General features: G+C 41.6%; 7 protein-coding genes across 11 annotated transcripts; 5 read left to right on the top strand and 2 right to left on the bottom strand.

Annotated features, from left to right (window-relative positions):
• Positions 1 to 12,951: 12,951 nt before the first annotated feature.
• snx18a (sorting nexin 18a) lies at positions 12,952 to 198,658 on the top strand. 5 transcript variants are annotated; one of them, XM_060822849.1, is made up of 2 exons: positions 12,952 to 14,523; positions 198,462 to 198,658. In XM_060822849.1, exons 1-2 carry the CDS (start codon positions 12,969 to 12,971, stop codon positions 198,515 to 198,517), a joined length of 1,611 nt encoding a protein of 536 aa, XP_060678832.1. In that variant the 5' UTR covers positions 12,952 to 12,968; the 3' UTR covers positions 198,518 to 198,658. The 5 variants fall into 5 exon arrangements, with proteins under 5 accessions (XP_060678832.1, XP_060678841.1, XP_060678874.1 ...); XM_060822858.1 differs by lacking the exon at positions 198,462 to 198,658 and adding an exon at positions 181,541 to 181,769 and having other exon boundaries at positions 12,953 to 14,523; XM_060822891.1 differs by lacking the exon at positions 198,462 to 198,658 and adding an exon at positions 127,625 to 127,693 and having other exon boundaries at positions 12,953 to 14,523.
• cspg4ba (chondroitin sulfate proteoglycan 4ba) lies at positions 174,205 to 280,088 on the bottom strand. The gene is made up of 10 exons (XM_060822822.1): positions 279,933 to 280,088; positions 245,694 to 245,857; positions 242,063 to 245,608; positions 234,168 to 234,641; positions 233,726 to 233,902; positions 230,128 to 230,326; positions 215,526 to 215,657; positions 187,824 to 187,993; positions 181,186 to 181,363; positions 174,205 to 178,516 (listed from the first exon to the last, which is right to left on the bottom strand). The coding sequence occupies exons 1-10, from the start codon at positions 280,000 to 280,002 to the stop codon at positions 176,472 to 176,474; spliced, it is 7,155 nt and encodes a 2,384-aa protein (XP_060678805.1). The 5' UTR covers positions 280,003 to 280,088; the 3' UTR covers positions 174,205 to 176,471.
• A 52,281-nt stretch (positions 280,089 to 332,369) lies between these two features.
• On the bottom strand, positions 332,370 to 336,743 carry esm1 (endothelial cell-specific molecule 1). Its single transcript, XM_060830039.1, has 3 exons — positions 336,005 to 336,743; positions 334,298 to 334,453; positions 332,370 to 334,051 (listed from the first exon to the last, which is right to left on the bottom strand). Exons 1-3 carry the CDS (start codon positions 336,309 to 336,311, stop codon positions 333,948 to 333,950), a joined length of 567 nt encoding a protein of 188 aa, XP_060686022.1. The 5' UTR covers positions 336,312 to 336,743; the 3' UTR covers positions 332,370 to 333,947.
• Positions 336,744 to 401,898: 65,155 nt separating this feature from the next.
• LOC132818902 (granzyme K-like) lies at positions 401,899 to 419,550 on the top strand. Its single transcript, XM_060830042.1, has 5 exons — positions 401,899 to 401,963; positions 402,044 to 402,188; positions 412,443 to 412,590; positions 413,530 to 413,805; positions 419,159 to 419,550. Exons 1-5 carry the CDS (start codon positions 401,900 to 401,902, stop codon positions 419,357 to 419,359), a joined length of 834 nt encoding a protein of 277 aa, XP_060686025.1. The 5' UTR covers position 401,899; the 3' UTR covers positions 419,360 to 419,550.
• A 15,008-nt stretch (positions 419,551 to 434,558) lies between these two features.
• LOC132818912 (granzyme K-like) lies at positions 434,559 to 455,045 on the top strand. Its single transcript, XM_060830047.1, has 6 exons — positions 434,559 to 434,590; positions 434,692 to 434,836; positions 436,229 to 436,379; positions 438,986 to 439,258; positions 446,690 to 446,868; positions 455,022 to 455,045. The coding sequence occupies exons 2-6, from the start codon at positions 434,700 to 434,702 to the stop codon at positions 455,023 to 455,025; spliced, it is 744 nt and encodes a 247-aa protein (XP_060686030.1). The 5' UTR covers positions 434,559 to 434,590; positions 434,692 to 434,699; the 3' UTR covers positions 455,026 to 455,045.
• Positions 455,046 to 466,901: 11,856 nt separating this feature from the next.
• On the top strand, positions 466,902 to 492,692 carry LOC132834161 (granzyme K-like). Its single transcript, XM_060853226.1, has 5 exons — positions 466,902 to 466,970; positions 467,399 to 467,543; positions 477,885 to 478,038; positions 479,642 to 479,908; positions 492,510 to 492,692. Exons 1-5 carry the CDS (start codon positions 466,907 to 466,909, stop codon positions 492,690 to 492,692), a joined length of 813 nt encoding a protein of 270 aa, XP_060709209.1. The 5' UTR covers positions 466,902 to 466,906.
• Positions 492,693 to 515,169: 22,477 nt separating this feature from the next.
• LOC132834880 (granzyme K-like) lies at positions 515,170 to 526,160 on the top strand. Its single transcript, XM_060854395.1, has 5 exons — positions 515,170 to 515,244; positions 515,326 to 515,470; positions 520,365 to 520,515; positions 522,520 to 522,792; positions 525,854 to 526,160. The coding sequence occupies exons 1-5, from the start codon at positions 515,181 to 515,183 to the stop codon at positions 526,052 to 526,054; spliced, it is 834 nt and encodes a 277-aa protein (XP_060710378.1). The 5' UTR covers positions 515,170 to 515,180; the 3' UTR covers positions 526,055 to 526,160.
• The last annotated feature ends 43,207 nt before the right edge of the window (positions 526,161 to 569,367 follow it).

Below are 569,367 nucleotides of genomic sequence, written 5' to 3' on the forward strand. Positions count from 1 at the left end.
ATCCATCCAGTCCATACCTCTCAGAATCATATACACCTCAATCAGGTCTCCTCTCAGCCTTCTCTGCTTCAAAGAAAACCCACAGATTAGATTAAGTGCTCCATCCCAGGCAACATCCTGGTAATCCTCTTCTGTACACCCTCCAGTGTAATCACATCCTTTCTATGGTATAGTGACCAGAACTGCACAGTACTCCAGCTGTAGCCATACCAACAGCCCCAACATAAATTCCCTACTCTTAAAATCTATGCCATGACTGATAAAAGCAAGTGCCCTGTATGCCTTCTTAACTACTCTGTTAACAAGTTTTTCTGCCTTCGGGGATCTGTGGACAAACAACCGAAGGTCCTTCTTTTCCTCTGCGCTTGCTAATGTCCGGCAATTCATTGATAACTATGGTCTTGATATTTCTTTCAAAGTTCATCACCTCGCACTTATCAGGGTTGAATTCCACCTGCTACTGATTTGCCCACTTGATCAATTCTACTGTAACTTAAGACCTTCTTTCTGCATCCAGAAACTTTCTTACCATCCTTCCCAAATTCTCTTTGATATCATTTATATATATCATGAACAATAAGCAACTCAGCCAATAAGGGATCTCTCTGGTTTGATACTGGCCTCCATCAAAAAACAGGGTTCCACTATGACCAACAATTTCAAAGTGCATTGGAACGATGGCATCAAATTGTAAAGGCCATGAACACACCCTATTGTCAAGAATGTCCTAATGTTCAGGATAACCAAATTGTTTTGTTACTGTTTATTATTAGGAATGCTGAGTGAATTTTAGGTCCAATTTAACAAGTTACCCTGGATCCCGTGTGTTGTTACCTTCTTTATCAGTCTCCTAGGTGGCTTTAGTGAAATCCATATAAACCATACTAACTGCACGACCCTCACCTATACAACTGGTCACCTTAAAAAACATCTGTCAAATTTGTTAGACATGACCTCCCCCTGACAAAGCCTTGTAGACTATCCCAATCAAACCTTGCCTCTCCAAATGGAGATTAATTCACTCCTTCAGAATTTTCTCCATTAGTTTTCCTATCACTAATGTGAGATTCACTTGTTGGTAACTCCCTAGGTTATCTCTACCACCCTTCTTGAAAAGTGAAATTACATGTTACAATCTCTTTGAAATGTTAACGTTGTATACTTACAGATTCTTTCTCCTGTACGGATTGAGTTTGTTTTTGACTTGATAAGGTCCAGCCAACCTTGCTTTAAATGGTTTCCCAGAGACAAGTAACAACTTGTCTCCAGCAACAAAATTCTGAACTTTGGTCTTTTTAGTTTTCATTGCTTTGTGAGCACCTTCTAAATGCTTTTTAACAAATTCAAATATTTTGGTCAGTTTCCCTCTAAAATTAAAACATAGGCTGGCAGTGTAGTCACTGAGCTTTGGATTATTAAGTTTTTCTTTAATTGATAAGTGATCCTCTCGCCTCATGTCCATATATTAGTTCAAAAAGACAAAACCAGTGGGTGTACATATTTTAGAAGCATTCCTAATGAAAAACAGTAACAAAACAATTTGGTTATCCTGAACATTAGGACATTCTTGACAATAGGGTGTGTTCATGGCCTTTACAATTTGATGCCATCGTTCCAATGTACTTTGAAATTGTGGGTGATAAACAAAAGATATGTTATTTTATTCCCAAACTAATCATAATTTATGTGAATATTTGCACCATCAGATTTGATCCATGATCTGATTATATTTATTTGGGTGTTCATACCCTGTAAAGTACTGAACTAGCATTTTCACTATTATTTTTACAGTTTTTCTTCCTAAAGGCATTGACTCAGGAAAGTGTGTAGGAATATTCATAAATAATAAAAAATAATGATTCCCATTCTAGCTTTTTTGGTCGAGGTCAGGCACAATTTGTTAACAGCTTGCTAAAAAGTTCTTCAGAAGCTGTTTTTTTGGAATTGAAGGAACAAATTTAATCGTCTGGGGTTTCCTCACTACTTGAAGCCTATAGCATGTCTGACAAAATCAGACCACATTGTTAGGCAATCCTGGCCAATAAAAATGTTTTAATATTTTAGCTAGTGTTTTTCTAATATCTAACAGATTTGTGATTGGAATTCTTTGAGCCACTCTTAAAATGTTGTTACTGTTGTCCATTCCACATTTGCTGATTTTGAAGTGCAACCTGTTTGTGTCATCACTCACTTTGCCATCAAACCTTGCAGCACCAGCAAGTTCAGTTATACTACTGTCAGTGCCTTTATCCAAGTATTGATCCTTGCAGACCATACTAGCACAGGCTGTTAACTTGTAAATGTCCTATTCAGAAAATTTTAATCAACCTCTTCAGACATGTATGATATATACCTGGGACTTGAACCTGAATCTTTTGGTCTAGGTTCTACCATTGCAACAGAATATCCTGAAAATGTGCTGTTTATTTTTTTTAAATTAATCATCAATTCTTATTCCCCAGTCTGAATTTTATGCAATTGTAGCACTTTATCTTCTGCTTTAATAAAACCCAATTATATTGCTTCCCCTGGTTTTTCCTTATCCATTCTACAGTTACAGTCTCAAAAAAAAGGATCACCAAACAGAATTCCACTTTCATAAAACTATGATATGTGTTGAATCATATAATAATTTTTAAGTGCCCTGTTGTAACATAAAAACAGCAGAAATTTACAGGGAAAGGGTGGCAGAAGTTCGAAACCTTAATTTCGAACAGCAATTGTTTCTGCCAATTGTCAATTTTAAAACTGAAATTGGTATGTGTGTATTAGCTAATGGTGTCAAGGGATATAGGCAAAGTAGGATATGGAGTTAAGCAAGGTCAGCCATTGAATGGTGAAACAAACTGGAGAAGTAACTTGCTCTTGTGGTTTGAGCTAAGTGAGGCCCCGTTCGGTCATGGCTGACCATGGGTTGCATCCTCGTTGTTCTAACTTTCTGCTTTCCTGAAGCAACGTCACTTGTGACTGAAGAGACCAATGCTGGAGTGACTGTCCCGGTCACAGAGGTCACTTCTGCATGTGGTCATTGATCTGCTAGAACTGCTGCACTCCTTCCTTTGTGCCTACTTGTCTGCTGCACTGCTCATCAGCTTCTTTTCCCCTGTTTTGAGGTGTTGGTTCAGGGTGCTTCTCCATCTCATGCAGTCAGATGCAAGCCTTTCCCAGGACTCCGTAATAATATCAAGCACCTTCATGTCCCTCATGCAGACGTCCTTGCAGTGCAGCTAGGGTCGCTCAGTGGGTCTCTTCCCAAATGGAACTCTCCATAGAGGACACCCTTTGGGATGCAGCCATCCTCCATGCAGTGGATATGGCCTAGCCAGCACAGTTTCCACTGCCAGAACAGAGTGTACATGCTGAGAAAGTCAGTGCGAGATAGGACCGCTGTGCTGGACGGAGATTCCGCCACAGAGAAATAGGAAACCTTGCAGGATACCATGCACCTGGCAAGACGGGGTGCAGCAGATGCAGTAAATGATGTGTGTGGAGGTGCAGGTGAATTTGTCATGGATATGGAAGGATCCCTTGGGGCCTTGGAGGGAAGTGAGGGAAGAGGTGTGGGCACAAGTTTTGCATTTCTTATGGTTGCAGGGGAAGGTGCCGGGAGTGGAAGTTGGGTTGGTGGGAGGTGTGGACCTGATGAGGGAGTCGCGGAGGGAGTGGTCTTTTCGGAACGCTGATAGGGGAGGGGATGGAAATATATCCCTGGTGGTGGGGTCTGTTTGGAGGTGGCAGAAATGATGAAGGATGAAATGATGTATCTGGAGGTTGGTGGGGTGGTAGGTGAGGACCAGTGGGGTTCTGTCCTGATGGTGATTGGAAGGCGGGGTGGGCAGAGGAGCAGGAAGTGGAGGAGATGCGGTGGAGAGCATCGTCAACCACGTCTGAGGGGAAATTGGGGTCTTTGAAGAAGGAGGCCATCTGGGTTGTCCGGCCTCAAAGCCCTCCATTTCTTCCTTTCCTGCTGACCCAACCAGTAACCTTCCACTGACACCCTCCTTCGACTGACTGAACTGGTCCTCACTCTGAACAACTTCTCTTTACAATCCTCTCACTTCCTCCAAACCAAATGAGTAGCCATGGGCACCCGCATGGTCCCAGCTATGCCTGCCTCTTTGTAGGATATGTGGAACAGTCCATGTCCCACAGCTACACTGGCACCACTCCCCACCTTTTCCTCTGCTACATTGATGACTGTATCAGCGCTACCTCGTGCTCCCACGAGGAGGTTGAACAGTTCATCCACTTTACTAACACCTTCCACCCCGACCTCAAATTTACCTGAACCATCTCAGACTCCTCCCTCCCCTTCGTAGACCTCTCCATTTCTATCTTGGGTGACCGACTCAACACGGACATTTACTATAAACCGACCGACTCCCGCAGCTACCTAGATTACACCTCCTCCCACCTTGCCCCCTGTAAAAACGCCATCCCATATTCCCAATTCCTTCACCTCCACAGCATCTGCTTCCAGGAGGACCAATTCCAATATCAAACAACCCAGATGGCCTTCTTCTTCAAAGACTGCAATTTCCCCTCAGACGTGGTTGATGATGCTCTCCACCGCATCTCCTCCACTTCCTGCTCCTCCGCCCTTGAACCCTGCCCCTCCAATTGCCACCAGGACAGAACCCCACTGGTCCTCACCTACCACCCCACCAACCTCCAGATACATCGTATCATCCTTCGTCATTTCAGCCACCTCCAAACAGACCCCACCACCAAGGATATATTTCCCTCCCCTCCCCTATCAGCTTTCTGGAAAGACCACTCCCTCTGCGATTCCCTCGTCAGGTCCACACCCCCCACCAACCCAACGTCCACTCCTGGCACCTTCCCCTGCAACCGCAAGAAATGCAAAACTTGTGCCCACACCTCCCCCCTCACATCTCTCCAAGGCCCCAAGGGATCCTTCCATATCCATGACAAATTCACCTGCATCTCCACACACATCATTTACTGCAACCACTGCACCCGATGTAGCCTCCTCTACAGGCCGCCTATTTGTGGAACATTTCAGAGAACACTTCTAGGACACCCGCACCAACTAACCCAACCGCCCAGTGGCGGAACACTTTAACTCTCCCTCCCACTCCACCAAGGACATGCAGATCCTTGGCCTCCTCCACCGCCAGACTGTGGCAACACATTGCGTGGAGGAAGAGCGCCTCATCTTCCGCCTAGAAACCCTCCAACCACAAGGGACGAATGCAGATTTCTCCAGCTTCCTCATTTCCCCTCCCCCCACCTCATCTCAGTCCCAACCCTCGGACTCAGCATCGCCTTCTTGACCTGCAATCTTCTTCCCGACATCTCGGCCTCCACCCCCTCTCCGGCCTATCACCCTCACCTTACCCTCCTTCTACCTATTGCATTCCCAACACCCCTCCCCCAAGTCCCTCCTCCCTACCTTTTATCTTAGCCTGCTTGGCACACCTTCCTCATTCCTGAAGAAGGGCTTATGCCCGAAACGTCGATTCTCCTGCTCCTTGGATGCTGCCTGACCTGCTGCGCTTTTCCAGCAACACATTTTTCAGCTCTGATCTCCAGCATCTGCAGTCCTCACTTTCTCCATCAAGTGTATAAGTCCTGCTAAAATTTGCATTCCCAAAATGCAGCACCTCACATTGATCTAAATTAAACTCAATCTGCACTTCTCAGCCCACTGGCTCATCTGATCAAAATCCCATTGTAATCTGAAGTAATCTTTTACGCTGTCCACTACATCTCCAATTTCAGTGTTACCTGTAAACTTACTAACTATACCTCTAAAGCTCACATCCAACTCGTTTATAGAAATGACAAAAAGTAGTGGACCCAGCACCGATCCTTGTGGCATTCCAATGGTCACAGGCCTCCAATCTGAAAAACAATCCTCCACCACCACCCCCTGTCAACTACCTTTTAGCCAGTTCTATATCCAAATGGCTAGATCTCCCTGCAATCCATGTGAAGTCCATATAGATCACATCTACCTCGCTGCCCTCATCAGTCCTCTTTGTTACTTCTTCAAAAAACTCTATCAAGTTTAAAAATCACAGAACACCAGGTTATAGTCCAACAGGTTTATCACCTGACTATCACCTGATGAAGGAGCGTTGCTCCGAAAGCTAGTGTGCTTCCAATTAAACCTGTTGCACTATAACCTGGTGTTGTGTGATTTTTAAACTTTGTACACCCCAGTCCAACACCGGCATTTCCAAATCTATCAAGTTTGTGAGACATGATTTCCCACGCATAAAGCTATGTTGACTATCCCTAATCAGTCCTTGCCTTTCCAAATACATGTATATCCTGTCCCTCGGGATTCCCTCCAACAACTTGCTCCCCACCAACATCAGGCACACTGGTCTATAGTTCCCTGGCTTGTCCTTACCATCTTTCTTAAATAGTGGCACCACATTTGCCAACCTCCAGTCTTCTGGCACCTCACTAGTAAGAGGCCCAGCAATCACTTCCCTAGCTTCCCAGAGAGTTTTAGGGTATACCTGATCAGGCCCTGGGGATTTACCCACTTTTATGCATTTCAAGACATCCAGCACTTCCTTCTCTGTAATATAGACATTTTTCAATATGTCACCATCTTTTTCCCTATATTCTATATTTTCCATGTCCTTTTCCACAATAAACACTGATGCAAAATACTTGTTTAGTATCTCCTCCATCTCCTGCATCTCCACACAAAGGCCGCCTTGCTGATCTTTGAGGGACCCTATTCGCTCCGTAATGTATTTGTAAAACATTTTGTCCGTAATGTATTTGTAAAACCCTTTGGATTCTCCTTAACTCTATTTGCCAAAGCTATCTCATGTCTGCTTTTTGCCCTCCTGATTTCCCTCTTAAGTATACTCCTCCAGCCTTTATACTCTCATAAGGATTCACTTGATCTGTCTATACCTCACATATGCTTCCTTCTTTTTCTTTACCAAATCCTCAATTTACTTAGACATCCAGTATTTCCAACACCTATTAGCCTTTCCTTTCACCCTAACAGGAATATACTGTCTCTGCACTCTCATTATCTCATTTCTGAAGGCTTCCCATTTTGTAGCCATCCCTTACCTGTGAACATCTACTCCCAATCAGCTTTTGAAAGTCCTTGTCTAATACCATCAACGATAGACAACAGGTGCAGGAGTAGGCCATTCTGCCCTTCAAGCCAGCACCATCATTCATTATGATCATGGCTGATCATCCTCAATCAATATCCTGTTCCTGCCTTATCCTCATAACCCTTGATTCCACTATCCTTAAGAGCTCCATCCAACTCTTTCTTGAAAGTACCCAGAGACTTGGTCTCCATAGCTTTCTGGGGCAGAGCATTCCATACACCCACCACTCTTGGAGTGAAGAAGTCTCTCCTCAACTCTGTTCTAAGTGGCCTACCCCTTAATTTTAAACTGTGACCTCTGGTTCAGGACTCACCCATCAGCAGAAACGTGCTTCCTGCCTCCAGAGTGTCTAATCCTTTAATAATCTTGTACGTCTCAATCAGATCCCCTCTTAGTCTTCTAAACTCAAGGGTATACAAGCCCAGTTGCTCCAATCTTTCAGCATAAGATTGTCCCGCCATTCTGGGAATTGACCTCATGAACCTACGCTGCACTCCTCAATAGCCAGAATGTCTTTCCTCAAATTTGGAGACCAAAACTGTGCACAATATTCTGGGTGTGGTCTCACCAGGATCTCTTTGCTTCTATTCTCAATTCCTCTTGTTATGAAGGTCAGCATGCTATTAGCTTTCTTCACTGCCTGTTGTACCTGCATGCTTGCTTTAATTGACTGATGTACAAGAACACCCAGATCTCGTTGTGCTTCCCCTTTTCCTAACTTGACTCCATTTAGGTAGTAATCTGCCTTCCTGTTCTTGCCACCAAAGTGGATAACCACACATTTATCCACATTAAACTGCATCTGCCATGCATCCGTTCACTCACCTAGCCTGTCCAGGTCACCCTGTAATCTCCTAACATCCTCCTCACATTTCACCCTGCCACCCAGCTTTGTCTAGATTAGAGTGGTGCTGGAAAAGCACAGCAGTTCAGGCAGCATCTGAGGAGCAGTAAAATCGACATTTTGGGCAAAAGCCTTTCATCAGGAATTCCTGCACAACACCAGATCCAGAATTGCTTTCTCCCTGGTAGGCCCCAGCACAACATTCGCCTTTCTCCAATTTAGAACTTCGCTTTTAGATCTGATCTATCTTTTTCCATCACTATTTTAACCCTAATAGAATTATGGACGCTGGCCCCCAAAGTACTCCCCACTGACACCTCAGTCACCCACCCTGCCTTATTCCCAAGAGAGTCACTGATGTCCTGGAGGTTTTCTGACAGACCATCATCATTGTCCGGATGTTCCAACTTCCCAGTTTTAGAGCTGGTATCTTTTGTTGTTTTGTTTTGATGCTTGGTGTTTGGATAATTCTTAATCACCATGCACCCAATGAGAATAGCAGATTGTGGCAGGACAGCACTTTACTCACTGGGGGCTGCCCAGCTTGAGGCAGGCGATAGCTGTCCAGGGGGATCTGAAAATCCCTCCCACTGTCGGGAGCAACTCCTGGCGTCGCATTCTAAGCCAATCTACTGACGACTTAAAACCAGTATATGCTGCTCCCCACCATGTTGTGCCCATGTTGTGCAGTTGAAGCTGCAGTGCCCTCTCCAGGTGTGGTGGTGGTAGAATGCAAGCTTAGGCGGTGTGGTGTGGGGAACAAGCTGTTGCCCATGAAGCACATTCCTTCCTCTCCATGCCACTGGCTAATCCAAAGGAACAGCAAAGCCGTTACAGTTTGGTACCTGCGCTGTTGCAGGAGCTGCCAGAACAAGGTTGTAGATAATGACAAACTGCCTTTGGGGTCCCGGCTCTGGATTTTTTCCTTGAGGTTTACTTCAGAAGCCCTTCCCACGTGTGGGTCTAACTGCAAGGCTTGAAACAGAGATATGAAATATTGCCTATTAACCTGTGATGGAATCCTTATTAACTTTAGTGCACTACAGTACAGCGAGAAGCAGGAAATCAAAGTAAAACTATTCGCATCTCATGACTCATCGCTGCCGGGAATCTTGCTTTAGATAATGTGCATTCCATCTGGGCCGGTTGTTCTCAATTCTGCAATAAATTAATTCAAAATGATTGTAGACCAACTCTTAGAAAGAGGGTGAGAATTGGTTGTGACGACGTCTTGTGACTCAGTGATTGTGTACCTTCCCGGGTTCAAGTTCCACCTGCTCCAGAGGTGTGTAATAACATCTCTGAACAGGTTAATTAGAAAAATAGGTTAGATAAAAAAAATACAAAGTTCAGGTCAGCATTAACTGTGTGCAAGAAGTCAGCAGAGATCTTGGGCACTTTGTGAAGACAAGTATCAGGCTGCTTTCCAGCAGTGTTGAGAGTGGGGTCCTGGAAAAGCACAATAGGTCAGGCAGCATCCGAGGAGCAGGAGAATTGACGTTTCAGGCAAGTGCCCTTCATCAGGAATGAAACTTGTGGGCCGAGGGGGTGAAGAGATAAATAAGAGGGAGGTGCGGCTAGGGAGAGGGTAGCTGAGACTGCAATAGGTAGACGGAGACAGGTCAGAGAGGAGGATGGAGCAGATAGGTGGGAAGGAAAATGGACAGGTGGGACAGGTCATGAGGGCGGTGCCATTATGGAAGGTTGGAATGGGATAAGGTGGGAGGAGGGGAAATGAGAAAACTGGTGAAATACACATTGATGCCATGTGTTTGGAATGTCCCAAGGTGGAAGATGAGGCATTCTTCCTCCAGGTGTTGGTTGGTGAGGGTGTGGCGATGGAGGAAGCTTAGGACCTGCATGTCCTTGGAAGAGTGGGAATTGAAGTGTTCGGCAGTGGGGTTGTTTGGAGCGGGTGTCCCAGAGATGTTCTCTGAAACATTCTGCAAGTAGGTGTCCCGTCTTCCCATTGTAGAGGAGACTGCATCAGGAGCAATGGATACAGTAAATGATATGCGTGGAAGTGCATGTAGAATGCTGATGGATGTGAAAGACTACTGTGAGGCGAGGGGGGTGGGTGCATATTTTGCAATTCCTGCACTGGCAGGGAAAGGTGCCAGGAAGGGAGGGTGGGTTGGTGGGGGGCATGGACCTGACAAGTGAATCACAGAGGGAATGGTCTTTGTGGAAAGCAGATGGGGGTGGGGGGGGGGGGGTGGAAGGGTGGGGAAGGAAATACATCTCTGGTGGTTGGATCTGTTTATAGGTGGCAGAAATGACAGAGGATGATGCAATGTATGCGGAGGTTGGAGGAGTGGAAGGTGAGGACCAGGGGGTTCTGTCCTTCTTGGATGAGATACATTCAACACGGACATCTTCTACAAACCCACGAACTCCTACAGCTATCTGGACTACACCTCCTCCCACACTGCCTCCTGTCAAAACGCTATCCCTTATTCCCACAATTTCCCCTCCCATGTGGTCAATGATGCCCTCCAGCACATCATCTGTAAAGATAATTCCTTCCGCGACTCTCTTGTCAGGTCCACAACCTCCCATCAAACTAACCTTCCCTCCTGGCACCTTCCCCATCCACCACAGGAATTGCAAAACCTGCGCCCACACCTCCCCCCTCATCTCCATCCAAGGCCTCAAAGTAGCCTTCCACATCCATCAGCACTTTACCTGCACTTTCACACATATCATTTACTGTGTCCATTGCTCCCAATGTGCTCTCCTCTACGTTGGGGAGACAGGACACCTACTTGCAGAGCACTTCAGAGAACATCTCTGGGACATCTGCACCATCCAACCTTGCCACCCCATGGCCGAACACCTTAACTGCCCCTCTCATTCCATCAAGGACATGCAGGTCCTGAGCCTCTTCCATCACCACATCCTCACCACCTGGCACCTGGAGGAAAAACGCCTCATCTTCCATTTTGGGACCCTCCAACCACACGCATTAATATGGATTTCACCAATTTCCTCATTTCCCCTTATACCAGTTCCAAACTTCCAACTTGGCACCATTCCCATGACTTGTCCTATCTGTCCATCTTCCTTCCCACCCATCTGCTCCACCCTCCTCTCCAACCTATCACCATTACCCCACCTCAGTCTACCTATCTCACTCTGAGCTACCTTCTCCTCAGCCCCACCCCCTCCCATTTATCACTCCACCCCCTTGGCACACAGCTTCATTCCTGATGAAGGGCTCTTGACAGAAATGTCAATTCTCCTGCTCCTCCGATGCTGCCTGACTTCCTGTGCTTTTCCAGCACCCCACTCTCGACTCTGATCTTCAGCATCTGCAGACCTCAATTTCTCCTCGTTGCTTTCCAGCAGTGGTTGAAATGCAAGGTCGCAAAAAGTTCATATCTGCACCAATGGCTGGAGGGCTCATTTGGTCTCTTAATAACACCGGATGCCGGCTTTGGAAGATGGGTGGATACGAATTCCAATCTCTGAATGCATCACATGATCACTTCACACATTACTTTTCCTAATAAAAATCGCCTTGGATACCAAATCTTCACAGCATAGTGTGCAGGGAGTTTCTGAAAAGAAAGACTAAAGTATGCCTGATCTTTCTTTCACTCGTACAGTAAACAACATTAGTAATTGATTTCACAGAAAGCTGTCGATAAGAAATCCTATAACAGGCGTTAATACAATGCAGCTCCAGCTTCGATTGTGTTATCAGCTTTATGTTGTCATTAACGTTGTCTGTTTTCTGTTTCCATTCGGTGTTGTACTCCAGCCAGAAACTGAGCCGCTGAGAACACTTCATTAGGAGCCCGGGCAATAAATCTTTGCCATTGGCAAAATAAGATAACAACAGTTGTACTTTAATAAAAACAGTTTCACATTCTGACAGGGTTGTTTCTCAGATTACACACTGCTTGCACAGCAGTGATGGTGAAGTACCTTTACAAAAAAAACAATAAAATTATGCAGACATTAACAACTAAAATATAGTGAAATATTCAATGATATCTTTGTTCCTTTTCTATTAGTGATAACAGTTCAAACGCCTTTGCGATGATGCCGCGAGGAAACTTGTGGTCACAGATAAAATGAATCATAATTGAGTAGGAAGAAGCTTGTGAAATACGCAAACAGATTAACTCACAATTGGGGGCTAAAGAGGTATTAATTCCTGTGGCGTGAAGCGTGGAGTTAAGTTGCTGATGATGAGTGGGTTGGTCGTTATTACATTGTGCCTATGAGTATTAGTCTCCTATCCTGCCCCTGCTGTCGGAGCTCGCTTGCTCAGTTTGGTTACGTGTGTTTTTTTTGACTGGGACAGCCAGTCACTCAGGCAGAGCCGCTCCCGAGCCGACAGATTGAAGGAAGGCAGCTGGAAGTTACTCTTGGAAGGAGACAAAAAAAAGTATTTCTTCTTATTTCCCCCGTTAAGATTTTTGCAGATATCAAACGGGAATCAACTGTCTGTTCAACGCGCAGGATTAGTGTGAATCGAAGCAACTTGTTGGACAGAAAGAGCAAAATAGCGAAAAGAGAAAAATCAGAGACCGTCCGCTACCACTTCACTGGGGGAAGGACCGGAGTGAGGGGAGCCTGAGGGGAATCACGACCCAGAAGGAGAGGTGTCTGATGAGGGCTACTGGAGTAAAGTGAGGGGGTAAGACTTTGAGCAACAGAATCCAGAGGGAGGGTAGTGAGGGGAGGGAAGGGGATTAGGATCTGGGGGTAGGAAGGGTGAACTCAGGAAGGTTAGAGAGGGGAGGAGAGAGGACTGGATCCAGAGGGAGGGTAGTGAGGGCTTGGGAGGGGGGGGGGGGTGTCTGGAGGAAGGGCAGTGAGGGTCTAGAGGCTGTGTAGTAAAGGCAGGAGTGGGGTGGGGGAGTCCGGAGAGAGGGTATTGAGGGTTTGGAGGGAGGAGGGTCTGGAGGGAGTGTAGTGAGGGCAGGAGTGGGGAATCCGGAGGGAGGGAGCGCCGACCCCGGGCCGGGCCTGGGGAGGGGGGTGTGTAGGGGGAGATGGCGCTGCAGGCTCGGGCTCTCTATGACTTCCAGAGCGAGAACGTGGGTGAGATCTCGGTGCAGGAGGATGAGATGCTGACCGTTTACAGCGAGCAGGACATTGATGGCTGGCTGGAGGGGGTCAACAGCCGGGGGGAGAGGGGACTCTTCCCGGCCTCCTATGTGCAGATCCTGCGGGCGGCGAGCGGCGGGGCAGCGCCCGGAGAAGCCCCCACCTCCCGTTACGCTAATGTCCCGGCGGGGCCCGGCCTGGGAGCGGGGACGGGCAGCACCTTCTGCCCCCCGCCCCTCATCCAAGTGCCGCCGGCAGGAGGGGGAGGCCCCGGGCCGGGGTCCGGGCCTGGGCCTGGGCCTGGCCTGATGCAGCTGGCCGGCCTCCAACACCAGGCGTCGGGGAGCGGCGACGAAGACGATTGGGACGACGACTGGGACGACAACTCGACGGTGGCGGACGAGCCGCTGTCAGGCTCCGGTGGAGGAGGCGGCGGCGGCGGCCTGGGTTTCTCCCCGGAGCTGGACGGCCCAGGCCGGTATAAAGTGAGCACGGGGGCCCGGGCCGGAGGAGGAGGAGGCGGCGGTGGCGGATCGTCCGGCTCCTCCAAGAGCACGGCGACCGTCAGCCGCAACCTGAACCGCTTCTCGACCTTCGTCAAGTCCGGCGGCGAGGCGTTCATCCTGGGGGAGGCGGCGGGCTTCGTCAAGGACGGCGACCGGATCTGCGTGGTGAGCGGGCCGCACGGCCCCGAGTGGCAGGAGGACCCTTACCCGTTCAGCTGCTCCATCGACGAGCCGACCAAGCAGACCAAGTTCAAGGGCATCAAGAGCTACATCTCGTACCGCGTGGTGCCCAGCCACACCCAGAGCCCGGTCAACCGCCGCTACAAACACTTCGACTGGCTGTACGGCCGCCTGGTGGAGAAGTTCCCGGTGATCTCGGTGCCCCACATCCCGGAGAAGCAGGCCACCGGCCGCTTCGAGGAGGACTTCATCTCCAAGCGCAAGAAGGGCCTGATCCTGTGGATGAGCCACATGACGAGCCACCCGGTGCTGGCCCGCTGCGACGTCTTCCAGCACTTCCTCACCTGCAGCGACGAGAAGGCCTGGAAGCAGGGCAAGCGCAAGGCCGAGAAGGACGACATGGTGGGCGGCAACTTCTTCCTGACCCTCAGCACCCCGGCCAGCCCGCTGGACCTGCAGGAGGTCGAGAGCCGCGTCGACGGCTTCAAGAGCTTCACCAAGCGCATGGACGAGAGCGTCTTCCAGCTGAGCCACACCGCCAACGAGTTCGCCCGCAAGCAGGCGGTGGGCTTCAAGAAGGAGTACCAGAAGGTGGGCACCTCGTTCCGCCTGCTGAGCCAGGCCTTCGAGATGGACCAGCAGCCTTTCTCGGCGGGGCTCAACCGCGCCATCGCCTTCACCGGCGACGCCTACGATGCTATCGGAGAACTTTTCGCAGAACAGCCCAAACAAGACATAGACCCGATCGTGGACTTATTAGCACTTTACCAGGGGCACCTGACCAACTTCCCCGATATCATCCACGTCCAGAAAGGTACGTGTCCATCTTTTCCCACCATGTTCTTTGTAGAAAACGTTGCTCGCCAGCCGTTTGAAGTGTGGTTCATGTGTTCGACTTTATCGCCTTCAAATTTGAACTTGTCTTCCATTCCTCAACCCATCTGATCAAGGTCCCCATGTGCTCTGACTTAATTTTCTTCACTGTCCACTGCAAACTTGCAAACCATGCCAAATCACTTCATATAAATGAAAAAGCAATGGACCTAGCACAGGTCCTTGTGGCACACCTCTAGTCACAGGCCACCAGTCCAAAAACAAACCTCACCACCACCTTATGTCTTCTATCTTCAAGCCAAAATTTTGCATCCAGTTGGGTTGCTCTGAGTTCCATACAATTTAACCTTGTGAACAAGCCAACTATGCAGAATCCTGTTGAATGCTTTGCTGAAGTCCATGTAGACCATATCTATCCCTCTGCCATCTTGTCTTTTTTTTGTCACCTCAAATAACTCATCCAAGTTAGTGAAACACAATTTTCCACGCTCAGTCATGTTAACTATCACTAATCGGGCTTTCCAAATGCATACAAATCCTGTCTGTCAGAATCCCCTCCAACAACTTACCCACCACTGACGTCAGGCTCAATGGTTGACAATTCCCTAGCTTTTCCTTACCATTTTAAGTAGTGGCATCACATTAACCACTCTCCAGTCTTCTGGCACCTCACCTGTGTCCATTGATGACATAAGTATCATTGCTAGGGCCTCTGCATTCCCTTGCCTATCCTTCCACAGAATCCTAGGATGTACTTGATCAGGCCCCAGGCATTTATTCTACTTTTTTGTGTTTTAAGATCTCAATGGGTGGCAAGTGGCTCAGTAGTTAGCACTGCTGTCTCACAGCACCAGGGTCCCAGGTTCGATTCCAGCCTCAGGCAACTGTCTGTGTGGAGTTTGCACGTTCTCCCCATGTCTGTGTGGGTTCCTCCCACAGTCCAAAGATGTGCAAGTCAGGTGAATTGGCCATGCTAAATTGCCCATAGTGTTGGGTGCATTAGTCAGAGGGAAATGGGTCTGAGTGGGTTACTCTTCAGAGGATCAGTGTGGACTTGTTGGGCCGAAGGGTCTGTTTTCTCACTGTAGAGAATTTAATCTAATCCAAATACCACCTCTTTGATAATATGACATTACTGTTTATTTCCCCAAGTTCTCTAGCTTCCATGCCCTTATCCACAGTGCATACTGATGTAAAATATTTGTTTAGTATCTCACCCATTCCTGTGGTTCCACACTGCCTCATTGAGCTTTAAGGGACCCTATTCTCTCCCTAGTTTTTTTTTGTTTTTGCCCCTAATATAAACGTAGCATCTCTTTGGATTTTCCTTTAAATCTCTATTTGCCCAAGTTACCTCATGTCCTCTCTTTGTCTTCCTGATTTCCCTTCTGAGCATACTCCCACTGCCCTTTATATTCCCTGTTGGAATCATTCAATCCTAGCTGTGTGTACCTGACATAAGATTTCTTTTTCTTGACCAGAGCCTCAATTCTTGTAGTCGTCCAGCATTCTCCATACCTACTAGCCTTGCTCTTCCTATTAACACAGTGTATCGCATCTCTCGTTGTCTAACTTATATTTTTGAAGGCTTCTTACTTTCCAACGATCCCTTTACTTGCGCACAGCCTTCCCCAACAACGTTTTGGAAATTCCTGCCTAATAGCTTCAAAGTTGGCCTTTCTGCAATTTAAAGTTTAACTTGTAGATCAGGCCTATCCTTTTCCAGAGCTATTTTAAATCTAATAGCATGCAGTAATAATCAATCCCCACTACTCCCAAAGTGTAAATGCCTTGTTTATTACCAAAAAAAGGTCTGTTTTGTTTCTCTTTTACTATGATCTGGAATAACCATGCTTCTGTAGTTAATCATGGTGGACCACAAGTCCAAACTCCATCATATCATATGACAATAAAACAGGGCCAAGTAGATAATCCAAGTACAGAAACATTTGAGAAGCAGTAGATGGATAAGAATATGCAAATTGGGAAGGGAATATTCTAAGTTGGTTGACTTATTGTTTTCATAGAAATACATTTGAAGGAATAAGCTATTCAGTTCCTTTTGACTTTTGGGGAAAAGCATTTCAGATTTTTACTTACATTTTAATTTTCAAATTTAAAAAAAAAATTTACTGAGGCCAAATAATGAGTTGGTGAGGAAATCAATTAATGCAACAGGATGTTTTGGGGGAAAAAGGCTGCCAACACTGAAGGAAATGGTGAAGTATTTTATAAACTGATAAGTAAAAGAACAGTGCTAGACCAAGGGTTATTAGAGAGGAAAAGGAAAATCTTATGGATGAAGAAATGTCAGTGGTACTAAAATGAGTAATTTATACTGGTTTACAGAATTGTGATAACAGGAATGGAAGGGAACAGGAGGAAGCAGTGGCTCAATTAGATAGGAGAACTTATTCATAAGGAGGTAATATTGAAAGAAACTGTTTGAACTTGTTGGAATAGGCACACAGTACTGATTTGTGCAGTAAATCTGAACTGATAATGCTATATCCACAATCTACTTTTTTTTTTAAAAAACCTTCAAAAATATGTTAAGAAAAATCAAAGATTCCCAGTGCAACACCTGTATTTAAAAAATTGAGAAAGAACTGATTTAACTATAGAGCAGTCACTTTGTGTTGTGGATTAGCTTCTTGAAGCTATAACCTACTAGATGAAATCAAAAAGTACTTGAGGTTTTTGGTTAGTTAATTTGGATGAGTTAAATCAAATCCTGACTGATGCACGTGAATTCTTTAAGAAAATTGGTGCATAATTGAAATTCAGTCAATTTATACATAACTTAGAGGCTTAAAAAACTGCAGATACTGGAATCCAAAGTGGACAAGCAGGAGGCTGGAAGCACACAGCAAGCCAGGCAGCAATAGGAGGTGGAGAAGTCAATGTTTTGGTTGTAACGCTCCTTCCATCCTGAAGGGTTACACCCAAAATGCTGACATCTCCACCTCCTGATGCTGCCTGGCTTGCTGTGTGCTTCCAGCATCCGGCTTGTCTAATTTGTACGTAAGGGCATTTTAAAAATATAAACATCTTATGGAAATTCTTAAGGCTCCTGATAAGATTTTTAGGGCAGGGATTAGGACGGCTTGAATATATATTGTAGTTTATTAGATTTTTTGTTCCCTAACTTGTTTGGAAGAATGTAAGTAATGCTGCTGCCACTGGATCAATACTGTATAAGATTCATCTATCATTAAGATATCTAATCTCGTAGAATTTGTCAACAAAATTGACGTGATTAATAAGAGGCCAGTATGAAAGTTCAAAAAATTAGTAAGTTGAGCAAATTGATAAACTTTAATGCATGTGAGGAGCTCCTTTTTTTTGTTTCGGAGGAAGAAGCAGGAGAGGAAATGCACTTATAGAAAATGTTAACATCTGACAATTTCTCCACTCAATGTTAAGTTTTTGGCAATGGCTTTTCTATAATGATGATAAAGAAAACAGAATCCCCAGGATTATGATTTAAAGACGCAAGTGAAAATAGAAGTAATATTAAACCTATCCAAATCATTGTTTCGAGTGTAGTTTGAATACTATTGGAATTTAAATTTTGAATTTGAGACACAAACTGCCAGGATTTAGTGCAATTTAAATTGTTTGTTAGACTCTGCATATTTGGTGGAACAATATTACTTGAGTGTTCCTCGGCTGATAAATGGGAAACGAGGAACACAGCAACTTCATAGGAGAAAATATTGTTTTAACTGTGGAATGAAAGCTATCTTGAGACAAGATTCACAGATGCTTTGAAGACTCTTAGCATGGTCAAAAATAATATCCTACATACATGACAATGATCGCAAATAACAGTTAGAACCCATTGAGGTAGCATGCTGTAATTCAGCTCAGCTATTCCCTGGGTCATACTAAATAGTCTTTTTCCTTAAGATGCACATAGTCCCTCCAATCTACTTGACTTTAGATCAAAATTTACAGAAAGAACAGCCCAGGTTTTAGTAATGAACAAAAACTATATTCATTATAGTAATTAGACTATAGCTACACACAGTTGTAAATGATTGGCATATAATACTACTAATTAAAATTTTAATCCCTGTTTAAACTCTCCATCGCACACGTGCACATAGCAAAACTGAGAAAGTAGATTATTGTTGAAGCTCGGAAAGAGAATTCACTGGTCTCTGCTAATTTTGGACTCTTATTTGAACTGGCAAAGCCTTGTTGTTCATCTGTCTATCTGGAAGCTTCAACTAGTTTGTATGAAATACAGAGCGACTAATTCTGTCTGTTGTGCGTGCTTTGCTTTTCTGTAATGTGCTTCCAGTTCCAACCTGCTCATCAAGCTTGGAACAATCAACATCACTTGTAACCTGCTGATGGGCTTTGCCATGTCTGCGCGTTGAAGAAACTCAGCCACAAAAAAAACAGCTCTTACAAGGCTTTGAATTCCTTCCTGTGAAATAATGCAACCACCTTAGAATAGAATAACCTTTTTTTTAATTGTCACATGTACTCCCAGTGTAAAAGCTTTTCACTTTCCTTCTACAATGTCTACCTCTATGGTACCATCTTGGGTACAAGTACCTGAGTACAAATCTTGGATACAAAAGAAGAGTTTTAAAAAAAAGTGAAATCCTCTTTTATTTCCTTTTTTTTTAAAAAAAATCTTTCTTTTTCCCTTTTTTTTTCAGTCAATAGATTTTAAACCAACAATAAAAAGACAGTTCTTATTAGGAAGCATTTTGGAATGAGGAAGAATGCCAAGATTGGACAGTTGTAACAAAATACAGTTGAAGAATTAAAATTGCTGTTATGTCTATTCCCAACAGACCATAGCACATTACCACATCAGTAAGGGAGCTGTCTGCGAAGTTTTGGCCCTGTCTTGATTTCCCTTTGACAGCTATAGTGTCATTAAAGCTGCAGTACCAATCACATGTTTGGGAAAAAATTTATCTTGCCTAACAGGTTTTATGAACTTGGATCAATAAGTCCTGAAATTAATTGCATGCTTTGTGTTCATTCTTATACACAGATTAAAATGTGCTCTGGTCACTGGGTTGCATTTTAACATTCTAAATGTGACCATCTATTCTGCTTTTATGGGAAGGATGTGCAGTTCCTAGAGAGAGAATGTAGAGCTTAGGACAACACCACAGATGAGAGAGTTCACTTGACAGAAAGATTGGCTAAACTAGGATTGCTCTCCTTTCAAGCATGGAGGGTATTCAAAATAATGACAAAATGTAGAGAGAAACTGCTTCTTCTGGTTGATAATCTGAGATCATGTATTTAAAATGGTAGATGGATGAAATAAGAAAAACCTTCAATCGGAACTGTTAAGATACGTAATGTGCTATCTGAAAGTCTGGTGGAATCTAGTTTCATAAAAACCTTCCCAAGGCAATTGATCATGTACTGACAGATGAGTAATTAGTGGAGGTATGAGCTCTGAAGGGCTCTTGCCCAAAACATTGATTATTCTGCTCCTTGGATGCTGTGGTCAGGACCTGCTGTGTTTTTCCAGTACCACTCTGATTTCCAGCATATGTACTACCCACTTCTGCCTAATACAATTGGACAGTTCATTCTTCCTAATCAGCCATATAACCCTCTCTCGTGTGCATCTCAGGTAAGCTGGCAGCTGTGGGCTGAAGTAACGCAAATAAGTTTGTACCACTTGGGTGATGATTCATCCCCTCCATTATTGGAAGGGATGTGAATTTTGAAGGTAACAGAAATGGGCAGGATAGTGGGGATTAGATGCATAATGTTTATGATGAAAGTTGTGCGGTATTAAGAAGATTACAATCATTAATTTAAACAACTAGAGTAAAAGTGACAGGAGTTGATGGTTGCATTAATTTTTTTTGAGCAAGATTATTCTATCCCTCCCTCCCTATAGCACTACAGTCTGACATGCAGATGTCTGTCAAATGAGAGAGCCCTACTCTAATGCTAACATCTTGGTCCCATAGCTGGCAGTCCTTCCTGTGAAATGTAATGTGGGTGATTTTGAAGACTTTCTCAGGACTATGGCGCAGAATTCAACCTGACATGTTTAATTTCCTGACTGTTCATTGTAAATGTTTTGATGTTGGTCTCGTTTCCCAGAAGCCAAGCCCTTTGTTTTCCTGCTGCTTGGAGTAGTGTTAATATTGTGAACTGGGTGAAAGCCATAATCACCTTGTTGGAGTCTTAAGCATTGTGAAGGGTATTCTTTTGTTTTCACATATACCTTTTTTGATGGAGGAGAAGTTTTGTCAGTCATATTTACCAAATGGTAGTGTTAGTCATCTTTGGCTATGTGGTTCCCTAGGTGCAATTCAGAGAAACCACTCACTTGAGTAAAGTGTTCTGGTGTAGCTTATTTTTTTGTGTGGCGTAAGTAATTAAATGCACACCAGGCAAACCAAACTTCTGATTTTGTTTGGAGGAATAAAGTAGATTTTTGTACTGAGTATTCATACTTGATGTTATCTGATTTTTTTTTTAAGTATATACTATTTTGACCTTGTTGCTTTTTATGTATAGTTCCTATAATCAACCTGCTCAGGTGTTATTGCACACCTGTGGAGCAGGTGAGATTTGAATTCTGGTCTCCTGGCTCAGAAATCGTGAAACTACCGCCTCATCATTAAAACCCTATCTTCCAACACACTAAAATATTTTAGTGTAAGTAATATTCAACTGATTACTAACCAGCTGGTTTTGAAATGATTGTTATTTATAGAGTCATAGTCATAGAGATGTATAGCATGGAAATAGACCCTTCTGTCCAACCCATCCATGCTGACCAGATATCCCAACCCAATCTAGTCCTACCTGCCAGCACCTGGCTCATATCCCTCCAAACCCTTCCTATTCATATACCCATCCAAATGCCTCTTAAATGTTGCAATTGTACCAGTCTCCTCCACTTCTTCCTCCTTCAGTAATATCATTTTAGCTTTTGTTGGCATTGGAGCATTGTTAAAATTAACACTAATGTAAGATTTAAACATGTATTTCCAGAGACAGCCATTTTCATAAAAGTTGTCATATTTTCCCATTCTACCAATTCTTTTTAACTTGTTATTCATTAGAGTTTAAGTATTATGCCTGTTCCTGTCTGTTCAGAATACATTTTATGTTTTGAATTACCTCCTTTTTAAGTTAACCATATTGGAGTGAGATTACTGCTCATTAGTGAATGAACCAATATAATTAGGTTGTTGAAATCATGTGGTGCAGTGGTATGTCCTTATATCTGAGCCAGGAGGTCAGGGTTCAAGTCTTACCTGCTCCAGAGGTGCATTCACAGCATTTCAGTATAGGCAGATTAGAAAATAGGGTTGTTAATGTACTTTCATCAAAAGGCTGGTATGTCCTGACATCAAATGCTAAACAAATAAATATTGGAGGTAATTTTGGTGTTGAAGTTTCTAGATGCTCCTTTCTTTTGGGCACACTTCCACTCAGTGGGGCCAGTCCTAGTCTCCGAGGATATGCAGGAATTTCTGGCTCCTTTTGGCAAACCATCGTTTTACTGATGGTAAACCTCAAACTTGGTGATTAAAAGCATTTAGATTCCTGGTGTTGTGACTTCCAGAGGCATGTTTTTGTTTTTTGTGAACATAGTTAAAACATGTTACTTATAATATACTGTCTTTACTGTACACTGGTTTTTAACCTGCTTTCTTTGTTTTTCCTATTCTTTCTTTTACGTAATTACAATTCTTAAGATGCAGAAAAAGGTCATTTGGCCCATCGTACCATTGGCTCTTCAAACAAGCATCAATACCTAGTGCCAGTCTCTTGTTCTTTCCGCATATCTTTACTACTATCTTTGAAAGCCTCAGTTGAACTGCCTCCACACTTTACCAGTCAGTACGTTCTATATCCTAATTACTCACATGAAAAAATCTTTTCTCACCCTTTCTTCTTTTGAGTCCTTTAAATATATGACCCCTGTACTTTTTTTTTGCAAGTGGGAACAGCTTCTCCCTGTCTACTTTGTCCAGGCCGCTCATGATTTTGAAAACCACTATCAGATCTTCTGTCAGCCTTTTTCTTTATCCCAAAGAAAACAAATCAAATCCTCAGCTGAAATTCCTTTATTCCTGGAACTATTCTTGTATATCACTTCTGCATCAACTTTGCAGTCATCTTTGTATAATGTGGCACCCACCTCCCCACACACTGTTCCAGCTGAGGTCTAACAAGTGTACAGTTCAACAGCATCACCTTGTTCTTGTAGTCTATGCCCCACTAATAAAGCTTTATTTACTGCTCTCACCAGTTGCCGTGGCACCTTTTTTTTTTAAAATCAGCGCACATAAACACCTAGATTCTTCTGCTCCTCTCGAGCGACTGACAATTTTTATGAAAATTGTTTTACAATTTACATTTTACTGACTTTAAAAAATATAGTAACATTTTAATTTGGATAGTTTATCTGCCCTCTTTGATCTGAAATCACAATACTCTGCACACTGACCTGCATCTGTCATTTCACTTAAACTGTAAGAACAGCTGTTTTGAGACAGTCAACGATTATGACAATTTGTCTTCATTGATTTACCAGGTGATTTGAGTGAGACATGCAACTTTCTAATTGTGCTAATTTTCAACCCGCAGATCTTTGGGCACACTGGGCAGGATGTTACATGAAGTATTGAATACAGGATTGGTTTTGATTTCTTTAGTCTTTGCCACTCTTTCTCCTCATTTAAATCATTGTGCTTGATGGGCAAGTTTTCACTGTTTTGAAGAATTGGTCAGTAAGCTCATTTTTAATATCCAGCTTGCTTTCTGGAGAGCTTCAGATTGTCTTAGGAGTGTTTTCCTTTCTCTTCCTTAAAGTTGTTAAGACTTAAGTAAACTCGACCTGGTTAGAAAGATGCTTTCTGGATACCTTGACATAGTGTCCAGTTTATTGAAGTTCATTTGCAGGGTGTTTGCCTGTGCTTGTGGAGCTGGGTTAAGAAGGTCATTAGCATTTGCTTGCTCCTCTCATTGAATCAGGATGATGTGACAGAGGATGGCTGATGGGACTCCTTTTTCACTCTGTTTTATGTGGTACACACTAAGTTTCATTGCAGTCTAGGAGTGTGCTGGTAGTAACTGCTCTGTACAGTACAACTTTTGTCTTGCAATAATCTTGTCAAATGTAGCACTTTTAGTATTTTTTTGTAAAAAGCTGAGTTAGCGCATCTGCTCCAGTGATGGATCTTGATGGCAGCCTTTGCTGGAAAGGCAGCTGTCAAATTACAGGAAGGACTCAGGAAGGTTGAGTTTTATGAAATTTCTTTTGGCTAACCTGTTGTAGATTGAAATGAATTTTTTGACAGCATTCAAGGAGAGGCTGAGTCGTCTCTCTCCATGTAGAGAATCATTAAGCAGGGAAATGAACCCTTTTTAACTCTTCTTTGCTGACCAGACATCCTTATCTGGCCTAGTTCCATTTGCTAGGAATTGATCCATATTCCCCTCAAGTCTTCCAACTCCTGTCCCGATGCCCTTTCAATGTCTCCACCACTTCCCCTGGCAGCTTGTTCCATACACTCATGACCATCTTCATGAAAAATTGTCCCTCAGTTCTTTTTTTAATATTTTTTCCCCTCTGACCTTTTAAACTTCTGCCCTCTTACCCTAGGAAGAAGACCATGACTATTCACCCTATCCATGCCCCTCATGATTTTATTAACCTCTAAGAATGAGAGTTACTTGTGAATCTGGTGAGCAGTGATTCTGCAGTAATCTGGAAATGGTAGATCGTTTAACCGTGTAGTCAATTTAGTTTTAGCATGAATGCGTTTGAAGCCAGAGTTTTCCATTTAAGCAGTATTGTCCACACAATCTTGACAGATTGGTTATCAGACTTGATAATCTGTCAAATCACAATGACTGGAACCACCTGCAGCTGCAGCCTCCTTTTTGTTGGAGAGAGACATCGGCTTCCTCTTTGCTTTTTGAGGACTTTGAATACTGAACTGCAATTAGGTGTTGGGGAGATTCTAAACATTGCTGGCACAGAGAGCCCTATTGGGAGCAAGGAGCTTCCATTAGGGTTTGCTTGAGATTGTTGGAGCAGACAAATCTCTCCTGTGTCCAAGTAGCAAGCTGTGGAGAAAAGGCAACACGCAGGGGCAGTCAATATATTATTACTCTGAATATTATAACCCATTAGGAATATTTAATGCTGTAACAAAATGATCAAAGTGGGAAATTGCTTTTTATATTTCTCAACATTCAAGGCTTTCAAGTACATAATGTCCACTTTTTACAAATTAATTGTACAAACCCAAGTTGAAATCGCTGATTCAATGTCTGCGAGTTAGAGTCAAGCTGTTGGTATAATGTCTTCTAAATGCTCATGCTGTTTTTTCCATTTGTGATAACTAACTGAATTGCTGTACTAAAATAGTGTAAGTGTTGAGTGATGTACAATATGGTGTGCGTCCAATTATCTCAAATCTTGCATGAATGGTGTTTTTTCTCTTTAATCGTTAGCATGCAGAAGGAAGCTCTTTTTTTAAACAAAGCCAAAATGCCTTTTGTAAGTGAAGCATATTATAGTTCTCTAATAAACTTGTCACTAATAAATTGTTTATGATGGGGAGAGTGGTGGTGTAAGCACAGTTGAAGAAATATGTAATCTGTGTTGGTCTTTTGTTATGGCCAAGGAAGTGTTTGCACAGCTTTGGGAAATGTAAACTCCATTCTGTTTGCTGTCTTAAGAGCTTTACTTTGGAAATAAAAGTCAGTACACCAGATGGGATGACATTGCCATGGGATGAAAATGACTTCACAATTGAGAACAGATGGTAGCATGATGAGGGGGAGGGGAATCTCGCCATGAGTTGAATGTGCATCAGTGAATTATTTCATTGTGAACTTGAAATCTTGTATACTCTGGAATAAATGCAAACCGTCAATGACTAGCACGAATTTACTTCCCACTGTTGCATCTTACTGACTTGACTGGAGTAGTTTTTCAGATTTGACCCACTTGTGGAATAGAGAGCAAAATCTGTAATTTATTCTCTACATCTATTTCACTATATTTTTTTAAAAAACTAATAGATTTAATTTGCCTGTTTTGCATGCAATTTAGAATCCTTAAGTAAGTGGTTTAGGCAGAGCATTGCAGAATACTGACCAGCCACAGTAATGGAATATCTTGCTATTTCATGTGATTTCCTGGTATGTTTCTCATAGAAAACATATATTCCAAGAAATGGACTTTTGTTCCTGTCTGCCACATAGTGTTGTTTTCTAATGGGAGAGGAAAAATTATATTTGACTGTGGATTACCCAGTTGGCTACTGGAGGACCTTTTTTAAAATAGCATTTCTTTTTAAAATAAACACCTAGTGCTAGATTTTGATTATTTGAGAACCATTGCTGCGTCATGTCCAAGCACTAAGTCAGGAAAAGAGATTTTTCACACAACACACTGAACAGCTCAAATTAAATGTTTTATTGCTTTATTGTGGTTTTTAACTATTTTATAGATGAGGCTTGAACTTCTGGTGCTTTTGTAGACTGTTTACTATAATCATTTATCAAGGCCAGGTGCAAATATGAACACACCTAGTTCGCAGTACTAGACGACAGTTGAAATTAAGCCCTAATGGTTATAGAAATCCTCTCGCTAACAGTTCTGGATTTCTCTCTTTAACGAGATGTTGGCAATAGACTACAAAAATATTTTTTGTTTTGAAATGGATCTGTCCAGAAAATGGATTTTTTTGATTTTCCAAACCATGTTTACTTTAGTGTGTGAGGGAAAAGTTGATTATCTGCAGAGCAATGCACTCTGCAAAGCTGGTAGAGTGCTCCATATCCACATCCCAGTTGATGTTGAAGTGTCTAATGCATCTGCATTTAAATAACTGTCACTCGTAACTTGTTAGGTGTTCATGCCAGAAAATACCTAGGGAATTGGCGAGCACACACATTATCGAGAAAACTAAGCTGTCAACCTTGACTTCTGTATTTTAGGTATAATTCTTTTTCGAAAAAGAGGAGAAAGTATTGTTGCCTGTTATGTGCTTGGGTTTTAAATTTGAAATGATTTCAAAAAGTTGTCTTTCAAATTTTGCAGAGCAACATTGTTAAAACATGATGCTTTTCCTATCCCAGTTACATCAAGTCAGAAAATGAGACTGATCATTTACTGTCAAATCAGTGAATAGAGAACAAAAATGAGGTTTAGTTTGATTTTATATTTAGTTATGATCAACTGAATCAGGATTACAGAAACACTAGTTGAACTACCCACTAGACCCTTTATCTATTGTCTGCAGTTTCTCTCCTGCTATCAACAATCAGGACTTTATAGCTGAGTGAGTGTGTTACCACCTAACTGCTCAGTGTTTCTCATCTCCATTCTTCTCTTTTTTTGCCGAACAATCTAGACTGACTAATTTAAATGTTTTCTAAAATCTTTACCTGAAAAGACACCAGACTTGGCAAGAATGATCCTATGATAAAGAGGCTTGTGATGTTAAGAACAATTCGATGCCTGAAGATGGCTAATATCTAAAACTCTTCTAAACAGACAGTTTTTGAGGACTTAACTATTTTATATTCTTGGGTGGTTCTCTTTAGTACTTAAAAAGATGGGAGTAAAAAGACCAAAGCACTGCTGATGTTGGCAATCCAAAACAACAGAAACAGAAATTACTAGAAAATCTCAAGCCTGACATCATCTGTGGAGAGAAAGCAGAGTTCAAGTTACTGGGCCCAAAACCATTCTTTAGAATTGATTTGTAGTTAGAAAAAGACTAGTAAGGTACAGTTAGTTATTTAATACATAAAAAGAAAATCTGAGTTAAAATGTCCCTTAGTGAAGTTAGACAGGAGAAATTCCAGGGAATAAGGAAATGGCAAGCATTGGGCAAATGCATTGTCTATCTTTACAGCAGATGCAAATAACAACATGGATTACCCTCTATTTCTAAGAGCAGTAAGAATTCAAATTTCTATATAAACTGAGAATAATATTGGAGAAACTGAATGTTGTTACAAGCTAGTAGGTAGATCCCAAGGATTTGACTGCCTGTTTGGAAGAATGCTGAAAGAGGTAGCTGCAGATTTATTGAATACACTGGGCTTGTTTTCCCACATGCTTAGGATTCCAGCATGATGCAAGAGGATTGGGAATGAACAGATGTGACACCTGTTCAAAAAGGGAGGGATGGAGAGGAAATAGGATTGAATCTTGGCTTGACATCATTCATTGGAAAAATGATGCAATCTAATGTTAAGGGAGTACTAACCCCTCAATTCCAGGGTCATTGAATGGTCAGGCACAATTAGTATGACTTTATGAAGTCATAGTTGACTGATTTTTATTTATCTAAGACTTTTGAGGATGTAATTTGTAGAGTAAATGAAGGGGAACCAATAGATGTAATGTACCTGGATTTTGATAAGGAATCTGATAATCTGAATCCACATAAGATTAATACATCACGCAGAGGGTGGTACATGGAAGGAATGAGCTGCCAGAGGAAGTGGTGGAGGCTGGTACAATTGTAACATTTAAGAGACATTTGGATGGGTATATGAATAGGAAGGGTTTGGTGGGATATGGGCTGGGTGCTGGCAAGTGGGACTAGATTGGGTTGGGATATCTGGTTGGCATGGGCAAGTTGGACCGAAGGGTCTGTTTCCATGCTGTACATCTCAATGACATAAAGGCTGGTGAAATTGAATAGTTGGGGGGGGAAAAAAAGTTTTTGGATGGAAGACTAGTTAAAGGATAGGTACTGGAGAGTATGAATAAACTTGGCATTTTCTGGCTTAACTTTGGAGCATCAGAGTCAAAGATCCACAGTGTGGAAACCGACTCCTTGGTCTAACTCCTCCATGATGACCAGATTTGCTAACCTAATCTAGCCCCCATTTGCAGCACTTGGCCCATATCCCTCTTAAACCCTTTTCTATTTATGTACCCATCCAGATGCCTTTTAAAATGTTGTTATAATTATATCAGCCTCCACCACTTCTTCTGGTAGTTCATTCCATACATGCATCTCCTCTGTGTGGAAAAATTGCCCCTTAGATCACTTTTTTCAACTTTTTCCCCTCCTCACCCTAAACCTATGGCCTCTAGTTCTGGACTCCCCCATCCAAGGAAAAAGACCTTGTTTATTTACCCTATCCATGCCCCTCATGACTTTATGAACCTCAATACGGTCACCCCTCAGCCTCATTCCTGAAGATGGGCTCATGCCCGAAACGTCGGTGCTGCCTGACCTGCTGCACTTTTCCAGCAACACATTTTCATCTCTCAGCCTCAGCTTATTTAGCCTCTTCCCTATAGCTCAAACCCTCCAATCCTGGCAACATCCTTTTATAAATCTCTTTTCTGAACCCTTTCCAGTTTCACAATGTCCTTCCTATAGGAGGATTGCAAGAATTAATACTGGATCCTTCGGTATTTACAATCTATACTACTGGCTTGGATGATAGTGCAATAATCTCAACCTTATCTTCAATTTTGCTGCTGATATAAAGCTAGATGGGATTGAGAGCCATGAGACATAAAATGGGACCAGCCATAGACCATTTGGCACTTTGAGACTGATATGGCACTCATCAATATGATCATGGCTGATAATCCAACTCCATATTCTGTCCCACGTTTTCTCCACATACTCTTTGATTCCTTTAGCCCTAAGAACTATTGCTGTCTCACTCCTCACTTAAAATAGTGTTTTGATCTCTGTGAAAGATCTTTGAAACTTTCTGTGGCAGATACCTCCCTAGGTTCACCTCGCTGGGTGCAGAAATTTGTCGCCTTCTTAGTCTGAAACATCTACCCAATAGCATTAGCCTGTGATCCCCTGGTTCTAGCCACACTGATATCAAGAACATTCTTCCTTCATTTTATCTTGAATAGTCCTGTTGGAATTTAACAGGTTTCTATAAGATCTTCTCATTTTTCTAAATCCCAGTGAATAGAGTCCTAACCAATTCTTGGTCTTTTCATACATCAGTGCTGCCATCCCAGGAATCGGTCAGTAAATCTTTGCACTCACCCCCATAGCCTGAATATCATTCCTTTTGACAAAGGAGACCAAAATTGTGTACACCACTCAAGATGTGGTCACACCAAGGCCCTGTACAATTGTAACAAGACATCCCTGACTTGGCCTTCCTAACAAGTGGATTTGAGTGCAGCTTACTGTTTGCTTCTTCACTATCAGCTGTACGTGCAGGCTTGCTTTCGGGGACTGGTGTACAATGACATCTGGTCTCGTTACACCTCCGCTTTCCCAATCTATCACCATTAAGATAATCTGCTTTCCTGATTTATTTTTTGTAACCAATTTGGATAGCCTCACATTTATCCACCTTTTTTATAGTTCATCTGCCATTCATTTGTCCATTCGTTCAACTGCTCTGCTTTCCTTTATTGGTCAGAGTATTGAGTACAGGAGTTGGGAGGTCATGTTGCGGCTGTACAGGATATTGATTAGACCACTGTTGGAATCTTGCATGCAATTCTGGTCTCCTTCCTATCGGAAAGATGTTGTGAAACTTGAAAGGTTCAGAAAAGATTTACATGGATGTTGCCAGGGTTGGAGGACTTGAGCTATTGGGAGAGGCTCAACAGGCTGGGACTGTTTTCCCTGGAGGGTTGGAGGCTGAGGGATGACCTTATGAAAGTTTACAAAATTATGAGGGGCATGGATAGGGTAAATAGACAAAGTCTTTTCCCTGGGGCCGAGGAGTCCAGAACTAGAGGGCATAGGCTTAGGGTGAGAGGGGAAAGATATAAAAGAGACCTAAGAGGCAACTTTTTCACACAGAGGGTGGTACGTGTATTGAATGAGCTACCAGAGGAAGTGGTGAAGGCTGGTAGAATTGCAACATTTAAGAGGCATTTGGATGGGGATATAAATAGGAGGTGTTTGGAAGCATATGGGTCGGGTGCTGGCAGGTGGAACTAAATTGAGTTGGAATATCTTGTTGGCATGGACAGGTTGGACCGAAGGGTCTATTTCCATGCTGTACATCTCTATGACATACTGGAGCATGTCTGCATTTTGTTCACTGCTCATCATTTAATTCTTTGTGATCTGTTAACTTGGAGACATTACATTTAGTTCCCTTCTCAAAATTGTTATTGGGAAATGTGAATAGCTGGGGTTGAAGCATTGATCCCTATGGTCACCCATTCGTCATAGGCTGCCATTCGGAAGCAGGCAGGTTTACTCATGCTCTTTGTTTCCTGCCTGCCAACCAGTTCTTTGTCAGGACATGACTCCCAATCTTAAGTGCTTTAATTTTATCTACTAATCTCACATGGGACCTCTTTTGAAAGCCTTATGAAGATTAATTAAACCACATCCATTGGCTCCCACTTGTCAATTCTGCTAGTTACATCCTCAAATTTATCAAGTACGATTTTTCTGTTCCTAAATCCATGCTGCCTCTGTCCAATCCTCAGTGTTTTCCAAGTGCTCTGCTATTAAGCCTTTTATAATGGACTCTAGCATTTTCCCCACTACCAATGTCAGGCTGATCGGCCGAGGAATTCTTGTATGTCCTCTACCACGTTCATTTAAGGGTGAGTGAGGAATGCACCAGGCGTTTGTAAGGCAATGCATGAATTAGCTGAATGAGCAATACTGTGACATACTGAGAGTATGTAGCAAAGCATGAGATTATTCACTTTGATCATGAGAATTGAAAAGAGTACTTTCATTTAAAGTTTTTTTTTACAAGTTTTGGAGACTTGGCTGTATTTGTATAAAGAACATTGAAGTTAGGAAAGCAAATGATACTGTTGGTCTTCAGTGAAAAAGTGATTGGAACATGAATAATTAAGTCTTGTTTAATTGAGAGGGCTTTGGTGAATCACACCTGCAGTTTTTGTATCCATATCCCAGGAAGGGCATACTTGTAGATGGGATGGCACTTTACTCCCTGTCTGTGATGAGACTGAGCAAGTTGGACCTAATTCTCTGCAGTTAGGCTGAAATGAGAAGTGATTTGTGAAAGGGATTGTCAGGGTAGATATTGAGGTTTTCTCCCAAGCTGGGGAAACTGGAACATGGGTACTTTCTCAAGGTAAGAAGCTAATCATTTAGGACTGCGATAAAGAGAAACATTTTTCATCTGGAGATTTTGGGAATTCCCTCTCATATTGAGACATTTTTACTTCTTTGGAAAACCAAAAGGTGTGTGGAAGAGGCAGGAAAATGAAGTTGAAGCAGAAGATCAGCTATGATCATAGTTTCTAGTGGATCTGGCTGAAGTCACTTTTTCTTTTCCTCTTTTTTTTTATTTTAGAATTATGAACCATACCTTTTTTGACATGAAAATCTAATGAACTGAAGTGTCCTCCAGATTCTTTTTGACTCCTGCCAGTACCTACTGGCTTTAATATGTGAGCATTGATACTGTTCAATCAGAGCTCTGTTCCTTTCCCCAAATCTGCCTTTACCACTCTTTTGAGTTCTGTCAATTGTCACTTTTGCCTTTATCTCTTCCTTGTTGCCCAAAGATTATACCCCGTCAGTAGTATTTTGCTGGAATTCCCCAATCTCTGCATTATTATTCACTTTAAAGCATGTAGCTCACTTTTCTTTCAGTTTAGAATATGATAGTATTGATGTCACAGTAATAAAATGTAGACCATAAATTTTCAAATTCCATTACTTAGTTTTAACAATAAACGATACCAGTTGGGAGCAGAAGTAGGGCATTCAGCCCGTCTGCATCACTAGTCAATGAGATTCTAGCTGATCTGATCATCCTCAATTCCACTTTCCTCTTAACCCTTTATTTCTTTGATTTAAAATGGTCTGTCTCAGCCTTGAATATAGTTAATAACCAAACCACAACAGCTCTGTGGTGAATAATATTATAGATTCACTATCTTCTGAGAAAAGTTACTCCTCAGAGTCTTAAATGGTTGACCCTTAGTCTGAGATTTTCCCTCATGAAGGAAGATATACCTTGACTCCACCAGGGGCAATAAACTTTCGACATCTACCTGTCGTCCCCTTGAATCTTATGTTTCAATAAGGTTGCCTCTTACCCTTCGTAAGAGTCATCCATAGACTGAAAGCTTTCTTTACATTTGGAAACTTACTTCAAAATTGTCATAGTGATCATCTAACTTAGGTTGTGATAAAGCTTCATGAACCTTCATGAAACCATCAATTAAATAAGTCTGAACTGCAATTAATATGGGGGGGGGGGGAAATACTGAAACCAGTGTGATGCAGTGAAACCTTTATCTCCTGTTTTGATTTACACTTACATGATATATTTCATATGTTAGACGTGAGAGACATAGCCTGACTTAAAATTGAGGATGTATGACTTGGGAATACTCAAATCAGTTGCATTTCATAGAATCGCTTTTGGAAGAGGATAGGAGAGGGGTTTCTAAGAAATGAAACTGGAGAAGTGCCACTGCCTTCTAAGGAAGGCCAAAGACCAGTCACAAAGCAAATCAGCAAATTATCCAATCGCAAAGGCCTCCCAAGATCTTTGCCGTAATCACAGCTATACTTGATTCAACCACAAACCAACCATAGTCCCAGGTTTTAAAAACTTACTTCCAAATTCTCATGCTTTTAGCTTTTTGTTTGTAATGGATACTATCCTGTTTTAACTTTGTACTGTGCACTTTGTGTTAGTGTTTGTTGCATCGCACTTATTATTGGTGAAACCAGAGGAAAAAATGCTCTTTCTTTCACTCCTGAAAACCTTGTAATTTGCTCCTTTTCTGTTTCTGGTGAACTTGTTACTCACATTCCAATTGGAGTGAGGCACATAACTACTGGCATTTAAAAAACATTAACCTGTTAAACAACTGAGGAAGTTGAAAAGCTAGCATCGGATTCATTCTTACTTACCTGAATCTAATATAATGTAGCAGTCTTCCCACTGAACTAAAATTTTAATTTCCTAGACTGATCCTTCAAAAAATATAAATTTATGCTTGACCCCTTTTTGAGTACTTCAGTTTTTAAAAATTAATATGCAATACATTTGTAAAGCTGTCCAATTGTTGTTACAAGTTTTTAATGCCATGAAGGAAGGAAGTTTGCAGCCCTTTACTTGGACTGGAATCACAAACCTGGTTAAGAGTCCAGCAGAAAACTATCCTCCGAAGTGACCTAGTAAAATTTCTGTTACTTCAAACCGGCACCTACTCAGGGTAATAGGTCTGAATAATCCAGAGTTGCCCTGACTCTTAATGTCCACATCCTGCAAGAACAACTATTTGACTCCCACAACCCCCATGAGTGGACTCTCTTTTTTTATTATTATTAAAAATGTGTTTCTTTCTGTAATCCCTCTCCTTCCTGAATTAGTAACCTGTTGTGTAGCCTTGCATCCATGGATATGCCATCGTACACAAAATGCGCAAGCCTCAATGTCTCTCTCGTTCTGCTGTTTTCTGATCTTGAGAACAGCAACAGGAGTTTTAAATCATTTCCTCAAAGCTTTGCTCTTTTCCTGTACTTTTGGCCATTCTTATCCTTTTTAATTTTTCCACTGACCAGTGTCTTTGCTTCTGCATGTACATTGTAGTTTTATGGTAACTAAAAGAAGATAACCAATTTGTTGTCATCTACACCTAAATGATCAACAGTTAGCAAATTTGAGATACCTGCATTTCAGTTGCACCTGTATCACGTTTTATTTTCTTAGGTCATACTTTATCTAGAATTCTTTTTGCTTTTTAAGAAAAACACAAGACTGGTGATAGTATTGAGGCAAGGATTTGACCAAGAGAATATGCACACTTATTTAGTGCGATGATTATGGTGTTCGACTAAAACCTCGGTTATACGTTCAGATTCCATCAAGGCAAATTTTAATAAATTTGGTGCTGCTTGTGATTTTTTTTTAAGTCTTTTTAGTTCCAATACTCAAGTTGAACTAATACCTTTTTGAGGAGGAAACCTGGTATCCTTCTCTGGTCTGGCCTACAGAGCAGTTTAGGTGATGAAGCTGTATTTAGTAATTTTTGTTGTATTACCTGTTTGTTGAAGTAAAGATGTTATCAGTTTTACCAGATTGAATTTAAACTATAACACCTGCCCAAGTATGCATGGGAAAACTCATTTGTGGTGCAACAATAATCTTTTGTATATGTTTCGATTACATTTCTTTTGAGAGTAAAGTTATGTAAAACAAATTCACCGATTGGAAATATTTTATGACCACCAGTGGTCAACTTTGTGGAACTAAAATTAAAGAAAACAGACTTGGTGTTCCAATTTATCTAATTTTGAGAAGTGTTGGTTGGCTGGATCATGGTTTGCCTGAAGTGGTAGCAGGGCCTGTCATCAGCCAACTTTTTTTTTTCCCCTGAAAAACTCAGACCAGGGAAGTAGATTGCCTGAGATGTTGTCAGTGGGTAGTCAGCAGGAATTACTCTGGAATTGGGGGGGAAAAATGCGATATATAGGCATATTACTTTTTTCCCCTACAAAAGACTGGGTTCTATGTTAACATATGTAATCTCTAATCAAATTTGTTGCTCTGTGAGCCTGACTGATGCTCCTAAATTGGTTTCTGCAATGCTTTGCAGAATTACTTTAGTAAATGTACTCCAGCAGAATCACACGTTGGATACTGATGTTCTGAGGCTTTCATGTGTGGGGTGGTCAAGCATGATTTAGCTTGCAGTGGACAGCTGACAGGATGGGTAATCATTGCAATGTACAGGCTAAATACACAGCATCAGGCTAGCACTGAAAGTAGTATAACAATTTTGTGTTTCTGAAGATTATCCTTTTTTGGTTTGACTATAGCATTCCGTTGATGGAGAAAATCACCTGACTTTACTGCAAAGTAGACAAGAGAAGGCTGACTTGACTTCCAACTTAAATTCTTGAGGCAGCTTCCACTTGCAGAGTTTTCTGACATAGACATGACACCATTCAGGAGCAAAAATGATAGCTGTGACCTTTGCAGTATATAACAAGTGATTAATTGGTCGGAATTGCTATTATTTTTGAAGGGTAGTTTTAATATGCTGTATCTTTGCATAATGGTGAGCAAGAAAGCCAGCGTGCTGTTAACAAGGTTGGCAAGAAGACCCACCTTGGCTTGTAGGACTCCCAACACACGTTGACTAGTGAATGGAGTCTTTCTATAGATAGTAATTGAACTGAAGAACTGACTTTTCATCCAATATGCTGAGGAACTGGAGTTTCTTTTGATTTCTCCATTTCAGTAGTAAATTTTGAGTATGAACTGGAGTTTATTTGCTCTGTAAATAAGATAATTGATCCAGTTATGGATTCAAATATCACCAATGTGTCATCTGTGTAACAGAAGTATAAAGGGGCTCGACAGTTTAGTAGTTGTTTCATTCAAGGCATAGTGCTTACACAACAGTGGCACAGTCGGGCGATGTGCAGCACAGAAATGGACATTTTGGTCTAATGCTGATCAGATCCTCAACTAATCTAGCCCCATTTGCCAGCACTTCGTCCGTATCCCTGCTGTAATTGTACCAGTATCCATAGTTTCCACTGGCAGCTTCTGGACTTTCCCCATCCCAGGGAAAAGACCATGTCTATTTATCCTATCTATGCCCTTCATTATTGTAAGCCTCTGTAACGTCACCCCTTAGCCTCTACACCAGAGAACAGAGCATCAACCTATTCAGCCTCACCTTTATAACTCAAACCCTTCAACCCTGGCAACATGCTTGCAAATCTTTTCTGAACCCATTCAAGTTTCACAACCTCCTTCCTGATAGGAGGGAGACCAGAATTGTGTACACTATTCCAAAAGTGGCCTAACCAATGTCCTATGCAGCTCCCATCTCCTGTACTCTATGCTCTGACCAATAAAGGAAAGCATACCAAATGCTATCTTCAGTATCCTATCTGCCTGTAAATCCGCTTTTCAAGGAGCTGTGAACCTGCACTCCAAGGTCTTTGTTCAGCAACACTCCCTAGGACCTTACCATTAAGTGTATAAGTCCTGCTAAGATTTGCTTTCCCAAAATGCAGCACCTTGCATTTATCGGAATTAAACTCTATCTGCCACTTCTCAGCCCGTTGGTCCACTTGATCAAGATCCCATTGTCCTCCTGAGGTAACCACCTATGCTGTACTCGACACCTCCAATTTTGGTGTAATCTACAAATTTACTAACTGAACACCTATTTTCACATCCAAATCACTTATATAACTGACAAAAAGCAGTGGACCCAGCACTGATCCTTGTGGCACACCACTGGTCATAGGCCTCCAGTCTGAAAGGTAACCCTCCACTATCACCCACTGTCTTCTACCTTTTTGAGCCAGTTCTGTATCAAATGGCTCGTTCTCCCTATATTCTGAGATCTAACCTTACTAACCAGTCTGCCATGAAGATGCTTGGTTGAAGTCCATATGGATCACATTACACCCCTCTGTCCTCGTTAATCCTCTTCGTTGCTTTTTCACAAAACGCAATCAAGTTTGTGAGATGTGAATTCCCACACACAGCCATGCTGATTATCCCTAATCAGTGCTTGCCTTTTCACAGTGCATATAAATCTTGTCCCACAGGATTCCCTCCAACAACTTGTCCACCACTGATGTCAGGCACACTGGTCAATAGTTCCTTGGCTTGTCCTTACCATCTTTGGCTGATGTGGTGTCACTATTTAATCTCCAGACTTCCAGCACCTCACTTGTGACTATTGATTCAAATATCACAGCAAGGGGCCCAGCAATCACATTCCTAGCTTCCTACTCATGTCTTGAAAATACATAACATCCAGCTCCACCACCTCTAATATGGGCATTTTTTTTTCAAGCTGTTACTACTTCCCCACATTCTATATCTTGCATGCCCATCTCCACAGTAAACGCTGGTGCAAAATACTCATTTCTTTCCCCACCTCTTTTCTCTCTTTTTCCCCCCCCCCCCCCCCCCCCCCCCCCCCAAAAATCTCCTGTAGCTCCACATGTCAGCTGTCTTGCTGATCTTTGGGTTGGGGGGGAGAATCTCATTCTATCCCTAGTTACTTTTTTTGTCCTTTTTGGATTAAAGGGATTCTAAAAATTCTCCTTAACCCTATTTACCAAAGCTATCTTATGTTGCCTTTTTGCCCTCCTGATTTCCTTCTTAAGTATACTCCTATTTCTGATCAGCATGGACAAGTTGGACCAAAAAGGTCTGTTTCCATGCTGTACATCTGACTGACTGACTCTACTGCCTTTTTGTACTCCTAAGGATTCAATTGATCTCTGCTGTCTATACCTGACGTTTCCTTCTTTTTCTTAACTAAAATCTCAATTTCTCTAGTCATTCAACATTCCCTACAGCTACTTGCCTTGCCTTTCACCCTAATAGGAATATATTTCAGATTATGATAATGACAAGGTGCAAATAGGAAGGAAAACAAACCCAAGTTCTTCAGTCTCTCCTCAGTGACCATTCTTGAGCTCTAGTAAATTTTGTTTGGACTGTCTCCATAGCAATGATGTCTTTCCTGACTTGAGTTGCACATAGTACTTCAGTTGACACTTTGATCATTTGGATCCCTACTTTTGTATTCTATATCCTTTTTTTTTAAACCAAAGAAGGTGGCCTTTGTGTGGAGCCACAGAAAATGGAGGAGATACCAAATTAATATTTTGCATCCGTATTTAGTGTGGAAAAGGATATGGAAGATATAGACTGTAGGGAAATAGATGGTGACATCTTGCAAAATGTCCAAATTACAGAGGAGGAAGTGCTGGATGTCTTGAAACAGGTAAAGGTGGAGAAATCCCCAGGACCTGATCAGGTGTACCCGAGAACTCTATGGGAAGCTAGAGAAGTGATTGCTGGGCCTCTTGCTGAGCTATTTGTATCATCGATAGTCACAGGTGAGGTGCCGGAAGACTGGAGGCTGGCAAACGTGGTGCCACTGTTTTAAGAAGGGTGGTAAGGACAAGCCAGGGAACAATAGACAGTGAGCTTGATCTCGGTGGTGGGCAAGTTGTTGGAGGGAATCTTGAGGGACAGGATGTACATGTATTTGGAAAGGCAAGGACTGATTTGGGGTAGTCAACATGACTTTATGCATGGGAAATCTTGTCTCACAAACTTGAGTTCTTTGTTACTTCATCAAAGAAGATTGAGGACAGAGCAGTAGATGTGATCTATATGGACTTCAGTAAGGCGTTCGACAAGGTTCCCCATGGGAGACTGATTAGCAAGGTTAGATCTCATGGAATACAGGGAGAACTAGCCATTTGGATACAGAACTGGCTCAAAGGTAGAAGACAGAGGGTGATAGTGGAGGGTTACCTTTCAGACTGGAGGCCTATGGCCAGTGGTGTGCCACAAGGATCAGTGCTGGGTCCACTGCTTTTTGTCAGTTATATAAATGATTTGGATGCGAAAATAGGTGTTCAGTTAGTAAATTTGCAGATTACACCAAAATTGGAGGTGTCGAGTACAGCATAGGTGGCTACCTCAGGAGGACAATGGGATCTTGATCAAGTGGTCCAATGGACTGAGAAGTGGCAGATGGAGTTTAATTCCGATAAATGCGAGGTGCTGCATTTTGGGAAAGCAAATCTTAGCAGGACTTATACACTTAATGACAAGGTCCTAGGGAGTGTTGCTGAACAAAGACCTTGGAATGCAGGTCCTTGAAAGTGGAGTTGCAGGTAGATAGGATAGTGAAGAAGGCATTTGGTATGCTTTCCTTTATTGGCCATAGAACGGAGTACAGGAGTTGGGAGATCATGTTGCGGCTGTACAGGACATTAGTTAGGCCACTGTTGGAATATTACATGCAGTTCTGGTCTCCTTCCTATCGGAAAGATTGTGAAACTTGAAAGGGTTCAGAAAAGATTTAAAAGGATGTTGCCAGCGTTGGAGGATTTGAGCTATAGGGAGAGCCTGAACAAGGGCGGCACGGTGGCACAGTGGTCAGCACTGCTGCCTCACAGCGCCAGAGACCCGGGTTCAATTCCCGCCTCAGGCGACTGACTGTGTGGAGTTTGCACATTCTCCCCGTGGGTTTCCTCCGGGTGCTCCGGTTTTCCCCCACAGTCTAAAGATGTGCGGATCAGGTGAATTGGCCACGTTAAATTGCCCGTAGTGCTAGGTAAGGGGTATATGTAGGGGTATGTGGGTATGGGTGGGTTGCGCTTCGGCGGGTCAGTGTGGACTTGTTGGGTCGAAGGGCCTGTTTCCACACTAAGTAATCTAATCTTAAAAAGCTGTTTTCCCGGAGTGTCAGAGGCTGAGGGGTGACCTTAGAAAGGTTTACAAAATTTGAGGGGCATGGATAGGATAAATAGGCAAAGTCTTTTCCCTGGGGTTGGGGAGTCCAGAACTAGAGGGCATAGATTTAGGGTGAGAGGGGAAAGATATAAAAGAGACCTAAGGGGCAACTTTTTCATGCAGGGGGTGGTACATGTATGGAATGAGTTGCCAGAGGATGTGGTGGAGGCTATAGCAATGCAACATTTTGAGGCATTTGGATGGGTATATGAATAGGAAGGGTTTGGAGGGATATGGGCCAGGTGCTGGCAAGTGGGACCAGATTGGGTTGGGATATCTGTTCAGCATGGACAGGTTGGACTGAAGGGTCTGTTTTCATGCTGTACATCTCTGACTCTGACTCTTAAGTGCATTTGTATGCCTTATTTACAACATTATCTACCTGTACTGCTATCTTTTAGGGACCTGTTCACTTGCATGCCCAGGTCTCTCTCCTCTTCTACCCCCTCAATATATTCCCGTTTATTGTGTATTCCCTTTTACTGTTTTATCTCTCACTTATCAGAGTTGAAGTGCCACTTTCTTGCCCACTCTACAAACTCGTGTATCACTTTTTTTTGAGCTTGCATCTATTCTCTGCATTATCCAGTGCATAATCAGTTCTTGTCTGCAAATGTTCCAATTGTGTCTCCCATCTTTTTACGTATTAACAAACAGCAGTGGTCCCAATATTGAGTCCTGCAAAAAACCACTTGAAACTGCTTCCCATTTGCAAGGGTAGACATTGACTATTACCCTTTTTTCTTTTGCTTCCTGTTGTCCTGTATCCCATGGACTTACTTTTTCTTTGGTTCAGTCTGCAATGTCCAACCTTGTCAAGTGCCTTTCTAAAATCCTTGTAGACAGCATCTACAGCACTACTCTTATTGATCCTCCTTGTCATTTCCTCAAAGTTGATTGATTTCTTTCAGTCATGACCTTCCTTTTTTAAAGCCATGCTGACTATCCCTGATTCCATGCATTTCTAACTGTCGGTTTATCTGATCTCTCGTGATTGATTCTAACAATTTGTCCACCATTAACGTAAGGCTACTTGGCCTATAATATTGCTTGGCATTTCGTTTTTAAACAACAAAACCACATTTGCATTCCTCCAAGGGTGTGTCCTCCATTCACTTCCTGAAGTCAATGATCAGCTCCATTTTTGTTTTGCTGGCATTGATGGAGAGATTGCTGTCTTTACACCATACCAGTCAGCTCTCTATCTCTTTCCTGTACTTCTGTCTTGTTGCTTAGGATCTGGCCTGCAACGGCAGTATCATCAAACTTGTAAATGGAGTCAGAGCAGAATTTGACCACAGTCATTAGTAAGGGGCTGAGTACATTTTCTAACCATGTACTGGTGTTGAGGATTGTGAGACAGATGTTGTCGCTTAACCTTGCTGATTTTGTGATCTGCAGGTCAGAAAGTTGAGGATCTCCTTGCAGCGAGGGGAGAAAATTCCGAGGTCTTGGATTCTGGAGATTAGTTTGGCCGTAATTATGGTGTTGAAGATGGAGCAATAAGTCACAGTCTGATGTCGGTATCCTTGTAGTCCAAATGCTGCAGAATGAGTGTAGGGCCAGGGAGATGGTAGCTGCTGTGGACCTGTTGGAACAGTCAGTGAATTTATAAAGTATCAAGGCAATCTGGGAGGCTGGAGTTGATGTGTAACTTGACTGATTCTTGAGCCATAGAGGGATGCTGCTTGATTTTTCATTGACACTGGGATGATGGTAGCCTTGAAGGAGTTGGGAACTTAAGATTGTAGTGAGGCAAGGTTAAAGGTGTCTGCCAATTACTCCCACCAGCTGGTCCATGTAGGATCTGGGTACATGGCCAGGACTCCAACGGGGTGAGTAGCTGTCCATGAGTTCACCCTCAGGAAGGCCGATCTGTTGTCTGCAGCGGTGACTGTGGGTAAAGTTGCACCTGAGGCTGTCAGAGTTTGTGACATCATTTCACTGACTTTGATATGAATGTTGAACGCATTGGGGAGAAATGTATTGTTGGCCAGGATTCTACCTGACTTTGCCTTTTGTAGCCTGTAATATCATGTAACCTTTGCTACAAATGGCAGATGTTCTGTGGTTAGCCTGGCATCTCTGGCGTTCTAGACAGCTTTGTGAAGGCTGTTCCTGGATTTCCTGTATAGGTCAGGGTCACATGACTTGAACATCTCTGACATGGACTTCATTTGGGAGTAGATCTCCTGGTTCATCCATGATTTCTGGTTGAGGAGCACTCTGATTAACTTCTTTGACACACAGTCTTCTAGATGTTTATTGATGAAGGATCTTCTCCAATAATTTCCCTACCAGTACTGATAAGCTTTTCCATCCTATAAATTCCTGGATTATCCTTGTTGCCCTTTTTAAAGGAACAATATTGGCTATTCTGTAGTCCGCTGGAACCTCTGCTCTGACTAAGAGGATACAAAGATTTCCTATAAGGCCCCATCAGTTTTCTTCTCCCCTCTCTCCCTATTCTGAGATTCCCTCCAGTTCCTGAGAACTTGTCTACCTTTTCAAAACACTCCTACCTCTTTTTATTTTAATGTTGATGTGCCCTAGCATATCAATAAACCCCTTCTTTAGACTCTCCATCCACCATGTCCATCTACTTGGTGAATGCAAAGCATTTATTAAAGACCTCCCTCCACTTTCTCTGTCTCTACCCCCAAATTACTTCCTTTGTCCTTGAGTGGACCTACCTATTCCCTATCTACCCTCTTGCTGCTTTTATACCCATGCAAGGTGCTTTGGGATTTTTCTTAATCCCATCTGGAAGGCAGTTTCATGGCCCTGTTTTTTAACTCCTTGTTAAGTTCTTCACTTTTTAAAAAAATATTCTATTGAGGGCTCGCTCTGACTTTAGTTTCCTAAACCACCACTTTTTCTTTCTGACCAAGCTCACCGTTTGTTGTCATGCATGGTTTCTGAATCTTGCCCTCCTTATCCTTCACTTTCACAGGAACAGGCTGGTCCTGAACTCTTAAGTTCATGCCTTTAAAAGATTCCCACATAGCAGATGAGGACTTACACACAAACAGCTAACTACATGGTGGCTCAGTGGTTAGCACTGCCTCAGCGCCAGGGTCCTGAGTTCAATTTTGACCTCGCGTGACTGTGGAGTTTGCGCATTCTCTGTCTGTACGAGTTCCCACCTGAGTGCTCCAGTCTCAAGATGTGCAGGTTAGATGGAACTCTGTGTTCAGGGATGTATGCGTTAGGTGCATGAGCTATGGGAAATGTAAGGTCTCAGGGAAAAGGAGGGGGTTGGTTTGGGTGGGATGCTCTTTGGAGGATCAGTGTGGACTTGTTGGGCTGAATGGCCTGTTTTACACACTGTAGGGATTCTACGGGAAAAGAAAAACCTATTCGTAGAATCTCTACAGTGTGGAAACAGGCCCTTCAGCCCAACAAGTCCACACCAACCCACCCAGAGCCATTCCTCTACCCTATTATTGCACATCTATCCCTGACTAATGCACCTAATCTACATATTCCTGAACACAATGGGCAATTTAGCATTTCCAATTCACCTGTCTGCCACCTTTCCGATTGTGGGAGGAAACCGGAGCATCTGGAGGAAACCCATGCAGACACTGGGAAAATGTGCAAACTCCTCAGAGTTGCCAGAGGCTGGAGTTGAACCCAGGTTCTTGGTGCTGAGCCACTGTGATGCCCCAATATTTTGGTAGTTAGCCTTCCCCAATTTAGTACTTTCACTCGAAGACTATCTATCCTTATTCATAATTAACTTAAAACTGATGGAATTATGGTCACTTTTCCAAAATGGTCCCCATGGAACTTCAATCATGTGGCCAGGCTCCTTCCCCAGCTCTTGTTTTCAACATTTGTTATTGAATTTAAAAATTTGCATCTACCATGGTGGGATTTGAGCCCACCTGCACAGACCCTTTATCATGGGGTTTGCCGTACTAGTTCAGTGTTACCACTAGGCCACTGCCTCCCTGCTCGTTACATTGTCATTAATTTGCAAGATTGTGGTGCTGCCATTTAAATAATAGTGGGTGTTGCTGTAATCCTGAGATTAAGAGCAAAGTGCAAGATTGTTGCTTTTCTTGAAAACTGGACATAATGATTAGAGTGCAGCTCCTTAAATCTGGATCCTTTAACAGTTTGTTCAGATATCCAGTGTTACACAACAGCAGCCTTGACATATTTCCTGTGAATCAAAAAACTGCCTTGAATGTGAAACCAGTAGAAATCTGAGGTTGGAAGTGGCTGATTGGAACAGCATGACGTACTTAGACCAGTTCAGTACCTGCTCAAAAGTTTTCTTTTTTTGCTTTTCTCTGTCCAGGCTTTTATACCTGATTTTCTATACCACACAGATATTTTTGTATCTTTTAAAGATCTATTGCTGTATTATGGACTAAGCCAGACCACTCAAATCATTCTTAAGCAGGCAGCTCCGAACATGAACTTTGCAATTTGTTTCAGTAAGTATACAGTGAAAATTACCCAGATTGATTTTTTAATTTAGTTAGCTAGGTTGACTACTAGATTTTAAAGCGCAGCAGGTCAGGCAGCATCCAAAGAGCAGGAGAATTGATGTTTCGGGCATAAGCCCTTCTGAAGAAGGGTTTATTCCCGAAACGTTGATTCTCCTCCTTGGATGCTGCCTGACCTGCTGCGCTTTTCCAGCAACACATTTTTCAGCACTGATCTCTAGCATTTGCAGTCCTCTCTTTCTCCTACTAGATTTTAAAACAGATATATTTATTCACAAGATTACACATTGAAACACAACAGAAAGAGAACCCCTACAGAACTCAGTCTATCCAACTAGACTTAATTTATGCTGTTCAGAATATATACAACATTCCCAATAAGCAAACTCTAAGTCCAGTGTAAATGGACCACATGCTTATAGGTAGAAGTTAAGTGCAGAAGAGAGAGAGAGTTTCTACACAGCTCCCTGTTGAACTCCCCGCCAGTTTAAGACTCCACTAAAAACTGTCCAGCTAGAGAGCTGACCACTCCCCTTTCATTATACAGGTCACTTCTAAAACATGACCACTTTGGCCTGAAGTCTCATCTGTTTACATATAAACGAAAGGCCTCTCAAAATACTTGTTGTCTGTACCAAACTAGGATGATCGGAACCCGGCCTTGTTTATTGCCCTCTGAAAAAAAATAAAGGACAGTCTCCTTGAGCCAAGGAACAACTTTTAGGGGAAAAAAGGGACTAGCTTTGTGACAGCCAACCCTGTGAGCTTTAAGATGATGTAATCAGTTTGTTTCCATGTTTTTTAGGAAATGTGCCAAATATATAATTAATCTTTTCCCACTACACTCTTGGCCACGTACTATGGCCAAGTTGCCTCCGACAGGTTAATCCTGATGCTGCTTTATGTAAGCAGCCAGAAGTTATACAATAGTACCCTTGTGAAAACCTCAATTACAAATTTCCTTTCTGTTGAAAGGGCCTTGCCCTTCCTACAACATTGTGTTTAAGATGAGCTCAGCTGAACTAGACAAATCCTGTAATGTTCCTCTTCATGTAAACACCATAGATATTACATATAATCTTTGAACCTTTTGGCACTTGAACAGCTCAAAGCTTAAACCAGTTTTGTTTTTGATGGGCTACTGGATATGAACATGTCAATAAGGAGGAATAGTAGGCCACTCAGCCCTTCAAGCCTGCTCTGTCATTCAATACATTCCTGCAAACACTTTAATAATCTTTCATCCCCTTGGTAATCAAGAATCTTTTTCTTTCCCCTCTGCCCTTTAAAAATGTTTAAATATCCTACATCCACTGCCTTTTGAGGAAGGGTGTTTCAATGGCTTCCATACCATTTAAAATTTTTTTTTTATTTTTTACTATTTTCCTCTGTCTTTAAATACTAATTCTCTTTTCATATCCACCTGGTCATCATCTTCAGATTTATGTTTCAACTGAGTCACCTCAGACCCTTTGAAACTCGGATACAGGACTTGCCTGTCTTGTCTGTCTTCAGAAGACAACCCGCTCATTCCAAGTATTGATGAGTAAACTTTGTCTGAACTGCTTCCAGCATATTACTATCTTTTCGAAAGTAGTGATCAGTGCCACACAGTATTCCTGATGTGGTCTCACCAAAGCCCTATATAACTGAAGCATGACATCCCTACTTTTGCAGTCAATTACCTCAAATAAAATGTTACATTTTTATTAGTTTTCATAGTTTGCAGATACAGCAAGTAACTGAGTCCTATTAATAAGGGCTTCAATAAGAGATTAGTATCTAAAATTGAAGTGGATGAGATTGGGGCTAGTGTACTGGGAGAAAGTGTGGACTGCAGATGCTGGAGGTCAGATTAGAGCGTGTGGTGCTGGAAAAGCACAGCAGGCCAGGCAGCATCCGAGGAGCAGGACGCATTCCCGAAGAAGGGCTTGTGCCCGAAACATTGACTGTCCTGCTCCTCGGATGCTGTCTGACCTGTGCTTTTCCAGCACCGCACTCTCTTGGTAGTGTACTGGCACAAAGACTGGCTCTTGGTAGCAAACAGTAGGAATAAATATCTTTTTCTGCGTAGCATGTAGTGACTTGTGGGGTACTGTAGGGATCAGCGTTTGGACCCTGGCATTTCACAATGGTTTAGATGAGGGAATTAAATGTAATATTGCTATGTCTACAAATGACACAAAGCTGAGTTAGAGGGTAACCATACTAGTGGATGCAAAGATGCTTCAGGGTGATTTTGGGCAAATTAAGTGAGTGGACAGATGTGACAAGTGAAGTTAAATGTGAGGTAGCCTACTTTTTAGTAGCAAAAACAGGAAGACCGATTTACTATTTGGATTGGGAATGGGGATGTGCAACAAAACTAGTATGTTGTTCTTGTTGTTTCCTGAAGAAGGGCTTATACCCGAAACGTTGAACTTCCTGTTCCTTGGATGCTGCCTGACCTGCTGTGCTTTTCCAGCAACACTTTTTCAGCTCTGTTCTTCTTGGAAAAACAGTCACTGGAAGTAAATGGAGTCAACAGGCTTCATAGAAAATTTAAGAGGAGCATGGATGTCTTGCTGCAATTGTATTGGGCCTTTTGAGACCATACCTAGTGTAACATGTCCAATTCTTTTGGTCTCCTTTATCTGAGGAAGGATATTGTGGCTATGGAGGATTATATTTACGAGAGTCCACCAAAACGATGTGGATTTTCTAGAAAATCCTTAAATATCTAAATAGGGTAGACACAAAGGATGCTCCTGTATCAGGCAAGTCAAGAATGAAAGGTCAGTTTCAGGACAGACCAATTAGGATTGAGCTGTGAGAAACTTCTTCACCCAGAATATGGTGAGCCTGTGGAATTCTTTGCTGCCAAAAGTGATTTGAGGTCAAGACATCGGATATTTTCAAGAAGGAGTTAGATATAGATTTTCAGGATAAAAGGGTATAGGGAGAAAGTGGGAACAAGATACTGAGTTGGATCAACTTATGAAATGGTGAAGCACGTTTTGGAGGGCTAAATGGCCTACTTTTTTGTTTTGTTTTTTTCCTATGATGCATAGTACAGGTTCAGTTCATTGGCCATATTATTAATTCACTGGCTGCATAGAACGTGTCTATGTTTACTTTAACTTTCCAGAAATTACCTTCTGAGGTTCTTTAATTTGGTGCTGATCTCCTCACTGGCTGTGCAGAGCCCCTTTCCTTGTTCTACTTAAGTCATTTGGTGTCCACATGGGCCGTGACAACTGGATCCTCCCCTCCCACTGCAGATTCCTCTCCAGCCCTGAGCAGATGACCCTGGCACCAGATACAGTTGCCTTGACTTGCGTTCTTTGCAGAGACCTTCTTCTCTTCACTGCCCTTTCTACCATTGCATCCTTTTTTGGCTCCTTCGCTTGAATGACTTTCTGTATCAGTGCCCTTAGTCATTAGCTCATCTATTCTCAAGCCTCATGCTCTCCCCCAAACCAGCCATAAGGGTGTCAAACCTGTGGACAATTGCAGAGGCTCGTACTCATGTGCGCCTGTCCTCTGGCTGCTGCACCTGCGTCTGTTGCAGTTGCATCCTCCTGCCCCTTATCACAAACTATACCTGAACATCTTATCCGAAGAGGTGTGAATGCCTCCTGGTACAAAGAATCCAGGATCGTGCCCCTCCCTGATGTATCAGTGTCTGTAGTTAAGTCTCCAGCTGCAGCAGCTCAAATTTCAAATGCTTATTGTTAATATATTCACCTAAATCAGTGATATTCTTGAACTCCCACACACTGCTTTGACACACTGCCTGTGTTGCTATTCTTTTGAGGTTAACTTTTTTTTTAGTTCACTCTTGTGTTGCTTTTTACACACGCTAGCTTTGTCACCAATGTGTATTCTGTATTCCAGTTTGAGCATAAAATTTATTCAAGATATATTCAACAGATTCTCTTCACACTGCTGCCTCCATTCTCTGTAGTGAAGCAAGAATCATTTTCTCCAAGTCTGTTCTCTGCCTTGGCTGATGTTACTTTCTTCAGTCACTTTGAATATTTGAGCGCTTGGGATAGAAATGATTGAGTGAGTTCAGATGCCACTACATAGAGAATGAACTTCTGACTTCCTGTGATGTTACTCTTGTTCTTTTTCACAAGAAGTGACTGTTGGGCATTTGTCGCTGACTGACTGACTGACTGTGGGACACTCTCTTTCCAGGCTGCTTCACTAATCTAATTCACCCCACTGCTTCCTTGCCACCTTCTGTATACTCCTCTTCACCTTTTTTCTGCATTCTGCACCAGTAGCTGTTAATGCCATGAAAGTACACATTTTAAACCATCATCGGTGCTGAATTATACACCGTTTCCGTTCAGTTCAGTAAACCTTTCTTTCGTTAAGCCTGGTGGTTGTGGGTGCCAGTCAAGGATCTAACACACGGTCTTAGCTGGTACTTCAGTGAAATATTTAGCAAGTGATGCATTCCTAGCCAAGCTCTTCCAGGGCAACTGTAGTTGTCCAGATGTGTCCTGTGCACAAAAAGGAGCACAAATCCACCTGGACAATTACCACTCCACCTGTATACTTTCAATCATCAATTAAATGATGGAACCACTATTAATGACATCTACCAAGCAGCATTTGCTTAGCAATGAACAGCTACAGCCATGCAATTTGTGTTCTGCCTAGGCTATTCTGGCCTCATTACAGCCTTGTTTCAATTTAAATAAAATAGCTGAATTTCAGAGTTGGGAATGACTGCCCTAGATGTCAAGGTTGAATTGACTGAGTTTAGCATCAAGGAATCTGATCAAAACCGTCAGCAGTGGGTATTGGGGGAGAATTCTAAACTGAGAAAATGGGAAGTCATAAATAAGACTACTGAACAGTGAGTTCTGAGTTCTTGTGCATTAATCACAAAACATTCAGTGGGTAATAAGAAAAGTAATTGGGATATTGGCCTCCATTTCAAGAGAATGGAGTATGAAGCTACATGGCCCCAGTTTGGTCACCACTGGAATACTCTCAACAGTTTGGGTCTCCTGACTGTCTCCAATACCAGTTTCTTTAGATAAAGTTAGTTTGGCTGAGCCCAGGAATGGAGGGACTGTCTTATGAGGAGACGTGGTACAGGTGGGAATATAGAAAGAGAGGCAACCTTATTGAAATGGATCAGATTTTTCAGTGACTTAATAGGCTAGATGTGGAGAGGTTATAAACTCTGGGAAGAGTCTTGCACTGAGGGACATAAGTCTGCAAGCTCTTTCCTCCTAAGATTTGAATCAGATGAGGAACAATTTCTTCTGAGGGCTGCGGAATTCTTTACCACTGAGAGCTGTTGAGGCTGGGTCATTATATATGCTGAGACTTTTGTTTTTGTTTTTTAATCAGAAAGGGATTTGAGGGTTAGAGGGAAAAGGCAGAAGATTGGAGTTGAGGACTATCAGATCAACCATGAATGATGGAGCAGACTTGATGGGCTGAATGGCCTACTTCTGTTCCTGTCTTTATGGCCTATACATTGGGTAAAGCTATATCTCACTTTCAAAGGTTTGCAAAATGATGCTTGGAATTCTGAAATGTCAATGGAAAATGATAGAAATGCTCAGCAAAACTGGTGCTGCTTGTGAAGAGAGTGTGTCTGGCCTTTCTCACTTTTTTCTCTCCCCTCGAAAGAGGTTTCCAAATCTGCTTAATCTTTGTGGTATTTTCTGTTTTGTATGCCTACTTTCCAATAGTAGCTTTTCTTCTCCACTATGGCTTCATGTTACTTGTTTTGTTTGTTTAACATGGCAGTGTGGAATAAACCAGTTGTATTCCACTCTAACTGGCATTTTGAAGTGAGGCACCCAGAACAATTTGCCAAATCTTGAAAATCATAAGTCCAAAAAAATTATTTGCACTAATTTTCTGTAGTAATAATTTGAGATGTGAATGAGAAGCCACTTAAGTCTGTGCTGTTATGCAAAAATAAATATTTGCATAATATACTCTTATTAGAAGGTGGTGATTGAGTCAGGTGACATTTGTAAAACATGCAATAATTAAATGAAGTTATGAAATTCCTCACCAAGAGAAATTTGAGAATTACATCTATTGATTTTTATTTCCTTTTTTTGTAGGTTGTGGTAGAGACAGAATGATTTTACAATGTCATGATTTACTGTTGTTTGTTTGTAGTTTTTCATAGAGATTTCATATCTCAACTATTTAAAAGTTAACTTATGCTGGAGTTCACTGGCCTAATTTTTCTGGCACACTTATATACATTACATATGGCTGTAGATCAAGAAACAATAGACCTTTCAGCCCAATCACTGTACTGACAGCAGTTACAATTCACTTGATACTGCTTACCTTCCTCCTCTTATTTCCGTCTGTGTAATCTTTTGATTCCCTGCTATTTTGCATACTTATCTCCTTTTAAATTCAATATACCATGGGTCTCACTATTCAGTTTGGAGAATATCTTTCACGGAAGGTTATTACTGACCTGCTATTCAACTATGCAGAGTCTCACGGCAAGGTAATTTTTATATTGTATAAATCCTGGAGGGGAAGGAATCTTAGTCAGGAACATGTTGCTTTTCTTGTTTTGTCTGCACATGTGCAGCTTCTGGAAGTTGTCTGATTCTTGGCCTCAGGTTTGTCTAATGAAAATATGAAAAGAACATGTAACTTCGAACAAAAAAAACTTGCTGAAGGAGCGAAGGCAAGGTACTTCGGTCTCTGATTTGAAAGATTTGCATGGCTTTTCGTCTTTTCTTCCACTGCCACACAGTCCTGCAGACTTTCAGGTTATGATCTGGTATCTTTTTTTTTTTGTAGAGCTCCTGCAGGTCTCCTGGCAATACCAAATTTCATTTGTCTTTGTTCCTGCATTGGTCTGCCTACTATACAAAATAACCAAATGACATCTGTGTTCGCTGATCACTAAAAACCCAGTACTTGGTAGAATTGTTTAATGCTGTAACTTTCTCTGCTAAAACCCAGGGGTATAAAACAGCTGTTGTGGTTCTGTTCGCCGAGCTGGAAGTTTTTGCTGCAAACGTTTCGTTCCCTGGCTAGGGATCATCATCAGTGCTATTGGAGCCTCCTGTGAAGCCTCACAGGAGGCTCCAATAGCACTGATGTTCCCTAGCCAGGGAACGAAACGTTTGCAGCAAAAACTTCCAGCTCGGCGAACAGAACCACAACAACGGACACCCGAGCTACAAATCTTCAACCAGACTTTATAAAACAGCTGTTTGCAGTGGTTTTAGGGTGCTCTAATTGTACGTTCTTTAATTTTGTAACATTCTCTTTCTTTCATTGGCTAGTGGCGAATATCTCTGTTCACTCTGCTAATCACATAATTTAAAATAAATCCAATTGACCAATACCTGTATGATATCACCCTAATTGGAAATTTACTGTGTGAGGAAGTTGCTGTCTGTATATTTATGTTTTAAAAACAAACTGCCAACACTTGACATTGTTTCTGTTTCTGACCACAGAATGTATCTATCTCCACTGCTTGAGTCTTTTTCTTTTAACCTGCCTTTTTGTTCAAATATTTAAAATAGTGGATAAAATGAACATTTGATTGTTCATAAAAATTAGGAAAAGGGACATTGTCTTCAGGTTTTTCAAATTGAGATACAGCAATTAAATATATTTTGGCCCAATTTTTTGTTAACTTGTGGAATGTGGGTGTTGCTGGTTGGCCACCATGTAATTGGCTGCCCCTAGTTATCATTGAGAGGGTGATAATGAGCAGCAGTCCATTTGCTGTGGGTAGACCCATAATGGCATTAAGAAAGAATTTCTGGATTTTGAACTAGCAACAATGAAGGAATGACTATTTATTTCCAAGTTTGGATGGTGAGTAGCTTAGAATGGAACTTGCAGGTGGTGATGCTCCCATATCGTTGCTGTCCTTGCACTTCTATATGGTAGTGGTTGTGGGTTTGGAAGGTGCTGTCCAAGAATCTTTGGTGATTTACTGCAGTAGACAGTAGTAGCAGCAGCGTGTATTAGGGGTTGGTGGTAGAGGGAATGGATGCATGTGGATTGTTTTGTATTGCATTGACTCAAGCTTGCGTGTTGGTAGCTGTACAACTACAGGAAAGTGGGGTGTACACCGCTGGCAGTAATCTTTATTAATAGTTGCGTAATTGGCATACCATATGAGTGAGCTGTTCTTTAAGACTAAAATTACCATGTACCTTGTTGCCCATGATATGCTAATTGGGCACCAGTTCAGTTTACAAATTGTAGCAGTGGAATTGTACATTTGGCCCATTTGTTAAGAATGAGTTGTTGGTGGATTTTGATTAGCAAAACAACTATGCAAAATGCATCTTCATATTTTGCTTTTGTTGTAAAACTCCTAGGATTTTGGAGTGGTCTTCGAGAATTCCACATGTCGCAGTTGGGCTCAAAATGATACAAAAAATGTAATCCCTATTAACTTTAAGAGGACAATTGTACCATCCAAATGGAAAAGGAAAAAGGCAAATTCTTGTGGCTTTGAGTGCCCTACTCTTTCTTTTTAAAAAAAAAAGCTCTTGTATTAAAACATGATTTCAATTTTCATAGGAATAGAGGTCCATGACCTCCAGTAGTATGGGAACTGGATTTTTGTGCATTTGGGACCAAATTGTTTCAGTCTTAGAACTGACAAAGGAGCAGACGGTCCTGATGAGGGAACATATTTTATAATAGTGATCATAGTATTGAATTTTGAGGCGAGTGGATATTTGCAAACTCCCAGTTTCAACTTTAAGTCAGGCAAGCTTCAGTTGGATGAGAAATTCAATGCAAGAAAGTGGGCTGAACTGTCAATAAGTAAATCAACAAGCCACATTTTGTATTCATCAGTTCTTGTCCCTAAAAGGTAAAGATTCCATATGCTAGTTAAATAGTGATGGCCGGCAAGTGACATTTAGGAGACCCTGTCAAGCTAAAGGAAAGGCTTACTGAGTTGCTGTGCCTTTTGGCTGCCTATTCCTAGAATTCCCTCTCAATGTCTCTGCGCATTAAGTCTATTTCTTTCTTTTTTAGCACACTCCTAAATACTTGTCTCTTTGACAAAGCTTTTCGTCACCTGATGTAAAGTTTCCTTGTCTGAGTTTTTGTTTTGCAAAGTTCCTCAGAAGCACATTGTCAAACTGGTTATGTCACAATATGTTAAAGATGGAATACAAGTTATGAGGCAACTTCTCTGTGAAAGCAATAATGGTGTCTTTCAGTTCATTATGTAGCAAATATGTCAGAATGATTATCATTTTAACACCTTTTTAACCACGCTGCATTATTTTCAACACCACCTGCTTTTAACCTCAGTGGCTGTGATGGGTCGCACCTACTGATCTGTTACTCTGCTGATCTCAACTGCACTACCATGGTGCAGGTCAGACACTTTTCTCTCCAGAGACCATGCGGGAGGATGACTGACAGACTAAATGAATTTCTTTTGGATCTTTCCTGTCAACTATGTACACAAGTATCTGACAGCGCTTAGGACATTTGATCATAAATGACCAAATAATTGGTTGCCCATGAGAGGGATTTCTACACCTAGGAAATAAAAAGAGACTTTTTTTTTTGAAAAAATTGTGCTGATAGGCGCCTTAAATTTCAGATCTGCAGTCATTTTGGCTTTATTACTACCTCTGCAGCTTATGTTGTTACAATCAGCAGTCAGTGTTTATTGCTGTATACCCTTGAGCCCCAAACTCCACAAACAAATATTACATTTGAAATGCTGAAACTTGTGCTTTATTTGTCTCATAATAGATTGTGGGCCCTAATGAGAAGAGAACTGAAACTCTGCATTTTATGAAGGAAGACTGGTCTACTTAATTGTGTTCATATAATCTGGGATCTGGTAATGCTTGTAGAGAACTTCCTGGGATCTGAAATAATTGTTGCAGTGAGGAAGAGCGCAAAGCGTAGGGAGGGACAGGATGGAAAGAAAAGGTGTTAGCCTGCTTTATATAAATTTAGTGGCAGTTATTAATAGTTTAGCACAATTTAGCTAACAAAATGCCTACCCTTTATTCCCAGAATTTTGACCTATTTCAAGTTGACGAGAGGACATCTCTTACTATTGTGTTCCTCAAGTGAATTGAACTTTGACTGCAATTAGCCGGTGCCATCAGATTACAAAAAGTACTATGCTGCTAGGCTTGCTGAATTAGGATTTGAATCCTGAGCCTCAATAACAATGTACGTGTTCTCTTGTTTCTTCAGCAGTCACAAAGCTGGGTGAGTTCTCAGTAAATGGTTGTTATTCCAAATTACTGTTTTGTGAGGTAGAGGGGGACAGGGAGAAGAGCTTGTCATTTCCTTTTTCTTTTCTTTCTTATCAGACATGAGGCTTTCTCTTTGCTCTAAAGCATGCTACGGAAACATCGTTCATTGGTATAGTGTCAAGAGGTGTACAGCATGGAAACAGATCCTTTAGTCCAACTCATCCATGTGGTCCAGATATCCTAACCTATTATAGTCCCATTTGCCAGCACTTGGCCCATATCCCTCCAAACCCTAGTTATTCGTATACACGTCCAGATGCCTCTTAAACGTTGTAATTGTACCAGCCTGCACCGCTTCCTCTGGCAGCTCTTTCCATACACGCACCACCCTCTGCGTGAAAAAGCTGACCCTTTTTTTAAATGTTTCCCTGCCCCCACCCTAAACTTATGCTGTCTAGTTCTGGACTCTCCCACTCCCACCTAGACGAAAGACCTTGTCTATTTATCTTTTCAGTGCCCCTCATGATGTTATAAACCTCTAAGGTCACCCCTCAGCCTCTGACTCTCCACTGCAAACAGCCCCAACCTATTCAACTTCTCCCTATAGCTCAAACTCTCCAACCCTGGCAACATCTTGTAAATGTTTTCTGAACCCTTTTCGAGCTTCACAACATCCTTCCGATAGGTAGGAGACCAGAATTGCATGGAATATTCCAATAGTGGCCTAACCAATGTCCTGTACAACCACAATGACCTCCCAGCCCTTGTACTCAATGTACTGACCAATAAAGGAAAGCATACCAAATACTTTCTTCACTATCCTATCCACCTGTAGCTCTACTTTCAAGGAGCTATAAACCTGTACTCCAAGATCTTTGTTCAGCAACACTCCCCTGGACCTTACCATTAAATGTACAAGTCCTGCTCTGATTTGCCTTTCTAAAATGCAGCACCTCGCATTTATCTAAATTAAACTCCATCTGCCTCACCTTGACCCATTGGCCGATCTCATCAAGATCCCATTGTAATCTGAGGTAATCTTCTTCGTTGTCCACTCACCTCTAATTTTGGTATAATCTGCAAACTTACTATTTATACCTCTTGTGCTCACATCCACATCATTTATATAAATGATGAAAAGCAGCGGACCCATTGCCAATTCTTGTGGCACACCATAGGCCTCCAATCTGGAAGGCAAAGGGGCAACCCTCTGCTGCCACCTCCTGTCTTGTACCTTTTTTTTGAGCCAGTTCTGTATCCAAATGGCGTGCTGTGTTCCATGAGATCAAACCTTGCTAACCAATCCTCCATGAGGAACCTTGTTGAACGCCTTACTGGCGTCCATAGATCACATCCACCACTCTGCCCTCATCTGCCTGTTACTACTTTTAAAAAAAAAATTCAGTCAAGTTCGTGTGATTTTAATGTTCCAAGTCTGTCTCCATTGGCTTTGCCAAACTAAATACTTCACGGGTAATATTAACTCTTCCCATTGTCGTGCAATTAAAATGAGAGATTTGTTTTTTGACAGTAGTTTCAGTTCCCCTTGATTACAATGGTAATTCCAATGCATCTGGTTTCCTCCTGTGGGTTGCCTTCATCAATCTTGGATTGTCAAGTGAAATGAGAAAAGTTGTTCATAATATCACCATTGTGAAAATGGAAAAGTGTTTTGGTTGGAGTTGGCTTAACATGGGCAGCCATACCCTAACTGGTCTAAACAAACAAATGGAAATTCTTAGAAAGCAAATTTTCAGTCATGTGTAAAGTTGGTCAAAAATGAAAAGTACACTTGCATTGAGTATTTTTCATTTCTAAGTTGTAAGCAATTCAAGGAACCCTAGATACTATCATATTTTGGGTTGATGTCAAGCTTTGGTAAACTTTTTACATCGCCAAAGACCTTTTTTGAGATGCAGTCTTACAGTTTTTCTAAAAAGAAAAACTTTTTACTATCAGTAACTGAGCTGAAAATATTAAATAAGTACTTCTGCGTTGTGGTTGCAGCACTTTGGGGTTTTTTTGCCCTCCTTGGGAGTTTGCTATCTTCCTCAGCTGCTGATATACTGATACACCTTCATTAAAAGATCAGATTACAGTTTGCATTGTGTTGGTAAATGACATGTTGGGTATCAAGCTTTTTGCAGAGCTGGATTAAAATTAAACTTGTTTTGTTTCCGTTGGGCAACTCAAAATGCCAATCTTATGAATGATTCTTGTTTTTTTTTGGTCTGGTTTGTTCTTAGTACTAGATGTTCAGTTCTGTGAATCAGGGGACTCGGTGACAGCATGTTGTGGTCACTACTTGTGTTTACTGCAGCTAATAATGACTACTTTTGCTACAAATACTTATACATGCAACTCAAATTCAAATTTCTATACAAATCTAGGCTGGGTGTTACTTTGCCTTTAAAATATTTTACATTCAAACTTTTGCATAACTGGGCATATCGTGAGGTGGTGGATGTTCAAGGATTTGGGAGCATAATCATTCCTACACTTTTTTTTTGTATACATTGTAAATTTGAGAATTGATGACTTTCTCCACTCCTCCTCCTAAAGGTAACTGCTAATCTGGAAAATAAGTGTTGATTTAATTGGCTAACTTAACGTGAAGGTGATGTATTTGAAAATAAAAACATCAAAACTACTTTCCCATTTCTTGCAGTCTCTACATTGATTCCATGACTGGAATCGGTTAATGGTATGTTAGTTATAAATCAGCAACGCAGATGCAGAAGTGGGTCTTGTGGATGTGTCACTGCCTCAGGCCTAGGTGAAAACCCCACTGACGAACTATTTTTGTGAACCAGGGAGGTGGGACTAACTCTTTGAACAGAGGTGGAAACCAGTGTCTGTACTAAACAATGGATTTATAGCAAAGTCTGAGAGGATTTTTTTTTAGCAGGGATTTTTGTGCACCGTGGTAATGTCTGTTTCTGCAGCCACCTTGAACCCAGGCCTTGTTGCATCTGACCTGGAGATGTCATAACAGGTCCAAACAGATTTGCTTTATTTTTTTTTAGCCATTCTTGGAAAGTAGACCTAGAGCATCAGCGTGTTATTAAAGTCCCTCAAAGATAATATCCCTACATCTTGGACAGAAGGTGTAGTTCAAGTACCACCTACCATTCAAATATATCTGATATTGAGGGGTTCAGGCTGGACTGCATAATCTGTCTCTGCATCCAAATTTTAGTTTAAATATGTAACTTTTTTCTTTTGGGGATTTTCGTTTGTTACAGTTCTCTTTTAAGGGACTGACTTCTAATATTTTTTTAAAATTTGATTTGATTGGTTTAATCAAAAATAGTACAAAAGCAGACTGACAGAAGGGCATCACGGAGGCTGGAGTGCATTATCAGCCTCAGGATGCTTTTAATTTAAAATGTTACTTTTGATTTAACCTTAGTTACAGTGACCCTTTTTAAGGTCTAGTTATTAAGTTAATTGGTTAACTTGATGTAATGGACTCTCCAAAGCTGAGTGTGGGATGGGAAGACGGTGTTGTGCAGTAGCAGTGCCCTGACCTTTGAGCCAGAAGCCCCAGTTTCAATTCCCACCTACTCCAGAAGTGGCATAAACTAACTGAACAGGTTATTAAAATCCTCTAAAGAGGGATGGGTTCCACAACTGATGGGCATAGCAGGGGCAGATGAAGTGTACATCAGTCTCCCAAGAATAGGTTTGCTTTTGATATTGTTTTATTTCTAGTAATTTTTTTTAGGGTTTTATTTTAGTTACAATACCCCTTCAAGAAATTTGTTTTTAGTTAATTGCACCCAACACAGAAAAAGACCATTTTAGGCCAGTTGTCTGTGGTGGCTATCCAGTGAACATCTCACTTTGTGCCATGCTCTTGCTATCTCCCTGTAATCCTATTGTTCCTTTCCAAATAACCATCTAATTCCCTTTTTGAATACCTTGATAGTGCAATTACCCCACACTCGGGCAGTGCATTCTAGAACCTCGCCACTGATTTTATGTGGAAAATGTTTTCTTCGTGTTGCGTTTTACTGCTTTTACCTGTTGTGTTAAATCTCTGCTCTTTTTTTGTTTGTGATCTTTGACTATAATTATTACAATTTACTCTTCCCAGACCCCTTGTGATTTTGAATATTTCAATTTGTTCTCCTCTGAGAAGGTGGAGAGATCTATCTCAGAACACCAATTCTTCATACATGGAGCCGTTCTCCTCCAGATCCTCTTGCACATAATCCAGTGCGCTCTTAAACTTGGTCATAGAGTCCTAGAAATGTACAGCACAGAAAAACAGACTCTGCCATCCAATTTCATCCATGCCGACCAGATGACCTAACCTAATCTAGTCCCTATATGCTAGGACTTGGCACACATCCCTCTAAACCCTTCCTATTCGCGTACCTATCCAGATGCCTTTTAAATGTTGTAATTTGTACCAGCCTCCACCACTTCCTCTGGCAGCTCATTTCATACACTCGCCACCTTTTAGCATGAAAAGGTTGCTCCTTAGGCTGTTTTTAAATCCTTTCCCCCTTCATCCTAAACCTATGCCCTCTAGTTTTGAACACCCTCACCCCAGGGAAAAGACCTTGTCTATTTACACTATTCATGCTTCTCATGATTATATAAACCTTTTTGAGGTCACCCCTCCACCTCAGATGCTCCAGGGAAAACAGCCCCAGCCTATTCAGCCTCTCCCTATAGCTCAAATCCTCCAACCCTGGCAACATCTTTGAATCTTCTCTGAACCCTTTCAAGTTTCACAACCTCCTTTCTATTAACAGGGAGACCAAAACTCCATGCAGTATAGTTAAGTCGCTATTGACAATGTCCTGTACAGCCACAACATGGCCTCCCAACTCCTATACTCCATGCACTTCCTGAACTGTAGCACCTAGGATGGGATATAATAGTCTCCAGCTGAGGCTGATCTACTGATCATTCAAGTTCAACCCAAGCTCCTTGCTGTTGTACTGTTCACCCTTTTCTTAACAAAGATAAGAATACTGTTTGCTTTATTATCTGCGCTCTCAATTTGTTCTGCAACTTTTTAATGACTTATGTACATGTGCACCATGCATCTTCCTGAATTTACCTATGTCTTGAGTGGTCTATCCATGTTCTTCAGACCAAAATGTTTAGTTCAGAGGGTACCAGCGGATACAATCTGCCAACCATTTGTCAACTCCAACTTGTCTATGTCGTCATGAAGTTTTATATTATCCTCAGTTTATAATGCTGTCAAGTTTTGCATAATGTATAAATTAAGTTTTACCCTGCTGTTATGGACCAAACTAAACCCTTTCAAAATGCATCATGAAGACAGCCTCCGTCCTAAGATTTCCTTGTTTAAAGGCACTGCATTCCAGATGTGATTTTGGTCAAATGACTAGGCTTTAAGCAAAACACATGTTATTCTTAAGCTATACTTAAAGTATTTTGACAGAGCTACAGTTATACCAATTTTCTTCACGTGTGTTTTAAGTGTAGCATAATATATTATTTAACTACTACTCATCAACTGTTCCAATATCACAACATTCATGAACACCCTTGGCAAAGGCAAGTTCAGCAAAACAGATCTCCCTCTACAGATATCTACAGACCAGACAAAAGGAAAAACCTCAACGGCATGAATCCAGCAGCCAAGAGAACTAAAGCTTTTGTAGTAGCAAGGAGCTACATCCAACAGCTTGATCCCAAAACGCACAGCTTTAACTATTAAAAAGCAAAAACTAAAGTCCGGGTCTGTATAAACCAGGCTCCACTCTGTCATGCTTCTTCTGTCTACTTTTTTTTTCCAAAGAAAGTAGAAAAATTTGCTTTTTTTAAAAAATGGAGTAGATTCCTTGCCAGCAGGTTTTTACACCCCTTGTTTTCAAGCATTCCTACAGTGTGAAAGTGGGCCATTTCAGTTCACGTTAATCTTTTTGAAGTTCATCCCATCCAGACCCACACCGTACCCTGCGTGTCCCATGGCTGATTCACCTAGCCTGCAATCCGTCGATATGCAGGGGCAATTTGGCATGGCCAATCCACCTAACCTTCACATCTTGGGACTGTGGAAGGAAATTGGAGCACCCAGACGTAATCCGTGTAGATGGGGAGAATGTGCAAACTCCATGTAGATGGTTGCCTGAGGATAGAATTGAACAGGAGTCCTTGTGCTTTGAGGTAACAGTGCTATTCACTGAGCCACCATGCCTCATAAGAGAAACAGGACAGAAGAAATACCTCATACATCTTGTCTCACTGCACACCAAAGATTAGATTGTTATTCATGGGGAAAAAAAGCAAGCGTTCCAATACTGACCCTTGAGGAAACTTCAGTGCAAAACTTCCCTCCACCTGACACACATCCATTAACAATTTCAGCATGTTTTTTAAGACTCTGCTGATTTGCATCCGTGTTGGTACTCTTTGTTTGATTCCAATTTACCAGATCGGTTGATTTGCCTAAACAAGTGGAAGGAGGGATGGCTGGGGTAATGGCAGAAGGCAGACCTATGTAATGCAATATTCTATAAATAAACCAATTATCAAGAAAAGGATTTGTCTAGTTTCACGCATCACCATCTGGACTGGGATCTAATTAACAATACCATTGTATTCTCACTTAATCCTTTTTAGAAGCTGTTGTACAGAGAATTTGTGATAAATGATTTGGATTGAATCAGTTTTGTCAGTAGTTGCCAAAAGCGTATGTAACCGATGTGCAAATCCCTTTTGGAGGCAGCCTGGCTGACCACAACATACCCATTTTTGAGAAGTATTCGATGTGGGAATTCAGAATTTGAAGCTTTGAGGATTTCATTAATCACATGTAACTATAAGGTTTTATTTAAATTTGATTAATCTTTTGGTCATCATTCAATGTTCCTTCAAAAACATTTGCACTCCTTCTGAACTGCTATGACATGTTTATGACTGTGTTCATTTCTGTGCATAATTACCAGGATTTTGATTTGAATCAAATTTTTGAGATAGTCAGTGGTTGGACTATCTTAACCTTAGTTTTACTTTAAAGATAATATCTTATCTGTCCATCCTGTTTGCCTGAATCATTCTTGGGTCAAATCCCTATACAGGACATTACCCGATCAAAATTCCTTGGGTATTTCATCTTTTTTTTTCTGGTAAATTCAATTAGATTATTTGATTTGTTTTGAGAATTAGAGAAAAACTATTAAGTGACGATGACTTGTGTGCCAAAACAACATAAAAGCAGCAAGCAATTGACAGCTAAGTGCTTTCCTAACCAACCGATCAGACTTAAGTTCTGCAATCCTGCCACATTTTTGTTTTGAATGGTAATGGACAATTAAGCAACTCACTGGAAGCTTTACGTATACAGTGGAATCTTGATTATCCGAATACTGGGTTTTTTTTTAATCTAAAGGAGATCTTTAGGTCCCGACAGAAATACTACATCAAAGACTTGATTCCAACAGTGTCATTTTGTTTACAGTGATTTTAGACAGGCACCGTCTTTTTTCTCTTCTTCCCCCCCCCCCCCCCCCCCCCCCCCTTGATGATCTCTCTAACATTGTCATGTACAGGGCAGAGTTGGAACCTGTCAAAGTTACAAAAAGTGTGTGCATACATGTGCTATTTGGAGACTTGCCCCACAAAGGCGGCGGCAGCATCAGCAGTCTATTGTTGTCCAGTCCAGCTGCCCCAGAGAGAGGGCAGAGTCCGTGCTGCATGGGGGTGAGTGGGTGGGGTCAGTGCTGGACAGGAATGGGGGTGACTTTGGGGGTGGGGCCGGAGGGGCATGGGGAGGGTGGGGGGCGGTGTTGGATGGTTTGTGGGCGGGGCAGTGGAGGTGTTGGCTAAGGGCAGTGTTGGCCATGGGGGCTCGTGTGCTGCTGCAGTCCCCTGAGCAGGGAGCAGACTTTTTTAAAAACTCCAAGCCCCAGAGGAAAAACATTTTAATCGATTTTAACCAAACAATCAATTATCCGAATGAAATAGTGCCCGCCCACCTTGTTCAGATAATCGGGGTTCCCCTGTATCTCCATCCTCCGTAATGGGGGTGCCTAGCACGTTAAGTGGAATAGATACGGCTGAAATATTTACAATAATCTTCAGCCTGAAGTACCAAGTAGATCCACCATGGCCTCCCCTGGAGCTTCCCAGCATCAGGCATAAGTCTTCAGTCAATTTGATTCCCTTCGTGTGATATCGGGAAATTGTTGGAGACACGAGATACTGAGAAAGCTATAAGCCATGATAACATTCTGGCAGCAGTACTCCAGGACTTGCTACATTCCTAGCCAAGCTGTCCCAGTACAACTACAACATCTGCCTCTACCCGGCAATGTGGAAAATTGCCCAGGTTTATTCTGTATCGAAAAAGCATGACAAATCCCATCCTAATATTACTGTTCCATCAAGTTATTCTTGATCATTGCCTTTGCTGATTTACTGTTTGGATCAATATACCTAAATCTAGCAAGATTCATTCATTTTTAATGAGCATGCATGACACGCTAAAGTTTTGGAAGGAGTTTCCAATGCTTAGCATTGGAAAGATTGTCCTGCTACCAATACGCTGCCAACCCAATTCCATGATTTTTCGCCTGCTGGGAAACCAACTTTTGGCTACCTGTTGGATTAAGTGCCTCTGCTTTGGTTTGTTTCATCCTCTTGGCCCACAAGATTAGATTCCCTACAGTGTGGAAATAGGCCCTTCAGCCTAACATGTCCATACTGACCATCTGAAGAGTAACCCACCCTGCCTTTGACTAATGCACCTAATACTATGGACAATTTAGCATATCCAATTTACCTAACCTGCACATCTTTGGATTGTGAGAGGAAGCCAGAGAACCTGGAGGAAACCCAGGCAAACACGGAGAATGTGCAAACTCCACATACAGTCGCCCAAGGCCGAAATTGAACCAGGGACCCTGGTGCTGCGAGCAGCAATGTTGACCACTGAGCCACCGTGCCACCCAAGTTTTTTAATTTTGGATAATTTTTTTTTGTGTAAAGAGTACTTGACACATTTTCACAAGGCATGTTTTGATCTGATGTGCAGTTGGATATGACCATGGCTACCACTGTGCCACAAGTCCGCAAATGGAGAGGCACTGCTGTAAGTTGGAGATCCTAAATTCAAATTACAAGACATTCTTTAAACCTTTTGAGGCCACCCAGCAACTAGACTAAGTATCTTGTGTATGCACTTTATTTTCTTCCTCAATTGGTTTCAACATTGTCAAAGATAGTAGTGGGAAGTTGTGTGTGCAGTCAGGAGATAGGGAAAGCACTAAATGAATACTTTTCGTCCGTATTCCCACTAGGAGAAGACCATGTTGTCAAGGAGAATACGGAGATATAGGCTACTAGACTGGATGGGATAGAAGTTCATGAAGTGTTATCTATTTTCACACTTTCCAAAACTGCGAAGTCCCCTCGGCCGGATAGGATTTATCTCCGGGATTCTTTGGGAAGCCAGGGAGGAGATTGCTGAGCCTTTTGCCTTTGATCTTTTGTCATAATTTGTTTTCAGGAATAGTGCCAGATAGCAAATGTTCCCTTTTTCAACAACGAGTAGAGACAACCTTGGAAATTTATAGACCAGTGAGCCTTACTTCAATTTTAGGTAAATGTTGGAAAGTTTTGAGAGAAGATTTACTGTTTTGTAAAGTGTAGTGCCTCACAAACCTTGTTGAGTTCTTTGTGAAGGTGACCAAGCAGGTGGCTGAGGGGGATGTGGTGTATATGGATTTCAGTAAGGCATTTGATAAGGTTTCCTATGGTAGGCTATTGCACAAAATTTAGAGGCACGAGGCATGTGATTTAGTGGTTTAGATCAGAAATTGGCTGTCTGAGAGAAGACAGAGGGTGGTGTTGGTTGGGAAATATTCATCCTGGTGTTCCTGGTGGAATACTGCAATGATCTATTTTGGGCCCACTGTTTGTCATTTTTATAGATGACCTGGATGAGGGCATAGAAGGATGGGTTGGTAAATTTGCAGATGACACTAAGATCTGTAGAGTTGGGGATACTGACACAGGAAATTTATAGGTTATAGAGGGACATAAATAAGCTGCAGAGCTGGGCTGAACTGTGGCAAATGGAGTTTAATGCAGGAAAGTGTGAGGTGATTCACTTTTGGAAGGAGTAACAGGGATGTAGAGTACTGGGCTAATGGTAAGATTCTTGGTAGTGTAGATGAGAGGTGGATTTCTGTGTCCATGTACATCCCTGAAAGTTGCCACCCAAGTTGATAGGGTTGTTCAGATGACATATGGTATGTCGGTTTTTATTGGTAGAGGGTTTGAATTTTGGAGCCACAAGGTCGTCCTGCAATTGTACAAAACTCTGGTGTGGCTGCACTTGGAGCATTGTGTACAGTTCTGGTCACTGCATTACAGGAAGGATGTGAAAGCTTTGGAAATAGTTCAGAGGGGATTTATTAGGATGTTGCATGTTGTGGAGGGAATGTCTTACAAGGAAAGGCTGAGGGACTTGAGGCTGTTTTCAATAGAGGAGGTTGGGGGGGGTGACTTAATTGAGACATTGAAGATAATCAGAGGGTTAGATAGGGTGGACAGTGAGCCTTTTTCCTCAGATGGTGATGGCTCATATGAGGGGACATTAGTTTTAAATTGAGGGGTGATAGATATAAGACCGATGTCAGAGGTAGCATCTTTACTCGGGGTGTGGAACGCACTACCCGCAACAGTAGTAGACTCTCCAACTTTAAAGGCACTTAAATGCTCATTGGATAGGCATATGGCGAGAATGGAATAGTGTAGGTTAGATGGGCTTCACGTCGGTTTCACAGGTAGCGCAACATTAAGGGCCAGAGGGCCTGTACTGAACTGCAATGTTCTATATTTGAACCACAGAATGCAACCAGAGTAGGATACACTCAACCCTGTCTGGGCGATCCAAGTCTGGAAGCATAATATCTAAAGGTTTTATTTCTAATTTGGAATTTGTGTGGACAAATAACAAGCTTATCTATGTACTAATAGCTTCTTGAGATTCAATAATGCTAGTGTGTTTCTATATTGTGCAATGTTCTAATTTTTTACTTATGAAGCACAGACACGTTTTAGTTTTGCTGGGGAGAAAAAGGCATGTTGAAATGTTTTGTCTTGCTCTCATCAGGTTGATTTGCAATAATTATCAGTTGACTGCCAATCATCATTAATTAGTACATTCTCCATGACTGCTTTTACCAGTTTGCCCATTTGGTGTACTATTCTCATGCAGTATAAATGATGCTCTTCCCCTTAAATTTTCAAACCTCAAAACTTCAAACAAATCATTTTTTTTTTCAGAAATTCTTTAATTTTGTACAAAGTACCATACTTGGTTTAGTTGACTTGTATTAGTGCTGTTCCTGTTCAGTTGTTGAAATGTATGTAATAGATCACATTTTGTGGCCTCAATCTGAATTTCTACTAGAACTATTTTTGCAAGTGACACACATGATTCACTTTATAACCATTGGCAATTGTAAGTTTGCAAAAATAAGCCAGATGTTCACAATTGCTGTAACAGCAATATATTCTACAGCTGGGAGCACTGGTATATTGCAAAATACTGTCGTCTCTTCGGTGCCAGTAAAATTTTTTTAAAGTGATCAGATGGAAAGTGTCACAGTTGAGACTTTTTTTTTTAAATATGTCTTCACCCCCATCCAGGTACACAAGTCACAAACATAGTTTGGACCATAGCAGAAGAAATAAACCTGGTAGACCCTACGGCCTCTTGCACTTACTCCACCATTCCATATAATCGTGACTGATATTCTGCCTCAACTCCACTTTTAACTTCTAACAACTTTGGCCTGCATGTGACTCCAGATCCATGGCAATGTGATTGGGCAATTAAGGATGGACAATAAATGCTAGCTTGTGACACTCTCATCCTATGAATGAATAAAAAGGAAGGATTTGGGGACCGAATAGATATTTGTCTCCAGTAGAGTCTCTCGCAGCCAGCGATGTCTTTGAACTGTAGTAATATTAAAATATGGGGAAAAGATTAATGTTAACCTACATGTCACGTGGCTATTTGTGGGACCATGTCACCAGATAACTTGATGTGGTGGCTAAGGGATTGTTGTTTATGTTACCAGGACTGCTCTTTTTTGGATAGTGCCATGGAACTTCAATATCTGTCTTTCAGTGTAGTGTCTCATGTGAGAGACAGCATGCTCCAATAATCTATCGAATTCATTATACTGAAGTGGGGGTTTGAACCTATGACATTCTGAAGCACCAATACTACTATTGAGCCAAGCCTAGTGAGCAAGACTGTTGAATCATGAAGCACTTTAATTCCCTCATTCTGTTTACCCAAGCTTTATTTTCTGGTTAAAGGCAAGAAAGTTTGAGATTTTTGATTCAAAGCAGTGTTTCTTTTTTTTTGTGCAAGAGAAAATAAGGGCTTTGTAGAATAGGACTATGCGTCCCAGGCTTTATCCTAGGGTTTTCTGAACTTGGATACTATTGTATTTCCAAACTCTCTCAACATGATTGTGCTGAGCTGCGTATATCACTGAGCTGTGAGAGGGAGGGAAGCTATAGCCTGAACGGTCATCTGATGATTAAGAAAGTGAATGAAAGAAGCCATTTTTAAGGCTGAGAAGATTTTGATAAAACTATTCTTGTCCTCCAGATGGAGTGTGGCATTGTCGATGCATGCGATGTACCTTTATCTGTCCTCTTAGTTGTGAAAGATATCATGGTACTTGTAAAGAAGAGCAGAGGAGCTTTCCAAATGACATGGCTACCATTTAATACTCAAAACTAACACTATAAAAATTATCTGATTACTTGTTTCCTTGCTGTTTCAAAGCTGGTTTTGATGCATATGAAATCTATATTTGCTTTGTTTTAGACTTCTACTTTCCCTTTTTTGGTTTCTGTCTCATTTTCTACTTCTCCTTTTTTCTAAATTCTTGCTCAGCAGTTTTCCTTCCCCAACCCCCAGTCCAATTTTCTCTATCCATTTGATGTGATTTTTTAAAAAAAAATTTAAATCATGAGAATGGCTGGCTGGGCCAGCATGTTGACATTTTATTGCCTGTTTCCAGTTGCCCTTGAGAAAATGGTGGTGAGTTTGAATTGCTGCAGTCCATTTGATACCCACAATGTAGTTAGGGAGTAAATTCCAGGATTTTAACCCGGTGACACTGAAGGAACTGTGGTGTATGTCCAGATCAGATGATGGTCTTGGAGGGAAACGTGGTGATTTTCCTATGTATCTACTGCCCCTTGTCCTTCTATTTGGTAGTGGTCATAGGTTTGGAAGGTACTATCCAAGGAACCATGGTGAGTTTCTGCATTGTATCTTGATTGATGGCGCACATTTCCTCTGAGTGCTGGTGTTAGAGAGAGTGAATATTTTTGTGGATGTGGTTCCAATCAAACGGGCTGCTTCGTCCTGAATGGTGTAAAGTTGCTTGTGTTATTGGAGCTAGACTCATCCAGACAACTGGGGAATATTTTATCACACTCCTGGCTTGTCTTGTGGATGGTGAACAGGCCTTAGAGAGTCAGGAAGTGAGTCAATCGCTGCTGTATTTTGGCTAATTCAGTTCAGTTTGTGATCCGTGGTAATTCCCGAGATATTGATAGGAGGTTAACACTGACCAGAAACTGAAAATGGCAGGTATGTCAAGTTCCATGTTGGATTTTCAGATTCGAGCTTCCAGTATCATGTTGGCCGGGCCACAGACCACTTTTGTCATACTGAAAATCTAGTGAACAGTATCTTGGATGCCACCTGTGGCTAGGGCTGAGATTATCAACTGTGGCCATGGATGCTGTTCTCTAAATTGTTTGTGCAAAGTATAGTCTGGGACAACTGAATCTCCAATTTGTTTTGTTTCCTCTGGTAAGTTTTCCAGTCTGCACTTTATCTCTGGCTCCAAGTAGCTGGTTTAAACATGAAGCCAGTGGAAATAAAGAACTGGTGAAATCTACATTCCCTGTGGTTGGAGGGTCCCAAGGCAGAAGCTGAGATCATCTTCCTCCAGTCATCAAGTGGCTAGAGTTTGGCGGTGGAGGCGGCCCAGGACTTGCATGTCCATGGCAGAGTGAGCAGGGGAGTTGAAGTGGTCAACCACATGACAGTGGGGTTGTTTGATGTGTGTCTCAGATGTTCTCCGAAATGTTCCGCAAGTTGGCATCTTGCCTCCCCAAGATCACACCGAGAGCAACGGACACAATAGATGACGTGTAGCAGTACTGGAAAATCTGTCTGATGTGGAAGGATCCTTTGGGACCTTTTGGATGGAAGTGAGGGTGGAGGTGTCGGCACAGGTTTTGCACTACTTGCAGTGGCAAGGGATGGTGCCGGCAGTGGAGGGTGGGTTGGTAGGGGAGCATGGACCTAAACAAGGGAGTTATGGAGGGAATGGTCTCTGCAGAATGCAGATGGGGGTGGGGAGGGAAATAACTCCTGGTGGTAGCGTCTGATTTGTAGGTGGCAGAGATTGATGTGACATATGGAGGTAGGTGGGGTGGAAAGGAGAGCACCAGTGGGGCTCTGACCATCCTAATTCACATTCCCAGCTACCTCTTTGCCCACCAATCCCCTCCCCCTCCTATTTATCTGTCAGCCCCTTTGGGCCACCCCCCTCATTCCTGATGATGAGCTCATGATCTAAGTATCGACTCTCCTGCTCCTCGGATGCTGTATCACCGACTGCTTTTCGACCACACTTCGACATGATCATACTGTGCTTGGTTATACGTTGTATACATTTGTAATTTGGGCTTTACTTTGGCAGCACATTTGATCATGATTTTCAACAACTTGCATTCAGCAAATTGCTTTGCCACTACAGTAAAGGGTGACCCTAGGAGAATGCAACATTTATTAAGCCAAACTGTAAAGATGCTTGCATTTGTAGACTTATCATCTTGTATCTCTAAGGTTTTGCTGTAGTTTGGGAATTTTATAATCAATGTTTCCTGCATGATGTTGTCATTTCTCTGTGGGGCCTCCATCTGGGAGCAGATTTTCTTTTTGGACAAACAGCTTTTTTTTCTTTTGAAATGGAAACCAGCTTACGAAAACATTCTTTTCAGGTTTTCATTTTAATCGATGAATAACCCAAATTATTTAAAGCTCTGTATGAATTAGATATCCAGAGAGGTTTTCGTTGTAACGTTTGATAGTCTGCTGAATATCTTTTGATTATATGAGCAATATTTGCTGAATAAACCATAATCTCCTGTAATGTTTAATTGTAGTGATCTGAATTTGGTGAATAGCACTTGGGTATCATATACAATTTGATTTTTAAACCAAATCATTTGCGTTTGCATAAAAATCTGTTAATGTAATTGTTCTCAGCAGCTTAGTGCCATGGTTGATTCCTCAGTAAATATATTTTGCAGTTAAAGCCCTCACAGGGTCTAATCAAACTGGTTTCCTTGAAAGTAACTACTTTCTTAGAACAGCTGGTCTTTTCACATTTTAGTCAGTTGAAGATTCTAGAAAATCTGTTTTTCTATATTTGTATCTGCTAATTTTGTCTTTCTAGTTTCTTTTTTAAAAGAAACAAACAAAATAAAATGTCTTGTACTGGGCTTACTTCCATAATGTGTTGATGGATGTTTTGTTCAGGATTTCTGGAATTTTCAGCACCGCATTTGTGAAGTCTGTCCTTTTGCACTTGTCTAGGTGACTGACTGACTGCAGTTTGTTTCTAACAGGTGCTCTAACCAAAGTAAAGGAGAGTAAACGGCATGTGGAAGAAGGGAAGATGGAGGTGCAGCAGGCAGATGGAGTCCGTGAGCGCTGTGACACTATTTCTTTTGCTACACTGGCAGAGATTCACCACTTTCACACTATTCGTGTGTCAGACTTCAAGGCACAAATGCAGCATTTTCTTCAGCAGCAGATCCATTTTTACCAGAAGGTGACTCAGAAGTTAGAAGAAGCATTGCAGAAATATGATGCTGTTTAATTTGTCAGTTTGACAATTTTTTTTTTTGTGGCCTTTTCACATCTGATACAGATGGTCAGCAGACTGTCAAAACACTCTGGAGTCACCCATGGCATTTACAGATAATGTTGAGACCCAAACTTGATCTGGTTTCAGAATCAAAATCTGTTGAACAATCTTCGAAATGGAGTCAGTTACCTGGCAAATTACTCCAAGTTATGTGGGTGAGGGATTGGGAGGAAGGTCATTTATATATGTTATGTACTATATGCTTACACTACCATACTAATTTGTATGTGTGTACTATCTAACTTTGCTTTATTTAACAAAGTTATCTAGGGTATACCATTTGGGCCCCAAATCCTAAAGCAGGATGGTTGGGTTGACTGTGTTCTCTATACGGCCTATTCTAACTGATGAAACTATTAGACTTTAATCTCTTCTGTGATAAATGAAATGCAAAGACTAAAACCTGTTTACAGATTCCAGCTGGAGCAGCTATGTTACTCGTGCCTTTTGAGTTACTGTTTGTCTTCTGTAGTTTATAATAAATCTTATTAATGGGGGGGAATCTCATATGCTTCTCATGTTGAAGTTGCAGCAGCAAGTGGGGAAAAATGATTTGGACCGGTGGATTATATTTTTTTAAAAAAAAAAGTCCTCTGTGCCCCTGTGCTGGTAGCAATCGCACAAAATTCTAATGAAACTTACAATCTTCTCAGGAAAGTGGAAGATGCTATTTATTTCTGAACACAACCATTATGCAGGCAGGAACCATGTATAAGTTTGAGTGACTTATCGACATTAGGTGCAAATCTCTGGCTGACTTCCCAATGTAAGGACTGGAAGATTTATTTTAAAAATTCTGAAAGCTTAATGAAGGAATAGGATGACTTTTTCTTTCAAGTTCCCAGGAACTTGATTTTGTACGGATTTTAGGTTACGAGAATACCTGACATCTGACCTAGAACTGTTATTTGAGGAAACTTTTTAAACCATGAATTACAATCAGTGACTGGTAAATGTGGCAATCACTTGACTGAATTGTTTCCATCTTTCATGATGGAAATTAATTTCTAAGAAAAAGATAAAATTGGAAAAAGAAGTTTAAATTTGGACTTAATGTTGTCTGCTGAAATTGAGTGCATTTGACAAATCATTGGTCAGGTCACCCTGTCTTGCTTGCTGCTCTTTACTACCTTGTGGTGTGCTACAAGGCCTTGTCCTTCAAGAGTACTTAGCTACTGTATTCTGACGTTAACTGAAATGTGCTAGAAAGCTAAGTGTTGCTTGGTGAGGGTTGTATAGTTTATTGTGTGAGAACCGTTTGAATGCAGCAGCTGATAAAGAGCTATTCTGAGCAGTCCTGAGCAAACCAACCAAAGAAATGGTGGCTTTTTGAGATTTTCTTTCATCTGGAAGTGGAGATTTTTCATCTTGACATAGTACATTTTAAGTCGTACAACTTAAAATGTGTTTTGATTATGCAACTAAAATTGTAAACTTAATTTGGCAGTTCGCTGCACTGAAGTTGGTCTGGCATTACTGATCAATATACCATTATGGAAGTGCTATTGACTCAAGACAAAACAATTGAAGATATATTTTGCCAGTGGTTTAAAATGTCACTAATAGTCTTGTCAGTAAAAGTCACCTAACTAGCCATTAAAAGTGACTTTATGGGAGGTACTGTGTAGATCACAATGATACGAAGATGTTTACAGCTTTTCTATTTACCTGAAATTATAATTCCTCACTGTAGCAGTTTGTTAGCTATATAAAATAACATAAATGAATGCACATCCACAAGACTTGTACCAAAATGTCAGACTTTCTGTGAAAGTGCTCCTTATTGAAAACATCAGCTCAGAGTAAATAGTTATTTCATTTGAATGTTATTGTACGCGACATTTAGATTAAAAAGAAAAGACCATAACATTCAGTTGTTTTGTCTTTTTAATTCTTTTTGTAATTGTGTGGGTGTGACTTTTTTGTCTAAAAAGTGGCCAGTGCAATTTGTGTTCTATGCCTTAAGTTTTAGATATTAAGTGGAATGTGGATCTACTGTATGAAGGGCTTTTGCCCGAAATGTTGATTTTACAGCTCCCTGGATGCTGCCTGAACTGTGCCTTTCCAGCACCACTAATCCAGAATGTGATATACTGTATTTGCTTTCCAGAAAATGTGCCATCTTTGATAAGATGCCATGTTATGGAAAATAAAAGCTCATGGTATGGCATACTGGCATGGATGGAAGACTGGCTGGCTGATGGGAAGCTCAGATGTGAATGGATTTTTTCCAATTTAACAAATGATATGCCACAGTGATCAGTGCTGGGACCTCAACTGTTCATAATTTATGTAAATGATTTGGACAAATGGAGGTACGGTATACCTGCAGTTCCAGCCCACCTCAACATAGTACTTCGATTATGCAAATGTTTGACACCCAAAACTTGCTCAGTACACATGCAAATTGCACACGTGCACTCCCTTCAGTCCTGTCAGCAATTTTGCCTGTTCTGCTTATTTGGACACTAGCAGGTTTCTCACTGGGAGAGCATTTCAGTTCGCAAGTGTTGAAATTTTCACATCTGCAATGTCAGAGGTGTTAGGAGACACCGGCCTTTTAATCATATCTCCTCTGTATTCCTCACACCAAACAACATTGAACTGTAGCTGACATTAAACTATCCTGAGGTTGCCTAATGTCTGCGCGTGGGGGTGCAACATTTCTCCTTTTTAGGGGTTGATGAATACCTGCTTTTCCACCCACTTTTTCTCCGTCCTCCCCTGTCGTCGTCTTCTCTTCTCCCCACCCCCAAAAGCATTCTTATATCAAAAATAATTCATTAGTTTGCAGTTTCCATGAGCACCTTTTTAACCACCACTCTCAAACCTTTTGTATTGAGATTAAAGTGACCATGAGACTTGTAAGAAGTCTTTCTCCCAGCACTATCATCATGGTATGACTCCTTGCTTCCCCTCTGCCATTTGACTCATTGCTGCATTGATTATAATGAGGTCAGACGTGGGCCATCATAAAATCTGAGTTCCCTGACTCAGCCTGTTATTCTCGTCCAATCAGGGAGCCTGGTTGATGTGCTCACTCTCTGAGCTGGCTGGAGGGGAGGTGGCTCAGTGTCGAGGATTCTCCAGATGTAAATGAAGAGGAATTAGTAACAGGATATTGGCCTCTGGAGTCATTTTTATTGCCTTGTCTCATCTCCTATTCTTCTTGCCATGCCAGTGTCTTTCTGAATGCCTTTTAAACGGAGACCCAACCCAAGCTCCCTTCAATCACAAACTGGTTCTTTCCCACGTTTGCTGCTCATAAGCTCAGCTGTAAACCTGGAGCAGCACATGAGAGAAAGGGCCTCTGATAGGAGGAGCAGCTTACTTTCTTTCCCCCTCAGGTTGTGATCCTTCTTGTGTAAGGGAACATAATTATGAATTCTGCAAACACTGACCTGTATGTTTGTTGACCAGTGAAACAGCCTTTGTCACAAGCCAAAATATTCTGTTGGGGGATGTATATGGCTCACAGATCTATGTTGGGTCCCAGTCTATATCCTTCTGCAACTGCCCTGATCACTAGTTATGAAGCTGCTGAATACTTTGTGTTGCCTGCAAAATTGGAAATGGTACACCTTATGACTAATTCCAGGTGATCTTACATAGATAAGAAAAGCAATGGCTTTAATGTCTATCCCTCTAAGGTGGATTGTGTAAACTTCCTTATCAAAAAATATAATTTTTAGCACCTTCTGCCTCCAACTCCTAAACCAATTATCCTTTAATACTGTGTCATACAGCATGGAAACAGACTCTTTGGTCCATTCCGACCACAGTTGTAAACTAAACCCTTGCCTGCACCTGGCCCATCTGCCTCCAAACCTTTCCTATTCATGTACATATCTAAATGTCTTTTTTAAATGTTGTAATTGTACCCACATCCAACACTTTTTTTCTCTGGAAGTTAATTCCAGACATGAACCACCTTCCTTCTGTGTTGTTTCAAAAACTGCCCCAATGTCTCTTTTTTTTTAAATCTCGTCTGTGTCTGTCTGCCTCATTGAATATGATTTTGCTTTGAACAAATCCAACTATAGAACATTACAGCACAGTACAGGCCCTTCAACCCTCTTGTGCCAAACTGGGGTACCAATCTAAAGCCCATTTATCCAACACTATTCCATTCTCTATCCAATCATCAATTAAATGCCCTTAATGTTGGCGAGTCTACTACTATTGCAGGCAATGTTTTCCACGCCCCTACTACTGAGTAAAGAAAGTACCTCTGGCATTTATCCTATATCTATCATGTCACAATTTAAAACTGTGCTAGCCATCACCATCTGAGGAAAAAGACTCGCTGTCCAAACTATCTCTGATTATCTTGTGTCTGAATTAAGTTTCTTCCCAACCTCCTCCTCCTCTATTGAAAACCGCCTCCAGTCCCTCAGCCTTTCCTCGTAAGACCTTCCCTTCATACCAGGCAACATCCTAGTAAATTTACTCTGAAATCTTTCCAAAGCTTCCACATCCTCGCTATGTGGTGACCAAAACTGCACGCAATACTCCAAATGTGGCCACAAGAGTTTTGGCAGCTGCAACATGACCTCATGGCTCTGAAACTCCATCCCTCTATCAATAAAAGCTAACACACCATATGCTGCTTTAACAATCTTGTCAAACTGGGTGGCAGTGTTCAAGGATCGATGTACCTAGATGCAGAGATCCCTGTGCTCATCTACACACCAAGAATCTTACCATTAGCCAGTACTACTTTGAGAGATGATTCACTTTGAAAAGAGCAACATGAATGCACTTTTCTGCATTAAATGCCATTTGCCACCTCTCAGCCCAGCTCTGCAGCTTATCTATGTTTCTCTGTAACCTATAACATCCTTCGTCACTATCCATAACTCTATCGACCTTGGTGTCATCTGCAAATTTGTTACCTTGTTCTTCTAAGCCCTCATCCATGTCATTTATGAAAATGACTACAGATGGCCCAAAAACAGATCCTTGTGGTACCCCACTGGTAACTGAACTCCAGGATGAATATTTCCCATCAGCCACCACCCTCCGTCTTCCTTTAGTTAACCGATTTCTGATCCAAACCGCTAACTCGCCTTCAATCCAATACCTCTATTTTGTGCAATATCCTACCATGGGGAACCTTATCAAATGCCTTCCTGAAATACATATACACCATGTCAACTGCTTTACTCTTATTCAACTGTTTGGTCACCTCCTCAAAGAACTCAATAAGGTTTGTGTGGCACTGCCAACGCTTCACAAAACCGTGTTGACTATCCCCTAATCAAATTAAGATTTATAATTTAGAACAACAATTGCTCTACTCTGCTCTTCTGGCACTATTGCTATAGACAATGATGACTTAAAGCCAAAGGCTCAGCAATCTCCTCGCTGGCTTTCCAGAGAATCCTAGGATAAATCCCTTTCAGCCCAGGGGACTTAGCAATTCTGGGAAGTGTAAAAATAGATAACAACACATTCTCACTATGCACCTCAATCCCATCTAATCAAGTGGCCTGAATCTGTCTCCTCTTCAACCACATTGTGTCTTTTTCTAGTGTTGAATACTGACACAAGTATTCATTCAGCACTTTTCCTATCTCCTGTGACTCCACGCACACCTTCCTACTCCTATTCTTGATTGGCCCTAATCTTTAGTCTAGTCTTTGTTTGTTCTTTGTTTTATTCCTGATATACCGATAGAAAACCTTTTTTTGGAGTTTTCCTTGGTCCTGTTTGCCAACAACTTCTCATGCCCCCTCCTGGCTGCTCTTAGCTCTCTCTAGGTCTTTCCTGGCTAACTTGTAACTCTCAAATGCACTAACTGAGCCATCATTTAACCCAACATAAATGGCTGCCTTCCTCTTGATGAAAGATTCAACTTCTTTAGTAAACCATGGCTCCCACACTTGGCAACATTCTCCCTGCTTGACAGGTACATACTTATCAAGGACCCACAGCAGCTGTTCCTCGAATGAGCTCCACACTTCAACTGTGCCCATCCCCTGCAGTCTCCTTCCCCATCCTATGCATCCTAAATCTTGCTTAACTGCATCATAATCGCCTTTCCCCCCCAGCTATAATCTCTGCCCTGCAGTATATACCTATCCCTGTCCATCACTAAAGTTGGGCGGCACGGTGGCACAGTGGTTAGCACTGCTGCCTCACAGCGCCTGAAGACCCGGGTTCAATTCCCGACTCAGGCGACTGACTGTGTGGAGTTTGCACGTTCTCCCCGTGTCTGCGTGGGTTTCCTCCGGGTGCTCCGGTTTCCTCCCACAGTCCAAAGATGTGCGGGTCAGGTGAATTGGCCATGCTAAATTGCCCGTAGTGTTAGGTAAGGGGTAATGTAGGGGTATGGGTGGGTTTCGCTTCGGCGGGTCGGTGTGGACTTGTTGGGCCGAAGGGCCTGTTTCCACACTGTAAGTCTAATCTAAAATCTAATCTAAACATAACCGAATTGTGGTCACTATCACCAAAGTGCTCACTTACCTCCAAATCTAACATCTGGCTGGGTTCATTACCCAGTACCAAATCTAATGTGGCCTCACCCCTTGTTTGCCTGTCTACATACTGTATCCCGAAACCCTCTTGCACACATTGGGTCTGTTTTCGTCCAAAGTACTTTAACTATCGTATTCCCAGTCATTATTTGGAAAGTTAAATTCCCCCATGATAACTACCCTGTCACTCGCTCCTCTTGAGGATCATCTTTGCTATCCTAACTATTCTGCCTGATGCTTATTAACTTGTGCTTCTCCAAGAGTGAACTAATTTTGTCCTCGGCAATGGTCTTTAATAGTTTTCCTATCACTTGGCATTAGACAGACCTTTGGTGCACAGTTTTATCTGATTCAATTTAAAATTCACAAATCCTTCAGTCTTTTACCACACTCCAAGAAGAATTGAAAGATTTTCTCTCCATCTGAGATTTTTCTCAGAACCACAAGATGCAACATACTCTGACAGATATTAAGTCTGATGCCAATTGATTGTTGCTAATTCCTTTCTCTTTTACCAATCCAATGTCTCTGCCTCACCGGAGTGTGTGCTATACTTAGAATTGTGTAATCATCAAATTTTGAAATTGAGGCCAGTGAATCATGTCTAGGCCATTTGGCATATCCAGGGAGTCCAATGCATACCTGCCTAAATGGGAAAAACAACAATAGCAAGTAGTCAATTTCTTATTATTTCAGTAGGCCTCAAATTCTATATTTCCTCTGTCCCCTTTATAGCTTAAGCTGCCGAAAAACCAATTTTATGATGCTTTTGAAAATACTTTGGGAAGTCCGTGAACATCCCATTAACTGCATTGCCCTCAAGAATTTTCCTCGTTACACAATCATAACTGAAATACATTAGTTAAACACAAATTTGACAAATCCCAATTGATTTATTTACTCCACTTTTCTCCAAGGGCCATTTAATATTGTTTTAAATTGTTTTTGAAAACTTTGCCATCTCTGAGATACTGGCCTGGAGTTGCTGGATTGACCCAGTACCCTTTTTCCTCAAAAATATATTGTGTAGGGTTTTTTTTTCATCCAATGCCACAACCCCTCTCTAAAGAGGATTAGCAGATTCTGGCTTGTATTTCTTTGATTTCCTCTCTCCTCTTTTTAGAATTTTGGGATGCAGCACATTTGATCCTGCTGCCTTTTCATTTTTAAGGACAGCCAGCCTTTCTCCTCCATATCTTTGCTGCTATATGACCTGTAGAATGCACCTTTGTAATGTGATTAGTATCTCAAACATTTCTTAATTCTCACCAACTAGATTCTCTTCTTGGACCCTTCTAGTCATATCTTTGGTCTGTTTATGTTCTCCATAATTCTGTCACATCTACTTTTTTACTCTTTTTCTCCATTTCTGAATACCTTGTGTCAGGAAATATTTACTGTCAAAATCCTGGCTTTTATTGAGGCAGATGTTTAATATAGCTGACAGATGACATTTACATGTAGTAAATTTTATGCCTGCAGTTCACCAACCTTGTTTACAATAATTCATGTATATGCACTGCTAATTAATCTAGAGCTCTTTACATTTCCTTTGAGTCTGCCTTCTGAGTACTCCTTTCTTAGTCCAGTTCTACCTAATTCTTCATGTGCTATGTTTCAAATGCTCTGTCTTTATACTGAACTCTGCCAAATTAGTTGAGTCAGCCACCCTTTGTGAGAGACCAGATGAACATAGAAACTTCTCTTTTCAGTGTAATAGACATCCTGTTATATTTTTAAACAATACAATAGATATGTGGTCATTTTTTACTGAGTGTTTGCTATCTTGAGCTTTATTTTACCCAAGTTTAAATTCTTATGTAGCTATTTCAGGATTTCAATTCATTGTTTGTTTGGTTTTTTTTTTCTGGATTATTAGTTCTACGGTGTGATCACAACGGCATTGTATCCAATTTTACAGGCTATTTGTCTGTGGAGTCTGACATCACCAACCGTCCTCAGTGAATTTGTTGTTGCTCTACTTCCACCTTACTGTTGGTAGTATCACTGTCACTGCTAAATGCACATGGACGAGAGAAATGAACTTTTAAAAAGTAATTTATCACATTTTGTCTTGTTTTCTGATGTGATAAACTATTTGCAGTTGGGAAATAATTTGACTATTTAAACATATGGAACAAATGGTTTTATAGTCTCCGACACCAGTAGAAACCTGCAAATATGTTGTTAAACTCATAAGGAACTGTGTTCTGTTGCCATGCTAATGGTGTTTTAAATAGGAAACTAACTTCAAAAAAGATCCTAGCAAACTGCAAGATAACATCAGCTCTCCTGCTGATGTTTCCTGTACAGCTCACTTTCCAAGATGAAATGCAGACTGGTAACAATATAGCTACTGAACCCAACCCACAGCTCGTCAACCTACCTCAAAATAGAGCTTTTATGTTAAGCCAACCTGCTATTGGCCAGGCGTCAGATAAGTGTGTTCCTCCACTCCTGTTCTGCAAGCTCCGAATGGGTATCATGCATTGAGTCGGATCAGTTTGGATATAGATAGGTTGGACACTTGAGTAGAGAAATAACAGATGGAATTTGATCCTTTCAAATGTGAGGTGATACATTTTGGAGATTTAATGCAGGAGGGAAGTACATTGTATACAGTATATGGCAGAACTGTTAGAAACATTAATGTACTAAGGGATTTGGGTATACAGGTGCACAGTTCCCTAAAGTGGCAATGCAAGTGGATAAGGTGGTCATGAAGGCACATGACATACTTGCCTTTCTTTAAAAATAAAAACACTGTGCCCCAGTCAATGAAGGTAAGTCATGTTGCAAATATATAGAACTCTAGTTATGCCATATTTGGAATATTGTGTACAGTTCTGGATGCTATATTACCAGAAGGATGTCGAGGCTTTGGAAAGTTTATTGCCTCCAAACGGTTTCTATCAGAACAGATTGACAAACTTTGTGTGTTTTTCACTTGAGGTTGGAGGGTGCCCCAATAGAAATTTACAAATGGATAGTCATAATCTTTCTTCCAAGGTATAATTGTCAATTGCAAGGTGATACAGGTAAAAGGGGTAAGTTTTTCTTTTTAAACAGAGGGCAGGTAAGTGCCTGGAATATGTTGCCAAAGGTGGTAGGTACTATTCAGATGTTTAAAGAGGCATCTAGTCATGCATGATTAGGCTAGAAATAGTGGATTGCGGATTATGTATAGACATAAGGGTTTTGGTTTGGAAAGGCATCCCATCAGTGCAGACTTGGTGAGCTACCGGCCTGTTCCTGTTCTGGAGTGTTCTTAGTTCTTCTTTGTAGTTCATTTTAAATATGAATTGTTTTGTTCAGCAGCAGTTTTAGGGTGTCATGGGCCAAAGCGATATGGAGTTAAACCACGATCAGCCATGATCTCATTGAATGGTGGAACAAGCTGGAAGTACTCGATGGTTTGTGTTTTGATGTTGCCACATCAAATACCTACACCATGAAGTTCCATAAGCATTGTTTTATTTTTCAGTGATACCACATTCACTCTTGTAAAACTCTGCATTAAAGGTCAAGTCTCTTATTTCTCATTCTCATCACAGAAGACAGTCCAATGAACATTTTAACATATATAACACAGCAAACCTCTCATTCCTTAGTTGGGGGATCAAACATACATCAACACTCCTCTGTCATCAAGTTGCTGTATAATTACAGGAAAACATGTATTTACTTAACCCTTTCTTAAAAAAATAACATGGCGTTTGCTTGCTTAGTTGTTTCCTATACTTGTGTGTTAGTTTTGTGATTCTTATACCCTATGCCCAGTTCTCACTAAGTGTAAAAATTTGCATCTAAATGTCACCATTTTTGAAAGGAAAAATAGATTTTTTTTAAAGTGGATATCTTCATCTTTCTTCTACTTGCTGCCATCTTTCCTATTTTTTTACATCAGGGCTGTGAATGCCACTGGCTAGGTCAACATTGATTGTTCATCCCAAATTGCTATTAAGGAAATGTTGAGCTGCCTCTTGGAACTACTGCTGTTGTCAAGGTGAAGGGACAGAGGCAGTACTAGAAAGAGAGCCCCAAGATTTTTGATCAGTAACAAAGAAGGAACAACACAAGTATGTGACTTCGAGAGGAATTGCTAGGCGGTGGTGTATGCGTGCATCTTATGCTCTTGTCCATTTAGGGGGTAGAGGTTGCAGATTTTGACATTGTTGAAGAATCATAGTCAGTTGCTGCAATGACTCTTGCAGATAGTACACCCTGCTGTCATTACGCCAATGATTGTGAAGTGACTGAATATTGTGGATAGGGTTGCCAAGCAAGTGGACTGCTTTGTCAAGCTTTTTGAGTGTTGGAGAATGAACTGGTTCCAGCATCCTTGCTGAAATAATGTGTCAAACCCAAGGTAACGACATGCAGTAGAGATCCAATATATGCAAAGTAAGCATTTCTGAAATACCAGGCAGATTGTTTACAAAAGAACTCCAATATATTTTAATTTAGTCTTTCTGTGGGCTGTGGTTTCAAGTGGAGAATTGAAACCAACTTGGGAAAGATTCCATGTTAATTTAAAGTTTTACACAAGTGCAATATGTCCAGAAGATGAGGCTGGTAAGATGCTATGGATAGCAGACAAATTGGTGTGCTACGGAGTAAAGCAGATAAACCATTATCAGGATGAGCTACACAAATCCCTGCAAGATAGTAAAAAATATTTGCAGAGCAACCAGAAATAAAAGTTGCAGGCAGTTGAAGAAGCAGATTACAGGGGCAGTCCAAAGAAAGATATAAGCTTGTCATAGGCTACTTTTATTTCATAGAACTCTGGGCAAGCAGTACTGGGAATAAGAAAAATGGGAATGTCCTCAGTGAGACTGATCAATTTCAGGAATAATGTCAGCAACACATCATCAAACTCCTCAACCAATTCTGAATGCAGCAAGTAGCTCGGGACCAGATGCAGCCAGAAGAGCTGAATATTAAAGTTGAATATCCAATCAAGAAGTTGGAGATGAACATAATGGGGCAGCATGGTAGCTCATTGGTTAGAACTGCTCCTCACTGCTAGGGACCTAGGATCGATTCCATCCTCTGGCAACTCTGTGTGGAGTTTGCATGTTCTTCCCATGTCTGTGTGGGTTTCCTCCAGATGCTTTGGTTTTTTTCCTACAGTCCAAAGATGAGTAGGTGGATTGCTTTGGCAATGCTAATTTGCCTGTGTTGTCCAGGGATGTGGAGTTAGGTGTATTAGCCATGGGAAATGCAGGGTTATAGGGATAGGGTAAGAACGTGGGTCTGGGTGGGATGTTGTTTAGAAGGTTGTTGTGGACTTGATCGGCCACATGGCCTGCTTCCACGATTCTGTGAGAAGAGAATGGTAGGCCTATATGGCAGAACTGCTGAATCTCTGGGGGAGCAAGAGCAGTCAATGTCACAAAATAAATCATTGACCTGATATGAAGAAGTTGATTTGGCCACATGATTTACTAGTTTAAGATCTGCTTATGATGTCAAGAGTTTATAACATTTGAAACTGCTCAAAGCATTGAATGTCTAATTTGATGAGCCTCTGAGAAATTATCAGTGCAAAGGCTTTTACGCTTCATACATGAAATAGGTGAGGAATAGTTGGTTTTAAGACCGGCAAAGGGACATCAGTATTCAAAAAGCCAAGGGATGAGCAATTGTAGATATTGTTAGATGACACAAATTGCACAATGAAGGGCTGAGTGGATTTGAACTGTCATGTTGCTTAATTTGATGCATCAGGGACTTTACAAACAGGCAAAGGGTGTGATGGGTGTAATTGGAGACAAGACAGAATGATTCGGGTAAATAAATCAAAAAAAAGGACAAGTGAGATTATTTTCTCTACTTTTCAATGCCTTAAGAGAAAAGGTCATGACCAATGTCAGCTATCGTGGCATAAGACATCTTGGAGTCAGTATTGATGGTCAGAACATCTGGAATATCAGATATGCTGATGACCGTATACAAATGACCCAAGATGAGCAAGAATAATACACTGGCTGGCTGAAAAGTTCAGAAAATCAAGTCAGAAGTTGGGTTGAACATCGACTAAGATACACTATAAGCTTTCTTAGAAGGATCTTGTCAACAAGTGAGGACAAAGGAACAAACATGAATATCCTCCAAGACGTAGACATGCTGAAATAATCTTGTAGCAGTTGAGATGGATGGGACATGCTTTCAGAAAGCCTGACTCAAGGTTGCCCAAACAAGTTTTCTCTTCAGAGGTATGCCAATGGCATCTCTGACTTCTTTATTAAAATGTACAGCTTACAGCAACAAATGATGCGAAATATAGTGGCCATTTTTTTGGGCTGGAGGTGTTTTTTTTAATGCAGTGCAGAAACATACTTCCTTATATTCTGGATGTCTGCTTGCTTATGACCTGAATATTCCCACTCCCAAACAGTCCAGCTACCTAGCTGTTGGCAGGCAGGAGACCTTTGTCATCCATGACTGGTCACTAGTCCACACACCAATCATTTACTTGTTGCTGGCCTTTAGTTCTGGCTTGCCTATAAGGCTTTCTGTGCTGCTTGAACCAAAACCTCTGTAAGCAGTGGTTACATTGAGTAACAGGTGACTTGCTTTTTAAAAGAAAATGCAGCAAGCCTTCCACAGTCTTTGGCTTTTAAATGGATTATTTTCCTATTTTAGTTGACAGTCAAAAAATACAGAAAAATGAACAGATATGGTCTTTACATACCTCTGCCCTTAAAAAGAATGAAATACCATTTCAAAGGTGCATACAAAATATGAGAAAGTGAGGACTGCAGATGATAGGGAGACAGAGTCAAAACGTGGTGATGGAAAAGTACAGCAGGTCAGGCAGCATCTGAGGTGCTGGAGAGTCACTGTTTCAGTCCTTCATCAGGAATGTGGAGGGGGAAAGGAGACACAGATAAATAGGGAGTGGGTGGGGTAAGGCAGGTGGGAAGGAGGTAGGTGGATGCAGGTGGGCGGTTATTGTGATAGGTTAGTTGGGACAGTGGCGTGGATAGGTGGGAAGGAAGATGGACAAGTAGGCAAATCAAGAGGGTAGTGCTGAGTTGGAGGATTGTATCTGGGCTGAGGTGGGCTCGGGGGAGGGGAGATTTGGGAGCTAGTGAAGTCAATGTTGATGCCATGTTGTAGGATCCTGAGGCAGAAGATAATGCATCCTTCCTTCAATTGGTGGGTGGCTTGCATGTGGTGGTGGAGAAGGGCCAGGATTTGCATGTCCTTGGTGGAGTGGGAATGGGAGATAGGAAGGGGAGTTGATATGTTCAGCCATAGGGAGATGGGGTTGTTTGGTGCATGTGTCGTAGAGATGTTCCCTGAACATTCCAGGAGTTAGCATCCTGCCTCTCTGATGTAGAGGAGACCACACTGAGAGCAACGGACGCAGTCAATGAGGTAGGTGCTGTGCAGGAAAATCTCTGCCAGATATGAAATGGTCCTGAATGGAGGGTGGGGGTTGGGATGAGGAGTGTGGATACAGGTTTTCCACCTAGTACGGAGACGAGGGAAGGTGCCAGGAATGGAGGCTAGGTTGTGGGTGGCGTGGATCTAATGAGGGAGGCACGGAGGGAATGGTCTCTGTGGAATTCATATGGGGGTGGGAAGAAATTGTGGTTACGGGGTCTGACTGTAGGTGACAGAAATGGCGGATAATGCCCTGTATTCAGAGATGGAAGTAGCAAGTAAGGATTCGGGGGGGGGGGGGGGGGGGGCTTCTATCCTTGTTGCGGTTGAAGAGGTGGGGTTCAAGGATGGAGGCGCAGGAAGTGGAGGAGATGCACTGGAGGGCATTGTTGCTCACGTGGGAGGGAAAATTGCAGTCCTTGAAATAGGAGGCCATCTGGGATGTTCCTCCTGGGTGCAGATACGGCAGAGGCATTGGGAGTAAGAGATCACGTTTTTACAGGTTGGGAGGGTGGTGAAACACAAGATGTACATTTTACTCATTAGCCACACCTCCTCCCTTCACATACCTTTCAACTTCATACAACCTAAACATTATTTTAAACCTTTAACGTATTCCAAGATTTTACACTTGGGAAAATGCATCTACAATTAATTTTCTTTTTCAGCAAAGTGAGTAGACTTTATTTTAGTTGCAGCAAAAAAAGTCATCTGAATAGTCTCTCATTCTGAGATTTGAACGTTTCAATAAGGCCAGTGGATTGTGATCAGTATAAATTGATATGCCCTTGTTACCATGTCAGATATAGTCTTCAGAGTGCTGAAGAGCCAATAATAATCTTGCATTCTCTTTTTCTATAGTAGACTACCCTTTCTGATAAGGGTTTAGTTTCTTAGAGAAGTGCACATTGGCTTCTCCATGTCCAACTCCTCATCCTACGAAACAATAGCAACCCAAAACCAATAACTAAGTTGCCATTCTGAAAGATCTTGAAGAATCAGGGCAGCAATTTGGTTGGTTCATTTAAGAGGAGTGTTTTCATCATCTTAAAAGTGACCTGGCATTCAACTGACAGCAAAGAAATGAAAAATGGACTTGGGAGAGCTAGAAGGTCGCATGATAAAGCTTTAGCAGGTAGGATTAAGGAAATCCTTAAGGCATTCTACACTTGAGTAAGGAACACCAGGATGACCAGAGTTAGAGTCGATCAGGGATAGTGGAAGGAATTGTGCCTGGAATTGGAGGAGATAGGGGAGGACCTTAATGAATACATTGCTTCAGTATTCACTACTGAGAAGGTCCTTGATGTTTCTGAGGACAGCATGAAACAGACTGATGTGCTTGAACAGGTTGACTTTAAGAAGGAGATGTCCTGAAAATTTTTAAAATCATAAGGATAGATAAGTCCCCTGGGCCAGACGGGGTATACCCTGTGAGAGAAGAGCTTGCTGCACCTTTGGCAATGATCTTTGCACCCTCACTGTCCACTGGAGTAGTGCCAGATGATTGGAGGGTGGCAAATGTTATTCCCTTGTTCCAAAAAGGGAATAGGGATAATTACAGACCAGTCAGTCTCACATCTGTGGTGGGTAAACTATTGGAGAAGATTCTGAGAGTCAGGATTTATGATTACTTGAAAACATAGTCAATATGTCATGCCTCATAAACCTGAGTGAATTCTTTGAGGATGTGACTAAACACATTGAAGGTAGAGCAGTGGATGTGGTCAATTTTCACAAGGCATTTTATAAGGTTCCCCCTGGTAGGCTCATTCAGAAAGTAAGGAGGTATGGGATACAGAAAAATGTGGCTGACTGAATACATAATTGGCTGGCTCATAGAAGACAGAGAATGGTGGTAGATGGAAAGTATTCAGCTTGGAGCTTGGTGACTAGTGATGTTCTGCAGAGATCGGTTTCTGGGACCTCTGCTCTTTGTAATTTTCATAAATGACTTGGATGAGGAAGTGGGCAGGGGCAGAGTTAGTAAGTTTGCCAATGGCAAATAGGTTGGTGGAGTGATAGATAGATAGTGTGGAGGGCTGTTGTAGGCTGCAATGGGACATTGACAAGATGCAGAACTGAGCTGTTAAGGGGCGACTGGAGTCCAACCTGGAAAAGTATGAAGTGATTCACTTTGGAAGATTGAATCTGAATGCAGAATACAGGGTTTAAGGGAGGATTCTTGGAAGTGTGGAGGAACAGAGGGATCTTGGGGTCCATGTCCACAGATCCCTCAAAGTTGCCACTCAAGTTGATTGGGTTGTCAAGAAGGCATATGGTGTGTTGGCTTTCATTAGCAGGGGAATTGAGTTTATGCTGCAGTTCTATAGAGCCCTGGTTAGACTACACTTGGAATACCATGTTCAGTTCTGGCCACCTCATTATAGGAAAGATGTGGAAGCTTTAGATGGGATGCAGAGGTGATTTACCAGGATGCTGCCTGGACTGGAGGGCATGTCTTATGAAAAAAAGTTGAGGGAATGAGGGCTTTTCTCATTGGAGTGAAGAAGGACGAGAGGTGTCTTGATAGAGGTGTACAAGATGATGAGAGGCATAGCCAGAGATCTTTTTCCAGGGTGGGAATATTTATAACGAGGGGGCATAATGGTAAGGTGATTGGAGGACGGTTCAGGGGTATTTGTGTGGAATGCACAGCAGTGGTAGTAGAGTCAGGTACATTAAGGACATTTAAGTGACTCTTGGATAGGCACATGGATGATAATATGATGAAGGGTATGTCGGTTAGTTTGACCTTAGAGTAGGGTAAAAGATTGGCACAAAATCAAAGGCAGAAGGGCCTGTACTGTGCTGTACTGTTTTATTTTCTAATGCTAATGCTTGTTTCTTTTAATAGATATTATTTAAAGACACAACTGTCGTGCTGAAGTTAGACACAATTTTTCAATAAAACTCTCACTTTTCCAAAATTCTCAATTTTTTATTTCCCTTAGGAACAGGAATTCTATTAGGGACTTCACTTTTGCTGTCCTTGGCAACTCTTGGGCTTGATCTAAAATATGTCCTCGGAAGTTTCTCTGCTTTGCCAAATTTATTTATGGCTAAATGTATCACTAAGCCAGCCAACTGTAATTCCTTAGAAATGTCTTCTACTTGTCTCACGTGCTGTTCCTGTGTGTTATAAATACTGCAACATCCCCTAAGTATACTGCACAATAATGAATCTTAGCTACAACTTGATTCATAAAGCTGTGGAATGTAGTTTGGACATTCTTTAATCCAAATGGCATCAAATAATATTAGTATAGCCCATTTGGTGTAACATAAACAGGTAATTCTTGAGCCCCTGATGTCATTGGCTCTTGCCAGTATCTTTAGATATTAGAATGTAATGAGCCACCACAAACCTCATTCATACAGTCTTCCAATCATGGAATTAGGTATGAATCTGTCTTTGTGTCTGCATTTATCTTTCTATAATTACACAGAATCTAGTTGATCCATCAGTTTAAGAAATAAAACTATTGATGAACTCGAGCTGCTTTGACTAGATTCAACCAAAGATGTTGAATCTTTGTTTCCACTTGAATTTGTTCTTCTGGGTACAACTGATAAAAATGTCATTTCTTGGTCCCAACTCTCCTACATCCACCTCATGTGCTTTGTTAGCTACGCATGTGCTTCTTCAGTAGTCTTATAGGTTCTTCCTATTGTACCTTCTTGAAACACCCCAAGATCCTGCAGTTTCTCCAAGTTTGTGAGGTTCTTGGCATTTATGGAGTACTCATTTGTTTTATTCCTTTCTCCAAAGTGCATCACTTCACATTTATCAGAGTTAAATTTCATCTGCCACTGATCTGTCATTTGACCAATCTATTTCTATCCTCCTGTAACCTAACATCTTGCCTCTCACTGTCAACCACCTGGTCAAACTTTAGCTCATCCAGAAGTTACTTATCATTAATCATCATATTTATAGAGGGGAGCTAAGAAATGGCTGACTATTGCATTTTTGGTTTTGTGTAAACAAAGGAGAACATCATTAACACAACAGAAATATTGGGGAGCACAAGTGAAGGTGGCAGGACAGGTTAATAGGGTGGTTAGGAAGGCATACAGGGCACTTGCCTTCAACGGACATGACAATAAGCAAGAAGGTCATGTTGGAGCTGTGCAGCATTTTGGTTTGGCAACAGCTGAAGCACTATATGCAGTTCTGGTCACCACACTAGGAAGGATGAGATTGCACTGGAGGGGGTGCAGAGGAGATTCATGAGATGTTGCCTGGGATGGAGCATATCAGCTAGAAGAGAGACTGGATAAGCTTGGGTTGTTTTCTATGGAGCAGAGAAAGTTGAAAAGGGACCTGATAGAGATGTATCCGATTATGAGGGGCATGTACATGTTGAATCAAAGGCAGATGTTCCCCTTAGTCAAAGGGTCAACAACAAGGGGTCATAATTTTAAAATGAAAGGCAGGAGTTTTACAAAGGATTTGAGGAAAGCTTTTTTCACCCACAGTGAGGTGGGGATTTGGATTGCATTGCCTGGAAAGGTAGTTGAGGTGGCAAACCTCACAATCTTTCAAAAAACTTTGAAGTGTCGTAACATTCAAGCCACATGCAAGAACGTGGAACAAGTGTAGGTTGTAGTATATTTTTGTCAGTACAGGCTCTATGTACCGAAGGGGCTCTTCTGTTCCATATATATAAATTTCTTATACCGGAGAATGAAGTAATTCCACGTGTTAGTGTCAAACCAGTGGCCATGGTGAATGAGACTGCAGTGATTTAAGTGGAAGCCAAAACACCATTCTGAGCGGGCAAAAATCCAGACTTGATAGTGACATCCACATACTGACAATGGATTTTTGTGATTAAAGAATGTGTTGGTAGCATATGGTGCTCTTTTCATCTATGGATGTGTTCAGCTTCATCGCTGATTATCCATAGTAAAGCAGCCAAAATCACACATGTTAGTAAGTAGTTTCGACAACAAAAAAACAGTGAACTATGCTCCAGAAAGGCTTTCAAAGACTACACTTCTATTATCTCAATGAGTATCAGTCGCCACAGTCTGTATTTTTGCCCATTGTCCTATTGACAGTTATGCTAGGTCATGGCTGATGCCTGAGTGTTTTCGTTAACCTAAGTTGTCAGGCAAGTGAACCATGACTACAGTTCTGGAAGTACAAGCCCACCAAAAGAAATTGTTTCTGTTTCAAGTGAGAACCATAGCATTTTGTTCTCTTAAAATTCCTACTGCCACTTACCAGCCACCACTGAGCGTTTAAGCTCTCCTGTACAGACAAGGGAAAGCTATTTTATATTTGCCTGTTGGTATAAATTTATGCCAGCTGATAATATCATCTTTAATCATGATTTTAAAACAGCTGGATATGAGCAAATTGCAAAATAATGAGCATAAATCTGACACTTTAAAAAATATCTTAGGATTATATAAATGCATAAAATGGTACCATTGGTTCATAAGTTATCAAATGTACCTCCAGACTTGATTGATACAAGCTAATTTTAGGAGAATGGGCATCTGGCCAACAGGCAAAAACTGCTGTGGGAACCTTGAAAAGCAAAGAGAGATTGAAGTTGGGGCTATAGTTGAGGAGGAAATGAAAAATAAAATGCTGCAGGAAGCTATAAATCTGAAACAAAAATAGAAAATGATGGAAGTGCTCAGCATGTTAGGCAGCTGAAATATTAATAAGTCAGTTTGGTCTATGGGTATTGCCTGACCGAGAGGGAGGTAGGGAGGATGGATATCTTAGATGATCTGATAGGATATTACAAAGTTATAAGTGATAGAGCCTCAGGAAATGGAACCATTGAAACTGCCAGCCAACATGGTGATTTAAATAACCAGTGGTTGAGGGAACAAGGGAGTGAGACCAGGGAGTTGATGTCCACCGTGGGTGAGAAAGGACGAGAAAGTTTTTAAAAATGGTATGCTGGGCGATGTGGATCAGAGTTTGAGGACTGAGATGGAAAAGAGCTGCAAAGGTGACCTTGCAATTGCTTTTAATGTGATGATGGGAGACAAACCAGCATCAAGTAGGTTATTCATGCAAAAAAGGAGTCAAAGATAAGCTTTGTCCTTGATGGTGAACTTAAAGCAATGCTGTGAAATCACCAATTACCTTATGTTATCAAGCAAGAGTTTATTTTTAAATAATATTTTGAGATGTTTAAATATTAGTAAGAGTAATCTCCCCACTTCTACTCTGCCTTTTAAACTGAAATGTTTTTTACCCTGTGCATGCATTTATGGAAAAGTGTGTTCATAAAAGAAATGCTGATTAAATCTGAATCGTGATAGCAAATTGATTTGTTCACACTACATTTATGATAAAGAAAAGCCCCTTGTTGATTTCCTAATTTTGAATGTTTGCATTATCCACCCAGAATAGGAGATTAGTTGAGGAAACATTTCAAGGTGTTGACAAAACAATACTTAACCTCCAGCACACATCACATACACCACTAATGTAGTAAATACAGTGCTGCCAAATTGGAGGTAATAACGAGATACAATGAGAGTAATTTGAATAGTTTACAAAATATGTGACATTAAAAGTGTCTAATTTTAGGGGACACAAAAAACCTGAACTAATCTGAATCAGCAATCAAAATAATTGCCACAGAACTACAAGAGGTGATTTACAAAGGGTGTTTCCTGTGGTTGTTGGCCATAAAATGTTAATTTTAATTAATTTTATACCTGTATATGATGTAATATTGGGAGTTGTGATAATCACATTTCCTGTTGGGAATTCCAGTAATCACATTAAAAAGTGCAATTGGAGTAAACCAATAGATTAGCCTTTAGGTTAGCCCCTAGACTCCTGGCAATACAGTTTCTTGATCTTATAGCTCTGCTCAATGACACCAAGAAATCTGTTATTTTTACAATAATGATACAGATGAAGTGTTGAAGTAACCTAATTTAGATTATTAGTTACAGGAAAATAATCACATGAAAATTTAACAAAAACTAGCTTTCCAAAAAACTAATACCTACTCTTCCTCTTCCCCATTGACCCAGCTTTGCAAGGATCACCCTAGTGGAGGATTTGAGGCACACACCAGAAAGTGGCAGAGGCCTAGTTGCATTGTGTCTTCCTCCTTCTGGGAATTACTCGCTTGCATGAGGAGTAGCAGTTCTGCCCTCCTTTAACTATGCAAATATTTTCAGGGTGCTACTGCGACTGCTTCCCTAATCCTAATGCATTGCGTTAGTGCTGGAGCTGGAATGCACAGTGAGATCAGATGTCCTGACATTCAGAATGGCCCTAGAGGATGGACTTTAAAATAAAATCTCTTTATTGCTCCCTCTACCAAGAAGCCGACGAGGCTTCCTTATGGATAGGTGCCAAGTTTTTCTGAACGAGGCAGGCAGAGTTATGAAGAGCCACCAAAGTTGTACACAATTTAGGTGCCCTTTGAACTATTATGAGGACATGTGTTGGAGAACATCAATGGAAACAATCCCGATATAATCACTCTAATTGTGGCTCATGGATCTATCCATTATTAGTCTAAAGCCGAAGACCATTATTTCTGCTTTTCCTAATTCAGTTCAATTTTGTTATTTCTTTTTTTCCTGTCAACTACTAAGCTAAATTTATTCTCAGTTCAATCCCAAAGTTGAGAACGTTAAAGAATTTGGCTGAAAAATAGCTCAGAAGGTTAGCTTTTTAGTCAATGAAGATTTTTCTGACTAATTATGTCCAGCAATTTCTACACAAACATGAAAATCACATCATAGAGTCATAGAGATGTACAGCATGGAAACAGATCCTTCGGTCCAACCCGTCCATGCCAAGCAGATATCAATCTAGTCCCACCTGCCAGCACCTGGCCCATATCCCTCCAAACCCATCCTATTCATATATCCATCTTAATGCCTCTTAAATGTTGCAATTGTACCAGCCTCCACCACTTCCTCTGGCAGCTCATTCCATGCACGTACCACCCTCTGCGTGAAAAAGTTGCCCCTTAGGTCTCTTCTATATCTTTCTCCCCTCGCCCTCTAGTTCTGAACTCCCCAATCCCACGAAAAAGACTTTGTCTATTTATCTTATCCATGCCCCTCATAATTTTGTAAACCTCTATAAGGTTCCCCCCTCAGCCTCCGACGCTCCAGGGAAAACAGCCCCAGCCTGTTCAGCCTCTCCCTATAGCTCAAATCCTCCAACCTTGGCAACATCCTTGTAAATCTTTTCTGAACTCTTTCAAGTTTCACACCATCTTTCCGATAGGAAGGAAACCAGAATTGCACAAAATATTCCAACAGTGGCCTAACCAATGTCCTGTACAGCCGCAACATGACCTCCCAACTCCTGTACTCAATACTCTGACCAATAAAGGAAAACATACCAAACGCCGCCTTCACTATCCTATCTACCTGCGACGCCACTTTCAAGGACCTGTACTCCAAGGTCTCTTTCTTCAGCAACACTCCCTTGGACCTTACCATTAAGTGTATGAGTCCTGCTAAGATTTGCTTTCCCAAAATGCAGCACCTTGCATTTATCTGAATTAAAATCTACCTACCACTTCTCAGCCCATTGGCTCATCTGGTCCAGATCCTGTTGTAATCTGAGGTAACCCTCTTCGCTGTCCACTACACCTCCAATTTTGGTGTCATTTGCAAACTTACTAACTGTACCTCTTATGCTCGCATCCAAATCATTTATGTAAATGACAAAAAGTAGAGGGCCCAGCACCAATCCTTGTAGCATTCCACTGGTCACAGGCCTCCAGTCTGAAAAACAACCCTCCACCACCACCCTCTGTCTTCTACCTTTTGAGCCAGTTCTGTATCCAAATGGCTAGTTCTCCCTTTATTCCATGAGATCTAACTTTGCGAATCAGTCTCCCGTGGGGAACCTTGTCAAACGCCTTACTGAAGTCCATATAGATCACATCCACTGCTCTGCCCTCATCAATCCTCTTTGTTACTTCTTCAAAGAACTCAATCAAGTTTGTGAGACATGATTTCCCATGCATAAAGCCATGTTGACTATCCCTAATCAGTCCTCGCCTTTCCAAATACATGTACATCCTGTCCCTCAGGATTCCCTCCAACAACTTGCCCACCACCGAGGTCAGGCTCACCGGTCTATAGTTCCCTGGCTTGTCTTTACCGCCCTTCTTAAACAGTGGCACCACGTTTGCCAACTTCCAGTCTTCCGGCACCTCACCTGTGACTATCAATGATACAAATATCTCTGCAAGAGGCCCAGCAATCACTTCTCTAGCTTCCCTCAGAGTTCTAGGGTACACCTGATCAGGTCCTGGGGTTTTATCCACTTTTAACCATTTTGAGATATCCAGCACTTCCTCCTCTGTAATATGGACATTTTGCAAGCTGTCACAATGCTTCCCTACAGTCTATATTTTCCATATCCTTTTCCACAGTAAATGCTGATGCAAAATATTCATTTAGTATCTCCCCCATTTTCTGTAGCTCAACACAAAGACCGCCTTGCTGATCTTGGAGGGGTCCTATTCTCTCCCTAGTTACCCTTTTGTCCTTAGTATATTTGTAAAAACCTTTTGGATTCTCCTTAATTATATTTGCCAACGCTATCTCATGTCCCCTTTTTGCCCTCCTGATTTCCCTCTTAAGTATACTCCTATTTTTTCCATCACGGTTTTAAAACGAATAGAATTATGGTCGCTGGCCCCAAAATGCTCCCCCACTGACACCTCAGTCACCTGCCCTGCCTTATTTCCCAAGAGTAAGTCAAGTTTTGCACCTTCTCTGGTAGATACATCCACATACTGAATCAGAAAATTGTCTTGTACGCACTTAAGAAATTCCTCTCCATCTAAACCTTTAACACAATGGCAGTCCCAGTCGATGTTTGGAAAGTTAAAATCCCCTACCATAACTACCCTATTATTCTTACAGATAACTGAGAACTCCTTACAAGTTTGTTTCTCAATTTCCTCTGACTATTAAGGGGTCTATAATACAATCCCATTAAGGTGATCATCCCTTTCTTACTTCTCAGTTCCACCCAAATAACTTCCCTTGATGTATTTCTGGGAATTTCCTCCCTCTGCATAGCTGTCATGCTATCCCTTATCAAAAATGCCACTCCCCCTCCTCTCTTGCCTCCCTTTCTATCCTTCCTGTAGCCTTTGTATCTTGGAACATTAAGCTGCCAGTCCTGCCTATCCCTGAGGAGAAAGTGAGGGACTGCAGATGCTGGAGATCAGAGCTGAAAATGTGTAGCTGGAAAAGCGCAGCAGGTCAGGCAGCATCCAAGGAACAGAAGATTTCATGTTTTGGGCTGCCCATCCCTGAGCCATGTTTCTGTAATTGCTATGATATTCCAGTCCCGTCTTCCTAACCATGCCCTGAGTTCATTTGCCTTCCCTGCTAGACCCCTTGCATTGAAATAAATACAGTTTAATTTATTAGTCCTACCTTGTCCCTGACTGTTTGATTCACTTCTGTTCTCAACTGTACCAGTCTCAGATCGATCTCTTTCCTCACTATCTCCCTGGGTTCCACCCCCCAACTTTACTAGTTTAAATCCTCCCAAGCAGTTCTAGCAAATCTCCCTGCCAGTATATTAGTCCCCTTCCAATTTAGGTGCAATCCGTCTTTCTTGTACAGGTCACTTCCACCCCAAAAGAGATTCCAATGATCCAAAAATGTGATTCCTTCTCCCATACACCAGCTCCTGAGCCATGCATTCATCTACTCTATCCTCCTATTCCTGCCCTCACTAGTTCATAGCACTGGGAATAATCCAATATTATTACCCTTGAGGACCTCCTTTTTAAATTTCTGTCTAACTCTCTGTAATCTCCCTTCAGAATCTCAACCTTTTCCCTTCCTATGTCGTTGGTTCCAATGTGGACAATGACCTCCTGCTGGCCCCTCTCCCCCATGAGAACATTCTGCACCCTCTCTGAGACATCCTTGATCCTGGCACCAGGGAAACAACACACCATTCTGCTTTTTCTCTGCTGGCCACAGAAACAACTGTCTGTTCCTCGGACTACCGCATCCCCTAACACAATTGATCTCTTGGAAGCCGACGCACCCCTCATTGCATTAGAGCCAGTCTCATTACCAGAAACTTGGCTGTTCATGCTACGTTCCCCTGAGAATCCATCACCCCTTACATTTTCCAAAATAGCATATCTTTTTGAAATGGGTATATCCACAAAAGACTCCTGCCCAAGGTGCCGACCTCACTTACCTTTTCTGGAGTTGACCCATCTATGTGACTGTATCTGAGACTTCCCCCCCCCCCCCCTTCTTATAACTGCCATTCATCACATACTGTTGCTGTTGCAAATTCCTCATTGCTTCTATCTGTCTCTCCAACTGATCCACTCGATCTGATAAGATTCGCATCCAACAGCATGTATGGCAGATATAATCTGCAGTAACCCTTAAACTCTCTTTAAACTCCCACATCTGACAAGAAGTACAATCACTGCAATGGCCATTTTTGATCCTTCACAATCTACAGACCCAGAAAATAACACCATCTTATTCCTCTACAAAACACTGTACCAGGTTAAATTAAGAGCTATGGCTTATATTTTAAGTTTAATCAAGAGACTTATCTCCAAAAACATAAAATCAAGAAAGAACCCACTGTACTCACTAAGACAGCCTTTCTCTTGGACAGACTTAAAACAACAACTAACTTATCTGATTCTGTGCTGTGAACTTCGCCCAAACCGGTTCCTCCAAGATTAGTTGTGAAATTCACTGTTTGTTAATTTTCCCAGATGCACTCCGATGTCCAGCGATACATGAATTCAAAAACAGCAAAGGCAGTAACTGTGCAGGTTCTCTCTCTCTCTCTCTCTCTCTCTCTTTCTCTCTCTCTCTCCATTGTCCTCACCATGTGCTTCCTTTGCTCTTCTCCCTTTTAAAACTGCTGTTGTTTTGATTTTTTTTCCAAAGCATATAAAACAGTACTTGCTGCTCCTGGAATTCAAGGAAATTACCTCCAGCACCTAAAATACCTCAAAAAAAGGAGCAGCTGTTACAGCCAGAAATCTTTCCCATCTTCCATCTTGGATAACCCAGAATCTTCATCTATTCAAGATAAGATAGATCATGTTAATAATATTTCCACAGAGTGACATTCAGTCAGGAAGCAGGCATGGCAATAGATTCATTTACCAGGAAGCACAAAACCCTTCAGCTATTATCTAAAAGGACAATGGAATCATAGCAGCTTCATTCTCCTAAAAAATAAAATGCAAAATATACATGTCATTGCACATACAGAAAAATTAATGTGCTTAAATAGATCCATTTACTTTACAAAGATGTAACTTTCTCCTAAATCATTTTTGTCCATCATTTTGTTTTGCATGTTTTGTATGATGTAGAATAACTTTGCCAACAGTATCAAACGTTTTTTAAAACTATGTATTCACAGAGTGTTGAGATCACTGGCCAGATCAGCATTTATTCTCCATCACTAATTGGTGGTAGTTTTCCTATGTATCTGCTGCCCTTGTTCTTCTATGTTGTAGAGGTGTGGGTTTAGAAGGTACTATCAAAGGGGCCTGGGTGCATCGTCCTGCAGTGCATCCTGTGGATAATAAATATTGTTGTTTCTACATGCAACTCTACATATTACTTCAAAGGTTAGTAGAATAACATATTACAGAAAAGAGACACTGTGCACAAATGACTGGAAATGCAAACAGCGCTGGACATTTAAAAAAAAACTCAGAAATAAATGGAAAGATGAGTCAGATGAGGGTGGAGTGCACGAAATGGAAAGTGATGATGTTAAACTGTATTCACTAATTGCAACAGGAGATCATGATGTAATGAAATAATGGAATATAGAGCAAGGGTGGGACTGGCTCCAAGGGAGGGGAACTTTGTTTGTGGCACTATATAAACTTCAATAAAATCACCAGGATTGACTATGCAGTAAGCTGCTACTTCATGGTAGTTGTAATAAGTGACTGAGTAAATAGGTGGATGTTTCCTGGAGTTCAGAAGAATGAGAGGGGTATGATGCCATTAATGGTAATTTAACTGGACTCTTAAACAAAGGACTAAGCTAATGCTGTGGCGATAATGGTTCAACTCCTGCTACGGCATCTGGTGGAATTTAAATTCAATTAAATGATCGATCAAGAATTAAAGGCTATTCTCAGAATTGGTGATGATGAAACTAGCAGACTGCTGTTCAAACCACTCTGGTTCACTGATACATTTCAGGGCAGGAAATCTTCTGTTCCACAGATGCAGAGCAATGTCGGACACTGTGGTATGCAATCCACGAAAGAAAAATCAAAAAGAAATGAAACCAGATGGATTACCCACCATTGACCTATGCACCAGAAAAGAATGATGATCTTGCTGAAATAGACAAGATTTTAGAGAAGCTGAAGTGGGAAAGAGTATTCGGAAACTGTAGACATAATGTAATACGTTTTGAAAAGTTAGAGAAAAGGTCAAGAAACCACTAAACGTGAAAATATTCAAGTGGAAGATTAATGATTTTGGTGAGGTTAACAGACATAGGTCAACAGGCAACATAGATTGGCAAGTAAAAGAATAGTGGGAGATCTTCAAACTGAATATGCTTTGAGTATAGACAAAATGTGCTCACATGAAGGGGCTCAAGGAAAGGCAGTCAGTGTTAGAGTGTTTAGATAGAGAAAGATTGAAATTAAACTGGAAAAAGGAGGCCTATGATAAATGTTAGATTCATAATATAATAGAGAACCAAACTGAATATTTGAAGGACAAACAGAATTGAAAACTAAATAAGCAGGGGAATAAGAATAGATTAGCAGGTACCATAAAAAGGAATAAAACATCTTTTATGAAGATATAAATATGAAAAAGAGAGTCATGGCAAAGATGGAGCTGATTAGGAACAAAACAGGATTTTATTTTAGAGGCAGAGGACATGGCTGTGTAATAAATTAATATTTTGCATCTGTCTTCGCTAATGAAGAGGATGCTGCCAACACCAGGGTAAAAAAAGGTGGCAATAGATACATTGAATGGGCCAAAGGTAAAGACCACAAGACCATAACATGTGGGAGCAGAACAAGGCCATTCAGACTATTGGGTCTGCTCCACCATTCAATCATGGCTGACATGTTTCTCAACTTCATTCTCCTACCTTCTTCCCACAACTATTGATTCTCTTACTAGGGATGTCTCTGTCTTAAATACGTTCAATAACTTGACCTCCATAGCCTTCTGCAGCAATGTGTTCCACAGATTCACTAGCCTATGGCTGTAGAAATTCCTCCTCATCTCAATTCTAAAGGATAATCCCTTCAATCTGAGGCAATGCCTTCAGGTCCTGGTCTCTCTTATTAGCGGAAGCATTTTCTTCATCTCCACTTTATCCAGGCTTCTCATTATTTTGTAAGTTTCAATTGAGCTCCCCTCTCTCTTCTAAATTCTGTTGAATACATAACCCGAGTCCTTAATCTGTCCTCATATGGTAAGCCTTTCATTCCAGGATGATCCCTGTCACCTTCCTCTGCACTCCCTCCAAGGCCAGCAAATCTTTCCTTGGATATGGGGCCCAAAGCTGATCACAATATTCTAGATGTGGTCTGACATTTTATACAGCCCCAGTAGTATATCTCTGCTGTTGTATTCTAGACCTCTTGAAATGAATGCTAACACTGCATTTGCTGTCCTAACTGCCAAATGAACCTGCATGTTAACCTTAAGAGAATCCTGAACTCGGATTCCCAAGTCTCATTGTTCTTCAGATTTCTGAAACCTTTCCCCATTATACAAAATGCGGAAGAATGGGATTGTGGGAGACATAGCAGTTTGGATCAGTAATTGGCTTGCTGAAAGAAAACTGAGGGTTGTAGTTGATGGAACATGTTCATCTTGGTGTCCAGTTACTAGCGGCATACCGCAAGGGTCGGCATTGGGTCCACTGCTGTTCATCATTTTTATAAATGACTTGGATGAAGGCTTAGAAGGGTGAGTTAGTAAATTTGCGGATGACAGTAAGGTGGAGTTGTGGATAATGATGAAGGATGTAGTAGGTTGCAGAGAGACATAGATAGGATGCAGAGCTGGGCTGAGAGCTGGCAAATGGAGTTTAATGTGGACAAGGTGATACACTTTGGTCAGAGTAACCGGATTGCAAAGTACTGGGCTAATGGTAGGATTCTTGGGAGTGCAGATGAGCAGAGAGATCTCGGTGTCCATATATACAGATCCCTGAAAGTTGCCACCCAGGTTGACAGGGTTGTTAAGAAGGCATACAGTGTTTTTGCCTTTAGTAATAGAGGGATCGAGTTCCGGAACCAGGAGGTTATCCTGCAGCTGTACAAAGCTCTGGTACAGCCACACTTGGAGTATTGTGTACAGTTCTGATCACCGCACTATAAGAAGGATGTGGAAGCTTTGGAAAGGGTGCAGAGGAGATTTACTAGGATGTTGCCTGGTATGGAAGGAATGTCTTATGAGGAAAGGCTGAGGGACTTGAAGCTGTTCTCATTAGAGAGAAGGGGTTTGAGAGGTGACTTAATAGAGACATACAAGATAATCAGAGGGTTAGATAGAGTGAACAGGGAGAGCCTTTTTCCAAGTATGGGAACGGCAAACACGAGGGGACACAACTTTAAAGTGAGGGGAGCTTGGTATAAGACAGATGTCAGAGGTAGTTTCTTTATTCAGAGAGTAGTACGGGTATGGAATGCTTTGCCTGCAACAGTCGTAGATTCGCCAAGTTTAAGTGCATTTAAGTTGTCATTGAACAAGCAAATGGATGTGGATGGAATAGAGTAGGTGGGATGGGCTTCAGATTAGTATGACAGGGCGGCACAACATCGAGGGCCGAAGGGCCTGTACTGCGCTGTTATGTTCTATTTAGAAAATAGTCTGTGCTTCTGTCCTTCCTACCAAAGTGCATAATCTCACACTTTCCCATGTTTTATTCCATCTGCCATTTCTTCGCCCACTCTCCTAACCTATCCAAGTCCTCCTGCAGCTCCCCTGCTTCCTCAACACTACCTGTCGCTCCACCTATCTTTGTGTTTAAAAAGTGGTTAAAATGTAGGTAGCATTTAAAATCGAAAAGTCAGTGATTCAGGTGGATTCTGAGGGAAGTAGGAGTGGAAAAGATGGGGAGCTCTGACCTCAATCTTCTTTTGAAATAATAGGATTGTTGGAGAACTGAAAGATAGAAAATGTTGCAACCCTGCTGACAATTACCAGCCAATCAGCCTAAAGCTGGTGTTAGCACCACTTTTAGAGACAATAATCTGAAACAAAATAACTTGTCACTGCTAGTGAAAGTGTCAATACAAAATTAATTAATGACATTTACTCTTGTAGGCATTGCTGTTAAGAAGGCATTTAGAATCATTAGCTTTCTAAAGGATGACATAGATTTTGAAAGTAAAGAAGCAGTGCAGGGTGTTTATATATTAATGTTTGGGCCCCAGCTGAAATATTGGGTCCAATGTCCAAAGATCTCATTTTGCAGGATTTTAGTTTTGTGAAGAGATGATAGGGCTGAGTTGTTATCCATAGGCCACAGATGGACATCTTGAGTTTGATAAAGTAAATTAGGCAAAATAATTTATAATGGCAGAAGGGTTGTTAACCAGAGGACACAAATTTGTGGGAATTGGCAAAAAAACAGAAGTAAAATGAGGAGGGGCGTTTTATGTAGCAACCCCCAAAGGTCTGGTGGGAGCAAATTTAATTATAATTTCAAGAAGGAAATTGAGTGTATATTTGAGTGGGAAACATCTCAGGACTTTAGGAAGGGCCAGCAAAAATAGTTGAATAGTTCTTTAAAAGAGTCAGCCAATGTTAGGTGGGCCAAACTCTGTGCGAAGCTAGACAAATGAGTCCTTCGCTATGATATTTGTATCATGGAAAGCCACAGGTATGGTGCAGGAAGACTGGAGGTTGGCTAACGTGGTGCCACAATTTAAGAAAGATGGTAAGGAAAAGCCAGGAAACAATAGATCGGTGAGTGTGACATCCGTGGTAGTCAAGTTGTTGGACGGAATCCTGACAGACAGGATTTACATGTATTTGGAAAGGCAAGGACTAATTATGGATAGCCAACATGGCTTTGTGCATGGGAAATCGTGTCTCACTAACTTGATTGAGTTTTTTGAAAAAGTAAGAAGGAGGATTGATGAAGACAGAGTGGTGGACATGTTCTATATAAACTTAAGTAAGGCGGTCAGGCAAGGTTCCTCATGGTAGACTGGTTAGAAAGGTTGGATCACATGGAATAGAGGGAAAACAACTATTTTGATACAGAGCTGGCTCGAAGGTGGAACATGGGGGTTGGGTTATCAGACTGGAGGCCTGTGACCAGTGGTGTGCCACAAGGATCAGTGTTGGGTCCACTGTTTTTGTCATTTAAATAAATGATATGGATGTGAACATAGGAGTATGGTTAGTAAGTTTGCAGATGACACCAAAATTGGAGATGGATTGGACAGCGAAGAAGGTAATCTCAGAGGATAAGGGATCTTGATCAGATAGGCCAATAGCTGAGGAGTGACAAATGGAGGTTAATTTAGATAAATGAAAGGTGCCTTTTTTTGGAAAAGCAAATCAGGGCAGGACTCATAAACTTAATAGTAAGGTCCAGGGGAATATTGCTGAACAAAGAGACCTTGAGTGCAAGCTCATAGCTCCTTGCAAGTGGAGTTGCAGGTAGGCAGGATAGTGAAGAAGGTGTTTGGTATGCTTGCCTTTATTGGTCAGTACATTGAATATAGGAGTTGGGAGGTCATGTTGCGGCTTTGGCCACTTTTGGAATATTGTGTGCAATTTTGGTCTCCCTGATATAGGTAGAATGTTGTGAAACTTGAAAGGGTTCAGAAAAGATTTACAAGGATATTGCTAGGGTTGGAGGATATGAGCTATCCCTGGAGCATTGGAAGCCGAGGGGTGACCTTATAGAGGCTTATAAAATCATGAGGGGCATGGACAAATAGACAAGGTGGGGGTGGGGGACTCCAAAGCTGGAGGGCATAGTTTTTAGGTGAGAAGGGAAAGATTTAAAAGGGACCTAAGAGGCAACTCTTTCACACAGAGGGTGATGTGAGAATAGAAAGGTCTGCCAGAGGAAGTGGTGGAGGCTGGTACAATTACAACATTTAAAAAGGTCTGGATGGATATATGAATAGGAAGGGTTTAGAAGGATATGAGCCAAATTCTGGCAAATGGGTCTAGATTAATTTAGGATATTTAGTCAGCATGGATATGTTGGACTGACGAGTCTATATATCTCTATGACTCTAATTGCCTCCTTCTTTACTGTATGACTCTACGATTCTATAAGCTGGCAACTTCTATTCCAGTTTCTTTAACTTTATTCTCCAGAGTGAGCATGTCACCTTGACTTATATGTCATTCACATACTTTGCTGGGGAAAGTTTGATGACATTTTCATTGCAAAGTTATTTCCTGGTTCACTTTAATATTTCAATGGTTTGCATTTACAAAGAAAGATGTGCATTTAACTTCTTCAGTTATGTAAGGAAAGTAAATGGAATTGAAAAATAATTAATTCCCATGTTTGTGTGTGGTCCTGGAATGCTGTGCCATTGTTGAAAAATCTCAAATATTCATCATTACTGTCCAACTTTCTGAATTTTCATTAAGTTAAATATATCTAAGGATACAGTGTTGTTAGATGGGATAATCTTTTGTTGAAAATATCTCATTTGCTGTCACATCATTATTATGATTCATTTCAGATTAGATTCCCTTCAGGTGCACACCGACCCTCCGACAAGTAACCATTCCTCACCCTGTATTTACCCTTGACTTGGCAATTTAGCATGGCCAATTCACCTGACCTGCACATCTTGGGATTGTAGGAGCAAACTGGAGCACCCAGAGAAAACCCACATGCACACGTGGAGAATGTGGAAACTCCACACTCCACAGTTGCACGAGGTGGGAATCAAACCCAGGTCCCTGGTGCTGTGAGGCAGCAGTGCACCATCATGCCACCCCCAATTCAGGTTTACAGAATTTTTCTAAAAGGGGCATTGCCTTTGAGAAATACATTTTTTGGCAAATACAGAAGCAATTCACATTGATGACTGCACTTTCAAAATCCTAACTGCCTAACTTTTCACCTTGCCTTAACTAGGACATTTCATCAGTTACCAATCTGCTCAACCACACCCTCCCCTCCATGGTTCATCACCTAGTTCCCACTACAGCCATCACTTTTTTCCGCCTGGTACATTCCCCAGTATAGTGTTCATTGCCACTCGTCAAAGGGATGCTGATTTGAATTGATGTGACAAAAACAGATCAGGCTGGACATCACAAAGCCTTATTGAGTCTAGTTGTCTGCCAAAACTGTTTGTTGTTCCAAAATCATCCCAGAATGCAAGTAAAAAACCCAATTACTTTTATTCAGTGCGAGTCACTAATGCCATGCCTTCTCCAACCTCACCTTCAACAGATGTGAAATGCTCATGGGTTACTAGGATTGAGACAATCCAATTAGCTGTCTCTGATGCTTGTCATCCTTTCCCTAGCAACTGGGTCAAATGTCATCTGCAGCTCCTCCTGTAGCTGGGCTACTTTTGTTTACTTCCTCTCCTATTTCTCTTCAGATGTACTCTCTGAGCTCATCATCTCCTGCTCACTCAACCCTGTTCTCACCAAACTGCTGACCTCCACTTTTCTGTCCTGGCAATAAAATCAAAGAATGCTGGAAAAATTCAGCAGGTCTGGCAGCATCTGTGGACAGAGAAGTTGAGTTAATGTCTCAAGCCTGGAATAACTGTTTTATTTCAGGCTAAATTATTGATATGCATAATAGAAAGTAAGAGCCTAGTACTGAGCTCTGAGAACCATAATTGGATACAACCTTCCTGTCCAAAAAAGGACCAATTGAACATTCCTGCCACTGAACCAAATTTGGATCTGCCTTGCCCCTTTACCTTGGATTCTTAGGACTTTCACTTTTGTTTCCGCTCTGCCAAATGAGATTTTTCTAAAGACTTATTGAAGTCCATGTAGACTATATAAAACATGCTACTCTCATCAACTTTCCTGCTTCAAACACTTACCACCTCAATGAACTAAATCAAGTTAATCAGACATAGCCTTTCCTTGACAAATCTATGCTGACTGCCTTTGTTTATTTGGCTGTATGAAAATGGTGATTTATGTTGTCCATTAGAATTTTTTCCAGTGATTTTCACAGCTCTGAAATTAGGCTGACTGGCCTGTAATTAATCAGAATACCTTTTCCCCCCTTTGTCAGCAATATATAGTATTGACAGTGCTCCAACATCATATCCGGAGAGGAGTAGAAAATGAGCCTCTATTATTTCATCCCTTGCGTGTCTGAACTGTCTGGGCCTAATGATATATCCATTTTCAGTGATGCTAAACACCTTAATTTTTCTCCCTTACAATGTTCATGCAATATTTTAGTCTCCTCCTAAACTGCAATGTCTGCTTTGTTAAAAGGACAGATGCAAAAAGAATGTATTTCTTATCTCCTCAATAAGCTATTTCTTTGGTCTCCAAATAAATCTTCTTCTGTATTTAGAAAAAAATCCTTTGATCATCCTTGATTTTATTTTCCAATTTTTTTTATTTCCTAATTTTGCCTTCCTAAATTGCTTTTTTTAATTTCACTCTTATATTTTCCATATTCCTCTCAGCTTTCGACATTATTGAGATCAGTACTTGAGCATTGGTTTTCCATTTTTTGCCTGATCTTATTCTTTGAGCTCTTAAGTCATTCACTTATGGGCTGAGGACAGCACAGGCTAGGCCAACATTTATTGTCCATCCCTAAATGCCCAAAGGGCAGTTAAGAGTCAACCACATTGATGTGGGTCTAGAGTAACATGTAGGCCAGACCAGGTAAGGAAGGCAGATTTCCTTCCCTCAAGGGCATTAGTCAACCAGATGGGTTATTCTGACAATCAGCAATGATTCATGGTCACCCTTAGACCCTTAATTCTAGATTTTTAAAAATGAATTCATACTCCTCCATGGCAGGATTCCAAACTGGGTTCCTGGAACATTAGCTGGATTCACAGTCCAGGATAACATCACCAGGCCATTGCCTCTCTACCCCTCTTTGACACCTGTGAGAGGTGGGGATCTATATTTGTAAATCCCATCTTTTCATTGGGTCACAGCATATTTGATAGTAACCTTTATTATCTCCTTCAATCCCTCCACTCTACTGGTAGACTATCCTTTAAGCGAGTTAAAAATGGTGCTGTTTGTTGATTGTTTTCCTTTCTCAGTTCTATTCTAGAGCTATCCCACCCTCCACTCTCTCCTCTCATTTATCTCTCCACCCTGCAGGCACTCTGCCTCTATTCCTGATGAAGGGCTTTTGCCTGAAACGTCGATTTTCCTGCTCCTCGGATGCTGCCTGAACTGTGTGCTTTTCCAGCACCACTCTAATCTAGAACTACCTAAATAATGATCATGACCATTAAAGTGCTGTCTGGATGATGCTCTTTCTTCCTGCTCAGATTTATTTGCTGAGAGTAGATCCAGGAGAAACACTTAGCTTTGGCTTGCTGTCTGCTTGTGAAAACAATTCTCCTGAAAGTCTATTAGTTTTACACTGTTTTTAACCTCGTTAATAATAGCTAATTGAAATTTCCAGTTATTTTCTTTGTTCTTCTGTACTTTTAGGCAGTGTGTCCATATATTTACTCTTCAATACCCCCTAACTTTTGGAAGCAATTTATTACACACCTTTAGCAGTAGGATTTCTCCTTTATTCTCCTGCTCTTATTTGAGGATATAATTCCTCATCAAAATTTTGGTTGTTTCTTTAAACAGTATGATGCATCTCCAGCCTTTCGTTTTTACCACCCTCACTACCTATTCTGAAAAGCCTGCGATAAGAAATTGTGAGCTATCATGTTGTACTTCTAAACATCACTCCGTGCCCTCAGCTCTTCTGCCTTATTCATTGGGCTCCTTGTATTGAAGTATCCAATTAAACATTGACTGTCTCCCTTTGTTGTCTATTTTCTTTGTTTCTCAGCTGTTCATATTTCTTACTGATTTTCTGCCTTCTTTTTCCAGCTTTGTTTATTTTCCAACAGAATCTGTCCTCACATTCCCATCCACTCTCAACAGCACTAACAAACCTAGAAATTGGTTCCAGCCCCTTTGACTCATCCCATCAATGCCAGAACCAGTCCCAGTGTTTACTCTCCACTTGCTGAACACTCTGCAGCAATTCAGTAACATCCTTGAACTAGGCACAAGTGAGGCAAATGCTATCCTGTTTTAACAGCGAAGTACTTTTGCTATTACTCTTTTTCCCTCTCCCCCCCTGCCACCCACCCTCTCCTAATAGTAATACCTAGTTGGCATGGTGCTCAAGCCTAGCCTTTTCTGTGACTGCACTCATCAGAGGAGCCAATGCACTATCAGTATTTCATACAGAACACTGGAGATATTACTTAGATGAATTCCTGTACAAACTTCTTGGCCTCCTGATCTGTTTTGTCCATCTGGTCTATCTTCGTCTATTCTCTCTTTGGCTGCACACTCTTAATATTTGGGTTGCCTAGCTTTTGTGTTATTCCTGTAGTTCTCAGCCCTCTAGATACACTGCAATGCCACCAGCTATTACTCAAGCTTCAAAACCTGAAGGTCACATCCACTAGCCCTCAACACTTCCTGTATAACTGGTTTTCTGGGACACAAGAAGCTTCTTGGAGATCCCACATTATCACAGAATGGAAATTCAATGGGACTGAGTCTATGTCATGCCATTATATATTAATTTCTGAACTTAAAATACTGCCCTAACAGACAACAAAGGCTGAGAAAATGCTCGCTAATTATTTGGCTACCTGCTGTGTTGTAGCATTCCTCCCCCTAATTTTTTCCTAGTATTTGGATGCTCTGAATACACTGCTGTAACTGCTTTCTCACCTTCTGCTTTGGTCTATGCTTTGTAGTATACTCATACAATCAAGTATTGTCTAGTTTCTCAAATCCTCCAGCAAGTTCAAAAAGCATCACATTCTTGACAACTGAGAAAACATCTTTGCAAACCTTTGTGAAAAAAAACTCTGCATACAGCTTCTGTGCAATGAGATAACCATGAAATGTGTGAATGCCTTGCACTGACTACCACAATCCTTCCTTTTAATCACAGAGTCAGATGTACAATTCTAATGCTGCTTTATGTAGTTGATACCACAAGGGCAGGAACATGTGATATGACTGCAGCACACTTATTCAGACGGCAGTATGGGATAGGAAGAGGCATTCTTCCTTCCTGGGAGAGTGAACAACATCCATGCATATTCCAGCTCTATCCATGCTACTTGACACAGCATCACCAAAGCTATCATAGCAGCAAAACAAATGGTACAGTTATGTCCAGGAGTTCCTTCCAATTGCTGAAAATTATTGAAGTCAGAGAGATATAAAAGAAAAGCTCTGCAGATGCTGGAGATCTGAAATTATCACACAAGGTACTGTGGAAACTCAGCAGGTCTGGCAGCATCTGTGGAGTGAGAAAAACAGAGATTCCTCTTCCGAACTAGTGTTCTAAAAATAGCATCATATTCATCCCTGAGACCATATGACCAGAAAAAATAGGAACAGGAGTAGGCTGTTCAGACCCTTGAGCCAGCTCCACCATTCAATAGGATCATGGCTTATCCAACACTCTTTATGTCCATTTCCTGCCCTTTCTCCATAATCCTTGATTCTCCTATTGATTAAGAATCTAGCTATCTCACCCTTAAATATACACAAGGACTGTGCCCCACAGCTCTCTGTGACAAGACTCTCAATCCTCTGAGTGAAGAAATTCCTCCTTATCTCAGCCTTAAATTACAAAATTATTAAAGAAACATGGGTGACAGAGAGGCAGGACTGACAGCTCAATCTTCCAATGTTTTGAAGCTATAGGAAGCTTAGAAGGGGGTGCAAGAGAGGAGGGAGAGTGGCATTTTTGATTAGGTAAAACAATACAGCAATACCTAGAGAGAATATTCCTGAGAGATTCCCCAATTATGCTACATGGGTGGAACTAAGAAATAAGACGTGGGCGATCACTTTGATTGGATTGGACTACAGCCCCCCTGCAAGGCAAGTGAATGAGGTATTATTGGGGGAGCACTTTGGGACCATAACTCTATTAGTTTTAAAATAGTTATGGAAAGGGATATGCTTGGTCCACAAATTAAAGTTCGAAACGGGGGGGGGGGGGTAAAGCCAACTTTGATTGTATTAGACAAGAACTTTCAAAAGTTGATTGGGCGAAGCTGTTCATGGGCAAAGGGATGTCAGGCAAGTGGAAGACTTTCAAAAGTGAGATAATGAGAGTTCAGAGCCAGCTTATTCCAGTTAGAGTGAAGGGCAAGGCTATCAAGAGTAGGTAACATTGGATGACTAGAGATATTGAGGCTCTGGTCAAGGAAGAGAGGGAGGCAAATGACAGATGTAGACAGCTGGGATCAACTGAATGCCTTGAGGTGATTAGGGGGGTTTAGGAGTACACTTATGAGGAAAATCAGGAGGGTAAAAAGGGTCTTTTTGAGATAGCTTTGGCAGATAGAGTAAAGGAGAATCCAAAGAGATTCTGTAAGTATAGTAAAAGCAAACCCGTACTAGAGAGACAACAGGGCCCTTTAAAGATCAATGAGGCCATCTATGTGTGGAACCAAAGGAAATGGGTGAGGTCCTAAACTAATATTTTGCATCAGTATTTACTGTGGAGAAAGACTTGGAAGCTAATGAACTCTGGAAAATTAATAGTAGTTTTTGAAAAGAGTCCATATTACAGAAAAGTAGATGCTGGAGGTCTTAAAACACATGAAGGTAGATAAATCCACAGAACCTGATCAAGTGTATTCCCGGACATTATGGGAAGTTAGGGAAGAAATTGTGGAGCCCTAGCAGCGATATTTAGTTCATTGAGCAGAGAGGTGCCAAAAGACGGGAGATTGGGCAAGTTGTATGCCATTATTTAAGAGAGGCTGTAAGGAAAACCCAGGGAAATCCAAACCTGTGAGCCTGACATTAGTGACTGGTAGGTTGTTGGAGGGATTCTGAGAGATAGGATCTACCTGCATTTGGAAAGGCAAGGACTGATTAGGGATAGTCAGCTTGGCTTTATGCATAGGAAATCATGTTTCACTAACTTGACTGAGTTTCTTGTAGAGCTGACCAAAAGATAGATGAAGGCAGACCGGTACGTATTGTCTACATGAACCTTACATATCTTTGACGAGGTTCTCCTAGACTGGTTAGTAAGGTTAGATCACATGGGATCCAAGGAGACCAAGCCGATTGGATACAAAATTGGGTTGAGGGTAGCCATCAGAGGATGGAGATGAAGGGTTGTTGTTTAGACTGGAGGCCTGTGACCAGTGATGTGCCACAATATTCGGTGCTAGGTCAACTGATGTTCATCATTTATATAAATGATTTGGATGAGAATACGGTAGGGATGGTTAATAAGTTTGTGGTTTACACCAAACTCTTTGGTATAGTGGACAATGAAGAAGGTTATCTAACAGTACAATGGGATCTTGATGAACTGAGCCAGTAGGCTGAGGAATGTCTTCATTGTACAGAGCATTGAGCATAAGAGTTGGGATGTTATGTTACAGCTGTACAAAACTTTGGTAAGGCTGTATTTGGAGAACTGTGCGCAATTCTGACCACCCTGCTATAGCAAGTTATTAAATTAGAAAAGGTGCAAAGAAGATATATAAGAATGATACCAGGACTGGAGGTTTTAAGTTATACAGAGAAGTTTTAAGGTGAGAGGAGGGAGATTTTAAAAAGACATTAGAGTCAAATATTTTACATAGAGGGTGGTTTGTGTGTGGAACGAACTTCCTGAGGAAGTGGTGGATGTGGGTGCAGATACAATGTTTGAAAAAATTTAGTTAAGTACATGAATAGGAAAGGTTTGGAGGGATATAGGCCAACAGCAGGCAGGTGGGACTGGTTTAGTTTGGGATTACATTCAGCATGTTCTGGTTGGACTGAAGGGTCTGTATGAGTCTGTGATTCTATGGCTATGACTGGGATGTTTCTTCCCGAGAGCATAAAAGACCGAAGGGTGACCTCACAGAGATTTATAAAATCATGAGTGGCATAGATAAGGTGAATAGCCAAGGTCTTTACTGCAGGTTAGGGGAGTCCAAAAAGAGAGGGCATAGGTTTATGGTGAGTGGAGAAAGGGACCTTTAATAGGGACCTTTAACACACGAAATGTGGTGCATATAAGGAATTAACTGCTAGAGGAAGTGGTAGAGATGAGTATAGGTGTAACATTTAAAAAACATTTGGACAGGTCCATGGATAAGAACGGTTTGGATGGGTATAGGCTAAATGCAGGCAAATGGAAGAAGTTCAGTTTAGGAAATCTGGTCAGCATGGACAAGTTGGACCAAAGTGTTTGTTTCTCTGCTGTTTAACTATGATTTAAAATTGACTTTATTCTGAGACCATGCCCTCTGGTCTTAGATTCTCCCGTGAGAGAAAGTATTCTCTCGGCATTCACCTTGTCAAACCCCTTAAGAATTCTCTGTGTTTCAATTAGACCACCTCTCATTCTTCTCAACTCCAGTGAGTAGAGTTCCAAACTATTAGCCCTAAGTCATAAGACAATCCTTCCTTACCCTGCTAATCTTAACACACAATCCAGGTCTTTTTCAATATATAATTTCAGTTGCATCACACTGTAAACTTTTGCTATAAATTCCGTGTATTGATCTTATACTCCACAACCACCTGATGAAGGAGCAGTGTTCCGAAAGCTAGTGCTTCCAAATAAACCTGTTGGACTATAATGTGGTGTTGTGTGATTTGTAACTTTGTCCACTCCAGTCCAATGCCAGCACCTCCAAATCATTCCTTAAATAAAGTGACCAAAACTGTTCACAATACTCCTGATGTAATCTCATTGGCACTGAGTACTATTACAGTAGGACTTCCCACTTTTATATTTCATTCCCCTTGAAATAAGTATCATCGTCCCATTAACCTTCCTGATTACCTGCTGTCCCTGTGTGCTAGCTTTCTGGGTTTTTTGCAGAAGTACCTCCAAGTCCCTTTCTGTTGCAGCTTTCTGCAATTTTTCTCTGTTAAAATAATATTTTGTTCTTTTGTTCTCTCTTCCAAAATGAACTATGTTAACTCTGTTTCTCTCTCCACAGAAGCTGCCAAACTGATTGAGTTTCTTGGGCACTTTCTTAGAGAGAATGTTTGGATCATTCTGGTTCGAAGGCAGTAATCTGAGTATCTGTGGGAGAACCAGTGACTGCTCTGGACCTTTGGCATTTGAAATTCCTATGCTAGTGTTGATGGGCAATGCATGTGGTTTTCTGCTCAACCTTATATTGCTCTTTGATGAAGTGTGAAGTGGCAGTAACATAGCTGCTATTATCTGTGCTGCAATGTATTATAGGTATTTGAGTAGCATTGCATCTCCCCTTGAGTCCCCATCACTGAGTATCCATATTGTACATCCAGCAAGTAGCTGCCTAAGTGTTTTCATTGTCCTTTATCTGAGCTACCTAGATGCCAGTGAATGGTTCATACCAAATATATTTCAATTATTTTTCAATGTTGACTAATGTTTCTGCTTTTAGCCTGAGCAATAGTATGATGCAATGTTGCTTTGCCCTTCAGAGATGAAACACTATGTTGTGCTTGCTACAGTCCAGTTAATTGGTTATAGAGCCAAGGGCTCACATGTGATCGGGTTGTTACTTTTCCTGTATTGCTATAGATTCGTGTATTCAGTCATTGGAATGTGTGTCACTAGCAAGGTTTGGAGACTCTGGTGTTGGACTGGGGTGTACAAAGTTAAAAATCTCACAACATCAGGTTATAGTTCATCAGGTGGCTATGGAGCAGCACTCCGAAAGCTAGTGCTTCCAAATAAACCTGTTGGACTATAACCTGTTGTTGTGTGATTTTTAACTAGCAAGGTTAGCATTTATTGTGCATCCTTAAGAAGTACATGCCAAAATAATTAAATTGGCTGCAAAGTGTGCTGGAAAGTCCTGAGGTTTTGAAAGGTGCTAATAAACACAATATTTTTACAAACAAGACAACATTTGAGGTAAGAAACCAAAACGGTATTCCCCATGTACTTGTGTAAAAGTCAAATTTTTTTAGACTTTTTTTTATAGTAAAGATTATAGGGTTGACTATTACATGGATGCATCTTTTGAGAGGGCTTAAGTTCATGCTACAGTCCAAATTACCGTATCATTAACAGAAGACGAACTTCTGAATAAAAAAAAGAATTGTGATAATTACTGGATAAAGACAATGGAAACAAAAATGAATTATTAAGCTTCTATTTATTAAAAAAAACAAAATAGAAATATAGTACAGCTTTAAACTATCACATAATGCTCCACAATCATCAGGATGAATGATATCATTGTATGGATCCTCTTCATCTTCGCTGTCTGTAGGTAGAGGTAGCACATCATCTGTTTCTTCTTCTTCATCTGTATCATCCTACAGATAATTGTACCATCCAATGCTTTTGAAATTTCACATTTCTGAATGAATTATAAATAGTGTCAGCTTTTATTTCCTTCCATGAATCAACGATCCATGCTCGGTTTATAGTGCTTGTTTGATCATGAACTTAAGGAATCTGTGGCCTAATGTTGGCGTGAATTGTAAATCAAAACACATAATAGCACGAAAAAGACACTCATTTCCTCATCGTAACATTTATGTACAAGATAGTTCCTTGATCCACAAACATTGATCTGTTATCTGTGAAGAACTAGGGTTGACTTTTACACTAAGTATGTGGAAAATTCAAGACTTTTTGTCCAAAAATTGCGGTTCACTTTTACATGAGATCGACTTTTACACAAGTATACATGGTATTTGTTTTCTTTAGAACATTCTTACACAAATTTTAAACCAGCACCTTACATCAGTCATTGACACTGGCCCAGGAGAAATCACGTGGTCAAATCTTGATGATACTAGCTAGCCTGACAATGATTTCAGATCAGCTTTGTAAAATTGTATGTCTTATGAAGGAACTGATTAGACTTCATCTCCTCAATACTCGTCCTGACTTACAATGTGGCAATGATGAAGCCTGCATACTGCCTCCTTTTGTGCATGTTTTTTCTCCATCACGCATTTAGTTATTTCACTTCATTCTCATCATGTTCTTAACTGGTTTAAGATACTAACATCTATTGGTTGCAAAACACTTGTAAGTCTGCTAGGAATTACAGCTGCTTCAGTGTTATGTGATCAGATGTTATCAACAACATTCTTCACTAGATGGGATCTAAACTGGTCCAAGATGAACAAACTCTTTTTCTCTTGCGTAGCCTACCAGGTCGTAAATTCAAACTTTCTTTATTTATTTTCTAAATCCACCTTCATCCATCCAGCCTTGTGGATACATATAGATGACAATTCCTTTTGGAAATTTCTCCTTTTTACTTTAAAAAACAGCCATCGGCTTTAACTTGGTGCCATCAAAGAAAGAACTGAAGTAAATCTATTTTTCTCATGACCAGTGATTCTCACCAATACCATCTTTTTCTCCTTTTTGGTTCACAGTTCGATTCTCTGGCATGTTGAGAGTAATAAGTGTTTCATCCATGTTTCCAATGCATGGTAACTTGTAGCCTTCCTTCTGCCAATTTCTAATTACAAACTGGTGAATTGGTAATATCTTACCTTCTAGTTCAGCAGACACCTTTTTTGCAATCTTAGCTCTTTGATGGAAGTACTAAGTCAGGCCTTCTCGTGAAACTTGTACACCATCCAGTACTTGCCTTAAAATCCAAAATTCCATCCTTCTTTCATTCATTTCTTGCATGGTTTCGGATGGCTTCACGCGAACACATTTTCCATTTTGATGACTTTCAAGTAGCCACTCAGGAATGTTTTTCTCTAATTGTGGCCACTTGCTCGGTTTATATTAATTATAGTGCTCATTCGATCATGAACTTAAGAAATCTATGGCCTAGCGTTGTGTGAATTGTAAATCAAAACACATAATAGCACGAAAAAGACATTCATTTCCTCATTGTAACATTTTTGTACAAGATAGTTCCTTGACCCACGAATGTTGATCTGTTATCTGTGAAGAACTAAGGTCAACTTTTACACTCGCTATGTGGAAAATTTAAGACTTTTTGTCCAAAAATAGTGTTTCACTTTTATATGAGATCGACTTTTACTCAAGTATATATGGCATTTTTTTTCAGCCAGCACCTTATATGTATCAGCCATTGGCACTGGCCCAGGAGAAATCATGTGGTCAAATCTTGATGGTACTAGCTAGCCTGACAATGATTTCAGATCAACTTGTAAAATTGTATGTCTTATAAAGGAACCGATTATACTCCATCTTCTCAATACTCATCCTGACTTACAATGTGCTGATTCGTTACTTAACTTTTGCAGCTGCTCTTGCATGCTCTGAACAGCCTTCAAATGCCCCTGTTAAGGCCCTCAGGTTTCAATTACAGTCTGTTTTTATTTCATTGCAGTTACCTTAGCAGGACACTGCTTGGTGAATGAGCATTGAACTGTTTCCAGCTTCAGTTGGTTTGTGACTTCAGCTGCAGAGTCAAAAAGATCATTGACCATTTCATCTCTCTGTTAAATCTGCCCAATCAGCAATCACACAGTTCTGGCTCTCAAGTTGTGTGGTTAATAGCATCCTGTTTGGGGCTGAGTGCCTTAGTACAGTCAATCCCAGCACAGTATCTTGCCTGAGAACTGTCTTCTTGCTGAGGGTTTTCTTGCAAGTCCAAACTCAGCTTTTGGTTATGTTATCAGGTGACAGGGAGAGATGATGACAAAGTGGTATTATCACTAGACCATTAACTCAGGTAATGTCCTGGGGTCCCAAGTTCAAATCCTGCTATGCCAGTTGGTGGAATTTGAGTTCAGTCTGGGATTATGATCATAAAAACAACGACACATGTGGTTTACTAATATCCTTTAGAGATGGAAATCTGCCATCCTTAAGCCATGTGGCTAATGGCAATGTGGTCGACTCTCAACTGCCTTCTGGGCAATTAGGAATGTGTAATAAGTACTGGCTTGGCTATTGACCCTCAGCGGGCTCGTGGCAGGTCCTGGCCTGATGTGTCAGTGGCTGTCAACCTGGTCTCTCAGTAGTATGCCAGCTGGTCTCTGGGCGGCTCATGGCAGGTTTTGGCATGGTCTCTCAGTGGCTCAGTGGTTAGCACTGTTGTCTCGCAGCGCCAGGGACCCGGGTTCGATTCCAGCCTCAGGGTGATATTGGCGTGGAGTTTGCACATTCTTCTTGTGTCTGCGTGGGTTTCCTCCGGGTGTTCCGGTTTCCTCCCACAGTCCAAAGATTTGTGAATTGACCAAGCTAAATTGCCCATAGTGATAGGTACATTAGTAGGGAGTAGCTGAATGGGTTTGGGTGGGTTGCTCTTCAGAGGGTCGGTGTGGACTTGTTGGGCTGAAAGGGGGGGGAGGGTGGGCACTGTAGGGAATCTAATCTCTCGGTGGATGATGGTGGGTTCCAGCTTCTCTCAGTGGTGGCGGCTGTTGGCCTGGTCTGTGGCAGGTCCCAGCCTGGTCTCTTGGTGACTCATTGGCATGTTGTGGCCTGGTCTGTCGATGGCTCTCAGCCCAGTCTCTTGGTAGTATGCGAGCCGGTCTCTGGGTGGCTCATGGTAGGTGTTGGCCCGGTCTCTCGGTGGCTCTTTGGCAGGTCCTGGCCCGGTCTCTTGGTGGCTCGTGGTGGGGTTCCAGCCTCTCTCAGCGATGACGGCTCTTGGCCTGGTCTATGGCAGATCCCGGCCTGGTCTCTCAGTAGTGTGCCAGCTGGTCTCTCAGCAGTTTGCCAGCAGGTGTCTCAACAGCTCATAGTGGTTTCTCAGCTTGGTATACAAGTGGATTCTACCCGGGAATGTTCCTGAGGTACTGTGGAGATGAAGAGACAGGAAATTCAGCAACAACAGGAGCTGTGACAGCAGAGGCAGGAACAAACAGCAGAGTTCTCCCAGGGAGCGAGATAAGCAGAGGACTCTCAAAGGCAGAACTTTAACTTAATCTTTTATTTTCCTAGTTTAAACCACAAAAGACTTTAATATTAAATATTACCTTATTTCTTTATTTTTCTGCTATTTTATGAAGTAATGTTTAACTTTTCAACTTTCTTTTCTCTTAATATTTTGTACCTAAGTTTTTTGCACCTTGATACCTCAGAAAATGCCATGTGTGGTGATATTGTACACTTTTCACTGTACTCCCATATTTCTGTACTTGAGTACACATGACAATAAAATCTAAATCTAAAATCTAAATCTGATGTCCATATCCTATGAATGAATTAAAATAACCTCAGAGATCACATGCTAGAAATTCCCTTCTGTGCTGCAGCCGATGTCAATGTCTTGCAATAGTTAAGTTTTTAGGAATGTCTTAAAGGTGAAAATGTTAGCTCGGGAGGTGGAGCAAAAAAGAAAGAGATTTCCAGAGCATTGGACTGAGGCAACTGAAGGCACAGCCACCAATGGTGAATTGATTAAAAATGGGATGCACAAGAGGTCTGAATCAGAAGAAGGTAAACTCAATGACTGCAGATGCTGGAAACCAGATTCTGGATTAGTGGTGCTGCAAGGCCACAGCAGTTCAGGCAGCATCCGAGGAGCAGCAAAATGGATGTTTCGGGCAAAAGCCCTTCATCAGGAATAAAGGCAGTGAACCTGAAGCATGGAGAGATAAGCTAGAGGAGGGTAGGTATTTTAGAGATTTGTGGGGCTGGTGGAGATAGGAAAGGTGATGGCATTGAGGGATTTGAAAACAAGGTTGAGAATTTTAGACACAAGATGTTGCTTGACTGAAAATCAGCACAGATCTGTGAGCAAAATAGATAACAGGAGGACACAACTTGGTGTGAGTTAAAGGCATGAGTAACAGAGCATTAGACAATCTCAAATTTATAGTTAAAAATCACACAACACCAGGTTATGGTCCAACAGGTTTAATTGGAAGCACGCTAGCTTTCGGAGTGTTGCTCCTTCATCAGGTGAGAGTGGAGGGCTCAATCCTAACACACAGAATTCATAGCAAAAATTTACAGTGTGATGTAACTGAAATTATACATTGAAAAATTGATTGTCTGTTAAGTCTTTCATCTGTTTGAATACCATGATAGTTTCACTTCTTTCATGTGTAAATCACAAAACCTTTTTTTAAAAAGTTGCATTCTCAGGTTAGCTGTTAACAATGGGTGATAGCCAGATAATATGTTGAAGGTGTTGGCCCCCTGTATTCCCTGTCTATGCCATAATGTTTAGATTAATTCTAATCTAAAAAGTGAGATAACAGTTTTACATGAATGCATGCAGTTTTTGAGCAAAGTACAATGTAACCCTGCAAGTACAAATTCACCCCACAAAATATATGTGTGCATGTCGGTCTTTGTGTGTGTATGTCTGTCTGGGTTGGGGGTTGTGAGTGTGAGAAAGTGTATGTGTGTGTTTGTAGTGAATGTAAAGTGTCTTAAGTCTGTGAGGGGGTGCATGTGTGAGTGTGGGAGTGTGTGTGTCTGTAAGGGTGTGTGTGGGTGTCTGTGTGTGCGTCTGTGTATATATGTGTCCGTGTGTATGTGTGTATAGGAGTGCCTGTGTGTGTGTGTGTGTGTGTGTGCGCGTGTGTGTGCGTGTATAGTGCAATGGTGGTCACCCCAGTCCAACAACGGCATCTCCAAATCAAATTTATGGAGGTTAGAATGTGGTGGCTCAGCCAGGAATGCAAAGCCTTCACAGCTAATCAAATAGCGGCTGATATACTATTGTGCAGCCTACTAAGTTTTGCAAGATACAGTGAAATACATTTTGTAAGGGAAAGACTCTCAGGATAAGCAATGAAGGCATGCAGGTGAGGATGACCTGTTAGACATATTAGATCCCATTCCTATGCTAGTCCTTTACTAAAAGTATGCAATTGCACTGCAGTTATAGGAGAAACTGCTTAAATATAAAGATGTTAATCTAGAGAGATGTGTCTTTTTTGCAGAGGTCCCTGTAGTAGCTCCAACACAACTTCTAATAACAGGTTTGCATGAATGAACAAAAGCAACATCAGCTTAAACTTTAATTTCTGAGGAGGAAAAAACAAGCCAGCAGAGCTGTAACTGACAGAACTATTATGAATCAGCTGTTTCCTGTGTAATTTGAAAAGGAGCAGATGTCTGGAAAGCAAAATCAAGGTTCAGCCCTTTTGGACTAAATCAAGACATGATCATGTGATGACTGAAATAAAATGCTAGAAAATACAAAATCAGCATCTCATTCTGTTAAGAATACTTTTAGTAGCAATGTTAAGTGGATTATGAGTATGAAACTGCATTTGAGAAGATAATGTACATTCTGCCTTCCTGAATAATTCCACAATATTCCCTTATGAGTTTTCAAAGCAAAGTTGAGTAAAACGTGTTTGTTTTCACTAACTTTATTTTGAAACTTTCTTCCTCCCTGAAGGCTGGTCAATGAGAAGTAGCTTGTTTTAAGCTAGAGAGTTAAATGGTCTCGAGCCAGTTCTCCATGATATAGGTCAGTTTTCCATTACTCTGCATTCAGTCAGCTGGAGTTCAGCCCATAATGGAGACAGCTGATTGAAACAACTCCTCCCTCCACCCCTTGGGCCATGAATCAAATATCCCATAATAGAGACACCCTAGCCAGAAACCTGATTATATTGCTATTGGAAAGCTCGATGGGTAAGTGCACCATGCTGAGTGCTATGAGGCATCTATGTTCTATAATAGGCTTTTGTTGCATTGCTACATCCTGTCATCAAAACCTCTGAAGTGGTGAAGCTGCAAAATAAGTGAAGTAATGCTCTTATCATTCAAAGCAGAGTCATCATTAAACTAATAGTTGCAAAAATTTAAATTCTTTAGATACTAGTGCATCCAGACTCGGTGTAGTCAAAATCATGGCTGCTAACCTGGCTGTCATGCATTTTTCTGAAGAAATCAACAAAATAGCATCAGTACTGGTGAACTTTGCTATGTGTAGAAGTTATTTTAAACTACATCTTGCCAACAAATGGCTTCTCTGCATTAGTGGGTTGTTCCCATAGCAATAGATGTTGGAGTTGGTTTACTGGAATTTAAAAAGAGTAGTGGTCAGTGAAAAGGGAAATTGAAATCAGAAATAAAGTGAAGGGGTGCAGAGGAAGAAAGTTAGAGGAAGTGCATTAACAGGGGAAAATAGTTATTTCCATTTTTTAAGACAGCTGTAAGTAGTAAATGTTACTGCATCAATCTCTCTCTAACACTATAAGAAAAGAATTGTGTGGGATCATTGGTTCAAGTGAACTGTGTGAGAAAGATGTGAGATGACTATGCATCAGAAAAGTGTCAGTATCTAGTATCAAACACTAGTGCTTTCAAACCAGCTAGTGGGCATTGATGGTTTCTTTCATTGGCTGAGTGTTTAGCAAAAGAAGACCGTTCTACAGTCTAGGCTAATGTTATATCATTTGTGATGTGGGACCAACTCTTGAATTGTACAACTGAATGCAAATACACAAAGTTGAAGGATGAATGGAGGCAATGTTTTTGTGTCCCGCTCACTTAGCCTGAAGGCACTTGATTCTTTTCTCAAATGTTAAAATCACCTGAATGACAGAGACCAGGGTCTTTGCAAGATTGTTTGTTTTCCCATGTATTGGGATCTAGCTGGCAAGGTCTGGGGTTGGCTTTCACATTGTCTTTACATTAAAGTTTGGGATGTCCTAACGTGCAATGTCCCGTGCTTCTCACTCTCACATTTCCAAAAGGAAACTATTGTCATGAACCTTTCTGAAAGAAGTCTACATAGGAAGTGACTTCCTCTATCCAGTACAAGTGTGTAAGTGTGATGTGAAGGAGCCAATGTTGGACTGGGGTGTACAAAGTTAAAAATCACACAACACCAGGTTGTAGTCCAACAGGTTTATTTGGAATCACAAGCTTTCAGAGCGCTGCTCCTTCATCAGGTAGTTGTGGAGCAGGACTATACAACACAGAATTTATAGCAAAAGATTACAGTGTCATATGGTGATATATTGAACAAACCTAGATTGTTAAGTCTTTCATGTTTCAGGATGGGTTGCAGGCTTCAGTTCATTAATATGTAAATCCCAGAACTTATTTTAAGTCACCTTCTCACAATAACTTAAGGTTTTATAACAAAAGGTGACATCTCAGCTCAGATAATACATTAAAGGTGTGAGATCAGTGTCTGACTGTATCCCAATCTTGAGTCAGACTGGTTCTATTTCCAAAGTGGAATTTACAAAATATTAAATGGATTCATTGCCTGCATTGACTGCCTGTATATTGTGCATTTTTTGAGCAAAATAGAATGTAATCTGCAAATACAAATAGACTTATATGTGTGTGTGTGTGTGTGTGTGTGTATGCATGAGAAAGAGAGAGAGTGAGTGTGTGCATGTGAGTGTGAGAAAGTGTTGTTTGTGTGTGCGAAAGCTTGGTAAAATGTGTGTGGGGATGTAATGGAGTATAAGCCTGTGAAAGGATGTGTGTGTGGCTATGAGTGTGAGGGTATATTTGTGTGTGTATGAGAGAGCATGTGTATGAGAGAGGGTCTGGGTAAGTGAGTGAGTATGTAGGTGTGTGTGCACATGCGAGAGAGGGAGAGAGACAGTGTTTGGTGTAGTGAGGTCAACTGTAGTGTGACATGAACCCAAAGTCCCGGTTAAGGCCATACTCATTGGTACCAAACTTGGCTATTGACCTCTGGTCGGCGAATCTATGTTACTGCGAATCCCGAAGTCCGCCTTGAAGGATTGTCACCTGAAGATCCAAGGTCGAATGTCCCTGACTACTGAAGTGTTCCCTAACTGCGAGGGAACACTTCTGTCTGGAGATTGTTACATGATGTCCATTCATCCGTTGTTGTAGTGTCTGCTTGGTATCACCAATATATCATGCCTCAGGGCATCCTTTCTTGTAGCGTATGAGATAGATAACGTTGGCCAAGTTACATGAGTACCCCTACCGCATACACGGTGGGTGGTGTCCCCACAGGTAATAGTGGTATCTGTGTCAACACTCTGACACGCCTTGCCGTGGTTGCCATGACAGGGTTGTATGGTGTCGTGGTCGATGTTATCCTGAAGGCTGGGGAGTTGCTGAGAGCAGTCATCTGTTTAAGGTTTGGCGGTTGTTTAAATGCGAGAAGTCGAGGCATAGAGAGGGTCTTGGCGAGATGCTCGGCCTCATCGATAATGTGTTTCAGGCTGTGAAGAACACGATGTTGTTTTTCAGCTTATATACTTACACACTCACCCAAACCTTTTCTCTTACACATGTTCTCTCTCATACACAACAAAAGGTGACATCTCAGCTCAGATAATACATTAAAGGTGTGAGATCAGTGTCTGACTGTATCCCAATCTTGAGTCAGACTGGTTCTATTTCCAAAGTGGAATTTACAAAATATTAAATGGATTCATTGCCTGCATTGACTGCCTGTATATTGTGCATTTTTTGAGCAAAATAGAATGTAATCTGCAAATACAAATAGACTTATATGTGTGTGTGTGTGTGTGTGTGTGTGTGTGTGTATGCATGAGAAAGAGAGAGAGTGAGTGTGTGCATGTGAGTGTGAGAAAGTGTTGTTTGTGTGTGCGAAAGCTTGGTAAAATGTGTGTGGGGATGTAATGGAGTATAAGCCTGTGAAAGGATGTGTGTGTGGCTATGAGTGTGAGGGTATATTTGTGTGTGTATGAGAGAGCATGTGTATGAGAGAGGGTCTGGGTAAGTGAGTGAGTATGTAGGTGTGTGTGCACATGCGAGAGAGGGAGAGAGACAGTGTTTGGTGTAGTGAGGTCAACTGTAGTGTGACATGAACCCAAAGTCCCGGTTAAGGCCATACTCATTGGTACCAAACTTGGCTATTGACCTCTGGTCGGCGAATCTATGTTACTGCGAATCCCGAAGTCCGCCTTGAAGGATTGTCACCTGAAGATCCAAGGTCGAATGTCCCTGACTACTGAAGTGTTCCCTAACTGCGAGGGAACACTTCTGTCTGGAGATTGTTACATGATGTCCATTCATCCGTTGTTGTAGTGTCTGCTTGGTATCACCAATATATCATGCCTCAGGGCATCCTTTCTTGTAGCGTATGAGATAGATAACGTTGGCCAAGTTACATAAGTACCCCTACCGCATACACGGTGGGTGGTGTCCCCACAGGTAATAGTGGTATTCCTGATGAAGGGCTTATGCTCGAAACGTCGAATTCTCTATTCCTGAGATGCTGCCTAACCTGCTGTGCTTTGACCAGCAACACATTTGCAGCTCATACACATACACACATCCACCCCCCACAGTCACACCCACGTACACATCCTTTCACAGGCTTATACTCTATCACACCCACACACACAATTTACCAAGCTTTCTCACACTCAAACGTGCACTCTCTCACATGCACTCATACTCACATGCACACACTCACATGCACAGTCTCTCTCTGTCTTATGCTCGCACACACAAATATAAGTCTATGGGGTGAATTTGCATATGCAGAATTATATTTGCTCAAAAAATGCACAATCTGCAGGCAGTCAATACATATAATATTTTGTAAATTCCACTTTGGAAATTAAACCAGTCTGACTTAAGGTTGGGATACAGACAGACTCTGACCTCACGCATTGTCTGAGCTGAGATGTCACCTTTTGCTATAAACCTTAAGTTATCATGAGAAAGTGTCTTTAAAAAAGTTCTGGGATTTACATATTAATGAACCAAAAACTGCAACCCATTCTAAAAGACTTAACAATCTAGGTTTGTTCAATATATCACTGTATGACACTGTAACCTTTTGCTATAAATTCTGTGTCGTATGGTCCTGCTCCACAACCACCTGATGAAGGAGCAGCGCTCCCAAAGCTAGTGCTTCCAAATAAACCTGTTGGGCTATAACCTGGTATTGTGTGATTTTGAACTTTGTCCAACTGCATAAGGTTAGTTCATAGAAAACAGATCAGCTAAAGGCAAGTAATGTTGCAAAAAAGTGAATTTAGTTGAAAGTTGCAAGTTTTCTAACCATTTGCTTATTCATCCTAGAACCTGGTATTGTGTTCTCAATGAAGCTAATCACATTTCTAAAAACAGTTCAGAATTGATTTTCCATAGGGTGTTTCTAATCCATTGCCCTAAGATTTAGCTGAAATCCACATCTCACGCATCTGTTTTCAAGTGTTGTACCAATTAGAGAACATAGAACACTACAGCGCAGTACAGGCCCTTCGGCCCTCAATGTTGCGCTGACCTGTGAAAACCAGTCTGAAGCCCATCTAACCTACACTATTTCTTTATCATCCATATGTTTATCCAATGACCATTTAAATGCCCTTAAAGTTGGTGAGCCTACTATCCTGGACAATCTTCCACTGAAGTTCCATCAGTCGATCAGGAGCTCCCCTCCCCACCCCACCACTCCCAACTCTTTGATGGAAATTCCAGACGGGTTTCTTTAACCATACCGTGTGTGCTTAATTCCTGTGTGACAGTAATAGTCATGTTAAATAAAACTAATAAAGCAGCTGTAGAAGCAAAGTGCAGAATATCCACAGAAATTGATCGATTGCATAGCAGATTGCCTATGGTTCTGAAAAATATGATGGGGACAATAGGAAGGGGAGTCAGCTATTTACCCTCATTGCGTGTGTTTCATAATTTATTGAGATCCTGGATAATCTGCAACACATCTCCTGGTACCCATCTCTACCCTATAACTCCCAATACTTTTGGCTAAGAAAATCAAGTTCTGTTTTAAATTTAGCATATAATTTTTATTCACTCATGGACATGAGTATTGTTTGCTGGGCCAGCAATTATTGCCCATCCCTTGCTGTCTTCGAGAAGGTGGTAGTGAGCTGAGATTCTGAAAGAGGAATTCAGGGAACTAGGAGAGAAGTTAAAGAGGAGGATCTCAAAGGTAGTGATCTCGGGATTACTACAGTGCCACGTGCAAGCCAGCGTAGAAATGAAAAAATAGGCAGGATGAACACATGACTTGAAAGATGGTGTAGGAGGGAGGGGTTCAGATTTGTTGGACATTGGGACCGGTTCTGGGGAAAGTGGGACTATTACAAAATGGACGGTCTACATCTGAACCAGACCGGAACCAATGTCCTTCGGGGAGTTTTTGCTATTGCTGTTGGGGGAGGGGGTGTTTAAACTAATGTGGTAGGGGTCTGGGAACCAGAAGAGAAAACAAGTAGGCAGCGAGGTAGAGATTGGAAACTGTAAGAATTATGAAGATAACATTAATAAAGGGAAGAATAGGCAGAGAGCAGGTGAGTGCAAAAGAACTGGAGGCCTGAAGTGTATCTACTTTAATGCAAGGAGTATAGTGTGTAAGGCAGATGAACTTAGGGCTTGGATTGGTGCCTGGGAGTATGACATTATTGCCATCACAGAGACTTGGTTGAAGAAAGGGCATGATGATTGGCAACTAAGTGTTCCAGGATATAGACACTTCAGACAGGACAGGGAGGGAAGTAAAAGAGGGGGTAGAGTTGCACTGCTGGTCAGGGATGATATCACGGCTGTGCCAAAGGAGGACACTATGAGGTCTTGGGTAGTGAGGCATTATGGGTGGAGTTGAGAAATAAGAAGGGTGCAGTTACATTGTTGGGGCTGTATTACAGACCTCCCAACAGTGAGAGTGAGGTAGAAGAGCAAATAGGTAAACAGATTATGAATAGATGTAGAAGCAATAAGGTAGTGGTGATGGGAGATTTTAATTTTCCCAACATTGACTGGGATTTACTTAGCGTCTGAGGTCTGGATGGAGTAGAATTTGTACAAAGCATCCAGGAGAGTTTTCTAGACCAGTATGTCAATAGTCCGACAAGGGAAGGGGCCATATTGGACCTGGTACTGGGCACGCACCAGGACAAGTGGTAGAAGTTGTGTTGGGGGATTTCTTTGGGAACAGTGACCACAATTCTGTAAATTTTAGAATACTCGTAGATAAAGAAGAGAGTGGTCCTAAGGGAAAAGTACTAAACTGGGCCAAGGCCAATTGTATCAAAATTAGGCAGGAGCTGGGAAATGTGGATTGGACACAGCTATTTGAGATGTGGGACACTTTCAAAGATAGGTTAACGGTAGTGCAGGATAGGCATGTCCTGTTGAAGGCAAAGGATAGGAAGGGCAAGATTCGTGAACCGTGAATGACAGGAGAAATTATACAACTAGCCAAGAGGAAAAGGAAAGTGTAAATAAGGTCTAGGCAGTTAAGAACAGATATTCCTGGAGGAATATCGGAAGAGTAGGACAAGTCTTAAACAAAGAATCAAGTGGGCTAAAAGGGGTCCTGAAATAGCAAGCAGAATTAAGGAAAATCCCAAAGCATTTTATTCTTATATAAGAAGGAAGTGGGTAACTAGAGGAGGGATTGGTCCACTAAAATATAATGAAGGAAGGCTGTGTGCCGAATCTGAGAGAATGAGTGAGATTCTGAATGATTACTTTGCATCAGTGTTCACTGAGGAGAGGAACATGATGAATCTTGAGATTAGAGATAAAAGCTTGATTAGTCTGGATCACGTTGGCATAAGTAGGGAAGATGTGTTGGGTATGCTAGAGGTTATTAAAGTGGACAAATCCCCAGGACTGGATGGGATCTATCCCAGGTTGCTGAGAGAGGTGAGAGAGGAAATAGCTTGGGCCCTGACAGATATCTTTGCGGCATCCTTAAATACAGGTGAGGTGCTGGAGGACTGGAGGGTTGCTCATGTTGTTTCCTTGCACAAGAAGGGTAGTAGGGATATTCCGGGTAACTACAGACCAGTGAGCCTGAGGTTGGTAGTGGGGAAGTTGCTGGAGAGGGTACTGAGAGATAGGATCTATTTATATTTAGAAAAGAATGAGCTTATCAGTGATAGGCAACATGGTTTTGTGGGGGGGAGGTCATGCCGTACCAACTTAATAGATTTCTTCGAGGAAGTGGCCAAATTGTTAGATGAAAGAAGGGCTGTTGATGTCATATGCATGGACTTTAGTAAGGTATTTGATAAGGTTCCCCATTGTAGACTAATAGAGAAAGTGAAGTCACATGGTGTGCAGAATGTTCTAGCTAGATGGATAAAGAACTGGTTGAGCAACAGGAGACAGAGAACAGTAGTTGAAGGAAGTTTCTTGAAATGGAAAAAGGTGACCAGTGTTCCACAGGGGTCAGTATTGGGGCCACCGTTGTTTGTAATATACATAAATGGTCTAGAAGAGGGCACTGTTGGTATGATCAGCAAGTTTGCAGATGACACAAAGATTGGTGGAGCAGCAGAAAGCATAAGGGACTTTCAATCCAGACAAATGTGAGGTGATGCATTTAGGCAAGTCTAATTCTAGAGTGAATGGAAGAGCCTTGGGAAAAGTTGACGGGCAGAGAGACCTGGGAGTGCAGGTCCATTGCATCCTGAAGGTTGCTGCACAGGTAGATAGAGTGGTCAAGAAGCATATAGTATGCTTCATTGGATGGGGTATTGAGTATAAGAGCTGGCAGGTCATGTTAAAATTGTACAAGACATTGGTTCGGCCGCATTTAGAATACTGTGTACAGTTCTGGTCATCACATTACCAAAAGGTTTGGACGCTTTGGAGAGGGTGCAGAGAAGATTTATGGGGATGTTGCCTGGTATGGAAGGTGCTAGCTATGAAGAGAGGTTGAGTAGGTTAGAACTCAACCGTACATCTCTGGATGCTTTCTTACTTCTCTGGATGTTACTTACTTACTTCTCTGGATGTTATCCTAAGCCTTGCGTCATTATAGTCTCATACTAGTGACAAGTATGTATTTCATGGGTCCCAATTCAGAAAGATTAATTACTATGACTGCAGGATAATAGCACAATAAATGTTTCCAACCTAATCAAGACTGATGAAATATTAGCAGTTGTTTAGACCATTGTTTTCATTGTTCATTTAAAGGTCGTTCAGGTATGTCCATGGCAGTATAATACTTAACAATGTTGAATGCCGTTCCTTCAAAGTTAAGTTAATGTATAGTTGGACTATTAAGGAAGATAGATAGTATGAGCCAAAGTAGGATTTTGGAAGTGAACAATGTCTGGTTCAGATTGCAAAAACCTGCAGATGCTGGAAACCTTAAGTAAGAACAGGAAGTTTTGCAACTTAGAATGCCAGGTTGGATCTGTGGTGAGAGAGATGTAACATTAACATTTCACATTCATGTTCCTTTTTTTCAGACTAGAATAGATGAACACTCATCTGTAACATCTGGTTCTGATAAAATTTTATTTGGCTGAATTGTTAACTCTATATTTCTCTCTCCATAGATGCTGCCTGACCTATTACAAGTTTCCAGTGATTTCTGTTCTTATGTCTGACTTGGAATGTTTGATCTGGCACAGTGATTTGGAGAGTTTTTGCTGAATACAAAGGACCACAGGAAGATGGAAAATGAATGGAATGCATTATAATATTTCCTTTTCTTACAACAAATCTTTGTCTAACTTGTTTCTTTCTTCCCTGAAGAAGCTGACTGAGGCTGAGGTTTGATTCCAAAATTGTCAGCCATCACCTAATTCTGGATTAGTGGTGCTGGAAGAACACTGCACTTCAGGCACAGCGATTTCGCTGCTCCTCGGATGCTGCCTGAACTGCTGTGCTCTTCCAGCACCACTGATCCAGAATCTGGTTTCCAGCATCTGCAGTCATTGTTTTTACCTAGCCATCACCTCATACTTTAGTGACAAAATGAATGTAAGGAAAGAGCTTGGATGAAAAAAAAATGACAAAGCTACGCAGCGTTGGATACAGCACAAAGGAATGGAGGTTAGTGGAAGGCAGAAGCATATTGGAATTGATGAAGAGGAAAGCTTATAATTTTACTGACATAACATTAAAGAAAATTTTGCACTTCCAGAGAATGTGAAATTACGTGTGCAGGTTGCATAACAACAAACTTGATAGAAGACAGCTGGATAGTCAACTCTGCATATGCTGAGTGATAGAAGAGACACTTTGACAGAATAAAGCAGACTGAGAGATGGAATGAGTGATAGTGAAACCTGAGAACTGAAGTCTAGAGGCATTAACTGGGTATGCAGGTATGTGCTTGGTGGTTTCATTTATTGCTCTGTCTGGACTGAGGAACTAGTTTAAGCCAGTGCTGAGAAGATCAAATTACTGTATTATGTTTATAGTTGATCATAGTAAAGCATCTTGACATGTCTATGAATAACAGTTGAGTGATATTTTCAAACTTAAAATTCTAACTAGTTAAACCAAGTACAATATATATGGCAAGGCAGATGGTGTGTTGTAGCCATAGCATGTGCGAGATGAAACGTACTAGTATGGTCTAGGGCAACTGCACTTGCATTTAGTGTCCTCAGCTCGAAGAGATTTTGTTCAAAGTTCCTGGGCTAGAGTCTGAGTATTGGACGCAGCAATTTATCAGGGATGGGGAAAGTTATTTGGACACCTTGTTCCAGGATGTAGTCACACTCCTTTGATTAGGAACTTCAGGTTTGGTCATGGGCAGAGATAGAAAGTTGTGAATAGGGATGAGACAGATAGTTATATTTTGGCAAATGGAGGACAATGTTGGGAAATGTGAGGTTATCCACTTTGAGAAGAATATGAAAGCAAAAGATAATATGTGAAGAGAAAGAGTGCAGAGTACAATGGTACAGAACATAGGAAAAGGAAAAGGCCGTTCAACCCGTCATGTTATCACATCATTCAAAATCACAGCTGATTAAATACTTCAATACATTTTACCCCCACCTTCTGCATAGTCCTGTACATCACTAGTAATCAGAAATTTATTAATCTATACCTTAAACATACTTAAGGATGGAACCTCCATAGCCCTCTGTGGTAGGGAATTCCAAAGTTTCACAATCCTTGGGAAAAAAAACTTCTCATCTTGGTCCTAAATGACATCACTTTTATTTTTAAATTGTTGTTTCCTGGTTGCATACTTCCTCAAACAGGAGAAATATCCAATCTGCATCTACGCTTTACATCCCTTTAAGTATTTTGTATGTATCAATGAGATCACTATTCTTCAAAACTCTACAGAATACAAGCCCAATTTGCCCAGTCTCTTTTCAAAGTACAGTCCTGCCATCCTGGGATCCTGAATTTTTGTTGTACTCACTCTATGCCAATAATATATTTCCTTAGATGAGCAGTCTAAAACTGCTCACAGTACTCCAGATATGATCAAACCAAGCTCCAATAGGATCCCTACAGGGTGGGCCCAACAGATCCGCACTGACCCTCCAAAGAGTAACCCACCCAGACCTATCCTACCATATCCTCACTCTACATGCTCTACATTTACCCCTAACATCCTGCATCCTGAACACTATACATCCCTGAAAAACTATGGGCAATTTAGCATGGCCAATTCACCTAACCTGCACATCTTTAGATTGTGGGAGGAAACCGGAGCAAATCCACACAGACACGGGGAGAGTGTGCAAACTCCAGACAGACAGTCACTCGAGGATTGAACCGGGGTCGCAGGCACTGTGAGGCAGCAGTACAAGACTTCACTGTTCCTGTACTCAAATCTTCTCATAATAAAGGCAAGCATTCTCTTCGCTTCCTCCTAGCTTCCTATATGCACATATTAGCCTTTGTCAACTTATCAACAAAGATACTCAGGTCCCTTTGTACGTATCCACTATTTAACCTCTTACCATAATCTGCACATCTGTTTTTCCTACTAAAGTAGATAATCTACATGGGCATAGGACATTACCCTGAGGAAGTCCTGCAGAGATGTCCTGGAGCTGAGATGAATGATCCCATCCTTTATAAGCAATTCCAGCATTTCCCTACTATTGATGTGAGGCTAACGTGCCTGTAGTTCATTGTTTTCTCTATCCTTCCCTTTTTAAGTAGTGAGCTAGCATTTGCTGCTTTCCAATTCACTGGAATCATTTCAGTACCTACAGAAACTTGAAGATAATCACCAATTCATTGACCATCTCTATTGGTACCTCCTTCAAACTTTGGGTTGTAGACCGTCAGGTCCTGGGATTTATTAACATTCAGTCCCACTAATTTCTCAAGGTCAATTATCTCACTAATGTTAATTTTTCATTAACTCCTAATTCTCACTAGTCTCTTGGATCTTTAGTTTTGCAAGATTTCTGACATCTTTATTCAAAACAGACATAACATAATCATTTAACTTATCTGCCATTTCTCTAGTCCCCATTATAAATTCTGACTGCTTGTAATGGACCCACATACATTTTAGCCAAACGTTTTTTTAAGTACCAATTGAAGCTTTTACAATCAGTTAGGATGTTTTGTGGTAGATTGAATTCATGTTTTATTCTCCCTTATCAGTTTCTTGGATCTCCATTTTTGTAATCTATAAACCTCCCAATCCTCAGAATTACTGCTGTATCTGGTAACTTTATAGAAAAGATCAGAGTGTTCTTCATCATTATTTGTAAGAAGGTTAGCATGCAGGTACAGCATAATTTGGGCAGCTAATGGATGTTTGTCTTTATTGCAAGGGAGATGAAGTCTAAAAGTAGCAAAGTCTTGCTCCCATAATACAGGACAATGGTGAAGTTGACCAAGGAGCATTGCTATGAGGAAAATATATACTTTCTTAAATATTGGGGAATCTGTCACTGTTGTTAAAAATACTTGAAAATGAATTTTGAGTTTGCATCAATTGTAAAAAAGATGAATTGTAAAAGAATGATCTGGAATTTTCTTGGATAATAAGAAATACTATTCACTGGAACCCGGAGACTCAGCGTGGAAGTAGGAGAAACAAGAATGAGCTTAAGAAAGAAGCCACAAGACTGGCAGACGCAAAAGAGAAGTACAGGTACAGATACAGAGGAGACAGAAGCCAAAGAGCTGTGGGCTGCATATTTTAGTGCACGGATGTGGATATAAAGAGAAAGCAGACAGAGACAGAAAGAGGAACACAGGAATTCCTGAGAAAAGAAGAAATAACTCACTCTTAGAAACATGACAGATTTTCCTATTTAGCTGAAAAGGAGACAGGAGCTCTTGAAGATTTTATGCAAGTTAACTGATTAAAAAGGTCTGACATTTGGAAAGTTATCTGAACAGCTGAGAGAGACTGCTTGATGTTTTCCCAGAAGTGGACAAACCATGAGCTAGAGTGTTAACAATTGGTTGAAAAGGAACTATGGGCAGGTACACCTTCAGGATTATCACGACTTGAGGCAGTGGGAATTTTTGGAAATGTACCTTCCAATTGTAGCCGGGACTCTGGTGGTTAGCGGTGAGAGAGCAGTGCAGAGGAGTTTGATCCCAATGTTAGGGGAGAGATAGAGCCCTCATGAGGAAATAAAAATTAGATATCACAGCTGAGGCATCTAAGGTACACAACCCTTTATCCGAAATCCTTGGGGCCAGTTGTTTTTCGAAATTTGGAATTGTTCGAATTTTGTAATCAATGACATTTTCACAGTGAAAAGAAAATTACCTAACAGCAGGTGCACTTGTGAATTGTACAAGTGCTGAGACACAATCAATGCCTGCCAGTACTGGGCCGCACAGACACGTCATGTCTGAGTGACATGGTTTAAGTGGGTGTGGAGTTGGGTCACCTGTTTGCTCGCCAAAATAATGCTCCACACTTCACGAACATATTTTTGATTTGGGAAATTTTTGGATTTCGGACAAAGGATTATGTAGCTGTAGTATCATATTTCAAACAGGAGTGAATTACATCAAGAAAGATAGAGAGGGACAGAGAGAAGAGTTATCCATGAAGATTAATTGCTTCACTGGAGTAGAGCAAGTGTATCCTTCACCAGGAAATTGCAAATTATTTCAAAAGGATAGTCAGGAGAAATTACATAATTGCTGACAATTAGTTTAAGTTCAAATGTTGGGAAAGTCCTGAAATGTAAAACACAATGCTGCACTTGTCATTTTTAAGCACACAAAAGTGTATGGGATGGGGGTAATTTTGTGTGACATGGTTATCAGATTGGAAACAGGCTAGAGATGAATGTAATGCTCTGATTGGTGGAATGTAACAAATAGTTTTTCCAGGGTTGTGACTATGCTGGACCCTCAGCTTTTCATTAGATTAGAAGGTTGAGTGGTGATCAATAGAATCATACAGTACAGAAGATGTCCTTCAGCCCATCCGTCTATACTATCAAAAATACACTAAACCTCGTCCCACTTTTCAGCACTAAGCCCATGGCCTAATTGAAGGATTATCAAAGGATTCAATACAGAAGGTACAGGACAAAAGGAAAGAAATCTAATGTTAGATTTAGATCATTTGTGAATTTCTGTGTGATAAAACTAGCACTTATTTACATAGAAGGTGGTGAAAATCTAAAAATCTTGAAGGCTGAGTAAATTGATACTTACAAGATGGAGATTGATAATTCCTTTGATAGGTGGCTATGTCAAGAGATGTGGGGTAAAGGCAGATAAAGGAACTGCGGTACAAATAAAAATGAATGGCAGATCAGGCTGAAAGATTGTTTAAATGTTCCAATGAAAGGATGATCAAAGATATCAGTAATAATGGAAACATGAAAAGGAATAAGGAAGGACAGAAGCTGTGACCTCAGTTGGAATCCACTGTTGTCTTTGTTAAGAGTTCATCATTTTGTCAGTGTGTGTGAGAAACGAGATTGGGAGCAATCATATTAAACAGAAGGCTGCTGGAGCTTGGAAAGTTTTGTGACAGGGCGTAGTTGAAACAGAAATAATTGCATTGGAATTCGTCCTAGAGAGGATAGCAAAGCAGTATGTTGATTTTGAATTGCTGCAACCAAGAAACATCACACAAAATAATGGTAATGTCTCATTCTATGAAGTGCTGCTGTGCCATGATGGATTTCCATATGAGTGAGAAACAGGTATTTGCTGACTTTATGATGATTGGTTTTCTTAATGTTAGAGCAACAGTAGAATAATCAAATAAACTGATCTTCCCTTTAAGTTAAACAATGATTCTAGTTAAAGGTTTTAAATGCCATAGTCATAATCATAGTCGTAGAGTCATACAGCACATTTTTTCACTGGAGCGAAAAGAAGGCTGAGAGGTGACCTTATAAAGGCTTATCAGATCATGAGGGGCATGGATGGGGTGAATAGTCAAGGTTGTTTCCCCAGGGTGGGGGAGTTCAAAACTAGGGGACATATTTTTAAAGTGAGAGGAGAAAGATTTTAAAAAAGACATGGGGGTAACCTTTTTACACAGAGTGTGGTTTGTGTGTGGAATGAACTTCCAGAGGAAGTGATGGATGTGGGTACAGTTACAACATTTAAGAAACATTTGGATAAGTTCATGAATAAGAAATATTTGGAGGGATGTGGGCTAAGCGCAGGCAGGTGGGACTAGCTTAATTCGGGATTATGGCCAGCATGGTTGAACTGAATGGTCTGTTTTCATGTCACGCGTGTGGAACTTTGTAAGACACTCCAAATATGGAGGATGCTTGTATTTTACTATTTAAATAATGCAAATTGTTGAGAATTTGTTGCTAGTTGAAAAAATATTGTGAAGTTGGATATTAAAACAGTTCAGTATGGTGTGCAATGAGTCATTTGGCAAAAATGGTACAATTCAAAAGAATTAAAAGAAATCTCTCATGCCGAATATAATTCAAACCATCCATTATGGAAACTAACTATATTGTGCATAAATAGTTTAACGAGATCATTCCTACTAACAAGACAGAAACAGCTATTTATTGAAAGAAGGGAATGTTAAACAAATTCTCTACAATATCTGCAGGTTCCATGGCCTGGAAAGTCCTTCTGAATTTCTGATTAACAGCATTTACTCTAAAATGTAAAACTTCAGATTTTCAAGGCTTCTCCAACAGAAAAGTAATTTGATAATGCAACGCAATGGTTGAAAGTGTCAGACAATTTTTTTTTAATGCCCTTTCTTATGAGCCAGTTCTAAGCTCATGTACCCCACCTCTAACTTTGACTTATTAGCAAACAGTCTGTACTGTGTAATGAGTATAGTCCCAGAAAATCTTTCAAAGATTCTGGCAAAGTTTAACTTATTTGAAGACAGCTGATCAATTGATAGGCTTATGATTTGTCTTAATAACGATATTTGCCTCTTTATTCACTAAATTACTTTTTTCTTTGTTATAGTTAGTTCTGGTTAACTGTAGACAATGTTAATGTGAATTGAGCAGTAACCACACATACAGCCATAGGATAATGAAAGCACAGTGGGAGGCCATTCAGCTTTGCATCTTTGTGCCATTATACTGCAAGAGGAGTTCACCACCAGCCACCCTCCTGCTTTTTGTTCATAGCCCTGCAATTTTCTTTCTTTTCAGAAAATGATCAGATTCTCTTTTGAATCCTCAAATCAATTTGCCTCCAGTACACTCACAGGAACTGTATTCCATACTCAAACCATTTGCTGCGTAAAAGATTTTATTTTTATAGCGTTGTTTCTTTTGCCAATAACTTTAACGATAATGTCTGGTTTGTCCAGGCAGCTCATGATTTTGAACACCTCGACCAAATCTCCTGCATTCCTTCTCTTCCTCAAGGAGAACAGTCCTAGCTTCTCCATTCTGTCCATGTGACTCCAGTTCCTTATCCCTGGAACTATTCTCATGAATCTTCTCGATACTTCTCTAATACAATTACATCCTTCATAAAGTATGACTTCTAGAACTGGATGTAATTCTCTAGTTGAGGCTAAACTAAGGTTTTATAAATATTCAACATAACTTTTTTGCATTTATGAACACACAAGTGTACAAATTAGGAACAACAGTAGGCCATTTTCCCCCCTCAAATCTACATTGCCAGTTGATAAGCATATAATCTGATTGCACTCTTGCCTATTTCCTATACTCTTTCACTCCATTGGCAAACAAGATCTATGTAACTCAGTTTTAAAATTTTAAAAACTCAGCTTTTATTGGTCTATGGTAAGAGGATTCGACGATCATAAATCCCTGAGGAAAGCAAAACTGCCATCATCTCAGTCTCAATCAGGAGAGGCCTTACTTTTAAACCATTCCCCTTATTCTAGCCTCTCCCACAAGGAGAAACATCATCTCATTATCCACCCTGTCAAGTCCCCTCAGGATCTTACATGTTACAACAAGTTAATCTCTTATGATTCTAAACTACAATGAGTACAGGGCAGTTTGTCTGATCTTTCCTCATGTGGCAACTCCTTTATTGCAGGATTCAGTCAAGTCAATCTTCTCCAAACTGTTTCTAATCTTGTATTGTCCTCTCTAAGTAAGGAAATCAAAAGTACTCCTAAAGTGGTCTCATGATCCCCTGCTCAACTGGAGCAAAACTTCCCTACTTCTATATTTTATTTTCCTCACAATAACTAACAATATTCCATTTGCCTTCTACTTGCTTTCTCTGCATATAACCTTTTTGTGTTTCATATACCAAGACACCTAAATGCCTCTGTACCACAGAGTTCTGTGATTTAAATAATACTGTTTTTCAATTCTTCTTGGCAATGTGAACATCATTCAAAACTTTTGCCCACTCACTTAATTTACTTATATCCCCTTGCAGATTTATTATGTTTTCTCCACAGCTTATTCTTCCACCTGTCTTTGTGTCATCAGGATACATTTTGACCTTTCATCCAAGTAACTGACACAGATCATAAATAGTTGTGTCATTCCAATTGGTAAATCTTGCCAACCTGAAAATGACCCATTCATCAATAGTCTCTGCACCAAGTTAGCTAACCAATCCCCATCTGTGCTAAATGTTAACCCAAACACCATGTTTGAAAATTATTTCATGAGACATCACTGGCTAGACCTATACTTTTGCTTATTCCTACTTGACCAGAAGATCATTGAGAGTCAACTATATCACTGTTGGTCCAGAATCACATGTAGGCTATGTCAGACCAGGTAAGGACAGCAGATTTCCTCTCCTAAAGGACATTAGTGAACCAGATGAGCTTTTACAACAATCAAATTTGGTTAAATGGTCACCATTAGACAAGATTATCTTTATTGAATTGAAGTTTCACCATCTGTCATGGGAGGATTCAAATGCCTGCATCCCTGAGCAATATGTCTCAGGATTCCAAGCCTAGGGATATCGCCACAGCAGCACCTCCTTGTGCTCAGACAATCCAACAATCGTACTTAGCAGCCTTATGCCTTCATAATCCCAGAAGAGGAATACCCTCCTTCATTGCTGAGTATTTATTGGCCTCCTCCTAGTTGTCTTCACTGCCAGTCACGGCTGAGACCCCCTCCCTCACTTCCCTCCAAGGCCCCAAGGGATCCTTCCATATCCGCCACAAGTTCACCTGTACCTCCACACACATCATCTATTGCATCCGCTGCACCCGATGTGGCCTCCTCTATATTGGGGAGACGGGCTGCTTACTTGCGGAATGCTTCAGAGAACACCTCAGGGACGCCCGGACCAACCAACCCAACCACCCCGTGGCTCAACACTTTAACTCTCCCTCCCACTCCACCGAGGACATGCAGGTCCTTGGACTCCTCCACCGGCAAAACATAACAACACGACGGCTGGAGGAGGAGCGCCTTATCTTCCGCCTGGGAACCCTCCAACCACAAGGGATGAACTCAGATTTCTCCAGTTTCCTCATTTCCCCTCCCCCACCTTGTCTCAGTCGGTTCCCTCAACTCAGCACCGCCCTCCTAACCTGCAATCTCCTTACTGACCTCTCCGCCCCCACCCCACTCCGGCTTATCACCCTCACCTTGACCTCCTTCCACCTATCACATCTCCATCGCCCCTCCCCCAAGTCCCTCTTCCCTACCTTTTATCTTAGCCTGCTTGGCACACTCTCCTCATTCCTGATGAAGGGCTTATGCCCGAAACGTCGAATTTCCTATTCCTTGGATGCTGCCTGACCTGCTGTGCTTTAACCAGCAACACATTTTCAACTGTGATCTCCAGCATCTGCAGACCTCATTTTTTACCCCCTCTGCATCATTCAGTCTTTTACAGAGCTGAGCTCATTTCCTGCAGTGGCCATTGTTGGATTCTGTGCATGAATTAAAATAGGCTAGTATGCAGGTTTAGCAAGTAGTTAAATTAATCAAATGTTATAATTAATTGCAAAAGGAATTGAATATATCAGTAGGGATGCTATGCTTCAGTTATGTAGTGCACTACTGTGAGTCCAAATTCAGAATACAATGTACAGCATTGGTCTCCTTATTTAAAGAAGGATGTAAGTGCATTGGACACACTTCAGTAAAGGTTTTCTGGAATAGTACATGAAATGAGTGGACTGTCAAAAGAAGAAAGATTAGATAGGCTAGGTTTGTATCTGCTGAAGTTAGAAGAGTGAGAGGTGACTTGATTAAAACATATGAAATCCTGAAAGTTACATTTGCTCTCTTCTAATCCATTGAGACTAATTTAGAATCCAAGGTCTATCTCTGTAACCACATTTCCAAAATTTCAAGATGTAGGTTATCCGATCCAAGGGATGTGTCAGCTTTTAGTTTAATTAATTCTTCCAGAACTATATTTTAATTAATATAAATCCCTAAGGCCCTCTACTTTTATGGAATGTTTGTTATGTCTTCTCTAGTGAAGACAGATACAAAGCTTTAGAGTCATAGAGTTGTACAACACAGAAGCAGAACCTTCAGTCCAACTCGTCCATGCCAACCAGCTATCCTAAAGTAACCTAGTCCTTTTTGCCAGCATTTGGCTCATTTTGTTCTAAACTCTTCCTATTCATATACCCATCCAGGTGCCTTTTAAATGTTGTAATTGTACCAGCCTCCACCACTTCCTCTGACAGCTCATTCCATACACGCACCACCCTCTGTGTGAAAAAGTTGCCCCTTGGGTCCCTTTTATATCTTTCCCTTCTCATCCTAAGTCTATGCCCTCTAGTCCTGGACACCCCCATCCCTGGGAAAAGACTTTGTCTATTTACCTATCCATGCCCTTGTGATTTCATAAACCTCTATAAGGTCACCCCTCAGCCTCCGATGCTCCAGGGAAAATAGTGCCAGCCTATTCAGCCTTCCCCTATAACTCAAATCCTCTAAACCTGGCAACATTCTTACAAATATTTCTCATCCCTTCAAGTTTCACAACATCCTTTCTATTGCAGGGAGACCAGAATTGCACACAGTTTTCCAAAAGTAACCTAACCACTGTCCTGTATAGCCATAACATGACCTCCCAACTCATACTCAATGCAGTGACCAATAAAGGAAAGTATACCAAACATCTTCTTCACTATCTTATCTACCTGTGACTCAACATTCAAGGAATTATGAACGTGCACTCCAAAGTCTCTTTATTCAGCACCACTCCCCAGGACCATACCATTAAGTGTATAAGCCCTGCCCTGATTTGCCTTTCCAAAATGCAGCACCTCACATTTATCTAAATTAAACTCCATCTGCCAACCCTTGGCTCATCCTATTTTGATGTCATCTGCGAACTTACTAACCATATCTCCTATGTTCACATCCAAATCATTTATATAAATGATGAAAAGCAATGGACCCAGCACCAATCCTTGTGGCACATGGTTGGTCACAGGTCTCCAGACTGTAATGATGCTGCTTCTTTAACTAGGTTATGCTGTCCTTGGCTTTTTTTGTCAGATAGGTCATAAAAGACACAGACTCTGAAAAGTCTACGTTTGAAGGATTTTTGGACCAGCTTGATCATAGTTAACAGATACTACCTCAAGAAAAAGGCTTTCAAGTTTAAAAAAAATACTTGTGCAATGAAAGGGGAGTGGCCAGTTCACCCAGTCCAGCTTTTCTCTGGTTTGGTTTGTTTTAGCACAGTTTGAGACTGCTGGTCCAACAAACAGCGACATAGAAGAGGCTGTTCCACGCTGCCATCTTTTTCTCTCCTATAAGACCCTGTGTTTGATTTTACCTTTGTGCCAAGGGGTGTTTGTGGGGATTATTGCAAGTATTTGGAACAGCAACATTAAGTTGGGATGATCTGTTGGGTTTTTGGATAGGAAAAGTTATGCTGTTTGCTGTTCTCTTTCATTTGTGTTTCAATCAGTAATCTTGTAAATAAGTTCTGTTTTGTTTAAAACTAAGTGGTTTGACCAGCTGCATCCCTCCTGGAATATCCACATTACACCTGCTTAAAACAACTAGAAAAGTTAGGGTCTGGGCCACTTTCTTGAAATGTTTTGAAGGGTCTGATGTAGTCCATAACAAGTCTGAAAAGCAAACTACCACCACCACCCCATCTTCTATCTTTGAGCCAGTTCAGTATCTAAATGGCTAGTTCTCTCTGTATTCCATGTGCTCCAACCTTGCTAACCAGTCTACCATGAGGGACCTTGTCCGAACACCTTACTGAAGTTCATATAGATCGCTTCCACTACTCTGCCCTCATCAATCCTCTTTGTTACTTCTTCAAAAAACTCACTCAAGTTAGTGAGATGTGATTTCTCACACACAAAGCCATGTTGACAATCCCTAAGCAGTTCTTGCCTTTCCAAATACATTGTTGAATGTCTGTGCCATTTCTTAAATTACCTATTACGATTTCTTCTGTCCCTGTCTCTCAGGGATTGTGTTTACTCTTGGTAATTTCTTCTGATGTACAAAGCAATGGAAACTTTTGCAGTCTGCTTCTGGCTCTGTAACTAGTTTATCATCATATACTATTCTTTATTTTCAATTTCTTGGCCCTTTTGGCAACACTATAATTTATTACTGTATTGTAATCAAAAGCAACTTTTAACTTTGCCTGTAGCTATGGTTGAACAACATTTTCCTGTTGGGATTTTTATTTCACATGGGAATATATTATTGTTGTAAATTATGAATTAATTCTTTCCATGTTTGTCATTGTCTGTCTACCCTCATTTCTCTGAATCAAATCTCCCAATTTACGTTTCCAATCTACCTTTCTGATTTAAAATATAGCATCTTTAAATAATTTCATAACTTGACAGATGCTTTTGATGATTTTGACAGTTACCTTTGACAGCTCTGTTGATAGTTCTTATGAGTTTGACAGTTAGTAAGTTTATGCATTTTTTATACATACTCATGTCAACTTTGCACAAATGGCACCTTACATCTCCCAACTGGTATGTAAGTATCTAAATAAATCCACAATGTTCAGATCTGCTCCTATCATACGATGTGCATATTATGCTTTCCACACTAGGTTTACCAAAATCAGACATAACTGAAAGTATCTGCTAAGGCATTTGTTCAACTGGATCTATGAAATGCACATGTGTGAAACCCAGCCTACAACTTTCCCCGCCCTACAAAAAGTTGGAGGAGCCATCTTTGGGTTAGGGCTTCTGGTTTCCACCCTCTGTGCTGTTTATGCAACAACCTTCTCTGTCACTGCAAAGGTCCTGGTCTCACTATAAAATGCTATGGTATTATAACCTCCAGTGCTGGGGATTTTGAACTTGTACAGATTTCTTACTGGGCGAAAAGAAAAATGCATTATGAGAGAGACAAAGTTAATAAAGACATGGTCCTCACTCTGCTACATTCTGTAGTCATTATATATCTCTTATCCATTAATGCAAGGATTCTGTTAAAATTGATAACTAGACATGATAAAGGGGTGTGAAAAAATTATTTAGCCTGTCTTGTTTGAGTCCTCCCTGCTGACTCTCTAAGCAACTGACTCATATTGTTTCATTACCAACAACAGAAAATAGTAATGTTTAACTTTCCATCAACAAGTGAACTTTGCAAATTGTATTTTTCTTCTATTGGTGATTTGTAGAGACTGCACTAATAACAAGATGGTGTTGGCTGATTATCTGTAATTATATCAAAGGTGACTTGCAGAAAATAATTGACTTTCAAACTTTACTGCAGCTCTTTAAACAGTTGGGTCGATAAAAGCCATTGTGTCAGTGAACAAATCGTAGGCTCAATTCTGATGCAACAGGAAAAGCTTCTGTGGCTCAGAACGTAACCTTCTGCTGTTCATCTCACTATTTAATCAACCACACTCTTCGATGCCCTTCTCATACAATTGATGGCAGGACAGGTCAAAGTGCTCACCACAGCCAGGACCCTCCAGTGTTCATGCACTGATGCTACAGTTAAAGCCTGACGGCTTGCTGCTTCAGATGATGCTGGGCCCTCAAACTATGCTGCTTGACCACTTTAACTCAAAAAGGAGATCATGGGTGGCATGATGGCTCATGCACTGCTCATGGTTAGCACTGCTGCCTCACAGCGCGAGGGACCTGGATTCGATTACAGTTTTGGGTGACAGTCTGTTTGGGACTTGCATGTTCTCCCTGCATCTGCATGGGTTTCCTCCCACAGTCCACAGCTGGGCAAGTCAGGTGAATTGGCCATGCTAAACTGCCCATAGTATTGGGTACATTAATCAGAGGGAAGTGGGTTATTCTTTAAAGGGTTGATGTGGGACTAATGGCCTATTTCCACACTGTAGGGAATCTAATCTGATCATTAACTGTTCTTCCTTTACGCTTAACATATAAGGAACACTTGAGGACTCTGGCTTTGTACTTGATGGAATTTAGAAGGATGGGGGGTGTATTCTAAGTGAAACATACAGAGTACTGAACTGGACAGAGTGGATGTTGGGAAAATGTTTCCATTAGGGTAAAAAGTGGGGTCTGCAGTCCAGCAACACATTTTCAGCTCAAAATGTTTCCATTGGTAGGAGAAACCAGGACCCGAGGGCACAGCTTCAGAGTAAAGGGAAGACTCTTTTGAACAGAGATGGGGAGAAACCTCTTCAGCCAGAGAGTTCATGGAATTGTTTGCCACAGAAGGCTGTGGAGGCCAGGTCATTGAGTATGGTAAAAACAAAGACTAAAATCTGATTGAAGATTTGTAGCTCGGGTATCCGTTGTTGTGGTTCTGCTCGCCAAGCTGGAAGTTTTTGCTGCAAACGTGACTGCAGATGCTGGAAACCAGATTCTGGATCAGTGGTGCTGGAAGAGCACAGCAGTTCAGGCAGCATCCAACGAGCAGCGAAATCGACGTTTTGGGCAAAAGCCCTTCATCAGGAATAAAGGGTTTAAGACTGAGACAGACAGGTTTTTGATTGTCAAGGGGATAAAAGGTTACAGGGAGAAAGTGGAGAATGAGGTTAAGAAAGTTATCAGCCATAATTGAATGGCAAAGCAGACTCAATGGTCTGAATGGCCTAATTTCAGGTCCTATGTGTTATGGTCATTAACATCCATCCTACTCAGTCCTTGTCTTTGACTCATTACAAGGAAAATTAGGCCACAACCAGGCTGACAGGTCCAAGACTAGTGGGAGATAGGGTGACTGAAGGAGTGGATGGTGGGTTGGACATCAACCTCCTTATGCTCTAGGAGTAAACAAATTCTATAATTAGCCAGAAAAGGGCTTGTGTGGGAACAGGGAAACATCAATGGCAACGCCAAAAGCTTCATTGTGCTGTACTGCCCTCTAATTAGTGGCCATAGTAATGATATTGCTCATAAGGGTGGGGGGCATTCGGCTCATCTTGACCACCATACTAACTCCTTCTTAATCTGCACAGGCTTTTCTTCCTCTTGCACAACTAATTCCATCTCTTCTCTTAGATAGGACAAGCAGCACCTGGCAAACCTCTGACTTTGAAGAGGCTAGCAGCAGACACTGTCAGCTCTACCTCCAACTGTAAGGGAGGAAGCTGCTGTATCCTCAGAGGATGCACAAATCAGGCACCTACTCAGGTCCTGCCAGAGGATGGTCCCATAGACTCAGCCATTAATGACTCAGGTTTGCCCGAGATATGGGAGATTAGTTAATTGTACTTCGCATAGCCCAAGTGTAACTGCTAGATCCAGGGGAGAATTCTGTCAGCGAAGCACCATTAAAACATTAACCAGTATGGTTACACTTGACCTTCAGCATTAACCAAACACCTGAACTACTTGGATGTCAATTCCCAGACAATGATAGGACCAAGCATCTGACTGATTGTGGCCCACCACTAGACTGAAATCAAATGAGACCCTTGTTTGACTATGGCACTACCATCTGACTAACTGTACACTCCTTTTACCCCAGTAAGGACTGATTGCCTTTGACTTTCATTTGCTTGAAGCACATTGCAATGTGTTTGCCATGTGAGCTGCCAGGACCTACAGTGTATGTGATGTTGATTGTTCAGTGTTCTCCAGTATGACAAGTTGCCTGCTCTACCTCCTGTACTAGAAAAGCAACCCAAGCCACAAAAGCTGGTAGCTGTAACTGAGCACTGAAGACACTGCACTGCAAAAACCAAGAGCAGCACGGATGTTGGCAGCCTGTGAGTCAGTGCTGAAGTCACTGAGAGGGTATTGTGAAAGTAACTGCTGTGTTCAGAGGCTGGTCGCCTTTAATTAAGTGCCAAGTGAGTGAGCATTAAGAATGTATGCTAACATTCTTAAGATACATTCTGTGAAAATGTATGAGATGCCACCCCAAATGCAAAGCCACCTGGTGAAAGCATGCAAGTCATTGATTTACCTGAGCTCCAAACACGAGTGTTGAAAGGCTGAAGTGTTAGCCCAAGAGAAGACATGATAATCAAGGTGAAGTTTGCCAATGCTGACCTGCATGAATGAAGAGCGAAGAGTGGTATTCCTAGAGCGTGCAGTGACATTGGTATTGAAGACACAGACAGATGAAAGCTAGGACAAATAATCAGTGAACTGCAGTATCAGGTACCTGCTCTGACTGATATATCATAAATTTGTGCCATCAGTTTCACAGGAAAGGAGAGTACAATTGGAAGTGGTATACAATTAAGGTGGGTTGGAGTACTAATGAGGTTCAAATACAGTCCATTCTGATAGAGCACACAGGATCTGTTCCTGTGCGATCCTGTGTTATGAGAAAATTGCATAATTGCAGCAACATTTAAACCAATGGCACCAGAATTGTGTTATAGCCAATACAGATAAGGAAGGTTTGCATTCTACAAATAATGGTCTAAATTCTTCAATCATGTTTTAGCCAATTCATGTTGAAGGAAAACCAACTGTATGTGGAAATAAGATAGTCATTGTTCAATGCGAGATTCTGAATTTGCCACTTATGGCTTAAGGGGAAAACCGCAGAATGCTTTTTTGTGATGAGGTTCTGAATTTTTTATTCTCTCTATATTTTCCTAAATTTCTTGACCTTGCTCACGCTGCTCCAGGGAAGGAACAAGTCCCTGTTTTGATTCGTTTAGCCAGTCACCTCCAAGGAAGCATGAGAAAGTCTACTATCAATGTTTAAGCCTGTCCTTTGGAAAGGGAAAAAAGAAACCCAAAATCAAAAGGCGCAAAAAATTGGTCAGAAGGATGATAGGAGATTGAATTTCAACACAAGGCTATACGGTCGATTGGAAAAGTAATGGAGTATTTGTCAGTTAATTAGGTTGCATTTGGGATGGTGATTAGAAAATTGTGTGTGCTATGCCTGATTTTCAGGTCCTGAGATAAATTATAGGCTGGTAGCCAATGAGTGCTAGCATCTCTGGAAAAGATTCATGACTCCTGTCGGAAACCTACACCCAGTTATAGATCACACCCATGTAACTACCAGGAACAGAAGCAAGTATCAGTGTGCTCACTCAACTGTTTTACTGCTGGGGCCAGTACATCCTGAGCTGGTCTTCAGACTTGTGGTCATCTGCTACACAAGGGAAGGAGAGGCACTGGCACAGTGGTAAACTCACTGGACTAGTAACCCAGTAGTTGAAGCAAATATTCTGCAAACACTGATTAAAATTCCACAACAGCAGATGGTGGAATTAGAATTGACTAAAAGTTTGGATTATCATCACCTGGATGGCAACAAGTGCCGAAGGAAGAGGAAGGTTTATAGGACCAGGGAGGAGAGAGAAAGCAACAATCAAAGGACACCATGCAGGACCGCTTCACTTAATTCAGCTAAATCATCTTCACTGCACTACAGGCCAACATAAATCTTACTAACATTCTTTCTTTCATCTACTGAACAGCTCCTTCATTAAACACTAATGGTCCTGTTTAGAATGTAACAAATCCAGGGCAAATATAAATTGATCAATCATTCAGTGGTATAGTTGGTTGAGAAGTTAATGCTTCAGGCCTAACTTGCACACGCCTTTCTCTAACTGAGTACAGCCATGTGGTGTTTCCACAGCATCGACATTTGGATGTTGGAAGGTTCCTGAGGAGATGTAAAGGACTGTATTGAAGAACCCTATGTCTCTGACTGCAGCATCTCACCCAGTTGGTAGTACAGCAGTTGTAAGGACACTGAAGCAATGCTTCATGGAGTAGCAGGCATACTGTAAACCTGAGGGAGGACTCGGAGTGCCATCCTTATGGAACTAAAGGCCACTCTTCTGAAATAAACATCAGAAATATAAGAACAAAAGAAATAGGAGTAAGATTAGGCCATTTAGCATTTTGAGCTGAGAGAAAAACTTTCCTTCTCAACATGTCCCCTTGCCTGAGGCATGGTAACTCTCAGATTAAACCGTCACCAGTCATTTTTCTTTAATGAGAGAACAGCTCTATGGTCTGGTAGAATTACGGTGACTTGCTCTGTTCAGACTTCTCCTGGATGTTTCATTCAGTTTTGACAACCACCCAAACACAGATGTATTGATGCTTAGGAGGCAGTAAAGCTACAATGAATGTCAGGGTTAAGAGGTATAGAGTCATACAGCATAGAAACAAACCGATCGGTCCAACCTATCCATGCCAACCATGCTCCCAAACTAAACTAGTCCCATCTGCTTGTGTTTGGCTCATATCCCTCTAAACCTTTCCTATTCATGTACATATCCAAGCATTTTTTAACATTGTAACTGTACTTGCATTCACCACTTCATCTGGCAGTTTGCTCCACACACAAACCATTCTCTGTAAAACTGTTGCCCTCATGTCCTTTTTAAATCTTTCCCCTGGATAAAGGAGAACATTACATTATTTTTTGGCAGCAGTGCCTCAGGACTGCTGTAAATAATAAATTGTTTGATATGAAATAGGGTCCTCAAGTGGTGAGTCAGATGACATGGAATTGCAATGCAACTGATGAAGAAAGTTGTGGGTGGCACTGTGCTGCCTCACAGCGCCAGAGACCCGGGTTCAATTCCTGACTCAGGCGACTGTCTGTGTGGAGTTTGCACATTCTCCCCGTGTCTGCGTGGGTTTCCTCCAGATGCTCCGGTTTCCTCCCACAATCCATCTTTTTGCACACAAAGATGTGCAGGTTAGGTGAATTGGCCATGCTAAATTGCCCGTAGTGTTAGGTAAAGGGGTAAATGTAGGGGAATGGGTAGGTTGCTCTTTGGAGGGTCAGTGTGGACTTGTTGGGCCGAAGGGCCTGTTTCCACACTGTAAGTAATCTAATCTAAAAGGAATCCTGGGAGAAAGCCATCCCAGGGACAAGGTTCACTGAAGCTTTTTCTCACATTAAAAAAAATCAGCTTGATCTTAACAATCCAAAACTACATAAATAAAAAGAGAAATGTCACTTTTTTTTTATCATATGAACCTCAGAGGAAGTTGAAGAAATTGTTTTCATTAAACTGCCCCATGTGGAAAGTGGTGAATATGTGCAGCAGTCTGTGCTGGCAGACAGTGCAGCAGATGGTGTTGGCAGCCTTACCGGGAATTTGGATATTTTTAAAGTAAAAAATGAGAGACATAAGTATTACAGTGAGGTAGTTGTGTTTTAGATTTAGAGACTGCCAGATGGCAAAAAATGAGAGAGCTGAAATGTTCTTCCATTTATTCCACTTTCATTTCACATCAAAGTGACAAGTATCTTTTGTTACATGGGGAAAATTGGAAAGAGGGAAAATCGCTAATTGAAATAACTGGGAAAAGACAGAATAATCAGAACAACAGTACATAATATTTATAATGGAACTTTCAATTAGAGAAATGTTCACAGAAGAGCAAAAAGCACTATGTTGAGATTAAGGAGAGATTGAGAATCAGCTGGTTAGATTGTAGCCTGTGAGCTACACCAGGTCTTGCTGGAGACAACATAGAGGACTGAAGACCAAAGAAAACTCAGACTGATTTACCATTCCTCAGAATTGTCCTCCTACCCTGACCCCAGTTCTGGCCTCTTATCCTGATCTAATGGCATTGATGGATGAGTATTCCATAAATCCAAGGAATGTTCCAGGGGTTTTGATCTGAATTCCATCACAACAAAACGGTGGAGTTTGAATTCAATTTTTTTTAAAAATCTGGAATTAAAGTCTAATGATAACCACTATTGATTGACAATATCCAGGTTTGGGCTGAAGTAATTGTGAAGCAATATTCATACCTACACAAGGGCCAGTCAGTGACAAAAGAGAATTTAACAATTACCTCTTGGTATTCAATGGTGCCAACATCACTCAAATCCCCACTGTTACAATCTTGGGTTGGGGGGAGTGGTGGGTGGGGGAGGATGTGGTTTTACTATGGACCAGAAACTGATTTGGTCTAGTCATATAAATACAGTTGCTACAAGAGGTAGCTGTAGATGAAGAATCCTTCAGTAATTCACCTCCTGACTCCCCAAAATCTATCCGCCATCTACAAGGCATAAGTCAGGAGTGTAAAGGAATATTCCACACTAGCTTGGATGGGTGCAGCTCCAACAACACTCAAGAAGCTTGACAACATCCATACTCTTTGGCAGCAATGAGTACTATTTACAATATGCACTGCAGAAATTCACCAAAGATCCTCAGATAGCATCTTCCAAATCCACAACCATTTCCATCTAGAAGGACATGGGCATCATGTACATGGGAATATTACTACCTGCAAGCTCCCCTCCAAGTCACTCATCGTCCTGGTTTGGAAATATATCACCATTCCTTCACTGTTGCTGGATCAACATCCTGAAATTCCCTCACTAAAGGCATTGTGGGTCAACAGTCAACAGGTGGACTGCAGTGGTTCAAGAAGGCAGCTCACCAACACCTTTTCAAGGACAACTAGGGACGGACAATAAATGCTGGGCAGCCAGTGACATCTATGGGTCCCATGAATAAGTAGAAAAAAAAAGTATTTCAAAGCTTCTTGTTAGAAAGAATTACAATAACTTGATAATGGGAAGGACTGGGAGACTCTCTCTGTCCCTGCTTCCTCTGCATGATCTGGAAAGTCTATGCAGGTGATTAAACAATTGAAGAAATATCCATTCACCAAACACTCCTAGATTCTAGAAGTTTTGCTGCCAAACATCTAAGTCATCAATTGAGCAGATATGGATTCAACTATAAACATCAAGAACTCTCAGATTGTTTTAAATTGCATATCCTTTATGCTCCTTTAATACTAGCTCTTTTTCCAATTTTTAAGCTTTAGAATGGTGCTTGTGTGTTTTTGTGATAGTGTACTATTTTTCTAAGGATTAGTGAGTAATAAAATTTCTCTTTTATTCAAAAATTGCAATTTGTGATTAATTGTGATTTAGTGACTAAGTTTTAATTATGACTTGGAGGTGCCAGTGTTGGACTGGGGTGGATAAAGTTAAAAGTCACACAACACCAGGTTATAGTCCAACAGATTTATTTGGAAGCACTAGCTTTCGGAGCACTGCTCCTTCATCAGATGGTTGAGATGGTTTCTCCGAAAGCTAACGCTTCCAAATAAACCTGGTGGACAATAACCAGGTGTTGTGTGACTTTTAACTATATTTTAATTAGAGAATGGGATAAGTGTGCTAAAAAGAAACAAGAATATTTGCTGTGGCCAATCATGGGTGTTAAAGGAGGCTGATTCACCTCAACTCACCTGGACATAACAAGCCCCAAACACTCCTTCCAGCTGATGGCAGGGATATTCTTGTACTTCTTTCAAATTATTACAGTGTATTCAGAACTCATACATTCAGTTTTATATTTTAGCATTAATAAAACATTTCAAGATTTTAAAAATGTTGAAACTGTGTGACAGACGTCTTTGGAATGCTGTAGACAATGTGATGGTTATCAATAAACTGGAGGTGTGCAATTCAAATCTTGAGATGTTGCCAGTCAGTTAGGAACAGCAAATATCACATAGGCTCAATATTTATGGCTGTCACATGTTCATTATCCCCTTCTTTCTACAAACTTAAATTTACTCCTTGTCCACTGCTAACTTCAAAGGACTACACTGAGAAAGAGAAAGCCATAGCACACTAATTCTAAGATGCATTGAGTGTTGGTTAGGTCTTCTGCTTTTTCTCCAAGTGTACTTACGTATTGCAGTTTTTCCTGTTCCTCTCCAAACAAGAAATTTACAGAAACTCAATATTCTTTCGGAATAAAAGCTAAAGGCAAAATTGCACAGATGTCAGAAAGGTGCTATGCCTTTAAGACAAAAATGTGACATGATATCATGCAATATTCTAGTATAACAGATGTTCTTTTTATGCCCCATACAGACTTACAGCCAGTTGGCCAGTTCAGCCAACAGTCCATCTATTAGCTAGCCAGTAAACCAGATATATCTAATGTGATCATAACATGTATAAGTATTAAACCGCAACCATAAGTAAATCTAAACCTGAGACGTCATATTCATGTCCAAAATTGTTTATAAACTTCCAGGCATCTATCTCAATAAAAACCTGACTGACAATGGTATCTGCTTTATGGGACAACATATAGAAAAATATAGTGACGGTGTATGGGCAACAGTAGCAGGTGTTGGCAAATGATGACAGTAAGTTTGCAGTAACAGATAATCACAGTAAGTTGGTACTAGAAGCTGGTAATAGCAGTACTGGATGTTGTGACAAAACTTCTTGTTACCCATCATCCATTTTAGATCAGAGCTGAAGTATATATCTAACAATCAGTACTGAAGGCTACAATCTGGATTTTAGCACAGCACCTATAAGGAAGGAACAGTTATGAGCACACACCCTCTTGCAAAAGAAGGGAAGCCACATTATGTTCCAGTTACAAAAAGTAGGCTACAAGACACCCATGAGAGCTCTAATTTGGCAATCCGATCCTTGCATGAAATACAGTTCAACACTGGGAAAAATTGTTCTTTATATTGCTTAGGCTTTACTCTGTCCAGTCTTCAGAAATGGCTCAAAAGTAAAATCATCACTATTGTACTCCTATTGGCATGACCAGCATGTACAGCTACTTCTCAGCATGTTTTATATAGGCAGCAAGCTTTGAAGCAGGAACAAGCAGAAAAAAAGAGAAGCTAATCACAAAAATACAAAAAACCTTATACTGAAGCAAATCTTGTGTGCTTGCATTTTTGAAGCTGTATGGTAAAGATGGAAAGCAAACATTTGACCAAGGATTGGCAATCCAGTGACTTTCTGTCACAGCAGAAAATGCTGGAGAAGCTAGCACTTCTGACAGCTTCAGTGGAGAGAGAAATAGAGTTACTATTTCAAATCGGACATGACTGTCTTCTTCACACTTTCCAGACAGATTAACACCCAATTGGGAAGCAAGAGGGGAAATTGCAGAACCGTTGGCAATGATCTTTTCGTCTTCACTGTCAATGGGGGTGGTGCCAGGGGACTGGAGAGTGGCAAATGTTGTGCCTCTGTTGAAAAAAGGGAATAGGAATAACCCCGGGAATTACAGGCCAGTTAGTCTTACTTCGGTGGTAGGCAAAGTAATGGAAAGGGTACTGAGGGATAGGATTTATGAGTATCTGGAAAGACATGCTTGATTAGGGACAGCCAGCACGGATTTGTGAAGGGTAGGTCTTGCCTTACAAGTCTTACTGAATTCTTTGAGGAGGTGACCAAGCATGTGGATGAGGGTAGAGCAGTGGATGTAGTATACATGGATTTCAGTAAGGCATTTGATAAGGTTCCCCATGGTAGGCTTATGCGGAAAGTCAGGAGGCATGGGATAGTGGGAAGTTTGGCCAGTTGGATAGAGAACTGGCTAACCGGTCGAAGTCAGAGAGTGGTGGTAGATGGTAAATATTCAGCCTGGAGCCCTGTTACAAGTGGAGTTCCACAGGGATCAGTTCTGGGTCCTCTGCTGTTTGTAAGTTTATTTAATGACTTGGAAGAGGGAGTCTAAGGGTGGGTCAGTAAATTTGCAGATGATACAAAGATTGGTGGAGTTGTGGACAGTGAGGAGGGCTGTTGTCGGCTGCAAAGGGACTTAGATAAGATGCAGAGCTGGGCTGAGGAGTGGCAGATGGAGTTCAACCCTGTTCAGTGTGAGGTTGTCCATTTTGGAAGGACAAATAAGAATACGGAATATAGGGTTAACGGTAGGGTTCTTAGTAAGGTGGAGGAGCAGAGGGATCTTGGGGTCTATGTTCATAGCTGTTTGAAAGTTGCCACTCAGCTGGATAGAGCTTGTAAGAAGGCCTATGTTGTATTAGCGTTCATTAGCAGAGGGATTGAATTCAAGAGTCATGAGGTGATGTTGCAGCTGTATAGGACCTTGGTAAGGCCATATTTGGAGTACTGTGTGCAGTTCTGGTTGCCTCATTTTAGGAAAGATGTGGAAGCTTTGGAGAGGGTGCAGAGGAGATTTACCAGGATGTTGCCTAGAATGGAGAATAGGTTGTACGAGGATAGGTTGAGAGTGCTAGGCCTTTTCTCATTGGAATGGCGAAGGATGAGGGGTGACTTGATAGAGGTTTATAAGATGATCAGGGAAATAGATAGAGTAGACAGTCAGAGACTTTTTCCCCAGGTACAACAGAGTGTTACAAGGGGCCATAAATTTAAGGTGAAGGGTGGAAGGTATGGGGGGATGTCAGGGGTAGGTTCTTTACCCAGAGAGTGGTGGGGGCGTGGAATGCGCTGCCTGTGGGAGTGGCAGAGTCAGAATCATTGGTGACCTTTAAGCGGCAATTGGATAGGTTATTGGATAGGTGCTTAAGCTAGGACAAATGTTCGGCACAACATCGTGGGCCGAAGGGCCTGTTCTGTGCTGTATTGTTCTATGTCCTATGTTCAATTGATCAGTTAAGCAACCAACCTATCAGTTACTCAGTCAGTCAATTATGTTTTGAATGTAGGTACTGGAGGGTAGTTAATGTTACCCCACATTTTAAAAAAGGAGATAGAGAAAAAAACAATTAGAGGCTGGTTAGCCTGACATGGTTGCTGGGGAAAATGCTGGAGTTAACTACAGTTCATTCTGTTATAACATGGCACTTGCGTTTCTCTGCAAACCCGCACTATAGAAAATCACACTGTAGGCGATTGCTAATCGAAAATCACTATACCCATTCAATGGAAAGTTTGTATTATACAAACAACATGCGTGATTCATCAATTGCATTATGGTCAATTTGCACTGATGAAGTGAAGGTTATAGCACAACGATCTGTATTAGGATCTAAAAACTGAGCATTTGGAAAGCGGTGACAGCCTCAGTCCAAATCAACATGGATTCACTAAAGGGAAATAATGCTTGACAAATCTCCTGCAATTTTTTGAGTATGTGACCAGTACAATGGGACAGGGGTGAATTGATGAATGTTGTGTATCTAGACTTTCAAAAGGTCTTTTGGCAAGGCCTGACACAAGAGATTTGTGAGGAAAATTAAAGTTCATGCTGTCAGAGTTAATGCATTGACATGAATAGAGAAAGAGTTAGTAGACAGGAAGTGGAGAGTTGGAATAAAGGTGTCCTTTTCAGAGTGGCATGTAATGATGAGTGAGGTGCCTCAGGGTTCAGTGCTGGGACTTTAGCTGTTCACAAAATACGTTAATGATTTGGACGAAGGAACTAGATGCAAAATCTCCACATTTGCAGGTGACAATAAGCTGGGTGGCAGTGTGTGCTGTGAGGAGGATGATAAGAAGCTATTGCCTTGGACAGGCTGGGTAAATGGGCAAATACTTTGCAAATGCAACATAATTTGGATAAATGGGATGTTACCCCCTTTGGTGCAAAAACAGGAAGGCAGATTATTATTGGAATAGTGGCAGTTTAGGAAAAGGTGAGGTGCAACGAGACCTGGGTGTCATGGTGGAAGGTTGGCATGCAGGTGCAGCAGGCGGTGAGGCATGCTAATGGCATTCTGGCCTTCATAATGAGATGATTTGAGTATTGTAGTAAGGATGACTTGCTATAGCTATACAGCGCCTTGGTGAGACCACACTTTGAATATTGTGTCCTGCTTTAATCTTTTAGTCTGAGGAAGGACATTCTTGCTATTGAGACAGTCCAGCGAAGGTTCACCAGACTGATTCCTGGGATGGCAGGACCAACATATGAAAGACTGGACTGACTGGGTTGGAATTTAGAAGAATGAGGGGGGAATCTCATAGAAACAAATTCAATCCTGGTGGGACTGGACAGGCTAGATGTGGGAAGAATGTTCCTAATGTTGGGGAAGTCCAGAACTAGTGAAGGTCCAGTAAAAGGATTTGTAGAATTGTCAAGGTAGAGTTGAGCCTCATCAGGAGTTTGCTTTAATACAGGCCTGTATTTCTGCAATTGTAATTAATGTTTGAAAAAAGAATGAAGTCAGTCAACATGCAGTGTGACATCAGGCTTGAGTTTTGAAGATCGGAGATTATGAAAAGAATGATAGAATAACTATTTGCAACAGTTCTAAACAAAATTGAGAGGAAAACAAAAGAAATCTCTGGCAATTACTTCAAAACATCCTTAGTAAATTTAACAGTGTCAGTGAGAGATGACTATAGTATAAGAGGATCAGTTTCTTGTTGGCAGTGCACTTATTGAAAGAGGAGGAGCTCAAACAAAATCCAGCATTTCAACCACATGTATGCAGTTTTTGTTCTTACCTTGGCTTAGAAATGCCTGTGGTGTGCACAGTAAAACATGACTAACTGTGGTGAGGACTTTTCAGAAGTATTCAGAGAGTATGTAAAATGCATAAAGAAAGACAAGGAGTAACTGCAGAGATATGACAGACAGTAACCACAAACAACCTAAAATTTTTTTTTCATTATTTTGTTTAAAGTTGGAATCACTTATTTTCCTCCTGTATTAAGATAAAAGATCACACACTGTGCTAAAGAATGGAACAACTTTTGTTTTTCTATCAGAAAAACGTGCTTGATTGCATTTGATAAAAGTCACTATAGATTTATAAACGACTTACCTTAGAATGGTGACCACAAGCTAACAATATTTGTGCAACTAACTGTCTGACAATTTCCAAGTCATGTACAAGTGGAAATAAAAGTCAAATGTATGACTTGTGACTTGATGATAATCCACCTATTGTTTTTTCAGTGATGAGTATGGGCTGGAATTTAAGTTCCTGATGTATTGGGAGCAGGATTGGGATTTAATGTGGGAGAAAGTGAGGACTGCAGATGCTGGAGATTAGAACTGAAAATGTGTTCTGGAAAAGCGCAGCAGGTCAGGCAGCATCCAAGGAGCAGGAGAATCGACGTTTCCTGAAGAAGGGCTCATGCCCGAAACGTCGATTCTCCTGCTCCTTGGATGCTGCCTGACCTGCTGCACTTTTCCAGCAACACATTTTCAGCTCAGTTGGGATTTAGTGTGGCAAGGTTTGATATCCTGTGCAAAACTTTGAATTAAGCATTGGGTGTAGTAGCAAGTTGTCCATCAGTAATAGCATTACCATTTCATTTCCTGGTTCCTTGAGCAATTAGTACGGGTGTGTCTGATAATGACCCACACAGGCTAATGTCAGTGCCACTATTTAAAGGGGACACTCCAAACATGTAATTTGATGAAGTTTTGAGCTGGGAGCAGAGCAGTAAGAATTTCTAGAGTGGAGTCTGGGCAGTGAAAGACTCATTTTAATGAAGTCCTCCCACACATGGGCCCAAGGGAAGAGGTTATTTTCCACTGAAAGGAGGAAGAAGCCACCAGTAAAATAGAAAGCTCTGGATTGATGTTAGTGTTACTCTGATGGATTCAATGCTGAAAGAGGTTCAATGATCCAAACAGGCCAGGGAAAGGTGAGAACTGTACCGTGGTCATCAATATCTTAATGTGTATAATTCTCCAGTCACTGTGTTTTCTAGCCTATTCTAACCCATCAGTCCTCGCACCAAATTCTGTTGCAGCTACATCCATCTTTATATGTCTGTGAATTTTGTCAGATTCTCATATTGGGTCCATTCACCTTTGACACTCAGACTCAACTTCACGCAACCTCTCCATTATACTCACTCTGAAAAAACAGGGTGGAATCTTGTCAGGGTCTGAGCGACAGACCAGGGTTACAGTGAGATTTATAGCAGAATTGGGCAAGAAGTCCGGCACGGTCCATCTTGACGCAAGATTATTTTGCTTCATCTTTTATACTTTTCATAAGGCATGATTCTGACTGGGCATCAGTTAGTTGCTATTTGTTCGGTATTAAAGCTTACTAAGCTCCTTGTTGATGGTGCAGCTCACTTCATTCACATACTGCATTGGAACTTACTTAACATGTCAAACAAACATGCCATTGAGAAAACCCACATGGAAACCAGAGTGGTGGGTTTAGTTCAGCCCTTCCTCTGAAGGACCTTCATCTTCCCAAAGACCAAAGCGCAGCCCAGTGTATACTCCATGGGCATTAGCAACCCTTCCTCCATGGACTTTGACAACTGCCATTTAGCAAACCCTCACCACCATTATCCTGGCCCTTCTTTGATGCAGAGCAGTGTGCCCTGAAAGCGTCTATCATAGACCACACTGGCAACCAGTGTCTGGCAACAGTTATCACACAAGGACAGATATCCAGCCTAGGAGCTTGTACCAGAGCTACTCACTTGCGTTTTTGGCATGTGTTGACCTGGCATCTATTGGCATGCCTGCAGTATGCATGCCTTGCCTTTTCTTGCCTAGTTTTTCAGTGCCTATTGGCATAATCACACAACCAGGCAGCTGACCATACTGCTTAGCAGTCCTCAGCCAACAGCATATATGTCTTCAGAAATTGCTGGAACAACTCAGCAGGTCTGGCAACATCTGAGGAGAAAAAGGAGAGTTAACGCTTTGAGTGCGGTGACCTTTCTTCAGAGCTGATGGTAGCTAGGAAAAGGTTGTATTTAGATTAGAGCCAAGGGGTGGAGGGGTTAGGAGTGAAAGAAAAGGCAGAACTGGAGCCAGGAAAGAGAAAATTACAGTTTGGAAAACTAAAAGATGGATTATAGTATGATCAGGAGAAAGAAAAGCTGATAATAGGGACCAGAGGGAGGTGAAAATGACTTGACTATGCTGAAAGCAGCCCATGCGATGACAAGGTCTGGGGTCTGGGGCTGGGTAATAGACATGGAAGAAGTTCTGCTTCTAAAATTATTGTTGCAACAGTCAGGGGTCTGGGCATGTTTCAGTTGGCACTGGAGAAGGTGAGCCATGGACTTTCTGTCAGCTCAGTTCCTTTTCCCCTTCCTCTCCACTTCACTGCAACTTACTGAGCTCCCCTGCTCTATAGCTGTGGTAGAAGAAGTCAGCTCAGCAGTGGAGCCTGTTGGCCCTAAATGGTTAATGGGGTGACCTGGAAGTGTTTGTATCTGGATGGTCCAGGGTGCCCAGCATCCTCTTGCCAGAGGCAAGTGGACCCCTCTCAGGCTGAATTTCTAAGGGTCAGAGAGCTCAGGTATGTTGGAGTTGGAGGACCTAGTCACTTCTGCAGAGTCCTGAGTGGGAGCAGCTGAGAGGCGCGTGTGTGGTTCCACCTCTGGTTGGGTTCCTCCTGGCACTACCCTGTCTCCTTGTGAGGTCAGGGCACCTTGACTATGGTCAAAGATCCCCATCCCTCTGACACCTCAGTCCTGAGGACTAATAGCTGGTGCAGTGGATTAAAGATTTGTGCCTCTCTCCAGCTCACTCTGAGGCTGCTGGACTTTCCCCTCACGGCAACAGGCAACCTGCCAGGTGATAACATGACTCACTGCATTACTGAGTGGTTGGGCAATTCAGACATTGTGTTCAGGTGCATGTGAGTCACTGGTGCTCACCACGATGTAAATTGATGAAGTCGCTCATTACTGACACTGCAGGGGCCACTCTTGCTGAATCTGAACATGTACCTGGTCTACAGTAGATTTCTAACTGCCAGTGGCCTGGGCATTTCACTTTTGCACACCTGTGGTGTTATCATGGCATGGACTCTGTGTGCCTATCGATCTCACTAAGTTAACATAATGAGACTGAGAATTTGGGTACATGAGCAGCCTTACAGCTGTGCCCTCTGATGCCTTGACCAATCATCCTCAGCAGTTGAAGGTGTGTCTCCTGGGGGACAGACAGGCTGTCTCTTCAGATTCACTTGGGAAGTTGGGTGCAGCAGTAAGATACCAGAGGCAGAAGGTGTGACAGTCCGTGATTGGAGGTGATGACCGAAAAATGTCATGGAGCACCAGGTTAATGTGAGTTGACGAGGATATGGATGTCTTGGTCTCCTGATTCGAAAAGTGGTAGACCAAAATGATTTAGCCCTTGTGCCAGTAATAACTTTGAATGTTGTTCTGTGCTTGTCTTCCACTTTTCCCAAGGTAAATGTTTGCCAAAAAATGTGCAATTTAATCTGAACTGAGCAATTTGTGGCTTTACTTTCGTATCCATGCAATTGCTGGAGACAAGTTCTGAGTTCAGCCACTAATGTGCACATACAGAGAACCTTCAATCCCTCCTTGATACTCACACCATAGTCCTCTCAAGCACATCATTCTACTCTCAACTGTATGTTAGATTGAGAATCACATATCTCAACTTCTTCAGTAGATACAACTGCTGTTGCTCACTACTCTATAGCAGTTTGAAAAGCGCACAATTGTTATCGTATGAGAGAACCATTCAGTCTGGTGTTTCCAAGTTGGCTCTCTCAAGAGCAACTCAACTAGTCCCACTCCCTTCCCTTTCTGCCTTTAACCTGCAGAACTTTTCTCTTCAGATTTGTATTCAATTTCATTTAAAGACCTTGATTGAATTGCCTCCATCACACTTTCAAGCAGATCCCATCTGTCTGATATTCTAATAGTGAGCAGATATTTTCTCCAATTAAATATTGGAAAGACCAAAACCATTGTCTTTAGTCTTCTTAACAAACTTCTTCTCTTGTAGAATCCATTCCTCTACTAACAACATTCCAAAACTGTTTATAACATCTATATTCTGCCCACAAAAAAGACCCTGAATTTCCAGTTGCCTGCCACTTAACACACCACCCTGCTTCATGGCCAACATCTCTGTCTCAGGCTTGCTGCAATGCTGTGATGAAGCTCAGCGCAAGCTGGAAGAACAGCACCTCATTTTCCACTTGGGGACCCTGCAGCCTCAGGAGTCAATATCGAGTTAAATAATTTCAGGGCCTGAACTCCCCCATGTTCTAGCCCCCTGCCACACATACCACGCCTTGTTATTACAGTCTGTCATTATCAGTAACAGTCTCCATTAGCAGCTATTCACCCTCCCAGCCAGATTGTTATACACTCCTTTATCTGTCCAACTGTACTTCCCTCTCTTTGTGCTCTATCCCTACCTATTGTTTACTTGTTACCCCCTCCCCTAACATATATTCCGCATCAAAACTGACATTTTCCTGCGACCGTCAGTTTTGAGGAAGCTTCACCAGACCCAAAACATTAACTCCTCACAGATGCTGCCAGACGTGCTGAGCTTTTCTAGCAACTTCTGTTTTTGTTATAATCTCAGAGTCATTCTTGACCACACATCAGCCCCATCATTAAGATCATCTATTTCATTTTCCTTAATGCCATCTGACTCTGTCCTATCTGCTGTTAATACTCTCAGTAAGCTTGATATCTGGTTTCCATGTGTTTACTCTCAAACCTTTTTCACCCATTGCCCCTTAGCTCAGACCTGAGTTGTCTGCCACTTAAGTTGTGCCTTGATTTTAACTCTCGTCATTGCTTTTCAATCTTTTAAAGACCTTTCTTCTCTCTAATCGCTTGCACCCTCCTGACTTTCTGAGGTACCTGCACATATCTAATTCTGGCCTCTTGAGAATCAGGATTTATTGCTCATCTCTAATTGCAGTTGTCAATGATGGTAGATTCCCCATCAGTGTTGTGGGGAAGGAAGATTGTCCTTTGAAGACCACTTTCTTCCATCAGCAGATCAGTCAGATGTGAAGTTCTACTACAGTATATGTGTGTGCTGACCTGGTACTGAAAGATACAAACTATTCGATATGTCAGTATATCTCAGAATGAGTATAGTTAAGGGAATATCATCCTCAATTGCTTTTGACCAAGTCTTCCTTTTCTGGCCTGCTGGAACAATTCTCAATGCTTGTATCACTCATATTTATGTTTCAGTTGAAGTAACTTACTGGATAAATTTGAATTACTAGCTCTTTCTCTGAAACTATTCGGGACATTATGGCTGGCACTTATAAAATTCTTGAACAGACTTGCCTATTAATGCCAGTAAATCAGGCTTCATACCCAAATATGGAAAAGTTAAGATGTTTGAAAGTCATAACTATATATATATAGCAGAATGAGGTCACTGACTGAGATCTTTATTGCTTACCTTGGCACATTGCTACAGGTCAGAAAACCGCTTTCGTTCCAAACTGAGCTGTTAGCATCATATTTATGTCCAGAACCTTCTGTTTTGCCCTTGAATTTTTGAAGGCTGCTTGTCCATCATCATTTACACTGTCTATCTGTGAAGTGGTCCCCTTGCTATTTTTATATTTACTGAAGAACATGTCCATGGATGTAATTACACACCTCGAGATCAGGTGGGACTTGAACTCAGGTCTCATGGCACAGAAATAGGGACACTACCACTGCACCCCCTTCAAATGGTCCCCTTGATTCTTTACTCGTGGCACCAGTTCCTCCATTTGAGGTTTTTTCCTCTGATATTTAGAACGGCTTCTTCTTACATCCAGAAGTGCTTTTACACACATCTAAATGTATTTTTTTCTCTCGCATCACCAAATCATGCATGATATTTCTTTTTTCCGTCGATTTCACCACCAATAGTAAATCACAAATGTTTCTATTGAATGATTTACATGCAAAATGCTTTATGGAAAATGCAAACCATCAAAGGTTAGGGAGAGAGGGAGGAGCCAAATCAAAATGGAATCGGAAAGCGGGTACTTTCATTGGTAAGTTACACTGCCAGATTAGTGGCCATCAGAAAGGTTAACTGGCAAAAGGCTGCATTACCAAAGATTTGTTGAGTTTGGCTTCTCATGGTAAGTTTATTATAATACATTTAACCCACATAAATCACTTCTCCATGGAAATGTCTAACCAAAAAAGGGGAAAACTTAAATACCTCTTAATTGGTACAAACTGAGCATTAAGAATAAGTGACATTCACTGGGGTGTGCACTGAGAGACTTCCATCTCATCTGTCATTTGTTATATTTTGATTTGTTTTGGTAACCCATGGCAGCAAAAATGTCAAGAATCTGATATAATTAAAATTAATTATAACCACATTTGAACTTCTCGAGAAAATATGCTGACTACAATCTGTAAGATGAAATGGTTAGTTCAGTCCTCGTATGATTTGGATTTTAGTGACGAAGATTATATGTTTAAATCTGGAAAGAAAATGATAAAAAATGCAATCAGACATCAACTGGCTATTTCCTGGAATATCTTCAAGATATGTGTTTCACTTCTCACTTACTAAATTGCATGTATAAATAATATATAATATAATTGATATGTTGGGTAGGCTGGTGTAGAGGTTATGTGACTGGACTTGTAATCCAGAAGACTGTCCAGCAACCCAATACAACAGAGCCTCCAGAAATGAAAAACTGGTAGCAGTAAAAGTGGCCATGAAACTGTCAGATTGTCATACAAAATGTAACTGCTTCATCAATATCTATTCAAGCAGGAGCCAGCTCTGCCTGTGGTGCCCCAGTTGTAAGAATGAGTAATAGTTGCCTTCGAATGTTTTTATGCATGTTGGTTTTGTTTCTGAGGCCAGCCTTTCAAGCTCATTCCAACTTACCCTTGAACTGACTGAATGGTTAGACTATGGCAGAGGGCAGTTAAGAGTCAGCTACATTGCTCATGGTCTGGAGTCATAGTTAAGCCAAATTATATTGGTAGATTTCTTTCCTTAAAGGGCATTAGTGAACCAGCTGGGTTTTTAAATGACAACGGTTTCATGACCACCATTACTCAGGCGAACTTTTAATTTTAGATTTATTCATTGTTTTTAAATTCCACATTGTGCTTAGTGGGATTTGAACCCATACTCCAAGACCATTAGCCTGGGGTTGGAGATTACTAGTCCAGCGATATTACTACTGCATCACTCTTTTGGCCTGATGAAAATGTACTATTGATCCTAATCAGATGTGCTATAACACAAATAAAATTTAAAATTACGCTACTGCTATATTAAAGCACTGTTACCTCACAGTGCCAGGGACCTGAGTTCAATTCCAGCCTCAGGTGACTGTCTGTGTGGAACTTGTACATTGCCCTGTGTCTGTGTGGGTTTCCTCCGGGTGCTCCAGTTTCCTCCCACAGTCCAAAGATGTGCAGGTTAGGTGGATTAGCCATGCTAAATTATCCATAGTGTCCAGGAATGTGCTGGCTAGATGGATTAGCAATGGGAAATGCAACATTTGAGGGTAGGGGGATGGGTCTGAATGGGATACTGTTTAGAGGGTGGGTGTGGACTTGATGGGCTAATTGGCCTGCTTCTGCACTTTAGGAATCCTATGATTCTATTCTATGATTCTAATAGTTGTTGGAGCGGTGATAACTCTACCTGACTAATGAGAATTTGATAGATGAGTAGTTAACATGCCCCCGTGACAGATAAACCAATTTCCCTGTTTTGTGCCAATCCTGGTTTTAATTTGCAATGCTGAGCAGACAATGGAAGCATGTGTCTGTTTAAGCAATACCCTCCTTTAGGATATTGTATCTCTGACTCTCTTGGGAGGTGAAAACAATAAGAAGACGAACTGAGGCTATTTGAGATAATTCTGAAGAAGAAATAGCTTTGAGTTCCTGAGGCTGGGCCCTCAAGGAATGTTTAGCTCTTTGATGCTCCAGGCTTCCTTATACAGAGGACCATATCCATGGTCCTCTGTAACTCACTCCTCATGTCATACCCCTCTTAATGGACAGCCTTCCACTGGGACCAGCCTGTAAGCTCCTGTTGCCTGAACCTTTGCTTCTGCTTTCTATTCATTTTAGTTGGTCAGTGGATTGGTCGTAGGTCAAATTGTCTTATTCAGCATCATTTTACTGATCATGTGTTCACATATTTAGAATTTATATGCACATGATTAGGTCTGCTGCAGATTAAAACTCTCCTTATTTCATTGGATGGAGGAGATATTACTGTTGTCATGAATACTGCAAAAGCTAACAACTGTCCATGCAGGCCATAAAAGCATTCCAAAGCTGCTGCACTCATGTCTCTCACTTTTGCTACAAATCTGCTGTTTCAAATACTAAGAATTGTTGCATGACCAAATGAAACAGGCTCCTTGGGCTTGCTCTGCCATCCTATAAGATCAAGGCCGACTTGATTGCATTTCGAATTTTACATTCCCACCCACCCCGATATCTTGATTCCTCAGCAAAACAAGAATCCATCTGCCCCTCTGTCTGAAAAAAAATTCAATAACCCCTTCTCTGATTTTTGAAGGGTTTAAAGTCACACAATCCTGACAGTAAAACCTTTTCCTCATCTATGTCCTGAAAGGTCAACCCCTCATTTTAAAACATTGCCCCTTAGTTCTGGACTGATCCACAGTTGAAATCTAATTTTCACACCTGCCATTTAGAATCTTACACACTTCAAACAAAACATCTGTCACTATTCAAAACTCCAGTGGAAACAAGTGCTGTCTGTCTAACCTATCCTCATAATGAAATCCACTCATTGCGGTATCAATCTCAAAAGTTCCTTTGAACTGCGTCTAATGTATTTCCACTCTTGTTTAAGTAAGACAAGCAGAACACACAGTATTTGTGATGTGGTGTCTGTGGCCTGTATAACTGCAGCATAACATCCTTACTTTTATGTTCAATTCCTCTCGTAATTAAGAACAGCATCCCCCATCATCCTGCTTGATTATGTGCTGTATCTCTTGTGACTCAGGAACCAGAATACATAAACTCCTCTGCACCTTGGAATTCTGTAATTGTTCTCCATTTAAGTAATGCTCTACTTTTTAACACTCCTACACTTTCTATTCTATGTTTGTAAGGGGTGCCATGAGCTCAGTTGGTGGCTTCTGGTGTAGAGTGATGCCAACTGAGTGGGTTTAATTCCCACAGGTCACCATGATTGCCCCATGTCGTCAACCTGACCCCTCGTCTGTGGTGTGAGAACCCTCCATTCTCTTTCACCAGAGAACAGCTTGTGGGACTATGGTGGCTTTAACTTTCATGGCTCTATTGCTTTTCAATTCAGCTTTGAAATATCTTGACCGGTATTAACACACAAACATAGGAATTTGGAACTGGAGAGTTCATTTGACGCCTTCAGCTGCTCTACCATTCAACAGGGTCACGCTGATCTCTTTGTGATATCAACTCTCCATTTCTGCTTATCCCTGATACCTTTCATCTCCTCACAAGTCAAAGGTCTATCAACTTCTGCTTTAAAAATATTTAATGACCTTGCCTTCCCAGTTATCTGGGGAAGAGAGTTCTGTGGAATCACAATCTTCAAAGATAGCATTTTCCTCATTTTCACCATAAATGGGAGAGTCATGAAATTTAAACAGTACTCCTAGTTCTTTCCTGACAGAGGAAACATCCTCCTGTTCTCCTTCTTATAGCAACATTCCCATGACCTTATGTTTCATTAAACTTATCTTTCATTCTTCTAAGTTGCAATAGATGCCTGTCCCCATTGGAGGATCCTCTTGTCCCAATTGAGCATGGTAATGCCTCAGAATGAGACTGATACATACACAGGGCAAGAACCTGTGCCTGGAGCTTACACAGGAAGATTCTTACGCTGTCACATACTCCTAGTTGACTAGAAGTTCACTTGTTCTTGACGCCTGCTGTGGGCACATTGGAATAAGTTGCAGATTCAACATGTTTGACTACATTATGGCACACCTTCCCAGCCATTAACTTCTGAGGTGGCTCTTGAACCCAGAGCTTCTGGTCGAGAGATCCTCTACCAACTACATCACCAAATCTCACAATCAACCGGGAGAAGGGAGTCATTTCTAAACAGTTTCTAATGTACTTACATTATTTCTTAAATAGGCAGACCAAAACTGTGTAAAGTACTTTCAACGTTGTTTCACCAATGCTCTGTGTAACTGAAGTAAACACCTCTAGTTTTATGTTATATGCTTTTTGTAATAAACAAGAACATTTCATTTGCCTTCCCAATCACTTGTTTTGTCTAGGTTCGGATGATTCATGATTTGTGTATCAATATACTGCAATTCCTCTATACCATAAATCCCTCCACTGAATTGAATTGAATTGAATTTATTGTCACGTGTCCTGAGGCAAGTGAAAAGCTTTGTCTTGCAAGCAATACAGGCAGATCAGAGTTAAGTAGCATGGATAATAAATAATAGGAAAACAGCAACAAAAACAAAAACACAGATACAGGTGAATTTTAAGGGTTTGTGAGTCCATTCAGAATTCTAACAACAGTAGGGTAGAAACTGTTTCAAAACCGGCTGGTGCATGTATTCAGACTTCTGTACCTTCTCCCCGATGGTAGGGGTTGTCGAAAAACATTGCCATTGGGATGGATCTTTAGAAATGCTGGCGGCCTTTCCTTGATAGTGGGCCTAGTAGATGGATTCTACAGATTGGCCTTTGTGATTGTCTGGACCGAGTTCACCACTCTCTGTAACCGTCTCCGATCTTGAATGGTACAGTTGCCATAGCAGGTAGTGATACATCCCGACAGAATGCTCATGATGGCGCACCTACAAACGTTGGCAAGGGTATTTGCAGTCATGCCAAATTTCCTCAGCTGCCTGAGGAAGAGAGACATTGTTGGGCCTTTATAACCAGTGTGTCCAGATGAAGAGTCTAAGAAAACTTGTTGTGGATGACCACTCCCAGGAGCTTGACACTCGCCACTCATTCCACCTCTGTGCTGTTAATGTGTAGGGGAGCACGAGTCAATAATGAGTTCCTTGGTTCTGCTGGCATTGAGAGCTAGGTTGTTCTCAGTGCACCACTTTTCCAGGTCTTCCACCTCCCATCTGTACTCTGTTTCATTGCCATCTGAGATTCGACCAACTATGGTTGTCTCATCAGCAAACTTGTAAATGGCATTAGTCTGGTATTTGGTGACGCAGTCATGGGTATACAGTGAGTACAGTAGGGGGCTCCAGTGTTGAGTGTTAGTGAAGATGAAATATTGTCCCCAATCTTCACTGATTGTGGCCTGGGGGTCAGGAAACTGAGGATCCAGTTGCAGAGAGTGGGGCTTACTCTGAGATTACTAAGTTTAGTAATCAGTCTCAAGGGGATAATAGTGTTGAAATCTGAACTGTAGTCAATGAATAAGATTCTTACTTGGCTGTTCTTGATGTCAAGATGTTCTCGGGAAGAGTGAAGGGCAAGTAATACGGCATCTGACATGGATCTGTTGGTCCAATAGGCAAATTGGAGTGGGTCAAGAGTAGTGGGGAGGCTGGAATCGATTAATGCCATGACCAGCCTTTCAAAGCACTTCATGACCACCGAAGTTAGGGCCACTGGGCGGGAGTCATTGAGACATGCTGCATGTGCCTTCTTAGGCACAGAGATTATGTTGGCCCTCTTGAAACAGGCAGGGACAGTGGCCTGCTGCAGGGAGAGGTTGAAAGATGTCCGAGAAGACCTCTGCCAGTTGATCTGCACATGTTCTGAGAGCACGGCCTGGTACTCTGTCTGGCCCTGTTGCTTTCCTTGGATTCACATGAAGGAAAACTGATCTGACCTCTGATGCAGTGACTGTTGGGATAGGTTCATCAGGACTTGTTGGAATAGGTATTACCTCTCCACCAAAGTTCTGCTCAAAGTGAGCATACTATTGAGACGATCTGGGAGGAATATATCATTGTCTGCTATCTTGCGCTGTCTCTTTTTAGAACCTGTGATGTCATTCAGTCCTTGCCATAGTTACTGGGTGTCCGGGTCTCTAGTTTGGATCGGTCTTGGTCCTTGGTTGTCTTAACCAGTCTATGAAGAAGTAGTATGTTGGTTTTCTATTCTCTCCACCAAAGGGACAAGTTCACTCTCACTCACATCATATTCCATCTGCAAAATTGTTAATTCATTTAGCTTTTTTTTCCATTCTTTTGCAGACTCCTTATGTCCTTTATAAATGGTACTTTCCTACCTATTTTTATGTTAACAACAAATTAAGTGGCCATAAATTCAGTTCCTTTAGCCAAGTCACTCACAGAGGAGGGAATAATTGAGGAAATAATTGCATATTTCCTCTGTGATTCATGTTAGCAAACCAAACTTCTGACTATGCTAATATATTTCCCCCTACTGCATGCTTTCTTTGTAGTAACCATGTGAAATATTTTATGGAAATCAAAATACACCACATCCAAAAGTTCCCCATTATCCACATTGCTTATTACTTCCTCAAATAACTAATAAGTGAGCCCAACATGCTTCCCTTTTAAACAATCTTCTTGATTTACTAAAATGTATGCTTGCTGATTTTAAGGAGAAATTTCATAACAATGTTCTAAAAGCCTGTTCATCATCTAAGAGGCAAAAGCCAAGTGTGTGATGGAATATTTGCCACTTTTTTTTTGCTTGGATTGGTGCAGCTCCAAAAACACTCAAGAAGCTTAACACCATCCAGGATAAAGTAACCAGCCTGATTGGCATCACATCCACATCCAGTCACTCCACCGCCGAGGCTCAGTATCATCTATAAAATACTCTACAAAACATCACAAAGGCAGCTTAGACAGCACCTTTCAAACCCACAACTATTTTCATCTGGAATTACAAGCCACTCACCTTGCTGTATCACCGTTCCTTCACTGTCGCCAAATTAAAATACTGAAACTTCCTTCCTAACAGCATTGTAGATTTACCTACAATACATGGAGCATGGTAGTACAAGAAGGCAGCTCACCCCCATCTTCTTGAGGGCTGTTAGGAATGGGCAATAAATTATTTTTATTTCAAAGACATACATTATTCATTATCATAGAGGTCTGTAGCATGGACACTTGCCTATGCTGCCCAGTTTTTACAATTTTAAGCGAGTTCTGTTTGCCTGCATTTTGGTCCATATCCCTCCATACCTATCCTATCCATGCTTTGTCTCATGCATCTTAAACGATGAAATTGCACTCGCCTCCACCAGTACCTCTGGCAATCCGCTCCAGACACTCACCACCCTCTGTGAGATAAAATTGCCTCCAATTGGCTAGCTCTCCCTGGATCCTGGGAGATTTAATCTTACTCAATAACCTACCATGTGGTACCTTGTCAAAGGCCTTGCTAAACTCTATGCAGACAACTTCTACCCTCATCTACCTTTTTGGTCACCCCTTTAAAAACACTCCATCAAATTCATAAACAATCTAAAAGTAAATACAACAAGTAGAAAACAGTTCTGTACACATTGCAGAATGTTTACATTCCTTATGAGAGCACCCATCCAGTTGCATGAAAAAAATGCATCTTCTAAATATGAAAAAAACCCATTTACATTCCCATTGAAGTTGCAAAGGTATCTCTAAATGTAACAGACCTTCATTATATTTTGACAGAAAGACCTCAGATAGTGGTCTTCCCCCACTGTGCCTTGGCTACAGCTGCCCCAAGCTTTTGTACATCCCTCAGCATGTAGTCCTGAACCTTGGAATTTGGTAATCAACAACACTCAGTCGAGGTCAACTGGAAGATCAACAAGTTTCGGACAGATCAAAGCTCATCTTTCACTGAGTTGGTGTTCCTACAGGTGCAGTCTATTTGTCTTGATGTGCATCCTGAGAAATAGATATAGAGCACAGAGTCCTGTGTTATGGAGCTGCTCGGGATGAATCTTGACAAAAACCACTGCCTCTTTCTCCGGACCTCCTTTGTAACATTCTCTTCCCCAACACAACTGCTTTGAGGGCAGTATGCAGTGGTATACAAAGTCTGGGTGTGCATGAAGGATCTCGCAGGCAGTGCCCCTTCTCACCACCAGCCAAGCAATGTTTTGGTGCTTGTTGGAAAGTTCTGGTGATGAGGCATTCTGTCAAACGATTTTGACAGACTGCTCAGGGAACAACCTGACAGGATTTACCTTCTTCTTTTCCCTCAGTGTCTCGAGGATGCTACATGCTGATGGACTTATGGTCAAAGGCGTTTTCCTTTGCAAATTCCTCCATGATGGACAGGTGCTATGGAATTGTCAAACTTTTTGGAGAGATCCATGGCAACAAGGCTAGACCCATCCTTCACAACACCAGGGATAGGTAGAACCTCAGTACATAGTGACACTTGATGTTTGCAAAGTAAAAAGTGAGGTCTACAGATGCTGGAGATCAGAGCTGAAAATGTGTTGCTGGTTAAAGCACACCAGGTCAGGCAGCATCCAAGGAACAGGAAATTCGACGTTTCGGGCCAGAGCCCTTCATCAGGCAAACCCAGGATCTAAGCACAACTTGCTGGAGCCACATACAAAGGTGGCCATGGGGATGAGGGTGACTTTGGGTAGTTTCTTCACCCCCTTATCCAGAGTTCTGTACATGGAGTCCCTGCAGACACAGTCCATCTTAGATCACCAGATGAAGTGGAAGATGGCTCAGTAACTGCAACAGTGCAGATTCACCCATACAAAGAAACTGCCATCCTTACCTGGTCTGACCTGCATGTGACTCCAGACCCACAGCAATGTGATTGACTCTTAATAGCCCTCTGGGCAAATAGGGATGGGAGTAAATGCTGGCTGAGCCAGCGATATCATCATCCTGTGAATGAATAAAAAATGCATCCCATGTAATCTGCATGTGGGCTAAATCAACGCAAAGCTATAGCTATACCATTCTTAAAAGCTCCAATTATTTGTTCCTGTATACTCCACCCTACAGCAGGGTTACTGTTAAGGGGTCTGTATAGTAATCCCACAGATAACCTCTTCCACTGACTATTTCTTATCTCTATCTGAACTGATTCTACATCTTCATCTTTGGAATTGAGGTCATCGCTCCCTCTGTATTAATGTCATCCCTAATTAATGGAGCAATCCGTTCACTTTTGTTTTGTATCCCGCCTTTCGGAAATGTCATGCACCCATGAATGTTCCAGACCTTGCCTTTGTGTCAGCTTGCCGTGTCCCTGTAATGGTAATCGGATCAAACATACTTATTTCTATTTGTGCTGTCAATTCATCCGTTTTGTTACAAATGCTAAGCATAGCACAGAGCTCGAACTGTAAAGAAACAAAGAAACCATATGGACTAGTCCCAGACCACAGAACACCATTTCCTGAACAGCTGACAGAGATTTCCTCTGACAGCAAGCTGTATTCCAGTCTGTGCCAGCTCATGTGGGAAAGCTAAAGAGGCAACATTGAGAACCACACCAGAGAGCTCCCCAGAGAGCTGGCAAAGAAAAAACTAATCATTTATATATAGCAAATGATGCCAAATTACTACAAAGTAAAGGTTCACTGACCAGATTTATCCTTTACTTAAATACACATCAAAATTAATTTCATGTACAGGGCGTTCAAGACATGTGTCCTTAAAAAAAAAAGATAAATCCTGCGTAATGATACACATTCAAAACAATAAATGCAAATTATTCTAATAAGTTTAGAATCGTAATGTGAAGGTGAGTAAATACCATTTGTCTAGCATTGCAAAAATTGATAAATAATTGTGACCTTTCTTCGAGGTTTATTTTGATGGTAAGTAAAGAGAGAAGATACAATACCATGTATCTAATTTTTCAGATTAATTTCTAGCCACTAAATACATATGATGTTTACAAATGGTGCCAGTTCGAGTTTGTAAGAAAGCTGATATGTTTGATGTAGCTGATGTGTTGTTGCAGTTATACAGGGCCTTGGTGAGGCTGCACCTAGAATATTATGTGCAGTTTTGGTCTCCTTTTCTGAGGATGGATGGTCTTGCCCGCGAGGAAATGCAGTGAAGAGTTACCGAGCTGATTTCAGGGATGACAGGACTGACGTATGAGGAAAGATTGACTAGATTAGGTTTGTTTTTGCTGAAGTTCAGACCATAGAGACTAATACAATTCTAACAGGACTAGACAGGGTAGATGCAGGGAGGATGTTCCTGATGGTGGGTGTGTCCAGAATCAGGGGTCACAATCTGAGGATTTGGGGTGGACCATTAGGCAGAGATGAGGAGATATTTCTTCACCCAAAGAGTGGTGAGTTTGTGGAATTCATTGCCACAGGAAGTAATTGATGCCAAAACATTGAATGATACAGCACTTGGGGCAATGAGATTAAAGGTTAGGGGGTGAAAGCAGGATTAGGCTATTGAGTTGGACGATCAGCCATGATCGTGATGAATGACGGATCAGGCACAAAGGGCCAAATGGCCTCCTTCTGCCCCTATTTTTAATGTTTCTATATTTCTCTGACAAATCAAATAGCTTCATTGATCCATATTGGTAAAAGCCTTAGATGGACCAAGTAAAATATTAATAAATCATTCATTAGGTGAAAGTTGCATGTAATCATTTGGAATTTCATAAAACTAAAGATGATTTTAAAAAATATATTTTAAAACATATATCTATAAAATTTATAGTAGATTTAACAGCATTTCTTCATTAAAAATTCTACAAACTGCATGCACTACTTTCACATAATAAAATCGGTTTCACAATTCTGTACAGCTTAAATTTTGGTTTTCCTAATTATGCATTTTGCAGCTGCCATATTGTGCAGTGGTGAATACACAGTGGTAAAACAGGATGTACCAAATGGTTAGTTATGGACTGCACCTTAAATTGATTTTTTTCTCAAGAGGTATGCAGCATTGATGCAGCAGAGCCAAACCTCTCCATGGAAACCTAACATTCCTGTCAATATTCCATTTTAAACTCTTACCTATCAAGGAAATTCTTTGAGATTTACTTTAACCTTAATCTTCTAGTCCTCAAGACATGATATAATTATAGTTTAGAGCCCTCTTGTGGTGCAGTGGTAGCATCCCTATCCTGGACCAAGAGACTTAGACTCAAGTCCCATCTGCTCCAGAGGTGTGTCATAACATCTTTGAACAGGTTAATTAGGAAAATAGGTACTACTATAGTTTACAGACGAATGATCTGAAAAACTGAAGTGAAATACAATTGCATATCATCTTATTGACATTTAGAACAACTTCTGATGCAGATATTTAATTGCGCAAAGAAAACCAAATGAAGCAGAAAACCTCTTGTAGGTGAAATGTACAAAGTTCTGGAAAATTTAAAAAAAGATTAAATATTCTTTACACCTTAGCAATGCTGTAAAAGGTACTTCAGTTCAACTCAAGGCTTTACTGTGGCTGAACCTGGAAACTAGGATGTGAAGAGCAAAAATGAAGAGTTGATAAAAGTGTAGCATGACTGAAAGCAACAAATCTTCATCACTCCAAACCCTATTTGGTGGTTGTTAAAGTTGTTCAGGCATGTGATCCTGTTTAGCAATGCACAGCATCCCCCTTACAGGGTTTCCTTATTCCTGGAGGGTACAGAGGCCGCAGCTGATCAGTGTATCATATCTTGAAGTGTTGACTGTAAGTAAAAGGCTTGCCAACAAGCTAAAGCCCATGGAATGGGGGTAATGACAACATGGTTACATAGTTACCTAAATAACAAGAAACACATTAGTGGTGAATGGTTGCTGTTTGGATTAGAGGAAGTTGGGGAGGTCATAGCTTTGTGGTATTATCGTATGAAAGATGGTAAGAGTTTGAATTGAACTTAAAAAAAATCTAGGATTTAATGATGACCATGAAACTATTCTCGATTTTCATGAAAAAAAAATGTGGTTCACAAAGTCCTTTAAGGAAGGAGATCTGCCATCCTTACCTGGTCTAGCCTAGGTGAGACTCCAGACTCTCAGCAATGTGGTTGACTCTTAACTGCCATCTGGCAATCAGGGTTTGGCAATAAATGCTGGTCTAGCCAGTGACGCCATCATCTTGTGAGTGAATAAAAGAAAGGTGGGACAGACATAGTAGGGCTCTGCAGGGGCTAGAAAAAAGAACACTGCTTTTCTTGATAAATGTTAATGGCCTGATCTGGGTATTGCAGGCGACACAGAATATAAATTGCTGTGAACTGAGAGGAGGATGAAGATTAGCATCAAGAGGACAAAGACAGAGTGGTGGAAAGGGTCAATAGATACATGTGACAAAATTTGAATTGACACATCTTGAAAGGAAGAATGAGGTAAGACAAAATAAAGTATATTTCTAAAGGAGGGGGGCAGGAGCGGAGAAACAGAGGAGCAGCTAGGGTATACATACACACATCACTGAAGGTATCAGTTCTAATGAAGGGTCACTGGATCTGAAATGTTGACTCTGCTTTCTTTCTTCAGATGTTGCCAGACCAGCTGAGTTTCTCTGGCAATTTCTGTTTTAATTATTGAAAGCGACAGGATGGTTGAGAATGTGGTTTCAAGGTATGAAAGATTCAGAATTTGGATTTCAGCTGCATGAATAGCTTGGAAAACGATAAGATTTGATAGAGGTGTTCAAAATCAAGAGCAGATAGAGTGAAACTGTTAAGAGCAAATGAACAGCAATTTAAGGTGGTTCGCAAAAGAACCAAATTTCTTGATTACTGACTGGTTAGGATCTCAAATGCAGTGACCAAGGTGAAAGCAGATTCAATCAAAAGGGAATTGGATAATTACCAGAGGAGAAGAGAAAGTGTAGGGATACAAGGATCAGGCAGTGTAGTGTGGAACTAGCTTAGTTGCTACTGCAGTGATCCAGCATATAAAATAACCAACTCTATAGATGAAAACAGCAATATTCTGAAAGAACTCTTATATGTAACTTTGTTGAATTTAAAATCGGTACTGCAATTAAATACAGCATCACAATAAAATGAAATTTGGAATGCAGAAAGTTTAAGAACGTTTTCAAACAGAGTTTTTCCTCTTAGAGATTAGTTTCCCAAGACAGTCCTGTGCTAACCATGGGATAGCAAACTGATGTTAGAATCTTCCAAACCTCCATTGTCTACCACTAGCAAGGTCAAGGGCATCAGAGATAATTACTGGAGCACTATCAATATTCAGACTGTAACGACTGACACATTCTAACAGTGTTGTGGAATTGACAAAATAAAAATTGCTTCATCAGTGTTACTACATCCTGAGGGCAAATTATATAAAGCCCTGTTACCAGTACAAGAAATTTAGCCAGGAATAAAATTGAAAAGAAAATTGATTTTCTTTAGTGATGAGAAATTAAGGTTATTCATTACCCAGTATACTATGTAAAAACACTTTGGGACTCTTTAACATTGTCACATGGCTGCAGTACTCTAATATAACACTCAAAATTGTAAGATGTTTTAAAAGAGTATCAACAAATAATACACAAAACTGAGTTATGTAATGAAATTTGCAAAGAGGCAGATTTTAAGGAATGTCTTTAGGAGGAAAAGGAAAGCTATAGAAATGGAAAGGTTTCGGGAGGGTTTCCATAATTTAGGTTTAGCCTAATGATGGAGTGTCCATAAAAAGGATACTCATGAGACCAGAATTTGATTATTAGACAGGTTTCAAGTTATTTCTCAGAATATTGCACAGAAAGTAATGCAGAGTTTTCAGGACGAGACAAGTACATGTCGACATTTTTTATTAGCTTAGACTCATACACGATGGCATACCATTGAGTAATATCCTTTGGAGCTTAGTGAGTCACTGGAAACTTGGCATCATTTTCTTCAGTGCATATTAAAACTTAAGTTCATTCAATTTCTATTGTGTGATAATGGAAAGTCCATTCCTAATTTGTGAAGAGTAGAACAGGTGTAAAAATATTGCATATGGCATAGAAATTTTTTTTCCCAAAACATTTATTCACAGTCACTGTAGAAGAACAGCACAAATAAGGACATCAGACATTTAGATACAGTGCTATGATTAATAAAATCAATCACAATCCAATATTTTGACTTTTTAACATATATATTCATGCGAAAAATCACTTTTTAAATAACATTCCTAACTTGAAACAAGTTTAGTAAAAAACTTTCAGTCTTTGCTAATTGTAGCAACAAGGCATTTGAAAATACAACTTTAAACATTATACCTAGATTCTCCATAAAAATATTGAAGAATTACCGTATCATTGATAAAGTAACAAACCTTTCTAAGTACACCAAAAGTAAATTGCCCTCATTTTATTCATTTCTTACTGATATATATTAATCAGGTGTTGGAAAATACTACTTGTATTCCTCTCACTTCAAAAGTGAAATATTTTGTGTTGGTGCAGAAGTGGATATTACTTGTGGTTCATGCAGATTATTGAATCAAATAATGGAGAGATTTGCACTACAAATGACCTGAACTATACTTGGATTTTGAAATACTTGATATTGCCACATAGTGATGAAAAGTAGAGAAGCTATCCCAATTCCACTGCTGTTCATACTTTATATTAATGAGCAAATTGCAGAAGTCCACTCAACTCCATTAAACAAATTAGGGCATAAAATTCTTGAAGTGCTTATATCTCAAATTTGCTATATACTACAAAGACAACAAGGCAAAATTTTAAACGAAATGTCACATTTCACTGATTGATTCTTCTAAATCTTCAAAATCATGTTAATTTAATATTACAAATATACCTCTTTGAATTTTTACCCAATTACTTAAGAGTCTTAAAGAATTACCAAGTATAACTAAATTAAGTAAATCTAGATTTTGTAAAAAGGGAGTGAGCATACTTCCTTTGACAACAGATCTGCGAACAAATGATAGAATATGGGTGCTTGACAGTTGTGGAGTGAGGAGGACAAGGATGTCGAAGTCTCACACCTCATTTCCGACTGAACTTTAACCCACTTTTGCTGGAGGGGTAAGGTGGGCCCAACCTACACAGCAATGCCATTGTAAGTTAGTACTGAACTTAAAATGTGTTGCTGGAAAAGCGCAACAGGCCAACACATTTTCCAGCAACACATTTTTAAGCTTTGATCTCCAGCATCTGCAGTCCTCACTTTCTCCTAAGTTAGTACAAACAGTTCCCATTTTTAGCTGCTCCAAAGAATTTAACACACAACGCGAGAGCCACAGATCTAAGCAGTAGATTTAAACAATCTTGGGGGACAGATAAGTTCCATCTTAGGTTTTTGTTTCAAATTCATGCTCTTTTGAACATGTCATAAAAAACCAAAGCTGCCAAGAGATAAGAAATGATCTAGCTGCACTATCTTGGTTTAGTGGTGATCTGTCATAGGTTTGAAAAATACCAGTTTGCTTGTGTTGTTTCCATGGATGTTTTGTCAAGGCCTGTGATAAGGCCATTATGAACGATTGGCTGAGTTTCAAATTATTTCAATAGGGCCTTTTCAGTTCATAGTTTGATGGACAGCTTAAAGAAGCCATTAAAGGATTAACCGTCTTTGATCTAGGATCTCCACTGAAGGTTATTTTTACAAGAGATTTGTCACTTGAGGAGATTTAAAAGCTTTGATAGAGTTCCATGAGTGGAAGTTTTTTAAAAAAAATTGAGTGTGCATAAATGAGAGTTTTATTTTTACCTCCACATGGTTCCTGTGCTCTGCTCATAATGGATACAGGTAAGTGGCAATGGAGGTGGTATGGTAGGGCAGGGTATGAAAGGTCTTTGAGGGCTTCAGGGACGAGGACAAAAGGGCCTAACAGCTTCTGAAATAACTGAAATGATATTCCACAGAACTAAGATGGGTTTTCTAACCAATCTGTCTCAGCTCTCGCGTGTCCCCTATAGTTGCTTTGGATTAACTTCTAGGTTTGAAGGTCCTCAACATGATCAATTCCTCCTTCTTCCTGGAGTGTAAATTGGTTCTTACAGGTCTCTGTAAAGTGAAGCAGATCTGCAAGTTGGGAACTTTCCCACTTGAGTTACCTACACTCTGAAGCAGCAATCTGGCTTTGAGGTGAGGAGTATCTGATTTCAAAGCACGATGGCAAACTGTTAAAATAATGATGTTAATTATCATACCGACCACTTGTTTTCTGAAACAAAATTCAAAATTCATTTTTAGCAGTGCAACTTGTAAAGATGATGTATGATCACTTCTCATGTTCTGGACATTTATTTTAAAAAATAAGATTGAATGTGATTCTGTCAGCAATTCCTCTCTCTTATTTCTTTGTAACACAGCAAGGTTCATGGGTAAATGTAAATCTCTTGCTTTATTAAACCCAATATTGGTTGTTCCTCAAAGTTGGATGGGTCGTACGACAATGCTGCACCATTTCTGCATCAATCTGGGAACAGTTATAAAGTAGAGTTGAGGTGTCTTTTGAACTGGGGGCTGTGGTAACCATTCGATTCTGTCTTTCTATCAGTGAAGGGCCAGAAAGGCCATCTGTATTAAGACGGGAGACTGTGACAGCTGGAACTGTTGGGCTTCTCTCTACTGGGTGAACGTTTGGACTGTACGCTCCACCATTATTGGGACAATTACTAATGAGAGGCTTGTGACTTGGTTTCTTCTTCTGTTTTATCAAAAATACAACAATTGTGAAGATGATGAGCAAAAGAGCTAAAACTGCTAATGGTAAAATTATCTGAAGAGAGCTGTGATCCTGAATGTTTTGAGCAACAGGCTTGTCATTGACTTGTTCTAATGCAGTCTGTTGTATGAAGCTTGCCAGTGTCACATCTGGGGCAAAGGCAGATATGTTACTTTTGCGATTTCCCCAGCGAGATCGGTTTTGCCAATGTGGCACAGGTTTAGTAGGAGAAAACATGGGTGTCTCTGTTCGAGGGCTCGGTGATAACTGTGCTGACGTAGAGGCTAAATCTGACATATGTGAATTAAATAGTGAATTTTCAATTAATGTGATGTCAAGTACTTCAGAACCATTAATTGGAGTAATACTGTAGAGAAAGGTGCCTTCAGCTGGTTGCACATTATTTGCTGTCAAAAGAAAATCAAAAGAGTCATTCAATAAGTCCAATCCAGTCATATTGGCTTCAACCTCAAGGAACAAAAGACCTAATTCAATGTCTCTCTGAGTAAATATTTTCTCAATTTCTCTTCGAATTCTCGATGCATGGTTTAGTCTCACAAGTCTGCCATAGGATGGTAATCGCTTTACTTCAAACTCGGGAATACTTGCAGTCTGGTTGGCCAACATACTAGCATCCAACATGTTTGTCCCAAGCTGACAGGTGGTTCCAGTGGGAATCTTAACGTTTTTTGCCATTTTCAGCAAAGGCCTTACTGTAATGTTAACTACCTGCTCAGACACATTGCTTTCAGAAGTCAGTACTGTGAACTCAAAGCTATCGTGTGACGCAGAAAGGTTAGTCATATGATAACTCAAAAGTCCTCGCATAATGTCTTCCTGCTTAAACAAACTCACATTTTTGTTTCCAATCATTACGTGTCCAAATTGTGGAGGTGCAGTAATTTCATAACTTATCACTGCAACTTTTCCATTCGTTTCTGCAGCCAAGTGTTCATTGGTGATGGTAGAAATACTTTGTCCCTGTTCAATTTCTAGTTGAGTGTTGTTTATAAGTGTGATCGTAATAGGTATAACCTCCAAATTAAATAACTTGTATAATGGCCGGTGTTTACCATCAGTTACACTAAAATAAAAAACACCAGATGATGAGCTTCCATCTTGAACAAACCAAATTTTACCATCATTGATATCAGCCTGTGTAAAATACTTGACAGACAAACTCAGGTTCTCTGCTGTTGCTAGATAGCCATTATTGGGTCCACTGATAATACTGTATTTGATTTCTTCTGGTAGATTATCTAAATCTTCAACGTTTATATGGTCTGAATTCAGTGCAGTATTGTAACCCTGCAATATCTTCAAACTGGGGGCTTTAGTTTTCAGTTCTGGAGGATGATCATTAACAGGAGTAATGGTAATATTGAACATCTCTTGTATTGCTTCACTGTCATTCAAGGGCATTGATGCAGCTTTGCTTTTTGGATTTAACCATGCAGCAAAGGTAAAATTATCTTTCAGACTTTCTGAGTCGTCATGCAAGTATGTTATTCCATATTTATTAAGAATAAACTGAGAAAAATAGGGTTTCTGCTTAGTGATGTTACGCTCACCAACTACAATCACACCATGGTTAGGCAAAGCTGTTACTTGATACCACACTTCATAAAATGAGCGTTCGGACTCTGGAAGTTTGACCAGTAGGTTTGAAGCATCCAGTTTAAATTTGTCAATCAGTACTCTTTCACCTTCTGTAACAGCAGCACCTATTAAGGAAAACAAAATTGCCTTAAGTAAAATAAACTACTTTGAGTTATAATTTTCATTTATATAGCACCTTAGACATCACTTGGATATCCCAGCATGGTTCATCCATTGATATTATTTTTTAAGGAGAGTCACTGCTTTGCAGCTAAATTTAATAAATAAATTGCACAGAGCAAGATTCCATAAAAAGCAACAGATAAATAATGAGTTTTAGTGGTGTTAACTGAAAACTGAGAAATGTTGATCAGCTCACTGGAAAAAAAGTTTTTCATTGAATAGTACCATGAAATCTTCTCCATATAATTGAGACAGCAGATGGTGCCTTCATCTCTCATCTGAAAGATGATAATGCAACAATTCCTGAGTTATGACTACAGATATTGGAAAGACCTAGAATGGAGTTTAAACCGCAGTCTATTGGCTTAGATGTGCACATTAACACTGAATTGAGCTAATAATGTACCTACATTGAGTCAAACTCATTTCCATGATGATTAAAATTTAAAATATTGCTTATAGCTCATCATGGAGTTAGGTGTTTCACCAAAGGGCAGAAGCACACTCAGGCAACATATTTATTTGGTGCTGTATCCAAAATAAAAACAAACAGTTGAACCCTGCAACATAGCAGTAGCATTAACAGTTCAACTCCAGGTTTTACGCAAAGGCAAAGGGCTTAATTTCCCACCAGGGAAAGGAATTAACCAGGTGTTGGCTGTCTCCTGATGCCATGTCATTTTTCTGACACAGCCAGGATGCGCTGTTACTTTCAAAGCAAGGATGGAGAAGGGCAACCCACATACCTCCAACTAATTGCATATTACTAACCATACTATTCTCTACTTCTTCACAAGCTTGTAAATGGACTGCAGAGGACCTGCAAACAATTTCCCAATCAAACATCAAGAGAAGCGAACAATCTAATACACAACTATGCAGAGCTGACTGGTAATAATGCAGGAAGCAATTAAATTATGTTTCTGTTGTGAGATTATTTTGGTAAAGAAGGCATTATTCACTCAGAGCAGCAATGATACCTTTTTCATTGATTATTTGATCAATAATCTATGCCATAAGACTGCCAACTTCTGATTTCCTGTCTCTCCGATTCTGTTGCACAATGGAAAGCCCAGTAATGGCCGCTGTCTGCCTTTGAACATTGCAATGAGCAGACAGATCCAATCTCCCGTGACAGCACAAATAGGATTCCATCTTACCTTGTCTCAGTTAGGAGATCTACATTTAAAATACTGCTGAGTCGGCAGGTTTGCAACTCCAGGCTGATAGTCAAGCTGTAGGTGGCTTGAGAGAGTGGAGTGGGAGGCAGGCGCCACACATGGATCAGAGGAAATACTATTTTAGAAAACTGTGCCAAATACACTCAAGAAATTCAATGTGTTTGGGAATTTGAACAGTTCTATTTTCTCATTTGATGTAGAAATTAAAATCTTCAATTACAACTGCTAGGATTTTGCAACAAGCTTCTCTGATTGGCATATTTATGCATCCTGCAACTTCATTACAGCTTTCTGCAGGGATATTAATGGCCTCTACCAAAGCCTTTCACTTTTTCTAACCCGTCTTCTGTGATCTGCTAAATGTTGGAGTAAACTTTGATGCAAACCTATGCTAGGAATCTGGATTCAGATCAAAGTTTGAGATTGCAAGGCTCTGCTGGATTTAAAGCAACATACTGTCTGAACAAATAATAAAACCAATTAAATGAGAAAAGCCAATGATGAGAGACAGCATCAATCAGATTGTGAATTGTATTCCTTGCTCCTGGCTAAAATGGTAAAACATCTATAAGGTAAACATAAAATGCTGGATCTACACAGCAATTTAGTAGGTATCAGTAAAGAGAAAAAAAAGATTAACTTTTTATGCTTAAGTTAGAATCAAAAACTCAATGGTAGTTTTGTAGTAATTGGTAAAAGGAAAAGGCAGATATGACGAGGTGATAGAGAAAGAAGCAACAGATAGTTCAATCATCGATGGAAAGTTATTTCGTTGAATGATTTGTGAATTGGATTAGCAGAAGAGCATTAGATAACATTAAAACAAAATCAGTGAGACAAAAAGGAACTCATTTCCATTGTGCCATTCTGAGACATTTTCCATCATTTATATTTATAGAACAGCCTAGAATGGCATAAGGTTATTTATGCAAATTTGTGCAAAAAAACACTTCAGTTTGCAAAAACAGCACAATAATCAATGATGGGAAAAATACAGTTGGGGCCCAAAAGCTTTCATTTTTGGTGGGCTGGGAACTTGTTTGGATACAGCAAGGAAAATTTTGTCTTGAAGAAACAATGATTGATAACTATGTTGAAGCTTATTGACTGTATGTAGAGGTTGGACAATCAAGCATAAGCACAATACTCTAAAATGCTGATGTGATGAAGCAGTTCATAAAATACACTCATAGTTTATCAAATATTTAGTTGCCCCTCTGTCTAAATAGCTCATTATTATTGCAAATGGTGTGGAATTGGCACAAAGGTAGAAATAACAAATCCCAGCTTCAGTCCACTTACGGTAAAAGTCTTGTTTATATGTGAGAAAATTCAGGATCAAATTTTAAGAAATGCAAAGAGATCAGAATGATTATGTTGGGCAGGCTCCAAAATTTTCATACACTCAAGATATACTTTGAATATTTCACCTGTATTTGCAAGTAGACAACTGGAATGTCCAGTGTTGACGTATGAGATGGTGACATGAAACTCTTGCGGTTCCAATGAGGCTGGCGGGGAAAACACTGTAAAGGTAAACGAATCTTCAGCAGTCCAGCCCATGGCATCAGCGTGTGTATGTTCATACGCAATCAAGCCTTCATTCACCTGTAGAAAACAATGATATATGCAGCAGACAGGTTTAACTTAGATAACTGGCGTTAACATAAAATGTAATACCTATGATGTTTACAAGCAACTGTACTTACACATTAGTTGCCTATTTTTAGTTTGCCATTACATTATTGTCTGTCTTATTACCTAATTTTACCCATTAATCCCCAGCTAAGAATGAATCAGGACGAGATTAATGCCCAAGAAAAATATTGTTCCTAAAATCTCAAGAAGATTCATATGTCATATTACAGAAAATGATTAGGACTTTCTGACGAAGCGCCATCTCCTTCTACTGGGTTGGATAACTGACTGAGTGAGTAACTGACCAACAAAATGTGACATCTTTAGACTTCAATAATTTGTAACACAGCATCATCTTGTCCATTCATAACTGTCCTTGAGATACATATTATCCTGAGTTAATTGGCTGTATTAGATTAAATTCATTTTGATTATCAATTTAAATTTTTTTCCACATCAATTCTCTTTATCGTCATTTGTTTGAACAGAAAATAAATTAGCCACTTGGATTCAAATCTTTGCAAGCTTTTGTTTTAACGATATTTACATTTATCCATTTTGAATTAAAAAGATATTGCAATTGATTTAAGATTTTTTTCCTGTTTTCTTGATTTGCTTCATGTAGTAATTGTATCAGAAGCAGTAGATAGCAACATGGCTACACAGCGATACAAAACAATTAAACACTGGGAAAAAAAATCCCATCCAAAAGGTTTATCTCCAACATGGAATGTTTCAAACAGAGAGTGTTGAGTATATAGAATGAGCTGCCAGAGGAAGTGGTGGAGGTGGGTACAGTTAAAACATTCAAAAGGCACCTGGATGGATACATGAATAGGAAGGGTTTAGAAGGAATAGGCTAAATGCTGGAAAATGGGGCTAGATCAGTTTAGGATATGTAGTCGGCATGGGCGAATTGGACTATTCTAAAAATTCCTTAAATCCTTTTCATGTTGTTATTCAATGATGCATAGTTGAAATGGTATCTAGTTATAGGATATAATCAGCCAGACAACATAACTTTATAGTAGAGAAAATTTTCATTTGGTGGTACCTAATAAGCACGTAAAGAACAAAGAAAATTTACAGCCCAGGAACAGGCCCTTCAAGCCTCAGCCGATCCAAATGTACTGTCTAAATCTGTCGGTCAATTCCTAAGCATCTGTAACCCTCTGCTCCTCACCTACTCATGCATCTGTCCAGACACATCTTAAATTAATCTACCTTGCCTGCCTCTACCACCTCTGCTGGAAATGCGTTCCAAACACCCACCAGGTACAATTCATGGCAAATCAACGTTAATCACTTGCTTCCTTTTTTCTCTTTAATATTGAGTTGCACTATCCAAATTGATGTGTGGCTGGGCCTACAAACCTTGGAGGTGGTGGGGGATGTTAATGGTTGGTAGGGGAAACTGCCCTTTCATAAAGCTGTCATCGTTACTTTCAGAGTTGTTGAAAGTTCACGTCAAATAGGGTTGACAGCATAAATATTTATGCTTTGAACACACCAGTTTTTTTTAAAATCAGCAATGTAGATAAAAAATACCAATTTATGCTTGGATTAATTATAATATTTTGGAACTCAGCAAAACTTAGGTTGTTGCCAACAGTCCCTATCTACCAAGGTGAAGATCATGAATGTAGTGAAGTATAAATATTTAGGGATCATAATAATGTATTTCTCCTTGGGTTCCTGCTAAATTATTCTTTAAAGTTTATGCTACTAAGTCTCCAGACAGGGCACAGACCAGTTTAATGTTGAGTTTTGCAAAGGATTGTGTCATTGCCTCCACATCCACCTGCTGCTATTCAAATGTAGGAACACAGGTTGATGACATGCAAAGTTCAATGGCCTTGAGCAGTGTGTCACCTGGTTGCTCCACCCAAACTGTCTCAGATCGTGCAGGAATAGGAAAATCTACTTTGGATTTATTATGTTGCATAACAAGATACAAATTTATCTGTCTTTGTTACGGCTACAACATAAATTTGATTTTGTGGGTTTCTGGTGCTCAGAAAAATAAATGCAAATGATGAAATGAGATATAAGTGGTCAAGTGCATTTCCCACAACATATAAGTGGACTAAAACAAAACAAAGAACTGTGGATGCAGGAAATTAGAAACAAAAATTGCTGGAAAAGCTCAGAGGGTCTGGTAGCACCTGTGGAGAGAAATCAGAGTTCATGTTTTGGGTCCAGTGACACTTTTTCAGATATGTGAATAAATTTTGTTTTGCCTTGAGACTGGATATTCCATGCAAATTGCCCTGATGAGCATGAGACCAAGGTTTCGATAAACTGAGTGATTTCTCAGAAATACTCCAGCTTTAGACTATCAAATGACTAAAACTTGCAAATGTAGAAAATAAGAAATGAGTAATGAACTTCAACAACACAGGCTGATGGGAAGACACATGGTGATCCAGGCTGAGAAGCATGAGGATATATTTATTTAACTGGAGTCAAAAAATAATCAGAGACTACTGATTTTTTACATACTCATTGGTTCAGTGTCAGAATTCTGAAGAGTTATGTCAAACTCTTCTCCTGCTTCTCCCACCATAGATGCTACCAGAGTTGCTGAGTTTCTTCAACTGTTTCTGTGTTTGTCAATGTCCTGGTGACAAGGGTTCAAATCCCGCCAAGGCAGGTGGTGAATTTTGAATAAAATTCTAATCAAATATTAACCTAATGGCACCACTGTCAACGTCATAAAAATCCCATCTGATTCACTAATGTCCTTTAGGGAAAGGAATCTATCATCCTTACCTGGTCTGGCTTATCTGTGATGACAGAGCCCTGGCAATGTGGCTGACTCGTAACTGTCTTTTGGGGCAGTAAAGGCTAAATCAGTCAGTGCCCCTCATCTCTGGATGAATGAAAAAGGGGAAAGTGCTGGGATGATGTACGTGTCCAGAAAGGCTCAACGTGATTGTTAATATGTGACGTATCATGAGAGTTCTTAGATGTTGGCACTTATTGGATGCCAATGCCAATGGAGGTGGAATGCAATGAGTTGGTTCTGACATTGAGATAGGCATCACAGAGTCATACAGCATGGAGACAGATCCTTCAGTCCAATTCGCCCATGCCGACCACATATCCTAAACTGATCTAGTCCCATTTTCCAGCATTTAGCCTATTCCTTCTAAATCCTTCCTATTCATGTACCCATCCAGGTGCCTTTTAAATCTTGTAACTGTACCCACCTCCACCACTTCCTCTGGCAGCTCATTCTATCCACGCAACACTCTCTGTTTGAAACATTTGCCACTCAGGTCTCTATTAAATCTTTCCTCTCTCACCTTAAACCTATGCCCTTTAGTTTTGGACTCCTCTACCCTGGGAAAAAGACCCCTATTCAACCTATCCATGCCTTTCATGATTTTATAAATCTCAAAAGTCACCCCTCAGTCTCTGACACTCCTGGAAGAAAAGTCCCTGCCTATTCAGCTCTCCCTGTAGCTCAAACCCTCTAAACCACAGAATGTCCTTGTAAATCTTTTCTGAACCTTTTCAAGATTAACAACATCTTTCCCATACCAGGGAGACCAAGATTGAACACAGTATTCTCAAAGTATCATCAAAGTCCTGTACAGCCATAACGTGAAGTCCCAGCTCCTATATTCAGTGCACTGACCAATGAAAGCAAGCATGACAAATACCTTTTTCGCTACCCTGTCTACCTGCAATTCTACTTTCAAGGAGCCATGCTCCTGCACCCCTATATCTCATTGTTCGGCAACACTCCCAGGAATATATCATAACTTGAGTAAGTTCTTCTCTGGGTTGCCTTACCAAAATGTAACATCGCACATGTATCTAAATTAAACTCCATCTGCCACTCCTTGGCCCATTGGCCCATCTGATCAAGGTCCTGTTGTATTCTGAGGTAACCCTCTTCACTGTCCACCACACCACCAGTTTTGGTGTCATCTGCAAACTTACTAACTATACCTCCTAATATTCACATCGAAATAATTTAAATAAATGATAAAAGGCACGAGACAGCTCGTGTGATTCTGCTCTATTTTCCTGAATAATGTACATTACTCAGGTCCCAGTAAGGCTCTGCCCAAATAGATTTTTCCCTAATTGCATTATCAGCAATTGTCTCCTTGCAGCATTTATGAACGTGCCTGAATGCTTACAATATTTAAGTGACTGTCTAATCAAATGTATAAACATATCATTGGACCTTAGTAAATATGATTGTTCCGTAAATGACTTGGCTTTGCTCACAGTACAGCACCTATGTACTTCAGTATACTCATACATTCTAAGGCCCAGGCATAGGGGAGGTGGCGGCCTAGTGGCATTATGGTTGGACCGTTAATACACAAATCCAGATAATTCTCTGGGTTCCCGTGTTCGAATCCCACCCTGGCAGATGGTGGAATTTGAATTCAATAAAAATCTGGAATTAAGAGCTGAATAATGGCCACAAAAACATCTAGTTCACTAATGCCCTTCAAGGGAGGAAACTGCCATCCTTGCCTGGTCTGGCCTATAGCAGGTGAATCGCGTTCACCAGTCATGCTTGAAATGTTGATTCTTCTGCTCCTCGGATGCTGCCTGACCTGCTGTGACTTTCCAGCGCCACACATTTCAACTCTGATCTTCAGCATCTACAGCCCTCACTTTCTCCTGGTCTGGCCTCCAGACCCACAACAATATAATCGTCTCTTTACTGCTCTCTGGGCAATTAGGGATGGGCAACAAATGCTGGCCCGGCCAGCAACACCCTCATCCGTGCATGAATAAAAAAAAAGCTGAAAAATTCAAACAAAGAAAATCAAATATTTGCTCATAACTGAAATATACAAGAGATTCCTTTTCTATCTTATGAAGAATTGATCAAATACAAGGAAATGAATTATTTCAGGTTGTCCAAATAAATTATTTACTGTGTCTGATCTGACTGATAACTCTTTATTTCCATTGGATACACAGTTCCCACTTGGTTAAGTTAGAACTTATTGGCTGAATATTTCATGAGCTCTTAATGTTGTCTGTATGAATTATTTAAGATGTATTTATGGCATTTGAAACAAAGGCAATAATTCTTTATCCCATTATTCTGTCTATCCTTAGTTTCTGTTTCATTGCACTAAAAGTCATGATACTGTACATTAAAAAATCTTTGGCAATTATGTATCTGAATACGGTATGTATCATGGATTTTAATCAGTATATTAAACAAAACAGCTGGAAATGAGGCAAAGCTTAAGAACATTTGTAGAAAGCTTGTACACTTGCATGGACTATCAAACACTGTTCAGAATATTATCAGAATTCAGTGCTGATTTTGCAATAAAAATACCTGAGGAAAATGTGCACAATATTTTTCTTCAGCTTTCCCAAAAGAAGAAAGTCAAGCGATCCACATAAATCTGACAGATTAACAGAATCATTTCCTGAGTTCTAGTGGGAGATACAGAGAACTACTGCAGAAAATTTACCTCGTTACATATTGTGACTGGATTTAAAAGTACAGCCAACAAACTAACATTGTGCTTTTGTCAAAGGAGGACAGACAAGAATAGCTCCTTTTCTGATTAAAATGTGTTTTTAAAAGTTTTATTTCAGTGAAAATGGTGATATTAATTACTGAAAGTTAAATTAATGGTCACTATGGCTTAATGGTGGCACTCTGACATCTAACTGAGGGTTGGGACTAGAGTGTTTGAGTTATAATGACAGGCTGGGACATTTTTCCCTGGAATGTAAGAGGTTGAGGGTTAAACTTTAAGAGGTTTATAAAATAATGAGGAGCACAGATAAGGTGGGTAGGGGGAGTTCAAAACTAGGCGGTATGTTTTAAGGGGAGAGGAGAAAGATTTAAAAGGGACCTGAGGGGTAACTATTTTACACAGAGGGTGGTTTGTAGATGGAATGAACTGCCACAGCAAGTGGTAGAGGCAGATGCAGTTACAACATTTAAAAGACTTTGCACAGGTACATGTATAGGAAAAGTTTAGAGGGATATGGTCCAAAAGCAGGCAAGTGGAACTAGTTTAGTTTGGGAAACCTAGTCAGCAAGGATGAGTTTAACTGAACGATCTATTTCCGTGCTGTATGACTGTATTGCCAGGAGTCCAAGCGAAAGCAAATAACTTCAGTGCAGTACTAGGAGGGGCCTTTCGAATGAGGTCCAAGTTTCCTTTTAAGCCTCATGCATGGCACCATCTGAACAGGAACAGAAGAATTTTTCTGTTGGCCTAAACTAAACTTACGAAGGGCAACTATTGGTTGTGACGCATGTGGGGATGTGCTGTTGATTTGAAAAATGCATTATAAACAAAAGTACTTCTTTATTCTTCAAATAATTAATTGTTAAATATATCATAAAATTGACAATTTTATGTTTACATCAACTTTTGAGCCAATATGTAGATCAAAGGAAAATGACTGAACATACACTTACCATGGTTTGGGTAAAGTTGGTTTCTTCGTGAGTCACATTATCAGTGTCAACTTTTACCACTCTGCCAAGTTTCGGAAAACTAACCAAAGAATACATTATGATGCGATTTCTAGTGTCGTCATCATTGGTTATAGCTTTCAAATCTTCAGACTTAATACGTTTAAGTGTTCCTGAGAGAACAAAACTCAGTGAATAAAATTAAAATTCATCTTTAAAACTGGTCAAATTCAGACGGACAATAGCAAAATACAGAGGTCAGCTCAGGTGTTGTAGCATTTAACTTCCATTTAAGAAATCCTCCTTTACATCAAAACAGACCCACATTTTCCTGCCCCTTTTGGTGATGGGCTGGGAGACAAGAGTCATTTATGACCGAGAATGGGACCATTAGACTACCGAGTAAATGAAGACCAAAACAGTCAGGTTCCATTCCATCTTATTCAAGTGTCCAATCAATTTATTTTCAAAATCCTTAATCACCTCTGCTTGCACACCTTTAGGTCAGAGGGCTGACAAAATACCAGGCAGAAGCCTGGAATGAGAGGTTCATGTATTCCTGCTGCTGACAATGTGGCTTAGCATCAGGTAAGTTGCCAGCTTGGCTGCCCATGCAGGCCAACTGAGCCACATAACTGGCCAGTAAACTGCCAATTCCCACTTCCAGAGGCATTTTTTCCATACCAGGAGGGCCAACCATATTATTTGGAGGTCACCAGGTGAAACCAGATGGCCTCCATCAGTTCCTGGGGGATGTTCCGTTCAGAGTACTCTTTCATCCAATGAAGGGGAACATCTCCCCCACCCCATGCAATCAATGCTTCATCAGGTGGTTGTGGAGGACACGATTGTAAGACACTGAATTTATAGCAAAAGTTTACAGTGTGATGTAACAGAAATTATACATTGAAAAATACCTTCATTGTTTGTTCAGCCTTTCATCTTTTCGAATACCACGTTAGTTTCACTTCTTTCATATGTAAATCACAAAACTTTTTTAAAAAAAGTTATATTCTCAGGTCAACTGTCCACTTGGAATATCAGCCCACAGCTTCCCCAAATGGGCCTCGTCTGCCTCTGAGGACACACGGTCAATGGGTCTTTTCCTTGGTGTTGCAGTCTCAGCAACAACCACCACCAGCAGCGGCACCTGTGAGGCTGATCAGCCAGCTCTGTGACTGGACAGAGATATTGGTGTAATCTCTTAACTGACCACAGTCTGGACTACAATCACTCGGTGAAATGGAACTGTATCCCAATTTCTGGCACAGTGTAAGACTTCAAGTGGCAAAATTCAACAGAAGTCATATTAGCCAGGCATCTGTTTTTACCGTGAGGCCTTATTATAAAGGCCTGAGGTCTGGGATTCATTAATGGAATCGGTAGGTGTCTATTACACAGGAGGGAGAATAATGTTTACTTACATTGATTAATAGCAAAAATCAATGTGTCATTTGCAGGTTGGCAGTCTATGATCAGAGAGGCACCACAAAGTTCACAGCTTGGTCTCCACTTGATCACAACTTCTATCAATGATTTAGATGTGGCTGCTGATTGTAATATTGACAACTTTTCAGATATTACAGAATTTGATGGAAATGTGAGTTCTGAAGGGGATACAATGAGACTCCAAGGAGATTTAGACAGGCTGAATGAGTGTACAAGCACATGGTAGATGGAATATAAAGTAGACAAGTGTGTGCTTATCCAACTTTATAGGAAGAATCTCAGTGCAAGGTATTTCATAAAAGATAAGGAATTGGAAAATGTTAATGTCAAATTGGACCTAGTTAAAAATCACACAACACCAGGTTATAGTCCAACAGGTTTAATTGGAAGCACTAGCTTTCAGAGCGCCGCTCCTTCATCAGGTGGTTGTGGAGGACACAATTGTAAGACACAGAATTTATAGCAAAGGTTTACAGTGTGATGTAACTGAAATTATACATTGAAAAATATCTTGATTGTTTGTTGAGTTTTTCATCTGTTCCAATACCATGTTAGTTTCACTTCTTTCATATGTAAATCACAAAACCTTTTTTTAAAAAGTTACATTCTCAGGTTAACTATAACAATTGGTGAGGTAAAAACAATGACTGCAGATGCTGGAAACCAGATTCTGGATAAGTGGTGCTGGAAGAGCACAGCAGTTCAGGCAGCATCCAAAGTGCAGCGAAATCGACGTTTCAGGCAAAAGCCCTTCATCAGGAATAAAGGCAGTGAGCCTGAAGCGTGGAGAGATAAGCTAGAGGAGGAAGGGGGTGGGGAGAAAGTAGCATAGAGTAAATGACTTGGGAGTTGCAGTGGGAGAGGGACTCCCTGAGATTTTTGTAGAGAGAGGAGGAAAACTTCTGTCAGCCAGATAATATGTTGAAGGTGTTAGCCCCCTGTGTTCCCCTATCTGTGTTATAATGTTTAGACTGAATCTAATCTAAAAAGTGAGTTAACAGAGTCTTACATGGATTCATGCAATTTTTGAGCAAAATACAATGTAACTCTTGCAAGTACAAATTCACCCCATAAACGTATATATACGTGTGTGTGTGTGTGTGTGTGTGTCTCTGCAAAAAATGCAGAAGCAAAACAGTATATTAATCTTTATCACAAGGGGTTTTGAATAAAGGAAGAAGGAAGTTTCTCTTTGATTGCATGGAATACACATGAGGCCACACCTGGAGTATATTGTGCAGTTCTGGTCTCCTTGCCCAAAGAAGAATACACTTGCAGCAAACATGCATCAGAATAATTCCTGGGATAGCAGGGCATCCTTGGAGAGGAGATTAAGGAGATGGGCCTGGAGTCTCTGGAGTTTGAAAGAATTAGAGGTGATTTCAAAGAAACTTATAAAATTCTTCAAGTACAGAGAAAATAGATGCTGAAAGGACTGTAGGGGCTTTGAATCAGGTGACAAAGTCTCATAATAAAAGGAAAACCATTCCGGACTGAGATAAGGAGGAACTTCTTCACTAAGAGACTGCGAATGTCTAGAATTCTCTATCCCAGATAGCTGTGGAAGTTCAGTTGTTCAGTAAATTCAAAACAATTTGTAGATATCCAGTTACTAATGACATGAATAAATATGAGGATATAACAGAGATAGTTGAGGGAAATGAGTTTAGGGCGGCACGGTGGCACAGTGGTTAGCACTGCTGCCTCACAGCGCCAGAGACCTGAGTTCAATTCCTGCCTCAGGCAACTGACTGTGTGGAGTTTGCACGTTCTCCCCGTGTCTGCGTGGGTTTCCTCCGGGTGCTCCGGTTTCCTCCCACAGTCCAAAAATGTGCAGGTTAGGTGAATTGGCCATGCTAAATTGCCCGTAGTGTTAGGTAGGGGGTAAATGTAGGGGTATGGGTGGGTTACGCTTCGGCGGGTCGGTGTGGACTTGTTGGGCCGAAGGGCCTGTTTCCACACTGTAAGTAATCTAATCTAATGATTGACCATGATGTAAAATGACAGAGCAGGTTCGGGGGCAGAATTGTCTATTCCTCTTCACCCATTATAAGGTTTGAAATAAGTTATTCCTTAGTCATTTAGTAACTAACGTTGAGTATTATTGAAAAAATAAACTTTTCATTTTCTACTCATCAGGAGAATTCACAAGGGCATTTCAGGAAAAAAAACACTTATTCTATATGAGAGAAGAGCGCTAATTGACTGTTGGCAAGTAAAGATTGATTGTTAGAGATGTTGCCATGGAGAATGCACCAGTCAGTTATGATTATTAATCAACTGCCTGACATGCACTCTTATCCTGCATTGGCAAAGATATCTAGAAATGGGAATGGGAAAGAAATTGGATTCTATCCTTCATTTTTAATCCTCCCATTTCTGATCCAAAATTATGGTATGAAATGTCTCATGAAAGGTTGTTCATCATGAAATATGATTAAAAGAATGATTTTTGAAAGTCAGAACATGCTACCAATGTACTTATTCAAAACAAATTTGACGTGTGAGAAGTAGTCATTTGTGGAGTTTTGCTAAAAATGGTCCACAAGGTGGATGACAGCTATTTCCTGTCATGTATCAGACTATAACACTAAACATATTCTGGGTGCTGATATCAACATTCCACCATGGATTCAATGGCATAGTGTCTATGCTACAAGCTTGATAATCCACAGAAATGAGTTCAAATCCCACAACAGCAGTTGAAAAATTCAAATTCAATCAATTAATTATTGGAATAAAATGCTTGTATCACATATTGGATTGTCATAAAAACCCTATATGCTCATTAACCTCTTTAGGAAAGGGAATCTGCCATCTTTATGTGGTATAGCCTACATATGACTCCAGACATATAGAATTTTGCCATCTTTTAATTGTCATCTGAAATGAGCAAGTAAAGATCTTTATTGTAACAAAACCCATTGTAAATAATTAGCATGCACAAAGATTAGAGTAATCCTGGGATTAAGGATAGGTACGAATTTTGAGTCTTGTAATGTAATGTAACCAAGCATCCCCCACAGGCATACATCAATGCTTCACTCTCTCTAAACAGAATATTATTGAATACCAGCAACCTCCAGCACTCCTGAATAAAAATGAGACTTGGTTTTTCTTTGAAATTCTTGTCCTTTAATCCTAAGATTTCTGTGGTCACACTATCTCTGTGACTTTCTCCAATTCTACAATCCTCCAAGAACATTATGTTTCTCAATTACTAGCTTCTTATGCATTCTCCATTTATTTTGCCAAATCAACGGTGGACTCTGTCTCTGGCATTATGTCCCAAGGCTCCAATTCCTCATTTAATGAGGACCCTCAATAAAGCCAGTTCTTCAATCCAGCATTTCATCTCCTTCTCTAGTACCTCTTTGTTTCAATTTTTGGCTTTGAATGATCCGCTGACTCATTGCTGGAAAAACATCATTTTCTAATGTTTATGCTGCAATGTGTTATTTTCATAAACAAAGGAGATACATTGCTTCCCATTCTCTGATCAGATTAATTATCCTCAGACCCAAGGCCAACAGCATTTGAAAACCCTTAAAACTGTTTATTTCCAGCAACAGAGCCTAAAAAAATAGAAAATAGAAGAAATGTTTGTTCAATGCAAAGGCACTGGACAGCAAGTCTATCTGTCATTTGTTCCTCTTGTTTGCACTCTAGCAGCACTGAGTGCATGTGTGCCACATGGACTGGAGTAGTTCAAAAAGGCACCACCTTTTAATGGAGCTTTGGAGATGGGCAATAAATTCTAGCTTTGTCAGCAATGGCCCGCGTTCCACGGGAATATACAAAAAGCAACCAAGCATGTTGGATAGAAAATGCTAACTTTCCATCATCCACTTGCAGAAACTATTTTGGGGATGGCATCTTCCTGAAAATAACTGAGCAAGATATCACTTAGACCATTGCATCACCGCGGTGTAACATGTTAGAGATGATTATATGCCATGATAGTGTGCACTTATCAACAAACAAAAATGGTTATATATTTCTCAAAATATGCTGTCTTCTCAAATATTTTTATAAATGGGGTTAAACTGAATTTCTGACTATCATCCTCATTTCAGTACATGGATAAATTGATGCCCCAGTCTCAGATTATAGAATTATTTCAGTGCAGAAGGTGCCCACTTGTGTCTTCACTGGCTTTATTACATAGTCCATCTCTAGTGCCTATCTCCTGCCTTTTCCTCATATCACTGAACACTAATACTATTATTGTGGTTCTGTTCACCAAGCTGGGAATTTGTGTTGCAGGCATTTCGTCCCCTGTCTAGGTGACATCCTCAGTGCTTGGGAGCCTCCTGTGAAGCATTTCTGTGATATTTCCTCCGGCATTTATAGTGGTTTGAATCTACCGCTTCCGGTTGTCAGTTCCAGCTGTCTGCTGCAGTGGCCGGTATATTGGGTCCTGGTCGATGTGCTTATTGGTTGAATCAATGGATGAGTGTCATGCCCCCAGGAATTCCCTGGCTCTAGGAATTCCTAGAGGCATGGCACTCATCCACAGATTCAACCAATAAGCACATCGACCTGGACCCAATATACCGACCACTGCAACGGACAGCTGGAACTGACAAATGGAAGCGGCAGAGACAAACCACAATAAATGCCGGAGGAAATATCACAAAAATGCTTCACAGGAGGCTCCCAAGCACCGAGGATGTCACCTAGACAGGGAAATAAACGTCTGCAACACAAATTCCGAACAGAACCACAACAACAAGCACCCGAGCTATAAATCTTCTCACAAACTTTGAACTAATACTATTCAAATAATTATCCAATGCCCTCTATGATTGCCTTCACTAAGCCTGCCTCTACCCAATTTCCAGGCAGTGCATTCCATGCCCTAATTATTCGTTGTGTGAAAAGGCTTTTTCCTCACACCACTCGTTTCATTCGCAGTTCACTTTAAATCTATATCCTCCCTTTTTTGTTTCTTTTACCAGCAGAAATAGCTTCACCCTATTTACTTTGCTCGACCCACTCATGATTTTGAAAACCTCATCAGGCCTCCTCTCAGCCTTTTAGGGAGAATCGTCATAACATCTTCAATCTGTCCTCAGAGCTGAGGTTTCTAATAGCTGGAAACATTCCAGTAAGTTGCTTCTGTACTCTCTCTCCAACGCATTCACATCTTTATTGTGCACAATACTCCAGCTGAGTTCTAAAAAGTGTCTAAACACTTCATATTTGAGAATAAGACTGAAATGATAAGGTCTGAACCTGTACCATCAGCAATCTGCACACACACTGTCCCCATGATATTGTCCCCCCACACTGTCTTCTGCACACTCTCCTTCCTTTCTCTCCAATTTTGCAGAGGCCTCCCTACTCAAGATGTCATTCTCTCATTCTGACTGCTGCTAGCTGGGAAACTGTATTTTCTTTAGTGCACAAAATCCTGCATATATATTTGATAAGATCCCTGGTCTAGTCATCTCTTTTGGATTTCCTGTTGTAACATCTCATGCTGCCTGCAAATATAGGATTCAAGTAGGGGACTTTTTGCTGTCCATTTACTCTACCTATTCACACAATTTGTCTTCCTAATATCCCTGATCCCAGTCTGTTATTTGAACCTGTTAAGTTCCCTTTTCAAGGATTGTCATTCCACTACAAATCTCTGCTATCTGTCCCATGAGCTTACCATTATCAAATATGGTATGTAACTCACCACGTTCTGTGCTGACAGAAGTAGTAGTGGGTGGAGATCAACGATGTTTACACAGGTCCTGCCACCAGTTGGAGAACGTGCTGGTACCTCTCTGAGTGAGGTAACTTGAAGTGTAGCTGGACAATGTCAGGCCTCCCGGTGAATTAACTTGCAAGTAGGGCCGAATTCCTGACTCAGAGGTGTCAGCCAATTATAATCAGTGGCCTCTGCCAATGTTGCACACGGAGCCGACTGGTAATGGATTCTCCCAGAGACCAGCAAGTGGGACAGGAGGAGGATCCTAGAGATTGGCATGATGGGAATAGGTATGTGGGGGGGGGTTCCAGTGCTCGCTAACTACATGCCCTGCTCCAATGTCTGGTCCAGGAGAAAGGGAGGACTGCAGATACTGGAGATCGGGGTCAAAAGTGTGGTGCTGGAAAAGCACAGCAGGTCAGGCAGCATCCGAAGAGCATGAGAGTCCACGTTTTGGGTATAAGCTCTTCGTCAGGAATGTAGGAGGATCCAAGGGGCTGAGAGAGAAATGGGTGGGGGGTGCGACTGGGGGGGAAGGTAGCTAGGAACGTGATGGGTAGGTGAGGGGGGGGGTGATGTTGATAGGTGGGAAGGAACATATAAAGGTAGGACAGTTCAAGAGGGTGGTGAAGAGTTAGTAGGTTGGATCTGGCATAAAGTGGGGGGAAGGGAGATAAGGAAACTGGCAAAATCAACAATAATTCTGTGGGGGTGGAGTCTAGGAATGCAATAGGTAGGTGAAGGTGGGGATGGCTAGGAACGTAAAATCAATGTTGATTTCACCAGTTTCCTCATCTCCCCTCTCCCCGATCCAACCCTCCATCTTGGCTCGCCCACTTGAACTGTTCTACCTATCCATCTTCCTTCCCACCTATCTGCTCCACTTTCCTCTTTGACCTATCACCATCACCCCCCACCTTCATCTACCTACTACATTCCTAGCTACCTTCCCCCAGTTACCTTTCAACCCCCTAGGCCCACCCCCCAACTTCACATTCCTGATGAAGAGCTTACGCTTGAAATGTTGACTCTCCTGCTCCTTGGATACTGCCTGACCTGCTGTGCTTTTCCAGTGCTCCACTTTCGACTCTAATGTCTGGTCCCTCTGGTCTGGAATAGCATGCCTTTGAATGATGGATCTCTCCAGCAAGATTGGAGACAATCAGCCTTCCTGAAATGCTAAGTCTCACCTCGTGTAGCTGGCTTAATGAGAGGAGGAGCAGGGAATTCTCCCAAACCCCGGGCACACCCTTTCCCCCTTAAGCAACATCACTAAAAATATGACCTGCTGTTCTGTTGCTTAGTGCACCTTTATGTGTAGTAATTACACCTGCATTTTCTTGACTCAAGGGGAAGTGTTTGAGTGTACAGTGAAGTCATGAGACACTAAATATATGCAGTTTCCTTTCTTTGAGAGACTACAGTGGCAATACTTCCTTTTGCAAATATCTTCAGACATCTCTGGATCAAAGTACAGGTGGCAATGACAGTTTGTTACAATTGGTGATGTATCACTGGACTGTTACTCTGGCTGTACTCTGACAATGTGGGTTCAAATCTCACCATGGCAACTGGTGGAATTCAATTTGTTAATACATTTGAAATTGAAAGCTGGTCTCCATGTCCATGCCACCTATAACTGATTGTTGTAAAACCCCATCTGCTGCACTAGCATTCTTTTACAACAAAATCTGCCATCTTTCCCCATTTGGCCTAGATGTGGCTCCATACTCAAATTACAGATGAACCAAAAAATACAGGCAAACAGGAAAAAAAAACTGTAATAACAAGACATTTAGTTGTAAAACATCTATTCTAAAAGAACAACTTTATTTTGAATGGAATGTAACTGTGATTAAGATGATAATAATTAGGGTTCTTAGATTTACTCTGTTAGCATATGTGCAGTGAAATAGGAGCCTGTACATGCTACATCCAAGCCTGGAACTTGTCCCAGGTCCCAAGATGAGGTCATGTGCATGTTTGCAGCATAAGGTTATGTTTGATCAGGGAGTTCCAATTGCTATTTCCTGGGGCTTGATTGAAGCTCAACTGTGGTGAATATTTTCTTTTTCATTTGCATTTTTTTGGCTCCAAGTGGAGCTAGATTCTACTCAATATTTTACACCGCCCTTTCCTACTCCAGTGCCAGAAATTCTGGCACAGAGAAATACAATGGTGACTACTTATATTTACTAGGAAAAATGCCCCAAAGTGTTCAAAATTGATAATAATTCAACAAAAATGAATGGAGAACTAAGGAAGGGGCTAAGGAAGATTTTAATGTAATACTTTGAGGTTTAGGGAGAGCTGGAGACACTGCTGCCCAAATGAAGTTTCAGGAATGAAGAATTTGGGGTATTGCTGCATTTAAAGAAAGTTACAGAAAAAGGAAGAGTTGGGACCATTATGGAATTATTACGTCATGTGAATTCTTAAGCTGGAGACATTGAGGGACTGGGCTGTGGGCCAGCAAGGATGAGTGAGTGAAATTTAGTGCAGCAAATGTTAAGCCATCAGAGCTTCGGATGAGCCAAAATTTCTGAAGGCCGCAAGAGTAGTATCAAAGATAAAGTGGAATAAGAGGCACTGCGCTAACATAAAACAATGTAAATAATACTGATGTTTAGTCATGACACTAAGTACAGGATCACTCTATTTTGCTTGTACACTGTAGGCTTGATTGTTTAGTTGATGGAAAGAGTGCAAAATATGGGTGCAGGAGCTATGAAATCAAGCAGCAATCTTCTACTTTGTCTTAAATTTCATGGGTACCTTCTCCAATACCAATAAAGATGGTACTTACATAATACTGATATGGTGAGAATATTACAGGGACTTCACAGCAGCTTTAACAAAGAAGATCTAACCACTACCTTTGGTCACTGCTTGAAGGGGATTTGCAAACAGGACAACAAAAAAAAATGTTACAAGCAGGTTTAAGGGCTGGGGTGGGTGGGGGGTGGGGAAGAGTTGTGGGTACACTCCAGACTCTAGGAAGGTTGGCAATAGGAGCAATAAAAATGGGGGACATACAAGAGAAAGAATTTGAATTTTAAAATGCAGAATTAACAAAACCTTCATTACCATAAGGAATTTTACCTAAACAGCACTAAAAGGAATCTGCTTGATTTTCTGATATTTACAAGGACTATGACAGACACTGAACAACCAACATTTAGTGGCAATTTATATCTCCATAAGGGAATGAGCTCATGAGACCAGAATGTATTTTTTGCAATATTTTTATTGCTTGTGTTTATCATGTCTTGTTGCCTTACTCAAAACTTTAGTTGCCATTTGCTTCTCATTATCAAGCTGACGGTGCTTTTATTTTTCGTTCTCGTATGTTGCAACGAGCTATTCACTTTAATAGCACTGCTGTCCTTAAATCGTAGAATCATAGAATCCCTACAGTGCATCTACAAAATCACAATTTCTGTTTCCTCTCCCCATTATGTGAAATCTGAGTGCACTATGTTTTTCAGGAGCTGCACCCTTTATAGGAGAACAGAAGGATCTTGGAAGTGAATATATGGACTGACATGCTCAACTCGAGAAGTCAACATTCCACATTGTTAACCCATCCTCCATTTTAACATTCTAAAAGCAGAAGATCTGAGCTCAAGTAATTGAATTACACATGGCACCAGTGGTTGTAAATGTTCCCTGTATTTGAATGCAATTATTCTTCTCGTTCAATAGAGCAATACAAATAAATATATCTTAAATGTTGAAACCCAGAAAAATAATGATGCCTAACATTTTGCTATCAGCAGTCTTTTGTATGCTACAAACGTCAGCAAGAAAACAGAATAACATCCTATAAAACATATTTGAGAATTGGTGAACATTTTGTGCTACATAATTTTAGAATCACCTCACAATTATACCCAAGTAAACTGTCCTAGCAAACGCACACAATTCAAACAAATACTCAGCAGTTTTGGAGACAGACTATTTGAAAACATTTGTTGAATACTGTCTAGTAGACTATAATAAACCAAAACCCAATCTCTTCTGATTTTCATTTCCATTGAAATCAATTGAAATAGCTATTGAGTGAAATCTAAAATGGACTGATGTGCTATCACCCCACTTACACAAATGGACAAATTCAAAACTCCCCCATATATGCCCTCATTGATTTTGCTGAATTAGTGTGACGATTTTCCTTCTTGAAGAATAAAAGCAAATATTACATTGAAATATTACAAAGGCCTTTCATTTCAGAAAATTAAATAAAACACAGTCCATTTTAGAATTTCAAATGTCTGTATGTAGCGTCAGGATTCTTTCCATGAAATTTTGTGGAATTTGGTCAATTGAAGTGATCACTGCATTGATTCAGAGAAACATCAATCACTGGAACATTCCTTGCAGTTCCTTATTGAAATCCACAGATGCCAATACTATTACATGACAGGTCTTCCTTGTTGTTAAGAGATAAACTGAGCTCAGCTTGTCAGACTGAAAAAAAATCAGCAATGGTTCCTTGCTATCCAGTTAGCCCTGGTGGAAAGCATGCAGATGCAAGGCATCTACTAATGACAGTATTGGTCTCAGCTGTGATGCCCTCCACAGTGGAATAGCTTGGAGAGATTCGTTTTGAGCTTGCACACGAAGAATGGACACTTGAGTGACTTGTTGATAGACTGCTGAGCTGCTGAGTCAGCACCTTTGGGATAGAAGATTGGAAGATCTAAAAATCTTAGTGTATTATGCATGGTTTCAACTCAGTTGTAAAGTACGTCAATCATAAAATCAACACATTTGGAAGCCTGCTGATCAGGAACACACAATTGAAATGTAGTGCAGATAACACTACGAAGTAATATGACATTGTCAATAATAATGATCCTGCATTTCAACAGTTGTCACAGTGCATACAAATGTATATAAGATTATTAAAGGAAGAGAAAACATGAATTTGGGGAATACATTTGAATTCAGTGTTCAATTAGATCACATGAACATAGCTAGTAAAAGGTAAGTGTAGGGCTGAAAACTCTTCTCCTTATTCAGATGTATTCCTGAGAATTGTAGAATAATAAAGGCTTAATACTGCTTTACTTTGTAACGGAGGGGTTGAACATCAAAATCTTTCTGGATGACGAATGTAACTCTGCACTTCCGTCTCCATTCGAGAGGCTGTCTGACCAACGTCTAGCACAAACCCACCATCTTCCCCAAGTTACCTTGACTGTCTCTTGGTATTCTATCATTACTGCAGTCCATATTATGGTCCATAGGGATCATATGTCAAATTACATTATAGGTAAGACTGTGTTTAAAAAAAAAGTGCTAAACACTAGGCAGAATAATGTGGAATTCACCTGTCTGAAGTAGCCCCTCAGATTAAGGGCGACTTACATCCACTCAGTTTGATGTATTCTGAGGTGGCTAATAAGCCTACCAACCAACCTGCAGTCTCTGGCACATATGGGCTAAGTAACGCTTTATGGATTGGCAGATGAGTTGTGGAGATTTGTAAACTTATTTCAAAACCTTGACTTTATCTCTGCGTGCTCCTGATGAAAGCTCGCTGTCTTCTCAAGTAAGCTTCAAAGGTTTTCACAGAATCAATGACATTTGAGAGATTGGAAAGGCTACCACTTCACAGAATCAGAATACAGAAGAGGCTCTTCAGCTCACCAGGTCTGTATCACTAAAAATAGACTATTATCTACACTAGTCCCATTTCTCCACACTAGGCCCATAGTCTTGAATATTATATTTCAAGTGCACATGCAAGCACTTTTTAAAGGTTACGAGATGCTCAGTTTCCAGGCAATGCATTCCACACCCAAACACCCTTTGGGTGAAAAGATTTTCCTCAAAATCCCCTCTAAACTTTCTGCCTTTCACTTTCAAATTAATCCCCTTTGTTATTGACAAGGACTGGTATTATTTATTGGACTAAAACTATTCTGAGTTTCTTTAACCACCAGGAGGGGACAATTAGGATTCTTGCAACATAGGACAACTTGGCAGTAGCACTGCAAGGCATGCGTGTGTGAAAGGACATCAGATTCACTAACTCATGAAATCTGGATCTGAAGACATGACCAAAGGTAAAAATAAGAGATGACGCTCATGGAATATGCAAGCTCATCAATCCACCCTCTTGGGAGCATACACATGTAGGAGAATGTAAAGAATGAGTATGATGAAATGAAGCACACAGATTATCAGCGAGGCTTGTTCAACTTCAGAGCTTAAAAGTCACCATTTTCCAATCACATTTAGTTCTGAAACACATTTAGTTTTGAACTGTTAACTCAAGTTTCTCTTTCCACAAATGCTGACAAAACCTGTTGGGATTCTCCATGAATTCTCTCTGCATTTGTTTCAGCTTCCCAGCATCCACAATATTTTGCCTTTTTATGCATATGAGTCAATTCATTTGACAGAGGAATCCAAAGAGGAATCATTACTTTCAGGTGATTATTCTAAAGATTCTGCCCAGAGATTACCTTTTTGCATATCCATTAACCGAGTGCTGTTGCAGTAGTTTATGGACAGAATTACTGCACACATTGATATTGCTGTAATGGGAAAACCCATGACAGAAATTTATGCTCACTAATGGCAACAGCTTGTCAAAGAGTTTGTCTTCAAAATAGGATGAATGTGGGTGACTAACTTTCTTGTACTTATGCGAGATACGTGATCTGACCCGACTTGAGTCAGTCGAGTCTTAAAGACATGCCTCTGATTATTCAAATTTCTTTTGTGCCGTACTTACCCAAATTCATTGATAGATTCTCTGGAGGTCACAACTGCAAATGGAGAGATGTTGAGGAGAAACAGATACCAGCTGAGGGAATTGTCCAGCTGTACAATACTCAGCAGAGCAACTGTACGGAGAATAAGTTCCAAGATGAACTTTGAGAGCAAAACAACAGAGGACAATTATGGGCACAATGAATACTCTTGATACTACGCAGCATACCAACACACCTAGAAATTAACACCAAAATGATGAAATGTCACAAGATCTTGGAGGATCAGTAAGTCAACTATACCCTGTAAAGAACTTAATCTCTTAATTGATGTACTGCGATAAAACCTGAATACATGTTTTTCACTGTTAGACACTAGTGTCTATGTACTTTGTTTTATTGCATGAAATGTTATCGATGGGGCAAAAGGTTGTTGTGGTACAACTTTAAGAGAACATGCAAATGATAGACATATGATTGAGGAACCAGGATGTAAAGCAACAAGTGAAGAGAAGGCTGACTTTAGCAGTGGTGGTTGTCATTATCTGTGTTTTAGACCTGTTTGTTGAGGTCCCCTGTGACATGCATGCATGTAACAGTTCTAGTCTTCAAATGGGCATAAAATGTAATTATAGGTTATTAATCCTGTGTGAGATTGGGGAGCTTGTGTAAAGAAGCCAGAAATTCAACTTGCCCAAAAGGAGGGATTTGAGGCTGTACTAGCCATGCCAGGAAAGTATCTCCGGGGCGTTTCAGATTTAGGGCAGGGATTCCATCTGCCTTACAGACTTTGTTGGTTTTTCAATATGAACAGCTTTTTCAACTTCACTGTAAACCTGGCTCCTGCTGGAACTGAGCCAGTCTGGATATTGAAGAATGGGGTTCAGGACATTCAAACTGAACAAAGACTCCAGATTGAGCAGCTCTTCTAAATGCTCTCTCTCTAGCTTGACTCTCAACATGATGGGTCTTTGATTTTTTAATCATCTTGACAGCACTGAAGAAACTATGTTTGTTACAGATGTAAGGGTTGATGGATATCCTGTGATCTTTCTTCTTTATCTCAAGTTTATGCTGCACTGTTGCTTTCAGTTATCAGTAGGACTGAATTTCTCTCAACATTATGTGAAGTTTCCAGTCTGTGGGAGCTTTGCACTTGCCTGTGATTATGACCTGTATCTTCTTGGTTGTTTCTGTCAAACCAGTCATGCTATTTCCTGGTAGAGAGGCCATAGACCTTTCTGCAGGTGCTTGTTATGGTAGAATGCAAGGTTGATGAAGCACCATAGGCACACAGAAGCTCCTGATGGCTGCAAGTTGACAGTGAGTTACTGACTGAGAAGGGCTGCTTTGGTGGGAACCCTGAGTTCTTCAGTATTAATTTTATTGTTACACTGCTTTTGTTTCCTCTGTGGTACGAAGGGCTAGCTGGCGGAGCTGATAAACCAGTTAAGGCAGTGACCAGTCCAGTAGTTGGTGGGATCTGTCGTGGTGGATAATGTGGACATCCCTTCAGCGCCTTTCTAGAACACGGACATGGTTAAGCAAGTGTCTTGGTTCGGACTGTGGGTGTAGCACTGTTGATGAAACAAGATGGTCGATCGTTCCTCAGATGTACTGTTATCAGGAGGACTTTCTCAGTTTGCTTTCCCTACTCCTTTGCTAGAGATTTACGTCCCTCTCAACTCTGCATGTAGGATATTTGTGTCTTCTGAGCATTGATGGAGTTTAAAATTCAAGAATAGGAAGGTCTTTTAACTTCACAAAAGCATATTTAGTTCTAAACCATTCCAAGTGACAGCAATTATTATATTTTTCCTTTTCTCGGTAAAGATTTAATGATGTAAAGATCAATACATGATACTAAAATCAACAAATTCAATTATTTTGTAAAATAAAAGCTTGGTATGTGAGCATGCTGAGACTTGCAAAAATCTTATCTACAGCAAAATTGATTTGTTTATATTATTTCCCCATTCGCAAATACACACCAGATTTATCACCAGTATACACTGGTCCAATCTCCAATCAGTTCAACTGATCAAAAGACAAATATTCTCATCTCAGAAATGAGAGAGAAACCAGATATTAAAGGATTTAATGTTACAATTTGCATTGATCAATCAAAACCTTTTTCTTTTTGTCCCTTCCTATGCCTACTGTTCCATGAGGCAGACAAAGTATATGCTAATGGGTCTGTTTCCATGGGATGCTTTTCTGGTACTGGTTGCTGGCCTGTAAGCAGAGGTTGGAGCTTGAGAGAGGTCACTCCACACATCAAGAATGACTGAACACTCTTAGCGTTGCACATGGCAAAAATTTACAGGATTATGAGCCACCTGTTTAGCTACATTACAAATGCTTCTGCTGTAGACAACAAATCCTGATGAGGGATTTGAACCAGGTGCTTGTGGCCTAAACAGAATTAAACTACCACTGCACCACAATACCACCCTCAACTAGACTTGAGGATTTTCAAAATTAGGAAATGTGTAATTTTATTCTCCTAAAATGTATTACCAAGAACATAAAAAAAAGTCAACACTGCACAGCTCAGTAATACAGTTCAAAAATAACAGCATGGAACATATTTTTTATGTAATCAGACACAAATAGGGATTTTTTTGCTCAACTACAGGTTGATAAATGGACAGAAGAGATAGGTCTGTTTTAATGTGTGCTGTACCTCGTATGATCTAACAATTGATATTGGCTTCATGGTCACCATTAGACTCTCAATTTCAGATAGTTATTAAATTCAAATTTCATAATTTTCAATGTTGGGATTCGAATCTAAGAAGCATTACCTTAGTTTTGGAATTAATGGGAGATAGTGACGACTATCGATGCTGGAGAAGCCAGGGTCGATAAAGTGTGGTGCTGGAAACAGCACAGCAGGTCAGGCAGCATCTGAGGAGCAGGAGAGTCAACGTTTCAGATGAAAGGTTACGCCTGAAACGTCGACTCTCTTGCTCCTTAGAGGCTGACCTGCTGTGCTTTTTCCAGCGCCACACTTTCTGGATTTAAGAGTCTATCAATAGACTTGGGCCTCTCATCATTAACTATATTCAAATGTCGTTGTTTCCATTGTCGTCCAAGGCAGACAGCTCCAAATTCCCCAACCCACTCAGGAATTTCCCTTCATCTCTGTCCTGAAACAGCAATCACTAATTTGAAAGCAGCATCCCCTAGTTCAGGATTCACCCGAAGGAAACATCATTTCCACATCTACCTTGTCAAGACCATTCAGGATTTTACGAATTTCAATCAATCACCCCCACTCTTCTAAAGTCCAGTGAAAACAATCCCAGAGCCAAGAGTGTGGTGCTGGAAAAGTACAGCAAGTCAGGCAGCATCCAAGGAGCAGGAGAATTGACGTTTCGGGTACAAGCCCTTCATCAGGAATGAGGCTTGTAGGCTGAGGGCCAGCAACTTGTTCATTCCATGTATCAATCTAGTGAACCCCCACTGAGTTGATTCTGATGCATTGTTACATCCTTCCTTAATTAAGGAGAATAAAAGTGCACACAATTGAGATGTAGTCTAACTGATTTCCTGTACAGATGAAATGCAACTTCTTTAATTTTACATTCAATTCCTCTTGTGGTCAAGAATAGCATTCAGTTAGGCTTCTTGTTTCCATGCTGTACCTGCGTTATAACATGGAGAAAGTAAGGACTGCAGATACTGGAGAAGTCAGAGTCGGAAAGTGAGGCGCTGGAAAAAGCACAGCAGGTCAGGCAGCATCTGAGAACCAAGGGAGTCGACAGCTCGGATAAAGGGTTATGCCCAACACATTGACTCTCCTGCTCCTTGGATGTGCCTAAATTGCAGGCCAGTGCCACCCTTTTCAAACTCTGCATTCTAACATTTCTGGCTCATATACCACAACATCTTGATATCTTTGCATTTTTGAATTCTGCATTAGGTGTGATTTAATAACACTTTTTTTTCCTTCCTGTCGAAGTGAACAACTTTATATTTTCCACTTTATATATTCCATCGGTTATATTTTTGCCCACTCACTCAATCTATCTGTATTTGTCTGCAACAAATTATATAATTATATGAATAATAGTTTTACTGAAAATTATTTGAATCAAAGCTACTGACAATTTGAATAGACCAATATATGTAGTTTAGAGATGTTCACCCACTTGACTTTTATTAAAAGTCAAAACCTAGGAGGATGAAGAACTTCAACAATATATCAGTATGCTCATTTTTACCCTTGTGTGGGAAGATCAGTTTACAACTGAATATTAATCGAAATGAATATTATAGTGAAAACACAACATAGGGACTATTAATCTTTAATTCCATCACATGACTCAACATTGAGGACTTTCATTTGAAAGAAGGAAACATAAAATGAGGCAGTATCGTGTTTTAATTGTTTTTTTTCCCCACAGGATGAGGGCATTGCTGACCAGACCAGCATTTATTGCTCATCCCTGGTTGTCTGGGAGATGGTGGTGAGCTGCCTTCTTGAACCATGGCATTCCATAGTCCCACCCACTGGAGTATTGAGGAAGGACTTGCAGAATCTTGACCCTGATAACACAGTGAGCAGCCTTGAAACCGCCCACTTCTAGTTTCAATAAAGGTGAAACAAGTACAGACCATTGTGCGAAACCCATTCGGGAGAAGAGTTGATCATTTAAATATTATAATTATGCCACCTGATTTCATTTTGACATTAATTCTAACTCTCAATCTTTAGGCCCATTAAGTTTTCCTACTAAATTTTCTCTAGAGATAGTTGTATTTATTTACTCTCTTCCTTGTACCCCTTGACTAATCAATATTTTTGGAAGGTTATTCATGTCGCCTACCATGCAGACTGATGTAAATTAGTTACTCAACTTCTCTCCCATCTCCTGCTTCCCCATCCTTGTGGTCCAAGGGGCCTAAGTTTAGTTCCACGCTTCCTTTTTATACATTTAAAGAATTTTAATCTCACATAATTATATTTATATTTCCTGTCCATCTTAATATTATATGCAAACTTATCATCTAAAGGTTATTTTCATCATTTTCTTTGATTAGTTCGTAAACATTCCCAATCCTCTGGTTTACCACTAATCTTTGCCACATTGCATCATTTTTTCTTTCAATCTGATACAATCCTTAACTTCACTGGTCAATTTATCCTCTTCCTGGAATCTTTCTTCCTTGCCGGGATATATCACTATTGTAAGCCATGAACTATTCTCTAAATGGTATGCCATGTTAAATTCTTTTCTCATCCTACTCCAGCCAGCTTCGTCCTCATTCCTCTGCACTTACATTTGTCTAAGAATAGCAGAGTCATTTCGGATTTAACTTCTCTCTCTCAAATTCAGTGCTAAATTCTACCATGTTATGGTCACTGTTTTCTAGGGAATCTTTTACTATGAGATCATTAATTAAACTTGCCTTATTAAACATCAGATCCAAAATACCTGATCCTTAGTTTGATCCACAACATATTGCCCTTGTAGAAAGTCCCAAATACACTCTATGAATTCCTCCTTGTTAGTATCTCTGGTAATCTAAGATTAAAGTCATCTATGATTAATGTACTGCCTTTTTTGCATACCCTCTAATTATTGATGTATTGTTTATAGTATATAGCTACTATTGGGATTACAGACAACTTCTATAAGACCATAAAACATAGGAATAGAAGCAGAATATTCTGCCTGTTGAGTCTGAGATGATGGCTGATTTGATAACCTTCAACTACACTGTCCTGCCTTTTGCCCACAAATCTGGAGCTCCTTATTGATTAAAAATCTATGTCAGCCTTGACTATACTTAATGACAGCCATGGGCAGTAACAAATTCTACAGATTCACAACACTGAGAATAAAAGTCATTTAATGTAGTGGCCAAGGCTTGTATTGATGCCAATATAGTCTCTGATGTTTACCATGCTAAGTGCAAGCTCACTTTGTGTATCGATTGCCTGACCAAATATATTGGCTAGACATTTCATGGATTTTGTCTGACATAGTTTAGTAAATTACCCTTAGTCCATTAGAATACTGTACCTGGCTTCTTTTTGGATGTAGATCCTTATGACATTGAAGCACTTACTCTAGTCTTTGCTTTCTGCATTGGAAGTTCCAATGTCCTCTGGTGCTATATGCCTTGCATATAATGCTAAAATTGGAGCATCTTCTTCGCGTGTGTGTAGGATGAACCACCCATATAGTTTAATAGACTTAATTGGCTATTGTGCTGAAGATAGTCTGTAGATACTAGTTTATTCATCAGTATAGCTTTGTATTTGCATTGGCTTTGTAGCAATTTTTTTTGTTGTAACCTTGGGTTGGTCCAAGAGGTCTTTTTGGAACACGTCCATTGGAGTAGGTATTATCATGTACTTGATTATTTGTTGCTGTCAAGTTGTAAATATGTCCCGCATATCAGCATCCACTTACAAATTGGTCAATTATTTCTGTTAGCTGTTAGCTAAAGGAGCTGAATTTCACATGGTGCATCTTGAAATGGAGTTACCTGTATCTTTCCCTTTGTATAATCCATTCAGATGGAGGTAAGAAATAACATCTTTCAATCTAAGATAATCTCTTGATACTACACTTATTTCAGCACATACTAACAAAGTTCTCCACCACCCTTTTCTTCCTGACTGTTGTTATTTTGAAAAGTCACATATCCCTGATTATTAGTTCCCAGCTGTGAATATCTTATAACCATGTCTCTGCAATGGTTATAGAATCACACCAATTCATCTCTATTTGTGCAATTAATTCAATTATTTTGTTCCAAATACTATGTGCCGCTAATTTTGCCTTTGTACCTTCTTCCCCTTTTGATCCTATTTACTGCTGTTTTCTGTGCTTGTACACTGTCTCTTCCTGTTCCACTCTGGGTATCTTTAACCAAGTAGCTGCCCTGTAATGCAATCATACCTTTTGCTTTGTAAGTGTCTAATTGCCCCACCCCCAAACCCTCCATGTCCTCCATTTCCAGTTTCCCCCTGCCAGCACTTCCTCTCTCCTAACCACTATTAATTTGAAAAACTATCTACAGCCCTAGCTATCTGATTTGCCAGGTTACTGGTCCTAACATGGATGGAGGGAATTAGTTGAAAGTATTCCATTCATAGAATCAGGCAGTTACAAAAGATACTTAGTTAACGTGACTATTAGTCATGGAATAGATGTAGGAGCAGAATTAGGCCATTCAGCCCATTGAGTCCGCTCCACCATTCAATTATAGCTGATGTGTTCCTCAGTCCCATTCTCCTGCCTTCATTCGAGAAGCCTTGATTCCCTTACTAATCAAAAACCTATCTATCTGTCTTAAACACACTGAATGACTTGGCCTCTACAGCCTCAGTGGCAATGAGTTCCAGAGTCACCATCTTCTAGCTGAAGAAATTCCTCCTCATCTCAGTTCTAAAGGGTCATCGTATCATCCTGAGGCGGTGCCCTTTGGTGGTAATTTCTCCTACTTGTGGAAGCATCATCTCTACCTTCATGCTATCCAGGTCTTTCAGTGCTCTAAGTTTCAATGAGATCACCTTCCCCACATTCTTCTAAACTCTCAAATACAGTCCCAGAGTCCACAACTGCTCCTCTTTTGACAATCCCTTGACCCCAGGATCATTCTTGTAAACTTCCTCTAGACCCCCTCCAATATCAGCACATCCTTCCTTAGATAAAGGGCCCAAAACTGCTCACAACATTCCAAATGTGATCTGACCCACAGCCTTATACAGCTTCAGCAGTACATCCGTGCTCTTGTATACTAGCTGACTCCCTTTGCACTTAAGATTTCTGAAGCCTTTCCCTTTTAGAAAATAATCAACAGCTCTATTCTTCCTACCAAAACTAACACTTCCCACTTTCCCACATTGTATTCTATCTGCCTCTTTGTTCACTCGCCTAGTATGTTCAAGTCCTTCTACAGCCTCCCTACTTCTTCAACATTACCGGTCTCTTCCCCCTCTTTGTGTATCATCTGCAAACTTAGCAGCAATGCTCTCAGTTCCTTCATCCAGATTGTTAACGTATAAACAATAACATTCTACAGCTCTGTGATGTACCCTTCCCTGTAATAAATCAAAATAAACCCAGACAGGTATGTGCTGCAATGCCTATCGTTCCCAGGCCTGGACAAACAGAGCTCCACCATTGCCCTGACATTGTTCCTCCTTTTCCCATTGACCCTCTTCCCCATTTACTGCCTTCACTTCAGTTGAAGACCTTACACTACAATCATTAACCTTGGTTTAAAACCCTATCACTACTTGGGTAAAGCAGCAATTCCTTTCTCGAGCACCTGGGAGAAGTCAAACTTGCCAGTGTGCCCCTCTTGTACATAGCCAGTTATCTGAAGGTTTCCATTTCTTGATTGGGTACAACCTAATTCCAGCAGGATGTGCTTTTAATGCGATTCACATGTAGTTGATTGACTTTGTAGTATCAGCAATCAAGAAAAGTTGGAGGTTCTTGTTCAGGTTGGAGAACCTAATTTGTAAGGTTTATACCACCATTAGGATTCTGAATCACCCAGTTAAGATTCCCCCCACCTACATTTCATCTCTCCTTCTGGGACAGCAAGATTCCACCCATTAACTTTGTTTCTCTCTCAAGTTCTAGCAGCATCTGGAGAGTTCTTTCAGCAATCTTTGTTCCCGAGAACACCTACTTTAAAAATTCAGCTTTTGTTTCATACAAATGGGAAACCATCTGTTACAGTACGACAAGCAGCAAAGGTACAATTTACTTTTCATTGGTCCTCTATGCCCCAATTTCTGTCAGAGAAACCATATCAGAAAACGATTCTCACACTGACTATCAATATTTGGGGATATTTCCACCTTAACATTTGCCAAAAGTTGCGAGATATATATGGTTTCAGAAATAACCAAGTTTTACTCTAAAGTGCAGAGGGGAACCCAGCAGTTTGCAAGTCATATTCTGGATATGTTGCAGATATTTGGTGACTGCTCATAATCAAGAAAGTTAGCCTTTTTATTTGTTGATTCCAGCTCATGCCAGTTAGACATGGGCGTGGATGTTTCTTTGAAGTGTGAGTTTACAAATGAAATCATCAGACCCTAAATCGCTGAATCATCAAGGGACTTCTGATGAAACAGGCTGAAAATGTACAGCAGGCTGTTCACAAAACAAAAATGTCTTTAACAAAGAGACAAAAAGTATATTTAAAACTATTGTGCAACTTTTACAAAGTACTCTAAAGTAATGACTGCACAGAAGCATACCCATGGGCCCAAGATGTACATATCAATGTTTATGCTCCACACAAATTGCTTCCCACTCTTCATCTACCCAGCTCCCTTCAAATTGGCTTCACATTAATCTAACTTCCCTCAATAGCTGCTACGGTATTCACTTCAACTAATTCTCAAGGTAGTGAGTTCTAACCACTCTCCAGGCAAAGATATTTTTCCTGAATTCCCTAATAGACCTTTAATAAACCTATTTCATATTTATGGCCTCACCTGCAAATATAAAGATCTCTACATCTACCTCATCTAACCCATCCATTATCTCAAAGACCTTTACCAGATCCCATCTTAGTCTATTCTTTTGCAGAGAAAAGCTCCTTATTTTTTCCTTTTTTAGTAAGTAACATATACTGTCACTTATGATATAAATGCAATTTGTTTTGTATTTTTGCAATGACTCTACAGCCTTTTAACAAAGAGATGAGGTTCAATTCAGGCTTTACATTACAGGGTAAGAAACAAAAAGCAGAGGACCACAAATTAACCCAAATGCTTTGTTTTATATTGAAAGACCACCCATGGGCTAGGTAAAATTTCCAATGTTAGGATTAGCGTGGTGCTGGAAAAGCACAGCAAGTCAGGCAGCATCCGAGGAGCAGAAAAATTGAAGGGCTTTTGCCCGAAATGTCTAAGATTTCAATTTTGCCAAATAGTGCTGAGAGTCAGAGATGTACAGCATGGAAACAGATCCTTCGGTCCAACTCGTCCAGGCCAACCAGGTATCCTAAATTAATCTAGTTGTACTTGTCAGCACTTGGCCCATATACCTCTAAACCCTTCCTATTCATATACACGTCCAGAAGACTTTTATATGTTGTAATCGTACCAACCTCCCCCACTTCCTGTGGCAGCTTATTCCATATACACACCACTTTACATGAAAAGGTTGCCCCTTAGGTACCTTTTAAATCTTTCCCCTCTCACCTTAAACCTATAGTCACTAGTTCTGCACTCCCCCACCTCAGGGAAAATACCTTGTGTATTTACCCTATCTCTGCCCCTCACGATCTTATAAACCTCTATAAGATTACCCCTCAGTCTCCGATGCTCCAGGGAAAACAGCCCCAGCCTATTCAGCCTCTCCCTGTAGCTCCAACCCTGGCAACATCCTTGTAAGTCTTTTCTGAACCCTTTCAAGTTTCACGACATCCTTCTCATATTCTTAGCTAAGGAAGAGTTCTAAAGTGTCACATGGACCCACAGATGACTAGGAACCTATTGACTGCATCGTACCTGCATCTTAGAAATGGCTCAAATCTCAACTGTTTGACTGCTGATAATTAATTTTGATCAACTAGGGCTACTTGAATAATATAGCTAAAGGCTATATTGAAGAACAACCTGTGATTTTCATTTTCTTATTTTGCAATGTCAATGTGACACAAAATTGTCAATCCATAGTCATCTCCTACATAAACTGCCATTCAGGCCTCACTAAATTTGACCAAAAAGAATTGCAAAGTTTTTGGACTTTCTTCTTGCTACTCAGTTTATAAATGATGCAAGACAAGCTGTGTCTTTTTGCTTTTTCAGCATTCTGTCAAGAAATCTTTCATTTCAGGCTGAGTGCAGCATCCTGACAGTGCAAATATTTATTGGTTTTTGGAGCTCAGATAAGTGTGGTAGGTACCTCAAGTTGTTTCTGGTAAATTATATTGTAAGTAAAGGGCAGCTATCAATACCATATTAGCCCATTCCTGAAGAAGGGCTTATGCTCGAAACATCGATTCTCCTGCTGCATGGATGCTGCCTGACCTGCAACGCTTTTCCAGCAACACATTTTTCAGCTCAATACCATATTAGACCCTTGTACTCATAAGTATGCAAGCTTCACTTTGTAGTGGTGGTGTGCTTATTGAAAGCCCTCTTTACTTTGGCTGCAAAGCATCAGCAACATTGTTTGAAAAACAATTTCCAGCCTACAGGCTTGTTTGCCAAACATTACTGGCTGTTCGTCCTAGATTTGGTTTAAGCACAAAGACACCAGAATGTAAACATCAAGTGCTGCAACACGCCCTTTTCCATCTTAAAGATAACTATAAACTAAACAACCAAATGTCTGGGAAGTGAATTTACATGGCTTGCACTTAACAGAAAATGAAAACACAAAAATGTGTCAGATTCCAAAGTCAGCTCAGGAAACTCAGATGAGCAAACAAATTAAAAATCAATAAATTAGGCTGTTGGTGCCTAATGCTTACAAAGTAGAAGCTCATGAGTTTGATTTTTTTAAATTCACTCATGGGATGTGGATGTCACCAATATTTATTGCCTGCCCCTAGTTGCCCTTGAGAAGATGGAGAGCTGCCTTCTGGAACTGCTGCAGTGTTGTGGGTTGACTGTCAATGCTGATAGGGAGGGAGTTACAGGACTTTGACACAGCAACAGTGAAAAGAATAGCCATTTCTTTCCAAGTCTGGATTGAGAGTGGCTTGGTGGGGAACGTGCCAATGGTGGTTTCTTCATCTATTGGATGCCCTTGTCCTTTTAATGGTGGTGGGGGTGGGTTTAGAAGGTGCTGTCAAAAATAAGCCTGGGTGAACTTCTGCTGTACATCGTGTAGATAGAATACACTCCTTCAACTGAGAGATGTAGTTAGTGAATGTTTGTAGATATGGTGCCAGTCAGGTGGCTGCTTTGTCCTGGATGGTGTCAAGCTTCTTGAGTGTTGTTGGATCTGCACTCATCCAGAAAAATGGCAACCATTCCGTCATACTCCTGACTTATGGTGGTGAACAGGCTTAGGAACATCAGGATGAGAGTTACTTGTTGCAAGGTTTCCTAGCCTCTTGTAGCCACTGCACTTCTATGACTAAGTACACCAGTTCACATTCTTATCAATGGAAATCCCTAAGGATTTTGATAGTTGGGGATTTGTTGATGGTAATGTCATCGAATGTCAAAGGGTGATGGTTGCCTGGGATTTTTGTGGCATAAACATTACTTGCCACTTATCAGCCCAAACCTGGATACTGTCCAGGTCTTACTGTATTTGAGCATGGATGTTTCAATACCCAAGGAGTCATAAATGGTGCTGAGCATTATGCAGGGATCACTCAAATTTGACGTGATGATTGAGAAAAAGTCAGCAATGGAACAGCTGAAGACAGTTGGGCCTTGGATAATACCCTGAGGAATCCCAGTGATGTGCTTGAGTTGAATGACTGACCTCCATCACCCACAACCTTTGGATCAGGTATGACTCTAACCAGCAGAAAACCTTTCCTCTGATTCCCATTAACACTAGTTTGTTGAGGATCCATGATGCCCCACCTAGTCAAAGGTGGCCTTGTTACCAGGGGCAGTCGGTCTCACCTCATGTCTGAAATTCAGCTCTTTTCTACATGTCCTTAGTTTTTAATCCACCATCAAAAAGTAAGTGGTTTAAATGGGTTTTCTGTTACTAAGTTAACTTTTGTTTGAAGAATACCACAAAAATTAGATCAGAATTTGATTATCACTGTCATGTTGAAACTTTTATTATTTAATCTTTTGATTGGCTGGAGATCAGGTATGAGTGAATTTTACAGATATATTTTCTGCTATAGAACTTCATAGTTTGGTAAGTTTATTGGAGGACATGAAAGTAGGTAAATTTAGATTTTAAGTTGTAAATGTTATTATTACTTTACAAACAAATTTATAATGCTGTAGCATGGTTTGTAATGAAATGGTGCATTTGCAGTTCTGATCGAGGAATGAAAGCTCTGCTGATAAAGGCAGTGGTGGCTAATAAAATGTTCAAATTATAAACAGAAAATAGTTATGGTGCTAATCTTCCATGGGCAGTGTAATTGCAACACTTTTATAGGGAACATTGAGAGCAAATTCACAGCATGCTTTCAAAAGGAGCTGGAAGAATTCTTTACTGTCTCCAGCATAACCACTTGCATATGGACACAGCAAGTCGGGTATAAACCTTCCAGATCTAATATGATCCTTTTTCGGGTCAGTTTTTCCCTGACTCATGTTATTTTCTCTGTTTATTTGTCTGAATTTTGTAAGGCTTGACAGGTGGTGGTGATAGATGGGGACTATTCATCAATTATACCATGACATCAGAAGACAGTGTTAATGGACTAAATGGTTTCTTCCCATCTTTTGATTTTATACGTTTATGTTGAAAGAAGAGGGCCATATTAGACCAAAGCACTCTTGTTAAAAAAAAAGCAACACTACAAATATTAAAAAGTATAATTAGCTTAATCATAAACATTAAATAGATGACCAGATAATAATTGTTCTTGATGGCAGTGCAAATAACATTCTTTCATCCTTGATAACCAACAGAAACTTCCATCCTGCTGAGTCTATCCATTATATTTACTGCATATATTTTACAGCTTATTTTTCCTAATCTTAGAATAAATGTCATATAAATAATACTTGGATAGGTCTTGGTGAACTGAACAGAATGTTATTAAAAAGAAACAAAATCCAGCTGTTCACAGAAACAGTATTCAAAAATAAATCTATATTGGTTCAGTGGCAGACAATTTCATACTTAACAGCACTTTAGCAAAATATACATGGGTCAAAATGAATAAGTGACAACTTACCTGGAAAAACTCTTAAACCATTGTTTTCCTCCATATTAATGACCAATGCTCCAGCAGTAATGCTGAAGATCTGACGAGGAGCAAAGTTTAGTCCATCTGTAACCTGGAAGTTAAATCCACCTGACATGGCTCCTGGGGGTAAAAAAAAAACAAACAATCAGAATGGCAAACTGAATATATTAAAAACTTCATTTCAGGAAAGCAACTCATTTAACCAGGGGCATCCCAGAAGTTCCTGACTCTCAGCCTTACCATCCATCTAAATTTCTGGGTCAAGGGTACTCCCAAAAAGCAGGTATGGGCTTCCTCCATTTGTGATACTCCTTTGGCATTCACACTACAAGGCCAAGAATTTCAGAGCAACATTAAACCACCAGGTGAAATTCCTAACAAACCCAGGAAATGGGAGTCTGGTAGATAATACCATCTAGCGTCTTCCAGTCATAGCAAACAGCACTTATCCTCTCATTTGACAAGAAAAAGTTCAGGGACCAAATGCAAGATGATCTTCTTGGGTTCTCCACCAAAGGCAGTCAGACCCACAGCACCATGATTGTCACCACTGATAGGGCAAAGACTAGCGACCCAAATCTACTCCCATGAAATACAGATTAAACCCATACTTCTGGCAGCAATGCTAGCTGTCACTTCATTTGAGTCAACTGACCTCTTTGCCTGTATTAGGACCAGAACTTCGTTGGCCATCAAGTCCCTGAAGTAGAACGTAAACTCAGGGCCTCTGGCTCAGAGGCAGCAACACTACCCACTGGACCACAAAATATCCTGAAATCAGATTCTTCACTAAATTCCAACTCAATCAATATTTTGTCTGCTTCCCAGTACACTCATTAGGAACTTTCAGAATGAAGTCTTAATAATTAAGATTGTTAGAAAGTAATGAAGACAAGCAAGATTTAATTAGCCATCATTCCTACTTGTCCATCATTCACTTTATTATTTAAGCTTGTTCAATATCAAAAGGGATTAATTTGTAGGAATTGACAAACAACAACAAAAAAGACATATCTTAAAGACAGAAGAGGTAATTAACTCAACCCTTGAATTGTTAATATTTCTCTGGTGAAATTTCAAGCATAAAGGAGGCATTTTAACTCAAACTGCAAAACTACTAGCCCTCTTATGTATTACAATGGTTTGACCCCTCTGCTTAAATTTTGGGCTTCTCTCTAGCCTATCACTTGTGGAAAAGGATTTCTTCTAAGTAGCCCACTTGATGGTTCCAGCATTGAACTTAAATTAGTATCTCTGTTGCACATGAATTTGTTTTTTGCTCTTTTACCTGTAAGGAATCAACAGTCATGTTTAGCTTCAAAACTTTCAATACCTAACATAATAACATTAAAAGATCATATTCAATAAACTTAGATAAAAGGGACCAGTTTTATCTTTCAGGATGGCCCATCATATTTAGATTAAGTGACTCATTATTACTTAACAACTTGATTCTCCGAGTCATAAAGTTAGTTTCATGACGTGTGTGTGTGTGTGTGTGTGTGTGTGTGGTTTTTTTTTTGTATAGCAAATGACAGGAGTGTCAGCAGTGTTGTTAACCAGGCATTGACACTTTTTGCAGGAAAGATTCTGTTGAAGAAAATTCAAGTGTGTGTGAATACCAAAAGGCATATTTGGACCGATGACATCCAAAAAACAAAAGTGGACAATGCCAAGGTACAGGAACTGGATGGAGAGTTTTGGCAGGTAGGAGCAGCGAGAGTTTAAAGTGGCAGATGAATAGAGGGTCTAGATGTAAGGCAGGGATGTAAAGTGGGATCAGATAAGGGTATGGAACTATCTGGAAGTGAGACACCTGAAGTTGCAGAGGATGGGGCAATCATGGTGCAGGACATTGCACAGTTGGGGATGTGAGCTGTGACACTGTAGGTACATGACCTATTAATCTAAAAGGTTGACAATAGCATGGTCTAGAAGGGTTTCTATTATGTGCACAAGACAGGAGTGGCACTGAAGAGGAGTGAAGTTGTGTTGATAATTGAGATGTCTAATGGAGGAAGATCAACTTGGAAGTCCCATCATATAATTCTGAGATGACAGCTGTTCAAAGTCAAAAATAGCAGCTCTGGCTTTGCACACATTGATCTGTCGAATCACACAAGTGTCGCAATGCACAAAGAGGCCATGCAGCCCAAACTGCTGATGCCAGCTTTCTAAATGAGTACTGCGACGTAGTGCCATTCTTCTGCTTTTACCCCTTACTCTTGCACATTATTTAAATTGAAACCATCATCAAATGTCCTTTGGAATGCCTCAATTGAACCTGCCTCCAACATACTTCCAGGCAATGCATTCTAGACCCAAATCACTCATTGTGTGAATAAGATTCCTCCCATATTTTCTCTCCTTGAATATTTTTTAAGACTGAGGTAGATAGACACTTGATTATCAAATGGGGTTAAAAATGATAGGGGAAGTGCAGGAACACAGTTGAGCCATGATCTTATAGAATGGCTGAGCAGGCTCAAAGGGCAGTGTAGCCTACTCTTGCTTGTCCTGTTGCATGTTTATACCTTGCATTTGCTCCTTTTGGATAGGTTGTATCATCTAGACCTTGTGACCATAATCTTTGATTTGAAGATGGATGGAGAAGGTTGAGTTAGATATAATCAATGTGTAATTGGAAACAGACCTAGTGCTTTTTGTTGGTTCACAAGAATTGACATCATATGCAGAGGAGGATAAACAAGTGAGTTCCTGCTTATAGCAACTATGAACCAAAAGAAAATACAGCCAGAAGTGTACCATGAGGATTAAATTCACTGCAGGAGATCAGAATAGCTGAATAGAATCATAGAGATAGATTTTCCTGCTCCTCTACAAATGGAGTAGAAATTGGGAAGAGAGTTCTAAAGGAAGAGATGAGGAAGATGACTGGAAAAATTGTGGGTGCTGCTTTAAGATTGAAGGCAGGAATATATTGGGAACCAATGAGAACAAGATCTACTGCCTGTCCCTACTTACAAGCTATTTGGCAGTGATGTCATAATCCCAGCCAATAGTAACATTGGACAGGTTCTAGAGTGAAACCTGGATAGACAGACCACAAGTTTTAATTTTACTATTTGTTTACCATGTCAATCACTGACCATTTCACAAGAGGCTGCCAACGTACTTTCTAAAAACATAGAAACCTATAATAAGAAAAAAAAAGTGAGCTTTGTTACACCATACAAAAAAAACCTTTTTGAAAGTGGTCAATTACAATTATCAAAAATAAAGTTTTGACCCTCAAAACCAATCTTGCAGACACTCAAACCTCATTAAAATTGAGATAAGGTAACTCTTTAAAGTTCCTTGTTCCCTTGGCATGGATGTGATTGGTTTCTTTAAGGATTTTTATTTATTTAATGCTATTTTCTATAGTTAGGGTGTCTTTGCGTTATTCTTAGAGAACTCTTAAGTCAGCTCACTTACACCTTAGCATGTTTCAGGTTTTCTACGGCCTTGACACCACAAAAAGGTTCTGTTTCTGGGGTTTCTCTCTTACTGACTTCTATGCCACTCAGGATTACTTTTCTTCTGCCTGACTGTTTTGGAGACGCTAAACCAATAGCAGATCTACTGTTTTGACCTTTTTCTCTCCAAATGAAATAGTGGCACTTTTATATGTCTTTGACCTTCCATATCACTGGACATGTGCCCATCGTGCCACTGCTGGCTTTTGCAAAAGCAATGCTGCCAGTTTCACTATGCTGCCCTTTTCGCCCCTAGCCATCTATTATTTTTCTATGAAGTACATACTAAGTCACTATGGAAAGCCAAATTTGAATCTGCTGTATATTTTCCATTGTGAAGGATTTTCCTCGTGACGCAATTGCTTCTTTTGTCAATGGTTAAATGGATGTCTTCTAGATCTTAACCCCTTTTGCCAGTGCAAATGGATTCTCCTTATGTTTCTGTTTAGACCTACGAATTTTAATGAATCTACTGCCTTCACTTTTCTGGATTGGGAGTTCTCAGACTCAGATCCACTCATGAATTCTGCAAATTTACCAACCATCACTCTGTGATTTTCTGCACCTTTTCATCACATTCCTTATTGGTAGTAGTATACATTCCATTCAATAAAATGCAGGTACTGACATTCTTCAGAAACCTAAAAGGTGAATGTGAAACCATAACATTTCCAGTGGCAACACTCTGTGGGTTGAACGATACGCTATTCTATAGCCATGGAAGCATTGAAATAATGTAACACAAATTATTGTGAATGGCTGACGTCCATGATATTGCTCATGGAGAGAAAAATGTATATTTAAACCAAATTCCACCACCTTTCCAACTCACATTATTAACTTTGCAGATTCTACTTTTTTCTGTGCCTTTTCTTCCCAGGGAGATATATCTTTTTAAGAATGAAAGTAAAATGAAAATGGATTGGAGGTGGGATAAGGAAACATGTTAAAAATTCATTTCCTCTACTTCAACTGAAGAAACATCAGTAGTCTCCCCAATGACCATAACGTGGTAAAAGTGAAACATCTGGGTTTGAGAAAATTCACAGATACTTGTGCAGATAGGGCTCTTGCACTGAGGCATCCTTATGGAGCTGAACAAAAAAAATCCAAATTTTGCTTTGATGTAATTATTCTGACAATGAGTAAGGAAAATGGATGCAGGATAGGAAAGTATTAGATGCTTGATTGGACTGTGACTCATTAGATTAGATTAGTTACAGTGTGGAAACGCCCTTTGGCCCAACAAGCCCACACCGACCCGCCAAAGCGTATACCACCCAGACCCATTCCCCTACATTTCACCCATTCACCTAACACTACGGGCAATTTAGCATGGCCAATTCACCTAACCTGCACATTTTTGGATTGTGGGAGGAAATCGGAGCACCTGGAGGAAACCCATGCAGACACGGGGAAAATGTGCAAACTCCACAGAGAGTTGCCTGAGGCAGGAACTGAACTCGGGTCTCTGGCGCTGTGAGGCAGCAGTGCTAACCACTGTGCCGCCCATTATCTTGATTAGCACAAACATTTAAATTAACATGTGTATTGACAAAAGCAGTAGTGTTTAAAGTAAGCTTATTTTAACAGAAGAAAGTTAATTCAAATTATCATGTGTATTGACAAAAGCAGTAATGTTTAAATTAAGCTTATTTTAACAGAAGAAAGTTAATTCATGTGCTGATATGATTAAATTCCTAAAATATTTATTCATTAACTGCATTTTAGAATTTTAAAAAATATGGAAAGTATTCTGCCTGGAGGTCAGTGTTGAGTAGTGTCCCGCAGGGCTGTGTTCTTGGGCCTCTGCTCTTTGTAGTTTTTATAAATGACTTGAATGAGGAGGTTGAGGGGTGGGTTAGTAAATTTGCTGATGGCACAAAGGTTGGAGGTGTCTTTGATAGTATTGAGGGCTATTGCAGGCTGCAGCGCAACGTAGACAAGATGTAGGGCTGGGCTGAAAAATGGTAGATGGAATTAAACCTGGATAAATGCGAAGTGATGCATTTTTGAAGGTTGAATTTAAATTCTGAATATAGGATTAAAGACAGGATTCTTGGCAGTGTGGAGGAACAGGGGGATCTTGGTGTTCAAGTGCATAGATCCCTCAACAGGTGCCACCCAAATGGATAGGGTTGTTAAGAAAGCATATGGTGTTTTGGCTTTCATTAACAGGGAGATCGAGTTCAAGAGTCGCAAGGTTTTGCTGCATCTCTACAAGTCCCTGGTGAGACCACACTTGGAATATTGTGTCTAGTTCTGGTCGTCCTATTATAGGAAAAATACGGAGGCTTTGGAGAGGGTGCAAAGAAGGTTCACCAGGATGCTGCCGGGACTGGAGGGCTTGTTTTATGAAGAGAGGTTAACTAAGCTCGGACCTTTCTCTCTAGAGAGGAGGAGGAAGAGAGGTGACCTGATCGAGCTATAAAGGTAATGAGAGGAATAGTTAGAGTCAATAGCCAGAGATGTTTCCCCAGGGAAGGATTGACTGGCAAGAGGGAGTCATAGTTTTAAGATATTAAGAGGAAGGTATAGAGGAAATGTCAGAGATAGGTTCTTTACACAGAGTTGTGAATGCATGGAATGCATTGCCAGCGGTGGTGGTGGAAGCAGAGTCATTAAGGACATTTAAACGACTGCTGGACATGCACATGTACAGCAGTGAATTGAGGGGTGTGTAGGTTAGGTTATTTTGTTTTAGATTAGGAATAACCCTCAGCACCAAAAGGCCTATTCTGTGCTGTATCTATGAATACAATGCTGTTATGGTAAATATACCATCATTCTGATAACATTTTTCCTATTGACTGAAGAGCACCTCACACTCCAATTAATATAAGACCTTTCCTTCTGTTTTCAAATTACTTCAAAATTATCAAAGACTATGTCACTCAATGACCATCTTACCATGATCACAAATGTACTCCCTTCAGCTATTCTGAATCCACATCAAGAGGACATTAAAAAAAGCTGTAATATTTTCACCTAAGTGTGTTGTCAAATTCATTTTGTCTACTATAAACAGAGTACATCATGAACACCCTCAGAACACACTTACATCTGTTAAGTGGATGGAAATAAGACACTCAGCAGCCAGACAACAGAGTTATGAAACATAAGTCATCTCCCACAGATACTCATAAATGTGTCATCTATTCTATTTAGGATCAGGGCTTCCCCTAATTAAAAAGCAAATGCTTATTTGCAGCAGTCACAGGTCAAAAGAAACATTCGAATGAATTGTAACAGAGTATAATCACTCAAGATTTGGAATGAATTCACTGTAGGCTATTATAATAATTAACATAGGGAAATAGTATTATTTCATTTCAATTATATTTACACCACAATAAAGAACATTTGAATTACCTAATTCTTTTAACAAACTGTTCTTCTTCTTCTTCCAAAGTAAAGCTAACATTTTCAACCAAATTGCAGGACATTTAAAAACTTGATCTGCCCAATAGCTAGCAACTGTTTCTTGCGAGAAATGCAATGGGAAATATTTTGTGGAAAATTATCACGGGTTTGATATCTTCCAGTTTGTACATTTAAATTAACAGGACAAATATTCGTAAAATAGTAATCCCTCCAATTAGTAGTTGGAAATACAACTGGAGAGGTGTTAATCAAAACAATCCAATGGAAAGCAATTGAAAAATTAAATTATCAAATTAAGAATAAAAACACTGCACACATTTAGGTGTCTGAAACAGAAATAGAAAATGTGTATGAGGTGCAAAACCTGCTCATTCACCTCTGTTCAATGTCCCAAATATACACGTACCTCCTTAAATCTAGGATATTATATTAATTGTGTCCTTATTTCTACATGAAGAGATCAAATGCAGATTAGTTAATTGCTTTTTAATCTTCAAACATCTTTTATTTTGTTTGCCAATGAATTTACCTCTCTGCAGCATGCCAAGTAACTCTTTCTGACCTCTCCAAGTCTGACCTATAACTGAGCTTCAGGAACAATATTTTTCTGGGTATTTTTCTGGCCTTTTGTTTGAACCTTAATGTAAGTAACTTTGATTTTAGTGGTTATTTACTTGTTTGTCAGGTATGTGGGAAGTGTCTGTTAGTGTTCAGAGAAGGGAGACACGTTAACATTCCAGTTATAGAATCTGCATCATAAGGTCGTTCTGACAAAAAAAAAGTGTAATTTTGGGGCTGTGAGGGTATTTACTTGTGAGTGGCCCATTTACTTGCTCCAGCAGGATTTTATCATTACTCTTCTGAAATGTCCACCTAAATCAGATAGGAGTCACATACTTAAATGCCAACCGTGATTCTATTAGGTGAACTGAGCAGTCTGACTCATTGAGCGTGGCTATGATTTCAAGTTGAAGAGATCTCAAAAAGGTTAAACTTTCCTCATGAGACCCAGAAATGTAGGAATCTTGGTTTTTAATCCCAGGATCCTCCACAATTTTCCATTTGTGAGAGTGTGCTAAGATCCCCTCCTCACCACTTATCTTCCTGTCGGAGAGTCACACAAACCTAAGCATGTGGTCACCGGCCAGCTAGGTCTTGGCCCATTTTGGAAAGCCTGCCTGAGATTTCAATGAGACTCAGGCGTTAAGCCTAATGCTGATGACAATGACTTGGTGTGATGGTACCCCAGCCCTAAACTGACCCACCTGTTGCACTCAGTTAAAATGCTCCCTCCTAGTGATGCTGATTAGAGGTTTCCCGTTGCAGGACTAACACTACCCACGGAGTTCAGTTTCATTTCAGATTTGCATCGAAAGATTTGCACTCTTTCCTCCCCCTGCAATTTCCACTACCTCACTTTTTCCTGGTTACTCGGTTGGTTTATTTGCATGTTCTTTTAAGTCTTTGAATTGACTCTGCCATTATAACAAAATAAAATCCCTTCCTTTATTGTCAACAGGTTGAAAGCTATTTAAGCCATTCATCTCCTTCCAGAATGGAATGCGTCCAGTGAATTTACAAGCCTTGTTTTGCAGTGTCTTTTAGGTTTTCAATGGCTTTTTGGTCCAGTGAAGTTCTGCATCTGTGGGGCCTGCTCATTGTTTGATTAGATATTAAACGTCAAAAGTCAATGTTACTGCAAATTCAAGGCTCCTAGAAGGAGGGTACATGCCTCAACTGAGCATGTCATTTCCCAACTTGTTCATAACTACAGGTTAGTTCAATAATATCATAGTTGCATTCCAGCTAAACCCTGCTTAATAGAAACAATGGGACTTATGGGAAAAAGGGCAAAAAATTGACACTCATGATCGCTCAAAAATCACCCAAAAGTATAGCTAAGTATAGCATAGCTTGAATGAAGGTTGAAATCATATTAATTAACAGAAGAATATTTAACACAGTACATTTAAAAAAATGTAAAAAGCTGCTCTGTACAGTACCCCTCACAAAAAGATGCTCTGTCAGCACACGTGCAGAATGGCACAGACACTCTAGCGCTGATATTGCACATGGGGGGACACCAGCGCATGCCTAGAATGGCAACACCAGCACATATGCTGAACACTGCAGAGGTTTCGGCATGCACATCAGCGCATGTGCAGAATGGCACGAAGACCGGTGTTGATGCCGCACATGCTCAGAATTGCCCAGATACTGTGCATGTGCAGATCGGCACCGAAGTTTCAGTGTACAGAATGAAGCACACAAACCTATCCCCACAGGAATCGCACTGTTGTTGACGGAGGTAAGAATTCTCTAAAATACTGCTCCCTAATTCTTTAATGACTTTATAACCTAATTGTGCTGCTGAAACGTGCGTTATCCCAGAACTACCTGTATATGCACATGTGCACATATTTCAATAAAAGCAAATTACTGGGGGATGATGGAATCTGAAACCAAAAGAGAAAATGCTGGAAAATCTCAGCAGGTCTGGCAGCATCTGTAAGGAGAGAAATGAGCTGACGTTGAGTCTAACTGACCTTTTGTCAAAGCTGGAGAGAAAAGAGCTGACATTTCGAGTCTAACTGACCCTTTGTCAAAACTTTGACAAAGGGTCAGTTAGACTCGAAATGTCAGCTCTTTTCTCTCCTTACAGGTGCTGCCAGACTTGCTGAGATTTGGTTGCATATATTTCAACTTCTGTTCCACATCCAGCCCCATTGTTTCTAATTTCTTATTAAAATTACTCATTGCCGCAGCTAAAGCCTTTCATTTCCTTTTGAGTATTTTGACCACTCACATTTTACCTAAACCCATCACCATTACTTATACTCAGCAATTACCATTTCATCCCTGAATAAGTCCACAGCCTCCCTTGGTGCCTTTCTTGACAGTACTATCGAGGTACTGGTGATGCCGTAATAGACTAGCCTGAGTGTAAAGTCTCATATCAATTAGAGCACTTTCATCAAAGCAGAAATCCCTCAACACGGATCAAGTGCCCGGCTAAATTATATTAAATTCTGGAGTGTTTCTTAAACTTCCAATCTTGCGATTTAGAAGGAAATCTACTGATCCAGGCTGAAATGTCTACTTGGGCAAGTATCCCAAGACACCTCAAAGAAGAGTGCAAAAAGCATTCTGTGTTCACATGAATTTACACATGAAATGTTGAATTCAATGTCACATATAAAATAATGTATCGTACGTAAAGGATCCAAATGAGTTAGTGTTTTTCTGATGGGTACTACAAATGCATCTTATGACCTTATTATCTGTTTTGCCATATTAAGACAGACACAGACAATTGCTTTCATATTGATAAGACTATAATGATATTAGTTTTGAGGATAGATTACTGAAAGTGTTTAAAGAGGAAGTATATGATTTGTAAAAAAAAATCAGAGGGTTGAAGAGTAGTTGAGATCCCAGGCAATTGGCCACCATCCCATTGAATGGCAGAGCAGACTTGAAGGGTAAGAATTGCCATCTCCTGCTCATATTTCTTCTGTTATATTCTTTCGACTAAAAGGAATCACTTCCACTTCTACATTAATGTCCATTTGTCTGTTCATTCTGTTAATTTGTCTATATATATTGTTATACAAGGGACGGTCACTTCCTCACTTCTGGATCAGTGGTGCTGGAAAAACACAGCAGTTCAGGCACTTTGGATGCTGCCTGAACTGCTGTATTCTTCCAGCATCATGATCCAGAATCTGGTTTCCAGCATCTGCAGTCATTGTTTTCACTTCCTCACTTCTGTCATGACTCCAAGTTTGGTACCAGAACATTTGAAATTTTGTGCTGTATTCAATATCCACTTATATTATATCTAACCAATTGATGCAGGAGTCCTAGCACTCACCTATTGGAACATCATAGTCTGCCATCTTTTATTTATTCACTCATGGAATGTGAGCATCGCTGGCTGGGCCATTATTTATTGCCCATCCCTAGTTGTAGTTCGCATGCTGTAGATAAACCCACAATATCATTAAGGAAGGAATTCCAGGACTTTGAGTAACATTGAAGAGTCCATGATGCATTTACAAGTCAGGATGGTGAGTGGGAGGCTTGGAAGGCAATGTGCAGGTGGTAGTGTTCCCATGTATTTGCTGCCCTTGTCCTTCTTGTTGGAAATGTTTGTCAGGTTGAAAGTTGGCGTGTAAAGAGCTTTGGTGAATTCCTACAGTGCACCTTGTAGACACTGCTGCTACTGTGCAATCCTCCAGTGTAAAATAGAAGTCAACTATTTATCATGAATTACTAATTTCTTTCATTTAGCATTTTTTAATGCATACAGGCACATTCACATACAAATAAAACCGTTGACAGAGGACACCCTTGGAACAAAGGCTTTCTTTCTGAAAGCAGAGTTATTAAAAATGCATGACTCTTAACAGAATTCTAGGCTGTACTTCATCATTAACAGGTAAACATTAGTCAACCAGGTATGAAACTAATGGTTTCAGTCCCTCAGAATTGGATCAGACATTGGAACATATAGCTACTACAACACAAAAACTACTCCAATTAAGCTAACTATGATTTACTGTTCCGACTCCATATAAGGTTTCTGAAATGAAGGTGGGATACATTTTGGCCATTCCCTGTCTCGCACCTGACAACGTTAACATTCAATCCTCAATTATTTGTCTAGATTTTGTCTAAAGGCAATGGTTGCTATCAGTCACCCAGTAATCTCTGTAAACATATGCCATCTGGTGGTAGAAGCATGTATTGTGACTGTTCAATTTATAGCACAGGTGGGTTTTACTTCCACAGATCATAAGACATAGGAGTGGAAGTAAGGCCATTTGGCCCATCGAGTCCACTCCGCCATTCAATCATGGCTGATGGGCATTTCATCTCCACTTACCAGCGTTCTCCCCGTAGCCCTTAATTCCTCGAGACAACAAGAATCTATCAATCTTGGCCTTGAAGACATTTAGCGTCCCGGCCTCCACTGCACTCTGTGGCAATGAGTTCCACAGGCCCACCACTCTCTGGCTGAAGAAATGTCTCCGCATTTCTGTTCTGAATTGACCCCTCTAATTCTAAGGCTGTGTCCACGGGTCCTAGTCTCCTTGCCTAACGGAAACAATTTCCTAGTGTCCACCCTTTCCAAGCCATGTATTATCTTGTACGTCTCTATTAAGTCTCCCCTCAATCTTCTAAACTTCAACGAATACAATCCCAGGATCCTCAGCCGTTCCTCATATGTTAGACCTGCCATTCCAGGGATCATCCGTGTGAATCTCCGCTGGACACGTTCCAGTGCCAAAATGTCCTTCCTGAGGTGTGGGGACCAAAACTGGACACAGTATTCCAAATGGGGCCTAACCAGAGCTTTATAAAGTCTCAGTAGCACATCTCTGTTTTTATATTCCAACCCTCTTGAGATAAGAGACAACATTGCATTCGCTTTCTTAATCACGGACTCAACCTGCATGTTTACCTTTAGAGAATCAGACTCTATTGCACCTTTCCTGATGAAGGGCTTTTGCCTGAAACGTCGATTTTCCTGTTTCCTAGATGCTGCCTGACCTGCTGTGCTTTTCCAGTACCACTCTAATCTAAACTGATTTCCAGCATCTGCAGTCCTCACTTTTGCCTCTACTGTACCAATTCCTGGTACAGGTTATCACCACTTCCTATTGTTGAGTTCATTTTGGATCCAATTAGCTACAATTGATCAGTTGTCTTCTGAAGATTCAAGTCTTGTACCTACTGCAGAGGAAACTCGATTATCTGGCATTCGATTAGCCAAATTTCAGATGATCCAAACAAGATCGCAAGGTCCCGATGCTAGCTAACTATGTTATCACGCATTCAATTAACTGAAAGAAATAATCCCCATTTGTGTCCTTCAGATAGTTGAGGTTCCTCTGTACACCGAAATTCAAACCATTTACCTAACTCCTCAAATTAGGCCTACACGTGTACGAACCACACCTTCTAGTTTAATACTGATTATTCCTTCGGGTCTTTGCAATTTTTTGATCAGGGTTGTCCTATGTTTTCACCTGGGAGGGTAGGGGGCACATTTTAAACTGTCCTTCACTCAGGGACAGTGAGTAACTTCCAGAAAGGTAAGATTTGCTAACAATTAACACTGTTCTGAGTTTTTGGTCCAAAAACAGAGCCAGAGGTTTAAAAGAAAAGACACGCTCCCCAAGTCTGGACCAACCAGAGTGGAGATTGGAGTTAAGAGTTTAACCAACACTGACCTGGAATCACCTCTGGTAGGTCACACTCCAAGCTTCCCTCAGTGGAAATCACATGAAATTGGGGTTTACAAAGTTAAAAGTCACACAACACCAGGTTATAGTCCAACAGGTTTAATTGGAAGCACTAGCTTTTGGAGCGCCACTCCTTCATCAGGTGGTTGTGGAGGACACAATTGTAAGGCACAGAACTTATAACAAAAGTTTACCGAGTGATGTAACTGAAATTATACATTGAAAAATACCTTCATTGTTAAGTCTTTCATCTATTGGAATACCATGATAGCTTCTTCTTTTTTGTGTAAATCACAAAACTTTTTTTTTCAAAAAAGTTACATTCTCAAGTTAACTGTATTTCAGCCAGGGTTTTCTGTCTCTGTCTCTCTCTCTCTCTCTCTGTGTGCCTGCCTTGCATTTTTTCGAGGGGGAAGGGTGGAGGTGGGAGAAGATGGGGCAGGGCAGTGGGGGTGAGGGGGAAGGCTGCTGTCATTCAATTCTCTCCCACTCGTTCACTGGCCCCTGCTGGACCCAGTTGTTCACACCCCTCCCCAACAGCAAGTCACTTTTCCTTCCACATCCTCACCCACTTACAGAATTAGCTGTTTTTCTCTCTCACTTAGCTGCCTGCCCAGTTAGTTAGTTAGTCATTTAGTCATTCCCCCCTCCATTCAGTGCAGTCACTCATTTGTCCAATCCCCTAGTCAGTGACACATCCACCTGGCCAACACAACCACCTCCCCTCCCTTCCCCACCATCATCCTCTCCCAGTCACTTCCACAGGCCCTGGGTGGTATCTCTGAAAAGCCATACCATGAAAGTACCAACATGCGCTTTTTCCTACCTAGTCGAGCTCTCCCAGGCTGGCTGTTGCTGAAACCACCGCTCTCTGTGACCTACCTGTAATATACTCTCCCTCTCCTCATGTAGCTTTGGTATCTCCCAATGCCCCTTCCCTATGCCTGCTCACTCCCACCACCTCACAGATACCTGACCACTGTCACCACACCCCACAGGTGACAGTTTGCCTCCCTCTCAGCCTGTCATTTTCCTCCTCCAGTCGCTATTGTCCAGAAGATCCTGTCAGTTCCAGGCACCAGGCAGTTATGTTGTTCAGGTCATGCTCCAATCACAGACTGTTCCTCTCCAGTTACAGCCTTGACAGTAAATATGGGAGACAGCCAATCTCCCTATTAGATCTTCCAATTACACCTCCCTGGATTTAGTACAAAGGCTTGACAAATCACATTAAATCCTTCAGTGGGCCCCCTTTTGGACAAGCCTGTTTCAAATAAATGGTCTTATCTGATTTGAGACAGCCAGAAAATTTTAAGTTGTCTCAACTTCCCAGATATGTACCTTGCATTAGGTCCTGCACTTATGAAACACCTAAAATATTATCAAGAATCTTTTCATTCAATTCTAGAACAATGATCTACTTTAAATCCATCAGCATTTCTAAAACAAACTGGAAAGTCAAATAAGATGACTTACCATTGTGGACAAACAAAAGTTGCTGTTTATTTATATGGTCTTGGGTGAAGTTGAGAATGCGTTTGTTAGGAGAAATCTTTAGAGCAAGGTGTCCATTGCTCGGAGGAGTGACAGAATACACTAATTCTTCTGGAGAAGTGTCTTTATCTTCTGCATTCAGATCACTTTTTGATATCTCTGTAACTGAGCCTACCCATACCTAAATAAAACAAAGAACAATTGTCATTAATACGTAAGTTTAACTATTCAGCACTGAGAAATAAAAACTGCTTCTTAATATCATGAAACGTCTGAAAGTTAGTATTTATTGCTTAGCACATACACTACACTCACAAGCAAGACCATTTCATGTTCAAAATGATACAATGTTTTTGACTTCCATTTTGTCCTGAGAGTATAAATCATTGCTGTTTATATTATGACTGAATCAGTGCGATCACTTGTCAGTTGTATTTCCTATTTGAGAAGTTGTTTTAGTTGCACAATCATGATGAACTGAAATTTATTACATTTTAGAGACGACAAAAATTGTAAGACAAGAGTTCTCTCTGTCCTCTTGGACTCCAGTTGTTCAATATAATGAATCCTCTATCCCAATTAACATAACAGGAATGTAGAACCCAAGTCACACCATGCCTATAAGTGGCAATGGAACCAAACGATGGTTTCCAACTAACACACATTACACTGGATTCTTCTCCCAAGTGAATTTTCTGAATTAGATCGGAGCCTGAATTTTGAGAGTTGAGAAAATTCCTTATTCCACAAGCTGGATTCAGGCAGAGAGTTTGAAATGGAAAAAATATCCTGGATGGTTTAATTTCCCCAATCACTGGACAAGAGGGGCTGGTATTGATGTGCATCAGATCCACTGTCAAACCAACACACTATATCCAGATCACTTCAAGAACTAAACCCTGATAGAAAAGGAACAAGAACGCTTCATAGTCTGCCTTGGGACACTACAACCACATGGCATCAACATCAACTTCAGTAGTTTCCAAATCTCCCCTCCCCCATCTCATCCCAGATCCAACCCTCCAACTTGGCACCACCCTCTTGACCTGTCCATCTTCCTTCCCACCTATCTGCTCCACTCTCCCCACTGACCTCTCTCAATTACCCCCCACCTGCATCCACCTATTGCTTTCCCACCTACCTCCCCCCAACCTAACCCCCTACTTATTTCTCATCCCTCTTACCCCTCCAAATTCTTGATGAAGGGCTGATGCCTGAAACGTTGACTCTCCTGTTCTGCGGATGCTGCCTGATCTATTGTGCTTTTCCAGTGCCACACCTTTAGACTCCTCCTTTCATAGTCACCCCTCACATCAAAATTGTTACCACCAGGAGGTGTGAATCAAACTGTAAACTGACAGGCACCCCACTGTGATAATGCTAGATTGTGAAATCAATCATGCTACACAAATCCTATAATCCGAGAGTGAAATAGTTTTTTTTAACGTTTGCTATGGAAGTTTTCAATTTAAGAAGAAGTAAATTTAAGTTCTTTGACAGAATAACAGTTCCAATTAATTTATTTATTTTTCCTTACCATTCATGTTTACTTTTGACATTCCCAAAGGGCACTTGATTTCTTCCAAAGGGTAATTTACTTCTTCCAAAGAGGATAAGGGCCTAGCCAAAAGATATCTTATTTCTCTAAAAATGCTTTGGTAAATTTAGATCTGATCTTGAAAGGGTCAAGCCCATAAGTCACATTTTACACTTTCTACTCTCAAAAACTGGATCTGCTTACATGAATCACATTTGCAATAGTCAATCCTCCCGTGTTTCTACTTTCACTCAACAAAAAAAGTGGGTGCAAGGTTCGGTGCTCCGGTGTCAACTCAGCTAAATTACACACCCACTCTGTAATAATGAAAATTAAAAACAAAGTCTGTATATAGGAATTTCAAGCTTGCATCCCATAATTACCAAGATAGTTTGCTATTAGTTTGTTTTATGATTCTAAAAATTGTTCGGAACAAAATTCAAAATGGTGATAGAATCAAAATCCAGGGTTACCTAGTGTAGCATGAACAAGTTTGTTCAAGTCTTAGAAATTCCGGGTTTAGCTTAGTGAAAGCATTCTTAGTTGTGTTACAAATCTGTGGGTTCAAGCCACAGTTCAATACTGTAACATTGAACCGAATTTCACATTTTGTGCGGGAGAAATAAATTGAGAGAAAGTATCTTAAAGGCACAGCATTAAACTAAAGTCCAGTTACTTGTTCAAATAAACATTCCAGATTCAATGGCATCATCCAAAGCAAATTGAGAAAACTCTCAAGCTTCCCAGCCAAACATCACCAAGATTAACCTCCTGGATCAATATCTCAATGCTGTTTATTAGACCAGCTTAGAGGAAAAATTATCAACACGAAATGCTAACTTTTGTTTCTGTGTATTGATTTCCAGCACTTTGTGTTCCATATTTCAGATTTCCAGTCTACGCTGTATTTTGTGGGGCCTTACTTTGCATAAATGGGCTGCTTGTATTAGCCTAAAATCACCACAAATCAAAAGTTATTCATTGGCAATGAAACATTTTGGCGTGAAATGATAAGAAGGTACAACACAAATGATTTTTTTTTAAATGACCTATGCTGCAGCGATGAACACACAGTTCGTTCCTTTCTTACAATACACAATATACTTGTGCTTTTACTTTTTATGTTTTTATCCATTTGATAAATATTGGTAGAAATTTTGTTCTGCTTCAAAAACTCTATTTCTCATAGTTTCTAATAAGTAGATGTGAATTACTGTGATTGTATAAACAACTCTCAAGCCGTAGTTATTCCACTTTCTTCTTCGTTGCAGAATTCATATTCAGTAATGTATTAAGCTAGCCCAAACAGGAAGTACACACATGCTGAACAAAACTACGGTTCTTATAATACATGGGGCCTCATGAGATCTCTCAAAACAGATTATCGTGACATACAGGAGCAAAACACTACAGATGCTGGAAATCTGCAAAAGAAACAAAAGCCACTGGAAATTCTCAGCAGGTCTGGCTGCATCTGTGGACAGAAAGAGAATTAATATTTCAGATCATGACCCTTTCACCAAACTTTTCCGACAAGGCGTCATCATGAGATTGAAGAGAACATATTTTACCACACCTGATCACCTTTTTTTGGGGGGAGCCTTACACAAAAAAAACAAAAATGAAAATGTGCAACGTTCAAAATCTGAAAAACACCAAAGTCTACCAATTCTGTTACCCATATCACCTCTTAGATTCAGCTTGTGACCTACAATTTTTAAGTAGGCATCAGCCTTGCCTTGTGTTACTCTGTTCTCTGACCTCCTATATATAATTTTCCTTGCAGTTCACTACTGCACTAATTCTGTGGTCAATGAGATTATTTCTATGTTCTTCCCAGCTCATGAACTTGCACAACAGCGGAGTCCTCTGTGCTCTCACTATTACCAACCTGTATGTTAAATATTGGGAATATCACATAATCTCTAATCCTGCAAAGCAACATCTCAAGAGATCAGCTAGTAAATCTACTTTTCTATTTGTATTCATTTACTGTGTTTGGGTGCACATTCATCTTACAATATCAAAAAATGATTAACTTACTTTGAATATTTTGTTTGTGACGACAACAGGGGGTTCATCATTCACTGATGTAATAGTAACAAAAATTGTTCGAGTCAAACTCTCTTTTCTCAGTTGGGTATCATTAACCATTATTGAGAAGTTGTCTTGGAGACTCTCGCTGTCATCATGTACATAGTAAATAAATTCATATTCAACCTAAAAGGTGAAGTGGTAGGTTTTTAAAAACAAATTATCAACGTTCACAGATTCTTTAAAATTTTACTCGGTCCAATGCATCTGAACAATAAATAAAATCTACACCGATCAAGTCAGAGATCAATTGTCAGTGAGAACTATATAAAGACAGTCTGATTTTATGCATCACTATTTTACAAAGATTGTAGGAAAAATAAAGTTTAATCAACAGGAACCCCTCCACTGGCTTTTCAGAATAAGAATAATTTAAATATTTTCAGGTTACCTGTTGTCTCGTAAATGATAATAGTGAGACACCAGGAAAACGGGAGTTTTCAATATGTCCATGTTTTGGTTTTTTTGTTACTGAATATTCAAAATTAAGCTCTTTGAAGTGTGGACTTGCAACTTTTATAAAGTCCTCTGTTAGTGCCTTTGATGCACCTTCCATGATTGTAAAGTTATGCACTTCCACTGGGATCAATTTTGGAATGATGTCAATTCGGACTAAAATTCCAGGCAGCTCTACTATCCCATTAGTAACATCCACAGTAAAGTTATCTTTTATCCGATTTGCACTCATTTGCACATATTGAATGCTGCCATCATTTAGATCTTGTTGTGTGAAGTACAGAACAGGTTTATCTTCTGTTCCAACATAATATCCCTCTGCTTCAACAAAGCGACGGATATAGCCATAAGCTGGTGCAATTTTGACTTTGTAAATTATTTCAAATGGCACGTTGTCTTCATGCATCACCTGAAAGAAAGAAGGGATCGTACTGAATAAAACACACATAACTGCATTTGCAAAAGGTTACTCACTACCACCCACTGCAGATTCAATTTTACACCCTGGAAAATTATTGACATTATTTCTGAACACCCCTGCATAATTTTCAGCTCCATTACAGAAAGTTACAAACAAGTTCACTTGCCACCATTTTCATTGCATAAATACTAGCAGGAGTAAGACTATTTTCTTTAGTTGAGGAGTAAATTTTGAGTGTGTGTTGATTTTAAATTGGTTTCAGGATACAATGAAAACAGTGTAACATTTCAGGCATTGTTGGAGTGCAAATTTCTTTATTACAGAGTTGCTAAGGAAGCGACAATTCTTTATTTCATACAGAAAATAAAGACCTTTTTGGAAGAGCAAAGCAATGGCATTAGTTTTGGGTAACTAACAAATTTCTGGCACAAATATAATGAGACGACTGGTGATTCCTGTTCTGTAAACTTGTGTACTCCTAAGGCACTCCATTCTAAATCTACTAATGAGATGGGAAGCAAAGAAACCTGAAAGTCAGCAGACATTTGCTTAGAATTTAGCTTGTAAATTGACCTCTACAAGTTCAGCAATGAAATTAAATGTCACAAAACCGCAGCTGAGAGAGGATCTGAATGATACTGTGCAAACAAAAGTCAGAAACAAAATGTGCAAATTTGTTCTTCCATGTGTTGCCTGTCTTTTGCAGAACTGTTAGCCGTCGTTTCTAGTCCTGTGAACCCTTCTTGTTTATAATGCAAGGTAGGAATAAAGCATTGTCAAATCAAGCTACACTGAATTTGTAACTTTATTTTCTGGCCAGGAGACCCCCACCAGTAATTTAGAAGAGTAAGAAGTGACTTAATTTGAACATAAAAGATCCTGAGGTGTCTTGACAAGATGGATGTAAAGAGGGGAATCTAGAGCTAGCAGGTTAATATTTAGAATTAAGGGGTCACCTTACGACAGAGATAAGCAGTAGTGTTTTCTCACGTAGGGTAGTGAGTCTTTGGAACTCCCTTCCTCACTGGAGCTGGGTACTTCAACATTTTTAAAAGATAAAGATAGAGGAAGAATGGATTCTTGCAAAGCAAAGGAGTGAAAGAGTAATCAGGGTAGGCAGTAACGGGGAATAATCAGACCAGAGCTGAAAATGTGTTGCTGGTTAAAGCACAGCAGGTCAGGCAGCATCCAAGGAACAGGAAATTCAACTGGGCAATGAGTCATTCCTGATGAAGGGCTCTGGCCCGAAACGTCGAATTTCCTGTTCCTTGGATGCTGCCTGACCTGCTGTGCTTTAACCAGCAACACATTTTCAGCTCTGATCTCCAGCATCTGCAGACCTCACTTTTTACCGGAATAATCAGACCAGCCATGATCTTATTGAGAGGGGAGCAGGCTTCAGAGACTGAGTGGCCTACTGCTGATCCTAATTTGCATATTACTTGGTTCGGAATTTCAGTACAGTCATTGTGAAAGCAAATGCCAGCTGCTAAAGGCAAAATACTTCAGGAAAGGATAGTAACTAGCACCATTGGAGGTTGTACTTGTATTGAGGATATCTTTGGAAAATCCACATCTTCAAACGGTGTAAGCAACGCTTCCAATCAGCAGCACTGCTTCGAGATACTGAGCTGTTAGAGAGCCTGAATGGTTAGCTTTAATTTTGAGGTTCCTTACAGGCAAGCTAGACATGGTACAAGTAACAGGCAGAAAACTAGAGCAGAGAGAGCCACCAATAAAACATGCATATCCAAGGAAAATAAATTTACCATCCTTGCCTGATCTGATCTACATGCGAGTCCAGACCCACAGCAATGTGCTTGACTCTTATATACCCTCTGAAGTGGCCTAGCAAGGTATTTATTTGCATCAAATCTGCTACAAAGTCAAAACGACATGAGACCAGATAGACCATTTGAACTGGGCACTGGAAATGACAACAGCAGCATTGTCAACTCACACAAATGCCCCTTCCTTTTAGATGAGGACTCGTCCTAAAACTGGGAAAGTTGGCCTACAGAATGGTCAAGCAACCACCATTTATGACCCAGCTGAGGAGAAAGTTCTTCACTAAAGGGTGGAGGATTTTTGGTACTCTCTACCTCAACAGGACTGTGGAAGCTTGATCACTAAGTATGTTCAAGATAGAGATTAATAACTTTCTAGACATTAATGACATCAAGGAATATGGGAAGAGAGAGGAAAAGGGCATTGAGCTAGGTGACTAGCCATGATCTAGAATGACAATTTGAGCAGCTGATTGGCTTACACCATTGGGACTGCAGTGGTTTCAGAGGGCAGCTCACTGCTATTTTCTCACGGGTATTTCAGGCTGGGCAATGAATGACGGTCACCATGAATGAATTTAAAATACCCTCTTCGCTCAGTATTTAAAATGTGGAAATAGGGGGCATTTAAGGGCATGTTAGATAAATGCATGAGAGAATGAACAGGGTTGAAAGTGTGAGAAACAATAAAGCAGGATGGCACTTGTTTAACCCAAATCTCCTGGTCCTGTGCTCTAAATTCTATGCACAACAACCTTTTCCTGTTTACAGAACAATACCCTTTAATAACACCAGAAATTTCAGAGCAGCATAGCTAGAAGCATCTCACAGCCACTGGTTTAGTGAAAACCAAGAACAGAAATAATGATTCACTGTGCAAGGAGGAACTCACACAGATCCCTATAAAAGCCACATTAATACAAACACAATAAAATCATGCACTCTACAAGAATGGAATAAATTGGAAGGAGGAAGGCCAGTAAGTTAAATAAAGATCTGGCATTTTGTTTTAGAACTGCATGCAGCTGATGGCAGCAGTGTTTTAAAAACAAATCCTCACTGGCTACAGAGTCAATATGCAACATTGAATAACTAACTCCAGATCAACACCCAATGGAATGAAACAATAGTGAATTCATGAAAAAAGCAGCTGAAAAAATAATGATTTGGAGATGCCGGTGTTGGACAAGGGTTAACAAAGTTAAAAATCACACAACATCAGGTTATAGTCGAACAGGTTTAATTGGGAGCACTAGCTTTCAGAGCACTGCTCCTTCATCAGGTGGTTGTGGAGTTTAGGAATCTTGTGGAGTTAGGTCTAGGTAGTCTACCTGGATCTTTAAAGGCTTTTTGTCCACCCAACTACCATTTTCCAGCTTTCTAGCCACCATCAGTAGCTCTGGTCTATGCTCTCCGTGGCTGTAACTCCTCAGTGCATCCATTTACCAGTCTGAAACTCAGTCTTAGTTCTGGGCTATTGCCTTGCACTCTCTTATTTTCAATGAGGGCCCTCTGACAGGGAGACATTTTGACCATTTATCTGGCTAGGTATCCAGCAGCTGCATACTGGTTACAGTGCTCCTTCCTGGTTCCCAGGCCAACACCCAGCTGCCCTACTCACAAGTGCTGGAGCTTGCTAAATTGGTCCTTTCATCATGGACTTTTGTCCTGTCCTCCACTTGCCAAAGATACTGCTCCCGACAGGAAGATGCTTGAATAAGCCAACCACTCCCCTGCTCTATGCTCTCCTCCCACTGTGACTACCTGCTATCAGAGGCAGCACTTCGCTACAGGTTTCCCTGCTTTAGAATGATTGTGTTGAACATATCACACGGTGACCGCTTACTGAGAAAGGTTGGTTGAGCAGTGACCGTCTGCATATTTGAGTCCACGGTGGTGATAGGATCCCCTCCTCCCAGTCCTCAGGAGATGGTCTTGTAGGGACCAGAAAACGGGCTGCACAAAGCATGGGCAGGCCAATCAGATCCTTTTTTCTATCTTTCACCAGTGATTGGTATTAGTTGGAATAGTTCAAACATCAATCACAAAACCTGGGCCATTCTTATAAACATTACTAAGGTGATACTTTACATGGGCCGAGTCAGGCAAAGAACGTACATTTTAAGTTAGTTGCGTAAATGGAGAACCCAATATCAAGAAATTCTTCTTCACTCAAAGGGCAACCCATCTATGGACTTGATTTCCTGTACAATGTTAGAGATGGGCTCTTGTGGCACATATGTAGCGTCCCTGCATCTGAACCAGGAGGATTAGGCTCAAGTCTCACTTATTTAAAAAGGTGTATAATACCACTGAACGTTTTGGTTAGAAATTATTTAGGTGCAAAATGCTGGAGTCATAGAATCCCTCCAGTGTGGAAACAGGCCCTTTGGCCCACCAAGTCCACACTGACCCTCTGAAGAGTAATCCACCCAGACCCATTCCCCTACACTATTATTCTACATTTACCCCTGACTAATGCATCCAACCTACACATCCCTGAACACACTATGGGCAATTTAGCATTGCAAATTCACCTAACTGGCCCATCTTTGGATTATGGGAGGAAACCGGAGCACCTGGGGGAAATCCATGCAGACACAGGAGAACGTACAAACTCATCACAGTCAATCATCCCAGGCTGGAATTGAACCCAGATCCCTGGCGATATGAGGCAGCAATTTTAACCACTGAGGCACCGTGCCGCCCCCATCAAGTGAAGAGAAACATGATGCTGTACTGGGAAAGCAATAAGCATCTCTTTGGCTGGAGGATTTTAAATTAATTGAATCATCTTTGGCATACCTATTAGAGTCATAGAGATATACAGCTTGGAAACAGAGCCTTCGGTTCAACCTGTCCATGCCGACCAGATATCCCAACCCAATCTAGTCCCACCTGCCAGCATCCGGCCCATATCCCTCCAAACCCTTCCTATTCATATACCCATCCAAATGTCTCTTAAATGTTGCAATTGTACCAGCCTCCACCACTTCCTCTGGCAGCTCATTCCATACACTTACCACTCTCTGTGTGAAAAAGTTGCCCCTTAAGTCTCTTTTATATCTTTACCCTCTCACCTTAAACCTATGACCTCTAGTTCTGGATTCCCTGATCCCGGGGAAAAGAAACACTTTGTCTATTTATCCTATCCATATCTCTCATAATTTTGTAAACCTCTATAAGGTCACCCCTCAGCCTCCAACATTCCAGGGAAAACAGCCCCAGTCTGTTCAGCCTCTCCCTGTAGCTCAAATCCTCCAACCCTGACAATATCTTGTAAATCTTTTCTGAACCCTTTCAAGTTTCACAACATCTTTCCGATAGGAAGGAGACCAGAATTGCACAAAATATTCCAACAGTGGCCTAACCAATGTCCTGTACAGCCACAACATGACCTCCCAACTCCTGTACTCAATACTCTGACCAATAAAGGAAAGCATACCAAACGCCAAACGCCTTCTTCACTATCCTATCTACCTGCGACTCCACGTTCAAGGACCTGCACTCCAAGGTCTCTTTGTTCAGCAACACTCCCTGGGACCTTAAGTGTGTAAGTCCTGCTAAGATTTGCTTTCCCAAAATGCAGCACCTTGCATTTATCTGAATTAAACTCCATCTGCCACTTCTCAGCCCATTGGCCCATCTGGTCCATATCCTATTGTAATCTGAGGTAACCCTCTTCACTGTCCACTACACCTCCAATTTTGGTGTCATCTGCAAACTTACTAACTGTACCTCTTATACTCGCATCCAAATCATTTACATAAATGATAAAAAGTAGAGGACCCAGCACCGATCCTTGTGGCATTCCACTGGTCACAGGTCTCCAGTCTGAAAAACAATCCTCCATCACCACCCTCTGTCTTCTACCTTTTAGCCAGTTCTGTATCCAAATGGCTATTTCTATCTGTATTCCATGAGACCTAACCTTGGTCTAGGAGAAAGTGAGGACTGCAGATGCTGGAGATCAGAGCTTAAAAATGTGTTGCTGGAAAAGCGCAGCAGGTCAGGAAACATCAAAGGAACAGGAGAATCGATGTTTCGGGCAGAAGCCCGAAGATGGGCTTATGCCCAAAACGCTGATTCTTCTGTTCCTTTGATGCTTCCTGACCTGCTGCGCTTTTCCAGCAACACATTTTAAAGCAGTTGCTCATCAGTCTCCCATGTACTGTGCTGTACTGTTCTATGTTCTATTGTTTTGCTGCTATGTTTGCAATATATTTCAAAACGTTTCTTGTACGTGTATGGCCCACAGTATAGAATGCAACTTCAGTGCAGTAAAACACACAACAGCAACTACAGCCAGCAATTAAGGAAAATGCATACAATGAAGCATTAGATGGCATGTGGTCGACAAAAACATTACACCGTGGTTGGATAGTTGGTTTGGGATGCAGACTGGCACCAAAAGCATCGGTTCAATTTCCATTCTGCGTGAGGGTACCATGAAGGACTCTCCTTCTCAACGTCTCCCCTCGCCCGAGGCAGAGTTACTGTCAGATTAATCACTACCGGTTGTCACTCTCTCTTTAAGAAGACAGCAGCCCGAAGATCCACTGAGACTTTGGTGATTTTACTTACCTGTCTTGCGGATTAAAAAAAAGAGGTAAACAGATCATAGTTTCAGTTAAAACTCTTGAATTTTGAATTAAAATACAGTTTGAAGATCAGATTAACTCTCAGCTGTTGATCAATTTGAATTTTCACAATTTTGGCAGGAATTGTTTTGTCAAAGCTAAACTGCTACACGGAGTGATGAGTGCGGTCCTTGGACAGTTGACAATTCAATTGTAGAAGGTGCATGGATTCAGTTACATCATTAAAAAAAGCTGGAACAGATATGCAGTGAATTAGTTGGTGTAAAGTGTGCCAATGGTAAAGGGAGTTAAGAAATAATCATTAACATTTTAACCAACCTACTAATTACATAGGTGTTTAGCTATCGAGTATACATTTGCCTTTCTGATTCACTGCACTACAGCTTCATTGCTTGTGACATGCTTGAAAACTGTTGAAAGAACAACGGATGGTACAGATAATGTGTCAAGAAAGGACTAGGTATTTGCTTGCTTATAGAATGTTAATCTGATACATAAACACATTGCCCTCCGATAGCATGCAAATATACATTTTTTTAAAAATTAAAAACATGTCTAATGCATTAACCTGCTGTCAGGTTAGTGCTATATCACTTACCATGTAATTTAGTTGTACTTTATCAACCAATGTGGAAATAAAAGTTAAAGTCAATATCATCAGAAACAGCACTTAGAATTTAACAAGTCATCCACCATAAGGGAATAATTACGGGTTTAGTAAGGAGCCAAGCTTTCTATTTCATCACATCACACTTCAGCATCTTGGCATACTGAAAACGTGAGGGGACTTTGGAAAATGACATCCTACTTAATCAATGGCAGGTTCAGTGTGCAGTCAAATGTTTGATTTCCATCAGAGAACAGTCCATTTGCTGAAACAACTCCATAAACTACCTGTCATTTTGAAAGGATTTTTTTTAAGGGAAAGAAATAAACTGGGACACAAACATATACGGCGAGTTAAGGAAGATAGCAGTATATATGCAAGTATGGCCATACATCTTGAATGGAGCTCTCTCACCTGAAGGTTATTTTTGTTGATCTTCACAGGTTTCCCTTCCTCAACCAGCAGAATTCTGTTGTGCAGCACTTTTGGAGCACGCTGATGGCTTTCCAGGTATATCCGAACAGTCACACTTCCATCCAGCAGTACATGCTTTACCTTTATTGTGAAGTTGAACATGTCCAAAAGGTTGTTGCTGTTGTCATGGTGATACACTACACGACCATTCTTCAAGTCAGTCTGAGTAAAGGATTCTGTGTGGATACCATTCAAATGCAGTGTTCCGTGCTTTGGTGACAGAAACACTCTGTAATTAATCTCACTTTCATCTAAAATAAAAAGATTGGTGTTAACACTGAAATTAGCTGTTGTTAGGGGCTTTCCTTGTCCTTTCTGCACCAGAAGACCTGTGTTGTTGACTATTCGAACATAAGGATCTGAGGCACGGACCTCAAGTAATGAAGAAGTATAGTGTTTGCCATCAGTTACAAACAAGACAAACCTGCCACTGTCAGCACCATTATGCACAAACAAAACACGCTTCTGTTCAAGATCTTCTTGAGAGAACTGGAAAAGCTTTCTTGAGGTGTTATTTACTAGAACGAGATCACCGTTAGGAATACCACGGCGGGTGTACAACAGGTGTGCATCACTGAAATCTGAATCAGGATCGTGATAGCGCAGATCTTCAGATGTCAGCAACCGCTGACCATTTCTCACCACATGGAAAAGTTGGTCAACAACGCGAACTGGTTTCTCATCATTTCTGAGCTGAATTGTAATAAAGAACGTTCCCACAATAGACAGAGTGTTTGGATCTGAATTGGAATGGTCTATAGCTGTGCCTACAACAAATATAAACTCATCATGTGTAGACTCAGAATCATCGTGCACATACATGAGACGCTGTCCTAAAATATCTTCATTTGTAAAGGTTGTTATATTGTCATTACTGTCAGATGAATCAGAACGGTTGATCCGTTTCAACTTGCCGAATCTTGGACTCTGCTTAACCGTGTACACAAAATTTTTAGAGTTCACGGTTTCTGCATACAACTCTGCCCGAGTTATTAACTCGCCTTCTCCTTCAACCAAAGTGAGACCGTTATTTGTCAAATTAACGGCATTAACATCAGCTTTAATTAGTATTTGGAAAGTATGGATCAGAGACTCTGCATGGTTGGAGAAAAGTTGAAAGTGGAAGATGTCCTCAGTATCTTCATGAGGTTTTTCTAATAATTCATATTCTACTTTCTGTGCGGATATATCTTTCTGACTGAAAGAGGAATTTTGGTTTAGAATCTTGCCATTCAGCAGAAGTTGTCCTCTTTCAGGTAGAGTCACCAATTTATACTGCAGCTCACTTTCAGAAATCCTTGCACCTTCCATGATAGCCTGGAGATTTTCAGAAGTCAGAGCTCGTCTCTTCTCTTTATCAATCCCTAATGGATTATTTTTTAGAAGTTTGAAATTAATCCATTTCACTATAATGGGAAAATCTAGCTCCTCGCTTGTCATGCTCCCAATACTAACTTTAAACGTGAACATCTCAGTTACATTTACAGACTGAAGTTTGTGGAAAGTGCCAATGTATCGGATGCGATCACGCTCCACCGACCGTTGAGAAAATGAAGAGATTTTTTTCCATTTGCCACTAGATTGCAGTCGTTGAATTTCACCGTACTTTGGGGCTTTAACAATGTTATAACGGATCTCTATTTCCTGATTGACTGCATTAGTTTCCACTGACAAATTGCATTTAGTGATCAGGGCTGTATTACTCTGTTCCACTACTAGACCGGTGTTATTTATCACTTTATAATCCACTGGTACAGCCATTATTCGTAAAACTACAGTGTTGCTCACTTTATCACCATCACTGACACGTAACACTAGCCTTGAGGTACGAACATTCTGGTGAACATAATATATGTTTCCTTCTTCCAAATCAGTGTTCGAGAATGTAGTAATAGCCATACCAGGATTCATGGCATTTTCCACAAATCCAGCATCGGCATTAAGATTTCCCAAAATGGAAAACTGAAGACCTGTGGAATTTGTGTCAACATCTGTAGCTTTAATCACATTACTTGGAAGACATTTCTTAGAATTCTCCAGCAAAGTGAACAAATTACCTTCAGGAAGGACAAGTTCAGGGGCATCATTGGTTGGAGTAACAGTAATGTTAAATAGGTACTGTCTGTCTCCTTTCAGGTATTCTGGGACCAGTTTTTTGGTGCTTGTAAAAATAGAAAATGAGAACTGATCATGGGAATCTTCAGATCCATCATGAATGTATAATACTCGCCCATACCAGAGGTCCAACGTGGTGAAAGAATTCGGCTCACGCTCTGGACCAGTGTTCAATTTTAGGTGCCCATGCTTTGGCTGCTTTGATAGCTTGAATATTATTTGTGATGGGCGCACACCCAATTGTTTGAACTCTAAGTTCAACTTGATGTGTTTAGATTCCAATTCTGCCTGTCCTCCTTCTGCAACTATTAGGTTCTTGAGGGTCAGAAATTTTGTTGTCTGTGCCTTTGGAGTGGGTATAACAGTCGTTTGTCGGGTGGAAACTGTTGAAACCACTAACATTTGTGCTGTGGTTGCTTTAACAGTTGCAAAGCTTTGAACTGCCACTGCGCAGCCGGATGAAATGTCTTTTGTAACCAGCACATTCTTTAAACTCATTTTTTCTGCATTAGCTTTCACGGCCTTCAGGCAACCCCTAAAGGACCCTCCCCTTGCTCTTCTCCCCGCAAAGGAAAGAAGGCCAATCTTTAACACTTCGACACGAGTGCTGTCATCTATGCCACCAATAAACAGAGGGCCCCTCAACTTAACATTTTTGCTGCGAGCACTCAGGGTAACCTTTACTGTTTCCCCATCCACTATAAGGTAAAGATGCTTAGGTGTAAATCGCAGCTTAATGTCATGCCAATTATTGTCATTAACACTGCTTAGTGACGAAAGGTGTGTTTTTTTCCCAGATTTCCCAATAACTGCTCGAACTAATCCTTCTGCAATCTCCATAGCAACAAAGTCACCTTGTCGGCCTGCACTATACAGCAGCAGGCCCAATGGCTGAGTCGTGCGAACAGTACATTCCAGTAAGCCTTCCTCTTGTGCATCCCACGAGGCAAATTCGAGGTAAGATTTGGAACTAAATAAGCTGAGTGGTTCACTGTCTTCAGCAAAAAATTCATCACTACAGCCCGCTGAAACCTCATGCACGTTTTTAAAGCCAGAATACGTTCTTAAGGATGACAAGATGTCCTGTCCATTGAATACCACCTTGTCAATGCAGCCACGGAAGTTACTTGTTGCACCCCCCATGTAAGGTTTGTCAAAGCCGCCAGTGCCTCCAACAAAAAGACCATGTTGAGTGTTAAGCTCATGAAGCAGCCCTGGCAGCTTCACAGCAGTTTTGAAGTGATTGTCAACTCTCAGGGTAACTTCACCGTCCTCATGGTATAGGTCCAATGTGTGCAACACCAAATCATTTAACTTCACTCCTCGCTCAGATCGAAGAATCTTTTCACCAGAACCAAGGTCCAATTTCACCTAAGAACAGAAAAATAATCAAATTTTAAGCAAAAGCAAAAGTGTACTGTCTCGAAATATTTCTGCAGTTTTCTAACTAACATACCTGTACATGCCCAGACTGCAGCTCCACCAAACAGTAGTCACTTTCACCTGCTGCCAGGAAAAGTAGTCCATTCGACTTGGAGGTTTGGAATTGTAAACTTAATGATGTCTTGCTAGAGGTCTCTGTTATTTTAAGCTGTACGTAGCTATCTCCAAAAAATGAAGCTGAAATAAACGTTTTAAAAATTATGATAGCCATTATGTGTATCAATGTTATCTACAACATAAATTAACATAAATATAGTCAAATGAGAAACAAAGTACTGTGGCTGCTGGAGATCTGAAATTAAAACAAAGTATTGGAGAAGTTCAGCAGGCCTGACTGCATCTGCGGAGAGAGAAAAACACTTAATATTTTGGATCAAATATGGCATTTCTGTAGAATTGGAGGAGGAGACTGGAAAATGCTGTTGATGAAGTAGGAGGAGCAAATGGAACAAATGGCGAAGGTGCCCGGAGCACAAGACAAAAGGGGTACTTTTACTATAGAGTGATGTACAGTCATTAGCCTTGAAATGTTCACTCGGTTTCTCCCTACACTGATGCTGCAAGACCTGTCACATTTCTCCAGCACTTCTGTTTCTACCATTAACAATAGTCAAGGCTTTGAGCATAATTGACATTACTATTTACCCTACTGCATACTGAGTTCAGTAATAGCACTTTGAGCATGAATGAGATGTGAACACAGTCAATTATTTGTTCCAGACATCAAATGCTTTACACCACCTGTACAGCTCAGCATGGCAGGTTGCCATGTTATGGCTGGACAGATCTTCCCAAAGTACTAGCTTATGTTGATGGAACCCAATGCAATTATAATAAACTATACCTTGTTATTTAGGTTTTTCCTCTTGTTAAAACTCTCCAGTGGTATATTGTCTACCTCTGACAGTTGGACAGGTTCTAGATTCAGCATGGAGTACATTAATGACAGTGAAAGTCCTCATCCACCAGCTTCTAGTGGTTTGTATTCTGAATTACAGGCTCCTCTCTAACATTGTTTATAATCTTGTAGATTATAATCAATAGCTAGATATTCACACAGTGAGTGGAATTCAACCATGACAAGAGATTCTGAGAATAAGGGTGAAGTGCACCAAACAGAACACTGAACAGTATAGTACAAGATCATGCCCTTTGACCCACGATGTCTGTGCTGACCATGATGCCATTTTAAACTAATCTCATCTGTCTGCACACAGTTTGTAACGCTTCACTCCCTGCTGCAACTACCCTCTTTTTGAGTTTTGACTTTTACCCTTTGTGTAAAAACTTTGCCTTGCACATCTTCTTTAAACTTTCTCACTCACACATTAAAATGGATGTCACTTAGTATTTGACATATCTATCCTGGGAAAGAGACTCTGACTATCCACCCTATCCATTCCTCTCAATTTTATATACTTCCATCAGGTCACACCACAGCCTCAAAGACTCTTGCAAAAACATTCCGAGTTTGTCCAAACTCTACTTATAGTAAATACACTCCAATCCAGGCAACATCCCAGTAAACCTCTGTAGTACCCTTTCCACAGTCTCCACATCCTTTCCAGTGTTGTGACCAGAACTACACAAAATGCTCCAAATGTGGTCTAACTGAAGCTGCAAGGGGACTTGCCAACTCTTTTACTCAATGCCCAACTGATATTTTATTCACACTCCTATCCCCTTTCAGCATTACATGGAGGATCTATTATTGGCCAATTTCAAAAGCCCAACCATGGTCTTTAGTTGGATAGCGTGCACACAGCCTTCAGCTTTTAATTGTCCAATTGTCCACAGCCCCATGACATTCAGTGGTGCTACCAATACTGAATCCCACTATCAACATATTGGGAGGACGGTTACCATTGACCAGAAATTCAACTGGACGAGCTATAAAAACACAGTGGCTCCCAAAGCAGGTCACAGGCTAGGAATACTGCAGTAAGTAACTGACCTCCCAAAACCTGTCCACTACCCACAAGGGACAAATCAGCAGTGAGATAGAATACTCTCCATTTGCCTAGATGGATACAGCTCCAACAACGCTCAAGAAGTTTGACACCATCCAGAACAAAGCGGCCCACTTAATTGGTACCACATCCACAAGCATCCACTCCTTCCACTACCAACACTCAGTAGCAACAGTGTGTATTATTTTCAAGGTGCAGTGCAGAAATTCAAAGATCCTTAGACAGCATCTTCCAAACACACAACTACTTCCATCTAGAAGGACGTGAGCAGCAGATACATGGGAATACCACACTTGAAAAGTTTCCCAGAGTCAGTCACTATCCTGATTTAGAAATATATCACTACTCCATCAATGTGGCTGGGTCAAAATCCTGGAATTTTCTCGCTAACAGCGTTTTGTGTCAACCTACAGAATGCAGACTGCAGTGGTCCAAGAAGGTAGCTCACCACCACCTTCTCAGGGGCAGGTATAAATGCTGGCCAGTCAGCGATGCCTATCTTCTACAATAAAAAAAAAGTCTGTAGCCATTCCAGACTCATGGTAGCATTTGGATCCCCACTTAATTCCAATCCCGAATAGAAAATCCTTTGTTTTCCATTGTTAATAATTGAACTGGTGTTAATCATTAAGTACAGGAATTTTATCCATTGAAACAACTCCTGATGCATTTAACCAGTTAAATGACTATAAACCTTTAAGAACTGATCAAATCTACATTTATTTATCAATAAACACTAAATTAAAGCACTTTAAAAGGAATTAAGATAAATGCTGTGTACATCCAAATAAAACTAGATGTTCTGCAACAGAAGCATTCATTCTAATAAATATTAAGAAATAGTTACATTTCTACACAACATTCAAAGCCTGAATAATGAATGCATTCACTGTCTGTCAGAACTGAGCACTGGGTCTTCCATATTGTCACTCTTAGGAAGATGCACACTGTTTCAGAAGGAGTGTTCTATTTTATAATGCACAAATGTACAATTTTACTGATTAGGGGCTGCTGATTCCTTTTAAGCACAAACAACAATAGGCTCATTCAGAGCTTAATTGTTGTTTCGTGAAGGAATTTTACTAACTTGCATCTTCCATTTTGCCCCAGTAACACGCAGATAATAGATTGTTGAACAGTTCCCACTGTTGCATTGGTCTGATTTCACCCTCCCCCTTTTTTAAAAAAACTTATTGTATAATTTCCTAATGCAAATTTGGGAAGCACTCAATTATACATGTGCATTGTTGACTGTGTACCTCCTAAATTCAAACAGCAGAGATCTTAAACGCATCAGATTTGGTTTGCATGAAAATCCAGGCTCTGGATGCAATAGTATAGTCAATGATCTACTATACCACTAAAGTGGTAAGGAAGGGTAAGGGACACAAGATAAGGCCCTTCAGGATAAAGCAATGGCTCAAGGTAGTAGTCATTGGCAAGTTGCAAGGCTCACTTACAATACAAGTTCAAAGCAAGTTCAAATGAACTTTTTTGAGAAACAATCACCATAACTTGTATGAGATTTCAGTTTGCTTTAAACTTTAAAAAAAAGAAAAAAAAATGTAAAGATAGTGCCTTTCTCAAATGTAGGACACCCAAAAGCACTTCACAGGTGATTCAGTACTCCTGAAATTAAATTGCTATGGTGACATAGCTACTTGGACAAAGAACAAAACATTGCTGATTTTACACATGCCAGGGTTTTGGTTTATTCTAGTTTTGGTTCTATTAATGGCTGTGAAATTATTGGCAAAACCAGTATTTATTATCCATCCCTAAATGCCCACTTAATACCTTGAACAAAATCTCACCCACAAAACGACAGCTTTAACGGAACAATTCTCATTCAAAACTTCGTGATTGCTGTAGTATCTGCACAAATGGTAATGCTGTGTTCTGCTCAACACCTCTGCAGCTAAATTGTGCACAAGGTAGCGATGTGATAAGGACCATGTGGTGTGCCTTGATGAGGTACTACTAAAAACAAACAAGTAGCCTGTAAACGTATTTTAAACAGTTTAAAATACGGAAGTTACTAATAATAAAAGACACAGTACCACTGTGCAGGAGGTTGTGTGATTTGAACCTTGTGACAGTGAAGAAATGATCATATATTTCCAAGCCAGGATAATGTGGGGTTTGGAGAAGAACTTGCAGTTGGTCTTCCCATCTGTCTGCTCACATTGTCTGTCAAGGTGGTGAATACATTTGGAAGGTTTTGTTAAAACAGCATTGAGTGATGTTTAAAAAATATATGAAACAGATAAAGTACAACAACAGTTCTGATAATTTACTGAAAACAGTTGTAATGGAATTTTGATCATGCTTCAAGAGAGATCAGAAGCTAAGTTATATGGTGAAGTTACTATATTTTACAAAATATATATAACACCAAAAAACATAAGACATAAGCCATTCAGCCCATTGAGTCTGTTCTAGCATTCAATGAGATCAGGGTTGATCTGATAATCATTGTGGGAGAAAGACCTGCTACCCTGCCCACATACAGCATGGCCACATAAAAACCACAGAAGCTGGTCTGTGAAACACAGAAATCATGCCAGCCAACACACACAGAGCACACCCACAATTCCCCAGGCTTGGCTAAACAGGCTAACAAAGAAACCAGACATGGCCAAGCTACTCCCAGACCAGGGAATACATTTCCCAAGAGTGTGGCATTGGAAAAGCACAGCCGGTCAGGCAGCATCTGAGGAACAGGAGAATTGGCATTTCAGGCAAAAGCCCTTCAACCGGAATGAGGCTGGGAGCCTCGGGGGTGGAGAGATAAATGGGAGTGGGAGGGGGTGGGGCTAGGGGCAAGGTATCTAAGAGTGCAATAGGTGGATGGAGGTGGGGGTAATGGTGATAGGTGGGAAGGAAGATTGACAGGTGGGACAGGTCATGAGGATGATGCTGAACTGGGGTAAGGTTTTTTTGGGGGGGGCGCAAAAATTGAGGAAACTGGTGAAATCCAATTGATGCAGTGGGGTTGGAGGGTCCCAAGGCAGAAGATGAGACATTCTTCCTCCAGGCGTCGATTAGTAAGGGAGTGGTGATGGAGGTGGCCCAGGATCTGCACGTCCTCGGCAGAGTGGGAGGGTGGTGGGGTTTATTGGTGCAGGTGTCCTGGTGATGTTCTCCAAATCACTCTGCAAGTAGGCGCCCTGTCTCCCCAATGTCAAGGAGACTGTATGGGGAGCAACAAATACAGTAAACGACATGTGTGGACGTGCAGGTGAAACTTTGATGGATGTGCAAGGCTCCTTTGGGGCCTTGGACTGAGATGACGCTCACAAGCCCCACTACCCCAGTTGACCTATTGTCTCAGCCTGCTCTTGCCTCACTGAATTTACCTCCACTTACCACAATCCAGGAACTCTCCACGTTTGTTCAATACCACACACTCCCTCCACCTCCTCCAAGAATTCAGGTTCTCCTGTCCCCACTGCCTCATCTTCACCATTGACATCCAGTCCTTACGCATCTCCATCCGCCATGACCAGGGCCTTCAAGCCCTCCGTTTCTTCCTCTCCCGACATCCCCAACAGTATCCTTCCACTGACAATTTTATTCCTTTGGCTGAACTGGTCCTCGCCCTCAACAATTTCTCCTTCGAATCCTCCCACTTCCTCCAACTGAAATGGGTAGCCATGGGCACCCGCATGGGCCCCATCTTTGTCAGCTACGTGGAACAGTCTATCAGACCAGCACCACTCCCCATCTTTTCCTCCGCTACACTGATGACTGCATTGCTGCCACCTCATGCTCCCACGAGGAGGTTAAACAGTTCATCAGCTTCACCAATACATTCCATCCCAACTTTAGATTCACCTGGACCACCTCCGACACCTCTCCTCCCTTCCTGGAGCTCTCTATCTCCATCAACGGAGACCAACTCAACACTGACATTTTCTACAAACCCACCGACTCTCACAGATATCTGGATTACACCTCTTCCCACCCTACCTCCTGCAAAAATGCTATTCTGTATTCCCAATTCCTCCGCCTCTGTCACATCTGCTCCCAGGAGGACCAGTTCCAGCACAGAACACAGCAGATGGCCTCCTTCTTTAAAGACCGCAATTTCCCCTCCCAAATGGTTGATAATGCCCTCCAACCCATGTCATCCACTTCCCATACCTCCGCCCTCGAACCTCACCCCTCCAACTGCAACAAGGACAGAAAACCCCCCCCACCCTGTCCTCACTTTCTGTATACATTGCATCACTGTCCGCCAACATTTCCGCAACCTACAAACGGACCCCACTGCCAGAGATATATTTCCTTTCCCATCCCTATCCGCTTTCCGTAAACAACCCTCCCTCCCCTCCTAGCACCTTCCCTTGCTACCGCAGGAATTACAAAACCTGCGTCCACACCTCACCCCCTCACCTCTGTACAAAGGCCCCAAAGGAGCCTTCCATATCCAAAGTTTCACCAGCATATCCACCAATGTCATTTACTGTATCTGTTGCTCCTGATGCAGTCTACTTTACATTGGGGAGACTGGACGTCTGCTTGCAGTGCTTCAGGGAACATCTCTGGGACACCCGCACCAATCAATCCCACTGCCCCTCGACCAAACACTTTAACCCCCCCCTCCCACATCAGCAAGGATTATACAGATCCTGGGCCGGTTCCATCACCCCTCCCTTACTACCTGACTCCTGGAGGAAGGAAGTCTCATCTTCTGCTTCGGGACCCTTCAACCCCAGGGCATCAATGTGGTTTTCACCAGTTTTCTCATTTCCCCTCCTCCCACCCTACCCCAGTTCCAACCTTTCAGCTCAGCACCATCCTCACGACTTGTCCCATTTGTCCATCTTCCCTCCGTCTATTGTTCCACCCTCCCCTCTACCCCCACCTCCATCCACATACTGCACTCTCAGCTACCTTTGCCCCCGCTCCATTCCCTCCCCTTTATCTCTCCATCCCCGAGGCTTCCAGCCGCATTCCAGATGAAGGGCTTTTGCCCATGATGCCAATTTTGCTGCTCCTCGGATGCTGCCTGGCCTGCTGTGCTATTTGAGCACCACACTCCTGGCTCTAATCTCCAGCATCTGTAGTCCTTACTTTCTCCTTCACAACAAAGCTCCCAGCCTGATTAGTACAGCAATCCCAATATCCTTAGAACAGGCTTACTTTCCACTAAAACTGATACTGCATAAACAAAAAAAGCAGACCAAGAAATCCCAGAAGGCTTTGCACGCAGGAGGAACACAATGGACAGACCCGAATGCCAGGAGAAGGAACATTTCCACATATTCGTACAGACGGGAAGTACATGAAGAATCCTCTAGAAGATATTCTCACCCACTCACGGAGATGGCTGGAATCTCCTGTGCCAATTACAAATGAATTGCTGCTGCCGGATGCTTGATTAACTTCTATTCAGTTTATTGTTGTTTTAATCGCTTTACAATTTTCACCATTGTACTGTAACTGCTTTACGATTATCAGCTTTGCAGTGTACCCCTATAAAGCCTGCCTGCATGTTCCAATGGCACTCTGGCCATCTGTGCAGAGAATCAGTTCTGTGTCAGCACAGTCAATTTCTCTTCCACGATATTGCTTTGTTTAATAAACCGCTAGTCAATTTCACCGCGATCCTTTGTGGTCTCTGATTCATTGGTCTGAATTTCTCCGACAATTATCAACTCCACTTTTCTTCCTTCGAGTCCCCTGAATATAACACAATGACAGAGCCTCAATAGCCCTCTGTCCTAAAGAATTCCAAGGATTCAAAGTACTCAGATATTCTTCATCTCACTCTTAATCTCAGAATAAGTGGTCGCTTATTTATCTCCTCTAGTCCTAGACTTTACCACAAGGAGAAACAACCTTTCCACATCTACCCTGTGAAGTCCCCTAAGAAAATATCTTTATGTTTCAATAAATGTTGCCTGACATTTTCTGTATCCGGTGAGTACATGCCCAATCTACTCAATTTATCCTCATGAGACAGTTCATCTGGGATCAGTCTAATGAACCTTCTTCGGATTTCCCCTTTGTGAAACCATGCTGACTCTACTAGATGTTGGATAAGGCTAAAGATAACAGGAACTAATAGGAAGCTTTACAATGGGCTGTTATGAGAGTGGAATCACACGGAGTTATTCAGGTGAGTTAAGATTGCAGGAAATCAGTAACTGTGGTCTCTACCAAATATGGCATACATTTGGATGAAACATTCAGGATTGGTCACATGCACAGATAATTCCAAATAAGGCATACACTTGGCACAGAGACCTGCGTATAAATAGCCTGAGAAAACCCTTGATTGTTCAGCAGAATTTCAAAGAATAACACTGCAATAGGTTCCCTAGGTCAGGAGGTGTGGTGAAGACATTGAGAAGAGTTTCAGCCCAACCAGCTGCAAACTGTCCCAGCTAATAACTTTTAGGGTTAGTTACAGAACCCAGGGTAGTGAAAGATAGTGATTGAGACATCTCTAGTAGTTAAAAGCATGCATTATTCATTTAAGTATGCAATAAATTAATTGATTTTTATACAGCCCTAAGTATGTCTGCTGTATCTTCATCTGTGTACATACCATTGTCTCTCTGAGACGGCCAACTTTGATCACATGATGTGTTTCCAAATGCTCTTCGTTTTTATTGCAAAGATATACTTTATTCATAGAAAGAAATCTTTTTGTACATGTGCAGTTAATGAAGAGTTCAGGTCTATATTCCCTTTACTCACAGAACACTAAGCAAGCCTTGATGTTCATCATTCTCCATACTTACCATTTATAATAGACCCTAACATTTTCCCAACAACAGATGTTAAGCTATCTGGCCTTTGGTTGGGTTTTGCTTCCTTCCCTTTTTAAATAAAGGTGTTACATTGAATATGTAGTTTTTAATGAAAAACATGCACATTTATCCCAGCTCCCTATATCTTCTAATTACTGTCTCTTAAAAAAGATCTTTCATGTTCAAACAGAGCTGTGGAGGCCAAGTCATTTGCACAATCATTAGGAACAACAAAGTTAAAAATCACTCAACACCAGATTATAGTCCAACATGTTTATTTGGAAGCACTAGCTTTTGGATCGCTGATCCTTCATCAGGTGGTTGTGGAGTATAAGATCATAAGACACAATATTTATAGCAAAAGTTAACAGTGTGATGTAACTGAAATTATATATTGAAAAAGACCTGGATTGCTTGTTAAATGTCTCATCTTTTAGAACATGTATGTGAAAGAACTGAAACCAACAAGTCCCAAAACATTTTTAAAGTTACATTTTCAAGTGAACTTTAACAATTCGTGTCATGTAGGCCCAGATAATGCATTGAAGGTGTGAGGTGCCCTGTGTGAGACTGTCTGTGCCACAATGGTCAGACTGATTCTAATATAAAAGATGCATCTTACATGGATTTGTGCAGTTTTTCAGCAAAACAATATGTAATACCGCAAGAACAAATTCACCTCACAAACTTCGTGTGTGTGTGTGTGTGTGTGTGTGTGTGGTGGGTGAGGTCGGGGGGAGGTGTTATGAGTGTCTGTGAGAGAGTATAAGTCTAAGGGTGGTGTGTGGGAGTGTATGTGGGAGTGTATGAGAGAGGATCTGCGTGCATGTGCTTATGTAGTGCAGTGGGGTCACCTGTAGTGTGACATGAACCCAAGGTCCCAGTTGAAGCCTACCCCGTGGGTACCAAACTTGGCCATCAGCCTCTGCTCGGCCACTTTTCGCTGTTACCTGTCCCGAAGTCTGTCTTTGAGGATTGTCACCCGAAGGTCTGAGGTCAAATGTCCTGGACCGCTGAAGTGTTCTCCGACTGGGAGGGAACACTCCTGTCTGTTGATTGAATGGACACCGCAAAACATCGGCAGCCATAGCCTCTGCTCAGTCTCGCCAATGTACCATGCCTCATGGCATCCTTGTCTGCGGTGTATGAGATAACCAACGTTGGCTGAGTCACATGAACACCTGCCACGTACACGGTGGGAGGAGTCCCATGCTTAATGGTGGTATCTATGTTCACACTCTGACACGTCTTGCTGCGCCTACTGTGACAGGGTTGTATGGAATTGTCCTGAAAGCTGGGCAGTTTGCTACGAATAATGATCTGTTTAAGGTTTGGTGGTTGTTTAAAAGGGGAGAAATGGAGGCGTGGGGAAGGTCTTAACGAGGTGCTCAATCTCAATGATATTGTGTTTCAGGCCATGAAGAACATGGCGTAGTTTTTTGGCTCCTGGGAAGTACTGGTCAATGAAGTATATCCTGTCGGTTGGAGCTCGTGTCTGTCTCCAGAGAGGTCGTTATGGTTTCTCGTTGTGGCACATCGGAACTGGTGGTCGATGAGTTGAGCATTGTACCCCATTCTTAGGAGGGCATTCCTGAGTATTTCCAGGTGCCTGTCATGTTTCTCCTCATCTGAACAGACCCTGTGTACACGTAGGGCTTATCCATAAGGGATGGCTCTTTTAATACGTCTCGGGTGGAAGCTGGAGAAGTGTAGCATTGTGAGGTTATCCGTGGGTTTGCGGTAGGGTGAGGTGTTGAGGTGCCTATCCTTGATGGAGATGCATGTGTCCAAAAATGAGACAGAGAGTAGAGAGTAGTCCATGGTGAGTTTGATGGTGGGATGAAACTCATTGATAGGACTGCAGTTTTTTCAATGACTCCTCGCCATGGGTCCAAAGGAAGAAAATGTTGTCAATGTACCTGTTGTGTAGTGTTGGCTGGAGGTCCTGCATAGAGAAGAAGTCTTGTTTGAACCTGTGCATGAAAATGTTGACACATTAGGGTGCAAAGTCAGTCCCATGGCTGTTCCTTGTGTCTGGATGAAGAACTGATTGTCAAAGGTGAAAATGTTGTGGTCAAGGATAAAGCAGATGAGTTGTAGGATGGTGCTCGGAGATTGGCAGTTGTTGGTGTTCAGTACTAAGGCTGTTGCTACAATGCCATCATTGCGGGGATGCTGGTATAGAGTGCTTGCGACCTGGGTTTGATTCTAGTTTTGGATGAGTGTCTGTGTGGAGTTTGCACACTCTCCCAGTATCAGCATGAGTTTCTTCCCACAGTCCAAAGATGGATTAGCCATGGGTTATGCAGGGTTATATGGATAGGGTAGGATAGTGGATGGTGTGTGTCAGTGTGGACTTGATGGGCCAAATGGCCTGCTTCCACACTGTAGGGATTCTATGAAAGTGTTGTGAATGCTCAAGAAATGCTAGATTGACATCCATATGCTGCATTATCAACTGAAATGGTCAACACTGCCATTTCTCCTCCTTTTCATTCTCTTACAACTTCATGGTTTGTGATTATCAAGTCATTTGTTTCTCTGCCAGAAGTGAGATATTACAGTGTGCAAAATAGCTCACGCATAAATCAATATCAAAGCAATCAGTTTCAGCAAAAGACTAACATGTTTGAGACACATGATTACATGTGACATTAACACAAGTCTTTAAGCATGTTCTCTTATTTAAAGCTGTAACTCCTGCATTATTCGTTTATTCCATTCAAAAGAGATGATCTTGCAGTTACGTAGCATCTTTCACAAATTGGAGATGATCAAAGCGCTTTACATCTAATAAAATACCTTAGAGACATGGGGCAGAACCTTATAAGGACAGGGGCTATGGCAGAATTGTGCAGGAAGTCCAGCAAGGTCTATCTCGACATCAGGAGCAATGCGCAGTATTATTTAAGTACGTTCTGGACGTTGCGTCAAGATTCTCACCAGATAGTTACCTATTAATAAAAAGGTTATTAACAAGCAATAGTTCCCTTTAACTTGACATCTCTCATTAATGTTCAGTTTACTATCTTGCCATTCACCCCGAGATAACGAGACACCAACCAATTGTAACTGGTTTCCCTTGAACCTTTGTAACCTCTGATTTTTATTTTCACTGTTCTCTGTAGCCAATAGCTGCTGGCTTCCACTTAATTTAGTTTGGCTAATTTTCTGTCAAGCCTGATTTCTCCAACTGTGGGTCAATTTAGAATACCCAATTTTGAGCTCGTGATTGTTTGACCACACTGAGCATTCTTCATATGGAAATCAGAGCAAGTACCTGTGACTTCACCTCGCCACTATCTGCCAAGTGTCTCCATGTTCCTCACCAGGCTGCAATACCCATGAGGCACAATTCATGGGCACCAGACAAATGCACACCTTGTCCACGGGTCACTGGCATCCGACAATTGCCTGGCAATTAGGCATCGAAGAGCAAATACAAGATGCTTTTGTAAACTGTAGTGACATTAAATTTACAAGCATTTCCCTTTCTATTTGCAATACATGCAGATTGATCATGCTGGGTAAAAGTGATTGTTCCCATGCCATCGGTGTTTGGAAATTGAACACTGATGCTAATGATGCTGACGTTAATGGCACTGACGTTAAAAAAAAGACAAATACTGGCCAAAAGCCAGAAGATGCTGTGGGAGGTGGGTACCATTGCTTCATCATCTGTCATGCAAATTGACTCCGCTGAATGCAATAAGCAGCTTCGTGGCTGATTTGGGCCCAGACACCCCTTGTGGCGCGGTGGTAGCGTGCACAAAAATTGCAAACACCCACGGGCGCAACACGCTAAAACTAGCCCGAAGATGGGAAGCCGACTCTATCTGACAGAACGCCACCTGCGAATAGCTGTACCTCCTGCACGAGTGCCTCAGGAAACAAGTACTACCAAAATGTCTCAAATACAGACCACCACTCTACACTCCACAAGCCAAAGGAATAGCAGAATAGAACAACCACAGAATGTTGCGAGAACTAATTAATGATGTCCACAACAGACTCCACAAATACAATTGAGAAATTTCACACCAAAAACTTTTATACACCAATGCGACAGACCATGAATGGTCAGACACACTAGATAGATCCATCAGTGTCAAACAACAGCAAGCAAAGAAAATGTAAAATCTATCCCTACAGGAAAAACTGGACAAGCTCACACTAACAACTCAGAGGCTTGGATTAAAACCGTATCAGACCGGCCACTAACAGACATGGAAAAAACCGTCCTGGTAAGAGGGGTGAACTACAACTATAGAGATGTAGACAAAACGGATTTTTTTTTTAAGCAGCATAAGAATCATCTCTGAAAAACAAACTCACAGAAGAAACCCAGCAGACCATCAAACAGACAACTGCACCAACACTAAGCAGATAGGAGGAAGTGTACACCCTCAACACACAGGAAAGGAAAGCCCTAGAAGGACTCAGAAAAGACAGAAACATCGTAACCTTACCTGCAGATAAAGGGGGCATGACCGTCATTCTAAACAGAACACAATACATTGAAAAGGCGAACTCAGTACTTGCAGTTACTTACCAACAGGTGGCGAGAGACTCGACTCCACAGCTTGAAAACTGTGTCACAAACACACTGAAGAAACTTCATAAATCAGGACAAATTAACAACACAGATCTCCAAAAATTGAAACCAGATGGATCCAACACACCCTGGACTACCTAAAGTACACAAACCAGAGCCCCCACCCCACCCCCCTCAGACCCATAGTCTCACTATCCAGAACACTGACGTACAGTCTAGCTAAGCAACTCCACCAAAAACTGAAATACCGGGTAGAAGACTCATGCTACTCCATTCAGTCCACACAAGAATTCCTGAACACCAAAGACACCAAGATGGAAGGGGAGAAAATAATGGTCTCCTTTGATGTGACAGCCCTGTTCACATCAATTAACATCCACCTGGCCAAAGAAACACTGACCGCACTATAGAGGAACCAAGGACACAAAGCACCAGATAGCACCAACATCATCAGCAAAGATAGCATCCTCCAGCTAGTAGACCTGTGCTCACCACCCATTTCACCTTCAATGACAAGACCTACAAACAAGACCAATGGAAATCCCCATACCAGGCTTCTCAGCAGAAGCAGTCATGCAGAGACTTGAATGAACAGCCCTCCTCAATATCCAACCCAAACTTTAGGTCTGCTATATGGATTATACCTTTGTCATCACAAAATGGAATAAATTAAAGGAAACCTACAACAACATTAACAATATCCTTATTTGTATAAAATTCACAAGAGAAGGAGAACAACAAACTCCCATTCCTAGATGTCACACAGTGGAGCGAATAGTTAATGGAGAATTTCAAACCAGCATCTACAGGAAAGCATCACACACAGATACATCAAAGACATCTCGGAGATGACTACCAGACTACTCCGACTCTTTGGCATAATGGCAGCCCACAAACCTACCAACACACACAGTGGCTGATGAACCCAAAGGACCCTGTACCAACAACCAGCAAAACGAATGTCATTTACAAAATACTATGCAAGAAATGTAGCAAACACTACATTGGCCAAACAGGCAGAAAACTAGCCACCAGGATACACAAACACCAAATTACCACCAAAAGACATGACCCACGATCACTAGTATCCTTACGTGAGACAAAGGAGGACACCACTTCAACTGGGATAACACATCCATCCTAGGACAGGCTAAACAGAGACACGCACCGAAATTCCTAGAGGCCTGGCATTCAAACCAGAACTCCATCAATAAACACATCGATTGGGACCCCATTTACCAACCTCTGAGAAGAAGAGCTGGAAATGATAACATCCACCTTAACAGACCAAGACATATAAATACAAAGTGGGACAGAACACCAGCGCTTCACCGGAGGCTCACTGATAATGTTACCTAGCATGGTAATGAAATGTCTGATAACAAGCCTTCCAGCTCAGCGAGCAAACTTACAATCTGAACCTCAATCCTGAGCTACAATCTTCTCAAAGATTGCTAACATTGATAGTGTCCAGGAGGTTTAGGTTCAGGTCCCATCTGTTCCAGAGGTGTGTAATAACATCTCTGAACAGGTTGATTAGAAAAACATACTGATGTGGGCCTGGGATGTGCAGAGGTCAAAGCACAGAAGTGACTCTTTTTTTATTGTAATGTACTGTTCACTCATCCAGCATGGCACCTTCAAGAAGTCGGTGCACTAGCTGAGGCTGAAGCTGGGTTTGTAGCTTTAAAATCATTTTTTCATGTGTGTGTGTGTGCGCGTGTGTGTATATCTCGTGTTCTGTAATGCAAAAGGACATAAACGTGATAATTGGAAGAGATACTGGTCAGATGGGGGACACTGCCTTGTTGAAACCACGCATGAATGCCTGCTATAGTTGGAACTTTCTGAAGAGATTTCTCTTCTTTGAAGAATCCTCCCTGCACGATGCTTGTAATAAAGACTTTGATTTCAGCTCACTCTGGACATCTGTTTCTATGTCATCCCCTATTGTGAAACAAATAATATGGCTAAAGATCTACTTCAACACTGCCTTTTGATCATTTATGCAAATTGGCAAAGAAAAATATAAATTACTTTTAATTTGATCAATGAAGCAGCATAGATTGTATAAGCATGGATTGCAGAACAGAACTGTCACAAGGAGACACAGAACATCTTGTCAAACAATAGTGTCAATGTCTGAACAATACAAGGAGGATAAAGAGTCTCAAAATACCAGAGCAGTACAATGTTATGAATAAGCCGGTCGTATCACACAGAGCACTGATGTGCAGTTCTCATCTCCACACTGCGTGTGCATTACAGAAGGAGCAACAAGTGTGATTCCATGAGAAACGTGGATGTACAATGAGGAATCTTAAAAAAAACTCATTCATTCCTGTGGATCGCAAAGATCTTGTTAATAAACGCACACTCAAATTGGCTCAGGTAAGGTAAGTTTGAAGTATTACTTGAAAAAATAAGGGCCATTGGTCATAGTCTTAAACTAGGAAAAAGTAAACTTAGAACATTTTCATTCAAAGATTGATTTAATCCCACACAAAAAATGAAGGACTGAGGGAATGACAGATGAGATTGTGTAAATTCCACTAATATTGAAACCGGTTTCCAACAGATTGACACCATCTCTGGTTTCAGTTTTCTTAACTACTTACATTCAGAAACACAGTCTAATCCTGTGGGTAGATATTTTTTAACCAACCTGTTCAGAGATGTTATTACATATCTCTCGAGCAGATGGGACCTGAACCCTGGCTCAGAGGTAGGAATACTGCCATGGTGCTACAACAGCTCTAATATAAAATGGCATACAAGGTATATCGCATTTTACTAAGCTAAGATTTATGTTTGACTTTGAAGTGATTTGGGCAAGATGATGGCATGCATTACACAAACTTATAGTTTCAAATATAACAAACAATTGGAGGGGAGAGGTAAAAGATTAATATTCAAAGATTTATTGCTGGTTTCTTCCTCAGGTACTATCGTTTTCAAACTTTTTGCTGGTCTCTTAGTATGTTAAATTCAAATTTGTGATGTACTCAGGATTTGTCAGTGCAGAACCATCTTCTCTCATTTGGATTTTTCTTCTCATCTTCTCTGCATTTTTCTGATGAAAGTACATCCACTTTATTGTATAGGAAGTAATAACTCCACATGTGACTCAATATCAAACCTCAGTGCTCTCATGGTGCATTTTACAATGTTAAAACTATCACATATATGTGAAGATAGGTCTAACCAAAATAACAGAAAGCTTTTAACAAATAGTCTGTGGATTTGAACTCCATTTGTCTAATCCCTACCTCTACGTTTTTTCCATTTGTTTTTCAGCAGTTTGTTAACATTGAATGCAATGAGTAAGACACAATTTTCATTCTCAGTGTGTTCACTTTATTTCTTTAATGTACATCCATGGCATCAATGTTTTAATTTAATATTCGACACTTCCCAATGCGCAACATTTACTTATCCACCTCTTTCCAATTATAGAACTGATTGAAATCTCTCAACAAATCCATTAAAAACACATACAGTTCCCCTTACTATCAGCAAATTCAACAAGCTTACAACCAGCTTCTAGATATTGGATATTATATAAATTTCCCACTATATGGAGTACTAGACATTGTATAAATGCACAGCCATATCCAAGAAGAAACACTCAATGCATTTACAAAGATAAGACCATTCAGTCGACGCTTTCTATAACTTGAGACAAGGCCCTGGAAGGCAAGTTACACAATGTATTTACTTCTGAGGGAGCTGCATTAACTTAACATTCTCAGCTCAATGTTCTAAGAAGACTACCCAATATAGCTGAGTGAAAATGGAAGTTGCTATAGTCCCAAAAGACCATAAGCTGCGCTCTCATTAGAGAGATGATTATCACCACACTTCAGGAGCTGGGCAAGATTGAGAAGGTGGGTCCTCATAGCAAGCTCATTCAGATGGGAATGGAACCTATGCTGTTGGCATCACTCTGTATCACAAAACAATTGTCCATTCAACTGAGTTTTACATCAGTCTACAAAGATGACTTGCAATCTATTTTCCTGATAACCATTGGGGTGAAGCTTGCACTTTGGGAAAAGACCTACCTCTTTTTTTTTGTAAATGCCCCTTTGAGAATTCAGAGTAGAATGTAGCTCTGGAAAATGAACATATAATCCAAGATTATTATCCTGAATCATTTTTCATGTGACCTAACTTGATCAGAAAAATGTCGACAGCCAAATCAAATGATAAACAGACAAGTGCACTGTTATAGCTGGTGTTCTGCTGGTAGAACCCTCACAGAAAACAAAGACAAAGCCATTCCCACACAGCAGCAGAAGCAGCAAACTCTCTCTGTACAGGACAGTCGTATCGAAGCTCTGCTGTGATCAATGCTGAAGTTGAAAAAGGCTCTGGTCAGACTGCATTTGGAATATTGAGAGCAGTTTTAGGCTCCTTATTTAAGGAAGGAATTGCTGGTGTTTCAGGGATCCAGAGGAGATTTACAAGATCCCACGGATGAACAGCTTGTTCCATGTGGAATTGTTGAGGACTCAATAATTTAGAAAGATGAAGGGGTAAAATTGATTAAACTTCCATGATACTGAGAGGCCTGGATAGAGTGAACATGGAGAACATGTTTCCAGTAGTAGGAGAGACTAGGACTCAAGTGCACAGCCTCAGAGTGAAGACACTACTTTTTAGAACTGAGGTGAGAAGGAATTTCTTCAGCCAGAGAGAGGATAAGTTGAGGAAGTCACTGCTGCAGCAGGCTGCGGAGGCCATGTCATCGAGTATATTTAAGACAGAGATAAGTCAGTTCTTGATTAGTAAGTGAATCAAGGGTTATAGGGAGAAGTCAGGGGAATATACCAGCCATGTTTAAGGGGCAGAGCTGACTCAATGAGCTGAATGGCCTAGGTCTGTGCCTATAACTTATAATTCTTGTGCACTCTCTCCTTAGTAGCCTACAAACTGAATTGCCTCATTTAATTTCTTCCATGGACTGTTATTTTCCCACTTGAATGAATAACTGATAGCCATTCAAATTGTAAAACATTTCTCCAGAATTAAATCTTCCTGAGCCCGCAAAACAATGTCTCAGTGCTCCTCCAACAAGGTACTGGCCTCAAACCTTTATAAATACAGATCTCTCCCAGGCCAGAGAAATCATTAATAAGCAAATCTATGTTTTCACCTAGCCTTCGTTTCTGTCTATTGAAAACTCTGCTCAGTGAATAATCAAATTCCAATGAATGCTAAAATGTGACTTAGACATCTAAGTGGAATAGATGTTACTCTTCAGAACCATGCTGTCCTGACCTTCCTCACTCAGTTCTGGCAAAATGAGTGTCTTGGTCCATTGCAATTTTCATGGAGTCAGACCAGCTTTTAAAGGACTTGTGGGCCTATGCAACTCAGATGTCATGGATCACAACATTCAAAAGATTCCCTCACATAGGCTAAGTTCTGCAAGTTCTCTTCAACTCTTCCATGCTGAACTATACAATCCTGCCAAACTCCTGCAGCCTCTCATGCCTACTTAACACAATGTAAAGAATAAATTAACTGTAGAGTGACAATAGATGTGTTAAAACAGTTGTGTTAGAACAGTATTTACTTTTCCACCTCTCTGCCAAATTACACAACTGATTGGAATCTCAGAACTGTGTTACTGCTATTCATAACTTTTCTGTTTTCGGAAACTGCACTTATTTTGAGCACATGCTGATAAAAGTATCAATGCCCTTTACTGTATCAAAAGCAGAAATTGCAAGCACTTGAAACATCAACCTTGCGTGAATAAGTACTGTGAAACTGACAGCAGAGACTTTGCTCATTGTTTTACTGGCTGGCGTGTCAGAGTTCATGGGAGTCTCATCCAAATTCAAATACAGACCAATCTGTATCCATTCTTTTGTCACTATTTGACAATAAACCACTGAAAACAATAAGCTTGTCAACAAGGTCTGCTGGGAAATCCTGTAAAATTTTTATTTTCTGTTACAGTACAAAATTGTTTTTTTTTCCAAAAATTTAGTGCAACATACTGGGCTGGTTTTTTGCTCATTTCAGAGCGAAGGTTCTCAAGAAACTAGAAGTCTATTCTAACGATTTTTATGTACGTACTTTACTGCTACACTGTCTAACTGTCGTCACATGCCAATCTATCCTCTTACGTACACATTTATGCTTCGTGATCTACAAAGCTATCTCCAATCTCTACTGACCTCCTCCTAGAACTTGAATTCTGTCGCTGCTACATAATTATTTGTCTGGTTTACAATGTCAATGACTAAGTTTGAATTGGTTACATCTACCGTTCCTTTTCGATATCATGTTATAGCACCAAGTGGGATTGCAGAAATGCAGCATTCACCTGTGTAATGGTATGCTTTACATCATGTAACACACAAGCAGATGAACCTCTACAATTCTATCATATCTATATATAAGCTTGCACCACAGCAAGTCTGACATCAGTGGTGACTGGGTAACAAGTTTCCTTTCATTTTTTCAAGTGAATGTGGGTATGATTGGTTAAACCAACATTTATTGCCCAGCCCTAAATGCCATAAAGAAGATGGTGGTGAGCTGCCTTCTTCAACCAGTTCAATCCTTCAAGAGTAGGAGCACCCATAGTGCTGCTGGGATGGGATATCCAAGATTTTGAACCAACATCACTGAAGGAAAGGTAATTTATTTCCAAGTCAGCACAGTGTCAGGAACTTGTAGGTGGTGGTGTTCCCATACATTTGCTGCCCTTGTACAAAGTCACAGACTAATCTACATATAATGAACATGAAGAATGACTGATTTTTGTTTTTAACTAAAAGCGTATGCTTGACGTCTGCAGATGATGGACCATCATTCAAAAATATATAAAATCCCAGGTCTATCAATCCTCTATTATCATAAGCAAGTACTGGCACCTTAATGAATATCAAAGCACATATGTGGCATGTCTATCTAAACATCATCAATTATGTCTAGACAGTACACTTTATATTTCAACAAAATTATGTACTCGACAAACCAAAATAAAATCAAAGAGAGCTCATTGACTACTTAGAACATTTTCTTTTTAACTGGAATGTAAACAATGTGAAACATGCCTCAGCAAGAGACATGGTTCTGAGTTTACAGGTGATAACACGAGAAGCTATAAAACGCAATTTCTTTTTCAATTTCCTGATTAAGCTGACAGCAATGTTAACACCCATAAGCATGTAAGAACTATATGCAGGGGTAGACTGTTTGAGCTTGGAGGCTGTTCCACCAATCAACAAAAACCCTGGTTCATCTGATGGTGGCCTCAACGCCAATTTTCAGCCTGCCCCCTATATCCCTTGGCCCCTTTGTTGATCAAAAATCTATCCAACTAAGCCAAAAATATATTGAACAATACAGCGTGCAGTTCTTTTTGATGAACAGAACTCCACAGACTTAGACAGAAAATAAAATCCTTCAAGTAGGTGCCCATTTGTTTATGCGGTCTTTCTGTATATATAAAAAAACAATTTTGATAAGAATTTCAATCACATAGATCACTCACTCTAATCTCAACTTTGAGAGCACAATTCCTACATTTCATATCACCATCACTAGTTTTCTGAAAGGAGTGATGTACAGATTAATGAATTCAGAACAAATTAAAACTAAAAAGGCTGATTCTGGAACATACTAACAAAGATTAAATAGAAACACCTCAACTCTTCACTCATCTGTTTAATTTTAGCTTTTAGTCATTTATTGGAGCTATTTTATGGAAGGGATTGCATATGATAGATTGGTTTTCGTGCATACTTCAGCTTAGTTGCATTTATACTATCTTTCAGTGTTAAGCATAGTCAAATCATAGGTTACAGGCTCCAGGAAAGCTGAGACTGTATTATAAAGACTTTGGTCAGATTGCATCTCAAGTATTGTGGCCAATCCTGCTGAGGTTACTGATAGACCTGCAAGACATTAAAACACTTGCTAGACATCTCAATGAAGATTTGCAAGATTTAAACCTCATGCCATAGCTGTGTGTTTTTACAAACAACCGGAAAATCTGTAGAATTTCAAGCCAAAAGGAAGGCACCTGAGAAACAATCTAAAAGATAAAAGGTAGTTAGGGAAATAGAAAATATAAATCTGAAGTATCACTAAAATAAGTAATGAATGCAGGACAGGAAATACAGATTCAAGCCATAAACAGCACATTTTGGATAATGTTCTGAAGAAAATCAGTGGCTAATGTGGAATAAACTTCCAGAAATAATGGATAGCAGAGGCAAAATCCTGGAATCATTTCTGGGTGAAGGACTGAGTGCACAAGGCGAGGTGGAGGGACAGATAGTGTTGAGGTAGCAAGGAGACCACAAAATGATTTTAACAGCCTGAGAGAGTGAGCAAAGAAATGGCAGATGGAATACAATGTGGGAAAGTGTGAGGTTATGCAATTCCCTTGAAAGATCAGAGGTGTAGACTATTTTCTAAATGGGAAAATGCTTCAGAAATCTGAAGCTCAAAGAGACTTGGGAGTTCAGGATTCATTTAAGGTGCAGGTTCAGCTGGTGGTTAGGAAGGCAAAAGCAATGTTAGCTCTCATTTCCTTAAGGCCATAATACAAGAGCAGAGATGTACTGCTGAGGCCCGACCATATTTCGAATATGGTAGGTAGTTCTGGGCCCCATAATCGAGGAAGGACTTGCTGGCATTGGAGGGAGTCCAGAGGAAGTTTAGAAGAATGATCCTGAGGATGAAGGGCTTGTCATATGTGGAGCAATTGAGCACACTGAGTCTTGACGGAATTTAGAAAGATAAAGGAGAATCTCATTGAAACTTACAGAATACGGAGAGGCCTCAATAGACTTAATATGGAGCTGTTCCCCTAGTAGGAGGGAATAGGACACGGAGAGTGAAGAGAGGATCCTTTAGAACTGAAATGAGGAGGAATTTCTTCACCAGAGGGTGGGGAATCTGTGGAACTCATTGCCACAAAAGGCTGTGAGGCCAAATCATTGAATGCATTAAAGACAAACAAAGATAGATTCTTGATTGCTAAGGGATTCAAGAGTTACTGGGAGAAGACAGGAGAATGGGGTTGAGAAACATATCAGCCATGATCGAATGGTGGAGCAGACTTGATGGGCCAAAGGGCCGAATTCTTTTCCTATATTTTATAGTCTTAAAATCTGAAGAAATTTAGGACCCATTTGATTGATATTTTGTCCTCTTAGTCTATAACTGTACTCAAAGTAACACTATATATTTCTGCAGCTGCTGAGATAATGGGCATAGTATCTGTGGAATGCAACTGCTAAGTTGAGTAATGTTCACCGAAATATTATGCTATCTTTATTTTGCAGCCTTGCTGCAAGCAGTAACCCTGACTTTAGGGGCAGCTCAGCAATATATAATGGTTCTTCTGACATAGCCATAATGGAGACATAATAAGAGCAGTATTTTTGTGGCCTATTGACAAATATGGAACTGAAATTATGTGATGTCATTGAAAAATGTTAAAACAAACTTTTTAAAATCATATAAAGAGAGGTGGTAATGGTTTAAGTTTCAAGTTCAAATAATTATCAGCTGTCCTAATAATTTTTTCCCTCTCTGGCACTGCATTCAATTGTTTTATTCTCTTTCATACAAATGCCATTTGGTATGTTCCTCCAATTAAAAATACTATTGAGATGCCTGGTGTTATTATAAAATCAATATATTCTTGCTGTGTAATACACAATGTATAATCACTTCAAATATGCCCACTCATTCTTGTTATATGGATGTTAGCTAATAAAATAATTCAAGATTATTCTTCAACAGAAATCAAGAAGTGGCTCCACTATTCCACTGATGAAGGGCTTATGCTCGAAACGTCGAACTCTCTATTCCTGAGATGCTGCCTGGCCTGCTGTGCTTTGACCAGCAACACATTTGCAGCTGTGATCTCCAGCATCTGCAGACCTCATTTTTTACCCACTATTCAGTGGCTCAGGCTGATGTTCTCAAAACAATTTCGTGTCCTGCTATTGCCAGTGGGAACTTAAAAGTGGACTATAAACAGGAATTAAACAAAGAAGTATCAGTAATGGAACCATTGGATTGTTATAAAAACCAACTGATTCAAAAACTTACCTTTTGGAAAGGAAGCCTGGAGCCCCTTCACAGCCCCTACTGTTATATCTTAACAGCACTCACAAATGGCTTAGCAACCCACATTGTAATAAACTGCTACAAAAACTTCAAATAAGAATAAAACCAGACAGCCCACTTGGCATTGACCTAGGCACACTTTTCCCAGTTAACCTTGGAAATACCTTCTTCACAAACTTCTGTCAAAATTATGAGACGGTACGTTCCCATAGACTAGTCAAGCAACAAGCTTCCTGACAAAGTCACACTTCTGAGACATGCCTTACAGCCTATATCCTAAATTCCTTCCTCACCGTCCCTGAGAATGTGCTCTCCTACCTTCAGGACTGAACCACCAGAAGTATCACCCCCACAGAGGTGCATAAGCAGGAGGGAGTGGCCACAGACATCCTTAAGACCATAAGGTATAGCAGCAGAATTAGGCTATTCAGCCCATCAAGTCTGTTCCACCATTCAATCATAGCTGATATATTTCTCAATCTGGTTTTCCTGTTTTCTCCCCACAGTAATGCCTTACTAATCAAGAACCTATCTACCTCTGGCTTAAATCCACTTGGCCTTCACAGCCTTCTGTGGCAACTGCCCTCTTAAGACTGACTCCAGGCCTAATGAGGTTCCCTGGCATCAGGTCAAACATGGGCAAGCAAACATCCTGCTGATTACCACAACATTCCCATCAGCTAAAGAAACAGTGCTGCTCCATGTTCAATCCATTTTTTGAGCTAGAACTGAAAGTAGCCAAGACAAAGCTCTACACTAGATAGGAGATTTCAATAGCCATCCAAAACTACTCTTAGTAGCCCCATTACTGATCAACTGGCCAGTTCCTGAAGGACATAACAAGGGCCTAAAACAGAACCAGAACCAGAAAGAGCAGAAAATAAACGCGCAGCCAACGACAAATACAGCTTAAGTATTCTTATCGAGATGGAATTAGATCCAATCCAAGAACTCAAAACTGGGCATCCGTGAGACAATGTGGACCAATAGCACAAGGGTATTTCACCATAACTTGTATCCTCTTGGCCAAACAGGTTTCTTACTCTACCATTAACATCAAGCCACGCACTGAATGAGAACTGTAGGATAGAATGCCAGGCATGCCAGTAACAGACAAAACAAAAGAAAAAGATTCAAATGTGACCAGGCTACAGGACATGTCATAGGCACTGTCTTGCAGTTATGTCCCTCAATGGTACAACTTTGAGGGAAGTATAGGAGCAGACAGACCTCTGGGTTCACACGCATGATTCTCTGAAAGTGGCCAAGCAAGTTGGAACAGTTATTATGAAGGCTTAGACGATCCTTGGGTTTATAAATACAAGCATACAGTCCAAAAGCAAGACCTCTACACGTCATTGACCAGACCATATTTGGAATTGTGTGCTCGGCTCTGAGAACTTTATTTATGGAAGGATGTTAAAGCCTTAGAGAGCGTGCAGAGATCATTTACTAAAACAGTATCAAAAATGAGGGATTTTAGACACAAGGAAAGTTTAGAAAAATCTGGCTTATTCTCCTTGGAGCAGAGATGATGAAGAGGCAACTTATTGAGGTGTTCAGAATTATGAACAATTTTAACAAGTTAAAAGGAGGATATTCTGTTTCTACTAGTTTATATGCCTAGAACTAGGATTTCAAGACTCTCAGCAAGAGAGTTGGAGTGAGATAAGGAGAAACTTCTTTACTTTAAGTTGTTCAGATTTGAAATTTGCTCCCTGGGAGAGTGGTGGAGGCAGATTCCAGAGGAGGTTTCAAAACAGAGCTGGATATATATTTGAAAGTGAAAGAGGACTATGGAGATAGGGCTGGGGAATGGGATTAGCTGGGCAGCTCTTTCAGGAGCTGGTACAGACAAGATGCACCAAATGGCCTCCTACTGAACTGTAAAACTATGATTCTGTCCCTGTTTTCAATATGCTAACTTTATTCTGCGTTTAATATCCTCAGGTCCCAGACACTCTCTCAAGGGAAAACATGTACCTTGTCAATTCTCCTAAGAATCTTGGAGATTTCAATAAAGTGCTCTCTCATTCTTCTAAATTTCACCATATTCTACCTGCCCTCATAATACAGTCCTTTCATACCTGGTATCATACCTTCTCTGGACTGCCTCCAATGACAGTACCTCTTTCCTTCAGTTGCAGGATAAAAACTGTTCATAATATTCCAGCTCTTGTCTGACTAGTGCCTTGTATAGTTTGAGCAAAACCTCCCTACTTTTATACTCCATTCTCTTTGAAAGAAAGTCCAATAGTCCATTTATTTTCCATATTACCCACTGAACTTGGATGTTACCTGTCCAGTCACAACAGCCCAAAGTGAAATGGACTGCACAAAATCATAGCACCACCTGTTATATGACACTTAGATACAATCAACATATTAATCTTGAAGGCTACCACAGGATTTTGTTGAGCACATGGTGAAGAACTAGGGACAAGAATCACAGAATTGTAATAGTACAAAAGGAGGCCTAGACTTAGTGCAAAACCCCTGCCTTTTCTCAATGACCCTTTACATTGTTTCAAGGTGAGAATTATACATGCCTTTTTGAATGAATCAATTGACCATGCCTTCACCACACTCTAAGACGTTCCATTTCCGAACCACTCACTATGAAAAAGTACAGTGCAAGAACTCAACCAGGATTTGGAAAAGATGACATATGAGGCATCACTGTTAGGCATGCAGATCAAGATGTTCATTGACTAGTCTGTCAGGCAATATCCTAACACTGTGAAGGACCATGGTGGAGACCGGCTCAAACTTGCCAAGAGGAATGGCATGAACCATACCTTCTTTACCACCTCTGTTCCATCTTTCTGCTGCCTTGCAAAAGCAAAATCACAGCAACTGTAACGCTCATATCTGTTGTGCTCTTGATGTGAACAAGTCATCTACTTGCCTATATACCGCATGGTGATACATTGTTATGAATACATTTATATTTAGGGAATATGAGAAACAAAAAGCTAAAAGGTCAAAGAAAATTGTAAACTGTCTGAATGAAAATGCAAGTAATTTGAGAGAAGAGTCCAGTAAAGGTTTTAAATGAGAGAGGTGCATTTCATGACTTAATTGTGGGATAAACAGATATGGACAAGCCCTAGACTCTGTGCTGTGCATAGAAACAGTCTCTGGATGTGTCTTCACAGACCTTGATGTGGTTATGAATGCAGGAGTTTGCAGGGAAAAGCAGAGCTTTCTTTCTCTCTCTCTCTCTCACACACACACACACAAACACACACACAGAGTCAATGAGAGAGACAAAGTAAAATTAGCTGTAAGATCGCTCAGTGAAACTTGATAACATTTCAAACATCAGGGTTCCTAATTGTTTCCATCTCTTCCTGAAATCTGGTCTAAAGATCTTTCACCATTCTGTGACTGTCAGCAACTTAACCTTAGTTGCAGGAAATTGAAGGGACTATGAGAAATCAGAAACATAGAACATGGAAAATAAGTGCAAGAGTAGGCCATTCAGCCCCTCAGGCCTGCACCACCATTCAACACGATCATGCAATCTCAGTATCCCATTCCTGCCCTCTCCCCAGACCCCTTGACCCCTTTAGCTGCAAGGGCCACGTTCAGCTCCCTCTTGAATATATCTAATGAACTGGCAGCATCAGTTTCCTATGGAAGAGAATTCCACAGGTTCACAACTCTCTGAGTGAAGAAATTCTTCCTCATCTCGGTCCTGAATTCTGAGACTGTGACCCCTTGTTCTGGACTGCCCCAACATCAGGAATATTCTTCCTGCATCAAGCCTGCCCAGTCCCATCAGGATTTTATATGTTTCTAGGAGAGCACCCCCTCATTCTTCTAAATTCCAGCGAACACAAGCCCAGTCAATCCAGCCTTCCTCATATGTCAGTCAACCCATTCTATATTCTGAATTCATACTCCGGACCCACAGAGGTGCTAGTCCTTTATTTTTCAAACACAAAGTATCTGTGGAGCTGAGTTGTCTTGTCTGTATGAATGTATGCATTCAGATATAAGAATCTATGCTTACTTCTGACAAAGTAGCTTAGCTGTTAATCATTTTGCCACTTGTTTAAAGAATAAATAGAACAATACAGCACAGAACAGGCCCTTCGGCCCACGATGTTGTGCCGAACATCTATCCTAGATTAAGCACCCATCCATGTACCTATCCAATTGCCGCTTAAAGGTTGCCAATGATTCTGACTCTACCACTCCCACGGGCAGCGCATTCCATGCCCCCACCACTCTCTGGGTAAAGAACCCACCCCTGACATCTCCCCTATACCTTCCACCCTTCACCTTGAATTTATGTCCCCTTGTAACACTCTGTTGTACCCGGGGAAAAAATTTCTGACTGTCTACTCTATCTATTCCTCTGATCATCTTATAAACCTCTACCAAGTCACCCCTCATCCTTCGTCGTTCCAACGAGAAGAGGCCGAGAACTCTCAACCTATCCTCGTACGACCTATTCTCCATTCCAGGCAACATCCTGGTAAATCTTCTCTGCACCCTCTCCAAAGCTTCCACATCTTTCCTAAAGTGAGGCGACCAGAACTGCACACAGTACTCCAAATGTGGCCTAACCAAAGTCCTGTACAGCTGCAACATCACTTCACGACTCTTGAATTCAATCCCTCTGCTAATGAACGCTAATACACCATAGGCCTTCTTACAAGCTCTATCCACCTGAGTGGCAACTTTCAAAGATCTATGTACATAGACCCCAAGATCCCTCTGTTCCTCCACCTGACTAAGAACCCTACCGTTAACCCTGTATTCCGTATTCTTATTTGTTCTTCCAAAATGGACAACCTCACACTTGGCAGGGTTGAACTCCATCTGCCACTCCTCAGTCCAGCTCTGCATCATATCTAAGTCCCTTTGCAGCCGACAACAGCCCTCCTCACTGTCCACAACTCCACCAATCTTCGTATCATCTGCAAATTTACTGACCCACCCTTCGACTCCCTCATCCAAGTCATTAATAAAAATTACAAACAGCAGAGGACCCAGAACTGATCCCTGCGGAACTCCACTTGTAACTGGGCTCCAGGCTGAATATTTACCATCTACCACCACTCTCTGACTTCGACCGGTTAGCCAGTTTTCTATCCAATTGGCCAAATTTCCCTCTATCCCATGCCTCCCGACTTTCCGCATAAGCCTACCATGGGGAACCTTATCAAATGCCTTACTAAAATCCATGTACACTACATCCACTGCTCTACCCTCATCCACATGCTTGGTCACCTCCTCAAAGAATTCAATAAGACTTGTAAGGCAAGACCTACCCTTCACAAATCCGTGCTGGCTGTCCCTAATCAAGCAGTGTCTTTCCAGATCCTCATAAATCCTATACCTCAGTACCCTTTCCATTACTTTGCCTACCACAGAAGTAAGACTAACTGGCCTGTAATTCCCGGGGTTATCCCTATTCCCTTTTTTGAACAGGGGCTCAACATTCGCTACTCTCCAGTCCCCTGGTACCACCCCCGTTGACAGTGAAGACGAAAAGATCATTGCCAACGGTACTGCAATTTCTTCTCTTGCTTCCCACATAATCCTAGGATATATCCCGTCAGGCCCGGGGGACTTGTCTACCCTCAAGTTGCTCAAAATGTCCAACACATCTTCCTTCCTAACAAGTATCTCTTCTAGCTTACCAGTCCGTTTTACACTCTCCTCTTCAACAAGACGGTCCCTCTCGTTCGTAAATACTGAAGAAAAGTACTCATTCAAGACCTCTCCTATCTCTTCCGACTCAACACACAATCTCCCACTACTGTCCTTGATCGGACCTACCCTCGTTCTCGTCATTCTCATGTTTCTCACATACGCATAAAATGCCTTGGGGTTATCCTTGATCCTATCCGCCAAGGATTTTTCATGCCCTCGCTTAGCTCTCCTAATCCCTTTCTTCAGGTCCCTTCTGGCTACCCTGTATCCCTCCACTGCCCTGTCCGAACCCTGTTTCCTCAACCTTATGTAAGCCTCCTTCTTCCTCTTTACTAGACATTCAACCTCCCTCGTCAACCAAGGCTCCCTCACACGACCGTTTCTTTCCTGCCTGATAGGTACATACATATCAAGGACACGTCGTATCTGCTCCTTGAAAAAGTTCCACATTTCCACCACATCCTTCCCTGACAGCCTATGCTCCCAACTTATGCTCCTCAAATCCTGTCTTACAGCATCGTAATTTCCCTTCCCCCAATTGTAAAATCTACCCTGTTGTGCACACCTATCTCTCTCCATAACCAAGGTGAAAGTCACAGAATTGTGGTCACCATCACCAAAATGTTCACCCACTAACAAGCCCATCATTTGTCCCGGTTCATTACCGAGTACCAAATCCAATATGGCCTCCCCTCTGGTTGGACAATCTACATACTGAGTTAGATCTTGCTTAAAATAAATTATCTATTTTTAAGTTCATGAAAGAAGCCTGGTGAAATTTTCTTTACTCTGGAAGGTAGTACAAAAATGAGACAAGCAGACTCATTTTGGTGAATTACTAACACATTTTCATTTCTGGTTCAGCTCATTACCAGCGTGCTCCTCTCTCAGTGTAACAATGACAATAAACTTTGGCAAATGGATTAAAGAAACTTCAGAAATGCTTCTGAAAGTGTTCAGATGTTTTTCAACAGGAAAAGGAGATAAATTTCATCTAACTTCAACACGAATCTCTGGGTCTTTTAATTAACACCATTCCAGGCCCCATCTTACTGCTTCAGAGCACTTTTCTCAGGAGAGGGCAATCTAAGTACATTAGCACCTCGACATATGAACGACCCTGTTCATGGACAAATCAGTTTACGAACAGGATTGTACGTAAAATTCTGCTTCAACGTACGTACGAAATTCAAGGTACGAATGAAGGGACAACCGCAAAAAGCCCGTGTGTGACCATGTGGTTTCACTGTTCTGCTTTGCTACGCGCTTGTTGAACGCAAAAGCTCTCAGGCCCCGCATGATCTCATTCAGTTCGTCTTTGGCACGTGTGCTGTGAACAGCCGTCCAAGCATTCTGACGCTATCCGAACAATGGGAAAAATTGATTCAGTTCGCGAACCGGGTCGAGGTGCTACTGTATTACCAAGACCTGATTTATCCAAACGTGGATTCCTAGCATCATATTAGCAATTTAGATAATGTACCATTAGGAGGGTGCAGGTTCAATGTATTAAGACATATGCCAGAAAAGCAGGTGTGTGTACCTGGACCCCAGGAGAATACTGCACGAGCTACACAGACAACAGCTCAGACAACTTGCACCCCCCACCTCCCAGGAGACATTACTATAAAATTGTCACCCACTAATCTCTTAAATACAAATGATGCCAGTCCCCATTACTCAATTGGTAGCACCATCATCTGAGTCACAAAGGCAAATCCTGCTCTTTATAGCCTCAAGCACAAACTCCAGGCTGACACACAGTGCATGCTCAGAGGTGCCATAATTCAGATGAGATGTTAAACCAAGGGCCCATCTGTAGTGAAAAAAAATCCCATGGCAATATTTCAAAGAACAGCAGGGAAAATCTCCTCAGTGTGCTGGAAAATATTTACCCTTCAATCCAACAACAAAGGAACAGATTATCTGATTATTACCACATTATGTTTGTTGGGCCTGACTGAGTGCAAATTGGTAACCATGACTCTGACAATACATCAGTGATTACACTTCCAGAAATACTCATTCAGCTGAAAAACACTTTGGATACCTGGAAATTGTGAAGAGGCTGTTGTGGCGCAGTGATGTTATCCTACTTCTGGGCCAGGAGGCCTGGGTTCAAGTCCCACCTGTTCCCGAACTGTGTTATAACAAATCTGAGAAGGTTGATTCATAACGTCGACCTGGACGTTTTTTTTTAAGTAAAAATCTACTCCCTGACCAACTCCCATCTATTTTTTAAAGAACAAAGAACAGCACAGCACTGGAACATACCCTTTGGCCAACCAAGCCTGCGCTGACATATGACAGCTTTCTAAACCAAAAACTCTATGCTGTCCATATCTTTTATCTCTTGCCTATTCATGTATTTGTCAAGATGCCTCTTAAACTTAGTGATTGTATTTGGTTCTACCACCTCCTCTGGCAGCGCACTTATGTTGCTCACTGTAAAACACTTGACTCTCACATCTCCTTCAAACTTTCCCTTTTGCCTTAAAACAATATCCCAGCGTAATTGACACTTCTGTCCTGGGAAAAAGACTCCAAGAATCCATTCCATCCACGCCTCTCAATTTTGTAAACTTTGATCAGATTGCTCCTCAGCCTCCAATATTCAGATGAAAACAAATCAAGTTTGTCCAATCTCTTCTCACAGTTAATATCCTCCAATATACCATCCTGACAAACTGTTTCTGTACTCTCTCCAAAGCCTCCACATCCTTCTCGCAGTATGGCAGCCAGAACTGTACACAATATTCTAAGTGTGGCCTAACTAAAGTTCCACACAGTTGCAACACGACTTGCCAATTTTTATACTCCATGTCCCGACCAATGATGGCAAGCATGCTATTTGTCTTCTTGACCACCTTATCCACTTGTGTTGCCACTTGCATGGTATGTACACTAGATCCTTCTGTTGTTAATGCTTGTAAAGTTTCGGCCACTTACTGAATACTTCCGTCCTGCATTACACCTTCCAAAATACATCACCTCACACTTGTCCAGATTAAATTCCATCTGCCATTTCTCTGCCCAAGGCTCCAGCCCAGCACCACTGGTCACAGATCTCCAGCTCCTTCTTCCACTACTATGTACTACTTAGTCTTCGATGGCTAAGCCAATTCTTTATCCATTTTACCAACTAACCACAGGTCCCATGTGACTTCACCTTCTGCATCAGCATGCCATGAGGAACTTTGTCAAAGACTTTGCTAAAGTTTGTGTCGACAACATCCATTGCCCTGCCCTAATCAAGCATCTTTGTCACTTTCTAAAAAACTCAAATCAAGTTTGAGACACAAGACTCAAAGCCTTGCTGCCTATCTCATCAACACAAAGCCATGCTGCCTATCATTAATAAATCCATATTTTTCCAAATGTGAATAATTCCTGCCCCTAAGAATCTTCTTCAATACTTTCCTTAACACTGCTGTGAGGCTCACTAGCCTGTAACTTCCTGAACTATCTCTATTGTCCTTATTTAACAAAGGAACAACATTAGTTACTCTCCAGTCTTCTCCTGTAACTAAAGAGAATACAAAAGATTTTTTACAAGACTGCAGCCATTTCCTCCCTCAGCATGCTGGGATAGAACCCATCTGGTCTTCGTACATTTCTATCTTAATGCTTTTCTAAACACCCAAAACCTTTTTTTAACATCAACATGCCCGAGAATACCAACATACCCCTGTCTAGAGTCACCATCCACTATGTCCTCCATCTATGTGAATACTGTACTAATGCAACGTATTCATTAAACATCTGAGTCACTAGCCCCTAGTTCTGTTTGCGATTCAAGCAGCTGCCAATCTCATACAGCTCCTGTAAAGTGCATGGGACCAAAACCCTCCAGGACGCAGCAGTCGTTAAGTTTGTTAATTCCTTAGGCAGACTAATGGATTGCTTATTGATTTAGCTTCAAGGGAGACAACTTCAAAGCCAGGATTGAATGCATTTTAATCATCTTCTGTCCCATTGCCTGGTGCCACCAAAAACCATATTTCACATTCAAAAAAAATTTATAAAAGGGCAATTTTATCCTTTCAAAACATTTATATGAAAACATGGTTAAAATTAAATCCAGGAACGTAAAACTTATTTTCATGAACTTAAGTCACAAAGAGGTTGAACATTTTGACATTGCATTTTCAAAGTTGGGCTTGTGCCAATGGCTTAAGCACTTCCTTCCTAGACATACAAGGAGTCTGCAATTTCGCATCTGATTTTGACAAGTGCTAAGACCTGAAAGGATGTCATGATCAGAATCAGCAATTGCAATCCAATCCAGTCAGTTGTGGAAGACTGGAAAGACAGATAGTTCTGAAAGCTCAACTCCATTTGACAAAGAAACTGATGATACTAGTCATCTTATATATTTGGAAGATGTAATGGATAATGAAAAGCACTGTAATGCAGATTAAAACAGAATGATGTTATTTCGTTAGCCCCAGGATCCTCAATACCATGAAGAAACAGGGAAAAAACAGTAAGCACTGGACTGACAGCTGGTGGAATTAAAGCTGACTGTTGGGCAAATGTTGTAGAATCTTTAAACGTGGATTTAGCAGCTCATATACTCGAACAGAACCTATAGCGTACCAATTTATACATACACGTGCACATATTCACTAAATTAGAACGCGGTTAAGTAAAATAAACTTGTTTTTAAATTAAACTAATCATGTTAGTTTAATTTAATAATTAAATTAATTTAATGATTAAACTAACAGTTTATAATAATTTTATTTTAATTTAATAATTAAACTGACAGTTAATAATAATGCATACAAACAATTGTGTATTTGAGACCACATTCACTTCACATTTAATATTTTAAGAATATCATGAAGCACAAATGAATGCCGTACAAAACTCAATATCCTAACTCCATGCTGTCCTCTTGGTGACAAACTGATGAGAAAGTGGGTTAACCTGCTAACGGTCAGAGCAAGAGATGTTTCCAGCATCTGCAGTCATTGTTTTTACCAGAGCAAGAGATTTGTCAATAACATGAAAACTACAGCAACTCAAGTTTTAAAGCTAACAAGCGGGCGCACAGAGGGAGGGAGTGCCACACTGATCCATCTGATGGGACCCTGTCCTTCCCGGGAGCAGGCTTGCAGTATTCCTGAGGAGAACTACTGTTCGGGTGACTTTCCAACTTCAGAGCAGCAAGTGCTTACCTCCATTAGCTGCAGACACACATATCCCCAACAGCAACAGGGCCATTCCGAACTTCCCGGAGAAGCCCATGCTGGAACCGCGGAGTTCCTTCCGACTTGCTTTACTACATTTTGTGGCCGAAAGTTTGTGTCAATCACAGCCCAGGACTCCTCAGTTCGTGCCGGATCCGCTCGGATGGCAACCGACGTACGGCGTCAATGCGCGTCCCGCATTCCAGCTCTCCCACCACCAACACCAGCAGCAGCAGCACCGCCCCCCTCATCTGCAGCTGTCTGTCAAACCAGGCCTGCTCCCTGCACGGCTACAATAGTTCCATAGGATCAGGTATAAAGACAGTGCATCTCATTGTCACTACTCCTGTGTTTTATCAGTTGAAGGCTCTTTGATCTGGTGGATGATCTCTGGGGAGGGTGAAAGCGAGAAAATAAGCTGCAAACTAAAAAGCACTGTGGATATATAGAAAGAAAACAAGGCGACACTCCCATCTCTCCCCTAGGACCTCAGGTGGACATTGGACCCATGGCAAAGAGATCTAGGCGAAAGTGATGACTGCAGATGCTGGAGATTAGAGTGGAGAGTGTGGTGCTGGAAAAGCACAGCAGGTCAGGCAGCATCTGAGGAGCAGGAGAATCAATGTTTCGGGTCAAAACCCTTCATCAGGCACCACTCAGCAAAGTGATGCTTAACTATCAAAGCAAGAGCTTGGCAAGCGTAGATGGATATTCATTAACACAAAGAAATGACAGCCTTAGATGGATATTCAGAAATACAAAGAAATGACAATTATAAAAAATTCAAAAAAAGATAAGGGTGAATTCAATACCAATATAAAAGCTGCAGATATGTGCACTTTTTATGAAACTGAGATCTAGCACTTAACAAATTCTCAAAGCACTTTATAGCGAACAAGTATTTTTGAAGATTAGTAATTATCACTTAGTAACTAAATATGCAGTTGTAATTACAAACTCTGTGGAACAAAAAATCATTACAGAAGGTGTGGTGACGGGAAGGAAATGGTGGAGCAGCGTAATTAACACTGCTATTTGCTATGGAATGCAGAAGAGAACAAAGGAAGTGTTCAAAGGCTGTGGAAAAGGAAGTCAAGTCGCAACCAATAATTGTGTGCCAGTGAAGATGCTAAATCTGATGTGGCAAAACTGCATTGGTCTGCATTCCAGAATTCTGAGGGATGTCTGTAAAAGAAGAAAAAGGAATAATGATTTTTCAGCATTTGTTAGAAATGGGACTAATGCCAAAAGGCCAAAGACTGATAAGTCATACAACTTTTCAGCCCACCACATGGTTCATGTGTATTTGTTGACGCCAAGTTGTAGACAATCTGCAATACATTCAGCCAAGCAATGAACTGATGGAGCTGTTGGCCCCTATCATAAACTCCAACAGCCCCGCTGTCAGATGGAGAATTGGACGGTGCGGACCCTGGGCCCGACCCAAAGACACCAGAGTGGGGTAATGGCTCCAGCGTGGAGCTGGACAGCTACCTCAGCCCTGGGAAGGTCCACCAGTTTGCCGTTACCACCGGGATGCACACAGTTACCCAAGAGGGGCAAGACCAGCAGCGAATGGACACTGTTAACCTCATAAACTGTTAAAATGGGGTTAAAAATTGCCAGCATCAATGTGCGTAGCATGAAATCGGCTACGCGATGTGTTTCTACGATGGCCTTACTGGCCAACGTTAAAGCCGACGTCCTGTTTCTGCGGGAGTGTGGGATACCGCACCTCAGCAGCTACAGGAGATGGTCGAGCTTGTGGGCCCATGGGCCATCAGTTTGATCGGGGGGCAATGATAGCCGTGCCTCCGGCCTGGGTATCCTGTTGTGAGAAGGCAACTTCACCATCTCCGAAATTAAGGAGGTGGTGGGCGGGCACCTCCTCGTCACTGACGTCATGTACAGAAATGCTCCCCTGAGACTGATTAATGTGTACGCCCCAGTGGGTAAGAGTGAACGGTTGGCTGTACTGCAGCAGCTTCCCCTGTTGCTGGCTACGTCCTGGCTGGTCATTCTGGCCAGAGACTTCAACTGTATCATTGATGCAGATGGACGATCTGGCGAGGGGGACAGTAAACTGGACGCCACGTCCAGAGCCCTGATGGACACGGTAAAAGATGCCAAGCTGCACAACATCTTCAGCACCCCTGCAGATGGAGCGCAGCATAGATACACCTGGTCACGGGCAGACGGCTCTATCCGCTCAAGGATAGATTACCTGTTTGTGTCCCGAACGCTCTCGGTCAGATCCACCAACATTAAGCTGGTGTTCTTCTCTGACCACTGCCTCCTGCTGGCTGACTGTCACCTACAGGACGAGCAGCGGGCTGGTAAGGGAACGTGGAAGCTGAACACAAAGCTGTTGACCCTGGGAAACATTGAGGAGCTCAAGAGGGACTACGCAGGTTGGAGAACCGTGAAGCCCCTCTTTGAGTCCCCGGCGGATTGGTGGGAAACAGTAAAAGGGAACATCAAGAGATTCTTCATCCTCAAAGGTGTTCAGGAGGCGAGAGAGAGGCGGGGAAAACTGTCCCAGCTCCAGGAAAGTATGCAAAACCTGCTCCTGCTGCAGACGATGGGGGTCGATGTCACGGAGGACCTCAAGGAGGTGAAGGGCCAGCAAGCCTCGCTCTTTGCCTCGGAGGCCTCCAAGATAATCTTCCGGTCCAGGGTCCACTCCGTGGAGCAGGACGAGACGTGCTCACGTTTCTTCTTCCAGAAAGTGCACAAAGAGAGCTCTGAGCTCAGCAGCCTGAAGGAAGAAAATGGCTCAGTAACATCATCTCAGGCTGACATCATGAAGATCATCAAATCCTTCTATGCCAGTCTGTATGACGCGAAGCTGACCGACAGCGCGACCTCCCAGTCGTTCCTGTCCTCTATCACGGAGGCCTTAGACGACAGAACACGCGAGAGGCTGGACCAGCCACTATCTCTAGACGAGCTGACCAAGGCCCTTGAATCCTTCAAAAAGAATGAAACTCCCGGAAGCGATGGCTTACTGGTCGAGCTCTATTCCGCTCTGTGGGACTTGATTGGCCAGGACCTGCTGGAGGTGTATGTCAGTATGCTTCGGGCAGGTACCATGAGTGAATCCATGAGGAAAGGCATCACCACCCTCATCTACAAGCGGAAGGGGGAGAGGGAGGAACTCAAGAATTGGAGACCAATTTCACTGTTGAATGCGGATTACAAAATTCTATCAAAAGTAATCGCCAACCGGGTCAGGTCTGCTCTGGGGTCGGTGATTCACCCTGACCAAACCTGTGCTGTGCCGGGCAGGAAGATCTCTGACAGTCTCGCACTCCTCAGGAATACGATCGCCTACGTGCAGGACAGAGGGTTGGACGCCTGCCTGATCAGCCTGGACCAGGAGAAAGCCTTTGACAGGATATCACACAGGTATATGAGAGATGTTCTCTCCAAAACGGGCTTTGGGGAGGGAATCTGCAATTGGATCAGACTGCTCTACACCAACATTGTCAGTGCAGTCTCAATCAATGGGTGGGAATCAGATAGCTTCCCAGTCAGATCTGGAGTCAGGCAGGGCTGCCCTCTCTCTCCTGCCTTGTTTGTGTGCTGCATAGAGCCATTTGCCGAGTCCATCTGGAAGGATGCAAGCCTGAGGGGGGTGACTATTCCTGGCAGCGGGGGCCTGCAGGTTAAGGCCTCCCTGTACATGAATGACGTCGCTGTTTTCTGCTCCGATCCGCTGTCCATGCGCAGACTCATGTGCATATGTGACCAGTTCGAACAGGCCTCGTGGGCCAAGGTCAACTGAGGCAAGAGCGAGGCCATGCTCTTCGGGAACTGGGCTGACCAATCCTCGATCCCCTTCACCGTCAGGACCGACCACCTGAAGGTGCTGGGCATTTGGTTCGGGGGGGGCTGGGTCATGCACCAAGTCTTGGGAGGAGCGTATCAGCAAAGTGAGACAGAAACTGGGCAGATGGAAGCTACGGTCACTCTCCATCGTGGGAAAAAAACCTGGTCATCAGGTGTGAGGCATTGTCATTGCTATTATACGTGGCACAGGTCTGGTCTATTCCCAGAACCTGTGCTGCTGCAGTCACCCGGGCCATCTTCCAGTTTATATGGAGATCAAAGATGGACTGGGTCTGAAGGGACTCGCTGTACAAAGATCTGGGCAATGGGGAAAAAATACACCCAATGCCACCCTCACCCTGATGGCCACCTTTGTGTGTGGCTGCATCAAGCTGTGCGTGGATCCCCGGTACGCAAACACCAAGTGTCACTACGTACTGAGGTTCTACCTGTCCCCGGTGTTGTGAATGATGGGCCTGGCCTCGCTGCCGCGGAACGGTAGTTGGACCGTTCCGTATCACCTGTCCTTCGTGGAGAAGTTTATGAAGAGAAACACCTTTGACCACAAATCCATCAGGAAGTGGTCAGCATGTAGTGTCCTTGAGACCCTTCGAGAAAAGGAGAGGGCGGATCCTATCGAGCAGTTCCCTGAGCAGACTGTCAAAGCCATTTGGCAGAATGCCTCATCGCCAGAACTTTCCAACAAGCACCAAGACTTGGCTTGGCTGGTGGTGAGAAGGGCTCTGCCTGTGAGATCCTTTATGCACGCCCGGACTCTCAGCCGCACCGCACGCTGCCCTCGAAGCGACTGCAGCGGGGACGAGACTGTCATACACCTCCTTCTGGAATGTGCCTATGCAGAAGAAGTCTGGAGAGGAATGCAGTGGCGTTTGTCGAGGATCGTCCTGAGCAGCGCCGTGACCTGGGACTCCGTCCTCCATGGCCTGTTCCCTGGGAAACACACCGAGACGAATATTAACTGTGCCTGGAGGATCATCAGCTCGGTAAAGGACGCTCTCTGGGCGGTCCGAAACCTGTTGATCTTCCAGCTGTAGGAGTTGACCCCGACTGAGTGTTGCAGACTGGCACATTCCAAGGTCCAGGACTACGTGGTGAGGGATGCGCTGAAGCTTGGGGCAGCTGCCGTCAAGGCGCGGTGGGGAAAGACCACCGTGTAACGTCTGCCTGCCTAAAGAACAGGGGGCCCATGCAGTCGTTTGGGCTCTGCTGACGCCTCAGCTAAATATATGGGCATATGATTGAAAAATGTACAGACCAGTATATAAAAGTGATAAATTCTGATCTCTTTATGTAAATGTTTACATATGTATGGCATGACCAACTGTACAGACCATCAAATTATTTTATGAATAAAGTATATTTTTGAAATAAAAAAATCTCTGCTTCCATTCTACTAGTTTTGGCCCCAGTTCACCTGTTTTGGACAAGACTATTCATAACCTCCGTACCACATTCACCAACAGGAGCAGGCTATTTACAAACACATTGATCTAGCATTACTAACTGTTTGCAGAAGGGAGTTCCATATTTCTAACACCCTTTGTGTGAAAAAGTGTTTTCCTACTTTCACTCCTGACTGAATTTGAAACACTGCCACCAATCTTGGACTTCTCAACCTGAAGAAATACTTTCTCCTAATCTACCCAACTGTTTCCTTTTATTTATCTTGAAAACTTTGATTAAATTACCCTTAATCCTTTTCTAGTAGTGAAATCCTAGTTTATGTAATCTACTAATATAACTTCACAGATTTATTCTACATTTTCTCCAAGGTCAGTAAAACCTTATGGGGGAGGAGTAGTCTGGGTGTGAGCTCTTTGGGCTACCACTGTTTCCATTTTTTAACGATTTAGGAAGTACCTTGTTCTATGCTTTTTAAGTCCAAAGTTGATAACTTCATATCAGCTACATTAATATCCATTTGCTACACTTTTGCCTGTTTGCTTAATCTATCAAAATCTCTTTCTAATCCTACACAGCCATTCTACAAAATGTCAGCTATCATTTTGTCATTGGTAGGTTTATATTTGTGGCTTCCTATCCCATCATCGAATTATTAAGAATAACAGCGAATAGCTGAGCCACCGATGCAGATCATCTGTAAATAATATCCATGGACATTCCCCTGTCCATTACTTTAGGAACGGTTCAAACAATTCAATCCAGTTTGACAGGCTAACCTTTACAAATCCCTGCTGGCGTTCTCTGATTTCAAGATGCCCAGCCACCCTATAATTCATTATAATAATTTCCAGACTGCAGATGTTAGCCTGAATGAAATATTATTCCCTACCTCTGCTAAGAAAGTTGTCAATCAAACCACAGTCTGAGACTCTGACATCAATCCACTGAAAAAATATATATTTTGTCAAAGCTTTTCATTTTGTAATCATTAGTACAGATCAAAGTAAATACCAATGTAAAGGGAAACTTTTGTTTTATCAATGTCTGAGAAGAAATGCTGATTTGTTGACAATTGGACTCGGGTAAAGGTTATTACCTAAGTTTCACAAAGCATGTGTTTCAGTTTCACTGTATGGGTGTCCATATGATGTTGTTGCTCTTCAAAGGGACTTACATCACTCAAAATTTAAGACTCCGCCACCACAGAATGAAACACCTACTTTTGAACAAGCCAAAAGAGAGTATTAAAGAACATGTTTTCCCACATATTCCAGCTCTGAAGAAGAGTCATCCCAGACTTGAGACATTACAGTTTCTATTTCACTCTCCACAGATAGTGTCAGACCTGTTAAGTTTCTTCATCATCCTCTGTGTTTGTTCCAGATTTCCAGCATCTGCATTACTTTGCTTTGTTTGGGTGTTTCATTCACTGCTGCTTATCTTCCAGGTATGCTGACCTTAAAGAAGCTCCACTCTTCTCTTCTATGGGATTTCTATTATAATCTTTTGTCTTGTTCAAAAGAATGAAATGAACCCATTTTACAGCACCTTTCAGTTTGAAAAAGAGTCAGATCAGCTTCAAAATGGCCACTTCCATGCAACCATGAATGCTGATTACCTGAACAAGTTTTTGGGCTTTGTTTCTTCACCAAAAGGCAAGCAAAGAACAATGTACTGTGAGTGTAAGCTCTGGCTGAGGGAATATTCTGCAAAAAGGTAAGACATCGCAGAAGTGAGGGATTCTGATTCAGCAACCGAGGTTTCCTGAGTTGCTCCCTTGTCAAAGTATGTTCGCAGCAACGTTTTAATAAAAGGGGCTGGTGTGCTCTAAAGTACAGCATTGATGTATAGGATCATGGTGTAAATAGATTAAAGACGAGCCATGGGGATGTGGTGATATTTGTATGTGTTATATGCCAAGGTCTGCAGAGTAGAATAGTTTATAGAATAGAATATTCTTTTATTGTCACATGTACTCCATTGTAGGAGTACAGAGAAAGGCTTTTGCAATGTCTGCCTCTTATGGCGACATCTTAGGTATTAATTCCTGGGTAGAATTCTTGCATACAGCAGAAGAATAAAAGTAGTTGCATTACTTACAGAGTTGAAATCTAAGTTAAAAATAGGACATCATTAAAGGATTGACACTACAATAAGGTAGGAAATTTCAAATACAGTGTAACAGCTCAGCACAGGGCCTCTGCACGTGGTCTGACCACCCATGCCAGACCCCAGACACTGCTCCTGGTCCAAGATCCAGCTCACTGCATACCAGCACTCACCTGCTCCAAGGAATGTGCCAGAACTGCCTCCCCCACACCGATCTCCACCAGGATTCACCTGTGCGCTGCTCCAGGGCTGCTTTCCATGCTGCGCTGGGGCTCACAGCTCAAGAGCTGTTCCAGGGCTCACTGTTCTGGGCCTCGCAGCCCACGGACTGCACAAGGGCTCACTGCTCGCTGTGTTCCAGGTCTCATAACTCGCTCTTCCAGGGTTTGTTGCTTCGGGGATTTGCTGCCAGCACTTGCCACTGTGCCAGTGTTCAGCTCTGGTGCTAATCAAATGGCAAGAAGCAAAAAAGAGAGAAAAGAAGGAAATAGAAATGGTGGAGCAGAGGAAATCCAGTAGAAGAAATCCGAATGTCCTGCTTTCTCTCCACACCTCATAGAAGCATCCTATTCTGCCACCATCTTGGCATGGTGTGCATGCAGTTGCTGTTCATAGAGTGTACCCTGAGATGTTGGTGCCATCTGTCCAAGATGGCGGTCAAGGGGAGCATGTGGCGACCTGGATCAGAGCTGGAGTCACTCTGATTTTCATATTGTCTATTCTTGGATATCTATACAATTGGTGATGCTATAATATGTATATATTCCATTTCTTTACGTGCAGAGATCAGAATTAATCATTCGTATGTACAAGTCTGGACATTGACCATCCAGGTATTTTGCTGAGGCGGCAGTGGGGCCCAATTACTGGGTGGGCTCCCTGGTCTTCTTAGGCAGGCAGACCTTACACAGTGGCCTTTCCGCACCACGCTTGGCGGCAGCTGCCCCAAGCTTCAGTGCATCCCTCAGCACGTAGTCCTGGACCTTGGAATGTGCCAGTCTGCAACACTCAGTCGGAGTCAACTCCTTCAGCTGGAAGATCAACAGGTTTCGGACAGCCCAGAGAGCGTCTTTAACCAAGTTGATGATCCTCCAGGCACAGTTGATGTGCATCCCGGGGAACTGACCATAGAGCACAGAGTCCCACATCATGGAGCTGCTCAGGATGAATCTTGACAAACACCATTGCATTCCTCTCCAGATTTCCTTTGCAAAGTAGGTGTTTGACAGTCTCGTCCCCACCTAGGTATTAATGAGTTGAGATTAAGTAGTAATGAGGTGTTAATACACACTAATTTGTGGAAATTGGTCTCTCACCACTCAGTAGCATGAATCTCATCTCACCGTTCAACACTTGGTTGGAAATTGGAACTTTTATTTTTGACATTGTGAAGTTCCTCACTGGCTATCTCACCTGATTTTCCCAACTCTCTCACCATGGCCCACGTGGCTCAGGATTTGGGAAGACTCCCACCCCCCCCACTCCTTAGTTTTACTATAACATGGAATGCCTGTCACAGTTAGTGAACAGTGAAATTACCTAAAGAATAAAAGGTCTGCAGGGAAAGCAGGACATTTGGATTTTAAAATCAATGTAAACTAGGTCAAATTAGTTTAAAGAAGGGCTGAGTGATGTCTAAATTCATAAAATAAATTTCCAAAACCATGCTGTTTTGGAAGTAATTATTGACTTTGCAATGAATGAATAGATATGAATATTCTATTGGTTTGAGACTGTTGGTTTTTGGTTGTTGTCTGCTTACTCTTTAAGCAAGTTGCAGATAACTGTGACCAGCATGTTATGAATGAATTTGCCCAGGTGTCCCACAATACTAAAGCTGTCAAATCAATACAAATACAAACCGGTACGAAAGCAAAACATTCCCACGTTATTAGGAACAAAATTACAATAATCTTTAATACTAAACAGACTATCCTTAACAAAACAGACTTTGCTGGAAAAGCTCAGCAAGCCTGGCACTATCTGTGCGGAGAACTCAGACTTAACACTTCAGGTCCGGTGACCCTTACTGGGTGATATTATCCCTAATCATATTTGGCCCCTCATGATTACAATACTTCCCAAGTCTCTTGTAAATGCACAGTTGCTGTCTCTGTGGCTCTGACTCTAGGTCTGCGAAACTGCTTTCTTCGACTCTCTCTCTCCCTCTCTCTCTCTGTCTCTCTCTCTTTCTCTGAATCACTGGATGGTCAGTTGGTCTCTGCTTCATGCCATGCTGGTCTCCTCAGAAGGCCTCAGATGATTCCAAGGGTGGATCCAAGAGAGGAGTTTGAAGGTGAACCCTATTTTTATACCTTTTAGGTGATTTTCTAACTTTCTGGCCAATCAATGAGATACAATTAATAGTTTGAAACTGGAGTCAATCATTTAGATGGCATGCCACTGTCAGTTTCTGTGTGTAGCAGGACCTGGTAGTTTTCTATCTAGGTTGTCCTTTGTTTAGTGCATAAGTTGTTGGGGGTGTTCTGTGCTGAATAATTGCTGAATAGCTGAATAATTAGCATTGCATTATGCTAATGTCATTAACACCCAGCTACTGTATTTGCACTATGTCTGGTGTGTGGGCTTTTGTGGTTTCAGAGTCTCACTTGGCCAATGTACCAAGCATCCCTTGCTGTCTGGGAGGAAGTGAGGACTGCAGATGCTGAAGATCAGAGTCAAAGTCTGTGGTGCTGGAAAAGCACAGCTGGTCAGGCAGCACTGGAGGAGCAGGAGAGTCGATGTTTTGAGCATAAGCTCTTCATCAGGAATGTGTATGTTGTGTGGGGAGGTGGAGGGGGGGCACCAAGGGGGCTAAGAGATAAAATAGGAAGAGGGTGGGACTGGGGTGGGGGGGTGCGTAGGTAGCTCGGAATGTGATAGGTAGATGAAGGGGGGTGATGGTAATTGGTCGGAGTGGAGGGTGGGGCGGTTAGGTAGGAAGGAAGATGGACAGGTAGGACAGTTTAAGAGGACGGTGCTGAGTTTGAGGATTGGATCTGGGATAAGGTGGGGGGAGGGGATATGAGGAAACTGGTGAAATAAACATTGATTCCATGTGGTTGGAGGGTCCCAAGGTGGAAGATGGGGTGTTCTTCCTCCCCAATCATTGGGTGGCTAGGATTTGGCGGTGGTGGAGGCCCAGGATTCGCATGTCCTTGGTGGAGTGGGAGGGGAAGTTGAAGTAGTCAGCCACAGGGTGGTGGGTTTGTTTAGTGCCTGTTTGGCCAAGTTAGCAATCTATCTGTGTGTTAGCATAAAAAGTCTACCTTTTCCAATCACTGTTGGTATCAAGCTCTGACTATTCGATATGGTGTTAATCTTATTCTATTTGTCATCTCAAATCATCAAACTCTGTGAACTCCTTCTTGGGGGCCAAATTTTTATAGGGAGCAGAAGATATTGGAGCAGAATTGTCCCCTTCGGCCCATCCAGTCTGTTCCACATTCGATCATGTTTCTCAACCCCATTCTCCTGCCTTCTTCCCATAACCTTTGATTCTCTTACCAATCAAGAACCTATCTCACTCTGTCTTAAATGCACTCAATAACTTGTCCTCCACAGTTATCTGCAGGAATGAGTTCCTCAAATTCATCCACTGGCTGAAGAAATTCCTTTTCATTTCAATTCTCAAGAGTTATTCATTCTGAGGCTATGCGTTGGGGCCTAATCTCTCCTACTATTGGAAACATCTTCTCTACATTCACTCTATCTGGGCCTCTATAAGTTTCAATCAGAACCACCTCCATCTTTCTAAATTCCCTTATGTACAGTTCTCAAGTCCTGGTACAGCACTTTCCCTTGCTCCCACCTTACTGTCCATGATGCCAGACATACTTTCCAGGGAACAGTAATTTATTTAAACTTCTTTCAATCTAGTCTACTGTATTTACTGCTCAAACAGGTGGCCTACAAGTTAACGTTAGGAGAATTCTGAACTAGGATTCTTAAGTCCTGTTGAGTTTCAAATTTCTGAGGCTTTTCCCCAATCAGAAAATAGTCTATACCTCCCTTCTTCCTACCAAGGTGCATGACCTCATAATGTCCCCCATTGTATTCAATCTGCCACTTCTTTACTGACCTTCTGAGCCTGTCCAAGTCATTGGGCATTCTCTCCACTTTTTTCTGTCTAGCTGTCCCTCCACCTGTCTGTGTGTCATCTGTAAATGTAGCAACAATGTCCTCAGTTCCTTCATCCAGATTGTTCATGTATAAAACGAATAGAACAGGGTGGATGTTCCCAACTCAGGCAAATGTTGCCAAAGTACAAATTCTGAAAGTCCTGTCCTGAGCTTGGCTCATCCAATTTTAAGACATAAGAATTAGGAGTAGCCTTTATCATTGTGGAAGCAGGCTTTAGTTTGCTCATATCTGGTTTTTGAATACGGGTTTGTTTGTTGTTGCCATAGTCTTACCAGACCACAGGGGCTGCTCTTTCATTAGAGAGAAGTGACTGGTGGTGATTTAATCTGTGGGCCACCAGACCTCAGGCAAGGGAAGAGGTTGAGAAGGAGAATCCTTCATGGTAACCTCAAACCGGTGATAGGAATTGAGCCCACGCTGTTGGCATCGCATTGCTCTGTAAACCAATGATCCAGCCAATTGAGCTAAACCGACAGGTAAACAGTAAAAAATGCAAGTAACTTCAAACAGATGCAATCGTCATTAGTGAGCTTCACAGAACACTACTCCTCATTTGATATAAAGATCCAAAGATGCCAGAATCATTTGGAGAAGTGAAGTATCCTTGGAAAGGAATACAGGACCTTTTTGGCCACTGTATTTTAGGAATGGTCACGTCCTCTTTGAGAATGTGATAGATAGGCATGTGCATAAATAGTGAATAAAGTATTCGAACTATCAAACTGTGGAGTCATTTAAATCCCCAAGATCTTCAAATTGCAAAAAAAAAGTCTGTGTTGACTGTTTACAATTCCGCTATCTGTCTGTTTACACAAGCCTGAGGTGCTATCATTATAGGATTAGTAGTGCATGAACTGATTCCAACACCTATCATTATCACAGTGGGAGGCTTGGCGTGTCAAGTCTTTGATATGGGGGAAAGAATACAAATATGTATTTTCATAAGCAGTTAAGGCCCAGAAAGCACAAACATCAACAATGGTATTAATATTTTGAATATATTTCTGGCCTGAATTCTGATCTAGACCCCTCCCTGATGGCAGAGACTGCTGATATTCAAATTTGCTGCACTGCTCCCCTGTGGCATCATAGGAGCAGGGAATTACCCTAAACTAAACCTGTATGAAGATTACGCATGTAATGTTCATTGCTGTGGTTCTTTTGCCGAGCTGGGAATTTGTGTTGCAAACGTTTCGTCCCCTATGTAGGTGACATCCTCAGTGCTTGGGAGCCTCCTGTGAAGCGCTTCTGTGATGTTTCCTCCGGCATTTATAGTGGTTTGTCTCTGCCGCTTCCGGTTGTCAGTTCCACCTGTCCGCTGCAGTGGCCGGTATATTGGGTCCAGGTCGATGTGTTTGTTGATTGAATCTGTGGATGAGTGCCATGCCTCTAGGAATTCCCTGGCTGTTCTCTGTTTGGCTTGCCCTATAATAGTAGTGTTGTCCCAGTCGAATTCATGTTGCTTGTCATCTGCGTGTGTGGCTACTAAGGATAGCTGGCCGTGTCGTTTTGTGGCTAGTTGGTTTTCATGGATGTGGATTGTTAGCTGTCTTCCTGTTTGTCCTATGTAATGTTTTGTACAGTCCTTGTATGGGATTTTCTACACTACATTGGTTTTGCTCATGCTGGGTAGCGGGTCCTTCATTCTGGTGAGTTGTTGTCTGAGAGTGGCTGTTGGTCTGTGTGCTGTTATGAGTCCTAGTGGTCGCAGTAGTCTGGCTGTCAGTTCGGAAATGCTCCTGATGTATGGTAGTGTGGCTAGTCCTTTGGGCTGCGGCATGTCCTCGTTCTGTTGTCTTTCCCTTAGGCATCTGTTGATGAAATTGCCTGGGTAACCGTTTTTGGAGAATACACTGTATAGTTGTTCTTCTTCCTCTTTTTGCAGTTCTGGTGTACTGCAGTGTGTTGTGGCCCTTTTGAATAGTGTCTTGATGCAACTCCTTTTGTGTGTGTTGGGGTGGTTGCTTTCATAGTTCAGGACTTGGTCTGTGTGTGTGACTTTCCTGTATATCTTTGTGGTGAATTCTCCGTTTGGTGTTCTCTGTACCATCACGTCTAGGAATGGGAGTTGGTTGTCCTTTTCTTCCTCTCTAGTGAATCGGATTCCTGTGAGTGTGGCATTGATGATCCGGTGTGTATTCTCTATTGCTGTGTTTTTAATGATTATAAACGTATCATCCACATAACTGACCCAGAGTTTGGATTGAATTTGCGGTAAGACAGTTTGTTCTAACCTTTGCATAACTGCTCCTGCTATGACACCTTTGTAATCATTAAAAGCACAGAAATAGAGAACACACACAAGATCATCAACGCCACACTCACAGGAATCTGATTCACGAGAGAGGAAGAAAAGGACAACCAACTCCCATTCCTAGACGTGATGGTACAGAGAACACCGAATGGAGAATTCACCACAAAGATATACAGGAAAGCCACACACACAGACCAAGTCCTGAACTACGAAAGCAACCACCCCAACACACACAAAAGGAGTTGCATCAAGACACTATTCAAAAGGGCCACAACACACTGCAGTACACCAGAACTGCAAAAAGAGGAAGAAGAACACCTCTACAATGTATTCTCCAAAAACGGATACCCGCACAATTTCATCAACAGACGCCTAAAGGAAAGACAACAGAACGAGGACATGCTGCAGCCCAAAGGACTGGCCACACTACCATACATCAGGAGCATTTCCGAACTGACAGCCAGACTACTGCGACCACTAGGACTCATAACAGCACACAAACCAACAGCCACTCTCAGACAACAACTCACCAGAATGAAGGACCCGCTACCCAGCATGAGCAAAACCAATGTAGTGTAGAAAATCCCATACAAGGACTGTACAAAACACTACATAGGACAAACAGGAAGACAGCTAACAATCCGCATCCATGAAAACCAACTAGCCACAAAACGACACGACCAGCTATCCTTAGTAGCCACACACGCAGATGACAAGCAACATGAATTCGACTGGGACAACACTACTATTATAGGGCAAGCCAAACAGAGAACAGCCAGGGAATTCCTAGAGGCATGGCACTCATCCACAGATTCAATCAACAAACACATCGACCTGGACCCAATACACCGGCCACTGCAGCGGACAGGTGGAACTGACAACCGGAAGCGGCAGAGACAAACCACTATAAATGCTGGAGGAAACATCACAGAAGCACTTCACATGAGGCTCCCAAGCACTGAGGATGTCACCTAGACAGGGGACGAAACGTTTGCAACACAAATTCCCAGCTCGGCGAACAGAACCACAACAACGAGCACCCGAGCTACAAATCTTCTCCCAAACTTTGAGCATGTAATGTTCATGTACATTTGTTTTAATGGTATTCCTTTGATAGGATTGTAAGTGTAATGATTTCTGTATCTTTAATGAGATTTTAACACTAATAATGAATGAATGTAGTTGTTTTGTCATTGCCAACCCAATTAGTTCTACTTATTTCTTTAAATTATGCAAAGTTATTAAAAGATTGGCTACATAACTTGCTGAAAATGTGTTGCTGGAAAAGCGCAGCAGGTCAGGCAGCATCCAAGGAGCAGGAGAATCGACGTTTCGGGCATGAGCCCTTCTTCAGGAAGGAGGGCTCATGCCCAAAACGTCGATTCTCCTGCTCCTTGGATGCTGCCTGACCTGCTGCGCTTTTCCAGCAACACATTTTCAGCTCTGATCTCCAGCATCTGCAGTCCTCACTTTCTCCTAGAAGATTTTAACCTACTGCAAATCCTCTTACAAGGATGCCTTCCTTGAAGAAGCTCTCTTCCTCCCTCTGTAAGGATCTCAGTGAGTCCCTCTCTCACTGGACCCCCCCAGGTCATTTCCTCTGCCCAGAAGCTCTTCAGCCACGTTCTCAAACAGATTCGCTACCACAGCCACATCTCCTTCCTCAGCACCTGTCTACGGAACCGACTGACTCCGCAAGGACTCCGGACTACGTTCAGACCAACAAAATTTGGACACAACCAGGACAACCAGTGCCTACAACAAATCCGAAGCCTCCAGCAACAGACCTCCCTCCGGATCCTCCGCTCTACACTTGCAGCCATGTGCCGTTACCTACACTCCCTGCAGTCAGCCCTACCCCAGCTCAGGACAACACTCTCCCTGCAAAGGACCTCGACTGTTCTTCATCCTCAGAAGAATCCACACACTAAACAGATTCCTGAAGAAGGGCTCATGCCCGAAACATCGACTCTCCTGTTCCTTGGATGCTGCCTGACTTGCTGCACTTTTCCAGCAACACATTTTCAGCTGTGATCTCCAGCATCTGCAGTCCTCACTTTCTCCTATGTCACTTGCTGATAAAGTACTGATATTTTCACAGGATAGCAGGACTTTGTAGTCAAGAAGACATGTCAAAATTTTAGCAATAAAAACAGGAACATATTTCTTGCTACATCCCTTAATATGGGACCCAAAGCTGCTCACAATATTCTGAATGCTGTCAGACCAGAGCATTCAACAGCTCAGCAGTACATCTCTGCTCTTGTTTGCTGGCCATCTTGAAATGAATGCTAACATTGCAATTTCCTTCATAACTGCATGTTAACTTTAAGAGAATCCTGAACTAGGGTTCCCAAATGCCTTTGTGTTTCTGATTTCCAAAATCTTTCTTGATTTAAAAAATAGTTGACGTCTTTGTTCTTCCCACCAATTGTATACCTCATAACCTCCCACATTGTATTCAATCTGCTACTTCTTTGCCACTCACCTCACATGCCTAGGTCCTTCTGCAGCCTGTCTGCTTGCTCAGTATTACCTGTCCCTCCCCTTATCTTTGCATCATCTGCAAACTTACATAGTGAGTAGTTGTGGTCCCAACACTGACCCCTGTGAGACTCCACTAGTCATTGACTGTCATTCTGACAATCACCCTTTTAACTCCAGTCGCTGCCTTCTGCCTGTCAGCCAATCTTCTATTCATACCTTACCTCTCACACCATAGGCTCTTATCTTATGTAGCAGCCTCCTGTGCAGCATCTTATCAAAGGCCTTCTGGAATCCAAATTGATCACATTCATTGACTCTCTTTTGTCCAACTTGCTTGTACCCTTAAAGAATTCTAATAGATTTGTCAGACACAACCTCCCCTTGATGAAGCCTTGCTGTCTCAGCCCTATTTTACCATACACTTCTAAATACTCAGCAATCTCATCCTTGATAAGACCATACCAATAAGTGAGATCAGGCTAACGGACTCACATTGTCTGTTTTCTGCCTCCTTCCCTTCTTAAGCAGAGGTGTTATATCCTTCAATACTAGATTTCTAAAGTAGAACAGAGGAGTCTAATAATGATCATCAACTTGGATCTTCTAACTCATGCTGGTTGTGAACATTCAGTTTTGAGCTTTGCAATGACATGCTGGCTGCATTATCATTGAGGTTGGAATCTTCTTCTCATGGATTCTCCTGCTCCAATTAGTTCCTTAATTGCCTACCAACATTCACAGTAAAATGGAGCAGGTTTGCAGAGATTTGATGGGATCTTTTGGTTATGGGTTGACATAGTTCTAACTCTAGCATGCTACATCCACTATTTTGCATTCACATGTATCTTCATGTGTTGATTAATTTGAAGTAGTGTATGCCTGGCATTGTTATTCTACAGTCTACATTCAACCAAGGTTGACTATATGGCTTGATGGGATGGAGGATGAAGGAGAAGCTGAATCATGGGTTTACAGATTCTGGGAGAGTACAATTGTTTTGTTGATGGCCGAAAGGATCTCAATGATGTCTTGTCTTGATCTACTGGATTTGTTTGTAATTGATCCCTTTTAGCACAGAAGTAGTACCACACAGCAGAGGATACCTTTAATGTGAAGGGAATTTGGTCTCTGTGACTGCCCACTGATCACTGTTGGTATGAATGAGTAGATGATGTTCTATTTATCATTTGCTGTAAGTCTGATATGACAGCTATGTCTTTCATGAATCCTAGGATTCTCTGGGAAGCCAGGGAAGAGATTGCCGAGATTTTGGCTTTGAACTTCATGCTGTAATTTTCTACAGGAATAGTGCCAGAAAGCTGGAGGATAGAAAATATTGTTCCCTTGTTCAAGAATGGGAGTAGGGACAACCCTGGAAATTATCGACCTTACTTTCATTGTGAATAAAGTGTTGGAAAGGGTTATAAGAGATAAGATTTATAATCATCTAGAAAGCAATAAGTTGATAAGGGATGGTCAGCACAGTTTTGTGAAGGGTAGGTTGTGCCTCACAAACCTTATTGAGTTCTTTGAAAAGGAGACCAAACAGGTGGATGAGGGCAAAGCAGTTGATGTAGCATATATGGATTTCAGTAAGGTATTTGATAAGGTTCCCCACGATAGGCTATTGCACAAAATATGGAGGCATGGGATTTAGGGTGATTTAGCAGTTTGGATCAGAAATTGGCTAGCTTAAAGAAGACAGAAGGTGGTGGTTGATGGGAAATATTCATCCTGGAGTTCACTTACTAGTGGGGTACCACAAGGATCTGGTTTGGGTCCACTGTTGTTTTGTCATTTTTATAAATGACTTAGATGAGAGCATAGAAGGATGGGTTAGTAAATTTGCGGAGGACACTAAGATTGGTAGAGTTTTGGATAGTGACGAAGGATGTTGTAGGTTACAGAGAGACATAGGTAAAATGCAGAGCTGGGCTGAGAGGTGCCAAATAGCATTTAATGCAGAAAATTGTGAGGTGATTCATTTTGGAAGGAGTAACAGGAATGCAGAGCACTGGACTAATGGTAAAATTCTTGGTAGCGTAGATGAGCAGAGTGATCTCGGTGTCCAGGTACATAGATCCCTGAAAGTTACCACCCAGGTTGATAGGGTTGTTAAGAAGGCATATGGTGTGTTAGCTTTTATTGGTAGAGGGACTGAGTTTCAGAACCATGAGGTCATGCTGCAGCTGTACAAAACTTTGGTGTGGCCGCAGTTGGAGTATTGTGTACAGTTCTGGTCACCGCATTATAGGAAGGATGTGGAAGCTTTGTAAAGGGTTCAGAGGAGATTTAATAGGATGTTGCCTGGTATAGAGGGAAGGTCTTACGAGGAAAGGCTGAGGGGATTGAGGCTATTTTTGTGAGAGAGAAGATGGTTGATAGGTGACTTGAGACCTATAAGATAATCAGAGGGTTAGATAGGTTGGACAATGAGAGTCTTTTTTCTCAGATGGCGATGGCTAGCACGAGGGGACATAGCTTTAAATTGAGGGATGATAGATAAAGGACAGATGTCAGAGGTAGTTCCTTTACTGAGAGGGGTGTGGAATGCAATGCCTGCAACAGTAGTAGACAGACCAACTTTAAGGGCATTTAAATGGTCATTGGATGGGCATATGGGCAAGAATAGAATAGTGTAAGTTAGATGGGCTTCAAGATTGGCTCTATAGGTCTGTGCAAAATCAAGGGCCGAAGGGCCTGTACTACACTGTAATGTTCTATGTCCTATGTTCTATGAATCATCTGTCTTGATAATTAGCAGTACTGTGGTGATGGACATTCATAGCCTTCAATTCAGAATTCATCCTGTGTCCTACCAATCTCAGCATTTCTTCCAAATGGTGTTCAATGCAAAAGTATACCAAACTGATTATTTGAGAGATTTCTTTGGCTATGGTTTCCCTAAAGCCATGAGATTTCATTCAATTTAAAGTCATTGTGGGGTTTCCATGTCTTGGACACCTGTCTATATCCCACTGTCCTTGTCTCTCATGGCTCTCTCACACTGAGGCAGGATCACCAGGGATGGTGACAGAGATGTTTGCTGATGAAAACGGTTCTATATCTGACTGTTACAAATTCAAAGTATTCTAATTTCTGGAAATCTGAAATTAATGCTGAGATTGCTGGAAGCAATCAGCAAATTGGACAAAATCTGAGGAGAGAGAAACCAAGTTAATGTTTCAGATCAACAGTCTTTAATCAAAACTGTTGGTTATTGCATGTCTAATATATTGATAATTTGCAAACTTCGATAGCTGTTCCAGGGTGTTAGGTAGGAGAGTTTCAGTGTGACTGAAACACTGCTTGCACTGAGACTGAGGTAAAAACAATGACTGCAGATGCTGGAAACCAGATTCTGGATCAGTGGTGCTGGAAGAGCACAGCAGTTCAGGCAGCATCCCTTGCACTGAGATTGGGTGATTCATCTTGTTTCTGAATTTTGTACAAGTTCTCTTTGTGGTAGATTAGAGGGTTTGGAAAAGGTTAGCTATGTTGTTCTGTGTTACCACTCTGAAAGTTGAAGTGGAGTCCAGTAATCGAGGGGAACATGTGGCTGTTGGAGAAGGGTTGGTGATAGTGGTGGGGGGGAGAGGGTGGGAGACTGAGAAATCAATTTGTAGTATGATGGAATGGGTTTGTGCTGAAGCATTTATGAGCTACGTTTATACAAATTGACTTAAATTATACTAGTGTAGTACCATTCATGACACCATTCACCAGTTATCCCAAGTTACTTCACAGCCAGTTATGTACATGTGAAGGGTACAGTTACAGTTGGAATGTAAGCAACATAGCAACAATTTACATCCAGCAAGACACTGATTTGAGGGTTAAATATTACCCTGAATTGGGAATGTACTGATGTGGTTGAAATATCACTGGAGTAATAATTCAGACACCCAGACAAATGTTGTAGGGGCAAGGATTCAAATTCCACTTGCTTGTTGCTCGAAACTAAATTCCATTGAAATCTGCCATACAACTATGCTCAGTGCTAGTGTTGTAAGATTTGGGTTGACTTTAATTTATTGTAAGAATCAGTCATTTACAATTATGGATAAAGCATTAATTTTCAATTAATTGCTTGGGAAACCAGTTTGTGACACTGGGTTACCAAGTGCTGGCGTCTTATTCTGTTGATTCAAAATTTTCTTCTGTCTTTGTTCTTCCTTCTTGTGCATCAAGTCACCAAGAATTACCATTCAGTAAACCTGGTTAGCACTGACCTCTGTATGATCATAGTGTAGCAAAGTCCAACGGTCGAATAGCTTTCACAGATGACTAGGACTGTACTACAAGATAGGTTAATTCAACATTACATATCTATAAATAGGAACTAGAAATTCTTGAGAAAATTGCATCAGATAGACTGAATGCAGTGAGTTTTTGAAGTTTGTAATTGTCTTTGCTAAGAGTAATTATCTACCTCAAGATAGACTGAAGTGCATACATAATCCAGAAACAGATTCTTAAATTAAAAATGCAAATATAAATGTTACATGTCTAAATATAAATGTTAAATGCAAATATAATAGGAGCAATGTAGAATTTGATCCAGGTGGATAAATAACCCTATATCAGAAAATCAGTGTATTGACCATAAAGGAATTCAAAAAGCCCTGCATCAAGAAAGTCCATGAATGAAATCACACGGCTTTAAATGGTCAATTATTATTCACTCTATTCAGAAAGATAGGAACAGTAACACTCTCACCTGTTAACTTATCCTTTCATTTCAATAGAATACACCAAGCATTACAGAGTAATTCTCCAAGCCAGGATATTACCGTCAGATTCAAGAGCAGATGATCTGCATTTTGTAAGGTCATCCTTTTGTTTGTTCAGCTCTATAACGGAGAGATTGTCACATAACAGATTGTTGGATTGGTTGTTCCTAGCTCCGCATGACTACCGAGAATGTTCTATTTTTGAAGACCATTTTATAGTATGAGTGCAAACTCTAATTTTGTTTATATCTTTAGTATGCACTTGATGTTTATGTCCCACTTTGTTACAATGAGGATCAACTATTTTTAATCCTAGCAAAATCCTAGACTACAATGACTTTACCTTTTTAACCATTAGATTAGATTCCCTACAGTATGGGGACAGGCCCAACAAGTCCATACCGACCCTCCGAAGAAATTGCCAACCCACCCAGACCCATTCCCATACATTTACACCTGACTAATGCACCTAACACTATAGGCAATTTTGCATAGCCAATTCACCTGGCCTGCACATCTTTTGGATTGTGGGAGGAAACCGGAGCACACTCACACAGACACAGGTAGAATGTGCAAACTCCACACAGACAGTCGCCTGAGGCAGGGATCAAGCCTGGGTCCCTGGCACTGTGAGGCAACAGTGCTAACCAATGAGTCACTGTGCTGCCCATTTGCTGTGTATGCATAAAGACATAATAAATCAATGTGTGGTGAGCTGAAAGAAATTATGGAGTGCCCTGATGTTTGTTTGTGACAAACAACCATTAATGTATCACTTCAGTGAACAATCGAAATCTAGCCTATTGGTCTGTATGTTTAGAGATTAAACAGCTCAAGTTAGATAAAGCCTGACTCATTTGATCATGATTCGTTCATACCCTCCAACAGAGGAATTAAATCTTCTTTCTTTTGATTTCACTGAAATGCAGACTCTCAATTCTTTATCTCTTCACTTAAAGCTTTGAAATCTATTCATATCCAGAAAGTTTCCTCTGAACTGAATAGGATACATTAAAGGTGTATGGAAACTCATTCTCAGGCTCTTTCATCTACATCATTACATTATTTCGCATCCTTACTTTATTGATCTGATCATTTTACACCTTCTGAACATCAGAAAAGTTGTTAAATATATTATTGATTCTTCTCTATACACGGGGAGTCTGCATTTTTTGAATGTCTGACTTACGAATATGATCTGATACAGGGATGTCATTTTTAAAGATCTGACATATGATTGTTTTCTTGGACTTACAAATGGCTATTTTATATTTTCCTGCATTGTGTTCTAAACTGCATACAAATCAGCTTGTGAATAGACTCAAGAATGGAATCTATTTCCAACCCATGTACAAACATTGGCTGTGTCAGCATAGAACTGAAATATCACCAGTAGAGGGAGACATAATATTTGCATTTCAAATAGAATGGATCACTACATTTATTTTCTGCTTTATTTTTCATTGTACTTAATCACCCTTTCATTTGTGTTGATTTTGTCATCAGTATTTAAATGTTTCAAGTTAGTTGCTAATGTACAATAGTTGGCATTACTTGCTGTTTTCTAAATTCTGTCATGGGACAGTCTTCTTCATCCTCTGTCCCTAAGGATGAGTTGCTACCACTCAGGGGTGGGGTGAGGATAGGAGGGAGGTTTCTGCAGTGGCTGAATATTCTAGTCCTGGAGTTCTAGGGCAGGTAGTGTTTGAAGAAGCATGTGGGTAGGACACACTAGTTTTGACACACTTGTCTTCCTACATGTGGCCCCCACATACTCACTCCCTAATGCTCAAAGTGATTGGTGCTGTGTGAATGCTTCTTCTCCAGTTCCTGTGTTCTAGGGCAAGCAATCCCCACATGTTGGTGAGAACGTTGTGTTCTTGAGATGTGAGTATTGCTGGTAAGGTCACCCATCCCTAATTACTCTTGAAACTATGATTGTGAGTGCCATTTTGAACCACCACAGTTCATTTGGTGCAGGTACACCGACTGTGGTAATAGGGAAGGACCTTCCAAGGTTATGACCCAGGAAGAATGAATGAGTGCTAATATATTTCCTAGTCAGGATGATGTGCAACTTGGAGAGGAAATTGGAAATGGACCTGTAATCAGATACTGGCTGCCCCTTGTTGTTCTTATTAGTTGGGGTCGCTGGTTTGGAAGATGTTGTTGATGAAGCTTCAGTGAGTTACTGCTGTGATTCTCATAAGCACCATGGCCTGTAATGTGACAGTCATAGAGGGACTGAATATTTAAGGAGATAGATTTGATGCCATTCTGGTGGGTCGATTTGCATGAATGGTGTTGATTTTCTTGAGTGTTGTTCCAAGCTCCTCCTGGCAAATGTAGTGTATTTCATTGCACTCCGACTTGTACCTTTCACTGCAATATTCCCAGCCTCTGACTTGCTGTTATAAACAGAGTATTTATGGAGTTAGCTGTAATCATTTTAAAAGATGCAATAATTACTCTAAGAAAATAAATCCCCTTTCGTTTCAATGAGGAAGCAATCTTGATATCAGCTATGTAACTTTTAATAGTACTTGACACAAAAGCCAACTAAATTCAACTCTTTGTTTTTTTAAAAAAACACAGAATTCTGCTCATTCTTAGATAAATTCCATTGAAATTTCAATATTTCTGTAATTTGTTTGCTCTTTTACACTGGAATGGAGGCAGTGTCATTTTTGTTTGCGAGAAATAACACTCACAAAATGGACGGAAGTGTAGAATGAGAATGACAAAGTGATTCTGGCTGATTGAAATCTGAACTCCACCTACTTATCATTAATCCAAAATGATTATTGAATGCCATGATAATTTCAGTCTTGAAACTTTTTATTGATTCAGTGTACTTGACATTTCCTCATAGATGCTTAGAACTCTTCAGCACACCATTTACTAAGTCCCTCTGCCCTTTTGTTCAACAAACTAGCTCTTAATGCTAGAGAGAGAAAGAAGGAGCACCCACAAAAGGTGAAGGATGTCTTCATTGGGAAACCTTCTCTACGCCATCTTGCCAAGACCTGCTGAATTCCCAAGCCCATTGGCAATTGACAGGACAGCTCTGAAACAGAAGATGCCTTCTCACTTTTGCATTCTCAAACATCAGTGAAGGTATTGGCAGCCATGCCCAATAAATCACTTTGATGAATCAGTAATGGGTTATGCAGCAAACACAAATGATTCTAGAAAAGGGTGCAGCTCAGCATGCAACTTAGCAGAAATCAATTTGTGGTGCTGTAGTGGTCGGGGTAGATCGTTTTCAGAGGTCAACATTTAAAAGCCTAGTAGTGTTATCAGTTTTGTGAGTAAGTTGCTCTGGCTTTTGAATATGGAATACAATTAAGGCATACACTTCCAACTTGCTTGTGGCATTCACTCAAGGCATCTAGTCACTACAATTTACATGGTGACCTCAATAACTGATGTTGGGTCTGGAATCCAGGAATCTCAGGAATCAGTTCTCAAATATTCTCAAGGATTCAAATACTGAAGCTATTTATTCTCTGGTTTCCATATTTCTTGCAGGTTACTAGAATGAAAAGTCATAGGAACTTCCAAGAAGTCACAGTAGCCCTAAAGCCTATATCACATGGGACCCACACTTTGTGAATCACAAAAGTATCATTGGAGAAGCATATGTTGTGTCCTCTCTGGAGGATAACAACCGGGTTTCTGGAGAACCAACTTGTCCAGAGCCAGTCCTGGTGCCATTGTATGAATCTGGAACTTTTTCATGTTATCAGCAAGTTCACTGACTTTAAATATGGCAACCTTCTCAATATCAACCAGAAACTACTCAAGAACTACCTTGCAGGATAGAATAATGGAATGATACAGTGCAAAGGAGCAGCCTCTGTTGTCCCTCTGTTATGGAGCTATTCAAGTAGTCCCTCACAGCTCCCTCATAAATCTGTAAATCCTTTCCCTGGACTTTTATCCAACTTCTTTCAAAAGTTACAATTGAATCTGCTTCCATCTCTTCATGTCTGCTGAGAATTTTAAGATGCTATATGTTGTTAATGTCAACGAATAGTCATTCCTGTTGCTGTCCTAAAATTGGCAGTGAAGACAGCATAAAGTTCAGAGCTCTGTTCTTGTATCTCAAAACTAGTTAAATAAATGTCTGTTTGCAATACATCAATTATATACTGGCTGCACATTACAATTGACAGACACTGGTTCCTAGTTCCAATATCACTGTTGTTTCAAACTATCTTTATATTTAAAACAAAATATCTGGTTCAGAATGCTGTAAATTGAACTCATTATTTTTAGATTTTAATTTTGTTTATGTACAAACAATTAGGTCAATACTGGTACATTCTTCATAAGTTGACAAAACAATTGTCCTTTATCCAATATCCCTTTGTGAACTGTAAATAGTTGCTTACAAGAAGTAATTACTTTATTTAGAACTAAACATTTGTTTTCCGCGAAAGAGCCAGACATAACCTAGTTTCCTGTTATGTGGAAGTGTGAAGTTAACAATTCATTTTTGTTATGTTGTTGTAAACATCATTGCATGTTCTGGTATGAAAGCCTGATTATTTACCCTGGTGTTCCCACATCTCAGTCCCTGAGGACGATGGTGACGCGAGTTTGCAGGAAGATAAAGGGTATTTCTCACCAACAGTTTCCTGTTATTGATTTGCTATTGTTTGGATGTAAACTCCTGACATCCAGGTTCTCTGGAGAAATGTCAACAATTAAGTATTATAGCCTGAACATGTGAGTTATCGTTTTTTGTAATCTAACCAATTAAGTATATAAATTATCAGAAAGGGATGAATGTCCATACTTAATGAATGTGCAATGGTAATAATATTGAGATTTCTAATACTAACCTTGATAAATTCATGAGATTGTGTAAAACTCAGCCAAAATTAACTTGATGAAGGAGAGGTGACTTCTTTCTCAAAAATATAATCTAGTGTAAAAAGCTTCAGAAATATTGAATTTGTCACTGAATTTCTGCAAAAGAAAATTAGATATGTGATAGGAAAGATGAATACGTTAACAGGTCAGATAAGTAGTTGAATCTACAAAAGGTTTTAATATGACAATAATTAAATTAGATTCCCTACAGTGTGGAAACAGGCCCTTTGGCCCAACAAGGCAAAAGTGAGGACTGCAGATGCTAGAAACCAGATTTTAGATCAGAGTGGTGCTGGAAAAGCATAGCAGGTCAGGCAGCATCCGAGGAGCAGGAAAATTGACGTTTCAGGCAAAAACCCTTCATCGGGAATAGAGGCAGAAGCCTCCAGAGAGGAGAGATAAATGGTGGGGGGTCGGGCTGTGGAGAAAGTAGCAAAGAGACCCAACAAGTCCACACTGACCCTCCAAAGAGCAACCTACACAGACCCATCTCCTTCTGACTAATTCACCTAACACTATAGACAATTTAGCATGGCCAATCCACATCTTTGGAATGTGGGAGGAAACGAGAGCACACAAAGGAAACCCATGTTGACACAGGGCGAATGTACAAACTCCACACAGATAGTCACCCGAGGTTAGAATTGACCCCAGGTCCCTGGTGATGTGAGGCTGCAGTACTAACCACTGAGCCCTAATGGAAGGAATGTTATTTTGAGAGTTATATTTCAGGAAGAGTGCTGAGTATGGTATGAGGTAGAATCAATACAAAGAAAGATTGGTAAAACTGGGCTAGTTTCATTGAAACATAGGAAATTGAGGTAGTTTATAAAAGATATTTAAAATTATAAAGGGTTGGGACAATATAGATAGACACAGAGTGGGATAAATTTGTTCACATAGTGATGCTACACAGATTGATGTTGATTCACAAAGGGAAACAAAAGCAGAGGCCACTACCAATGGAACCTCCCTTATTGATATCATTGAACATTCTCATATAAATGTCTTTCTCATAGAATAGAATCGCTACAGGGTGGAAACAGGCAATTTGGCCCAACAAGTCCACATCCACCCTCTGAAGGGTAACCCTCCCAGACCCATTCCCCTAACTGACGTACCTAACCTACACATCTCTGAACACCAAGGGCAATTCAACATGGCCAATTCACCTAACCTACACATCTTTAGATTGTGGGAGGAAATCCATGCAGACACAGGGAGAATATGCAAACTCTACGAATATGGTTGCCCAAGGCTGGAATCAAACCCAGGTCCCTGGCGCTGTGAGGCAACAGTGCTAACCATTGAGCTATCACATCATCCCTAATCAAAAAGAGCAGAGGTCCCAGAACTGATCCCCGCGGAACACCACTAGTCAAAGAGCTCACATTGCTCAGAGAGCAACCCACATTTCTGCCTGCCTCTGGGAAATGATGTAATTGATGTCCCAGTGGGTAAGCAGTTTAGACTAAAACCGCAAGGATATACAAATTAAAGTTTTATTTCTATAATATAAAGCTATACTAAGGAAAGAAATAAAATCAAAGCTTTTTATCTCACACTTAGAAGGGAACACAATTTATACAGCATTGGTAGAAATCAGCACTTTATTTTCAAAGGAGTAATATCTGAAAAAAGAGAGTTGTCAGCACATATAACTTTTAGCAAGTAAAAGTGAGTTACAGTCTGAGCATAACTGATAATGTTAACTTGATTTTGTATTTAAAGAAATTAAGGCAATTGAGTCTCCAGAGGAAAAGGGCATAGATTGGTTGGCAAGTTAATTCTGATTAGTAATGGAGCTAGCAATGGGAACAAAAGACTGTGTAGCTCCTTGGTAATTCGAAACATTTCAAGGCATGAACATAGTTCCCATGTTTGCAGAGAATGGGTCCCTGTTTATGGATGCATGGCACTTCTATCAAGTGTAAATGAGCTATGTTAAAAGCTCAACTTGACTAACTTTGGGGCTTTGGGGTGGTATGGTGGCTCAGTGGTTAGCATTGCTGCCTCACAGTGCCATGAATCTAAGTTCAATTCCAGCCTTGGGTGACTGTCTGTGTGGAATTTGCACATTCCCCTCATTTTTGCATGGGTTTCCTCCCTCAGTCCAAAGATGTGCAGGCCAGATGAATTGGCCATGCTACCCATAGTGTTAGGTGCATTCGTCAGAGGGAAATGGGTCTGGGTGGGTTACTCCTTGGAGGGTTGGTGTGGACTTATTGGGCTGAAAGACCTGTTTCCACACTGTAGGGGATCTAACCAAAATTTAAATTTGTTGTTACTGTAATAATTTAGCTTATTTGGGATTACTCAACAAGTGGCTGTCCAATCACAAGAAATAGAGGGGTTCTTTTTCTCATTTGCTAAGTGTGGGCTAGTTGAGTACCATCACTGAACTTCATATAAAACACAGTCCATTGTATCATAATGTGGAGTTGTTGGTGTAGGACTGGGATGGACAAAGGTAAAAATCTCACACAGCAGCTTATAGACCAATAGGTTTATTTGAAAGTACAATCTTTCACATCTCCTTCATCAGGGAAGCTTGTACTTTGAAATAAACCTGTTGGACTAAAACCTGGTGTTGTGTGATTTTTAAAAATATATTTTTATTGAAAAAATAGATTTTTTAATATTACATGTACAAAACAATACAATTCAAAACAGTACAAAAAACCCAAATAATTTTTTTTTAAATCCCCAACCCAGCCTCATGTAAAATATATAGATTTTTTTAAAAACCTAAATTGGGTATTTAACCAAATAAATAAATAACCAAAAACAAATAATTGGATAAAATTGGCTTTGAACAGCCAATTCAGAACTGGAGTAATGAATATGCCCAAATACACAAAACCCACCCCCCCGTGACCACCTAAATGGGAATCTATAGTCACCCTCAAGAGCCCAACTCTTTCATAAGACCACCCCATAGGCATAGCCCCTGATTTAGCTAAGTTAATCTTATACCCTGAAAAAGCGCCAAAGGCCTGAATGCATTGAATCAGGCGAGACACTGAAACTGCTGAATTCATCAAGAAAATTAGTACATCATCTGCTTACAATGAGATCTCCTATAATTTTGACCCCACTTCTGGAGCTGATATATTGGGATCCCCACGAATGGCCTCTGCCAATGGTTCAATCACCAACGTAAAAAGCAATGGTGAAAGGGGACAGCCCTGCTGGCTGCCCCTAAAAATATTAAAATTGCTTGATCGTACCCCGTTGGTGATGACCGCCGCGAAAAGACTACCGTAGAGAATCTTTACCCACCTTATGAAGACTTCGCCCAAACCAATCTGCTCTAGAGTATAGAAAATGCAGAGCCACACAAATCGGTCAAATGCCTTCTCTGCATCTAGAGAAATCACTAATCCCTGTATTGACTGCTGTTGGCATGCTTGAATTATAGTAAGTGGCCCCCTAACATTATTGGACGATCTGCAGCCTTTTATGAAGCCCGTCTGATCCTCTTAATAATAGAAGGTAACACAGTTTCCAGCCTTAATGCGAGAGTCTTAGAGAGTATTTTAAAGTCCACATTTAAGAGTGAGATGGAATTGTGTGAAGCACAGTCTTCTGGGTCCTTCCCTTTTTTTATGGATAAGTGAAATATTGGCCTCTCTGAGAGATGGCGGGAGACAATCGTGACTGTATGAATCATTAAGCATATTGAGCATCAGGCCTGACAGTATGCTTATAAATTCCTGATTGAATTCACTAGGAAATCCATCAGGACCGGGTGCTTTTCCATTCTGAAGCTGCCTCACAGCTTCCCACACTTCTTGCTCTGATAACAGGGCATTGAGAAAGGACTGTTGTTCGGGAGTCACACCTGGGAGCTTCAGATCTCTAAAAAAGGATTCCATTTTGGCCTGCCCCTCCTCACAATTCTCAGATTGGTATAACTTTGAATAAAATCTCTGGAACGTCACATTAATCTTTTTAGAATCACACGTTAGGTTCCCAGACCTTTCCGTAATCGCTGTAATGGCTTGTGGAGCACTCCTCCTTCTGGCAAGATACGTTAAGTATTTATCTGGCTTGTCACCATGCTCGTATAACCTTTGCTTTGCAACAGTCAGCTACATATTTGCTGTCTGCATGAGCACGGAATTTAGTGCAGATCACAGTGCCGTAATCCTCTGTAGTTTGACCAATGAGGGTCTGTCAAAATAGGCCTTCTAGGCTGCCTTCAACTGTGCTTCAAGGAGACGTTGCTGCTCACCCTTCTGCTGCTTCCTACTGATGGAATATGAAATAACGAACCCTCTAGCATAGCCTTTGGCAGTTTCCTAGAGAATGGCTGAGCTATCAACTGAGCCTATGTTGATGTCTAGGAATGCCCAAAATTCCCCAGAGAAATATTCCACAAACTTATTATCATTCAGGGTAAAGGAATCCATTCGCCAGTACCTCGAATCCACTGTAACGTCCTTAACCACAAGGTACACTGGAACATGATCAGAGATGGTAATATTACCAATCAGCTGAAAATGTGTTACCAATCATACAAGATGCCACCAGATCAAGGGTTTCCGCAGGGGTCAGAAAAAAAATCAATGTGTGACATTTGTGCAGATTGGAGAAAAATGTAAAATCCCTACCTGTAGGGTGGAGATGCCTCCAGATGTCCACCAACCTTAACTCCCCACACAGATCTACTAAATTTTGAGTTTGTACAGATGGTATTGAGGGACCTTTGGGCAACCTATCTACTGTGGGATCAATGAGACAGTTAAAATCTCTCCCTATAATGATGTGCCAGGATTCGAGACTTATCAGTTTAGAAAAAGCATCAACCAAAACTTTAAGGGGATGAGCTGGCGGGCAATAAACATTTGAAACTCCATATTCTTCCCCATTTATCAAGGCTTTAAGGATTACAAACCTCCCACATATGTCTTTAACACTCTCCAACAATTTAAATGGGATATTTTTCCTAACTAATATAGCCACTCCCCTACTTCTGGTGTTAAATGATGAAAAATAAACTCGGTCAAAGCCATTCTGCTATAATTTCAGATGCTCCTTGTCATCCAAATGTCTCCTGTAACAAAGCAATACTCACATTCTCCTTTCAAAGACTCAACAGTACCTTCGTCCTCTGAATTGGTGAGTGACTTCCCTTCATATTCCAGGTACACCATATAATCAAATCATTAGCCATAATCTTCTACAATAAAATTTAAATTCCAGAGAGGAGGAACCTGAACCACAAACTGCTGAGCCTTGGTGTCACATGATCCACCAAATATAAAAACTACATGAACTAAAACCACTACAATTAACAAACCTACAAAACTATTGAGAATAAAAAAACAACAAAAACCAAAAAACCAACCAACAAACAAGCCAACAGCGCTGAGTAGAGGAACTCACTGCCTGTCCAAAGGGGGCAAGTATCCTTCCCTAACTGCCCATAATTAGGCATCTAACCATGCCAGCCACCTTCACTTCTCCCAGCTAAAGCCACATCACAAACACAAGCAGAAAAGAATAAACACCCCATACAATACCAATATGAATAAAAAAACATTTTCTTAAACGAAAGAGGAATAAATACCCCACCCATCCTTTGGTATATCCTAACTTAAAAATTTAAAATGTACATCGCAACCACTGCCAGACATAGTTTAAACCAAATTATTATCAATAGAGGAAAAAAAAAGAAAGATAAAGCTCCAATCGGACTTTCTTTTACAGAATGATAAATACATGCCCAAACAACACTATCGATCCATATTACAATTGTTCAAATTAGGTTAGTTTGTCTCCAAAGTTTCTTGCCTTCTCCGACATGTCAAAGAGATGCATGGATTCATCTAACATGAACCAAAGCACTGCTGGATACCTCAGGGAATACTGAATCCCAAGCTCCCTCAGTCTTGACACCGTCGTAAGATTTTCATTTCTGGATCACCGCTGCTGAGAAATCCTGAAGGAACATGATCTTAGAGCCCTCGTAAATTAGAGCCTTCAGATCCTTCCCCTCGACTCTGGAAGCCTGACTCTCTCTTTATCCCTGTAATGATGGAATCGCACCAGGAGAGGATGAGGACCTTGACCCAGACTCGATCTTTGCGCTGCGACCCGCTGAATCCTCTCTATCTTCAATCCTCTCATGCCAGCCTCCAAGTCAAGGAATTTCGATAGCCGGTCCTCAACAAATTCTGCAGGCTGCTTACCTTCCTTACCCTCAGGCAGACCGATGATCCAAATGTTTATTCTCCTGCTCCTGTTCTCAAGATCATCCACTTGGTCACTCAAATTACCGATCTGCACCTCCAGGACTTGGATCGTATCCTTGGCTGAACTGGCATCAGCTTCCACCACTGTGACCCTGTGCTCCACCTCATCCGTCCTCTTCTCCAGAACTCCCAGCTGCGTCTCATGCTTCTGCAGCATGAGAGAGATTGGAGCCAGCTTCTCTTCTATCTGTTTTCCCAACATCCCGTGAGATTTCGAGAGCTTGCTCACCAGGGCCTCGGATGCTCCTCCTCCCTTTTTCGCCAACTCTGGACAGCTGGAAACACAGGTAAGTTAATTTTTTTGAAGTTTCTTGGGACTCCATGATCTTTCCAGAGTCCCAAGATGTCGTGATGGTCTGGGTTGGGCAGGTTAAAGGATCGTCCTGCTTGTGCTGCGATGCAAAGCTCTGCAATGTGACCTTCTCAGATTGCTGCCATCTTGGATCCCCCCCATTGTGTGACTTTTAACATTGTGTCATAGGCGGAGAGTTGTCGTGGACTGACGGTAGCAGTCTATGAGTGGAAAGCAGTGCCATGTAGCGACTGCATAATAAGATGAAATGGCTTGCTTAACCCAATCAAAATTTTGAGATACCTTTCCTTAAATTTGGGATCAAGGAATTAGCATTAACTTGTTGGACCAAATGGGTTTCTCTGATGATTTTTGGCTCAGTAACCCCCTCAGAAAATAGGTCAGTCCAAGAAATAGGATATTTCCTTCAAATAGTTCTGTTGCATTCATTTGAATGTTTGCTTTACTTTGATGTCCTTTTAGTCAGCACAGAATTTGAATAGCAGCAATAGTAGCAGTTCAGTGTCCAATTTACAAAAATTTTACTTGTGAGATATACACATTGCTGGCAAGGCCAGCATATATTGCCCAGCCATGATTGCTCTTGAGAAGTCGGTGCTGACCTTCCTTCATGACCTGCAGCAGTCCAAGAGCTTGTGTTTGATTATTTAACAGGCATCACATTTGTTGAAAGTAGTTCAGTGCTATGAGTAATCAGCTTCACTCCGACTCTCTCATGATGTTTCCACACCTCACATAGCAGCATTTTCAGTTCCAGCCGAAGAGGAGGAAGGCAGCTGGCTCTCTCTCGCCTACTTCCTCTACTGCTTGATATTTTAGGGCGGAGTTTCAGGCATTAAGTCCTGTAGCTGCCCTGGGAAAGCCACCCATTGCATTCTTTCAGGACCAAGCAGATGTCCTGTAAGCTGATGTCAGATCCTTCCAAACTGGACCTCAGAAAGATCCCATGTTTCTTCAGGAAGAGTGAAAGCCAATCTCAGATGGAATCAATTTCTGAATGAGAACTGATTTTGTTTCCATGTGGGGAATCCTTTGCTTGCCCCAAATTGGAGTATTTTGGTGCTGTTACAGTTTCCAGCGCTCGTCTCACGCGAGCTGCTTTGTTGCCTTCTCAAAGGAATAGCCATGCTAACACCTTTTTTTTGTAATTTGGGATAGAGTCAATTCAAAGGTACCATGACGGAAGAAAATCGCATCCTTCCTTACTTCCTGCGATGTCAGGATAGTTGTTTCACTGTAAGATGATTTTTTTTGTCTTGTTTGTCTTACCTCAGTGAACTCCCTATTTTTAACCACTTGAAGACAGTTTTGGACTGTAGACCTGCAATTACTAGCTGTTGAAAATTATCCAAGCTTTGTTCAGCCAGCAGAAAGATTTCTAAGAAACTTCAAGTCTATTCTTTTAACTATTTCCTCACTGGCATAATTTCTTCCACACCTATTCTGTCTCTGAATAAAGTCCTCCAATATTACTCAAAGCTAAATCAAGAAAACTGATATGCTTAAAAAAAACATACCTGTTAGAGTGACTGTGGATGGATAGAAACTGAGATGAAACCACATTCTGGCTTTGAATTTAAGTCTGTGCTCAACCTGACCTGGTTTTGCTAGATAATGAATGGTTTTGACTATAAGACGATAAGACATAAGACTACATAGTAAATATTTTCTTATTCAGTGCTATCGCTCTTTTCGATATCTTTGGTATGTTGGTTTTACTTTCCACCACAATTGAAATAAAAGGAATCAAGAATGAAGCTAATGGATCCTCTTGTGAAAGTGTTGAGATTTTTGCTTAAAGCTCCCTTTGATGATTTAACTATGTAGAGGATATTTACAATACAGATTTGGAAGTGTTTTACAAGAGTTGATTGCTTGCGTGAGTTTGCTGTGTGGGATGCAGCACTCTTTATGTGCTGGAGTTCATTTGATGAACTTTCAGCGCACTCAAGACAAGAAATACTCTACAAGGAGGTGAAAAACTGACATGGAAACAAAAGGGAAGATTAGAAACTTCCAAAATAGGAAGCTCAGAATAGGAAGTTAAAAATAAGAAACAGGAAAGAAAGTCAGACACAGATGCAGCAACTAACTTTAACCCTGTTCCTTTGTTAGAGGGAATATGCAGATATTGCTGTTTGGTGAAATGGATTCCATAAGTCATCCTTTATCTAAAAAGTTGAATTCTGAATGTTTAAATAGAAGATTTTCAAAATTAAATTAAAATTGAATTTCTGAGTCTGTAATGATTACTGTTTTGCTCTCAAAATAAACTATCTGCAAAGATAATGTACCTTTTTCAGATTTTTTTGAACATGCATGTAACATTTCCAGTGTAATTTAATCCTGATAACCCACTAGTTTTGTTTGGAAAATATTATGTTCAGACTATCACAAATACGTCTTGTCATTGAGTTGTAATCAAAGATTATTGCAGAAAATAAAAGCTCATAGTATATAGGCAATATATTGGTATAGATAGACAATTGTTTGTCTGGTTAACAGGAAGGACAAAATAGTCATAAATGTGTCTTCTCCAGGTTGGCAGGATATAATAAGTGGTGTGTCACAGGGATCGGTGTTGGTGTCACAACTCTTTACAGTTTATATAAATTATTTAAATGCAGGAGCAGAAGGGATAGTTGCCAAATTTGCTGATAACACTAACATAAGTAGGAAAGTAAGTTGCGAAGAGGACATAGGGAGTTACAAGAGGATGTAGATAGGATAATTGAGTGAACAATAATCTCGGCAAATGGAGTATAATGAGAAAAAATATGAAATTTTACATTTTGGCATGTTGAATAGAAATGAAACAAGTCACTTAAATGGTGAGAGATTGCTGAGCTCTGAGATACAGAGGGATTAGATTAGATTAGACTTACAGTGTGGAAACAGGCCCTTCGGCCCAACAAGTCCACACCGACCCGCCGAAGCGCAACCCACCCATACCCCTACATTTACCCCTTACCTAACACTACGGGCAATTTAGCTTGGCCAATTCACCTGACCCGCACATCTTTGGACTGTGGGAGGAAACCGGAGCACCCGGAGGAAACCCACGCAGACACGGGGAGAACGTGCAAACTCCACACAGTCAGTCGCCTGAGTCGGGAATTGAACCCGGGTCTACAGGCGCTGTGAGGCAGCAGTGCTAACCACTGTGCCACCGTGCCGCCCACCTGGTGTGCTTGTGCATGAATCACAAAAGGAAAACAAATAATTAGGAAAACTAATACAATGTTATTTATTGCAAGAGTAATTAAATACTAAAGTCAGTTATAATGCTTCAGTAGTACTGGGTTCAGAAAAGATTTACAAGGATGTTTCCAGGGTTGGTGGATCTGAGCTATAGGGAGAGGCTGAACAGGCTGGGGCTGTTTTCCCTGAAGCATCGGAGGCTGAGGGGTGACTTTGTAGAGGGTTACAAAATTATGAGGGGCATGGATAGGATAAATAGACAAAGTCTTTTCCTTGGGGTCAGGGAGTCCAGACCTAGAGGGCATATGTTTAGGGTGAGAGGGGATAGATATAAAGGAGACTTAAGGGGCAACTGTTTCACACAGAGGGTGATGTGTGTATGGAATGAGCTGCCAGAGGAAGTGATGGAGGCTGGTACAATTGCATCATTTAAAAGGCATTTGGATAGCTATATGAATAGGAAGGGTTTGGAGGGATATGGGCCGGGTGCTGGCAGCTGGGACTAGATTGGGATGTAATATCTGGTCGGCATGGACGGGTTGGACTGAAGGGTCTATTTCCATGCTGTGCATCTCTATGGCCCTCTATGATTCTCTAGTACTGGGTACTGGTAAGACCATATCTTGAGTATTGTTCACTGTTTGGAGACCTTATCTAAGGAAGGCCTCAAGAACCATTTGAGTTATTTTCTTACTTCTTATCAATGGACTCAGTAACATGGGAGATGATATGCTAAGTAGTCAGCTTCTGGGTTTCCAAACACCCCTTGATCAATTGCTTGAATCATGGCATTAGTGTCAGGAAGCAGGAATATCAGCTTGGACTCTTGATGCCAGCAATATTGAGGTACATGGGCAACTTCCTCTAATGATGATAATTTTTATGTTCTTCTGTTGATACTTTATGTTCACTTTCCAGATCCATGCCTCAACAATGATGAAAGTCATTCAGGCGGTTTTCTTAACCTCCTACTGCATAGCTAATAGTTTGATGTTCACAAAGCAATGTGTAGTGTTCCATGTATCTGCTGCCATTGTCCTTTGGGACGGAAGAGGATTTGTAAGACGCTGTCGAAGGAGCCTTGGTGAATTTCTGAACAGCAACTTGTACATTGTACACACTGTTGCTACTGAGTATCAGTGGTGGAAAGACTTTGTGGATGCCATGCCAATCGACTACTTTAGCCTGGATGGTGTCCACTTCTTAAATGCTTTGTTCCATGTCACATTATTTTGATTTCTTCAATTTCAGTTTGTCCCCACTTGACAAAACTTTTAATGTCCTCACAGAAATAACTATATTGGAGATTTCACAATCTAGTGTGGTCAAACCCCATTGCCATTGGTTGATGTAGGCATATAACATGTCTAGAATGGTGCTGGAAAAGCACAGCAGGTCAGGCAGCATCAGAAGAGCAGGAAAATCAATATTTTGGGCAAAAGCCCTTCATCAGGAATGAGGCTGGGACCCTCGGGGGTGGAAAGATAGTCGGGAGGGGAATGGGACTGGGGAGAAGATAACTGAGAGTGCAATAAGCGGATGGAGCTGGGGTAGAGGTGATAGGTTGGAGAGGAGGGTGGAGCCGATAGGTGGGATGGAAGATTGACAGGTGGCACAGGTCATGAGGATGGTGTTGAGCAGGAAGGTTGGAACTGGGGTAAGCTGGGGTGGGGAGGAGCAAGTAGGAAACTGGTGAAGGCCACATTAATGTCGTGGGGTTGAAGGGTCCCGAGGCGGAAAATGAGGCGTTCTTCTTTCAGGCGTCAGGTGGTGGGAGTGGGGATGGAGGAGACCCAGGATCTGCATGTCCTTGGAAGAGTGGGAGGGGGAGTTGTAATGTTCAGCCACAGGGCGGTGGGGTTGGTTGGTGCGGGTGTCCCAGAGATGTTCTCTGAAGCACTCTGCGAGAACATGTCTGGTCTCCCCAATGTAGAGGAGACCGTATTGGGAGCTTTGGATACAATAAATGACATTGGTGGAAGTGCGGGTGAAACTTTGATGGACGTGGAAGGCTCCTTTGGGGTCTTGGACGGAGGTGAGGGGGGAAGTGTGGGCTCAGGTTTTGCAATTCCTGCAGTGGCAGGGGAAGGTGCCAGGAGGGGAGGGTGGGTTGTTGGGGGGTGTGGACCTGACCAAGTAGTCACGGAGGGAATGGTCTTTGCAGAAGGTGGAAAGGGGTGGGGAGGGAAATATATCCCTGGTGGTGGGGTCTGTTTGTAGGTGGCAGAAATGTTGGTGGATGATGCAATTTATATGGAGGTTGTTGGATTGAAGGTGAGGACCCGGAGGGTTCTGCCCTTGTTGCAGTTGGAGGGGTGGGGTCTGAGGGCAGAGATGCAAAACACAGATGAGATGTGTTGGAAGGCATCTTCAACCACGTGAGAGGGGAAATGGCGGTCTCTAAAGAAGGAGGCCATCTGGTGTGTTCTGTGGTGGAACTGGTCCTCCTGGGAGCAGATGCGGCAGAGGCAGAGGAATTGGGAATACGGTATAGCATTTTTGCATGAGGTAGGGTGGGAGGAGGTATAATTCGGGTAGCTGTGGGAGTCAGTGGGTTTGTAAAAAATGTCAATGTTAAGTCGATCATCGTTGATGGAGATGGAGGGAGGTGTCAGAGATTAGATTACTTACAGTGTGGAAACAGGCCCTTCGGCCCAATAAGTCCACACCGACCCGCCGAAGCGCAACCCACCCATAACCCTACATTTACCCCTTACATAACACTATGGGCAATTTAGCATGGCCAATTCACCTGACCCGCACATCTTTGGACTGTGGGAGGAAACCAGAGCACCCGGAGGAAACCCACGCAGACACGGGGAGAACGTGCAAACTCCACACAGTCAGTCGCCTGAGTCGGGAATTGAACCCGGGTCTCAGGCGCTGTGAGACAGCAGTGCTAACCACTGTGCCATCGTGCCGCCCACGTTGGATGGTCCAAGTGAATCTAAAATTGGGATGGAATGTGTTGGTGAAGCTGATGAACTGCTCAACCACCTCATGAGAGCACTAGGTGGCGCCGATGCAGCCATCAATGTAGCAGAGGAAGAGGTGGGGAGTGGTGTCGGTGTAACTCTGGAAGATGGACTGTTCTACGTAGCCTACAAAGAGACAGGCATAGCTAGTCCCATACTGGTGCCCATGGCTATCCCTTTGGTCTGGAGGAAGTGGGAGGATTCGAAGGAGAAATTGTTAAGGGTGAGGGCCAGTTCAGCCAAATGAATAAGAGCGTCAGTGGAAGGGTACTGTTGGGGACGTCGGGAGAGGAAGAAATGCAGGGCTTGGCGGATGGAGGTGTATAGAGACTGGCTGTCCATGGTGAAGATGAGGCATTGGGGGCCAGAGCAACGGAAGTATTGGAGGAGGTGGAGGGCGTGGATGGTGTCCCGAACAAATATGGGGAGTTACTGGACCAGGAGGGATAGGACAGTATCAAGGTAGGTGGAGATGAATTCGGTGGGGCAGGAGGAGGCTGGGATGATGCGTCAACCAGGGTAGTTAGGCTTGTGGATCTTGAGTAGGAGGTAGAACTAGGCTGTGTGGAGTTCCTGAACTATGAGGTTAGAAGCTGTGGTTGGGAGTTCCTCTGAGGTGATGAGGTTGTACACAGTCTGGGAGATGAAGGTTTGTATAACAAAGTTTGCATAACACTTGATATAACAAGTTTGACTAATCTGGAGTGATTGTTACAGGGCTCTATTAATTTTTCACATCCTTCTTTTGGATATTCTGTTCTGACGAGATTGGCTAACATTCTTGTTACAACCAGCATTTTGGGTTATTCAAATTTGACTCATTATGATTTCACTAGACTTCAGAAATAGATTCTGTGGTTACAGAGAATTTATAGTGTTGTATAAAGAGCTGCTTTCTCTGGGTCTAGTCATCTGAGCGACGGTTGTGTGACAGTTGATGCTTTCCGCTGCATTTAAAGTTTGTCGAGTTTCAGATTGACTAGAATTCCACTAGAAGAAGAAAAGATCAAGAAAAAAGCATTGCATTGAATATTTTATGAAGACTGCAACAGATTTTAGGTTTCAGACATTAAATCAGAGTTTTGCTTTAATTGTAATTTGACCATAATTTTGATGGATTGGTATTGTAGTCATCAGTCAGCAAAGCAAGATTCTCTAGGTGGTGGTTTGCAAGCTGCATGCATATCTGCAATATTTTCAAAAATTGTTTTCAGGTTTTAACTTTTTTTTGTTTTTAAAGTAGTTGCACTGCGTTATGAATCTTGGGAAACATCATAAACAGTGAGAAGGTTATTAATAATAGCTTTTTGAGGTCAGGGACATGATCCAATGGTGAGACACATGACAAACAGTCCAATTTTCAAGGATAAAATCCTCAAATGCACACAACTGTTGGCAAAGTTACTAATGACAACCTATGTGACTGTGACAATTGTAACCTTTCTTTTTAATTGCCAAAATGTACTTTATTGATAAACAAAGTAGAAATTTTATGTAATTACATACAAAAGGTTTTCAATTGTTCTGTACGATCTTTGTGGAGAGAAAAATGAAACGCAAATGACTTATTGGAATTTGACATCCCGTAGAGCAATGGTGCAGTTATCAAAACAAAGGCATTTTTAATTCCTGCAGGAGAAATTATTGCATACATTTAACTTCGGCAGAAAGGCATCTTTCACCACTGCGCCTTGGCGGCAGCTACCCCAAGCTTCAGCGTGTCCCTCAATGTGCCAGTCTGCAACACTTGGTTGAGATCCAACTTTTATACTGGAAGACCAACAAGTTTCAGGCAGACCAAAGAGCACCGACTTGATTAGTCCTCCAGGCGCAGTTGATGTTTGTCGCAGTGTCTCAGAATGTAGAGCACAGAGTCCTACATCATGGAGCTGCTTAAGACAAACTTTGACAAAAACCACTGCATCTCTCTTCAGACTCACTTTGTAAATGCACATTCCACAATCTCAACCCCCGCCATGGCTGCTTTAAGGGTAGGCTGCAAGGGCACAGACCGACTGAGCATACATGAAGTATCTCACAGGTAGTGCCCGTTCTCACCACCAGTCATGCAATATCTTGATGCTTGTTGGAAAGTTGTGATGATACGGCATTCTGCCAAATGACATTGACACACTGGTCAGGGAACAACCCGTCAGGATCAACCTTCTCCTTTTCCTGCAGGTTCTTGAGGACATTGCATGCTGACCCCTTCCTGATGGACCTGTGGTCAAAAGTGTTTTTCTTTCCAACTTTCTCTACGAAGGGCAGGTGATATGGAATGGTCCAATTATTTGGAGCATTCAGTGGCACCGAGGCCACTCCCATTCTTCACAGGTTGGACCTCAGTACGTAGTGACACTTGGTGTTTGCATACTGAGGGGCTATGCACAGCATCATGCAGCCACAGACAATGGTGGCCATCAGGATAAGGGCAACATTGCGTACTTTCACTTACCCCCGCACCCTTATCCAGAGCTTTGTACATGGTGTTCCTGCAGACAAGGTCCATCTTTGACCTCCAAATGAAATGGAACATGGTTTGAGTGACTGAAACAGTACATATTCGGGCAATGGGCCAGATTTGCACCACATACAACAATAGAAAGTACCTCTCACCTGATGACCAGGTTATTACCTGCAATGGAGAGAGTGTAGTGCTCCTACGAGCTCAGTGTCTGCCTCATCTTGGAGATTCAATCCTCTTAAATGATTGTGCACACCCCAAACTCCCAGCACCTTTTCAGGTACTCTATCCTGATGGTGAAGGGGATAAAGAATCAGTTGGCCAAGTTCTCAAAGAACATGAACTCGCTCTTGTCTTGATTTACCTTGGCTCCCAAAGCCATATTAAACTGGTCGCAGATGCTCATGAGTTTGTGCATTGACTGTGGATGTGAGCATAAGATGGTGACATCATCCATGTACAGGGAGGCTTTGACCTGCAGACCTCCCCTGCCCGGGATAGTCACCTCTCTCAGGCTCACATCCTTCCTGATGGATGTGGCAAAGGCTCAAGACAACACACACAAGGCAGGAGAGACTGGCCAGCCCTGCCTGACTTCCAGCTCTCACACAGGAGGAAGTCTCACTTCAGAGTGCAGATGACCACCTTGATTATGTGCAAGCCTCTAGTCCAAGTGGTAGCCAGGATTGAGATAACAAAATGGTCCGTGTATTCTAGTCTTGATTTCCAAGGCTGGTTCAGGGAATCTCAGAGAGGGGAGGAGAGGTGATATTCAGAAGAGGATGATGACACAGAGTGGTGAGAAGAGTGAATCAGGAATCTTCAAAGAGAAGTTGGAGGACTGAGTATGACATATTCACATTGTTTGGGTGAGGGTGAAGGGTTATGCAGGGTTCTTGAGTATTTTTATTTCAAAAATATACTTTATTCATAAAAATATTTTGATATGTATACAATTGCTGATGCCATTCATATGTATACATTGCATGTCTTTCCATACAGAGATTGACTTAATCGTTTGTATATACAAGTCTGTATGTTAACCACCTAGATATTGAGCTGAAGCATCAGTGGGGCCCAATTACTGGGTGGGCCCCTGTTCTTCTTACACGGTGGTCTTTCCCCACCGCGCCTTGGCGGCAGCTGCCCCAAGCTTCAGCGCATCCCTCAACACGTAGTCCTGGGCCTTGGAATGTTCCAGTCTGCAATACTCGGTCAGGGTCAACTCCTTCAGCTGGAAGATCAACAGGTTTCGGGCAGTCCAAAGAGCGTCTTTGATCGAGTCGATGATCCTCCAGGCCCAATTGATGTTCATCTCGGTGTGCGTCCCGGGGAACAGACCATACAGCACAGGAGTCCTGTGTCACAGAACTGCTCAGGACAATCCTCGAAAAACACCACTGCAGTCCTCTCCAGACTTCCTTTGCATAGGCAAATTCCAGAAGGAAGTGTGTGACAGTCTCGTCCTCTCCACAGCCATTTCAAGGGCAGCATGCGGTCGGGCAGAGTCCAGGCGTGCATGAAGGATCTCACCAGCAGAGCCCTTCTCACCACCAGCCAAGCCATGTCTTGGTGCTTGTTGGAAAGTTCTGGCGATGAGGCATTCTGCCAAATGACTTTGACAGTCTGCCCAGAGAACCGCTCAACAGGATCTGCCCTCTCCTTTTCCTGAAGAGTCTCAAGGACATTACACGCTGACCACTTCCTGTTGGACTTATGGTCAAAGGTGTTTTATGCAGGGTTCTTGATATGGAAAAGGAGCCCTTTGAAGAGTTCACCCTAAAATCCTTTCCTACCTGAGCCTCTAGCAGGGTAACCTTGGTCAATTGACAGTTTCACTTGGGGTGAGGCCAGGCAGATGACTTCTGACCTCACTTAAAATGAGAGGCAGGTCAAAGGTAGTTGGGAGAGCAGTATAAAGGTTTACCAAGGAGTTTTGTGTGCCTCCCCATCAACAAACTGTGACAGGGGACAGTAACATTTTGCTTAATACAATAATGAGTTCCTACAGGATTCCAGTCAGGATTGCTGTTAGCACCATTGCTTTTCACCATCAGATGAAAAACCAGTGTCATTATTTGCAAGTTCGTATGTGACTTCAAAATATTTGAGTGTTGGGAATTTTAGACTTGGAAAGTGGGTAATAAATTGATCTAGTCTTGGGAGAGTGAGCCTGTGTTTGGCAGATAATCGTTAATATAGATAAATATTACATTTGTTCTTGCACTTGGGTAGAGGCAATGCCAAATATTCGTCGACCATGGAGACTCCCTTATTAGCGGCTGCTGAAAGTGGGTGTTGTTATAGTGCACTGTCTATTAATGATCCAGGACAAATCCCAAAAATCTATTGAAAAGGTATTGGTGTACTGTCAGATTAATTCAATCCAAATCAAGGAATACCATTCTGTTCCTTAATAGGGCCATGTGCAGATCCTTTTTATCCTTGACCAGTTTTAGCCTGAATGAAATTGAGTCTCTGAATATGTTCAGAGAAGTTCAGTACATTGGTACTTAGTTTAAATGTCTCTGTCTATCATGAAACAGAGCTTTTCAATTTCTAAAGAGTTCTTAAACAGGTTTGATGGAAGTTTAAAAAGATAGTGCAGGGGTTTCATTAATGCATAAAATATTTGAGTTGCAGATAAAGGAGGAAGGGAAACGTGAGTATAAATTGGTTAGTACCGAGGTGCCAATATGTTTCTTTTTACATTTTATTTTGAGGCAAATTATCAATTCATCAATTCATACAGTATGTGTGATTTCACTGTATCAGTGACGTTGGTCTGTTTCTGTGTGTGGTCAATATACAGGCAATATACAGACTGGTGAGCATTGGGGAATGTGCCTCACTCACTGTGACCCTGAATCACAGAGTTTTTATAACGTAGTAACCGGTTATTTGGTGCATCATGTCTGCACCAGTTCTCCAAATGGACAATTTAACTAGTGCTCTATAACCCGACACGTTCTTCTGTTTGCTGATAACAATCTAATGGAATCTATTTTGAATACTTTGATTGAACTGGCTTCCAGCACAGCCTCAACAAGTGTGTTCCAGACATTAACCACTTGAACAAGTTTTTCTTCATGTTGCCATCACTTGTTTTCCCAATTACTCTAAACCTGTACCCTCTTGATTCTTATACGATTCTTTTTCCTATCTCCTGCAACTTCTTTGCCATCAGGAATTGGAGAGAAATTCCCGAGTTTAGCAGGAACTTGTTAGGCTTGCTGGCTGGCATTGTGAAAGGATGGATTCCAAATATAAAGACCAACTATTGTCCAATGGCATAGGTAGCATTGGATCATACTGCAGGAACAAGAGAGCCCTAATTATTTTAGTTTGAGCAGAAACAGCAAAGTATGAAGTTAAAATCACACATCATTTTTGAAAAATACATTTTTCAATATGGCTTTTCCTGCTTACCAATATAACCAAAATTAAAATATAAACAGGAATATGGAAGTGTCAGTGTGATTTTTTCAGGTGTGTACAAACTGAAGAAAATACTTTGTGTGATTCTTTGTCAACATAAACATGTTGGATAGAAATTATTAATTGATATTCCAATTACCAATACTAAACACCAAAAGTAACATTATCTGCAAAATGAAAATAATTACTTCCCTGCAAAATGACCATTAATTCTAAGAATGCTGCATCGATAGTGGACTGGGGTTGACTAAGCACCTGTGGATATTTACAGACACAACAGAGTTAGGAAGTGCTGATCAATTTCACAGGAGGCAGGAAGGAAGGGAAATCATTTGGGCACAACAATTTGCCAAAAATAGTCATTCATAGAGCTCACAGGTGCAAGTTTAATTTTGAAGGAAGCATTGCCCAAACTTTGGTCTTTGATATTAGTAATTCTAATTTTTGATTCCTCGTTTAAGTGCCTTTTTCATTTATGAGATGCATGGTGCTGAGTTTGTGCTGAAATTAAAGGCAGCTCACTTCCTATGAATTCTTTTCCATTGCTCGTCAACATTGGCTCAGTTTCAACATTCACTCAGTTTCAACATTCTTATCTCTTGAGTCAGAAGTTTACAAACCTTAGCCTCACTCCAGAGACTTGAATACTTAAGCCTGTCTTTTTCTCTAAACGTATGATGCAGCAGTGACATTAAAGTTGTACTACAGCTATTTTTCTGAGGAATTTTATATTATATTTTAGCTTCAGAATTTTCTTACACAAGTTTTTGTAATGACTTTTGACATTCCTGTGTTACAACAGCCAAAATTTCACTAAATTCATGACCCCTCCTCATGCAAAAGATCAGATGATGAAAGCTTCCTGCACCTATATTCATTTTTGAATGGGAGTTAATAAATGCCAAAATAATTAGGGACAGCATGACTCAACGTTACTATATCTGGTGATTTATTGTGATTTTTCTTGAGCAATTTCTTTGAATTTTGCTCTACAGAGATCTGGAATACAATTACTGCATCAATGCTGGTAATCTCATCAAAATCTGCTACATTAAAAAGACAAAAGACAAAAGATTTGCCTTTTTAAATTTATTTTATTAAACAAGTTGTCCTTAACATGTGGATAACTGGTGATGATATGATTGCCTTAAACTTTAGTTGTCATAATGTTTTAAAATAACTTACTTTAGGAAGAAAGATGGTATAGGTTGTGTGGTCTTCTCACTGCGTGTTGGGTTATTATGACCATATTGACTGTGTCATTTCCATTCATGGCACTATACTTTCTAACCAGTGGATGTGAAGCAATTTGAAATACTCTGTGTTCATGGAAGCCATAGGGTAAATATAATAAAAGCAAAAAATGGCTGAGAAATCTCAGCAGATTAGACAGCATCTGCAGACATAAGCAAACTTAATCTTAATGTTAACTTGGATTTTCTCTGCAAATGCTGTCTGACCCATTGAATTTTCCAAGTGTTTTTGTTTTTATTTCAGATTTTCAGCATCCACAATATTTTGCCTTTGTAATATAAATGTAAGTTCTGTATTAAATGCAAATTCAAATGTTTAGTAATGAAATACCCATGAAGGACTATTATTATTATTAGTTATCTGTAGTTAACACTGTTCTGAAGATTTTCACACCACCAAAAATGAGTGAATAAAAACCGGCTAGATATGGTCATGAAATTTATCTATTTTAATGTTTCAGGTTCTGTTTCAATAATAGGCAAGAACGTTCGAACGCTGATTGGAGGCAGATGTTCACAGGTAAAGGGACGGCTGGAAAATGGGAAGCCTTCAGAAATGAGATAACAGAGAAAGTATATTCCTGTCCGGGTGAAAGGGAAGGCTGGTAGGTATAGGGAATGCTGGATGGCTAAAGAAATTGAGGGCTTGGTTAAGAAAAAGAAGGAAGCATATGTCAGGTTTAGACAGGATAGATCGAGTGAATCCTTAGAAGAATATAAAGAAAGTAGGAGTATACTGAAGTGGGAAATCAGGAGGGCAAAACGGGGACATGAGATAGCTTTGGCCAATAGAATTAAGGAGAATCCAAAAGGTTTTTCCAAATATGTTAAGGACAAAAGGGTAACTAGGGAGAGAATAGGGCCCCTCAAAGATCAGCAAGGCGGCCTTTGTGTGGAGCCACAGAAAATGGGGGAGATACTAAATGAATATTTTACATCAGTATTTACTGTGGAAAAGAATATGGAAGACATAGACTGTAGGGAAATAGATGGTGACATCTTGAAAAATGTCCAGATTACAGAGGAGGAAGTGCTGGATGTCTTGAAACAGTTAAAGGTGGATAAATCCCCCGGACCTGATCAGGTGTACCCGAAAACTCTGTGGGAAGCTAGAGAAGTGTTTGCTGGGCCTCTTGCTGAGATATTTGTATCATCGATAGTCACAGGTGAGGTGCCAGAAAACTGGAGGTTGGCAAACGTGGTGCCACTGTTTAAGAAGGGCGGTAAAGACAAGTCAGGGAACTATAGACCGGTGAGCCTGACCTTGATGGTGGACAAGTTGTTAGAGGGAATCCTGAGGGACAGGATGTACATGTATTTGGAAAGGCAAGGACTGATTCGAGATAGTCAACATGGCTTTGTGCGTGGGAAATCATGTCTCACAAACTTGATTGAGTTTTTTGAAGAAGTAACAAAGAAGATTGATGAGAGCAGAGCAGTAGATGTGATCTATGTGGACTTCAGTAAGGCATTCAACAAGGTTCCCCATGGGAGACTGATTAGCAAGGTTAGATCTCATGGAATACAGGGAGAACTAGCCATTTGGATACAGAACTGGCTCAAAGGTAGAAGACAGAGGGTGGTGGTGGAGGGTTGGTTTTCAGACTGGAGGCCTGTGACCAGTGGAGTGCCACAAGGATCAGTGCTGGGCCCTCTACGTTTTGTCATTTACATCAATGATTTGGATGCGAGCATAAGAGGTACAGTTAGTAAGTTTGCAGATGACACCAAAATTGGAGGTGTAGAGGACAACAAAGAAGGTTACCTCAGATTACAACAGGATCTTGACCAGATGGGCCAATGGGCTGAGAAGTGGCAGATGGAGCTTAATTCAGATAAATGCAAAGTGCTGCATTTTGGGAAAGCAAATCTTAGCAGGACTTATACACCTAAGGAGTGTTGCTGAACAAGAGTGCAGGTTCATAGCTCCTTGAAAGTAGAGTCGCAGGTAGATAAGATAGTGAAGAAAGCATTTGGTATGCTTTCCTTTATTGATCAGAGTGTTGAGTACAGGAGTTTGGAGGTCATGTTGCAGATTGGTTAAGCCACTGTTGGAATACTGCGTGCAATTCTGGTCTCCTTCCTATCAGAAAGATGTTGTGAAACTTGCAAGGGTTCAGAAAAGATTTACAAGGATGTTGCCAGGGTTGGAGGATTTGAGCTACAGGGAGAGGCTGAACAGGCCGGTGCTGTTTTTTCTGGGGTGTCGGAGGCTGAGGGGTGACCTTATAGAGGTTTACAAAATTATGAGGGATATGGATAGGATAAATAGACAAAGTCTTTTCCCTCCAGTCAGGGAGTCCAGAACTAGAGGGCATAGGTTTAGCGTGAGAGGGTAAAGATATAAAAGAGACCTAAGGGGCAATGTTTTCATGCAGAGGGTGGTATGTGTATGGAATGAGCTGCCAGAGGAAGTGTTGGAGGCTGGTAAAATTGCAACATTTAAGAGGCATTTGGATGGGCATATGAATAGGAAGGGTTTGGGGGGATGTTGGCCGGGTGCTGGCAGGTGGGACTAGATTGGGTTGGGAGATCTTGTCGGCATGGATGGGTTGGACTGAAGGGTCTATTTCCATGCTGTACATCTCTATGACTGTATGACTCTAAGTCCATGCAGCTGCTACAACTACTCAGTAAAAGAAGTAGATGGCAAATTGTGAGTAAATAAAGCAACTGTCTGGATGCTGCATCATGTGAATTATTAGGAAACTGTTAATAATCAAAATAAAAATTTAGTGTTATTACTATTACCAGTAATCAAGGCAATAAAAGTATTGATGAAGCTAATGTTATTTATTGGAAAATGCTGCAGTAATTTTGGGTGAGGGCAATCATCTGACTGATGATAAATTGGAGAAGGAAGTTGTGCAACAGTCATTGTGTACCAGTTGCTGAAAGTAAGCATGCAGGTGCAGCAGGCTGTGAAGTAGACTAACACTATGTTGGCCTTCACTCAGACATTTTCTAATCAAAAAATGTTGAGCCAATCTAGGTGAATCTTTCTCAACCCAATTTGCCCCATCAGTGGTAACTGAAATGAATGTTTCTCATAAGAGGCTATTAATCTGTAAAGGTTCTGCTATATACATTCTCAGACAAGCTGAGGTCTGGAGCAAACATAAGGCTTGGAGTCCAGAGTGAATCTTGCTAAAGGCTGGTTCTGTGATCACTGAAACGTCTGCACTGGTATTGACCTCCACTAAAACTGGATGACCATTTAACCAGACACTTATCTTGGTTGATTCTGATTTAGATATTGATGAGCAATTTGGTTGTTCCAAACCAGATGGAGGTTGGCATTACAAGGCATGCACCTTGGATACCAGCCTATGAATTCTCCTGCTCAATTTAAGTCAAGTAGGACTCTTTTGTTGTCTTAGGCAGCAACTACAATGGCTTGCTGGCCTGGATCCTGAAGAAAATTTTAAACATTTGGCCAAAGGTTGGCTTTGTTTTGCTGTGGGCTGACCTACAGTCTCTCTGTTCAGAATATGCTCTGAGTGAGGCTGTGCTATTGCCTTCACTCAGGTGGTGTTCCCCAAGCTCAGTTGGGGTAGTAAGGCTGTCCTCTTCCATTGGAATACTCTGCAATTCATCTGCTCCATTTGCCACATTTTCCAATGATAAAACCTGTTGTAGTTCCTGTTTGAAGCCCACTTGGTTTTATGTAGTTACATCATTAATTCCACATGCCAAATGGTTTCTCAGTATCTCATTAAGGGTTAAACCAAAATCACATACATCTACCAGTCATCTCAACTTTATCAAAAATCCCAATACGGATTCCCCTGGTTCCTGAATTGCCAGGTAAAACTGATAGTGTCTCAAAATTAGAGGAGACGTGGGTCGTAATATTCCTTAACGAAATCTGTCAATTCTTCAAAAGTTGTAGTATCTGCCGCCTCAGGGAAAGTTAGGCCCCTGATAACTGAAAAAGCTGTCAGGAGAATTATGCCTGGCTTTTCATCTGCTCTAGTGTCATTTGCCTGGAGAAAAAAATGCACTCATTCCAAATAGTGGGCCCAGTCTTCAATGGCAGGATTGAATGAGTCAAGCTTCCCAAATAACAGCATGATGTCAGAAATGCTTACCCAAGCTCAAAGACATCGGTTGCAAGCAAATTTCTTCAGGAGCAGGCTTTTCTCTCATTGCCACTTAAATATCTCCAAGGTCATTGGTATCCCCTCACCAAGTCACTCTTTATTTACAGATGGAGAGTCCTTGGCATTGATGCAGCTCTCAGAGTGAACGGGATACTTAACACTCTTGTTCTTATCTGTCAGCAGGGTTCCCTGATCGGATCAGATTGACAGCCACAATCACGGAACGCATATTCTATGAGGTTCATCTGTCTGACCTTGTTACAATCACCACATTTTGCACTTTTGGGAATGTACATTTTAAATTGTTATGGAATATAATATAAGAAGTTTTTATAAAATATATTTTGGAGAATGAGTAACTGTTATTTTCAATAATTTAGGTGAAATTTGTTTACTTGAAAAGTTGTTGGAATAGTGAAATTGTTACATGTGATGTGAAATGTGTTACAGCTGATGTGAAATTATATTAATAGGACATCAATAGCACAGATGCTTATTGAGGTAAAGCTAGCTAGATGCATGATGAAGAGTAAAAGTCTGGATGGATACGGTCAGGTGAAATAGCACATTGGAGGCACACATAGAGCAATGTAGCATTTGGAATGAATGGCACCTTTCGGTGCTGTAAAGTCTATGTAGTTATATGTTAAAGTTGCCTGGAGGATGAAGATAATTTCAAATAAAATTATCATTTTTTGCATCTTTCAAACAAATAAGCTGTACTGAATCAGACATCTTTAAAAATAAATATTATTAAATTCAGGATTAGCTTTTCCCCTTAATCCTTTATGTTCTGACCTCTTTCTGTTTTGCTTCTGTAATTCCCTCACTCTCTGATTCATTTACATTACTCTTCCCTGGATGTTTCTTATTTTAACAACGTTTCATATTGTGAGATTCTATTTTCTATTTTTGTTTTTTTCTTTCTCCTTTGAAAGGGTTAAAGACATTCCAATTGTACAAGAAATTATCTTCTGTATTTGTGATGGAAACTAAATGCCAGGGCCAGGTACAGAAAAATAAGGATGGTGAACTATAAGTTTCTGGATTGCCCGAGACATATCATATTGTCATTCTTACTTAAATTCTATTGTAGGACCATAATTTCTGCTTCCACGTTCCAGAAGAAGGGAGGAGCGTGAATGATGGAGCCTGCAGTGTATCACCATGGCTTGTTTCTCTGAATGCATGTATTTCAAATCAGACATGACGAAGATTGCAGTGATCTGGAGACATCTGATGTTGTTTGCTGGTTCAGAATTTAAAATCACACAACACCAGGTTATAGTCCAACAGGTTTATTTGAAAGCACCAGCTTTAAAAGCACTGTTCCTTCATCAGGTGGTTGTCCACCTGATGGAGGAGCAACACTCCAAAAGCTAGTGCTTCTAAATAAACCTGTTAGACTATTACCTAGTGTGTTGTGAGATTTTTAACTTTGTCCACCCCAGTCCAACATCAGTACCTCCAAATCATGATTCAGAATGGCATTCATTGAGAGATTGTTCAGAATGATTCAAAGGTGGGATTATATGTGTTTATGAGCCAGTTGTGATTTGCTTTGCTGTTTGAAAGGTGTAGAGTATTTGTCCCCTCAACTCTCCTCTGCAAATCAATCATGGCTAGATTCTAAGTGATTTTTTTTTGTCTCTTATGTAGCATGATTATTTTTAAAATGCCCTCTCTTTAGAAATATTGGTACCAAAATTGAGGACTTCCAATTAAAAACATTATATAAAGTGGAATGTTTATTGCTAAATGTAGAAAATCAGCTCAATAGTTGAATTGGATGGGAGTTCGTTTCGAGTAGTTTGGCTTACACTTCTGATGTAAAATTTTAAGTAGTTGTGATTTCTTTATTCAGAGATTACTTTGATTTCTAACCAAATCCCTTCTCACTCATTTATTAAAATCTTCATGTTTCGACGGAGATGATGACAGTCTTCAGACTGATAGAGCTGGTGCAAACCATTGTCTTGTGCTGCTGTGGCTCTGGGATGGCAGTCTGTTGCCGACAAAGACATTGCACTGATGGGGTTGCCAGTATCATAATCAGCCATTTCTTGCTGGTGTCCTTACAGCAGAGTTGTGTATCCAAGGGGTCATGATACAAATCACCAGAATACACAGAAGTCTTTGGGTATGGAATTTTCTATTAATTAAACAGTTAATACTGACTATTACTGTCTATGGTAAAAAATCAGTAACTGATTTGTGTAGTTTATAAATAAAATTAACATCTGTGTTTATTTAATTACTTCCATTAGTGAAGTGTAGTTGTAGAAATTATGTCTTACTCATCTGTAACTCGAAACCATGGAGATTAATTTGATAATTGGTATTAAGGATAACAAAATACAACCAAGCTGATTCAAACCAAAGGAAACTGTCACCCTCAAACAAAAAGACACCAATAGCAATGTTGAAATATAAAACAAAATGTTTCATAAATACAGAGTTTTATTTCTATAATCCATGCCCCTTCAGGATGGATTTGAATTTATTCACATCTTTTTCTACATAAAATACATGCAACGCCACAATATATTCAGCTCTTTTATATGATAGTTACATTTTTCTGAAAACAATTTAGTAAATAAAAAAGTTGAATGAGGTGCATTTAAATAAAATCAGATGAGATGGAAAGGCACCACTTTTTATTGGGCATTTAACATTGAAAAGATGGTTAACATTTTAGTGGAATCTCTTCAGGATATATTCCCATCTGGAAAAAAAATCAACCAATCTTTGACTTTCAAGTATTCAAAGACATATTGTGCATTTTCATTTTTACCTGTTCATTTAGTAAAGATAACTGTGCCTTCTCTGCACACCTATGCTAGTTTTGACAATATATACATAGTGAAGCACAAAAACAAATTCAAATGTTTGTTCTCTATTAAGGAACATGGAGTTTCAACAACAATGAGTAATATCTAATATTTTACTATATATACACATTTTATTTTTGAAAGACAAATCTGGTTTTACAATATTTTAACAGTAAAAATGAATATTATTTGCTAATTAATGAATGGTCTGGAGGCTGGAACAATATATGGCCGGATAAAACAGCTAATTACAGATTATGAAATGCAGAAGCTGGCAATGCATTATAAAGGAACAAAGTTGACTATTGTCAGCAATTTTACATACAATCTTGTGGCTACATTTTCTGAGGCAAAGCTGTTCTCTATTAACTAGCTGTGCCAATTTGCATGCACATTGATTTCTTTTTAAATGGAGAAGCTAAGGCTAAGTTTGTAGATTGGGACACTAGCTAAAAAAAATTTTTAAACTGAAATAAGAAACAATTAGGTGATAGCAAACTTGTAGTTTAGAAAATTGGGATTCCGAATGGGAAAAGAGCTGAGGGGAATGAGGATAGACCTGAAAATGGATGAGGCAAAGGATAAAGAGGCTTCAATGGGAATGCTTGGAAAGAAATAAAACATGCATACTATTAAAAACAAACTTAGATTAAACAAGCACAGTAAGTTTTAAGTGGAATTGAGGACAGTGTTGTGGGTGAGATGCTAAACTATAATGACATAATAGGAGGGAAAGATAGCTTTGGGAGTGGTAACTGAGAGACTCCCTGTTCACTGCCTAGCTTACCCCAAACCATGCTCAGAAATGGAGTCAAGGTGCTGGAAGTGCTTTCCTGAATGTCAGTTCGTATTTAAGTCAGGCCTGGCTTCCACTGAATTTTAATATGTGGAAGATGAAAGGAGCGTGTTGGCGTAAACACAGAAATCAAAGTTCTTAAAAACTACATCTGCTATGGCGGGCAGATAGATCCACGCTCTGAAACCTTATCCGTTGGGACCGTGAGGTGTGGTGATAAGAAGTGGCACCTCTGGGTTTGCATTGTCCTAGCTTCCCTATTGTCCAGCTGATGTTTGGATGGAATTTTTCAAAAGCAACCATTAAAGGTGGATGACCCACAATGTTTTAAGGCACTTTCTACAAAATAGAATAAAGTTAAGGATGTCAATTATTAACAAAATAGTGCTTCTGTACAAACAACATTTCAGAGTCCACATAGGCGCGTGTTTAAATACGACATCAAATAATTGCATTATAAAATGAGTTCCAATAGAACACATTTCAGATCGAAATCTGGGCAAACATCAGCGAGGGGTTTGTCCTTCCTCTCCGATCGAGCTATTTGTTTCATCCTTAAGAACATTCTGCTTCAGCTCCTCACTGCTGTGTCCCGATCCATGCTCGATTTCTGTTTTAAAAAGCGAGTGAGGTTCACTGTCAATGAATTCGCATGCTACATATACACCTTTACAGCCATTCAATGTTTCATTTCTCGAGTTGCGCATTATTTCTGTCGGTGTGTACACGATTTGGGGAGATTTCTTTCCCCCCCCCCCGGGACTATTTCTCCCACCCTCGCGCAATGTTTCAGATTCAAATCGATACTGGGCGAATTCCGAGGGAGTCGATGCAGTTTTGTGCTGCGGTGGATTACCTGGTGGAGACGCAGATTCCCTCCGGTTTCCAGGTTTTGTTTCAGGGAATTGAAAGAACGGGAACTTCATGCACTGGCCAGTCTCCCTGTTACAGATCCCAAATGGGCACTGACACTGCTTCCTGCACTCCAGTCCATAGGTTCCAAAGGGACAGTCTGAAAGAGTAACACCTGATTACAGAAGCGGGGCCAGCCGGCTTAAAGTAACTTCAATGACAGCCTTATACAACATAATGGTAGTGTCCCCACCTCTGAGCTAGAAGACCTGGGTTTAAGCCCCATTTGCTGCAGAAATGTGTTATATATCTGCCACTTAATGAGTGTGCAACATAAGATCGCGCCGCAACTGCATTCATTTATACCAGGCTTTCTGAGTTTCCCTTGGTCCCTCACAGTCCCAGGTTGTCCAGGTACCTCAACGTGCCCATGCTCGGAGTTAGCAAGCTGCATGACAGCGCTCTACTAAGATGAACCGCTAGTTTACAATCTGCTTTAGGATTGAAATTGTAATTGTGAGGTGTCAGTCAGTTCCCAATAAAGAATGCAGTTGCTAGACTAAGCCGGAACCCCTTACATCGATCAGCTACACCTCTAACAGACAGAAGTATCAGTGGCTGCAAATGGACCGGGACACTGAGATCTGTCCTACACCAGACGAAAGGAGGGATTTGCAGAAGGGCAATCTGACAGACCTCTGAACGCGGTGTAAACAGTGAGAGCATTTACACACTTTGATGTTGCATGGCTGATATTGGCGGTGGGCTGAAAACAAGAAACGCTGGAGCCCACGGCGGGTCACATGGGGAGAGACAGCCAGCTAGCGTTTACAGTCAGGATGTCTCTCCTCATCAAAGCTGGGCACTGGGCAGTAAGCTGACTGACTCCTGTCATCCGGTACCAGCCACTGCGCTGCTGTTTACACGGTCCCACACAGGCGCCGGCACTCCGCCTCTAGCTGCTGGGATGCATGCTCAAAGGTGGATTCAGTTATTACCATAAGGCTTCAGTGGGCAACAGAGCCCCCAAGATTAATTTTAAATAACAGCACAAGCTGAGAATGGTCTGGCGCTACGTGAGTTGCAGGCATCATGACCACTCCAATATCTACAATATGGGAATACAAATCCGGAAAACTAAATTCGGAGACATCCAGGGATCGGCTCCTCTTTTCCCCTAAGAAGGGCACACTTTTCCGGTCAGGACGCTATCCACTCATTTTATATTGAAGACACTTGGTGCAGTGGGACAGGGACCTGCCTCAGTGTATGTACACAGGTGTGCTCTGGGCTGACCGGAAAGCATACATTTTCTTTAAAAAAATTGCAGTGTTGGAAATCAGAAACAAAACCAGAAATGGCTGGGGAAAAAAACTCAGCGGGTGTGGCAGCATCTGGGGAAAGAAAGCAGAGTTAACCTTTCGGATCCAGGGATCCTTTTCTGTTTGCATCCCTAACCAAATGCTTAGGCCGTTGACCTGCAGAAAGAGCATCGACATAGCAGCGAGTGAAATGCCGGCTCGCTTCAATTCCCAGCCTAACAGAGCTTTCAAATCCTTTTACAAATACTGCAACCTTTTAACCCCTATATTCTGATAAAAAAGACACTCAGTGCTTAAACTGAAACACACACAAGGTGCTGAACCATCCCGGAGAAGGTGGGATGAGTACATTTCACTTCCCCCCCCAACCCCCTGCAGTGTGCATTTACCTCTGCAAATACCATATTCATCACCGAAGTCGTCTTCTTCGCTGTTAAAATGGCACCGTAAGCCCGGTCCGCATTTAACCCCATCCATTCCGGCCACGGTGCGGTAACACACCTCTCCTCTGGCGGCTGCACACACCTTGCAGCAGCCGCAGTCATCCAGTACGGTCCTTTTACAGCCCGCCGTCCCGGGACAGGCGGCGGTCCGTTCACATGGGTACGAACAGTCAACGGCATACTTCAGAGTGAAGCCTTGCACCGTCAGCCCGGTGAAAATGAGCAGTAAGCAAGCGGCGCTAGCCCGAGCCATCTCTCCGGAGTTGTAGTTGCACACTGGCCGTCTGCACTGAGCCGCAGCACGCTGCCTTTTATCAGGCGTGTGCCCACATGTTTTCCACCGGCTCCGTTTCCTAAATCCGGTGTTGTTGTCTTCTGGGCAGCTTGTGTTGTAGGTTTCCAAATCCGGGCTGGAAGTCGATGGAATGAAACATGTTGAACAGGGTTGCCATCCAGGAATTGAAACGATGCGTTGACGTAAGATGTTATGTTTAGATGTTTTGTAAGGATTTTCAGCTTCGAGCTGTCACGTATGTTCAAGGACGCGAAGAACAAACAAACAAACAGCGAATTCCTCCGAGAGTCTCTGGGGTTTGTGTGCGGCCACTCGGGCGGGCACAGCAGCTTCTGGCAACATTTCAGTTTCTCACGTCCCAGCAATGTTCAGACACGTGCGTCACCCCCAGCTCATCTCCCAACGAATGAAATGGCATGCTGGCAATGATTAACTTTTGGTCCTATAAACCAACACTTTAAAAGGGTTGTCACTTTATAAAATCTATTTCCAAACAGTAACGCTGCGAATGCTGATCTTTCAGCAACAAAAGCGTGCAGGATGACAGGAATGGGCAGAGTTCCTCCAACTCTATATTTCAGCATCTCCAATTATAACTGCTTCACCCGTGCTGGAGAGCATTCAGCTGCCTAGTCTCTATTGTCTGCAATTCCCTCTTTGCATTTCAACTGATTACATTCTTTAATGTGCCTCTTTTACCTATTTGTCCAAACTTCATAGCTACTTGTTACCTATCTCTATATTTCAACTGATGTCACATTATGTTTTGCCTGCCTTCTGTGAAATGCCTTGGGATATTTCAAAATATTACAAGAACATATAAGTACAAGTCTTGTTGTTGTATGCTGACCTATTTCCACTATTTGTATGGACCCTACTGCTGCAATTGAGTGTCACATCTATTAGGTAAAAACAATGACTGCAGATGCTGGAAACCAGATTCAGGATTAGTGAAGCTGGAAGAGCACAGCAGTTCAGGCAGCATCCGAGGAGCAGCGAAATCGACGTTTCGGGCAAAGGCCCTTCATCAGGAATAAAGGCAGAGAGCCTGAAGCGTGGAGAGATAAGCTAAAGGAGGGTGGGGGTGGGGAGATGCAGCATGGAGTACAATAGGTGAGTAGGGGAGGGGATGAAGGTGATAGGTCAGGGAGGAGGGTGGAGTGGATAGGTGGAAAAGAAGATAGGCAGATAGGACAAGTCCCCATGGGGACAGTGCTGAGCTGGAAGTTTGGAAATAGGGTGAGGTGGGGGAAGGGGAAATGAGGAAACTGTTGAAGTCCACATTGATGCCCTGGGGTTGAAGTGTTCCGAGGCGGAAGATGAGACGTTCTTCCTCCAGGCGTCTGGTGGTGAGGGAGCAGCGGTGAAGGAGGCCCAGGACCTCCATGTCCTCAACAGAGTGGGAGGGGGAGTTGAAATGTTGGGCCACGGGGCATTGTGGTTGATTGATGCGGGTGTCCCGGAGATGTTCCCTAAAGCGCTCTGTTAGGAGGCGCCCAGTCTCCCTAATGTAGAGGAGACCGCATCGGGAGCAACGGATACAATAAACGATATTGGTGGATGTGCAGGTAAAACTTTGATGGATGTGGCAGGCTCCTTTAGGGCCTTGGATGGAGTTGAGGGAGGAGGTGTTACAATTCCTGCGGTGGCAGGGGAAGGTGTCAGGATGGGAGGGTGGGTTGTAGGGGTGTGTGGACCTGACCAGTTAGTCACGGAGGGAAAGGTCTTTGCGGAAGGCGGAAAGGGGTGGGGAGGGAAATATATCCCTGGTGGTGGGATCTTTTTGGAGGTGGCGGAAATGTCGGCGGATGATTTGGTTTATGCGAAGGTTTGTAGGGTGGAAGTTGAGCACTAGGGGCGTTCTGTCCTTGTTATGGTTGGAGGGGTGGGGTCTGAGGGCGGAGGTGTGGGATGTGGACGAGATGCGTTGGAGAGCATCTTTAACCATGTGGGAAGGAAAATTGCGGTCTCTAAAGAAGGAGGCCATCTGGTGTGTTCTGTAGTGGAACTGGTCCTCCTGTGAGCAGATACGGCTGAGGCGGAGGAATTGGGAATACGGGATGGCATTTTTGCAAGAGGTAGGGTGGGAAGAGGTGTAATCCAGGTAGCTGTGGGAGTCGGTGGGTTTGTAAAAAATGCCAGTGTCAAGTCGGTCATCATTAATGGAAATGGAGAGGTCCAGGAAGAGGAGGGAGGTGTCAGAGATGGTCCAGGTAATTTAAAGGTCAGGGTGGAATGTGTTGGTGAAGTTGATGAATTGCTCAACCTCCTCGCGGGAGCACGAGGTGGCACCAATGCAGTCATCAATGTAGCGGAGGAAGAGGTGGGGAGTGGAGCCGGTGTAATTATGGAAGATCATCTGTTCTACGTAGCCAACAAAGAGACAGGCACGTGTGCACATGGCTACCCCTTTGGTCTGGAGGAAGTGGGAGGATTCGAAGGAGAAATTGTTAAGGGTGAGGACCAGTTCGGCCAAACGAATGAGAGTGTCAGTGGATGGGTATTGTTGGGGACGTCAGGAAAGGAAAAAATGGAGGGCTTGGAGGCCCTGGTCATGGCAGATGGAGGTGTAGAGGGTTTGGATATCCATGGTGAAGATGAGGTGTTGGGGGCCGGGGAAACGGAAGTCTTGGAGGAGGTGGAGGGCGTGGGTGGTGTCTCGAATGTATGTGGGGAGTTCCTGGACTAGGGGGGATAGGACAGTGTCGAGGTAGGTAGAGATGAGTTCAGTGGGGTAGGAGCATGCTGAGACAATGGGTCGGCCAAGGTGGTCAGGCTTGTGGATCTTGGGAAGGAGGTAGAACCGGACAGTGCGTGGTTCCCGGACTATGAGGTTGGAAGCTGTGGGTGGGCGATCTCCTGAGGTGATGCACCAACACATTCCACCCTGACCTTAAATTTGCCTGGACCATCTCTGACACCTCCCTCCCCTTCCTGGACCTCTCCATCTACATTAATAACGACGGGCTTGACACTGACATTTTTTCCAAACCTACCGACTCCAACAGCTACCTGGATTACACCTCTTCCCACCCTACCTCTTGCAAAAATGCCATCCCGTACTCCCAATTCCTCCGCCTCAGCCGTATCTGCTCCCAGGAGGACCAGTTCCACCACAGAACACACCAGATGGTCTCCTTCTTTAGAGACCGCAATTTCTCTTCCCCCGTGGTTAAAGATGTCCTCCAACGTATCTTGTCCACATCCCGCACCTCCGCCCTCAGATCCCACCCCTCCAACCATAACAAGGACAGAACGCCCCTGGTGCTCACATTCCACCCTACAAACCTTCGCATAAACCAAATCATCCGCTGACATTTCCGCTACCTCCAAAAGACCCCACCACCAGGGATATATTTCCCTCCCCACCCCTTTCCACCCTCCACAAAGACCGTTCCCTCCGTGACTACTTGGTCAGGTCCACGCCCCCCTACAACCCACCCTCCCATCCTGGCACTTTCCCCTGCCACCGCAGGAACTGCAAAACCTGCACCCACACCTCCTCCCTCACCTCCATCCAAGGCCCTAACTAAAGGAGCCTTCCACATCCATCAAAGTTTTATCTGCACATCCACTAATATCATTTATTGCATCCGTTGCTCCCGATGCGGTCTCCTCTACATTGGGGAGACTGGACGCCTCCTTGCAGAGCACTTTAGGGAACATCTCTGGGACACCCGCACCAATCAACCACACCGCCCCGTGGCCCAACATTTCAACTCCCCCTCCCACTCTGCCGAGGACATGGAAGTCCTGGGCCCCCTTCACCGCCGCTGCCTCACCATCAGATGCCTGGAGGAAGAATACTTCATCTTCCGCCTCAGAACATTTCAACCCCAGGGCATCAATGTGGACTTCAACAGTTTCCTCATTTCCCCTTCCCCTATCTCACCCTAATTCCAAACTTCCAGCTCAGCACTGTCCCCATGACTTGTCCTACCTGCCTATCTCCTTTTTCACCTATCCACTCCAACCTCCTCCCTGACCTCTCACCTTCATCCCCTCCCCCACTCACATATTGTACTCTATGCTACTTTCTCCCCACCCCCACCCTCCTCTAGCTTATCTCTCCACGCTTCAGGCACTCTGCCTTTATTCCTGATGAAGGGCCTTTGCCTGAAACGTCGATTTTGCTGCTCCTCGGATGCTGCCTGAACTGCTGTGCTCTTCCAGCACCACTGATCCAAAATGGTCCATCAAATAGGCATTATACTGCAAGCAAAGCACAATTTCAGTCCTGTGCACACTTTAAGCGTACATTCACATAATTCTTAAAATTGCTGCAAATAACTTCCATTTAACCACAGGTGTTATATTGTGTTCTGTTGGAGATCCTGGCCCCTGATATGGCAATCCCAGTGTAAACCTGTTGGATTTGCTGAAGCTGCTGTCCAAGAAAATCCCTCTTCTAATCCCAATTTGGTCTTTTTTTTGCAACTTTCTGACACACGTTAGGCCTTTTTGTGACCCACTGTGCATGTTCCACATGTTTGTTTTACATCCAGAAGTGCTTTCACACACAACTGAGCATTTTATTTCTATCATTAAATCATCTATGGTATTTTTTTCACCTATTAGCCACCACAATGTTTACTAATTGATTAAGTTACATGCAGAGCCCATTAAGGGCCGCTCAGTGCCACTCATTTTATTTTGTATAAGATGGAAGGGGCAGCATTAATTACTGTTTGACTGGATGGAGACATTTTTCTGGCACACACAGTTACTTTCTAATCAATTTGCTCAGAGAAGGTATGAAGATAAAGCCAGTAGGACCTGACCCTGGGCCTCCTGGAACATTTCCACTGCTCCACAACAGTCCCTTTGCTGGCTTTTTAAAAAAATGTATTTTTTTCTATATCCAGAAGTGTTTTCTAACACTGCTGAGCAACTTTCCTACCACCAAAATCATTGTGACTCTTGTTGTTTTTTTCTCTCTTTAAATGCCAGTAAATTGATCGTTGAAAGAAAATTAACCTATTTTCTGAGCTAGCTTTTCAGAGATATTGTTGCACATCTCTGGAGCAGGTGGGTCTTGAACAGAGACCTCTCGGTCCAGGGTAGGGACACTGTGCCAAAAGAGGGTCCAATCTGCCTGACATTCACAATTGCTTGCCTAGGGACATTACTAGTTGAACCATTGATGAAAGAGTGTTCAGCTACCTTTGCTTTATTCTTTAGTATCTTCTAACTTGAACTGTTGTACCTGTCGATTTCTGACTCTCCATCACCTTAAACCTTATCATTTTGATTCAAGTCTCAAACCCGCACATTATCCTTTTGCATGAGCTCCTTTGTTCCTTTAGCTCAATTATCCACCCTCTATTTTAGATAAAGGAATTGGGATGTCAGTTCTCCCCAGACCTTTTTTCCCAGTGTGACTTCTTTTGGAGGCTTGAGAGTTTAGGATGTAGGTTTGCTCGCTGAGCTGTAGGTTTGATATCCAGACGTTTCATTACCTGGCTAGGTAACATCATCAGTGGCGACCTCCAAGTGAGGCGAAGCTGTTGTCTTCTGCTTTCTATTTATATGTTTGTCCTGAATGAGGTTCCTGCGGTTTGTGGTGATGTCATTTCCTGTTCGTTTTCTGAGAGGTTGATAGATGGTATCTAGATCTTTGTGTTTGTTTTTGTCATTGTGGTTGGAGTGCCAGGCCTATAGGAATTCTCTGGCATGTCTTTGCTTGAGAGTTATTGCAACCCCTCAATGAGATCTATGTGAGTGGGATAAGGTGGAGGGCCTGTCAAAATATCAGCTTGTCTGTAAGGATGCGAGAAATTCTGTTATAACTCAATCAGAGCTTTATGGCAGCCATTACAGCCTTTGAGATTGGGAAACCAAAATTTCTAATACCCAGTTTGGGGTTCCGACGCTCGCTTTGGAAGGTCCTTTTCCATATTAAAGCAGCTCTGTAAATCCTAGCCGCTGCTGCCACATAGCTGGAACTAACATCCAACAAGTCCCAGATCTTTAGCTACACTGTACTGAAAATACTACAGCAAGACAAGGACACTTTTCAGAATTGGGCTGGTGAGTGGCATGTAAAATTCACTCCATGCAAGTACCAGGCAATGACCATCTCCAACAAGAGAGAATCTACCCATCGCCCTTTGATATTCAATGGCATTACCATCACTAAATCTAACACTATCATCATCCTGCAGGTTACCAGTTTAAAATTGACGAGATCTGAGCTGGGAGAAAGTGAGGACTGCAGATGCTGGAGATCAGAGCTGAAAGTGTGTTGGTGGAAAAGCGCAGTAGGTCAGGCAGCATCCAAGGAGCAGGAGAATCGACGTTTCGGGCATGAGCCCTTCTTCAGGAATGAGGAAGGTAAAGATAAAAGGTAGGGAGGAGGGACTTGGGGGAGGGGCGTTGGGAATGCGTTATGTGGAAGGGGGTTAAGGTGAGGGTGATAGGCTGGAGTGGTTGTGGGGTCGGAGAGGTCAGGAAGAAGATTGCAGGTTAGGAAGGTGATGCTGAGTTCGAGAGTTGGGACTAAGACAAGGTGGGGGGAGGAGAAATGAGGAAACTGAAGAAATCTGAGTTCATCCCTTGTGGTTGGAGGGTTCCTAGGTGGAAGATGAGGCGCTCTTCCTCTAGCCGTCGTGTTGCTATGGTCTGGCGATGGAGAAGTCCAAGGACCTGCATGTTCTTGGTAGAGTGGGAGGGGAGTTGAAGTGTTGAGCCACGGGGTGGTTGGGTTGGTTGGTCCGGGTGTCCCAGAGGTGTTCTCTGAAACGTTCTGCAAGTAGACGGCCTGTCTCCCCAATATCGAGGAGGCCACATCGGGTGCAGCGGATGCAGTAAATGATGTGTGTGGAGGTGCAGGTGAATTTGTGGTGGATATGGAAGGATCCCTTGGGGCCTTGGAGGGAAATAAGGGGGGAGGTGTGGGCGCAAGTTTTGCATTTCTTGCGGTTGCAGGGGAAGGTGCCGGGAGTGGAGGTTGGGTTGGTGGGGGGTTTGGACCTGACGAGGGAATCACGGAGGGAGTGGTCTTTTCAGAATGCTGATAGGGGAGGGGAGGGAAATATATCCCTGGTGGTGAGGTCTGTTTGGAGGTGGCAGAAATGATGACGGATGATACGATATATATGGAGGTTGGTGGGGTGGTAGGTGAGGACTAGTGGGGTTCTGACCTGGTGGTGTTTGGAGGGGCGGGACTCAAGTGCAGAGGAGCGGGAAGTGGAGGAGATGTGGTGGAGAGCATCGTCGATCACGTCTGGGGGGAAATTGCGGTCTTTGAAGAAGGAGGCCATCTGGTTGGAACCGGTCCTCCTGGGAGCAGACGCGGCAGAAACGAAGGAACTGGGAAAATGGGATGGCGTTTTTACAGGGGGCAGGGTAGGAGGAGGTGTACTCTAGGTAGCTATGGGAGTCGGTCGTTTATAGTAAATGTCCGTGTTGATTTGGTCGCCTGCGATAGAAATGGAGAGATCTAGGAAGGGGAGGGAGGAGTCTGAGATGGTCCAGGTAAATTTGAGGTCAGGATGGAAGGTGTTAGTAAAGTGGATGAACTGTTCAACCTCCTAGTGGGAACACGAGGCAGCGCCGATACAGTCATCGATGTAGCGGAGGAAAAGGTGGGGGGGGGGGGGGGGGGGGGGGGGGGGGGGGTACCAGTGTAGTTGCGGAAGATGGACTGTTCCACATATCCTACGAAGAGACAGGCATAGCTGGGGCCCATGCGGGTGCCCATGGCTACTCCTTTGGTTTGGAGGAAGTGGGAGGATCGGAAAGAGAAGTTGTTCAGAGTGACGATTGGTCAGTCAAAGGAGGGTGTCAGTGGAAGGGTACTGGTTGGTGCGGCGGGAAAGGAGGAAGCGGAGGGCTTTGAGTCCTTCGTGATGGGGGATGGAGGTTTACAGGGACTGGATGTCCATGGTGAAGATAAGGCGTTGGGGACCGGGAAGCGAAAATCAAAGTGAGATTTGAGCTGGACCAGCTATACAAATGCTATGGCTAAAGAACAGATCAGAGGTTAGAAATCTTACAAGGCATAACTCAACAGTGTGACAAAATACTCTCCACTTGCCTGAATGTAGCCCATGTAACAACATTGTAATTTATCTGTAGCTTGTAATATATCTGCAGCATAATGTCCATTTTGACAGACCAGTAAGAATGACATTCAACTGCAAGATTCATGTAAACAGCATAGATGGATCAGCATTTATGCAAGAAAAAGGGACTTTTGTGGCGCAGTGGTAGTATCCCAAATTCTGGGCTAGGTTCAAGTTCCACCTACTTCAGACATGTGTATTAACATTACTGAACAGGATGATTAAAATATCTATATGCAGGAGAAAGTACCCTGCGTTATTAGTACTCTATTCTCCAACTTTGCCAGTCACTCACTTCATTGTTGACATACAGTGGCAGCAGTCATACCGTCTACAACATGTACTGCTGTAACTCGCAAAGGATTCTCCATGGCATCTATGAAATCTGTGACCTCTACCACCTAAAAGGACTGGAGCAGCATGTACATGGGAGCACTACCACTTGCAAGTTTCCTTCAATGTCATAAATCATCCTTGCTTGGAACTTTATCATCATTGCTTGGAACTGGGTGAAAATCTTCAAACTCCCTTCTGGAACGCTGTTGGGGATTTTCATCAATTGTGAAAGACAGAAAAGGGTTTTGCAATTTATCTCCTAATTTTGGACATCTTCCCTCATTTTCTCAAATATCCATTGTATTTTAAAGTATACACTAAGCAGTGGATGGAATTTGGATTCTGAGGGAGGTGGGTGGAGGTGCTTGTGGAATTTTCAACCTGTGTATGCTTGGATCTTGACATCACTCAGCCTATCTCTGGTTTCACCTAGGTGAGTTTGTAGACGAACAGGGAAACTCCTTAGTTTTTAGATTAGATTACTTACAGTGTGGCAACAGGCCCTTCGGGCCAACAAGTCCACACCGACACGCAACCCACCCATTCCCCTACATTTCCCCCTTTACCTAACACTACGGGCAATTTAGCATGGCCAATTCACCTGACCTGCACATCTTTGGACTGTGGGAGGAAACTGGAGCATCCGGAGGAAACCCACGCAGACACGGGGTGAACGTACAAACTCCACACAGTCAGTCACCTGAGTCAGGAATTGAACCTGGGTCTCTGTCGCTGTGAGGCAGCAGTGCTAACCACTGTGCCACCGTGCCGCCCATAAGTGGCTGCTGTCAGATAAGGAAGTAAATTATTCAAATATATCATGAACTATTGTTTTATCCAACTCTTCTGGCTCTAACAACTATTGCATCTACCTTCTGGGCTGTAAGCAACTCACTAGGATAAATTACGTATGTGCACAATTTAGACTATTTCTTCAGTGAAACTGACAGATAGGGAAGGCGTTGAGTGGAAGTGAAGAGGTCCTGACATGGTCAGATTAGAGGCTGCTGCTCATAGTTCTTCAATTAAGAATGCACTGTTCTAATTGCTAACTTCTTTAAAGTTAATTCACCTGTCATGCCTTGTGCTCACCTTCAACTATATTGAGATGCAGGTGAGAGAAGGACCCAGAGACACACAGTCACCAGCATCTCGAGGAACAGGAAAGAGGAGGAATCTGAGACATTCAGTTAGCAGCACCCTAGGGGAGTGGGCAAGGCCGGGATTTTGAGAGTTGAAAGTGTGGTGCTGGAAAGGCACAACAGGTCAGGCAGCATCTGAAGAGCAGGAGTATCAATGTTTCAGACATAAGCCCTTCATCAGGCCTGCTGTGCTTTTCCAGCACCACACTCTCAACTGTGATCTCCAGCATCTGCAGTCCTCACTTTCTCCACAGGACTGGATGAGAGACCTATGGGAACAGACGAGAAACAGTTCCCAAGACAATCAGAGACAAAGCTAGATTCATTGGAGCTGATTGGTTAATAATTTTACTTTCTGTTTTCCCATCTCTGTCTAAAGTAAATCATGTGAAAGTGGAGTTTATTACCAGCAGGATAGCTTGGCTGAATAAAATGTGTATCCTGTGGTGTATGGGACACTGCGAATGCTTCAGGTGGCTTAGATGATCACAGATCATGTGCGGGAAGTATCTCCAGCTGCATAAGTATGAACTTTGGGTTTTGGAACTCATGCGGTGGCTGGAGTCACTGTGGTACTTCTTCAACTATGTGCATTGGGCATTTCACAAAGTGGTCACTCCACAGATTAAGACCAAGCAGGCCACTAGGCACTGTAGAAAAACCAGGCAAGAAGGCAAGAACTAAGCAGGTTCGATGGTGAGGATGATGGTTTAACAGAGGAATCTCATGAGAATCCAGGCTCTGGTTCAACTTCAAGCTGGGGGTGGGGGGGGGAGGGGCGCGGGGATCTTCAAGAAGAGTGGACTGGCATTAGTGATTTAACAGGCGAACGTTAAGGTGTTCCCGTGATTGTAGGTATATCTCCCGGGTGGTATGTTAGCTGCTTGGTGCCAGGGTTAAGATGGCACAATGTAGCTACAAGATATTGTTTCCAGAGAGGGTGAAGAGCCAGAGATTGTGGTCCGTGCTATTCCAATGAAATGGGTAGGAATAGGGAAGAGATCCTGTAAATAGAACATAGGAAGCTAGGCAAGACATTAAACATTTGGATCTCTAAGGCACTATTCTCAGGATTTCTCTCATTACCACATGCTAGCAAATATAGAAGTAGGAAGTAATATTGAGCACACAGCTGATAAAATGGTGCAGAAAGGATGGCTTTAGATTTCTGGGGCATTGGGACCAGTTCTGGGACATGTGGATGTGTACAAGGAGAATGGATGCCAGCTTCGAAAGGTTGGGACTAAATATCCTCACAGGGAGATTTGCTACTGCTAGTGAGGAGAGTTTAGACTAGCTTGTCAGCTGAATGGGATGCCAAGAGGGAATTTAGATAGAATTAAAAACAAAGCAAAAGGAAAAGCTATAAGAGAAAGTGGAAGGTGACAAGAGCTAACCCTAGAATCAGCCAGTGTCAAACTGTAGTATCGAGTTACAAAGGCAGAACGATGAAGACTCTATTTGAACGTACTCGCTCAGGTAAGCACTTGTAGGAGTAAAAGGTTATTGATTTAATTGCCATAGAAAGTGGCTGCCGATCTGCCACCGCTCTGGTGGGAACAGAATGTTAAATTTCATTTAGGACGGATAGGCAAAAGGTTAAAGGAGTTGGGGGATTGTTCATAATAATGGCTTGAATAAGTGTATCAATGAGGGAGGACCACCACAAAGAAGGTTAGGATATAAGATTTGTTGTCTACTGCTAAGAAACAGCAAGAGCAGCAAAATTTAAGGAGTGATTTAGCTGTGGACGTGATGTAGAGCACAATGTAAATCAGGAAATGTGGGATGCATGTATCAAGGAAAATGCAGTAATCATGAATGACTTTAGTCTCCATGTAGACTGGTTAAATCTAATGAGTACCAATGCTGTGGATGAAGAATTCTTGGAATGTGTTCAAAGTAGTTCTGGAGCAATATGTGGAGGAGCCAACATATTTGCACAAACTATTTTAGATCTAGTATTATGCAATGAGAAAGAGCTGCTTAATAATCTTGTTACAAAATAAGTTTAGTTAATAGCAACCATAAGATGAACTGATTTTACTTTAAGTTTGAAAACAATATAGTTTAATGCGAAGTTAGGGTCTCAAATTAAAGCAAGGGCAATTCTGTAGGTGTGAGGAGTAAGTTGGCTGTGGTGGATTAAAAAAAAATTACAAGATTTGATCGTGGAAAGGGGATGGTTAGCATTTAAAGAATTGACTCTTGGTTTTCTAAAAACACACATTTCTTAATGGCAAAAAATAATCAATAAGACAAGTGAAAGAGCCATGTCTAAGGAGAAGTTAAAGGTGGTATTAGATAAAAGGAGGAAGTTTAAACTATTACAAAAGGTAAGTACTACACTGAGCCAGAGGATGAAAGAATTTTAGAATTCAGCAAAGGAGGACCAACAATCTGATAAAGAAAGATAGAATAAAAAAAATGTAAAACAGCCAGATAAAAAGGTATCATTACATATTCTATAATTGTGTAAAAAGGAAAATGAACAAAGACACATGATAGTCAACTACAGTCAGAAATGGTAGGGAAGCTAAAGAAGTACTCTGTGTCTGTCTTCACAGACAGTAATTCTTTGGGAAATAATTAAGACTTAAGGATCTAGTGAGAGTGTAGAACTGAAACAAATTGGTATCACTAAAACAAAATGGAGAAACGAAAGTTGTCAATTCCCTGAGAACTGATGATCTTTGAAATAGATGACTGCAGAAGTTTCTATTAACTCTACAATGAATTGAATTAGCTTTATTGCCACATTACTCAAGTGTGTAGTGAAAAGTTTACAGGCTGCCACTTATGGTGCCATCTTAGGTTCAAGATACCTGGGTATGGATCCTTAAGTATTTGGTATAAAATAGAAAAAACAGTAATAAATAAAAAAAATCTTGCATAAGAAAAAAAAGAACATTTAAAAAAAATGAAAGTACACAATTTATACTCCTTTCAGCCCGGTCTGTGTCGGCACCAAATCTCCAGACATTGCTGGGCTTCAAAACTCAAGGCCTCATCTTCAAGCCACAAGGTGACTTCCCCACCTCTTTGCAACAGCCTCCTTGTCCCTCACCTCCAGGCCACAAGGGGACTTCACGTCCTTGCAACAGCCTCCTTGTCCCTCAACTCCAGGCCACAAGGGGACTTCACCTCCTCACAACAGCCTCCTTGTCCCTTACCTCAAGTCCTCAAGGGGCTTGCTTCCTTGCGATAGACTCTAGTCCAGGGATTCATCTCCAGTTCCCACCAGGGACTGACCTCCATTCGACAGCTTCTGGTCCGTGTGCCGATCTCTCCTCTGTTCTCAATGGTTTCAGTCTGAGTAAGTTTAAAAAGTTTGAAAGACACAAACAAAAGCAAAAAAAAGAAATAGTACCTGCAGATTGACAGGTTGCAAATATAAACTCACCATTTAAGAAAGGAGAGGGAGGAAACAGAAGTGCAGTCCTGTCGTCCTGATGTTAGTAACAAAATAAAACTGAAGTACATTATAAAGGATGTGGAATTTTTTTTAAAAAATTGCTTGCTTGAACAGAGTTCTCATGGACTTCTGAAGGGAAAAATATGTTTGACAAATCTAATAGAAGTTTAAGGTTGTTACTAGTCAAGTCGATATGGGGGAGCTAATGTATGTGTCATTCTAAGATTTCCAGAAAGCTTTTGTCAAACTCCTATTTATAGGAGTCTAGTTAACAAAATTAAAGTGATTGGATTGAGGGTCTAGTAGCATGGATTGAAGATTGGGTAACAGGCAGAAAACAGAGACTAGGAATAAATGGGTTATTCTCAGGTTTGGAGGCTGTGTCCAGTGAGTACAGCAATGATGAGTGCTTCAGACTCTGGTGTTTACAATCTATATCAATGACTTGCATGTGGGGACCAAGTAATATTTTCAGTTTTGCAAATAACACTAACCTGGTATGAATATGATTTGTAAAGATGTTGTAAAATTGCTTCAAAGGGGATTTAGACAAGCTCAGTGAGTGAGCAAAGGAATGGCAAATGGAATATAATGTGGATAAATGTGAAGTTACTCATAGATTCATGGATTCACACAGCAGAGAAACAGACCCTTGGGTCCAGCCAGTCCATGCCAACTATGTTTCAAAACTACACTAGTCCCACCTGCCTGCATTTTGCCCATATCCCTCTAATCCTGTCCTATTCATGTACGTATCCAAATATCTTTTAAATGTTGTAACAGTAATCGCATCCATCACTTTGTCTGCCAGTTCATTCTACACATGAGCGACTCTGTAAAAACATTGCGCCTTGTATTCTTTATAAATCTTTCTCCTCTCACCTTAAAAATATGCCCTCTAGTTTTGAACTCCTTTATTTTAAGGAAAAAACCTTTTGCTATTCACCTTCTCTATGCTCCTCATAAATTTGTAAACTTCAATAAGGGCACCCCTCAACTTCCAAAGCTCCATTAAAAAAATGTCTCAGCCTATTTTTAGAGTCATAGAGTCATAGAGATGCATAGCATGGAAACAGACCCCTCGGTCCAACCCGTCCATGCCGACCAGATATCCCAACCCAACCTAATCCCAACTGCCAACACCCTGCCCATATCTCTCCAAACCCATCCAAATGCCTTTTAAATGTTACAATTGTACTGCCTCCACCACTTCCTCTGGCCGCTCATTCCAGACAAGTACCACACTCTGTGTGAAAAAGTTGCCTCTTTTATATCTTTCCCCTCTCACCCTAAACCTATGCCCTCTAGTTCTGGACTCCCCGACCCCAGGGAAAAACTTTGTCTATTTATCCTATCCATGCCCCTCATAATTTTGTAAACTTCTATAGGTCACCCCTCAGCCTCTGACGCTGCAGAGGAAACAGCCCCAGCCTGTTCAGCCTCTCCCTGTAGCCCAAATCCTCCAACCCTGGCAACATTCTTGTAAATCTTTGCTGAACCCTTTCAAGTTTCTCAACATCTTTCCGATAGGATGGAGACCAGAATCTCATGCAATATTCCAACAGTGGCCTAACCAACATTCTGTACAGCCGCAACATGACCTCCCAACTCCTGTACTCAATATTCTGACCAATTTATAACTTTTGTATTTAGTAATTTGTAAATTCTTGTAACTCAAACCTTACATTCCCAGCACCATCCTGGTAAATCTTTTCTGAACCCTCATTTAAACTCCTATTCTGAAAAGTCGGAACAATGAAGGCAAATATGCATAACCATCCTGTCTACCTGTGATGGAGAAAGTGAGGACTGCAGATGCTGGAGATCAGAGCTGAAAAATGTGTTGCTGGAAAAGCGCAGCAGGTCAAGCAGCATCCAAAGAGCAGGAGAATCGACATTTCAGGCATAAGCCCTTCTTCAGGAATGAGGGAAGAAGGGCTTATGCCCGAAACGTCGATTCTCCTGCTCCTTGGATGCTGCCTGACCTGCTGCGCTTTTCCAGCAACACATTTTCAGCTCGTGTCTACCTGTGATGCTAGTTTCAAAGAATTATGTACTTGAACCGCTAGTTCTCTGTTTTACAACAATACACAGGACCCTACCATTAGTTGTATAAGTCCTATCCTTGTTCGTATTACAAAAATACAATACCTCACATTTATCCATAAGACCATAAGACCATAAGACATAGGAGTGGAAGTAAGGCCATTCAGCCCATCGAGTCCACGCCGCCATTCAGTCATGGCTGATAGGCATTTCAACTCCCATACCAGCATTCTCCCCATAGCCCTTAATTCCTCGTGACATCAAGAATCTATCAATCCCTGCCTTGAAGATATTTAGTGTCCCGACCTCCACTGCATTCTGCGGCAATGAATTCCACAGGCCCACCACTCTCTGGCTGAAGAAATGTCTCCGCATTTCTGTTCTGAATTGACACCCTCTAATTCTAAGGCTGTGTCCACAGATCCTAGTCTCTTCGCCTAACGGAAACAATTTCCTAGCATCCACCCTTTCCAAGCCACGTATTATCTTGTAAGTTTCTATTAAGTCTCCCCTCAATCTTCTAAACTCCAATGAATACAATCCCAGGATCCTCAGCCGTTCCTCGTATGTTAGACCAACTATTCCAGGGATCATCCATGTGAATCTTCGCTGGATAAGTTCCAGGACCAGTATGTCCTTCCTGAGGTGTGGGGACTAAAACTGGACACAGTACTCCAAATGGGGCCTAACCAGAGCTTTATAAAGTCTCAGTAGCACAACGGTACTTTTATATTCCAACCCTCTTGAGATAAATGCCAACATTGCATTCGCTTTCTTAATCCCGGACTCAACCTGCATGTTTACCTTTAGAGAATCCTCGACTAGCACTCCCAGATCCGTATGTACTTTGGCTTTACGAATTTTCTCACCATTTAGAAAGTAGTCCAAGCTTTTATTCATTTTTCCAAAGTGAAAACTTAAACTGCATCTGCCACTTCTCAGGCCATTGATGCAATTGATCAAGATCCCCTTGTTATCTTAGACAACCTTTTTCACTGTCCATTGTACCACCAAATGTGATGTCATTTGCAAACATACTAACCATGCCTGCTATATTTTCATCCAAATCATTTATATAAATGACAAAACAAAAGTGTACCCAATACCAATCCCTGTGGGACATCACTGGTCACAGGCCTCTAGGAAAAACAACGCTCCTCCCTAAAAATACAGAATATTTATTATATGGTGAGAAATTAGAAAGTGTTGGTGTCCAAAAGAGATGTAAGTGTCTTTTTTCATCAGTCGCTGAAACCTGGCATGCAATGTAATAAACAATTCAGAAGGCCAATGGTTTGTTAGTCTTTATAACAAGGGGATTTGAGTCCATGAGCAAAGAAGCCTTGCTTCAATTGTATAGAACTCTGATGAGACCACATGTAGAGTAACTTTACTATTCGGGTCCCTGTGCCTAAGAAAGGTCATATTTGCATGAGGGGACTCACCAGACTGATTCCTAGGATGGTCGCATTGTCCTATGAGGATAGATTGAGAAGACAGCCTGTATTCTGTGGAGTTTCAAAGAATGGAAAAGGATCTCAGAGAAACTTGCAATATTCTTAAAGGGACAGCCATTGATAGGGGGAGGATATTTCTCCTGGTTGGGGTCTAGAACCAGGTGACACAATCCCAGAATAAAAGACAGGACTGAAATGAAGAGGAACTTCTTCACTCAGAGTGGTGAATCTTGGGAATTCTCTGCCCTAGCGAGCTGTGGCAGGACAGTTACTAAGTTACTTCAAGAGAGATGAAAGGATATTGGGATTGCATGGGAATATAGTATTGAACCCAACAATCAGCATGATCTAGAATGGCAGAGTAAGCTTGAGAGTCAAGGCTGACTCCTGCTCTTGTGTTCTTATGCTGTCTATTATTGGCTTTATCGTGTTAGGGTAGCAACATGCGGAGCACTACCTTGCACCTCTAACATGAACAAGAGTAACAGCAAGACCAATAGGAGAGGCTGTTGCCTTCTCCTTAGTCACCTGTTGTTCCATGGGACAGAGAGTTTGGACACAAGAAATCCAGTTCAAAGGAGTTGAGACCACAACCTCCAGGGAGGGGATCAGCTTCCTTCACAAATGTGAGCAGGACATCCAGGCTGTCACTTCAGTTGCTGGTGACATCAGCAGCTTCCTGGAAGATGATGTTGAGTAGCTTTATCATTGTGCTATCACTGCATGGACTTAGAACATATCTTGCAACTCAAACTGGGCATCCTTGAGGCACAATGGTCATTCCAATGAAATATCTTTCCTTAAATAAAGTAACCAAAACTGCTCCTGATATGATCTTACCAGCACCTTGTATACTTGCAGTAAGACTTCCCTACTCTTATACTCCAACCCCCTTGAAATAAGGCACACAGTCCATTAGCCTTCCTGATTACCTGCTGCATCTGTGTGTTAGCTTTCTATGTTTTGTGCACAAGGACACCCAAAGTACTTTGTGTTGTAGCTTTTTGCAGTTTTTCTTTTTTTAAATAATACTCTTTTTGTTCTCCCTTCTAAATTATTGTGGTTCAATTTAACCTGATGGCCTTGCAAATCCCCACATTACCATTAGCAACCAGCTGGAAATCAATCCTCGGTCAATGAAGAGTGCAGGAGGGCATAAAAGGAGCAGCTCCAGGCATACACTGGATGGAAACAACAAATGCTGGAGATGTTAGCAGGTCATGCAGCATTCTTGGAGAGGGAGCAAGCAAACTCTTCGAGTCTAGATGACTCTTCATCAGACCTGACATGAAATTGGAGGGGGCTGCCTGGCCCACTGTGATCTCTAGCATTTATTGTTTCCAGTACAGATTCCAGCATCTGCAGTAGCTTACTCATATATTGGAGGGAGATCTGAGTCAGGTTTTGAGCTTCTTCTGAGTTGTGTGATCCCTTTTCACACCTTAGCTTTGAGAGTATGCCCTCTGGTCCTATACTGTCCCATAAGGGGCAAACGTCCTCTCAGTGTTTGCTTTGCCAAGTTCCTTAAGAATCTTTAATATCTTAATGAGATCATCCCTCATTATTTTAAACTCCAGCAAGTGGAATCCCAATCTGCTTAAACTTTGCTCATAAGACAGTCCCTCCATACCAAGTATCATCCTCATGAACCTTGCCTGAACTGCCTCCAATGAAATATCATTCCTTAAATAAAGTGACCAAAACTGCTCACAGTGCTCCTGACATGATCTCACCAGCTCCTTGTATAGTTGCAGTAAGATTTCCCTACTCTTATACTCTTATCCCCTTGCAATAAGGCACACATTCCATTAGCCTCCTTATTACCTGCTGCATCTGTGTGTTAGCTTTCTATGTTTTGTGCACAAGTATCCCCTAATTACTTTGTATTGTAGCTTTTCACAGTTTTTCTCTTTTTTAAAATTATACTTTTCTTTTGTTCTCCCTTCTAAATAAGCAACTTCACATTTTCATGCATTATACTGCATTTGATAACTTTTTCCCCACTTACTTAACCTATCAATATATTTCTGTAAACTGTTTGTATCCCTTTTGCAACCTGTCTTTCCATCTATTTTTGTGTTGTCTGTACATTTGTATGTTCACTTCCTTCCTCCAAGTCACTGATACATATTGTATCAGCACTGACTCCTGTGGCATCCACCAACCTGCAAAAGCACCACTTATCCCCACTCACTGTTTCCTGCCCGTGTATCAATTGTCTATCTATGTCAATATACTATCTCCAACATCATGGGCTATTATCTGATGACTTAGCTGATGCGTGTTGAATGCCTTCTGCAAGTCTGAATCCAACACATTGCTGGTTCCCCTCTATTGTCTCTAGTTGACACATCCTCAAACAACTTGGCAAGAACTATAGACCAGGGAGTCTGATGTCAGTGATGGGCAAGTTATTAGAGGGGATTCCGAGGGACAGATTTTACATTCATTTGGAAGGCCAAGATTGGATTAGGGATAGGCAATGTGGCATTGTGCATGTGAAATTATGTCTCACTAATATGACTAAGTCTTTTTGAAGAGGTGACAAAGGAAATTGATCAAGCAAGAGTGTATATATGTATGGACTTCAACAAAGCATTCAACAAGCTTCTGCATGGTAGACTGGTTAGCAAGGTTAGATCACAGGGAATCCAGGGAGAGCTAGCCAATCGGATACAAAATTGGCTTGAAAGTAGGAGACAGAGGGTGGTGGTAGAGGGTTGTTTCTTGGTTCGGCAGCCTGTGATCAGTGGTGTGCCACAGGGATCGGTGTTGGGTTCGCTGCTTTTCATCATTTATATAAATAATTTGGATGTGAATATAGAAGATATGGTTAGTAATTTTGCAGATGACACCAAAATTGGTGGTATAATGGACAGTGAAGAAGGTTATCTCAGAATAAGTGGTGTCTTGATCAAATTGGCTAATGGGCCAAGGAGTGGCAGATGGAGTTTAATTTAGACAAATGTGAGGTGTTGTATTTTGGTAAGGCAAACTAGGACAAGTCTTATACACTTAATGGTAGGGCCCTGGGCGAATAAAGAAATCCAGCAATGCAGGTGCATATATCCTTGAAAGTGGAGTCGCAGATAGACTAGGTGGCACACTTGCGTTCATTGGTCAGTGCATTGAATATCAGAGCTGGGATGTTATGTTTCAGCTGTACAGGACATTTGTGAGGCTACTTTTATAACACTACATTCAATTTTGGTCTCCCTACTGCAGGAAAGATGTTGTTAAATGTGAAAGGGTTTAGAAAAGATTGATGTGGATGTAGCCCAGACTGTAAGGTTTGACCTATAGGGAGAGGCCAAATAGATTGGGACTTTTTTCTGTGGAGTGTCGGAGGCTGAGGGGCGACCTTTTAAAGGTTTATATAATCATGAGGGGCATAGATAGGGTAAATAGCTAAGGTCTTTTTCCCAGCATAGGGGAGTCCAAAACTAGACAGCATTGGTTTAAGGTGAGGGGGGAAAGATTTAAAGTGGACCCGAGGGGCAACCTTTTCATGCAGAGGGTGGCGTGTGAATGGAATGAGCTGCCAGAGGAAGTGGTGGAGATGGGTAGAATTACAACATTTAAAAGCCATCTGGGTGGCACATGAATAGGAAGGGTTGAGAGGGACGTGGACCAAATGCTGGCGAATAGGTCTAGATCATTTTAGGATATCTGGTTGGCAAGGATGAGTTGGATTGATGGGTCTGTTTCTGTGCTGTATAACTCTACAATTCTATGACTGGAACTAGCAAGGATATTTGCATGTTGCTGGGAGAGATTAACTAGATTGGAAGGGAAATAGGAAACTAAGGATGGAGTTGAAATTTAAGGGTAACAAAACTAGTACAAGAGTTATCAGTAAAAATAGAAGCTAGAGAAAGCTATGGCAAGCATTATGTAAGATCAAATGGAGAGTAAGGTTGAAATAGCAAAATTAAAGGCATTTTACCTGAATGTCTATGGTATTCACAAAAAGGCTCAAGATTTGGATGCAAAACTAAGGCAAATGGATACAATTTAATTGCCTTGGCTGCATGGTGACTGAGACTGGTAAGTGATTATCTAAGGATATTCTACATTTAGCAGGGATAGACAAAAAGTATAATGTCGAATATGGAATTGCATCAGTACATCTTAAGAGAGAATTCTCAATTAAAGAACAAAGATTAAGATTATTTGGGGGGAGCCAGGTCCTGGCGATTGGAACCCAGTACTCTCTGGAACCTGTTGTGCTCAGATTGAGAGTGGGCCCACTGTGCTCGGCACTGTCAATGTAGCACAAGAGTCCCTGATTTCTGTGCCTGCCTCTAGATGGAGCTATGAAACAGCAAAGAGAAGCAAACACTGGTGGAATTTGTTTATAATACACCAGGAGTAAGAGCACATTGTAAGTCAGGAAGCTCGAATTGCATATATTGTGATAATTAAAATAATAATAGGCAGCTTCAATTTGCGTATAGAATTAGTTCATCAAGTCAGCACAAATACCATGGAGAATGAATTACATAGTGTGTTTGAGATGGGTAGTGTGTCTGGAGCAGTATCTGAGGAGCCAACTCGGAAATGGGTTATTTTGGATTTGGTGTTTTGTCATGAGAAAGGGCTAAGACATAATCTTTCTATAAAGGACTCTTTGAGAATTGGTGACCAACATATGATTGATAATCGCATGAAGTTTGAATTCAGCATGGATAATTCTGAAGCTAGAGTTCTTAAATTTCATCAAAGAAACTATAAGGGCATAATGCATAAGTTGGCTATGCTGGATTAATAAAATAAACACAACAATTTGATATTTGCAGGCAATGGTTAATATTTTAAAATAATATCAAATCGACAACAAATATGCCTTCCTATAAGGAGCAGGCACTGAAAAGGAAAGATGAATCAACTGTGGTTAATGAAAGAAATTGCATTTCATTAAAGGAAGTGATTTATAAATGCTAGGAATAGTGGTGAGTCTGGGGATTGGAAGTAATTTTAGACAGAGCAGAGGGCCAAGAAACTGATAAGGATGTGGAAATGATTGTATGAAAAGCAAGGAACATAAAGGTGGACTGTACCTCAATATGTGCAAGTAAAAAGATTAGCAGGGACAAATGTAGACCTATTACATGTGGGGGCAAGATAATTTATATTGGTGAACAGGAAAATGGTAGAGAAATGAAATAGTTACTTTGACTTGCTTTCACAGAGGAAGATGCTCCCAGAGCTGATTGTTGGAAAAATCTGTTTCGCTAATATCCTTTAGGGAAGAAAATCTGCTGTCCTTACTTGGTCTGGTCTACATGTGACTCCAGGTCCACAGCAATGTAATGTTAATTCCCTAACTAGGATAAGTGCTGGTCTAGCCAGTGATGCCTACATCCTGTGAATGAATAAATGAGAATTTTGCAGAAATACAGGGTGAGAAAGGGGTTGTCCAACTGAAGTGCGAAAAGAAAATAATATCAGTACCCAAGTAGTACTTGACAAATTAGTTCAGTCAAGGACTGATAAATTGCTTAGACCAGATGAGCTTCCTCCCAGAGTGTTAAAGGAAGTAACAATAGACATAATGGATGCAATGCTAGTAAACATTTATATATCTATAGATTTTGAAGAGGTTTTTGCTGACTGTAAGATAATAAATGTAATCCCATTAGAAGGGGAGAGCAGGGAGAGAGGATAACTGCAGATCTGCTTGCTTGACTTGCGAGTAGAAAGAATGGTAGGCTATGACAAAAAAATGATAATGGAATATTTTGAAAAGAAGGACAAAATTGGACATAACTAAAAAAGATGGATTTATGAAAGGGATATGATGTCTGAGCTTCTTTGAGGACGTAACTTGCAGCATAAACAAAGGAGTACCAGGATAGATAGATATATTTGAGCTTTCAGAAGGTTATTGAAAAGATCCCACACAAAAGGTTAGTAAATAAAATATGTGTATGGATGTGCTTGTATGTGTGAGAGACAGAATTGTCACAGAAAACTAGGTACAAAACATATATATCCACATAACTGATAAAGAGAAAACATTGAACAAGGTCAGCTAATGATGAAGAAAGAGACTACACAGTAGCAGAGCATTGAGAATTTGAGTGTGAGTTAAATGGAGAAAATAACTAATATGAGTTCTTGCAACATCTATTGGACTTAGAGCTTTAATACAATCTGGTTGACATACTCTATTAATGACTGCCAACTGCTAGTAATAACGATCAGAAGAAGGTACTCATGCATTCAATGGCAATGTTACAATATATGGCTTTCTGGCATGTGCCTTGAATTCAGGATGCAATTGTTTTTTCTTTACATATTGACGGAAGCAACACTGGTCGTACTTGGGGACCTTGAACTAAACATAGTTCAGGACAAAAGCATAAATAAAGAGGTTTATGTTATGTTGCATTATGCTGGTTATGTATCTTTCTCCAAAACAAAGCCAGTCAAGCACAGGTTATAAACATCACTTCTGGTAAAAGCAGCAACCTGCTATACGGTTAACAGCACCAGCCATATTGGCATGGGACTACAAAAGTGGGGAATTTAATGAATATTCTGTAATAATTAACTTACTTGCTGACCTATCGAAGCTTCACCATCATCTGTGATGTTCAAGTCAGGAGTTTGACGCAATGCTCACCATTTGCCTGGATGTGTGCAATTGCATCAGTACTCAAGAAGCTCAGTATTCTCCAGGAATATGTACCTCACTTGACTGGTACTCCTTTTCCTGTTCACAATATTCACACGAGCTGTACCTGGCATGCTCTTCCACACTCCTTATTGAACTGCGGTTGGTCCCCTTTTTTGAAATTCATTAACAGGAAGACGGCATCACTGGCTAGGTCAGAATTTATTGCCCATTCCTAATTGCCCAATGGACAGTTAAGAATCAACTATATTGCTGTGGATCTGGAGTCACATGTAGGTCAGACCAGGTAAGGATGGCAGATTCCCTTCCTTAAAGGGAAGGGAATCAGATGGATTTTTTTGAGAATCTGCAATGAATTTATGCTCATCATTGGACTCTTAATTCCAGATTTTCTTTTCTTGAATTCAAATTCCATTATCTGCCATGGTGGGATTCTAACCCAAAAGATTATTTGGGTCACTAGATTAACGGTCCAGCGATAATATCATTAGGCTGTTGCCATACCCCTGTGTAGAACAATGAATTTAGGTAGCTGTTCTCTATAGTTCTTTTAAAATGTAATTTTCAGTTATTTAAAATTTGGTTATGAACAGATTGTGCACAGGAAACCCATTATTAAAATTATTCTTTCTGGGGACAAGGTATTTTCAGCTATAAAACCTCACCAGTTAGCACTAGCAAGGAATGTGTTTTAAACAAAATAATAACATTCTGAATCACAATGTAGCTGTGTAGATTCATGAGAACTTTATGTATCTGATGATGTAAACGTGTTGGAGCAAAAACTTGATCAGTAAACTCAATTTGAAAAATGAAGCAATTTATATTCAGGTTGCTGATTATATCCATATCAGTAGCAATAACTCTATCCCATAGCTTTCAGAGAGATTGATATGTGGTGGATGGTCTCAAAATGATTTTTCCCTTAATCTATCAAAATCACATGACATTTTGTGGATACCTGAATAGGTGTCATCTTGCTTGAACTGAGAGGCCTGGAAATGGACAAGTTGGATTTTATGACATGGGAACACAAAGTTTAGTTTTTACTTATTCTAATTCATGTAATGCATAAGTTTTATTCTAATTTAAAAAAACTACAAATTCCAATTTGTAGTTCCATATTCTATAGGAAATATATTTGAGTCTGTTAGCTGAAATACTGAGCTATACAATTTTAAACATATCCTGTCCAATTATTACATACCATAGAAGAGATCCACAGTGCTCTACAGGTAGTTCTGGGAAAACATGCCTTTTGGCAGCACGATTTGGCTATAGCATTACTGAAGAATTTGGGAAGAGTATTTTCGAGAACATTTACCTCTGTTCACAATAGCACGATTTCAGTGGGGATCGGTTCATGTGTTTCGTTCTGCGCATGTGCCGATGTCTTTGCTGAAATTTCCACATCTTTCTGCGCATGCGCGATGTGAGCTCTGGTTTCTGTGCATGCGCTGATGTCAGCTGACAACAGAGGAGCTTTCTGTGAGAGTGCTGCACAGACACCAGTTTTCTTATATTTTTTAAATGTTTTGTGTTAAATTTACTTATGTTAATAAATATGATTTCAACCTTCATTCAGGATGTGCTAGACTTTGTGTCAGACGTTTGGGTGGTTTTTGAATGAGAGTGTGTGATATTTTTTGTTTGTCTGCCCCTAAGCCTACTTTTCCCATCAGCCCCATTATTCATATTAAGTGATTTTCTATTTAAGCGAGGTTTCGCTGGAACACAGCTATGGCGTTATAGGAGATCTACCCGCACTAAAATGATGAATGTGCTTGCATCATCTTTCAGAAGCAGGCGACCTGGGGGTTGTTCAAAACTGGGTATTAAATATGACACCCATGACATTAATGCCAGAAGGTGCCTGTAGCAATTAGTATTTCTACCTCTATATTATCACCCATCTCTAAGTGACGTTCCCTAATTTGTTATCATTCCTGAGAGGGTATCTCAAATTGTTAAACTCCCAGATTAAGAAGGATGAATGACCTCTCCTTCCATATGTTCTAAAGGATCCAATTTAACTGAGCTTTCTTATGTGAATAAAATAATTAGTTTATCAATTACTAAATGTGAGAAGAAAAAACAACATAACTCATATACAGATGGATTAAGAATAAGGAATTAATCCAAACAAGATAAAAATTTAAAAATATCTATAGATCGTACTATAAATCACTGATGAAGAGTAGGTAGTAAAATGTTGCAGCTGTAACATTGGCTGGTATCTGTAGCATTGACTTTCATGTTTGAACTATCAGTTCTGAGATCCTTGGCTTTGCGGGTTGATTGAAATTCTTTAGTGCTACTTCCTTTCAATGATGGATGACTGACAGCTCTCAGAGAGAGTATGACCCCTTTCTTACCTGCAATGCAGATGTTCTTAGTGGCTGTTCTCAGGATGAGACCTTTACAGTCTACAAACTAGTACATCAGGCCACTAACAGATACAGATCTGTGATTTCAGGCAGTCTATAACTATTTTCAATATCCCTGGAAGTGTAAAACACAGCCATGTCTACAGGATTTGGCTTCATGCTGGTGGAAGGTGGAAGGAGGGGATGATTTAGTCTCTATATCTTGTCCATTTCAGTTCTTCAGTTTCAAGTTTCCCTGACTCCATGAAGGTGTGACATTCCATGTGTCCACACAAGAATCTGCCAGATAATGAATTTACATGTGAAGTCACATTTTGTTTGTGTCAGTGATTAGATTAGATTACATTTCCTACAGTGTGGAAACAGGCCCTTCGACCTAACAAGTCCACACCGACTGTCCAAAGAGTAACCCATCTAGACCCATTCCCCTACTCTACGTCTACCCCTGACCAATGTAGTTAACACTATGGGCAATTTAGCATGGCCAATTCACCTGACCTGCACATCTTTTGGACTGTGGGAGGAAACCGGAGCACCCGAAGGAAACCCACGCAGACATGGGGAGAGTGATCTTTTAAAAAACCTAGTATTATACTGATTTTTATCTAAATCAATATTAGAAACAACAATGGTTCAAGAGAATGGTTCAATATGACCTTTTTGAAGTGTTAAGAATGGAGAGTAAATACTTGCCTCGGTAATGCCCACATTCCATAAACTCATAAATTATAAAACATTACAGAAATAATGTAGGCAGAGAATGTGCAAATGGTTGCAGAAAACAGCAGAGAGTGTGTGGAGATTGGGATAATTCTGTTGTGCTGTCCTTCATTGGAAGTCCTGAGTGGCTATAATTCAACCAGTATATTGGTCTGTCAGGAATTTCAGTACTTTTATCTTTCTAAGTCATTCAGGATATGATAAGAATTACTCTGAGCTAATTCTCATTTTTATTGTCCGAAGTAGTTTAGCAGTATTCCAAGCTGATCAGTATCTCTGCTGCCACAGGTGGCTTCTAGGCATTTGTATCTTTATTGGTTCTAATATGTAGACACCATTTTATAGCTCACCATTAGATGATGAGTAAAGAACTAAAGGTTCCTATTTTGTTGTTTGCTTGATATCTGTCCTGCACCATTTTGGGATTCTCTTAAGTCCTTCAAATCACTAGAGCAATATCAATAGATTGTATTTTAAGCTGGAACTTTAGAACAATTTCTTGAAAACACCGTGAGAAATCAAATAAATAATTCCCTAAACAAAGGAAAAAACAGAGAACTACAGATGCTGGAAGTCAGAGAGAAAACCAAAAATTGCTGGAAATCTCAGCCAGTCTGGCAGCATCTCTCAAGAGAAAGCAGAGTTAACATGTCAGGTCCAGTGAGCTTTCTTCAGAACAGAAGTAATTTCCTAACTTTTGCGATTCATTAAATTGCCATATGGGATGTGCATTTCATTGAAAACTTTTATACAAAGCCTTGGCCAGACCTTCTGGGCTGTAGAGATTTGGACCTGGATATTCCTCTAAAGATAACCACCTATATCTTTGGTGTACATCAGTGTACCACTGACATAGCCATTGCCTGTGTAAATCTACATTGGGCAGTTATCCTGCATTTTGAATCCTTCAGAAAGATCTCCATTTATGAAGTAGAGTCGGAAACCTCAAAGGGTCCAACTTACTCACCTAGACAGTTAACTATCCACATTCTATCATTCTATCTGGATGCATCATGGCTTGGTATGGTAACTGCTCTGCCCCGGACCATAAGAAATTATAGAGTGTTATGAACACAGTCCAATCCAACACACAAACCAATCTTCCATCTATTCTTCCATCTACACTTCTCGATGCCGTGGAAAAGCAGCCAACATAATTTGTGGGCAGCACGGTGGCACAGTGGTTAGCACTGCTGCCTCACAGCACCAGAGACCCGGGTTCAATTCCCTGCTCAGGTGACTGACTGTGTGTAGTTTGCACATTCTCCCCGTGTCTGTGTGGGTTTCCTCCAGGTGCTCCAGTTTCCTCCCACAGTCCAAAGATGTGCAGATCAGGTGAATTGGCCATGCTAACTTGCCCGTAATGTTAGGTAAAGGGGTAAATGTAGGGGTATGGGTGGGCTGCGGGTCGGTGTGGACTTGTTGGCCAAAGGGCCTGTTTCACTCTGTAAGTAATCTAATCTAATCATCTAATAATCAAAGACCCCTCCCATCTTGGTTATAATCTCTTCCATCGGGCAGAAGATACAAAATCTTCATCACTGTTATTAGACCTCTGAATGCACTTTTCAAATTTCAAATTTAATGTTGACCTTGCTGTTTGTGCACCTTCTCTGCAGCCATAACTTTGTATTCCTCACTCTGTTCTATTAGTCTAATGCACTTTCTATGGTATGATCTCCCTGTACGCATCACCTCTGCAGGTAGAACACAATCTTTCACTGTACCTAGGTACATGTGACAATTATAAATCAAACCAGGAAATGTTAGACAGATGAAAATTACATCTAACTCCTGTCTAACTAAAGAATTATCACCCCCCCACCCAGGAGCTGCCTGACTCCGACTCTCCAGCAACCCTCTGTCTAGCCCTTGACCTCTTGACCCAACTACACTCCCCCTCCCCACTCCATTGTGCCCCCCAGTCCACCCAATGACTTCCTTACCACCCATAAGCCATTCCTGACCTGACTACTAGGCCCAGCACTAATACTCTCCCACCACCAGAATTGTCCTCCAATCCTCACTTTCCCCAATTACATTCCCAACTTGGCCACACATCACCAACCAATTTTGCCTCAATCCAGCCTACCCTGCTATCCCAGTCCCACACACACCTACTCCTGTCCCCTAGCCAGTAGCCACCCTATCATCTTACACACACCTATAATCCATCATTTCTCAAAGAGGCTTGACCCATTTAAACTGTACTTAGTTATCAGAATACCCCATTTAATGCTGCACTGGAGGAATGGCTTCTACAAAACTCTTCACAAGGATTGCTGCACTTGGTGAGTTCTGTTGGATTCTCCAACAGAAGGCCAGCCTAAACATCACAGGTAAGGATTTATGTCACCTTTTATCAGATCAGAGTTGAAAATAGGAATTCTGACCCAAAGCGGAAGATTGGGCCCAATTTTGTAGAAAGCCATTTTAGTAGTTGTAGTGCCAACTTAGGCCTGTAGGTGACACTGTTCTAAGGTCTGATGCTTAACCACTCATAAAATTACCCAACCTGTCATTGCACACAGCAGATGTGACAGCGTTAGCAAATCAAATTTTACTTTTCCATTTTCCATATTTAAAAAAAGCTTACTTTTTTAGTTCAACTTGTGTATTTTGAATAATTTCTAAACAATAATTTGTATTCATACTAAATGGTCAGTAGCATTGCCCAAGGGTCAATGACCTTCTCAGCTTCATCAGCATAAATGCTACACTCCTCTGTCTGCCACCTCACACTCACCCCATCTCTGCTATTGCATCCACCTCCTACTAAGGCTCATGCCAGCATTACCTGTAACAACTTCCCTCACCCATTGTCACCCCAAATCCCTGAAAACATTAACCCCTCACTCTGCTTGTCAGTCAGAATGTGTCATCAGCTGTACCACCCACTCTCACTTCGCTCAATTTCTCCCATTGTCTCATTGCAGGAGAAGATAGATCAGAACAGGACAGAGAGAGCCCATATGGCTGTACGGGGACCTAACATTATGTTCCTCACCTGCTACAAGGAAAGAATCCTGGCCCATGTAGGAGAAATTGGAGACCAGTGTTGAGGGGATGCTAAGGCATCCACTTCCCATCAACTGCAAATTTCACAGTAACTCCAATTTCAATTTCATTCATTACATAACATTGCTAAGATAGGAAGCTGTATATTAATGAGGTAAGTCTGGCACTGTGAGGCAGCAGTGCTAACCACTGTGCCACCGTGCCACCAGTTCTGCCCATAGGTTCAGCATCTTCAAGGAAGGTGGAAAGACAATAATGAGCTCTATAGGAAGGAAATGCTGCCATGGCACTGAAAGTATGGCCATGATTGGTGAGTCCGTTAAAGATGGTAATCCTTGAGAGGCCAGAATTAGAGGATTGCAGATATCTTTGACATTTATAGGCCTGCAGAGCTTACAGAGATAGGGAGAGTCATAAAGTTATACAACAAGGGAATAGAGCCTTTGGTCTAACTCATCTGTGCAAACCAGACATCCCATTATGACTTAGGCCCAACTGCCAACATTTGACCCTTATCCCTCTAAACCCACCCTATTCATGTACCCATCAAGCTGCCTTTTGAATGTTGTAATTCTCCCAACCTCCACCACTTCCTCCAACAGCTCTTTCCATACACCATCCTTTGCGTGAAAAATGTTGCCCCTTTTAAAATTTTCTCCTCTCACCCTAAACTTATGTCCTCTAGTTCTGGACTCCCCCATGCCAGGGAAAAAAAACCTTGCCTATTTATCCTATCCATGCCCCTCATGATTCTATAAACCTCCGTAAGGTCACCCCTCAGTCTCTAATGCTCCAGGGAAAACAGCCCCAGCCTATTCAGCATGGAATAAGAGCACAGAAGGAGCTTTCATGTTTATGAACATCTTTCCTAAAGCAGGGAAACCAGAATTGAATGCAGTTTTCTAAAGGTGGCCTCACCAATGTCCTATACATGACATCCCAACTCCTATACTCAATGTACTGATCAATAAAGGCAGGCGTACCAAATTCCGTTTTCACTATCCTGTCTTTCTGTGACTGTATCTTTAAGGAACTATGAACCTGCGCTCTCTAGGTCTCTTTGTTCAGCAGCACTCCTCAGGACCCTACCATGCACAGACTGAGTAGACACAGGACAGGGCGGCATGTAGTTAGCACTGCTGCCTCACAGTGCCAGGGACACAGGTTTGATTCCAGCTTTGGGCGACTGTAGTTTACACATTTACCTTGTGTTTGTACAGGTCTCCTCTAGGTGCTGCAGTTTCCTCCCACAGACCAAAGATATGATCATTAGATAGATTGGCCATGCTAAATTGCCAATGTGTAGGCTAGGGGAATTACCCTGGGAAATGTGGAGTTACAGGGTTAGGTAGGTGGGTCTGGGTGTGATGCTCTTTGGAGGGGAGTATGGAAAATAAGCTGAATGACCTGCTTCCACACTGTAGGAATTCTTTGAAATATACTTGACTTGGTGGAAAGTCATTCCATAAAATATTGCTTTGAAATTTCTTGCTTTGCTGTGAAGGATGTCTGCAGTTAATTTTTCGTGCAGTTCAATTTGCTTAGAAGTCATGCTGACATTAGCAAGTTCTTCAAAAACCAAATCAGTAGAAAAGACAATAAAACAATATTGGAAATAAATAGCAGTAACTATGATTAATAAGTTAGTAATCCTGAAGAGAAATCAGAATTCAACTTCCAAAATTTGATAATGTTTCCGAAAGCAAACAAATATAGATGCAGGGGCAAAAATTAGACATGAGCTCAATGCACAAATGAACATAAAAATGAACCATGCAAAAGAATAAAAGAAACATTATGGTATATATTGGTGTTTCTTCTGCTGTGAGAGATGAGAGATAGAGACATTCAAGATTATGAGACTTTGAAAGTTATAAGATAAATAGTGATAAGCTGTTTCCACCCATTGAAGAATCCAACGCAAGCCAACAGAAATCACAAAACTAACCAAAAGCAATACTGCCAAAAACATTCTTTGCACAGAAGGTGGTTAAAAGTAGAATTTGCAGCTGCAAATTAATATTGAAGCAACGTTCACACATTTTAAAATGTGAATTAGGGAGCTGTTTGTGGAAAAGGAAATTAAGTGGCTAGGAGACTAAGATGACAGCAGGTGGCTTAGTGGATGAAAACACAATAGCAGACTGTTTCTCTGATATAACAGTCTATAAGCTAAAATTAAAATTGATTTTCTGAAGTGGAACCCTTAGCTAAAACAACTAAAGTCCTGTTCGGAACAATGTTCTGTAACTTCCCTCATCGCCACTTTGAATGAACTTGGGCCTTGGCCTATGTGGATAGTAAAGTTATTAGGAGGAACATGAAAGTTAGGGAAATTAGTCCGCAGAGACATATGGAAAATCTGCTCGTAAACAATGACCAACACTTTGGGTTTCCCTGTATTGCAAAGGATGTGCGAAGACTTTCTATCATCATCCTCAAGTATGATGAATAAATTTGATGCACATCCAACCATTTTGAGCGAGTGGCTCGAATGACTAAGGACATTGAGCCCATGAAATAACCTGCACAGTCGACATTTAATTGAAACCATTCCCTCGAATGTGGGGAGCTGTTGGCGGTATTTTTGTCATTGTTAGCAATCTGAGAACTTCCCCACAAATGTGGCAATGTCTGCAATCAATCCTGGCCAGCAGGCATAATTTGTCACCAACGTCTTCATTTTGGAGACCCCTGGATGAGTCTAATGGAACTCAGCCAGTATCTAGCAGTGACCATTGCTTGGGACAATCATTCTGACTCCCCATAACAATATGATGTCCTCAACTGTGGGCTGGTTTCAATTCTGGTTGTGATGGCCCTTTGATTTCCCCCATCACCACCAGATGTTTCAGTTTTGCCTGGACCGGATGTTGTCACCTGTGACTGGAAGTGTGTCCAGAAAATTTAAAATGGTTACAAACTCTTCCAGCGGTGGTATCACCGGTTATGTATCTGCCAGCGGGAGGCAGTTCAATGCATCAGCATTTGCTACTTGACCTCGCAGCCGGTGTTCCAACTTATAATTGTACACACTTAGTATTACAGCCCACCGCTGAATTTGGCCTGAAGCTATGGGCAGCACTGCCTTGTCCTCTTTAAGTAGACCTAGCAGGGGTTTGTGGTCTGTTATTATTACACATTTGCATCCGTAAAGGTATTGGTGAAACTTTCTGACTCCAAATGTGACCATCAAACCTTGCTTCTCTACCTGGGGATATTTACACTCTGCATTAGTCAAAGTTGGGATGCATATGTTATTGGGTGTTACTCTCCACTGGGCCACCTATGAGCTAATTCTTCCCCGATGCTGTTGGGAGACATTGAATGTCAGTGCTGGATCTTGCTTAGGATCATAGTGCGTCCACAGCTAAGAGGAATGATAGCTGTTTATTGGCAATTTTAGAACTTTACTCAGGACATGTCTTGAAGAAAAGGACTCTAGGTCAACCCACAGTAAGGCCCTAAAACAAAGCCAAGCTGTTAATTTTTTTTTCCGGCAAGCCGTTGTAGTTGCTGCCAGTGTGTGGACTTGAGACAACTAAAGAGTCAACTAGACCTAAATTGAATAAGATCACTCATAGGCCAGTTTCCAGAAGAGTTCATATCTTGTAAAGTCCACCTCCATCTGGTTTGGAACAGTTAAATTGCTTAGCAACATCCAAATCAGAACACAATCAAAATAAATGTATGGTTAAATGGTCACTCAGTTCTAATGGAGCGACGTTGTATCAGTGGTTGCTGAACCAGTTTTTAACAAAATTTGCTCTTGACTCCAGGTTTAAGTTTGCATGGGACCTTGGCCAGATTGAGAACCTATACCAGGGAACCTTTAGAAATTAAGAGTACAACTTCAGTTCCAGTCTCTTATGAGAAGCAGCCAGTTCAGTTACCACTGATCATAGTAATAGGCTTGGGCCAAAGCTTGATGGGGAAAAATTGGTTGAGAAAGATTCATCCAGATTGGCTCAACATTTTTTGATTAGAAAATGGCTGCCTGAGTGATGTCCCAATTAAATACCCAGAAGTCTTCCAGGAAGGTGTAGGGACTATCAGAGGAGCGAAGGCTACCTTGCATGTTGACCAGGAAGCAATTCCACGATTCTGCAGAGCTATTTGCCACTGGGAAAAAGTAGGGGCAGAAATCAGAAGGCTGAAATATGAAGCAGTCATTAAACCTGTCCAATTTTCAGAAAGGGCAGCACTATTCATACTGATTTTGAAACACAATGCGTCAGTTTACCTTTGTGGAGATTTTAAAAAAAACAATAAACTACTTCTTGCAGCTGAATAAATACCCAATCCCTTGCAGAGAAGATTATATACAAAGCTGACATTTTGGCTATCCTTCACAAAGCGGGACATGAGCCGTGTGTCCTTGCACTTGCAGTTAGATAAGAATTCCCAGAAGTATGCCACAGTGAATACCCATAAGGCTTTGTACCAATATGCAAGACTGACATTTGGGGTATCATCAGCCTTTCAATTTTCAGCGGATGATGGAGAACAGTTTGCAAGTCCTACTTTGGGTTGCCAATTATCTGGATTACGTTCTAATAACAGGGAAAACTAATAAGGAATGCTTGGAGAACTTGGATGTAGTCCTAAGGCATTTTTCAAAGGCCATCAAAGTGACCCACTTAGGCTACAGAGTTAACAAGAACACTTACACCAATTGGAAGATGAAGTGAGGAAACTCAAAGGTGTCCTGTCTCCTATGTCTGTATCAGAGCTTAAGTCTTTCCTGGGGCTGGTGAATTATTATGTAAAGTTCATACATAGCCTGGTCTCCATTCAGGCATGTTTCCACGAGTTCCTAAAAAAGAGTCAGTCTTGGAAATGGTCAAAGAACTTATGCTCAAAACGTTGACTCTCCTGTTCCTCAGATGCAGCCTGGCCGACTGCTTTTCTGGCGCCACACTCTTCGACTTTGATCTCCAGTGTCTGCACCTTCTCCTTGGAAGTGATCGTGTAGACAAGCCATAGCGTTCAGGGGATTAAAGAAACAGCTATCATCTCTAAGGTGTTGGCACATTATGATCCTAAGAAAAATCTAGTGTTGACATGTGATACCTTTGCATGTGGCATCTGGGTGGTATTCACTGTTAGGTAGCCCAATGGAGAGGAACACCCAATAACACATGCATCCAGGAGTTTGGCTGATGTATAGTGTAGATCCAGTCAGATAGAGAAAGAAGGATTGGTGATCATATTTGGATTCAGGAAGTTCTGCCAATACCTTTTAGGATTAAAATTGTAATAATAACAGAATACAAACCCTCAACTGGACTGCGTAAAGTGGATAAGGCAGAGCCAAATCATTGTTTCAGGCTGAATTTAGCTGAGGACTCTAATATTAAGTGCATATAATTACAAGTTAGAACATCATCTGGGAAGCCAAGTGGTGAATGTGGTTACATTGAGCTGCCACCTGCTGACAGATAGGAGTCAAGAGAGTGGTGCTGGAAAAGCACAGCAGGTCCGGCAGCATCCGCGGAGCAGGAAAATCGATGTATTGGGCAAAAGCCCTTCATCAGCACCAACTGGCAGATATACCACAAATGGTTCCACTGCTGGAAGACTCCATAACGGTTTAAAATTTTCTGGACACAATCCTAGTCACAGCTGATGATATCAGACTTTGTACATAGAAAGATCCGATCCTGGAACAACTGAAACAGTTGGTGGCATTAGGGAAACTAAAGGGCCATCACAACCAGAACTGTTTTTGGACCTGGAGAGACCAGCTCACAGTGGAGGACAGCATATTGTTATGGGGAGCAATAACGATTGCCCTGAGTAAAGGTCGCCATCAAATACTGGCTGCTCTCCACCAAGGTCATCCAGGGGCTCCAAAATGAAGATGCTATTGAGATGTTATGTATGGAGGCCAGGATTGGACGCGGACATCACCGCCTTGGTGGGACAATGTTCAGAATGTGAACAAGGGCAAACAATTACAACCAACAATTCCCACACATTCACGGGAATGGCCAAGTCCTTTCATAAGCTCAATGTTCTTAGTCATTGTAAACACCCACTCATAGTGTTTGGATGTGCATAGGGTCCATTTGTCAAACATGGGGACAATAGAAAACTGTGTGCATCTTTTTCAATATGTGGAGTCCTGAAAGTGTTAGTCACAGATAATGGGCCATCATTTACCTAAGGGTATTGCCTTAAAGTAATGACAAGACCTTTTAAAACTGAGATAACGAGGAACTTCTTCAGCCAGAGAGTGATGAATCTATGGAATTCACTGCCACGGAAGGTTATGGAGGCCAGGCCATTGAGGATATTTTAGACAGAGATAGATAGGGTTTCTTGAGTATCAAGGGGATCAAGGGTTACAGGGAGAAAGTGGGAGAATGAGGTTGAGAAATTTATCAGCTATGATTGAATGGCAGAACAGACTTGATGGGTTGAATGGTCTAATTTCTGCTTCTATGTCTTATGATCTCATGGTCTTATGGAATTTGGGTATTTCTTAAAATCGAATGGGAATCAACAGATAAGGATAGCTGTATCCATCAGCCAATGGCCTGGTTTAAAGAGCAGGCCACACTCTGAAGGCTGGCTTGAAGAAATAGACAGCTTCACCAGATACCAAGCTGTCCCCGTTCCAATTTGATTACTGGACCAGCCCACATGCAACTACAGGGATCACATTGGCAGAGTTGCTAATGGGTCGAAGATTCTGCATCAGGTTAAGTCCCAGCCTTGGGGGTTGGGAGGGTGTGTGTGTGTGAAATGGCATCATGAACATCAATGCCTGACACAAGACTCTGCCAAGCGAGAGAGATAGTATGGAGTAAGAATCATGGAAATGGCTCAGGATGGGGAAAAAGATGTGGTCGATGCAAGGTCAGGACCAATGATATATCAAGTCCTGTACAAGCAGGTGGACTATATGAAAGTCACAAATTCATAAACTGTGCAGGAACAGAATATGCTCGGTCCCTCGGAACAGTTCAAAAGGCCGTCACATCTCGTGGACTAATACTGTCTATCAAGCATTGCAGAGTCCTCAGAATCTGAGATGGACATGACAAATGTAGCCACCTTGACTCATTTGCAGCGGGAAAAGGAGAGTGAAATTCTACTGAGGTGCTTCCAGCGTGAAGGTGAGATCCCATCCGTTACCCACTGGCCATATTGTCACCGAGTCAGAGGAACCTAATCCAGTACTTAAGGCTCTCCAAAAAAAAGGTGCGGCCTATGTCCTTGGACTCTGAGGAAGAGGGTTGCAGTGATAGTGATGAGGTCAGGCAGCTGGACCTCATAGAATATGAGTTCCCTGACTGGGGCTGTTAACTTGGCCCCATCAGGGAGCTTTGGCTAACAGATAAAAACGGGAGTGTCAGAGATACTGACGCCCAGAGAACTGACACTGAAGAACCAGCACTAAAGAACTGTGCACATGTAAATAAAGGGTGACATGGTGACAGGATATCTGCCTCCATAGAGTTATTTATGTGGTGATGAAGGTGGAATCGGTATGTGGAAATAATGCGTTACTTTTTCGGGGTAAATGAGATTGGGTCAGATGAAAAGCAATGAGTAATTCTTCTGAAAAAGAAATCAGGCATGTCAGAGATACTGACTGAGAGCGGACTCTGAACAGGCAGCACTGGAGTCATGTGTAAATAAAGGGTGACTTGCTGACAGGATACCGGTCTCTGTGGAGTTAGTTAAACATCCATCCCTCCGAGTGGATTTTCACAAATATTGTCCTTCACCCCCCACAGAGTTTTCACGGCAGCCTTGTAAGTGAAGAAACAGAGAATACGGAGAGACAAATTAATTGGGGTCAGGGTTGGCTCCATCTGCAGTCACCCTGAATCAGTAAGGGAAACACTCTACCCCCAGCCCCAGTCACCCTGACTCAGCGAGGGAAACACTCTACCCCCAGCCCCAGTCACCCACAATCAGTGAGGGAAAACCAAAACTTCCAGCCCCAGTCACCCTGAATCAGTGAGGGATACCTTCTACCCCTAGGCCCAGTCACCCTGAATCAGCAAGGGAAACACTATATCCTCCATTCCACTCACCCTGAATCAGTGCGGGAAACACTCTATCCTCAGCCTCAGTAACCCTGAATCAGTGAGAGAAACCATCTACCCCCATCCCGTCACCTTGACTCAGCGAGGGAAACCCTCTATCCCCAGCCCCAGTCACCCTGAATCAGTAACGGAAACACTCTACCCCCAGGCCCAGTCATGCTGAATCAGTGAGGGAAAAACTCTATCCTCAGACCCTGTCACCCTGAATCACCGAGGGGAATCGTCTACCCCCAGACCAAGTCGCCCTGAATCAGCGAGGAAAACCCTCTACCCCTAGCCCGAGTCACCCTGAATCAGCGAGGGAAACCCACTTCTCCCAGCCCCAGTCACCCTGAATAAGCGAGGGGAGCTGTCTATCCCTAGCCCCAGTCACCCTGAATCAGCGAAGGAAACCCTGTGTCCCCAGCCCCAGACAGCCTGAATCAGTGAGGGTAACCTTCTATCCCCAGGGCTGAAAATGTGTTGCTGGTTAAAGCACAGCAGGTCAGGCAGCATCCAAGAAACAGGAAATTCGACGTTTCGGGCCAGAGCCCTTCATCAGAAATGAGGAGAGGGTGCCAGGCAGGCTAAGATAAAAGGTAGGGAGGAGGGACTTGGGGGAGGGGCGATGGAGATGTGATAGGTGGAAGGAGGTCAAGGTAAGGGTGATAGGCCGGAGTGGGGTGGGGGCGGAGAGGTCAGGAAGAGGATGCAGGTTAGGAGGGCGGTGCTGAGTTCAAGGGAATCGACTGAGACAAGGTGGGGGGAGGGGAAATGAGGAAACTGGAGAAATCTGAGTTCATCCCTTGTGGCTGGAGGGTTCCCAGGCGGAAGATGAGGCGCTCTTCCTCCAACTGTCGTGTTGTTATGTTCTGGCGATTGAGGAGTCCAAGGACCTGCATGTCTTCGGTGGAGTGGGAGGGAGAGTTAAACTGTTGAGCCACGGGGTGGTTGGGTTGGTTGGTTCGGGCGTCCCAGAGGTGTTCCCTGAAGCGTTCTGCAAGTAGGCGGCCTGTCTCCCCAATATAGAGGAGGCCACATCGGGTGCAGCGGATGCAATAGATGATGTGTGTGGAGGTGCAGGTGAATTTGTGGCGGATATGGAAGGATCCCTTGGGGCCTTGGAGGGAAGTGAGTGAGGAGGTGTGGGCACAAGTTTTGCATTTCCTGCGGTTGCAGGGGAAGGTGCCGGGAGTGGAGGTTGGGTTGGTGGGGGGTGTGGACCTGACGAGGGAGTCACGAAGGGAGTGGTCTTTGCGGAACGCTGATAGGGGAGGGGAGGGAAATATATCCCTGGTGGTGGGGTCTGTTTGGAGTTGGCGGAAATGACGGCGGATGCTACGCTATATACGGAGGTTGGTGGGGTGGTAGGTGAGAACCAGTGGGGTTCTGTCTTGGTGGCGGTTGGAGGGGCAGGGCTCAAGGGCGGAGGAGCGGGAAGGGGAGGAGATGCGGTGGAGGGCATCATCGATCACGTCTGGGGGGAATCTGCGGTCCTTGAAGAAGGAGGCCATCTGGGCTGTACGGTATTGGAACTGGTCCTCCTGGGAGCAGATGTGGCGGAGACGAAGGAATTGGGAATATGGGATGGAGTTTTTACAGGGGGCAGGGTGGGATGAGGTGTAGTCCAAGTAGCTGTGGGAGTCAGTCGGTTTATAGTAGATGTCTGTGTTGAGTCGGTCGCCCAAGATAGAAATGGAAAGGTCTAGGAAGGGGAGGGAGGAGTCTGAGACAGTCCAGGTGAATTTGAGGTCGGGATGGAAGGTGTTGGTAAAGTTGGTGAACTGTTCAACCTCCTCGTGGGAGCACGAGGCAGCGCCGATACGGTCATCGATGTAGCGGAGGAAAAGGTGGGGGGTGGTACACCTCTCCGCCCCCACCCCACTCCGGCCTATCACCCTCACCTTGACCTCCTTCCACCTATCACATCTCCATCGCCCCTCCCCCAAGTCCCTCCTTCCTACCTTTTATCTTAGCCTGCCTGGCACCCTCTCCTCATTCCTGATGAAGGGCTCTGGCCCGAAACGTCAAATTTCCTGTTCCTTGGATGCTGCCTAACCTGCTGTGCTATAACCAGCAACACATTTTCAGCTCTGATCTCCAGCATCTGCAGACCTCACTTTTTACTCGAAGATTCTATCCCCAGGCCCATTACCCTGAATCAGCGAGGGAAACACTCTACCCCCAGCCCATGTCACCCTGAATCAGCGAGGGAAATCTTCTACCCCTAGGTCCAGTCAAACTGAATCAGCGAGGGCAACACTCTACCCCTAGGCCCAGTCACCCTGAATCAGCTAGGGAAACACTCTGGCCCAACCCCAGTCACCCTGAATCAGCGAGGGAAACCCTCTATCCCCAAGCCCAGTCACTCTGAATCAGTGAGGGAAACTGTCTATCCCCAGCCCCAGTCACCCTGAATCAGTAAGAGAAACTCTTTATCCACCAGCACAGTCAACCTGAATCAGTGAGGGAAATCCTCTACCCCCTAGGTCCAGTCACCCTGAATCAGTGAGGGAAACCCTCTACCCCCAACTGCAGTCACCCAGTTTCAGCGAGGGAAATATTCTACCCCAACCCCAGTCACCCTCAATCAGCGAGGGAAACAGTCTATCCCCAGCCCCAGACACCTTGAATCAGGGAGGGAAACCCTCTACCTCCAGCCCCAGTCACCCTGAATCAGTGAGGGAAATACTCTATCACTAGCCCCAGTCACCCTGTATCATCGAGGGAAACACTCTACTGCAGACTCAGTCACCCTGAATCAGCGAGGGAAATCCTCTACCCCCAGCCCCAATCACCCTGAATCAGCGAGGGAAATCCTTAACCCCCCAGGCCCTGTCACCCTGAATCAGCGACGGAAACCTCTACCCCAGCTCCAGTCACCCTGAATCAGCGAGGGAAACCTCTACACACAGCCCCAATCACCTTGAATCAGCAAGTGAAATCCTCTACTTCTAGGCCCTGTCACCCTGAATCAGCGAGGAAATCCTTCTACCCTTAGGCCCGGTCAACCTGAATCAGCGAGGGAAACCCTCTACCCCCAGCCCCAGTCACCCTGAGTCAGCGAGGGCTACACCCTATCACCAGCCCCAATCACCCTAATCAGTGAGGGAATCCCTGTACCCCTAGGCCCAGTCACCCTGAATTAGCGAGGGAAACCCTCTATCCCCAGTCCCAGTCACCCTGAATCAGCGATGGAAACACTCTATCCCCAAGCCCAGTCATACTGAATCAGCAAGGGAAACCTTCTACCCCAGCCCCAGTCACCCTGAATCAGTGAGGAAAACCCTGTACTCCCAGGCCCAGTCACCCTGAATCAGCGATGGAAACACTCTATCCCCAAGCCCAGTCACCCTGAATCAGCGATGGAAACCTTCTACCCCAGCCCCAGTCACCCTGAATCAGTGAGGAAAACACTCTATCGCCAGCCCCAGTCACCGTGATTCAGCGAGGGAAACCCTCTACCGCTAGATCAGTTGCATCCATCAGTAATAGGGAGGTGTGAGAGGGAAGGAAAATAGGGATTTCTTGCTGCGGATGAGTATTCAGCTGAGTGTTTAAGGCTGTTAAAATGACTTACTGTTTAAATTAATGTTCAAAGTTTATCCCACATGGACTAAATTCCAAAGCTTGATAGACCTGTTCTTCCCATTTCCATTTCTCCCAGTTTAGAAGTGTTGTGCTTGGTGGCTGCAGAGACATAGACTATCCTGTTTTGACCGCCCCAACACCTGTTAATGGATACAGGTGCCCTCAGAACAAGATGTTTCTTCCTCCCTTTGCTGCTGTTGCTCCTTCTCTGAAGATGCGGAGTAACTATAACCTTCCCCATCCTGCAGGATCCAGTCCAGTCTGCTGTACAATATCATGTGAGGCTTAACAGGTCCCTATCAGTCCTGGTACCCTTGACGGTGTATATGAGCAGAACCCCCAGATTGGCCCATGGGCAGTGCAACTGCAGCTCACGTATTTTTCTGCAATCTTACACCCACAGGTCAACTATTCCTCTGTGCTTCCTGCGAGGTTATAGCCAAATCCAAGAACACACCACAACCCGCTGTGTACTTCCTGAGACTTTTCAGTAACAGTAGGTTACCTATATTGCAAGCAAATTAGATACATGGCCTTTTAAATAAACTTTATGCTGGGCCTCTCGTGCATTTAAACACATGGGGATAATTGAGTGGCAAGTGAATACATTGGATGAACGTTATGGATTTAAGTGTGTAAACTGAATGGCTGCATTAGTTTTTTTGTGACATATACTCAGATGAGCACAAAGAAAAGTTCATAAGTCGCCACTTACAGCGCCATCTGAGGTACAAAGGTGCCTAGGGTACATGCTTCTTCAGTTACTGATTTGTTACAGTGTCCTGGGTCCTGGGCCTCCTCCACCACCACTCCCTCACCACCCTATGCCTGGAGGAAGAACGCCTCAACTTCCAACTCAGAACACTTCAACCCCAGGGCATCAATGTGGACTTCGCTAATTTCCTCATTTCCCTCCCCCTACCTTACCCCAGTTCCAACCTTCCTGCTCGGCACTGTCCCCATGACCTGTCCTACCTGTCAACCTTCCTTCCCACCTATCCGCTCCACCCTCCTCGCCAACCTATCACCTTCATCCCCACCTCCATACACCTATTGCACTCTTAGCTACCTTCTCCCCAGCCCCACCCCTCTCCCATTTATCTCACCACCCCAGAGGCTCACTGCCTCACTCCTGATGAAGGGCTTTTGTCTGAAACATCGATGTTTCTGCCCCTCGGATGCTGCCTGACCTGCTGTGCTTTTCCAGCACCACTCTAATAAGGACTCTCTGCAGCAGACCAATGCAGGGAGACTCTATGTGCTCTGACCACTGGCTACCACCACACTCCACACTGCGCTTCTGCCATCATGCTCCCCCCTTGGCCCCGATGCTGCTTCGCACTGGGTTGTTGGGGTCCCCCTTTCACAATGCTCGTTGCTGGCATTCCTCTTTCAGAGGCTGGGGCCAGAGAAGGGAAGAACCCAGGGATTTAAAAAACAGCAGATATTCTGATAGCACCAGTTGGGAGGATTCTAGCAAAAGCCTAAGAGTTCAGCACTGCACATTGTAGTACAGCCTGAGCTGGAAGTGGAATTGCTGTGTGCCCCATCTCAGTGGTGTCACAGATCGAAAATTTCACTCCTAAAGTCCTATTTAAGTATGCTATGCAGGAGTTTGGAAAGGTCACAATTAGAATTTGCGTCCTATTTCAATCTCTTCGTACAATGAATGATAATCAGGTTTTGGAAAGTATGCAGGCAAGGGCCACATGATTAATTTCCAGTCGGAAACATCTTAACATGAGATCTGAGGGAAGCAGAGAGGTGATCTGAAGAAACAAAGGGAGCCAATTGTATTCCAGATGATGGATTATTATGATTACATAGCCTTGGTTCATAATGTTAAATTTTATGAGACTTGGTCTGGATAGACATCAGGAGATGTCTCATTTTCCAGAGAATAATTTGTCTTGGGAACAAGGTCTGACTCATGTAATAGATAGTGATTTGCTAAACTCCTTCAACAAAGAGTTGGCAGGGATTCCAACTGGAACTGCAGTTGCTTCTTAGAAAGACTCTGCTGCATAGAATTATCAGGGTCAGTGTGATCTCTTGGCCCAGTTTTGTATTGGAAAAACATTTCTCAATATTCATGCCCTCAAACTAGCCTGGATTTTTAAAATCTGTTTTCACCGCTTCTGAAGATCACGTGGTTTCAGGTGAAGCAAGAAGGGTATATTTTTGGATTTTTGGCATATCATAATTGTGACAGATATGCAAGATCGATCTTTGGCAAATCACGGTCTTTGTTTCTCTGTTCTGTAAATTTAATGTTTTTCAAATTTCCTGCTTCGACAGCCATCCTAATATATCATTTCAGTACGTTCCAACTGCCCCTCAGCACTGAACCCTCAGATCTGGACACGACCACAGTCAACATGCCGTGACCACAGCATCCTGCTCAGCCCCCTGCACCCATATATTGCACCATGCTGCACCTCAGCTCAATTAGCAAGCTATAATAATAAGCCAACATAAAACAAGTTGCCTCAATCCTTGGTAGATACCAACACAGGAAAAGCTAATAACATAATGTTATAGTGCCCTTCTGCCTGCAATTCCATGTTATCATGTAATCTCTGATAACATGCTTCACTAAGTTTATGCAATTTTTGCAAGAGTGAGGCTTTTGCAAGAATGAGGAGGTTCACGAGGTTGATTCCAGAGTTGAGGGGTTGGCTTCTGAGGGGAAACTGTGTAGCCTGGGATTATATTCATTGGAATTTAGAAGAATGAGGAGGGATCTTATAGAAACATATAAAATTATGAAGGTTATAGATAAGATAGAAGTAGAGAGGATGTTTCAACTACTGCATAAAACTAGGACGGGAAAACACAACCTCAAAATTAGGGGGAGCAGATTTAAGACTGAATTGAGGAGGAACTTCTTCACCCAGAAAGTTGTGAATCTATGGAATTTCCTGCCCACTGATGGAGTTGAGGCTTCCTCAGTAAACGGTTTCAAGGCTAAGATAGATAATTTTTTGAACAGTAAAGGAATTAAGGGTTGTAGTGAGATGGTAGGTAAGTAGAGCTCAGGCCGCAAAAATATCAGCCATGATCTTATTGAATGACAGAGTGGATTCGAAGGTCTAGATGGCCTACTCCTGCTCCTAGTACTTATGTTCTTATGTTTTCCAAAGCTTTAATGCTTTCTTTATTTATAGCAGGAATAAAATTTTATTGGTGTTTCTAAGGACATGGCACTGTAACTTGTTTGTGCTTCTTTTCATTTTATTATCTTTTTCTGTTCGTCATAGGATATGAGCTTCAGTGGAAAGCCAATATTTGTAACCTAAGTGCCCTTGAGAAGGTGATGGTGAGCTGCCTTCTTGAACTGCTGCAGTCATTGTTGTGTAGGGACTCCCATAGTACTGTTAGAAAAAAGTTCCAGGATTTTGACACAGCAACACTGAAAGAATGGTGATATATTTCCAAGTCAGAAAGGTGTGTGGTTTGGAGGAGTTCTTGCAGTTGGTTGTATTCCCATGCAATTGAATTTTTTTGAGTAAGTAACAAAGATGTTTGAGGATAAGGCAATGGGACTAGATTAATTTAGGATATCTGGTTGGCATGGATGAGTCAGAGCATGAGGTCTATCTCTATGCTGTATATCTCTCTGACTCTATGACTGTGTCTGTCTTTGTTCTCTGGGTAGTAAAGGTGAACATTTGAAAGGTGCTGTCATTGGATGCTTGGTTGTTTCAGTGCATCTTGTAGATTATATAGACTGCAGCATCCGTGCCCTGACATTGAATGTGTTAAGTGGGTTGTTGATCTAGTGGGCTTTTTTTTTGCATTATAATCTTAACATTTAGAAGGTATAGACAATTACTGCATTTACGAATGTCAAACACTGCGATCTCAGCCTTTGAGTGTGAAAACAAATAACACTGTGTGTAAGTGGTGTTAGTTTTACTTTCCTTTAACTGCACGCTGGTCTTATAAGCTGTGAAACAATGTGTTAAAGAAACGATATGTTTCTCAAAGACTTATTGCACATAAGACTTTCACATGACTATCACATCATTCTGTAAGAACTTGCTATAACTACATTTATTTGTAATGCTAAAAATATTAACCTTGTGAAACAGGAAGGAGAAAATAGCTTTCTGCATGTAGTTAAATCTCTCTAAAATAGTTTTTCTTAAAGCCAGTACAGATGATCACTTTTTTTTCCATGGGGACTAAAGATTCTTCACAAAACTCAGAATTCCATATTTTATAGTTCTCCATTAGAAATCAACTGGGATCAAAATGTTAAACCTCCTTCACAACCTTATATGGTATAAGAACTTAACTAATTTTGTCCTTCATTGCAAATACACTATTAAATATAAGTTACTGCATGTATTAAATTCCTTCTACTGTGGAAATCATTTCCAAATTTTGTCTGAAATTACATGTTCAATAATATGTAACTTCAATAATCTGTGCACATATACACCTGGGACTCTCTGCTCCAGCACCCTTTATGGCGTGGTACTCCCTATTTTATGTTCTCTTTCAATGCTCTTCCTGCCAAAATGCATTGCATCAACTTCTTTGCACTGAACTTCAGTCGCCTGTCCAGCCACTGAATCAACTCGTCCGTGCTCTCTTTTTGGAGGTCTACACTATCCTCAGTTTACAATTCTTCCAAGATTAATGTCACCTGCAAATTCTGAAATTGTCCCCTGCGTACCAAGATCTAGATCATTAATATATGTCTAGAAAAGTCAGGGTCCAAAACTGATCACTACAGCAAAACTGATCCCTACAGAATCGATGTTTTGGGCGTGAGCCCTTCTTCAGGAACGAGGAAAGTCATTCTACCCCTACCCCTCCAATTTTGGTGTCATCTGCAAACTTACCAACTGTACCTCTTATGCTCACATCCAAATCATTTATGTAATGACAAAAAGTAGGGGACCCAGCACCAATCCTTGTGGCGCTCCACTGGTCACAGGCCTCCAGTCTGAAAAACAACCTTCCTCCACCACCCTCTGTCTTCTACATTTGAGCCAGTTCTGTATTCCTTGAGATCTAACCTTGCTAATCAGTCTCCCATGGGGATCCTTGTCGAACACCTTACTGAAGTCCATATGGGTCACATCTACTGCTCTGCCCTCATCAATCCTCTTTGTTACTTCTTCAAAAAACTCAATCAAGTTTGTGAGACATGATCTCCCACACGCAAAGCCATGTTGACTATCCCTAATCAGTCCTTGCCTTTCCAAATACATGTACATCCTGTCCCTTAGGATTCCCTCCAACAACTTGTCCACCACCGACTTCAGGCTCATTGGTCTATAGTTCCCTGGCTTGTCCATACCATCCTTCTTAAACAATGGCACCATGTTAGCCAATCTCCAGCCTTCCAGCACCTCACCTGTGACTTTTGATGATACAAATATCTCAGCAAGAGGCCCAGCAATCACTTCTCTAGCTTCCCACAGAGTTCTTGGGTACACCTGATCAGGTCCTGGGGATTTATCCACCTTTACCCATTTCAAGACATCCAGCACTTCCTCCTCTGTAATATGGGACATTTTTCAAGGTGTCGCCATCTATTTTCCTTGAGTCTATATCTTCCATGTCCTTTTCCATAGTGAATACTGACACAAAATACTCATTTAGTATCTCCCCCATTTTCTGTGGCTCCACACAAAGGCCATCTTGCTGATCTTTGAGGGGCCCTATTCTCTCCCTAGTTATCCTTTTTTCCTTTATGTATTTGTAAAAACCCTTTGGATTCTCCTTAATTCTATTGGCCAAAGCTATCTCATGTCCCCTTTTTGCCCTCCTGATTTCTCTAAGAATACTCCTATTGCCTTTATACTCTTCTAAGGATTCACTTGATCTATCCTGTCTCTTCCTTACATATGCTTCCTTCTTTTTCTTAACCAAACCCTCAATATCTTTAGTCATCCAGCATTCCCTATACCTATCAGCCTTTCCTTTCACCCTGACAGGAATATACTTTCTCTGGATTCTCATTATCTCATTTCTGAAGGCTTCCCATTTTCCAGCCACCCCTTTACCTGCGAACATCTGTCTCCAACCAGCTTTTGAAAGTTCTTGCTAATACCGTCAAAATTGGCCTTTCTCCAATTTAGAACTTCAACTTTTCAACTTCAACAGGTCTATCCTTTTCCATTACTATTTTAAATCTAATAGAATTATGGTCGGTGGCCCCACTGACACCTCAGTCACCTGCCCTGCCTTATTTCCCAAGAGTAGGTCAAGTTTTGCACCTTCTCTAGTAGGTACATCCACATACTGAATCAGAAAATTGTCTTGTACACCCTTAACAAATTCCTCTCCATCTAAATCTTTAACACTATGGCAGTCCTAGTCTATATCTGGAAAGTTAAAATCCACTACCATAATCACCCTATAATTCTTACAGATAGCTGAGATCTCCGAACAAGTTTTTTTCTCAATTTCCCTCTGACTATTAGGAGGTCTATAATACAATCCCAGTAAAGTGATCATCCCTTTTTTATTTCTCAGTTTCACCCAAATAACTTCCCTGGATGTATTCCCAGGGATATCCTCCCTCAGCACAGCTGTAATGCTATCCCTTATCAAAAACACCACTCCCCCTCCTCTCTTGCCTCCGTTTCTATCCTTCCTGTAGCATTTGTATCCTGGAACATTAAGCTGCCAGTCCTGCCCATCCCTGAGCCATGTTTCTGTAATTGCTATGATATCCCAGTCCCATGTTCCTAACCATGCCCTGAGTTCATCTGCCTTCCCTGTTCGGCTCCTTGCATTGAAATAAATGCAGTTTAATTTATTAGTCCTCCCTGCCCTGACTGTTTGACTCGCTTCTGTTCTCAACTATATCAGTCTCAGATTCTTAATAGTTTAAATCCTCCTGAGCAGCTCTAGCAAATTTCCCTGCCGGTATATTAGTCCCCTTCCAATTTAGGTGCAATCCATCCTTCTTGTATAGGTCACCTCTACTCCAAAAGAGATTCCAATGATCAAAAAATGTGAATCCTTCTCCCATACAGCAGCTCTTCAGCCATGCATTCATCTGCTCTATCCTCCTATTCCTGCCCTCACTAGCTCGTAGCACCAGGCGTAATCCAGGTAGTACTGCTCTCGAGGACCCCCTTTTTAAATTCCTGCCTAACTCTCTGTAATCTCCCTTCAGAATCTCAACCTTTTCCCTTCCTATGTCGTTGGTTCCGATGTGGACAATGACCTCTTGCTGGATCCTCTCCCCCATGAGAACATTTTGCACCCTCTCTGAGATATCCTTGATCCTAGCGCCAGGGAAGCAACGCACCAATCTGATTTTCACTGCTAGCCACAGAAACATCTGTCTGTACCTTGGGCAAGAGAATCCCCTAACACAATTGATCTCTTGGATCCTGATGTACCCCTCATTGCATTAGAGCCAGTAGCAACAACAAAAACCTGACTGTTCGTGCTACGTTCCCCTGTGAATCCATCACCCCTCTACATTTTCCAAAACAGCATACCTGTTTGAAATAGGTAAAGCCACAAAACACTCGTGCACTAGCTGCTGATCTCTCTTACCTTTCCTGGAGTTAACCCATCTATGTGACTGTATCTGAGACTTTCCCCTCTTCCTATAACTGCCATCCATCACATACTGTTGCTGTTGCAAATTCCTCATTGCTTCCAACTGTCTCTCCAACCAATCCATTCGATCTGATAAGATTTGCAACCAACAGCAGTTATGGCAGATGTAATCTGCAGTAACCCTTGAATTCTCTTTAAACTCCCATCTCTGACAAGAAGTACATATCACTCTACTAAAGGCCATTTTTGCTCCTTCAAAATCTACAGACCCAGAAAATAATACCGTCTTATTCCTCTACAAACACTGCTCAAGATTAAATTAATATTTATGGCTTATATTTTAAGTTTAATCAAGAGACATATCTCCAAAAACAAATTATCAAGCAAGAACCCACTCTACTCACTACTGACTTTCTGTAGGCCACACTGAAAACAACAATTCACTTATCTGATTCTGTGCTGTGAACTTCACCCAAGATTTCCTCCAAGTCAGTTGTGAATTTCACTGTTTGTTAATTTTCACAGACACACTCCAATGTTCAGCGATACATGAATTCTGGATTAGTGGTGCTGGAAGAGCACAGCAGTTCAGGCAGCATCAACAGCAAAGGTAGTGTCAGTTTCTTTCTCTGTCTCTCTCCGGCACTGACCTCACCATGTGCTTCCTTTTCTGTTCTTCTCCCGTATAAAACTGCTGTTGTTTTGACTTTTTTTTCCAAAGTTCCAAAACAATGCAACAGCGTATAAAATAGTAATTGCTGCTCCTGGAAATCGATGAAATCACCTCCAACACCTAGAATACCTCAAAAAATGAACAGCTGTTCCAGCCAGAAATCTTTCCCATCCTGGTCTGAATTATACATGTTCAAGATGCTGGACTGAGACTTGAATTTACAAGTTTCTGAGTCAGAGTTGACTGCTGCTCACTGTATTGTGCCAGCACAAACAGATCAGATGCAGTGCTCCACTGCTGCTAAAGGTAAGATCAGTGAACTCAACAATAACCTGGAGTTATTCTTGAACCACTACAAATTTGGGTTGTAACAATATACGAGACTGCCATTTGAGGTATTGATAGCCTGTGCAATTTTTCAATGGACAATGGAGAACATTTTACAAGGTCTACCCGAGGGCAGCATGGTGGCTCATGGGATGGCATGGTAGCTCAGTGGTTAGCACTGCTACCTCACAGCGCCAGGGACCTGGGTTTGATTACTGCCACCAGCGACTGTCTATATGGAGTTTGCACATTCTCCCTGTGTCTGCGTGGGCGCCCTCCGTGTGGTCCGGTTTCCTCCCACGATCCAAAGATGTGCAAGTCAGGTGAATTGGTCATGCTAAGTTGCCCATGGTGTTAGGTGCATTAGTCAGAGGTAAATGTATGGAAATGGATCTAGGAGGGTTACCTTCGGAGTGTCGGCATGAACTTGTTGGACCAAATGACCTGTTTCCACACTGTAGGGAATGTAAGCTAATCTTAGAACAAAGAGAAACAAAGAAAATTTACAGCCCAGGAACAGGCCCTTCAGCCCTCCAAGCTGAGCCAATCCAAATCTACTGTTTAAACCTGTTGCCCAACACCTAAGCATCTGAATCCCTCTTTTCCACACCTACTCATGCATCTGTCCAGATGCATCTTAAGTGAATCTACCATGTTTGCCTCTTCCATCTCCGCTGGCAACAAGTTCCAGATACCCACCACCCTCTGTGTAAAGTACTTGTTGTGTGTATCCCCCTTAAACTTTTCACCTCTCACCTTGAAAGCGTGATCTCTCATTATTGAACATCTTTTCTGGAAGATGTTATAATTACAGGGAAGCCTAATAAGGAGAGCTTGGGTACAGTCCTTAGATATTTCTCCCAGGTGAACGTATACCTTTGAAGGAAAAAACTGTGGTCCAAGCATTCCAAGTGACCTGTGCGGGCTACAGAGTTGACAAGACTGGGTTACACCTGTTGCAAAATAAAGTGAGGGAGATCAAAGGTTCCTGGCTCCCACAATTGTACCAGAGCTTAGCCTTTTGCTTGAGCTGGTGAATTATTAAGGAAAGTTCATGCAAAACTGAAATAACTACACAGAGGCCGGTATTCCATCAACAAGTCATCTTTTTTTATGAGTGCACGGCACAATGGCTGTGGCCAGCTAGTTCTGAGGCAGTCATCTGAACTGAGGAGATTCTAAAACTCCTGTTTTTTATATAATATATATATTGTTTTTTATTATTAAATGCCCCCACACTACCACCAAACAACAGTGATGTTTATTTTTCCCCAGCACCAATGTTGGGTGTGAATCACCTGTTAGATTGCTTAGCTAGGGCTTTCCTGATTGGCCCAGGATAACAATCCCAATCAAGGGTCTCTTAGTCAACAAGATCTACCTGGTTCCAATCAGTATGATGACCTGGCCTCCATCCTGGCACCTTTGACTCAACTCTTAAAGAAGTGTCAACCTTAGAAATGATCGCATAGCCAAGCCATAACTTTCAGAGAAGTGAAGAAACAGGTCTCATCCTCAGAGGTTTTGGCCCAAGCAAGATCTGGTACTGACATGCAATGCCTCCCCATATGGCACCGGGGTAATATGAGGTCATAGGTTTCCCAATGGAGAGGAACACCCGACAACGTATGCATCCAGGACTTTGGTTAATGCAGAGCCTAAATTCACCCAGCTAGAGTAGGAAGGTTTGGGGTCATATTTGGAGACAGGAAGTTTCACCAATACCTTTACAGATGAAAATTTGTAATAATAACAGACCACAAGCCCTTGCTCGGTCTACTTAAAGAGGACAAGGCAGTGCTGCCTATAGTTTCAGGCCAATTTCAGCAGTGGGCTGTAATACGAAGTGTGTACAATTATAAGTTGGAACACCAGCCGCAAGCTCGAGCAGCTAATTGAGCTACTTCCCACTGGAATATACACCACCAGTGGTACCGCCATTGGAAATCTGTAATGGTTTTAAATATTCCAGTCCTAGCTGATAGTATCAGACTTTGGACATAGGAAGATCTGACCCTGGCAAAACTGACAAGGGCTGGTGGTGATGGGGGAAACCAAAGGGCCATTGCAAACAGAATTGAAACCTTTTTGGACCAGGAGAGACCACATTGCAGCAGAGGACGGCATATTTACTATTGGGAACAAAAGTGATTGTTTTGAGCAAAGGCCACTGCCAGATACTTGTGAACTTCACCAGGATTATCCAAATAAAGATGTTGGCAAGAAGGATTAGATGCACACATAGCCACATTGTTAGGGCAGTGCCCAGAGTGTCAACATGGACAAACACTATCACCAGCAGTGCCCCCACATTCATGGGAATGGCCGAGCAAACCCTGGACTCGGTAACATGTCAACTCTGCAGGTCTTTTCATGGGCTCAATATTCTTTGCCATTGTAGATGATCAATCAAAGTGCCCGCCATACATTGAGTTCATTCATCAAACACAGGAATGATGATAGATAAACTGCGTGCATCTGTTGCAATACATGGATTCCCAGAAGTGTTGATCAAAGACAATGGGCCATCATTTACCCATAGGGAATTTGAGTATTTCCTAACATTGAATGATATTCAACATGTAAGGACAACTCCACATCATCCACCATCCAATGGTCTGGCAGAAACAGCAGTCCAAACTTTGAAGATAAGCTTAAAGAAACAGCCTACACCTTCACGATACCAAACTCTACCACTTCCTCCGTGATTATAGGATCACCTCTCATGCAACTGTTGGTTCTGCTATAACGGGAGTTTCTTCAACACGAATTGGCTTTATCGCGATTGAAGAATTTAAATCATTATTTGCAGAATGTGAACTTTCCTTACCTGTATTGGCTATAACACGATTCTGGCCCCATTAGTTTAAATGGCATGGCTATTGCGTGACTTTCTTATAATGCAAAAATCGCATGAGAACGGAACTATTGCACGAGAACTGACTACACAGAGATAGCTCCAGCAGGGTTACTAATGGGGAGAAGACACTGCACCAAGTTAAGGCTGATCCTCTCGGACATGGGGAGAGTGAGAGTGAAACAGCATCTGCCAAACACCAGATGCCACTAAGTGATAGAGACAGTTTACTTCAAGGGATGAAGTTTAGTGCAGAAACCACGGGAATGGCTCTGATGGGTAAACGGCATAGTTGATGTGAGGTTAGCTCCAGCGATGTATAAACTTTGGGTAGGTGTGATGGTCCTGAACAAGATGTGGACAATATGAAAGCTGCAAACTCACAAACAGTGAAGGAGAAAAAAACATGCCTGGCTCCTCGACAACCTTTCTAAGTGTTCCGGAACCTGCGGGGCTTCCCTTTCCATCAAACATTGAAGATGCCTCAGAATCTGTAATGGACTTGGTGGATGTGGCCACCTTGGTAGCTTTGCCGCCTGAAGAAGAGAATTTCTTCTGAGATGCTTTGGGCACAAGAAGCGAGCTATTGTGTGTTACATGCCGCCCATATCCAAGGCAGAGTTGGAGGAACCTGACCCAGTGCTAAAACACCCCAGGAGGAGCTACAAACAAAAAGAACCAGATCAGTTAAGGTAAATAGTGGGGATTGGCGAGCATGTGTTGGCATCGAGGGTATGAGAACAATTGTGGGTTGTGAGGGGAAGGAATTGATATGGAGGATATACAAAATCATTGGGTGTGGGCAGGAGGGCATAGATAGGGATGGAGGCTGTGAGGTAAAATTTGGATGTTCAGGGGCATGAGTTTGCATAGAGGTTACAAGAGGCCATTTGGAGAGTTTGGAGGCATTGGTTGGCAAGAATTAGCATGTACATGTGAGGATGGCATCCGGTGTGATAGGTGAGAAATGAACAGCCTATTGTTTTACAAAACAATTGGAATGAAGTCCTACAGAATCAGTTCACTTCAGCCCTCAATAGCATGGATTAGTTGGTACAAACATTTCAGTTTCTATGTAATATAGAAGTATGGCATACTATTTCTTCCATAACTAACAGAAACAGGATTGTTCATTAATATTAGAGTGAATACTGAAAGTGCTATAAGTTTGTGCTGCTTATCAAGTCCAGTTTTATGGTTTGTGACAGGCAATAGTCTAGTGATATTATCACTGGACTCAGATAATATTCAGGGTTTGACCTGGGTTTGAATCCTGCCATGGCAGATAGTGGAATTTGCATTCAAGACAAATATCTGGAATGAAGTGTCTAATGATGACCATGAATCGATTACTGATTGTTGGAAAAATCCAACTAGTTCACTAATATTCTTCACAGAAGGAGATCTGTTATCCTCACCTGTTCTGGCTCCATGTGACTCCAGACCCACAGCAATGTGGTTGGCTCTTAACTGCCCTGTGGGCAATTAGGGATGGACAATAATTGCTAGTCCAGCCAGCTAGACTCACATCCAATGAATAAATAAAGTGGCAACTTTTGAATACATATTGTCAATAAGCTTTTTGAAGTCCAGATTACAACTTCCAAGCAACAAATGTACAGTAGCCTTAAGCATTCAAAGGCCTGACAAAACTGAGAGTTTGTGATGCACAGATTGCTATTTGAAAATTGAATTTAAAAGTGACTTCCTCCAAATTTTCTGAAGGCTGAATTTTCACCTACACAGGTCAAGGTAGTTTTACCAAAAAAGATGTAATGCACTAACTATAGTGTAGAATGTTCCAACAGGATTTTCCCTGTGGGTTTCTGAAGCCCTCCATCAATCTCAAATGAGGGTCAGGAGCTAGCAATGTATAGGAAAGAGTCACTCACTCTGATTGTCCCCCAAGTGACCAATGAATGGACCGTCTGTGAGATGGATTTCAAATTAAAGATGACAAGTGGGCCCTCAGCTGGGTGGCCAATCAGAGGACTTCGAGTGTGAAAGCAACAGGATCTTCCTTGGCATAAATTTTCTTAACGCGATCCTTCAAAAGAGCTTTTCTTTGTCCAGGATTCCGAAATGAAGCAGCTTTTGCTTCAGAGAAAAGGTTAAGAAGCCAATGCCTTCTACCTCTTTACATGTCTCATCTTGATTTTTCACATCTTCCTCTCCTCCTCTTCTGAATATTTTCCCACTGCATTCTTTATTACCTCCACATAATCTTCTCGTCATTCCTCACTGTTGAATCTTCTCTACTCTCTAAACAGATTTTGGAATGATTTCTGCAGACTGAAAAGTAGCAAATGTAACCCCACTGTTTAAGAAGTCAGGGAGTGGGAGAATTAGTTCTGTTAATTTAATGTTAGTAGTAAGGAAGATGGAGTCATACAGTCATAGAGTCCTACAGCACAGATACATGCCCTTTATCTCAAACTGCTCCAAGTCGACCAAAATGTCCATCCATGCTAACCCCATTTCCCTGCATTTGACCCATATTCTCCTAAACCTTTCCTAGCCATGGATTTGTCCTAATGCCTTTTAAATGTTGTTCATGAACCCACCTCAACCACTTCCATTGGCTGGTCATTCCATATGTATACCACAGTCTGTGTGAAAAAGTTGCCCATCAGGTTTCCTTTTATTCTTTCCCCTCTAAAGTTATACTGATACCCTCTAGTCCTTGATCCCCCAACACTGGGAAAAAGACCAAGCACATTCACCCTATCAATGCTTCTCATGATCTTGTGCACTTCTGTAAAATCCCCCTCAGTCTCCTATGCTCCAAAGAAAAATGTCCTTGATTGTCCAACCTCTCCCTATAACTCAGTCCCTTGAGCCTTGGCAATATCCTTGTAAATGCCTTCTTCACTCTTTCAAGTTTAATAGCATCCTTTCTATGACAAGGTGACCAAAGCTGAACATAATACTCCAAGTGCGGCCACACCAATGTCCTGTACAACTGCAATATGATATTCCAACTTCTTTACTCAGTGCCCTGACTGATGAAGGCCAGTATGCCAGAAGCCTTCTTCACTGCCCTGTCTACCTGTGACTCCACTTTCAGAGAACTATGCACCTGAACCCCAAGGTCCCTCTGGTCCACCATACTCCTTAAGGCTCTACCATTCACCATGAAATTCCCACCTTGATTTGCCTTTCCAAAATGCAAGACGTCTGACTTATTGATACTAAATTCCATTTACTATTTCTCAGTCCACTTCCCTAGCTCACCAAGGTTCTGCTGAAATTTCTGATAACCTTCCTCACAGTTCATGACTTCACCTATTTTAATGTCATCTGCAAATGTACTAATCATGCTTTACACATTCACATCCAAATCACGCATATAGATAACAAACAACAATAGGCCCAGCAGTGATCCCTGAGGTACACCACTAATCACTGGCCTCCAGTCTGTCAAGCATCCTTCCACTATTACCCTCTGCTTCCTACCTTCAAGCCAATTATGTATCCATTTTGCCAGCTCTCCCTGGATTCCATACAATCTAACCTTCCAGAGCAGCCTACCATGTGGAACCTTATCAAAGGCCTGACAAAAATCCATATAGACTATGTCTACTGCCCTACCCTGGTCAACCTTTCTAGTCACTTCATCAAAGAACTGTAACAAATTTGTGAGGCATAATCTCCCACACACAAAACCACGTTGACTGCTCCTAATCAAATCCTGTCTTTCCAAACATCTCATCTCTGAGAATCTTCTCAAGTAACTTACCTACCACATATGATAGACATACTGGTCAATAGTTCCCAGTTTCTTTGAACTATCAACCAAAGAAAGGGGTTTTCTTTGCGGCCCTTCTTAAATAAGGGCACAACATTTGCTACTCTCCAGTCTTCCTGGACCTCACCCATGGCTAACAATCATGAAAATATTTCAGCCAGGGCCTGTGGAATTTTTTTTCTCTAGCCTCTTGCAGTGTTTTGGATTTTTCTAGTCAGGACCAGGAGGTTTATCCACCTTCATACATTCTAACATATCCAACACTGCCTCTACTGTGATATAGATTGTTCCCAAGATATCACCACTAACTTCCCCAAGTTTTCAAGTCTTCATGTTTTTCCCCACAGTAAACACAGAGGAGAAATATTCATTGAGGACCTTACCCATCTCCTGTGGTTCTACACATACATGTTCACTTTAGTCCTTGAGGGTCCTATTCTGTCTCTAGTTATTCTTTTTCCTTTAATATACTTAAAAAACCTCTTTGGATTCACCCTAATCTTCACAGGCAAAGCTATCTTGTGTCTCCTTTTCACCGTCCTGATTTCCTTCTTCAGTAAACGCCTATATCCCCTATATACCTCCAGAGACTCCCTTGATCCCAGTTGTCTGTACCTGAGCTATGCCTCCGTTTTTCTGGTCAAAGCCTCAATATCTCTTGTCATCCTGGGTTGCCTATTCCTGCTAATCTTGCCTTTCACCCTCATGTATAATGTAAATGTATAATTTATCTGAATGTATGGAACATTTGCAATAAGGTAGACTCATCAACAAATAATCAGTTGCAAAGCAATGTAATATGATAGCAATTACAAAGATTTGGTTGCAGGGTTACCAAGGCTAGTAACTGGGGTTGGAGGGTCCTGAGGTAGGAGATGAAGTGTTCTTCCACCAGGCAAGGAAGAATGCCTCATTTTCTGTCTCGAGGCCCTCCAACCCCATGGCGTCAATGTGGATTTCACCAGGTTCCTCATTTCCCCTACCTCCACCTTATCCCAGATCCAACTTTCCAACTCAGCACCAGTTTCATGACCTGTCCTACCTGTCTATCTTCTTTCCCACTTATTCGCTCCACCCTCCTCCCTGACCTATCACCTTCACCCCCACCTTTATCTACCTATTGTACTCTCAGCCACCCTCCCCCCAGCCCCACCCCCTGCCATTTATCTTCTCACCCCCTTGGTAACAGCCTCATGCCTCATGAAGGGCATTTGCCTGAAACATTGACTCTCTTGCTCCTTGGATGCTGCCTGACCTGCTGTAATTTTCTAGCACCACACTCTTGACCCTACTTCTTGTATGTCCCAACAGGCACCACCTTGAGAAGGGAAATCGAGCCATTGTCCCCGGTTGTGCCAGAAACAACTGGATTAGTGACATCTTGATGTCACATAGCTCTACTGGTATGACATCCATTTTCCATGTTGGTGATAGGTCCCTGATTTGCATATTTAAAGAGGCGTATCATCTAAAGCAGGTTAGCTGTTGTCTCTTTTTAACATGAAGCCAGCTTGATCAGGGCAACAAAACAGTATTTTAATGCTGCATCCTGTTAATGACTGACAAGATCACTCAAACCAACCTTAATATCTTCAGGTTGGGACATCTACAACAGGTTATATAATAAATTGAACTGTTCTCCATTAAGTTTGCTGGACTTTGGTTTTCTTTACAATATGCTGAGAGTAAATTAAAACTACTTTCCCTTAAAATGTTCCTCTCCTTTAATTATTTTTGTAAAGCAGATGAAGCAATAATTATCTTATTACTTTAATCAAAACTCAGAATTGTAATGTCGGAGTTCAGGGCAACAGATGACAAGATGGTTGCCTGTGGTTTGCAAAATATCTGTTGACACTCAAAGCAAATGTGAGTTTTCAGAAGTGTGAAAGACTTTGTGGTTTAAGTATTCATCGGCTGTGAGGTGGAAACTGTGACTCAAAAGCAATTGTAAGTTGACCAGCCTCATTTGCAAAGGAAATAATATGGCAAAAGAAACATTACTTGAAGCAATTTGTTGGAGGGAATGTGACAATTTTATTTAATATGTGAAACATACAAAAATCACACAACACAATACTTTACCAAAAAAAAGAAAATTTACAGCCCAGGAACAGGATCTTCAGCCTGAGCCGATCCAAATCTACTGTCTAGACCTAAGCATCTGTATCTCTCTGCTCCCCATATACTCATGCATCTGTCCAGACACATCTTAAAAGAAACTACCACGCCTGCCTCTACTACCTCTGCTGGCAATGTGCTCCGGGCACCTACCACCCGCTGTGTAAAGTACTTGCCACGTGTATCCCCCTTAAACGTTTCACCTCTCACCTCGAAAGTGTGACCTCTCGTTATTGAATCCTTCATCCTGGGAAAAAGCTTATGTCCATCATGATTTTATAAACCTCAATCAGGTCCCCCCCTCAATCTCCTTTTTTCAAGTGAAAATAAGCCTAACCTACTCAACCTCTCTTCCATACCAGGCAATGTCCTCATAAACCTTCTCTGTTCCTTCTCCAAAGGGTCCACATCCTTTTGGTAATGTGGCAAGCAGAACTGTACACAATATTCTAAATGCGGCTGAACCAACATTGTGTACAATTTTAATATGACTTGCCAGCCCTTATACTCAATACCCCGTCCGATGAAAGCAAGCATACCATAAGCCTCCTTGACCACTCTATCCACCTGTGCAGCAACCGTCAGGGTACAATGAACCTGCACTCCCAGATCTCTGTGCTCATCAACTTTTTCCAAGGCTCTTCCTTCATTGTTTAATTCACTCTAGAATTAGTCTTACTTGATGCATCAATTGGCGTTTGCAAGGATTGAACTCCATCTGCTATTTCTCCGCCCAACCCTCCAGTCTATCTATATTCTCCTACATTCCTTGACAGTCCCTTATGCTTTATGCTACTCCGCTAATCTTTGTGTCACAAACTTGCTGATCAGACCAACAGTGCCCTCTTCCAGATCACAAACAACAGTGGCCCCAGCACTGATCCCTGTGAAACACCACTGGTCACCTTTCTCCATTTCGAGAAAGTCCCTTCAACTGTTACTCTCTGTCTCCTGTTGCTCAACCAATTCTTTATCCACCTAGCTTGAACAACCTGTACACCATGTGACTTCACTTTCTCTATTAGTTTACCATGGGGAACCTTATCAAACGCCTTACTAAAGTCCATGTATATGACATCATCTATCAACTTGGTCATTCCTTCATCTATCAACTTGGTCATTTTCTCAAATAACTCTACTAAGTTGGTAAGATATGATTTCCCCCGCACAAAACCATGTTGTCTATTACTTTTCTTTTCTAAATATAAATAGATCCTATCCCTCAGTACCTTCTCCAGCAACTTTCCCGCCACTGACGTCAGGCTCACTGGTCTGCAGTTACCCAGAATATCCCTGCTATCCTTCTTGTACAGGAGGACAATATGAGCAACCTTCCAGTCCTCCAGCACCTCACCTGTGTTTAAAGATGTCACACACATATCTTTCAGGACCCCAGCTATTTTTTCTCTCACTTCCCTCAGCAATCTGGGTTAGATCCCATCCGGTCCTGGAGAATTTGTCCACTTTAATAACCTGTAGCCTACCCAACACACCTTCTCTACTTATGTCAATGTGATCCAGACTATTCAAACTTCTATCTCTAATCTCAAGATTCATCATGTTCCTCATGTACCTGTATTTACCCAACCTTCAGCTCATCTTTCACTGTCTTTCACTTTTATCCTTTTTCTCAAATTTGTGATCATCTCATAGAATCCCTACAGTGTAGAAACAGACTGTTCAGCCCAACAAGTCCATAGGTGTAGGTGCTTTCACATTCCAAATCATTACAGAAAAAATGCAGAAAATGCTGGAGAAATTCAGCAAGTTTGGCTGCATCTGTGGAGAAACTGAGTTAAGGTTTTCAGTCCTGTATGAATCCTCTTTAGAACTGTTCTGAAGATAGATGCTGCCAGGTCTACTGAGTTTCTCCAGCAGTTTTTGCATTTGTTTCAGATTTCCAACAGCTGCAGTATTTTGCTCAACAATGAAGCCAATGTCTTACCTGTCTGAATGCACTACTGGTGGGGAAGGTTTGAATTGATTTGAAGGTTTTTTCTTTATTTATTCATATGATGTACGGGTCACTGGCTGACCAACATTCATTGCATATCCCTAATTGCTCCTGAGAAGGTGGTGGTGAGCTGACCTCTCCAACCACTGCAGCTTATTTAGTCTGAGTAGACACAAACAATGCAATGAGTGAGGGATTTCCAGGATTTTGACTCAGTGGCAATTCAATTCCAAATCAGGATGGTGCATGGCTTGAGAGAAACATGCGATTGATACTGTTTCCATCTTTCTGCTGCTCTTGTCCTTTTATATGGAAGAGGCCATTAAGATGCTATCTAAGGAGCCTTGGTGAATTCCTGCAGTGCATCTAGCAGATGGGATACACTGCTGCTACTGAGCATTAGTGGTGGAGGGAGTGGATGTTTGCAGATGTGATACTGAATCAAGTGAGCTGAGTGTTGGTGGAGCTTCATTCATCCAAGCAAATGCGGAGTTTTCCATTATACTCCTGACTTGTATCTTGTAACTGGTAGAAAGGCTTGGGGAAGTCAGGAAGTGTGTTAATTGCTGCAGGATTCCTAGCCTCTGACCTGCTGTTGTAGGCACTGTATTAAAAAGGATAGTTCAGTTTGGTTTTTGCTCAATGGTAACCTCAGGATGTTGATAATGAGGAATTTGGAAATAGTAATGGCATTGAATGTCATGGAGCAAAGGTTAGTTTCTCTTCTTATTTTCTCTTGACTGTAATTGATTGTACTTGTGTGGTGTGAATATTACTTGTCACTTGTCAGGCCAAATATGGATATTATCCAGATATTGCTGTATCTAGTCACAAAGGAAGCAGACACATGGAACACCACCAGCTGCAAATTCCCCTTCAAGCTACTCACTGATCTGATTTGGAAAGGGTTTTCCATTCCTTCAGTGTCACTGCATCAAAACGTGGAACTTTTGCCCAGAATATTGGGCTCAGAAGTGATATCTTCAAACATGTCCATTAAGGGTTAATTGCTTATGGCAAGTTACATTTATTTTTCAGCTTGCTTTCTAGGTTGGAAAAGTACTACAGTCATCGCAAAATGAAGATTCAGCATATAATCTTAGATTCAGAATAGTATTGATATCAGCAACTTGGCCCCATTCACTGGATTTTTCACCATTGGACTGAGGTTCCTGAAACTGGTGCCACTGAGATAAAGCTCCAGCTACCGCCATCGCTAAAATTGCTGACAAATAGAAAGTGTGAGACTCACTTGTTGGTATATATGTGTATATTATATATTCAAGCTAATAGAGTTACTCATTAGTTTGAATTTTTCTCAAATATTAGTTGAGTAGATTAAGCAAATAAATTTGCTTCATATTACAGTACACATGTCTTCTTGCATTAATTTTGATCAGATCCCATTAGGTACCTTCAGCCTTACCAGAGACCTCCATAGCAACATTGTGACTGTATCTGTAGTAAATGGTCTGCAACAATTCAAAATGGCAGCTCAGATCCACCATCTGAAGGACAATAAATGCTGACCAAGTCAATTAGATCCACACAAATGAGTGAATTTTAAAAAAATAGCCAGGGACTGCTTCAGTATCCAGTACTCGCTTCTCCATGCAGGTCTTCGGTCCAGGACACATCTCCCCGTGCCAGCCTCCAGTTTTGGATTCGCCCCTCATGCTGGCCTCCAGTCTGGGATTCACCTCCCTCAATGTTGGAACCACAACTGTTTACAATATAATTATGACTTGCAGGAAAGAAGTGAATGTACTGTAATCAGATTTGTAGACAACACCACACTAGGTGAAAAAGCAGGTTAACAGGAGGGAATGATAAGATCCTGGGGCATGTTGACAAACAACGAGACCTTGGGGAGCAATTTCCTTGGAAATGGCGTCACAGGTAATCAGGATAATGGAGAAGGCCTGCATTGGTCTGTGCATTGAGTACAGGAGTTGGGAGGTCATGTTGCAGCTGTATAGAACATTGATTATAGAACATAAACACAAAACATTACAGCACGGGAATGGGCCCTTCGGCCCACAATGTTGTGCTAGTGTGTCGCCAAATTAAACTAATCCCTTCTGCCTGCCCTTGGCCCATATCCCTCCATTCCTTGCACATTCAGGGTACTTATCTAAAAGTTCCTTAAACTGCTCTATCATATCTGCCTCTACCACTACCTTTGCAAAGCATTCTAGCCTCTGCGTAAAAAACATGCACTTAACATCTCCTTTGAACATTCCCCTCTCACCTTAAATGCATGTTCCCCAGTATTCAGCATTTCAATTCTGGGAAAAAAGTTTCTGACCATCAACCCTATCTGTGTATCTCATACTTTTATGGACTCCTGTCAAGTCTCCCTTCTGCCTCTGCTGCTCTGGAGAAAACAATCCAAGTTTTTCTAGCCTCTCCTAATAGCTCTTACCCTTTTTCCTCTCATGGAAACTCTAGGATGAGAGGGCATAGTCTCAGACTAAATAGGGGCCAATTTAAGACTGAGATGAGGAATAATTCCTTGTCTTAGAGGGTTGTCAGTCTTTGGAACTCCTTTCCACAGACAGCTGATGGGGGACAGAGTCCTTATGTGTAAGGCTAAGATGGATAGATTCTTGGTCAGTAGGGGAATCAATGGTTATGAGGAAAGGGCAGGAAAGTAGGTGTGAGGAATGTTGGGCCAGCCGTGATCCCATTGAATGATGGAGCAGACTCAAGAGTGTGAATAGCCTTTTTAAAAAAAAATTATACAATCTTTAGTGGGATGTGGGTGTCACTAGCTGGCCAGTATTTATTACCCATCCCTAGTGCCCTTGAGAAAGTGAGCTGTTTTCTTGAACTGCTGCAGTCCACCCACAGTGGGTTGACCCACAACACCATTAGAGAGGGGATCCTAGGCTTTGGAGCCAGTGACAGTGAGGGAATGGTGATATATTTCCAAGTCAGGATGATGAGTGGCTTGGAGGGGAACTTGAAGGTGGTAGTGCTCCCATGTATCTGCTGCCTTTGTCCTTCTGGATGGAAGTGGTCATGGGCTTGGAAGATGCTATCTGTGGGTCTTTGGTGAAATTCTGCAGTATATTTTGTAGATAATATGCACTGCTGCTACTGAGTGTCGCTGGTGGAGGGAGTGGATGCTTCTGGATGTGGTGCTAATCCAACAGGCTGCTTTGTTCTAGGTGTTGTCAAGATTCCTGAGTATTGTTGGAGCTGCACTCATCCAGGTAAGTGGGGAGTATTCCATCACACTTCTGATTTGTGCCTTGTAGATGGTGGACAGGCTTTTGGGAGTCAGGAGTTAAGTTACTCGTCACAATATTTCTAGCCTCTGACCTGCTCTTGTAGCCACTGTGTTTTTGCAGTGAGTCCAGTTAAGTTTCTGATCAATGATAACTCCCAGGATGTTAATAGTAGGGGATTCAGTGATAGTGACACTATTAGATTGGTGGTTAGATTGTCTCTTGTTGGTGATGGTCATAGCCTGGCGTTTGTGTGGCATGTATGTTCCTTGTCAAAGCTTATACAGATCACAACATGTATTTTACAAATTCTACACTTTAATGTTCATGTATCTCATATTATCGACTTTTCCCACAACCTTTCATTTGCATTGTCCATTCTTTCACTCAAGGCCTCTGATAATATAACTTCTAGCTACCATCCTTGACATTTTGAATGCCTTGTTTGTTTTTCATTTCTCTGTAAATCTGTAGTTCCATGCATTTTGCTAGCCTTGCTTATTATTGACTATATGGTAATGCTTTAATCCTTAACTAACCTATCCCTTCCATCAATATTTCTGCACAAAAGCTGTTTCATGAATGTGGTTAAGAGTAATTCCCAGATGGGAAAGCATTCAGTTGATTTTTACAGTTCAACGTAGGAATGACCATAACTGTACACAATGTGCAAGTTGCAATTTGACCAGAACACTGTACACTTCAGTTAAGATTCTCTACAAATAATAAAAGCAAATTGCTGCGGATGCTGAAATCTGAAACTAAAAGAGAAAATGCTGGAAAATCTTAGCAGGTCTGACAGCATCTGTAAGGAGAGAAAAGAGCTGACGTTTTAAGTCTGACTGACCATTTGTCAAAGCTACAATTTGACTTCTAATTTCTGTTTTGTTTTAACTGTGCATTGTAGGTGAATGCTATGCATTGGTTGGGCTAACTTACTTTCAGCTTCACCCTTTGCAGTTTCAGCACCAATCAGGAGATGCCTATGTCACTTAGATTTTCTCCTCAAGTTTATTTGTATGTAGTTGTCTGCAGTAAATTTCATCTCATATTGCTCGAAGTACACATGTAACCCAATTCATTCTGTAGCCTCTAAGTTGCCTCCTCTGATGCCACCGCCTCTGATAGTTTGCTGGATTTTCAAAATGTGGCCTCTTTCCACTGCATTTCTGAATCCAAATTTTTCCTTTGTTGTAAATTAGAAACAATAGTGGCCCCACCAATCATGTCTAGGGAGCTCCGGACAGTACTTCACTCACACTAATATAATATCCCTCATGAGAACATGTTTTCTACTCTTCAGCCAAGTTCCTTCCCACCCATTTATAGACTTACCTTGAATCCCCAACACTTTGAGTAAGCAACTTTTGGATGTTTAGCTACACTTTTGGCAGAATTTAATGGAATTCACTGGAGGGGACTTGTTAACATAGACATGTCAAGAGAATTGGGTGGGAGTAATTATATCAGATCATAGAATTTGGAAAATTGCCATCAATTAAATTGAAGGCAGGTAGGGCCTGAGGGAAGTGTGCCAATGAACTACTTGAGAGTAATTATCCCTTGGGTCACTGAAATTTAGTGGTGACCCAGGGATTTAATTGGAGCAGCATGTTTCTTCCTGGCCTCTTGAAGGCTATCCAGAAAACTCTGTTGCTGTTGCCTGCGATGGAGCTAGGGAAAAACAGTCTATCATTAGTTAGGCGTTCAGTGCCTGACTGAGGGACCCGGCAACTGGAAGTGTGGGGTGCAGGCATGGGGAGAATGCTGCTGAAAAACACTCTGTGCTGTATTGGTATTTACCATTAAAAACAAGGAATATGCGTACATTCTCTGGCCAGCTTTCTAGTATCTTTGTGTCAGTAAATTTAAAAAAAATTAAAACCAAAAAAAATGAATGGATGAAGAAATCTAAATTGGAATTTAAAAGTAGCTTTCTTTGTAAACAGTATTCATGCCATTTTTTTAAAAAAATGGCTTTGCCCAGCAGGGACTTTCCACTTTATTGTCAAATGGTAAGCTGTGATCAACACAACAATATTAATATTGCTGTAAGATTGATTCAGAGCAGTATCTTGTGATAACGTTGTGGCATGAAATTATAGATAAAACGGGAAAGAAAAGAAACGGTTTATTGCTGTAAGAAGTGTCACTTCAGTGTAACCCTGGATGAAACCACATCCTCCTAACAGGCTACAAGACCTGCTTGTGAACTAAAACTGAATTTGAACAATATGGGCAGCATGCTTCAAGTGACATGTATTGCTTTGGTATTCAGCATCTTAACTGGCCAAAGCTGTAAGTATATTGTCAACTATGTTGGTAACATCACACGAGTGAGTGCTCTTTGTGATAATTAAGTTTGATTTCTCTTCTAGCCGACTGCATGGAAATCATCGGAGGTCATGATGTTAAGGCATATTCAAAACCTTATATGGTGTCTATTCAGGTGAACAATCAGCATGTATGTGGAGGAACGTTGATCCAAACCAAATGGGTTCTGACTGCAGCAAACTGTGGACTGTAAGATATTTTATTTTCATTTCATGGAGGTTTCAAATTAGAGAGAGCAATGCATACTTTCACAGTACTAATTAGTGGTTTCAATCTAATGTGTTATTAAATTGAGTTTACAAATTTAATTGCCGTAGCTGAAATTTTGCACGTGTTAATATGTTTGTACTGAGCTATTATCTGGATCTGAATAGAGTGCAGCCTGCTGAAGATAGATACTAAAACTTTCAGCATGAAGTCCATTGACACATGTGTTGGCAGCATCTGATAACAATGAGGACATTAAAAGAAGGAGCTACAAACTGAATAGATACGTGGTACTAATCATCCAGGAACTTCTAGATCTGGAAACATCTCGGACAATTTGAATGCAATTAATGCAACACCTTTATTTAATAAGGTTAGGGGACAAAAGGCAGGAAACTATAGGCCAGTTAGCTTAAAGTCTGTTATTGGGTAAATATTAAAGTCTATTATTATTGGAAGAATGTTACAGACTATTATGAAGGATGACATAGCAGAGCATTTAGAACTATGTAATTTGATCAAGTAGGGTCAACATGCCTTTATAAATTGGAAATCATGTCCAACAAATTTACTGGAATTCTTTGAGGAGGTAGCAAGTAGAATAGATAAGGGGAAACAGTGGATGTAATATGTTTGGATTTTCAGAAGAAGCTTAACAAGATAGGCACACGTTAGGTTACTTGATAAGATAAAAACCTATGGTGTTGGAGGTAGCATATTATATATGCACAGATGATTGGCTAACTAATATAAAACAGAGAGTTAGGAATAAGAGGAGTACTTTCAGAATGGTAACCTGTAACTTAAGAAAGACTGCAATATCAAACTATTAACTATTATTTCTACTTTATACAAAGACCTTTAATGTTGAACTTTTAACTATATTTCTTTCACTTTTCTATTTTGTACCTCAGATTTTGTACCTAAGTACCTTTGTACTTAAGATGGTACCAGGAATGGCAACATTGTACATTTTTCACAGTACTCCTGTATCCCTATACTTGAGTACACATGGTTCTAATCTATTATTAGACAAGGGGACCAAAACTGTTCACAGTATTCCAGTTGTGGTCTGAGTAGTATCTTGTATAGTTGTAGTAAAACCTCCCTAACTTTATACTCCATTCTCTTTGATTCATTAGCTTACATCCATTTCTTTCTCTGTTAACTGCTGAATTGAAATGTTAACTTTTTGTGATACATGGATGAGGGGTCCCCATCCCTCTGTTCCATAGCTTATTTTTAAATTCACATGTGCGATGTGGACATTGCTGGCTATGCCAGCCTTTATTGCCCATCCCTAGTTTCCCTGGAGAAAGTGATGGTGAGCTGCTTTCTTGAACTGCTACAGCCCACGTGCTCAGGGAAGGAATCCAGGATTCCTCCATTTAAGTAATAGCCAGCTTCTCTAGTCTTCCTGCCAAAGTGTGTTACCTCATATTTTCCCATATTATATGCCATGTGCAAAGTTTATGCCCAGTCCTTTAACTTACATCAATCCCTTTGCAGACTCATGTATCATCCTCACTACATACCTTTTCACCCATTTTTGTGTTATTTGTAAACTTAGACATAATATATTTAGTTCCCTCATCTAAATCATTAATATGTATTGTGAAGGACTGAGGTCCAAGCACTGACCCCTGCAATACCTCACTTCTTACTGTCAGCCACTCAGAAAAGGACCTGTTTATCCCTGTCATTGTTTCAGTTCTCTATGCATCTGAATACTCTACCCCAAATCCCATGCTCTTTAATTTTACATGCTAATATCTGATATGGGACTTTCACTGGTGGCGTAAGCTGATAATTTGAATGAAAGCAGCAGTGAGTAGAGAAATGGACCAGGCAATAATTTTGGAAAGCAAAACTCATGGGATTTATCATGGGAAGTCAAAAATGCAACAAATTCCTACCAAAGATGCTCAATTCTGTCCTTTATTTATTCTTTCATTTGATGTGAGTGTAGTCGCTGATGCCAATACTTGTTGCCCACACCTAATTGCCCTGGAGATAGCAGTGAAATTTATTTTTGGACCACAATAGTTCATGTTGTTGAGTTTATATGGGTGCACCCCCAGTGCTGTCAGGAAAGGAGCTCCATGCAGAGCACTGATCTAGTAACAGAGAAGGAGCAGTGACAGTGTTCCAAATGGGGATGCTGTGTATCTTGGACAGGAACTTGCTGGTGGTACTCCCATGCATCTGCTGCCCTGGAGCTTCAAGACGGTAAGGATGCCCTGGGCAGCACGGTGGCACAGTGGTTAGCACTGCTGCCTCACAGCGCCTGAGACCCGGGTTCAATTCCCGATTCAGGTGTGGAGTTTGCACGTTCTCCCCGTGTCTGCGTGGATTTCCTCTGGGTGCTCCGGTTTCCTCCCACAGTCCAAAGATGTGCGGGTCAGGTGAATTGGCCACGCTAAATTGCCCGTAGTGTTTTGTAAGGGGTAAATGTAGGGGTATGGGTGGGTTGCGCTTCGCCGGGTCGGTGTGGACTTGTTGGGCCGAAGGGCCTGTTTCCACACTGTAAGTAATCTAATCTAATCTAAAAAAAAAGTTGTGAGTCTGGAAGGTGCAGTTGAAGGAGCCTGGGTGAGTTGTGCAGTGCATCTTGTAGCTGGTGCACACTGCTGCAATATGCCCTGGTGGTGAAGGGAGAAATGTTTAAGATAGTAGAGGGACAGTTAATCAAGTAGATTGCACTTAGCTGCCCATTGTCAATATTCGTGAATCTTGTTGAAGCTTCACCCATCTAGACAAATGGATAGTATTCACTCTGACCTTATATGTCTATGTTGTGGACAGACTTTGGATAGTTGGGAAGTGAATTACACACTGCTGCATTTCCAGCCTCGGAATCTGGTGTTGTAACCATGGCACTTTCACAGCTAGTTCATTTGTGTGACCATGATACTCAGGGGAGTCACTCTCGCCTCACCTTTGGAATTCAGCTCTTTTGTCTATCTCAGTATCTTTCGAACCAATGTGAAAGCAAGTCATCTTCGATCTCGAGGAAGTGCCTAAGAAAAATAAATTTACATTTAGAAAGCAACGTGGTTGATAGATGAAGGAAGGACTGTAGATGGCATACACATGAACTTTAGAACGCATTTCATAAGGTTCCCCATTGTAGACTAATGGAGAAACAGAAGTCACATGGTGTTCTAGCTAAGTGGAAAAGAATTGATTGAGCAACAGGAGACAGAGAGTAATAGTTGAAGGGAGTTTCTCAAAATGGAGAAAGGTGACCAGTGGTTTTCCACAGGGATCAGTGCTGGGGCCACTGTTGGTGATATACATAAATGATCTGGAAGAGGGCATTGTTGGTCTGATCAGTAAATTTGCAGATGACACGAAGATTGGTGGAGCAGCAGAAAGCATAAGGGACTGTCAAAGAATACAGGAGAATATAGATAGACTTTAGAGTTGGGTGGAGAAGTGGCAGATGGAGTTCAATTCAGGCAAATGTGAGGTGTTGCATTTTGGGAAGTCTAATTCTAGACCAAACTATACTGTAAAAGGAAGAGCCTTGGGAAAAGTTGATGAGCAGAGAGATCTGAGAGTTCAGGTCCGTTGTACCCTGAAGGTGGCTGCACAGGTAGGTAGAGTGGTCAAGAAGGCATAGAACATAGAACAAAGAACATAGAACAATACAGCACAGAACAGGCTCTTCAGCCCTTGATGTTGTGCCAACCTGTGAACTAATCTAAGCCCAATCCTCCTACATTATCCCATCATCTTCCATGTGCTTATCCAAGGATTGTTTAGATCTCCCTAATGTGGCTGAGTTAACTACATTGGCAGGTAGGGCATTCCATGCCCTTACACTCTATAAAGAACCTGCCTCTGTCTTAAACCTATCACCCCACAATTTGTAGCTATGTCCCCTCATACAAGCTGATGTCATCAGCCTAGGAAAAAGACTTTCACTGTCCGCCCTATCTAATCCTCTGGTCATCTTGTATGTCTCTATCAAATCCCCTCTGAGCCTTCTTCCTTCCAATGAGAACAGACTCAACTCTCTCAGCCTTTCCTCATAAGACTTTCCCTCCTTCTTTCCAGACGAGGCAACATCCTGGTAAATCTCCTCTGTACCTTTTCCAATGCTTCCGCATCCTTCTGTAATGGGGCGACCAGAACTGTACACAATATTCCAAGTGCGGCTGCACTAGCGTTTTGTATAGTTGCAGCATGACATTATGGCTCCGGACCTCAATCCCTCTACCAATAAAACCTAACACACCATATGACTTCTTAACAGCACCATCAACCTGGGTGGCAGCATGTACATGGACTCCAAGATCTGTCTGCACATCCACACTACCAAGAATCTTTCCATTGACCTAATATTCTGCCTTCCTGCCATTCTTCCCAAAGTGCATCACCTCACATGTGTCTGCATTGAACTCCATTTGCCACCTCTCAGCCCAATTCTGCAGTTTAGCCAAGTCCCCCTGCAATCTGCAACATTCTTCCGCACTGTCCACTACTCCACCAACTTTAATGCCATCTGCAAACTTACCAACCCATCCACCTATGCCTGTGTCTAAGTCATTTATAAAAATGACAAACAGCAGTGGTCCCAAAACAGATCTTTGTGGCACACCATTAGTAACCAGTCTCCAGGCTGAATATTTTCCATCAACCACCACTCATTGCCAGTTTCTAATCTAAACTGCTAAATCACCCTCAATCCCATGCCTCTGTATTTTCTCCAATAGCCTACCATGTGGAACCTTATCAAAGGCTTTACTGAAATCCATGTACACCATGTCAACTGTCCTACTCTCATCTACATGCTTGGTCACCTTCTCAAAAAACTCAATGAGGTTTGTGAGACACGATCTGCCCTTGATAAACCATGTTGACTATCTGCAATCAAATTGTTGCTTGCTAGATGATTATAAATCCTATCTCTTATAATCTTTTCCAGAACTTTTCCTACAACAGACGTAAGGCTCGCTGGTCCATAATTACCTGGGTCATCTCTGTTGCCCTTCTTGAACAAGGGCACAACATTTGCAATCCTCCAGTTCTCTGTGTTAAACCTATAGACAATGAAGATTCAAAGATCAAAGCCAAAGGTCCAACATCATCTCCCTAGCTTCCCAGATAATCCTTGGATAAATCCCATCCAGCCAGATGACTTGTCTACTTTCACTCCTTCTAGAATTGATAACATCTCTTCCTTACTAATCTTGGTCCTTTCTAGTCTAATATCTTGTATCTCATTCTTCTCCTCCACAATATTCTCCTTTTCCTGAGTAAAAACCAATGAGAAATATTTGTTTAGTGCCTCTCCAAGCTCCACAGGGTCTTCACACAACTCCCACTTCTGTCTTTGATTGGCCTTATTCCTACTCTAGTCATCCTTTTATTCCTCACCTACCTATAGAAAGCTTTAGGGTTCTCCTTTATTCTATTTGCTAAAGACTGCTCATGTCCTCTCTTTGCTCTTCTTAACTCTCTCTTTAAATTTTCCTAGCTAATCTGTAACTCATCCGAATCACCTCGTCTCACCATCACATAAGCCTCTTTCTGCTTAACAAGAGATGCAATTTCTGTAGTAAACCACGGTTCCCTTTCCTCATCACTTCTTCCCTGCTTGACAGGGACATACCTATCAAGGACATGCAATATCTGTTCCTTAAACGGTGGATCAGTGGTTAGCACTGCTGCCTCACAGCACCAGGGTCCCAGGTTTGATTCCAGCCTCAGGGGACTGTCTGTGTGGACTTTGTACATTCCCCCCGTGTCTGTGTGGGTTTCCTCTGGGTGCCTCCCACAGTCCAAAGATGTGCAGGTCAGGTGAATTGGCCATGCTAAATTGTCCATAGTGTTAGGTGCATTAGCCAGAGGGAAATGGGTCTGGGTGGGTTACTCTTCGGAGGGTCGGAGTGGACTTGTTGGGCTGAAGGGCCTGTTGCCACACTGTAGGGAATCTAATCTCTTAAACCAGCTCCACATTTCGATTGAACCCATCCTCTGCATTTTGCTCTCCCATTCTATGCATCCTAAGCCTTGTCTGATTGCATTATAATTCCCTTGCCTCATCGATAGCTCTTGCCCTGTGGCATGTTTCTGTCACTAAATTAAACATAACTGAATTATGGTCTTTCTCTCAAAAGTGCTCACTTACCACTAAATCAAACACCTGGTCTGGTTCATTATCAAGTACCAGATCTAGTGTGGCCTTCCCTCTTGTCAGCCCTTCGACATACTGTGTCTGGAAACCTTCCTGCACACATTGGACAAAAACTGATCCATCTGACATACTAGAGTTATAGCATTTTCTGTCAATGTTGGGGAAGTTAAAGTCCTCCATAATAACCACCCTGTTCCTTTCACTCCTTCCCAAAATGGTTTTGCTGATCCTCTCCTCCACATCCCTGGAATTCTGCAGAGGCCTATTAAAAATCTCCCAGCAGTGTGACCCCTCCTATCCTGTTTCGAACCTCAGCCCATACTACCTAAGTAGAGGAGTCCTTGTCAAAAGTTGTTTCAGCCACTGTTACATTGTCCTTGACTAACAAGGCCACACCTCCCCCTTTTTCTGTTCTTAATGAAAGATCTAAATCCTGGAACCTGCAGCATTCATTCCTGGTCCTACTCTATCCATGTCTCCGAAATGGCCGTGACATCAAAGTCCCAGGTATCTATCCATGCTGCAACTCATCCACATTATTTTGGATACTTCCGGCATTGAAGTAGGCACACTTCAAACCAGCTTGCTGTCTGCCAGAACATATGGTATGCTTGCCTTCATCAAATAGGGTATTGAGTATAAGAGCTAGCAGGTCATGATAAAATTGTACAAGACTTCGGCTGAAAGGAGATTGAGGGGAGGCCGATTGAGGTCTACAAAATCATGAAGGGTATAGGCAAGGTAGATAGAGATAAGCTTTTTCCCAGAGTGAGGGATTCAATAACACGAGGTCACATGTTCAAGGTGAGAGGTGAAAAGTTTAAGGGGGACACACATGGAAAGTACTTTATACAGAGGCTGGTAGGTGCTTGGAACATGTTGCCAGCAGAGGTAGAAGAGGCAGGCATGGTAGATTCATTTAAGGTGCGTCTGAACAGATGCATGAGTAGGTGGGGAGCAGAGGGATACAGATTCTTAGGAATTTGGCGATAGGTTTAGACAGTGGATTTGGATTGGCTCATGCTTGGAGGGCCAAAAGATCTGTTCCTGGGCTGTAAATTTTCTTCGTTCTTTGTAAAAAAACAATAAAAAGAATGGATAAAGTGCAACAACTACGATGAAGAATAAATGTGATCAGTTAAGGTGTGAGAATAACTGATCAAGCAAAAGAATAAGGTAGAGTCCCAGTCAAGAGTTCTGTACATAATTGCATGTAGTGTAAGAAATGAAAGAAGTGAAGTAGACGTCCCATTGAATCTAGAGGGTATGATATCGTGATGATCACTTAGATCTGTCTCCAGGCTGGATATGTCGCAAGATAAATACTCCTGGTAATATAGGTCTCTAACAAGGAACAGGGAAACTGAAAAACAGGGAGATGTAGTTAGATTAATAAAGCACACTGTTATTACTTTGTAAAGAGGGCATGTCAGTAATTGTGAGCAGACAGCAGAAAGTCATTTGGTAAAATTGAGGAATAGAAAATGTTGCATTTTTTTGGGAATTGTTTATAGATTTGATTGTGCTAAAGAAATAAAATGATACATGGTTACAAAGACAAGTAAGTAGCATGGAACCAAGTTCTGCAGAGTTCTACGGAGTGAGGCACTTCTGTACAGTAACGGAACAGGCGTTGTTCCGGTGTTCTATCTTTATGTGGTCTGAGAAAAGGAGTGCAGCTACTGAGAACTGAGGTCTAAGGCACAAATTAAAATGAATAGTTTACAGCACTAATTAAATCTAAAGAGAGAAAGTATTTGGGCATGGAGAACTTGTTGCTTGGGGGACTCACATGCAGATGTGTCTTTCGAAACAAAAACAGAAATTGCTGGAAAATCTCAGCAGGTCTGGCAGCATCTATGGAGAGAAATCAAAGTTAATGTTTCAGGTTGAATGATCATTCTTCAGAGGTCTGACAAACGGTTACTGAATTTGAAATGTTAACTCTGATTTCAGATTCTGCCAGACCTATTGAGATTTTCCAGCAATTTTTGTTTTTGTTTCAGATTTCCAGCATCCACAGCTCTTTTGATTTTTTTGTCATATGTCTTTAGAAGTTTGACATTGAGGTCAGGCTTTCTGAATTTAAGGGGCTGCTGGGATCACTGTGGGAAGTTCAAAGATTCCTGGAGCAAAAGCAGAAATTGCTGAAGAAACTCAGCAAGTCTGTCAGCATCTGTGCAGAGAAAGCAGAATGCATGTTTCAAGTCTAATGAAGGATCAGTAGACTCAAAACGTTAACTCTGTGTTGCTCTTCACAAATGTTGCCAGATCTGTTAGGTTTCTCAAGCAATTTCTGCTTTTGTTTCAGATATTCAGCATCTGCAATTCTTTATTTTGTTTTAGCGATTCCTAAAAATGGGACATTCAAGAGAATGAGAGAAGATATGAGGTGCTACATTTTAGAAAGGCAAATCAGGGCAGGACTTAATGGTTAGGGCCTGGGGTAGGTTGCTGAACAAAGAGACCTTGGAGTGCAGTTTCATTGTCTCAAGTCAACACGGTAGTGAAGAAACCATTTGGAAGCTTGCCTTTATTGGTCAGTGCATTGAGTATAAAAGTTGGGAGATCATGTTGTTGCAGTACAGGACATTAGTTAGGTTACTTTTGGAATACTGTGTTCAATTCTAGTCTCCCTGCTATACGAAAGATACTGTGAAACTTGAAAGCATTCAGAAAAGATTTACAAAGATGTTGCCAGTGTTGGAGGCTTTGAACTATAGGGAGGGGCTGAATAAGCTGGGGCTGTTTTCCCAGGAGTGTTGGAGGCTGATCTTAAAGAAGTTTAAAAAATCATGATGGACATGGATAGAGTGAATAGCCAAGGTCTTTTCCCCAAGGTAAGGGAATCCAGAACTAGAAGGCATAGGTTTAAGGTGAGAGGGAAAGATTTAAAAGGGATCGAAGGGGTAACTTTTTCTCTCAGAGGGTGATATATGTATGGAATGAGCTGCTAGAGGAAGTGGTGGAAGCTGGTATAATTACAATATTTAAAAGGCATCTGGGTGGGTAAATGAATAGGAAGGATTTAGAGGGAAATGGGCCAAATGCCAGCTTTTTTAGATTAATTTAGAATATCTCTTCAGCATGGATGTGTTGGACAAAAGGATCTGTTTCTGTGCTGTACATCTTTATGATTCGATGTGCAGTTTAGGTGGATTGGAGATGTTACATTGCCCATGGTGTCCTGAGACGTGCACGCTATATGGATTAACCATAGGAAACGTACGGTTACAGGGATAGGATAGGGGAGTGGGTCAGGGTTGGATGCTCTACAGAGGATCGGTGTGGACATGATCAGCCAAATGGCTTTTTCCCTACTTTAGGGATTCTATGGTTCTAGTTCAGCATAGTAAATGGGTAGCTATTCAGGAGTCTTGGAAGAGGACTGTCAGGAATAACAGCATTTTGAAGGAATATGATCCAGACCATAGCATTAACTGGACGAGAAAGTGAGGTGTGCAGATGCTGGAGATCAGAGCTGAAAATGTGTTACTGGAAAAGCGCAGCAGGTCAGGCAGCATCCAAGGAACGGGAAATTCGATGTTTCGGGCATAAGCCCTTCATCAGGAATTAACTGGCCAGGGACTACACAGGAGAGAACAGAAAAATGTAGAAGTAGTGGCTTTAAATGAGATTCCACAGCAAGAAAGACGGACAGACATTTCTGATCTTATTCAAAAGAGATAGATTGAACCTGAACAGAACAAGGTTGGGAGGTGTACCTGGAATTAAATTGAGTGAGTACTAACATATCGAGGAGAAAACAGGTGCAGCGACAATAATAACAATTTTCATAGACTGCTGTGAAAAAATATTAGGTTCACAATTGTCCTTTCATGAAGGAAATCTGTAATCTTCACCTGGTCTGACCTACATGTGACTCCAGATGCATAGTAATATGAGTATCTCTTAACTGGCCTTTAATATGGCTGAGCAAGCCATCAATTCAAAATCAAATAGGAATGGGTAACCAATGATACAAATCCCATTAAAGAACAGATACTAAAGTGATGTTGGGCATTTTTTTTACATTAAGGGTGTAAATTAAATGCAAGTTGTTGATTCACCAAGTGATGTTTCACCAACAGGTTGATCAAGAAAAAGAAAGCCACGGTGGTTCTTGGAGCTCGTTCACTCCAAAAGAAGGATAATATTGAACAAATCATTTCTGTTAAAAGGTTATCCCCATACCCTGAATTCAAAAATAAAATAGAAAATGACATCATGCTTTTGGAGGTAATTGTTGTTCAGTGAGTTTTCTATAAATTTCTTCAGTGGGTGGGATCTGGAAAACTTGCTGACTGAAACAGAAAGGGCCGGATTTTTTAAACAAAGACAAAAATTACTGGAAAAACACAGCAGGACTGGCAGCAGTTGTGGAGAGAAAACAGAGTTAATTTTTTCATAATTCTGAAGAGGGGTCACCGAACCTGAAACATCAACTCTGCTTTCCCTCCACAAATGCTGCCAGACCTGTCAAGATTTTCCAGTAATTTTTGTTTTTGTTTTGATTTTCTGCATCAGCAGTTCTTTTTTTTTTCTGTTTAGGGTGGGATTTTTACAGGATTGTCAGATTGAAATATAGTGGACATTCTAGGTGTCGATATCATTTTGCAAATGTGTTGCTGGTCAAAGCACAGCAGGCCAGGCAGCATCTCAGGAATAGAGAATTCGACGTTTCGAGCATAAGCCCTTCATCAGGAATAATTCTGATGAAATATTCCTGATGAAGGGCTTATGCTCGAAACGTCGAATTCTCTATTCCTGAGATGCTGCCTGGCCTGCTGTGCTTTGACCAGCAACACATTTGCAGCTGTGATCTCCAGCATCTGCAGACCTCATTTTTTACTCGATATCATTTTGTTTGTATTCACTTATTTTGCAAATCATATTGCATTATTTGCTTCTTACTACGTGATGCTACCAGCAATTCTTTACTTACAACTTATCATCTAGTTTCACAAATCCAAAATTGCACTTATTCATCCTAAAATATTGGAAGAACCTTTTTGAACTATACACAAGCTTCAATGTCTCTTGGCTGGCCTTGACATTTTTCACACATTGAACTTGAACAAATGACTGGCAAGACTATTGTATACTTACATTTTATGTGCTTGCCTGTAGTGACTTGAGAAACAAGTGGAGACAGTAACATTTTTCTTATTGTTACAGTTAGCACAAGCTGCAGATGTTAAGAAGAAAGGTGTTGATATCTTGAAATTGCCAACTTCAACAAAGGACCCTAAAGCTGGAGTAAATTGCAGAATCATTGGATGGGGACAAACCAGTCCCAGGGATAAAAAACAGTCTGATACTTTGAAAGAGGCAACCATATCAGTGATTGACCGGAAAACCTGTAATAGTAAAAAATATTACAATGGGAGCCCAGTCATAACAGACAACATGATTTGTGCAGGTGACAAAAAAGGCAGAAAAGATTCCTGTCTGGTAAGTTACATAGTATGATTTGAAGGATTTTTATAAACAGATAATGGACTTTGCTGTGAGATACACTGATATTTATCCGCTGAGATAGGGACTATATATGAGCAATAAAAACTTGCATTAATGTACCACCTCTCACAACCTCAAGTCCATTACAAGAAAGCATTTTGAAGTATAATCACTGGTCTAATGTTGGAAATGCAAAAATTGATGTGTGGACAGAGTGGCACGGTGACTTAGTGGTTAGCACTGCTACCTCATAGCACCAAGGATCGGGTTCAGTTCCAACTTTGGGTGACTATCTCTGTGGAGTTTGCATGTTCTCCCCATGTGTGTGCGGGTTTGCCCTGGTTTCCTCCCACAGTCCAAGGATGTGCAGGCTAGGTGAATTAGCCATGCTAAATTGTCCAGCGTGTTCGGTGCATTAGTAAGAGGGAAATGGAGGTGGGTGGGTTACTCTTCAGAGGGTTGGTGTGGATATGTTGGGCTGAAGGGCCTGTTTCCACACTGTAGAGAATCTAATCTAATCTCAAGATGCCATCAGACTCTATGAGCAGAATCTTGTAGGGAACTGAACAATATGGTGAGAAATGTGGCCGAATCATGTGAGGTCTATTGGGCAAATGTTTCTGCAAGACAGCAGAGAGTTGCTTCTGAACAGGGATTGTTGCTTTTTAATGACTTATTAACTGGAGATCTCCCGATATTAATACACAAAGTCCTATCATAACATCTGGCTTGAGCAAATCAATGCTGAGAATTCTTAACATGGACATCAGATGCCTTTGAAAGATGGCATTGGTATTGGGGGTGCCAGTGCACTCCGGTATCCCAGGAGTGGGGAGTTGTTCTGAGGATGGCAGGTGGTAGAATGGGGTTAGAATTGGATGAGATGGGCTCAATAGGGGTGGGGAACATAAGACATGCCCTCCAATCCAGGCAGCATCTTAGTAAGTTTCGTCTACACTGTGTCTAAAGCATTTACATCCTTCCTATAATAAGGCAAGCAGAACTGGACACAATATTCCAAGTGTGGTCTAATCAGGATTTTATAGAGCTGCAGCAAAACCCTACAGCTCTTAAACTCAATCCCCCTTTTCAGGAAAGCCAAAACACCATTTGCCTTCTTTATAACCCTATCAACTTTGGTGGCAAATTTGAGGGATCAATGTACATGGACCCCAAGAACTGGCTGTTCCTCCACACTGCCATGAATCCTGTCTTTAACGTTGTATTCATCATTCAAATTTAACCTTCCAAAATGAATCACTTCACATTAATCCAGGTTGAACTCCATCTGCCATTCCTCAGCCCAGCTCTGCATCCCGTCAATGTTGTAGTCTGCAAAAGTCCAAGACACTATCTACAACACCACTGAACTTTGTGTCATTGGTAAACTTACTAACCCACCCTTCCACTTTTTCATCCAAGTCATTTTTAAAATCACAAAGAGCAGAGGCCCAAGAACAGATCTCAGCGGGACACTACTGGTCACCAACCTCCAGGCGGAATACTTTCCATCCACTACCACTCACTGTCTTATTTTGGCCAGCCAATTCTGTATCCATACATCCAAATCTCCCTCTATCTCATGCCTCCTAACTTTCTGAATGAACCTACCATGGGGAACCTTATCAAATGCCTTCCTAAAATCCATACACAACCACATTCACTGCTCAATCTTCATCAACATATCTCATCACATCCTCAAAAAATTCAATAAGGCTTGTGAAGCATGACCTGCTTCTCACAAAGACATGCTGACTATATTTAATCAAACTATGTTTTTCCAGATAGTCATAAATTCTATTTCTCAGAATCGTTTCCATGATCTTATTAATCACAGTCATACAAGTGAATGGTCTGTAATTCCCAGGGACTTCCCTATTCCCTTTCTTGAACAGAGGAACAACATTCACCTCCCTCCAATCAGACATTACTACTCCCATGGAGAGTGAGGATGCAAAGATCATCGCCAGAGGTGCAGCAATCTCGTTCCTCACTTCCTGTAGTAACCTTGGATATATCTGGTCCAGTGCTGGGGATATATCTATCTTGATGCTTCCCAAAATTTCCAGCACATCCACTTCTTAATATCAATCTGTTCAAGCCTATTAAACTAGTTCACAGTGTTCTCACTATCAACATGTTCCCTCTCTCTAGTGAATACTGAAGTAAAAAAACTCATTTAGAGCCTCCCCTATCTCTTCAGACTCCAGGCACAAGTTCCCTTCACTATCCCTGATCGACCCTACCCTCCGATCATTCTCTAATTCCTCACGTATATGTGGAATGCCTTTCGGTTTTCCTTAATGCTTCCCACCAAGGCTTTTTTGTGCCCCTAGCTCTCTTCAGCCCATTTTTGAATTTTTTTCCTAGCTACCCTGAAATCCTCTAAAGCTGTGCCACATCCTTGCTTCCTCGACCTTAAGTAAGCTTCCTTCTTCCTTTTGACGAGAAGCTCCTTTGCTCTTGTCAACTAAGGCTCCTTCACCTTACAATTCCTTGCCTGTCTCAATGGGACAATGTTATCCAACATTAACTTGAGAGTTACACGTTAAAGAGAGATCTAAAAAGAGCCAGGAGGGGAGACATGAGAAATCATTGGCAGATAGGATCAAGGAAAACCCTAAATGTTTCTATAGATATATCAGGAATAAAAACATGACTCAAGAAAGATTAGGGCCAATCAGGGATAGTAGTGGGAAGGTGTGCATGGAGTCCGAGGAGGTAGGGGAAGTACTAAATGAATATTTTTCATCACTGGATAAAGACAATGCTGTCAAGGAGAATATTGATATACAGGCTACCAGACTAGATGGGATTGAGGTTCACAAAGAGGAGGTGTCAGCAATTCTAGAAAGTGTGAAGATAGATAAGTTCCCTGGGCTGGACAGGATTTATCCTCGGATTCCCTGGGAAGCCAAGAAGGAGATTGCAGAGCCTTTGGCTTTGATCTTTATGCCATCATTGCTTACAGGAATAGTGCCAGAAGATTGGAGGATAGCAAATATTGTCCCCTTGTTCAAGAAGGGGAGTAGAGACAACCCTGGGAATTACAGACCAGTAAGCCTTACTTTGATTGTGGGTAAAGTGTTGGGAAAGGTTATAAGAGATAGGATTTATAATCATCTTAGAGGAATATGTTAATTAGGGATAGTCAACAAAGTTTTGTGAAAGATAAGTCATACCTCACAAACCGTTTTGAGTTCTTTGAGATGGTGACCAAACAGGAGGATGAGGGTAAAGTGTTTGATTGTATATGGATTTCAGTAAGGTGTTCAATAAGATTCCCCATGGTATGCTATTGCACAAAATACAGATGCATAGGATTGAAGACGATTTAACAGTTTGGATCAGAAATTGGCTAGCTGAAAGAAAACAGATGGTGGTGGTTTATGGGAAATATTCATCCTGGAGTTCAGTTATTGTGGTTTACAGCAAGGATCTGTTTTGGGGCCGCTGCTGTTTGTCATTTTTATAAATGACCTAGATGAGGCTGTAGAAGGATGTGTTAGTACATTTGCAGATGACACGAAGGTCGGTGGAGGTGTGCATAGTGCTGAAGGGTGCTGTAGGTTACAAAGGGACATAGATAAACTGCAGAGCTGGGCTGAGAAGTATGAGGTGATTCACTTTTGAAGGAGCAACAGTAGTAAAGAGTACTGGGCAAATGGTAAGATTTGTGGTAGTGTAGATGAGCAGAGAGCTCTCAGTGTCCATGTACATAGATCCCTGAAAGTTGTCACCCAGGTTTATAGGGTTATTAAGGTGACATTCAGTGTGTTAGCCTTTATTGGTAGAGGGATTGAGTTTTGGAGCCATGAGGTCATTTTGCAGCTTGTAAAACTCCGGTGCAGTCACAGTTGGAGTATTGCACACAGTTCTGGTTATTGCGTTCTAGGAAGGATGTGGAATCTTTGGAAAGGGTTCAGAGGCGACTTACTAGGATGTTGCCTGGTATGGAGGGAAAGTCATATGAGGAAAGGCTGAAGTACTTGAAGCTGTTTTCATTATAGAGAAGAAGGTTGAGAGGTGACTTAATTGATATATATAAGATAATCAGAGGGTGGACAGTGAGAGCCTTTTTTCCTCAGATGGTAATGGCTAGCATGAGGGGACATAGCTTTAAACTGAGGGGTGATAGATATAGGACTGATGTCAGAGGTAATTTCTTTACTCAGAGAGATGTAGGGACATGGAATGCATTGCCTGCACAGTAGTAGACTCACTAACTTTAAGGACATTTAAATAGTCATTGGATAAACATATGGATGATAATGGTATAGGATAGATGGGTTTCAGATTGGTTCTACATGTCGGCACAACATCGAGGGCCAGAGGGCCTGTACTATGCTGTATTGTTCTGTGTTCTGTGTTGTACTCACAACAAGGCTCCTTAAACAGCCTCCACATTTCTGTTGTGCCTTTTCAGTAAAACAATTGTTTCCAATTTATACTCCACAGCTCTTGTCTAATAGCAATATAATTTCCCCTCCTCCAATTAAATACCTTCCCATACTGTCTGCTCCTCTCCCTCTCCATGGCTGTGTAAAGGTGAGGCAGTTGTGGTCACTGTCACTGAAATGCTCTCCCACGGAGAGATCTGACACCTCTAGCACCAAATCCAATATGGCCTCCCCTCTAGTCGGCCTATGTACATGTTGAATCAGGAATCGCTCCTGGACACACCTGACAAAATCAGCTCCATCCAAACCATCTGCACTAAGGAGGTTCCAATCAGTATTGGGGAAGTTGAAGTCATCTATAACAACTCTGATTTATCTGCATCTTTCCAAAATCTGCTGTCCAATTTGTTCTTCCATCTCTCTGCTGCTATTGGGGGTCTTTAGAAAACACTCAATAAAATGGCAGTTCCTTTCCTGTTACTGACTTCCACCCATACTGACTCAATAGGCAAACCTTCCTCAACAACCTTCTTTTCTGCAGCTGTGATGCACTCCCTAATTTCAGTATCATGAGTTCTTTTGTTTATTTCAGCCATTGGAAACATTTTCAGGTTCCTTCCAATGTATATGCCCTGACCCCTAGCCAGTCCCCCAGGATCAGCAGCATTTCAATATTCTGGGTGGCTGCCGATGCCATTTGTGGTACCAGTACGAACACACTGTATGACGTGATGAAAGCTATTTGCCCATTTAGAGAATAAACATCAATTTGAAGAAACTGGGGCAAGTGGTTTCCTCATATTGTAAATTTCCTTGCACTTCTAAGTAAGCAATTTAATAAAAGTAGTGGGCAATCCAATCTTCATTATTAATTTCAGCACATTTTGTGTATTTGTAAATACTTTAGGAAGTATATTAAGGATATCATATTTTGTTCTTTGTCATAGGGTGATGCAGGGGGCCCATTAATGTGCAAGGTAAAGACCCTGAGCCGGAAGGAGGTCATTGCTGGAATTGCTTCCGCTGGATCTGATTGCGCGATTGCTAGACACCCTGGCATTTATACCCGGCTAACAGAAAAATATTTAACCTGGATCAAGAAAACAATTGGAGTTGTAAATTTTAATGAAACCTATGAACAAATCTGAATAAAATAGCTGCACGTTTGTTTGTTGCTACCTAGATGTAGTTCGCTTGCATTTGAGTGCATCAAAGGGAACCATGCCTGTGAAAAATATGATTTCAAGATGCCGGTGTTGGACTGGAGTGTACAAAGTTAAAAATCACACAACACCCGGTTATAGTTCAACAGGTTTAATTGGAAGCACTAGCTTTCGGAGCGCCACTCCTTCATCAGATGGTTGTGGAGGTCACAATTGTAAGACACAGAATTTATAGCAAAGGTTTACAGTGTGATGTAACTGACATTATACATTGAAAAATACCTTGATTGTTTGTTGAGTCTTTCATTGTTAGAATGACATGTTAGTTTCACTTCTTTCATATGCAAATCACAAAACATTTTTTAAAAGTTACATTCTCAGGTTAACTGTAACAATTGGTATTGGCCAGATAATATGTTGAAGGTGTTAGCCCCCTGTGTTCCCTGTCTGTGCCATAATGTTTAGACTGATTCTAATTTAAAAAGTGAGTTAACAGCGTCTTACATGGATTCATGCAGTTTTTGAGCAAAGTCTAATGTAACTCTGCAAGTGCAAATTCACCCCACAAATGTATATGTACGCGTGTGTGTGTGTGTGTGTGTGTGTGTCTGAGGTTGGGGGATGTGAGTGTGAAAGAGAGTGTATATGTGTGTGTATGTGAGTGTAAAGTTTCTAAGTCTGTAAGAGGGTGCATGTGTGAGTGTGGGAGTGTGTGTGTCTATAAGAGTTCATGTGAGTGTCTGTGTGCGTCTGTGTATACGTGTCTGTGTGTGAATAGGGGTGCCTGTGTGTGTGTGCATGTGTGTGTGCGTGTGTGTGTGTACGAGTGTCTGTGTGTGTGTATAGTGTGATGGTGGTCACCTGTGTGACATGAACCCAAAAGGTCCCGGTTGAGGCCCTCCCTATGGGTACGGAACTTAGCTATCAGCCTCTGTACTTGGTTCAAAAACTGCACGAATCCATGCAAGACTCTGTCAACTCACTTTTTAGATTAGAATCAGTCTAAACATTATGGCACAGACAGGGAACACAGGGGGCTAACACCTTCAATATATTATCTGGCTGACACCAATTGTTACAGTTAACCTGAGAATGTAACTTTTAAAAAAGTTTTGTGATTTGCATATGAAAGAGGTGAAACTGTCATGGTTATTCTAACAGATGAAAGACTCAACAGACAATCAAGGTATTTTTCAATGTATAATTTCAGTTACATCACTCTAAACTTTTGCTATAAATTCTGTGCCTTACAATTGTGTCCTCCACAACCACCTGATGAAGGAGCATCGCTCCGAAAGCTAGTGCTTCCAATTCAACCTGTTGGACTATAGCCTGATGTTTGTGTGATTTTTAACCGTGAAAAATATGTTACTGAAATAGTTTGGTCATTTGAAACTTGAACAAATCAAATGCTGATTTTTAGTCATTCATGCAAGAAAGCTACTCAAAATCCTCAAGTCTGATAGTGGCTTGTGCTTTTGAAAGCTCTAGTTACATAGCTTCTGATCAATTTTTTGTCAGATTTTAAATATTATTATCTTGATACTGGGCAATTGTTGTCTCTGTGCTAATATTATTTTCACTTGATCCTTGGAGAAAAATCATTGAACGTTTTTGGTTCTATTTCCTCTGGTGATGCTATCAGTAATGTGGCTTTATCAACTATTGTTGCTAAAAGGCAGAGACAATGTGAGATTTTATATATCAGCACTCAACACAAACTCTCAGTGATGCATGTCAGATTGCACCAATCTTGACTGTACAATCGGTCAGAGATAAGTGCGTGACCAGGAAAGGGCAAATCTTGCTGAAAGAGCAAGGAGAATCAGTTTCAGATTTACGCCACTTTTATAGAAAACTCATTTGTTAATAGATATTTTTATCAAGCTGCAGAATTTCTTTTGTCAATTTAAGAGCATTCATTTATATTTGAATTTGTGAAAATTTACTTGATATACAGAATTGAATTGAATTAGTGAAACTTGACAATATTGTTAAAAACTTGTGTACAATTCTGTTTGTTTATTTGGCCACCTAAACTCTCTTATTATCTGGAATGTATTTTAAAATGCCACAATATCTTTCTTTTACAGAAAAGTAACGATGTTGATTGTTATTCCATCTTTTAATTTGCAGGAAAGTTGAAGTTGAATCTTTAAAAGTTTGCTTTTGATGAACTGTATTGATAAATGCACAAAATTAACAATTAAAAATGCCTTCTACATATTGTCTTTGCTGTGGCCTAATTATTAAAAGATGCCATTGTGAATGGCTAGGAGAATTAGCCACCAGAAATGCTAGAGGCAATTTTGACAAAGATGCAGGGCAAGCGATAACCTCCAAGATCAGAGTAATGCATTTGTTGCTACATTCCTGGGCTGATTGATGCCTCTGCTATTTTAGCCAAAGTCTTTCCCAGAGCCATCCATGCACCAGCATTATTAAGGCAGGATCTCATTAAATTATGCAGGTTAACTTGCTTTGTTGTTTCCCCCTTTTAACCCCTGTAATCTTTGCAGAAGAAATCTGTTTAAGTGAGCAAACAAGCTAATAGAGAATCTAACCAACAATTCTTAAATAGCCAGGGGGCATTCAGAAATATTTACCTTTTTTAATGCAGCTAGGCGGACCAGTAAAAATATTCATGACATTCAATACCATCCCTAAGCTTTGCAGGATGGACGTCCTCATCAGGATCTGGCTTCCAGTTGGCTTATTGTGGGAGTTGATTGCTTTCCATCCTCACAGGATCATTGAACTGTGTCTCCAGTTTGTGAATTCCCTTTTGCAGTCTGGCAGTGGAATCAAGATAAGGTCTGGTACTCAAATTGGCGGAGCCTGTTACAGCCGAAAAAGGAAAGACTTGTGGTTAGATGATACTTTTCACGACAAATGAATGTTTCAAAGTGCTTTATAGACAATTATGAACTTTTCTTGAAGCATATTCAGCTCTATAATGTTGGAAAAGCAGCAGCTAATTCCCATTTTGCAGAATGCTCCCTGCTGACCTGTCAGAAACTTCGCAGGAGGGTGAGTGAGGTCTAAAGGCAGGTCCATCTGCCCTCATCTTATTTGAGACTCTTAAGTGGCCAGGAATGAGGAGGAACCAGAGGCAGGATTGGCAGGTGAGCCTGCTTGGGTCACAGGCGGAAAAGTTGGGAGTGGATGGGGCCTTGACTCCAGGGACAGAAACACCGTCTCCAGCCAATTAATACTCCAAAGTCAAATTTCACCAGCTGATAAACAGTCTTATTTGTTTTGTTCATGTGACATAGGCATCATAGTCTGCCCCAAGATGCCCTTGAGAAGGTGGTGCGCTGCCTTCTTGAACTGATGCAGTCCATATGCTGCCCTTAGGGAGGGAATTCCTACACCTTGAGTTCTTCAAACCATCTGTGTCGGAGGTTTGTTAATGTGGTTCAGGAGGGGTTAAACTAGTTTGGCAAGGAGGTGGGAACCAGAGCTACATATCTGAGAGGTGGGCAGTTGTAGATGGGGCAGTGACAGGGTGTAGTGAATCTACCAGGGAGGTTTTTCATTTGATGAAACAAAGGTATCGGTTAAAGTGTGTCTGCTTTAACGCAAGGAGTGTCAGAAATAAGAGTAATGAACGTAGAGCATGGATCAGCACTTGGGAGTATGATGTTGTGGCCACAACGGAGATATGGGTTTCACAGGGGCAGGAATGCTTGCTAGATGTTCCAGGGTTTAGAAAAAACAGGGAGGGTAGAAAAAGAGGAGAGGGTGTAGCATTGCTACTCAGAGAGTGCATCACAGCTACAGAAACAAAGGCTGTTGAGTCAGTATAGGTGGAAGTTAGGAAAAGCCAGGGAACAGCCATGTCATTAGGGATTTTTTACAGACCCCCTAATATCAATAGGGAGATCAAAGGGCTCATAGGCTGGCAGATTTTGGGAAAATGCAGATGTAGCAGGGATGTTATGGGTGACTTCAACTTTCCAAACATTGACTGGGATCTCCTTAGTGCAGATGGTTGGGATGGAGCCGTTTTTGGCAGGTGTGTTCAGGAGGGTTTCCTTACTCAGTATGTAGACAGGCCAACGAGGGGAGGGGCCATTTTGGATTTGGTGCTCGGCAATGAGCCAGGACAGGTGTCAGATCTCACGATGGGAGAACAATTTGGTGAGAGTGACCACAACTGCCTCACATTTACAATAGCCTTGGAGAGGGAAAGCAGCAGTTACCAAGGGAAGATATTTAATTGGGGAAAAGGAAATAATGACGCTATCAGAAAGGAGTTGGGAAGTACAGATTGGGAGCAATTGTTCCACAGAAAGGGCACAACAGACTGTTTAAGGAGCAGTTGTTACAAGTGATGCACAAATTTGTTCCTCTGAGACAGGCAAGAAGGAGTAAGATTAAGGAGCCTCGGATGATGAGAATTGAGGAGCTTCTTGATGGTGGAAGCAAAGATCTAGCACAGGTTTACAGGATTACTAGAAAAGAGCTCAGAAATGAACTGAGGAGAGCCAGGAGGGGGCACAAAAAAGGATTGGCAGAAAGGATTAGGGAGAACACAAAGACATTTTACTCATACATGAGAAATAAGAGAATGATCAAGGAGAAGATAGGGCCGGTCAGAGATAGCATAGGGAACTTGTGCGTGAAGTCTGAGCAGGTAGGGGAAGCCCTAAATTAGTTTTTGCTTTGGTTTTCACTATGGAAAGGGACCTCACAGTGAATGAGAACTTTCAGGAGCTGGGATACAGGCTTGAACAGATCAAAATTGATGAAGTTGATTTGCTGGAAATGTTTGCCAAACATTAAGATTGATAAGTCCCCAGGGCCAGACCAGATTTATCCTAGACTACTCCGGGAAGGGAGACAGGAGGTTGCTAAGCTGCTGGTGAAGATCGTTGCTTCCTCACTTTCCACCGGAGTCATACCAGAGGATTGGAGGGAGGCGAATATTGTTCCTCTTTTCAAGAAGGGTAATAGGGAAATCCCTGGCAATTACACACCAGTCAGTCTTACGCCTGTGGTCAGCAAGGTTTTGGAAAGAATTCTGATGGATAGGATTTATGACTATTTGGAAAAACATAGCATGATTAAAGGCAGTCAGCATGGCTTCGTCAGGGGCAGGTCATGCCTCACAAATCTTTTTGAGTTCTTTGAGGAGGTGACAAGACAGATCGACGAAGGTCAAGCAGTGGATGTGGTGTATTTGGACTTCAGTAAAGCATTTGATAAGGTTCCCTATGGTAGACTTATTCATAAAGTCAGGAGGTATGGGTTATAGGGAGATTTGGCTGTTTGGATTCAGAATTGGTTGGCTGACAGAAGGCAGAGAGTGGTTGTAAATGGGAAGTGTTCTGCCAGGAGGTCAGTGTTGAGTGGGATCCCGCAGGGCTCTGTTTTTGGGCCTCCACTCTTTGTAGTTTTTATAAATGACTTGGATGAGGAGGTTGAGGGGTGGTTAATAAATTTGACGATGACACAAAGTTTGGAGGTGCCATTGATTGTATCGAGGCCTATTGCAGGCTGCAGCACGACATAGACAGGATGCAGGGCTGGGCAGAGAAATGGCAGATGGAGTTCAACCTGGATAAATGCGAAGTGATGCATTTTGGAAGGTCAAACTTGAATGCTGAATATAGGATTAAAGACAGGATTCTTGGCAATGTGGAGAAACGGAGGGAACTTGGTGTTCAAGTGCATAGATCCCTCAAAGTTGCCACCCAAGTGGATAGAGTTGTTAAGAAAGTATATGGTGTTTTGGCTTTCATTAACGGGAGATCGAGTTTAAAAGCTGAGAGGTTTTGCTGCAGCTCTACAAGTCCCTGATGAGACCACACTTGGAATATTGTTTCTAGTTCTGGTCGCTCTATTATAGGAAAAATACGGAGGCTTTGGAGAGGGTACAAAGAAGGTTTACCAGAATGTTGCCTGGACTGAAGGGCTTGTTTTACGAAGAGAGGTTGACTAAGCTCGGACTTTTCTTTCTGGAGAGAAGCAGGAAGAGAGGTGACCTGATTGAGGTATACAAGGTAATGAGAGACATGGATAGAGTAAATCACCAGAGATTTTTCCCCAGAGCAGGAATGACTGGCATGAGGGGCCATAGTTCTAAGATATTATGAAGAAGGTCGAAAGAAGACATCAGAAGTAGGTTCGTTACATAGAGAGTTGTGAATGCATGGAATGCGTTGCCAGCGGTGAGGGTGGAAGCAGAGTCATTCGGGACATTTAAGTGACTGCTGGACATGCACATGGACAGCAGTGAATTGAGGGATGCATAGGTTAGGTTATTTCATTTTAGATTAGGAATAATCCTCAGCACAACATTGTAGGCTGAGGACCCTGTTCTGTGCTGTACTTTTTCTATGTTCTAGTTTGACCCAGCAAAACTGAAGGAACAGTAATATATTTGCAGGTCAGAATAGTGAGTGGCTTTGAGGGGAATTTGCAGATGGTGGTGGTCCCATGTTTCTGCTACCCTTGCCCTTTTAGATGGAAGTGATCTCGGGTTTGGAAGGCACTGTCTAAAGTTTATGCAATGCATCTTGTATATGGTGCAACTGCTGCTACTAAACATCAGTGGTGGAAGGAGTGAAAGTTTATGGTTATGGTGCCTTTCAAGTAAATGATTGGTCCTATATGGTTTTAAGCTTCTTGAGTGTTATTGGAGCTGCACTCATCCAAGAAACTGGGAAGTATTCAATCACACTCCTGACTTGTGCCTTATAGGTAGTGGACAGGGTTTGGGAAGTTAGAAGGTGAGTTTCTCTCTGCAGCATTCCTAACCTCTAGTCTGCTCTTAAAGCCACTGCATTTATAAGACCATAAGACATAGGAGTGGAAGTAAGGCCATTCGGCCCATCGAGTCCACCTCTGCCATTTAATCATGGCTGATGGGCATTTCAACTCCACTTACCAGCATTCTCCCCGTAGCCCTTAATTCCTTGTGACATCAAGAATTTATCAATCTCTGCCTTGAAGACATTTAGCGACCCGACCTCCACTGCACTCTGCGGCAATGAATTCCACAAGCCCACCACTCTCTGGCTGAAGAAATGTCTCTGCATTTCTGTTCTGAATTGACCCCCTCTAATTCTAAGGCTGTGTCCACGGGTTCCTAGTCTCCTCGCCTAACAGAAACAATTTCCTAGCGTCCACCCTTTCCAAGCTATGTATTATCTTGTATGTTTCTATTAAATCTCCCCTTAATCTTCTAAACTCCAATGAATACAATCCCAGGATCCTCAGCCGTTCCTCGTATGTTATGCGGTTAGTTTAGTTCAGTCTCTAGTCAATTGTAGCCCCGCAGATGTTGATAGTGGGGGATTCTGTCATAGTAATGCCATTGATTGTCAAGGAGTGATGGTTAGATTCTCTCTTGTTGGAAATGGTCATTGCCTGACATTTGTGTGGTGCAAATGTTACTTGATACTTAGCAGCCCAAACCTGTATATTGTCTCGGTCTGACTGCATTTAAACATGGAATACTTCAGGATCTGAGGAGTCGTGAATGGTGCTAAACATTGTGCAATCATGGGTGAACATCGCCCGTTCTGACCTTGATGCAGCAGCTGAAGATGGTTGGGTCTAGGGCATTAACCTGAGGAAGTCCTACAGAGGTATATTCGGTGGAGCTGAGGTGACTGATCACAGCCATGACAACCATATTCATTAGAGTGTAGGAGATTGAGGGGTCACCTCATAGAGGTTTTTAAAATCATGAGGGGTATAGAGAAGGTCACCTTTTCCCTATGGTGGGGATTTCAAAACTGGAGGTACATTTTTAAGATGAGAGAAGAAAGATTTAAAAAGGACACGAGGGCATTTTTAAACAGAAAATTGTTCATATGTGAAATGAACTTCCAGAGGAAGTAGTGGATGCGACAACATTTAAAATTTGTTTGAATAAGTACATGGAGAGGAAAGGTTTGAATGGATATGGGCCAAGTGCAGGCAAGTGGGACTGGTTTAGTTTGGGATTATGGTCAGCATGGACTGGTTAGGCCGAAGGGTCGATTTACATGCTGTATGACTCAATGATTCTATGACTCTATCTTCCTTTGTACCAGGTATGGCTCCAACCAGCAGAGAGTTTTCTCCTGATTTCCTTTGACTCTAGTTTTAGTAGGGCGCCCATAAGCCACACTTAGTTAAATACAGCATTAATGTTAAGGGCTGTCATTGTAAACTCACCTCTGGAATTTAGCTCTTTGTCCATGTTTGAATTAAGATCAATAGGCCAAATGGCCTACTCCTTTTCCTTTCTCATGTGGTCTTATGGTCAGGAACTGAGTGGCTCTGGCGGAACCCAAACTGGGTACCACTGAGCAGGTAATTGTTGAGCAGGTGCTGCTTGATAGCACTGTTGATGACACCTTCCATCACTTTATTGATGGCCAAGAGTAGCTGATGGGGTGGTAATTAGTCAGTTTGGAATTTTTCTGCTTTTTGTGTTAGGGAGCATACCTTGGCAATTTTCCACGTTGTTACTCAAGTGCTAGTACTGTAGCATTTTATATACATCTCAGATTTGCACTGAGGAAGTCTTGGTGAAATGATTCCTTTAACTTCTGCAGTCTTGGTATGTAGGTACATTCGCAGCGCCATTCACGATCTTTATGATTTTGATCCATATAGAGTGAAGGCACAGTAACATACTTCCAAATCAGGATGGTGTCTGGCTTGGATGGGATCTTGCAGATTATGTTCTTCCTGTGTAGCTGCAGTGATTGTCTTTCTAGGTGGTATAAATCATGGGTTTGGAAAATGCAGCTAAAGAACATTGGTGAATTTCTGCAATTTGTAGATAATACAACCTGCTGCTACTGAGAGGCATAGATAGATGGGGTGCTAATGAATTGAGGAGAAAGTGAGGACCGCAGATGCTGGAGATCAGAGCTGAAAATGTGTTGCTGGAAAAGCGCAGCAGGTCAGGCAGCATCCGAGGAGCGGGAGAGTCGACGTTTCGGGCATGAGCCTGAAGAAGGGCTCATGCCCGAAACGTCGACTCTCCTACTCCTTGGATGCTGCCTGACCTGTTGCGCTTTTCCAGCAATACATTATCAGTGCTAATGAGTTGAGTTGTTTTCTCCTGCATGTTGTCAAACTTCTTGAGCGTTGTTGGAGCTGACACTCATCAGGCAAGTAGGGATTATTTCAACACACAGTTGACTTGTACCATATGTATGGTGGACAGGGTTTGGGGAGCTTGGAGTTGATGTACTCACCGCAGAAATTCTCAAACTATAGCCACGATCTACTTGGGAATGTGAGCTGATACTCGAGCCCCACTAACCCCAGCTGTCCCTGCATGGTTCCACACACAGGTGCCAATAGAGAGTTGTTATCATGCCTATGATTCCTGACCCTAGCGGCTGGTTCTGATTGGAAAACAAGGTTGTGTCTCTGGGCATCTGCTCTGAACACCCACTCACAGTGTTGTGAAGTTTTGCAATCTCCCCACACTGCTTGATCAAAACAATAGTGTAAATACATCTCACACAGAATTCTAATGATTGATTTTAGACCTACTGTATATTCTCTGTCAGTTTCCTTTTTTCAAGCAGTAATTTTTATTTCCATTTTTGTCCATGACACATAATTATGGAAAACTAAAAAAAATGTGGTCACATTGTTTATACAGGCTGGCTCGGTTCAGGTTCTGATGAAAAGTAGCCTAGAAGGTAGAGAGTACGGTTTCAATGATGATGATCTATTAAATGTTAAAAAGAGCTGCTTAACGTTTACCTGATCATTGTCTGGCAATTATGTGGCAAATATGTTACTTGTCACTTTTTGTCCACACTTAAATGCTGGTCATGTTGCACTATCTTGTTTCTGGCAGAAATAAAGCTTCAATGGTTTTTACAAGGGCAAATGCTGCAGAATCACAAATTATGATTATACTCCCATGTTTCAGAATTGGATCCATGTGAGCCATGGATGAATGAGTTGGAGAAGTGGACTCTGGTTTATTCTCTAAAAAAGACTAAGACAGGCATGGCATTCACTTTATCTTTAACAGGAAGGAAGAAGGGTAGACATAGGATGTAACTGGTCTGGTTACTGAACAGAGAATGTTGATTCTAAAATTATTTCGTTTACAAAATGGATGATTTGTTAGAAGCGTACAAGGTACGGTCAATCTTTAATAAGAGTAAAAAGTGAGGTCTGCAGATGCTGGAGATCAGAGCTGAAAATGTGTTGCTGGTTAAAGTACAGCAGGTCAGGCAGCATCCAAGGAACAGGAAATTCAACTTTTATTGATCATCTATTGCATCCGCTGCACCCGATGTGGCCTCCTCTATATTGGGGAGACGGGCCGCCTACTTGCGGAACGCTTCAGGGAACACCTCTGGGACACCCGGACCAACCCACCCAACCACCCCGTGGCTCAACACTTTAACTCTCCCTCCCACTCCACCGAAGACATGCAGGTCCTTGGACTCCTCAATCGCCAGAACACAACAACACGACGGCTGGAGGAAGAGCTCCTCATCTTCCGCCTGGGAACCCTCCAACCACAAGGAATGAACTCAGATTTCTCCAGTTTCCTCATTTCCCCTCCCCCCACCTTGTCTCAGTCGATTCCCTTGAACTCAGCACCGCCCTCCTAACCTGCAATCTTCTTCCTGACCTCTCCGCCCCCACCCCACTCCGGCCTATCACCCTCACCTTGACCTCCTTCCACCTATCACATCTCCATCGCCCCTCCCTCTAGTCCCTCCTCCCTACCTTTTATCTTAGCCTGCCTGGCACCCTCTCCTCATTCCTGATGAAGGACTCTGGCCCGAAACGTCGAATTTCCTGTTCCTTGGAAGCTGCCTGACCTGCTGTGCTTTAACCAGCAACACATTTTCAGCTCAATCTTTAATAAACAAATAAGATGAACAATCAGTCCATGGAAGTGTATATCATGGAGTTTGACAGGTTATGTAAAGATGAAAGAAATCCAATCTTGAAATTTTGAAGTTTAATAAACTTTAAGCTATTAAATTGCACATATACGTTTACATTTTTGGTTTTAATAGGTGTTCAATTTTGTGCAACGACTTTCTAAAACAACTTTCTATTGCTTTCAAAACATTTTGAACTCAACACTGGTGTCCAGTGCAGATACCACAGATCCTTAGACACCACTTCCAACCCCACGACTTCAACCATCTAGAAGGACAAGAGCAGCAGGTACAATGAAAACCATCACCTGCAGGTTCTCTTCCAAGTCACTCATAATCCTAACTTGGAGATATATCATCATCTCTTCAGTGTCACTGGGTAAACATTTTGCAATTCCCTTCCAAATGTCATTTTGGTCAACCTACAGCACATGGACTGCAGTGTTCAAGTAGGCAGCTCACCATCACCTTCTCAAGGGCAACAAGGGACAGTCAATAAAAGTTGATAGAAGTTGTGGCCAATGATGCCCACATCCCATGAATGAATAAAAAAAAGAGTTACCTTCACAGGACATGTTGAGGATCCTGCATGATACAGAGAATGGAAATTACTATGATTATTGACTTGCAAATTTGAAGAGGCCCTAGTCGCAAGCTCTATATGAGGATGGATTTGCTGAAAGATGGTTAGGCAGGTGTGTGGAGTTGTACTGTGAATAGGTTTCATAATCAAAGGAAAAGTGCAGGATTCAGGTGATAGCCAACAATGAATAGGTGGGAAATAGGTGGGAAAAAGATGGGAAAGCAAGTTGTGATGATAATATGAAGATTCTGTAGAGGGATGTAGACAGGTTAAGTGAGTGGACAATAAACTTAGCAGATGAAATTTGATTTGGGGAAATGCGAGATTATATACTTTAGGAGGAAGAATGCAGGAGCTGAATATTATTGAAATGATAAAAAGACTATAGAAAACCATAAACTAGAGCTACCATCAGTTCTGAGGAAGGGTCACTTGACCTGAAACATTCCATCTGATTTCTCTCCACAGATGATGCCAGACCTGCTGAGCATTTCCAACAATTTCTGTTTTTGTTTTAGAATAGGGGGATTTGGAAGAAATTGTTCACGAATCATAAAAAGCTAACATGATTACAGAATGTCTTCACCCTACACTGTAAAGGTACCTGATTAATGCAAGCGCCTCTTGAAATGTCTCACATCACTCATAAGTAGAGCCTGTGTGCTCAGACAGGGAAAAAATATTGACTCCTCCTACTGCAGGTAGGTGGCAGTCATTTTCTATTTCCATTGTGCATTTACAGTTGACGCAAATGTGGAAGGAACACAGGTTATGTTTGGCTCAGTGAGTCTCAGGCTCAGTCTGAGGAGCAAGGGGCTCCTGAAGTTCCATGTTCCTTTCTTTCTGACATTTCCTGTCGAACCCATCAGTACTGAACGTCCACATACTCCATCATTTTCACTTACATTTTCAACTCTCAATATTTTCGCTAATCCCTGGCCTTATCATTTAATCGTGCCAACCATTTGTGGTGCACTGATTCCCTGGTGGTGGTGGCTATCAATACACTCCCTCCTTCTGTATCCCATGTCACCCAATACGCTATTGTCTTCCCTCCAATTTATTTGAGCTTCCCCTCCCTGCCACTTTCACAATTACAGATTGTGTCCAGCATCCTGCCTCTAATTTCCAGAACTGACTTTGCCAATGATAATCCCCAATGACTTTCTTTGAACTGACCCCAAGGAGTGATAATGGCCTACCTCATGACCTATTTGGATAGACAGCCCATGCTGATGACTAACCAGACTCTGAACTGATCTCTGGGCTGTCCCTGACAGACTTATTGCACTCCATGGACTGGTCAAATTGGAGCTGCAGTACTGACTGTAATTCATTTCCCGGTAGTACAGACAGACTTAAACCCACTGCCCCAAGCAGCCCACTGATGGTCCAAGACCCTGAATTGTTTGTAGGGGATGCCCTTGATTTAGCGTGCCAGGACCCATCGATGGCTTTCTCTTGCCTGATTTAACTGAGAAATACTCTCCTCAGATATTATTTGCCACACATGCAGTGTGTCTGCTGCATACCCTACTGGCACATGGTGCAGTTTGGAGTTTAACAAAATTTTGTCCAAACCTTTCACCGGTGAATGCTGACAATCATGACAAGCTGTCTGGCTTTGTGTCTGTGCGAAAAGCTATAAGTATTTAAAGGTCTGGCTGAGGGAGCAAAGCACAAAAAGCCAAGGCAGAAATGCTGTGAGTGTCAAAGTAAACATAAAGTGAGTGAGAGAACAAGCAAGCAGCCTTGATGTTGCAGCCAGCTCAATGAGCAGGGTGCCTGTCTCTGTGTGCAAAGTGTCCTTGCAGCAGTATTGCAATGAAAGGGTGCCAGGGTACTCCAAGTGCAGCATGGAGGTGCAAGTGGATCAGAGATGTACCATGAGCACATGGTGAGGCTGGGACATGTCAAATATCAATGCCCATGGACCAGGCAATACATTTAGTTGCAGCCCATGGAGTGTGCCCTGAGATATTGCTGATAGATGTTCAAGATAGAGATTAAGAGAAGTATGTGCTGAACTGGAGTTGCAAACTATCCACTCTGATCCTCATATCAGAAATTGTCACTGTCTAGTTTCTATCTGGCAGTTGGGAGGATGAAAAGCTGCATATAACTGAGGCAAGGTTAGCTAACAATCAGATGCTGATGCATGCTTATGGATGCAAATAGGTCTCTTATCAATCACAAGTGAGAATCTTGACTCATCAGTCAACAGTCAGTTAGAAAATAGGACCCTTTGTTTTCCATACAGAGAAGGTCCTTACTCCCCAACTCATATGATTTCACCCAAATTTGCTTGGCAGGATTTTGCCCACAATCTCAAAAGAGGTTCCAAGTGCATTTTTGTAGGTAATTGAAGAGAAGCTGCTAGCTCTATTTTACTTCTCTAAAGAAGTTATCAACTGGTTTGTACAGATACAGCTACAGAAAAGAAAATAATCGAAGAACTGAGAGCTTTCAATAACTGCATATTTGCTACATTTGACTGTATTCAAAAAAGAAATATGAAACATCAACCTCAAGTTAATACTTTACATCTCACGGTCAAGCAAAGGATTCTAAACATTATATATTGTTTTACCTTCCTTTATATTAAAAAGCATTTTTATCTTTTTATCTCTGTACCTGTGTATGACCCTGCATGAAGGCCATATGCTTGACATCATTTTTTAAAATGATTTGCCTTGGGTTTAACGTTTAATACATTTGCTCTTTTTCAAACTCAAAAACACTTGTTGATTAGCTCTTTATTATGTGGTTAAAAAATATTCAATTACATTTTTTTATTGCAGTGACGTATAGCCTCTTGCAAAACCTTAATCTTTCTTGTGACAAGTAAACAGGTTGACCTCAGGGGAGCCTGTTCACACCTTCTATCTATTTGTTATTGGGTCAAACATCCATCATCTTTCTACTGCTGTCCTGTGGAGTGAAAGGTTAGTTATACTAACTAATAGTAGCTCCTCAACGTGTGTTTAAGTGACTATGTCACAATGATGTCAGTACAAAATGGATCTGGGACCTGATTATGTCAGACCTCAAACATGGCCTCTCCTTTCCTCCTTGTAAATAATGTTGTAGTTAAGAAAACCTGCTAATATTCACCTATCCACCACCCAGGCCTTGATCGAACTACTCATCCTGTGTATGGAATGGTTGAGAAGGCCCTTGGATGATGTCATGGCCTCACCCTTAAATCAGCACCAGAATCAAAAATGTAGCACCTTTGACTCAACAGCATTTTGTTAACCTGCATTAAATTTATATTTCACTTGAAAACAAATGCTTTGCAAGCAAAACATTGACGTTCAATGGAATTATCTGGCCTAAATTGAGAATTAATGAATTTTCCATTGAAATGTTCTGAGGAAGGGTCACTGGACCCAAAATGCTTTTCCAGCAATTTCTATTTTTGTTTCTGATTTCCAGCATCGCAGTTCTTTCTGTTTTTATTGTAATAAAATTACATTTGTGATTAAACATTTCTGTACAAATAACTAGATTCTCCTCATAACATGGGTATCATTTTGAATTTTATAGTCCTGGCAATGAGCTGTGACAAGGATGTTAAAAAAATTAGCTCTCATCATGTTATGAGTGTAACTTCTATACTTCAATCTAACTTGTTAATACCACATCCTCCCAAATTGCTATAAAACATAGCTGCTTGTTCACAGTTCCTTAAAATGAGCAAAATGTTTCAAATGGTCTTCATTATTTCAATACTCAATGCCTTAGCAGATCATGGCTGTAAGAATACTTAGCAATCGACTCCTTCATATTGAAGTGTAAATAATTCAGTTTTAACTTCATTACTATTTGTAATGATAATCGAGTTTTGTTAATTGTAGGTGTCTGTATGAAAATTATTGAAGGACGTGATGCTAAACCTGGTTCTGGTTCTTTCATGGTATCCATCCAATGTGCAAATGAACATGTTTGTGGAGGAACTTTAATCCATACTCAGTGGGTCTTGACTTCAGCAAACTGTGCAGTGTAAGTTTTGAAACATTTGGTGATTAAGAATATCTTATTTTTCTGAAATAGTAGAATCAGAAATCATAGTCATAAAATGGGTATCTGGCTGAATTACTTCACTGCACCAATCCCTTTTGTGAACTACGATCTCTAATACCTACCTTGTCTATGAATCCTTTGAGAAGTCCTTTACAAAATGATGTATTGTTAAAGTTAAATGATAGAAAATCCAAAATTTTGTGTATTCAATGCAGAATTTAAAAAAAAATAATTTTTGGCATTATATTTTAAAGGTTGGCTCATTTACAATTTCAGGATCTGGTTTTGGATCCAGATTGGATGGATAATTTTAAATCTCTTGTTTATTAGCTTCTGGAGAATTACACCAGACATAATTTGAAGTTGCTTTACCCAAATCCATTTATTGTTATATAATGTAGAAAACCAATTCCATTTCAGGGTAGATTAGCACAGGTAAACATAGTGATAAAAATAATAACATACGCCACAAGAATATGAGGCATTGTAGTATATTCTTATAAGACAGGTTTTGTCCAAAGCAGTACATTATATTATCAAAGTACACAACAGAATCATCAATAACTGAAGGAGGTATAATCCCACTGTACATCCCAAGCATTTGAAAATCTTATTTCAGATTATGTGTTTGGTTTGTACTTTCAAGCACACTTATTTTCTCCGTTATGAAGAGGTATTAGCAGACTTACTGATCTGCATCATGAACTCTGGGCAAGGCCTCGAATGGGGCTTGCTGGCTTAAAGACAGAGTCCGACTTAATGAGGCACAGGATTTCCATTAGCTAATTGTTTAAGAATTAGGCACATTGATATAAGATTTTGAGTAAGAGGAGATGTATGGAGAATTTCTTTTATGCAGTGAGCAGTAATAGTTCAGTAGTCACAGCCCACAAAGCTGGTCAAAGTGGGGGTAATCCATGATTTCAAAAGGAAATTGTACAGTCATTTCTGGTAAATAAAAGGACAGAATGGGGGAATGATGATTATTGGATTGCTTTGGAGACAGCCAGCCTGAACATAGTAGGCTAAATGGCCTTCTTTTGGACTATAATAAATTTACAACTCTGCGATTCCCTGTTTTTATAATCTGTATGTTATTTTCTTTCCTATTGAGAATATTAATAAATCAAAAATTGGCTTGTCTTTGCCATATCTTTGGGATCAGTTTTTTGCAATTCGACATGTAAAGCAGTAATCTTAGGAAACGTACATTTTCATATTTTCCAATGGCAGCTAAAACTCAATATCTCATTTTGGGTTTTTCACAAGATTTTCATAACAAAGTCCAGGAAAATGCATGTTGAAAATGTTAATGGTGATATTTTAATTTCAAATTTTAACTACAGTTCAGTAATTTAACCTGTTATAAAGTTATTACTTTCAAGGGAAAAAACCCATTGTTGTTCTTGGTACCCTGTCCTTGAAAGACAAAAAGAAAGCACAAAAAATTAAAGTGATCTTTGCAGTACCACATCCTGCATACAACAACAAAACAGAACAGAACAACTTGGCCCTACTCAAGGTATGTCATGCAAAATCTCTGAATATTTATCCTGTTACTATTGTATGGACTAAGTCAAAAGTTTATGGTTTAATTGCTAAAATTTTAAATAATTGACAAAAACCCACATTGTCTTTAGGTTATGATTTGGAGATGCCGGTGTTGGACTGGGGTGTACAAAGTTAAAAATCACACAACACCAGATTATAGTCCAACAGGTTTAATTGGAAGCACACTAGCTTTCGGAGCGACGCTCCTTCATCAGGTGATAGTGGAGGGCTCAATCGTAACACAGATTTTATAGCAAAAATTTACAGTGTGGTGTAACTGAAACTATACATTGAAAAATTGATAAGTCTTTCATCTGTTTGAATACCATGATAGTTTCACTTCTTTCATGTGTAAATCACAAAAACTTTTTTTAAAAGTTGCATTCTCAGGTTAGCTGTTAACAATGGTGATAGCTAGACAATATTGTTTAGATATCACCCATTGTTAACAGCTAACCTGAGAATGCAACTTTTAAAAAAAAGGTTTTGTGATTTACACATGAAAGAAGTGAAACTATCATGGTATTCAAACAGATGAAAGACTTAACAATCAATTTTACAATGTATAATTTCAGTTACATCACACTGTAAATTTTTGGTATAAATTCTGTGTCAAGATCGAGCCCTCCACTATCACTTGATGAAGGAGCGATGTTCCGAAAGCTAGTGTGCTTCCAATTAAACCTGTTGGACTATAATCTGGTGTTGTGTGATTTTTAACTTTGTCTTTAGGTTTTTATACAAATTCTTGAGATGAATTTGGCACTAATCAGAGGAAAATTATAGAAGTTTGTTGTGTGTGATAGAATCGTACATCACAATTGAATGTCACTTGGCCTTAGCATTATTATTGTTTAACTTACCCACCCAAGCTTTCCCCTGCAATTCTTTTTTTCCTTCAAGCATTGCTGCATTTCTTTTTTAAGTGTTACCATTAAATCAGCTGTCATCACTCTTCCAAGGAGTTACCAATTTTCATAAATCTGTCTCCTGTAAACATTCTACCTTTGGAAACAGTTTCTCTTTACTTACTCTGACAAAGTAGTTCATTATTTTGAACATCTCCGTGAAATCTCTTTATCTTCTCTGGTACAATGACAGTAGTTATAATTTGAGGGTGTATTAGCATGTAGTAAAGAGTTGCTGGACTAGAAATCCAGAGGATCAAACCATTACTCTGAAAACATGAGTTCAAATCCCACCACGTTGTGTGGCAAAACTTAAACACAAGTAAATAATGTAAAATCCCAAAGTGTGGAAAGAGGCCATTCAGCTCATCAAATTTGAACTGACCCTCTAAAGAGTACCCCACCCTATCCATGTAACCCTGCATTTCTCATGGCTAACTCATATAGTCTGTATATCCCTGGACACTATGGGCAATTTAGCATTGCAAATCCACCTAAGCGGCACATCTTTGGACTGTGAGAGGAAACTGGGGAAAGCCCACAAAGGCACAGGGAGACCATGCAAACTCCACACAGTCACACAAGAGTGGAACTGAACACAGGTCCCAGGTGCTGTGAGTGGTAACCATTGAGCTACCACAACAGCTGGTGATATACCTGAGATATCCAAGCTAAAATACTAATTTTGTCAATAATCATAAAGCAAACACAAACTTGTTATAAAACCATATCTGGTCCATTCTTGCCCTTTAGGAGAGGAAATCTGATGTGTTCTGGCCTACATATGAGCCCAGGCACAAAGCAACATGATTTACTCTTAAATACCATAGGAGGGCAGTAGTGGCTAGGAAATAAATACTGGTCTTGCCATGAAACCCATTTCTAAGAATAAATGTAAAGATGTGTTTCTCCAGCCTATTGTCTCAAACGCCCTTAACTATGGTTCTGCAGCTTTCTAAATTGGGGTGACCCCCACAATTAAACACAATATTCCAGCTAAGGTCTAAACAGCGTTTTATCAAGGTTGAACATAAGCCCTTCACATTTGTATTCTTCTATTGACAAAACTAAGAACTTCAGATTTATTTTTCAAGACTGTGTCATGCCACCTTGTCACACGTTCAATGAGATCTGCTCATACTCCCACATCTCTCTCTTCCTACAAGCCTTTTGTAAACCTTTATCACAACATAGTGAATACATTTGGAAAAAAATACATTCATTTTAAAACCTGCATATGAATACAGAAAAAATGCACATAGGATTCCAGCATAGAAGTTTCTATTCCAGCAATATCTCCCTTTGCATAATATTCTTGAGACAAAGTCTATTATTTTGGGGAGGTGATGGTCTCGTGGCTAAGCTATGAATCTAGGGATCTATGTGGAATTTGATTTTAGAAGAAGATCTGGAATTAACAGTCTAAAAGCTTAAATGCAACCATTATCAATTGTCAGGAAACCCCATCTGTTTCACTAAAGCCCTGTATGGAAGGAAAATACCATCCTTACCTGATCTGGCCTCCATGTGACTCCAGACACAAAGCAATGTGGTCGACTCTTAACTGCCCTTTGGGGAATTAGGGATGGACAATAAATGATGACTGTGCCAGTGACATTCACATCTTGTAAAATGAATATAAAAAAAACCTTCCTTCTCTCTATTTTAGTTGGATCAAGCTGCAAAACTGAATAAGTTTGTAAAGGTCCTCTCATTGCCAAAATCAACAAAAGATATTAAAAGTGGAACAAAATGCAAGATTCTAGGATGGGGACAAACAACTGTTGACGATGACGATTCATCTGACACTTTGAAAGAACTTACTGTAACTATCATAGACCGGCAACGCTGCAACAGTAAAGACTATTACAAACATGATCCAGTCGTAACAGATGATATGTTATGTGCTGGTGATGCAAACCAGATGTCCAAAATGTGCAGGGTAAGTTAAAAATAATGTTATAAACTCCATTGTTAAATACATATTAAGTGTATGCTAAGTGAATAACTAATCTGACTAAAATACTAGATTGGTCCTTATGCCTAAGTGGAAATAGACAACAGCCTGTCAACAAAGTTGGGCAAAGCAGAATTGATCCAGAATTGCTGAAGAACATCAGATCACAGTGGCTAGCAAAGCTCTTTACGATTCCAAACATTAGGCATTAATCAAAGAGAGTGACCATAATTACGAAATCAGGGAGACCACCGTATGGTTCTTACAGCTAAGGACCATCCCACCTCCATCGATAAATTAGAAGAGCCTACAGTGCCTCCTGCTGCACACGCTTAGGCCCATCCTGGAATCAGCAAAGGCCCCATGTCATCACACAAGCTGCGACTGAAGTAGAGTCTTTTTCCCAAAAATAATGGCTTTAATAGAACTGGGAACCAACATAGATTGAGATGGTCTAACATGTTGGATCATAGATACAGAATGATTACAGCACCACAGGAGTCCATTTAGCCTATTCACATGTATTTTGGCCCTCAGCAAGAGTAAATTACCTAGTCCAAGTCCCTGGTCTTTGGTCATACCTCTGATCAATATTTATTTTCAAGATTTTATTTCAGTTCCCCTTTGTAAACCATTTCAGGTTTTCTTGCCCATGTTTGACCTGATACCATGAGATATCATGAGGTCCAGAGTCAATGTTGAGGTCTCTCACGGCAATTCTTGCCTCTGATGGGACAGGATATGTCCAGGGATGATGAGAATGTTGTCTGTGACACCACCAATAAAGTATGATTCTATGAGTAGGTCAGACTGTTGGCTGACTGTTGTGAGACAACTAATTCAGGTTTGGTACTAATCCATAGATATCAGTAAGGGTTTACAGAGCTGTGTTTGCTGTCATTGTTTCCGGAGCCGAGGGCAATGTCAGGTTGTTCAGCCATTTTTATTCCTCTTTTGGGATATTTTAGTGACTCTTCCAACTGAATGGCTTTCTAGAGCATTTCACAGGGCAGTTAAGAATAAACCACATTAGTCTGGAGTCACATGCAGGCCAGACCAGGTAAAGGAAATGAAATGAACCAGATATATTTTTACAACGGTGTACAATGTCATAATTAGATATTTTAAACCCTAGAATTTTAAAAATGGGTCCTCGGAACAGGTCCTCCAGGTCTCTGGATTGTTAGTCAAATGACAATAGCACCCTGCGTCATTGTCAGTTCCTGAATGGAAAGATCAGTGATTAGAAGGCATAAATTGAAAGTGATTGGTAGAAGGATTAGGAAGGAGATTAGAAGAAGGTTTCATTTTCACTCAGAGGATAGTAGGGGTTCTGGAATTCCTGATGAAGAGCTTATGCTCAAAATGTCGATTTTCCTGCTCCTTGGATACTGCCTGACCTGCTGTGCTTTTCCAGCAACATGCTCTTGATTCTGATCGCCAGCATCTGCAGTCTCCTACTTACTCCAACATAATGGTACGGATGATGTGTTATTCAGATCAACAAGCTTACAAACAATTCTAACTATTTATTTAATTGAATGTGGTGGGCAGCTAACTTTGATATCCACCCACCTTGTGTATTGTGAGAATACGCTTGTGGGTAGGTGAAAAGGGTGGGAGTTGTGTCTTCTGTTAAGATGAGGGGGAGTAAGGCGTCTGAGTCTGGGGTTCGTCCACTTTTCTTTTTGTTTCTTTGTATCTCTTTTCTTTGTTTTTGTTTTTCTCTTTTATTTTACTTAATAGAACATAGAACATAGAAGGATACAGCGCAGTACAGGCCCTTCGGCCCTCGATGTTGCGCCGACCGAATCCTACCTAACCTATACTAGCCCAATAACTTCCAAATGCCTATCCAATGCCCGCTTAAATGACCATAAAGAAGGAGAGTTCACCACTGATACGGGCAGGGCATTCCATGAACTCACAACCCGCTGTGTGAAGAATCTACCCCTAACATCTGTCCTATACCTACCACCCCTTAATTTAAAGCTATGTCCCCTAGTAACACCTGCCTCCATTAGCGGTAAAAGGTTCTTAGTATCTACCCTATCTAAACCCCTAATCATCTTATACACTTCTATCAGATCTCCCCTAAACCTTCTCTTCTCCAATGAGAACAGCCCCAAGTGCCTCAGCCTTTCCTCATAAGATTTTCCTACCATTCCAGGCAACATCCTGGTAAACCTCCTCTGCACTCGTTCTAAAGCTTCCACATCCTTCCTATAGTATGGCGACCAAAACTGCACACAATACTCCAGATGAGGCCGCACCAGAGTCTTATACAGTTGCAACATGACCTCAGGACTCCGGAACTCAATTCCTCTGCCAATAAAGCCCAGTACACCATATGCCTTCCTCACAGCACTATTTACCTGGGTGGCAACTTTCAGAGATCTGTGTACATGGACACCAAGATCCCTCTGCTCATCCACACTACCAAGTAGCCTACCATTAGCCCAGTAATCCATCATCTTGTTATTCCTACCAAAGTGAACGACTTCGCACTTAGCTACATTGAATTCCATTTGCCACATTTCCGCCCAGCTCTGCAACTTATCTATATCCCGCTGTAACCTACCACTTCCTTCCTCACTATCCACAACTCCACCGACTTTTGTGTCATCCGCAAACTTGCTTACCCAGCTTTCAAGTCCTTTCTCTAGATCATTTATAAAGATAACAAAAAGCAATGGTCCCAAAACAGATCCTTGTGGTACACCGCTAGTAACTGCACTCCAAGATGAACATAATCCATCAACTACTACCCTCTGTCTCCTTCCAGCCAGCCAATTCCTAATCCAAACCTCTAATGTATCCTCAATGCCATACCTCCGAAGTTTTAGCATTAGCCTACCATGGGGAACCTTATCGAACGCTTTACTAAAATCCATATACACAACATCTACTGCTTTACCCTCATCCACTTCCTTAGTCACCTTCTCGAAGAACTCAATAAGGTTTGTGAGGCACGACCTGCCCTTCACAAAACCATGCTGGCTATCCCTGATCACGTTATTCCTACCCAGATGTTCATAAATCTTATCCCTTACCATTCTCTCTAAGACTTTGCCCACCACTGAAGTCAGACTCACTGGCCTATAGTTGCTAGGGCTATCCCTACTCCCTTTCTTGAACAATGGGACCACATTCGCTATCCTCCAGTCCTCTGGTACTATTCCTGTTGACAACGACGACATAAAAATCCAGGCCAATGGCTCTGCTATCTCCTCCCTAGCTTCCCATAGGATCCTGGGGTAAATGCCATCAGGCCCAGGAGACTTATCTATATTCATCCTTTCCAATATTCCCAAAACCTCTTCCCTGCATATTTCCAGGGCATCCATTCTAATTATTTGTGATTCCATATTCACATCAGCAACAGTGTCCTGTTCCTGAGTGAATACTGATGAAAAGTACTGATTTAATGTCTCTCCAATCTCCTCCGCCTCCACACACAACTTCCCACTACTATCCTTGACTGGACCGATACCTACCCTAGTCATCCTTTTATTCTTGACATACCTATAGAAAGCCTTTGGGTTTTCCCTAATCCTACCAGCTAAAGACTTTTCATGTCCCCTTCTCGCTTCTCTTAGCTCCCTCTTTAGCTCCTTCCTGGCTACCTTATAACTCTCAATCGCCCCTACTGAACCTTCACGCCTCATCTTTACATATGCCGCCTTCTTCCCTTTCACAAGGGACTCCAATTCCTTACTAAACCACGGCTGCCTCACAAGGCCCTTTACACCATGCCTGACTGGTACATACCTATCGAGGACACGCAGTAGCTGCTCCTTGAACACTCCCCACATCTCATTAGTGTTCTTCTCTTGAAGCCTGTTTTTCCAATCCACACATCCTAAGTCATGCCTCACTGCATCATAATTTCCCTGCCCCCAGCTATAGCTCTTGCCCTGCGGCGCACGATTATCCCTCTCCATCACTAAAGTAAAAGTCACCGAGTTGTGGTCACTGTCCCCGAAGTGCTCACCTACCTCCAAGTCTAACACCTGGCCTGGTTCATTACCTAGAACCAAATCCAATATAGCCTCCCCTCTTGTTGGCCTGTCGACATATTGTGTCAGGAAACCCTCCTGCACACATTGTACAAACACCGACCCATCTAATGAACTCGAGCTATATCTCTCCCAGTCAATATCTGGGAAGTTAAAGTCCCCCATAACAACCACCCTGCTACCTTCACTCTTTTCCTGAATCATCCTCGCAATATTATCCTCTACTTCTCTAGGACTATTAGGAGGCCTGTAGAAAACACCTAACAGGGTGACCTCACCTTTCCTATTTCTAACCTCAGCCCAAACTACCTCAGATGGCAAGTCCTCTTCCATCGTCCATTCCACTGCTGTGATACTGTCTTTGACAAGTAATGCCACGCCTCCCCCTTTTTTACCCCCATGTCTGATCCTACTAAAACATTTGAACCCTGGAACGTGCAACAGCCATTCTTGTCCCTGTTCTACCCACGTCTCTGTAATGGCCACAACATCGAAGTCCCAGGTACCAACCCACGCTGCAAGTTCACCTACCTTATTCCTTATACTTCTGGCATTGAAGTATACACACTTCAATCCACCTTTCTGGTTACAGTCACCCTCCTTAGAGATCGCTGCATTATTCCTAACCTCCCTACACTCAAGGTCCTGTACCCTAAAGCTACAGTCCTGGTTCCCATGCCCCCGCGGAGTTAGTTTAAACCCTCCCAAAGAGCACTAGCAAACCTCCCCCCAAGGATACTGGTGCCCCTCAGGTTCAAGTGTAGACCATCCTTTTTATAGAGGTCCCACCTTCCCCAGAAAGGACCCCAGTTATCCAGAAACCGGAATCCCTCCCTCCTGCACCATCCCTGTAGCCACGCATTTAACTGCTCTCTCTCCCTGTTCCTCGACTCTCTATCACGTGGCACGGGTAACAAACCAGAGACTACAACTCTGTTTGTTCTAACTCTGAGCTTCCAACCTAGCTCCCTGAAAGCCTGCCTTACATCCTCACCCTTCTTCCTACCTATATCGTTGGTGCCAACGTGGACCACGATCTGGGGCTGCTCCCCCTCCCCCTTAAGGACCCGGAAAACACGATCAGCGACATCACGTACCCTTGCACCTGGGAGGCAACATACCAAACGTGAGTCCCTGTCGCCCCCACAAAACCGTCTGTCTGTACCCCTCACTATCGAGTCCCCAAGAACAATTGCTCTACCTTTCTCCACCCTACCCTTCTGAGCAACGGGGCCAGGCTCCGTGCCAGAGGCCTGAACCTCGTTGCTTGCCCCTGGTAAGTCATCCCCCCCACAAGTATCCAAAACGGTATACTTGTTCTTGAGGGGAATGACCGCAGGGGGTCCCTGCACTGGCTTCCTCCTCCCACTCCCCCTCACTGTCACCCATCTATCTTGAACTTTCGGAGTAACTACTTGCCTATAGCACTGATCTATGACCTCCTCTGCCTCCCGAATGATCCGCAGTTCATCCAACTCCAGCTCCAGTTCCAGTTGAAGTGCAAAACAATTCTCCATTGGAACTATTCATCTGGATTTTTAAATAGTTTGTGCAGAAGTCTATGAAATAAATATTGCTGGTGCTTCAAGCAATAATGCTGATGACAATACTGAGAGGACAGAATCACAGCTATAATGTGGGTCCAACATCAGCCACAACAATAAGTTCAACATCATCAATGTTAGAATTGGAATGTTTGGTTGGAGGCTAACAACACTAAAGCTTTGGTCTTTAGGATAACAATACTCTAAGACTGGAGAACGAAAGTTGCAGTAAATGTTTGCAGTATCACTTGATCAATGACTAACATCTGTCAGTTTGATGTATTCTCTTGATCATCAGAATCTCCCCTCAAACATCAGTAAGGCGACCTTTGTGTGGAGCCACAAAAAATGGGGGAGATTCTAAACGAGTATTTTGCATCAGTATTTACTGTGGAAAAGGACATGGAAGGTATAGAATGTAGGGAAATAGATTGTAACATCTTGAAAAATGGAGGAAGTGCTGGATGTCTTGAAACATATAAAAGTGGATAAATCCCCGGGACCTGATCGGGTGTTCCCTGGTAACAAAGGATTGATGAGGGCAGTGTTAGATGTGATCTATATGGACTTCAATAAGGCGTTCGACAAGGTTCCCCGTGGGAGACTGATTAGCAAGGTGAGATCTCATGGAATACAGACACAACTAGCCATTTGGATACAGAACTAGCTCAAAGATAGAACACCGAGGGTGGTGGTGGAGGGTTGTTTTTCAGACTGATGGCCTATGACCAGTGCAGTGCCAAAAGGATCGATGCTGGGTCCACTACTTTTTGTCATTTATATAAATTATTTGGATGTGACCATAAGAAGTACAGTTAGTAAGTTTGCAGATGACGCCAAAATTGGAGGTGTAGTGGACAGCAAAGATGGTTACCTCAGAGTACAACAGGATCTTGATTGGATGGGTCAGTGGCCAGAGAAGTGTCTGATACAGTTTAATTCAGATAAATACGAGGTGCTACATTTTGGGAAAACAAATCTTAGCAGGACTTAAACACTTAATGGTAAGATCATAGGGAGTGTTGCTGAACAAAGAGACTTTGGAGTGCAGGTTCGTAGCTCCTTGAAAGTGGAGTCGCAGGTAGATAGGATAGTGAAGAAGGTGTTTGGTATGCTTTCCTTTATCGGTCAGAGTATTGAGTACAGGAATTGGGAGATCATGTTGCAGCTGTACAGGACATTGGTTAGGCCACTTTTGGAATATTGTGTGCAATTCTGATCTCCTTCCTATTAGAAAGATGTTGTGAAGCTTGAAAAGGTTCAGAAAAGATTTACAAGGATGTGGCAGAGTTGGAAGATTTGAGCTATAGGGAGAGGTTGAACAGGCTGGGGCTGTTTTCCCTGGAGCGTCAGAAGCTGAGGGGTGACCTTATAGAGGTTTACAAAATCATGAGGGGCATGGATAGGATAAATAGACAAAGGATATAAAACGGACCTAAAAAACAACCTTTTCATGCAGAGGATGGCACGTGTATGGAATGAGATGTCAGAGAAGTGTTGGAGGCTAGTATGATTGCAACATTTAAAAGGCATTTGGATTGGTATATGAATAGGAAGAGTTTGGAGGGATATGGGCCAGGTGCTGCAGGTGGGACTAGATTGGATTGGGATATCTGGTCGGCATGGAACTGGTTGAACTGAAGGGTCTGTTTCTGTGCTGTATATCTCTATGACTCTATGACTCGATGAAATCAAGCTTGTAAACAACTCCTGAATAAACAATTTGTTTGACTAATCTTGACACAGGCCAGAAAGACTTTACTGTATTAAGGTGCTTTTAATCTTGTTGCCTTTTGCAACAGCCATTTTTAAATACAATATAAAGTTCTAATATATTCTATATTATCTCACAGGGTGATGCAGGTGGACCATTGATATGTAAAACTCTGAGAAAACAGTTTGCTGGCATTGCTGCCTTTGCAAAGAGTTGTGAGACCAAGAATCAACCTGGAATTTATACACGATTATCGAAGAATTACGTTAAGTGGATAAAGAAAATCATGAAAGGGCCAATGGGAAACACCACATTTAAGTAAATTGATATGAATGATTTGGTTAAAGAAGTAAATGTGTGTACTTTAGGTAGTGATTTTAATATACAACATAAACAGTTGGCCAGTGATCACCTGCTAAATATGTTAAAATGTCTCCGCATTTGTTCACTCGTCTCATAACTTGGCTGAGCAGCCTCCAAATGTTGAGATCTAAACCAAAATATCAGAATGCTGCAAGGGGAAAGTTAGCTAATGATTGTCAAATTTAGCTGAGTAGTATTCCAAAGGATTGGATGTTTCTTTGGTCAAATAAGTTGTGGTAAGCATCTCCCCATTACTATGGAAAGAGCAGAACGTTTTCTCATAATTATATAAATTACTAGCTTTGAGTTTATTTTTGATATAATGATGTATTCTGGTCTATTCATTATGTATGAAAGGGAATAAAAGATTTATTAGACAAAGGTAAACATTACTTAAATGATTATCTATTGCTGTAGCTTTTACAAAATATTATGTGAAGTCACCATAGTCCAAGAAGCCCAGAGGACTCCTGTCTCACTGAGAGTGGGATGACTGGCAGTGAGTTTAACCGGATGATGAGGGGCAAGGTTGAGAAGATGAGACCTTCCAGGTAACCGTAGCCAGCGCAAGATTTAAACCCATGCTGTTTGTGATACTTTGCATCATAACCCATCCGGCCAGCCAACTGTGTTAACCACCCTCCAAATAATGCCATTGGATGTTAAATACATTTGAAATAAAGAACAGCATGTATCTGGAGATGTTTTATTCTTTTTGATACCTTCACCATAATCAGCATTATCTTCTTCCTGTTCTTTTTTATATGATGTTACGGAATCTTTAAATAATGATAGCTGAGTGGAATGCACTTAATCTTGTAAATTTTCCATATTCTCCTAAAGCCCCTTATCGGCTGCTTGTGACTTCATTGATAGCCATGATTGAGATAACAGAATGATGAAAATCCATATATGCCAACTGGGTTTGAATTATTATGACACTGTGTTATTCTCTTTTGAGTCTGTATTTTAAATAGTAAATGCAACAAACATAACTACCTTTATGAATTATGGACCACAGCATTTAAGCTTTTGATATCAAGTTTGGTATCCTTTTGGATTCCAGCTGTTTTGGCATGGTATCTATTGTGGCTGTGTCCGCTGGATCCATCTGAGATGGCTTGGATAGATTTAATACCATCAATCCTTTTTTATGAGTACCAGTCCAGTTACTGATATCAAATGGGGAAGAATGGCCACATGACATCTTTGGCTAAAGTGAGGGTAGACCCTTATAAATAGAATAAGGTCATTACATCGAACTCAATGCAGAGCTTTTAAACTTCTTCCTGCAGTTGCCCCTCCCCCTTCCCCCCCATTGGAAGTTTGGAAATCATTAGTAGCCTTGGTCAGAGCTTTGAGGGGTCGAGGGGAGTGAGGTGTCTGGGGCTTAGAGCTGAAAATGTGTTGCTGGAAAAGCTCAGCAGGTCAGGCAGCATCCAAGGAACAGGAATTTCAACGCTTCGGGCATAAGCCCTTCATCAGGAAACCTGATTCCTGATGAAGGGCTTATGCCCGAAACGTCGAATTTCCTGTTCCTTGGATGCTGCCTGACCTGCTGCGCTTTTCCAGCAACACATTTTCAGCTCTGATCTCCAGCATCTGCAGACCTCACTTTCTCCTGTCTGGGGCTTAGAGCCAGGGATTCAGTTTGTGAGCAGCTATTGATGTCAAAATAAGCCAAATGGAATGCCAGGTCAATACAAGTTTTTGTTTATTTGTGAAGTGGCAGAGTTAAATAATGTGCCAGCATACAATAGCCTTCAATAGGGTAGTATGCTGGACATCAAATCTTGCTCTATCCAGAGTCCTTACAAAAGTTAAAGATTTCATCTAAGTGTGCAGAATTCCCCAATTTATCCAACATTTTATACCCAGGTTAACAGAAAGTTTGGACCAGGTTTCTGTACTTAATAAGAATGACTATTACAAATAAGTGGATTCTAGTTGCAGGTAAACAAGTACTGTTGACATATAACTCTACTAGTTCAAACAGTTTCCATTTTAAAACTCCCCTTACACAAACAGACAAAAGAAAACTTGGTGTTATGGGTGGAGGGAAAGACTGAAAAGGCAGCTCGATGCCACTGTGTTTTATTCTTTTGCCCCTGCCCATAGAGTTCACTGGGTTGATGTTTCTGGCTTGCCAGGATTTGCAGCTCCTTCATCTCTCTTCTTCAGGTACTTTCTATTTGTTTGCAGGAGGCACAGAGAGACTAATTCACAATTAATAAAGTCTCTGACTTACTGGTAAAACCCAACAGCGCACAGCAACTGGTAAGGGAAAATAAAGGAACTTTCTTCAGACTTTAAGTGGATTTTACAGACGAAAAGACACCACTTTCCCTTCCGGAGATCTGGAGGCTCATGCGTATATCTTTCACATCCACAAGCTGTACAACCTTAGAGCCAAATATATAGCTGCCCGGAGGCAGAAGGCTTTTGACATTGACAAATGGTCATCATTCCACAGATCAATCAGTTATTTGTTTCTGGCTGAATCACCCTTTGTACATAGCCCTTGGCTCCAGTGCTGCAGTAACTTTTCCCATTGCTTGAACAAGTGGCAGAATAAAATAGACTTCCAATCAGACCCAGTAATTTGCTTTTTAAAAGTGTAGCAATCCCTTCTACAATATTTGCTTTTAGTACAGCCATTTCCCATTTCGGTCCACAATTTAAAATGCAACAAAATAACAAAAAAGGTCTTTACCTTAGTACTGTACCAGAATTACAATGCCAACCAAAATGCAGTACAATAACCATACTGTTGTGATAAAACCTAATACCATTCTAATTCTAATTCTAAATAGGAACATAAGAAATTTCACTATTGTAATCTTGTTGAAATGAAACAAAACCACAGCTTATGGCCTTCAATGGCACATCAAAGTTTCAAAAGAAAAGAAAACAACAGCATTAAAGCCTCTGCTATTAGAAATTAGTGGGTGGCACAGTAGTTAGCACTGCTGCCTCATGCTGCCAGAGACCCAGGTTCAATTCCCATCTCAGGCAACTATCTGTGCGGAGTCTGCCCCGTTCTCCCTGTGTCTGTGTGTGTTTCCTCCAGATGCTCCGGTTTCCTCCCATAGTTCAAAAATGTGCAAGTTAGGTGAATTGGCCATGCTAAATTGCCCGTAGTGTTAGGTGAAGAGGTAGATGTAGGGGGGGGGCGGTGTGCACTTGTTGGGCCGAAGGGCCTGCTTCCACACTGTAAATAATCTAATCTAAACTTTAAAAGGGCACTGATCTGACCATAATGTGACACATGTAGGTGCTGTACAGCCTCTCAAAATCTGGCAGTGTAGATAATGTTACACATCTCATCTCTGATGTGACATCAAGAATTGATCAATATCAAGATATTGCATCAGCATGCGAAAGTATGTACTGAGAAAAGGAACCATAATTTCCGATGTGCAAAGTACAGCATCAGGATAGCTATACTTCATACTAAACCAGAATTCCAATGGAGACATTGTGGAAAATGTGATGCCTGAGGTTTGATCTTATGATTGCCCGTAGTGTTAGGTAAGGGGTAAATGTAGGGGTATGGGTGGGTTGCGCTTTGGCGGGTCGGTGTGGACTTGTTGGGCCGAAGGGCCTGTTTCCACACTGTAAGTAATCTAATCTAATCTAATCTGATGAAATTTTGAGAACTTCTTAATTTCAGTTGTGAGCAAATCCAGCAATTCAGACTGACATTATAGAGTGTTTTGAATCTGAGCAAACACCACACAATCTACAGAATGTGAAGTGCATTTCCAGACAATTGAAAAGTTCATCTATGGGGAGAAGATCTCAAGTTTCAAGAGTGCCAGTAGTGTACTTAAAAGGCCATTGGGCACGAGAGGGGGGCCAACAACAGACAATAGACAATAGGTACAGGAGTAGGTCATTCGGCCCTTCAAGCCAGCACCATCATTCATTATGATCATAGCTGATTAGTATCCTGTTCCTGCCTTATCTCCATAGCATTTGATTCCACTATCTTTAAGAGCTCTATCCAGCTCTTTCTTAAAAGTATCCAGAGACTTGGCCTCCACAGCCTTCTGGGGCAGAGCATTCCATACACCCACCACTCTCTGGGTGAAGAAGTTTCTCCTCAACTCTGTTCTAAATGCCTACCCCTTATTTTTAAACTGTGTCCTCTGGTTCTGGACTCACCCATCAGCAGAAACATGCTTCATGCCTCCAGAGTGTCCAATCCTTTAATAATCTTACACATCTCAGTCAGATCCCCTCTCATCCTTCTCAACTCAAGTGCATACAAGCCCAGGCACTCCAATCTTTTAACATATGTTAGTCCTGCCATTCCAAGAATTTATCTCATGAACCTATGCTGCACTCTCTCTATAGCCAGAATGTCCTTCCTCAAATTTGGAGACTAAAACTGCACATAATACTACAGGTGTGGTCTCACCAGGGCCCTGTAGAGCTGCATAAGGACCTCTTTGTTTCTGCACTCAATCCTCTTGTTATGAAGGCCAGCATGCCATTAGCTTTCTCCACGGCCTGCTGTACCTGCCTGCTTGCTTTCATTGACTGATGTACAAGAACACCTAGATCTCGTTGTACTTCCCATTACCTAACTTGACTCTATTTAGGTAGTAATCTGCCTTCCTGTTCTTGCCACCAAAGTGGATAACCACACATTTATCTACATTGAACATTCAGTCAGAAAGAAGAATGCAATGTTTAATGATGATTACATCTTTACCCATACATAAATGGGGATGTCTACATTTTTCTCTGACAACTAATGGCCTTTAGGGAGTAGATCAGCCATCTTTACTTGGTCTGGCCTACATGGGACCCAAGACCCACCAGCAATGTGGTTGATACTTTACTGCTGACAGGACAATTACAAGAATGTAGAGTTGAGGTTAAAATCAGATCATCCATGATTTTATTGAGCGACGAAGCAGGTTCAAAAGGCCTCGTGACTTACTATTGTTCCTTGTTCATATGTTCCCTGTTTTCAAGAAAGAGATAAATATAGTTCTGAGGACTAAATGGATTGAAAGTGATGTGGAGAAAGTGAGAACACAGTACTGAGTTGGATGACCAGCCATGACCATATTATAGTGGAGTGGGCTTGAAGGGCCAAATGGCTTATTACTGCTCCTCTTTTCTAGTTTTTGTCTTCAAATGTAAAAATATTCGTATGAACAATTAAAGAAGAAACCTTTTCATGGCTATCACCTAGAGGTAGGCAATTGCAGGCAATAGTAAATTCCAAAATAGTTGGGATTTGGTCAGGTTTGAATCTTAAAAGTTTCAGGTCTGAAGTCACTGTTAAAAATAAGGGTTTACCCATTTGAAGCAGAAGTAAGGAGAAATATTGTTGTAGATGATCATGAAGTTTTGAAGCTCTCTTCCTCAAAAGGCAGTAGAAGCTGATTAGTGTAATCCTTTTGAGGCAAAGATAGGGAGATCTTGATAAACAAGAGGTTTACTGATGATCAGTGTATGTAAAATGTGGATTAATCAGATCAGCAATGATCTTATTGAATGTGGAGCAGGTTCAAAGAGCTACATGACTTACTCTTTCCATTAATTCCAATGATTAAGTCATCTGGAATCTTCCTGTTTTCATTTTTATTGAAGATGGGTGATTAATCTGCTGTCAGTATTAGATAGTCATTGGTCATTTAAGAATTCTATACTTTATGTTTTTAACCCATTCCAGTCAGTTTTCCCTCAGGAAATGAAAGAAGCAGAAGTCTGATATAAGGTCATGCAAATGCCTTTTTGGCAACGCCTGTGAACTTGGCAACCCAATAAGTTTTATAGTGAATCATGCCCTACAATGCATCTCCTCACTGCCATGCATCGCCAAGTCAGTGTTCCTCCCTGACCACCATCTACACTCTCTTCCTTAATCACTACCTTACTCCCTTAACCACCATCCCACTGTCATCATGATCTCTCACCTCCCCAGCTTCACTTTCCCTCTTATTCCCAACCTCTGTGTTCCATCCTCCCTCAGGCAACAGTTAGCCAGCCTAAAGAGAAATGGCAAAACCACAGGAAAGTTTGGAGTTTCCTTTCTCAAATCCTGCCCCATGTGGATTCCCTGTGATTGGATCAAGGCTACAGAATAGTATGAATACACTGAACGGTTTGTAATACAATCATACTTGGTATCAGGTTTGAATTCCCCTGTAATTCTAAAGTAAACACTTTTTATTTGTAGTTTGTCCCACATACCAACATCTGTGCATTGAGTAAAATAATTCTAAGCATTATTTTTGTTGGAAACTTGCTAATTCAATAACTAAATCATTTCCATTATCCGTTTCATTCAGCATGTTAAAGATGTGGAAAGAAAACAGACATTGGGGATTGGTTGTCTGTGTTACAAGCCATCCAGTTTTATTTCCAGTGGCATGTTGATGAGTCGAGCAAACACGTATTAGTGTTCCAAGACATTTCATTTTCTATGGCATCTGTACTTAATTTTGCAATTCAGTTCCTAGCTCTGGACCAAAAGGTGTGGATTCATGTCCTGCCTGTTGCAGAGGTATGTCACAGCATGTCATAACAGGCTGATGTACAAACACACAGGAGAATAATGTTACAGCTTTATGGGTATTGCCAAGTGGTGCTCGTATCCCTACCTCCGGGCACAAAGGTCTAGGTGTAAATCCCACAGAAATGTCTCCTAATATATCTGAACAAACTGATTAAAATGGATTTAGAATTGTGACTTGATGGAGAAAGAACAGGTGTCAGTGTTGAATGTCAGCATTTAGGCCCAGGATGACTGAAAGTACAGCCATTCGTGTTGATTGGAATCACATTTCGCAGCAGTAATGGTTTATAAAATCAGAACGGTCATGGATAGGTTGAGTAGTCAGGGTTTTTCCCCAGGTTAGGGGCATCCAAAACTCGACAGCATTCGTGGAAAGTGAGAGGGGAAAGATTTTGAAGAGGCATAAAAGGCACCTTTTCACACAGAGGGTGGTGTGCATATGGAATGAGCTGCCAGAGAAAGTGGTGGAGGCTGGTACAAATACAGCATGTAAAAAAAGAATGATCATGTTTCATTGCATTTTTACACACTCTTCTTTTCAGTAGTGTAGGGTGTAGGTTTGCTTGCTGAGCTGTAGGTTTGATATCCAGACGTTTCATTACCTGGCTAGGTAACATCATCAGTGGCGACCTCCAAGTGAAGCGAAGCTGTTGTCTCCTGCTTTCTATTTATATGTTTGTCCTGAATGGGGTTCCTGGAGTTTGTGGTGATGTCATTTCCTGTTCGTTTTCTGAGGGGTTGATAGATGGTATCTGGATCTATGTGTTTGTTTATGGCATTGTGGCTGGAGTGCCAGGCCTCTAGGAATTCTCTGGCATGTCTTTGCTTAGCCTGTCCCAGGATAGATGTGTTGTCCCAGTCGAAATGGTGGGTTTTTTTCCTCTGTATGTAGGGCTACAAGGGAGAGAGGGTCGTATCTTTTTGTGGCTACCTGGTGTTCGTGTATCCTGATGGCTAACTTTCTTCCTGTTTGTCCTACGTAGTGTTTGTGGCAGTCCTAGTATGGAATTTTGTAGATGACGTTGGTTTTGTCCATGGGTTGTACTGGGTCTTTTAAAGTTTGTTAGTTTTTGTTTGAGAGTGTTGGTCTGTTTGTGTGCTACTAGGATTCTGAGGGGTCTCAGTAGTCTGGCTGTCATTTCTGAAACTTCTTTGATATATGGTAAGGTGGTTAGGGTTTCTGGCTGTGTTTGGTCTGTTTGTCATGGTTTGTTCTTGAGGAATCTGCGGACTGTATTTTTTGAGTATCCGTTCTTTTCAGTAGTGTTGACCATTTTATTCCTCCCACTTCCTGTTCAGTTCTTTTAAAAAGGTTGCTGCTTTTAGGTTGCATACACAGAAACTATCAAAATGCATAATTTACTATCATTGGTGTTGGTCATTACTGCAGTCATTTACCTGCCCATGCAAGGATGTAAGTACATAAAATTTTTAATTTTACATTTATAAATTTTAGATCTGCATTTAATTAACATATCTTGTTATAACACTGTCTCTATATCAGATGGAAACCTATCAAATTTAGCTACCAACATTCTATAATCTAATCTCATCTCTTTCTCCATTGTAGATGATTGTGTGGATATCATTGGGGGTCACAATGTTGCAAATAACTCAAGACTTTACATGGCATCTATTCAATTTAAAAAAGAACACATATGTGGGGGAGCGCTAATTAAACCTCAGTGGGTATTGACTGCAGCCCACTGCAAGTAAGACCCTGCATTTGTTTTATGTTTATCTTCCATTGACAGGGAAATCTCAAGACCACAATGAAACTTTAGTTGTCAGACTTGGCTCAGTGGTTGCACTGTATTGCTGCATTTCAAGGTTGTGCATTGGAACTTCTCTCAAGAGACTTGAACACATCACCTAGACTGACACTTTAATGCAGTCAGACATGCTTTTAGTTTTTGATGCAAACTTAAACTGAGACCTGACAGATTAATTTGTTCCTGGAACTGGATGGTCTATTCTGAACCGTTCTAGTGTGATTCATTACAAAACATTGGCAGTAGGCACCTGACAAGTTTGCTTCTCTCTTTAAATATTTAGTCGGACTGAGTATTAATTACGGTTTTGTTACCATTAGAGTCAATTTGATGTGATGTGATTCCGATCCTTGACTAATCTAACAGTAGCATAAATGCATAAAATAGCCAATCTGACAGAAACCTTGTAATAGATTTGAACCTTATGGTCGATTAAGAATAATTAATTGCAATGCCAGTTTTATATTTTTTCACTCTGTCTCTCAGCAGTAACCTGTCACTTATCAAAGTATAATTATTATGGTTCATTTTGTTTTAAGCAAATATCAAATGTCAGTATGATTTAATTAGTTTCCTTATGATTAAACAAAAGTTCACTTTGACTTGCAAGTAACAAAATTATTCTTAAAACAATAACAGAAATATAACAATAACAGAAACAGAAGTGGTGGTTGGATCTCATTCACTTTCCAAGCAAAAAAACAAACAGACAATAAAGCTGAAGAAGATGTTTCCACATCCAAACTTCACGTGGAAAGCTCTTGGATATGACATTATGCTGCTTCAGGTAGAAACCTCACTTTAAAAAATAACCAAATGAGCAAACGATTAATTTGATTAGCACTGCTAAGTGGGCTTACTATGGCTGGTTACTGTGGGTATCAGATCAAGTAAGGGGCCTCTTCATCACACCTGAACTGTTGTTGCTTTCTGCCTCCTGAGGCTGCAATGACTGGGCAGATGTTCCTGGGAGTCTGAAAGCTGGATCTCCGAATGGGGAATGTGCACAGATGCGATGACAAATGAACCATTTTCTCTTCAGGGAGATGCAGGCATCCCTATCCCTGCCAACATTGACTGCCTCTTCCACTCCCTTCACAAATTTTGAATCCTTGTCTTCTATTTGTTATTCCCTCATCTCATTAACCAAAGAACAGAAAATTCATGTCTGTACCAAAAAACATGGAAACATGTTCAGCTGTTCAAAATCCACCTCTCTCACCACACCCATCCCCACAGCTGCATTGGTAATTGATATATTTTAACTTCCACTTTGCTGTTACTTCTGTTAACCAAGGCCAGTAATGGATATAGGGCATGGGCAGGCATAAGGGAAGTAAGGTACTTGATTTCAAGGTGACATTTGATCAATTGTGGTATCAAGGAGTGTTAGCAAAACTGAAGTCAATGAGATTTGGGAAAAAAACTCTTCATCAATTGGAGTCATATCTATCTGAAAGGAAGTTGGTTGTTGGAGGTTGTTGGATAACCCTGCAGGAGTTCCTTAGTGCAGTGCCTTAGAACCATCCATCTTTAGCTGCAACCTACATGATAAGATCAGGGTTGAGGATGTTCATTGATAATTGCTCAATGTTCAGTTCTATTCATGATCCCTCCGACACTAAAGCAGTCCCTAATGAAATGTAGGAAGAGTTAGACAACATTCAGTATTGGGCTGACAAGCAGGAGGTTCATGCCACATATCAGGCATTAACCATCTCCAACAGGAATGAATCTGACCATTGTCCTTGACTTTCAGTAGTATTGCCATCACTGAATCACCCAATACTAACATCCTGGGGGTTACCATTGACCAGAAACTGACCTAAGCTAAGCTTATAAAGACTGTGTCAGAGAAAGCAGGTCAGAGAATAGGAATCTTGCAGTAAGTAACTAAACTCAGTTTCTATTGTTTCTTTGTCTAAAACTGTAGCTCCTTTGTGATAGTTACATATGTATAGAATAATTAGCTCATTGACATTTTACCTTTATCTGTTACAGTTGAAGAATAAAGCCATTCTAAACAAGTCTGTCTCAACTCTAAAGCTACCTAAATCAACTCAAGATGTCAAACCTGGAACCAAATGCAGTGTCGCAGGATGGGGAGCAACTGCAACTGAATTGTATTCTGATACTTTACAGGAAGCTAACTTAACTGTCCTGAAAACAGAAATTTGCAAGAAAATATATTCACTTAATGTAACAAATGACATGATATGTGCACTTGGTAAAGATTCCAAACAGGATGTATGTATGGTAAGTTAACAATTTATGTTCAAACTGTTGAATAAAAGGTGGCAATGTAACTTCCTTTCTCTTAAATTTGTTTTGTGATTGATAAGGTGAGGTATAAAATGTTGTTGATTTTAGGTCGCCTATTTCTGATTCAAGCCTTAGCAGTTCATGAATAGCTGAGTAAAATTCTGTCTGCTTTAACCTGATAATGTGCTTCAATGCTGACATCAAAATGTCCGACCCGACAGTGTTTTGTCACATTTCCATTTCCTAGTGACTATCCTTTGGTCCTTTCTGAGTATTATTTCCCAAGTGACAACATATTTGAACACATTGTCCACATCTGTTGTGGAACTTGTTTGGCAATAATCAGATTCATTTCACATCTGTCATAGAGTCATAGAGTTGTACAGCATGGAAACAGACCCTTCAGTCCAACCCGTCCATGCCGACCAGATATCCCAACCCAATCTACTCCCACTTGCCAGCACCTGGCCCATATCCCTCCAAACCCTTCCTATTCATATACCCATCCAGATGCCTCTTAAATGTTGCAATTGTACCAGCCTTCACCACTTCCTCTGGCAGCTCATTCCATACACATACCACCCTCTGCATGAAAAAATTGCCCCTTAGGTCTTTTTTATATCTTTACCCTCTCATCCTAAACCTATGCCCTCTAGTTCTGGACTCCCTGACCCCAGGGTAAAGACTTTGTCTATTTACCATATCCATGCCCCTCATAATTTTGTAAACCTCTATAAGGTCACCCCTCAGCCTCTGACGCTCCAGGGAAAACAGCCCAAGCCTTTCAGCCTCTCCCTATACTTCAAATCCTCCAACCTGGCAAAATCCTTATAAATCTTTTCTGAACCCTTCCAAGTTTCACAACATCTTTCCGATAGGAAGGAGACCAGAATTGCATGCAATATTCCAACAGTGGCTTAATCAATGTCCTGTACAGCTGCAACATGACCTCCCAACTCCTGTACTCAATACTCTGACCAATAAAAGAAAGCATACCAAATACCTTCTTCACTATCCCATCTACCTGCAACTCCACTTTCAAAGAGCTATGAACCTGCACTCCAAGGTCTCTTTGTTCAGCAACACTCCCTAGGACCTTATCAGTAAGTGTATAAGTCCAGCCAAGATTTGTTTTCCCAAAATGCAGCACCTCGCATTTATCTGAATTAAACTCCATCTGTTGGATAGAGATCGCAAGGATTTTGAAATTAAGGGTTATGGAGATAGAGCAGGAACAGGACACTGATTAAGGATGATCAGCCATGATCATATTGAATGGTGGTGCAGGCTCAAAGGGCAGAATGGCCTACTCCTGCACCTATTGTCAATTGTCTATTGTCTATTGCCACTTCTCAGCCCATTGGCCCATTTGTTCAAGATCATGTTGTAATCTGAGATAGCCCTCTTTGCTGTCCACTACACCTCAAATTTTGGTGTCATCTGCAAACTTACGAATTGTACCTCTTATGCTCGTATCCAAATCATTGATGTAAATGACAAAAAGTAGAGGACCGAGCACCAATCCTTGTGGCACTCCACTGGTCACAGGCCTCCAGTCTCAAAAACAACCCTCCACCACCACCCTCTGTCTTCTACCTTTGAGCCAGTTCTGTATCCAAATGGCTAGTTGTCCCTGTATTCCACGAGATCTAACCTTTCTAATCAGTCTTCCATAGGGAACCTTGACGAACGCCTTACTGAAGTCCATATAGATCACATCTGCTGCTCTGACCTCATCAATCCTCTTTGTTACTTCTTCAAAAAACTCAATCAAGTTTGTGAGACATGATTTCCCACACACAATGTCATGTTGATTATCCCTAATAAGTCCTTGCCTTTCCAAATACATGTGCATCCTGTCCCTCAGGATTCCGTCCAACAACTTGCCCACCACCGAAGACAGGCTCACCAGTCTATAGTTCTCTGGTTTGTCCTTACCCCCCTTCTTAAACAGTGGCACCACGTTTACCCATTTCAAGACATCCAGCACTTCCTCCTCTGTAATCTGGACATTTTGCAAGATGTCACCATCTATTTCCCTACAGTCTATATCCTTTACCACAGTAAACACTGATGCAAAATATTCATTTAGTATTCCCCCCATTTTCTACGGCTCCACACAAAGGCCGCCTTGCTGATCTTTGAGGGGCCCTATTCTCTCCCTAGTTATCCTTTTGTCCTTAATGTATTTGTAAAAACCCTTTGGATTCTCCTTAATTCTATGGGCCAAAGCTATCTCATGTCCCTTTTTTGCTCTCCTGATCTCCCTCTTAAGTATACTGCTACTTCCTTTATACTCTAAGGATTCACTCAATCTATCCTGTCTATTCCTGACATATGCTTCCTTCTTTTTCTTAACCAAACCCTCAATTTGTTTAGTCATCCAGCATTCCCTATACCTACCTTCCCTTTCACCCTGACAGGAATATACTTTCCTTACAACCAGAGTGGACTTCCATCCACTTACGTCTGAGATAGATTCTTGATCAGTCCGGGAATCAAGGGTGATCGAGAAAATGCAGCAAAGTTTATGTGAGGAATGTCAGAGCCTATTGAATGGTGGAAAGGTTGTAGGAGCTGAACAACCTAATCCTGTTCCTATATGTTATTTACTCATGGGGCTTAGGCGTTGCTGGCTGGGCCAGCATTTATTGCTGATCCTTAGTTTATTCTTGTGAAGGTAGTTGGGAGTTGCAATATATTTGATGTACATGCACAATGCCATTGCGTTGGAAGTTCCAGGATTTTGACACAGTGACGTTGAAGGAGCAGCAATGTATTTCCAAGTCAGGATGTTACGTGGCTTGGAGGTGAACTTACGGGTGATGGTATTCCCAAATATCCATTGCCATTGTCCTTCTAGATGGTAGTGGTCATTGGTTTGGGAGATATTATTGGGGATTTAGTGATAGTATTGCCATTGAATGCCAAGGTTTATGGATAGAAATTTCCTTTGTTGGGGATGATCATTTTCTGACACTTCTATGGTATGAATGTTACTTGCTACTCTTCAGCCCAAACCTGGATATTGTCCAGGTCTTGCTGCATATGGACACAGACTACTTCAGTATCTGAGGAGTCACATGTAATCCTCAACACTGTGCATTCAGTAAACATCCCCATTCTGATCTTATGTTGAAGGGAAGGTTATTAATGAAGTAGCTGAAAATGTAGAGGCCTAACGCAATACCCTGAAGACCTCATCCATACCTTGGGACCACAAGGAGCAAATTTAAGTGTCAACTGCTCCAGAAGTGTACAATAACATCTCTGAATAGATTGATTAGAAGATGTCTACCCTGTGTAACTCTGCAGAAATGTCCTGGAGCTGAGATGACTGATCTTCCAAAATGACAACTATCTTTTTATGTACCAATTATGATTCCAGATATGGAGAGTTTGTCCTCTGATTGCCATTGACTCCAGTTTTGTTCAGGCTCTTTGATGCCACACCCAGTTAAATGCGGCTTTGATATTGAAGTTATAAAGTGAATTCTCAAAATAATCCTTAATCCCCACAGATGTATTGCATTCTTTGGCAAGTGACAGCTCAAAATAAATGTCCTTCAGAATTCACCATTCAAGATCTCTCATCATCGCCTGCTTTACCCAAGACATCTTTCCTCTCATGAACTGCACATCTAAGTTCAATAAAGAGTCACTTACTCTAACAGACATAGCATTTGATCTCTGACTTGAAAGATGATTATCTCATCATTTTACCACCACTGTTATTAAGGAATATAAGAAAATAAAATCTGTGTAATTATAAACCATTCTGCAAAATAATCGACTAGCTTCAGACCTTATTTTTTTTTCACTTTTAATGAATTAGAAGCATTACTGCTACAAGTATATGTAATATAAACAATACCCTGATTCACTTTATCTTGCATACCTTTTGCTACAGTATAATATATTGTGTTTGAATGAACTTGCTTTGCTTCATAAAAATTAAAGACTTACCTCTGGACTTTGGACACCAGTCAAATGCCAAAGCAAAGCTGATAATGTAACAAGTCTATCATGCTCTTGTCCACATAAAATGAGCAAGTAGAATTTATGCAGTCACCAATTGTCTACCAAAATTGTTTTGGTACTTTGGTAAAAATCCCACAGAAACAGTAAAGAAAAATTATTTTTCAAGGTTTTCTGCCAATGTTCATTGGAGATGAGGCAGGTACTCATAAGATCTTCACAATTCTTTAAAAAATTCTAAGTGTAAGTGCAATTTGTAATGGCAGGAGAAGTCAGCCATTATTTTAAGTATTTCATGTAACTACGTCCATTCCTCAATAGATTTATTATTTGCTAATATTTGCTTTAACAGGGTGATTCCGGTGGTCCGTTAATATGTAAGAAGAAGTGGTCTCGTCAAAACGTGTACAGTGGCATCGTTTCGTTTGGAAGTCCCTGCGAGGATAACATCAAACCTGGTGTTTACACTCGTTTATCAAACAACTATCTCTCATGGATCAACAAAGTAATTCAGGATGAAACTCATTAAATGACAAAGAATCTGCTTTATTAGGAAGATCATGTCTGTGAAATCTTTGAATTGAAAGTGGTGCAAAGCCTATAACTTAAAAACATGGTGCAATTGAACTTCACTTTTTGCATTTTTAAGAAGAGTGTAAAAATCAGCTATTCTTTGAAAATTAGGCGTAAAACAGCTTAAATGCTAAACTAACACCATCGCTAACATCTCAGCTAAACTTGTAATCCACTCTTAATGCATTGCATACAAATCCAATTTAGAAATAGATACTCTCTAATTACATCTTCACCATCTGAATAACAATTGAATGATTTTTAATAAACATATTTTAAACAAAAATTTTTGACGTGATATTGCAGATATTTGACCTTGTCCTTTATTCAAAGTGAAATGATTAGAATGTAGAAAAGTTTTTCCTTAGAAACAATCCTTTACAAAGACTGTGCCTTCATTACTATCTCATACGTTGGTCTAATGCAAAAAGCACTAGTGAAAATAATTTATATCAAAAGTTTTTCTTCGGTGGCCGAGAGGCAGCTTTATCTCCTGACAAGACAAAGGTTTGGGAGAGATGTAGAATGGACTTCCCTTCAACCCTGCTAAATTTAATGACAAAATGTGACTAAAAAAGGTTTTATCTGTCTCCAGTCCCAGACAGCAAGAATGAAGCACTGTGTAATTGCTCGAGATGGATTGTCATTCTCACGCAGCAATGTGATTACATTGAGGATAGATTGAGGGGTCAGAGGTTTGAGGGGGATATGAAAGAGGTGTTGAGGGGATGCGAGGCATCAGTGGCTGGAGCGCGAGTGAGGAGTGGGAAACAGATTGTTAGAACAAAAGAGAAGTGTTTGGGATTAGAGGCAAGACCTGGGAGGTCAGAGACTAGATATTGGTTAAAAAAAAGACACAAAGTTGAAGTTATTTCTTTGAATTATCAGAACTGGGAAACAAGAAAGCTAATTTTTAAATGAAACACCAAACTACACATACATGGGAAGGAAGATACTGATTGTTTGCATGATTAACCTCGGACTCGGTATGTAGACACTGGGGCATTGCTATGAAAAATGCATGGATCAGTAATCTTCATAAACCTGTCTCAATGAAGAAGGTGCAATGTATGCAGAAACTCCTTTTGTTTAGGCAGAGGTGAGTGACTTTTGTGGTGTAGTGGTAGTGTCCCTATCACTGAGTCAGGAGGCCCAGTGTCAAGTCCCACCTGCTCCATAGGTATACCTGCGCTGGCAGGTGGGACTAGATTGGGTTGGGATACCTGGTCATCATGGACGGGTTGGACCGAAGGGTCTGTTTCCGTGCTGTACATCTCTATGACTATATGACACTGCCTGTTCAGACAGCTATGCAGATTGATTAGAAAGCAATGAGGACTACAGATGCTGGAGATCAGAGTTGACAGTGTGTTGCTGGAAAATTACAGCAGGTCAGGCCGCATCCGAGGATCAGGAAAATCATTGTTTCGGGTCAGAGCCCTTCATCAGGAATGAATGATGGTCTCTGGCCTGAAACGTCGATTTTCCTGGTCCTCGGATGCTGCCTGACCTGCTGTGCTTTTCCAGCAACACACTGTCAACTGTGCAGGTTCATTGCCTGGTCAGACAGCCAGGCAGGTTCACTCCCTGATGACCTGTCACCTGCTCACTGCTTTGCCTCTCTTCCCCCATTTTAAAGTGCCTTTGTTTTCATCTCTTATTTTTCCAAAGTTCCAAAACAAACAACAGCTTATAAACAGAAATTAGTGATCCTAGAATTTGTGGAAATCAGCTCCCATACTGGAAAAACTTCAAAGGTGGAGCATCTCTTACAGCCACAACTTTTTTCCATCCTCCATCAGGGATTACCCAGGATCCTTGTACATTGATTATGTGGACCTCTTGATTTTCCAGAATATTTTATCAATTGACGCCCTCCTGGTCTGGAAGAAGTTGGATAATAAAAAGTTTACAGTATATGGCTCTTCCAGTACATGTAAATGAAATTTACCACGAGTCCAAGTGATAATCTTAAAATAATTTTTGGTGTAATTTGTTGTCTAATAGCAAAATTATATCTCATGCTGGACAATAAGTTCTGAGTTTTGCAGGCAAGGACTGGCAGAGAACAGACTGCAAGCACTCCCCTCTAGACCATCAAAGGAATGCGTTGTTTGATGGTCAACCAGTCATTACAATGTGGAGCAGACATACCTGGCATCATACTGGCACTGAAACACATGCCACATTACTCCCTTGTGTGGTAAGTAGCTTTGGTTTCACAGCACTTGGAACCTGCTTCCACCACATTTCTAGGCAGTGCATTCCATACCCCAACTACTCACTCAACTGCACACATCATCCTTATTCCACTTGTGTACCATTTTAAACCCATGGCCTCTTGTTCTTATTCCTTTTACAAGTGGGAACAAAGTCTCCCTGTCTACTCTATCTAGCCTGCTCATTATTTTGGAAACCTCTATCAAATCTCCTCTTAGCTGTCTGCTCTCCAAGGTGAGCAGTCCCAGCTTCTCCAGTCAGTCTTCGTTACTGAAGTCTCTCATTTCTGGAACCATTCTTGCAAACTGCAACTGCACTGTCTCCAAAGTAGTTACACCTTTTCTATAAAATGTCACACACAATTGTAAACAATACTTCTGCTGAGGTCTAACTAGTATCTTATACAAATTCCCCAACACCTCCTTACTCTTTTACTTGATGCTGAGAACGCTGTATGCTGTTCAGAGCGTGTTGCTGGAAAAGCACAGCAGGTCAGGCATCATCCATGGAGCAGAAAAATCGACGTTTTGGACTGGAGCTGAAAAATATGTTGCTGGAAAAGCGCAGCAGGTCAGGCAGCATTCAAGGAGCAAGAGAATCGATGTTTCGGGCATTCCTGAAGAAGGGCTTATGCCTGAAACGTCGATTCTCCTGTTCCTTGGATGCTGCCTGACCTGCTGCGCTTTTCCAGCAACACATTTTTAAGCTCTGATCTCCAGCATCTGCAGTCCTCACTTTCTCCGTTTTGGGCTGGAGCCCATCATCAGTTGTTCTCTGCATTGGGCTTAATGATCTCTTTCTACGTTGACATTTTTCTATGTTTCTTTGATTGTAATACAAAAAAACAAAATAAATATAAGACTATAATTTTAAAAAATTGCCTCATCCTTTGAATTACTTTGGAAAATTCAGTCTGAAGTCACACTCCCCTTCCACCCCCATCCTGCAGGAGTTCCAAGATCCAACTGGGGTGCTGATTTCCCCTTGTCTGTCATGTCTGGGGCAAAAGTCTGAAATTGCGCAGGTCAGTTCCAGACTGACTATGCTTGCCCAGATGTACAATGGCCTTTTAAATATGATGAGTGGGTTCTTGATGGAGGTGGTGATACCTAGTAAAACCCAGTGCACAGCCTTGTTGCTGCCTGCCCCCATTGGAAAGTTTGTGGGGAGGAGTGTGCAGACCACATTGTGAGTAGTAAGTGCGATATTCTAGAGTGAAAGAAGTACAAGTAAACCGTTGCTTCACCTGGAAGGAGTGTTGGAGGCTTCGCACTCAGGAATATTATGACAATCTTATTTATAGGCCTCTGTGGGCCAAAGGAGTCAAGATAAAGGAAGTTGTTGATGTACGTTGATATTTTAAAACAAACTGATGAAACCAGTTCAAACAGGAAGTGTGTTTTTCCCTTGGTAGATCATCCAAACTGCCCCCAGTATACAATGGGAATTCCAGTTCACTCCTACAATTCTTATTCAGTACAAGAATTTGCGGCAGATATTATTTGTCACCAGTCAGTCAAACCTGAAAGCTTGCTGCATGTGAACACGGCAAAAGTGAGGACTGCAGATGCTGAAAATCAGAGTCTAGATTAGAGTGGTGCTAGAAAAGCTCAGCAAGTCAGGCAGCATCTGAGGAACTGGAAAATTGATGTTTTGGGCAAAAGCTCTTCATAAAGGCACTGCATGTGAACATGGGTTGCTTCAGTATCTGAGGAATCATGAATGAAACTAAAAACTATGTAATCATTAATGAGTAGTTGTAATTTTGACATTATGGTGAAGGGAATGTCACTAATAGAGGCACAGAAGAAATTTAGCCCCAGGGTGGTATTCCAAGGAACTCGTGCAATGATGTCCTATGTTTGAAATGATTAATCTTCAAATATTACAATGATGTTTTCCTATAGTAGCTATGGCTGTGACTCATGAAAATTTATCCCAGTTCCCATCAATTTGCATTGTACTATAATGTGAGATGGCATGGTGGCTCAATGGGACCCGGGTTCACTTCTAGTCTCAGGCAAGTGTCTGTGTGGAGTTTGCACATTCTCACCGTGTCTACGTGGGTTTCCACTGGGTGCTCTGGTTTCCTCCCACAATCCAAAGATGTGCTAGTTAGGTGGACTGGACATGCTAAATTACCCATAATGTTCAGGAATGTATAGGTTAGGCATGTTGACCATGGGATATGCAGGATTACAGGGATAGGTCTGAGTGGGGTGAACTTCAGAGAGTTGGTGTGGGCTTGTTGGATGGACTGGCCTGTTTCCACACTGTGAGGATTCTTTAAAAATAAGGCTTAAATGCTCAGACTCTATGAAACCACTTTCAGTCAAATGTTGCTTTAGGGCCATGGGCAGTGTCTGCCAATGTAGCACTTGCAGTCAAAACTATAATGAGGTCTGAAGTCAAGTATTCTTGTTGGAACCCAAGCATGTTATCCACAACTAAATGTTGCTTGATAACACCTTTAGTGATGATTGAGAGTAGGGTGATGATATTTAATTGTAGTCATATTTTAAAGTGCAAGACCTTATCCAAACAAACGCTAACGTTTTGCATAGAAACTGTAACCACATCCTTGCGTTAATGCTATATAATGTATGTGCTATAAAATGAAACTATTTTGTGTCTTTGATCAAGCAGCAAAATGGTCTCTTTAATTTGGATGCTGTTTCTTGCTTTCAAGATCATTTTTTTGATGGGACAAGAATGTAAGTTTAATATCTGCATAATTAGCCAAGAAACTTGTTAATCCTGAACAAGTTTCCCTGCTTTTCCTTTTCAGCTTTGAAGATTCTCCCAAAGTGTAAAATGTTACCAAAACAGACGCCCATGTGCACTAAACACAACAACGAACTGTGGATGCTGAAGATCTGGAACACAAACAGAAATTGCTGGAGAAACTCAAAAGGTCTGGTAAGTCCAGTGACTCTTGAACTGATGATGAGCCACCGGACTCAAATATTAACTCAGTTTTCTCCCTACAGAGCTGCTGAGTTTCTTCAGCAATTTCTGTTTTGTTTCCTAACATATTAACTACATTTACTGTTTCAGCTCTAATTTCCAACATTTGCTCTTATTTGCAATATTTAATTTTTTAGACACTCTACCATTAGCAAATTGTTATCTTCTTCCATAGGTGTCTGTACAAAAATTATTGGGGGTAATGAGGTTAAACCTCATTCTAAACCATACATGGTTTCAATCCAAATGAACAGACGACACATTTGTGGAGGAGCTTTGATTGCACCCAGTTGGATACTGACTGCAGCACATTGTAAAGAGTAAGTTAATACAATATTAATTACAACATAATTCAGAAGAAACATTATAGATTATAATTTAATAATGTGCCATGAAATAATAAGTTAATTGTTTATGGATGTTCAGCTCTGTAATATAAAACAGAGTAAAATAAATTAAGGTTATTATGATTTCAGATAGCATGCCTTGCATTTATTTCAGAAAACTTCTGAGATTTACTTAAAATGAGCGAACGCTTTTCTTGTCCAAAAAGCATTATCTGTTAGATATTAAATTCACATCAATTTCAGAGTTAATAGTTATAACAGAAAAAGATTTATTTTGTACAATGTAGAGACCAGTAAAGTTTCAAAAGAACTTATAATTTTCACAAATATGTGTTGCTGAACAAGATTTCATGTTTTAAGTTTTAACTGTAATGAATGACTAAAACACCATGAACTAAAGAATATTTTATTGGCAACTTTAAACTACAGAGAACAACACACCACTTTTATTATTCATCAAACATCACACTCTCCAATCCATTGCAGTTCTTATAACAAACAATCCACAGTCTACAGTCACTTCTGGCTTCCAATGAATTCATGTTTTCACATTTCACTTCAAATGATCACTTCCAGATGCTTTCCTCAATATTTGGAGAGTTTCCCAAATCCACCACCAGCAATAATGCTCATTCCAATGATTATTTTTTTCTCTCTCCGGGCTATGTGAGGACGAACATCTTGGATTTCATAGGTCACTACAGGATGCATATCTATAACTAAATACAGCCTCTCTCCTGCAACGGGCTTCAACTATTCTAAAATAAGCTGCAACCATCCTCTCTCTGCAGGTCACACAACTTGCTGTTGTTTTCCTCCACCTTTTTCCTTCTTCCCAAAAGGACTGTAACTAACTTGACTATTTACTGATAGTACTACTGCTCTTGCCTTTTTGGATCGAGATTGAGGATTGACAACTATGTCTGTTGCTCAGCCAGTCCCATGACTTATCCGGGCTTGTTATCAGGCTGAAATCAGAATGGTCACACAATCCCCTTCATTTTAACTTAAATTTAAAGACACATTTCAAAACATCATAATGTTGTATGTCTCACAGTTTTAGCAACTGTAAGAATAGTTTCTAAGAAGTTAATGAATTGTACTCTCTTAAAGTGATCATTATGGAATTTTATTTCTATGAAACCCAAATTATATCAAAATAAATCAGATGGATTCTGTGAATGACAGGAATAAAATTTGACCACTATCTTATTTGTTCAATAACTTATTTGTTGACAACTTTTTGCCACTCAATGCAACATTTTAAAAAAATTTTGTCTTATTTCAAATTAATGTTAAAAACAACTCGTTTTCACAAAATGTGTCAAAGTAGAACAAGGCCACAGGGAACAAAAAGTGAAAAAACTATTCACATGAAGAAGTTTGTGAGGTAGAACAGGCTATGATAAAAGAAAACCAAAGACTTTCCAAAGGGAAACACTAAATAAAATTCGAAAGAACTGTGAATTCTGTTATTCAGAAACCAAAACAGAAGTTGCTGGAAAAGCTCAGCAGGGCTGGCAGCATCTGTGAAGAGAAATCAGAGTTAATGTTCCAGGAACAGTGACCCTTCCTCAGAACTCAGTTGATTTGATTTGACTTGATTTGATGTTATTTGTTTATTGTCACATGTACTGGGCAGTACAGGCAGATCATAGTAAGCAAGGATGTACAGATCAAAAAGACTTTGACAGAGGCACACAGGTTTCATTGCACAGGGTGTGCACTAGGCAAGAGCACCATTAGCAAGGTCAGCATTATTTGAGAGTACAGAGTTCATTCATCAGTCTAATAATGGCTGGGAAGAAGATGTTCCTGAACCTGCTAGTATGTGTGTTCAGGTATCGGTATCTTCTGACTGAGAAAAAAGGTTGTAGGAGATCATTACCAGGGTGGAGTGGTTCCTTGATGACGTTGGCAGTCTTTCTGCGGTAGCGAACCAAGTAAACGAAGTCCATGGTGCAAGGTTGGCTTCCCTGATGGACTGGGCTGCGTCCACCACCGTCTGTAGTTTCTTACTGTCCTGGGCAGATCCGTTGTCAAACCAGGCTATTATGCACCTGGATAATATGCTTTCAATGGTGTATCTGTAGAAGTTGATGGGTTACCTTATGTACATGCTGAATTTCCTGGATGCACTGCAAGATTTACTGCAATATTGTTTATCTTTCCTTCTTCTTACTACGGCCCACTACTCCTCCATTCGCTGGTTGACATTGATGAGGTCTCCGTAAGGGGCTCTGGGGTGTTCATTAGGGGCCCACCTCAACTGTCACTACCACCCACCCAACCATCACATCCAAGCTGGAGCTACAGGTTGGTCTTGTGCCTCCTATTCCCCCTCAGATGCTTCTCCAGATGCTGCCACCAGGGCCCTAACTCCAGGCTCTTCCACTGCCAACACTGAAGACTCTTTAACCTCAGTTCCAGAGCTGGAGCCAGCCATGGATCTGAACCTAACCAACTCCCACATGGAGAATATACCACGGGATGACAACAAAACTTCCATATCACTGAATGATGAAGATGTTTGAGATGGTGTGGATGCTACCTGCTCCGGAATTAGGAGTCCAATGTTGCCGACCCACTGCCGCCATTTTTGATCTATTATGCCATTTTGGTATAAAAGGACATTTGGTTAACGAACAATTTGTAGTGCAACAACCAATGAATGGAAAATATGTAGATTTTATTGGGCTTCCAAAAATCTTGGCAAGAACTAAATAGGAATCAGAATTTCTTGCAGTTAGTCAGTTGGGATCAGAAATTTGTTTCGTGCTGTCAATGAGAAGCAGTAGTCAACAAGCTACAACAAGCTACAGCTGAAAATGTGTTGCTGGTCAAAGCACAGCAGGCCAGGCAGCATCTCAGGAATAGGGAATTCGACGTTTCGAGCATAAGCCCTTCATCAGGAATGAGAGAGAGTAGCCAAGCAGGCTAAGATAAAAGGTAGGGAGGAGGGACTTGGGGGAGGGGCGATGGAGGTGGGATAGGTGGAAGGAGGTCAAGGTGAGGGTGATAGGCCGGAATGGGGTGGGGGCGGAGAGGTCAGTAAGGAGATTGCAGGTTAGGAGGGCGGTGCTGAGTTGAGGGAACCGACTGAGACAAGGTGGGGGGAGGGGAAATGAGGAAACTGGAGAAATCTGAATTCATACCTTGTGGTTGGAGGGTTCCCAGGCGGAAGATGAGGCGCTCCTCCTCCAGCCACCGTGTTGTTATGTTCTGCCGGTGGAGGAGTCCAAGGACCTGCATGTCCTCGGTGGAGTGGGAGGGAGAGTTAAAGTGTTGAGCCACGGGGTGGTTGGGTTGATTGGTCCGGGCGGCCCAGAGGTGTTCTCTGAAGCGTTCCGCAAGTAAGCGGCCTGTCTCCCCAATATAGAGGAGGCCACATCGGGTGCAGCGGATGCAATAGATGATGTGTGTGGAGGTACAGGTGAACTTGTGGCGGATATGGAAGGATCCCTTGGGGCCTTGGAGGGAAGTGAGTGTGGAGGTGTGGGCGCAAGTTTTACATTTCCTGCGGTCGCAGGGGAAAGTGCCGGGGGTGTCTTGGAGGGAAGTGAGTGTGGAGGTGTGGGCGCAAGTTTTACATTTCCTGCGGTCGCAGGGGAAAGTGCCGGGGGTATCCTTCCATATCCGCCACAAGTTCACCTGTACCTCCACACACATCATCTATTGCATCCGCTGCACCCGATGTGGCCTCCTCTATATTGGGGAGACAGGCCGCTTACTTGCGGAACGCTTCAGAGAACACCACTGGGCCGCCCGGACCAACCAACCCAACCACCCCGTGGCTCTACACTTTAACTCTCCCTCCCACTCCACCGAGGACATGCAGGTCCTTGGACTCCTCCACCGGCAGAACATAACAACACGGTGGCTGGAGGAGGAGCGCCTCATCTTCCGCCTGGGAACCCTCCAACCACAAGGTATGAATTCAGATTTCTCCAGTTTCCTCATTTCCCCTCCCCCCACCTTGTCTCAGTCGGTTCCCTCAACTCAGCACCGCCCTCCTAACCTGCAATCCTCTTCCTGACCTCTCCGCCCCCACCCCACTCCGGCCTATCACCCTCACCTTGACCTCCTTCCACCTATCCCACCTCCATCGCCCCTCCCCCAGGTCCCTCCTCCCTACCTTTTATCTTAGCCTGCTTGGCTACTCTCTCTCATTCCTGATGAAGGGCTTATGCTCGAAACGTCAAATTCCCTATTCCTGAGATGCTGCCTGGCCTGCTGTGCTTTGACCAGCAACACATTTTCAGCTGTGATCTCCAGCATCTGCAGACCTCATTTTTTACTACAACAAGCTACAATAAGACAAGAGCAAAAGAGCCACCAAAAATGTGTTATCATTCATTGGTAATGTGTGGAAGGATGGCCAGACCAAAGGTCCAGTGATGTGGCATTGAAGATAAATGTTGAGTGCCAACAGCATTGCACAATTATAGATGACTTATTGGTGAATGAAGGAAGATTTTTTATTATAGCTTCATGTCAGATAAAATGTTGTGGAAAGGATACATACCTCAGGTTCAGGTGCAAAGCCAAAGTTCCATGAGGGAGTGGTGGGCTGGGATCTCCAAGGATGCGGAAGGTCCCATTCTGAAACATGTGACTATAATGGATTGACAGAAATGTTTTTCAATCTAACATAGAACATAGAACAAAGAACACTACAGCACAGTACAGGCCCTTCAGTCCTCAATGTTGTGTCAACCTGTGAAACCAATCTGAAGCTCATCTAACCTATACTATTCCAGTATCATCTGTATGTTTATCCAATGACCATTTAAATGCCCCTAAAGTTGGTGGGTCTATTACCGTTACAGGCAGGGCATTCCACACCCTTACTACTTTCAGAATAAAGTACCTCTGACGTTTGTCCCATTGTGCTAGTCATCACCATCCAAGGAAAAAGGCTCTCACTGTCCACTCTAATCCTCTAACCATCTTGTATGTCTCTATTAAGTCACCTCTCAACCTTCTTCTCTCTAACGAAAACAGCCTCAAGTCCCTCAGCCTTTCCTCATAAGACCTTCCCTCCATAAGGCAATATCCTGGTAAATCTCCTCTGAACCCTCCAAGTCTTCAAAATCCTTCCTATAATGCAGTGACCAGAACAGTACACAATACTCTAAGTGCGGCTGCACCAGAATTTTATACAGTTGCAATATAACCTCATGGCTCCGAAACTCAATCCCTCTACCAATAAAAGCTCACACACGGTATGCCTTCTGAACAACCCTATCAACCTGGGTGACAACTTTCAGTGATTTATGTACCTAGATACTGAGATCTCTCTGCCCATCCACACTCCCAAGAATCTTGCCATTAGCCCAGTACTCGTTATTTCTGTTGCTCCTTCCAAAGTGAATCACCTCACACTTTTCTGCATTTTCCACCTCTCAGCCCAGCTCTGCAGCTTATCTATGTCCCTCTGTAACCTGCAACATCCTTCAGCATTGTCGACAACTCCACCAACCTTAGTGTCATCCACAAATTTACTAACCCATCCTTCTACACCCTCATCTAGGTCATTTATAAAGATTACAAACAGTAGTGGCCTCAAAATAGATCCCTGTCTTACACCATCAGTAACTGAACTCCAGGATGAACATTTCCCATCAACCACCACCTTCTATCTTCTTTCAGCTAGCCAATTTCTGATCCAAACTGTTAAATCACCCTCAATCCCTTCCCTTGGTATTTTATGCAATAGCCTACCATGGGGAACCTTATCAAATGCCTTACTGAAATCCATACACACCACATTAACTGCTTTACCCTCACCCAACTGTTTTGTCACCTTCTCAAAGAACTCAATAAGTTTTGTGAGCTATGACCTATCCTTCACAAAACAATGTTGACTATCCCCAATCAAATTTTCATTTTGAGATGATTATAAATCCTTATGATCCTTTCCAACACTTTACCCACAAGGAAATTAATGCTTACTGGTCTATAATTCTCAGGGTTGAAAATGTGTTGCTGGTTAAAGCACAGCAGGTTAGGCAGCATCCAAGGAACAGGAAATTCGACGTTTCGGGCCAGAGCCCTTCATCAGGAATGAGGCTTGTGGGCCAAGGGGACTGAGAGATAAATGGGAGGGAGGTGGAGCTTGGGGGAAGGTTGCTGGGAATGTGATAGGTAGATGAAGATCGAGGTGAAAGTGATAGGGTGGAGAGGAAGGTGGAGCAGATAGGTGGGCAGGATGATGGACAGGTAGGACTGTTCAAGAGGGCAGTGCCAAGTTGGAAGGTCGAGACTGGGATAAGGTGGGTGGAAGGGGAAATGAGGAAACTGGTGTTCCCATTAACCCTGTGTGGTTGGAGGGTCCCAAGGCAGAAGGCGAGGCATTCTTCCTCCAGGTGTTAGGTGATAAGGGTTTGGCTATGGAGGAGGTCCATGACCTGCAAGTACTTGGCAGAGAGGGAGAGGAAGTTAAAGTGTTCAGTGACGGGGCGGTGGGGTTCATTGGTGCGGTTGTCCCAGAGATGTTCTCTGAAATGATCTCAAGTTGGCATCCTGTTTCCCCAATGTAGAGGAGACAACATCGCGTGCAGCAGATGCAGTAGATGACATGTGTGGAAATACAGGTAAATTCCTTCCACATCCATCAGAAATTTAATCTAACCCTAACCCTAACCCAAACCTTAATTCTAACCCTAAGCCTCACCTCAAACCTAACCCTATCACAGACATAAACTGACCTACCTAAAAACTCATTTTAGGGTGACCTCTTCTTTCTTGTTTTTAACCTCAGCCCATACTACATCAGTAGATGAGCCCTCATCAACCGTCCTTTCTGCCACTGTAATACTGTTCTTGACTAACAATGCCACACCTCCCCCTCTTTTACCACTTCCCTGGTCAGACGGAAAGATCTAAATCCCAGAACCTGCAACAACCATTCCTGTCTCTTTTCTATCCATGTGTCTGAAATGGCCACAACATTGAAGTCCCAGGTATCAACACATGCTGCAAGTTCATCCACCATATTCTGAATGCTCCTGATGTTACAGTCGACACATTTCAAACCAATTCCCTGCCTGCTAGTACACTCTTGCAACCTTGAAATCTTATTTATGACTACACTACACTCAACCTCAAAATTAAGAAGTGTTCAGATTGCAAGAATCAATTTTTTTTATTAATTGGCTGGGTTAGCATTTACCGCCTGTACCTTGTTGCCCTTGAGAGTTATTGAAAGCTGCCTTCTCAAACTGCAGTCCATTTGGTTTATATATGATTAGGTAATATCTGTATATGTCCTTGGCAGACCCCTTCAACAATTGCCAGATCTCTTAAATATCTCAACTATACAGCTAACACTCCCTGAGCAACACATTTTTTTTCAAAATTGATTCCTGACACAGCCCAGTGCTCAGTGGTTAGCACTGCTGCCCCACAGCACCAGGGATCAGGTTTGATTCCAGCCTTGAGTGACTGTCAGTGTGCTTTTCCTCTGGGTGCTCTGGTCTCTTCCTAGAGTCCAAAGATGTGCAGATTAGGTGGATTGGCCATGTTAAATTTGGGTTATAGGGATATTCTGTGGAGTCTGAGTGGGATGTCAGGACAGATGTCAACGGTAGTTCCTTTATTCAGAGAGTAATAGGGCTGTGGAATACATGCCTGCAACGGTAGTAGACTCGCCAACTTTAAGGGCATTTAAATGGTCATTGAATAGGCATATGGACAAGAATGGAATAGTGTAGGTTAGATGGGTTTCAGATTGGTAATATTACTAATCGTATAAGATACCACTAAGTCCAGGGTTGGCACGGAAGTCAGAAAAAGGTCAATCCTTGTGTGATATCTGTGTGGATTGGAAAAAAACGTAAGGTCCCTGCCTGTAGGGTGGAGACACCTCCAGTAATCCACCAACCCTAACTCCACACACAGACCCACTAATTGTTTAGTTTGTACAGAGGCTATCAGGGGGCCTTTGGCCAACCTGTCTACTGTAGGCTCCATTAGACAATTAAAATCTCCCCCTATAATGATATGTTGGGACTTGAGACTTATCAATTTAGAGAATGCATCCACCAGAAATTTGAGGCTATGGACCAGAGGACAAACACCATATTCTTCCCCATTTATCAGAGCTTTGAGAATTACAAACCTTCCGTGTATGTCTTTAACACACTCAGGTAACTTAAATGGGAGATTCCTCCTAACCAATACAGCCACTCCCCTACTTCTGGTATTCAAAGATTACAAGTAAACCTGATCAAAGCCATTCTGCAGTAGTTTCAAATGCTCCATATCATCCAAGTGTGTCTCCTATAACAAAGCAATATCCACTGTTTCCTTTCTAAGATTCAAAAGTACCTTTTTACTCTGAATTGGTGAGTGAATCCCTTGATGTTCCAGGTACACCATTTAATCAAGTCATTATCCATAACCTTCTGCAGTAACATTTACATTCCAGAGATGAGGCACTCGAACCACAAATCACCGAGTCTTAGTGTCACAAGATCCATAGAACATAAAAACTAATAAACTAAAACCTCTACAGTTAACAAACCTACAAAGCTATCAAAGATTATATACAACAAAACTCCAAAACCAAGCCCACATATAAAGCACCAACAATGCTGAATAGGGAAACTCACTCCCTGCCCAAAGTGGGCAACTACCCATCCCAAAGCCCATCTTCCCATACTGCTGCTAATGCTGCATCCCGGCCATTTAAATACCTGAACAGGACATTAAATGCCTGTAAATAGGCATCAAGCCATCACAACCATTTTCCCTCCTCCCAGCTCAAGCCACACCACAATCACAAGCAGAAAATAAAGAAAATACACCATGGAATAGCAATATGAATAAAGAAATATCAAAAAAGGGGTAAATACCCCACCTATCCTTTGGTATAACATAACTTAGAAATTGAAAGTACACATCTCAACCATCACCAAACATATTTCAGACAAGACTGTTACCAATAAAAAGGTAGGAAAAGAAAGCCCCGACCAGACTTCCTCTGTTTTTTTAAAGAAAAAACAAAGACACACCAAAGCAACACTACTATGTGTACTTACTGAATTGTTCAGATTAAGTTAATTTGTCCACAAAGTCTTTTGCCTTCTCCAACGTGTCAAAGAGATGTACAGATCCATCTAAGGTGAACCACAGCACCGCTGGATACCTCAGAGAGTACTAGATCGCAGGCTCCCTCAGTCATCTCTTGACACCGTCATAGGATTTTCTTTTCTGGATCACCGCTGTTGAGAAGTCTTGGAAGAATATAATCGTAGAGCCCTCATAATCTAGAGCCTTCAGATTCCTCCCCCCCCACCTCCGGATTCTGGAAGCTTCCACAATTCTCTCCTTCTCTCTGTAATGACAAAACTGCACTAAGATAGAATGAGGATGTTGACCCAGACCTGACTTCTGCGCTGTGACCCAGTGAGCCCTCTTGATCTTCAAGCCTATTCCAGCCTCCAAGTTAAAGAACTTAGGCAACTAGTCCTCAATAAATTCTGCTCACCTTCCTTACCCTCCAGCAGACCAACAATACGAATATTTTTCTCCTGCGCCTATTCTCAAGTTCATCAACTTGGTCAAACAACTTATGGACCTGCATCTCCAGGGCTTGGATCCTATCCTTGGAGGAACTGGTATCAGCTGTGACCAATGCGACTCTGTATTCTACCTCATCTGTCCTTTTCTCCAGATCTCCCAACTGCTGTTCATGCTTCTTCAGCATGATAGAGATCAGGGCCAGCTTCTCCTCTACCTACTTACCTGACATCTCACGAGACCTCATGAGCTCCTTCACGAGACCCTGGTAAGAAATTGAGTCTGAGGATCCTGCAGGCTGGGCCACGGGCCTGGCCTCGGATGCTCCTCCTCCTCCCTTCTTTGGCATCTCTGGACGGCGAAACCCAAGGTAAGTTGATTTTCAACAGTTTCCTGGGACTCCACGACCTTTCCAAAGTCCCAGAATATCGTGGTGGTCTGGCATGGGGATGTTAAAATGTCATTCCGCTTGTGCTGCATTGTAGAGCTCTACAACAAGACCTTCCTACATCGCTGCCATCTTGGATCCCCCCAACTAGTTCTTTTTTAAAGTCGGTAGTCCATGACCAAAGGTTTTCAACATCTGTGTTTTTTTTTAGAGACTTGTTAACTGCTCAAGACATGTTGGAAATTGTTGTTCAATTCATTGCTGCATTCTCCTTTGCACTAACAACATCTCATTCTTACAATGTCATTCGCCTTCAACCTTTCATTAAAGACAAATCTCAAGGCTCATTGTGTTTCAGATCCTTTCTGCGATTGAAATTATTTCTCTTACAATCACTTCAGGGAGTGGAAGAATAGGGACATTCAAGTGATACTGGGAGCTCATTCACTTTCCAAGAGGCAAGAAGAGAAACAACAAGTACTGAAAGTGAAGAAATGTTTCCCTTATCCACAATTTAATTGGAACAGAAAAGAAAATGACATCATGCTGATTCAGGTACATTTGACTTGATTAGATTGTGTAAGGTTTACTGGCTACACCAGAACACTAAAATCCCACTTCCTGTCACTGTCATCGTAAGTCAATTCAGAAATTTTAATGCCCCCAACCTGACAGAAACTGTGTGCGATGGCAGTTAAACTGAAAAGCAACACTTATACACTACTTCCCCAACCTGATCTGACCAACAGCAGCTTCTAAATAATAAGGAGAGCGACTCAAGTTGTTGATGATCATTTTAAGAATTTTTAAAAATTCATTCACAAGGTGAGAGCATGGCTGGCTAGGCCAACATTTATTGTCCATCTCTAATTACCCAGAGGCCAGTTAAGAGTCAACCACATTGGTGTGGGTTTGGAGTCACACGTAGGCCAGACTGGGTAAGGATAGCAGATTCTTTCCCTAAATGGAAGATGGGTTTAGATAGTTAACCAGAATGGTTTTTCCTGACAATGGACCAAAAGAAGCATCATTAATCACCTCTGTGGCTCATAAATAAACATCAGGCCTTTCCTAGCCCAGGATCACCAGCCGGGATTTTCCCCCACTGTATTTGCCTTGAGATCTGACCTATCCCTCTACATCTGTGGTAGTAGTCTCCTAACTGCTGGGACAGTTTTCCTCCTAATTTCACAGCAACTTTGATTTGAGAAGTTGGCCTATCTAATCAGATATGCCAACTTCTGTTAAAATGTGTTGAGTCTGTCCATTGCCATGTCACAATAGGTAAAATATTATGGCTTGCTTTGCCACATTTCCGTTGAGCTCTTAGTCTCAATATACCTGTGGATTCTTGGATTCTAAGGGAATCAAGGAAGTGGAAATGGGACAAGGAATTGGAATTGGTTGGTAGAGTGGCCTGCTCTTGTTCCTAATTCTCACATTCTTGAGCCTCAAAAGAGACACTTTTTTCCTTAGCTTCGACAAATATGGGAGATATTTTCTGTTGGGGACTGGCTCATATGTTTAAGGGAAACACGTTGGTTGAAAAGCTCCCCTGAGTACAATGAAATAGATTACAAATAATCAGAGGAGGTATTGGATAAGTAAGTGGCTGCAGGAATAAAATGGACCTGGTATTATCATTTTCACAAACTAAAGATGGAATTGATCTTACCAAAATCCTTTTTTTCTAAAAATCTTCCATTGTTCAGGAAACTATTTTGCAGTTTGTCAAAGAAAATATTTGCTCTGCCTTCAGCAACTGGTATTTTGAGCAGTAATTGCTACTCAAGTAATATCTACGTTCAAAAGCTTTCCAGTCAATTACTGTTTGATAATATAAACAAGTACTGAAATGAATTAAACATAGTATAAAACACTATGGTAAAAACATAATCAATAGGAAGAATCAATGTTTGCTATTGCCTTTTGGCTAAATGTAACAAGTCTGTTAAATGAATCATTAGCACATAGAATATCAAAACAAATTTACTTCCAACTGATGCTGTCAAAAGCATAGTGCCAAATCTGGAACAGTGTAAATTGTTTGATATTGTAACAATGATAAGTGACATCAATACTCTTGGCATTTAGTTCTTATTTCTAATAAGTTAACAGATTGGATAATCCATCTATTTGCTCTATTAATTTGCGATAGTTGGCCAACGAAGCTATTATGAGCAAACATGTGTCAATCCTGAAGCTGCCAAAATCACCAGAAGATGTCAAAGCTGGAACCAAGTGCAGTGTTGCAGGATGGGGAACAACTAATCCTGATACTCAGAATCCATCTGATACCCTGAGGGAAGTAACTTTAACTGTCATTGCTCGGAAGCAATGTCAAAAATACTATAACTATGATCCCTTTATAACTAAGGACATGTTATGTGCTGGTGATGCAAAAGCTAGAAAAGATTCATGTCAGGTGAGTTAGCAATATTGTTTTGCTTCATGCTTTCTTAATTTAAAAGTTAGATGATTGTAATAATTTTCTTGACTGTTGTTGTACTGTAAATGTTAGTGATGCACTAATGTGATGTGGATAGAAACAAAACGTGCCGGTAATATTGATGTTTTATTTTGAAGATAATCTCTGAGTAATGCTGTTACATTAACACTGCCAACATGATTAATTCTGCTAAAGTCAAATGCAGTTACCAAAATAAGCTAATGCATATGAGTGAGTTAAAGGATCATAAAAATAGACAGTGCTAAAAATGCACTGCATCTGTTAATTAATTTAAGTTTGTGATTAGGATGGAAATCTATTCTCCAGTTCTGAGGAAGGATTACCAGACACGAGACACATGCTGCCAGACCTGCTGAGCTTTTCCAGCAGCTTCTGCTTTTGTTTCTATTATCTGTTGTGTTTGTTTTAAAAGGGATGCAGCAAAAGAATCCTTACAAATAAACAAAAACAGTGCACTCTAGAGAAACTCTGTTTGGTCATCGGGATGGAACAGCAGAATATTATTTAAAAGTCTAAAACTTCTGAATGTTGAAATTCAGGCAAAGTTGAGTAGCCTTAACAAGAAACTTTAGAGTGCAGGTACCACAAACAATTGAGAAAGCAAATTCACCATATTCCCATGGGGAATGGAGAACAAGAAAATGACAGGCTTGTTACAATGTACAGAACTTTGGTGAAACCATGTCTGGAGTAATGTACACAGTTTGGGGTTCCATAAATAAAGAAGGATACTCTCATACTTGTTTTAGTGCTGAGTGCATGCAATTATATATAAAAGATGAATGGCGGATCTTGTAGGGTTTTGAGTAATGTGCACCACAGCAACGTCAAGAATGTTGTACCAAAATACCACCAACATGTCCCACAGAGGCGCACACAGACCATTGCTACACAATCATCAAAGATGTCTACCGCTTCATTCCCCATGCACATTTTGGTTAATCTGAACATAAGGCTGTGCTCCTTTTTCTGGCTTACAAGCAGAAACTAAAGCATGAAGATCCAGTGCAGCAAGTTGTACAATGCTGGTCTGAGATAGCTGATGAGTCCTACATAACTGCTCGGGGTTGGTGGACTGGGCCACATTCAAGATGTCAGCCATCATGAACTTCCTCAATAAGTGTGTAGAGGGCCGAGTGCTAAAGAGGTTAATCTGAGTGTTCCCAAACCGGAGACCATGGATCAACCAAGAGGACCTGCTGAAGTCCAGGTGTGTGGTATTTAAGTGAGGGGGCCTGACCTATACAGAAAATCTATGTACGAACTTAACAAAGCCATTAGAGTCACAAGGAGACAATACCAGACTAAAATAGAGTCCTTGACTAACCACACAAATACATGTCAACTCTGACAATGCTTACATGATATAAGAGGCTACAAAGGGAAGTTGACAGCAATGCATCCCTCAATGTGCTCAATGCATTCTATGCTCATTTTGAACAGAAGGTCAGTGAAATGATGTCACCTGCCCTGACAGCCTTGGGTGCACTTCTACCCACAGTCACCATTACAGACGTCATATCGACCTTCCTGAGATTGTGGAAGTGACTAACCCGGATGGAGTCCTGGTCATGTGCTCTGATCCTACACCAATTCGCAAGAGTATTCGCTGATATCTTTAACTTCCCCTTACTAGATTCCTTCCTGCTTCCAGAAGACCACTACCATCTCAGTGCCAGAGAAAATACAGGCAAAATGCCTCAATGACTACTACCCAGTGGCTCTGATATCCATCATTATGATGTGATTTGTGAGGTTAATAATAGTAACTCCAACCTTCCAGATTGCCTTGATCTGCTACAATTCACCTACCCTCACAAGAAATCCTTGGCAGATGCTGTTTCTCTAGCCTTACACCTATCCCCGGAACATCTGAATAGCAAGGACACTGAAGTCAAACTTCTATTTTTTGACTTTAGCTCTGCCTTCAACACCATAATTCCAACAAAACTCATCGCCAATCTCTGAGACATAGGACTCTGCTTACAACCTTTGCAATTGGATCTTTAACTGTAACTTCCTGATCCACAGACTGCAACCAGTATCTTGGTACATATGACAATAATGAATCAAATCAAATCAAATCAAATTAAATGAAATCAAATGCGTGGGAGGATTCTAGGCAAGGCCCAAATCAATATGGGGAGCATCTCATTCCATCTTTTATGTTTTTCACAAGCAGTGTGAGGAGTATTTTGCTAGACAATAGCAAATTACTCAAAGTTTGTGCGAAGATTTGTAGCTCGGGTGCTCGTTGTTGTGGTTCTGTTCGCCGAGCTGCAAGTTTTTGTTGCAAACGTTTCATCCCCTGGCTAGGCGACATCATCAGTGCTTTGGAGCCTCCTGCGAAGTGCTCCTTTGATGTTTCTTCTGGTATTTATGGTGGTCTGTCCTTGCCGCTTCCGGTTGTCAGTTTCAGCTGTCCGCTGTAGTGGTTGGTATATTGGGTCCAGGTCAATGTGTTTGTTGATGGAGTTTGTGGATGAATGCCATGCCTCTAGGAATTCCCTGGCTGTTCTCTGTCTGGCTTGCCCTATGATAGTAGTGTTTTCCCAGTCGAATTCATGTTGCTTGTTGTCTGCGTGTGTGGCTACTAGGGATAGCTGGTCGTGTCATTTCGTGGCTAGTTGATGTTCATTTATGCGGATTGTTAGCTGTCTTCCTGTTTGTCCTATATAGTGTTTTGTGCAGTCCTTGCATGGTATTTTGTAAACTACATTAGTTTTGCTCATGTTGGGTATCGGGTCCTTCATTCTAGTGAGTTGTTGTCTGAGTGTGGCTGTTGGTTTGTGTGCTGTTATGAGTCCTAAGGGTCGCAGTAGTCTGGCTGTCAGTTCTGAAACGCTCCTGATGTATGGTAGTGTGGCTAGTCCTTTTGGTTGTGGCATGTCCTCGTTCCGTGGTCTGTCTCTTAGGCATCTGTTGATAAAGTTGCTCGGGTATCCCTTTTTGGTGAATACCTTGTATAGAAGGTATACAAGGTATTCGCCAAAACGGATGCCTGCGCAACTTTATCAACAGATGCCTAATAGACAGACCACAAAACGAGGACATGCCACAACCAAAAGGACTAGCCACACTACCATACATCAGGAGCGTTTCAGAACTGACAGCCAGACTACTGTGACCCTTAGGACTCATAACGGCACACAAACCAACAGCCATGCTCAGACAACAACTCACTAGAACGAAGGACCCGATACCCAACATGAGCAAAACTAATGTAGTTTACAAAATACCATGCAAGGACTGCACAAAACACTACATAGGACAAACAGGAAGACAGCTAACAATCCGCATACATGAACATCAACTAGCCACGAAATGACACGACCAGCTATCCCTAGTAGCCACACACGCAGACAACAAGCAACATGAATTCGACTGGGAAAACACTACTATCATAGGGCAAGCCAGACAGAGAACAGCCAGGGAATTCCTAGAGGCATGGCATTCATCCACAAACTCCATCAACAAACACATCGACCTGGACCCAATATACCAACCACTACAGCGGACAGCTGAAACTGACAACTGGAAGCGGCAAGGACAGACCACCATAAATACCAGAAGAAACATCAAAGGAGCACTTCGCAGGAGGCTCCAAAGCACTGATGATGTCGCCTAGCCAGGGGACGAAACGTTTGCAACAAAAACTTGCAGCTCGGCGAACAGAACCACAACAAATAGCAAATTACAAATTAAGGGTGATTATTCCTTTCTAAATGCTTATTTGATGACCCAAATTAACATAGGAATCAGAGCAGGTGCCTTGTAACCTCAGCTCAGCACTTCCTCCAAGTGATCATCCTGTTATACACCGGACGCCATCGTCTCAGGGCCTGCTTCATGACACTGACTGCATACATCCCATGTCTATAGACATTGGCATCCAACTTGTATCAATTTCTAAGAACCTTCATGATAAATCTCTGGTCTAATTTCAGTATCATACTGCACTTCAATGCCTCACCTTGGGTTGCAGTGAGGACACTGTCCACTCAGTGACTCTCTCTCTCTGTACTGAAGCAGGCTGTATCTCAGGCGCTTTGCTCACTGTCAGAGTAATCGCTCACTCTGCACATGCCTGATTCCCACAGCACCCATGCCTTGCCTTACCTTTTTTGTGCTTTACCCCCTCCATCTAGTCACATGCACTTAGTTACAATGAAAAGCTTTGTTTTGTGAACAGTACGGGAGCACCTTGGCAAACGAGAACATAGAGATCTGCTTAGACAGAGTGAGGCATACTGGCTATGCTCTGTAGGAGGTGCACGAAGCAAGACCAACATTAGATATGATTCCATGAGTATGACTATGTCAGGCTGTTGCTTGACCAGTCTGTGAGACATCTCTCCCAATTTGGCACTAGTTCCCAGTTGTTAGTAAGAAGGACTTTGCAGGGTAAACCAGACTGTTTCTGCCATTGTCCTTTCCAGTGCCTAGGTTAATGACAGGTGGTCAGTCCAATTTCATTTACTAACTTACCAACCTGTGGTAACAGACTATCATTTTTACCCTGTGAAAATTGTTCATAATTTTGAACATCACCTTTTAATCTTCTCTGCTCCAATGCGAATAAGGCAGAAATATAAAAAGAGCTTAAAAGAGTTAGTATAAACAGTTAAATAAGAGTTAATAAAGTAAGTTTTAAAAACCGAGATTAGAAAATTAGTTATAGAAAATAGGAGATGGCAGAGGGGGCATGGTGGCTCACAGTGCCAGGGCCCCAGGCTTGATACCAACCTCGGGTGACTGTCTGTGTGGAGTTTGCACATTTTCCCCATATCTGCATGGATTTCCTCCAGGTGCTCCCGTTTCCTCCCACAGTACAATGATGTACAGGTTAGGTAAATTGGCCATGTTAAATTACCCACAAAGTCCAGGAATGTGCAGGTTAGATGGATTAGCTCTGGGAAATACAGGGTATGGGATAGGTAGGGGGTTGGTCCAGGTGGGATGTTCTTTGGAGGGTCAAATAGTCTAATTCCACACTGTATGATTATGATGAAGTAAACAAGTATTTTCTATCAGTCTTCACAAGAATGCAAGTAGCATCGCAGAGGCAGTGATAAATCAAGAAAATGAAGGAAGGGAGAAGCTCAGGAAAATCACAATCACCAGAGAAGTAATACTGAGCAAATTATGGGAGCTACAAGCTGACTGGTACAGAGGTTTTAATGGATTTCATCCTAGGATTTTAAAATGAATGGCTAATGAGAGAATTGATGCATCGATTTTAATTTTTCAAAACTTCTTTGATTCAGGGACAATCCCATTAGATTGGAATGTAGTGAATGTAGCTTCTTTTAGTTAAAATTGTAGTGGACAGGAAGGAGGAAGCTACAAGCCAGTTAGTATGATATTTGCCACAGTGTAAGAGTTCAGAGCTATTGTTAAATAAGTTCTAACAGGACATTTGGATGAATTCAAAATAATCAGAGAGAGTCAACATGGTTTAGCGAAAGCAAAATCGTGTTCAACATATGTTTTGGAGTTCTTTAAAAACATTTCTGCTGTACATAAAGGGGAACCAGTGAATCTATTGTACTTAGATTTCCAAAAGGAATTTGTTAAGATGTCACATCAAAGTTTATTGCAAAAAATAAAAGCTCATGGTATAGCAGGTAACATATTCGTAAGGAGAAAAGAGATTATCTGGCTAGTGGGGAGCAGAGAGAAAGTAAAAATGAGTATTTTTCAGGTTGGCAAGGTGTAATGAATGGTGTGCTATAGGGATCGGTCCTGGGATCTCAACTGTTTATAATTTGCATTGAAGACTTTGATGAAGAGATAGGAAGAATGATTGCCAAAGCAAGAAAACAACTGAGCTTGAAACAAGTTCAACTATTACCTATTTGAATGATGTATTTGTAATTTATTTAAAACTGCCAGGCAGACTGTCGATTTAGGCACTGACTCACCCATATGTGAGGGGAGTCTGCTCATTGGTTTCTGACTTATTTCAAGGGCCCTCCAAGTTGAAAACATTCCTGCTGACAGCACATAAAATCTTCAGCCTGTCAGAGAATCAAGAGATACGGAGTGTGGGTGGAAAATGTACTTGAAACCTAAGATGATCCATGATCATGTTGGACTATTTGCTTCTCTGCCTACTCCTACCTTTAACATTCTTGAGCTCCAGAAGGACTTCAAATGTCTGAGTGCAACACCTTTACTAATGGTCTGATTTAACCCACTCAAAACTCTTTCACTTACACAGAGTTAACATTAATCTCTATAGCTTTAGAGACAATTAATGTCAGAGGTGTGCATATGTGCTGCAAATACCATTTTACATTGCATCTGCACCGCCCAATTGGCAGACAATTCAGAGCCCAATTTTACTCCCTTACTGCACACTAGTTTGACTTATTTTAAGACACTTTTGACTATGTTTTTAAATCAATAATTGATTGGTTTGGATTTGGGTAGCATTAGACATCAGAACACAATAACAACTACCCATATTTATGTAAATTATAAATGCAGTTTTTTACTTGTATATAAACTGATGAATCTTATCTGAAGTTTGATAAAATCAGGTATTGTATTGGAAAGGTAGTGGCTTTGTTGTATATGTTATTGTTTAAATGTGTAACTAGGGTGGACAGTGCATGATATTTGAGCTGAGCAGGTCACACCATCTCTTCCTTTAACTGGTCTCATTCTTCACCTCCCATTGTTTTCTCACATTTACCCAAATCACGTACAACTTCTAGAACTGTTTTGCAGAGTATCAGTTTTATGTATCTAGAATGGCACTAAATTCTGATCTCTTGGCTACAGACCCTTCATATCTTCAAGATTTCAATTGAGGTCCATATAAGAGATTAGCATGCTAAATTACATTGGAAATAGTGTACTGAAATGGATAGAGAACTGGTTGGCCCACAGGAACTAAAGAATAGGAATAAACTGGTCTTCTTCCAAGTGACAGGCAGTGACTAGTGGACCACCGCAGTGGATCCAAGCTATCCACAATATGCATTAATAATTTAAATGAAGGAATTAAATACTACCTGTAACTTTACAGATGACACAGATCTGGGTGGGAGACTGGGTCATTGGGAGAATGCAGAGACATAACATGATTCAGACGATCTTGGATTAGTGGACAAATGTATGGCAAATAAGGTGAATAAATGTGAGCTTTTCTACTTATGTAGCAAAAAAAGAAAGGCAGATTATTATTGGAATGTTGATAGTTTGGGAAACGGGAATGGGGAAACAGGATCTGGGTGTCATTGCAGGTACAGCAGGTGGTGAAGGCAAATGGTATGTTGGCCTTCAAGGATTCGAATACAGGCACAGGAATGTCTTGCTGCGATTGTATAGGGCCTTGGTGAAACCACAGCTGGAGTACTGTGTACAGTTTTGGCCTCCTTTTGGAAGGCTTATCTGCCTATGCAGGAGTGCAATGAAGGTTTACCATACTGATTCCTGGGATGGCAGGACTGAGATAAAGAGGAATATATTCACTGCAATTGAGAAGAATGAGGGGAAATCTCAAAGAAACCTGCAAAATTCCAACTAATTGTAGACAGGCTAAATGTGGGAAGGATGTTCCGGATAACTGAAGAACCCAAAACTAAGGTTCACAGTCTAAGGAAATGGGGAATGCCGTTGAGGACTAAATTTCTTCAACAAGAGTAGTGAGCCTGGGAAATTCTCTGTCACAGAAAGTGATTGAGGCCAAAGCATTGAATGATTTTGAGACAGAGTTCTACAAAGTTCTTAGAGTTAAAAAGATCAAAGAGTGTGGGGAGAAATGTAGGAATAAAATACATCATTCAGAAATTGCTGGAAAATTTCAGCAGGTCTGACAGCATCTGTGGTGACAAAGCAATGTTAATATTTTGGGTCCAGTGACACTTCTTCAGAACAGTTGGATGACCAATCAAGATCATACTGAATGGTGAAGTGGACTCAAAGGGCTGAATGGCCTGATCCTGCTCCTATTTTCTACGTTTTCATGCTCCATATAGATTGATTTATTTTTCTAATTTTGGTATAAACTCTTAGTTGCATGTTAGTTATCCTTTCTGAACTTTTTGTCATAGGATCTTTCATTGGAATCTTCCTGAATGCTCACTCAATCTGCCACTGTTCATTCGTCAGCAGTGGTATACAATTAAGTGGGCATTGTGCCAATCTTCCATCAATGTTACAAAAGCTAATCAGCTGATAGCTGCAGAAATTCTAGTATTTTTATCTAAATGTACAAATAATAATTTCACAATTTTCTTAAACTTTTAAAAAATATCTGTACATATTTGTATAGAGTAGTTTGTTTGTCATCAGGTCTTTAACTACTAACATTGTGAGGAACAGGGAGCGGGTGCTGTTTAATACGTGGCTGTGCAGCTGGTGTAGGAGGGAGGGCTTCAGATATGTAGATAATTGGGATGCCTTCTGGAAAAGGTGGGACCTGTACAAGAAGGATGAGTTACATCTGAACTGGAAGGGGAACAATGTCCTAGGTGGAAGGTTTGCTCGAGTAGTTCGAGAGGGTTTAAACTAGTATTCAGGGGGTGGGAACCTGAGCTGTATACCGGAGGTGAGAGTTGATGCAGATGAGGCAATAGCAAGAGGTAGACCAGCTAGTGGGAAGGATTTTCCTGGGAAGGAACCAAGAGATCAGTTAAAGTGTGTTTGCTTTAACGCAAGGAGTATCAGGAATAAAAGTGATGAACTTAGAGCATGGATCAGTACCTGGTGCTATGATGTTGTGGCCATAACAGAGACATGGGTTTCTCAGGGGCAGGAATGGTTGCTGGATGTTCCAGGGTTTAGAGCATTTAAAAAGAATAGAGAGGGGGGAAAAAGAGGAAGGGGTGTACCACTATTAATCAGAGAGGGTATCGCTGCTACAGAAGCATCCATTGTCGAGGAAGATCTGCCTACTGAGTCAGTATGGGTAGAAATTAGGAACAGCAAGGGAGCAGTCACCTCTACAGGCCCCCCAATAGCAGCAGGGAGATGAAAGAAAGCATAGGTCGGCAGATTTTGGAAAAGTGTGGACGTAGTAGCGTTGTTGTAATGGGTGACTTTAACTTTCCCAATATTGATTGGAACCTCCTTCTAGCAGAAGATTAAAATGGAGCTGTTTTTGTAAGGTGTGTTCAGGAGGGTTTCCTAACTCAGTACGTTGACAGGCCAACGAGTGGAGAGGCCACTCTAGACTTAGTGCTCAGAAACGAGCCGCGGCAGGTATCAGATCTTGTGGTGGGAGAGCATTTTGGTGATAGTGACCACAACTGCCTCACATTCTACATAGCTATGGAGAAGGAGAGGATTAGGCAAAATGGGAGGATATTTAATTGGGGAAAAGGAAACTTTTCCCCAATTAAATATGCGATTAGACATGAGTTAGGAAGCATGGATTGGGAGCAATTGTACAATGGTAAAGGCACTACAGACATGTGGAGACTGTTTAAGGAACAGTTGTTGCAAGTGATGAATAAATATGTCCCTCTGAGACAGGCAAGAAGAGGTAAGATAAAGGAACCTTGGATGACGAGAGTGGTGGAGGTTCTCGTCAAAAGGAAGAAGGTAGCTTACATAAGGCGGAGGAAGCTGGGGTCAAGCTCAGCTCTACAGGATTACAGGCAGGCGAGGAAAGAGCTTAAAAATGGTCTGAGGAGAGCCAGGAGGGGGCACGAGAAAGGCTTTGCAGAACGGATTAGGGAGAACACAAAGGCATTTTACACTTATGTGTGGAATAAGAGAATGGTCAAAGAAAGAGTAGGGGCCGATCAGGGATAGCATAGGGAATTTGTGTGTGGAGTCTGAGGAGGTAGGGGAAGCCCTAAGTGAGATTTTTGCTTCTGTCTTTACGAACGAAACAAACTTTGTAGTGAATGAAGCCTTTGAAGAGCAGGTGTGCATGCTGAAATGGATAGAGATAGAGGAAGCTGATGTGCTGAAAATTTTTTCAAACATTAAGATTGAAAAGTCACCAGGCCTGGACCAGATTTGTCCTCGGCTGCTTTGGGAAATGAGAAATGCAATTGCTTTGCCACTTGCGAAGATCTTTTCATCCTCGCTCTCCACTGGAGTCGTACCTGAGAATTGGAGAGTGGCAATTGTAATTTCTCTCTTCAAGAAAGGAAATAGGGAAATCCCCAGCAATTACAGACCAGTCAGTCTCACGTCTGTCATCTGCAAGATGTTAGAAAGGATTCTGAGGGATAGGATTTATGACCATCTGGAAGAGCATGGCTTGATTAAATGCAGTCAAGTCGGCTTTGTGAGGGGCAGATCATGCCTCACAAGCCTTATCGAGTTCTTTGAGGATGTGACTAGAAAAATTGATGAGGGTCAAGCTGTGGATGTAGTGTACATGGACTTCAGCAAGACATTTGATAAGGTTCCACATGGTAGGCTCATTCAGAAGGTCAGGAGGAATTGGATACAGGGGAACTTAGCTATCTGGATACAGAATTGGCTGGCCAGCAGAAGACAGCGAGTGGTAGTAGAAGGAAAATATTCTGCCTGGAAGTCTGTGGTGAGTGGTGTTCCACAGGGCTCTGTTCTTGGGCCTCTACTGTTTGTAATTTTTATTAATGACTTGGATGAGGGGATTGAAGGATGGGTCAGCAAGCTTGCAGATGACACAAAGATTGGAGGTGTTGTTGACAGTATAGAGGGCAGTTGTAGGCTGCAGCGGGACATTGACAGGATGCAGAGATGGGTTGAGAGGTGGCAGATGGAGTTCAACCTGGATAAATGAGAGGTGATGCATTTTGGAAGGTCGAATTTGAAAGCTGAGTACAGGATTAAAGATAGGATTCTTGGCAGTGTGGAGGAACAGAAGGATCTTGGGGTGCAGGTACATAGATCCCTTAAAATGGCCACCCAAGTGGACAGGGTTGTTAAGAAAGCATATGGTGTTTTGGCGTTCATTAACAGGGTATTGAGTTTAAGAGTCGTGAGATCTTGTTGCAGTTCTATAAAACTTTGTTTAGACTGCACTTGGAATACTGTGTCCATTTCTGGTCGCCCTATTATATGAAAGATGTGGATGCTTTGGAGAGGGTTCAGAGGTGGTTTACCAAGATGCTGCCTGGACTGGAGGGCTTATCTTATGAGGAGAGGTTGACTGAGCTCAGACTTTTTTCATTGGAGAAGAAGAGGGGACCTAATTGAGGTATACAAGATAATGAGAGGCATAGATAGAGTCAATAGCCAGAGACTATTTCCCAGGGCAGAAAAACTAACACGAGGGGTCATAGTTTTAAGCTGGTTGGAGGAAAGTATAGAGGGGATGTCAGAAGTGGGTTTTTTACACAGAGTTGTGAGAGCATGGAATGCGTCGCCAGCAGCAGTTGTGGAGGCAGGGTAACTGGGGACATTTAAGAGACTCTTGGACATGCATATGGTCACAGAAATTTGAGGGTATATACATGAGGATCAGTGGTTGGCACAACATCGTGGGCTGAAGGGCCTGTTCTGTGCTGTACTGTTCTATGTTCTATGTCACATGCCATTGACATATTTACTGAGCTCCCTTCTAACCTTACCATTCTACCCAGGAAAGTGGACTTTTGACCAAAAATAACAGATGAGTTTTGATATTGCAAGTCCTTCCTCCAGACATAGCCTTTCCTATTTTTGCTGGGTGAGAGTGAAGTCAGGCTGGATTTCACACTTCCACATTTTACAGTAGCTGTTGGCCATTTAAACCACCAGCTGCTTTGTTTGGATAGCCAAGGTACCCCTTTAGCAAGGGAACAAGCCTCCATGGGTATGGTCTTGGGGCACATTTGCAAGGGTCCAATAGTCTTAGGTGAGTGAGGGGTTATGGTTAGGTATCCTTCAGATTACTAACAGTAAAGATTGCGCTTAGGGCATGAACTCCTTGGTAGTGTCAAGAATTGTCAATATGTGTCAAAAATGTGTTTTTTATGTTTTCTCAAGAGGATAGCATGAAATAAAGAACTAATGGAATTTTTTTTACTTGAATGTATGAGTTAACATGGTAAGTGGCCCTAAGTTGGCATAGAGAGTATGTGGGGCTATGGAGAACGGGTACAAGAGCATTGGGGGCATTAAGAGTCATGGGGATGAGTAGCATGTCATATGGTAATATGGAGAGTATGAGGAACCACATGAGATTGATGGAGGATATTAGGCGACCTGGATTGAATTGGTAAGGGGTTGGGGATTATGGGAGAGAAGGTGGTGTGAGGGATGTGGACTTAAGAGTTGCACTTTATTCCTTATTTCCATTTTTAGACATACCACTGGATTTCCAAGGCAAGTTTTCTACCCAGTTTGCCTCAGCAACTGGCTGCCACCTCAACTCTTCCCAAGATTCAGCTTTAAATCCAATCCACTCCTTTGACTAAGTATGGGCAGTTTTAAAAGGTGGGGTTAACAGAGTGAGGAATTCTTTGGCTCTGTGATTTAACCTGGGAATGAAAACTAGGATGTTAATCTTGACAACAAGTCTTTAATACCAGGCTGGATTGATTAGGATTTCCCAAATTTAAAATCTGCATTGACATTTGAAATTATTGACTAACATTATTTTTTTTTCACTTTTCTTCAGGGAGACTCTGGTGGTCCACTCATATGCAATGCCAGCAAGTTCAGGAAAAGATATGAATACAGAGGCATCGTTTCAGCAGGAGATGGCTGTGCTAAACCTAAAAAACCTGGCATTTATACCCGTCTGTCTGAAAAATTTCTGAAATGGATAAACAAAATCACGAAAGTTAGAACTCACAAATAAAATAATAAATTGCTCTTGAAGTGAATGTTTCCCCTCCACTCAAGGTCTGAATTTGTTTGAATAAACTGTCCTTTGATTTTTAATAATTTTCATACATGACATTTATATCATTTATTTTCTGCGAATACCTTCTGCATGTAAAAAAGGGAGGTAATGTAATCACAGTTTGCAAACTAAATTTGGCACTTTCTTTCTGAATAAATTATGGTATTCCTTTAGGTCACAGAGTCATAGAATCCTACAGCATAGAGACAGGCCCTTTGGCCCACACTGGTTCGTGCTGACCAAAATGTCCATCCATGCTAACCCCATTTCCCTGCACTTGCCCATATCCTTCTAAACCTTTCGTATCCATGTATTTGTCCAAATGCCTTTTAAATGTTATTAATGTACCCATGTCAACCACTTCCGCTGGCAGCTCATTCCATATGCGTACCACCCTCTGCGTAAAAATATTGCTCCACACGTTTCCTTTTTATTCTTTCTCCTCTAACCTTAAACTGATGCCCTCCAATCCTTGATTCCCCAATCATGGGAAAAAGGTTGATTACATTCACCCTATCCATGCCTCTCATGATCGTATACACCTCTAAAAGGACCCCCCTCAATCTCCTACGCTCTGAAGAAAATGATCCTAGCTTGTCCAACCTCTCCATGTAACTCAGACAGTTGAGCCCTGGTGACATCCTTGTAAATTTCTTCTGTACTCTTTCCAGTATAAGTATGGGTATTCTTTTGTGAATGATCTGATTTACTGAGGCCTTGCATTTGAAGTTTTAAACATAGAAACTAGAAGCAGGACGAGACCATTTGAAACTTTGAACTTGCTCTGCCATTCAATATAGGCATGGCTGCTGATTTATCTCAATACTATATTCCTACTTTCTTCTCATACCCCTTGATATCTTTAAAATCTAGAAATGTACCTAGAAATTCAATCTATTTCTTGAATATATTCCATGACTTGGACTACTCAGTGTTCTGTTGTAGAGAATTCCACTGATTTGTTATCCTTTAAATAAGTAAATTCTTCCACCTGTCTATCTTAAGTGGTCTACCCTGTACACTGAGACTGTGTCATAGACCTCCTATAGTGTAGAAATAGGTTATTTATCCCAACAAGTCCACACCAACTCTCCAAAGAGCATCCCAATCAGAGTCACCCCCCTACTCTATCCCTGTAACTGCACATATTCTATCGTCAATCCATCTAAACTATACATGCCAGGATACTATGGGCAACTCACCACGGCAAAGCACCTTGCACACCATTGGACTATGAGAGGAAACCGGACCACCCAGAGGGAACTTGCACAGACAGTCACCCAAGGCTAGAGTCAAACCTGGGTCTCTGGCGCTGTGAGGCAGCAGTGCTGACTACTTAGCCACTGTACCACTACTGTACCACCTGGTTCTAGACTCCCCATTTGGGAAAACATTCTCCCTGCATCTAATCTGTCCAGCCCTGCCAGAATTTTATACAATTCAATTAAATTCTCACTTACCTTCTAAATTCGAGTAAATACAAGCCAATCTCTCCTCCTAGGAAGGTCCTGCCAACCCTAGTCTCAGTGAAACCCTGTAGCACTCTGTCTATGGCAGGTATATCATTTCTTGGAGAGGGAGACTATAACTGTACTCAATACTCCAGGTGTAGTGTCACCTGTATACCTGCAGTTAAAACATCCCTACTTCACAACTCAACTCAAATAGATTTATAATCAAGGCCAATGTACCTTTTGAATTCAGAATAACTTATTGAACTTGCCGATCTACATTCATTGACTGGTATACGAGGACACAGATCTCTTCCTACACACAAATTTCCCAATATATCACCACTTAAGTAATACCCTTCCTTTCTCTTTTTACATCAAAGAGTATAACTTCACATTTACCTACACATGCCTTTAAGTTGGCTCTGCACTTAACTTCTCAAAATTGCCTTGAAACACCATTACCTCCTCTTCATAATTCGCAATCCCATTCAGTTTTCTGTCCATTGGGTTCCTTAATCCAGATCATTTAAATCAGGAAGAGCTGGAGACTAAATACTGACCTTCATGGTACTGCACTAGGCACTGCATGCCACATGGAAAAAGACCTACTTATTCCCACTCTCTGTTTCCTGCTGTTGTCCAATCCATGATCCATGCCAATACATTCCTCCCTCTCCCATGAGTTTAATTCTTTCCACTAACCTCTTATAAGGAAGCTTATCAAAAGCCTTCTGAAAATCTAAATATACTATATCCACAGATTCTGTCTTGTCTATTCTGTTTGCTGCACCCTCAAAAATTCTAATAGATTTGTTAAGCATAATTTGCTCTTCATTAGCCCTGCTTCATTTATTTCCACATATTAAGGGCTTATTTTTATCTTTTTGCCAATTTCCAGCTTTGCTGGACCTGATGTCACTAACTGGTGACCTCTAGCTCTCCTGGAGAACAGGCTTACAGCACAGAATTGAAAGATCACAGTGAGGTTGGGGTGGGGAGAGAGGTAGGGTTTGGGTTTGGGAGATAATATCAATGAGCTAAATATTGATAAGTAATGTCATGCTTAGCCTTCTTGCCGTGGTCTAAAGTGGATGAAATGCAGAGGTGGGAAAAAGATAAGATCTCAAAATCAAAACTTTCAACATAATAAGACGGCATTTGTGTGGAGCCACAGAAACTGGGGGAGATACTAAATGAATATTTTGCATCAGTATTTACTGTAGAAAAGGATATGGAAGATATAGACTGTAGGGAAATAAATGGTGGCATCTTGCAAAATGTCCAGATAACAGAGGAGGAAGTGCTGGATGTCTTGAAACGGGTAAAGTTGGATAAATCCCCAGGACCTGATCAGGTGTACCCGAGAACTCTATGGGAAGCTAGAGAAGTGATTGCTGGGCCTCTTGCTGAGATATTTGTATCACCGAGAGTCACAGATGAGGTGCCGGAAGACTGGAGGTTGGCAAACGTGGTGCCACTGTTTAAGAAGGGTGGCAAGGACAAGCCAGGGAACTATAGACCGATGAGCCTGACCTCGGTGGTGGGCAAGCTGTTGGAGGGAATCCTGAGGGACAGGCTGTACATGAATTTGGAAAGGCAAGAACTGATTAGGGAGAGCTAACATGGCTTTGTGCATGGGAAATCATGTCTCACAAACTTTTTGAAGAAGTAACAAAGAGGATTGATGATGGCAGAGCAGTAGATGTGATCTATATGGACTTCAGTAAGGCATTCGACAAGGTTCTGTATGGGAGACTGAATAGCAAGGTTAGATCTCATGGAATACAGGGAGAACTAGCCATTTGGATACAGAACTGGCTCAAAGGTAGAAGACAGAGGGTGGTGGTGGAGGTTTGTTTTTGAGACTGGAGGCCTGTGACCAGTGGAGTGCCACAAGGATCGGTGTTGGGTATTCTACTTTTTGTCATTTACATAAATTATATGGATGCGAGCATAAGAGGTACAGTTAGTAAGTTTTTAGATGACACCAAAATTGGAGGTATAGTGGACAGCGAAGAAGGTTACCTCAGATTACAACATGATCTTGACCAGATGGGCTGAGAAGTGGCAGATGGAGTTTAATTCAGATAAATGCAAGGTGCGGCATTTTGGGAAAGCAAATCTTAGCAGGACTTATACACTTAAAGGTAAGGTCCTAGGGAGTGTTGCTGAACAAAGAGACCTTGGAGTGCAAGTTCATAGCTCCTTGAAAGTGGAGTTTCAGGTAGGTAGGATAGTGAAGAAGGAGTTTGGTATGCTTTTCTTTATTGGTCAGAGTATTGAGTACAGGAGTTGAGAGGTCATGTTGTGGCTGTACAGGACATTGGTTAGGCCACTGTTGGAATATTGCGTGCAATTCTGGTCTACTTCCTATTGGAAAGATGTTGTGAAACTTGAAAAGGTTCGGAAAAAATTTACAAGGATGTTGCCAGAGTTGGAGGATTTGAGCTATAGGGAGAGGCTGAAAGGCTGGGGCTGTTTTCCCTGGAGTGTCCGAGGCTGAGGGGTGACCTTATAAAGGCTTACAAAATCATGAGGGGCATGGATAGGATAAATAGTCTTTTCCCTGGGGTCAGGGAGTCCAGAACTAGAGGGCACAGGTTTAGAGTGAAAGGGGAAAGATATAAAAGAGACCTAAGGGGCAACTTTTTCACGCAGAGGGTGGTACATGTACGCAATGAGCTGCCAGAGAAAGTGGTGGAGGCTGGTACAATTGCAACATTTAAGAGGTATTTGGATGGGTAGATGAGTAGGAAGGGTTTGGGGGGATATAGGCCGGGCGCTGGCAGGTGGGACTAGATTAGGCTCGATATCTGGTCGGCATCAACGGGTTGGATCGAAGGGTCTGTTTCCATGCTGTACATCTCTATGAGTCCATGACTATAACACGGCCTATTGAACTCTGAAACTACCTTCAGAGGGGCTTCAAATGCTCTCTATAATGTTATGACAGGAGGAAAGGAGGCCATTTGCTCTGTCAAATCCAGGCTACTTTCTGTAGCGAGGACCTGTGGCTGCACTGAAACCTGAGGCTTTGGGGAGGGAGGCCCACTTACATAATGGAGATAAGGCTACCTCATGGAGATAAGACTTTTAGATTTGGACACATCCCCCCCTTTCTTTTTGGCTTTATTTTTTAATTTCTGCCTTTTTTCTAAAATCTGGTTTTGTATCTTAGATGTTTGTTCTGGTTTTTCTATCTAGATGAGTTTTTCTTTTAATTCAAGTTTTTCTACCTAAGATGGCACCAGTGAATGGTGACTTTGTACACGTTTCACTGTACTCCTGTACTTCTATGTTTGAGTACACACAACAATAAAACTTAATTCTTAATTCCAATGTCGAGAAATTCAATCATAGAGTTGCACAGCACTGAAGCAGACCCTTCGGTCCAACTCATTCATGCTATCCAGATATCTTAAATTAATCTACTCCCATTTGCCAGCTCTTGCCCCATATCTCTCTAAGTCCTTCCCATTTATGTACCCATCCAGGTGCCTTTTAAATGTTGTAATTGAGACTCCACCTCTTCCTATGGCAGCCTGTTTCCTACACGCACCACCATCTGTATGAAAAAGTTGCCCCCGTGTCCATTTTAAATCTTTCTCCTCTCACCTTAACCCTATGCCCTCTAGTTCTGGACTCTCCCACCCCAGGGAAATGACCTTGGCTATTCATCCTTTCCATGCCCCTCATGATTTTATAAACATCTATAAGGTCACCCCACAGCTTTCAATGTTCCAATCAGTTTCATTCCCCTGTTTTATCTCCAAGCCCTGCAATGTTATTTCTCTTGAGTGTCCACTCAGTTTCCTTTCAAAATGATTTGACATCTCATCTTTCAATATTTTTGGAGGTAAAAATTAAAACAAAATATGACTTTTTCCTCACATCCATTCTACACCTCTTATCTCAAGCTTTAAAACTGTGTCCCTTAGTTCATTATCATCAGCTAATAGGAACAGATTTTCTTAATCTACTCTATCTAAACCTGTCATAATCTTGAGCACTCCTATCAAATCCCCCCTCAATCTCCTTTACTCTAATGTGTATAAACCACATTTCTCTGACCTAACATCAGACAAAAATTCCTCCTCTCTAAAACCATCTTAAGATCTCTCCTCTGCTCTCTTTCAAGCACCGTCATAGCTTTTCTGAAGTGTGGTTTATAAGAGATTTATAACAAGTCAACATAATCACTCACTTTTGTACTCAATTATTCTGTTTACAAAACAAATGTGCCATATATTTTGCAAACTTCTTTTATATCATGCTCTGCCACCTCCAAAGATCTATGTACATGAACCCCCAGGTTCCTCTGACACTGAACATTCCTTAAAATTGTGTGATCATGTGCCATATTTTTATATCACGATTTATTCACGTATGTAGGCATTGTTGGCATGACCAGCATTTATTGTCCATCCTTAATTACACGGACAGTCAACAACAATGCTATAGGTTTGGAGTCAAATATAGGCCAGATCAAGTAAGGACATTAGTGAACCAAATGGATTTTTCTAACAATCTGCATCAATTTCACAGTGATCATTAGACTTGTAAATCCAGATTTTTTGTTTAATTGATTTCAAATTCCAACATCTGCGTTGTCAGAATAGTACCTGGATCTCTGTATTAAGAACCTGGCATTGATACTATTACTCATTGCCTTCCTTTTCCGTTTTGCATTATCTCACACTTCTTTGTCATAAATTCCATCCATCACTTGTTTGTTCATTTTGCCAGTCAATCAATGACATTTTGCAGTTGTTTGGTTTCATTTTTACTATTTGTCACTGTTCAGCCACATAGAGTAAAATTTCAAAACCTGCCAATGTTCCAACAACTAATCCATTTATAGATATCAAAGCTGACTTTGTCATGTTTGATAGTAGCCTAATAAACAATCCCTTGTCAAATATTGATTAATTCAATGGGCTAGCTTATTTAAACCAGTAAAACACATATATTATAAAGCAGACATTACAGGAAACCAACTAATTTCTCTTTGTGCAGTTTGCAAACCCACAGCAATCCAACTGCCTGCCAAAATCGCAGCGTTGCATATGCATGGTCTACTGAGTGCTTAAAGGTGAATTCTCTTTAATGCAAGGTACAAATACAACCTCTCCTCATTTTCAAAACAGAGTTTGACTATTTCAAATAACAAGTGAGTTATTATGTCTCTATAACATATAGGGAAATTGCTGATTCATCCAGGTCTTGTGATGGTGACTTTGCCTGGAGGTGCCATGGATTACCCACAGTCATCAGTGAAATTCTCTGACATTCCTATTTGTGTGGAGTGTGGATGGGTTGCAATAGAACCAGGAAGTGGCTTAGAAAACTGGGTCAGATTTGCTTTGTCTTCAGTTCCATCTTAATGTTGCATTGTCATTTGTGTGGACCCCATAAGCTCTTGGCTCTGAACACATTCCCATCCCCTCAACTGGTTGCCATCTATCTTCTCAGAGACCCTGAACATGAACTTGTCAAATCACTTTGAATTTTTACACTTCTGTAGTTGCATTTTTATTGTTTATGTTGGTCATTTTCTTTTCCAGTTTTACAAGATGTGCTCAAGTTTCCTAAATAATAGCCGAAAATGTGCTGCTGGAAAAGAGCAGCAGGTCAGGCAGCATCCAAGGAACAGGAGAATCGACGCCTCAGGCATAAGCCCTTCCTCAGGAATCTCTCTTCCTGAGCTCTCTTCCTCAAGGATGCCTTCCTTGAAGAAGCTCTCTTCCTCAAGGATACCGTCCTTGAAGAAGCTCTCTTCCTCAAGGATGCCTTCCTTGAAGAAGCTCTCTTCCTCGATTCTCCTGTTCCTTGGATGCTGCCTGACCTGCTGCATTTTTCCAGCAGCACATTTTCGGCTCTGATCTCCAGCATCTGCGGTCCTCACTTTCTCCTTTCCTAAATAGTAATTTGGGTAGGAATCAGTAAATCGGTATTCACTGGTCTACCAAACATACAGATGATGGAAAGACTATATTCAGAGATGCTGCTCTCAAATGGTGCAATATGTAGATCTTGTTTGGTCTGTCTACATTTGTGATTAGATTTTTGACTGAATCATATGCTCAGCACGACTGTTGGATCTAGTATGGTGTGATTGGTACAGCATTTCTCACACATGTCCTGGAATGGCTTTTGGAAATTGTTGATCATTGTCTAATAATCTCTAATAAGCAAATAAAAAATGTAGCTTAGAGTGTGTACTTGGTGTATTATGCAACTGATGAATAATGATGAATACTTGGTAAGGTGGTGATCAATGATGATGCCGTCATTTCCATTGACATGTAAAAGAATGGATGTGATTTTAGACCATGATGGACTGTGGATTCATGTGGCATCAATGGTTCTTTGCGTTGATTTAACATATATTCTTGACATGACTGACAGATCTTAACAAGGTTTTCAATGTCAGTGTTGATGCCTGGCCAATATACTGATTCCCTTGTGGATCTTTGTATTCAATTTATGCCCATGTGTGAGTGATGGCTTTGTGGAGAGTATCAGGTCACAAATATTTTCGTATGACGACCTGCCTTCTTTAAAAATGATTCTTCGAGGGGTACCTGGTGTAACATGGGCAGCGAAGTAGAACCAATAAAATATCAGTTCCTGATTGGGCATTTTAACCTGATCCAATCAGGGAGTCCTTGCTGACAGATAAGAACAGGAGTGTCAGATATCCTGTTCACTTGCAGAGCTGGCTTGAGGGAGCTGATTTAATGTCAAGGACTCACCATGTATAAATAAACGGTGACTGGGTGACAGGATACTGGCCTCTGTGGAGTCATTTCACCTGGCTGATTCTGAAAGGATCAATATAGTTGGTCACATGTTTTTGATATACTGAATGTAATCAGATCATTCTTCAACAATTATTATCCATATACTACGTAATGTGGAAACTGCTGTTTCTTCCTGTAGGTGCTGGTATTTGAAGTGTAGGGTGAGATGTAGCAGGTCAATTTGGAGAATATCATCAAGTTCTATGTGATGAAGTCAATTTGCAGATCTAAGTGTTTATCTTCTCGCATCACTAGCCTGCTAAGTGTCTTTGATGGAACAATCTGATTTTACATAGCACCCCTACAGTGTGGAAACAGGCAATTTGGCCCAGCATCACCACTTTCCTAAACCCATCCCCTACCCTATTACTCTACAGTTACCCCAGACTGATGCACCTAACCTGCACATCCCTCAACACTATGGACAATTTAGCATGACCAATTCACCTAACCTGCAAATCTTTGGATTTTGGGAGTAAACCAGAGATCCTTATTAGATTAGATTACTTACAGTGTGGAAACAGGCCCTTCAGCCCAACAAGTCCACACCGACCCGCCAAAGCACAATCCACCCATACCCCTACATTTACCCCTTCACCTAACACTACGGGCAATTTAGCATGGCCAATTCACCTGATCTGCACATCTTTGGACCGTGGGAGGAAACCCACGCACACGCGGGGAGAATGTGCAAACTCCACACAGTCAGTCGCCTGAGGTGGGAATTGAACCCAGGTCTCTGGCGCTGTGAGGCTGCACCACTGTGCCGCCCACAAACCCAGGAAGAACATGCAAATTCCACACAGACAGTTGCCAAGGCTGGAATCGAACCCAGGTCCCTGGCAGTGTGAGACAGCAGTGCTAACCACTGAGCCACTGTACAACTCGGGTTTGTTCCTCATCTCAGCTTGGATCTTTATAAAATGCAGTTCTTGGTGGTGCACTGGTCTATTGTTTTCACTGTCACCTCTAGTTGTTCTTAATCACAAATCATTACACAAATCTTTCACTGAGTTGTTACACATAAAAAAAAGACTCTAAAAATTAAAGTCGATATTTGAGCTGTTAGAGTGAGCTTCAGATCAAGCTTATGAAGTAACTGCAATCTGTTTGCATTTTTGTAGTCAACATATTCCAGCCCTTTCTATGAAACATCTGTCGCCAGAATTGTTGTCTCCCTAAGACCAAAGATGCCAATTAAAGTTTTAAATAATAAATGCTTTACTGTTATGAAGGGTACTGGTGGCCTCATTACCACAGGAAAGGAACATCCTTTCCTCAGTGACGTTTTTTTTATTCATTCATGGGATGGGGGCGTCACTGGCTGGATCAGCATTTATTGCCCATCCCCAGTTGCCCAGAGGACAGTCAATAGACAACCACAATGCTGTTTGTCTGGAATCACATGTAGACCAGACCAGGTAAGGAAGGCAGTTTCCTTCACGAAAGAACATTAGTGAACAAGATGGACTTTCTGACAATTGACAATGGGCTCCTGGTCAACATTGGGCTCCTGGTCATCCTTAGACTCCAAATTCCAGATTTTTATTAAATTCAAACTTCAACATGTATTGTGGCAAGATTTGAACCCAGGTCCCCAAAACATTACTTGGGTCTCTGGATTAACTGTACAGCGATAACACCACTAGACCATCTCCTCCCATGCAGCATCAAAGCTCTTGAATAAAATTGGAAATTTTGGTGAGACAAACAAAAAAAGACTTAGACATCTTGGAGGATTGTCCTTGGCTTTAGGAGTTAGCATGATTTTTATATTCTCTTTTTTACTTGGTTCTGAATGATCTGTTGATGTGAAATTTCTGACTGTGAACATCATCCCTTCATTGTATGCTGTTTGTATCGGTAAGTGCAGATTGTGGTCATGTTGGCCTAAGAGGCACGGACAGATAGCAGACAACTTTTCCCCCCGGTACGGGAGTGTAAAACTAGAGGGCATAGGTTTAAGGTGAGAGGGGAGAGGTAGGAAAGAATCTAGAGGGGCAATTTTTTCATACAGAGGGTAATCAGTGTCTGGACAGCCTGCCAGAGGTAGTGGTGGAAGCGAGTACAATTGTGCCATTTAAGAAACATTTAGACAAGGACATAGATGGGGTAGGCATGGAGGGATATGGTCCAAATGCAGGCAAATGGGACTTGTTTAAATTGTGAAAACTGGGCAGCATAAGCAAGTTGGGCCAAAAGGGCCTGTTTCTATGTTGTTGACCTCTGTGACCGCCTGACTCTGTGTTCTTGCTTTGTTCTACCTACAGCAGCAATGCTATTGGTGAAGCAAATGCTTCCTGGTACAGTGGATGTAATCCAATCCATGTAAGCCTGAAAGAAATCCTAGCTAAGACATAGCCTGTAAGGAATCTGTCGAAAGCAGATGGTTTAAAAGGGCTATAAAATATAGTCAGCTTTGGTGACTTCTCCTCAGGATGTACTGACCAGCATCCACGCTTGACATCTATTTACACATTTTTCATGTTTAAATCTCAAGTTGAGCTTTTTGCAAGGGTGCCATTTCAAAATTATGTTTAGCCTTTGAACATTGAGACATACTCTCAGAAATCTATCTAACTTTATGGCTGATGTTACTCAGCCACACCACACTGTGCTCCTGCACTTTAATAATGATTCCATCTGCTCTATTGTCCTCAATTTGTCTCTTAAGTGGATAATCCACTTTTGCGTTGGGTAAATGAATGATCTGGTTCTGTTGCTACTCCTTTCAAACTGCAAGTCTTTTTAAAGTATTCTGAATTGAAGTGCTCGGCAAACATTTGTTGTCTGATGTCTGACTACTTCCACGGATCTAGAGCAATGCTATGTTACAGCAGGCTGGGAGACTGACAATTGCTGGTCCAGCAGTGTCTATAATACAAAACATCTGCAATGTCATGGTAGATTGATTATACTTGTGTTTTAGTGTAATCAATCCTGCACATGGAATTGAGGTTTGCAGAAATGTTTGCATTTGTTGGCTTCCTCTTGGCTTCCTATGCCTGTGGCTAAATGTTTTTAGGACTTGTTGGTTTGGATGCTGATAAATGTAGAAGAAAGAATAGTCACCAGTTTCAGAGGACAGATAATTTAAATAATTGCAAACATTGGAGGCCTGTGACCAATAGTGTGCCATAAGGATTAGTGCTGGGTCTACTGCTTTTTGTCATTTATATAAATGATTTGGATGCGAATATAGGAGAAACGGTTAGTAAGTTTGCAGATAACACCAAAATTGGTGGTATGGTGGACAGTGAAGAAGGTTATCTCAGAGTACAATAGGACTTGATCAAATGAGCCAATGGGCCAAGTAATGGCAAGTGGAGTTTAATTTAGATAAATGCGAGGTGCTGCATTTTGGTAAGGCAAACCAGGGAAAGCCTTTTACACTTACTGGAAGAGTCCGGGGGAGTGTTGCTGAACAAAGTCACCTTGGTGTGCATGTTCATAGTAGACAGGGTAGTAAATAAATCATTTGGTACACTTGCCTTTATCAATCAACGTATTGACTATTGGAGTTGAAAAGAGTGGTGCTGGAAAAGCGCAGCAGGCCAGGCAACAGCCGAGGAGCAGGAGAATTGATGTTTTGGGCATAAGTCCTTCTTCAGGAATGAGGCTGGTGTGCCAAGTGGGCTGAGATAAAAGGTGGAAGGGGGAGCATTTGGGGGACGGGCGCTGGGAATGCGATAGGTGGAAGGAGGTGAGAGTGATAGGCCAGAGAGAGGGTGGGGCGGAGAGGTCGGGAAGAAGATTGCAGGTCAAGAGGGCGGGTGCTTAATCCGGGGGTTGGGACTGAGATAAGGTGGAGGGAGGGGAAATGAGGAATTATTGAATATAGGAGTTGGGATAGCAAGACCACTCCCTTCCTGACTCACTGGTCAGGTCCACACCCCCCACCAACCCAACCTCCACTCCCGGCACCTTTCCCTGCAACCGCAAGAAATACAAAACTTGCGCCTACACTTCCCCCCTTACTTCCCTCCAAGGCCCCAAGGGATCCTTCTATATCCAACACAAATTCACCTGCACCTCCACACACATCATTTACTGCATCCGCTGCACCCAATGTGGCCTCCTCTATATTGGGGAGACAGGCCGCCTGCTTGTGGAACGTTTCAGGGAACACCTCTGGGACATCTGGACCAACCAACCCAACCATGCTGTGGCTAAACACTTCAACTCCCCCTCCCACTCCACCAAGGACATGCAGGTCTTTGGACTCCTCCATTGCCAGACCATAGCAGCACGACAGCTGGAGGAAGAGCGCCTCATCTTCTGCCTAGGAACCCTCCAACCACAAGGGGTGAATCTAGATTTCTCCAGTTTCCTCATTTCCCCTCCCCCCACCTTGTCTCAGTCAAATCCCTCGAACTCACCTCCCTAACCTGCAATCTTCTTCCTGACCTCTCCGCCCCCACCCCCACTCTGGCCTCTCACCCTCACCTTGACCTCCTTCCACCAATCGCATTTCCAACGTCCCTCCCCCAAGTCCTTCCTCCCTACCTTTTATCTTAGCCTGCTGGACACACTTTCCTCATTCCTGAAGAAGGGCTCATGCCCGAAACGTTGATTCTCCTGCTCTTTGGATGCTGCCTGACCTGCTGTGCTTTTCCAGCAACACATTTTCAGCTCTGATCTCCAGCATCTGCAGTCCTCACTTCCTCCATAGCACATCCAGTCAGGCAACATTTGAGGAGCAGGAGAATCGATGTTTCGAGCATAAGCTCTTCATCAGGATGTCATCAGCTTTTCCAGCGCCACACGTTTAGACTCTGATCTCCAGCATTTGCTGTCCTCACTTTCACCTAAAGGAGTTGGGATGTCATGTTGTAGTTGTACACAACATTGGTTAGGCCACTTTTCGAAAACTGCGTTCAATTCTGGTCTCCCTGCTATAGGGAAGTTGTTAAACTTGAATGGGTGCATTAAGGAATTACAAGGATTTTGCTGGAGTTGGAGAGTTTGAGCTATAGGGATAGGCTGAATAGGCTGGGAGTACTTTTTCTGGTGCATCAGAGGCTGAGGGTGGCCTTATAGAAGTTTATAAAATCCTACGGGGTATAGATAGGGTGAATAGCCAAAGCCAAAATAGAAGCTATGGGTTTAAGGCATGAGGGAAATGTTATAAAAGGGATCTAAGGGGCAACTTCTTCATGCAGAGGGTGGTACGTGTATGGAATGAGCTGCCAGAGGAAGTGGTGGAGGCTGGTACAATTACAACATTTAAAAGACATTCTGGATGGGTATATGAATATGAAAGGTTGAGAGGGATATTGATCAAATGCTGGCAAATAGGACTAGATTAATTTAGAATTTCTGGTTAGCATGGATCAGTTGGACCAAAGAGTCTATATCCATGCTGTGCAACTCTATGACATTATGACTTCATATAGTGTGGCAGCATTGACATTTGCAGTGAAGTTGACAGTGTGAAACATATGTTCCACAAACTTTGTCTCCATCTATGCATCATCAGATTTTGGTTTACCAATAACTACGTGTATATGTCTTTAAGACACTAGATCGTCTTTCCTGTAGCTTTGTATGTGGTCTTTTTGGGTTGATGTATGGTTCCTTGTAGCTACCTAAGGCTTTGTTCTGTCCCACTGCTCTGTCAATGACCTTTGCTCCCACATGCCTTGCTCAGCTTGCAAGTTGAGCCTTGTCTTCTTGCATTTGCAAGCCAATGCTCTCATGCACATGCACATCAAAGCTGTAAATCAATATATCATTTACGTTTATATTTGACTGATTGTTTTAAATCTTGTAACCATGCTCTTATTTCTTTCCAATTTATGAATGTGAACTGGTTGCGGTGAAGTCCTGTGTCACAGTCTCAAAACCAATGCTCTCAATGTATCAATGAAAATGATCATTTCTGGTTCACTCCCTATCACCTGCAGAATATTCTCCACTCTCTCATGATGTTACACTGAAGAATAGAAAATAGGGGCAGGAGCAGGCTATTTGGCCCTTCTGTCTGCTTTGCCATTCAATATGATCATGGCTTATCATCCTACTTTCTTCATATATTCTTTGATCTCTTTAGCCTTCAGAATTACATCTAACTCCTTTTTGAAAGTACCCAGTCATGTCCGAATTTTGTTGGTTTCCATGAGATTTCCACTCATTCTTCTAAGCTCTATTGAGTCTCTTCTCAGTTTAGTAAACTTAAACCTTGGTAAAAAGGACCTGGTCAAAAGGAGGTTGACTTTAGGGCAGTTAGAACAGGATCTTGTCAGGCCCATCAGCAAGGAATCAGATCATAGGTTGCCATGGATGCTGGTGAGAGCCAATGGCAATTGGCTTTAAGATTCTTTTCCCACCTCATTCGTTCTCACCAGAAAACTGTCTTATGTTGCTTACCAGATGTTAATTAACTTGCTGTTATTGCCTATCCGGTATAGCCAGAAATGTATAACCTGGCATGATAGAGACAACATTTTTGTAAATTTAAAATCTCTGAATGGGTTTCTTGAATGGAAGTGCTTTCCTCTACCAAATTTGTATGAGGGAGCATCAGAACTGTTTTTTATTATCTTCACATGGTTACTGAAATAAGCCCATTGTAGATACAAAGGGAGTGACTATGTAAGTGGCATGATATTACATGGAGATATGGTTGTAGGTGAAGGTAAGGAATTATGAGGGTTAGAGTGTATAACAGCACCAAAACAAGTGAGACAAACTCCCAGAGAATCAGGATGGACCTTCAAACCAATTGCCATTGGCTCTCACCAGCATCCATGGCAACCTATGATCTGATTCCTTGCTGATGGGCCTGACAAGATCCTGTTCCAACAGCCCCAAAGTCAACATCCTTTTGATCAGGTCCTTTTAACCAAAGTTTAAGTCAATCGAACTGAGAAGAGACTTGATAGAATTATTCAAAATCAGACAGATAGCAAAGACTGTTCGTATTGATGAAAGGATCAAAAACAAAAGGGTATGCATTTCAGCTAATTGACAAAATAAATAAAATAAACAATGAAAATATGTGGAAAACCAGTGAGTAGTTAGGATCTGGAATGTGCTGCCTGACACTGTGGTAAGTGGAGGCAGCTTTAATTGAAGCGTTCAAGAGGAATCGTGTTGTTATCTAAATTGAAGAATGTTCAGGGCTGTGGGAGAAGGCAGGGGAGTGACAATAGGTACGTTGCTCCTTGGGAAAGCTGGTGAATATGTGGTGGGCTGAATGGCCTCCTGTGCTCCAGCAATTCTGCAGTTCTGTTAGCGATTAAACCAGCATATGGTGACAATTTAACTTCTACCAGTGTAGCCAATGTTGTGCAACTTAGAAACATATCTTCAGATCAACAACTAGTTCTGTTATATATGGTTGTATTAGATATCAGAAGTCTGGAGAAATGCACGACAAGTTTTTTGCTTTCTGAAATTGTAAGGGAAATGTTTGTGTTCTGATAAGTTAACCCCAACCACACATCTACAATAGTTATCTCGTTTTATCAGATTTGAAATGTTCACACCATTTCATTATTCGCATTGTCTTGTTTCCCACTGCATTGGTTCTCACCTCTACCCAAACCATCTCAATTTGCAGCTGCTGGTGAGATTATATTTTACACCTTTTTTTTGGTTTCATTAGTTTAGAATGCCTATAGTCCAATGCATCTATGGTATCATCGTTGTATACTTAAAAAATCTATGCCTCATCTTGTGATTGTAAGAGCCTCCCACAGACATAGAACCATAACAGCGTGGAACATAGGAACAGGCCATTTGGCCCTTTGAGGCTAGTCCATCATTCAATAAAATCATGATCCATCGCAATCTCAGCTCTACTTGTTTGTATTCTGAACTCCTGTATTGATCAAAAATCTCTGTATCAACTAGACTGACAGAATTTCTTTCACAGTGGGTGACCGTAAATCAGATGAGTTTTTACATTAATCAATGAAAGTCTCGAAGTTACCATTGCTGAGACTTGCTTTCAATATCAGATTTATTATTTAAAATTTGAATTCCATAGCTCTACAGTCTGCAACAAAGTGGACAGTCAGTACAGCCTGATACTTTTCAGTTGCTACAGTTAAACTGCTCATTACAAGAATTGCAAAATTTCCATTAAAGGTGTACATCAAAACATTTGCTGCTGCACAAGTGTCCAACAGATTGAGGAACATATAAGTCAGACTATCACCCACATTTTGACTTGACTAATTTCCAACGATGCTAAGGGCTATGGTTAGCCAGGTGCTAAAGTCAGTTTAAGAAATGATATGATCTTAGTGTCCAAACAATAGTACCAGCTGCATAAAATCCCACAAAATGCTATAACTTACCTATATTTTGTCCTGTGGTGTGATTGCTGGATTCTGTCTCAGAAAGGTACTGTGAAACATGAAGTAGGTGTAGAATCTCACAGTGACACAATTCAGGACAGCATCACCATGGATTATATTAATAATGTGGTTAAACATGTAAATCAAGGGAGATTTAGCTTGGGTGAACTTTTTAAAAAAAACTTGCATTTGTGTAACGGCTTCAAGGAAAGCCTTAAAGATGATACACTCTGGCACTATAAAACCAAACAAAGATGATATCTGGGTGGATGACAAAATTCTTGGTTAAAGAAATAGGTCTTAGGGAGTGTAAAAGTTTGAATTGCCTGACGGACTGCACATGCTCAGAGCACTGGTAAGATATTTGCCATTTTTCCAGCAAAGGAGGCCTGTTTCTTCAAAAAGCAGGTGCTGAAAATCTGAAACCAAAACAGAAAATTTGGGAAATGGTCAGTATTTATATAGCAGCACCTGTGAAACAGGGTCAAACTTAATTATATCCATAAGCATAGAGTCATAATTGGGCATAGTTTCTTTCAAATTAATGACCTTGAGCTAAATCTCTAACTAAAAACGTTCTTCGACACAAAATGTTGGATGTAAGTTGTCTGGTCCCCAACCCTCAGCACCCCCCAGAAATCTGGCTGAGAAGCACAAACTGGGTGAGATAGCAGGTTTCCTGACTTCTGGGACAAGAGGAGCTGGGACTGCTCTCAAATTTTCAGTCAGTGAGGTGCCAGCGATTAACTGTTTTTTTTCTCTCCACAGACCTATCACATGTTCCAGGGTTTTTAATTTGTTGGTTGGCAATTGTTTTGCAGTGTTACCTGGAGCCAAATTGAAAATATTCTAGGACCCAGTCACAGATTGATCACTCCACATTTCATTGATGAATCAGGTTAACTCTTCATGCTAATACATGCCAGCCTACAGCTGCAGCTGCAAATCTGTTAGCAGACACACTGGATTAACAAGTCCACTACAGCAGCTCTAGGCTCTTGTGGCATAGTGGTAGTGCTCTACCTCTGCACCAAAAGTTCAAGTCCAACTTGTTCCGCAGATGTGTAACAACATCTGCGAAAAGGTTGGTTATAAATATCTACCATAGTAGTTTGAAATTTTCATTGTCAAACTTATGACATGGTCTCAAATAAAGGGAACTGGCTAACTTTCATTCACCTTAGCTTCCAAACTCCAAGAGAAAGAGAAATAACAAAATAGGATGTTCTTAATTGCATCAATAGTGGCTTAGCTGCTTCTGAGTCAGAACGTTATGAGTTAAAGTCTCACTCCAGGGACTTCAGCAGAAAATAAAATCTGGACTGATACTTTAATGTTGCACTAGAGCATTGGAACCCTGCAGTATCAGAGATGGCATTACACTGATATGGTCTCTCATAAACAATTCCATGGCACTGTCGCAAAGAAAGTTAGGAGAGTGGCTAATCTCTCTTCCTCATTCATTGAAGAAACAAGCTGATTCTTTGGCCATAATCTCAGTGTTGTTTTTGTGACCATGCTGTCCAATTTTCCTACACTATGGCAGTAACTATAGACAGAGTGTTCTCAGAACTTGTGGATGACATTAGGCGTTTTTTTTAGATTAGATTCCGTATAGTGTGGAAACAGGCCCTTCGGCCCAACCAGTCCACACCAACCCTCTGAAGAGTAACCCACCCAGACCCATTTCCCTCTGACTAATGCACCTAACATTATGGACAATTTAGCATGGCCAATTCACCTGACCTACACGTCTTTGGACTGTGCGAGGAAACCAGAGCACCCGGAGGATACCCACACAAACACAGGGAGAATGTGCAAACTCCACACAGACAGTCGTCCGAAGCTGGAATTGAACCTGGGACCCTAGTGCTGTGAGGCAGCAGTGCTAACTGCTGAGCCATCGTTTGGATAAACCAAACTAACAATGATATCATGGAGGAGGATCTCCTGCAGTGTGCAGCTGATTTGCTTTTAGACCAATATATTGATGAGGAGTTCATGTTCAATATGCCGACTCTCCTGCTCCTTGGTAGTGCCTGACTGGCTGTACTTTTCCAGCACCACACTTTTCAACAACACATTGATGGGCAAACCAGAGAACAGGAATTAGTTAACAACTTTGTTGTGCTGGGTCCCTGAAGGAAGAGCAGCCATAATATGACTCCTTAAGATGGAGAGTGAAACAGTCAAATCCAAAATTAGGGTCCTGAATTCAATAAAGGAAATTATGAGGGTATGAGACACAAATTGATAAGGATGGATTGGGGAATCTTACTAAAGGGGTTGATGGCAGATAGGCAACAATATTTAAAGAAAGTGTGCGTGAATTACAACAATTCTTCATTCTTGACTGGCACAAAATTAAAAGAGGAACTGTGGCCCAGTCATAACTTACAAAATAAATTAGCGATAGAATTCGATCCAAAGACGAAACATGTAAAATTGTCAGAAACACAGTAAGCTTGAGCATTGGGAGCTTTTAGAATCCAGCAAAAAAAGTTTAATCAAGAGGGAAAACAGAATATGAAAATAAATTTGCAGGGAACATAGAAACCAGCCATAAAAGCTTCAGGATATATGTGAAGAGAAAAAGATTGGTAGTCACAAATGTAGGTCCCTTACAATCAGAAGACAAATAAATCATAATAGGGAAAATAGAAACAGCAGAAAAATGGAGCACTTTTTTAAAAAGTCACTAATGGGAATTGGGCGTCACTGGCTCATCCCTAATTGCTCTTGAGAAGGTAAGCTGCCTTCTTGAACTGCTGCAATCCAGATGCTGTGGGTTGAACAAAAATGTTGCTATAGAAGGAATTCCAGGAATTGAACCCCAGCATCAGTGAAGGGATGGCACTATGTTTCCAAATCAGGATGGTGAGTGTTTTGGATGTGAATTTGCATATGGTGGTATTCTCATGTATTTGCTGCCTTTGTCCTTCTTGATTGAAGTAGGTTAGGAAGGTGGTGTCTGGTGAAGTTCTGCAGTATATCTTCTAGATCGTACATACTGCTGCTCCTGAGCATTGCTGATGGAGAGAGTGAATACTTGTACATGTAGTGCCAATCAGGCAGCTGCTTTGTCCTGGATTCTGTCAAGCTCCTTGAGTGTTGTTGGGGCTGCACTCATCCAGGCAAGTGGGGAGTATTCCATCACAGTCCTGACTTGTGCCTCGTTGATGATGGACAGGTTTTGGAGAGTCAGGAATGAGTTACTCATTGCAATACTGTATTTGTAGACTCTGATCTGCTCTCTTAGCTACTGTATTTATGTGGTGAGTCTAATTGGTGAATTTAGTGTGATGAGTCGATGGTAACTTCAAATTATGTTCATGGAGATTCAGTGATGGTAACACCATTAAATTTCAAGGGGTGGTGATTAGATTGTCTTTATTAGAGATGGGCATTGCCTGGCATTTGTGTGGCATGAATGTTACTTGCCACTTGCCACTTGCCAGCCGAAGCCTAGATAGTTTCAGATCTTGTTGCATTTGAAATGGATTGCTTCAGTATCTGAGGATTTGTGAATGGTACAGAGCATTGTGACAGTGTTGTGGGTTTAAAGAGGTTATTTTGTCCTGGTTTTCTCGAAGAGAGGTTGGAAGACAGAGATGCTAAGCAGTCTCGGGTAATGAAAACAGCTTGGAAGGCCCTGGGTTTTTGTTGAACAGCCGGAATGGTTGTGGCCAGCTTTCACAGATCAGGGTTTCTGGGTAGTGTCAGAAGCTGTTGGGGTCTCAACAGAGTTGGAAGCTTCAGTGAATGTCTCCTGCTACTACTCTCTCTGAATTTTCTCTTGATATTTTTTCCTCCTGGACTGGAGAACTGCAAGTGAGAATCTCTGTCTGAATTTGTCTTTTCACAAAAGGGTCTATTTATGGGATGTTACTATATTGAAACAACTAATTATTTTGAGGGGGTCTGGTCTGGTCCATAACAACATTGAGCAAATATGTGAACATCCCCACTTCTGACCTTAAGATTAAGGGAAGGTCATTGATGAAGTAGCTGAAGTTGGTGATGCCTAGAACTCCTGCAGAGGTATCCTGGAGCTGTGATGACTGACCTCTAATAATCACAACCATCTTCCTATGTGTTGGGTATGACTCCAACCAATGGAGAGTTTTCTCCCAATACCCATTGATCCCACTTTTGTTAGGGTTCCTTGATACCACACTTTGTTGAATGCTGCCTTGATGTCAAGGGCTGTCATTCTCACCCCACCTCTGGAATTCAGCTCTTTTGTCCATGTTTGAATCAATGCTGTAATGAGGTCAGGAGCTGAGTGTCCCTGGCAGAATTCAAACACAAAAAAGGTCACAAGTCACCTTGCCAAAATGTTTGAGAATTAACAGTCTAGTGAGGGGGTGGAATTGAAGGAAGTTAGTGTTAGTAAAAAAAAACAGTGCTGGGGAAATAATGGTGACCAGTCACCAGAATCTAATAATATACATCCCAGAATACTAAAGGAAGTGATCCTGGAAATATTTGTATGCAATGATGGTCACCTTCCAAAATTCTATAGACTCTGGACCATTTTCTACCGACTGGAGGATAGAAAAATGTAACTTTATTATTTAAAAAGAGAGGGAGGGAGACAACAGAGCATCACAGATCAGTAGCCTAACATAAGTAATATGGAAAAGGCTAGAGTCTATTACAAAGGAGGTGATAACAGAACATTTGGAAAGCATTTATGGGATTGGACAAAGCCAGTAAGAGCTTATGAAAATCAACTTACATTGAACAAATCTAGAGGTCTTTGAGGATGTAACTAATACAATTGGTATCGGACAACCAGAAGGCTTTTGAAGTTTCCTCATTAAAGTTTAGTGGGCAAAATTACAGAACATGGGATATGGGGTTATATATTAGCATGGATCAAGAATTGGTTGACAAACAGGAAGCAGGGAGTGGAAATAAAAATGTATCATTTTCTGAGTGATAGTCAGTGGCTACTGTAGTACTGCAAGGAACAGCGCAGCTTTCTCATTCAAGAGGTCATGAATCTGTGGAATTCTTTTCCACAGAAGGCTGTATAAGCTAAATCACTGAATATATTTGAGAATGGGATAGATAATTTTTTATATTTTGAAGGCATCAATGGGATTTAGGGAGAAATAGTAATATACCGTGGAGATGGGGAATCAACCATGATCATAATGAATGGCAAAACAGACTTAAAGTGTCAAATGGCCTAATTCTGCTCCTGGTTGCTATGTTTCTTTATTAAAACTTGTATTACTGAATAACTTGCAAGGCAAGATATCAAGATTGGTGTCATTGATATTTAAAGAGACAGTGGTATTATTGTTTTGAGATGGTTGCAGTTCTGCAACGATATCACTGCACTGGTAACCCAGAGTTCCAGGCCAATGCAATGGAGATGTGAGTTCAAATCCTTCATAGGTACGTAGTCAAATTCAAATTCAATAAAAACATTTGGAATTTACAAAGAAACAACATAACTAATGGCAACCTTGTATCCATTGTTGAATGTCATAGAAACCTATACGTCTCAATAGTGTCCATGAGGGAAGGAAATCTGGCCTGGCCTACATTTGACTCTAGACTGACAACAATATGGTCGATCCTTAACTGTCCTCTGTTGTGGCTAGAGAACCAACCAGTTCAAAGCAAGTTTGTCACGGTCAACAAATATGAGTCTTACCAGCATTGTGCACACGCTGATTTAATTTCCTTTTAAAACTCTGACTGCATGCAACAACATAACAACTTTTATTGCAGCTAAGTCTGCACGAATAGCAGAGGTGTTGGCAAGAATTCAATGTATTGCTTTATAATTTAGTGAAACCACTTCCTTATGCAAAGACCAGCAGACTATTGTATCAATCTGTTTCCATGGCCAACGTGTACAAAATGCTCAATCTGTTTCGTGTGAAGTTACTAACTTTTAAAATATTGCTTTTCACTCTGCATGGCTGTAAGTATCTGACAAGTTTACTAGTAATATTATTCAGTCATTCTGTTCCATTAAGTAATTATTAATTAACTTTTTTTGTAGATGTTTGCACAGAAATTATTGGAGGCCATGAGGTTAAACCTCATTCTAGACCATACATGGCATCGATCCAGGTGTACAAACAACATATATGTGGAGGAGCTCTGATCACACCAAGATGGGTACTGACTGCAGCACACTGTAAAATGCAAGTCGTTATATTTTCTTTATTCTGTGTCATGTGAATATTATTTTCAAGGGAGTATTAAGACTTAACACTACCTGTGGATCACACATGACCAGGGGAGGGGAATGTCTGGAATTTGTTATCTGACATTTTGGCAAAAGTCGCTGAAAATGTTTGTTGTAATATGACAACAATGAGGCAGGGTTTCCAATTGGACACATGATTGGGCATTAATCAAGTGATGCATTATTAGCCTTAGCTCATGCGCTCAACCCTCTAGTTTTCTGGGAAGGATTGTTTTGTACATATCATGGATGTTTTCTTGGATCACTGTATTGTTATTATCTGAAGGTCTGTGATCACAAAAAAGTTGGCAGTTTTTATTAAAAATTGCTAGTATTGTTTGGTAAGAATCCCAGATTATTTAGGCTCTTCTGCATCTGATCAGTTTTTTTTGTGTTTGCAGTTATTTGCAGATGTGAAAACTTAGAGAACTTTGATTCCAGATCTTACTTTTCAAGTTGCTTATGTATTTTGTACATTGCAACATTGCCTGTCTTGATATATGAGTAACCATTACCTACTACCTTACATGTTTTTCAAGCTCTACATACAACTTGCCTCTGTTGCAATCGATTTTCAATCCATTTCTGAAAAAGTCAAAGGGCCAAGGGGCCTTTTTTCTATGCTGTGAGACTTCAATGACTATGACTAAGTCTATCTATGTTGTGTCTTTCAAGCTTGTGAATTAATCTCCTCTGTTTCATGCATCAGGAGCTATGCTAAAATATAAATAAGCAATATTCACTGAGCTGTTTACACTCTAAAACAGTGGAGACAAAGCAAGGCATGTTTGGTTTGACATGCTCTTGTTGCTGCTGCTCTCCAGCATTGGAACAGATTGGAATATATATTCCAAGCAGTTATCATACCATCTTCCTTGTGTTTTGACTACTTCTCAGGATTTGCTCAGAAAAACACAATGAATTGGATTGCCTCACAGTGAGGAATATTTGTACAGAATTTGTGACAATATGTAGTCATGCTACATGATGACACCCCTGCTGGCTCATGATCACTCCTGATAACGTACTGAGAAAGGTGTCCTCACCATTGGCATCAGAGTGAAGCATTCTGGGAAGAGTATCCTTGCTGTCAGTGTCATGGTGAAGCATTCTGGTGCGTTGTCCTGCTAATTGGGAGGAAACAGTTTGGACAAGTGGAAGGACACATCTAATGTCTCCATCATCCCAATGGCAATCTTTGTGTATAACTGCAGCTAGCTATGCTTAAAACTTGGTTTACAAACACCAGGCGTCATGACACTCTGAGGTTCTATCTTTCCCACTGTTGTGAAGGCTGGGTCTGGCCTCAGCATCACTGAATGATCCAAGTAGGTGCATCGTACCATATCACCTATCCTCCAAAGTCTGAGACCTAGAAACTCTGCCTCCCCCCCCTGCAACCAACTGCACAACCTTCTGATCCACACACGGTAATCAGTAAGGAAAGGTGACAACACCTTCTCCATAATAATCCTCAAAACCAGGCCCCTCATGGCTGTGTACTCAACCTTAACTATACTCCTTATACACTCACAACTGTGTGGCCAAATTCAACTCTAACTTCATTGGCAAAATCTGCTGATGGCACAACAGCAGTGGGTTGGATCTTAAATAATTATAAGACAGAGTATGGGAAGAGATAGAGAGCTTAGTGATGTAAAGACAATAACCTCTCACTCAAAGTCAGCAAAATGAAGGAACTGGTCATCAACTTCAGGAAGCAAAGTGGAGGACATGCGCCTGTCTGTACCGATGGTGCTGAGGTTGAGCTGATCGAGAGCTTCAAGTTGCTAGGAATAAATATCACCAACAATCTGCCCTAACCCATCCTGCTACAGTCAGGAAAGCATCTACTTTCTGAAGAGGAGATTTGGCATATTTAAAATGACCAATTTTTATAGATGCACTGTAGAAAATGTCCTATCTAGGTGTATCAGAGCTTGGTATCACAACTGCTCTACCCAAGACCGCAAGAAATTACAGAGAGTTATGAATGCAGTCCAATGCATCACGAAATCCAGCCTTCATTCCATTGACTCCATCTACATTTCCTGCTGCCTCTGCAAAGCAACCAACATCCCCAAAAATCTCTCCTACCCTGGTTATACTCTCTTCCATTGGGCAGAAGAGACAAAGATTTGAAAACATGTACCAACAGATACAAGAACAGCTTCTTGCCTGCTGTTATCAGACTTATGAATAAACCTCTTATATAGTAGAGTTGATCTTTCTCTGCACCTTCTCTGTAGCTGTAACATTATATTCTGCATTCTCTTTTGTTACCCTGACATGCTTATCTAAGGTATGATTTTTCTGGACAGCATGCAAAACAATAACTTTCACTGTATCTCAGTACTTGATGATAATAAATCAAATCAAATCTAAAGGAAATTTCAAGGAAAAACAACTTTGACCCTAAGTCCATCAGGAAGTGGTCAGCCTGCAGAGTCCTTGAAACTCTGCACGGAAAGGAGAGGGTGAATCAGATTGTTCCCTGAGTAGACTGTCAAAGTCAATTGGCAGAATGCCTCAAAACCAGAATTTTCCAACAAGCACCAAGACATCACTTGGCTGGTGGGGAGAAATGCACTGCCCATCAGATTCTTCATGCATGCCCAGACTGCCTGTGCCAATGCATGCTGCCCTCAATGTGGCTGCAAGTGGGTAGATTCTGTCACATACCTCCTGCTGGAAAGTGCCTTTGCAAAGAAGGTCTGGAGAGAGATTCAGTGACTTTTGTTGAGACCAGTCCCATGCAGCACCACGATGCAAGACTTATGTTCAACATGTTGTTCCAGGGCACACATACACACACACTGAGACAAACATCAGCTGTGCTTGGAGGGCCATCAACTCAGAGAAAGACACTCTTTGGTCTGCCTGAAACTTGTTAGTCTTCCAGAGCAAGGACTTGACCTCAACTGAGTGTTGCAGATTAGCACATCCCAAGGTCCAGAACTACGTGCTGAGGGATGTATTTGAGATTGGAACGCTGACAGTAGACACAATAGGAAAAGACTATCATCATCATAGAGAAAGATCAACTCTACTATATAAGAAGTTTATTTCTGCTGAAGTACAATAGGGGCTTAGTTCAGTTATCAGACCCTCACTTGCCTCAAATACATGTAAATATAGTCCTGTAGAAGTAAGAAATGTATTAGGTTTGTTGGAATTGTTGGCACTGAGCTACCCCAGTTATTATGTACATGTGTAAAGATTATTTCTTTGAAATAAAGAAGAACAATGATGTCACAGGAAAACTAGAATAGTCTTACCCTATTGTGAGAGCAGAGGAGATCACAACTGTACTGAAGATGGGCACTGAGGAGGACTTGAGCAGTGAGGTAAATTTGGCAGCGGTCAGAAATAGGAAGGATGCGGTAACAATGTTGGCGCTGTACTAAAGGCCCCCCAACAGCGGATGTGAGATAGAGGTGCAAATATGTAAGCAGATTATGGAAAGAGGTAGGAGCAACAGGGTGGTGGTGATAGTAGATTTTAATTTTTCCAACATTGCCTGGGATTCACTAGGTCTAGATGGAGCAGCATTTGTAAGATGCATCCAGAAGGGTTTTCTGAAACAGTATGTAAGTAGTTCAACTTGGGAAGGGGCCAGACTGGATCTGGTGTTGGGGAATGAGCCGGGCCAGGTGGTTGAAGTTTGAGTAGGAGATTACTTTGGGAATAGTGATCCCAACTCTGTAAGTTTTAAAATACTCATGTGCAGAGACTAGAGTGGTCCAAAAGGAAGAATACTAAACTGGGAAAGGCAAACTCTACCAAAATTCGGCAGGAGCTGGGGAATGTAAATTGGGAGCAGCTGTTTGAAGGGAAATCCACATTTGAGATGTGGGAGTCTTTTAAAGAGAGTTTGATTAGAGTGTAGCAGAGAAATGTTCCTGTGAAAATAAGGAGAAATGGCAAGATTAAGGAACCATGGATGACAGGTGAAATTGTGAGACTAGCTAAGAGGAAAAAGAAGACAGATGAAGCTTTGGAAGAACATTGGGAATATAGGATCAATCTGAAACATGGAATTAAGGGGGCTAAAGGGGTTCATGAAATAACTCATGGACTTCAGTAAGGTGATTGATAAGGTTCCCCATCATCACTTTCTCTGATGGAGAAAGTAAAGTCGCATGGGGTCCAGGGTGTAGTAGCTAGATGGATAAGGAACTGGCTGGGCAACAGGAGAACTGGGACCAGTGATGTTCCACAGGGATCCGTGCTGGGACCAGTGTTGTTTGTGATATATATAAATGATCTGGAGGAAGGTATAGGTGGTCTGATTAGCATGTTTTCAGTTGACACAAAGACAGATTGAAGAGTTGGGCGGAGAAATGGCAGATGGAGTTCAATCCAGACAAATGCAAGGTGGTGCATTTTACAAGATCCAATTCAAGAGAGAACTATACAGTAAATGGAAAAGTCCTGGAGAAAATTGATGGACAGAGAGATCTGGGTGTTCGGGTCCATTGTTCCTTATAGGTGTCAACACAGGTCAGTTGAGTGGCCAAGGAGGCATCCGGCATGCTTTCCTTCATTGGACGGGGTACTGAGTACAGGATTTGGCAGGTCATGTTACAGTAGTATAGGACTTTGGTTTGGCCATATTTGGAATACCACATACAGTTCTGGTCACCACATTAACAAAAAGATGTGGATGCTTTGGAGAGGATGCAGAGGAGGTTCACCAGGATGTTGCTTGGTATGGAGGGTGCTAGCTATAAAGAGAGGTTGAGTAGATTAGGATTATTTTCATTAGAAAGATGACTTTATTTTAACTTACTGGACTTTATTTTAATAAAATGTTTTCTTGAACCTTGAACTACTTTTTCCAATAACAGGTTTGGTCAAATGACCCAGTTTCAAGTGGTCCTTGGAGCTCATTCGCTTTCTAAGAAGCAAAGATGGAAAAAGACAATTAATGTGAAAAAGGCATTTCCTCACCCCATGTTTGATATGCAAACTGCCAAAAATGACATCATGCTGCTTCAGGTACCAAATACTTGGCCAGAGGACTGAAGGGTACTTCGCAGTGGGCTAAGGATTAGAACTATCAAGCTGGAACTATAGTGTTGGTCTATACTGGGGTTGGGGGGTGCAAGAGCAATAAAAACAGAATAGATGTGTGTAAGTTTATTGGCATACAAATTCTATGTCCAAAATGGTACAGAATTACATCATCTAAACCAAGTAGAAAAGGGAGATGTTTGGAGTAGAAATTTAAAATAGAAATTTCTGATTGCTGGAATTTACAGTGTCACCCCACCCTACCCATATCCCAAAAGCACACTACCATTTCAGCAATGAACTCAGAGGCAGAAAGGATGTGAAATCCTGAGGAAACAAACTTCATAATAAAAGGTAACTGTTTTATTAGACTGCCACCTACTGGCACATGTTCTTCATAAAAATGCACAAACAAAAGTAATGAAGGCAAAGAACTGAAATTAAAAGCACAATGCGTTGGAGAAACCCAGCAGGTCTGGCAGCAGCTATGGAGAGAGTTAACATTTCATGTTCAACATGACTTTTCTGCGTCAGAGTAATAAAATGCTTGAGCTGAAATTGAAAGTGCTGAAAATTCACATTAGAGCAGTGTGAAAGTGTTAAAGAAAATTATTCATATTTCAAACATATCAATGTTTGAATGATGTGCTTATGTATCCTGAAAATGTTTCATTTTTGCAATAGATACTCCCCGAGATAATTTTGCCTGTTTGCATTTAAAATATGCAAATACCAAAAATACCTATCACATCTCCATCGCCCCTCCCCCAAGTCCCTCCTCCCTACCTTTTATCTTAGCCTGCTTGGCACACTCTCCTCATTCCTGATGAAGGGCTTATGCCCGAAACGTCGAATTTCCTACTCCTTGGATGCTGCCTAACCTGCTGTGCTTTAACCAGCAGCACATTTTCAGCTGTGATCTCCAGCATCTGCAGACCTCATTTTTTACTCAAATACCAAAAATCTGACAATTTTGTCATTTAAGCTAAGGAACAATGCTACAAATTAATAGGAATCAAAGAAGGTTCAAGACATTTTTGGCAATGTTTTCATAATCTGTTGCTACAGATTGATGAGAGTGCAGTGGAAATTCTGATGCTGGCTGTCATTTATAATCATTTGCAATTTTCACTCGGTTTCCACAGATTTGGGCATTGATTTAATGTTTTAAAAGTTGATAACTTTACAATATTATATAAAGTTGCAAAGGGTCAGAGAAAATAATGGAAGCAGGGTGGTTGTATTTATTGGTTAGGTGATAAATAGTGCTTTAAAGGGAGTGTCAAATTTGAGTGATATTCCAGACAGAGCAGCAAAACAATATAATAAAATAAAGTACTGCAGATGCTGGAGATCTGCTGGAGAAATTCAGCAAGTTTGGCAGCATCTGTAGAAAGAAATGTTGAGTTAACTTTTTGAGTCTAGTCACCTTTTGTTAGTATTAAGGAGAATACAGCCTTATTCATCATAAATACACATAAAAAAATTGAAGACCAATATTTATGGTTTGCCCTGTATGCAGTCAAAATAATTTGCAGGGAAGATGTCTCCAGTCTGGTAGTATTTAATATGAATTATTTGTCTGCCTTAACTTAATTTTTTGGATCAGTTTTTGATGACATATTAGAAATTCAATTAGATTTTGCACATTCTTTTGAATAGCTACATTTTATGCTTTCAAATAAATTTTAATGAAACATGGCAGCATACAGGCATAGCCATGGTCATGTAGTCACACAACAATGGTCCAAATTAAATTTCTTTTTGTAGAAGCTGAAAAATTCTGAAATCCCTACTTTAAAATCCAGTATTAGGAAGTACGGTAAAAGAAGGAGAATCCTATTCAATTGTGATCATATAGTGAAGCTCTCAAAATCTTAAAAGATTTAATTGTATAAAAACAAATTCAGTTTAAAGTGTTACAGTTGAACAATGATGTTTGTGCCAAATCTAATAATCCAGTTTGTTTTTTATTTTACTTTGGAACAGTTGGCTACTAAAGCTAATTTGAACAAGTATGTGAAAAGCCTAAAGCTGCCTGAATCAACAGAAGATGTCAAAGCAGGAACAGTTTGCACTGTCGCAGGATGGGGAACAACTAACCCAAATGTCTTGAAAGCATCAGATACCCTCAGGGAAGTAGACATAACTGTCATTGACAGAAAAGTTTGCAACAATAAAGCATACTATGGCCATGATCCTACCATAACAAAGGACATGCTATGTGCTGGAGATAAGAAAGCTAGAAAGGATTCATGTGCAGTAAGTTGCAGTTTTCCAAATTAAAATGAAGCACCAAGGGTTTCAATGTGCAGAAGTGGTTATACATGTTGCCAATGAACTGTTAAACAGTGTAGTAAAGGAGGTTCCAAATTAATGAATGATATCCCCACAGAGCAGCAAGGCAACGTTATGCAACAATGAATACCCATGAAAAGAATTGAAATCTAATATCTACTGTTTATTTTTGCTTTGTCCTTTGTTCAAGCATAAAATTAATCAAAGACAGGCTGTTAGTTGTTTTCTTTAATGTAAAGATTTTATTAGCTGGAGTTTTTCACTATTATTAACATGGAGAGCAATGTTTAGCGATTGTATTTGAAAGATTAGGAACTGCTATCCAAGAATGCTCTGCTCCATCAAATGCAGTATCTTAACTGCCCATTCCAATTGATTAAATTATGTGAGGTTCCTGCACTTATCTAAAAGATGCAAACTAAACCCATCAAACAAGCTACATGTTGTCCAATCCAAAATCATCTTTTTACTGGAGTGATAAATCTGAATAACTGTCAGCCAACTAGAACTGGAAATTAGTTTACCAGATTTGGAGTCTCATTTCTTCAGATTTGAATTAATACTAGATTTAAAAAAAAGAAATTGATCTTTCTTTTCATCTCCCTCATTTCTACTCCTTCATCTAATCTTTCCTTTTTGTCTCTATTTTGTTTTCTGTGACTAATTTGACATTAAATTCAATATTCTAACTGCCACTTTGTGGCTGTGATTTGTCACAGTGTACTGAAAATTCTTCATTCTGATTGGATAAAGAGATATTGCTTGCATTATTCACACAAACCTAGGTCCCCAGGTAAATGCAAATTCCAATGCAAAGCCAATGGAAAGTTCATATGGAAAGTCTCAAGATAATAAACAGCTAACCACAAAACCCAGCTCATTATGGTGTTGAACAATGCGTCATGAATTTAAAGAACGCCTTGATATGGATGTGTTTCAAAATAAAACTTCTTAGAATTTATTCCATTCTATACATAAAGATAAAAATTTACATGCTGAATTTAAAGTACCAAATGTGGCTATCTGTAGTGTGTCCAATTCATATGCTGGACTAGACTTTCTCTGGACAGAGTGAGAGTTGCTTTTTCTCTTCAGGAAGCTATCAATAAATGATTGTTTTGAAAAAGATTTTTCATCATCTTATGTTACAATAGGGTTCATTGGTGAGGGGCTAGGAAGGTATAGGCGGGCCATGAGAGGTCATGAAAGGTCAGGAACAGGCCCTTAAGCCCACCATGTCTGTGCCAACAAAGATGGGGGAAGGGGAAGGACAGCGATATAGTGGCTCAGTGGTTAGTACTGTTACCTCACAGTACCAGGGACCAAGGTTCAGTTCACGGTAACTGTCTGCGTGGAGTTTGTATGTTCTTCATGTGTCTATGTGGGTTTCTGCTGGATACTCTGGTTTCCTCCCACTGTCCAAAAATGTTCAGGTTAGGTGGATTGGCAAAACTAAATTGTCCTGTATTGTCCAGGAATGTGCAAGTTAGAATAGAATCCCCACAGTGTTAAAACAGGTGGTTCAGCTCAATTGGTCCACACCGATCCTCCAAACAGCAGACCCATTCTCCCTACTCTATTCTTGTAACCCTGAAGATTTTCCCATAGCTAACCCATCTAGCCTGTACATTCCCAAATACTATGAGTAATTTAGCATGGTCAATCCACATAACGTACACATCTTTAGACTGTGGGAGAAAACCAGAGCATCCAGCAGAAACCCAGCAAACATGGGGACAATGTGTAAACTCCACACAGATAGTTGCCCAAGGGTGGAATTGACGCTAGTTGGGATAACCATGTTAAATGCTGGGTTGTGGGAATGGGGTGGGGTTTAAGTCCGGATGGGATGCTCTTCAGAGGGTCAATGCAGACTTCCTGGGCCATACGGCCTCTTTCTACACTGTAGGGACTTTAATGTTCTTTGCTTTGGTGTCTTATTACAAATGGGACAAAGTCTCAGACCAATAATGTGGGTCTTTTGAATAGACTATTTTGGCATCAAACAACCCTTGTAAGTAGCTCAAACCTCTTTCCAAAATTGGCAGGCCCGACTCCAGTTAGCACTGCTACCTCCTCTCTCCCACCCATCTTCCCACACCTCCAGCACCATCCCAGTACCTCCAGATTAGAAGTCTGATTTCTAACACTTTCTTCGGAAGTGGTAGGTCGAGCTGGGAAATATCCAGACACCCACTTCTCCATGCAGATCCAACTCTACCTGCTCATATACTAAAGAAATAAATCTACATGTTTTAATTTAATACACAATAATTATGATCATAAAGTATTGATGTACTGTCTCAAATATTTATGGAGCCATCTTGGTAGTTTGAGGAATCCCACAGAATTCAGGCAAGAGAAGGTCCTGATAAAGGAAAAGGTCAGACTCCTTTATAATTTTGTTCTCCCATTTCCCATTTGGCATTGAGGAAAGTTAATAGAAAGTCAATTCTCAGCTGGAAGTGCAGTGGCAGAAGGCTCAAGCTGGACATCGATGTGGGCATTATCCACTGAATCAAGAACAGGATGCAGTGGAAGGTTTGTTTTGGCTGGTGAGGTTGAATCGGGACATGGTATAGGCTGGCCAGTGGAAGGTGTGGCAAGATGGCCAATCATGGCAGAGGGCAAGTGGTCAACAGGAGGTAAACTGCTGGCAACATCCTCCGGTAATGTAAAACCAGTCAGTGATTGGCCAGCAGCTCTTCAAGCTGAGAAACTAATCCCCCCACCAAAGATATTGAGAACACTGCCTGAAACAGGAAAGTTCCTGATTTGCAGTAGATCAGGTTGTGGGGGGCTCCAGAATAGCTCTGGTGAGATTGACACCAGTTCTGCAGATGGGCCCACTGCCAACAATTCAATTCTGCCTTTAATTTTTTTTCTCTCCAAATACTGCCTTTCTGTTTTAATTTCAAATTTCCAGCATCTACGTGTTATTTTACTTTTGACACATTCATGTCAGTTGGATTAAATACTTTTCAAATGTATTCTTAATCAATAGCATTATGTCTATTTGTTGCAGGGAGATTCTGGTGGGCCATTAATATGTATGATGCAAAACAAGGATGCTGAGTACAAGGGCATTGTGTCAGCTGGCCAAGAATGTGGAGAACCTACCAAGCCTGGCATATATACTCGTTTATCCAAGAAATACCTCAACTGGATCAAAAAACTTACCAGAATTAAAAATTATAACTTGACAAAAAATCAAAGCTGTGGATAACTTGCAATGGCTTTCCTGAGCAGCTGGGTTTTTTTTTAATGTGTTTTATATATTTTTGTAGATGAATTCTAAAAATTGTATCAGAAAATGCTTCAGAGCAATTGACATGTACAGCATTTTGAATAATTAAACTATTGTACTCCACCAATTTTGATATTTTTGGTATAGCCTGTTGATTCCATCGGATATAAATATAGGGTAACAGGAACACAGAACCAAAGGAACAGGAATGAACCAATGAGCCTGCCTTGCCATTTAATACCATCATAGTTAATTAAACTGTTAATGGCTTTTACTCGCACTATCTGCATAGTCCTTTACATCACAGACTTCTGATTACCAACCAGTCACTGCATGAAACATACTGAAAGACTAGGCTTCCACAGAATTCAGGGTAGAGAATTCAAAAGATTCACAATCATCAAAACTCTTAAAGGACTGCTAACTCAAAGAGTTTTACTACAGTTATTGCACTTGTGGTTAACGTGCAATAAGGGTGTAGTCAAAGCATCCCACTTTTAATAACATCACATTGGATATGCTACTGCAAGATGGGTAACAAAGAAGGGTCATTCTGTATAGTTCCAAAGATGGTCCACTATAAAATGTCACATGCAAACTAGATGGATGCAATCATTTCAATGAACCACTAGTAGAACTAGGGAGAAAATGAGAAGTCCAAAAGCATCAGATGAAATGTGAAGGAAAATGTGCTCTTCTTTCTACAAATAAAGGACCCAATAAATGCACATCTATTTAACTTGAAAGAAACAATCTCATGCAGTATTTTGCAGGCCATCAAAAACATATCTTAAGATTTAGGAGTCAGTAATTAGTAAAGTGGCATTGCTCAATGAGAATGGAAAAGCTAGATCTTGCTGATTAGAGCATCGGACATCTCTTTGATCTACATGTAAGCAGCCTATTGCCTAATATTGCAGTGATAGCAAAGAATGAGCCAGCATTGTGGAAGGATAATGGTCTCCATTATTAGCCTAGCCATTTCTATTGGGCAATTTGAATTGGCCTCATAAATCTTTCAAATATATTTCAAAGGAAAATCTGTTTATAAGATACCAAGTGAAAATGCCATGACAAAAGATCTAACCTTTTCCTATGGTCCTTCTCTTGCTTCCATTCCAATAGTGGTGAAGTCTGAAGGAGTAAACACTGTACAAATCATGCCAATACGAGGGAAAGATACTGCAGAACCTGGAAATCTACAATAAAAATAATATGTGCTGGAAATAAACAGCATTTCTCCACAGCATCTGTGAAAAGTAACAGGGTTAATATTTCAGGAATTTTCCATTGCCTTGAGTAGTGTGGGCAATGGCAGGGAAGTTGGGAAAATACAGCAAAAATGGAAAACTCAGATTCTCTGCATCAAGAAAAAGATTTCAATCTTCCTTTTAATATGTAAATGGCAAGTTCAGAATTTCACAAATGAGTGACAACTATCTTATTTCCATATTCCATTATTAGCTAAATACAGCTCAGTTCTATGCTGAAAATTCTCCTCTCATTCCCTGAAAACTGAAGTGCAATTCCCAAAGTCAGAGTGGTTACCTGGAGGCAGCAGTACATCACCTGCTTTCCTGGGCCTTCAGTTAACTCCATCTTCACCACAAACTCTCTGCATGCTTAGTCAACAAACCCCTCTTCCACCCTTTGACCGTGCAAGTGAGTATTGCCAAACCACTAGCCTTATTAGATCATCATGGTTGCTTACAGACCAATTCACACAAAATTTTAGCCCATCAAGATTTCACTTTGAAACTCAGTGGCTGTTATGAGTTGCTTGCTTCCGCTGGGTCATTTTGCACACAGAGTCACACTAGCATCTTATGAATTCACTCAGGATGCATCTTCTGGCTCATTTTCTTCGTACTTATTAACTCTGCACTTCCTTCAAGGCTGCCAGCATTTTTGGCTTGCATTTCTTTTAATATATTAGAAGAGGCAGCAAATTGTTAAACTGTCAAGGGAGCAGAGAGTTTGCTCATTGGCACCTTGCCAGATTACTATCATCACACCGACCTCATCTGCTAGCAGCTAATCAACAAGCATACTGCATGTGCTTAAAGCCAATGCCCATGCAGGAAAGTGAAAATGGACCAGTCCTTACTGGGGTGAAGGGGCAACGTGGTCAGTCAGAGACAACCATTGCAGTCAGTCACAGGCTTCATTCTATTCCAGCTGAAAATGTGTTGCTGGTTAAAGCACAGCAGGTTAGGCAGCATCTCAGGAATAGGGAATTCGACGTTTCGAGCATAAGCCCTTCATCAGGAATGAGAGAGAGTAGCCAAGCAGGCTAAGATAAAAGGTAGGGAGGAGGGACTTGGGGGAGGGGCGATGGAGGTGGGATAGGTGGAAGGAAGTCAAGGTGAGGGTGATAGGCCGGAGTGGGGTGGGGGCGGAGAGGTCAGTAAGGAGATTGCAGGTTAGGAGGGCGGTGCTGAGTTGAGGGAACCGACTGAGACAAGGTGGGGGGAGGGGAAATGAGGAAACTGGAGAAATCTGAATTCATCCCTTGTGGTTGGAGGGTTCCCAGGCGGAAGATGAGGCACTCCTCCTCCAGCTGTCGTGTTGTTATGTTCTGCCGGTGGAGGAGTCCAAGGACCTGCATGTCCTCGGTGGAGTGGGAGGGAGAGTTAAAGTGTTGAGCCACGGGGTGGTTGGGTTGGTTGGTCCGGGCGGCCCAGAGGTGTTCTCTGAAGCGTTCCGCAAGTAAGCGGCCTGTCTCCCCAATATAGAGGAGGCCACATCGGGTGCAGCGGATGCAATAGATGATGTGTGTGGAGGTACAGGTGAACTTGTGGCGGATATGGAAGGATCCCCTGGGGCCTTGGAGGGAAGTGAGTGTGGAGGTGTGGGCGCAAGTTTTACATTTCCTGCGGTTGCAGGGGAAGGTGCCGGGGGTGGAGGTGGGTTGGTGGGGGGTGTGGATCTGACGAGGGAGTCACGAAGGGAGTGGTCCTTTCGGAACACTGATAGGGGAGGGGAGGGAAATATATCCTTGGTGGTGGGGTCCGTTTGGAGGTGGCGGAAATGACGGCGGATGATACGTTGTATGTGGAGGTTGGTGGGGTGGTAGGTGAGAACCAGTGGGGTTCTGTCTTGGTGGCGGTTGGAGGAGCGGGGCTCAAGGGCGGAGGAGTGGGAAGTGGAGGAGATGCGGTGGAGGGCATCGTCGATCACGTCTGGGGGGAATCTGCGGTCCTTGAAGAAGGAGGCCATCTGGGCTGTGCGGTGTTGGAACTGGTCCTCCTGGGAGCAGATGCGGCGGAGACGAAGGAATTGGGAATATGGGATGGAGATTTTGCAGGGGGCAGGGTGGGAGGAGGTGTAGTCCAGGTAGCTGTGGGAGTCAGTCGGTTTATAGTAGATGTCTGTGTTGAGTCGGTCGCCCGAGATAGAGATGGAAAGGTCTAGGAAGGGGAGGGAGGAGTCTGAGACAGTCCAGGTGAATTTCAGGTCGGGATGGAAGGTGTTAGTAAAGTTGATGAACTGTTCAACCTCCTCGTGGGAGCACGAGGCAGCGCCGATACAGTCATCGATGTGGCGGAGGAAAAGGTGGGGGGTGGTGCCAGTGTAGTTGCGGAAGATGGACTGTTCCACATATCCTACGAAGAGGCAGGCATAGCTGGGGCCCATGCGGGTGCCCATGGCAACTCCTTTAGTTTGGAGGAAGTGGGAGGATTGAAAAGAGAAGTTATTCAGGGTGAGGACCAGTTCATTCAGTCGAAGGAGGGTGTCAGTGGAAGGGTACTGGTTGGTGCGGCGGGAAAGGAAGAAGCGGAGGGCTTTGAGTCCTTCGTGATGGGGGATGGAGGTGTACAGGGACTGGATGTCCATAGTGAAAATAGGCGTTGGGGACCGGGGAGGCGAAAATCCTGGAGGAGGTGGAGGGCGTGGGTGGTGTCCCGAACGTAGGTGGGGAGTTCTTGGACTAAAGGGGACAGGACCGTGTCGAGGTATTGGGAGATGAGTTCGGTGGGGCAGGAGCAGGCTGAGACAATGGGTCGGCCGGGGCAGGCAGGTTTGTGGATTTTGGGCAGGAGGTAGAAATGGGCGGTGCGGGGTTGTGGGACTATGAGGTTGGAGGCGGTGGATGGGAGATCCTCTGAGGTGATGAGGTCATGGATGGTCTGGGAGATGATGGTTTGGTGGTGGGAGGTGGGGTCGTGGTCAAGGGGGCGATAAGAGGAGGCGTCCGCGAGCTGGCGTTTGGCCTCAGCGGTATAAAGGTCAGTGCGCCAAACTACCACCGCGCCCCCCTTGTCTGCGGGTTTGATGGTGAGGTTGGGATTGGAGCGGAGGGAGTGGAGGGCTGCACGTTCTGAGGGTGAGAGGTTGGAGTGGGTGAGAGGGGTGGACAGGTTGAGTCAGTTAATGTCACGGCGGCAGTTGGCTATAAAGAGGTTGAGGGCGGGTAGGAGGCCAGCATGGGGTGTCCAGGTGGATGGGGTGTGTTGGAGGCGGGAGAAGGGGTCGTCAGAGGGTGGGCGGGAGTCTTGGTTGTGAAAGTAGGCACGGAGGCGAAGGCGGCGGAAGAATTGTTCAATATCTCGGCGCGTGTTGAACTCATTAATCCGAGGGCGTAGGGGAATGAAGGTGAGGCCCCTGCTGAGGACTGATCTTTCATCCTCAGAGAGGGGGAGATCTGAAGGGTTGGTGAAAATCCGGCAAGGCTGGGAGCTAGGACCTGGTGTGGGACTGGAGCTGGGGATGGGGGCGGGGTTAGGGGCGGGGACAGAGATCGAAGTAGGGGCGGAGTTAGACGTGGTGACGTTGCTCGATGTGGGGGCGGAGTCAAGTGTGGGGGTGGGGTCATGCGTCGTGACGGAAATAAGCGTGGGGGCGGGGTTACGTGTGGTGGCGAAAGTCGTTGTGGGGGCGGGGTTATGCGTGGTGATGAAGGTTTGCGTGGGGGCGGGGTTACGTGAAGTGACGAAAGACGGCGTGGGGGCAGGGTTATGCGTGGTGACGAAGGTTTGCGTGGGGGCGGGGTTACGTGTAGTGACGAAAGACGACGTGGGGGCGGGGAAACCTGAGGATTTGTGCTCCTGCAGGTTAGTGATGTCAGTGGGGGCGGAAGTGGCTGCGCCGACGGCAACCGGAGGGGCGGAAATGGTTGCGGCGACGGAGGAATGGTGGTCATTCCCGGTAGCCGCGTGGGTCGCGGGTCCGTCGGCGATCGTGGAAACGGTTGTCTGTGCGGTGGTCACCGGGGCAGTTGTTGGGGCGGCGATCGCGGGGGCTCTGAGGTTGGTGGGGGCGGAAGTGACGTCACAGTCGGCGGCGGCCTTTGGTGCCGCGGCGCTGTGGAGGCCACATGTGTAATGGCGTCCGACAGGCCTATAGAAGATTCTGGAATAGTTGAGGAGCCACGAGTGTGGGGGTAAGTACATGAAAGTTTTTGGTACTTACTGTCTTTAATCTCTGATATGGCTAGGAAGAACTGTTTGTTGAGTTTGTGGATTCTTCTGTAGATGAAGAACAGCAGGGGTCCTTTGCAGGTCTGTGAGAGCGTAGAGTCTTCCTCCCGCTACAAGGATTTCAGTGAGTCTCTCTCTCACTGCACCCCCCAGGTCATCTCCTCTGCACAGAAACTCTTCAGCCACGTTCTCAAACAGACTCGTTACCACAGCCACATCTCCTTCCTCAGCACATGTCTACGGAACCGACTGATCCCACACGGACTCCGAACTACATTCCAACCAACAAAATTTGGACCCAACCAGGACAACCTGTACCTACAACAAATCCGAAGCCTCCAGCAACAGACCTCCCTCCGGATCCTCCGCTCCACCCTTGCAGCCATGCGTCGCCACTTACACTCTCTGCAATCAGCCCTACCCCAGCTCAGGACAACACTCTGTGCCTACTTTCACAACCAAGACTCCTGCCCACCTTCTGACGACCCCTTCTCCCGCCTCCAACACACCCCATCCACCTGGACACCCCATGCTGGCCTCTTACCCACCCTCAACCTCTTTATAGCCAACTGCCGCCGTGACATTAACTGACTCAACCTGTCCACCCCTCTCACCCACTCCAACCTCTCACCCTCAGAACGTGCAGCCCTCCACTCCCTCCGCTCCCTCCGCTCCAATCCCAACCTCACCATCAAACCCGCAGACAAGGGAGGCGCGGTAGTAGTTTGGCGCACTGACCTTTATACCGCTGAGGCCAAACGCCAGCTCGCGGACGCCTCCTCTTATCGCCCCCTTGACCACAACCCCACCTCCCACCACCAAACCATCATCTCCCAGACCATCCATGACCTCATCACCTCAGGGGATCTCCCATCCACCGCCTCCAACCTCATAGTCCCACAACCCCTCACCGCCCATTTCTACCTCCTGCCCAAAATCCACAAACCTGCCTGCCCCGGCCGACCCATTGTCTCAGCCTGCTCCTGCCCCACCGAACTCATCTCCCAATACCTCGACACGGTCCTGTCCCCTTTAGTCCAAGAACTCCCCACCTACGTTCGGGACACCACCCACGCCCTCCACCTCCTCCAGGATTTTCGCTTCCCCGGTCCCCAACACCTTATTTTCACTATGGACATCCAGTCCCTGTACACCTCCATCCCCCATCACGAAGGACTCAAAGCCCTCCGCTTCTTCCTTTCCCGCCGCACCAACCAGTACCCTTCCACTGACACCCTCCTTCGACTGAATGAACTGGTCCTCACCCTGAATAACTTCTCTTTTCAATCCTCCCACTTCCTCCAAACTAAAGGAGTTGCCATGGGCACCCGCATGGGCCCCAGCTATGCCTGCCTCTTCGTAGGATATGTGGAACAGTCCATCTTCCGCAACTACACTGGCACCACCCCCCACCTTTTCCTCCGTCACATCGATGACTGTATTGGCGCTGCCTCGTGCTCCCACGAGGAGGTTGAACAGTTCATCAACTTTACTAACACCTTCCATCCCGACCTGAAATTCACCTGGACTGTCTCAGACTCCTCCCTCCCCTTCCTAGACCTTTCCATCTCTATCTCGGGCGACTGACTCAACACAGACATCTACTATAAACCGACTGACTCCCACAGCTACCTGGACTACACCTCCTCCCACCCTGCCCCTGCAAAATCTCCATCCCATATTCCCAATTCCTTCGTCTCCGCCGCATCTGCTCCCAGGAGGACCAGTTCCAACACCGCACAGCGCAGATGGCCTCCTTCTTCAAGGACCGCAGATTCCCCCCAGACGTGATCGACGATGCCCTCCACCGCATCTCCTCCACTTCCCGCTCCTCCGCCCTTGAGCCCCGCCACCAAGACAGAACCCCACTGGTTCTCACCTACCACCCCACCAACCTCCGCATACAACATATCATCCGCCGTCATTTCCGCCACCTCCAAACGGACCCCACCACCTCCAAACGGACCCCACCACCAAGGATATATTTCCCTCCCCTCCCCTATCAGCGTTCCGCAAGGACCACTCCCTTCGTGACTCCCTCGTCAGATCCACACCCCCCACCAACCCAACCTCCACCCCCGGCACCTTCCCCTGCAACCGCAGGAAATGTAAAACTTGCGCCCACACCTCCACACTCACTTCCCTCCAAGGCCCCAAGGGATCCTTCCATATCCGCCACAAGTTCACCTGTACCTCCACACACATCATCTATTGCATCCGCTGCACCCGATGTGGCCTCCTCTATATTGGGGAGACAGGCCGCTTACTTGCGGAACGCTTCAGAGAACACCTCTGGGCCGCCCGGACCAACCAACCCAACCACCCCGTGGCTCAAAACTTTAACTCTCCCTCCCACTCCACCGAGGACATGCAGGTCCTTGGACTCCTCCACTGGCAGAACATAACAACACGACGGCTGAAGGAGGAGCGCCTCATCTTCCGCCTGGGAACCCTCCAACCACAAGGTATGAATTCAGATTTCTCCAGTTTCCTCATTTCCCCTCCCCCCACTTTGTCTCAGTCGGTTCCCTCAACTCAGCACCGCCCTCCTAACCTGCAATCTCCTTACTGACCTCTCCGCCCCCACCCCATTCCGGCCTATCACCCTCACCTTGACCTCCTTCCACCTATCCCACCTCCATCGCCCCTCCCCCAAGTCCCTCCTCCCTACCTTTTATCTTAGCCTGCTTGGCTACTCTCTCTCATTCCTGATGAAGGGCTTATGCTCGAAACGTCGAATTCCCTATTCCTGAGATGCTGCCTAACCTGCTGTGCTTTAACCAGCAACATATTTTCAGCTGTGATCTCCAGCATCTGCAGACCTCATTTTTTACTCGAAGATTTTTCATTCTATTCCATTCCAGGAGTTTGGCCAACCTCAATGCTGCAGGTCAGGTGCAATCAGTCCAGTTATTTGCAATATTACATGCAGTAGTGAGTTGTAGTTCATGAACCTTGGTGAAAGCCTTCTGTGGTGAGAGACTTAGAGAGAGTGATGGCCCTGTGGGTGTGAGGTAGCAGACAAATAGTGTCATTTTCTCTTGAGAAGTGCAGAAGATCATTAACATTCTTCCTGCACTGCTGTGCCTTGCATTTCACCCATGCAACTGTCTCAGGCTAGGCTGAATGAGGTTGGTGGTATGGCACCAGGGATGAAGAATGGAAGATTGTGTGAGAAAAGTCAGCATGGGTCATAGTAAACAATTGTCATGAAACATTCTCAGAAAAACACAGCCAAAAATGGGAAACCTCAGGGCATTACTCCACAACCTCTTTTCTCCACAAATTCTCCTGAGTTGCTCTCGGTGTTTATTTGACTACTTTGAATCAAATCTGAGGCTTCATTGAGGCTCATTCACTTTGTAATGAGTGTAAATTAAAATTAGACAGCTTCTTTGTTGGCAATGAATCTGCTAAGTTATTTTACTGCCCAAACAGCACAAAACCCTGATGATAAACTCAATTCTGAATTGAGAAAGAGATGGAATAAATAGGACAAGATGACTACACCCATATCTAAATTGGACATATACAGTATCAGTATATTACAAAAGACAAGTTCCCAATCTCATGAAATCTGTTATATGCTTCATGAGAAATCAACTAATTGAAATATATAAATATTTTTGATATTGCTCATCCAACATTAGTTTTCTCATTTTTCATTAAATATTGGTACGATTATCAAAGAGTCTAGATTTGTTGGGATGAATATGTTGCTTTGATTTGTTTGTTCTTAGTTCCTTTCTAATATTCCCAAATGACCCAGGTTCGCACAGTGTGGATGTATACACTGCATTCAGTTGGTTGCAATAATTATGATCTTCGAATAAATTTGTAATGGACAGTCATGTAATGCATTTTGCACTGATAAGAAGTACTTCTACCTTTTCATTGATGTACAATGTAGATTATATTCATTATGTCGTTTATTTTCGGAGTTAATTTCAGGATTGATGTTTTACACGCATTAGATATCAAGGAACCGTGACTTTTGAGACATGTCCAAGACCATTAGCATACGAGTGGCTGACCACATCCTTTAAAGAGGTTAACAATAAAGAGCGTACTCATTCACTTAGTCTTCACTCAAACACTTAGAGGTGGAAATGCCATTCTCAACTCTGTTTGGGAGATTTGGTTCTATTTGTCATAATACAAATTACACATTTGTGTTTTTTGCATATTTGAATATTTGTAATTACCTTCCTAAGTGTGAACCTTACGAAAATCACAAATAAGGTAAATTTATATAAAGTGCTGAGAATTTCCAAAATTTTACCCATTTGTTTCATTTAAAGTATACGTTAGCATAGTGTATGGTTGGTATAATATTTCTAAAATCTAAGAGATTACATAATAGCCAGTTCATGACATATTTTGCACTGATGTAATGGGTTTTTCATTTTATTTTACTGCCCAATATGTCTCGTAGTTAGCTGTTAATGTACCAAACTGAAAGTATTTTATCGTTTAGCAAACCGTTTGATGCCATATAGGGACAGGGAATAAATTTTAAAAAGGGTAATAAATACTAGCCCAGTCTTTGATGCCCACAGCCTTAGGGTGGCACAATTGCAATGAGCAGGAGCATTGTTTGTAATGTGTAAATCTAGCTTTTTTAGCTAGTCTGAGTATTTCTCCCTGGTCAATTATTTGGTGAAGGAGAATTGATACAAATCTAACAAAAGACAAGTTCCCAATCTCATGAAATCTGTTATACGCTGCATGAGAAATCAACTAATTGAAATATATAAATATTTTTGATATTGTTCATCTAACATTAGTTTTCTCAGTTTTCATTAAATATTGGTATGATTATCAGAGAGTCTAGATTTGTTGGGATGAATATGTTGCTTTGATTCATTTGTTCCCAGTTCCTTTCTAATATTCCCAAATGACCCAGGTTCCCATACTGTGGATGCATACACTGCATTCAGAACTAATTTAATCAGATAATGTTTTGAGGATTTGTCTATTCTACTTATATATTGATGGTAATTAATTAAATTGTCAAACATATGAAGTTTTGCTTTTGATGTTAATGTAACTAATGTTGATTTTTACCCTGCTGAGTATATTTTACTGAGTCCATTAAAGTTTGAGTTTAGGAATTGATAATTGTGACTTAGTTTGACTTATTTCCAGGGAAAATGGCCAAGGCCAGCATTTGTTGCCAATCCCTTACTAGCCAGGAACTGATTGGCTTGCTTGGCCATTTTGCAGGGCAGTTAACAGTCAACCACATTGCTGTGGGTCTGTAGGTGTGTACTCACATTAGGTCAGGCCAGATGAGGATGGTAGATTTCCATCTCTGAAGGGCATTAGTGAAAATTTTGTATTTTTACAATAACATTACCATTACCTTCACATTGCAGGTTGACTAATTGACGTTAAATGCCACCAGATGCCATGATTTGATTTCCAAGTATGGTGACAGAGAGCACGAGGGGGCATAGCTTTAAATTGAGGGGTGACAGATATAGGACAGACGTCAGAGGTAGTTTCTTTACTCAGAGAGTAGTAAGGGTATGGAATGCTTTGCCTGCAATAGTAGTAGATTCGCCAACTTTAAGTACACTTAAATTGTCATTGGACAAGCATATGGACGTACATGGAATAGTGTAGGTTAGATGGGCTTCAGATTGGTATGGCAACATCGAGAGCCGAAGGGTCTATCCTGCACCGTAAAGTTCTATGCTCTATAAACCTGTTTTGACAGAGCTGTAGCCACGGTCTCTGCATTATTAATACGATATAGCCACTGTGTTACTGTCCCATGTAATTTACAGAATAGCCCTGGAAAATTGAACATTTCATAAAAGTTCAAATGTTCAGTCACATCTTTGTGTGCAGGAGACATGATCTCTATGAGATGCAAATTAAGTTCTATATTACAGGCTGAGTTATATTTTTGTGAACCTGTGGGAGGAGCTGGCTGAGGAGCAGGGGGTGGGTAGGAAGGAGGAGTGAGGAAGGTCTTCTTTTGTAATTACATTCATTACATGTTGAAGCGCGGGTAAAATACCAAATTTTACTGACCTATAGACAGGAGGTTGGGGTGGCATGGTGGCTCAGTGGTTAGCACTGCTGGATCACAGCACCAGGCACCTGGGTTTGATTTCAGCCTCAGGCGAATGTCTGTATGGAGTTCATTTATCCTGTGTCTGCATGGTGCTCCGGTTTCCTCCCACACTCCAAAGATGTAAAGATTAGGTGAATTGGCCATATTAAATTGTCCATAGTTTTCAGAGATGTGTAGGTTAAATGCTTTAATCAAGGATAAATATAGGGTAGGGGAGTGGGTCAAGGTGGGTTACTCTTTGGAAGGTCAGTATGGATGTGTTGGGCCGAAGGCCCTGCTTCCACATTGTAGGGATTCTAATTTGAATTCTAAAGGTTCTGGTCCCTAATAGGACCTCCCAGATTTCTGCATCAGGATGTAATTTTTCAAAGTGCACCCAGACTTTACTCTAGCCTCAACTGCAGAAATAGAAAAGGTCATCTGAGGACTTTCACTCATCACCCCAAAGCATGCTGGAGATGTCTGTGACATGTTGTGAAAATGCCGCACTCTTCAATGATGCGGCCCTCGGGATGCTCCTTTAGTGGGAGAATGCGTGTGTTTCCCACAGATGGCAATAAGAGGTCATCTCGGGTCACTGAAGGAGTCTAAACAGAGGTGGCTGCAGAGGCCGGTACCTAGAAACTGGAGTAGAGCTTGGATACACTGCCACAAAAGGATAGCTGGTCTGCTGTGCAACTCCGGGGTCAGTCCCATTATCCCTCAATACCTCTTGCTCCTGTGAGTGTGAGTTTGCAATAGTCAGTTTGACACTGCAGAAAACACTGCCAGATATCTCCATCAGGTCCCTCATATATGGTCAATGTGTCACTTCATTGCAGCTACCAATGTAGCACTACTTACACCAGAGTGCTTCTGCTTTTCACACATCTGACAGGGTTAACATTTGAAACTAAAAAGGAACTTTCAGATTTAGCAGCTCCTACACCACCAACTTACTGACCTCTCAGCACAACAAGGGCAATCTGCACATCTGACAGCTCCTCACCAAATGCTTGCATGGAGCAAGAACACAATCACAGAATGTATCTTTTGATTGAGAACCTCACAAGGCTATTGGGCGCACACATCCGTAGATTCCAACTCCTTGGCCACATTGGGCCATCTTTCACTCAGAGCCCGTTAAGATTAGATTCTTTACTGTTTGGAAGCAGGTCATTTGGGCCAACAAGTCCACACCGACACTCTGAAGAGTAACCCACCCAGACCCATTCCCCTACCCTATATTTACCCCTGACTAATGCACCTAACACTATGGGCAATTTAGCATGGCCAATTCACCTGACCTGCACTTCTTTGGATTGTGAGAGGAAACCAGAGCACCCAGAGGAAACCCACGCAGAAACAGGGAGAATGTGCAAACTCCACACAGGCAGTTGTCCGAACCCTGGCGCTGTGAGGCAGCAATGCTAACCATTGAGCAAACGGAGGCAAACTTCCCCATATCACATTCTCTCCATCATGGGTATCACAAACAGACAATCACAGCTCTGGGGATTCACATCTCCATCTGTATCTATCAATGTAGGCAAAGTACTCATGTTTCTTAATGTTTGTCTTCTTCAGGAGAAGAACATGTACAACCAGCATGAACATAGGTGGTTTGTGGAGGGTGAGGGGCAGTGGGGAGGTGTTTAATGATGTCTGACATAAGGGTCCTGACCAAAATCTAGAAGGAGGTGGCTGAGCAAGGCAAATGAGCCTGTGCTGAAAGGGAGATTGGAAATGTGCAGCCATCAAACAGCTTCTACCAGCTGCACATCAAACATCAATATGTTTGTGAATTAAAAACTGAAAATTCTGAAGAAACTCTAATTGTTCGGCGAGAGAAATAGCGTCAATACCACAATTTATACACAAGTCAAACCACTAACTTTGCTTCTCTTTTCACAGGTGCTGCCAGGCCTATTGAATTTCTCAAGCATTTTCATAATTTTATTTCAGATTTCCAGCATCCACAATATTTTGCTTTTATTTAATGCGTTAATTAAACCTTGGTAAGGGTGGTGTCCCATAGCACTTAGAGATATTTATGCTTGAATTTACAGCCTCCAGATCCTACTCCAGAACATAGTCCAGATAAGGGGCACCCCCGTCCCTCACTGAAGCTTTGCCAGTTCTACAAAGCACAGAGTCCTTTGCTCTTTATACCTCTGAAGAGAAAGAGTCAGGAACCTTAGAGGAAGCATCATCAAAGCTTTCCTCACCAATTTTCAAAACACGTATTCATTCACCTTGGTGGGTGATTTGCCCAGAGTAGGCTTGGGATCAGCATTGGCCAAGTGCTCAGTTGAGCTTGAAGAGGAGCCAGTCCTAAGGAAATGTAAGGCTATTGTGATCTTTCACCTCACAGCCATAATGCTTCCTCCCTTGCCAAGCAGCTGCCTGAAAGGACATGGCAGAGTAACTGTTGAAGATGCCTATGGCACTGCTTCTCACTCATTTACAAGTAGTTCCAATCCATTAATTCTCAATGGGTTAGTTCACACAGTTGCAGGGCCCAAGGCTCTTGTCTCTCATTCTGCTTGCCCCTTCTTCTCGTTCGGGTTCTTACCAAACTAAGCCAGCCACTCTGTTAGGTTAATCCGGTGTGGCATGTGAGTATTGATCTATGAAGAAATATCAGGAACGAAATGAAAGATTTCCATTTGAGATTTTGATATAGGCAGTCTAACCTTGGGACCTTTATCAGGCTGCTCATGTGTTTGGGAAAAACTTGCTCTACAGTCACTTCAACATGGTGAGCTGCAACCTTGGTGGCCATGACTGGTGTTTCCACGGTGTGTTTAAACTATATGCCTCTGTTATCTTTCTTTTGCTTTTCATATATGCGGTGATTTTTGTCTTGTGATTATCCCCTTAAGGCAACCCTGCAATATGTACTCTATATTCTGGTATAATCACCATTTTGCGAACTTTCACATGCACAGGCTTCCTAATTGTCCTGTAGCTTCAATGAGCTATAAGCCTCCCCAGCACCATCAGCACTAATGATGCTTGTTAGATGCTCTATTGTCAAACGTTAGTGTATATTGGCATCTGCTTGGCAGGTAACTGTTTTCAGTTTTAAGACTTTGGTGGGCAGTGACTGAATCCTTGCTGCGCAAATGACAAAACCAATTGCACAAGCCAGTCTGCTTTTTCACTTCTTGTTTAGGTTGCCTTAGTGGGTGTGTTTTTTCTAACATGCAAACAGATTGATGGTCCTTCCCTCTTGCTCTGCTCAAAGTGAGTCATTATTTTGGAAAACGTTGCCAGAAAACATTGTTGTTCCGAATTTCTCCTTCAGATCTTTCACCCTATAGCCTTCAGAATAGACTTGCTTCCCCAGTACTTTTGATGGCCTTCTCCTTTTGTCTCTTGACCTCAGTACTTCTTCAACCATTCCTTTGGCAATGGGCCCTTTCACTATCTCCCTGGATATTCCTGTTCATCCCCATGATCTCACTCCTATGAGATCCTTACAGCCAGCCTCATCTCTATAACCTCCCTATTCAGTTGCACGATTCTTTCCTCTCCGCAGCAATTTAGTTAAATGCTTTGTTTTTCTCTCCTAAATGTTCAATTCCCACCCATTGTGGCATCACTTCCCATATGACTGTTACTCTCCCCCTTTGAATCAAAGTTTGCTCCTTTTATTGCCTAGGATCCCTCCAGTGCTCCCAAAAACAAGTTCTACTAGCCAACATTTCTACCTAATCTTTAAGTTAAAGCCCCTTTAAATATATTCCCTTTGTAGGATGATCCCCCTTCTATGTTGAGGCCCCTTTTAAGCTGCACCCATTTGCATGGTCCTGGGCAGGGGTGCTGAGCAGTGTGGCTGCTTGGCCTGGCATGGCCCGATAATGAGTCCAGTCTACCTTCAGCCTTAACTGTGAGCATTTAACTACACTGACAACATGGCCAATTCTCATGAGCTGGTTAACAGGGAGAGTCCTCCACCTTCAAACTCTAAGCATATGTGCGAATAAACAACTTGTTGATGAATGTGTGATGTAACAGAAGAAGTTGGTGTTCACCGAGGCTTGGAGAATGCTGTCAACACTCTCAGTCAAATGCCTCATAGAAGTAACCTGGTTTGTGAACTCAAATGCTTCGGGTTTCTGAAGTTGCAGCTGAAAATGTAATTTCAGTCGGCTGAAGCATTACTAGTGCACATGTCGTGCTAACAAGTACAAAATCAGTTCCTGACCATGAATTAAATTCCACTGTCCACCTTTCTAAATGTATTAGCTGGGCACGGAGAATTCGGTCCTGTGTGAGTGACTCTAGAAATGCCTTACCAGTGTAATGAAGAAGTTAAATAAATCACATACAAGCAAAATGCCATTTCACACAATCAGAATTGGTATGGCACATTCAGCCATTCAGCCCATCGGGACTGCACTAGTTTTATAACTTAGTGCTCTTTTCCCCATAGACTTGCACACCATTTTTATCCAAACAATCCAATATTTTCTTAAATGCCTCAATCAAACCTAATTCCACCAAACCTCCAGGCAGTGCGTTCTATACCCTCTCATAGCACCCTTACTTTGTTTCCATATCCCTTTAAATCAATATCCTTTTGCATTTTCTTCTTTCCTTAAAATGTCTTTAATTTTCGACCTTTGATTATTTTAAAATTCTGAAGAGTCGGCAGCTCTTTTCTCCCCCAGAGAATATGTATTGTTTATATTTTTTCCCATTATCACCCATCTAAACAGCTGCATGAAAATTATCGGAAGCCAGGAAGTGGCATCTCATTCAAAACCTTATATGATCTCCATCCAGCTTGAAAAGAAAACTTTTGTCGAGGAACTTTAATTAAAACTAGTTGGTGCTGATGGCCGCAAACTGCCAAACGTAAGTTACAACACTGTTTCTTTTTTTGAAAAGCAGGCAGGCCATAGCAATAATATTACAAGCTACATTCTAACAATATGTATAAGCTAAAGGACAGGAGAAGTCTCATTAATTCTCTGGGATTATCCCATCACATAATGATGTGCACAAACCATCAACCACTCCTCTCTACTTTCAGTCTTGGGAGCAGGAGGAAATTCTCACCAAAAACCTGAACCAGTTTAGAAAAAATCTGAGCAGTATCTGCTGACAAGTGCAATAAGGACATCTCCAAAACAGTGCAAAAGCAACTCCATTTATAAAATATTCTGAATGAAAGAAAATATCCCAAGGTACTTCACAGGAGCATCATAAAGTAAGATTTAATATTGAGGGACATACCTTAACCCAAGGTCAGCTTTTTTTTATTCCCTCATGGGACGTTGGCAACGCTGGGTTGGCCAGCATTTATTCCCATCCCTAGTTGCCCCTGAGAAGGTGTTGACTTGTCATGAACGCAGACGATAGGTAGGCTGGATAGTGCATGTTAAATGAGCAGACCAAGATTAACAGACAGCATTTCCAGAGCTTAGGGCCAAGCAGCTGAAAGCATGGTCCCCAGTAATGGAACATAATAAAACTGGGGATACTGAACGGGCCTGAATTAGATAAGCAGATTTCTCAGAGGGTTTTGGGGCTGGAGAAGATTACCAAAATAAAGAGCAGTTAGATCTTGAAGGGACTTGACAAACAAGAATGACTATTTTAATGTCAATGGATCGCTTGACTGACCAACAAGCATGAGGTGATGAATAAATGAGAATGGGTGTGAATGAGGACTCAGACAGCAGGCCTTATGTTCATGAAAGGTATAATGTAGGACTGGAGATTTGATGAGTAGGGCATTAAAATAGTCAATGCTGGTGGTAATAAGGAACAGCTTAATGTTTCTGTCATAGATGAACTGAGACAGTGGTGAATTCAGGCAGTGTTCTGGAGATGCAAGTAAGTGGTTTTAGCAGCCGTAAGGTCACTTCATGTGACACCAAGATTCCCAAGGAGAAGGATAGCATTAGTGCTTCAGGTAAACCCATGAATTTGCAAGAGATTACCAGTAAATGTAACCTTGAGGAATTATAGACAGACTGAATGCATAATCTCAGGTGAAGAGTAGAACACATGGATATGAGAGCAGTTTGGGTAATTGTGTCAATATCGTTCTTAAAACTTCAATCATGAAAATACTTGTAAATGTTCTTTAGAAAGATCACTTTAATAGGCACATGGTTACTTATTTCTAGAATTGGCTATGAGACTTCCTCAAAATTTCTAATTTAAAGATGCTTGGTTCAAACCAATTTCAACAATAACTCTCTGGAGCAAAAACTGAAATTGCTGGAAAAGCTCAGCAGGCCTGGCAGCATCAGTGGAGAGAAATCAGAATTAACATTTCAGGTTGACTGACTCTTTCTCAAAACTGTTTCCCTAGAGCTGGATTTTAAATCCTTAGTTTGCCAGTGCTACTGTTCTTCGACTAACCCATCAGAAATTGATGAAGAAGTAAAGTGTAGCTGATGGTTGAGATTGATTTATGAAATTGTCTATGCTTTGTTTGTGTTAAATTATGGTTAAAGGATCTTGCCACCAACCATCCATGCCTGCAGCAATGCTTTAAGTTTCAAACTTTCCTTCTTGCTAATGAAATTTTCTCCAACCCATTGTAACCTCTTCAGTCCTACAAGTGTCTGAGATCTTTGCTTCCTTCCAATTCTGGCTTCTAGCACCATCTCTGCTCTATCATTGGCAGCCATGCCTTCAACTGTTCAAGAATCCCCTCACATAACACCTCAGCATTTCTCTTCTCCTTCAACATGGGCCTTAAAGCACAAGTCTGTCGCCAAGCGTTTGGCCAACCTTCCTAATGTCCCACTGCATTAGTGACTACATTTGATTAGATTACGTACAGTGTGGAAACAGGCCCTTCGGCCCAACAAGTCCATACCGACCATCCAACGAGCAACCCACCCAGACCCATTCCCCTACATTTACCCCTTCACCTAACACTATGGGCAATTTAGCAGGGCCAATTCACCTAACCTGCACATCTTTGGACTGTGAGAGGAAACCAGAGCACACGGAGGAAACCCATGCAGACATGAGGAGAATGTGCAAACTTCACACAGACAGTTGCCCGAGATGGGCATTGAACGCAGGTCTCTGGTGCTGTGAGGCAACACTGTGTGCCACTGTGCTGCCCACTATTTGTTTCATAAGATTCCTGTGAACTGCCTTGGGAACCTCTATTACATTAAATGTGCTATATAAATACCACAATGAACCAATGCCTGTCAAATTACAAAACTTAGATGATAGAGATGAATAAACAATATCATTGGGTGAGAAAGAAGAACTAAACATAACATGATCAAAGTGTGAGAATTACAAGTACACGTCCACTCTCAAAAATAAAGGATATTTCTGAAATGTGAATGTTCAAGCTGGTTGACGGCTAAGATAAAGCCGATAACTGGTTTCACTAGCTTGTTTGGATTTAAAAATCACACGACACCAGGTTATAGTCCAACAAGTTTATTTCGAAGAACTAACTTTGAGTGAGCCGTTCCTTCATCACCTGATGAAGGAGTGGTGCTCTGAAAGCTAATGCTTCCAAATAAACATGTTGGACTAGAACCTGGTGTCGTGTGATTTTTAACTTTGTCCATCCCAGTCCAAAACTGGCTCGTCCAAATCATGGCTTGTTCAGAATTGCAATTGCATATATTCTTCAATAACCTTATACAGTCGAGAAAACTGCTGTGGAATAGTTTAGATTTGAGTGCATTACATTTATACTACACAATAAAGTGAACAATTAAAACAGACTCACATATGAGAAGAAACTTTTACACTGCATAATCTATAAGGAGCATGTCCAATGTGATGGGGGACTTTGCTGAAGTGAGACAAATACTGAGTGAGTGAGTCTGAGCTGCAGACCTTGGGCCACATTGGGGAAGGGGGTAGTTATCTGGACAGATTGTTTCAGACAGTAGTCACAACTCTCAGATAGGTAATTGAAAATTGGTCTGTAATCAGGGACAGAAGTGCATGCCTGATAGTGAGACAGATATACCGATCCTGGAGGTTGCACTCAAGAGCTGTGTGAATGCAAGTTGGGACTACAGGGAGAAGGGGCAAACTGATAATGATGCAGGAAGCAATTCAATGGAGGAAGGAAATAGGAATATCATTGTGGTAGGGGTCTGTTCGATTAGGTGGACAGATATTTTTCTTTGTAACTGTAAATGAAAGTCCTTAAGGCTATGTTGCTTGCATTGTGCCAGGGCTAAGGACATCTACCACAGAGCTGGAGATGAAATTGGAATCGGAGGGAGGGATCCAGTTGTCACTGTCTACATTACTAATAACAAAGTTGATAGGGCTAGAAAGGAGGTTTTGATGAAAGAATTTGAATAGTTTAGAGCAAAATCAAAAAGTTGAACATCTAAGTTCTGGATTACTACCTGAGCCACAGGAAAACTTGCAGAGGGTAAAAAATGTCAAGGAGTTAAATGGTTCTAAGATTGGTGTGGTGGAATGGCTTTCAGTCTGTGGAGCACTGGCACCATCAGTACTGGGGTAGAAGAGAGCTGTCCTGGTGGGATGGACTTCATTTGATCATGCTTGGACCACTGTCTGGGGAGTGGAAAAACTAGAGCAGTAGAGAGGACTTTAAACTAATTAAATGGGGAGAAGGATTTGGATAGGGGAAACAGAGTCTTGCACAGCTAGAGGATATGTTAGCATGACTGGGCTGCCAGCCAGGTCAATATTTATCGCCTAACCTTTGTTGCCTTTAGAAGGTGTTGGTGAGCTGACTTCTTGAACTGCTGCAGTTCATTTGCTCTAAAGTAGACTCACAATGATATTAAGGAGGGAATTCTAGTGACACTGAAGGAGTGATGATATATTCAAAGTTAGGATGGTGAGTGGCTTGGAGGAGAACTTGCAGATGGTGATGGTCCCATGTATCTGCCATTCTTGTCTAGCTGGGTGGAAGTAGTTGTAGGTTTGGAACCGTCTATCTAAGCAGCCTTGATGAATTTCTGCAGTGCATTTTCTCTGCTGCTGCTGCTGAGCATAGGTGCATTTTTTATGCATTTAGATTGCAATATTTTCACATCTAATTATTGCATTACTCAACAGAGCAAGGATTCAAAATTCACCACAAGCATATAATAGATCAGTGAGCAATAACTCACATAGAGACATGTTAGAAAGGTACAAGTGTGCGCAAGTTTCCTTTGCCTGTAATTTGAACAAAGGTATTAATCCAAGTAAATTCATGCAATAAAACAGAGGGAAAAACACTTACAAGGAAATGTAATTAATATTTAACTATTAATAATTTACAATGGAATTTCCACTCAAATGAAAATGACAATTATTCTTCATAAGTGTCTTTGATACTGTTTGATTCAGTCATCCATCTTCCAGTACCATCTGACCGCAGAAGATGTTATTGAAAATAACTTATCTGATATTTTTGTAGCTTTTACAATGAAATCAGTCCACTAAAAAAGATTCATGCAGTTCTTGGGGTTCACTCACTTTCAAAAGAAGCGAAGAAACAACAAGTATTCATCGTCAAAGGGATGATCCTGCACAGCTTGCACAACTCCAAATTGTACAAAAATGACATCATGCTTCTTCAGGTAAAAATATTTTTGCAACATATTTCTCATTGTAAAGACCAGAAATTATGTAAGCACAGTCTGGGACAGGGGAGCATCCCTGTACCCCAACTTGTGGCCCACCAGCTGGAGAAAGTGAGGACTGCAGATGCTAGACATCACAGTCGAAAAGTGTGGTGCTAGAAAAGCATAGGCAGCATCCAAAGAGCAGGAGAATCAACATTTCTCGCATAAGCCCTTCATCAGGCCAAGTGGAAATAAGATGGGTAGCATGGTGGCTAAGTGGTTAGCATTGCTATCTCTCAGCGCCAGGGACCCAGGTTTGATTTCATCCTTGGGCAAATGGGTGAAATGTGCACATTCTCACTGTGTCTGCATGGTTTCTTCCAAGTGCTCTGGTTTTCTCTCACAGTCACAAGGATGTGTAGGCTAGGTGTATTGGCCACGCTAAATTGTTCCATAATGTCTAGGGATATGAAGGCTAGGTGGATTAGCCATTGGAAATGCAGGATTACAGGGGTAGGGTAGGGGGGTGGGCTGAGATCCTCTTCGGGCAAGGGGTAGAATGGCTTGCTTCCACCCTGTAAGAATTCTAAGGCTGTGAGCTGGTCAACATGTGCTAATGAATATCCTAAAGCAGCCGGCCCATGAAAAGCTGTTGAATTTCCAGTGTGACCTTCAATAGCCTCAAACCGGTTATTGAATGGGAAGTGAATGTTGAGAAGTGGCTAGGATAAAAAGATAAGGAACATTTATGTAAGAGAGGAAACAAGGTCATTCAAGAATTTGTAGGGATATGGGGTGAGCATGGTTAACAGCAGAACCAGAAGATCCAGGAGATATATTTCTGTTGCTCCTGCTTGCTCACTCTGGGAAGTATTTTTCATAAATGTAACTTTTTTTCTGGAAATCTGGTGCAGCCAATTTAAGGATTACCTGTCAGGGGGCCAGGAGTATTGGCTTTCCTGAATAGAGGCAGACTGGTACTGATGTACATTCAGGGCTATGCATGTTGTTTCTCAAACTTAGCCGACATTTTGTTTCAGGAACGTGGTTCGGATATCAATTTTGTAGAATCCCTACGGTGTGGAAACAGGCCATTCCGCCCAATGAATCCACACTGAGCCTCTGAAAAGCATCTCACCTAGACCCATCCCCTACATTATACCCATAGCCCTGCATTTCCCATGTCTAAGGCACCCACCCAACATATCCCTGGAGACTATGGGTAAATTAGCACGGCCAATCCATCTAACCTGCTTATCTTTGGCCTGTGCAAGGAAACCGAAGAGTCGGGTGGAAACCCACGCAGACACAGGGAGAATGTGTAAACTCCACACAGACAGTTGCTCAAGGCTGAAATTGAGCCCTGATCTGTGAGGCAGCAGTGCTAACCACTGAGTCATCGTGCCACCCAATGTCTTTGCTTATGCCAATATATGTTATTTATATAAATGATTTGGAAGTGAACAAAGGAGGTATGGTTAGCAAGTTTGCAGATGATGCTATGGAAAATGAAGAACATGAAAGCATGGGAAGGGTTAAAGCATTAAAACCACTGGCAATCTGTGGTTTGTGGAATGCAGGATGGGATAAACATAGCTCTTACACCATTTAGTAGAGTAAGGTTAAGGCTTGAAAGGTCACTATGGTGAGATGAGATAACACAAGTAATATAGCAAGTTTCTCTGTTAAGTGTTATTATGACAGGATTGGGACCATAAATATTTGGGACATGACATTAAAATATCTAATTAGTAGTTAGTAGAGTCAGCTTGAGACAGGAGACTATTGTAATAGATGGAAAGCTAAGTATCTATCATGTCTGGAATGGATGATCACTGTAGCAGAGCTGATAATAAATATCTAATCATGACATTAGGAAAATATTAAGTAGGGTCTGGAATGAAAGACCATCATTGCAAGAATTAGCACTAAATATCTAACCATGACATTAGAATAACATTACGTAGAATGTACAACTAAAGAGATAATGGGAACTAACATCACTGGTTTATTGTGGAGCTAGAGTGAGGTACTTTGATTAATATAGTTGGACATGCTGATAAAGCTAACAGAAACATGATAAAAAAAACTAAAAATCCATGGACCCTGAGGTCTGGGGCATTCGAGACTGCTTTCTCAGTGTCATGGTTTTTTGTTTGCAAATAAAAGACCTACTTCTTGAGGAACTCTCTGCATCTCCTGGTGATTCTCTATATTTTCTACACAATATTACCAAAATTGTAGGTGTGGCAGGCAGTGAAGAAGGATACCTCAGAGTACAATGGGATCTTGATCAGATACACAAGGAGTGGCAGATGGAGTTTAATTTAGATAAATGCTGCATTTTGGGAAGGCAAATCAGAGTTGGACTTGTACACTTAATGGGAAGGTCCTGGGGAGTGTCGCTGGACAAAGAGATCTTGGAGTGCAGGTTCATAGTTCCTTAAAAGTGGAGTCACAGATCGATAGTTTAGTGAAGAAGGCATTTGATATGCTGGTCTTTATTGATCAGTGCATTGAGTATAGGAGTTGGGAGGTCATGTTGCAGCTGTACAGGACATTGGTTTGGCCACTTTTGGAATATTGCAAGCAATTCTGGTCTCCCTCCTATAGGAAGGATGTTGTGAAACTAGAAAGGGTTCAGAAAACATTTATCAGAATGTTGCCAGGTTGAAGAGTTTAAGTATAGGGGGAGGCTGATTAGGCTGGAGCTATTTTCCCTGGAGCATCGGAGGCTGAGGTAGAAGTAGAAGTTTATAAAATCATGAGGGGCATGGATAGGGTAAAGAGGCAAGGTCTTTTACCTGGGGTGGAGGAGTCCAAAATTAGAGGGCATAGATTTATGGTGAGAGGTGAAAGATATAAAAGGGACCAAGGGGAAATGTTTACATACAGAGTTGTGTGTGTACAGAATGAGCTGCCTGAGGAAGTGGTGGAGGCTGGTACGATTACAACATTTAAGAGGCATCTGGATAGAAAGGGTTTATAGGGATATGTGCCAAATGCTGGCAAATGGGACTAGATTCACATGGATGAGTTGGACCGAAGTATGACTCTATAACTTTATATATAGTTGATGATAATGGTTGCCTGTTGCCTGCCTGCCACACTGGCGAACCAGGTATACATTTTGAAAAGCCCATGCCATAGTTAATCTGTATAACATTTAATTTCTTTCCTTTAAAAGAAATTGTAGAAAAACACAACACCCAGCTGCTCAGAGCAGACTCAACAACTGCCTGTCTTTGCAAATACAATAGCCATCTATAGTAAGCACTGTGATTAAAAACTGAATTGTTTTTGAATATACTCAAATGTAATTCCAGCTCAATGGCAAAGCAACTCTAGACAAGTTTGTGAACATCCTGAGCCCACCTAACACTGGAATAAGTAAATATTACACACCAGGTTATGGTGCAACAGGTTTATTTGGAAGCACTAGGTTTCGGAGCACTGCTCCTTCATCAGGTGGTTGTGCCTGGTGATTGTTGTGTGGTGTCCATTCATATGTTGTCATAGTGTTGCTGACACGGGTAACGCCATTACACGTGGGTACACCTCCCACCATGTACGCAGCGAGCACTCATGTGATTCGGCCAGTGTGGGCTATCTTATACGTTGCAGACAAAGATGCCTGAGGTATGGTACAATGGTAAGACCGAGCAGACGCTACAGCAACAAATGAATGGACACCACAAAACAATCATCAGATAGGGATGTTCCCTCCCAGTCAGGCAACACTTCAGCAGTCCAGGACATTCAGCTTCAGACCTTCCGGTGACTATCCTCCAAGGCGAACTTCAGGACATGCTACAATACAAAGTGGCTGAGCAGAGGCTGATAGCAAAGTTCAATACTTATGGGAATGGCCTCAACACACACACACACACACACACTCACCAACACATGTGCCCTCTTATACATACCCCATCACACTCACGCACTCATTTACCCAAGCTTGCACACACTCTATCACGTACACTCAGACCCACATGCACACACTCACATACACATTCAATCTGTCGTTCCTACATGTACACACATATAAGTTTGTGGGGTGAATTTGTTCTTGCTGAATTACATATTATTTTGCTCAAAAACTGCATGAATCATGTATACCTCTGTAAAGCTATCGGGAGGGTTTGTCAGTCTGACATAGCATTGGGACACAGACAGAGTTCACATTTATTGTTTAAAAAGCTGAGCTCTCTTGAGAATGCAATTTAAAAGAAGTTCTGGGATTTACATATCAAAGAACAGAAACCAGCATATCCCAGTCAAAAAGATGAAAGTTTTAATCTAAGATTGTTTATTGTATCACATCTCCATGACATTGGTCTCATTTGGTTATAAATTCTGTGAGCATGATCTTATCTCCACAATCATGTGATGAAGGGGCACAGATAGGGTGAATATCAATGATCTTTTTCTTAGGGAGGGCTAGTTCAAAACTCAGGGCCATAATTTTTAAGATGAGAGGAGAAAGATTTAAAAAGGACGTGAGGGGCAACCTTTTTCTGCAGAGAGTGGTTTGCGTGTGGAATGGATGGCCGGAGAAAGTGATGGATGCAGGTACATTTAAAATGTTCAAAAGACGTTGGATAAGTTCATGAATAGGAAAGGTTTGGAGGGATATGGGCGAAGCGCAGACAGGTGGGACTAGTTTAGTTTGGGGACACGATTAGCATGGATTAGTTGAACCAAAGGGTCTGTTTCCATGCTGTATGACTCTATAACTTGGGATTACCATCTATTTAATTTCTATTTTCTTGCTCATTTTTGATTCATCAATTGCTTCCAAACACCTTCATTGCTCAAACTGTGAGTCATAATCCTCACCACCATTGGGATTTAGCATATATTAACCAGGTAATTTCTGAGAAACTGCATCTATGAGACTCAACAGTCACTGAAAGATATTTGAGATCATATTGAGGTAAATTGACAAACCACATCTTCAACCTTTCTCCATATAAATACAATGTGCTTAAAGCCACTGATCACAAATTGACTGCAACAATGATGTTTCAGGCTTTCTTCAGCTCTGCGATGATTATTTACTTCCTAACACCAGGTGGTAGGTGTATCTCAGTATTTTGAGCCTACTATTTCTGCTAGGAATTATTAGTTTCTACCAATGTAAGTATGTAATTTAGATATGCAGAAGCTTCCAATTAAATGTGATATAAACAGCATAAATGCCAGCAACTTGTAATGAGGATGAAAAGAGCAGTGGATTTAACAAGGTGCAGTTATAAATGAACTGCACTATTTTCTATTCTCCTGGTCTTCATGGAATCCTTTTAAACTTCTAGTAAAGTGGGCAGGGAGCCAGAAGCTCCCTCAGGGAGTTTGACAAAGTTTCCCTATTGGGTTCAGAAGGAGCAGGAGTGCCCTTGTTCAAGAAAAGCTCAGGCTGGACTGTAGCATATTCTCCTCACCCGGCTCAACACACCATCAGCTGGTAATTAAACTCGGACAACACACAGCCTGAGATATCTGGTTGCAGGAAGCCTCCCCCTTGGTTCAGACAGACCTCTGGAACATCTGATCTTCTTTCCCACAGCCCCCTCCCATTATCCACATGACACTTTTTGTACCCAAAACTATAATGTAGCTGGAATCCCCAGCAGCTGAGAGCAAAAGGCTCAATTGAACTGTTCTTTCCTGAAGATTTCATCACAGTTTGATTTCAGTTTTGAGACACTCAAAGCTACCCCTCGCTGTTTACTTTTGGAATGTCACTTTAACAAAGCCCTAGACTCCTGCTAGCATGAGGAAATTCAGAGGGGTCAGGGTGGGGTGGGGGGTGGGGGGCGGGCGGGGTTAGAATAAACGTATCTCTTTGACAATTTGAGTCTTGGGCCCAACATCAAGTCAAATTAGAACATGTCTACTTTTCCTTTGTTACAGGAAGTGTTAATGGATAGAGTTTCTTCTTTTGGTTTGTACCAGATCTTATGTAGCCTTACTAACGGCCCTTAGAGGGAATGTTGAGGTATACAGCTAAATGGGGCCTAAGTATGAAAATGACTATATTTTCTCCATTTACAAAGAGCAGGAATGTTCATCCTGGCTCTACAAGTCAACTGGCAGCTGCTGTCAGCCCAGGGCACCCTCCCTCTAAACGTTGTCTACCTCACGGCTTCCACCTAAGCTGTTGTGGTTCTGTTCGCCGAGCTGGAAGTTTTTGCTGCAAACGTTTCGTTCCCTGGCTAGGGAACATCATCAGTGCTATTGGAGCCTCCTGTGAAGCGCTGCTTTGATGTTTCTTCCGGTATTTATAGTGGTTAGTTCTTACCGCTTCCGGGTGTCAGTTTCAGCTGTAGTAGTTTGTATGTGGGGTCCAGGTCGATGTGTCTGTTGATGGATGTTCTTGCCGTTTCCGGGTGTCAGTTTCAGCTGTAGTGGTTTGTATATGGGGTCCAGGTCTATGTGTCTGTTAATGCAGTTTGTGGATGAATGCCATGCCTCTAGGAATTCCCTGGCTGTTCTCTGTCTGGCTTGTCCTATGATGGTAGTGTTTTCCGAGTCAAATTCATGTTGCTGGTTGTCTGAGTGTATGGCTACTAGGGATAGCTGGTCGTGTCGTTTTGTGGCTAGCTGATGTTCATGGATGCGGATTGTTAGCTGTCTTCCTGTTTGTCCTATATAGTGTTTTGTGCAGTCCTTGCATGGTATTTTGTAAACTACGTTGGATTGGTTCGTGCTGGCTATTGGGTCCTTTGTTCTAGTGAGTTGTTGTCTGAGTGTGGAAGTTGGCTTGTGTGCTGTTATGAGTCCTAAGGGTCGCAGTAGTCTGGCTGTCAGTTCTGAGACGCTCCTGACGTATGGTAGTGTGGCTAGTCCTTTTGGTTGTGGCATGTCCTCGTTCCGTGGTCTATCTCTTAGGCATCTGGTGATAAAGTTGCGTGGGTATCCGTTTTTGGCGAATACCTTGTATAGGTGTTCCTCTTCCTCTTTTCGCAGTTCTGGTGTACTGCAGTGTGTTGTGGCTCTTTTGAATAGTGTCCTGATGCAGCTTCGTTTGTGTGTGTTGGGGTGGTTACTTTCATAGTTTAGGACTTGGTCTGTGTGTGTTGGTTTCCTGTGTACCCTTGTGGTGAATTCTCCGTTGGGTGTTCTCTCTACTAACACGTCTAGGAATGGGAGTTGGCTATCCTTTTCCTCTTCTCTCGTGAATCGTATTCCTGTGAGTGTGGCGTTGATGATTCGGTGTATTTTTTCTATTTCTGTGTTTTTGATGATTACAAAGGTGTCATCGACGTATCTGATCCAGAGTTTGGGTTGGACTTGTGGATCAGATACGGACAGATGGCACTCTATCTTAGTTACATGCACAAAGCAGTAAAGTTGCCAACTGAACAGCCACTGACAGAGGTGAATGGTTCAAATGCATGAAAGCAACCCTGGCTGTGTTCTCATTCACTACTGCAAGAGAGTGGATGCCACAGAACACCTTCAATGGCTAATTAACTGCAGTGGTAACATCTCAACCATTTTCTCTCCCAACCACCCTCCAGATGGCACCAAAGTGACAAAAGAAGTTTGCCAAAAATCCTCAACTGAGTTTAAAACAAAGCCCACACAACTGAGTATTACCTTCCCTGAAAGGGTTTCATGATCATAAGTGACACATTCCAAATACTTGCATGATTTATGTAAAACAATACCTTTTCTTTGCTTATAGAAACTGGTATGTCTAATGATAAGATATTACACTCTTTGTCAACACTATGCTGCTTCCAAACCAGACTGCACCTCTCTCCTGCCTGCAGCTATGCACTTTTCACCCCTCGGCAAACGTGAGGACTGCAGATGCTGGAAGCCAGAGTTTAGACCAGAGTGGTGCTGGAAAAGAACAGCAGGTCAGGCAGCATCTAGGAAACAGGAAAATCGATGTTTTGGGCAAAAGCCCTTCATCAGGAATGGAGGCAGGGAGCCTCCAGGGTGGAGAGATAATTGGGGTGGGAAGGGAGGATGTGGGGGGGGGGAGAAGGTAGAAAAGAGTATAATAGGAGAATGGGGGTGGGGAGACCCAGGATCTGCATGTCCTCAGCATAGTGGGAGGGGGAGTTGAAATGTTGGGCCACAGGGCAGTGTGGTTGATTGGTGCAGATGTCCCAGAGATGTTCCCTAAAGCGCTCTGTGAGGAGGCTTCCAATCTCCCCAATGTAGAGGCGACCTAATCGGGAGCAGCTGATACAATAAATGACATTGGTGGATGTGCAGGTGAAATTTTGATGGATTTGGAAGGCTCCACTTATGTCTCCATTTTTTAAACCCTGTCAATGGAAGGCTGCTCTTGCAAGCTGAAAGGGTAATGGGGTTAAGTTGACACTTGACTCAGGCTAGCTGACTTCTCGGAGTAAGATGGTGCTGTTGTGAAGGGTCCTCCTGGGCAATGTAGTCTTGTACACAATCACGGTATTTTTCAGAGGACTCATAGACAGTGATTGCCATTCCACCAGGCCCTCAATCTGCAGACTCATTGATCAGTTGGTTGCTGTGGTCAAGTATCCTGGAGAAGATACTGGTGAGCTGTCACCTTGAACAGCTGCAGTCCTTGGTGCGTGAGGACATCCAAGGTGCTGTGAGAAAAAGAGATCCAGGATTTTGTCCCTCCTGTATTTGTCAAAATGTGATAATACAATTTAGGAGGCTCCTGACCATTCCATGAGCAGCCAGTAGATAGGAGGTTATGAACACGGATGGCTTTAAGTTTTCACAATAGGTTTGAAATAATTATAAATCTATAGCAAGTGGCCATGGGATTTTAAGAAGATGTTCTGAAGTGAATAATGATTGAACAATTTGTTTCCTTAATTTCTCTTCTTAATTAATTTTAATATTACATGCCGAATTTTTAAATATCAGAAGGTTAAGGCAGTCCTTGGAACAGATTCACTGAGCAAAAAGGAAACAGCACAAATTATTACAGTGAAGCAGAAATTTCCTCATGTTTGCTATGACAAACAAACCAAAGAAAATGACATCATGCTGCTCCAAGTAAGTGGTTTTGAGTTAAGGATTTCTATAAGTCCGCTCATTGTATGATGATACAAATAGAATAAGCTGCTTCTATTTAAAATCAGTTGTCAAACTACAGGATCATTTTCAATCTTCATTCCATTCTCAATATACCATGTACATTGTCTCCTCCTTAAGTGCAAAACATTTCATTGTATAATGTTCCCAGTTACATGAGAGTCAAAGCCTCCATTTCTTTCCTTTAATTGACACATACTGGTTATTTGCAATAAGATGTCTCCATTCAAACTATTTCTTAATGCATTTTGGCAAACTTAAATCAATTCCTACTTAAGTTTTATTTACATTTTATTCCTTCATGGGGAAGCATTTATTGTAATAAAGCTAATTAAATTTATCAAAGTTTCATGTAAAGTGTTAGGACTCTGAGTCAGAGATGCAGAAAAATATTACATACAGATGGTTATAATTTACAAATTTAAGTGAATTGTTGTATCCTACACATTTCATCAGAATTTCATTCTGGCCTAGTTACTCAAAATTCAATGGATTTTTCATTATAATTTGTCTAATCAAGAAAGTCTGCACTATTTAAGAATATAGACCAAAAAAAAATACAGGTGCAGGGAGTGGAATTTGAAAACTAAAACATGAGGCTGTGCCTTATCTTAGGCAGCCCAGCCTTCCACATAATTGGAAACCATAAAGGCATTGGGTCAGCAATGCAATGTCATCACACTACTATCCAAAACCTCTAGTAGTTGAGCTTGTTAAGGGCCCAAATATTTGGAAATTTACATTGCCTGCTGCACTGGGTAACTGCAACTCCTCCACAATAACACTCAACACTGGAGACCCCCAATGACTCATTCTCAGCTCCTAAAGTATTCTCTGTATACTGATGACTGTTTTGCCAATTTCCAAATGAGTGTCATCTGCATGCTTACTGATGACACCATCATAATGAGATGGATATCCAACAATGATGAGTCAAAACACAGAAGGAAAAAGGGGCCTTGATGACGTGGTGCAATGAGAACAACCTCTCTCCCAATGTCGGCAAAACTAAAGAACTGATCATTGACTTCAGAAAGAAAGGAGGAGAACATGCCCGCATCTACATCAGTGGAGTGGAGGTTGAGAGGGTGTAGAGTGTCAAGCTCCTTCGAGTGACAATAACTGGCAACCTGTTATTACCACATAGATGTGACAGTCAGGAAGGCACAACAATATCTCCTCTTCCTCAGACAACTCAGGAAATTTGGCATGTCCATAAGGACCCTTAGTAATTTCTACAGATGCACTAATGAGAGCATACTATCCGAGTGCATAGGAGTCTGGTATGGTAACTGCTCTGCCCAGGACCGGAAGGAACTAGAGAAGGTTGTGTGTACAGCCCAGAGTATCACAGATTCCAACCTTCTATCTATGGACTCCATTTACAGGGCCCACTGCCATGGAAAGGATGCCAACATCATCAAAGATTCTTCCCACCCCAGTAATGATCTCCTACAACGTCATCCATTAAGCAGAAGATGCAGAAGCCTGAACACAGGCACCGGAATGCTCAGGAACAGCTTTCTTTCTGGCCGTTATTAGACTGATGAATGAATTCTCTAGCCTCAATAACACTGACCTTCCTAATCATACTCTAACTGGGTGCACACCCTGTGCAAAGTACCTCTGTATACCTCTGTCTAACTCTTTTTGATCTATACATCCTTGCTTATCATAGAACATAGAACAATACAGTGCAGAACAGGCCCTTTGGTCCTCAATGTTGCACCAACCTGTAAACTATTCTCAGCTCGTCCCCCTACACTATCCCAAAATCATCTATGTGCTTATCTAAGGATTGTTTAAATCTCTTTAATGTGGCTGAGTTGACTACATTAGCAGGTAGGGCATTCCACGCCCTTACCATCATCTGCTTGTACTGCTCATTAAAAAAAAGCCTTTCACTGTACCTCAGTGCATACGACAACAAATCAATCAATCAGTTTTTATTTGGCTGTTAGCCATGAAAAAGTGGGGGAGTGTTTGTTTTTGGCAGCTATGATGACGAGATAGCACAAGTGGGAAGATGGTGCTGAATGTGTCAGAAGACTCTGCTGGTGGAAGGAGACAACATCTCCATTTTTTTTCCATCAAGCTAATTTCTGAACTTTTATGAGGCTTCAATAAAAATTAAGGAGACATTTAGTGAATTTTTACCTGTGACTGACTTCCTGGTTTCAGCCTTGGCCCTTTGCCCAATGATGCCTGTACCTACAGTCTCAATTAACCACAGAGTCCCCACTGCACCTCCAATCGATATCCTTTCTGTCCATTTAGTTGGATGACTGTAAAAGTGGAGGTAGAAGGAAGTGCTCTGTTCTATCTCCCTCACTACTGAAAATCATAAAATCCAGGTAGTGCTGAAAAATGTCAGAAGGTCAGGCAACATCTGTGGAGAGAACAGAATAAGTGGATATATTAGATTAACAACATGTTAAAGCATATTTGTTTCTGCCTCCCTTCCCAGTGCTTTGTTCAGTTTTAATGCCACTTCACCATAGTTGGTCTCTCGTTCTAGTGAAGCATCATTAACTTACTAATTGTCTCTGTTGTTGTTACCTGGCCTGCGAATGTATACAGAATTTATTTCATGTCATATAGACGATTGTGCTTGGTTAATAAAAACTTACAGAGAATTTGAAAGAAGATATAACAATTCTCTCTACTTAGCACAGCTACAGTCTGAGGCAGAACTTAACAAGTATGTAAATCTCCTTCCTCTGCCCAAACATTACTTGGGTGTGAAAGATGGAACTGTCTGCTTAGTTGCCGGTTGGGGACAGACAAGAATAAAGTAAAAAAGGGCTCTGAACAGATCAAAGTGCAACAGTCGACAGTATTACAACGGCGAACCTTTAATAACCATGAACATGCTCTGTGCTGGTGACAAACGAGGTGGAAAAGATGCATGCGGAGTAAGTTGAATTGTTTAAAAAGTAATTGCAATGTTTGAACAGAACAATTAGGATTGATTATTTTAGTTAGTGAAGTACGTTTGTTGCTTATAACCAATGCATCTTGTGCAATTCAACAGGTTACTTACTATTGAGTTGGTGTATACATTGCAACTTCTGAGGAGCTTGCTTGTACTCAAATCTAGATGTTGAAATGAGCTGAAGTGGGCTCAGCTGAAGCTCACACTGATGGTTCCACCAGGGCCCATCATTTGGAACCTTTGGTCTAATTGCCCGGAAGATACAATACTTCTAATGTTTTTTTTGAGCTGCTGCTAGCCAGTATAGATCCTCCTCACAATCTACCTGAAAGCAACAAGCATGTTAAGTCATTCTCATTCCTTTATCACCCCAGCTCTTCTCTCTTCCAGCTCCCCCAGCTCACCGATTTAAAAGCAGTACTTTATGAAAAGGAAAGGCCACTGAATAAAGTGTTGTTTCTAACATTGGCAAAACAAAGAAACTCAGATAAACCATGTGTATGAGGCTTTATGAAAGAAAGCCTTCGACTTGCGAGGCAAGATGAGGTGTTTGAGGTTCATGTTGGGATGTGAACGCCATAGAGGTCATGGGTACTTGTTGGGGGGCAAGTGGCAAAGAAGCCATGAGATGCAGGTTGTTGGAAGTGGTAGAGTAACCTGATACAAAATATTTATACCAACATACTTAACTTCAGAGGTTTCAGTTTTTATTTAGGTTCTGCTACGAGCAATGAAATGCAAAAAAACTTTCCAATAAGCATTGACTTGTTGTTGTTTAACCTCCTCTACATTTTGGATGAAATTGAGATCTAATCATGCCCTTCTTCTCACTGATGATAATTTATGGCTGTGAAATCCATATACAATTTCCAATTTCTTGTTGCTTCTCTTTACAATCTCAAAGAAATAAGCAAGTTTAACTGCAACTGACAACCATTTGATGAAGGAGCAGCACTCCGAAAACTAGTGCTTCCAAATAAGGCCTTCCAATTTCAGAATAACAGATTCAAAATAGGAGTCTGTACATATTTATCCCTCAATCAAGTTATGAAATAGAATTTATAGTGTTCACATGCATATGTCAGAAAAATGGAGAAATATGACATGCATGTTGTTAAGTTGGCAAATACGTGCAGGTACTTTGTTTAAGTAACAAAATAAAACTTATCTTGTCCAGAATAAATATTCAGCTCTTCTATGTTTCAATAAATAAACAATCATATCCTGTGTTCTATGGATTTCAAGTATCAGCTTATCAGAGTCAGTTATAAACTCAGCTCTGATGTGCGGTCAAACACTGCTCCAAGATCTGAGACAACAAGGTAGTATTGTGCTGAAGGAGTTCAGTGCTGTAGGAGGTATCATCTTTACAAAAATGCAAAATTGATAAACAGACTAAGACTAGCTGGTGTATCAAGTCTGCTCCACATTCCTGATGGTTGAAATGTTGTGGCCAAACACTTCCTAACTCTCTGCACAGACAGTAAGAGGCCAGTAAGGGAAAAGAAAAGCTACTTGGAAACATTCTTTATCCTTGTTGAGGATGTCACATCACAAAATAGAATTGTAGTATGATAATAGCACAGAAAGAGTTTATTGGGTTTATGTCAATTGCCTGTGTTAGAGTTTTGTTGGGATGATTGTGCTCGTTATCAACTCAACTACTCCATGAGAAATCCTGAAAGTAGAAATATCTAACTGAATCAATGAGATTACGCTTGCATTGCTACTATCACAAAAAGAGACTCCTACCAGGTTTCACCCACACCTCTTAAACATGTGGCAAAACGGGTCATTAACAATGACTGTGTAAAATGAAACTGTACCCCCTTTAAAGCCAAGCATACACATATTCACACACAGTCAGGAAGATTCAGGCTATGCATTTCTACTCAGAGATGTGGGTGGGAAAAAGTAACCAAGATATCAAGACTCCAAACCACAAGAGTGCAATGGCTTTCACACAGTTCATTCCATTTCCATTGATGAGATCACATTGCTGTCAGCCTCAGTGTGATGCATGACCATCCATTGGGTAGCCAGGTCATTCATTGGGTTAACAGTTCAGTTTTCAGTGCATTACTTATTACTCACACAGAGAAGGGTAGAGAAGGGGTCTCAGAAACAACTGTGCTAATGTTAAAATAAGGGCAATTACAGATGTATGAGGGCAGAGCTGGCTGGAGCTAACTGGGAAAGGAGTTGAGCAGCAAAGACTGTTGAGGAGTAATGATAGACATTTAAGAAAATAATTCAGGGCTCATAGCAAAGATATGTCCCAGTGCGGAAGAAGGATTCTTGGAAGAGAGAAGTCAACTGTGGTGAACCAGGGAGGTTAAGACAGCATCAAATTGAAGTGAAAAAAAACTTGATGATGTGATAAAATTAGTGGTCAGCTGGAGGATTGGGAAAATTTTGAAAGCTAATGAAAACTAATCTGAAAAATTAAGTAAAAGGGAGAAAATAATTTTGAGAGTAAATTTGCAAGTGGTATCAAGATGGACACCAAGAGTGTCTTTAAATATACAAAAATGAAGAGAAATGCCACAGGCAATATTGACCCCTTACAGAATGAAACATCAGCAATAAATGCTGAAAGCTAACTAAAAATCCTGGATCTGTGAAAGCTTGACCACAAACACTCAGGTTGCTTCTATTGTTCCAATTTTTTTTAAAAATGCCTCCCAAATTGTTTATTTTCTCACAGCTAGAGGGCATAGGTTTAGGGGGACTGGGGAAAGATTTAAAAGGGACCTTACAGGCAACCTTTTCACACAGAGGATGGTCCGTGTATGGAATAAGCTGCCAGATGAAGTGGTGGAGGCTGGTACAATTGCAACATTTAAAAAGGCATCTGGAAAGGTATATGAATAGGAAGGGCTCAGAGGGATTTGGCCAAGTGCTGGCAAATAGGGCTAGATTAGGTTAGGATATCTGGTCAGAGTGGACAAGTTGGACCAAAGGGTCTGATTCCTGTAACTCTCAATGGCTGTATGACTGTTCATCAGTTGTCCCCACATCTCTCTCCTAAAATAAACCAGAACAAAACACCCCACTTTTTTGCCCCTAAGAAAAGCACCACCAGTATGCAAAGATGGGTTCATTTTTTAAAATTCTTCATCCTATACTACACTCCAATATGTATAGATTACATTGATTCTAAGCATGCAAACACTCACTACTACAGTCTATTTCCATCCATTTCTTTTCAAAGCCTTTTCCATTAAAGTCACAACAATGCATTGGCAATTATTTTCTCTCGTCCTGCCACGTGTATAATTTTCAAATTGAATGGCTGCTATTATAAGCTCCACCTAAACAGTCTGGAATGTTTGCCCTTAAATTTCTCCAAAATCTTTAAGGGGTTATGTTCGGTGTATAAACTGTCTCAGACACATTACTGGAAATATAAATGTTGAAATGTGTAACACCTACACCAAGCATAAGGTTTCCTTTTCAATCATGGAATATTTCCATTGACGATTCTTCACTTTTCTGGAGAAAATAACCCAGTAGGTCTTTCTATCTTCTTTTTCTCTTCTTGGAAGAGTACAGCACTAACACCCACACCACTCATGTATAGTCACCTTGAATGCCTTTGCGTAATTAGCTGTGGCTAGCACTAGTGCAGTGGTTAACACAGCTTTCAGACTGTCAAATGCCTTCTGACAGTTTGCAGTCCACTGAACCCTTCTGCACTTCTTTGATAAATCAGTCACTGGAGCAACCACACTGCTAAAATTTAGTTTGAACTTCTGATCAAAACCACTCACTCACAGGAATTGTAGTACTGCCCTTTCCATCGATAATTTGGAGATGCCAGTGTTGAACTGGGGTGTACAAAGTTAAAAATCACACAACACCAGGTTATAATCCAACAGGTTTACTTGGAAACACTAGCTTTCGGAACGCTGCTCCTTCATTAGGTGGTTGTGGAGAATAAGATTGTAAGACACAGAAATTATATTTGAAAAAGACCTAGATTGTTTGGTAAGTCTCTCAAGTTTTAGAATGACCATCTTGGTTTCAGTTCTTTCATATGCAAATCCCAGAACCTTTTTTTGAAGTTACATTCTCAAATGAACTTTAACAATAGGTGCCACATTGGCTCAGATAATGCATTGCAGGTGTGACATGCCGTGTGTGAGGCTGTCTGTGCCCCAATGTTCAGACTGATTCTATTTCTAAAAAAATGGATTTACAGAATCTTACATGGATTCTTGCAGTTTTTGAGCAAGTACAAATTCCCTCCACAAATTTATATCTGTGTGTGTATGTGGGTATGTGTGAGTTGGGGGCTATGAATGTCAGTGAGAGATTGCGTGCATGTGTATGTGTGAGAGTGTGAGTGTAAATGGGTATAAGTCTGCGAGAGGGTGCGAGTGTAGGTGTAAGTATGGGTGTGCATGTGTGAGCGTATGAGAGACAGCTTGTGTCTGCATGAGTGTATGGGTCTGTGGGAGTGAGAGAGTGTATGTAGGTGTGCAGTGAGAGTGAAAGAGAGAGAGAATGTGTAGTGCAGTGGGGTCATCTGTAGTGTGACATGAACCAAAGGTCCTAGTTGAGGCCATCACTGTGGGTACCAAACTTGGCTATCAGCCGCTGCTTGGCCACTTTGCATTGTTGCCTATTGCGAAGTCCGCCGTGGAGGATGGTCACCCAAAGGTCCGAGGTCAAATGTCCCACTGAAGAGTTCTCCGACTGGAAGGGAACACTCCTATCTGTTCATTGTTGTGCAGTGTCCATTCATCCTTTGCTGTAGCCTCTGCTCGGTTTCACCAATGTACCATGCCTCAGGGCATCCTTGCCAGCAGCATATGAGATATACTGAGTTGGCCGAATCACATGAGTACCTGCCGCGTACCTGGTGGCGAGTGTCCCTACGTGTAATAGTGATGGAAATGTCAATGGTATTGGAAGTACCTCAATAACCTATGTTTTCACATCCCATGGGGTTATCTGTCCACATCCAATAGCATTGTCCAGGAATGTGACTTGTGCTTTTGCAAACTCACTCTTAGCCAGGTTTATCACCAAGCCCACCTCCCAAAGTCAATCAAAGAATTCCAATAGAATTCAATAAATGTTCCTTCTACACATGACTAAAAATCACTAGCTCATCAAGTAGAATCACATAATTGGTTAATCCTGAAATGACTTGATTGGCAAGGTTTTGAAATGTGGCTGGTGCATTTTCCATACCAAATGGCATGACTTCAAATTGGTACAGTCCATTCAGTGTCAAGAAACCCAAAATTGTTTTCACTCTTCAGGGTAAAGGTCCTCAAAGTATCCTCTAAGTCCAACTTCTGTTTGTAAGTTGCTTGTCCCACCTTTTAATATAGTCTTCCAAATGTGACATGAGATAAGAATCAGATTTTGCAACTGCATTGACTTTGCAATCCACACATAACTGTTGTGCACCATGTGGCTTTGGCATCATTATTATGGGTGAACTCCGCTCGCTGCAGCTCACTTCGATTATATTGTCTTTAAGCATGTGTTCAATCTCTGTTTGAACCTGTGTCAACTTTAGAGGGTTAAATTCAAATGTTGCTTAACTGGAACAGCATTTCCTGTATCTACATAAGCTAGCATTTCCCAGCTTATTTCCACATAACTCCTCATGCGATAGTAATAACTCTTTCAAGTCATTTTGATGTTCCTCTGGAACTTCTATGTAACTCAGTAATTTAACCCAATTTTTGAAAACTTTCTAATTGTCCAATTTAATTTGAGGAATGTCCAGTTCAGAATCATCAAAACTTGATTCTTCCCTCTGTATGGTAACAAGTAACATATTATCCTTTGGCTTTCCTTCCCAAAATATTTTTTGAGCATATTCACATAACACACTTTGTGAGATTTCTTTCTGACTGGCATTATTACCAAATAATTCACCTCACTCAATTATCTTTCGAGTTGCTTAGGTCCACTAAATCTTGCTTTTAAAAGATGATCTACTACTAGAAGTAACATTAATATTTTATCTCCACTTGCAAAATTGTGATTTTTAAATTTCTTGCCTGCTTCCTGTTTCATCATATGCAGTGCTACTTTTAAATGCGGAGGCAAAAGTGAGGACTGCAGATGCTGGAGATCAGAGTCAAGATTAGAGTGGTGCTGGAAAAGCACAGCAGGTCAGACAGCAGCATCCGAGGAGCAGGAAAATCTATGTTTCAAGCAGGAGCCCTTCATCAGGAATGCTTTAAATGCTGTCTAGCTAATTCGCCCGCTCTATTTAATCTTTCCATAAAATTTGACACATAGTCCAAATAAGTGGTCTCTGAACTCTGACTCACCAATTTCTCCTTAATTAATTTCAGTTGACCCTTCACCTCATGCACAAGAACTAACTAAAATTGACTGAATTTGGTAGATTCATTTGGTGCATCCCTAATTGCAAAAAGTATGAACTGAATTCCTTTATCCTAATTCTTTGTACAGTCTTAACTATAAGCTGTCAACATGGTCTTTAAGGCTTTGTACCACAGTTCTAATGTTCTCTGCAATTCTGAATGGTATACAATGGTATTAAATTGTTCATTGCTAAACTATCCATAACTTCTTTGAATAATTTTGAAATAAAATGAGATCCTTGTTCTGATTGTATTTCTGTGGATAGTCCATATTTAGTAAAAAAAATTGAGTAAATCTTCCATAATTCTTTCAGCAACAATGCTGTATAATGGAATGACCTCTGGAAATCTAGTGGACATATCCATTATGGTCAGCAAATACTGATTCCCACATTTTGTCTTAGGTAGGGTGTCCTACGCAACCAATTAAGACTCTTGGAAAAGATTTCTGAAATGCAGTAGTAGGTATTAAGAGTGTTCGTTTTATCTTTGCTTAAGGTTTACCAATTATCTGACATGTATGATATATCCAGCAAAATTGACCATATCCTTATGCAAAAATGTTTTTGCATTTTAGCTTGACTTTTCCTTATTCTCAAATGACCTCCTATTTGTAATTCATGTGCTACCCACACCACCTCCTGTCTATAATACAACTTGATACAATCAGTAGTACAACTTGGTGAACATCTGCCCATTTCCCATCTTATGGGAGGTGAGTCAAAGCTGGAGCCCAGAGCAAAGAGCTATCCTGGCATGGTTCACTGGCAAGCACCAAATCCAGTATGGCCTCTTCTCTAGTTGGCCTATCTACAAATTGAGTCAAACATCCTTTCTGGAAACACCTTGCAAAAACTGCTCCATTCATACGATTTGAACTAAAGAGGTTCGAATGAATATTAGGGAAGTTGAAGTCACCCATGACAACAATCCTGTTACTTCTGTATCTTTCCAAAATCTGCCTCCCAATCTGCTCCTCCGTGTCTCTGTTGCTATTGAGGGGGTCTGTAGAAAACTCCCAATAAAGTGACTGCTTATTTCCTGTTTCAGACTTCCTTCCATAACGACTCAGTAGACAAACCCTCCTTAACGACCTCTCTCTCTGCAGCTGTGATACTATCCCTGATTAGCAATGCCACTCTTTTACCACCTCTTTTTACCTCCCTAACCCGCTCCATTTGAAATATCTAAAGCCTGGAACATCCAATGACCATTCCTGCCCCTGCGGTATCCAAGTCTCTGCAATGGTCACAACAACATAGCTCCAAGTACTGCTCCATGCTCTAAATTTATCACCATAATGGTGACACTGCTCATAATGGAACACTGCTCTTCTCACAATGAATTCCCACATATTACCACATTTTCTGGCAATACTCCTTCTGAATTACGTATCTCCTCATCTCTCACTATCAAAGATTGACATGCTCCCGCATCTTTTAAAATTTTTAATTTCTTTACCTGCTCCTCCTCGCATACACGAGTAAACCTTACCCTCACAAGTAAATTCTTTAAAGAGAGATTTGGCACATTCCTCTCAACCAATCCCTGATTGGGTTGTACATTCTGGTGCAACTTTTTCACTTCCACTGTGTTTTCCTTTACCACTTCAACAAAACTCATTGGTTTATCCTGTTTCCCACATCTGTGTTCCTGGCACTTTCTCTAAACCATCAACACTGCAACTTCATGCAGTGAAAACATTTGAGATTTTCTTTTACTTTTCTGTTCCTGTCATGGATTTCCTTCTAGTAAACAATCTTTACAATCTTCAATGAGATTTCCTTTTCCCTTATCACCTGAGAAACTCTTCTTTTTCCCTAAATTTCCCTCCCTCACAGACTGAAATTGTTGTCAAAAGCCAAACGTTGATTGATGAACTAGCTCAAAATCATTGGCCATTTCTGCTGGTAATCTTGCCTCTTTAACTGTCTGCTCTTCCACATGAGCTCTCATTACTTCAGCAAGTGAATTTTTGAACTCCTCCAAAATAATTGGCTCTTTAAGAGCACAATTTGTTTGATGTATTCTTGTGCCTGCATCCACTTATCAAAATTACTTTGTTTGATCCTTTCAAATTCAATGTACGTTTGACCAGGGTCCCTCCTTAGACTTTAGAAATATTGTCTTTAGGCTCTGGTACAAGATCATAATCACTTAAAATGAACTTTCTTCATCTCCTCATACTCCCCAGACACACCCTCTGATAGTGGCGTAAATACCTCACTGGCACTACCTACCAACTTACCGACGTGGTCACCAGCCAGTTCATTTCTTTAGTCACTTCTTCAAATGAAATGTAAAAGGGTTCTACATCCTTCTCTTTGAACTTAGGTAATGTTTGGATATAGTTAAACAAGATCCCCATTGGACCTTGAAGGGCTTATGCCCGAAACGTCGAATTTCCTGTTCCTTGGATGCTGCCTGACCTGCTGCGCTTTTCCAGCAACACATTTTCAGCTACAATGGGTGTGCCCATCATCACTGAGGTAAAAACAATGACTGCAGATGCTGGAAACCAGATTCTGGATTAGTGGTGCTGGAAGAGCACAGCAGTTCAGGCAGCATCCAACAAGCAGCGAAATCGACGTTTCGGGCAAAAGCCTTTCATCAGGAATAAAGGCAGTGAGCTGGAAGCATGGAGAGAGAAGCTAGGGGAGGACGGGGGTGGGGAGAGAGTAGCATAGAGTACAATGGGTGAGTGGGGGAGGGGATGAAGGTGATAGGTCCGGGAGGAGAAGGTGGAGTGATAGGTGGAAAAGAAGATAGGCAGGTAGGACAAGTCCGGACAAGTCATGGGGAGAGTGCTGAACTGGAAGTTTGAAACTAGGATGAGGTAGGGGAAGGGGAAATGAGGAAACTGTTGAAGTCCACATTGATGCCCAGGGGTTGAAGTGTTCCGAGGTGGATGATGAGGCGTTCTTCCTCCAGGCGTCTGGTGGTGAGGGAGCAGCGGTGAAGAGTGGGAGGGGGAGTTGAAATGTTGGGCCACGGGATGGTGTGGTTGATTGGTGCGGGTATCAAGCTTGCCTTCTAGCTTCACCTCAGCTCTTTGAAGTCAACTTTTCTCAAATTGTCAACTTCTGATGTTCAAAATCTCCCTCTTTCTGTTTTTTTCTCTCTCTTTCTCCGTAAGACCATAAGACATAGGAGCAAAAATTAGGTCATTCAGCCCATCAAGTATGATCTGCCATTAAATCATAGCTGATACGTTTCTCAATTCCATCTCTTCCCCATACCCCTTGATCCACTGATATTCAAGAACCTATCTATCTCAGTCTTAAGCATACTTAATGACCTGGTCTCCACAGCTTTCGGTGACAATGATTTCCTTAGATTTATCACTTTGGCTGAAGAAGTTTCTCCTTATCTCTGTTCTAAAAGTTTCCCTTTAAGTCTGTGCCTCAGGACCTAGTGTCTCCTAACAATGGAAACATCCTCCAACATCTACTCTGTCCAGGCCATTCAGTATTCTCTCTTTTCTATTAGATACCCCCTCATCCTTCTAAACTTCACCGAGTATAGACCCAGAGTCCATAAACATTCCTCATATGTTAAGCTTTTCATTCCTGGGACCAATCTCGTGAGCCTCCTCTGAACACTCTCTGGGACCAGTACATCCTTCCTGAGATATGAAGTATTTTTCAATGTATAATTTCAGTTTCATCACACTGTAAATTTTTGCTATAAATTCTGTGCCTTACAATTGTGTCCTCCACAACCACCTGATGAAGGAGTGGCGCTCCGAAAGCTAGTGCTTCCAATTCAACCTGTTGGACTATAACCTGGCATTGTGTGATTTTTAACTTTGTCTATCCCAGTCCAACACCAGCACCTCTAAGTCGTGCATTTCAACATTGAGAACATCTCACTCCATCTTTCAAGTTTTTCAGAGTAGCATGGTAAGATTCTCACTGGACA

The sequence above is a fragment of the Hemiscyllium ocellatum genome, chromosome 1 (assembly GCF_020745735.1).
Source record: "Hemiscyllium ocellatum isolate sHemOce1 chromosome 1, sHemOce1.pat.X.cur, whole genome shotgun sequence".
NCBI classification, from domain to species: Eukaryota; Metazoa; Chordata; class Chondrichthyes; order Orectolobiformes; family Hemiscylliidae; genus Hemiscyllium; species Hemiscyllium ocellatum.

What these genes read in the sequence shown, in the direction of transcription:
- snx18a (XM_060822838.1), top strand. Translation starts at nt 12,969, where the DNA reads ATGGCGCTGCAGGCTCGGGCTCTCTATGACTTCCAGAGCGAGAACGTG. An exon ending in TATCATCCACGTCCAGAAAG is followed by an intron (nt 14,524 to 70,125) that starts GTACGTGTCCAT and finishes TGTTTCTAACAG; the next exon opens with GTGCTCTAACCAAAGTAAAG.
- LOC132834880 (XM_060854395.1), top strand. Translation starts at nt 515,181, where the DNA reads ATGCTCAATCTGTTTCGTGTGAAGTTACTAACTTTTAAAATATTGCTT. An exon ending in GCTTTTCACTCTGCATGGCT is followed by an intron (nt 515,245 to 515,325) that starts GTAAGTATCTGA and finishes CTTTTTTTGTAG; the next exon opens with ATGTTTGCACAGAAATTATT. An exon ending in CTAGAAAGGATTCATGTGCA is followed by an intron (nt 522,793 to 525,853) that starts GTAAGTTGCAGT and finishes TATTTGTTGCAG; the next exon opens with GGAGATTCTGGTGGGCCATT.
- LOC132834161 (XM_060853226.1), top strand. Translation starts at nt 466,907, where the DNA reads ATGGTCTCTTTAATTTGGATGCTGTTTCTTGCTTTCAAGATCATTTTT. An exon ending in TTTTTTGATGGGACAAGAAT is followed by an intron (nt 466,971 to 467,398) that starts GTAAGTTTAATA and finishes CTTCTTCCATAG; the next exon opens with GTGTCTGTACAAAAATTATT. An exon ending in CTAGAAAAGATTCATGTCAG is followed by an intron (nt 479,909 to 492,509) that starts GTGAGTTAGCAA and finishes ACTTTTCTTCAG; the next exon opens with GGAGACTCTGGTGGTCCACT.
- LOC132818902 (XM_060830042.1), top strand. Translation starts at nt 401,900, where the DNA reads ATGGGCAGCATGCTTCAAGTGACATGTATTGCTTTGGTATTCAGCATC. An exon ending in CATCTTAACTGGCCAAAGCT is followed by an intron (nt 401,964 to 402,043) that starts GTAAGTATATTG and finishes TTTCTCTTCTAG; the next exon opens with CCGACTGCATGGAAATCATC. An exon ending in GCAGAAAAGATTCCTGTCTG is followed by an intron (nt 413,806 to 419,158) that starts GTAAGTTACATA and finishes TCTTTGTCATAG; the next exon opens with GGTGATGCAGGGGGCCCATT.
- cspg4ba (XM_060822822.1), bottom strand. Translation starts at nt 280,002, where the DNA reads ATGGGCTTCTCCGGGAAGTTCGGAATGGCCCTGTTGCTGTTGGGGATA. An exon ending in TGCAGTCTGGGCATGTACAG is followed by an intron (nt 245,609 to 245,693) that starts GTATGTTAGTTA and finishes TTCTGTTCTTAG; the next exon opens with GTGAAATTGGACCTTGGTTC. An exon ending in ACTTTTGTTTGTCCACAATG is followed by an intron (nt 215,658 to 230,127) that starts GTAAGTCATCTT and finishes TTTTACCCCCAG; the next exon opens with GAGCCATGTCAGGTGGATTT.
- LOC132818912 (XM_060830047.1), top strand. Translation starts at nt 434,700, where the DNA reads ATGAAAATTATTGAAGGACGTGATGCTAAACCTGGTTCTGGTTCTTTC. An exon ending in ACTTCAGCAAACTGTGCAGT is followed by an intron (nt 434,837 to 436,228) that starts GTAAGTTTTGAA and finishes CCTGTTATAAAG; the next exon opens with TTATTACTTTCAAGGGAAAA. An exon ending in ACAACTTGGCCCTACTCAAG is followed by an intron (nt 436,380 to 438,985) that starts GTATGTCATGCA and finishes TCTCTATTTTAG; the next exon opens with TTGGATCAAGCTGCAAAACT.
- esm1 (XM_060830039.1), bottom strand. Translation starts at nt 336,311, where the DNA reads ATGGCTCGGGCTAGCGCCGCTTGCTTACTGCTCATTTTCACCGGGCTG. An exon ending in TGAATATGGTATTTGCAGAG is followed by an intron (nt 334,454 to 336,004) that starts GTAAATGCACAC and finishes TTACTCTTTCAG; the next exon opens with ACTGTCCCTTTGGAACCTAT. An exon ending in GGAATCTGCGTCTCCACCAG is followed by an intron (nt 334,052 to 334,297) that starts GTAATCCACCGC and finishes TTTTTAAAACAG; the next exon opens with AAATCGAGCATGGATCGGGA.